The sequence below is a fragment of the Cydia fagiglandana genome, chromosome 19 (genome assembly GCF_963556715.1).
Source record: "Cydia fagiglandana chromosome 19, ilCydFagi1.1, whole genome shotgun sequence".
NCBI lineage: Eukaryota > Metazoa > Arthropoda > Insecta > Lepidoptera > Tortricidae > Cydia > Cydia fagiglandana.
Genome location: NC_085950.1, coordinates 1,207,767 through 1,784,482, shown reverse-complemented (window position 1 = coordinate 1,784,482; position 576,716 = coordinate 1,207,767). Strand labels below are relative to the sequence as shown.

At 39.1% G+C, this 576,716-nt stretch overlaps 21 protein-coding genes and 2 long non-coding RNA genes across 23 annotated transcripts; 13 read left to right on the top strand and 10 right to left on the bottom strand.

Moving 5' to 3' along the window:
* The first annotated feature begins 23,293 nt into the window (after window positions 1-23,293).
* Window positions 23,294-64,717, top strand: LOC134674167 (uncharacterized). Its single transcript, XM_063532223.1, has 3 exons — window positions 23,294-23,438; window positions 63,651-63,774; window positions 64,519-64,717. Exons 1-3 carry the CDS (start codon window positions 23,408-23,410, stop codon window positions 64,715-64,717), a joined length of 354 nt encoding a protein of 117 aa, XP_063388293.1. The 5' UTR covers window positions 23,294-23,407.
* Window positions 64,718-65,631: 914 nt separating this feature from the next.
* LOC134674166 (uncharacterized) lies at window positions 65,632-69,087 on the bottom strand. Its single transcript, XM_063532222.1, has 2 exons — window positions 68,019-69,087; window positions 65,632-65,648 (listed from the first exon to the last, which is right to left on the bottom strand). Exons 1-2 carry the CDS (start codon window positions 69,085-69,087, stop codon window positions 65,632-65,634), a joined length of 1,086 nt encoding a protein of 361 aa, XP_063388292.1.
* Window positions 69,088-71,381: 2,294 nt separating this feature from the next.
* Window positions 71,382-83,809, top strand: LOC134674165 (neuropilin and tolloid-like protein 2). The gene is made up of 13 exons (XM_063532221.1): window positions 71,382-71,421; window positions 71,512-71,603; window positions 71,938-72,112; window positions 72,687-72,835; window positions 73,798-73,895; window positions 74,169-74,335; window positions 74,838-74,956; window positions 75,726-75,863; window positions 76,804-76,959; window positions 80,373-80,530; window positions 80,959-81,089; window positions 81,931-82,074; window positions 83,301-83,809. Exons 1-13 carry the CDS (start codon window positions 71,382-71,384, stop codon window positions 83,384-83,386), a joined length of 1,653 nt encoding a protein of 550 aa, XP_063388291.1. The 3' UTR covers window positions 83,387-83,809.
* Window positions 83,810-88,366: 4,557 nt separating this feature from the next.
* On the bottom strand, window positions 88,367-89,008 carry LOC134674164 (uncharacterized). The gene has a single exon (XM_063532220.1). The coding sequence runs from the start codon at window positions 89,006-89,008 to the stop codon at window positions 88,367-88,369; it is 642 nt and encodes a 213-aa protein (XP_063388290.1).
* A 15,990-nt stretch (window positions 89,009-104,998) lies between these two features.
* LOC134673920 (uncharacterized) lies at window positions 104,999-105,676 on the top strand. The gene is made up of 2 exons (XR_010099522.1): window positions 104,999-105,128; window positions 105,371-105,676. It is a non-coding gene; the product is annotated as an uncharacterized LOC134673920 (long non-coding RNA).
* Window positions 105,677-136,082: 30,406 nt separating this feature from the next.
* LOC134674163 (uncharacterized) lies at window positions 136,083-137,283 on the top strand. The gene is made up of 2 exons (XM_063532219.1): window positions 136,083-136,701; window positions 136,762-137,283. The coding sequence occupies exons 1-2, from the start codon at window positions 136,083-136,085 to the stop codon at window positions 137,106-137,108; spliced, it is 966 nt and encodes a 321-aa protein (XP_063388289.1). The 3' UTR covers window positions 137,109-137,283.
* A 4,316-nt stretch (window positions 137,284-141,599) lies between these two features.
* Window positions 141,600-386,425, bottom strand: LOC134673873 (uncharacterized). Its single transcript, XM_063531924.1, has 2 exons — window positions 386,395-386,425; window positions 141,600-144,507 (listed from the first exon to the last, which is right to left on the bottom strand). The coding sequence occupies exon 2, from the start codon at window positions 144,106-144,108 to the stop codon at window positions 142,906-142,908; it is 1,203 nt and encodes a 400-aa protein (XP_063387994.1). The 5' UTR covers window positions 144,109-144,507; window positions 386,395-386,425; the 3' UTR covers window positions 141,600-142,905.
* On the top strand, window positions 183,529-185,107 carry LOC134673924 (uncharacterized). Its single transcript, XR_010099526.1, has 2 exons — window positions 183,529-183,602; window positions 184,290-185,107. It is a non-coding gene; the product is annotated as an uncharacterized LOC134673924 (long non-coding RNA).
* LOC134673911 (phospholipase A1-like) lies at window positions 194,925-237,834 on the bottom strand. The gene is made up of 6 exons (XM_063531965.1): window positions 237,702-237,834; window positions 213,354-213,456; window positions 202,735-202,884; window positions 199,873-200,026; window positions 198,214-198,387; window positions 194,925-196,950 (listed from the first exon to the last, which is right to left on the bottom strand). Exons 2-6 carry the CDS (start codon window positions 213,451-213,453, stop codon window positions 196,458-196,460), a joined length of 1,071 nt encoding a protein of 356 aa, XP_063388035.1. The 5' UTR covers window positions 213,454-213,456; window positions 237,702-237,834; the 3' UTR covers window positions 194,925-196,457.
* On the top strand, window positions 250,269-251,702 carry LOC134673709 (carbonyl reductase [NADPH] 1-like). The gene has a single exon (XM_063531708.1). The coding sequence runs from the start codon at window positions 250,436-250,438 to the stop codon at window positions 251,291-251,293; it is 858 nt and encodes a 285-aa protein (XP_063387778.1). The 5' UTR covers window positions 250,269-250,435; the 3' UTR covers window positions 251,294-251,702.
* Window positions 252,464-256,419, bottom strand: LOC134673888 (gastrula zinc finger protein XlCGF49.1-like). Its single transcript, XM_063531943.1, has 4 exons — window positions 256,349-256,419; window positions 256,042-256,098; window positions 254,408-254,470; window positions 252,464-253,115 (listed from the first exon to the last, which is right to left on the bottom strand). The coding sequence occupies exons 3-4, from the start codon at window positions 254,445-254,447 to the stop codon at window positions 252,550-252,552; spliced, it is 606 nt and encodes a 201-aa protein (XP_063388013.1). The 5' UTR covers window positions 254,448-254,470; window positions 256,042-256,098; window positions 256,349-256,419; the 3' UTR covers window positions 252,464-252,549.
* Window positions 258,163-267,629, top strand: LOC134674059 (protein SYS1 homolog). The gene is made up of 3 exons (XM_063532109.1): window positions 258,163-258,511; window positions 264,568-264,689; window positions 265,211-267,629. The coding sequence occupies exons 1-3, from the start codon at window positions 258,332-258,334 to the stop codon at window positions 265,395-265,397; spliced, it is 489 nt and encodes a 162-aa protein (XP_063388179.1). The 5' UTR covers window positions 258,163-258,331; the 3' UTR covers window positions 265,398-267,629.
* LOC134673902 (snake venom 5'-nucleotidase) lies at window positions 276,179-298,829 on the bottom strand. The gene is made up of 15 exons (XM_063531955.1): window positions 298,618-298,829; window positions 294,774-294,891; window positions 293,046-293,153; window positions 291,249-291,335; window positions 290,659-290,825; window positions 290,192-290,290; window positions 289,062-289,184; window positions 286,344-286,509; window positions 283,374-283,552; window positions 282,747-282,902; window positions 282,096-282,275; window positions 280,871-280,995; window positions 279,060-279,167; window positions 278,135-278,231; window positions 276,179-276,281 (listed from the first exon to the last, which is right to left on the bottom strand). The coding sequence occupies exons 1-15, from the start codon at window positions 298,759-298,761 to the stop codon at window positions 276,198-276,200; spliced, it is 1,941 nt and encodes a 646-aa protein (XP_063388025.1). The 5' UTR covers window positions 298,762-298,829; the 3' UTR covers window positions 276,179-276,197.
* LOC134673878 (zinc finger protein 287-like) lies at window positions 301,277-320,421 on the bottom strand. Its single transcript, XM_063531933.1, has 6 exons — window positions 320,211-320,421; window positions 319,641-319,770; window positions 319,334-319,399; window positions 317,024-317,086; window positions 316,300-316,359; window positions 301,277-302,292 (listed from the first exon to the last, which is right to left on the bottom strand). Exons 1-6 carry the CDS (start codon window positions 320,337-320,339, stop codon window positions 301,679-301,681), a joined length of 1,062 nt encoding a protein of 353 aa, XP_063388003.1. The 5' UTR covers window positions 320,340-320,421; the 3' UTR covers window positions 301,277-301,678.
* LOC134673871 (oocyte zinc finger protein XlCOF6-like) lies at window positions 326,938-560,239 on the top strand. The gene is made up of 2 exons (XM_063531922.1): window positions 326,938-327,208; window positions 558,255-560,239. The coding sequence occupies exon 2, from the start codon at window positions 558,299-558,301 to the stop codon at window positions 559,565-559,567; it is 1,269 nt and encodes a 422-aa protein (XP_063387992.1). The 5' UTR covers window positions 326,938-327,208; window positions 558,255-558,298; the 3' UTR covers window positions 559,568-560,239.
* Window positions 331,040-334,894, bottom strand: LOC134674162 (uncharacterized protein K02A2.6-like). The gene has a single exon (XM_063532217.1). It carries the CDS (start codon window positions 334,892-334,894, stop codon window positions 331,040-331,042), a length of 3,855 nt encoding a protein of 1,284 aa, XP_063388287.1.
* Window positions 337,792-339,434, top strand: LOC134673861 (gastrula zinc finger protein XlCGF26.1-like). Its single transcript, XM_063531903.1, has one exon. It carries the CDS (start codon window positions 337,802-337,804, stop codon window positions 339,413-339,415), a length of 1,614 nt encoding a protein of 537 aa, XP_063387973.1. The 5' UTR covers window positions 337,792-337,801; the 3' UTR covers window positions 339,416-339,434.
* On the bottom strand, window positions 362,614-365,583 carry LOC134673814 (oocyte zinc finger protein XlCOF7.1-like). The gene is made up of 2 exons (XM_063531840.1): window positions 365,488-365,583; window positions 362,614-364,881 (listed from the first exon to the last, which is right to left on the bottom strand). The coding sequence occupies exons 1-2, from the start codon at window positions 365,513-365,515 to the stop codon at window positions 363,467-363,469; spliced, it is 1,443 nt and encodes a 480-aa protein (XP_063387910.1). The 5' UTR covers window positions 365,516-365,583; the 3' UTR covers window positions 362,614-363,466.
* LOC134673852 (gastrula zinc finger protein XlCGF57.1-like) lies at window positions 385,454-390,952 on the top strand. The gene is made up of 2 exons (XM_063531891.1): window positions 385,454-385,831; window positions 387,959-390,952. The coding sequence occupies exons 1-2, from the start codon at window positions 385,540-385,542 to the stop codon at window positions 389,638-389,640; spliced, it is 1,974 nt and encodes a 657-aa protein (XP_063387961.1). The 5' UTR covers window positions 385,454-385,539; the 3' UTR covers window positions 389,641-390,952.
* On the bottom strand, window positions 400,765-408,167 carry LOC134674123 (zinc finger protein OZF-like). Its single transcript, XM_063532178.1, has 2 exons — window positions 407,753-408,167; window positions 400,765-402,581 (listed from the first exon to the last, which is right to left on the bottom strand). Exons 1-2 carry the CDS (start codon window positions 408,165-408,167, stop codon window positions 401,338-401,340), a joined length of 1,659 nt encoding a protein of 552 aa, XP_063388248.1. The 3' UTR covers window positions 400,765-401,337.
* LOC134674122 (zinc finger protein 260-like) lies at window positions 413,198-423,828 on the top strand. The gene is made up of 2 exons (XM_063532177.1): window positions 413,198-413,423; window positions 420,533-423,828. The coding sequence occupies exons 1-2, from the start codon at window positions 413,198-413,200 to the stop codon at window positions 422,686-422,688; spliced, it is 2,382 nt and encodes a 793-aa protein (XP_063388247.1). The 3' UTR covers window positions 422,689-423,828.
* Window positions 452,955-456,665, top strand: LOC134673848 (oocyte zinc finger protein XlCOF6-like). The gene has a single exon (XM_063531886.1). The coding sequence runs from the start codon at window positions 452,990-452,992 to the stop codon at window positions 455,246-455,248; it is 2,259 nt and encodes a 752-aa protein (XP_063387956.1). The 5' UTR covers window positions 452,955-452,989; the 3' UTR covers window positions 455,249-456,665.
* A 1,906-nt stretch (window positions 560,240-562,145) lies between the features above and the next one.
* Window positions 562,146-567,281, top strand: LOC134674159 (uncharacterized). The gene is made up of 3 exons (XM_063532215.1): window positions 562,146-562,220; window positions 562,884-563,067; window positions 563,776-567,281. Exons 1-3 carry the CDS (start codon window positions 562,146-562,148, stop codon window positions 567,279-567,281), a joined length of 3,765 nt encoding a protein of 1,254 aa, XP_063388285.1.
* Window positions 567,282-576,716: the final 9,435 nt, after the last annotated feature.

Below are 576,716 nucleotides of genomic sequence, written 5' to 3'. Positions count from 1 at the left end.
CCCCTTCTAGCGGAGGGTGATATGTGATCTGTGGGACGGATTTAGTACAAGTCATTGTTATTTTAGCGTGCGTAGGCGACCTTAAGAGGTCTGTAGGATTTAATCTGAGATGAGTGGTATTTATTTACCCGTCTGGGACCCTAGACGTACGGTAGGTAAGAAATAATTTAGTACAATAGAAACCGGGGAAGACAGGATACTTTGTCAGATTTACTGATGTATATATCTATGCCAAATTGCAGCTTTCTAGTACTAATGATCACGGAGCAAAGCCGCGGATATAAAGACAGCATGAGCATGCAAGCTAGGTTCTATAACACCATATATTGTAACATCCCCATACTGTATCAATGCAAATAAATAATTTTTGATTCTGATTCTGACAGACGGACAGACACACGGACAGACAGACGGACATGGCGAAACTATAAGGGTAATTTAGTGTGTAGCTAGTTGGGTTTTAAACAGCGCGCCAAGCGGGACGTTTTGGAAACTCGACATACAAGATTACATTTCACGCATACGCGTGACGTCACGCTATCGAATGAAATTTACACTAGAATACAAAAAGCATTTTAACCATTGAAGAAATTCTTCAATAAAAATTTACGTGACATTAAATTTACGAGCGAAATAACCAATTTACTGTAGAGCCATTACGGTTATAATGACTTCAGGGTTTCGCATTAATTAAAATACGGTCAAGCTCGAGCGGGACTCATTAAGCGAGAGTTCAAGGTCTTTGTGATTTAAGGTTGCATTCGGATTGCGACCGCAATTGATTCGGTCAAGTTGTTTTCTAATGTATGGGGAAGACAAACAAATTCAATGTATGTAGTATGATCCCTTTGGTTGGGTATGGTGTTTTACGCACTGTACGGATAGTACATCTGAGTTGATATGATTCTTGATGGTAGATTGCAATCTTGATGGAAACACTGATTTCGGTATATTTATTTATTGATAACCAAGGTATATGAGTACTAGCTAGGAGCACGTATAAACGTAAACTAAAACATAAATCGATGTATGGCGTAATCGCAAATACAGCAATTATTATAAAGTCATATTTAATGCTGACGCGAGAAATGTGCGATGCTTGCATTGTACATATTCCCGGCCAGGAGATGAGAAGTTGATAAGAGATGCTGAGATATTTTTATATAAAACTGATTGATGTAATTAAATAATTTGAAACTGAAATTATTTGATAGAAGTAAATCCCCTAAAAATAGAAGTATTTGTAGAGTTGAGCGCAGTTGCCGCGACGCGATGATCTTGTCTCTCAGGGGGTTGTCCGCTGTGGTTGTGCTCGGTCGCTGATGGGATGGAGCTGCGCGATGTGGATGACATCGAGGTTGGTCTGCGACCGCTCTCCCGGGGGGCGGCGGCGGCGAACGAAGGGGTGAGGCGCGCGACGAGTTGACGGCGTCGAATGCAGCGGCGCACGTACAGCGCTGCTAACACGATGACTATGCTTAGGACCACGTAGATTACTGTGTAATGATGAACGTCGTGGTAGTTGATCCTGTCTAATAGCGCTCCCTCGTTCTTCATATGTTCGATTTGGTCTTTGATGACCTTGAAATATTTGTCGTTGCTTTCAAGAGCATTTGATTCGCCTTGTAAGACTGGTACTGTTAAATTTATAACGTTGTTTATGGAGGGCACGTCGAACTTAACAACGGTTGCTTGTGTTTTGATGTCGTTCGAATGTTTCTTCTGTGGAAATATGGTAAAGGCGTCTCCATTTAACACGCACTCTGTTTGAAGAGTTATGATTCCTGCCTTATTCAGATGCTCGGCCTTGACCTCCTGTCCGCATATGATTCTCGCCGTACATTCGTCACAACAAAAGAATAGGTATGTATTCATAGTGCTTAGTTCCGTCCATATGTTGTGGCAAGTGTCAGAGTCAGCTGAGCACTCGTTTGAAACTTGATCGGCAATGCAGAGGTGTGAGTCAGATTTTAGTTGATAAATTGGACCTTGTAGCGTACAAATTAGAGTATTAGAATCGTAGTGCGAGCATTTATTTACAGTTTCATCCAACATAGGTATATACGATTCTTTTTTGATATTTATAGCCACCTGATGTGCTATAGGTCGTATTTTGATCATATATTTTCCAACTTGACGTGGAATTGATATTAATCTGAAGAGTTCGTACACATCTTGAAAAAAAAACTAAGGGAATCTTGATTTCGAAGATAAGGTACTGGCGGGTCATTCTTGTTCGCACCTTCATTAATTGATATAATTTGGGTAGATCGGTGTTGATATTTTCGCAGGGTAGAGTCAAATCCTTTGGCATCTGCCCGGCTATGATATTCAGCTCATCTTTCAACTGTTGTGGTGTCAAGAGGTGAACGTTGAATTTGCCATAAATGACGTTAGCGATGGTGTCCAATAAAGTGTCTTGTATGCTCTTCAGGTTTACGAGTATGTTATTAGCGATGATTGATGACACGGTGATTTCATTTATTTGTGTTGATTCTTGAATTTCGGTGGCCTGTTTGTTAAGGCTCTTCTCGATGTTGTTTATGTGTTGGTTGAAAGTTTTGTGCTGATTTTGCATTGATGTTTCAACTCTCTTTAGTAAGTTGGCTTCCGCTTCTATAACCGAGGTTTGATTCCTCCATAATTGTGCTAAATGTTTTTCATTAGCTCGGGTGAGGTCGATGTCCTTCTGATATTGTTCGGCGAACTGATCGTCGAGCACGCCGAATAGGCTGTGAGCGAGATTGCCGACGCCGTTGAAGAATGCCCTCTTCTTACGTGGTGATTCGACACGTTGACCGAGTAGCATGCTGTCGTAGTATTTTAATTCCGAAAAGGCGTGACGCAGTTGATTGAGTACGATGTTACACTGTTGTTTATTTTCGATGGCGTGGCACATATTTTCCAAGTGCTTGATATATTTGGAAAATAGTTCTGATCCTTCCCAGTATGGATTGATGTCATAATAAACTACAAGCTTCCATTCGTCTCGGGCCAGTTTCATATTTGTTATTTTATCAAAGTAAATGCCTTGTCCCTCTTTGAAATGTGATATGTCATGAGTGCATTGCGCCGGCGATATAAATAACATAAAAATCATAAGCGCCATAGTGATGTAACCAATGAGTTTGGATTTTGCTGGTTTTCTTTGTTTTGTTTGTCTTGCAGGGGGCGTGGCCGATGTATCTTTTTTCTGATCTTCACTGGTTGACGTTTCGTTTTCTGATACTGGCAGTTTTGACAGCTTGATGATGGGCCTTTTGATTATTGAATTTTTTGTCTTTACTGAAGCGACACGGACAAGGCCGTCCTTTCCTGCATGAACATCTGATACCCTGCCAAGAGCCCACTTGCCGGCAGGTAAATTTGCGTCGTGAATGATTACGACGTCGCCGATTTCAATGTTTGGCTTAGGTTGCGTCCATTTACAGCGTGATTGTAACTGACACAGGTATTCAGTTTGCCATTTTTTCCATATATCTTGGAATATTTTCTGTGTTAGGCGCCACCGTGTACGCTCGTCCCTTTCAGTCTCAACGATGTGGAGAGTCGGACCACTTGCTAAAAAGTGTGCCGGTGTGATATAATCCAGGTCGTCAGGGTCTTCGGTCAATGCACACAGTGGACGTGCATTTAAACAACCCTCTATCTGTGCCAATAGAGTCGAAAATTCTTCGAAGGTTAGGTGCTGTTCTCCCAGCACTCGGTGAAGATGATGTTTGAGGCTTTTGACGGCCGCTTCCCACAGGCCGCCCGCGCTGGGCCACGAAGGTGCATTGAAGTGCCAGCTGATGTTCATATCGCTGATTGCTTTGAAGAATGATTCATCTAGCGAGGCAGTGATCTCTTCATACTCCCTTTTAATTGCTTTGTTGGCTTTAGTAAAATTTGTGCCGTTGTCACTGAAGATATGACGGGGTGCTCCACGCCGGGCGGACATTCTCCGTAGAGCGGCCAGAAATGATTCCGAGCTTAGGTCTGAAACTAGCTCTAAGTGCACTGCCTTTGTTGCCATGCAGACAAACACAGCAATGTAGCCCTTAGTTGTTTTGATGCCGCGACCCTTGCTTGCCTTCACTGATACGTATCCTGTATAGTCCACACCGGTATTATAAAATGGCCTTGATGGATTTGACCTTGATTCAGGTAAGTCCCCCATGAGTTGTGATAGTTTTGGAGGTTTCTGCTTAAGGCACGTTATGCAACGGCGTAGGAGATTTTTCGTAGCTCTATTACCTCCTACAATCCACACTGATTCTCTTAGCTTGGAGTGTGTGAGTTTGGCGGTTCCGTGCAAAACAGCTTTATGTGCTTGATCTATAAGTAGCTCCGTCAGGCGACCTCTATGTGGAATAATAAGAGGGTGCTTCATTTCCCAGCTGATGTGTGCGTTATGAAGTCGTCCTCGAACGCGTAACATTCCATGTTGATCGAGGAAAGGTCTTAATTTCAAAATACTGCTTTTTAAATCCACTGATTGATTTGTTTTCAAATTAATGATTTCATTTGAAAACTCTCTTTCTTGCACGTACTTGATGATTCTATTTTTAGCGCTTCTTATCTCGTCAGCTGTTAGGTAACTCGAGCACTGCTGACGCCGCGCGGCCACTCGTAGTATCCATGCGAGCACGCGGGTGCAATGTGTCAAGTTGCTATGCTTGTTTATTAATTCATTGATAATGTCCCCATCTGTTTGTTTACATGTTACCGCGTGGCTTTGTTTTGATGTTTTAACCTCTTGATCCGTAGTGAATGTGGGCCTTTCTTGATTTTCACTGTATGATGATAGCCAGTTTGGACCATTCCACCAAAGAGGATGTTTTAGTAATTGCTGGGCCGTGATTCCGCGACTAGCGCAGTCGGCCGGGTTTTCTTCGGACTTGACGTAGTTCCAACAAGTCGGCGGTATGATTTTTGTAATTTGAGTAACCCTGTTCGCTATAAATGGTTTCCATTTGCTAGGTTCGCCATTTAGCCAGCCCAAAACTGCTGTACTGTCAGACCAGCAGACCAATTTGATTTTGTTTTCTGATAGGGATTGCTTGACCTTCTCCATGAGGGCTGATAGAAGAAGAGCTGCACATAGTTCTAATCTCGGCAAGGTCACAGCTTTTTTGGACGGTACGAGTCTTGATTTTGCTGCTATCAGTAGCGGCGGCGACGTTGATTGTTTGTCGTCGGCAGGGATGACACGGCAGTAGATTGCGCACGCGTATGCTTTAGTCGATGCATCGCAATAACCGTGTAGTTCAAGGTCTTGATTCTTGTAGGTATTTAGCCAACGGGGGATTTTGATATCTTTGATAGTTTGTAGGTCTTGTGACATTGTGTACCATTCCATTTTGATATTATGCGGTACTTGATCGTTCCATCCGATGTCATTTGATATGACATTTTGAAACAGTAACTTCAATTTCGTGGTTACTGGCGAAAGCCACCCGAGAGGGTCGAATACTTTCGCTATACTTGACAGTAACTCTCTCTTCGTCATTGTGATCGATGTTTGAGTTGATAGTGGTGCAATTTTTAGTTGGAAAGTAAATAGATCTTCCTGCGGGTGCCATCGTAGTCCCAGCGTTTTCGTTGTTTCTTGATCTTTGAATTCGAATGTTTGTTGCTGATCTTGAGACTTGCTAGCTCCTTGTAGTAGTTCGGGTGTGTTTGATGCCCATTTTCGAAGATTGAACCCTCCTGAATGTAATAATTCGATCAAATTTTGTTTCATTATCTTCGCTGATTCGAGATCGTGACAGCCGTGTAGAAGGTCATCCATGTAAAAACTCTCTTCTACGACCTTAGCCGCTTCAGGATAATTGTGGCGTTCGTCCTTGGCCAGCTGTCTTAACGTCATCATGGCTAACCAGGGGGCAGCCTTGGTGCCGTAGGTTGTGGTCGTTAAGGCGTATTCACGAAACCTTTGATGTTCATTGTCTCTCCAAATGATCTTCTGATATTTTTGATCTTGAATGTTTATACCAATCATTCTAAACATTTTTTCTATGTCTGCAACGTACGCGACCTTATATTGTCTCCACTTAATGATGAGTGACAATAAGTCGTGTTGTAAATTGGGTCCGCTGTACATGATGTCGTTCAGACTTGTCCCATTTGACGTTTTGGCAGACGCATTATACACGACTCTAAGAGATGTAGTTGCTGACTCAGGCCTTTGCACGCAGTGATGTGGCAAAAAGCACTCTTGTGTCGAGTTGGGTGGCCCGTCGATTTCGTCTGTACATTCGCGCATATGGCCTAAACTTATGTATTCTTGAATAAACTTCTTGTACTCTCTCTCGATATTTTGATCCTTCCGAAACTTGATCTCGAGTTGCCTGAACTGTGCTATGGCAATGTTCTTTGATTGTCCGAGAGCATTTTCTTTTTCTGGTTTCAACGGCAATCGAACGACGTATCTTCCGTCTTCTTGTCGAAATGTAGTTTCGCGGTAGAAATTTATACAATATTGATCTTCTGATGACAAACTTGATGCTTCATTGATATCTTCTATGGTCCAAAAGCGCGAGATATCATTCATGTTGTTGACGACGGTGCAGCATTGATACGATGGCAATGGGACCTTTCCGTTTATGATGTACCCAAGTTTCGTTTTCTGAGCTACTGGGAGGTCATCGCCTTCTATTATGGTTCCATTTTGGACGAATTTAGCGTAGATTTCTGTTCCCAAAATCACATCGATAGGGCGGCTGATGTTGTAATCCGGGTCTGCCAGTGGAAGTCCTTTTAAGTACGACAGATCGGGTTTGACGAAGGTTTGATTCGGTAGAGGCAGAGTGAGTTTATTCATGATAAATAACTCGCCGTCAAATTGAAAGTCACAATGCATTGATGACATGGTGACGTTTATAACGCCGTTGCAGGTGTTTCCACTAATGCCGAGGCCATACATAGTGTCGTTACAGCTTTTTCGGGGTATCTGTAGAAGTTGAGCCGCAGCCTCCGTGATCAATGACATCTGTGCTCCAGGATCAATAAATGCTCTCAAAATGTGATAAGTTCCATCTACTGCCCTTGCCTTGATGAGGGCGGTAGGTAATAAAACTTCTATATTTTTATTACATTCTTGCGTAATAGTTGCAACAGTTTTCCGTTTATTAAGTAGATCGGAAGTATCTTGTTTCTGACTGTAGGCATCATGCACGAGTGTATTATGTTTTTCTTGGCATGTGCGGCATCGACTTGTTGAAAAACATTCCTTATCGTAGTGATTATAAAGGCAATTTTTGCATAAATTCAAACTTGCAATAATGCTCCGTTTGCGTTCTGGCTTTGCACTTTGAAATGTTTCGCAATTAAATATGCCATGATTCTTATTACAAACTGGGCAATGTTTTCTTTGATAATAACTTAATTTAACATCATTTGATTTATTTTGTGATAATGATGAATCCTTTATGCCTACAAATGATTTGTAATAAGGCTTTCTTGATGCTTCTGATTGTTGGGATGTTTTTGGTGCGTCCAACTTGCGGCGGCTGGCTTCAAATGATGTGAACTTCATTTCTAGGAAATCTAGAAATTCCTTTAAGGTCGGCAAGTCACGTGGGTTCTTTAATGATTCGACGTATTCCGTATGACTTTCCGCGTCCAACTTTTGTGATAAAATATGGACGATAAGCGGATCCCATGACGAGGTGTCCACGCCGAGGTTTCTGATGGCATTTAAGCACTCGTTGGTGGTGTCATGTAGACGCTTGATTTGTTGATATGATTGTTGTTGCATTGTTGATAGCGACAGCAGGTTATTGAGGTGGGCGGTGAAAATCAGTTTCGTATTGTTGTACCTGTGGTTTAAGATTTCCCAGCAGGTTTCATAATTTTCTGAGCTGATGTTGAGATGTTGAATAAGTTTTTCGGCTTCACCTCTGACCTTATTTTTCAAAAATTGCATCTTTTGTGCGTTGGACATGGAGCGATTATGATGTATGGCTTCATTAAAGAGATCCTTGAATGAAACCCACTGTTGGTAGTTTCCACTAAACGGCGGTATGTCCATAACGGGAGTTGATTTCTCACGGTGGGCCATGGACCATATTTTTGAATTGATGGATTTTTTGATATCTTGAAATTTCCTCTCATATTTGTAGAACGTTTGATTGTAGGTTTCGTCGTCTTCGAAAAGTTCACTGTCGATGTCCCAGTGAAGTGTGTCAATAGTTGTCCAACGAGACTGGACTGACTTGAGTAAATCTTCCAATTCCCACTTTTCATTAACGGTGGAGAGGTCTATGTAATGTAAAGTACGTGCGAAGGCCTTGAAGTTGCTCTGTTGTTTTCTCATCTTCTCTGACAACTTGGCAGCATCCACGCTTGGTTTTTCGTTGAAATTGAAAATAGGTGGAAATGCGAACTCTGGATTGACTGGAGCCCGGGTAGCCGTTTTGTCCTGATTCTCAGATTGATTGTCTCGAGTGACGTCGCGGCTCTGGTGATTTGATGGCCCAGGATGCACTTCTTCAATTTTTGATTTTTCTTCGGCCCAATTAGGCATTGCTGACGAAGGGTGTGTTAAACGTTCTGCTGGTTTCGGTGAGATTGCCCTAGGTCTCGGTGATAGAGGAGCCCTTTTAGCTGTATCCAAATGATCTAGCAATACAGACCGAGCTGATTCATAGAAGGTTTTGGTTTTGTTATAAGTCTTTTCGGCAAAATAGGTACATTCCTCGTTCTTGAATGCTACCAGCCTTACATGATTGCTTTGAAATTCTTGCCAGAAACCGTCGAGGCCGGTCAACTTGTTATTGATGTTAGACTCAGTTCGGCGGCTTGGACCATCTTTTTTGTAGTTCTCAAATAGCCTGTTCATATTGGCCATGAGCTGATTTTGATCGTTGCGAATCGCTTCCATTTCCTTTTCTAAACTCATCTTGATTTGAGGAAGTAGTGTAGATATGAATAAAAAGTATTAATCAACAAACTATTGACAATACTGTGGCCACTGATATTTGATGTTTGATAATGATATTGATTTCCTGATTTAAAATTGATGATAATTGCTGCAGCACTGATAATGATGATTTTCAAGTTCGAGATTTCTCTTACTTGGCTTGATGTAGACGTCTCTTGATAGTCTTGATATCTTCGATGATGAACTGATGCTGTTCTCCTATGACAATGAATATAGTCAGGCTCTGGGTGAGTCACAGCGCCTGTTCAATCCGCACGGTGAGACCCGCTTGTGGGAGGCCGTTAGGACGAAATCACTGTCACAGTCACTGATAGCTTCGAAGGACCATAAGATGTACGGATAGTACATCTGAGTTGATATGATTCTTGATGGTAGATTGCAATCTTGATGGAAACACTGATTTCGGTATATTTATTTATTGATAACCAAGGTATATGAGTACTAGCTAGGAGCACGTATAAACGTAAACTAAAACATAAATCGATGTATGGCGTAATCGCAAATACAGCAATTATTATAAAGTCATATTTAATGCTGACGCGAGAAATGTGCGATGCTTGCATTGTACACGCACACTAGTGTCCCATGCCCTCCTCCTGACGCAACCCCCCCTTTTAGCATTAAATATGTCCCGGCTGACAGTTTTTTTTAATTTTTTGGGGAAAGTATATACAATATAGGAAAAAAGTGTCAATGAAAGAAATAATTCCTATAATGCTGGCTATAATTTGTTTTTCAAAAAACACAATTTGTCCGAATCAAATTGAAAGACGCCTTGACTGTCATTTTCTGTACAAAACAGTCTGCCAATTTTTGGGAGGGGCACGTCAAATGTATGGTTATTAAATTTGTACGTAACCTGTAATTTGCGCAAAAAGAGTAGAATGTAGATTTAATAACATTTTTTATTTTATGTAACAGGGGTCATCCATTAATTACATCACACGTTTAGGGGGAGGGAGGGGGTCAAGAAAATGTGACATATTGTGACATGGGGGAGGGGGGGACACAAACTTTGTGACGTCACTTTAACTTCATCAGTAACCGAAAATTTATTTAAATTATTTTATTCGCTGTACATTTAAATAACAAGTTTTAAAAACGATAATCGTTTTTATTCGTTTAATTTTCTTTCCTAAGCAGTTTTGGGGTTATAAAATTACTAATATTTATATCGTCAAAATATTTTGATAAAATATTAATAATACTTAGGTACTTACTTAATTCGATTTGGAGATTTCGTAGAAAAAATGTGACGTCACACTAGGGGGGAGGGGTTTGCCAAATGTGACCAAGTGTGACAAGGAGGAGGGGAGGGGTCAAAAAACCTAGAAATTCGTGTGACGTAATTAATGGATGACCCCACATTATTTCTTTTTAAGTTTAGTTAAGAGCTTTGTAAGTGAGTACGCATGCACTCGTTACACTTACTGGTTATTTATATTTAGTTCTGTTGTAATTAAGTTTCTCTTAAGTGAAATGTATAATTTGTGTGAGAAAAAAAAGTTCTATAAACCTAATTTGGGCGTTTTTGTGAAATCATTGTACAGTCGCCATCAGATATATCGGAGCGGCCAAGGTGTTCACAATATCTGAACAAACACTCTAACGCCCTGACAATAGAGGCGTGCTCAGATATTTATGAGCACCTTGGCCGCTCCGATATATATGATGGCGACTGTACTGTAAATATCTATAACCGTGTACGCTCTTAGCGAACTAACAACAACAATAAGCAAATACGGGCGGTTCGTTATTAAAATGTACATTGTTTATGGCCGCTGAAACCACAGGGGACAGTTGGGGAGGATAGACTAAACGGTTAAAAAAAAACTATCGTTTTTTATGATACTTTTATATATTTTATACTGTAATTTACATTATTTCATATCAGTAAAAAATTAAGTGCAAAAAGTAGTAAAATATGGAAGCTAGCTCGGCGCCGGATGGTAGCGTGAGCACTTGCGCAGGTGGTGGCATTGCCGCGCTGTATGGCGATGCCAATTCGCTGGGCAAGGAAGGAACCAGCACCCTGGTCACCCGTAACATCAGAGAGACGCTTCCCTAGCTCTCTAAATACAGTGTATATTATTTACTCTGTATATTTACAACTGAAACACTGTGAAACACAGTTATAGTGTTAGCCTGAATAGCGTCGGCATCGAGCATTCCGTGGCCGAGGCGACAATGAGGCCTTTATTAAATACTTACTAATTTAATGTAGACGACTCTAATGTGTAATGAAGAGGCTGACCTCTCTGCTGGCTGGACGCAGTAGACGCTTCAATAATTTTAGCGTCTTTTGAGTGTCAGCGTCTAGTCAGCGCTAAGGAAAATGGCGGCGCCGCGTAGCTGCGCTAACGCTGCTCCGAGCAGCAGCCAGTTGTTGCTTAGACCAGCGGTCGGCAACCTTTTAGCAGCCAAGGGCCAAATAGTAGTTAACGGAGGTGACGCGGGCCGTACTTTGTTAATATTTATGACTTTATGAGACATTGTCGTTTGTCACTATTACATACAAATATACAATAGCCAAGGCGGCTCTCGGACCGCAAGTGACAGGTTCACGAGCCGCATGCGGCCCGCGGGCCGCAGGTTGCCGACCACCAGCGGTTAACGCTCGGAGACGCTAGTGTGGGGTGATCCTAATTGAATGTAGATGATTCTAAGGTAATGAAGAGGCTGACCTCTCTGCTGGCTGGACGCCAAGCGCGAAAATTCCACGTCTAGACGCCGCAGACACTTCAATAATAAACTGTTATTATAGTCATCGTAAACCAAGGTTCTTGCGTTTTTGATGATTGCAGTATCTATTGATGGATGTTATTACAATTATTTTAACCCATTCAGCGCTTATAAATCATGACACATCGTTTTACCTCTACGAAGCATTTTCGATGAATACTTAGTATTTTATATTTGAATAAACATACGATATAATGAACTGTGCCTATAGTCTGTATCTTTAGGTATTTAAATAAAAGTAAACAATCAATTTGTAAATTTTTGGGTAGTTATAACATTTATTGGTTAACCAACCAAATACAAAACCGCCTGGATGAGTGACTGAACGACCTGACTTAAATCTACATTATTTGATCTTGTAATGTTGTCATCTACCCTCAACTGATTTAAGGAGCCATTTGAGGGTTGATTTTTGTTTACTTTTATTTAAATACCTAAAGATACAGCTAGAGTATACATTTCCTACAAATGTATTCTAAGCCTATCTCACATAATTTTCACTGAAACGGGAAATTTAATTAAAATTGCCATTCCTATTTCACCTTCCTGCAACCTTTGATCCTGTTTCATAGTAATCTTCTAAAATATTACCTTTAATTTGGTCCTCGACCTAAACTTATCCTTATTTATTCTAAAACTATTTATTATATTCGATTCGGTTTGTTTTGAGGATCAAATATCTATTATTACATATTATAAAACTAAAATACATTGATATTGAAGTATTTATTTTAGTTTTATAATACAAGAAATACATTAATACTTAGTTGTATAATTATAAACACCAAAATTTTAACCTTGTATACATAAACTAAAACCTAAATCTAAATAAAACACAAAAAACTATAGGTAGTCGCAAAACCTACACTTACGTAGTCGCAAAACTATCATCAAATATTTATTTTTATTTTTGCTGCATTTGTCACCCTCTTTTCACTCTCTCCTCTCATCTACTCAAAGGTTAACTGGAAGAGATCCCTCAAAGGGATAAGTTCGTTTGTACTTCTTGCTAATTGTATGTTATTTTTAATATGTCTTTCTGTACAATAAAGAGTTTACTACTACTACTACTACTACTACAAATATATCGTACATTTCTGAACTTCTAAGGTCACATCTGCAATTAAAGGTATTAAAACCCTCGTTGTTTGAGATTGCTAGAAAAGCCCTTGATTCATATTTCAAGGAATACTTGAAGTGTTTCTTCAACTGTTTAATTAGACATTTCTGACTATTGTACATAGTTAAGTATCAGAGAATGTCTTAGAAACATGAATAAAGGTCTATTTCGTATCTAGACACGCGGCAGCGTGTCAAGCCAAGTTCAAGCAAAGGAACTGGCTAGCCAGCGCCAAGTGTAATATTACACGAACCACTTGGTGCCACTTTTGACCCTTCTATAACTCAAAACATCTTTAACGTAAACACATAAAACTACGTGTGTCTAATTATATCCATAAGGACATCTAGAAGCCCAAATTTCATGAAGCTAGCTCAAACGGTTATAAAGATATGAAGGTCAAAAAGTCGTAAATTTTAAGACTGACTGACATACCTATAGTACCTAAACCTAACCTACTTCCAGATGACCTAGAAGGATGAAATTTGGAATCCAGCTCAGTTATTGTGTGAAAGCGTAGGAAAAAATCTAAAAATTAAAAAAAGTTATAAAATAGGGGGGGTCCCCATACAAAAAAACCATTTTTTATTGTGACTGACATATAAGTACCTAAACCTAACCTACTTCCAGATGACCTAGAAGGATGAAATTTGGAATCCAGCTCAGTTATTGTGTGAAAGCGTAGGAAAAAATCTAAAAATTAAAAAAAGTTAAAAAATAGGGGGGGTCCCCATACAAAAAACCTGTAATACGCGCTAAACAACCGGCCAACGGTGTGTCGTTGGCGGCGCGCGGCACCACATAATTAATACAAAGAACAGAAGTAAAAAACATGCAGCGGAAACACAAGAAAAAACATTAAATCTCAATACCTGCCTAGTTTTCTTTACAAAAAGTATTGATATCCCACCAAAAACATAAATGTAAAAAAGGAGAGCCAAGTTCAATACAAAAATTATGCTTGGCTGTGGGGTTCGCCGCAAAAAGAATGGAGATTTAAATGAGTGCCAAGTTCTATGCAAAATCCAAATATGTATTTATAGGAACAAAATAACATTATAAACAAGTATTAAACTCTATTTCTTTGCTTTATTGGATACCTATAACAATTGCTGTTATTTAAAAAAATTGTGAGATCTTAAAGTAGGTTAGATTTGGCTTGGCCAGTTTTTATCAGAATTACAAAATATATATGTTGAATAACTTTATAAAATGACTGATGTAATGAAAACTGGCCAAGTCAAATCTAACCTGCTTTTAGATCTCGCATTTTTTTAAATAACAGCAACTGTTATACGTATCCAATAAAGCAAAGAAATAGAGTTTAATACTTGTTTATAATGTTATTTTGTTCCTATAAATACATATTTGGATTTTGCATAGAACTTGGCACTCATTTAAATCTCCATTCTTTTTGCGGCGAACCCCACAGCCAAGCATAATTTTTGTATTGAACTTGGCTCTCCTTTTTTACATTTATGTTTTTGGTGGGATTACATATAACGAAATTAGTTTTGCTCTATTTCTTGAAACTAGGTACATATATTATGATGAAAAAGTAGATTGTTAACCAAAGAAGTAAATGAAAGATGAGGCTGAAATGATGCCTTCCACCAGAGTTAAACACTCTACTTTTGCGGTTTTTATTTAAACATGAATAAGTATTCATTTTTATATATTATTTCTTGAGAGTTAAGAAGTGTTGGCTGGACGTCGTGACTGCGGATATGAAAGAGAACAATCTCACACCTGAGGATGCCGAAGACCGGGCAAAGTGGAGAAGACTGAGCAGGAAAGCGGACCTTGGCGCTAGGCCGGGAAAACGCTAGGTTCAAGAAGATTTCTTGAGGGTGCTTTTACTTATTTAGGGTACTTATTACAGACACACAAGTGATCTTTTTAGGGTTCCGTACCCAAAGGGTAAAACGGGACCCTATTACTAAGACTTCGCTGTCCGTCCGTCCGTCCGTCCGTCTGTCACCAGGCTGTATCTCACGAACCGTGATAGACAGTTGAAATTTTTACAGATGATGTACTTCTGTTGCCGCTATAACAACAAATACTAAAAACAGAATAAAATAAAGATTTAAATGGGGCTCCCATACAACAAACGTGATTTTTGACCAAAGTTAAGCAACGTCGGCCGTGGTCAGTACTTGGATGGGTGACCGTTTTTTTTTTTGCTTTTTTTGTTTCTTTTTTTGCATTATGGTACGGTTCGTGCGCGAGTCCGACTCGCACTTGCCCGGTTTTTTTTGCTTTTATTTTGTTTTTTTGCGTTAGGGTACGGAACCCTTCGTACGCGAGTCCGACTCGCACTTGCTCGGTTTTTTTGAGCTATCCTTTAAGGTACGAAACCTTAAAAAATAAATAATGGACTAATTTTTTTCCATTGTCCGTTCTAAAAGAAAACAAAAGTAACTAACAGAGCAAAATTAGAAAATTTCCTTTGATGTTTTCAACTCGGTATTTTTGTGAATCCCAAGCGAAATAAAAATTAATTACGATCCCCGGCATTTTCCGGGAAAAGTGAATGTGGAAATTCCGAGTTTCAGACCTTATTTTAATAAAGTTAATTATGTTATGTTTACTAAATGTATATTTTAGGCAAACGGTGTGTTATATTTTGTTACTTACCAGGCATAGTAAATTTTATAGCATTTTTAGGGTTCCGTACCCAAAGGGTAAAACGGGACCCTATTACTAAGACTTCGCTGTCCGTCCGTCCGTCTGTCACCAGGCTGTATCTCACGAACCGTGATAGCTAGACAGTTGAAATTTTCACAGATGATGTATTTCTGTTGCCGCTATAACAACAAATACTAAAAACAGAATAAAATAAAGATTTAAATGGGGCTCCCATACAACAAACGTGATTTTTGACCAAAGTTAAGCAACGTCGGGAGTGGTCAGTACTTGGATGGGTGACCGTTTTTTTTTTGCTTTTTTTTGTTTTTGTTTTTTGCATTATGGTACGGAACCCTTCGTGCGCGAGTCCGACTCGCACTTGCCCGGTTTTTTGGTACAACGGAGTGGAACGGAATTGGTATAAAGCGTCATTCTATGGAGCTTGCTAACTATGTAAACACCGCCATATTGAAACTGTCAAAAATGATGAATTTACTGGTGACTTTTGTTTACATAGTTTGCAAGTTCCATAGAATGACACTTTAGATAATTCCAACTGAAATGGAAAATTTGAGGTTAATATTAACTTAAATAACGCTGATTAATCATTAGGGTTGAAATTGTTTATACCAATTCCGTTAACACCACTCCGCTGCACCGAAAATGCTATAAAATTTACCATGCCTTTTTATTACATACCTAATTGTGCTATATTTTGGTTTTAACAAAAGTACAGTAAGTTTTTCCAACTTTTGACACTCGTTTTTCAATTTTTTTTTATAAATAATAAAATAAATAAATAAATATTGGGGACATCTTACACAGATCAACCTAGCCCCAAACTAAGCAAAGCTTGTACTATGGGTGCTAGGCGACGATATATATACTTATATAGATAAATACATACTTATATACATAGAAAACACCCATGACTCAGGAACAAATATTAGTGTTCATCACACAAATAAATGCCCTTACTGGGATTCGAACCCAGGACCATCGGCTTAGCAGGCAGGGTCGCTACCCACTAGGCCAGACCGGTCGTCAAACGTTTTATTTTTACACATTATCATATTTTTTTTATTATAATAGGTACTTAATGTGCTGTACTTATGTCTTCTTCTACCTAGCGTTATCCCGGCCTTTGCCAGGGTCCGCTTTCCTACTTGCTTTCCTCCACTTTGCGCGATCCTGGGCGTCGTCTCGTGTGAGCCCGTTCACGCTCATATCTGCTTTCACGACATCGAGCCATCGCTTTTTTGGTCTGCCGCGGGGTCGGGGGCCGTCAAGGGCTAGGTTAAGGCATATGTTTCCTACGTAGTCAGCTGGCCTGCGGCAAACGTGGCCGAACCACCGGAGGCGACATTCTTGGAGCTTCTCCGCTACGTCACGGACTGCGAGGCTGCCACGGATGTACTCGTTACGGATGCGGTCAGCGCGCGTAACGCCGCACATCCAGTAATCTCAGTAACGCGAAGCTCCTGAACATGCCTTCCAAGAACCGGCCACGTCTCGGCGCCATAAAGTAGGACTGGACGGATAATGCACTTATACACTAGCCCTTTGAGTCTAAGCGGTATTCTGCGGTCGCAGATGACTCCTGTGACCTCCCGCCATTTAGACCAAGCCGCGCTGATTCGGGCTCGGATGTCGTGATCAATGATCCCGGACTCATGCAGTACTGATCCCAGGTACTTAAACTTGTCCGTTTTCACGGCAGGTTCGTTCCCTATGTTTATGGGAGTGGAATCCGTACTTCCGCAGGCCATGTATTCGGTCTTCGCGACATTTAGCTTCAGACCTCCGTTTTCTAGCGACCCCTTCCACTGGTTCACCTTTCGCTCCAATACCTGTTTGTCCTCGTCTGTCAGTGCGATGTCGTCTGCATACATGAGCAACCACGGCGGTGGGTTTTGTATCTCTGCCGTGACAGCGTCAAGCACCACACTGAACAGAAAGGGGCTCAGAGCGGAGCCTTGATGAACACCAACTGTAATCGGGAAAGGTTTTGTGTCGCCAACGGAGGTCCTTACCAGAGAAACCGAATCGCGGTACATGTCTCGGATAATGTCAATGTAGACTTGTGGCACGTTCTTCACCTTCAGTGCCCACCAGATCATCTGACGTGGGATACAATCGAAAGCCTTTTGCAGGTCAAGAAAGGCCATGTAAAGGGTCTTTCTTTTATCCCTATAAGTGTGCTGTACTTATGTACATGTACAATATGTAAATAGCTTAAATCTATTCAAATAATCATTTATTTACAAATATATATACAGTGGTACAACTAAACGAAATTAATAACTAGCTTAAATCTAAAATAGGCCCCTGAGGCATTGTACCAAGGATGTTGGCGGCATTTCCCCGCTGTATCGCAAATCTATTTACCTACTTGTAGTTCCTACGCTACTTCGCGGTCCACAAGGCCGTATTAAAATGTATTATTATTATTAAAAGAGGTTTATTTAAATTAAAATTACATAAATATTACACAATAAATTACAATGTAGAGCTTTAGGAAAGTTTGACCCACAATAACCTTATTGAGCCAGTGAGAATATAATTTTGTCTTTACATTAAATAGCGATATTTCTTCGTCATAACTCAGTTAGAGAGACATCGAATGGAATGAATCCGATTATAGGTTGAGGTGAAATTCGATCAGAGGGCCTACCGCGAACCACGTTCGACGTGTTGCCTCTCTGTCGCACTTGTAAATTCGTACGTAAGTGTGACAGGGAGGCAACACACCGAACGTAGTTCGCGGTAGGCCCTCAGGCGCGACCGATGATTCGACACAGAGAAACTAAAACTAACAGTAGTTTGTTCTTAAACCAACAGTCGTGTGTTCTTAAACCAACAGTAGTTTGTTCTTAAACCAGTGGCTCTGTGAGCTGTATCCAAGTAAGATTTTTAAGACCAAGGAGATAAAATGAATATAAAACTAAAATTAAGTGCAATTAAGATAACAATTAAAGCTAGAAAAAATCAAATATCTATCAAAATTTTGCGCCCTTGGTAGGGTGTTCATCGCGCAGGCAGCGTTCCCGCGCTGGATTGCTATGGCCAATCTTTGAGCGAGAAAGGTGCCTACGCGAGGGTCACCTGTGGCCTCCATTAGGCGTTTGCTGAGCGCTTTGTGGAGAGAGCCCTGAAAAATATTAACATTAATCTTGTCCCAAATTTGGATTTCCAGTTTATTGCGCCAAAAATGAAGACCTCTACAAAACTTACTAAATTTAATGTAAAACTGAAAAGAAATTAGACAACAAAATCTAAATCGGATAATTAAATAGGGTCACATTTGACACTACATAGTAATTGGCCACTTAATAAGGCTTCAATTGGCTTGTTTCTTTCTGATTCGTTAGGAGTGGCCAAATTACTATGTAGTGGCCAATAATTATAGCAGTCACCCTACTTCAAGTCAAGCTACTGTATTGTAACAATGTATGGTAGCCAAACTTCGTTATCTACTCGTCTAAATTTATAAGATTACATAGCTTTAGGTTTATATTTATTAAAGATCACGTGAACAAAATTGTCTTTGAACTATTAGACTCTTGACGCAAAATTTAATTACATTTTCACTTGAAGTATAATTATGTCTGCGCTATCCTATTTCGGTTTTTAATTTAATAGAAAGTTTTAAGTAAAAAACCGGCCAAGTGCGAGTCGGACTCGCGCACGAAGGGTTCCGTACCAATACGCAAAAAACGGCTTGTTGTTATAGTGGCATTAGAAATACATCATCTGTAAAAATTTTAACTGTCTATCACATTTCATGAGTTACAGCCTGGTGACAGACAGACAGTCGGACGGACAGCGGAGTCTTAGTAATAGGGTCCCGTTTTTACGCTTTGGCACAGAATAAATAATAGTACTAGGTACAGAAGACTCACTCTCTTACAAAACGCGTCTGTTACGATCAGGACAGATATGGCCGCTAGGTGGCGACAGCGCCACGCGCGGCTTATGACTAGCCACCAAAATTGGTGTGGAACGGATGTAGGGTGTAGCAAAGCGACAAAATCTACGCTTGGCTTTGGGTACGACACATAATAATTTTTAAGAAAAAAAAACCGACTTCTATGGGGCCCGGTGAAAGATTATGGTAGATGGTGCACTATGTAGAAAAGGAGGTAAAACCAGTACTTTCTAGTAGCATTTCGCTTTCGTAAGGGTCGTAGTTCTAGCCTAACCTAACCCACTTCTCTGATAGCAGTTTGGTTCTGTGAGGATCGCAGTTCGAACCTAATCAAACCCACTTTTCTAGTAGCATTTCGTTTCTGTAAGGCTCGCAGTTCTAACCAAACCTAACCCACTTTTGTTCGGTTCTGTGAGGATCGCAGTTCAAACCTAACCTGACCCACTTAACGGCGCATGCGGTGCGGTGTACGGGAGTTTGAGCGGGAGGGGTTTGGCATCATCATACCCACATTTTATGGTAGGTAATCATAGTGGTTTATTTAGTTTAGGTATTATAGTGGTTTTCCGGGTCAAGGTCCGGGTCTCTGAGTGAGAGTCCGGGTCCGAGTCCCGGTCCGAGTCCGGGTCCGGGTCCGGGTCCGAGTCCGGGTCCGAGTCCGGGTCCGAGTCCGGGTCCGAGTCCGGGTCCGAATCCGAGTCCGAGTCCGGGTCCGAGTCCGGGTCCGAATCCGAGTCCGAGTCCGGGTCCGAACCGGATCCGGGTATGAGTCCGGGTCCCAGTCCAAGTCAAAATCGAAATTCGAAATCACCAAACATGTACTATGCGTCTTTGAAGAGTTCTGTTCTGATCATCATCAGCAGTTCCACTTCATCAAATGCGACAGTTTTTAATGTAAATACTTGATTTTATGATGAAAATACAAAAAATTCTATACGTATGCCTTTAAGATTTGAGGAGTTCCCTCGATTCCTTATGGATCCCATCATCAGAACTCGAGCTTGACAGAAATGTGGCTTAAAAACTAAACTTGCTTAACAAACATAACGAAGAGGACAAATCGCCAAACGTGAACTATGCGTCGTTGAAGAGTTCCGTTCTGATCATCATCAGCAGTTCCACTTCATCAAATGCGACAGTTTTTAATGAAAATGCTTGATTTTCTGATGAAAATACAAAAATCTCTATACGCATGCCTTTAAAATTTGAGGAGTTCCCTCGATTTCTCATGGATCCCATCATCAGAACTCAAGCTTGACAAAATTGTGGCTTAAAAACTTAACTTGCTTAACAAACATAACGAAGAGGACAAATCGCCAAAGGTGAACTATGCGTCGTTGAAGAGTTCCGTTCTGATCATCATCAGCAGTTCCACTTCATCAAATGTCACGTTTTTGGATGTATATGCTTGATTTGTTGATAAAAACACAAAAATCACCATATGTATGCCTTTAAGATTTGAGGAGTTCCGTCGATTCCTCATAGATTCCATCATCAGAACTGGATTTTGACAAAAACGGGACCAATCTGTATGCATATACATACAATCAAAAAAATAATTTTCAAAATCGGTCCAGTAATGACGGAGATATGGAGTAACAAACATAAAAAATAAAAAAAAAATAAAAATAATAAAAAAAAATAAAAATAAAAAACATACAACCGAATTGATAACCTCCTCCTTTGGGATTTGGAAGTCGGTTAAAAACCGGCCAAGTGCGAGTCGGACTCGCGCACGAAGGGTTCCGTACCAATACGCAAAAAACGGCTTGTTGTTATAGTGGCATCAGAAATACATCATCTGTAAAATTTTTAACTGTCTAGCTATCACATTTCATGAGTTACAGCCTGGTGACAAACAGACAGTCGGACGGACAGCGGAGTCTTAGTAATAGGGTCCCGTTTTTACGCTTTGGCACAGAATAAATAATAATAGTACTAGGTACAGAAGACTCACTCTCTTACAAAAGCGTGTGTTACGATCAGGACAGATATGGCCGCTAGGTGGCGACAGCGCCACGCGCGGCTTATGACTAGCCACCAAAATTGGTGTGGAACGGATGTAGGGTGTAGCAAAGCGACGAAATCTACGCTTGGCTTTGGGTACGACACATAATAAAAAGCGATACACACGCTTATGTCTAAAACGTTCCTACAAATCACCCCCGTCTAAAACTCTAATGGCCCCTCACGCGGAGTGTCAGAGAGCCAGTGAAGTGCCATCCAAGTGCCAACCGAGTGCCAAGTGATTTTGAAAGCTTTACGTTTTACATTTTTCGCTTGATGTGTAGGTACAGTCGACGTCAAAAACATGTTTAAGGGAAAATTTAAAGATTATAACGATTAATTTCCTATATATACGTCATGTATACGTTCAATTTGCGAGTGGGCCCAAACGCCCTAAGAAAATCGACGATCTCCATTGTCAACGATATCGAAAATTATTTATTGAGCCAAATATCAAACAAGTTATTCAAATAATCATTATTAAGTAAATTGCAGGCACTTCGCCGGGTAATTATGAAAGTTTCCTGGCAAGCTCTTTTCAGTAAGCACAAAAATAAACATAAATTATAACATTTTGAGCTCGTGAGCAACTTGAACTGCGGCAAAGTGGACATTTTGCATAATTACCAGGATTCATTTCAGAAGCGAGATGTTTTTGTGATTCATTTAACTTTTACTGCAACGTTGCACGGAAAATAGATTATATTTTTTACTTAGCGTAGAAGATAAATAGTCATGTCAGAAATCCTATTTTGAAAGTTAAGGTGACAGACCATTTCCAACAACAGCTGCACTACCGTTCATTTTACTATGGAAATTGACAATAACACCGACTCGTTCAGCACCAGTAGTGCAGCTGCGGTCAGAAATGGAATGTTACCAGGAAAACTCACGTTAGACCGGGCCGGAGCTTCCGGCGCTTCATGGAAAACACCACGTGATCACCGATCAGCCGTCATAGACAATGACATATCGAACGCCACGGCCCGGGCCCGGCCCGGTCTAGCGTGAGTCACCCTTTACTTTGGATAGGTACGTAGAGTCAGGTATACTAGGATAGCAACGTACCGTAAAATACCATATAAATTTGGTCCAAAATTTGGAATTTAATTTAAATTTTGAGCCCGGGACGATTCGTGATGGTTATGTATGTTATGTTACTTACTTAGGCACTTACTTTGTTGGCGCGGTGACCCAAAATGAGTCTTGGCCTCCAACACAAGAGCACGCCACTTTGATCGGTCCAGAGCGGTATCCCGCCAACTTTCGCCGACGCCGAGCTCACGGAGGTCTGCCTCCACTCTATCTGCCCAACGCTATTTAGGACGACCAACAGGACAGCGCCCAGTTGGTCGACCCAAGTAGGCCCTTTTGGCTGCCCGATCTTCACCCATCCTTTCGAGATGGCCAAGCCAGCGGAGACGATGCGCTTTGGTCTCACCTATTATGTTCGGCTCGGCTATCAGGTGTTCTATTTCGGCATTCTTTTGGATGGTTATGTTATTTAGCTTAAATTATTATTAAACAATGACGAAGCCTGCGTTGTGGATTTCATACGTGTCAACAAGATTATTTTTTAGAATTTTGGTTTGGTCCGTAATCGTAAAATGACATGTATTACAATTTAATAAATTATTTATTTAAATTATATAGTTAATGTGGTATGCATGTAATGGCATACCAATATAACGATATAAATAAATACCTAAATCATTAATAATAGTTTTCTTTGTTTCAGATTTTACATTGGATTGCAACAAGAAATCAACCAACAGTGAATCGTGAAAATCTTTAATTAATATCAATTATTTAAAAGTGAAATTACTTACAAAAATAATTAGAAAAAGTGTATCTACCTGATTCGTAAAAAGAGTGAATAATTCAACTAATTATTAGTGAAAAAAAGTGTACGCGTAAACAAAAATATCCGCATTAAAAATTTGTGAAACTATAAAAGTACAAGTGTGAAAAATGTGTGAAAGAAATAAAGTTCAAGTGTGAAGATAGTGACAGAAGTAGATGTGGCGAGGGAGGGGCTGCAGAGGCCCACGGGTCAATGGTACCACTGGCGGTGTTCCTGGCACTTGGTGAGTAGTTGGCACTTTGGTTACAAAAGTGTTAAAATAGTCATAGAAGTAGATGTGGTACCTATGTGTGGGGCCGCAGCGCAGCGGCCCACGAGTCAGTGGTACCACTGGCCGTGTTCCTGGCAGTTGGTGAGTAATTGGCACTTTGGTTACAAAAGTGTTAAAATAGTCATAGAAGTAGATGTGGTACCTATGTGTGGGGCCGCAGCGCAGCGGCCCACGAGTCAGTGGTACCACTGGCTGTGTTCCTGGCACTTGGTGAGTAATTGGCACTTTGGTTACAAAAGTGTTAAAATAATGATAGAAGTAGATGTGGTACCTATGTGTGGGGCCGCAGCGCAGCGGCCCACGAGTCAGTGGTACCACTGGCCGTGTTCCTGGCACTTGGTGAGTAATTGGCACTTTGGTTACAAAAGTGTTAAAATAGTCATAGAAGTAGATGTGGTAGGTACGTTTAGGGCGGCAGCGGCCCTCGAAAGCACTATGGCACTATCTCTTTCGGCTTCTTAGGATTGTCAAAATTAAAGTTATTATCTAATCTGTGTTCGTGCTCGCAAAGGGACGCCAAGTTATTCCAACCTTAATAAATGGGTCAAACAGAAAACTGTGTTACGTCTTTCCTGTAGACATCCACAAGAGTTAAGGGCTATAAAGGTTAATTTTCTTATTTAACCCTTATCCACGTGAAAAGGTCCTCCTTTTATTTAGAGAACTATGATAAAATCATTAGTTACATGCCCACAAGCTGTTAACTATTGCCCACAGGAGAGAAAAATGTACAGTTCGCGCGAACACACTAGTTTTTTCTTTCACGTGGATAAGGGTTAAATAAGAACATTAACCTTTATAGCCCTTAACTCTTGTGTATGTCTACAGGAAAGACGTAACACAGTTTTCTGTTTCACCCAAATGCTTGGCGCAATACTGAGCCGAGAATGTCCGAAAGGACCAGGCCCCGAAGCGCAAGCGATTGTCACCTTGGCTAGACCGCCAGTTTCGCCCCACTGGTAAAGTAGATGTAATAATAAAGTGAACCGATCTTGTTCAAACTTGTTCGAGTGATCGGCTCACTTTATATTTCATCCACCTTAATAAGCGCTTTATTCTACATGGCTTTGAACGCGTTCTAACTTTACGTTTTACGTACTTATTTCTTGTTAGAAACCCATATATAGTTTGCGAGCATGAATGTAGTATATACCTAACTGGAACTGGCAAGAAAGGTGGGGGGGAGTGACCGAACGGGATAGTCTTATGTATCTTTCAGTAGGAGTAGCAGAGAAAGAGCTATTGTTGTTTGTCCTTGTCACAGTTTCACATTTTATTTGTTCCCCAACCGTAACTTTAGTATGGATAATGGTGTGCAAATAAATTCGACCAATCATAGTGTCGCATTGCATATGTTTTGTCCCTCACGGAGGCACGCGTATACCACTTCTATAGGATCCTACCTTCTATGTTTGCGAGCTTACTGAACCAAATTGCTGTTCATTATCGAAAGAGCCTCGTAAAGTCCTGGTGGATTTACTATGTACGTTGTAAAATAGGTTCCAAACTCGGAACACCTTATTTAGTGGTAACAGGAAGGTATTAGCTGAAGTAGGTACTGCCAGCTTATGAGAGGGCGTAAAGTCTGTAAATTAGAAATAAACTAAAGATATATCAGCCGCGCAAAACTAAAATACTTCTTAAACTAATTTTATCTCCGTTTCATAGTCTTTAGGTCAACTACTATGAAAATATAACTCTCGGTAATACGTCGATTAAAATATCTTGTAAATGTGGTGCAAGATAGTTTTGAAACTTATGTAACACAAGTACAGAACCCCGCCTAGTGTAAAGGTGGCCACTGACGAGACTTCCAACAGTCCAAATAGCGTGGCTGCAATCCAAAATCGGTCCGTGAATGTCAAAAACGTACAATGTTTATAGTTCGTTTTTTTTTAGCATTAGAAAGAACTTGCAAGAAAGTAAGCGATCTTGATATGTCTTTTAATTGAAAAACGCTTTTTAAAAATCAAAAACTATTACATATGAAAGCAGAAGAATATAAATGATCCTATTAGATTCATAATTGTTATATATTTGCCGTAACTTATTTGTAAAATGTGTTTTTCAATTAAAAGACACATCAAGATTGTTTACTTTTTTTCTAATGCAAAAAAAAAACGAATTTTATTATAGAAGGAAACTAAAGATATAGCAGCCGCGCGAAACTAAAATACTTCTTAAACTAATTCTATCTCCGTTTCCTTGTCATGAGATCAACTACTATGAAAATATAATTCTCGGTAATACGTCGGTTAAAATAACTTGTAAATGCGTAAGTATATTAACTATGTAGTGCAAAATAGTTTTGAAACTTATGTAGGTAAAGGTGGCCACTGACGAGCCTTCCAACAGTCCATACAGCTGCTGCAATCCAAAATCGGTCCGTGAATGTCAAAAACGTACAATGTTTAATATTAGAATGCCGTCCATTTGGATGAATCCATTGTAACGGCATCCATTTGGAAGGCTCGTCAGTGGCCTGCTTAAATTTCATTCGACAGCGTGACGATTGTTCGCGTTTGCGTTTTGTCTATTTTTGTATGGGATTTTGAACAGCGCCAAGCGGGACATTTTGGAAACTCAAAATCCCATACAAAATGACACTTGACGCAAACGCGTACGTCACGTCACGCTACCGAATGAAGTTTATACTAAGGGTACAGAGTTATAATTCGTTTTTTTAGCATTAGAAAAAAGGTAAACAATCTTGACGTAATTTTAATAGAAAAAGACTTTTTATAAATAAGTTACGGCAAATATTATGTAACAATTATGAATCTAATACGATAATTTATATTCTTCTTCTTTCATAAGTAATAGTTATTGATTTTTAAAAAGCGTTTTTCCATTAAAAGACATGTCAAGATAGCTTACCTTCTTTTGAAAGCTAAAAAAACCGGGCAAGTGCGAGTCGGACTCGCGCACGAAGGATTCCGTACCATAATGCAAAAAAAAACAAAACAAACGCAAAAAAAAAACGGTCACCCATCCAAGTACTGACCACTCCCGACGTTGCTTAACTTTGGTCAAAAATCACGTTTGTTGTATGGGAGCCCCATTTAAATCTTTATTTTATTCTGTTTTTAGTATTTGTTGTTATAGCGGCAACAGAAATACATCATCTGTCAAAATTTCAACTGTCTAGCTATCACGGTTCATGAGATACAGCCTGGTGACAGACGGACGGACGGACGGACGGACGGACGGACAGCGAAGTCTTAGTAATAGGGTCCTGTTTTACCCTTTGGGTACGGAACCCTAAAAATCGAACTATAGGTACCTAGTATCAAAGTGCGTGTAACCGCAGCGGGAGTCAGAATGGCGACGGATACAAACGATCCCGGAGACGTGTCGCCGTGATGATGGATGCTGTGTGTAACACAGTGGAGTAGGACACAGCAGAGCAGGCTACCATCAGTTTAGTACTGACATAGACACTAGCGTCCTAGCGTGAACGTCACTGTCTATGCATCTCGCTTGTACTCGCATATTAATGCGAGCAAGATATATAGAATGTCGTATCAAAGTGCGTGTAACCGCAGCGGGAGTCAGAATGGCGACGGATACAAACGATCCCGGAGACGTGTCGCCATGATGACGGATGCTGTATGTGACACAGTGGAGTAGGACACAGTAGAGCAGGCTACCATCAGTTTAGTACTGACATAGACACTAGCGTCCTAGCGTGAACGTCACTGTCTATGGATCTCGCTTGTACTCGCATATTAATGCGAGCAAGATATATAGAATGTAGTATCAAAGTGCGTGTAACCGCAGCGGGAGTCAGAATTGCGACGGATACAAACGATCCTGGAGACGTGTCGCCATGATGACGGATGCTGTATGTGACACAGTGGAGTAGGACACAGCAGAGCAGGCTACCACCAGTTTAGCACTGACATAAACGCTAGCGTGAACGTACCTACCTACCTTACTTTATATGCATCTCGCTCGTACTGACATTAGTGCGAGCAAGATGTATAGAAAGTAAATTACATAGACATTATAGCGTATGTATGTCAGTGTTTACACTGTCAATAATTCATGGTACGGGTGCATGTGTATGTGGTGCAAACTAGTGTTGAAACTCGTGTAACACAAGCGCAGTGGTATCAAAGTGCGTGTAACCACCGCAGCGGGAGTCAGAATGGCGACGGATACAAACGATCCCGGAGACGTGTCGCCGTGATGATGGATGCTGTGTGTGACACAGTGGAGTGGAAGACAGCAGGACAGCTTGTTTAGTTAACCCATGAGGCCTCATCAACAGTCAACTATATTATAAAATTATATTAGAAAATAACAGTCAACTATATTTATAAGATGAGGCCTCGTGATGCATCAAAAATACAAATACATCATCGAAATGATCAAATGCATCAAAATGAACTTTTGAAATACTACTAATTTGGCAAACTTAATCTTCCGCAAATATATCGCTTCATAAATAGTCACTAAGGCAAAAAAAACCGGCCAAGTGCGAGTCGGACTCACGTATGAGGAGTTTCGTAGCATTACGCAAGAAACGACAAAAAATCACGTTTGTTTATTTATTTTAATTTGTAGTGTTCGTTGTTATAGCGGCAACTGAAATACATCATCTGTGAAAATTTCAACTGTGCTAGACAGTTCTTGATCACGGTTCTCGAGTTACAGCCTGGTGACAGCCAGACGGACAGACGGACATCGGAGTCTTAGTAATAGGGTCCCGTTTTTACCCTTTGGGTACGGAACCCTAAAAATTCGATTAGCAAGTTAATTTGTCAATTATTACAATGTTAAATTATTATGTATATAAATAAAATTACCTTCGATCAAATAATATTAGAATATCACAAAATGGCTGGCCTACTGACCACTTTTCTATTGTGTTCTGTAACGATACTAAATATTTGATGTTACTCTCATCGGAAGCTGAAAGAAATATGACAAGCAATAATAAACTAGTATTAAATAAATAAAAAATAAAATATTATAGGGACATTGTTACACAAATTGACTAAGTCCCGCGGTAAGCTCAAGAAAGCTTGTGTTGTGGATACTCAGACAAAAGTAATATATATATGTATAACAAACAAATACTTAAATACATAGAAAATATCCATGACTCAGAAAGGAAAATTGTGTTCATCACACAAATAAATGCCCTTCCCGGGATTCGAACCCGGGACCATCGGCTTCACAAGCAGGGTCACTATAATATACCCACCACGCCAAATCGGTCGTCAAAATTACTTCTAGATTATTTTGTAAACTAGCAAAATAATAATATAGCTAGTTTAATTCTGTCATCATCATCATCATCTTCCTCGCGTTATTCCGGCTTTTTGCCAGGGGAGCCTGGGGTCCGCTTGGCAACTAATCCCAAGAATTGGCGTAGACACTAGTATTTACGAAAGCGACTGCCATCTGACCTTCCAATCTAGAGGAAAAAAAGGTTTTGGGATTAGACCGGTCTCCTCACGATGTTCACCGAAAAGTGACCTGGTAAATATCAAATGATATTTCGTACATAAGTTCCGAAAAACTCATTGGTCCGAGCCCGGGTTTGAACCCGTGACCCCCGCTTACCGCTAGGCCTAAATTACAGACTAATGAAATGGCAAACCAGTAAACTAATATAGGCATTATAATAAAAATAATAATTTAGCCTATATACGTCCCACTGCTGGGCACAGGCCTCCTCTCATGCGCGAGAGGGTTTGAGCTATAGTCCCCACGCTAGCCCACTGCGGATAGGGAACTTCACATATACCTAAACATAGGCATGTTAATTAAAAAATCTTATTATTTTGGTAAATACTCGTATGAATTAGTTTTACACCCACAATGTACGAAATTTTCCGAAACTTTCCTCGCTTGAACCTAAAAGAATCAAACGTATCTTTAATTCCTTTCCGCTTGTAACACTGGTGACTGACTTGACAGTCTTTAATAAATTCTGTTCAAGTATCCCGCCCACCCAAGTGTAACCCCGCGCCGACCGTCTGCGGAACGCCCACTGCTAATTTATGTTGCCTACCGTACGCTGCGTCCGCGATTTTTTTCTCACCTCTGGTGTAGATGAGGGTTTATATAGATGCTATACATTAGGATATATCATTGTTATATTTGTAAACTAGCGACCCGCCCCGGCTTCGCACGGGTTACACAAACCCAAGAAATTATACATCTAATCCTTCTGCAAGAATCATTCTAATGATAGCTGAAAACCGCATGAAAATCCGTTCAGTTTTTGAGTTTATAGCGACAGACACGGCGGGGGACTTTGTTTTATATACTGGAATCAGTTACGTATCGCTGCCATACATGACCCAAATTTTTTTTATTAAGCTATGAGCTTCATCACATCTGATATTTGAGTAATTCTAAGCATTTCTATCCTGAGGTGGGGGGGAGGGTGGGGTACAAAGACGGCCGCCACCCGTCATCTTTAAAAAAAATCTATTCTGATCCTGGTGGGTACTAGGGCAAGTTTGGTATCATTTTCGTATAAACCAAAGACGTAGAATTCATTGCTGATATTTGTTTTTTTAAGTTTCATAGTAATTTTACAAGAAAAACGTAAAAAGGTGAAAAATTTGGTTGGAGATTTTTGCTACGCGGAGCCGAAACTACAAAAGATAGAAAGTTGAAATTTGCACACTAGATTACATTTATAAAGTGTACAAGAGATAAGAAGCGATTTTGGGAAATTCAACCCCTAAGGGGGTTAAAAAGGGGATGAAAGTTTGTATGGGGTTCAAGTTTTATTTTAAGCTAGGAATTTGAAACTTCGTAAAACGATATATTATTAAAATACAAGAAAACGAATTTCAGCGTTTTTGAAAATTCATCCCCTAAGGTGGTGAAAAAGGGGTTGAAAGTTTGTATGGATATCAAAAAATTATTCGAACGCGGGACTTGAATCTTTGTATTTGGGGATATTATTAAAAGACAGGAAAAGTAATTTCAGCGTTTTGTAAAATTCATCCCCTAACAGGGTTAAAAAGGGGTTGAAAGTTTGAATCCATTACAAATCCGAGTAGACACACATTTCTTATTGCCTCCCAGGCTTGAAATGCTTAGAATTTCTCAAGGAACATATGTGATGAAGCTCATAGCTTAATAAATTTTTTTTGGGTCAACTTTATAACTGCTTCCGCTATATAAGGTTTAGTGAAATGCCGAGCTTTTAAACTTTAAGGTTCAGTTTTTCCTATTTATTATGTGTGATTGAACAGCCTAGCTTATGTTCGTCCGCCTAATAAAAAAAACTCGTTAGTTTTCGTTATTAATGTGCAAAAATAATCTTCACAAATTTCTCGAGAAAACACTACATTATTTCAGCCGGAACAAGGAATGCCTGCCTCGAATTACTAAACGTTCTCGCTTACTCGTCCGTCTATATCACACGTTTCCGCTATTTACTTCTAGAAAAAGACTAAGTGACCTCTTTAACTCCTTCCTGTAAAAGTCGTAATAAATTCGGTTCAAGTATCCGGCGCACACAAGTGTACCCCAGGGTCGACCGCCTGTGGCACGCCCACTGCCGATTTATGTTGCCTACCGTACGCTGCGTCCACAGTTTTTTTCCACCTCTGGTTTAGATGTAATTATATTTAGATGCGGTATTTTCGTCGAACAAATGGAACGTGTAACAATTAAGTAATGGATTATTTAATAACATTTCAAAGTGATTCGGCTTTGAACTATTAGTTTATTATTTGTGTGTGTAGTTTCCTCGTATTGTCAGAGAAAAGTAGGTACGTAGTAATATCGTCAATTTATTATTTCGACCAGAATAAACAATTTGAGACTTCGAAAGGTGGTAAATATTTAAGAAATTGTTCATTTTTTTAATAGCTACTTTTAATAACATATCCTGGCTTAATAAATTAAAGATTTTGGTATGTTTATTTTCTGTATTGTAGTTATAGATTTCATCTCGTAATTAAGTTGGAAATGTCATACAGTAGAAATATTTAAATTTTTTAAATTTTTTGTGTAATGTTTTTATGCAGCTTTAAAAAAACCATTGTCATTAATGAAAACTAACAAAAGTACCGCATCTACCGTCTTATCTATTCAACAAGCTAACCATGTAAGTAGAAAAGCAACGTTTTTGCTTACCCCAGTAGCCTCGAGGAATTTAATTTAGTCGGTATGTCTATTTATTGCCCATTTCAAAGGCCTCATTTCTTTTATTTTTACATAGGTACATACATACATACATATAATCACGTCTATTTCCCGGAGGGGTAGGCAGAGACGATGGATTTCCACTTGCTACGATCCTGACATACCTCTTTCGCTTCCTTCACTTTCATAACATACCTCACGCTCGCCGGTTTAGGGTGCTCTTCACCTGGCCTTTCTTCAGGATTTGGATTTTTTGGATTTTTGGGCGCATGGTGCAACCATGCGACTAACCCAAAGTTAACCGGTTAAACCGTTAACCTAGTGTCTAATTGTATAATACTAGTAACCATGATAACTCCAAGTTTATCCGGTTAATCCTGGGTTAGTGGGATGATGCAAGTGACGCTTAGTGATTGAATAATAAACTTTCTTAGGTAAGAAGTAACTTGTAATGTACTATGTTTTAATATACATATTAATGTTAAATAAGTTTTAGGCAAAACATTTTTGGTACAAGCTTTTATCGCTGACTGTACTTTTCTTACGACAGACAACTAATACTCATCGAGACAATTCTAAAAACCCCTAACACAATCTGGTTACATTGTTTTATCACAGAGTTCCTATGGCCACCTGTCTCCATCATCAGATCAGCTCGATGGTACCATAATATTGCATTGTCATCCGATTTATACATGCATACAGACTTTCAGGTCAATCGGAAACCTGAAAGTGGATCAAATTTAACTTGCAAGATTTTATTACACACAGACAGACAGACAGAGAACGGTCAGGTGAAACTAAATAAAAGCTTGTAAAATATGTGGATTTTTAATTTTAGTTTAAACGAAAAAATAAGTGCGGTGAAGTAGAAATGCATATATCGCGTATTTTCTGTATATTCCTACAATACATATTTTTTCTGTGCCGCTTCTAAGATTTAATTAATTCTAACAAATGCTATTAGCTAGAGAAAACCGTTCCAAATTTAACCTCTTGCTCCAACAAAAACCCCTATGTATATAATAGATAAATACCAGAAACTTGCCATTTTGAAACTTCGTGTCTTTGTCATAGAGTTGAAAATTTAATAATGATTTACTGTCGGTTATGACGTTTTTCTTGTAACAAGTCTGGCCCTTTGATGTTACTTAAATAGCTCCAAATGTTTCTTCAGGGTTTTGCGTATTTAAACTGCCTCAAAACAATGTATTTTGAAGGTTTTGTTTTCATGGTTAACTTTTGCTCGAGTTTCTCGTTATTTTAATACCGGGTGTGGCCTGTAACACGAGCAATTAATTAAAACATAGATTGTACTCCTCAAACGGTGACACTTTTGTTCAACAACTTTTAAAAATTATGAAGTATTTAGACTCCCTATTTTTCATACAAAATAAATATTACCTTCAATGGACGCCATCGCCACGCCATATCATTGTGATTGAAGTTGCTTGTCACGCCTTAAACATATTTAACAAAATTCGCAATACATTGCGTCTTAGAATAAACTTTAAAGTGTATTAAAAATCAAACCACAAGTTATTTTTAAAAGTTGCTGAACAAATGTTGGTCAGTATGAGGTACAACCTACAGTTTAATTTTTTGCTCGTATTACAGGCCACACCCGGTACATCATATTTATCTATTATAAAATTTGCAATATAGTAATGTTAATTTTTTGTTTAATTCAACCGAATTAAAAAGAAATTATGTATAGGTAGATAAGTACGGTTTAGAAATTTAATTTCAATGCCGTTTCGTACCTTCTCACTCTATACGTGGTCCGACACGCACTGAACCGGATTTTTTTAATTTAATACCTGTTTTAACACTCGTATTTTTAAAGTTCTAGAGGTATTTGATTAGTAAATTGTGTATAAATAATTTTAATTTTTATTGTGTTTTTACTTCTTTATCTTGTTGTTGTCTTGTGTTGTTTGTTTTAATATACATATATGCGGCCAACATAGTGAATAATATCCACAAAAGAATGGCGGTTAACTCTCTAACAAAAGCCCGGACACCCTGTATTATATTTTATTTGTGTTAGGTACCTCATTCATACGGTTTAATATCGTTCCCGCCCGAGTCTAGCAATATACTGAAACGCTAACACCAGGTGCTGCCCCTACCAATGGAATCTTAAACTAAATAAAACAAGTTACTTACGTACTGATAAAATAAACTTTTATTGCTGACTGTACGTAGGTTCTTCTCATTTTGCATGTCTATCAAGTACTTCTCGAGACCTTTCTTATGACTCCGTCTTATGAAATTTTTGGAATTTTTGAAAAATGACGGGTACGTGTTGCCTCGTATTGCTGGCTTAGACGGTATTTAGAGTTTTACCCCCTTATTCATAAACGTTTACTAAAGTTGACAAGCCGATAATAATCGTTTGTCCCTTTCCGACGTATTAGTATGATGGAAAGGGACAAACGATTATTATCGGCTTGTCAACTTTAGTAAACGTTTATGAATAAGGGGGTTAGTTTATACTCGAGAATAAGTAGCCGGATTTCGTCAGCTTAGCTAAGAACTAGTTCGTTTTTTTTTACATTCAAAACAATCTTGATGTGTCTTTTATTTGAAAAACACATTTTAAAAATCAGTTACGGCCAATATGTAACAATTATGAATCTAATACGATCATTTATATTCTTTTGCTTTCAGAAGTAATAGTTACTGATTTGTGAAAAGCGTTTTTCAATTAAAAGACATATAAATATTCGCTTCTTTTGTTTGCACACGGAAGGACCCAGGTTCGATCCCCAGTAATTGTATGCTGGGACGTTTTGATTTTTTTTACACTTACGTATATATATATATTTAAATAAATTAATAAAATCGTATTGTTGATTGATAAAACCGCTGTGTGGCGCTGTCATTGTCCACGGTCCCAATAAGCTATGCTCGAGAGGTCTTCTACAGCTCACAGAGCCACTAGTTATTTATACCTCAGAAGTGAATTCCGATAGTAACGCCGAGAGAAAGGAAATAGGAAGCGCTCTATACTTTGAGCTGACTTATAGCGGTTCACAGCCATAGAATAGGTACCGCAGTTGCTCTGATAATTAGGTTGAGTTGGTCCTTTCTACTCGCGTAGCCGATGCTAGATCATTCTGTATTGGTTTAAACTGGTTACTACCGTTAATACTAATCCCATCAAAAACATAAATGTAAAAAAGGAGAGCCAAGTTCAATACAAAAATTATGCTTGGCTGTGGGGTTCGCCGCAAAAAGAATGGAGATCTAAATGAGTGCCAAGTTCTATGCAAAATCCAAATATGTATTTATAGGAACAAAATAACATTATAAACAAGTATTAAACTCTATTTCTTTGCTTTATTGGATACCTATAACAATTGCCGTTATTTAAAAAAAATGCGAGATCTTAAAGCAGGTTAGATTTGACTTGGCCTACGCTTTCACACAATAACTGAACTGGATTCCAAATTTCATCCCTCTAGGTCATCTGAAAGTAGGTTAGGTTTAGGTACTATAAGTCTGTCAGTCAGTCTTAAAATTTACGACTTTTTGACCTTCATATCTTTATAACCGTTTGAGCTAGCTTCATGAAATTTGGGCTTCTAGATGTCCTTATGGATATAATTAAACACACGTAGTTTTATGTGTTTACGTTAAAGATGTTTTGAGTTATAGAAGGGTCAAAAGTGGCACCAAGTGGTTCGTGTAATATTACACTCGGCGCTGGCTAGCCAGTTCCTTTGCTTGAACTTGGCTTGACACGCTGCCGCGTGTCTAGATTACTAAAAGATCGCTTTTTAGCGATAAGACCGCCTGCTATTTACCTCTACTTCTGTTGCTGTTTTCTTTCTTTGTTGTTGTTTTGTTTTGTTGTTGTTTTTTAGGGTTCCGTATCCGAAGGGTAAAACGGGACCCTATTACTAAGACTTCGCTGTCCGTCCGTCCGTCCGTCCGTCCGTCTGTCACCAGGCTGTATCTCACGAACCGTGATAGCTAGACAGTTGAAATTTTCACAGATGATGTATTTCTGTTGCCGCTATAAAAACAGAATAAAATAAAGATTTAAGTGGGGCTCCCATACAGCAAACGTGATTTTTGACCAAAGTTAAGCAACGTCGGGAGTGGTCAGTACTTGGATGGGTGACCGCTTTTTTTTTCCTTTTTTTTGTTTTTTTTTTGCATTATTGTGCGGAACCCTTCGTGCGCGAGTCCGACTCGCACTTGCCCGGTTTTTTTATTGAGGTGTGCAATAAACAGTATTTGCATTGTATATGTCCTAGGCATGTCGTGAAACGTGAAAATCTTTGACTCGTTCTCTAAGTTGACGGAGCCCCGCTACGCGGGGCGCCTCTTTCTGGGCAGTTTGCCCTTCGGGCATCTGAAACAACCTAACGAACCTATCCTACTATTGGTTTAATGTGGCAGGAACATTACGATCTGCCATGATCTTACGATTGGCCGCCGACATAATATATACCGGGTGTGGCCGGTAACACGAGCAAATAATTAAAACATAGATTGTACTCCTCAAACGGTGACACTTTCGTTCTACAACTTTTAAAAATTATGAAGTATTTAGACTCCCTATTTTTCATACAAAATAAATATTCTCTTCAATGGACGCCATCGCCACGCCATATCATTGTGATTTACGTTGCTTGTCACGCCTTAAACATAACAAAATTCGCAATACATTGCGTTTTAGAATAAACTTTAAAGTGTATTAAAAATCAAACCACAAGGTATTTTTAAAAGTCGCTGAACAAATGTTGGTCAGTATGAGGAGTACAGCCTACAGTTTAATTTTTTATTCATATTACAGCCCACATCCGGTATATTGTATTATAAAATCCCAGGCATTGAGGACCTCATGTCAAATCTAAGATTCCATAACTCTGCTATTAGCATTCACACAATAACCTAAACCATAAGTCTGGCATAAGAACCCTTACCTCCTTGACATATTAGGGTTACATCTAATAGGCCCTTTATAATAACGACCCTGTATTCAAAACTTTATTGTACTCTCGAAGGGCTACTGACTTATATTAGTTGACCTCCTCTTCATAATTTGTGGCGCCCCTATGCAGTTTCTTCTACGTACATTTTGCAAGATTAAAAAAAAAATTGGCCAAGTAGGAGTTGGACTCGCGCACGAAGGGTTCCGTACCATTACGCAAAAAACGGCAAGTCACGTTTGTTGTATGGGAGCCTCACTTAAATATTTATATTATTCTGTTGTTATAGCGGCAACAGAAATACATACTCTGTAAACATTTCAACTGTTTATCTTCCATACCACCATACCAGTTGGTCATAATTGTTGAATTGGTTGTATGAAACATCTTTGCGAATAGCCAAGGCCTTAATTAGAGATCGGCCGGCAGATACCACGTAAAAAAGAATTGGTTCTAGATTAGAGAAGGTTCCGCAGTCGGAGCACTGTGTAGAATTTATTGGCCATTAGTATGTGGGTGGTTAATTTATTGGAAACTTGGTCGGATTGTTAATTTAGTTGCTAAGACGATAGGAGTAGCTTGTAAGAGTACAATAGTACATTGTAGGAGAGGACGGAAAATCGCTAAAAGATGGACGAGTGAGTTCGAGGGCCGACACGTTAGTGGAGGCCCTCGAATAATACGAATCCATCTTTAGCGTTTCCGGCCGAGGCATTACATAGTGCTTTTCACGACTACTGCGAGGAAATAAGAAAACATTTGCATAACCATAAGTACTAGCCCGCGATTTCTCTGGTAGCAAATTACTAGCCACTGCCTGTACTGTCTCTTGAATTTCGGTAGGTGTCAGCGTAAGAATAACATTTTCTTCACTAGAAGAACTCATTTTTATAGCGAGCGTAGATACGCGTTTCTTATATTTTTTAGTCAAACATAATTTACACTATCCAATTCAGTAGGCATTTTCAGATCCCGCCTTTTTTTACTTTTTTTACCACTTTTAAGAGGCGTTTTTCTGTTATTTGCTTCAAACCGACTCTAAAATTAGAAGCGTTTTTGCTAATAAAACCACAAACAGCTACAAAAGTAAAAAACGCCTTAAGCGTGAACTGAATGGATAATTGTTAAAAAAAATGAAGTGAATGGTTTTGATATTTCTTTTTTTTTTATCAAGAAATTGGTGCTATAAATAACCTAATTTTATTTTTGAAGGAAAAAGTTGCGCAAAAAAGACCTTTTATTGACTTTTATGTTTTAAATGATACTCATTGCTGTAGCGAACTGTCACCAATGACAGATGATGACAACAATGAAACATTGTAGTAGTGGTGCTTCAGGTGCTACAGCTATTGCCTACTTTCCAGCTTGGTTTTAGACCATCTATTGCCACATTTCCGAACAGTGGCGTGAAAAAGAATTTTAATTAAATTTAATATAGGTACTTGTTTGTTGTTAAGCTACGGTTATCACTGCACCCACCTTGACATTTTTCAGATTCAATAATATTTCCAATACAAAAGGGCGTATCGTACAAAAAGTTGGGATTTACGCTAAAATGTCTCACAACATTTTTTGGAATTGGCAGATACGGTAAAATGCGTTGGAAAATTGTGTTCAAGCATTGATTTTTCATAGAGCTTAACGGACATTTTTTTTCAAGTTATCGAGATGTTAAATATACTATTCGATAGAGAAAAAAATACTGAGTATAACTGCATTCATAACTCATTTTGTCCCTTACGCCCTTTGAGCCTCATCATCATCATCATCATCATCATCTCAGCCATAAGACGTCCACTGCTGAACATAGGCCTCCCCCTTGGACCTCCATTCGTACCGGTTGGAAGCCACCCGCATCCAGCGTCTTCCGGCGACTTTAACAAGGTCGTCCGTCCATCTTGTGGGTGGACGTCCTACGCTGCGTTTGCTAGTCCGTGGTCTCCACTCGAGCACTTTTCGACCCCATCGGCCATCTTCTCTGCGCGCAATGTGGCCTGCCCATTGCCACTTCAGCTTGCTAATCCGGTGAGCTATGTCGGTGACTTTAGTTCGTCTACGGATCTCCTCATTTCTGATTCGATCACGCAGAGAAACTCCGAGCATAGCCCTCTCCATAGCTCGTTGAGCGACTTTGAATTTTGAGATGAGGCCGATAGTGAAAGACCACGTTTCGGAGCCGTAAGTCATCGCTGGTAACACACATTGATTAAAGACTTTCGTCTTGAGGCACTGAGGTATGTCGGACGAAAAGACATTACGTAGTTTCCCGAACGCTGCCCAACCGAGTTGGATTCGGCGGTTGACCTCCTTCTCGAAGTTGGACCTACCTAATTGGACTACTTGTCCTAGGTAGATGTACGAGTCAACAACTTCGAGTACCGAGTTCCCAACAGAGACTGGGATGGGCACAACATTGGCATTTGACATAAGTTTCGTCTTGTCCATGTTCATTTTCAAGCCCACCCGTTGTGAAACTCGGTTGAGGTCATCGAGCATCATGCTGAGTTCCTCCATCGACTTTGCCATGACTACGATATCGTCGGCAAACCGAAGGTGAGTGATGTATTCGCCGTTGATGTTGATGCCAAGTCCTTGCCATTCCAGGAGCTTGAAGGTGTCTTCCATTATTATTCCTTTGAGCCTACGGTAGTCGAAATATTTTCTTAAAAAACGTAGCCATAAATAAATCTCACTTTAAAAACATAAAAATACTCCTAGATTTAAGCAAACTTTTTAAACTTATAATGAGGTGCAAACTAGTTTCACCGTCATATTTTTTTAACCCTTATCTTGGCATCGTAACACCCGTGATACATGGAACTTAAAAAAATCTAGCAGGTTCACTTTATTACCTAACAAAATAATTCTGCCATCAATATATCGAGCTACCCTCCTTACTTATAGAAAAAAATAATGGACACGAGTGTCATTGTAAATTAATTAGTAATTATCAACATGGTGCCGCGGAAACAATAGATTTCGGTTCGTACTGGAAGTTTTGCATTTATTTCTTATGTTAGTATATATTTTTCCATAATCTACATTTTGATATCTTTACTGTCTCTTAGTGCATACATATTTACAATGCCTTCGAATTTAATAACATTTAATACACAGAACTTTACATGAAACTGTTAAGTATTATATTTGATACACTGCCAAGAACTCAGAAATGTACATATCGAAAGGATCGTATTACATTTAATACATTGCCAAGTTATCGTCAAAATAGTTTTACATGTTTTTTTTTATTTTTTTATTTTTGTGGGGTTACAAAACATGCTTAAATTATTTAATATTAGTTGTTGTATTATTTAGTTATTAAACTTAAATTTTTTTAAGTACTGGATGTTATTTAACTATATATTCGTACGCTGTAGCATTATTGCTACGCCGTAGCCCGTAGCACGGAAAAATATGTGTATGGCAAAAAATGGCCCCAAAGTAAAAAAAAAAATATTTTTTAGTACTTTTAATTTATTTGTTTACTTTTCATATTTTACTCAACTTTTTGCTGACGACTTTTTTGAAACTTTACGGGATCAAATTTTCCGCCCATGTGATCAGGTATTCGTAGATATAATTAATTTTTACAGGCTTAATAGTCATCTGATGCTTTAGATTGCGTTTAATTAGCAGTAAATGCTAATTACTGTTGAATTACATGTTTTATTTTTATTAAAAACTAAATTTTTCTTCTAAAAAGTAGATAACTATTTTGTAGAGTAATTGGCATTGTATCAAATATGATACATATGATTTTCCGAAACTGGAAAAACCTGGATTTTTTCCCTTATTTTTTAATAGTCTAGTATGCTCAATAGGTGACAAAAAACTAAAAAAATGTGTATATTTAAGATATTTTGAGCCTTGCCAAGATAAGGGTTAACAGCTCGCTCGAAAGTTTTTTGCTGAATTTTCTTTTTAGCAAACTCTTTGTAACAGTTGCCATTTTTTGCTTATTCAAGAATGTTTTTTTAATCCCCAACGTAGAAAGAGAAACCTGTTTTTTGCGTTCCTCTAAATTTGCCCATCTTGGATACAAGTGAAGCTAATAAAAGTGTGTTACAAAAGAACATAACTCCAATTTGTTATATTTCATAAAACGCTACCGCCATTAGGGTATTCCGGTATTCCCCTCATATTCGGGATTTCGGCACAATGCGGCAGCTCATAAATTCACTGTTCGGTCGAACGAAACACTGTAACTCTGAAATATATGAATATTAGCATTCCACTGTAAGTACCTGCCCGCTTCGAACAGTACATTGTGATACAAAAGTGCTACGTTACACACGAGGCGATATTGCCTACTAAGAAACCCGATGTATGTATAGTGTGAATCCAACGATCTGAGCTAGTTTACTCAAAGAGTCTCAAGAATACAATACCATTGAGTGGTAAACCACAAATTAGGATAATCATCTCGTAGTAAAAGCAGATTATAACCGCCTTGAAATGTTAGTATAGATTAACGACTCTATTTCTTTAAACAATAGACTACAAAATACACTAACTAAAATAATGGCTAACCTAACTTTTTTTGCATTTAACGACCATCGACCCTTAAGAAGAATGCACTCTTTCCAAAAGATTGAATATGATATTATCTTTTTAGACCATTTTAACCCCATTCAATAAGAAATAAGGTTTAAAATTCAATGTACATGCAATGTACTTCTAACTTATTTTGTAAGTAAATTGGTTGGCGCCTACGAGAACAAAAGCAGATAATAGGATTATAATAAAACAATGCCATTGTTAGTACAGGTAAGTGAACAAGCTCAGTTCAAAAAAATTTATCTATAATGAAATTACCAATACACACGCGTTTCATACGACGTTTTTCAACACCTTTGCGAAAGAAAAAAAACTTTCATAATAATCAAATCTTAATTGTTAAAACCGTTAGTAAAAATTTATAATCTGTCATAATGCCCTCCCTCTCGCCTGCCGCTGGCGGGCCGGCCGGGTCCCGGCAGGCGGTCGGCGGGGCGCCGGCGCCCGCCAGTCCGCGTTGTAAAATCTACAAGACCAATTTAAGAAGGCTCCGTTTCCATACATATTATTAGCTATCAGTTACCTTTTAAAGGCAGTCTGATTATCATTCATTACCTAACAAGTGCTATAATATAATGAAAAGGCACGCGTGCGTAATATTTCGGATTATGAGCCTAAAAGCGGTGCAATAATTGCCACGTTACAAGCATGTGTGTTGAAAATGTTATAATGCACTCTCTACTAAACTTATACGTCGCTACAAAATTGCACTGTCACAATTACCTAAAATGCGAAATGAAAATTCCATAAAATTCACAAACAGAAAATTGGTAAAACTGGATTACCTACTTTTGGCGTTGTGCCGCCGCGCACAATAGGATATATAGGTTATATATAGGATATAGGACAACGGTGTGTAATATATTGTGTTAAGTATTGGGCACTAAAAGTTGTTTGGAACTTTGGCTGTACATTATTTGAAAGTGTTAATACATTTTGATTATTTGGGAATGGCGTAAGGCGTAATATTATGCAAATCCGGTGTTAATACCTTAATATCATATGTGACGTCCCACGGGTAAAGGTACCTTATGGCGGTAGGCGTTTACGCTATTATTAACACCGCTCCAATATTATTGCGGCGCTATGCGACGTAAGCGCCGGCCGCCATAAGGTACCTTTTTCCGTGGAGCGTCACATATTGCTTTATTTATTTACTCGCCTGCCAATAGGAAGGTTATGATTTTAGTAGCGAATACTAGTATAATCAATAAAATATCTGAGAGACCGAGGTTAGCTCGGAAAACATAAAAACCGGGCAAGTGCGAGTCGGACTCGCGCACGAAGGGTTCCGTACCATAATGCAAAAAAAAAAAGCAAAACAAAAACGGTCACCCATCCAAGTACTGACCACTCCTGACGTTGCTTAACTTTGGTCAAAAATCACGTTTGTTGTATGGGAGCCCCATTTAAATCTTTATTTATTCTGTTTTTAACCGACTTCCAAATCTCAAAGAAGGAGGTTATCAATTCGGTTGTATTTTTTTTTTTTTTTTTTATGTTTGTTACTCCATATCTCCGTCATTACTAGATCGATTTTGAAAATTCTTTTTTTGATTGAATGTATATGCATACAGATTGGTCCCGTTTTTGTCAAAACCCAGTTCTGATGATGGGATCCATGAGGAATCGAGGGAACTCCTCAAATCTTAAAGGCATACATATAGTGATTTTTGGGTTTTTATCAACAAATCAAGCATATACACCCAAAAAAGTGACATTTGATGAAGTGGAACTGCTGATGATGATCAGAACGGAACTCTTTAACGACGCATAGTTCACGGTTGGCGATTTGTCCTCTTCGTTATGTTTGTTAAGCAAGTTAAGTTTTTAAGCCACATTTTTGTCAAGCTCGAGTTCTGATGATGGGATCCATGAGGAATCAAGGGAACTCCTCAAATCTTAAAGGCATGCGTATAGAGATTTTTGTATTTACATCAGAAAATCAAGCATTTTCATTAAAAACTGTTGCATTTGATGAAGTGGAACTGCTGATGATGATCAGAACAGAACTCTTCAAAGACGCATAGTTCACGGTTGGCGATTTGTCCTCGTCATTATGTTTGTTAAGCAAGTTAAGTTTTTAAGCCACATTTTTGTCAAGCTCGAGTTCTGATGATGGGATCCATGAGGAATCAAGGGAACTCCTCAAATCTTAAAGGCATGCGTATAGAGATTTTTGTATTTACATTAGAAAATCAAGCATTTTCATTAAAAACTGTTGCATTTGATGAAGTGGAACTGCTGATGATGATCAGAACAGAACTCTTAAACGACGCATAGTTCACGTTTGGCGATTTTTCCTTTTCGTTATGTTCGTTAAGCAAGTTAAGTTTTTAAGCCACATTTTTGTCAAGCTCGAGTTCTGATGATGGGATCCATAAGGAATCGAGGGAACTCCTCAAATATTAAAGGCATACGTATAGATTTTTTTGTATTTTCATCATAAAATCAAGCATTTACATTAAAAACTGTCGCATTTGATGAAGTGGAACTGCTGATGATGACCAGAACAGAACTCTTCAATGACGCATGGTACACGTTTGGTGATTACGAATTTCGATTTTGACTTGGACTGGGACCCGGACTCGGACTCATACCCGGATCCGCTTCGGACCCGGATCCGGTTTGGACCCGGACCTGGACTCGGACCCGGATTCGGACTCGGACTCGGAACCGGACTCGGACTCGGACTCGGACCCGGTCTCGGACCCGGACACGGACCCGGACTCGGATCCGGACTCGGACCCGGACTCGGACCCGGACTCGGACCCGGACCTTGATCCAGAAAACCACTATGATACCTTAACTAAATAAACAACTATGATTACCTACCATAAAATTAATGTAGGTATAAAGTACGATGATGCCAATCTTACTAGCCCCTCCCGCTTAAACCCCCGTACACCGCACGGCATGCGCCATTAAGTGGGTTAGGTTAGGTTTGAACTGCGATCCTCACAGAACCGAACAAGGATTAGGTTAGGTTAGAACTGCGAGCCTTACAGAAACGAAATGCTACTTGAAAAGTGGGTTTGATTAGGTTCGAACTGCGATCCGCACAGAACCGAACTGCTATCTGAGGAGTGGGTTAGGTTAGGCTAGAATTACGACCCTCATGGCTCCCCTTCACGATGGGCCAACGCCGGCCACTCCAAGGGAAGCATTTATGCGTTAGAGGGAGCAAGTGATATTGCTATCTCATTCTACCGCATGGCTGCGTCCCTTGGAGTGGCCGGCGTTGGCCCATCCTGTAGAGGAGCCATTATACAGAAGCGAAATGCTAGTAGAAAAGTGGGTGGTTTTACCTCCTTTTCTACATAGTGTACCATCTACAGTAATCTTTCATCGGCCCCCATGGAAACAAATACTAATAATTTTTTCTTAAAAATTATTAGTATTTGTTGTTATAGCGGCAACAGAAATACATCATCTGTGAAAATTTCAACTGTCTAGCTATCACGGTTCGTGAGATACAGCCTGGTGACAGACGGACGGACAGCGAAGTCTTAGTAATAGGGTCCCGTTTTACCCTTTGGGTACGGAACCCTAAAAACTAAAAAAAATGCGCTTTTTCCGAGAGATAAGACCTAGCTAGATCTATTTTTCGACGATTTCGATTTTTGGCTGTCATTTTTTGTACAAAACAGTCTGCTGATTTTTGCGGGGGAGGGGCACGTCAAATGTATTGCTATTTCTACATGATTTCTACGTAACGTACAAATAGCCATGTCAATCCATACAAAAGTTTGCACAATTGTGCAAGGTTTTCGGCAGAGGGGTAAGCTCTTAAGCTCTGTAAGACTCCAGTTATTAAATGCTCTAACCTAACCTTTTTTAGGGTTCCGTACCTCAAAAGGAAAAAACGGAACCCTTATAGGATCACTCGTGCGTCTGTCTGTCTGTCCGTCTGTCACAACCCATTTTCTCCGAAACTACTGGACCAATTAAGTTGAAATTTGGTACACATATGTAAGTTTGTGACCCAAAGATGGACATGTAATGTAAACAAATGAATTTTAAATATGGGGGCCACTTTTGGGGGATAAATGAGAAAATTGAAAAATAAAGATTTTCAAAATATATCGTGTTACATATCAAATAAAATAGCTCAATGTTAGAATTTCAAATATATTTTTTTTGTAATTTTAGAATAAACAGTTTAGAAGTAATTCAAAAAACTAGGCAAAAAATGACCATTCCCCCACCTTTATCTCCGAAACTACTGGGTCTAAAATTTTGTAAAAAATACATAAAATAGGTCTGTACCTATAGATGACAGGAAAACCTATTAGAAATATGTAGTCAAGCGTGAGTCGGACTAATTACTTAGTTTTTGATCCGACCCCTACGGGTTTTTAAAGACAATTCACTCGCGTTTTACGTATAAAAAAACATTGTTTTTTAATTGAGTAATGTACGGAACCCTTGGAACGCGAGTCCGACTCGCACTTGACCAGTTTTTTTTTATCTACGTATTTTAAAAGGAACCTTTATCAAACGGGACATGTCGGCTCCGTTGGGCCTCTACATTACCTACATCACACACACATTATATTACATTATCTAGTTTCAATAAATATTTTATCTACACACATATCATAAACTGTCTATGATGCCTTCAAAATTCGTAAATAATGGCGCACATTACGATAAACTGTTTTGTTACAGCAAATTTCTTATCTGTGAAAATGTGGTAACAGCTTCATTGCTATATCAAAATCGATTTGGTAATGCATTTCAAATTTCGAACATCTCTGGTAAAAAAAAGCAATTTGATTTGACCCCTATTCTAATATCAGTAGAGATGACGTTTTATTCGAAATCAAATGACAATTGCATACAATATTGACAAATCTCGCATGTAAGTTGGTATCGGATGATATGGTAATCGACCCCGACTCTAGTTTGTCTCTGAATTAAAAAAAAACTACGGATGCGTGACGTGCGTGAAAAAAGTTTTCATTTGCCGCCATTTGACGTACAGTTTATCTTTTAATTAGTTTATAAGTAAAAAATAATTTGTATTTGTTGTTTTTAAAGGAACTATAACAAAAGTTTCGTGTAAAATGTGCGATAAAGATATTTCAGAAACGCCATCTCATATCCGCGAGTTCCGCCAGAGAGCAAAGTCGGCTGTAATATGAAGTTAGTGAATATATCATAGAAAGTTTATAATATGTGTGTAGATAAAGCAGTGCATGTAACTGTACATAATTAGGCATTAAAACACTCGTGTGATACTATTATGAAACTCATTTCATTCGTTTCATAAACCCACACTCGTATTTTAATGCCTTTCATTATGTAGCAGTCACATAAACTACTAATACTAGTTATCAAAAAAATGGTACACTAATTTTGCAGTTTTAGATAGGGGTTCCGCCAAAATCGACTGAAAAACCCCAACATCCATTTCTTTAACCTAACCTATCTGGAGTCATAATATCATTGCTTATAACTTATTACCTCACCCTTCCTCACCTCACTCACCTACCTCAGAGCTAAATTAGTCAGAATTTCCTCCTAATTAGCGAAACATGGAGAGATGCGTTTGAAAAACCACCTAAAATCAAAACGACGTATGTCCCTACAGGCTTGTATGCACGTAGGACGTTTTGTGAGTAGTGGGTTCTAAGTGGGTCGTTCACCTTCGGAGGCGACGCGTAGTAATAAACGTTTGGTGCTATCTATCGTAAGGGCTCAACTACACTGTCGGATTGCGGCAGGACTACAACTGGCAAAATTGGATACTCAGGTACCAAAAATCTTTAATATGATAGATCGGTCAAACAGAATCGGATCGGTCTTTTCTGTAGACATGCACAAAAATTAAGGGCTATAAAGGTTAATTTTCTTATTTAACCCTTATCCACGTTAAAACGTACTCCTTTTATTTAGAGAACTATGATAAAATCATTACCTACATGCCCACAAGCTGTTAACTATTGGCCACAGAAAAGATGCAAACACAGTTTTCTGTTTGACCCAGATATCCTTTACTTTTAGAAAACGATGACTCCTCATTACGTAAATCACGTAAATGTGTTATTCGCTACTTTTATTTATGATTAATGAGGGCGCGCTCCTAGCGGTAAGAGCGTGCGACTTTCAATCCGGAGGTCGCGGGTTCAAACCCCGGCTCGTACCAATGAGTTCTCGGAACTTATGTACGAAATATCATTTGATATTTACCTGTCTCCTTTCGGTGAAGGAAAACATCGTGAGGAAACCTGACTAATCCCAATAAGGGCTAGTTTACCCTCTCGATTGGAAGGTCAGTTGGCAGTCGCTTTCATAAAAACTAGTGGCTACGCCAATTCTCGGGATTAGTTGTCCAGCGTACCCCAGGCTCCCATGAGCCGTGGCAAAATGCCAGGATAACGCGAGGAAAATGATGTACGAGTAAGTATCGTGTGTATGAGGCCTAATGCAAATGCGGTTCGCCGCAATGTACGTGGGATAAGGGTATTTTCGCCCTTTAGGCTCTTTCATGGAAAAGCTAAAAGGTGTTGTACAAGTGAATTAATGAGACCATGTATCATACATACCTAATCGTAGACAAGTCTGTTTGGTCCTATGGTTGACTGATTGTAAATGAGGGGCCCACTGATTAACAGTCAGCCGGACGGTATCGGCCTGTCAGTTGGAACAAAATTTTGACAGTTCCGAACAACTGACAGGCCGATACCGCCCGGCGGACTGTTTATCAGTGGGCCCCTAAAGTTTGTTTGGTTGACTTGGTGAGAATGGCTATAAGTCTGATTGGTCCTATGGTTGACTTATTGAGAATGGCTTAAAGTCTGTTTGGTCCTATGGTTGACTGGTTGAGAATGGCTCAAAGTATGTTTGGTCCTATAGTTGACGGGTTGAGAATGGCTTAAAGTCTGTTGGGTCCTATGGTTGACGGGTTGAGAATGGTGTAAAGTCTGTTTGGTCCTTATGGTTGACTGGATGAGAATGGCTTAAAGTCTGTTTGGTCCTATGGTTGACGGGTTGAGAATGGCTTAAAGTCTGTTGGGTCCTATGGTTGACGGGTTGAGAATGGCTTAAAGTCTGTTTGATCCTATGGGTGACTGGTTGAGAAAGGGTTAAAAGGAAAGGGAGCGACCGCTTCTCCATAGAGGAAAATGGTGACTACCATTTTCCTCTCTGGTTATTGAGATTATGAAAAATATGTTTGCACAATTTGATGTACCTATAGTAGGCATACCACCCTTTTTGTGTTTTTTTTTTATTATATAATACTTAAGAGCAAAACACAATACAAATTTAGAAAAAAATCTAACTAGTCAAAAAATTCACACACACTAAAACCGAAATAAGGATGACTCACGTTAGACCGGGCCGGAGCTTCCGGCGCTTCGTTTTCTATGGAAAGCACCACGTGATCACCGATCAGCCGTCACAGAAAATGACATGTCCGACGCCTCGGCCCGGGCACGGACCCGTCTAGCGTGAGTCAACCTTTATTCAGCCATAGACAACGAGTTCAAGGTATTTTTTTAATAGAACATAATAGACAGCCGGCGCGCTGGCGCACCGCCAACCGACCGACTGCCGTATTCGAACTTCAAGATATTCACAAGAGACGACACGTACTAGATCCATTCTAGATACGTTATAGTTTAGATATCAACTAGTTCTCTTTTGCAGCGCGATTCGGGCAACCAATGTCACTTTTACGTTAGATAGAGTAAGATATCTATTAGATGTGAATTGGATCTCTAAGTCATATCCTGTGGAAATCGTTCAAGAGTATCTCCAGAATCGCGCAAATGTCAAATTTGACAGGTTATATAGATCTTAAACATATCGTTAGGTATCGTATCTTGGTGATGTCTAATAGATGTCTATTTCAAAATCCGAATCGGGCCCTGAGCTGTTCGAAGTGCGGTTTACTATGCGTTTGTTTACTCCGTGTCTAGTACAATTTGACCTGTACCCTGTTTATCAAAAGCTTGTAACTTGTAATACATGTCCAATGAATAGCCTTCTTGAGCTTACTGTGGGACTTAGTCAATCTGTGTAAGAATGTCCTATAATATTTATTTATTTAATACAAGTTGAAGTCCCTTTTTACAGCTTTTGTTAGAAAGGAACTTCCACTTGTTACAAGCTTTTGATAAACAGGGCCATTGCCCTGTTTATCAAAAGCTTGTATATTTAAGGTAAGAAAAGGCTATTCATTGGACATATATTTTTTTATTAATAATAAATGCGTAACGTACGTGAGCGTTTCCTTTATTTTTTGCCATTTTTATATATTGTGGCCGTTTTTGCCACTTTTGTGTCATTTCTAGTCAAGATCGTGAGCCCTTTTCATCCTTATAGGAGAAAAAAAGTGTCCTAAAATTTCCATACATTTTTCAAACTTTCCTTTTTGTTCCATGTAACAAATTATATGGAGAAATGGTAACATAATAAGAAAAAAACTCTGGGACCATTTTTTAACCCATTATGATCGAAAGAGCTCTTAATTCTGAGTAGAAATAACACAAAAGTGGCAAAAAAGATCACAAAATTTGCCTACCTTTGTACAGTCAATCAATCAATCAATCAATCAAAATATACTTTATTCATGTAGGCCTAGCAACAAGCTCTTATGAATCGTAATTAATCTTAATCTAATTATCAGAGCAATTTATTGATGTTAATATTATTCCATAATAAAATTGGATTATTATACATGTCAAATTTAACACTAAGAATTTCACAAAAGGATCGTCAATCATTAAAAAAAAATTGTATAAAAAAAATACTAGTCTAGAATTTCTAGAATAAAATCTAAATGTCAAAAAAAGCATAAGTAACAAACAAGTAGATAGTATTACATCGGAATATCCATTTCCTCATCAATAATCAAATATACCTAATAAATAAATAATCATTTCGAATAACAATTAATCCCACGTTGTATTATCATTCATGTAGTCCTGTGTGGTATAATAAGCTTTGGAAATAAGTTTACGCTTTACATAATTCTTAAATTTATTAATAGATAATTCAGTAATATGGTTTGGAAGTTTATTATAAAATCTTACACAATTACCCATGAATGATTTTTTAATTTTATGGAGCCGAGTGAAGGGCACTGCGAACTTATGTTTATTTCTAGTATTAATATTATGGATTTCACAATTTTTCCTAAAATTTACAATATTTTTATGTACATACAGAATATTCTCATAAATGTATTGACAGTGCACTGTCATTATGTCAATTTCCTTAAATTTATCTCTAAGTGAGTCTCTATGGTTCATTTTGTATATTGCTCGAATAGCCCTCTTCTGCAGAACAAAAATGGTATTTATCTCTGAAGCACCGCCCCACAGTAAAATACCATATGCCATAATGCTATGGAAGTAACTAAAATATACTAATCGAGCTGTTTTCACATCAGTTAACTGACGGATTTTGCTCACTGCAAAAGCTGCAGAGCTCAGTCTATTCGAAAGAGTAGCAATATGGGGACCCCACTGGAGTTTAGAATCTAAAGTTATACCAAGAAAAACTGTACTATCAACTAATTCCAATTCCTCATCCTTCACAATGACACTTGCTTGCACATGCCTTACGTTACTACTAGTGACAAACTTAATACATTTAGTTTTTTTCTCATTTAACATTAAATTATTAACATTGAACCAATTTACTACTTTTGAAATAGCATTGTTTACATCATTGTAAGCTTGTTGCTGTCGTTTGACTTTGAAAATAAGTGAGGTGTCGTCTGCAAACAATACTATATCATGGTGGGTCTTAACAAGGAATGGCAAGTCATTTATGTAGATAAGGAACAGGAAAGGCCCCAATATTGACCCCTGTGGTACACCCATAGAGACCAATGACCCCGGTGATCGCTGTCCATTCACATCGACCCTTTGTATTCTACCATTTAAGTAGGACTTAAGTAAGTTCAGTGCCGATCCTCTAACGCCGTAATAATGAAGTTTCCTGATTAATGTTTCATGACAAACACAGTCGAAGGCCTTAGATAAATCACAGAAGACACCTAAAGCATCTCGTGACTCCTCCCAGGCATCGAAAATATGCTTAATTAGCTCAACACCAGCATCGGTTGTTGAGCGACCCCGTGTAAAACCAAACTGCTTATTATGCATCAAATTATTAACGTTAAAATGTCGTACTAATTGAGAAAGAACTAATTTTTCAAAAATCTTGCTAAATGTTGGTAGCACAGATATCGGTCTAAAGTTAGTGGGGTCAGAGCTGCTACCAGATTTAAATAAAGGAATTACTTTACTATGTTTCATTAGATCAGGAAACTCACCGCAATCAACACTGTTGTTAAATATAACTACCAAGTCAGGCGCTACAATTTCTACTAAGGATTTGACAGCATGGACAGAGACTCCCCAGAGGTCACTAGTTTTTTTGACATTAATTGATTTAAACGCCTTTATTACATCTGAGGTACAAACATGTTCAAAATGAAGGTCTCCACAACACTCTGGAGCGTTATCTTTTAATAATGTAACAGCAGATGAGGGTGATGAATTTAAATCCTTAGTTGTAGATACTGGTACCTCGGTGAAAAATTTTTCAAATTCTGTAGCTACTTCTAAATTAGAATCTATAATTTTGTTATCAATGTTTAGTTTAAGTTCTTTAATTGTGTGTTTCGAACGACCAGTCTCCACATTTATTACTTTCCAGGTTGCTTTAATAATGTCTGGACTACTTTTTATTTTCTGACTTAGATAATTTCGCTTAGCTATATGACAATCTACTTTAAACTTCTTCGAATACGCCTTCACATGTTCTTTAAATTCATCACTCTGATTAAACCGCCGTTCCTCATATAAGGCATACAGTTCACGTCTTCTTTGATGTAAGTCCGCAGTAGCCCACTCACTAAAAACTGATGCACCACTAACTACGACCGATTTTGAGGTGAATATCGCATTATAATGATTCATAAAAGTGTGAAAGAATGAATTATACATACTATTAGGACTCATATCGGAAGACAAAAAGGGTAGCGCCTGAACTAAACTTAGCTTCATTCTTTCCACGCGGTCCGAGGTTACTGGTACAAAAGTTATTTGTTTTCTCATGGTATTTTTCCTAAATGCCTCAAATACCATTAATTGACCTAAGTGGTCAGATTCTAAATTGCTGATAACTTTTTTAGCAATAGGAAAAATATCTGTGAAAATATTATCTATACAGGTTGCACTAGTAGCAGTCACTCTAGTGGGCTCCATAAACATGTGGTTGAGATTACAAGATTTAAAAAGATTCAATAATCTACAAGACATTGTTGAGTTTTCCATAATATTTACATTAAAGTCGCCGCATATAAGCAATTTCTTACTAGAAGATGATATTTTACGTAGGGCAAATTCCATTATGTTTTCAAATAATTCAAAATTACTTAATGGCGGCCTATACACACAGACAACAATAAATTGCTCTAATTCAACTGCACTTAGTTCTATAGTCCGTTCAACAGACATGGATACAATGTCCTTACGTTCCTTAAATTTTAACTGACTATTTAATATAATTAATGACCCACCATGTATGGAACTAAGTCTGGTGAACGAACTTCCCGCCTGGTGATTATTAAATTGGGGCATTAATTCATTATTATGTAACCAATGTTCAGTAAGACATAAAATATCAATATTAAAATCATTCAAAAAAAGTTCAATCTGCAAATTTTTTCCTCTAATACATTGAATATTTTGATGCACCAGGTGGATATACTTTCCATGTTTGCAGTATTTTTCATTATATTTATTTAAAACTAAATTGCCAGAGACAGAATCTTTTGTCTTAACAGCTAGTTTAAATCTATTAAATCATTGGTTATGACTGGAACCAATTCCAAGTTCATACTGGGCTGCTCAATAGGAGCAGAATTGTCTGCCAAATTCTTGGCAGAAATGTCAAGTAAATAGGATAGCGATAAAGCTATTTGTCTTTTATAATAATTTGAAAGGCAACACTTGCCTTTAGTCAAAAACACCATAGGCATATGGTATTTACTAACAAAATTGTTAGTGTCAATTATGCTAAACTTACTACTATATGTACAAAGATTATATAGAGATATATTTAACTTATGTCTAGTGGTATTTTCTGCCTCTGACATTTGCTCACAATAGGGGAATGTGAAAAAAATAATTTCATGCACTGCAAGCGAGTTTAACTGTTCAAAGTATTTAATTAGATTATTTTTGTTCACATTACCCCTATTCCCCATAAGAATAAGCAGTGTTGTCTTAGAATTAATATTACTGTCATTTAAAATTTGTTTTAAGATATTTTCAAAGCTACTGTGAGGCAGACAATTGCTGATTGTACTAAGTCCCTTTAGGTAAAAGCTTAAAAATGAGCTCATATTGCTTCCAATTTCATCAGAATACATAATAACATTAGGTTTAGGTGTGCTTTGTTGTGTAGTGTGGAAGGAGCTATTATTATTTACATGCTGTTGTGGTAAACCGTCACACAGGCTTAGGTCGAGCAAACTGGTCGACGAATGTTCAGTCACTTGCTTACAAGTACATGACTGGGCATTGGTCAGTGACTCAAACCGTTCTGAATTAAGCTTAATCTGGGATATTAAATCATCCATGGCCAAAGAATATTCATTAATCACCTTTTTAGAACTCTCATTTATATTTTCTAAGGATTCTATGGAATCCTCCAAACTCTGAATTTTTAATTTTAAAGTCTGTGTGTCGGTTTCATATTGCAGTTGACTATTTTCTAACTGGGTAGAATATAAATCTAACTTATCCACTAAATTAACATTAATTTTACAAAATCTCAATTTTTTAAAAAACAATTTATTTATTTTAGACAAGTTTTGGTTTTTTTTTATGAGTCTATTTAATTTAATATATTTCTTTAGTTTGTTTCCGCTGCAATTTACTAACCTTGGTGTGGTAGTATCATAGGCTAAATCTGTAGTGGCCACAAGGTTTTCAACTGGTGCGGCAACCAACTGAGAGTCGGGCCGGACCAGTTCTTCGAACAAGCTCTGAGAGTGTGCCGCTGCTGCATTGTGTTGGGCCTCCTGTAACTCATAGATTTGTTCGTGGGCGTCGTGCAGTGCTCTCTCCAATGAGTTGATGTCCTTCAGGGCCTGCTCATACGCAGCACTACACTCAGTGAACCTGTCAACCGTCTCCTGAAGCCGGGCCCGCTCTGAATTTACATTATTGTAGTCAGCTTCTAATGAGCACAGTTCCTTTTTAAGCTTATCATTGCTATTAAGTACTAATAATAGCTCCTTCTCACTGTCTTCCCTTTCACTGAGCAATTGAGCACAAGATTCCTTGGATATTTTCAACTCCAGCAAGGTAAGTTGGAGTTTATCAGTCTCCTGCTGGCGAGCCGCTGCGGCTGCTCTGCGGGTAAGCATTGTAGACAGTTTTGCAATTGAAATTAAAGCCAAAAATAAACAAGGAATCGCTCACTCAAGCTAAGTGATATTTAGGTACGTACTTACGTGAAATAGTGACGATTGACTGTATCTACACTGCGTTCTAACCCTGTACAATGATCAACACTTTATTATAAACACACTTAGTAAATATTAGTGATAAAAAAAACCAGAAAGGATTCCAAGGCGAACGTAGGTTTCAAATTTATAACCTGTAACGGCTACAAATCCGAGATATTACAAGACACTAGTAAACGTCACTAAAGCACTTCACTTATTATGTATACATAAAACTTAATGTTAAAACTATTTGGTTCACACTTTTAATGCTTAATATTACATGAAATATCATTAAAATTAAAATAATTACAAGGGACCTAGCAAAATCAGCTGCTTATCGTTTGACAGCCGGGGTTGCCATCCTCACCAGCAATAATATGTTACACAACGAAGGCCGCAAAAATATCTGACACGATCTTATTTGAGAGCCATAAGAGGTTGTCACATATTTTTGCGGCCTTCGAAGAGTAACATATTATTGCAGGTAACTGTAAGTAGTAGAAATACTACTCAGAATCACAACATGTGTGTGTGTGTGTAGACGCGTGTCTAAGTCGGGTGAAAATGCAATATTATGGTACCATCGAGCTGATCTGATGATGATGACAACGCAACCTAATTGTGTTTGGGGTTTTTAGAATTGTCTTGATGAGTATTAGTTGCCTGTGGTAAGAAAAGTACAGTCAGCATAAAAGCTTGTACAAAAATTATTTTTTTGCCAAAAACTTATATATACTTTTACAACTATGTATGACAAAATTTTAACGACTTTGGTTCCTCAGTAGGCGCTTTGTGAATAGCCTGGTTGTTTTATTAAAATCAGGTTAGACATAAATCTAATACAGAGTGCATTTTGAGAGTCAACGTACTCAGTTTTAGATCAGGGCCTTCGCTTGATCGGCTTACTTATGGGTATAGACGGTCAAGCAAATCTTGTCAGTAGAAAAAGGCCCGAAATTCAAATTTTCTATGAGACGATATCCCTTCGCGCCTACATTTTTCAAATTTGCCGCCTTTTTCTACTGACAAGATCTGCTTGACCAAGTATAAATACAAAACCGGCCAAGTGCGAGTCGAGATCGCGCACGAAGGGTTCCGTACCATTGCGCAAAAAACGGCAAAAAATCACGTTTGTTGTATGGGAGCCCCATTTAAATCTTTATTTTATTCTGTTTTTAGTATTTGTTGTTATAGCGGCAACAGAAATACATCATCTGTGAAAATTTCAACTGTCTAGCTATCACGGTTCGTGAGATACAGCCTGGTGACAGACGGACGGACGGACGGACGGACGGACGGACAGCGAAGTCTTAGTAATAGGGTCCCGTTTTACCCTTTGGGTACGGAACCCTAAAAACGGAATCCTATTACTAGGACTCCGCTGTCCGTCTGTCTGTCAGTCTGTCGTCTGTCTGTCCGTCCGTCTGTCTATCACCAGGTTATATTTCATGAACCGTGATAGCGAGACAGTTGAAATTGTCACAGATGATGCATTTCTGTTGCCACTAACAACAAATACTGCAAACAGAATATAATAAATATTTAACCCATTTAAATACAACTCCCATACAACAAACGCGTTTTTATGCCGTTTTTAAGAGTAAGGAACCCGTTGTGCGCGAGTCCAACTCCCAAATACCCGTTTTTTTTAAAATCCTCGCACAAAAGATAGCAGTCATAACGTTCGCAAGCCCCAGCTTTGAGCTGCCAACTAGTGATGCGCTCACCGGGAAAATACCGGTTCATTTCTATGACACGGGTCGGGGAATTGCATAGACTAGGAATCCTCTAGACCGAGTTTAGAGCAATTATTTCATGCAACCGATGATGCCAAAAATGCAGGGGTGCGCGGGACGAGGTGAGCGAAGTCCCGTGCCGTGATTGGTCCGTTCAAAGACACTGACGTCACACAAAGACACTTTCGAGTCGAACATGGAGTAAAATTACCGTATGCGTGGCAGAGGGGGTAAAACGACTATGCTAAGTCTGGAGGATGTTTTGTCTGTGTTTCTATGACACGGGTCGGGGAATTGGCGTGAAATTTACGGTTTGGGAAATAAATTGGTTGTCTTTTGTTTCCGAGATATTCCTTTTATAAATCGCTAGCAACCTCTTTTGTTTTATTGATATGTCTTGAGTTGACACTAGTGAGTTAAGTGAACTAGAGAACAAAATTTCCTTTTGTTTGTACAGTGTTATGCCATTTAGGGTTCTTTACTTTTTTTAAGATAAAGATAAAGATAAAAGATATTTATTCGTGACGTTCACAAAACATGTACTAACATGTACAGACAACAACAGCAAGGAAATAAGACATCAATAAGTGTGCATCACGAAATGGACCCAACTCAGCATAACGCTAGCTATAAAGCCAGCGCTGGTCTTCCGTCGGGCCCATTCGGTGATGCCACGACAGATAACACATAAATACACATATTAAAACGTTGCAAAGAATACAAAAAAAGAACAATCCCACCAAAAACATAAATGTAAAAAAGGAGAGCCAAGTTCAATACAAAAATTATGCTTGGCTGTGGGGCTCGCCGCAAAAAGAATGGAGATCTAAATGAGTGCCACTGCCAAGTTCTATGCATCCAAATATGTATTTATAGGAACAAAATAACATTATAAATTAATCAAGTATTAAACTCTATTTCTTTGCTTTATTGGATACCTATAACAATTGCTGTTATTTAAAAAAATGTGAGATCTTAAAGTAGGTTAGATTTGGCTTGGCCAGGTTTTATCAGAATTACAATATATATAAAATGATTGATATAATGAAAACTGGCCAAGTCAAATCTAACCTACTTTAAGATCTCACATTTTTTTAAATAACAGCAATTGTTATAGGTATCCAATAAAGCAAAGAAATAGAGTTTAATACTTGATTAATTTATAATGTTATTTTGTTCCTATAAATACATATTTGGATTTTGCATAGAACTTGGCAGTGGCACTCATTTAGATCTCCATTCTTTTTGCGGCGAGCCCCACAGCCAAGCATAATTTTTGTATTGAACTTGGCTCTCCTTTTTTACATTTATGTTTTTGGTGGGATATCAATACTTTTTGTAAAGAAAACTAGGCAGGTATTGAGATTTAATGTTTTTTCTTGTGTTTCCGCTGTATGGTTTTTACTTCTGTTCTTTGTATAATTATGTGGTGCCGCGCGCCGCCGACGACACACCGTTGGCCGGTTGTTTAGAGCGTATTACAAGTTTTTTGTATGGGGACACCACTTATTTTTTGACTTAACTTTATTTTAATATAGCAAATATAATAATACATATATTGGGGTAGTTTCAAATATCTGCTTGTAACGGTTCCAACGCTACAATAAAAAAATATTTTTTTGTATGGGGACCCCCCCTATTTTTTAACTTTTTTTTATTTTTAGATTTTTCCCTACGCTTACACACAATAACCGAGCTGGATTCCAAATTTCATCCTTCTAGGTCATCTGGAAGTAGGTTAGGTTTAGGTACTTATATGTCAGTCCCAATAAAAAATGGTTTTTTTGTATGGGGACCCCCCCTATTTTTAAACTTTATTTTATTTTTAGATTTTTTCCTACGGTTACACACAATAACCGAGCTGGATTCCAAATTTCATCCTTCTAGGTCATCTGGAAGTAGGTTAGGTTTAGGTACTTATATGTCAGTCCCAATAAAAAGTGTTTTTTTTGTATGGGGACCCCCCCTATTTTTTTACTTTATTTTATTTTTAGATTTGGTCCTACGGTTACACACAATAACCAAGCTGGATTCCAAATTTCATCCTTCTAGGTCATCTGGAAGTAGGTTAGGTTTAGGTACTATAAGTCATAAGTCAGTCTTAAAATTTACGACTTTTTGACCTTCATATCTTTATAACCGTTTGAGCTAGCTTCATGAAATTTGGGCTTCTAGATGTCCTTATGGATATAATTAAACACACGTAGTTTTATGTGTTTACGTCAAAGATGTTTTGAGTTATAGAAGGGTCAAAAGTGGCACCAAGTGGTTCGTGTAATATTACACTCGGCGCTGGCTAGCCAGTTCCTTTGCTTGAACTTGGCTTGACACGCTGCCGCGTGTCTAGATATATACAAGAAAAATAATTAAGAACACAAATAAAAAATAAAAAAAAAATAAGAAGAACATAAACATAGACAAAAATTTACAGTAAACTCGAACTAGTTACGGTCAAACTAGTTAAGGTCAAATTATGAACGCGACCATACCATGCGTCAACACTTGTGCAGCTACTAGCGCCAGCGGCGACTTGCGAAACTAAAACTGTTTGTGCAAGCAAAGCATCAAAAGCATGGCATGGCATTTTTAAGGCAATACTTTAAGTCATGTCCGCAAAAATTAATAAAAACTACTTCTCGTCTTGCTAAATTGGAATTTCTATAGCGTAAGTTTCGAACAACCAATTTAGCTAGGACTCTAAATGGCGCAACAATCGCGGAGCATTAGTCACCAGCATCACACGGGATTGCTATGTCAGTTAGGGTTCTTCCTAAATTTGGAAATGCTATAGCGTAAGTTTCGAACAACCAATTTAGCGAGGACCCTAAATGACGCAACAACCGCGGAGCGTGATGGTATCTACTCAATACGTAAAAGGAGAATTCAAACTTTTACTTCAATCTTGAAAGAATTTAAAACTATTTTTGATCTTTATTTAAAACTTTGAGTGCCGTTGCCGGGAACCCGCTCGGCGGGTTCTCTGTTCGTAGTCGCTTTCCTCTACAAAGCGGGAAACTCAAAACAACTAACTCAAAAAAGTGGAAAACTCATTGTCTCTGATGAGACTCGAACTCGCGTCGCCGGGATACCAGCCCAACTACCAACAGTACCAACTGACCTACCGAGACTTACGTACGGTACCGGTAACTCTAAAAACGGTATTTCGAAACCGGTACATCGCCATTCCTGACACAGTCTGGGCCGGGTCCCGCGGGGCCGCCTCAGGCCGCGCTAATTTATTCATTGCTTATTCTGACCTAACACTCGCCGGGAACCACGTTCGAATTGTTGCCGCCATGTCACACTTACGTACGAGTTTACAAGTGCGACAGAGAGGCAACACGTCGAATGTGGTTCGCGGTAGGCCCTCTAACCTAGCACTCGCCGGGAACCAAACTGCGGAGCGACTTAGTGTATTCGACATTGACTTTGAAAACTTGCGGTATTGATTTTAACCATGTAGGTATCAAAGACATCCGTATAAGATGAATAAAGTCTAAGGAAAAAACGTGCCTCGGAAATCAAGAAAAAGTCAATCTCGAATAGATGGCGCCACACCTTTGGCCTGTGCTCGGCTAGATGGCGTTGACGACACCATTTCATATTTAACAATTTTAACACATAGGTATCAGTGAATAAACATCAAATATAAAAGATATAAAAATAATAAAATCATTTATCCATATATACACATTTTTTTATAGATTTATACGTTTCCATTTTGAATTTTAGACGTGTGTCTATACATGATAGTAAATTTACTATGACTACAAAATTTACTAGGGCTGGACCCCTCTATACTATCTATTCTCTTTGTAGGTATATAGAAAAGCTTTAAAAGTAGGTATCATTAATAGTGACGCTCCCAACTAAAAGGGTACCACATTGTCGGTAGTCGATAAAGTTGATTTCAAATTAAAGTTTTATAGAAATAGCGTCGTATTGACAACCGACAATAACCCATAAGGTGACAGTTCATTTCCAACGCCATATGAACTATTGCGACGTTGCTGTCATTCATTGTCTTGTCATTCTAATAATCAGTTTTTGGCAAAAATTTCATTTTTGGTACAAGCTTTTATCGCTGACTGTACTTTTCTTACGACAGACAACTAATACTCATCGAGACAATTCTAAAAACCCCTAACACAATTAGGTTGCGTTGTTTCATCACAGAGTTCCTATGGCCACCTCCTGTCTCCATCATCAGATCAGCTCGATGGTACCATAATATTGCATTGTCATCCGATTTATAAATGCATGCAAAATTTCAGCTCAATCGGAAACCGGGAAGTGGATCAAATTTAACTGGCAAGATTTGATTACAGACAGACAACGGTCAGGTAAAAGTAAATAAAAGCTTGTAATAAATAATAAATAATAAATAATAAATATAGGGGCCATCTTACAGATCAACCTAGCCCCAAACTAAGCAAAGCTTTTACTTAGGCGACGACATACATACTTATATAGACAAATACATACTTAATTACTTAAATATACATAGATAACACCCATGACTCAGGAACAAATATTAGTGTTCAACACACAAATAAATGACCTTACTGGGATTCGAACCCAGGACCATCAGCTTCGCAGGCAGGGTGGGGAGTGCCCCATTAGGCCAGACCGGTCGTCATTCATATTACCTACTATGGAAATTGATAATAAAATGTGTCGGAGAAGTAGTGCAGCTGCGGTCAGAAATGGAATGTTACCTTTAACAACTCGAAAAGAATAATCTTTGTATCCGTAGATGTTTTTGCGCGGAACCCTAAAAGTCCAGCGCCCTCGCCTAACGAAGTGCTATCTAATTAAAGTTTCACCGTAAAGAACCCAACTCCCAGGTGTAATATAACTTTGGCGTAATTAAGGCGACTGGAATCTTCAATGACCTCGATGGTATACTTTCGTGAAAGCGGATTATTGGAGGAAAGTAGGGTGACTGCTATAGTACTTGGCCACTCCATAAGTAGGTTTAATTGGCCACTCTCAACAATAAAGGGCGCGGTTGTTTAATGCGATAAACGCAGCGTTGAATGCATGCATGAGAGAACGAGTTGGGCCATGCTCAAAAAATAAGTTATTGGCAAAAATTTCATTTTTGGTACAAGGTTTTATCGCCGACTGTACTGTTTTTCCACAGGCAACTATAGTTCGTTTTTTTTAGCATTAGAAAGAACTCCGCAGAAGCAAGCGTGCAGTTTTTATCAGGCTCGTTAATTGTTAATAATTATTGAATTATCTAATGTAGCATGGTCAATACATATAATTTACTTCAAATTCTTGCCGCTAAAAGTGCCAGATTTAGAACCACAAGCGAACTTCTGCGAAGTTCTTTCTAATGCTAAAAAAACGGACTATAATACTCATCAAGACGATTCTAAAAACCCCAAACACAATTAGGTTTCGTTGTTTTATCACAGAGTTCCTATGGCCACCTCCCGTCTCCATCATTAGATCAGCTCGATGACACCATAATATTGCATCGTCACCCGAATTACGCATGTATGCAAAGTTTCAGCTCAATCGGAAACCGGGAAGTGGATCAAATTTAACTTGCAAGATTTGATTACAGACAGACAACGATCAGGTGAAACTAAATAAAAGCTTGCAAAAAATTTCGCGATTTCGGAGTTGGTCCCATAGTAAAAGTTACTCAGTATGATTACATAAACTCCCTGGCAACGGGAATACATACAGTTATTTTTTAGCCACCCTGTATAGAATGTTACAAAAACTTGGTTGTTTTTAAATAAGAACACAATTCTGTAGAACATTAAAGGTGTGTTTCTAAACGAAAAGCTTCTTATAATATTCATAACTGTAATTAAAATATTTACAAAATGTTTCTAAAATCTTCCGGCAGCTAATTATGATATTAAAATCGAGATATCCGCTCATACATTATTCAAAGGTACCTAATACTAATATTTATTCGGTGTCAAAGGAAGGAACTTATAATATTTAGAATATAATTAACTGGTTAAATGATCAAAAGTTTAAAAGATCTTCCCTTAAAATCAACCGATGTAAAATAAAACCGGGCAAGTGCGAGTCGGACTCGCGCACGAAGGGTTCCATAATGCAAAAAAAAAAACAAAAAAAAAGCAAAAAAAAACGGTCACCCATCCAAGTACTGACCCCTCCCGACGTTGCTTAACTTTGGTCAAAAATCAAGTTTGTTGTATGGGAGCCCCATTTAAATCTTTATTTTATTCTGTTTTTAGTATTTGTTGTTATAGCGGCAACAGAAATACATCATCTGTGAAAATGTCAACTGCTTAGCTATCACGGTTCATGAGATACAGCCTGGTGACAGACAGACAGACAGTGCAGTCTTAGTAATAGGGTCCCGTTTTTACCTTTTGGTTACGGAACGCTAATAAAATTAAATAAGAAAGTTTAAAACCAATAAAAAGCACTTACTTAAATGAAATATCCACAGATACTACACTTTTATTGTGAAGCCCTCTTGAGTTTTCTAAATAAATAAGTACTGAAACGATACTCTTTCAATCACTCACTGCCCGATTCGAAATTTAAGATACGTCAATTAATAGATCTAGAAACGATATGGATTAGATGTGCCAGTGTTAAAAGTGACGTTTTTGTTTGAAGAAAACACAATTTACACTGACATATATATTCCATATCGTTTCTAGATCTAATAACTGACGTATCTAAAAGTTGGAATCGGGCCCTAAGTACTCTTTCATTTGGTTCCATCATATTGATTGGTGCTCTTCCGTTGCTATTTCGAAATATACACTTTACCAACATTTCCTGATGCATTAAGAATGACTCACGCTAGACCGGGCCGGGCCCGGGCCGAGGCGCCCGACATGCCATTTTCTGTGACGGCTGATCGGTGATCACTGGGTGCTTTCTATAGAAAACGAAGCGCCTGAAGCTCCGGCCCGGTCTAGCGCGGTTATTCTTAACAGCCGTAAGGGCTATTGGAATACTCATCGTTGAATTGTTTACTGTAGTTATTCTCGTGAAACCGATACAAATTCAAACTAATTTTCAAAATAAATTGGTATTGGTTTGGAGATCTCTTGCATCTCCAAACTACAAGTACAAGTTTACGACCTCAGAAATTCAGTCATGAACAGAGGAACGCAAAAAACAAGTGTAATTACTAATTTCGAAATTACTTTAGGTGCCGTATTAATTAAACCTTTTTTTGCGTTCCTGTAAAGTCCATAAGTTTCGGAAGTTTCAATTTAGTGAACAAACCCATGTGACATTTACAGAAAAATTATTTAAAAATAGGAGACATAATATAACTCTAAACCTCTCTTTGTTTCAGCTTCCATAATCGGCACGACCGCACCAGCTGATCATGGCCGCAATCTGAGCCCTGACCACGAGCACGGGACCAATACTAGGCTAGCACACTTACTGTATAGTAAACACGCCATGACACATTATAGGTAAGAGATTAGAGATATAAAAGATCCCTAAAGATAATATAGGTTAGACAATCTGAGCCCTGACCACGAGCACGGGACCAATACTACGCTAGCACACTTAAGGCCACTTGCACCATCCCACTAACCCGTAGTTAAGCGGTTAAACCATTAAACTAGTGTCAAATTGTACTGGTAACCATGGTAACTCCAGATTTAACCGGTTAACCCCGGGTTAGTGGAATGGTGCAAGTGGGCCTTACTGTATAGTAAACACGTCATGACACTTTATAGGTAAGTAAGTAAGTAGGTATAAGGTAGGGATTGGAGATATAAAAGATCCCTAAAGATCCTTTTTAATTTATTTTAATTTTATTATTTTAAATCTAATGGAATTTAGTTACGATATGGATTCTATGGTCCGAAATAAATGATTTTTTTTTTTAAAGACAATTTAGGTAATACAATCTGACCCCTGCGGTAATACGTCACCAATACCAGATAGAGTTACCGAGTATGCCTGTTGCCGACTAAAGAAACTAGATGGCGTTGTTTCACATCGAAGTCATTACACTTTCTTATCATCAATATCACTAACATGCACACACAATCACAATTTTGACATTAAAATATTATCTTATCTTATCTTATCTTATCTCATCTCACCTCACCTCACCACGCCTCACCTCACCTTATCTTATCTTATCTGATCGTATCGTATCTTATCCTATATTATTTTATCTTATCTTAATTAATTATTGTTTCTAGAAAAAAGCGGGACACGTCAGACGACCCGCGATGCGCGCCGTTCATGTATGAGCCCGGGAAGCGGGCGCTGACCAACCCCATGAACCCCGAGGACCAGGGCAAGCCGAGCGACAAACTGACATACTCCAACCATACCACGTGCATCACTACTATAGATGGTGAGTACATGTCCATCTTGCATCGGTTTCCCCATCACTGAGGGTCGTGGCCACTTCTATTTTTTTTTAAACTTTATTGCATAGTAAAAATTGTACAAAAGGCGAACTTAATGCCAGACGGCATTCTCTACCAGTTAACCCTCGGGCCAAACAGAGAACAAGCAGTAATAAGTGCAAGAAGTTAAAAGTTAGAAAAAATTAATATTAAACATACATTTTTATGTTGAACAACATACTATTTCAAATATACAAATTGCTATAATATACTTACTATATTCTGTATCTTAAGATCCCATCAAAAACATAAATGTAAAAAAGGAGAGCCAAGTTCAATACAAAAATTATGCTTGGCTGTGGGGTTCGCCGCAAAAAGAATGGAGATCTAAATGAGTGCCAAGTTCTATGCAAAATCCAAATATGTATTTATAGGAACAAAATAATATTATAAACAAGTATTAAACTCTATTTCTTTGCTTTATTGGATACCTATAACAATTGCTGTTATTTAAAAAAAATGCGAGATCTTAAAGCAGGTTAGATTTGACTTGGCCAGTTTTCATTACATCAGTCATTTTATAAAGTTATTCAACATATATATTTTGTAATTCTGATAAAAACTGGCCAAGCCAAATCTAGCCTACTTTAAGATCTCACATTTTTTAAAATAACAGCAATTTTTATAAGTATCCAATAAAGCAAAGAAATAGAGTTTAATACTTGTTTATAATGTTATTTTGTTCCTATAAATACATATTTGGATTTTGCATAGAACTTGGCACTAATTTAGATCTCCATCTAGACACGCGGCAGCGTGTCAAGCCAAGTTCAAGCAAAGGAACTGGCTAGCCAGCGCCAAGTGTAATATTACACGAACCACTTGGTGCCACTTTTGACCCTTCTATAACTCAAAACATCTTTAACGTAAACAAATAAAACTACGTGTGTTTAATTACATCTAATTCATAAGGACATCTAGAAGCCCAAATTTCATGAAGCTAGCTCAAACGGTTATAAAGATATGAAGGTCAAAAAGTCGTAAATTTTAAGACTGACTGACAGACTTATAGTACCTAAACCTAACCTACTTCCAGATGACCTAGAAGGATGAAATTTGGAATCCAGCTCAGTTATTGTGTGAAAGCGTAGGAAAAAATCTAAAAATAAAAAAAAGTTAAAAAATAGGGGGGGTCCCCATACAAAAAAACCATTTTTTATTGTGACTGACATATAAGTACCTAAACCTAACCTACTTCCAGATGACCTAGAAGGATGAAATTTGGAATCCAGCTCAGTTATTGTGTGAAAGCGTAGGAAAAAATCTAAAAATAAAAAAAAGTTATAAAATAGGGGGGGTCCCCATACAAAAAAACCATTTTTTATTGTGACTGACATATAAGTACCTAAACCTAACCTACTTCCAGATGACCTAGAAGGATGAAATTTGAAATCCAGCTCGGTTATTGTGTGTAAGCGTAGGAAAAAATCTAAAAACAAAAAAAAGTTAATAAATAGGGGGGGTCCCCATACAAATTTCTTTTTTATTGTGACTGACATATAGTACATAAACCTAAACTACTTCCAGATGACCTAGAAGGATGAAATTTGGAATCCAGCTCGGTAATTGTGTGTAAGCGTAGGAAAAAATCTAAAAATAAAAAAAAGTTATAAAATAGGGGGGGTCCCCATACAAAAAAAAACATTTTTTATTGTGACTGACATATAAGTACCTAAACCTAACCTACTTCCAGATGACCTAGAAGGATGAAATTTGGAATCCAGCTCGGTTATTGTGTGAAAGCGTAGGAAAAAATCTAAAAATAAAAAAAAGTTATAAAATAGGGGGGGTCCCCATACAAAAAAACCATTTTTTATTGTGACTGACATATAAGTACCTAAACCTAACCTACTTCCAGATGACCTAGAAGGATGAAATTTGAAATCCAGCTCGGTTATTGTGTGTAAGCGTAGGAAAAAATCTAAAAACAAAAAAAAGTTAATAAATAGGGGGGGTCCCCATACAAATTTCTTTTTTATTGTGACTGACATATAGTACCTAAACCTAACCTACTTCCAGATGACCTAGAAGGATGAAATTTGGAATCCAGCTCAGTTATTGTGTGAAAGCGTAGGAAAAAATCTAAAAATAAAAAAAAGTTATAAAATAGGGGGGGTCCCCATACAAAAAAAACCATTTTTTATTGTGACTGACATATAAGTACCTAAACCTAACCTACTTCCAGATGACCTAGAAGGATGAAATTTGAAATCCAGCTCGGTTATTGTGTGTAAGCGTAGGAAAAAATCTAAAAACAAAAAAAAGTTAATAAATAGGGGGGGTCCCCATACAAATTTCTTTTTTATTGTGACTGACATATAGTACCTAAACCTAACCTACTTCCAGATGACCTAGAAGGATGAAATTTGGAATCCAGCTCGGTAATTGTGTGTAAGCGTAGGAAAAAAACTAAAAATAAAAAAAGTTTAAAAATAGGGGCGGTCCCCATACAAAAAACCTGTAATACGCGCTAAACAACCGGCCAACGGTGTGTCGTTGGCGGCGCGCGGCACCACATCATTAATACAAAGAACAGAAGTAAAAAACATGCAGCGGAAACACAAGAAAAAAACATTAAATCTCAATACCTGCCTAGTTTTCTTTACAAAAAGTATTGATATCCCATCAAAAACATAGATGTAAAAAAGGAGAGCCAAGTTCAATACAAAAATTATGCTTGGCTGTGGGGTTCGCCGTAAAAAGAATGGAGATCTAAATTAGTGCCAAGTTCTATGCAAAATCCAAATATGTATTTATAGGAACAAAATAACATTATAAACAAGTATTAAACTCTATTTCTTTGCTTTATTGGATACCTATAACAATTGCTGTTATTTAAAGTAGGCTAGATTTGGCTTGGCCAGTTTTTATCAGAATTACAAAATATATATGTTGAATAACTTTATAAAATGACTGATGTAATGAAAACTGGCCAAGTCAAATCTAACCTGCTTTAAGATCTCGCATTTTTTTTAAATAACAGCAATTGTTATAGGTATCCAATAAAGCAAAGAAATAGAGTTTAATACTTGTTTATAATGTTATTTTGTTCCTATTTATTTATTTATTTATTTTATTGATCAAATAAGTAACACAGCATTACAGTATAAAACCAAGGCACTGTGAAACTACAAAGTAAAAGAAAAGACAAAGAAAAACAATACACATAAAAAATTAAATTAACTAAACATTAGATTTGGGCGACGACGTAACGGCGTGGCTCCGTAGCGTCGTCTGACTCGGCGTAGGGTTCGGCAGGTTGCCCCGGAACCGCCGAAACACCACACCCTTCGGCCAGAAGTCCGCGCTTGCGATGGTGTCCTGCAGCGACCGCGGTACGCGCACCACAAATGAACTGAAGTGCACATAGTGACGCGACTGTAGCTGGTGCACCCTCAGCGTGAAGCCAGTCTTCCGGCGGACGTACTCCACCACCTCGTCGGCCACGGCGGAGTAATGTAAGCGCGACACGTATAGCGCCTTACTCGGTGTCGCAACTCGTAGGCCAGAATTAACCGGCTCCGCAGTGCCACACAGAGTCTTACGAGGCGCCCTGCGCGCCTTGCGTTTCCTTTCCACCAGTGTGAATCCCTCCTTATCCACATCGGTGCGGGAGGACTTCTCCTTAAGTGGAGCCCGTGCTTCATTCACCTTAACAGGCAAGTTGACCCGGTTAGCTGCGACAGGCTGACCGGCGACGTCAGCATATGCACGCTGACGTGACTTCGAGGTGACAGGGGGCGGTCGCACGCGCGGGGGGCGCGCGGGCGGTGCAGCGGCGCGTGCGGCACATTTTACCGTGTCAGCAACACACAAACTAACCGACTCAACATGAGTGTCAGGTCGATGATCGTTCTTGAAATTTGAAGCCGCCGACCGAGTTGGAGCATTCCGCAAACTTGTGATTTCGTTGCGCAATTCGGCAATAGTGACTAGGCTGGCTTCAAACTTAGAGATAACTTCCGCTAATCTTGTCTTTAGGGCCACGATTTCCTTTGACAAGCAGCGAACGTCAACCTGATCCGGATCACACGACGGCTGGATAGAAGTACCCGTCGCCATAAACTCCGGAATCCGGTCTTTATTCTCCCTCAGGATTTTCTGTATATCCTCGAGGGACTTCTTCCCGGCTTCATCCCCTCTCCGGTGAGGTACATAGGTGCCGACGATCCCGATGGACTTGCACAGCACTTGCTTCGCTTCGCAGATGTCTTCGACGGTGAAACTCGACGCACGCGAATTCATCTGGACAGCAGTCGCCGCATCCATCGCTCCTTCCTGCACCAGCTTGTTTTTTAGTTGCAGGAATGCGAGGAACTCATTCACGATGGGTTGACTCGGTTCGGAGAGACTCATCGCGTATATTTTACTAGCGGCGGCCGAGCCGCGCTAATTTCGCAATTTATTAATTTAATTACTCATCAACGCGTCTACGTCGCTGCGCGCATTGAACTCGACTCCCTGAAATACATATTTGGATTTTGCATAGAACTTGGCACTAATTTAGATCTCCATTCTTTTTACGGCGAACCCCACAGCCAAGCATAATTTTTGTATTGAACTTGGCTCTCCTTTTTTACATCTATGTTTTTGATGGGTTCTTTTTACGGCGAACCCCACAGCCAAGCATAATTTTTGTATTGAACTTGGCTCTCCTTTTTTACATCTATGTTTTTGATGGGATATCAATACTTTTTGTAAAGAAAACTAGGCAGGTATTGAGATTTAATGTTTTTTCTTGTGTTTCCGCTGCATGTTTTTTACTTCTGTTTTTTGTATTAATGATGTGGTGCCGCGCGCCGCCAACGACACACCGTTGGCCGGTTGTTTAGCGCGTATTACAGGTTTTTTGTATCGGGACCGCCCCTATTTTTAAACTTTTTTTATTTTTAGTTTTTTTCCTACGCTTACACACAATTACCGAGCTGGATTCCAAATTTCATCCTTCTAGGTCATCTGGAAGTAGGTTAGGTTTAGGTACTATATGTCAGTCACAATAAAAAAGAAATTTGTATGGGGACCCCCCCTATTTATTAACTTTTTTTTGTTTTTAGATTTTTTCCTACGCTTACACACAATAACCGAGCTGGATTCCAAATTTCATCCTTCTAGGTCATCTGGAAGTAGGTTAGGTTTAGGTACTTATATGTCAGTCACAATAAAAAATGTTTTTTTTTGTATGGGGACCCCCCCCTGTTTTATAACTTTTTTTTATTTTTAGATTTTTTCCTACGCTTACACACAATTACCGAGCTGGATTCCAAATTTCATCCTTCTAGGTCATCTGGAAGTAGTTTAGGTTTATGTACTATATGTCAGTCACAATAAAAAAGAAATTTGTATGGGGACCCCCCCCCCTATTTATTAACTTTTTTTTGTTTTTAGATTTTTTCCCACGCTTACACACAATAACCGAGCTGGATTTCAAATTTCATCCTTCTAGGTCATCTGGAAGTAGGTTAGGTTTAGGTACTTATATGTCAGTCACAATAAAAAATGTTTTTTTTGTATGGGGACCCCCCTATTTTTTAACTACTATAAGGTTAGGTTTAGGTACTATAAGTCTGTCAGTCAGTCTTAAAATTTACGACTTTTTGACCTTCATATCTTTATAACCGTTTGAGCTAGCTTCATGAAATTTGGGCTTCTAGATGTCCTTATGGATATAATTAAACACACGTAGTTTTATGTGTTTACGTTAAAGATGTTTTGAGTTATAGAAGGGTCAAAAGTGGCACCAAGTGGTTCGTGTAATATTACACTTGGCGCTGGCTAGCCAGTTCCTTTGCTTGAACTTGGCTTGACACGCTGCCGCGTGTCTAGATATTTAATAATTTTTAAGAAAAAAAAAACGACTTCTCCGGGGCCTGGTGAAAGACTGATGTAGATGGTGCGCTATGTAGAAAAGGAGATGAAACCACCCACTTTTCTAGTAGCATTCCGTTTCTGTAAGGCTCGCAGTTCTAACCTAACCTAATCCACTTTTGTTCGGTTCTGTGAGGATCGCCGTTCAAACCTAACCTAACTCACTTAACGGCGCATGCGGTGCGGTGTACGGGGGTTTGAGCGGGAGGGGTTAGGCATCATCATACTTTATACCTACATTTTATGGTAGGTAATCATAGTGGTTTATTTAATTTAGGTATCATAGTGGTTTTCCGAGTCCAGGTCCGGGTCCGAACCGGATCCGGGTACGAATCCGGGTCCCAGTCAAAATCGAAATTCGAAATCACCAAACGTGTACTATGCGTCGTTCAAGAGTTCTGTTCTGATCATCATCAGCAGTTCCACTTCATCAAATGTGACAGTTTTTAATGTTAATGCTTTATTTTATGATGAAAATACAGAAAATTATATACTTATGCCTTCAAGATTTGAGGAGTTCCCTCGATTCCTCATGGATCCCATGTTCAGAACTTGAGCTTGACATAAATATGGCTTAAAAACCTAACTTACTTAACAATCATAACGAAGAGGAAAAATCGCAAAACGCGAGCTATGCGTCGTTAAAGAGTTTCGTTCTGGTCATCATCAGCAGTTACACTTCCTCAAATATCACTTTTGTAAGTGTATATGTTCGATTTGTTGATAAAAATACAACAATCACTATATGTATGCTTTTAAGATTTGAGGAGTTCCCTCGATTCCTTATGGATCCCATCATATTAACGGAAGATCAAAGAAATATACGCTCGTGGACGGAATAAGCCATGGAATAGGAATATGGCTATGGCGGAATTATTAACCACATTGACCTTAGATAACTATTTTTTTTTTCAGCCGGCGGCGGTGGACAAGTGATAGTCCTGTCATTCGTCGACAAATTCCATATGGAAGATCGACCGCCAAAGTGCGAATATGACTTTTTAGAGGTAAATGCTTATATTTTTAATTTTTCTTTCTACTGTTGGGGTCTAAAACTATTTTACTATGAGTAAATCGCTCTTTTCCTATGGACATTATAAAATAAATTGACTTTAATGCTTCAAATTCACAGAACCCTTACAAGCATCAAACATTTTTATTTCTTTAGTAAAAGGTATCGAATTTGTTAACTTGCACAGTAAAAGATGTCCGGATGTCCGTTCCTCACTGATTACCAGTTTGCCGCACGATATAGGTACCGTTTTTGCGTAATGGTACGGAACTCTTCGTGCGCGAGTCCGACTCGCACTTGGCCGGTTTTTTTAATTGTTTTATTTTCAGATAAGAGACGGCAAATTCGGCTACGCGCTGCCAGCATACAAGTTTTGTGGTAACAGCTTTCCCCCCACCATCACCTCTGCCGGCCCCTACTTATGGCTCAAGTTCCAGTCTGATGACAGCATAGAATACTCCGGCTTCAAGATCAATATCGAGTTCCAGCCGAATAGCATGAGTCGTGAGTTATATTTGTTATACTATATACTATGGTAACAGCTTAGGTACTAGCAACTGATGGGGTACAACTTGACTGTGAGCTGTAAATGGATTTATTAGTGCATACTTACTTAATATACATACTTAATAAAACATAATTAAATAACTAACCTACAAAACTTAAACTATATCTAAAAATAAATAAAAATAAACTTAAAATAAATGATTATAAAATATCCACCTGCGGCATGGTGTAAATTACCTGAGTATGGTTTTATTTCTTTTTCATCACACTCGCTCAGTAAATGTGGAATTGCACGCAGGTTTAGCGGGAATTATAAAAAAAGCGTTCTCCCTAGGGAGTTATGAAGTTTCTAGTGCCATAAGTAACAGTTTTTTGTCTATATACTTCATTTTTGTATCGCAAGTGTGATGAAAAACATTGTGTGTAACTCGGGGTGTAATAATATTGCAAACTCGAGTCTATAAATCGCTCCGCCAAGCCGTCGTGATTTAACTTACTTTCGTTTGCAATATTCAACTTACGCCCCATGTTGCACAATGTACTATTACCTACTGTATCTTCTCGTTTTCAGGGGAAATACCCGAATCGTGTATAATAAGTAAGAAAGATGACAAGTTTGGCTGGATAGCGTCCGAGGACGATGATGCGGACGCATGCCGTAAGGAGAGTCCAACCACTCTGGACATCCAGTGGAGGATCGAGACCCCCGCCAACACGAGGGTCAGTTTGTTTACAAGCTTTTATTAAATTATACTTTACTAGTATGGTGCACAATAAAGAATATTTATTATTATTCTCATTATTTATTTTTCGTCTTAAGTTAGGTTATTTATAATATGAATATAAAAGTAAAATATAAAAACAAAAAAAATACATATAAACACATTATAAAAAACCTAACCTAGGGTGCCGCCGGCAGCGGGGCAGGGCCCAAGCTGCCGGTGGTCAGGGCCGCAGAGTGAGGAATCAACGTACTATACTCGCCGTGTCCAAAATTACCGCCTTCTGCATCTGACCCTTGATCCAACCACCCAGCGAGAGTATCTCTAGGGTGTTGGTCGAGTTGGTCTATTCGCTATGAGACCGTTCGCTGACACGACTATAGGTAGAATGATCGTCGAGTCAACATCCCACATGGTGGTTATCTCGTGAGCCAAGTCTATTAGGTACTTACTTACCATAGGTTATAGGTTTTCGCGGGCTTGGTTTCCGCAACTCGACGTTATATTATTGCGCCTATTTTGCGTGGTGGGTTGGCGGCTATTCTTGCCAACCCAACTCTACCAAGAAGCCTAGGAGACCCTTGACGTTGCCGACAACTTCTGGGAGAGACTCCGGTGACCCGAGGTGTTGTGCCCGGTATTCTGCCACCCCTGGGCATTCGATGACGTGGGCGGCTGTCTCCTCTAAATTAAAACCATTTCAACATTCTCTTGCCCTTGTCCCATTCACTTGGGATCGGCGTTGCATGTCTTTCTCTTCCTTACCTCTCTATCGCCCGTCGTCTCATCATTCACTTGCGTTCGTTTCATATCATCTCTCACACAGTCCATCGTTTTCCTCGGTTTTCCTTTCCTCGAACCCCCCTTCCACATTTATTTGTAATACCTTTCTCGTCACATGACTTTCATACCTCCGCATCGCACGCATTTTTGTCAAAAAACTTATTTTATTGATTTCAGATCTATTTAAACTTCACTGAATACAAGTTGTCTTTTCCCAATGAGTGTGAGGATAATTTGGTGCAAGTGTTTGGTGCGGAACCTAATTTCGACCACAAGTAAGTATATATGAATATAGCATGTTTTGTGCAACAAGAAGCACAACAAGAACAAGAGAGCACAATTGGTTTTTGCTACTACTGCTAAAGTCTGACTAGATTTTACATTTTTGGCCCTGAGATAATATTGCTACTCAGCTTACATAAAGCAATAAGTAACGTGCGTACATCCTACTACGCAGTTATTTTTTATTCACCATAAAAAATAACTGCATTCCCGTTACACTGTTACAGGAGGATTAACTTACGGTTTTTTAACTTATTCCTCCACAGGTTAGCTTTCTACTGCGGTTCGGTGGCCAACCCGGTGACCACAAAGGTGGAAGACGACGGTCTGGGCCCCAGCAATGTCATGTACGTCAGAATGTTCGCCACCAATAAGGCCAAGGCCTCTCATTTCCAGGCACATTTCACCTCCTTTCGGACTCTGAAGGGAGATGGTAAGTTTCTTTTACTATGATTAAATTTTTCGTCATAATTTCGTCGCTTTTGCAGGCACATTTCACTTCTTTTCGGACTCTTTAGGGAGATGTTAAGTTACTTTTACTAGGTTTCCAATTTTAGTCATAATTTTAAGCTTCAGGGATCTCTACTATAAAAGCCTCATCAATCGTCATGTTCGCAACCAATAAGGCCAAAAACTTATTTCTAATGCAAAAAAAACGAAGTATGACATGTATCAGGCCTCGCCAGACAAAAAATTAAGGAATTTGGAGCAGGACATCTGGAACCAAAGGATTTTAAAGGGCTCCCATGAGCTCCATCGTCCGGCACATTGGATATGGTGGGAGAAGCTCTTGAGTAGTTGACGGATGTTTAAATTGTTTAATTTCTAGATGGTAATTGCACAAAAGATCCCTATGGGTCGAAGTAGTAAGGGCCCCCGAAAACGATAAGATAAGATATGATATTTTAGTTCATACTGTATCCAATTGTTGACAGAGTCGTGTGACGCCACGGAGTTGGACTGCCAAGATGGTACGTGCATCGACTCAAGTCTAGCGTGCAACGGCATCGCGGACTGCAGGCTCAAGTCGGACGAAGACCCTGAGAGCTGCAAGGTAACTTCAAAGGTTCCTTTTTCAGGGTTCCGTACCCAGGGTAAAAACGGCACCTATTAATAAGACTCCACTGTCCGTCTGTCCGTCTGTCTGTCACCGGGCTGTAACTCATGAACCGAGATAGCTTGAAAATTTTCACAGTTGATGTATTTGCCGCTATAACAACAAATATTAAAAAGTACAGAATCCTCGAGTCCGACTTGCACTTGTTTGGTTTTTTTAACACCACATCGGTGGCAAACAAGCATAGTGTTCGCCTGATGGTAAGCAGTGTCGGTAGCCTATAGACACACATGGAGATGGTTGAAAAAGCTCTTGAGTAGTTAACGGATCTTTCATAATATTTCCACAACAGATCCCTATGGGTCGAAGTTCATCCGCAAAAGTCAGATAAGAGAAGCCTATAGACGTCTGCAACTCCGGAGTTGTTACATGCGCGTTGGCGAACATCCTCGTTGAACTTTAGCAACCTTACTCACCGGCCGGAACCTTAACTCACCGGGAACTGCGACAATCAAAATTTTGCTATCTGCCTCTTTATCGCTCGAATATCCAAGAGTGACAGAGAGGTAAGAAGTGCATATACTTGGAAAAATTTGACCTATGCCCCGGTGGCCCGGTGGCCGAGTGGTTCAGGCCCCTGCCGCGATAGCAGAGGATGCTGGTTCGATTCCAGCCTGGGGCACTGTTTCATTATATTTCATAATGTAAATATATTTCATCATATTTCAGTTTATTCCCAATTGTGTTAACATTACCATGTTGTCAGGAAGCGGCGCAGTCCCTGGTGAAGGAGCCCCACATCCTGGTGATCCTGGTGATCTTCTCCCTCATCCTGTCCGGGATGAGCTTGGTCTTCCTCTTCAAGTGCATCCGGAAGCTGCACCAGGACCACAAGTACATCAAGGTCAGGGCCGGTGGCATCACTACATCTTTTTAGGGTTCCGTAGCCAAAGGGTAAACGGGACCCTATTACTTACTCTGCTGTCCGTCCGACCGTCTGTCACCAGGCTGTATAATACAAATACTAAAAACAGAATAAAATAAAGATTTAAGTGGGGCTCCCATACAACAAACGTGATTTTTGACCGTAGTTGAGCAACGTCGGGCGGGGTATCTACATATTTAAAAGAAACCTCTATCAATGAGACATGTCGGCTCCGTTGGAACTCTACATTACAGAGTTTCAATAAGTGTTACTAGATATCAAAAAAACTGTAGGTACAGGTACACGAATTTCGCAGTTTCAGGGCGCCGATTTTTGAATTTCGACCACTCGATTTCGTGTATTTCGTTAAATAATATATCCACTACCATGCATTTCAATTTTACTAATAGAATTGAAATGGAGTAGTCAAACCAATAGATTTCAAATTTCGATCGCTCGTATTTAAAAAAATTGCATTTTACCGTTTTCCACCGATTTTCGAATGACGAAATCGAGCGATCGAAATTCAAAAATCGGCCCCCAGGCAGGGGTTTCGCCAATATCGAGTGAAAAACCCCAATATCAGTTACTGCATAACCTCTACCTTCAAATAGGTGTGCCCTCTTGTCTCGACTTCGAACACATTCCATTACATCTTATAAAACAAAGTCCCCCACCGCTTCTGTGTTTAAACTCAAAAGCTACTGAACGGATTTTCATGCGGTATTCACCTATCAAAAGAGTGATTCTTGAGGAAGATTTGGGTGTATAATTTCTTTGGTTTAAGGGGCGAAGCTGGGGTGGGTCGCTAGTTCGAACTAATTTCATCTCATTTTTCACGAATATCATTATGTTCCTGGTTTCTGAAATTTTTGTACCATTTTTTATACCTACTATAAAACTATTTTTGTTTTCTCAGGAACACCTAGCGAAATCTTGCGAAGACCGACTAGACAAGCTAGCAGAGACCCAACTGACCCTGGACCCCAACCTGTTGGACCCTGAGCCCCGAGCCAGCCTGGAGCGTGAGAACCACACCAATGAAATGTACAAACAGCAGAGAAATAAGCGGAAAGTGAGTAGATGATATAGCTAGGAGAGACCCAACTGACCCTGGACCCGAAGCCCCGAGCAAGTCTGGAGCGTGACAATCACACCAAGGAGATGTACAAGCAACAGAGGACCAAACGGAAAGTGAGTAGATGCTTAGCTAGTGGAGTCCCAACTGACCCTGGACCCTATTCTTAGACCCTGAGCCCCGAGCCACACCAACAACACCAACGAGACGTAGGTACAAGCAGCAGAGAACCAAGCGAAAAGTGAGCACAGATATAGTGCATAATTGTTTTCCATCGTATTTTCTCGGAAACGTTCGTATCTGTCATGCTACTTCAGTCACAGTACTTTTTATACCGAGACTGTCTGAAATAGCAAGACACATTCGTACGTTTCTGTGAAAATACGATGGAAAATAATTATACACTACATCTGTACGGGCTTTGACTGCGACGGAATACCTATATTTATATAGACGTAGCTCTTAGTACATTTTTGACTTCAAAAAACGGTCCAACCTTATCAGCGACACTTATTTGACACATCAGATCAGAAAATTAAAGCACTTTTAATGAAAATAATACCTATGATGAATTTGACCGAGTTTTTATACAAATTTGAACCACACAGTGTGATAAGTACTACCAAAAAACACCTTACAGTTAAACACAGTAAAAGATTTGTTTCATATATCAAAGGCAAAGATAAGCGCTGGTGGCCTAGCGGTGAGAGCGTGCGACTTGCAATCTGGAGGTCGTGGGTTCAAACCCCGGCTCGTACCAATGAGTTTTTCGGAACTTATGTACGAAATATCATTTGATATTTACTAGTCGCTTTTCGGTAAAGGAAAACATCGTGAGGAAACCGGACTAATCCCAATAAGACCTAGTTTACCCTCTGGGTTGGAAGGTCAGATGGCAGTCGCTTTAGTAAAAACTAGTGCCTACATCAAATCATGGAATTAGTTGTCAAGCGGACCCCAGGCTCTCATGAGCCGTGGCGAAATGCCGGGATAACGCGAGGAGGAAGAAGAAGATCAAAGGCAAAGATAGTAAAAAACTACGCAGTTCACATTCAAACATAAACAAGTTAATTTGGCTTTATATTACACCCTTATTTGAATTAATTTAATGCACCGTATGTCAAACAACATCACCGCAAATAGGCTGTTTTGAAAAGGGACATAAATGTAACCAAAAATATTTCGCATTAGATCTTATGGCGTGAAAAGGTCATCTAATTTCAGAAAGGGATAAACGTCTCCATAGAATTCTTTTACACATTTGCTTTTGTTGTTACTGGAAAAGCGACCTTTTGTGTTTGACATAAGATTCAATATGAGTCCAAGTGTGTTGAAAAGGGTTACAATTGGGGATCAGACCGCAGTGTGACGAGGCAACCCTGTTAATTCGATTTTGCGTTGAAAGAAAACCATGTAGATATACCCCTGTATGTCTACGGTATACCCTGAAAATATTTTATTTAGCCAGGCGTGGCTCACTCCGCGATTTTGTCGCTTTGCTACAGGTAGCTAAAAGTACATCCGTTCCACACCAATTTTGGTGGCTAGCCATGAGCCGCGCATGGCGCTGTCACCACCTAGCGACCATATCTGTCCTGAGCGTAACAGACGCGTTTTGTTAGAGAGTGAGTCTTCTGTACGTAGTACTATTATTTTATTCTGTGATTTAGCCTAACCATGTTTCGGATTTTCAGTGGTAGGTACAATAGTCTGTATCTTTAGGTTTTTAATTAAAGTAATAAACAAAATATACCCTCAAATGGCTCCTTAAGCCAGTTGAGGGTAGATGAAAACACTACATGATCAAATACTCGTTAAAGTCAGGTCATTCAGTGACAAATCCAGGTAGTTTTGTATTTGGTTGGTTAACCAACAAATTTTATAAATAACTACCCAAAAACAGAACAGAGTAACAAAACAGAGTATAATTTTATTATACTGGCAAGGATTAGGTACCCTTTGATATCAGGCGTTGGATCAAGGCCTGTTCACTTCCTAAGAAAGTTATGTCCCCAAATAATTGCGCATGTGTGCGCCTTAAGCTTCTATGTGTGCGTTGGCCTCCGGGAAAAAGTTGCGAGTAATAAAAATAAAAACATTTTTCTACAGCAACATTGCTCCCAACTCTGATTTAAATTATCACAAATTTTATACAATATTAATCATAAAACGGGACTTAAAACGCTTAAAACTTAATTACATGCGATTAAGTTTTATAATGAATATTTGCTTCCAACTGTCTTTGTCAATGTTCATAAAATATATGGAGGGTAGGTACGTCTACCCACCATAATAAAAAATATATTTGTCAATGACTCTGTCCAACTGCTGTGGTTAAAGTTCATAACGAAAATTTTATTTATTAACTCTTTAAATAATACATACAACGTGTACCGCTACGTACCACTTAAGACTGTAAGTCTGTACCTACATGGATTACAGCAATGCACATAGAAAATGTGCTAAATGCGGAGCAACGGCTGTTGAAGCAGCCAGAGTGAAATTTACAACTTTAGTGGGTTCAGAAGGAACCGAGTCATAACGCATCTGGAAAGCGTATTAATTAACCGTGAAGAAATGTATGAATACAAGTTGGAAATCTGTGTAACGCTACGTCTTACATAGGCGAACAACGCGCGAACATTCGTCGCCGCCTGACATTCGCGTGCAAATCGCGCCGCACCGCGTTCGCAACGAGATCGCTTACGTAGGACACTTCTATGGGCATCAAAGGATTGATTTCGCCGCGCCGCGCCGCGCCGCGTTCGCGCGTTGTTCGCCTACGTAAGACGTAGCGTAAAATGCCGTGTGTAAAGTGTAGTGTATCTGTGTGTAAAGTGTAATAGGTAGGCATGCCTAATGTTATTTGTATAAAAGGTACTGAAAACTTTATTAATGTCTATTTTTTTATTAAGTTGCCAGTTGCCAGTTTTCAGTGTATATTTTTATATGTAAAATATTTTTTAATAAATAATATATATAATGTTATAAACATAAACATGCCTTTTATTTAAATCAATTGATAATACCACAAACAAGGGGTAATATTTGCATCTTGCATATATTTCGTGATATGAAGATAACAAATATGTTTATCAACAGAATTACTACCTACCAATACCCGCCAGGCTAAACCGGTTGTCAACTTTAGTTCCATTGGTACACAAAGATGGCGCCACTAGTATAAACGTATAAACGGTTGGGGACATTTTTTTGTATGGAGTTACCGTTCTTCTCCTAGTGAGTATTATATTCTTTGCGTTGGATTTAGGGTCAATATCAGAGCGTCCCCGCCCTCCTCCATTTTAGGGTCCCACAGATTACCAGATGTGACCAGCACTCGGACGTTTTCTTCAATAGGCTTTATTTAAGTCTTCATCTACTCAAGTTTCTGTCTCCAATTCTTCCAGTCAAGCAGCATCGAATCCGATTTTCTCCACCGCGACACCTCCCTGGATCACCACCACGACTGGCCTGAGAGCGGCCCCGTCCCCGCCGAGGACGTCAGGATAGAGTACAAGGGGAGACCGAGACGGAGCGATACGAGCAAGAGAGAAGAATCACTGAGGTAAATACCTTGTGGATCTCAAAGAATGTGAGGGCGTACAGGTTCCTATTGAAGATATCAGGATAAAAGCTAGGGGTCGAGGCGGAGCGATACCAGCAAGAAGGAAGAGTCACTGAGGTAAATACCCACCACTTCCTTCTTGAGACGTACATATTTAGATGTATATATTTGAGCCGTCAGATTTTTGGCGCTAGGCGTAGGTAAATGTGAATTTTATGCTTCCAGTGTAGCCCACAAGATGGCAGAACCTACTATGCCTAAGAAAACGTACGAGAACGGTAGATGGCAGCACTTGCTTTGGCAATGTACATGTTTGTTTCCGATTTAGGCCACAAGATGGCAAACCCTCCAACGCGTACGGTGCCTATTACCAATTTAGAAGTGTCATGTGTTTATTATGTCTTTTTTTATTAATACGACCTTTTCAGGAGTAAAGGTTCCAAGGAGGAAGCAAGAAAGGAGATCAGAGACGCATCGGTCGGAGCTCCTGATACCAAAGAGTCTGGATGTCAGACGAGAGAAAGCCTATTCCAAGTGGATACCGCTCCTAGTTCTGATGGTAAGTAACGAATGTCTTTTTATAATACTTCGGTAAACAAGATACGACCCGCCCGTTTGGTAACCTATGTATGGACGGCTGCAACTCCAGAGGTGCGCGTTGCCGACCCCACCCATTTCGCACCCTCGTTGAGCTCTGGTAACCTTACTCACCGGCAGGAACACACCACTATGAGTAGTGTCTAGTCACTAGACCCTACTCACAATGTGTTCCTGCCAAGTAACACTAGACTCTAGTGTTACTTGGCTGCGGTTTTCTGTAAGGTGGAGGTACTTCCCCAGTTGGGCTCTGCTCTAGATCTGGAATGATATCACTGCTGTACCCTACCAGCTTACCACACGAAATGACATTCACAGTACCCATACCTCTTTTGGACGCAGTTTAAGGACATACCAGGGTCTAAAAGATATCAGGTTAGAAGAGGAAGAAAAGAAGGAAATCAGAGATGTTAATAGTCGTCAGACACCAAAGAGGTCATCTGTCAGTCGAGAGAGCTTGTTCCAAGATACTGCTCATAGCTCCGATGGTAAGGGATTTCAGGCCGCCTAGCCAAGGTTACAATCGCTATCGCTTCGACAACGAAAAGCATTATGTATCTCTATCACTCTTCCACATTAGTGAGACAGTGACAGTTGCGTTTCGATCGCTACGGAGCGTTAGCGATTGGCATCTTGGCTACGCGGCCAGGAGTCTTCACTCCTTATATCATTCTTTTCCAGCCTCTGCCACTGACGTAGAGATAGAATAAAGAACTCTGAAAGAAGATTCCTTATTAAATACTCGTACCAGTAGTATAATATGACATCTATTTTAATTTTATACATATTTTCCTCTCTGGTAGGAACAAACTCGTCGAATAGCCGCGGGTTCTCTACGTTCGGCTACTCGGGCGCCACCATCGTCCGGCCTTCACCCGCGCCCGCCAACACCTCGGAGATTACTATAGAACTGCTGAGACAGGTCACCCCGCAGGAGTCTATCAAACGTGAGTCTTATTATCTTCCTCTTAAGGTACAAACTCGGGCGCCACCATCGTCCGGCCTTCACCTGCGCCTGCTAACACCTCGGAGATCACTATAGAACTGCTGAGACAGGTCACCCCGCAGGAGTCTATCAAACGTGAGTCTTATTACCTTCTTCTTAAGGTACAAACTCGGGCTCCACCATCGTCCGGCCTTCACCCGCGCCCGCTAACACCTCGGAGATAACTATAGAACTGCTGAGACAGGTCACCCCGCAGGAGTCTATCAAACGTGAGTCTTATTATCTTCCTCTTAAGGTACAAACTCGGTCGCCACCATCGTCCGGCCTTCACCCGCGCCCGCTAACACCTCGGAGATAACTATAGAACTGCTGAGACAGGTCACCCCGCAGGAGTCTATCAAACGTGAGTCTTATTATCTTCCTCTTAAGGTTCAAACTCGGGCGCCACCATCGTCCGGCCTTCACCTGCACCCGCTAACACCTCGGAGATAACTATAGAACTGCTGAGGCAGGTCACTCCGCAGGAGTCTCTCAAACGTGAGTCTTATTACCTTACTCTGAAGGTACAAACTCGTCTAACAGCTCGCCTACACCTCGGAGATTACTATTATAACTGCTGAAGCAGGTCGACTCTCAGGAGTCAATCAAACGTGAGTCTAATTACCTTCCTCTTAAGGTCTAATAGACTCGGTTACAATTTCGTCGAATAAGCGCGCCTTCTTCTTCTCTTTCTCGGCTACTTGAGCGCCTTTCGTATTTTACGTGTTTATTAAAGTGTCCCACTGCTGGACAAAGGACTCTTCCCTCGATCTCCATGACTTCCACTGATGCAGTTTTGAGAGTTATTAGAAAAACATAACTCCGTTTTCTGAGTCTTGCACTTGTTCAGAGTACCTATTTTGAGTTAACAATCGAGACTTCAGGGTTAAGGTAAAGATAAACGACAGTACTGATCGGATGTAAGTGAACTAAATTGTACATTTTTTGTGACAATTCATTACTTCGCTTAATGACAAAACCTGCAGACGAGTTTTAAAGATGAGGACAGGACATGAGGACTTGTTTTTAAATATAATATAGGTAATCGGAAATTCAAACCAAGAATCTTGATGACTGATCAGTAGTATCCAAGATTGCGCTGCGTTTCTTTCTTCTATCACTCCTGAAAAAAAAAAGCCTTTCTAGATATTAAGTATTCTATACTTTCACGTTTTTCAAATCCCACAGAAAAGAAATTCGACCGTCGCCCCATGAGCTCGGAGACCACCCGCTCGGCCCCTGACGTCATCATCGTCTCGAAGCCGATTCGCTGAGGACGACCCTCGGGGCCCGCGCCCTGGGCCCCGACCCCGCCCCCCTCCTGGCTGCTGCCCCCGCGGCACCGCCCCGAAGGCTCCTTCTACACGAAAAGCGTATCATTTGAAGACTACGACGGTTACTACAGTCAGTATTTCGACGAAGGACCGAAGTTGATTTATGACTATTGTTTAAAGAGTGACTTTTATAAGAAATCTAAGACTCTTCCAAGGAATCTAGGGTCGTCTGTGGACAAAGTGTACCCGCAGAGGTGTTTTTGTGAGACGGACTATATAAGTAGGAAAAGGATGGTGGTTAAAGCTGACGTGGAGCCAAATAGATAGCATTCGATGAGATTCTAGACTTAGAATAATAAAGCCTAGACTAAAGCATACCTGTTAAAAGTGGACCCAAAAACATGACTATAGTCAGACCAAGTTTTTTGCAGTGACTTTGTTTGAGTGTAGAAATGCCACCACAAAACCCAAGATTCCTATAAAAAATGTGACGTTTATAATGGTACTTTCACACTCTGTGTGTAAGCTGTCAATGAGTAAAATAGCGATAGGTACTTCAATGACACATAAAGGATTGACTACGGTGTCCACGGTTGCCGATAACCTTCTAGGTTTTATTATTCTTTGGTTCCAGACTTGTGTCTAGTCGAATGTTTGGTGTAGGCTTGTCTAGTTTCCTATTTCACCAACGCCACCATTCTTTGGCACTGACACGTTTTTGTGGCATCCTGTCCCGCTTGGCGCGCTGTTCAAAATTCCATGCAAAAATAGACGCACGAATGAAATTTACACTAGAGGTTCTGTTGGACTTTGTTGGTCCACTGCTTTTGGACTTAAGGACTCAAAACATGAATCAGATTTTTATGGAGAAACTTACATCCAGTTTCACGATACTTCGTGCCAAAGATTTTGAGTCTTTTTGAGTCGAGGCCTTTTGGAAAATTTTCGTGATCTTAAACTTTCGGAAGCTATCAATAAAAAAATCACTACACAATCTTATATATAGAGCCCTTTAAGAGCGTGTCATTATATTTTGGACGTTTCGTTGTGTAGATATTATCGCAGCCTGCACAGAAAGTCATCTATTGTCGCGATGGTGAAATAAGAATGGTGTGCCAGAAATGTAATTGTTGGACAATACATTTTCTAGAATTAATAAGAACCAAGTTGATATTAAACTAAAACACTACAAAGAGTATTGTTATAATATAATATGCGAAATTGTTTGCATTAATTTTAAAATAAGATTGTTTTGACAATGTTTTTTAGGTGCTTTATAAAATAAGCCTTAGGGATTTTTGATTATTCAAAATGTGCATGGAAAGATTAATTTAGTGTTGAAATTGGTAGAAGTTTTGAGTGTTGTAAACTATAAGGCCCGCTTGCACCATCCCACTAACCCGGGGTTAAGCGGTTAAACTGTCAACCCAGTGTCAAATTGTATTGGCAACAATGGTAACTCTAGGTTTAGCCGGTTAACCCCGGGTTAGTGGAATGGTGCAAGTGGGCCTAAGAAAGCCTTAAGCCACGGATAGTCTAGGGCAATTTTATTGTCCCACGACACGTCAGAGGTCAGCGTCACATCATACGTAAGGCGCCTTCGAGAAACACCGGGAAGGGAGCCGCCATCTTTAACGGTCACGCACACTACAACAAATATTATTCCTACATATACGCACACAAACAAATTTTATCGGTTCAACAGCAGGTCCAAGATTGGGGGCTCCGACGTGGCAGAATTTATCGAAAGCGAGTTTCCGAAACCGAATGTCGGAAGGCGCCGACGACAAAAACAGCTGCAGGAGAGTGCCATTGGAATTAAGTCCGCCTTTTTGCGTTTTCTATCGTTTTTAAATGTAATAAATACAGAGAAAGACATATTTCTTACATTTTACTTCCTTCCGACATCCGATATTGGATCGGACAATGTCAAAACGCTCTTAGTTGCCTGTTGAAAAGTACAGTCAGCGATAAAAGCTTGTTTTAATGTTTCAAAAATTATTTTTTTGACTAAAAACTTTTATAAAACCTGTAACGAATTTGAAATTCTAGTCGTACCTTTTAGTCGGTTCATTTGTAAAGCTTTGTCAAAGGATTGAATTAGATATTTTGAGTTTGTAACGGGTGTGCTGGGTCCAATTCAGAGTTATTTCACCTTCAAGCGGTTGAAAACTTACCCTAAGTCAATTTTATAGCATCATAATCAGATTAAGATTCTTAATTTCTTCAATAAGTTTAGGTAAATGTTTGAAGTAAAAATTAAGTATGACCTTGATGCTATTTTTATTTAATTTTAATACTTCTGATTAAACTATAAAGTTAATATTTGGAACAACTTAGCTTATTATAACTTAGCTTGAGATTGAACAACATTTATTGTACAGTTTTATTATATCGTCGGGTGAGAATACGTTTGTGCCATACGTCTTACATGGTTTGCAGGACAGCGAAAAGAAGCAAAAAAAAATATTTTTCGGAAAGTTTTACATTTAGGAAATATTTAACGTATATATTATTTAGGCATATATGTCTACTATTTATAGTACCAAACAAGTATTGTGAATACAGTGGTAATCATGAAAAAATAATAAAAAAAAATTAATTTTTGCCATATCCGTTTTGAGTAAATGTTAAACGTATAATGTATGACATGACACAAAAGTTGTGGATATGTCACACTTTTGTGATAATTTTCTGTTGACAGAGTGTAATTATCCTATTAGTAAATTTCGGATATGGCACAACATTTTTCAAAAATGGATTTTTTCAAAATCTTATTGTGTCAATTATAGCATATTTTTTGGTATTTTAGAAATCATTAAAAAACGATTTTCTCAAAAATGAATATGGCACAAACGTATTCTCAGCCGACGATATTTTTAATAAATATTTATTTGTAGACATGTCACCGAATTGACAAAATTGGCATTTTGTCGAAATCTATATAATTAGTATGTAGTACATTTTTCATAACGTTGTTAAGCGAAATTGAAAAAAAAATGCATTAAAAGCCTTGGTTTTTGTATATTTTATGTCCCAAATATATATTTTATATTTGGGATCACCCTGTACCGTCTCGGTAATCGATTTAGTGGCGAAAATTATTATTATTAAAGTCTGGGAGACGAACGGATATGTCTGAACGGATATGTATGAACGTCATCAAATATGACAAAACACTACACATACGGCCCGATTCTAACGATACGTCAACTAATAGATCTAGAAACGATATGGATTAGATATGTCAGTGTCAAATGTGACTTTTCTTCAAACAAATACGTCACTTTTGACACTGACACATCTAATCCATATCGTTTCCAGGAGGGCTATGATGGTTATGTCACCATATCATTAATCATTTAATGCATGATATGACGACTATCTGATAAATGATATAATTCGGTAAAAAGTCGCGAGGATAACGTATAAGTGGCTAATGATAGTGTGATATGTTTTGAGGTTTATAAAAATCAATTTTAAACTCGATGACTTAAGGTGTATATTAAAGAAAAGATGGTTAAATCACATTCTACCACTTATCCACATATGTCATTGAGAGTTAAAACTTATCCATGATTTTTAAAAATCAAAAATCAATTCTAAACAAGTTTACTTAAAGCGTATTTTAATTTTATTAATAGTTCGCGAGGATAACGTTAATGTGACTAATAATAGCGTGACGTATCTTAAAGTTCGAATCCGGCAGACAGTTTTCAACGTGTTTTTATACTTTTCAGTTTATAAGTGCTATGCTATAAGCTATATTTATTTTTTTCTCCTGTAGTTTTTTTATTAGATGATATAGATTAATAATTTATTGCTTTCACGCAACTCACTTCACTTCACTTAAGCACGCAATTCACTTAAGTTTAATAAAAAAATGTTTTAGCGTATGAACGCTAACCTAAGACGATAAATATTCACATGTCACTAAAAAATAATATATTTTCTTCGAAAACCTGGTATTGGTACAGTGCCATGGTATAATAATATACTCCGCCTGGTACTCTCTTCCCGTCTTTTCGTGGTCACGTGACTGACACGAGCCTACGTCATCATGCGACAGCGCTATACGATAATATGCGATAGCGCTATATAAAGTGGCAATGTTATTGTGACGTAGGCTTATGTCACTCTGGGAAGAGAAGACCATGTTTTATTAGACTATGTACAGTGCTAAATATCAATAGTAAGATGTACATTACTATAATAAGTAATGATGATTGACCTGTTGTAATTTGTACATATTTTAGATATATTGTAGACCAATAATATTAGAAATGCGATCGTGTTGTCACAAATGAATCCAATGAGGTTATGGCAGTATTTCCTAAACTATTTGTCGACTCGACACTCAATGGTAGGTCGCGAGCGAGTATTAAGTGGGCCCAGCAAGCCTATTACGGATCGCTTTATCCACATTTATCCACGTGATAAAACAACTGTCACTTTTTAACTCTGCGGGATAGAAAGAGACGGACACCGTTTTATCACGCTGTCACGTAGACAAATACGACCATCATATCCGTTCTGGAACCACTAGGTAGGGTTGTCATTGAGGCAGTACCTTTATATGACATTACGGCAGAAAGTGTTGCCAAAGCTTTTATTTCGACGTGGGTTGCGCGTTTTGGTTGCCCCCATAATATCACTACTGACAGGGGCAGGCAATTTGACTCCAATTTATTCCGTCAGATAGCAGCAATGACTGGGTCTCGTCACTTGCAAACTACTGCGTATCATCCGGCAGCGAATGGCCTTGTGGAAAGGTTCCACCGCCAACTTAAGGCTGCCATAATGTGCCACGCAGATGACTGTTGGACTGAAACCCTTCCACTAGTACTTTTAGGCATACGTAGTGCGTGGAAGGACGATCTGTCTGCTTCGACCGCCGAGTTAGTTTACGGCGAGCCGTTAAGACTTCCCAGCGACTTATTGCAACCGACACCTGACCAACTGACGGACTATACCGATTTCTTATCGCGATTGCGTCAGCATATGAAAAACTTGCAACCGACAACGGTTAATCGACGATGCTGCAGCCACCTGATAACCAGGTCCGGGCGGTGTAACTTCATGCACCTTGTCCGCCATCTGAGCCACGGTATCCAAGGGCAAATTATCCTGGTAAGCGACTATGCTCTGCAACACCGTAGGTAATCGGCTCATCCACAAATGGCGAATAAAATCATCCGGATAATCTGCACCCGCTAAGCTCCGGATATGCCGCAGAAACTGGCTCGGCTTCCTGTCACCGAGCTCCTCTTTCGACATCAACTGCTTTAAACGCTCCTGCTTAGAACTTGACAAACGAGCTATAAGTTCCCTCTTAAGCGTACCATATTTATCACTCGCCGGCGGGTTGGTTATAATGTCCTCCACTTCAACCGCGTATTTATATTCCAAAACGGATATGGCGTGATAAAACTTGGTAGTGTCGCTCGTAATCTTTGTCAACGTAAACTGTCCATCTAGCTGAGCGAACCACATAGTCGGCTTATCCGGATAAAACGGCGGCGGCTTAACACTTATGTGGCTAACGGACGACTCACTGGTACTGGCCCCCGCCCCAGGGACCTGTACAGCCACCCGAGGTGCCGTACTTTCGTCGTCAGACATTCTCGATTTAAATTTAATAAAAACGTCTATTATAAACTAAAACTGTAAATTTCAAAAAATAAATGTTTGTTAAAAGATAAAACTCGATAAATGTTTGTAAAAATATGTAACACAAACGTTCGTTACAAATTAAAATTTAAAAAATGGCCGTTACACGGTAGAATTTAAAAACGTCCGCTACACAACTGTCCAACTCAACGGAGGTCACCAATTATGTGGTGAACTAGCCTAGCGAGATAAGAGAAACAAGCTAGTTCCACATTAATTATATATTGTCAAATAACGGCACACAAGAGTCACAAACACAAAGGAAAGAAGTAAGAGTACAAAGCACAGCACAGTATAGTTGAAGAGAAAGTCAGAGTAAGCACAGAAGATAGAAAAAGCACATAAAGAAAGTATACATAAAAAGCAAAAGCTATAAGCGTATTCGGCGCGCACGCAAACCGAATATAAAGCAAGCGAGTCGACGTGTAAGCATTAACCGTTAGCTCAGGCGGCGCGAGCGCATGCGTCCAGCCTCGAGAGTGGTAATATGCCGACTAACCGGGATTTCCGAGCGCGCACGAATGCGCACTCGGGCCGCCGATCTACGGCGAAACGAACCGAGCGATAAGGCAAGTACTCTTACGCTGCACCCGCGTCGCGCGGAGCGGCGATTGCATTTGAATACGGTACGTTAATATTAATTGTAAAAATACTAATAATTAAAACACCTGTCGCCACATCATAATTATTCGGAACTGATAAGGGACAGTGGTATTCTAGAAACTTTTTTACCTGTGGGCCATATTGCGCCTCAGAAACTTTCGCGCGGGCCACCGAGGGGGGGCGTATATCTGGTTGCTGCTGTTTGGAGCTGGAATTTGGAGAGCCCTGCCCTCACTACCCAGGCAGACCGGTCGACAAAATACGGGACAAAAACGGGACCAGTAAATCTACGGGACGTGATACTTAAATACGGTGACAGTCCCGTATATACGGGACGTATGGCAACCCTAGCACTAGGGCATCTGAGCGTTACCAATAATATTTTATGCCCCCTTTTTAAGACAGCCTAGAGATGGGTCCCGAATTTGGCAGTTTTTGTTAGGTGGGTCGGAGCCCAGTCAACTTTGGGAACAACTGGGTTGTAGAATTCGGACTTGATCAGTTTGACATACCTTACTAACAATACTTGGTGGCAAGAAGGTGAGAATTTAAAGCTGACATCTTTGCTTAGTTTTTTAACATACCTACTTAATATTAACTTCACAAGATCGATATTAACTTTGAGTTATGGATCTTTTCTATGTATTTATCTATTATGCATATCACCATCTAGTAACATGGGGTAAGATCGATTCGTGTAAGATTGACACAATATTTGTATATTTATACAAAGCCCTTTATTTACTCAGAATAAACTTTAAATCTTTTCTCATCATTAAAGTATTTTATACAAATAAATATTCCTATTGTATTCATTTGTGACATCACTGAATAATAATTGATGAACAGTTTTCATTGTTTGTAATTTAAATATTATTGTAAAAAGTTTAATGTCGATTCTATAATTGTAAAATATTAGGTTTAAGAATTGAATTATGGATAAAGAATTGAATTGTTATTAGATTGCTTTAGTTGCATTTTCATGTTTGAGTTTTATATTAAAATGTTTATAAAGAATATAGACTTTATTTATTTTCACCGCCAACCTAAATCATGTAAGGTGCAGGGGGCCAATTTTGACTGCGGGGTAATTTCAACTAATCGAAATATCTGTCATGTTTTATATTATTAACTAGAGTCACACACAAGCACACAACACACCTATCTAGACATATATGGCACTCTAGTTATTGTAGTTAATAATAGGGAAGATATTTCGATTAGTTGAAATTATCCCGCAGGCGAAATTGCCCCACTGCACCTTAGTCAATGTTCTATGTTTGTTAATATCAATATCCAAAAAGAGATATCTACAGTAGATAATCTACTGGCAACCAGAATAAGCAGTCCGCGAAATATTGAACAAGAATTTACTGAATTTAGGGTTGTCACTCGAAGATCAATTATTTTATGCTATACGTGGATTAATTCGATAAATACTTATTTAAAAAGTATTTTTAGGACATGCACAAACTGCGTTTATATCGCACAGAATAGGCAATTATAGTGGGACATGAAATAGTAGAAATTAAATGAACTAAAAAATTTCGATACTAAATTGCTGCCATGTTTAAGCATTTTACGTCAAAAATATGACAGTTACGTAGGAAGTGGCATCTTTTTCTACAATTTCTTGTCGGACTATTATCTATCCACTATCGAAGCCTGACGAAAAACACCCCAACCAAATAGAAATCGGTCCATCTAATTCTCATAATTCACGGAGCAGAACAACGGCAAAAAACAAAACATTTAGAAAGGTGACAACCCTATATCGACCTCCCTGTTAAATGAAGCGGCAGTAACGCAGGGTAACGTCTCAACTTCCTACAATCACACTTAGGGCTGTCGAACCAGGGATGTTGCGAACATCCGCAACCGCGGAACTTCCGATTTATTTTCAACATCCGCATCTGCATCCGCATCCGCATAAAATCGATGCGGAGCATGCGGATGTCGAACAAGTCAGTACAAGAACATCTTAGCGGCGGCGTAAGTGCTAGGTAATTTCGTCAGTACTTATAACGAAATCGTCTAGATCCGGAAAAGTCGGCCAAGTTGTTACTGTTTATTAAATATAACGCACATATATTTTCGCTCAAATACTAAACGTCTCGTTTTTTAAATAAAAAACATACTAAAAATGTAATATTTGACATTTTCTAAGTACCTAATCTTGACTTCCGCATCCGCATCCGCGGATGTCATAAATCTGCATCCGCAGCATCCCTGTTCCGAACTTCAACTTAAGTATTTCAGTAATTTCGCTTTGATATCTCTATAAACTCTAAAACACTAAAGAATGAAGAAATTATAAGCTCTTAGAAACTTTTTAATTTTACGATTGAATTTTGGAGGAAAGTTGTTATAATAAAAACTCTTTTTAGGGTTAATGAAATAATAGTTATTTGTTTTACAAGGGGGCAAAGTTGTTGTTTAACCGCTCGTGCTAATATTGATACCCGAGCAAGCGAAAGATTCCAAAATTGAATCTTGAGCGTTGCGAGGGTTTCAAAACACGAGGGTTAAAAAAAAATTGCCCCCGAGTGAAGCACAAAATTTTTCACCATACCAACCCTAATAAAGCAAATATAAAATGTAAAATATCAAACAAAATCAAACCAAATCAAATCCAAATGAATGTTATTAAATATTTATCATCCAAAATCATCATTTAAAAGTCCACCATTATACCAGCAAATATAAGAAAACAATTCAAAATTTGCATTTGATTAATTTGCCTCACATGTGAATAAAATGCAACTTTGCTATTAGTTTTTGAAGTGCAAAGTTAGCCTTTCCGAGCTGGTGTGGTGAAAAATGATTTATGTAGGTACCTAATTAAGTTAGGTCAAAAGGAAAGTGCAGGCAATGTTTCGGAGATAAGTCATTTATAAAGTAGGAAGTAAACTAGGACAGATACTGAATACATAGGTGCTTTTACCACCACACCACACCGCAGTAGCAACACTGACGCTGAGTCTTAGAGTGACATTCCATTTCCAACTGCAGCTGCAATACTGTTCATTAACAAGCTTTTATTAGGTCGACTTGTATGTAACTAACTATGTAATGGAATCTAAGGTAACTAATTTAGCCATCTTCCAAGGATCGTAGCGTTATAAAAATTGGCAGCTGTATGTAGTTCTGATGACAATACAATAATATGGTACTGTCGAACTGATCTGATGATGGAGACAGGAGGTGGCCATAGAAACGTCGACTTGTATGTAACTAACTATGTAATGGAATCTAAGGTAACCAATTTAACCATCTTCCAAGGATTCTAGCGTCATGAAAATTGGCAGCTGTATGTAGTTCTAATGACAATACAATAATATGGTACTGTCGAACTGATCTGATGATGGAGACAGGAGGTGGCCATAGGAACTCTGTGATGAAACAACGCAACCTAATTGTGTTAGGGGTTTTTAGAATTGTCTCAATGAGTATTAGTTGTCTGTCGTAAGAAAAGTACAGTCAGCGATAAAAGCTTGTACCAAAAATGAAATTTTTGCCAAAAACTTATTTTACTATGGAAACGCGTCGCTGTCATTGTCAATTTCCATAGTAAAATGAACAGTATTGCAGCTGCAGTTGGAAATGGAATGTCACTTACGTAAGCGAACAACAGGCGAACGTGACGCGGCGCGGCGGGCCCAAGGCGTTCGCGTTCGCAACGACATCGCCCACGTAGGACACTTTTATGGGTATCATGGCTCCTCTACACGATGGGCCAACGCCGGCCACTCCAAGGGACGCAGCCATGCGGTAGAAAGAGATAGCAATATCACTTGCTCCCTCTAATGGCTCCTCTACACGATGCGCCAACGCCGGCCACTCCAAGGGACGCATTTATGCGTCAGAGGCAGCAACAATTCATCAACATCAACATTCTACCGCATGGCTGCGTCCCTTGGAGTGGCCGGCGTTGGTCCATCGTGTAGAGCAGCGTTTCTCAAACTTTTTTGGTGACGGAACCCTTTTGGAAAGCGAAATATTTGACGGAACCCCAAATTAAAAATTTTCATTCGTCACTGTGGACCAGATATACCTATAGAAGTGCTGGTTTTTTTCTTATTAATACAAGTATTTTCGCGGAACCCCAACAGAGGCTTTGCGGAACCCTAGGGTTCCGCGGAACACACTTTGAGAATGGCTGGTGTAGAGGATCCATAACGCATAAATGCGTCCCTTGGAGTGGCCGGCGTTGGTCCATCGTGTAGAGGATCCATAACGCATAAATGTGTCCCTTGGAGTGGCCGGCGCTGGCCCATCGTGTAGAGGAGCAATCAAAGGATTGATTCACCCCGCGCCGCATCGCTTCGCTTCGCGTTCGCGTGTTGTTCGCCTACGTAGTACGATGTACGCTGCGGTCGCTGCGTGATATATCGTCTTGGCGAAGCACCTAATGTGAGTTATCGCCGTCCGTACGTCACCGTCTCCGAGTTAGTAATTGAGCGTTGTTACCGATAATGGGACATACCTGTCCCATGCGTCCATTACTCTACCTGGTGTAGTGTAGGTATGTATCTCTCTCCACGCCTTAGGTTAGTTGTACACCACTGCTTATAAGTAGGCATTGAACTATTATTACTTGTACTAACGTATAGAACCGGCACACAGAACAGTATTTCGCGCCATGAGTTGATGTTGTTTTGACAACAAACCATAGAAGCGGAGCTATTTAAGCATGGCGCTTAGCCATGAATTTTACGCAACTTTTGTGACCCAATTGTATTACCTATATTCCGTGCTTCGTTTCATTATTTTACATTTCTCACTTGAATCTCTCACAACGAACAGCGTTTAATACAAAGCAAGTACAAACAACTTCAGCCTACCACATCTAACAATAGCTACATAGGTACAACTTTTCTCTAGATCTAAATCTGACTTGCGTGTGACATTTCACAAAACTAGCAAATGCGGAATACAATCTGTTCACACTTGTAGTGACATACTTATATCTAAGGACTGGCCTTACGGGTACTAAAAATGGTACTAGTTCAGCGGTGTCACTCACGAATTCGAGCCAACCGTGCAGTCTAACGCAACTAGTTGCGACCAATCACGCGCGTGATGCGAACTCATCAACCACTCGCGTTGTAGCGGTGTCACACCGGCTGTACTGGCCCCATCTCATGCACCATTTTATTGCGATTTAATCCAAAATCGACTCTTAGTTTTTCATTATTATTTCATCACTTTCTTACAATCACCAAAACAATCCTTACAATTGAATATGCCCATTCTTTAAAAACCTTTTCTCCAAATAACTCTATTTTATTATGCGAGGCAAGCATAGCCATTCATCCGTGTGCAGAAAAATAGCCAGCCCTAACTACGTCACGCATAATAGCAGTAACAGCCACTGGAAATCCATATGAATTTAGACTTTATCGCTACAAGAATACGGTAGAAAGTTGAATGAGTTTTGCAATGGCTGTTACGACGAACATAGCAGGCCCTAACTACGTCACGCATAATAGCAGTAACAGCCACAGGAAATTCATTCGAATTTAGACTTTATCGCTACAGGGATACGGTAGAAAGTTCAATGAGTTTTGCAATGGCGGTTATGACTATTACGATAACTCGTCTTCATACTCCGATTTACACACTAATATAATTTGATCTCTAAATACATAACAACTGTTAACATTCGAAGGTCAATCTTATACTGGACTTAAAGTTTCGTGTATAAAACCTCCATTTCTGAGGGCCTACCGCGAACCACGTTCGACGTGTTGCCTCTCTGTCGCACTTGTAAATCCGTACGCAAGTGTGACAGGAAGACAACACTTCGAACGTGGTTCGCGGTAGGCCCTCTATTATTATAAAACGCACCTCGTTTACTAAAGCGCTCCCACTCGCTTGCAGCGTTATTCGGCCAAAAAGGCATTCCGAAAAATTCATAATGACCTTTTATGCTGCAAAATTTTTCCAGTTATTGCACCGTTTTATTCATGATATTTTTCTTGAGAAAATGTAGCAGTACCTACTTTAGGATTATTAGTTTCCAAACGTCTTGGGACGTTGTTCAAAATGCCATACAATAAAAAAAAAACATACAACCGAATTGATAACCTCCTCCTTTGGGATTTGGAAGTCGGTTAAAAAAGAAACATAACGCAAACGAACGCTCGTCACGCTATCGAATGAAAAACGCTAGGGTTCTGAAATTGTTAGGTTAGGTTTATATTTAAATCATGAAGATTTACTTACCTACTGCAGTGGCGCAACGACCCGAAGTGGATCTTGGCCTCCGACACCAAAGACCTCTGTCCAAAGCCGTTTCTGTCCAGTCGACGGCGCCGAGTTCGCTAAGGTCTTTCTGCACTTCGTCTCTCCAGCGGTACCTAGGGCGTCCAGACGGTCTTCGGCCACATGGTACTCCAGAGTACGTCCAGACTGCGCGATCTTCCCCCATCCGAACTACGTGCCCGAGCCATCTGAGTCTGGCGGCTTTCATTAATCATTACTCCAATGATATTCGGCTCGGACATCAGATCTTCAATCTCCTGGTTCTTGGAGTCTCCAGGTTCCGTCCTCCCGACTAATGAAATATCTCGATGAATATTTACAACTGTAAAATATTTTCATTGTTCCATAATTTGCGAACGATTTTCCGGACTACACCTCTGTTTCAATTTACAATACAGAAAAATTGCACAATCCATTACGAGTAACTATTTTACAAGCGAGTAGAGATGGGCCAAATATTCGGTAATTATTCGGTATTCGGCAAGTTTCCCAATATTCGATTAAATTAAAGTGCTGAATTCGGCAAGAATCATTTTTAGGGTTCCGTACCCAAAGGAAAAACAGAACCTTATTACTAAGATTCCACTGTCCGTCTCTCTGTCACCAGGCTGTATCTCATGAACCGTGATCTAACTAGACAGTTGAAATTCTCACAGGTGATGTATTTCTGTTGCCCCTATAACAACAAATACTAAAAAGTATGGAACTCTCGGTGGGCGAGTCTGACTCACAATTGTTCATAACTGACTCATTCTAATAAACCATTTAAAAATTCTTCAATTACGTTAGCAGCTAAAGATGAATGAATCGCTTGTCGTTTCCTAGGCAATTTCTAGGTAGTGAAGTCTCAGCAGCTCAGTTGACAGAGCGATGGGCTAGTGATCCAGAGGCGCGCGGGTTCGATCCTTGCCCACAGTTAAACACACACATACAGTTAAATTTTTTCACTTTTAATTTATTTCTAAACTTTATAAATCAATGAACCGATTTTTTTTACTTACAAGATATATACAGTGGTACTACCAAACGAAATTAATAACTAGCTTAAATCTAGGCCCTTGAGGCACCAAGGATGCTGGCGGCATTTCCTCGCTGTATCGCAATGCTGATACGTTGTGCGAGGTAGCCGCCAGCTCTTCGGTCACCAGACGCTTTGCGATTTTTTTTTTATGTAATACTCAGTAAACGAGCAGACGAGCCGCCTGATGGGAAGCGGTCATCGGTGCCCATGGACATAAGCAACACCACAGGAGCCACTTAAGCGTTGCCGACCCTTGAGAACCCTAAATACCCGCTTCTTGAAGAATCCCATGTCGTAGCGCAAAGGAAATACCTCAGGAGGCAAGTCGTTCCACATTCTGTCATTCTGCGAACAACTTGTGCGCGCTGGGACCCCATGGACTTAAAGTTACAAGGTATATTCGTATTCGGCCAACTCCTCGGCCCATCTCTACTAGCGAGTTAACAGCCCATAAACAGGTGATGTGCGTAAATCAACGTTTAATCGTAAATACAGTTAACGTAACGTCGTCGTGACGTTATGACGTCATTTGTCGCAATATGGCGCCGTTATGCGGGAACTGAGCTGGTAGCGTTCTCGTTGCTTCACAAGCATTTGCTGTTTTTAAGTTACGCAGATAAGCGGTGGTGGCCATGTGGTTCTGGCGTCCGACTTTCAATCCGGAGTTCTTGGGTTCAAATCCTGGCTCGTACCAATGAGTTTTTCGAAACTTATGTACGGAATATCAATTGATATTTACCACTAGCTTTTCGGTGAAGGAAAACATCGTGAGGAAACCTGCATACATCCGCGAAAAAATTTAAAGGTGTATGTGACCTCCCCAATCCATATTACGCCAAAAATGCCTTACATCATTTTGGAAAACAGCTGATACTCTTCAAACTGCTGGATCGAATTATATTAAACATAGTTAAGAACCACCGCAAGAAAATCCGCTTTCACTTAAAAAACTGGTCAAGTGCGAGAATTTTAAGAGAAGCAAAAATGTTAGACCCAGTAGTTTCGGAGATAAAGGGGGGAGGGGGATAGTCGGACAGACTGCGAACAGACAGACGCACGAGTGATCCTATATAAGGGTTCCGTTTTTTCCTTTTGATGTACGGAACCCTGAAATCTACATCGAAATTGGTCCATCCGTTGGAAAGCTACAATACCACAGACAGACATTCGCGTTGAACATTTTACATACCTTTTTTGCATCGGTGATTAAAAATACCACTTAGAGCCACTTGCGCAATTCCACTAACCCGGGGTTAAACGGTTAAACTTGGAGTTGCCATGGTTACCATTACAATTTGACACTGGGTTAACGGTTTAACTGATTAACCCCGGGTTGGGATGGTGAAAGTGGCGCTTAAAGGTCAGATTGTATTGGTTAAGAGACGATGACTAGAAGCTATAGGAATAGCTCAGGGCACATTAGCGCTTAATGTAAATCTGTTATAAAACTGATAATAAATTGGCTGTGCTTTAAACTTTACTCTTTTTAAGCTTTCGTACCTCAAAAGGAAACCGGGCAAGTGCGAGTCGGACTCGCGCACGAAGGGTTCCGTACCATTACGCAAATAAAAACGGCAAAAAATCACGTTTGTTGTATGGCGACGTGGCTACTTAAGTTGGGGCACCGACCGTAATATTTATTATAAGAAAATAGAGTTGTTTATTAGGGTTCCGTACCCAAAGGGTAAAACGGGACCCTATTACTAAGACTTCGCTGTCCGTCCGTCCGTCCGTCCGTCCGTCCGTCCGTCTGTCTGTCACCAGGCTGTGCTGTATCATGAACCGTGATAGCTAGACAGTTGAAATTTTCACAGATGATGTATTTCTGTTGCCGCTATAACAACAAATACTAAAAACAGAATTAAATAAAGAATTAAATTGGGCTCCCATACAACAAACGTGATTTTTGTTCAAAGTTAAGCAATGTCGGGAGGGGTCAGTACTGGGTGACGTGGGTATCACGGTTCGTGAGATACAGCGTGGTGACAGACGGACGGACGGACGGACGGACGGACGGACAGCGAAGTCTTAGTAATAGGGTCCCGTTTTACCCTTTGGGTACGGAACCCTAAAAAGGTATTTTTTAATACAGTTGCTCAAAAAGTGCTACTTTACGTAGCTGTTTAGCGTGCGGAAAGTTGGTTATCTCGAACTAGTGCTTTATACTTTTCCATTTTTTTTAAATTTATACTTGTTCCAATTCACGACTACTTATTGATGAGTGTTAATATTAGTTTCCTTTAAACGTCGTAATCAGCATAAAAACCTACCGTTAATGTAAGAATTCGAAAAATATTACATATTTCATATTTAATTACTTACCTCTTCATCATTATAACACGTTTATTTTTTAATATTCAATATTGAAAATTCCGTTCTTAATAAGTTGACTGAATGGAACGGAATTGCTGCCAAACGCCCATAGATATAATATACTTACGCTACGTCTTACGTAGGCGAACAACGCGCGAACGCGGCGCGGCGCGGCGCGGCGAAAGCGGCCGCCGCCGCGCCGCGCCGCGCCGCGCCGCCTGACATTCGCGTGCAAATCGCGCCGCACCGCGTTCGCAACGAGATCGCTTACGTAGGACACTTCTATGGGCATCAAAGGATTGATTTCGCCGCGCCGCGCCGCGCCGCGTTCGCGCGTTGTTCGCCTACGTAAGACGTAGCGTTAAAGACGACGTCTAACCGAGCTGTCACTGTTACCACTTTTGTTTAGTGTACGATTAACAATGTTTTTCTTATTTTTTCGCAACTGTATTAAAAAACGTCGTTCGATACACGTGCGGAAATGTCATTCTTCACTCGTCCCGAGTCTTGCCACTCGCCTGCGGCTCGTGGCAAGATATCTCGGTACTCGTGAGGTAATGACATACCTTCCGCACTAGCATCGAAATGTACTATATTTAAGTACCTGGGTAATACTTGTAAACATTCTAGTCCCTTAAGTATCTTTTAGTTTTCACTGAAACTGAATTTCTTTGATGTCTCATTTACCCCCCTACGAGTATATCGTATAATTTGTTTGAAACCGTGCATCAAAGAGAAACGCTTGCATTTAAAATGTAATGTATTTATACGGAAAACTCTGGTAAGTAAACTGAATTCTACAAATATATTGCAGTTCAAAACACAGTCGTACCATATGGTTTTCTCGGAATATCTACCGAGTAATACGTTGTTGTCATATTATCGAGAAAAGTGGGATAGGTATTTGCCATTGAACTAACTAATTATTACTAACGTTCTACCCGGCACAGAGAACCAGTATTTTGCGCCATGAGTTGCTGTCGTTTTGACAACAAACCATAGAAGCGGAGCGTGAATCTCGCGACGTAAACTCGTAAGCGCCATGAATTTCACGACGCTTAGGACGTTTTAGTCGCGTGGTAAATGTTGCGAATGCGACAATTTCATTATTTTGTATGGTTTCTCTATAGTTGACAATAACTCGATGGATATTGCTTGTATCAGGTTATTCGTGGACGGTCTAGAACGCAAGATGACTAGTGTAACATTTTGCCTATATCGCTCTTAGTCTACATGGCGAACGGTCCAGAACGCAAAATGTCATCATTTTTCGTCGTTTTATCTTTACGTTAGCGATGTCGACGGAGGCCCGCTACCGCAGGGCTCCTATTCTGTATGGTTTGGCCATCGGCCATTTGAAGATAACTAACGAATCTAACTTACCTGTGTGATATAAAAAAGTGATTATTTTGCGTTCTAGACCGTTTGCGATGTAGACTAAAAGCGATATAGGCAAAATATTACACTAGCCATTTTGCGTTCTAGACCGTCCGCGACTATACCCTTATTTCTTTGTAAATAATTCACAATCGATTTTCCTTTGTAATTTTCGATAATAATGCATACGACGCAATTCAGAAATAAATATGAAATGAATGTAGGTACCTATTTCCCTATCTGATATTGTAATATACCTAAATACGCGAAAACAGCAAAAAAAGTCATGTTTGTGTCACTTAAATATTTATTTTATTGTTTTTTAGTAATAGCGGCAACAGATACATCATCTGTGAAAATTTTAACTTTGTGTGCGAGTCCGACTCGCACTTGGCCGGTTTTTTCAGCTCAAACGTCGGCATTTAAGGTAAAAATTAAATTATATCGCGATAGACTCGTTCGTGTATTTAAATAATCATTTTAGCAACGAAAATCACAGTAACATGCTACGAAAATGTTCATGCCGAGTTTCATGTAATTTAATAAACATACGGCTCGATTCGAGAAATGAATTAGAGATTAACTATACGATATACGGCAAAAGGTACGTTATGGCGGCTGGCGCCGCGATTCGGGAATTGAATTATAGATTGACTAGATATTAAATAGTAAATATATGTGACGTTCCACGGCAAAAGGTACCTTATGGCGGCTGGCGCTTACGTCGGATAGCGTAATATTGGAGCGGCGTTAATAATAGCGTAGGCGCCAGCCGCCATAAGGTACCTTTACCCGTGGGACGTCACATATCTTTACTATATCGTATCTAGTTAATCTCTAATTCATTTCCCGAATCGCGCCGATATTGTTTTAAAATGAGAGCATAAACTTCCACAGGGAGCGGCTTTTGGTTCTTAATTATTCGTCTTTATATAAACACATTTTATTTGATTTAAAAATAATCAAAGCGTAACTTAAAACTCACACAACGCAAGTACCGAAGTAACGTTGTATTTACCAAGTTTTTAGAAACACATTCAAATATCTTATAACATACGCAATAGAGTCTATAATACCTTGAATCAGTGGTTTATTAAGTTTGTGTTGTGACCGCATTAAACATTGCCTAATTATGAGATTTTCCCCACACGATTTTAAACCTTAAAACTAGGTCGACAAAGTTGTTATTGCCTCAACGATTATCGACGGTTTGGCGTATTTGAGAAACCTCACAAAGAGGGCGACATAGATTAGGAATCTTCTAGACCGAGTTTAGAGCAATTATTTCATGCAACCGATGATGCCAAAAATGCGGGGGTGCGCGGGACGACATGAGCGAAGTCCCGTGCCGTGATTGGTCCGTTCAAAGACACGGACGTCACACAAAGACACTTTCGACTCGAACATGGAGTAAAATTACCGTATGCGTGGCAGAGGGGGTAGCGCGACTATGCTCAGTCTGGAGGATGTTTTGTCTGTGGGGGGCGACAACGCCGACAACTTTTAATTTTGGAACTCGAAAACTTTCGACTTAACAAAGTTTCGCTTCCTGGGAACTTTGGAAATATTATTTGTTGTTCTTTTCCTTATTACTCTGGAGTTCAATTTCGTTCAGTTTACAATCATGAATGTTAATGCGAAAATGAAATAAAAGAAAAATACTCGAGGAATAATTTTTTACCAAGCTTTTATTTTTTCACCTGACCGTTGTCTGTCTGTAATCAAATCTTGCAAGTTAAATTTTGATCCACTTCCCGGTTTCTGATTGAGCTAAATTTTGCATGCATGTATAAATCGGATGACAATGCAATATTATGGTACCATCGAGCTGATCTGACGATGGAGACAGGAGGTCGCTAAGTAGCTATAGGAACTCTGCGATGAAACAACGCAACCTAACTGTGTTAGGGGTTTTTAGAATTGTCTCGATGAGTATTAGTTGTCTTTCGTATGAAAAGTACAGTCAGGGATAAAAGCTTGTACCAAAAATGTCATTTTTGCTAAAAACTTATTTCTAACGTTGTATAGGGTGACTACTAGCTACCTATTGGCCACCACATGATAATTGGCCACTCTTAACAATAAGAGTTCAATTGGCTTATTTATTTCTGATTTGTTAGAAGTGGCCACAATTACTATGTAGTGTCCAATATTATAGGCTTCACGCTAGATAAATATTGACGTGCATTGGAGGCCTAGCGGTAAGGGCGTGCAACATTCAATCCGGAGGTCGTGGGATTAAACCAAAAATGAATATTGACTTTTTCAGATCTTATGTAAGAAACATTATTTTTACCAGTATAGCTTTTCAGTGAAAGAAAACACCACTGAAGTTGCAGGCGTCTTTTAGCTACGGAGATCGCTTATCATAATACGAGCTGCATGCCTGTTTGCCACTAATTTGATATAAAACATATCTAAAAATATTTTCATTACCTGTACGGATACGATGGTCGTTCTTGTCTACGTGACAGCGTGATAAAACGGTGACCGTCACTTTCTATCCCATGGTGTTAAAAAGTGACAGTTATTTTATCACGTGGATAAAGATGGATAAAGCCATCCATAATAAGCCGGCTGTTTTAATACGCAATCTGTCACACGCGCTATGCCTCAGTGAAAATAGTGTAGACGTGACAAGCTTAATTCAATATGGCGGATATTGCAGAGAGCGTCACATGTCAAAGTTGTCAACGACACAATATGCGAATGACATGCTTACAATATTAAATTATGACAGTACGGTTAAAGGGAACACACGAGATGCGGTTTAAATTGTTTCAAATTTAACGTACGTACATACGTAGGTGTTACTTTCAACATTACATAGCATGTCAAAAACTAGTTTTTAAAGCTGAAAAAAAGTCTTAAAGTTTTACAGTTTTCGTAAACTAGATATTTACACAGGGAGAACTGTTTTTACTTGCAAAACATTGTTTCACAATTCACAAAATCACAAACCACAGTTAAGGATGACTCACGTTAGACCGTGCCGTGTCCGGGACGGAGCTTCCGGCGCATCGTTTTCGATGAAAAGCATCACGTGATCGCCTGTCATGTCATAGAAAAGTAAGCGCCGGAAGCTCCGGCCCGGACACGACCCGGTCTAACGTGAGTCATCCTTAAATTTAGACGTCCTGAAGTGATAATTTCAAGTATCAATATCAGTTAGATAGAGGTTGAGAGATGATTACTTATTAAGACAAAACGAATTGTAATCATATACCTACTATAAACAGCTGACGTCGTTTTTCCGTCAACGGCATGATATGTACCTACGGGCAGAGAGAATAGATAGTATAGAGGGCTATTGCCGAAGTAAATTTTGTAGTCACGGTACATTTAATCCCATACAAACTTAAAATAAAATTGAGAATGTATAAGTTAATCAAAACATGTTTACGGATAAATGATTTTTAATATTTATTGTTCCATACTGACCCATGTTCTTTCACTGATATGTGTTAAGGGGCTATCCGAGGTTTCCATCGATTTTTGACAAGTTTTGAATCGTATCTTCTTTTTTTGCACTACAGATAGAATTATATAAGACAAACGGTTATCGGTTCTTCAATCTTTTATCTCCGGTTTTGTCCACCGGATTAAAAAAAAAAATGAATACTTATTTTTTTATGAATTTTTTAAACATTGTCTAAAAAAACACCTTTTTCGTATCTAGTTTGCAGTGAAGGATCTTACATGTACGAAATCTACATATTTGGGTTCGTCATTGAAGTCTCGAAAATCGTGTCCAAGGTTTTAATTTTAAACTAATTAACACAAAAGTTATGGCCAGAAAACCAGTTTTTTAGCCTAAAATTGTTCAACTTTGATGCCAAATATCTCGAAGACAATGAACTTTAAAGTAAATCTGGGATACTATATTGTTTAAAGCCGTTGCTGTTAATATGATAAGCTACAAAAAACATTAGAAAACTAAGGGATTCAGATCGAAGGTCATTGGCGTGGGGGAGCCCCTTAAAATTGTTAAATATCAAACGGTGTCGTCAACGCCATCTAGCCGAGAATAGGCCAAAGGGGTGTGTGCGCCATCTATTCGAGAATGACGTTTTCTTGATTTCCGAGGCACGTTTTTTTCTTAGACTTTATCTGTCTTATACGGAGTTATATGTATCTCTGCTACGGGCTCTGGTTTTAATGCTAATATTTCCAACAGAGGCCCTGTTTCGCCGTAGCTCCGGCGAGATTGCTGGCAGATTGCACATGAAATATAAACGTGCTCTCCTGGCACAACACAATGCACCGTGATATGGAGTGTACTAAGCAGTCAAATCAGCTTCAGTACCTACCTACTCCTAGCACATAATAAATAATAATAATAGTACTACAGCGTAGGGATGTAACGACCCCATCACTCGCTGGTTTTACCAGTGCAATCAGTCAACGCAGGGCAGCTTGTGGCGAGCTGTTGGGGATTAGCGACCTCACGTACCCGAGTGCTCCTAGGGAGTTCTGTTACCCGCAAGGAGGGTGGGTGGGACAGGTTTCTCTGCCTCTGGCTTGCCTTAGCCGGCCGGCCAGAGTGGAGTCGTTAGAGCTATAAGCTCCAGGCGTGGAAGTGAAATATGCATAAGACGCGAATTGGCACAGTGGCCGTTAACAGCCACTGGGTAGAAAGCGGCGCACACCTCTCGGCACCCCTGAGCCGCTCACACCGGTGTTGCCCTTGAGCCATCCTAGATGTCGCTTTTTGTGGGGGCCCATCTTGTGAGGGCGAGTTATTTGCATACCGTTTTATTAGGCAGGCGTCCGGTTTTTTACCCATCCATCACTTAGTCCATCGCTTTCACCCAATAACCTAGTTCATTTTATATTTCATCAACTCTCAATAGTCCTTACACCCTGGCGGGTGCTGCCTCTGCGTGCGTCCCATGACACGGGTAAGGGCAGCATCCGCTCGGTGTACCCCTTACATTTCATTAAAGTGTCAAAAGGGCCTCTACGTGTTGGCTTCGACTCCGCGCACGCCTCCCAAAGGTCCGGAACACCATTGTTCCGTGATGGAAAAGACATACAAATAGTACTACTAAACCTAGACTTGGCTCACGAGATTACCGCCATGTGGGATGTTGACTCGACGATCATTGTTCCTATAGTCGTGTCAGCGAACGGTCTCATAGCGAAGAGTCTCGACCAACACCTAGAGAGACTCTCGCTGGGTGGTTGGATCAAGGGTCAGATGCAGAAGGCGGTAATTTTGGACACGGCCCGTATAGTACGTCGATTCCTCACTCTGCGGCCCTGACCACCGGCAGCTTGGGCCCTGCCCCGCTGCTGGCGGCACCTTAGGTTAGGTTTTTTATAATGTGTTTATACTTATTTTTTATTGTTTTTTATGTGTTTTTCTATTTTACTTTTAGATTCATGTTATAAATGACCTAGCCTATGAAGAAAAATAAATAAATAAGAATAAAATAGTATTAATAGTACCACAGATTAAATAATAGTACTAAGTACAGAAGACTCACTCTCTAACAAAACGCGTCTGTTACGATCAGCACAGATATGGCCGCTAGGTGGCGACAGCGCTACGCGCGGCTTATGGCAAACCCCAAAATTGGGGCCGAACGGATGTACTTTTAGCTACCTGTAGCAAAGCGACGAAATCGCGGAGTGAGACACGCCTAATACCTAGTACATACTAGGTACAGAAGGTTTATCCATACATATAGGTACATATAATCACGCCTATTTCCCGGAGGAGTAGGCAGAGGCCACGGATTTCCACTTGCTACGATCCTGACATACCTCTTTCGCTTCCTTCACTTTCATAACATTCCTCATACACGCTCGCCGGTTTAGGGTGCTCTTGACCTGGCCTTTCTTCAGGATTTCCCAGATCTGATCAGAGAGTCCGCCGAGGTCTACCCCTTCCAAATCCCACTTCTACTTCTCCCATACACTCTCTTTGTTAGCCTTCTTTCACTCATTCTTACCACCTGTCCAAACTATCTCAACATACACACAGAAGGTTCACTCTCTAACAAATCGCGTCTATTACGACAGATATGACCGCTAGCATTACTCATAATAAATTAAAGATCATAGTAGAAAAATGTTAGTTTAATTCGCTTTCTTTACTTTCCAAAACGGCCCCAAATTCTTATGTGCCGGGGCCCCAGCATAGTTTAAGACGGCCCTGTGCTATACATTAGACTCTATAGAGCATGATTCGACCCTGAACCGCTGTCATACTTCGGGTTTGTAGTAGGAAGTGTCCTTTCTGTACGGTAGTACTATTTTTAGGGTTCCGTAGCCAAATGGCAAAAAAACGGAAACCTTATAGATTCGTCATGTCTGTCTGTCTGTCTGTCTGTCTGCCAAAAATAGAAAAAAAAACAGTTAATTCCAAAGTGGTAAAACGTGTGTGTCATATAACTTCTAAAATAAGAGAATGATAAAACTAAAAAAAATATATGATGTACATTACCATGCAAACTTCCACCCAAAATTGGTTTGAACGAGATCTAGTAAGTAGTTTTTTTAATCGTCATAAATCGTAAACCGCAATTTTATTTTATTATGTTACTTGCTGCTACGGAACCCTTCATGGGCGAGTCCGACTCGCACTTGGCCGCTTTTTTATTCTGCTATTTATTAAAACGTCAAAACGATCGTATCTGTACCGTAATACAAAATGGCAAATACAGTGGACTTGAAATGGATTAGACACTCCCACTTATAAAAGATAGTACATATCCATAAATGTTGAGCACTTATAACTGTTTGGAACTGTGGGATGGAACGAATAGCCTCTCCGCCGGTGTTACATGTATCGGTCTTCTTATATATCACTTGCAGGCTTCGGTAGATGGAATATATGGTAGATATGACATTGGAGGTGTGTAAGAAATAGCGACTGCGACGTTCAAAAAGAGATAAACAGTGCGATTCGGGAAATGAATTAGATTAGATTAGATTCATTTATTCTTATTGTAAATATACATTAAATATTACATGTCAAAATAAAATGCATTTCACAAAAATAATTAGAGATTAACTAGTTACGATATAGTAAAGATATGTGATGTTCCACGGCAAAAGGTACCTTATGACGCTATTATGAAACGCCGCTCCAATATTATTGCGGCGCTATGCGACGTAAGCGCCAGCCGCCATAAGGTAACTTTTGCCGTGGAACGTCACATATCTTTACTATTTCATATCTAGTGAATCTTTAATTCATTTCCCGAATCGAGCTGAAATATTAATCCGTGGAGCGCCCTAGTATCACACGTGTGATACTAACTAAATGTGGGTCGTAGCGACTCAGTATCAGACGTGTGGCGCCATCTATCCGAGAATGACTTTTTCTCAAAAATGGACGGCAAAGTCGAGTTTGCCGTCTAAAAAATTGGTCGCGAAACGCGTAGTTTATGGTCAGACAAAAATTAAAAAGTTAAAAACATTGCAGTCTCGATTTTGGGACTGCAATGTTGCATACAAATTCCATTATTTGTCGAGTTCCAAACTTTTTAAAAGTTGAAATTACCATATCAAATGAAGGCACAGGCCCATTAAACAGCCAACCAGATGAATAGTACCGCGACTATTTAGATGTCTCAAATAGGTTGGCGTATTTTTGGCAGAAAAATACACTTCTAGTTTTTTATTAAAAAAAATAAAAAGGCGGCAAGGGTTTTTTTCTGTCAAAATATATATGTAAGAACGTTGCTTTTGTAAAATATTTCTATGATATTTGTATTTCTTGCACCATTTTTGAGAAAAGCACTATATATGACTCGGCTGGAAGGCTACTTGCTGGCTTCGGATTCAATTAAACGGACTCCCAAGGTCGTCCGTTTAAAACGAATCCTCAGCCTGCAAGTAGCTACTTCCGAGCCTCGACAATAATGTACTAATTCTTTCTTTCCAAGGCAGGGTTTTTTCTTAGACTTTATTCACCTTATACGGAGTTTATATATGTCTTTGGTACTTAGTACTATTACTTATTCTGTGAAGATACGTCAAAAGTCGCTTGTTGCATAGGGGTCACATATCTACGCTGTAACGCATCTAAAGCCATTACAACATCGAGTCCTCGTTCCGTGATAGTTTCTTGATTCCTCTTTATCACACTTCCGGTTGTTTACGCCGGTTTCCGCCATTTTGATTAGCCCACTTCCGGTTGGCGAGACGCAACGGAAATAACTGTAAAAAGTATGCCAATTTGTTAAGTAAATACAGTGTAATGTGACATTAAACCTAAGATGACTCACGTTAGACCGGGCCGGGTCTGGGACGGAGCTTTCGGAGCTTACTTTTCTGTGATAGATGACCGGTGATCACGTGATGCTTTCTAAAGAAAACAGAGCGCCGGAAGCTCCGGCCCAGACCCGGCTCGGTCTAACGTGAGTCATCCTTATCACTCAAGTTATTTTATTCTCGAAATTGCAGTTAGCACAAAATATATTTTTTCAGCTTTATGATTAAAATAACTCGATTGTAGATCACTCAGATAACATTATCATTTCAGCTCAGTCTCTAGAAATATTCCACCCTGTATAATATAGATAGATATAGAATTATAGATTATAGATAATTACTTAAATACATAGAAAACACATAGGTGTTTACGAGTATGTTTATTTTTTATACCACATCGGTGGCAAACAAGCATACGGCCAGACTGATGGTAAGCAGTCACCGTAGCCTATGGACGCCTGCAACTCCAGCAGTTTAGGTGTTTCAGGAACAACTTACCTGAGATGAACACACAAATAATGCCGTTGCCAGGATTCGAACCCGGGACTTTCCGCTACGTAGACAGGGTCACTGCCAAACAACGCGAAGATTATGAGCTTACGCAACCGTTAGAGACAATCGGCCCGATTCGAACGTTAAGATACGTCAATTAATAGATCTAGAAACGATATGGATTGGATGTGTCAGTGCCAAAAGTGACGTTTTAGTTTGAAGAATCGTCACATTTGACACTGACATATCTAATCCATATCGTTTCTAGATATATTAATTGACGTATCTTAAAGTTCGAATCGGACAGAATAGTTGGAACACTAAGCGCTCTATTGTCCCCTGTATGATAAATGGGGTGATTCGCGACATGGGGCTAATGTGCACTGTTTCAGTAAAAGGACCCAACACCCAATAAGTTACGCAGTCCACAGGTCCTACCCCATCGGGCACTTCCATTTGGTTAGGAAACGTAAAACAAAGTCAGGGGGCCAAAACTGATCCTTTCGGGTATTCTCGGTTCCGTTCGGCTCAGTATTGCTCCGAACAATCATTAGGGTTGGCACAACTTGACGTCTCTTTGCGTGCACAACCACAGATAGGATAATGACTTGAATTTTGACAACCCTAAATAGCCGAAAGGGATAGTACCATAATTGACAAACCATCTTACAGTTGGTTTCCATTTCTATAATACTTGAAATGGACTCCAATAAGTGAGGTAAATATTTAGATTCTGTTCGGAAAGAGAAGAGTCCAACATGCCTATTCGGATTTCGAGATAATCACAAGATCTAGAGACGATTTGGAGATCAACTAGATCTACATTAGATATCGACTAGGTGTGACTTGGATATCTAAGTCATAACATGTCGAAATCGTTCAAGAGGACCTCCAGAATCGCGGAAACGTCAAATTTGACATATCTATCTTACAAATATCTTTAAATTATCCATATCGTAACTTGTTGAAGTCTAGTAGATATCTAATTCATTTTCCAAATCGAGCCGGTAGAATGTATGGGCTCCCTTACATTCCACGACTCTTCTCTTTCCGCACAGACTCTACAATCGTAAACATTTGACAACATTGAGTTATAACCCCTAATCAGAACGGGAACTTTCTAAGTAGATACTTGTCATGAAATTTTCCAGAAATTTAGGAAAGGAGCCCGGACCTAAAGTATGGAAAATGTGGTTTCAGCTAAATATCATGAGATTTTGTTACAGATTTCAAAGTTCTGAACAAAAGTCTCTAGGGGCAGGTACTACCACTGCTTCCGAGTCCCTTTCAGAGTTTCAACTGATTTTGTACTAGATATAACAAAGTACCTATTGAAGGACCCCCTTTTGAGAACTTATAAACTAAAATTATACTTAATTAATAAAACAAAAACCTATTACAATAAAAAATCACCCCTCGGCAAGGTGCTTTTGAGAATATTCTGCAACCACATTGCTATGCCCAATCGGCCAACTGCCGCACGGAGATCGGCCGGTCCCTTGGCGCGGTGCCAAAAGCCGAGGCACTATTTACGGCTTAGGGGGGTTGTCTGGTTGTCTGCCTGTTTAGCCACAGCTCGGCAACCTACGCATTGATGGATTGATCGCTTTACATGCTACGGTTGCCCATTTTGAATACTTAAGGGGCCCACTGATTAACAGTCCGCCGGACGGTATCGGCCTGTCAGTTAGAATAAAATTTTGACAGTTCCGAACAACTGACAGGCCGATACCGACTGTTAATCAGTGGGCCACTTTACTGAATTGTAGGTAGGGATAGCCTTTGTCTGATCAGAACTGATTATATGTATGTAGAATAGTAGGTAAGTAGAGTCAGCAAACCAAACTAACTCTACACAGAATTTCCAATGATGAAGTGTAAGTATAAGTGACTGCAGGAACATCCAATTCTTATGAAGAACGTCATCAATGTCATCATCAAAAGATGTGTCCCGCCGAGTTTGTTGCCGGTCCCATATTGGGATACCCTCCTCCAATTGAGGGGGATTTAAATCTTCTCGGGGCAGAGATGTAGGGTTGGAGCCGGTAAAGGTTTATTTGACGTTCATAAGCGCATTGTAATATGCCTACTTGAATAAATTATTTTTTATCTTATCTTTATCTTGCTTGCGTTGTTCCGGCTTTTTGCCATGGCTATCGTGGCTATCACGGCGGTATCAACCCATTGAGATATTACTACAGAGAAGCCATACCAAACAATGAAATTGTCGCTTTCGCTACTTGTATTGTACCACGCGACCATAACCGTAAAACTCATGGCGCTTACGCGTTTAGGTCGCGAGATTCATGCTCCGCTTCTATGGTTTGTTGTCAAAACAACATCAACTCATGACTCAAAATACTGGTTCTGTGTGCCGCTGCTGGTTGTATACTTTAATAATAATAGTTCAATGTATCAACCTCCTTACTGAAAGTCGCACGCTCTTAACGCTAGGCTATCTATGAAAATGTTACATATACCGGGTGTGGCCTGTAACACGAGCAAATAATTAAAACATAGATTGGATTGTACTCCTCAAACGGTGACACTTTTGTTCAACAACTTTTAAAAATTATTAAGTATTTAGACTCCATATTTTTCATACAAAATAAATATTATCTTCAATGGACGCCATCGCCACGCCATATCATTGTGATTGACGTTGCTTGTCAAGCCTTAAACATAACAAAATTCGCAATACATTGCGTCTTTGAATAACTTTTAAAGTGTATTAAAAATCAAACTACATACAAGTTATTTTTAAAAGTCGCTGAACAAATGTTGATCAGTATGAGGAATACAGCCTACAGTTAAATTTTTTGCTCATATTACAGGCCACACCCGGTATATTAGGTCTTCCACATATCTAAATTTGTTATGGTTTCTAAATGGTGCGCGCGAAATACCTATAATGCGAGTAATATATGGCATCTCGCTCGCACTAAAGGGTGTCATTGATATGATAAATCGAATTGGGATTTTAAACTTAGGGCCTGATTCTGATTATGAAATAGACATCTATTAGACATCTTTTAGACATCACCAAGATACGATAACGATATGTTTAAGATCTAACCTGTCAAATTTGACATTTGCGCGATTCTGGAGATACTCGTGAACGATTCTACTTAGAGATCTAATTCATATCTAATAGATATCTTACTCTATCTAACGTAAAAGTGACATTGGTCGCCCGAATTGCGCTGCAAAAGAGAACTAGTTGATATCTGAACTATAACATATCTAGAATGGATCTAGTAATGTCGTCACTTGTGAATATCTTGAAGTTCGAATACGGCAGTTAGAAGCCTCCTAATCCTCAATCAGATCCGACTTGGGCAATAAAATTGGTACCACTCGTAAAAATCCCGCGAGCGACTCCAAGAGTACAAAGTATACAAACAGCATCACTGTTAACTGTCCATGGGTGGACCTTATGCCTTTTGTAATAAGGTTTACAAACTGTCATTGTCAGTTAACAGTGTATGGTATTACATACGCTCATAAAAGCAAATAAATGTAAATTTCAATATTTGGGCGACCGAGCTTTGCGCGTTTCCCAGAGATAAGACCCAGCTAGATCGATTTTTCGTCCGCGAAAACCCCCATATAGCAATTTCATCGACATCGTTAGAGCCGTTTCCGAGATCATCGAAATATATAATATATAAATAAATACCTATATATAACAAGGAGTGCTCTTTCAGAGGTATAAGATTAGATAGCGTGACCACGTCAGATGTAACATACTAGTGCACGACACGCTAATGCCCAATAGATGACACCTTGCTGTCACCTCTATTGAAAATGACTTAAGTTTCAAGATGACATGTACTGGGACCGCGTCGAGCAACAGTACATTTACCTTACGCGTTCGCGTAGTCTCATTTTGTATGGGATTTTGAACGGCGTGCCAAGCGGGACGATTTGGAAACTCAAAAGGATGAAATAAAAAACATTTTACAGTAAATCATTAATACCTAGGCTTCAACGCCTGCTTGGAAAAACACTAATGAATTAACTCCAGGCGTGGTGAAAAATAAATTAACACTTTCAGTAAAATTCATATTAATATTACGCTGGCAAAAACATATTACGTAATTAATACCTACGATGCACAAACCGAAAATTAAATATTTCGATTATATAGCAAGATTGGCCGCTGAAAAGAATAATCCTTCTTTTCATTTTTACCGTCGTATTTTGCAAGAGTATAAACATAAATTTCAAATACTCGTAATTTCAACCCTACATTAACTATCACAAGGTTGATATTCCTTTAACACAGTATTGTCTTATTACCTTTTATTATTAAGGTTGTATAGTGCTGGGGGGTTGCCAACCGTGCATTTTTTACGACGCGTCTGCACCCCTGTGTGCGTTTTAAACAATAAGTACCTCCACGCAGTCTGCGAATACTACTCGAAGAAGCAAGTATGTGACACTGCTTTTAACCCGGCTATGGTGAGGAAAAAGAAAAGGATACTTTTTCCTCTGAATCCTTTGATTGTTAGATCGTAATTTGATTTACATTATTTTGTTATGGATAAGAGTTGCCTTGATTGATTGATTGATTGATTGATTGAGAGATTGTGATTATCAACATTAGTTATAATAAATTACTACATCTAATAAAACAAAGTTTTTAATTAGTTTTATGTTTAGATTATGTAGATTGTAGTGTATTTTTAATTGTGTTATTGTTTATGAATAAAAAAGAGACGACACGTACTAGATCCATTCTAGATACGTTATAGTTTATAAAACAAAGTTCCCCTCTGAATCTGTCCGATTGTATATTCGCGATAAACTCAAAAACTACTGAACGTATTTTCATGCGGTGTTCACCTATCAATGAGTGATTCTTGAGGAAGTAGGTGTATAATTTGTTAACCCGTGCCGGGGTGGTTCGCTACGAGAATCTTAAAAATCATTAAGTAGGTATCCAATACACTAGAATCTAGATAATTTAGCTATTATAAACTATTTCTATTCAGCTATAAAACGGATAGAGAAATGACTAGAGTGAAAGAAGAATTTTCCCACCATAAACTGCGTGTAAAATTCTCCCCCGCTGGCATCGCAGTTAGGGTGCACACGGTTCAGCGCCTCTCAGGCCAATTCGACTTTTATTTATTCGATCTGTTTCTAATTTGATACTGTTCTGTCGAAAGTGACGTTTTTCGTTAAAGAAATGTCACTTTTGACACTGATGATCACTATTATATCCAAAATTATCATTTAAAAGTCAATTGTACCAGCTAACATAGGTAAGGAAACAACATTTGCATTTGATTACTTTGCCCCACATGTGGATAAAATTCAACTTTCTCATCAGTTTTTGAAGAATAGTGAGCTTTCACCAGCTGGTGTGATGAAAACAACTTAAAAGCTAATCTTGTTCCGAATCTAAAACATGAATAAAAAAACATTAAAATCGAACACCAAACCCCTATACATTAATACAAATCCCCTATTCCTCGGACGGCACATAAATACTCCGCCTCAATGCCTTACTATTTCCCAGTGGGCCCATGTGGTTTCCACAGTAGTATGAAATAGACCTTAGGACCTTAAGTCCATGGGGATAGAGTTCGAAATTCAAGTGTAAGTGTGGGATTGGAAGCCTGCTTTCGGATTGAAAAACTTATTGGTTTTTTTGGTGTTCTGGTTTGCCCTGAGCGTAGTTTCTCAGTTTGTTTCATGCTGTAACCAAACATTAGCAATGTATTTCAAAAAGGAAATCTGAAAATACACTGAATTACTATTATTACCGTATATGGGTCAAACAGATCACTGTGTTACGTTCTTTCCTGTGGACATACACAAAGTTAAGGGCTATAAAGGTTAATTTTCTTATTGAACCCTTATCCACGTAAAAAGGTCCTCCTTTTATTTAGAGAACTATGATTAAATCATTACTTACATGCCCACAAGCTGTTAACTATTGCCCACAGGAGAGAAAACTAGCGTGTTCGCGCGAACTGTACATTTTTCTCCCCTGTGGGCAATAGTTAACAGCTTGTGGGCATGTAAGTAATGATTTAATCATAGTTCTGTAAATAAAAGGAGGACCTTTTTACGTGGATAAGGGTTCAATAAGAAAATTAACCTTTATAGCCCTTAACTTTGTGTATGTCCACAGGAAAGAACGTAACACAGTGATCTGTTTGACCCATATAACCGGCCAAGTATGGCCGTATAGGACCGGGACAAGTGGCGTACTAGAAGAGAGGCCTATGCTCAGCAGTGGGCGATAAAGGGCTGATATGATGATGATGATGATGATATAACCGGCACAGAGAACCAGTATATTGCGCCATGAGTTGTTATTATTTTGACAACGAACCATAAAGGGGCCCACTGATTAACAGTCTGCCAGACGGTATCGGCCTGTCAGTTAGAACAAAACTTTGACAATTCCGAACAACTGTCAGGCCGATACCGTCCGGCAGACTGTTAATCAGTGGGCCCTTAAAAAAGCGGAGCGTGAATTTCACGACCTAAACGCGTAAGCGCCATGAATTTTACGGCGATTACAACGTTTTGGTAGCGTGGTACAAGTTGCAATTGCGATAATATCTGACTAAATAAGAAACTAGTTAATTTTTAAGAAAAAAAAACCGACTTCCATGGGGGCCGATGAAAGATTATTGTAGATGGTACACTATGTACAAAAGGAGGTAAAACCACCCACTTTTCTACTAGCATTTCGCTTCTGTATAATGGCTCCTCTACAGGATGGGCCAACGCCGCCCACTCCAAGGGGCGCAGCCATGCGGTAGAATGAGATAGCAATTGTATTGTATTGTAGTACGGGCGATTTTCCGCAACTCGACGTCTTGCGCCTATTTTGCGTGATAGGGGGTGGGCTAGTCTTGCCAGCCCAGCTCCTCGAGGAATCCTATCAAACCTTTGATGTTGAGTAGGACCTCGGGGAGGTCTCTCGGGGATCCGAGATGTTTTGCCCTGTATGGGGCCAATCCGCTGCACTCCAGCACCACGTGAGAGGCTGTTTCTTCTTTCTCCATGCACCCACGGCATAGGGGACTGTCTGTGACACCTGTTATAAAAAGATGTTTGTTAAAAAGTCCATGACCTGTTAAGACACTGGTTACCATACTCAGTCGAACCTTTCCTAGTTGAAGGAGCGTCCTTGTGAGCTTACCGTTCATGCTAGGCATGGCTTGCTTGGCCTGTCTGCATCCAGCTTGGTTCAGCCAGTGTTCTGTGTGTAGTTTCCCTGTACGTGCCAGCAGCATTGAGCGTACCTTACTAAACGGTATCGGGAGGATCGGTTCCGGGCCAATAGCCCCCGCACCCTGAGATAGCAATATCACTTGCTCCCTCTAACGCATAAATGCGTCCCTTGGAATGGCCGGCGTTGGCCCATCGTGAAGAGGAGCCATGAGGGTCGTAGTTCTAGCCTAACCTAACCCACTCCTCAGACAGCAGTTCGGTTCTGTGCGGATCGCAGTTCGAACCTAATTTAACCCACTTTTCAAGTAGCATTTCGTTTCTGTAAGGCTCGCAGTTCTAACCTAACCTAATCCTTGTTCGGTTCTGTGAGGATCACAGTTCAAACCTAACCTAACCCACTTAATGGCGCATGCCGTAGTTTAAGCGGGAGGGGCTAGTAAGATTGGCATCATCGTACTTTATACCTACATTAATTTTATGGTAGGTAATCATAGTTGTTTATTTAGTTAAGGTATCATAGTGGTTTTCTGGGTCAAGGTCCAGGTCCGAGACCGGGTCCGAGTCCGGGTCCGAGTCCGAGTCCGAGTCCGGGTCCGAGTCCGGGTCCGAGTCGGGTCCGAGTCCGGGTCCGAGTCCGGGTCCGAGTCCGGGTCCGTGTCCGGGTCCGAGACCGGGTCCGAGTCCGGATCCGAGTCCGGGTCCGAGTCCGATTCCGAGTCCGGGTCCGAATCCGGATCCGAGTCCAGGTCCGGGTCCGAACCGGATCCGGGTATGATCCGAGTCCGGGTCCCAGTCCAAGTCAAAATCGAAATTCGTAATCACCAAACGTGTACCATGCGTCATTGAAGAGTTCTGTTCTGGTCATCGTCAGCAGTTCCACTTCATCAAATGCGACAGTTTTTAATGTAAATGCTTGATTTCATGATGAAAATACAAAAAAATCTATACGTATGCCTTTAATATTTGAGGAGTTCCCTCGATTCCTTATGGATCCCATCATCAGAACTCGAGCTTGACAAAAATGTGGCTTAAAAACTTAACTTGCTTAACAAACATAACGACGAGGACAAATCGCCAACCGTGAACTATGCGTCGTTTAAGAGTTCTGTTCTGATCATCATCAGCAGTTCCACTTCATCAAATGTAACAGTTTTTAATGAAAATGCTTGATTTTCTGATGTAAATACAAAAATCTCTATACGCATGCCTTTAAGATTTGAGGAGTTCCCTTGATTCCTCATGGATCCCATCATCAGAACTCGAGCTTGACAAAAATGTGGCTTAAAAACTTAACTTGCTTAACAAACATAACGACGAGGACAAATCGCCAACCGTGAACTATGCGTCGTTGAAGAGTTCTGTTCTGATCATCATCAGCACAGAACACCACTTCATCAAATGCAACAGTTTTTAATGAAAATGCTTGATTTTCTGATGTAAATACAAAAATCTCTATACGCATGCCTTTAAGATTTGAGGAGTTCCCTTGATTCCTCATGGATCCCATCATCAGAACTCGAGCTTGACAAAAATGTGGCTTAAAAACTTAACTTGCTTAATAAACATAACGAAGAGGACAAATCGCCAACCGTGAACTATGCGTCGTTAAAGAGTTCCGTTCTGATCATCATCAGCAGTTCCACTTCATCAGATGTCACTTTTTTGGGTGTATATGCTTGATTTGTTGATAAAAACTCAAAAATCACTATATGTATGCCTTTAAGATTTGAGGAGTTCCCTCGATTCCTCATGGATCCCATCATCAGAACTGGGTTTTGACAAAAACGGGACCAATCTGTATGCATATACATTCAATCAAAAAAAGAATTTTCAAAATCGCCCCAGTAATGACGGAGATATGGAGTAACAAACATAAAAAAAAATAAAAAAAATAAAAAAAAACATACAACCGAATTGATAACCTCCTCCTTTTAGATTTGGAAGTCGGTTAAAAAGAAAGGATTGAATCTACTTATTCCGTATTTGGTAACCTCCACCTAAACCCAACGCAAAAGGAATGTGAACGCAAGACAGGATTTCTGAAATATAATTAATTTACAAACGTAATTTTCACTTTACTGAACCTTGATTTTAATTAAATCAACATTTTAAAGGTGAATATAAATTAAATAAGAAGTATAAAGATCAGTTACCTTAAACGCTTACGGCTACGAATTATGATTTTTAACAGGAATACATTTTAAGTACCTACTTATTTTATTAATAAAAGTTAGCAGCTATCATTAGCCTAAACAAATTAATAATATAAAAATTAAAAGACGTTTAAGTGCTGTGAAAATACGGTTTTCTGTTTCAACTTTATTCGTATTTTATTTAATTAGGAATCCTTCAAGTTTTACGCGCGCCATATTGTTTGTTTCATTCTAAACTTTACCCCCCCTCCCCCTCTTATATGCTCCCCCTAGCATTATATAATCTGTATCGATTAAACCACAAAATCTACATGCACCCGCCTCACATTCCAATATCGCTAAGTACGCCTCAATTCACATCTACGAAACAATCTCGGTTCTTCGTTGTTTCCCTTACTTTCGAAACCTCACTTCGTAACGTAAACTTTATTTGAAAATAAAACATATAGCAATAGAAATAAGGTTGGTATTCGATGGGATATTGGTGGAGAGTTGTGAGGTTTGGGATATATGGATAGATTTATGATATTGCAAGGAAACGAGCGTGTAGTTAGTCTTGGGAGCGCACGAATACAATACGTACAGTAGATTCTAGAATTAAATATTATTGCGGAGACAGGACTTTAAAAGCCACTTGCACCATTCACTAACCCGGGGTTAACTGGTTAAACCTGCAGTTACCATGGTTACCAGTACAATTTGACACTGGGTTTACGGTTTAACCGCTTAACCCCGGGTTAGTGGAATGGTGCAAGTGGCGCTAAGAAGCCGATTGCCATAATTATATAGGAGCTCAATAGCAAAGAGATTAATTGTAAAAAACCGGGCAAGTGCGAGTCGGACTCGCGCACGAAGGGTTCCGTACCATATTGCAAAAAAAAAGCAAAAAAAAAACGGTCACCCATCCAAGTACTGACCACTCCCGACGTTGCTTAACTTTGCTCAAAAATCACGTTTGTTGTATGGGAGCCCCATTTAAATCTTTATTTTATTCTGTTTTTAGTATTTGTTGTTATAGCGGCAACAGAAATACATCATCTGTGAAAATTTCAACTGTCTAGCTATCACGGTTCGTGAGATACAGCCTGGTGACAGACGGACGGACGGGCGGACGGACGGACGGACAGCGAAGTCTTAGTAATAGGGTCCCGTTTTACCCTTTGGGTACGGAACCCTAATAGAAGGGTAAAGTCTAAGAAAAATACGAGTACGTGGCCCTTAGCTTGACATCCGAAACAAATGGCGCTGTAGCTGCGCCACATGTTTTCCGGTCGCTGAATTTTACAACGCTTACGACGTTTTGGTAGCATGGTACAGGTTGTGATTGCGACAATTTCATTGTTTGGTATGGCTTCTCTATAATAGCTAAATGTCAAAATCATAACATCAACATCATCAACATCAACATTTATTCAGCAAATAGGCCACAAGGGCAAAAATAATAACATCAACAATTTTATAAAATAAAACTAACAATTCAATCTAACGTATTACAATTACTAAGAGATGTATATGGTCTCTTAATGTCGAGTTACAGCTTGGCAAAAAAGAGTAGAAATTAAAAAGTGGCAACACCGTAGTGCCGTCCCGTTTTCTTATACATATTGGTTTGAAAGGGACGACACTACAGTGTTGCCACTTTTTAATTTCTACTCTTTTTTGCCAGGCTGTAACTCGACATTAAGAGACCATATACATCTCTTAGTACAGATACAAAACACATCATCAAAATACAGATACAAAACAACTAACAAATTTTAATATCTGAATCTGGCCCCAGTAATATGTGCTCAGTCCATTCTGTTACATCCACGGCCAGAACAATACGAAATTCAGTGCGGCTTGTCGAAACTATAGAGGGCAGTTTTGGAACAATTTAATACAAAAGTTTGTTATAACAATGCTTGTGTGCGCGGAGTTTGGCATAGTTGCAGTTTATTGTTTTGTATGAGTTGGGATTAGTGCATGTAACTATATGCATTTGCCTCTTGAATTTAAATTATTAGCAAATCTTAACTTAAGCAACGATAATTGTCTTAAAGGGGCCCACTGATTAACAGTCCGCCGGACAGTATCGGCCTGTCAGTTAGAACAAAATTTTGACAGTTCCGAACAACTGACAGGCCGATACCGTCCGGCGGACTGTTAATCAGTGGGCCCCTTAAGACGTTCTCGACATTTTCCTCACTGGATTTTGGCCCTAGATTTTTGATGGATTTTTAGAGCACCGTACAAAACTTTGTTCACGGTGCTCTTATGGGATCACTTCGGTCTTGCAAATCGGTTAAATGCGTTTTTCTCAAAGACCGTTTGATGCAGGTATCTGAAATTTGGAATAGTTATGGCAAGTACCATCACTAACACTGTGAATAAATCGAAACTGCTTATTTCTGATTTTAGGGGGAAATTTAGGGGTTAAGAGGGGTAGGCTGAATTTTATTTTCAATTGTAAGAATCGTGTGAGGTACCATTAGAAAGCTTGCAAAAAATTGAGTCGATGGACTGATTTTGACTTCATTTTAGAATGCAATAGTTTCGATAAAAAATGCATTTAAAGTTGCAAGTTTTCATACAAAAATTTTCACCTCTGTCCTGGCGATTTTCGGGAAAACTATAGCTAACAGGCAGCTGACCAGTCAATAACCAACTAAATCGAGTATGGAGACGGCGGGAAAATTATCAGGTTAACTCTAACTTTATTAGTTTTTAAACTGCAGCCTGATCTTTGGTTGCTTAGGGCTAGCTAACTGATGCTTACACTGGTCATTCATATTAAGAAGTAATTTAGTAAGAAAGATCCTTACTTAAAACTTTGACATTGAAATTTATGACTTATGTCTTTGATACAAAGTTTAATTCTACTTACTTACTTTTGTGAGATATTGCATTTTTTTTCTGAATAGCCTACTATAAGTATGAGAGAGTAAAAGATCTGCTAAATGCAACCTTATTATAAAGCAAATAAGTTTAAATTTCGAACGGGCTTTCCAACCAATGGACTATCGCTGTTCACGTTATTATTGTGAATTATGTTAAATTAAAGTAAAAAACGTGTTTATAAAACTACATGACTTTATTGACTGACACATTAATCATTTTTCTTATAAATCAACGAGAATAGTAAACTTCATATTCTGAAAGAGGCCGAACATACTGCCCACCAAAATACTCTATTTTATACTATGTTTGTTATATATAACTAAGCTTTCAGAATATATGTATAAATCTTACTAATTATTACAGCCAAACTAACTGCATATTACCTACGTTTCCATCATCTAACTGTATAAAGACATCATCATCTTCTAACAGATAGAAATACATTCAAGGATATTTTTGAATATAAAATAAATCTTCTTTTAAAAGGCTAAAACATAAATTAAGAGTTACATTGCAACGATATACAAGTACCGCCACCTACCAGCTACCAATATAAAAACTGTATTATAATATACTAACATTGCAATATTCACTGCCCACCGTGAACGAAATGTTCTCTCTGACCTGGTGAGGATGAAATAAGTTTGAGTTTAACCTTAGCGCGAGGATTGATGTTCGATGACAATACCTGTCCCTTATATTGTTGCTGTATCTTTGCATTATCTCTCATCCATATCGCCTGCGGTGTTATTTCTCCGCTTGGTTTCATCATATGCTCAACATCTTTTTTCAGCAGTACGTGTAAAGGATAATCCTTAGTATGACCGTTTGTTGTTGAGGTAATATTCAAAAACTTGCGTGCATATATCTTCTTTCTTTAAGCAAGTTTGCATATTTGTACAACTTTCAGTTTCATTTTTCAGGAATCTCTTAGAGTCGTTATCCTCCCTAACTCGACGTGTGACATGAAAACATCTGATTCTCTGTGTATTCGACGAGGTGTGTAATTCTACCTTATTTTTAAAGTGTACGTTCTTGTCTCCGCTGCTACCAGAAGCCAAACTGCCAGTTGTTGTTCTCTTTAAATTCGATAACTCAACACCTCGAGCCGCGACTGCTGGCTCTTCAACTTTCTTTTCTGTTTTACAGACCAGTTGTTCAAAATTTGACGTCTCTCCATTTGGATTGATATGTGCTGTCATTTTTGAGGCTTCTTTATTTATAGCTCTTGCTATGTAAAACTTATTCGTATGTGTTTGTATTGTCCTTCGATGATGTCGATGTAATAACGAATGATGCCACCTTTTGCACACCTGACATGATGTCTTCTGTCTACAATACCTCGCTGCATGACTTGGTATAAGGCAGTTGAAACAGAGATTATTCCTTTGAACGAATTCGTACCTTTCTTCTATTGGTTGCTTTGAGAACTGTTTACAGTTGTAAATGTAGTGCTTGTTCTTACAGAATGTGCATTGTATATCTCCTTTATCTTCACTGATTGTGGCATGGAATGTTGTGGCATGGAATGTCTTCGAAATAACAGGTCTGTACCTCTCGTTAACCAGTTCCACCATCTCAAGCGTCTTGTATCTAGTCTCCAAAAACGACTTTAACTTATCAAAGGTTGGAAAAACGTTTGTGTCCTCTTCATTGATCAACTCCTCCCAATGCTTGTGAGTTTCTGGATCCAATCTTGACACAACGATAAAAATAATGATTGCGTCCCATTCATGTGTTGGTAAGCCAAGATTCTTCAGAGTATTTAAACATTCGACTGATATGTCGAGTAGTTGTTTCAATTCAGATGCAGATTCATGAATAATTGTCTTTAGGCCGAAAAGCTTCTTAAAAATACAGTAAGCAATGAACCTTGTGTTATTATACCGCTTGTTTAAAAGGGTCCATGCTCGTGTGTAATTTTCGGCAGCAATTGAAAATTGTCTCAATAGATATTCCGCTTCACCTTTCAGATGAATCTTGAGGTAATACATACGTTGAACGTCGTCGAGTGAGCTGTTCTTGTGAATTAAAGTGATGAACAAATCATGAAATGATTGCCATTCTGTGCAATCGCCACTAAAAGTAGGAATCGTGATTCGTGGTAGTTTTATTTCACCCTTAGACGTATGATTACCTGAAGTGTTTTTTGTAGTTTGGTTGTCTTTTATTTCGGTATACAACTGCTGTAAAGTTGTCTTCAGTTCGCCTTTGTATATAAAGTAACATTCATAAAAAGTATCGTACAGATCTTCAGAAAAATATGATATTGCGCATTTGTCTTCCTCGGAAACAGTTGTAACCAATTTTTGATGTATACCTTTAAATTCTGTGTAATTATTTTCTAAAGTTTCTAATCGACTTTGTATGTATCCCACCGTAATTCTCTCTTTCGGTGACTTATTGAAGTTATCATAAGCCTTTTGAATCATCTTCAAGCCGTCCGTTTGAAGTATCAATAGCTTTTCTACAGAACTCATGTTGTATGCGAATCTTTAAGTAAATCTTGATGTATGATATGACGAACAATATTTGTATAACTTTAGATCACAGTCTTTCTAGTTATCCGGTTCGTTTAGGACCATGTTCACGTTATTATTGTGAATTATGTTAAATTAAAGTAAAAAACGTGTTTATAAAACTACATGACTTTATTGACTGACACATTAATCATTTTTCTTATAAATCAACGAGAATAGTAAACTTCATATTCTGAAAGAGGCCGAACAATCGCAGTGTGCTCAGTAAGAATCATATTTATTATTGGAGTTTATCAGTTCAAATTTAAATTAGGAATTCCGTTCTTCACTGTCGTTGTGTTTTTTTTTCACATTAGAGCACATAGAGTTAGTACAGCGATAGAATAGAGATAATAAAGTCTTTCAATATTTATTAACAGCTATGGCGTCATCTACCTATAGATTTTACTGAGAGTATCTGATTCGTCGAAACAGTACCTATTCCTTTTCATTAAGTACCATTACATTTATGTATTAATTGTATAAAGTATGTATATTTTTAAACCGATCGGTGAGAGCAGCAACTAGATACTGTTCTGTTACGAAAAAGAAATTAAAATTCACAATTCACAGTTTTTGGAAACAAAGATAAAGTTGACGAAATATAAAGTAAGCCGATCTTGATCAAACTTGTTTGAGTGACAAAAATGTCAGTTAAGATTTGGTACTCATGAATTCCAGTTCTTCTAAAATATTTTTGCTTTTAAAAACTGATGTACAATAAGTCCAAAATTGTCCGGTAAGTTAGGTTTATATTCAAATTATACGCAATTCTTTGTAGCAACTCCGCCAAGTGGACGGAAACAGGTACTGGACGGCAACCTGACGCAGTTACCCTACTTGTACTAAAACTTAGACATTTATTATTAGGTACTTATTTCTGTGACTTATATGAAACATGAGCAAATTGATTAATACTTTACGTTAATTATATTTTGAGTCAGAAACAAGCCTAACGTCAAAAACCGAGAAATGCCGAATCACAGACTTAATTGTAATATTATTCCTTTTTGAGTCGTGCCTGCCCAGTCTACAAGTTTAAAATACAACAATTGCGACTATATAAAAGATTAGGAGGTTGTATGTATACCCCTTCGAGCAACACCGGCTTCGTATACCCAGTATTTTTGACGGATTTAGTTTTTCATGCTCGAAGTTGCCTGTCAACTCTGACGTATATTAAATTGTCAACTATTTTGGTGTTTGAAAGAATCAATAATTGGCAAAGTGCCGTGGCAGAAAAAGCCATTCTCACGAAAAAGAATCAATAATAATGAAAATGTTCAGACAAGTGGAAGAATATCATACTTCAATATGATATGGATGCTAGTAAGATGTAAAAACAACAGTTTAGCGGAATGTCAGTTTACGAAATGGTTTGTACAAATTACAGAGAAATTCATAATAATTTGTTTCTACTAGAAATGTGCCTTCACCAAACGTTTTAGATAAACGGTATTAGGCCTATATTATATAAACGTTCTTGATTTCGGTTGGCCGAAATGGGACTTACGATTTTTCCTCTTTTCACCTCCAAGATGAGGTTGATTGTTAGTGTTAGAAAGCTGTAATTTGGTATGGATATACAGTCAACCCGACAAGGTGGTAAATAAAATCTTTAATCTCTAAAAAATATATCTAAGGTAGAAGCTTTGTAACTTCTACATTACCTATACTAGCCCAGAGGACTTTAATAGAAGTCCAAACTCCAAGGTCCCAGAGCTCCCAGACATTACCTTCTTATTTCCTAGTCAATAAAATGTACTTATGGGATGAATTAGTATTAGTATCCAAACTTAAAACCACCTAGGGATGTGTCGTACGGTGCTCTGAACACCGTAGTCTTGACTTCGTGCTTGGCCAATTATTTAAACATGAATTCAATATTACCAATATCTGTGTCTGTACGTTTTGCTTTTTTTATATTATTTTTATAAGAACTAGGTTACTGCAAAAAGATACAAAATTTATCTTACAAAGGGACCCTATACCAGGGCACAGAATAAATAATAGTGCTATAGGTACAGAAGACTCACTCTCTAACAAAACTTGTCTGTTAGGATCAGCACAGATATGGCCGCTAGGTGGCGACAGCGCCACACGCGGCTTATGGCATTCCCCAAAATTGGGGTAGGAACGGATGTACTTTTAGCTACCAGTAGCAAAGCCACGAAATCGCGGAGTGAGCCACGCCTGACCAGGGGCATAGAGAAAAAAATACTATGTTTCTCTATGCCAGGGGTGTACGGGGTGCACCGCGATTGCAGCTTGCAGAGCGCCGAGCCGCCACTCACGAGACAACAATGGCACACACGAGCTCACTGAGACACGAAGGTCTACAGTTTATAGGTGCGACATCGTTAGGAAGATTATAGGATACACGCTAAAAGGTCCGGGTCCGAGCCAATGGTCGGACAGACCGACAGACAGACATGAGTGATCCTAATAAGGGTTTCGTTTTTACTTTTGAGGTACGGAATCCTAAAAATGTTTATTTAATTTCACAATTAAACATTTCAATAAGGTTGGAACCTTAAGGTTGGAATCATGAAAGCAAGACCTCTACATTATACGGGTTTTAAAATATAAATTGTGTCTAAAAATAACTGTCTACGTTTCTCTATTCTCTACTAGTGCTTCATGTCAATATTTTATTTTAAACACAGTCAAATACCCTAATCTTTTGTCATAATCTGTTATTTTGACTTGAAAATGTAGTTGTAAGAAAGGGACCCGTAAAGTTTTATGAATAATGGTTATCATCTTCCTCGCGTTATCCCGGCATTTTTGCCACGGCTCATGGGAGCCTGGGCTCCGCTTGGCAACTAATCTCAAGAATTTGCGTGGGCACTAGTTTTTACGAAAGCGACTGCCATCTGACCACCCAACCCAATAAGGGTACCTCAATATTAATTTTTAAACAAAAGCTTTCAATACGAATTCATTTTTATTCGAAATCAACGCAACCCCGTTACACAATTTGTGTCGCCGCACCACTCCGCGACACTTCGCAACCCTCCACGACACTCGACGACACTTCGCGACACTTGACGACACTGCGAGCTTCTAATTACGACGACCGCCATCTTTTTTAGGGTTCCGTACCTCAAAAGGAAAAAAACGGAACCCTTATAGGACCACTCGTGCGTCTGTCTGTCTGTCCGTCTGTCACAGCCTATCAGAAACTACCTATACTTGACCAATTAAGTTTAAATTTGGTACACATATGTAAATTAGTGACCCAAAGATGGACATGTTTTTTTTTATGATTTTAAAATACATAGGTTCGAAGTTATTTAAGAGAATAGTCAATAAATGACCATTCTCCCCCACTTTATCTCTGAACCTACTGGGCCTAAAATTTTGAAAAAAATACACAAAATAGTTGTTTGCCTATAGATGACAGGAAAACCTATTAGAAATGTGCAGTCAAGCGTGAGTCGGACTTATGTACGGAACTCTAGAAACGCGAACCAACTCGCACTTAGCCGCTTTTTTTGTGATTCAATTCGCTGTTATTTTGTAATTGGAATATGAATTCTATTCAGTTATTTGAATAAAAATATCAACCGTTTTTTTAATGAATGTCGTACCAGAAAGAGGTATTCTGGACCTAAACAATGGTCAGTTTGCTTGTTTACTTACAGCGTATTATAAAGCTGACCGCTGACTAACAGTCCGCCGGACGATAGCGGCCGGTCAGTTGTTCGGCAATTTTTGTTCTAACTGACAGGCCGATATAGTCCGGCGGCCTGTTAGTCAGTGGTCAGCTTAAGGGCGCAAAAAATGGGTAGAAAACGCTCAGTGTAAAAATATTTGTTGCCCAAAATGATAAAGGCAGGAATTATTTAATCTCCTAGGAGTCCTATTTCTAGGTAAAGTTATCCCAAGTCACTCACTCAGTGTCAATTTTTATCAACGTACCTAGAGTGACACGAGACACGACCTCGTACGTAGCAAAATAAAATAAAATAAATAAAATAAATAAATATTGGGGACATCTTACACAGATCAACCTAGCCCCAAACTAAGCAAAGCTTGTACTATGGGTGCTAGGCGACGATATACATACTTATATAGATAAATACATACTATATACATAGATAACACCCATGACTCAGGAACAAATATTAGTGTTCATCACACAAATAAATGCCCTTACTGGGATTCGAACCCAGGACCATCGGCTTAGCAGACAGGGTCACTAGGTCACTACCCACTAGGCCAGACCGGTCGTCAAAATAAAATAAAACTATCCAGACGCAAACGTAATTGGAGACTAGTTTACTAACGACTAGCTACCCGCCCCGGCTGCGCACGGGTTAACAAATTATACATCCGCAAGAGTTACTCTATCGACAAGTGAAAACCGCATGAAAATCTATTCAGTAGTTTTTGAGCTTATCGCGAACATACATACACACAAACAGACGCGGCGGGGGACTTTGTTTTATAAAGTGTAGTCATAAAATTTTCGATCGAGATCGCAAGAGAAGGCTAGGGGGTTGTGCACAAATCACGCGACGTGTTTTCGGCTACTTTTTTACCCAAACTTGGTGATATTTGGTGAGGTTTTTGGTGAGCCGCCCCCCTCCCCCATACAACCTCACGTGTATTTTTTTGTAATTTTTTCATTCGACCTAATTTTAAGATAAATAGTGTTGTATATAGAAAAATACACGTGAGGTTTCCTTATACCCCCCCTCCCCCAACGTGATCTATCGTGATTTTTTCGTGACCCCCCTCCCCCTATAAGTAGAACCTCGCGTGATTTGTGTACAAGCTCTAGTTTACTAACGAAATTTTCGCAGCTGACTGTATCTCAATCTAATGCTCATTTGAGCTCTAAGCGAGTTCTCGACTTAATTAAGACTTGATTTGCACAACAGACGCGGGAAAACGGAGACTAGGTCTTGAATAATGCCAGTTGATGTAACTTGGAGCCCAATTGTGACGCATGTGCAGCGTAAGCGCCATCGACAATAAGGTCCCTTTTTATAGATTGCCCTAATTGAGATTTGTGACGTCCCCCCGGCTCATACTCATACCAATGAGTTTTTCGGAACTTGTGTACAAAATATCATTTGATATTTACCAGTTGTTTTTCGGTGAAGGAATACATCGTGAGGAAACTGCACCAACAAGGCCTAGTTTCCCCTCTAGGTTGGAAGGTTGAAAGGTAGTAAATCCCGTCAAATAGTAGGTATAGTTTTTAGCTTTCTAATGGACCCCGACGGCTAATCCTTTGTCTATCGTTCATTTTCCCGTCAAATGGTAGGGAGTCCGAGGTGAGTTAAAACAGAGGTAAGTTGAAACAAGGTTAATTTTGCGGTACTTATAATTGAGGCAAGGATGCATATTGATGGACCACAGCGGGACGCGGCTAAACGACGTTTTTTTTTCACCACGATATCATTTATATATATCTCAAAAATTACGTTGTTTCAACTTACCTCTGTTTTAACTCACCTCGGTCTCCCTATAATCTAATATTCTGACAATAAGCTAACTGTACGATTTCGGGAATTGCTGCTCAGTTCAGTATCGTAGTTCAGTTCAGAGCATAATCCAGCTTTGATTAATCTCAATTTACTCGAATATGCTTGTCTGATTTGGTGAGCATTAAATCTGATTTGGTGGCCATTTTCAGTAGCAATACGCTCGTACCAATGAGGTTCTTGGAACTTATGTATGTACGAAATATCAAATGAAATTTTTAAGGATGACTCACGGTAGACCGGGCCGTGTCCGGGCTGAGACGTCCGACTTATCATTTACTAGGACAGCTAATGGTGCTTTCCATAGAAAAAGCGCCGGAAGCTCCGGCCCGGCCCCGGCACTATCCTGTCCGCCTGTCTGTCACCATGAACCGTGATAGTTCGGCAGTTGAAATTTTCACAGATGGTGTATTTCTGTTACCGCAAGCACAACTATGACAACAAGCACTTAAAACAAAATAAAATAAATATTTAAGTACATGACAAGAGGCCCGATGGAATAACCCTCATCCCCTGGCAGATGGGACGGCCGCTCATCTGGGATGCCACATGTGTAGACACCCTAGCGCCGTCCCATCTAGTCGCCACGTCTCAGAGAGCTGGCGGCGCGGCAGCAGCGGCTGAAACCCTAAAACGCCGCAAATATGCTGGTCTTACAAACAACCACATATTTGCGGCGTTCGCGGTAGAGACCCTGGGGCCGTGGTGTCGTGACGCTCACAATCTTTTTAAAGGCCTAAAAAAAAAGACTATTAGAAACCACGGGTGACCCTAGGGCTGGCTCATTCCTAGGCCAAAGAATAGGCATAGCTATTCAGCGTGGGAATGTAGCCAGCCTTATGGGCACCCTTCCGCAGGGGACAGATCTGGGGGACCTAAGGTAGGTGGGTAAGTCTTATTTATTTATTTTATTAGTTTTAGTTTTAATTTATTTAGTTTATACTTAATTTTAATAATAGTTTGTATAAGTTTTGTTATTGAATAAATTACCCAGTACATAAACTTTTCCCATACAACTTTTTTGCCAAATGGTACGGAACTCATCGCCCGCGAGTCTGACTCGCACTTGGCCGGTTTTTTGGCAATTGTAATGTAGAAGCAGTTTGATAGCGATTTAGGGACGAAACACACTGTCCCTGTCTGATGTATCGCACTATCCCTTTCGGCTATTTAGGGTTGTCTAAATTCAAGTCATTATCTTATCTGTGCACCCAAACGAACATCAAATAGTGCCAACCCTAATTGCTCGTAGCAATGCTGAGCCGAATAAAACGGAGCCGAGAATACCCGAAAGGAGGACTGTCACCCCACTGGCATTAGGTACTACTGTAGTACTGCCATTTAACTGTACTATAGTGTAGCAAAGACGAAACAGGAGCTGCCGGCCTAGCCAAGGTGACAATCGCTATCACTTCGACAACGAAACGCTTGGTGTCTCTCTGTCACTCTTTCATATTAGTGTGACAGTGACAGTTGCGTTTCGATCGCTACGAAGCGTAAGCGATTGGCATGTTGGCTAAGCGGCCTGAGTTTTAAATATTTTAGGCAAATATACCCGATTACCCGTCTCGCGGAGCGGAGAACGGAAGCGGCTCCTAAAACTAGTACGATAACGACAAGGCGAAAAATCCTGCGTAAAATCTCAAAAATCGAGGTTTCGTACTCGACTGTTTCCTCCTCCAAAACTCCAAAACCAATCGTAACCAAATTTGGAAATCTAAATGATTATGAAATTATTTGTGTCGGACCGTTTTGCTTTTTTGGCTAATTGATATCAGTTTTGAATACCTACTATTCCTCACATTGCGGCATAGTCAATGAGGCCATTTTGGCCATTTTTGAAGGGCTCTAGCGCCTTAAAAAGCAAAGATATCAAAAAAAGCAAAACGGTCCGACACAGATATTGACAATATAAATCTGTTTTGAAAAAATCATTGCTCTAGCATCAAAACCCACGGAGGAAACAGTCGTTTGTATGGTCGACGTTTGTATGGAGAAATGACCACTCCTGTTGGCTCTTGTTGGCACGGGTGATGTCAATTCGCCTGTTAAGGGCTCATTCATTAATTACGTCACACGTTGAGGGGGGCAGGGGGTCAAGAAAATGTGACATGTTGTGACAAAGGAGAGGGAAGATTCGCAAACTTTGTGACGTCACTTTAAAACTACATTAGTAACCGAAAATGGTTTTGAATTTTTTATTCACAGTTAACAGTTAAATATAGTATTTTTTCTACTCGTCGACTATAATTCTTGAATTAAGATTTCTTATACCAAACTTCAATTGGGTATTTTTAATGTATGGGCTTCCAACTCAACTATAATATTCATATCGATACAGTTTAGTCAACTATAATGAAATTGACCAATCACAGCTCGCCGCGATCAAGAGGACGAAACAAAACCATAGCTCAAAATAATTATTTATTTTAGGTTGTATAGTAGAAACAATTGGTTCATAAGTCAGAAACTCGCATGTGACACCCTTAATATAGCAACATCCATAGACTACGAAAACCACTTAGTGTTGCTTGTTAGTCTCCATAGGCTACGGTGGCCAAAATCGAGAAAACAACTGTCTAAAAATTTAATTTAGCGCGGAGCAAGTACCAGGGCCTCATGAGTTACGAGAAGGTGTCGTTGACCATGGCGCCGGGCGCGGCGGCCGGGGCGCGTAGTATGATTAAGGTATCGCGGCTGCTCGCGTACCATCTGCATACTTTTGGTTTGGTTTGTTTGTATGATTCTACTAGTTTAAAGTATTATTTTTGTTGACTCATAGAAAAAGTATTGTATACAATAGTGATATAATCAAGCTTTTCAATCTCGTACCTGAATTAGGCAACTCAGCAAGCTTCGTTGCCTAAACACGGTACTCGACTGAAAAGCTCTCTATTATATCACGATTGTATAATAGTATTTTATACAATCGTGATATAATAGAGAGCTTTTCAAAAAGTGAAGTCAGGTACGAGATTGAAAAGCTTGATTATATCACTATTGTATACTAGTATTTTATACAATCGTGATATAATAGAGAGCTTTTCAGTCGAGTACCGTGTTTAGGCAACGAAGCTTGCTGAGTTGCCTAAGTCAGGTACGAGATTGAAAAGCTTGATTATATCACTATTGTATACAATACTTTTTCTACGAGCCAAAAAAAATTATACTTTAAACTAGTAGAATCATACAAACAAACCAAACCAAAAGTGTACACAGCTAAGATACGCAAGCAGCCGCGATACCTTCATACTGGTACGCGCCCCCGCCGCCGCGCCCGGCGCATTGGTCAACGACACCTTCTCGTAACTCATGAGGCCCTGGTACTTGCTCCGCGCTAAATTAAATTTTTAAACAGTTGTTTTCTCGATTTTGGCCACCGTAGCCTATGGAGACTAACAAGCAACACTAAGTGGTTTTCGTAGTCTATGGATGTTGCTATTTTAAGGGTATCACATGCGCGTTTCTGACTTATGAACCAATTGTTTCTACTATACAACCTAAAATAAATAATTAATTTGAGCTATGGTTTTGTTTCGTCCTGTTGATCGCGGAGAGCTGTGATTGGTCAATTTCATTATAGTTGACTAAACTGTATCGTAATGAATATTATAGTTGAGTTGGGAGCCCACACATTAAAAATACCCAATTGAAGTTTGGTATAAGAAATCTTAATTCAATAATTATAGTCGACGAGTAGAAAAAATATTTTTTCTACGAGTCATCAAAAATAATACTTTAAACTAGTAGAATCATACAAACAAACCAAACCAAAAGTATGCAGCTAAGATGGTACGCGAGCAGCCGCGATACCTTATTCATACTACGCGCCCCGGCCGCCGCGTTGGTCAACGACACCTTCTTGTTACTCATGAGGCCCTGGTACTTGCTCCGCGCTAAATTAAATTTTTAGACAGTTGTTTTCTCGATTTTGGCTACCATAGCCTATGGAGACCAACAAGCAACACTAAGTGGTTTTCGTAGTCTCTGGATGTTGCTATATTAAGGGTGTCTCATGCGCGTTTCTGACTTATGAACCAATTGTTTCTACTTTACAACCTAAAATAAATAATTAATTTGAGCTATGGTTTTGTTTCGTCCTCTTGATCGAGGCGAGCTGTGATTGGTCAATTTCATTATAGTTGACTAAACTGTATCGATATGAATATTATAGTTGAGTTGGGAGCCCATACATTAAAAATACCCAATTGAAGTTTGGTATAAGAAATCTTAATTCAAGAATTATAGTTGACGAGTAGAAAAACTAGTTTATGCAATGATAATCGTTTTTATGGATGTATTTTTATTCCTAAGCGGCTTCGTGTAATAAATTTCTAATACATAATCTTTTTGTCAAAAATGTGTGGTGCGGGAAGTTGGAGGAGCAATTAAACAAGTGGATGCTGATTAAGGACTCAAGTTTTATTCAATAAACACGTAATTTATAGCTACAAAAACAGCAAGATTGCATTATTACTTACTTATGAACTAACTCCTTACAACTCCCACGGAAAAGAGAAAGAAAAAATTATGTACATAAGTTTTTTTTTTTTTACATTGGTGTAAAATAAAACTTAGTTCTATTTTTATGAACTAACAATGGCTTACCATTAATTTCTATCTCTACATTAGGTGAAAGATCTTTCAATACTTTATATGGGCCCAAGATACTATCTAACTTACTGCCTACTTCATTTTTTATTAAAATTAAATCATTGGGCTTATACATAATAGGTTTCTTATTACAATCGTATTTTTCTTTTCTTTTCATTTTTGATTTTATCAAGTTATCTCTAGCCTCTTTTTGAGATACCTGGAGTCTATATTTTAACTCTTTAGGGTACTTAGCTTTCGTGATTGTACAAAGGTTCTACAATACGAGTATTACCCATTAAATTGCTAGGAAGTGAGCATTTCCTACCGTATACAAGTTCAAATGGCGTGTATTTAGTTTCAGTGTGAACTGAAGTGTTAAAAGAAAAACTCCAGAAAGGCAGCCATGTACTCCATGTTTGTGGATGCTTTTCTGATTGTATACGTAAAAAAGCAGCCAAGTGCTTGTGTGTATTTTCCAACGCACCTATGCTTTGATGGTGGTAGGCTGTAGAGTTCAATTGGTCTATATTTAGAAGTTTACTTACCTCTTTGAAAGTAGCTGACAGGAACTCTGTACCCTTGTCGGTCGCTATCCGTTTCGGAATGCCATATCTAAGTAAGAAATTGTTGACAAATACTCGAGCGACTTCCTCACTCTTCTTTGAAACCAATGGATACGCTTCGACATATTTAGTTAATTCGCACTGTACGGTCAGTATATAAGTATAATTATTCTCATCGAGTTCGACTGGGCCTATTAAATCTAAGAAAACTTTTTCGAACGCGTACGTGGCGGTTGTGGTAATAACCATGGGTTCTTTTATTGGAATTGAGTACTTATGTTTTTGGCATTTATCACAACTCCTTACTAATGTCCGTATATCTTCCTCCATATTGGGCCAAAAATAATATTTTTTAACGTTATTGTACATCCGTCTCATACCCGCGTGGGCACTGGTGGGTAAAAGATGGAAATCATTCAATATTACCTTTCTTTGATCTTTGTCGTCTACTCTTATTAAATCTTTTAAAATACATAGTCTTAAGTTCGAACTGCAGTCTGACTTTTTAAATTCATGCAATAATTTCTCTATAAATATGTAGTTATTTTTAGTTTTCTTTATATATATCACGTTAACGTTTATTTTTCTACAAAAATTATCTAACTCTTTCACAAATTCGCCTGGCGATAATTGCGATGAAGAATCTAGATATTTAATAAACAATATTTTCTTTAATGAATCATAGAGAAATATTTTATTTTCCACGCACACTTGTATATGATTCCGTTTCTTAATTAATTCTTGTAGTGTCAAAAATTGTAATTCTACCGACTTCTGAGGTTTACTATGTGTTTCCACGATTTTCGGTTGATCAGGCCGATCATCTGTAGAATCAATAGTCTGCCTAGAAGTAGCAGAAGCCTTCCTAAACTGTGATCTTGTCATTACATTAATACTTTCATTCATTTCCTTTAATTCATCGCTATTTATACAAACAGTTTTAAAATAAATAAACCAATTTATTTCTATAAAATGTGACAAATATACAATAACGATACAGTAATTTATAACATACAGAGTTATCCAAGTGTAATTCAGCTTATATCTACGTAAAAACTAATAAATATCTTAGTGTTTAAAAAAAAGTGTACCCACCATATAAAACAATCAAACTATAGTTAAGTGTAATATCATAAACCTAGTATATTCCCGGTGAAAGTGAGTCTGTGTGTGATACATCCAGCAATAGTTTACTCTACGTAAACGCGCGCGCAACAGCATTGTGCTTTAATCAATAATATCGTAATTTAATCCAATCTTTGCGTAAAGCGCCATCTAACGCAGATCTGTGAAACCACTGTGACCGGTCGTATTCAAGATGGTTAATTGCGCGGCGGCTTGTGGGAAACCTATGACGACGTCAGGTGTCGCAAAATGCACCCAATGCCCCTCGGTGTACCATAAGGCGTGCGTTAACATGCAGCGCGTCCCTGTCGGTTGGGCCTGCCCGTCGTGCAAAGCTAAGACCCCCCGACGTGACAATACAGACACCCCAATAAAGAATGATGACCTCGGGGAGGAGGACTTATCTTCACCCGCTTCAATGCAGGACGTCGCTGAACAGTTACGCTTGCTTCGCGCGGAGTTCGGTGCCGTGCGCGACGAGGTTGCGGGCCTGCGGCGCGAGATGGCGGAACTGCGCGATATGGTGGAGGGCTACTCGAGCCGTATTGGGGCCGTCGAGGAGAGGGTTAGGTGCCTGGAGGAGCGCATGGAGGAGCGCCCGGCAGCCACCACTGACAGCGAGCTGGCAGCTACCGTGGCAGCATTAAAAATTGAATTATGTGACCGTGACCAGGATCTGCTCCTAAATGACGTGGAAATTACAGGGATACCCGAGGTTCAAAGCGAGAACTCGACTCACCTTGTATGCTTGGTTGCTCGCAAACTCGGGGTCGATCTTGAGGAGCGCGACATAGTGTTTGCCGAGCGTGTGGGTGCGCACCGTCAACCACCGGCCGCTGCCGAGGCTGGGAGCTCGCCGGGTGATGCTGCAGGGGCTGCTAGGGCGGCAAGGGTTCGCCCGCGCCCGCTCGTCGTCAGGCTGGCCCGCCGCGGGCCTCGCGCGGAGCTGCTGCGAGCGGCGCGCGTCCGCCGTGGAGCTGACACTGCGGACTTCGGCTTGCCGGGCAGCCCGTGCAGGTTCTACGTCAACGAGCGTCTGACGAGAACGAACAGAACATTGTTCTATCTTGCTCGACAAGAGTGCAAGCGGTTGGACTGGCGGTACCAGTGGACCAAAGATGGACGAGTGTATGTTCGTCGGAACAAGGATTCTGCTGCTCGCCGGCTTCGCTCAGAATCTGACATTCCAGAGGTTTTTGCCAGTGCTTCTGTTTGCTGAGCACATTGCATCTTAACGTTTGTTTATATATTGTAATTTGTTCTAACGCTTTATTATTATTACCGTCTTTGATTAGTTTTATTACCACAAACAAACATATAAATAAGATTTACACCAATAATATACACAATAACCGCACCAATCGCACTAAAAATAATAACACACTTTGCCACTTATTTACACTACGAATAGTACGAATAAAAATGATTTTATGCTTAAACCTGCACATATTTAACATTGCCGCGTCCTACACAGCCATGCTTCAATTGCTATTTACCGGTTGGTTTTGTCTCGAAACATTGTTTACTGTTATTCGTTTTCAAAATGATAAATAGAAACAATAAACTTTTGGTTGGTTTGTTGAACCCCTGTTCGTTAGGTACAAAGCATGATGAATTTATAGTAGCAATGCAAAACCATTCAGTCGACATTATGGCTATATGTGAAACATGGCTCAAGGAAGGGCAGAGCGCACGCGCACCCGTTGTACCTGGATACAAACTAAAGCACGTCGCCCGACCTTTAGATATGCGGTCACGCGGTGGTGGAGTGGGGTATTATGTAAGATGCGGTATCAATGCGCGCGTGTTAACTCATCCCGTTACAAAACCCATCGAACAAATGTGGCTTAGTCTTAATGTTAGGGGTGCGAAGGTCGCTATTGGTACTGCCTATCGCCCGCCGTGGATGTCTGTTGACATCTTTTTGGACTCATTGAGCGAATCTGTGAGCTCATTTGCAAATTATGACTTTACAATTTTACTAGGAGATTTTAATATTAACATGTTAAATGCAAATGATGGGAGTGCGCAAAAATTATCGAATTTTTTACGGTGTTTTAACCTTAAACAGTATGTTGACCAGCCTACACATTTCACAGACCACAGTAGTACACTTTTAGATCTGATTTGCACCGATGCACCAGTATCTGTCACTTCCGTCGACTACATACCGGACCTTAGTGCGCACGCATTTGTCACATGCAAAATCAACATTAAAATGGAAAAACCGGCTCCTAGATTTATTACGTATAGGCCGCTCAAGGAAATTAATTTAACTGCGTTCGAGCGTGATCTACACAATATCAAATGGGAAGATGTAACTACCCTGCCTACTATTGGTTCAATGGTACAATTATTTAACTTTTACCTTATTTCCCTATTTAACGCACATGCTCCTCGCAAAAGCACTTGTATTAAACCACAGAATAGTCCATGGATTACTAATACAGTGAAGAAGATGATGAGTCTACGGAACGAAGCTCATAAGAGGTACAAACGTACAGGATTGGATGTGCACAAGCAGTATTATAAGGATCTTAAACTTCTAGTCACCACTGCCTTATGCAATGAAAAGCGTGCGTATTTCTCCCAAAAAGTCAACTGTTACGCTAAAAATTCAAAAGTTTTATGGAAAAACTTAAAGAATGACGTTTTTAATGATCGCGAGAAACAACTACCCAGCCTTTTTAATGACCCGAATATAATCAATCGACATTTTCTTAATTTACCAAATAATAATCCAGTTCAAATTAGTCAACTTACTTATTTTGAGTACAATAGGTTTAGTACTTCAAAGTTCACCTTAAAACCAGTAACTGAAAGCCAAGTATTAAAAATAATAAATAGTCTTAAGTCTAATGCTCAAGGAATCGATGGGGTTACATTGGACATGTTAACTCTTACTTTGCCTCATACTTTGGCAGCTATTACCGCGATAATGAACAAATCTATTTCTACCCATGAATTTCCCGATGCCTGGAAGGTTGCCGTGGTGCGCCCTATTCCTAAGATCCCTGATCCTACTCAAGTCAAAGACCTCAGACCTATAAGCATATTACCTTGTCTCTCTAAAATCCTAGAAAAAATTGTTTGTCAGCAGCTTACAACCTATTTAGAGCAAAATAATATATTGCCAATTTATCAGTCAGGCTTTCGTAAGAACAGAGGAACGGCGACAACCCTGCTCGACGTTACTGATAATATTTTGGAAGCTCAGGACCGGGGACAAGGTACTATACTCACATTATTGGACTTCTCCAGAGCTTTTGATACTATCGACATTTCGCTCTTGTTGTCAAAGCTATCATATTACGGTTTCGAAACTGATACCTTGAAATGGTTTGTAAGTTACCTCAGTAATCGGAGCCAGCTAGTTGAACTTCAAGCATCTAATGGTAAGAAAGTCGTATCTGAAATACTTTCGGTAACTAGAGGCGTGCCACAAGGTTCCATTTTAGGTCCAATATTATTCATATTGTACAGCAGTGACATAATTCATGTAATCAAACACTGTAATTACCATATTTATGCTGACGACTTACAGTTGTACGTTTCGTGCAGTTCGAGTAACGTGGACTCTGGAATACGTAAGTTAAACGATGATCTCGAGCGCATTGCTGGATGGTCACAAGCAAACGCACTTGCACTAAACCCTACAAAGTCCAAGGTTATGTTACTGGGTACAAAAAAACAAATAAACAGACTTTCTATGTGCAATTTCGAAGTGTTCATAAACGACACCATTCTTGAACATGTTAAAGAGGTTAGAAACTTGGGGTTGGTTATGGACGGGGAACTGAGGTTTGAAAAACATTTACTTAGCACAGTTCGAAATTGCTTTTACAGGTTAAAATTACTTTATAAAATAAGATATTTCCTTAGTGTTGAACTTAGGGTGAGGTTATGCGATGCACTTGTCCTCTCACGGTTTGATTACTGTGACACAGTCTACGGGCCACGCCTCCTGGCGAGTACCCAGAGGTTAATACAGAGAGTGCAAAATGCCTGTGCACGCTTTTGCTTTGATATCCCTCCCCGCTCGCACGTAACACCATACTTGAATAAAAACCACGTTATGAAAATGTCCACGCGTCAAAAGGTCCATTTAGCGTCGCTTATGTTTGGCATTGTGCACTACCGGGTGCCTTCGTACCTTTACGATAAGCTAACCTGGGCTCATAACTCCAGATCCTCAGATGTCAGGTCATCCAGGTATCTGCAACTTGTTTGCCCTCGTCACCATTCTACGGCCTTTCGCGGCAGTTTTCGGTACGCTGCCACGAAGTGTTGGAATGACCTGCCTCCACCAATCCGTTCGCTGAAGTCGTTGAGTGGCTTCAAGTCAAAATGTCGTTCTCACTTATTACAAACACAAATTGAAACATCACTGCAATATAAGTAACAAACGTAGACGTTAACCACTTTAACCACTTTATCTCTCTGGAGACGTATGTAGTTTAGTTTAGACTGTTTTGCGGTTTGATACCGTCATTCTATTAAAATAACTATAATTTGTTTGTGGGTAGTTTTTAAGTTTTTAGGTTACAGTTTTTCTTTTTATTTTTAATATTTTTAAATTTGATGTATATTGTATAATTCAGTGTGGTTTTTTTTTTATATGTTATTAGTATGTTTTTTTTTTTTTGTTTTCCTTTTCTTTCGTTGTTGTTCAGTATGTATAAATTTTAGTGTCTCTCTCTTTTTTATGTCTGTTTTTTGTGTGTCGCTGGCGTATGTGTTGTCGTCTCATAGTTTTAAGTCAGGTCCCCACTGAAAACCAGCGCCACGGATTGCCGCGGCATTATGCTGAGTGGGGTCCTATTTTAGCGTCCAATGTTTTTTATGTTTGTATGTCTTTGTTTTCTAGATGTAATATGTTGTGGCGTTAAATAAATGTATTTTCTTTCTTTCTTTCTTTCTTTCAAATACGTGACAATGCATCGGCCGGTGCGTTATCCGATCCCTTCACATACTCCACTTTGAAATCATACTCCTCTAGCGCTAGCCTGAACTTGAGTAATCGACTTGAGGGATCGCGCATGCTAAATAAATAAACTAATGGTTTATGATCCGTTCTGATTATGAACTTACGCCCATATAAATAAGGTCTAAAATGTTTTATGCTCCATACTATGCCAAGTAGTTCTTTATCTACGGTCGGGTAGTGCTTTTCGGCTTTATTTAATGTTCTACTGGCAAATGCTACTGGCCTATTATCAAAATTACTTAAGGTAGCTCCAAGTGCGTATGCTGACGCATCAGTTTGCACAATAAATGTGTTATTTTCTGATAAATCTGGGTATTGCAATACAGGTGTCGATGTCATAGCTTCTTTAAGTTTTTCAAAAGATTTTTGACAGTTATTATCCCAATTAAATGTTACATTTTTACGTGATAAGTGGTTTAATGGCAAAGCAATTTTTGCGAAATTTCGAATAAATTTTCGATAATAATTAGCGAATGCAAGGAATCTTTTTACTTGGTCTGAACTAGTCGGTGTTGGATAGTTTTTAATTGCACTTATTTTTTCTGGATCGGGTAACACACCGTTAGATGACACTACGTGTCCTAAATACAATATTTCTTTTTTTAAGAACTCACACTTACTTGGATTTAACTTAAGGTTGACTTTCCGTAAGCTTTTAAAAACATCCATTAAATTAGAATTGTGGTTATCTAGATTCTTTCCGAAAACGATTAAATCGTCCAAATAAATTAGACACTTGTCATATGTTAAACCAGACATTGCTAAATTCATCATTCTAGAAAAAGAATTTGGAGATGACTTGAGACCTTGGGGCATGCGAGTCATGCGCCACTGGCCTGAGGCAAAGGCTGTATAATTTCGACTGTTTTGGTCTAAATTGCATTGATAATATCCGTTTGCCAAGTCTAAATGTGTAAAATATACGCAACCTGATAAAGAATCAATAATTTCGGTAATATTGGGAAGTGGAAATTTATCATCTTGAATGCAGTTATTTAATTTTCGGTAGTCTACAACAATACGCCATTTTTTCTCACCACTTTTATCTAATTTTTTGGGAACTATTAGAAGTGGGCTAGACCACTCACTTGAACATTTCTCTATTATGCCTTGTTTTAGCATACTTTCTAACTCAGTGTTTATTAAGTCTTTCTGAGCGTGTGGTAACCTATACGGTTTCGTATAAATAGGACTAGTGTTCTCTTTTAATGTTATTGAGTGATTGTAAATATTTGTCGTTGTTAACTTGTCACCGGGTAAATAAAAAATATCGGAATATTTGGCACATAAGTTTTCTACAGAAATCTGTTCTTCTTTGTTAAGGTTTTCTAATTTTAAATGAGTAAATAAATCCTTTACACGATCTACACTTTTTGAGTCGCATTTATCAAAACAACAAATATCATAATCACTCGCTTTATGTATTACTAGCTTTAAATCACTTAGTTTAATCTCTTTTTCGGTCGTATTTAATATTTTTATAGGTAATTTTCCATTGGAAGGTCTAACTATTGAACTAGCCAAAAATATACCGTCTTGCAATTCTGATGAAAACACTACGCAATCTTCTTCTAAGTTTGTAGTCACGAAATGTAATGATTCGGTTCTTGGTGGAAGAGTTAAATGAGTTCTATCATTTTCAAAAGGTATACAAACTGTCTCATTCTTACTTGATTCTAAGGTCAATTCCATATTTCGTAAATCTATCAAAGCGCGGTATTTTAAAAGAAAATCTTTACCTATTATTCCGTCCCACGTGGTTGAAAAGAAGTCGTCAAAAATATAAAACTTATGTTGAAATACATGGTCACGTTCCGTTAATTCAATGTAAGCATATCCGATTGCTTGTTTTGTTCCACCTATTCCGTTAATAATTAACTTGTCTTTATAAATCGGAATATCTAATTTCAAAGCGATCGCCAACTTCAAAGCACAGATCGAGGCACCGGTGTCACATAACCATAATTGTCTTTTGTTTTGCACATTGAAATAAACTAAACATGTATCATTACTTGCAAATATAGATTCATTATCCACGAAAAAACTGATTTGGGCTCACATTTTTATCAGTTTCAGTTTCAGCCGTAAAAATACGGTTGTTGCGATATCCATTGTTTCCATTAAAAGTGTTAGACTTACCTCGGTTTCCTTGGTAGTTTCTGCCTCGGTGATTGCTCTGGAACTGGTAGCCTCCTCTGCCAGCTCCTCGGCTCCTGTAGTTGTATGATGCTCCTGTTGCCGAATGTCCTGGGTTGTGTAGCGTCCTTGCGCCTGAAGAGTAGTGTGGTTGCCCCCTATAAGAGCCACGCCCTCGAACGTACCCTCTACTGAAATAAGTTGTTTTACGATGGTTAAAAGAAAATACATCACTTGACGTATTGCTTGAAGTCGTCTCTTCGTCCTTGGCACCCTGTATGGCGTCTTTTAAAGAGTCGTAATCACGAGCTGCAATAATTGTACTTACTCTACGATTGCGCAATCCGTCCGCGAATCTTTTAATCGCTTGTTTTTCATTAAGACCTTTTAATACTTTAAATGCATTTGAGTCACCGTCTGATTGCGCGATCGTGAGATCTACAAACATTTTCGACAATTTTTGACCAAAGTCATCAATCGAAGACTCTCCTTGTCTCAAGGTCTGCAATTTATTTTGAATAGCTGTGGCTGATTTTTTAGGCAACAATAGTTTTTTCATATCTGTCACTAAATTTTGGACAGAAGTGTATGACGAACTTAACTTTAATTTAGCTACTTGTGTAAGTCTATTTTTCAAGACAAAGTTTATGAACTGTTGTTTCGCGTCACTTTTTAAGGTAGAGTCGTAGTATTCTATAGAGTCTATTAATTGATTAATTGCAACTTCATCGTCAGTCATGGACGGTATTAATGAAAGCGCTATTTTCAAGTTAAACTCGCCCATTTTGAAATTTTTATTAGACGGTGGATTTGAACTTGTATAGGTTTTGTGACAAAAATCCTCTATTTGCTTATACAAACTCCTAATATGTTCATAAAAACTCTGAATATCCAATAAGCTTTGACCAGTCAGTTTTTTCTTATCGATATCTACCTGGACTTGTTCACAAATTTTTAGATAGTTAGAATATATTAAAAATGCCTCTTCTAACTTTGCATTAAGGACTTCAGGCGTCCTTCTATCATAACTAAGCTTAACTAAATATTCTTTAATGGTTTTTAAATCACCAAGTAACTCTTGCAATTTACTTATCATATCAAATTAACATATTTATCTTAACATTTAAAAAAATCTTACGATCATGAAAATGAAGTATGCAGACAATCCTTGCTGAGAAATAAAGAAAACTTACGCGTAGGTACGCTCTAATTACCGTTCATGCCGATTTTTACACTAATTTCACTTCACATTACCGAATACGCGCACTTCACTTTCACTCTGGAATCGCCGTAATGTCCTGATGCTGGATACTGGGTCACTCGTTCATCTTGTTTGCTGAATAAGAAACACCTCGAGCAGGTCCACATTGATGGCAGTGAGTGTGTGTCTCGCGAAGATCTCGATTGAAAGAGCGGCGAAGGTTGTATTGCACGATCAAATCTCTTGACCATTTGTCGTGGCACTTCTTGTATATCTTATAGCAAGCGTAGAGTACTCCGAAGGCCAATAGTGCACAAATCACTATCATAACAATGCTGATCGACGATAAATGATTTTTCATCTCGTGCAGATGAGCGTCGTTGGCTGATTTCCCCGCAGCGTTTTGGTTGATGAAAATATCTTCTTTTTCGACTCTTGAATTACACATTGTTCGATTTTATTAAAAAAAACTCGAATGATGTATGAGTGTGTCGGCTATTGTCCGATTAATGCAATTTCGCAACCGCGGCGGCGCGCGAACCCGACACCTCACGTGGCAGGATCGCCATGTGGTGCGGGAAGTTGGAGGAGCAATTAAACAAGTGGATGCTGATTAAGGACTCAAGTTTTATTCAATAACCACGTAATTTTTAGCTACAAAAACAGCAAGGTTGCATTATTACTTACTTATGAACTAACTCCTTACAATGATTTGTTGTCAAAATAATACAAACTAAATTGAAACTGTTGATTTCGTTGATTAAAAATTTACCAAATATGTGACGTTACACCAGGGGGGAAGGTTTAGCCAAATATGACAAAGAGGGGTAAAAATGTGATGTAATTAATGGATGACCCCCAAGTTACGGTAATTCCTTGAAAATGAGTTATCGATTGCCATCAACCCTAGATTATGTCGAGCTTAGATACGATGGAAACGTTTTAAATTAAGCTGCGAGGACACACCTGTCTTACCTCTCTACCCGCCATCTTGCATCAAAGCGAGCTTGAAAATTAATTACAAATAATTCTGGCTTCAGCTCCAGTGTGTGCTAAACAATTAACTTAAAAAAATAAATTACTGTCAAAAATACGTTTTTCTACTCGTCGGCTATAATACTTGAATTGAGATTTCTTATACCAAACTGCAATAGGGTATTTTTGATGTATGGGCTCCCAACTCAACTATAATATTCATTTTGATACAGTTTAGTCAACTATAATGAAATTGACCAATCACAGCTCGCCGCGATCAAGAGGACGAAACAAAACCATAGCTCAAATTAATTATTTATTTTTAGGTTGTATAGTAGAAGCAATTGGTTCATAAGTCAGAAACGCGCATGTGACACCCTTAATATAGCAACATCCATAAACTACGAAAACCACTTAATGTTAGGCTTGTTAGTCTTCATAGGCTACGGTGTCCAAAATCGAGAAAACAACTGTCTAAAAATTGAATTTAGCGCGGAGCAAGTACCAGACCAAGTAGCCAAGATGCCAATCGCTTACGCTCCGTAGCGATCGAAACGCAACTGTCACTGTCGCACTAATATGGAAGAGTGATAGAGAGACATATTGCTTTTCGTTGTCGAAGCGATAGCGATTGTAACCTTGGCTAGGCCAGCAGGGCCTCATGAGTTACGAGAAGGTGTCGTTGACCAACGCGTTGACCAATTACTTAAATACAAAATACAGTACGTAGCGGCCCCCTTTAAATATCTTTCGTTAAATTGAAATAATCAGGATTACTTAGCAGTGGCTCTAGTGTGCACGTTGATGGGCTCTTAAACAAATCATTAATCATAATATACATGATTCCATTCAAATCCAAAACCTTCAACTGCCTTTCATTCTCATTTCCATTTCGAAATTAAAACTGGACAGCCGTCGGAAACCTTTTACGAAATTATAAATAAAAACCGGCCAAGTGCGAGTCGGCCCCGCGCACGAAGGTTTCCATACCATTACGCAAAAAACGAAAAAAAAAAATACGTATGTTGTATGGGAGCGGCCAAGTGCGAGTCGGACTCGCGCACGAAGGGTTCCGTACTATTACGCAAAAAAAACAAAAAAAAACACGTATGTTGTCTCAAGTATACGGCTGTTCGTCCCCAACGACTATGTGCGCGTGGGCGCTCGACGCCGGCATGCGTTGTTCGCAGTCCCCGCGACACGCACACAGTACGCGCGCCGAGCGCCCACGTCGAGAGCTCACACACTTCTAAACCAAACAGCATATAATCACTACGTTTTAAGAGTCGGCACTCTCGAACAATCGTTGAACCGAATTATGAACGTACATATGCTAACACACCAAATACAGGCTTAAAGATCTCGCATCCAGTCCATAATTGTAAAAAAAAAAAACCACACACAATACTACCAACACAAAAAAAACAACGCTAGGGCTCGACACTTCCAGTACCTACTGTTTATCGATATCGATAAATGTGCGATACGTGCTGCTGTATTTACCTACTGTACTACTGTTACAGTACATTTTGAAAATCACGTGGATTAATAAAATAAAAGAACATTATATAAACAATTTTATTTTACATGATAAAAATAACATAGTTTATAATTCAAGTAGGCATATTACAATATGCTGAATTCGCGCGCATTCTTTTTTAATCTGGTCCCTTTTTATTGAAGGCACTGGATGGAGAATGATTTCCACAAATGAACTTGTTTCCATTCAGCTTTTGAATAGGTAAATAACTCAGCTTTGCCCATAATCGACATCTGAAATAAAGAGATTATCGATAAATTGGTCGTACACTATTCGTGTCATAGGTTACTTAGTTTTTTACTTAAAAAGAGTTTATTCACAAAATATTTTCCTTTTAATCATGGATTGTACACGACTAAAACTAATTCAAACTAATTTAATTAGTAACTGTTAACGACTCGAGGTAAAAAATGAAAATATTGCATACAAACATCAGTTTACCAACCTATTCGGATCAAGTGGAAATCTGGCCAAAAATACGTCAGTAATTAGTCTTCTTACACACCCACTACAACTTCACATTTCCTTAAAGATTTGGCCCCCATTTAAATAACAGCTAAAGTTATTTTACCAAAATTACAATAAAAAATAACCACGTATTTCCACGTTCACGACAATTCAAATGACGTTTGACGTTTTACTACCAATCATACCAACCTAAAGAAAAGTAAGTATAATACGTCTATGTGAAAAGCAAGTATGGGATGTGCCACCAAAATGCAACAGCAGTCATTTTAAGTCGATAAGATTATTTCTATGCCTCAATGTTGGTAACAAGTACGTTCTTAATTTATCAAAGTATGGGGTGTCGATGGGCTGTTCTAAACGGTATAGTTGGCTCGGTCCAAGATGCTGACCTTTTTAATGATAACTTGGGTGCTTTGTACTCAAAAATATCTCAATATTTAATTGTTTTTATCGGACGTCCCTAGACTAAAGCGGTTGGTTGATGATTATGAATTGTTTCTTTTTTGTTTATTACTTGTCTGTGTCTTTTTACTTGTCTTGTGTATTTGTAAAATATTAATCTGTATGTTTGTCAATTCACATGTTTTTTCCATGTTCTGGCGTTTGGTTTCCGCTGTAAGCCGAACATGATTGAAAATAAATAAATAATAAATAAATAAATGGGAGCCCAACTTAAATATATATTTTATTCTGATTTTATTATTTGTTGTTATAGCGGCAACAGTACTACATCATTTGTGGAAATTTCGACTGTCTATCACGGTTAATGGGATAGGTACAGCCTGGTGACAGACACGCGGACGGACACAGACAGACGTACAGCGGAGTCTTAGTAATAGGGTCCCGTTTTTACCCTTTGGGTACGGAACCCTAAAAAGCGTAAATCTGTTCCGCATGATTGATGAGCCATTCAACACGTTTATCGTTTTAAATTTTTCGCAAAACACTTTTCGAATTCGGGCTTTTGTTAAATTTTTGAGGCAATTTCGCAAAAATGGCGGGCAAATGGGTGTTTGAATGGCTTGTTTTTGTATTGTCGCTCGTTAAGCGTTTCAGAAAGGTTACTTAATGGAAGTCGGTGGAGATAAGAAAGTCATCATCAGCCAAGGTAATGTAATAGGGACTTTGTTTGCCACTTTAAGGATATTGTGCTATAATGTTAATACTAATGGACTATTTATTAAGGGAACTTAAATGAAGAAAAATCCAAAGCTTTATCGATCCAGGGTGAAGAATAAACCTTTAACTTCTTTGCAAAGGGCGTCCATTTTCTACGCCTACATTATTTATTCTTATACAAAGTGATATTAGCCTCTGGATAAAGCCCGAACTCCTACATAGCATTACTGATCAAAAATACTACAATGTAAATATATTTCTATATTTATCGAATCTCTCAACTGTTGACGACCCCTGCGTTAACTTGTTATTTTACCGGAACTGTTGAAGAGCCCTGGACTAAACGGAACTAGGCGGGAAGTGAGTGCTTTCCTCACTTTTTAACGACCTATAGCCATCGAGTGGCAACAGCTGTAGGCAAATTGTTCATTTTGTAGAATACTTTTTTTAAAGACGATTTAAGAAAAATAATATGTATTATATACCCCTTATATTATACCTAGGAACAGCTGTAAAAAATGAAATAAATGCATTTGTATTTGTAACATAAATAAAAAATACAATAAAATTATAATTATACTAAATTGAATTTTGTTTATAGGTGAATATAATTCATTTTTAGTTGAGGATGGCCAGTTACTAACAGGTGGCCAGTTACTGGCGAATTACCCTAATAACCTTAATAGTTTTGACCAAAGGGTGTTAAGTTTCGGCGGTTACGCGGCCGGTTGCCTGACACTGCGGGGTTGCGTCGTAATGCATACACAATGTGATTTGTAGTGTTTAGTTTAAAAACCGGGCAAGTGCGAGTCGGACTCGCGCACGAAGGGTTCCGTACCATAATTCAAAAAAAAAACGGTCACCCATCCAAGTACTGACCACTCCCGACGTTACTTAACTTTGGTCAAAAATCACGTTTGTTGTATGGGAGCCCCATTTAAATCTTTATTTTATTCTGTTTTTAGTATTTGTTGTTATAGCGGCAACAGAAATACATCATCTGTGAAAATTTCAACTGTCTAGATATCACGGTTCGTGAGATACAGCCTGGTGACAGACGGACGGACGGACGGACGGACAGCGAAGTCTTAGTAATAGGGTCCCGTTTTACCCTTTGGGTACGGAACCCTAAAAATATATGTATATTGCTAATTTTAAGGCAGGTATATGTACGAGTAGGTATGGGCCACTAGCCACTGAAATAAAGATTTTCATTCATTATTATTTAACACGATTTCAATAAAAGTCCGCAGCCTCATAAACTGCATTGTGGCAATAACATTTTCACCACACCAGCTTACTTTGCACTTCGAAAACTAATAGCAAACTTGCATTTTATTCACATGTGAGGCAAAGTAATCAAATGCAAATTTTAAGTTGTTTTCTTATGTTTGCTGGTAGAATTTAGTTTTAAATTATGATTTTGGATAATAAATATTTAATAACATTCATTTGGATTTAATTTGGTTTGATTTTATTTGATATTTTACATTAAATATTTGCTTCGGGTTGGTGTGGTGAAAATTTTGTGTTTCACTCGGGGGCAAATTTTGTTTAACCCTCGTGCTTTGAAACCCTCGCAACGCTCAAGATTCCATTTTCGAACCACTCGCTACGCTCGTGATTCAATTTTGGAATCTTTCGCTTGCTCGGGCATCAATATTAGCACGAGCGGTTAAACAATAACTTTGCCCCCTTGTAAAACAATAGTACATTTCGATGCTAGTGCGGAAGGTATGTCATTACTTCACGAGTACCGAGATATCTTGCCACGAGCCGCAGGCGAGTGGCAAGACTCGGTACGAGTGAAGAATGATATTTCCGCACGTGTATCGAACGACGTTTTTTAATACAGTTGCGAAAAAATAAGAAAAACATTGTTAATCGTACACTAAACAAAAGTGGTAACAGTGACAGCTCGGTTAGACGTCGTCTTTAAGTATATTATATCTATGGGCGTTTGGCAGCTATTCCGTTCCATTCAGTCAACTTATTAAGAACGGAATTTTCAATATTGAATATTAAAAAATAAACGTGTTATAATGATGAAGAGGTAAGTAATTAAATATGAAATATGTAATATTTTTCGTATTCTTACATTAACGGTAGGTTTTTATGCTGATTACGACGTTTAAAGGAAACTAATATTAACACTCATCAATAAGTAGTCGTGAATTGGAACAAGTATAAATTTAAAAAAATTGGAAAAGTAAAAAGCACTAGTTCGAGATAACCAACTTTCCGCACGCTAAACAGCTACGTAAAGTAGCACTTTTTGAGCAACTGTATTAAAAATAACTATTAAAACAACGTTGGAACTGTTGGAAGTGTACCAGCTCATTTTAAACTATTGGAGAGGCGTTCGTGACCCGAAAAACTGTTTCACGAGAGCACGAAACGGTTTTTTCATTAAACGTGGCCAAAACTCTTCAGTGGCATGGACATAGATAATCTAGGCCATAGACTATATAGGAATCCTCTAGACCGAGTTTAGAGCAATTATTTCATGCAACGCGAAGTCCCGTGCCGTGATTGGTCCGTTCAAAGACACGGACGTCACACAAAGACACTTTCGACTCGAACATGGAGTAAAATTACCGTATGCGTGGCAGAGGGGGTAGCGCAACTATGCTCAGTCTGGGGGATGTTTTGTCTGTGATCTAGGCACTGGCTTTACGGGCAATAATAGTGAGGCATGACAGGGGCCAGAGGGCCTACTGCGAACCACGTTCGACGTGTTGTCTCTTTGTCGCACTTGTAAATTCTTACGTAAGTGTGACAGGGAGGCAATACGTCGGACGTGATTCGCGGTAAGCCCTTAGTACAGCGGTGTGACACCGCTACAACGCGATTGGTTGATGAGTTCGCATCACTCGCGTGATTGGTTGAAGAGTTCCCATTACGCGCGCTATTGGTCGCAACTAGTTGCGTTAGACTGTACGATTGGCTGGAATTCGTGAGTAACACCGCTGAACTAGTACCATTTTTAGTGCCCTATTATTAGCCCGTCCTTAGATATTATACCTACGTCAATGTTCAGTGGCAAATAAAGGTACCGTTTGATGAAACTTATTTATCATTGCTAGAGTGATTTTGTCATGTTGTTGAAAAGCGCCGGTGGCTTAGCGGTAAGACTTTCAATCCGGAGGTCGCGGGTTATTGATTTATGACCCATTTCATACCTTTTCACAGTGGTAATCAATATGAAAGTCGCTAAGCATTTCATACTTTTGTCACTGTGACAGGCGTGGCTCACTCCGCGACTTCGTCGCTTTGCTACAGGTAGCTAAAAGTACAACCGTTCGACCCCAATTTTGGGGTTTGCCATAAGCCGCGCGTGGAGCTGTCGCCACCTAGCGGCCAAATCTGTGCTGATCGTAACAGACGCGTTTTGTTAGAGAGTGAGTCTTCTGTACCTAGTACTATTACTTATTCTGTGACTGTGATAACTTGATAAGGTACAAAATGTGTCATAAATAAAAACTTAAAGACTGTATCTCGTAACAATAAGTTTTTCAGAAGTTGTGTACGAGCTGGTAAAAATACATGCACTCAAAATATAACCATAGTTTTAAAAGGGTGACTGCTATAATTGGCCACTACACAGTAATTGGACACTCTTAATAATAAGACTTATTTTCGCTTGTTTCTTTCTGATTTGTTAGGAGTGGCCAATTACTATGTAGTGGCCTATAACTATAGCAGACACCCTAGTCAGTCGGTCAAGTAAAACTCCTAAAACTCGCTTACCAATCTACAGGGTGTCCCAGAATTCGACGTCAAGCCGTAAACGGATGATAGACCAAGTCATAACAGTTATCATAAAAATACAAAAAAAAAATCCAACTCGTGTTCTTTAAAAATTATGGTCACTTTAAAAAATCACTAAAAAATCCACACCCTGTAATTATTCAAGATTACACAATAATAAAAAAATTAGAATAAATTATGGAATTTGTAGTAACAAGAGTTAAAGAACCATTACAGGAGTGTGGATTTTTTAGTGAATTTTTAAAGTGACCATAATTTTTAAAAAACATGAGTTGGATTTTTTTTTTTATATTATTATTATTTTCTTTATTTATTTATCGTCTTAGGTTAGGTATTTTTATAATATGAATATAAAAGTAAAATATAAAAACACTTACAAAACAATAAAAATACATATAAACACATTATAAAAAACCTAACCTAGGGTGCCGCCAGCAGCGGGGCAAGGCCCAAGCTACCGGTGGTCAGGGCTGCAGAGAGAGGAACCGACGTACTATCCGCGCCGTGTCCAAGATCACCGCCTTCTGCATCTGTCCCTTGATCCAACCACCTAGCGAGAGTCTCTCGAGATGTTGGTCGAGACTCTTCGCTATTATTATTATTATTATTTGTATGTCTTTTCCATATCTCGGGACCATGGGGTCCCGGACCTTTGGGAGGCGTACGTGGGGCCGAAGCCAACAGCGCAGAGGCCCTTTAAGACACTTTAATCTAAAAGCAAGGGATACACGTGGCGGATACTATCCCCGAACGCACAATGTGATACATCAAGAGATGGTCCCCGCCAGGTGCAAAGACTATTGCAGTGCAGCACTTTTGTGCTGCGATGGGAACTAAGGTCATGGGCTATAGATTTGAAAGTTGGATGGACTGGATAATGGGCTATGGGAGAGACTAGCGGACACCTGCCGTGACAATCAGTCTCAAAATTGTATAAGACAGGTGGTGACTCGCCAACTCATTGAGTGGGCCCCGCAATGGCCGCACGCACAGTGCGACAACAGGGCAACACTTTGGAGCGGCTGTGAGGTTGTCGAGAGGTGAGTCTGCGGTAGCCAGATCCCGGTAATCCGTTCAAGGGCCGCCGGCGTTATGACATTTTACACTTCCAACCTGGAGCATAGGTCCCGCTCTTGCGACTCCACTCTGGCCGGCCGGTGAAGGCAAGCACAGAGGCGAGGGCCAGATGACAGGGCCCTCTGGAATAGGGGTCCGCGGTGTCGCCACTCACCGTCAGCTCGCCACAAGCTGCCCCCGCGGGGTTATTATTATTATTATTTGTATCTCCTTTTTTTGGAATCACGGGCCTGTAAATCCCGGTCTTTTGATAGGCTTGCGTGGGGATATAGATCCAACACGTAGAGGCCCTTTGGAGAGCTTTAATGTCATGTAGAACGCCTGCTGGAACCCGTTCACAGGTGCAACAATAGACACCCGTGAACCGGTCTCAGCAGGCATTGGGACTATTGTAGAAAAAGAGAACAGTATACCGGTCTATGGATTGAAGTTTAGGTGGACTATGAGACTGGGCTATTGTAAAGAGGTCCGGACACCTGCCATAACAATGTTAACACCGTCATCGAGGCAGGCGGTGACTTGCCGCTGACTAGATGGGCCCCTGAAACTGCCGTCGTAAAGACGACCAGGAGCAACATCGGTGTGAGCGGCTCAGGGGTGTCGAGAGGTGTGCGCCGCTTTCTACCCAGTGGCTGTTACCAGCCACTGTGCCAACTCGCGTCTTATGCATCTTTCACTTCCACCCCTGGAGCATATAGCTCTAACGACTCCTCTCTGGACGGCCAATGAAGGCAAGCCAGAGCTGAGAGTCCTGCGGGTCCCCTTGGGGTTCCACTCCGACCGACGAAGACACGCCGGAGACGGAGACCCTGACCGACTCTCGGGAGCACTCGGGTCCGTGGGGTCGTTACTCCCCAACAGCTCGCCACAAGCTGCCCTGCGGGCTTATTATTATTATTATTATGAGATTCAACCAGGAGTTACGAAGAAGTAACCACAGAATAAGTAACGGTATTTTTAGGGTTCCGTACCCAAAGGGTAAAGACAGGACTCCGCTGTCCATTTGTCCGTCTGTCCGTCCGTTCGTCTGTCCGTCTGTCCGTCTGTCCGTCTGTCCGTCTGTCCGTCTGTCCGTCTGTCCGTCTGTCCGTCTGTCCGTCTGTCCGTCTGTCCGTCTGTCCGTCTGTCCGTCTGTCCGTCTGTCCGTCTGTCCGTCTGTCCGTCCGTCCGTCCGTCCGTCCGTCTGTCCGTCTGTCTAACGCCAGGCTGTACCTTATGAACAGTGATAGCTAGACAGTTGAAAATATTCACAGATGAGGTATTTCTGTTGCCGCTATAACAACAAATACTAAAAAGAAAATAAAATAGATATTTTAGTGTAAAAATATTTTTTACAAAAAACATACCTATTCATTATATATTAATGCGATAGAGATCTAAATTAATTAATAAAATAAATATTGAGTACAGTCTTACACAGATCGACCTAGCCCAAAACTAAGCAAAGTCTTAGCTATGCTCGAATGCTTACTTCGTAGCTCTCAGTGAAGACAGGCGACATATAATCAAAACCTAAAGAGTCGAATCCGTCCCTTTATCGGGGTCATATAACGAGCGGTCATTCGTACCCAAACATGGGGATCGTCAATATGACGCCATGTTGATTCCAGTAAGCAAAGTTTTTGTTAAAAAGACTGGATGAAAACTCCAAATTTTGTGATAATATTGTAATCAGACTACGGAATAAATAATAGCACTAGGTATCGAAAAGAAAGGACACTTCCTACAAAACCCTTTTTTGCACTAGTAGCACGCCTAAACATTAAACTTTAACGGGTAGCTGCAATTTCTTTATCTACCCGAACATTTTTATAAACTAATTTCGGGTAGTTTAGTGATGTTTTATCAGTGGTGCGAAACTCCTGACTTCGGCCAAACTCGGCTCCGCTCGGCTCAGCATTGCTAGTACCTTGAACTTTCTGTACCTAGTATTTAATATTATTTCCACAGTGTTGACGATTTTGTAGTTACTTTCATTTCTTTAAAATATGCCACAAAACTGTTTCTAATAAACTGTAAGCCATTTGCCATTTTTCTTAGTTTCTCAAATAATAAAATTGCCATAAGCAGCCTACTTCGTCTTTGACTTGGCGGCAGAGGCAGCAAGTTATTTAAAATCAAATCTGCTTACGCTGCCAATTCCCACTCCAACGATTACAATTAATATTCATTTCATTATTTCGTCGGAACTCATATTAAAGTAAAAAAATCAACAACGCACCATAAACCCAATAAAACAGAAATACAGAATGAACATTTTTCAACTTTGCCTCCATAACAATTTAAAAAAATAACTACGCGTGTTTGAGTAGACCATTTTACCGCTAATGTTTAGAAGAAATATTTAAATGTTTTTATTTGTGAAGTTAATAATTTATAATTACAAAATTTTAATGTATTATTTATTATGTTCATGGTGATTTTATACAAATAAAACTGCAAATTATAGCAAACATATTTTTTTTTTATAGGCGTAGTGGCAGAGTGTCATTACGAACCATAAAGCAAATACTGCCTCTAGTTTTTTTTAATGGATGAATGCCACGATGCTGTGTCACAAATATCTGTGAAATGGAAATTAAAAAAGAGGACTTTGCCTGCCTAGGCCTGCAAGATTTATACGAAATTCCATTGATGACCTCTTGTCCCAGCCGCACCTGAAACGTTATACTTCGCAGCCTATTATAAGGAACATAACATCAATATATCATGGCATGTTTGAGAAAATTATACTTATTTACTCCATGCATAAAGCAACGATGTATTTATGTGAAACATGATATCAACATGAAAGATTATGTAAACCTATGTGACGTAAACGACAGTCAGACGGATACAAGGCGAAAAATTCAAAGATACATGAAAATATACGGGTAGTAAAAATACACGACTCGTGTAAAACATACGCGTGATAAAGATATATGTACGTGTTAGTTATATTTTGGGTGTAGTTTACTTATAGTTTTTTCTATAAATAAAACTTGGGTTACGTGGATTTTTTATTTTATTTATTTCATTGAATGTTTGAGAAAAGCACTACACATACCTCGACGGGAAATGGGGTCGCCCGCCTCAGACCTATCCGGCCGAGCGAACGGCCGGCAACCCCTTTCGTCCCGGCCTCTGTAGTAATGTTCTATTATTCTATGCTATTTAGTGCCATGTTAGGTACCATCGCATGACATGCACACCTTATAGCAAAGGCAACTTAATAGCCGGTAGAGCACAATAGGATCTAGCTTACAAAGGAAATACCAGGAATACAGGAATATGTACAGTAAGTAAAGTGCCAAATTCAGCTGTTATAACTATACGCAGGTCGAGTGCAAAGCTGCAAACAGGACTATGGGCCCGATTCGGATTTTGAAATAGACATCTATTAGATATTTTTTTAGACATCACCAAGATACGTTAACGATATGTTTAAGATCTAACCTGTCAAATTTTACATTTGCGCGATTCTAGAGATACTCTTGAACGATTTCCACAGGATATGACTTAGAGATCCAATTCACATCTAAAAGATATCTTACTCTATCTAACGTAAAAGTGGCATTGGTTGCCCGAATTGCGCTGCAAAAGAGAACTAGTTGATATCTAAACTATAACGTATCTAGAATGGATCTAGTACGTGTCGTCTCTTGTGAATATCTTGAAGTTCGAATACGGCAGTATACCATGTTTTGAACTAATTACATTTAATTGCCGTAATACTTAGTAATATTAGAAATTAGAATTCTCTGTAAAATTAACGGGAAGCCAATAGGGATGTTGAAATTATTTTTAAACTGTTTTCATTTTAGAGAAAGACACGTATATAATTATTACAAAAAAAAATTTTAAAAATATTTATTCATTAATGTTAAATAAAAATGGAGATTAATTTCGCGCCTAAATACTCCAAGCTTTACCTACCTTCTTGCCCATGGATATGTTTGACGCGCCGCCACTGAGACCTACCGACGCTTTTTCTCCAAAACTACATCAATAGGTAAGTAGGGGTTAAGCCAGAGATATAACTCCGTATAAGACAAATAAAGTCTAAGAAAAATACGTGCCTCGGAAATCAAGAAAAAGTCATTCTCGAATACATGGCGCCATACCTTTGGCCTATTCTCGGCTAGATGGCGTTGACACCGTTTGATATTTAACAATTTTAACACATATCAGTGTAAAAACATGGGTCAGTATGGAACAATAAAAATTAAAAATCAATTATCTGTAAACATATTTGGATTAATTAATACATTTTCAATTTTATTTTAAGTTTTAATCGTTTGTCAATAGATGGCAGTAAATGTACCGTGACTACAAAATTTACTTTGGCAATAGCCCTCTATACTATCTATTGTCTTTGGTTAAGCTTATGCTTATATATTTATTTATGGCTGTACCTAAGTGTGCACTATTTTTTTGGCCTTATTAAATATTTCACAGTTTTCACCAGTGCCTTCGCCACAGCACGGTGCAGGAGAGCTAATATAAAGTAAACATAAAACGGTTTTGAGTAGAGATGCACCCGATATCCGGTTACTATCCGGTATCCGGCATATCCGGCCATTATTTTATTATCCGGCCGGATTCCGGATAGTGACCTGTTATCCGGCCGGATACCGGATAGTAACATCGCTTGATTTCGGAGTAAATAAATTGGATTTAAAAAATAGACACGGTCATTATCGTACTTGTTTATTATTTTAAAACAATTTAATCATTCCACTAACTTACACGCGCACTCATTTTGAACCTAGAAATGAGTCCGCGCGAACGTTCACTAGGAAACAGGTTAAACCTGCAGAATGCGCACCTGAAAAACCGAAATGTAGGTATATTTACGCTGGCCGAATATTCGGCCGATGGTCAGGCCGAATATCCGGTATCCGGCCAAACAACTATCCGTTGCTTCTCTAGTTTTGAGCTCTAAAACAGTATTTATCCAAAATGGCGGCCAGCAATGGCACAGTAACGTCACTTACTGCGTTCTTACATAAACACCAACGCAGCATGCTTGGCATTTTGCTAAAAGGCTTGTGAGTAAAATTAGGGTCCCTTAAAACGTGACTTTTATGGGTTCGTATTGGTGGCGCATGGAAGGCATTAGTTTGAGACAGGATAACGAATGAGGAGGTGCTAAGAGTGAATGAAAGGAGAGCTATCCTGTACGGATATGATGGTCGTATTTGTCTACGTGACAGCGTGATAAAACGGTGTCCGTCTCTTTCTATCCCGCAGAGTTAAAAAGTGACAGTTGTTTTATCACGTGGATAAATGTGGATAAAGCGATCCATAATAGGCTTGAACACCATTGCAAATAGACGCGGTAAAATGATTGGACACTTCTACGACACGACCACTTCTTTAAAACTATCCTATAGTTCGTTTTTTTTAGCATTAGAAAGAACTCCACAGAAGGAAGCGTGCATTTTTTATCAGGCTCTTCAATTGTTAATAATTATTGAATTAATTAATGTAGCATGGTCAATACATATAATTTACTTCAAATTATTACCGCTAAAAGTGCCGGATTTGGAACCACACGCTTACTTCTGGGAAGTTCTTTCTAATGCTAAAAAAAACGGACTATAGAGGGGCGGATTGGACGCAAGTGGGGTAGAGGAAAACCCAGACGCAGCTTTTTGAAGCAAGTGAAAGAAAAAGTAGGAGTCGTGTCGTATCAAACAGTCAAAGAGCTGGCGCAAGATAGGGAAAGCTGGAAAGCTATGCTATAATTAATTACTTAGGAATATTTAAAAGGAGAAATACTTAAGTACGAAATATCCGGTCTCTATTGTTAAATATTGTTTCCCAAAAAGTTTTAAGTCACAATGTATTGTTTGCCGGAATTTTCGTTAGTCACAATTTATTTGGTTCAGAAACGCGTCACTTTTCAGGATTGCCATAAAACAAACCTACCTAACCTATCTATAGGATAACCTTACGAAAATCCTGAAAAGTCAACGGTTTCAGTTTTAGTATAAATATGACAAACAATACATTATGACTTTAAAAAATTTGGGAAACAAAGGGACCCCTGAAATATCATTTCATATTCGCTTTTCTATGACGGCTGATCGGTGATCACGTAATGCTTTCCATAGAAAACGAAGCGCCGGAAGCTCCGGCCCGGCCCTGGCCCGGTCTAGCGTGAGTCACCCTTCCGTACAAAATTATGCTGTTCACGCTTGACCATTCTATTTACTCACAATACTGCAGTGGAGTACTTAACTCTTAAAATACGAAAATAGCGTGTGATGCTTTATATTCCAGAAAATAAGAGTTCCGTAGTTTGCTCATACGTGCTAAGTGCTTGTGCTATAAATGCATCCTAAAATGCTAGCTAGCAGCTACCTTCTAAAAATTACCTCATGGTGGTTTTAAAGTCCAGCCTCCTAAGGCCCAGCCGTACAAATGAAAAATGCAAAATTTTACACAATAATTTGAACCTTTGGTCTAATGAACAGAGTTGATTTTGCGTTGTTTAAAAACTGAACGAAACAAAGTAAAAGCAACACTGTTGCAATCGAATATGGTTTAAATTTCATTGAACTGAATAAGTACTATAGGTAGGGCCTCAGGAGGCTAGGGGAGGTTGCGTCAGTTAATTATTTTCGTTGTCTTGTTTTTTGTCCCCAAAATATGTGACGTAATGGAGCTTTAAGTATGAGATAAAAAATTAGTTTTAAATGTTTCTCATATGAATTATAATCTACAGCTAGAAAGACATGTAATAGCACTCTGCTTTTTAGGGTTCCGTACCCAAAGGGTATAAACGGAACCCTATTACTAGGACTCCACTCTCCGTCTGTCTGTCTGAGAAATATATTAAGAATAGAGATAATTCCGCTACTCGATGTTAGATGTCGACTGCGAAAATATTACGTCCGGTGACAAGCAAAAGTCACTAACTACTATTAAAAAATTTAAGTAACAATGCACTTTATTACACTTGTAACACGGTTTATTGTCCAATAATTTCAATGGTGTTAGTTAGTGACTTTTGCTTGTCACCCGACGATTAATAGTCGTTTGGGTACCTAAACTGATGTTTGGAGTGAGCACTCTAGGTATATATTTTTTCACCACCCCAGCTCGGAAAGGCTTACTTTGCACTTCGAAAACTAATAGCAAAGTTGCATTTTATCCACATGTGAGGCAAAGTAATCAAATGCAAATACTGAGTTGTTTTCTTATGTTTGCTGGTAGAATTGACTTTTAAATGATGATTTTGGATAATAAATATTTAATAACATTCATTTGGTTTTGATTTGGATTGATTTTGTTTGATATTTTACATTTAATATTTGCTTCGGGTTGGTGTGGTGAAAAATTTTGTGTTTCACTCGGCGGCAAATTTTGTTTAACCCTCATGCTTTGAAACCCTCGCAACGCTCAAGATTCCATTTTCCGAACCACTCGCTACGCTCGTGGTTCAATTTTGGAATCTTTCGCTTGCTCGGGTATCAATATTAGCACGAGCGGTTAAACAACAATTTTGCCCCCTTGTAAAACAAATAACTATTTTCTCTATGGCTATAGGCTATTACGCTATTAAAGAACACCATTTGTTCCAACCTATGACCTCTACCTGACCTCAGGTGAGAGTAAAAACATAAAACAAGCAATCTTCCACATTTATAATAGTGGCAGGATTTCCACAGCTACAGATCATTTTTAGTGTAAGACGTGTAAACATAGAAATAACTACAATAGGCCATAACATCACCATTAGCTTTCTGGCGCGAGAAATTTATTCACCCCATCCGAGATCATACTCCAACCAACAAGGTACTCAACTCACCAATGTTTTTTAGGGTTCCGTACCTCAAAAGGAAAAAACGGAACCTATATAGAATCACGTGCGTCTGTCTGTCTGTCCGACCATTCCCCCCCCCCCTTTCTCTCCGAAACTACTGGGTCTAATTTTTCTTTTAAATACACAAAATAGTTCTATATCTAGATGACAGGAAATCCTATTAAAAATGTGCAGTCAAGCGAGAGTCGGTCTTAATTATAGTGCGTAGTTTTGTAACAGAGCCCGGCGGCTAATCCTATTGTCTATTGTTAAGTAAAACCGCACGTGCTACTTACCTGCAAAAAAGGGTCATACTCATTCTATTTGGCACCTGAGCGCGGGCTAGTCCAACGCTCAAAAAACCAGTGTAGGTGCGCTCTCCGATAACGCGCCTTTGTTACGCATCTCGATGCCACATTTTAGACTGGTTCTGTAGTGTTCGACTCGCCGGCACTCAGTAACCGAATTACGCAGGTTTTTATGCAGGTGGTTGTGGCACGTGGCACGAGCGGTTTTACTTAACAATAGACAATAGGATTAGCTCGGGCTCAGTTACAAAACTAGGAACTATACTTAGTTTAAAATCCGATCCCTACGGGGTTTTTAAAGACTTTTCTTTCATTCACGTTCCACATAAAAAATACAATATTAAAAATTGAGTATTGTACGGAACCCTTGGAACGAAAGTCCGACTCGCACTTGACCGCTTTTTTTTTCTATCCATGTCCGAAGAGTGAGTGAAAGGAGAGTTAAGGATGACTCGCGTTAGATCGAGCCGTGTCCGGGCCGGAGTATACTTTTCTATGACATGAAAGGCGATCACGTGATGCTTTCCATTGAAAACGATGCGCTGGAACTGCTGGAAGCTGCGGCTCGGTCTAACGTGAGTCATCCTTAATTTGTATGGCGTACCGAACTATTTGAATACTTTGGATGCTACCTCTACTATAACCTCCTGAGACCCAGAAGCAATTGTTTTGTTTTTTGTAATTAGAACCCAATTACACAATAAAAGTTCAAAATAGATTTTGGAACATGTACAAAAAATTGTACGCAGGGACTTAGGAGGTTATGGCGCTGACTGAACGAGTAGGTGTAAATTCCGTATAAATTCAAATTAACTGTCCTCATCGCCCGGACTACACCGTAACTGGCCGTATATAAAAAGTTGGCGTACAATAAAACAAAAGTTAATCCATTTGAATGCGATACATCGGGAGCAATCGAGATTGTTCTAATAACTCGGTTTCCGTAACGTATAGATTAGATTAGATTAGATATATTTATTTCTTATTTATTTTTTATACACGGTGGCCCAAAAACTAAGTCCATTCCCGTTGCCAGGGAGGTTTTAAGAAGAAACAGGAGCTGAGTTAAATATTTTAGGTAAATATACCCGTCTCGCTAATGGAAGCGGCTCCTAAAACTAGTGCGATAAGGACAAGGCAAAAAATCCCACGTAAAAATCGGTTTCGTACTAGACTGTTTCCTCCTCCAAAACTTAACCAATCCTAACCAAACTTGGAAATCCAAATGATTATGAAATTATCTGTGTCGGACCGTTTAGCTTTTTTTAGCTAATTGATATCAGTTTTGAATACTACGCCTCACATTGCGGCATAGTCAATGAGGTCATTTTGGCCATTTTTGAAGGGCTCTAGCGCCTTAAAAAACAAAAATATCAAAAAAAGCAAAACGGTCCGACACAGATATTGACAATATTAATCTGTGTTGAAAAAATCATTGCTCTAGCATCAAAACCCACAGAGGAAACAGTCGAGTAAATTTGTATGGAGAAATGACCACTCCTGTTGGCTCTTAAGGGGCCCACTGATTAACAGTCCGCCAGACGATATCTGTCACTTAGAATAAAATTTTGACAGTTCCGAACAACGAACAGGCCGATACCGTCCGGCGGACTGTTAATCAGTGGGGGCCCCTTTAAGATTACGAGTATACTGATCAACTTTTACTATGGGACAAACACCGAAATCGCGCAAAAAAAATTACCCTCCCATAGAAAATGGACCAGCCAAAATGTATGAAACACTTAGGGGTACCCAGTTAAGTAATTACAATGTTTGTACGTATCGCAAGATCTCTGATCGGTCCAAACATATAATTATTAAACTTATATAACAGTTCAATCGAAGCACAATAGAGTCCCTACAACTCAAGTCGAAATTGACAAAGTTTTGTGTATTTATATACTTACATCGATATTCATCGCTTCCTACCATCAGTTACAATTTTACATTTTCAACCATAATGCTAATAACATTAAGATTGGTTTTTGAATGCAGACATTTCTAATAAATTCACTGTGAACGTACTTTAAGATTTACTTGATGTTTTAAGGAGAATGATTGACCTAAAATTCCCCAATCGGATTGGCTTACCTTCCTTCTTCCTCGCGTTATCCCTGGATTTTGCCACGGCTCATGGGAGCCTGGGGTCCGCTTGACAACTAATCCCAGGAGTTGGCGTGGCCACTAGTTTTTACAAAAGCGACTGCCATCTGACCTTCCAACCCAGAGGGTAAACTAGGCCTTATTGGGATTAGTCCGGTTTCCTCACGATGTTTTCCTTCACCGAAAAGCGACTGGTAAATATCAAATGATAATTCGTACATAAGTTCCGAAAAGCACCCGCGACCTCCGGATTGAAAGTCTCACACTCTTACCGCTAGGCCACCAGCGCTCTTCATATCGCAAGGAAACCAATTTCCCTAAATCACCTTTAAAACCTTCCATAGCAATATACGCTCACAAGCGAAAGGTTATAACTTGTACAACAATCACTTCGCTTACGATGTTTACGTTAAAATCATTTCCCCAGAGTAGCATCCCTTATCGGTACAAGCATTACGCGGGGTAAGAGTACGATCAATTAAGGTTATTAGTCTAGTGACGGAGCGAATACGAATACTTTTACGAATACGAGCGGTGGTGGCCGAGTGGATTTGACGCTCGACTTTCAATCCGGAGGTCGCGGGTTCAAATCCTGGCTCGTACCAATGAGTTTTTCGGAACTTATGTACGAAATATCATTTGATATTTATCACTAGCTTTTCGGTGAAGGAAAACATCGTGAGGAAACCTGCATACATCTGCGAAGAAATTCAAAGGTGTATGTGAAGTCCCCAATCCGCATCGGGCTAGCGTGGGGACTATAGCCCAAACCCTCTCGTGCTTGAGAGGAGGCCTGTGCCCAGCAGTGGGACGTATATAGGCTAAATTATTTACTTTTACGAATACCACGAATACCACATTATCATCATCGGCCTTCGGCCTTCGAGTCTATTACAGACTATACAAACAGTGACAGGTAGGGAGACAAACCGTCGTGGGTGAAGTTTCCTCTCCACAGACACTGCATCGCCTGGGACACAAACGAAGAGACACAGGGTTGCCCAAGACCCGTGGCTCTCTCTCGGCCTCACCGACTAGATCCGCGGGAAAGACAAGTCAATACGCGCGGAGTCGGGTCGGCTGCAGGTGCACGACGGCTGGCACCGAGTCGGGTTTGTTTCAAGTTTTCCTTCTCTGTTGCTATCTCTTCCGTTAAACAGCAGGAGGACCACGTGCAGGCGAGATAACCCGGGGCACAAAGATATTATTCGTGCCCCCCCCCCCCCCACACACACACACATTATCATACGAATACGAATAACAGCTACTGGTACAAACCTTCGGTCTCGACATTTAGTATGAAAGATACCACACAAATAATGTATATTTTAATATTTTTAATATAGATATTCTTTATGTATTTGGAATATGGCATTGTAAGAAAAAGTGTCACTACTAATTTAGATTGTAAGTACTGTAAAAGCACGTTTCATTTTATAATAAACTAACCAGTGGGGCTATTCATAAATTACGTCATTTCAAATGGGGGGGAGGGGTCTGGACATCGATGATGGTGTCATGACGTAGGAGGAAACAGGGTCATTCGAAGCATGATATTTGGATGACTGTAGGGGGGGAGGGGGGTCAAAACTCGTCAAAAATAGATGACGCAATTTATGAACAGCCCCAGTGACATTATATTATGTGTTTAATTACATAGATATAATTATAATATACTTCGTAACTATTAAATAAGTTCAATCAAAATTTTAAATAAGGACTAAAAAATACGAATAGTTTTTTTTAAATATCGTATTCGTATTCGTTGCATAACTAGTAAATTACCCTACTTGGGAGAAAATACAGGGTTACTTTTTTACCGGTACAATAAATTTTACCACATCATTGGTATCGATAATAGATCACATTGCACAAATAATTTTTTTTTTTTATTTCGCATCCATCAATTTATCCTTCACCAATTTAGTAACTTCTGGTTGCACTAAGCCGGTCGCTAAATCGCGCGCGATGACGTAAACAAACAGTTGCCAGTTCGTGCGTTTGCTAATTGATGCGTAAGGCATCCACATTTTCTAGTACTTTAGCGGATAAAGTTCGGGCATTGGTATTTTTGTTTTTTTGTTCCCAAATAGTAGTAACAAAGAATGCTGGTATTTTTTATTTTTGGCAACAATTACGTATGTTGATTTATTGTACTGGTAAAAAAGTAACCCTGTATAGACACTCTAACTTTAGTAGATTATACTTGTGTCAGATTTAAAGTAGTATTTTCTGGATTGGTATCAGCCGCTTTTCTAAAAAAAACCGGCTAAGTGCGAGTCGGACTCGCACACTAAGGGTTCCGTACCATTACGCAAAAAACGGCAAAAATCACGTTTGTTGTATGGGAGCCCCACTTAAATATTTATTTTATTCTGTTTTTAGTATTTGTTGTTATAGCGGTAGCAAAAATACATTTTATGTGAAAATTTTAACTGCCTAGCCATCACGCCCGGTTCATGATAAAAAGCCTGGTGACAGACAGACGGATGGACAGACAGACGGACAGACTTTGGATACGGAACCCGAAAACACACACACATACACACACATTCGAAAAACATGCCCCTCCATTCCTAAGTCGGGTAAACACTTAAGTAATATATCTCAGGGGACGTCAACATTTTCTTCCCACGGCACAAGTTATAATAACAAAGGCACTCGGTCTCCCGTTAAGCAAATATATTGAATGCCGACAGCTAAGGGGAAAGTGGACCACTTCCACATACAAACGTATTCCCTATTTTCCCCTCTGTATATTAACTTTAGAGAAAATATTATAACACAATGCTTTTGCGATATCTGATTTTATTGATCGAGCGTTAGCGAAGGTTTCCTTTTCTGCTTGGGAAGCAATGCTTTTGTATGTCCGGATGTTGATATCGCAGTGATAATGACTCAACGAAGTACAAACAGCAATACTCCCTAACTGTACATCGGTGGGCCTTATTACAAAAGGCATAAGGTCCTCCAATGTACAGTTAACAGTGTAGGCGATGGTACCAGAGTATTTTTAATTTTGAAATTTTCTAAAAAAAAAAAGAAAGAAAAGAAAAAAAAAGAAAGAAAAAAAGTAAGAAGCTTTTCGCGAGGTCTACGGTCTACACCTACTACTAGTTATAAAAGTTAGGAGTTTACAAAAATTTGATAGCATTTTTAATGTTACAACCTTACAACTCTTTATTTATTAAACAATCGGAAAAGAGGGCATAATATATCTATGCTTAATGAACATAACATTGTGTAAAAATAATATATGTGACATTCTTAATCAAAAGGTACCACTGTTGAAATTAGGCCCACTTGCACCATTCCACTAACCCGGGATTAATAGGTTAAACCGTTAACCTAGTGTCATATTGTACTGGTAACCATGGTAACGCCAGGTTTAACCGGGTAACCCCGGGTTAGTGGAATGGTGCAAGTGGGCCTTATACGTATAACCTTACAGAGCGTCCTTATGACAAGATGACGACTTATGAGAACGTCACATATATAACATAATCTCAATAATAACCAAAGAGGGAAATGGGGGCGTTTGTGTGAAGAAGCGGCCGTCGTTTCTCCTCCTAATACAGGGGCGCTCGACATTTCCAGTTTGTAATAACTTGTATGACTGGGGTCGCCAACATTTTTCCCATTGTGACAGATAATAACGCCAGCCGAACTTTTCTAAGCAAACTGGTTTTGTAATCAGGGGTACTTAACCTTTTACACGATAATACATTATCTGAGTATATTTTCCTAAAGCGATTCGATTCGAAGCGATTATTCCAGTAACAAGAACCCGTGCCGACTTACAACTGAAATTCCCATACAAATTACTATGGAGAAATTTGACCAGACACTAAACTGATATAGGGGGTATGCGTTATTTATTTCTGAAAATCGTAAAATAAGGGACACCCTAATCTCTAAAAATAAGTCTGTAAAAAGAACTTTTAATAAAACCAACAGGGGTTCTCAATATTTTTTTGCTACACAAACTGATTTTATAACCGCCGATTCAGCTTCCTCGGATTAAGTCCAGAACATTCGAAATTTAAAAATCTGATTTTTATTTCACATAGTATCAAGGCCGATTTTTATTCTGTTGTCGTTTTTGCATTTTTTGTCAGATTTTGATAAAAATTCGTGAATTGAAAGAGGTGCCTTTTCTGTAAAATATAAGCTCAATTTCACCGAAAGTCCTACAAAATCTTTGTGTTACGAAAACGTATGCAATTTTCGTAACCCAACGAAAAATGCTTATTTTTTGTCACATTTCGGAATTTTGGATTCAAGGATGACTCACGATAGGCCGGGCCGGGGCCAGGCCGGAGCGTCCGGCGCTTCGTTTTTTAAGGAAAGCACTGTACATGGTCACCGATCAGCCTTCATAGAAAATGACATGTCGGGCACCTCGGCCCGGGCCCGGCCCGGTCTAGCGTGAGTCATCATTTATTCCGCCTAGCCTCAGCTCTTCCAAACCAGTCAAAATTTCTACAAACTAACAAAAAAATTCTTCATAAGTAAAATAAAAATCAGCCCATAAACTAAATAGTGAGTTCCAAAACTCACTTAATACATTCAACTAGGAAACCACTTGGTTTACCAACTGCCTGATGATGGTATTCCATCTGTCCAATAACTTGGTCCAATGTGTATTTGCGTCTCACATTTTGCTTAGTGAGAGATTGAGACGCAATGCACATTGCAGAATAATGAAATTGGACAGATGGAATGCCATCCTGAGATATGTAGACAGACCTTCATATATAAGCGAAAAAACGGCGTATGGTAATTTTCCAGTAGCTGAATTCTTACACCTATAAACAGAATTCATTTTAGCTAGGGTGGCCAGTTATTTTCCGGTGGCCAGTTACTGGCGAATTACCCTAGGTATCAATATGAAGTCAAGATCACATTTTTGAATATCGAATGCCGTTCCAGGGGTGCAGAACATTTTTTACCGAGCCCGGACATCGCTTTGGCGAACCGCCAAAGTATCAGGTTTTGCCTACGATACCTAGCCTTTAGTGTTTTCATATTCCAGTTTTAGTAACAGTCAGTGCTTTTATAAGGTAAGGAAAAAAACCGGACAAGTGTAAGCCGGACACGCCCACCGAGGGTTCCGTACATTTTAGTATTTATTAACAACAGAAATACATCATCTGTGAAAATTTTAACTGTCTAGCTATCACGGTTCATGAGATACAGCCTGGTGACAGACAGACGGACAGACGAACAGTGGAGTCTCACCACATCTACGGCTCCTGTGATTGGTCCAGGACGTTGCTATGGAGGAGCCGAACCCCACTCAAGCTTCGCTATTCACCACCTTACTAGATGCACGCATACGTGCCTTTTTTTTATATATACTTACCTTTCTTCTGATTTCTATACAAAATGTACTAGTTTGTAATTAAAGTATTTAAAACGAAAGGCGTCGTCTACATTATTGCTGGTCTTAGTAATAGGGTTCCGTTTTTACCCTTTGGGTACGGAACCCTAATAATGTTAGTGCCGAAAGGGAATTTGGCTCAGTGGCGCCACCAACTCCTTTCAATTAAAGCCAGGGGCGCTCAACATTTCCTGCAGCTAATTGCCAGGTCAGAGGTGCTGAACATTTTACGTCGATTCTCTACAGCGGGCGTCACGCCAGCACAACGTGCTAACTAGCAAACCTTTGGCGGCGTTATTACAGAATAAGTAATAGTACTACCGTACAGAAAGGACATTTCCTACAAAACCGAAGTTTGACAGCGATTCAGGGATGGATTATGTTGTCCCTTTCTAATGTATGGCACGATCCCTTTGGCTATTTAGCCCCCATTCGCACGACAGCTTTTTCAACGCCCGTTAAAAAAGCGCTTGAATCTGTCCACACCCTAAATTCGATTTAACGACCAAAGCTTAAAGTCGAAAATCCAACAACGCTTGATAAAAAGCGCTACCGCTCGCGCTCTCGTGTGAATATATACACATGTATCCATTTGTGTCATTCAAGCGCTTTTTTAACGCGCGTTAAAAAAGCTGCCGTGCGAATGGGGACTTAGGGTTGTCAAAATTCAAGTATGTTTTATCTTATCTGTGGTTGTGCAAGCATGTGGACATCAAGTTTTTTTTTAAATTAAGTTGTGCCAACCTTAATAATTGCTCGGAGCAATGCTGAGCCGAACGGAGCCGAGAATGCCCGAAAGGATCAGTTTCGCCCCCTGGCGTTAAGTTCCTAGTCTCCTTCATTCATTCTGAAATACCCTCTATAATATATTACCAAAGAGAATAGATAGTAGGTATAGGGTTACCTAGAGTCGGACCAAAAAAAATCCGCAGCGGATTTGATAGCCCACGCAGTGCAAGTGTCATGTATACGTCATAATTTCATAGAAGTTTGACGTTTAAAATGACACTCACTGCGTGGGCTATCAAATCCGCTGCAGACTATTCTTAGTCTGACTCTATTGTCGTAGTAAATTTCGTAGTCACAGTAAATTTACTGCCATCTATTGACATACTGAGAGATAAGATAAGAAGCAAATATAAGGGCTAACAAAAAAGAGAATTGATTGAAACAATACAAAAGGTCTCTAATAAATAATAGATACATTATTATACATATTTCAATATCAACAAACAACAACATTATATTCAATATAAATACAATCACTACATGCCAGTACTATAACGAAAAACCAACTCTTTGCTACTACTAATAAGACTCATATTCCAATCACAAGACCAATTACTTATGTTCTTTTCCATCTCAAGTGCATCCCTTGACAATCTTGACATGTCAAATATTGACTCGGCATTTGGGCAAATATTAGCAAGACATATATCATATTGGTAGACATCAAGAAATTGTCATACGTCATGCATTAGTTCTGTCATGTCAACAGTGCTAATATTTATTGTGAAATCATGATACTTTTCCTTTTAGTGAATTGGGTATAGACTAGGAATCCTTTAGACCGAGCTTAGAGCAATTATTTCATGCCTTGGAGGATATAACCAACGGAGACGCCATGTCTAAAATTTTCGGTACAAAATAGTCTGCCGTTTTTTGCGGGGGAGGGGCACATCAAATGTATAGGTACGTCATGTCAGATAAACGTCAGTCCATACATATGGTTGACATGAGGTTGACCATTGGCCGCCTATTTTCGACAGAGGGGAACGCCTGTTAATGGCGGCTCCATTGTTAATTACTCCGAGATTTCATGCAACCGATGATGCCAAAAATGCGGGGGTGCGCGGGACGAGGTGAGCGAAGTCCCGTGCCGTGATTGGTCCGTTCAAAGACACGGACGTCACACAAAGACACTTTCGACTCGAACATGGAGTAAAATTACCGTATGCGTGGCAGCGCGGCTATGCTCGGTCTAGAGGATTCCTAGTCTATGGAATTGGGATAGGCAATTGATAATTGTAAGTACCTATACAGGGTGATTCAGGAGACGTAAGCAGGACTAACACTGCGCATTTCGTAAATTATAAGCAACTGTTTCCTATCAGTATTAGTGAGGTTAACGTTAATTTTCTAGTCGTGTTGAAAAAAAAGTTATTAATTTATTTACGACATGGATGGTCACCCCAACATTAGAATACTAAACTACAGATATTCTGTGTCAAATTGAATGTCATCACTGTCATCACGGTCAGGTTACTTTTGAAAACTCGTATCTCACTCAGGTTTGACATTTTATTTTCTTCGTAAAAGAGCTTTTATGTTTATTAATTAGGTCTTGTAGGGTGACCATGATCGTAGAGACTTAAATTTGCCTTCACCAAAAAGTAGAAAAATAGGAAAAAGTGTGGTTGTTTCACCTAAATACGACGGTGATCGATCAATTATCAGTTACTGAGTGTGCAGGATTAGTCCTGCTCACGTCTCATGAATCACCCTGTATAGAATAGAACTCCAATCTTATCATAAGAGGAAAAGGGATGAAGTTACGTGATCGCGTCTACATATAATCCCTTTTTTCCTCTCTGGACATTTACGTTATAGAAAATAATTCTCAATTTGATGTATTCATTTGAATAATTTTGATCTTTTTAACCGACTTCCAAATCCCAAAGGAGGAGGTTATCAATTCGGTTGTATGTTTTTTTTTTTATTTTTTTTATTTTTTTTTTTATTTTTTATGTTTGTTACTCCATGTCTCCGTCATTACTGGACCGATTTTGAAAATTATTTTTTTGATTGTATGTATATGCATACAGATTGGTCCCGTTTTTGTCAAAATCCAGTTCTGATGATGGGATCCATGAGGAATCGACGGAACTTCTCAAATCTTAAAGGCATACATATGGTGATTTTTGTGTTTTTATCAACAAATCAAGCATATACATTCAAAAACGTGACATTTGATGAAGTGGAACTGCTGATGATGATCAGAACGGAACTCTTCAACGACGCATAGTTCACCTTTGGCGATTTGTCCTCTTCGTTATGTTTGTTAAGCAAGTTAAGTTTTTAAGCCACAATTTTATCAAGCTTGAGTTCTGATGATGGGATCCATGAGAAATCGAGGGAACTCCTCAAATTTGAAAGGCATGCGTATAGAGATTTTTGTATTTTCATCAGAAAATCAAGCATTTTCATTAAAAACTGTCGCATTTGATGAAGTGGAACTGCTGATGATGATCAGAACGGAACTCTTCAACGACGCATAGTTCACGTTTGGCGATTTGTCCTCTTCGTTATGTTTGTTAAGCAAGTTTAGTTTTTAAGCCACATTTCTGTCAAGCTCGAGTTCTGATGATGGGATCCATAAGGAATCGAGGGAACTCCTCAAATCTTAAAGGCATACGTATAGAATTTTTTGTATTTTCATCATAAAATCAAGCATTTACATTAAAAACTGTCGCATTTGATAAAGTGGAACTGCTGATGATGATCAGAACAGAACTCTTCAACGACGCATAGTACATGTTTGGTGATTTCGAATTTCGATTTTGACTTGGACTGGGACCCGGACTCATACCCGGATCCGGTTCGGACCCGGACTCAGACTCGGACTCGGACCCGAACTCGGACCCGGACTCGGACCCGGACTCGGACCCGGACTCGGACCCGGACTCGGACCCGGACTCGGACCTTGACCCGGAAAACCACTATGATACCTAAACTAAATAAACCACTATGATTACCTACCATAAAATGTGGGTATGATGATGCCAAACCCCTCCCGCTCAAACTCCCGTACACCGCACCGCATGCGCCGTTAAGTGGGTTAGGTTAGGTTTGAACTGCGATCCTCACAGAACCGAACAAAAGTGGGTTAGGTTCGGTTAGAACTGCGAGTCTTACAGAAACGAAATGCTACTAGAAAAGTGGGTTTGATTAGGTTCGAACTGCGATCCTCACAGAACCGAACTGCTATGAGAGAAGTGGGTTATGTTAGGCTAGATAACTACGACCCTTACGGAAACGAAATGCTACTAGAAAGTAGGTACTGGTTTTACCTCCTTTTCTACATAGTGCACCATCTACCATAATCTTTCACCGGGCCCCATAGAAGTCGGTTTTTTTTCTTAAAAATTATTAATTATTAACTATAAAAGTTAGGAGCTTTTAAAATTTTTAATAGAATTTTTATTCGCTCGTAATTCTTATAATAACATTTATCAGTGACCGCCGTATTTATCGTTGGTACAGTCAAGAGTAAAAATATGGGTGCACACATCATACTCAAAAATATGTCCCATAGCTGTTATGTCAGCGAATTAAGAGCTATGGGACATATTTTTGAGTAAGTTGCACCCATATTTTTAACACTTGACCGTACCTGAGGCGTGCCTATAACACAGGACAGTACTTACTACCGCCATCTGTTGGCCAGTTTATATTTATTATTATTATTATTTATTTATTTTTATTTTAAACTTTATTGCACAATATAACAAATAAAGTACAAATGGCGGACTTAATGCCTAAAGGCATTCTCTACCAGTCAACCACCAGGCTAAGGGGTCATCCATTAATTACATCACACGTTTAGGGGGAGGGAGGGGGTCAAGAAAATGTGACATATTGTGACATGGGGGAGGGGGGAGACACAAACTTTGTGACGTCACTTTAACTTCATCAGTAACCGAAAATTTATTAAAAAAAAATTATTCGCTGTACATTTAAATAACAAGTTTTTAAAACGATAATCGTTTTAATTCGTTTAATTTTCTTTCCTAAGCAGTTTTGGGTTATAAAATTACTAATATTTATATCGTTAAAAATATTTTGATAAAATATTAATAATACTTAGGTACTTACTTAATTCGATTTGGCGATTTCGTAGAAAAAATGTGACGTCACACTAGGGGGGAGGGGTTTGCCAAATGTGACCAAGTGTGACAAGGAGGGGGGGAGGGGTCAAAAAACCTAGAAAATTGTGTGACGTAATTAATGGATGACCCCTTTAACAGAAACAGTAGTAGGTGCAGGCATTAAACAAAAAAAAACGCAGAATAGGTAACTGTAAAAGAAATACCTTGAAAATTGCAGTCAATTTTCAAATAAGCTCAAATAACAAAATATCCTTTAAAAAAAAATTGTAAACATAATCTTAAATGTAAACTGAAATAAATGTCATATACTAATTGTAAGAAAAAAACGACCTATGCCGCTGTGGCCCGGTGGCCGAATGGCACAGGCACCTGCCGCGATAGCAGAGGACGCTGGTTCGATTCCAGCCTGGGGCACTGGAGGCCTTGGTCACTTTTTTTAGTACATGACATTTATTTCAGTTTATAATTTATATAGTAGTGTTTCTAATTGAAATAAAAACAAATTAAAATATTTTTAACAGACTTCCAAATCCCAAAGGAGGAGGTTATCAATTCGGTTGTATGTTTTTTATTTTTATTTTTTTTATTTTTATTTTTATTTTTTATGTTTGTTACTCCGTATCTCCGTCATTACTGGACCGATTTTGAAAAATATTTTTTTGATTGTATGCATATGCATACAGATTGGTCCCGTTTTTGTCAAAATCCAGTTCTGATGATGGGATCCATGAGGAATCGACGGAACTCCTCAAATCTTAAAGGCATACATATGGTGATTTTTGTGTTTTTATCAACAAATCAAGCATATACATTCAAAAACGTGACATTTGATGAAGTGGAACTGCTGATGATGATCAGAACGGAACTCTTCAACGACGCATAGTTCACCTTTGGCGATTTGTCCTCTTCGTTATGTTTGTTAACCAAGTTAAGTTTTTAAGCCACAATTTTATCAAGCTTGAGTTCTGATGATGGGATCCATGAGAAATCGAGGGAACTCCTCAAATTTTAAAGGCATGCGTATAGAGATTTTTGTATTTTCATCAGAAAATCAAGCATTTTCATTAAAAACTGTCGCATTTGATGAAGTGGAACTGCTGATGATGATCAGAACGGAACTCTTCAACGACGCATAGTTCACGTTTGGCGATTTGTCCTCTTCGTTATGTTTGTTAAGCAAGTTTAGTTTTTAAGCCACATTTCTGTCAAGCTCGAGTTCTGATGATGGGATCCATAAGGAATCGAGGGAACTCCTCAAATCTTAAAGGCATACGTATAGAATTTTTTGTATTTTCATCATAAAATCAAGCATTTACATTAAAAACTGTCGCATTTGATGAAGTGGAACTGCTGATGATGATCAGAACAGAACTCTTCAACGACGCATAGTACATGTTTGGTGATTTCGAATTTAGATTTTGACTTGGACTGGGACCCGGACTCATACCCGGATCCGGTTCGGACCCGGACTCGGACTCGGACTCGGACCCGGACTCGGACCCGGACTCGGACCCGGACTCGGACCCGGACTCGGACCTGGACTCGGACCCGGACCCGGACTTGGACCGGGACTCGGACCCGGACTCTGACTCAGAGACCCGGACCTTGACCCGGAAAACCACTATGATACCTAAACTAAATAAACCACTATGATTACCTACCATAAAATGTGGGTATGATGATGCCAAACCCCTCCCGCTCAAACTCCCGTACACCGCACCGCATGCGCCGTTAAGTGGGTTAGGTTAGGTTTGAACTGCGATCCTCACAGAACCGAACAAAAGTGGGTTAGGTTTGGTTAGAACTGCGAGTCTTACAGAAACGAAATGCTACTAGAAAAGTGGGTTTGATTAGGTTCGAACTGCGATCCTCACAGAACCGAACTGCTATCAGAGAAGTGGGTTAGGTTAGGCTAGATAACTACGACCCTTACGGAAACGAAATGCTACTAGAAAGTAGGTACTGGTTTTACCTCCTTTTCTACATAGTGCACCATCTACCATAATCTTTCACCGGGCCCCATAGAAGTCGGTTTTTTTTTCTTAAAAATTATCTTTAATTTGTTCTAATACTTCTATTTAATATTATAATCTTAATTCGTTCTGTTCGTAAACAAAGTCTAACCCCATTAATTATAATTACTATTAACGCTAGTCCCAAAGATGACTCATCTTAATTTTGTTTAAAAGCGTTCAGCCGTAAAAATTTGCGAAAATGTCTCCTTTATTAATTATTAATAATGGCCGAGCCTTGGTGATCAATCACAGTATTTTCTAAACAATATAAAATGCCCTTTAAAGAAAAATATTGAAATTAGTGACCTTTTACTAAACATTTATGTAAGACACAAGTGTATACAGTAGGTCATGTCAGAGGTTCCACAAAAAAAATGTCTAATATTATAAAAACGCGCGTGCGCGTTCTAACTAAAAACTAATAAAAATATGTCTTATTAGTTTTTAGAACGCGCACTCAGCTTCTTTGGTCATATCATGCGGTCTAAAAAGCACGACATAGAAAGGCAGATTATCTTGGGCCAAATAGAGGGCAAGCGAGCGCGAGGAAAAGCACCCACGAGATGGTCTGATGTTGCGAAGAGGGTGGTTGGCGGCAACATGCAGTGTGTGACCCATATGGCTTATGATCGCACACTGTGGAGACGTAGCATTACATGGTCGCGATCCTCAGCAATGCAATGAGGGACCGAGGAAGAAGAAGCTATTAGTTTTTGTTTTATAAAACTTGCTATATCTAGGTACCTACCTATTTAAATAAAATGTGGGATTGTAATAAAACTTTCCATATACATGAGGTAGGTACCTATACCTTGACATGAGGTAGATAGATATATCTATGCCCGTAATAAGTTTATATAGCTTATAAAATAAAAGCGTAACTACGTTTGTATGGAGAACCGAGCTCGCTGCGGACTATTTTAGTCAATTTGTGTAATAACCTAAACCTAACCTAGGTTTGTTTTATGGCAATCCTGAAAGTACGCGTTTCTGAGAAAAGCCAAATTATGACTAACGAAAATGCGGACAAACAATACATTATGACTTAAAACTTTATGGGAGACAATAGAGATGGTGGGCCAACTAGAATTTTCTCTCCCTTGAAACCGTCCTTTAATTGCGGGTGACGGGCAAAATATTTCAACCATAAACAACGAATACGCTAATGGCCAAGGGAATTAGCTACAGTTTGGCCTGTTTTAGGGTTCCGTACCGACCTACCCGGAGGGTGACAAACGGAAATTGGAGCCCTTAGTTACACAATAAAAGTTCAAAATAGGCCCCGTGCATGAACTATAGGAATCAGCATAGGAGCAGTCAGATTTTCAGCGCGAGGCGTAAATGTGATGTTTATACTTCCGATGCAGCCCACAAGATGGCAGAACCTAATATGCACAGGGAAACGTACCGACGAGAACGGTAGATGGTAGCACTGGCTTTGGCAATGTACGTGAGCACATATGTTTCCGATTCAGGCCACAAGATGGCAGACCCTCCAACGCGCACGGTCCCTATAGATTTTGGAATATGTACAAAAAAGTGTACTCGGGACTTAGGAGGTTAAAGGATGACTCACGCTAGACCGGGCCGAGGCGTCCCGGCATGTCATTTTCTATGACGGCTGATCGATAAATAAATAAATAAATAAATAATAAATAAATATGCAATGCCTGCTGAGACCGGTTCATGGATATTTATTGTTGCACCTGTGAACGGGTTCCAGCAGGCGTTCTACATGACATAAAAGCTCTCCAAGGGGCCTCTACGTGTTGGATCTGTGTCCCCACGCAAGCCTATCAAAAAACCGGGATTATAGGCCCGTGATATCTAAGGAGATACAAATAAATATTATAGGACATTTTTTACACAAATTGACTAAGCCCCACGGTAAGCTCAAGAAGGCTTGTGTTGTGGGTACTCAGACAACGATATATGTAATATATAAATACTTAAATACATAGAAAACAACCATGACTCAGGAACAAATATCTGTATCATCATACAAATAAATGCCCTTACCAGGATTCGAACCCAGGACCATTGGCTTCGCAGGCAGGGTCACTACCCACTAGGCCAGACCGGTCGTCAAAACCGGTCGTGGTCGATGACCACGTGATGCTTTCCATAGAAAACGAAGCGCCGGTAGCTCCGGATCGGCTCCGGCCCGGTCTAGCATGTCAAGCTTAATTAATGAGCCTCCACTGTCCGTCTCTCACATCACAATGCTCAGTCCGCATGCCGCAGGGCTCGGAACCGGTATTTTTAAAAAACCCCTAAATAGACCAATATATTGAATTATTTTATGCTCTTTACGTAAGACTGGATCATGTATTTAGGTAACGAATTTGTGTTATCAGATTGGCCAATTAAATAATTTAAAAAAAAAAAAAACCGACTTCTATGGGGCCCGGTGAAAAATTATGGTAGATGGTGCACTATGTAGAAAAGGAGGTAAAACCAGTACTTTCTAGTAGCATTTCGTTTCCGTAAGGGTCGTGGTTCTAGCCTAACCTAACCCACTTCTCTGAATGCAGTTCGGTTCTGTGAGGATCGTAGTTCGAACCTAATCAAACCCACTTTTCTAGTAGCATTTCGTTTCTGTAAAGCCCGCAGTGCTAACCAAACCTAACCCACTTTTGTTTGGTCTGTGAGGATCGCAGTTCAAACCTAACCTAACCTACTTAACGGCGCATGCCGTGCGGTGTACGGGGGTATGAGCGGGAGGGGTTTGGCATCATCATACTATATACCTACATTCTATGGTAGGTAATCATAGCGGTTTATTTAGTTTAGGTATCATAGTGATTTTCCGGGTCAAGGTCCAGGTCTCTGAGTCCGAGTCCGGGTCTGAGTCTGGGTCCGAGTCCGGGTCCGAGTCCGGGTCCTAGTCCGGGTCCGAGTCCGGGTCAGAGTCCGGGTCCGAGTCCGGGTCCAAGTCCGAGTCCGAGTCCAGGTCCGGTTCCGATCCGGGTACGAGTCCGGGTCCCAGTCCAAGTCAAAATCGAAATTCGACATCACCAAACGTGTACTATGCGTCGTTGAAGAGTTCTGTTCTGATCATCATCAGCAGTTCCACTTCATCAAATGCGACAGTTTTTAATGTAAATGCTTGATTTTATGATGAAAATACAGAAAATTCTATACGTATGCCTTTAAGATTTGAGGAGTTCCCTCGATTCCTTATGGATCCCATCATCAGAACTCGCGCTTGACAGAAATGTGGCTTAAAAACTAAACTTGCTTAGCAAACATAACGAAGAGGACAAATCGCCAAACGTGAACTATGCGTCGTTGAAGAGTTCCGTTCTGATAATCATCAGCAGTTCCACTCCATCAAATGCGACAGTTTTGAATTAAAATGCTTGATTTTCTGATGAAAATACAAAAACCTCTATACGCATGCTTTTAAAATTTGAGGAGTTCCCTCGATTTCTCATGGATCCCATCATCAGAACTCAAGCTTGACAAAAATGTTGCTTAAAAACTTAACTTGCTTAACAAACATAAGGAAGAGGACAAATCGCCAAAGGTGAACTATGCGTCGTTGAAGAGTTCCGTTCTGATCATCATCAGCAGTTCCACTTCATCAAATGTCACGTTTTTGAATGTATATGCTTGATTTGTTGATAAAAACACAAAAATCACTATATGTATGCCTTTAACATTTGAGGAGTTCCGTCGATTCCTCATGGATCCCATCATCAGAACTGGATTTTGACAAAAACGGGACCAATCTGTATGCATATACATGCAATCAAAAAAAGAATTTTTAAAATCGGTCCAGTAATGACGGAGATATGGAGTAACAAACATAAAAAATAAAAAAAATAAAAAAAAACATACAACCGAATTGATAACCTCCTCCTTTGGGATTTGGAAGTCGGTTAAAAAGAAATGATAAACCAAAGAACGAAAACGAACGTAATAATACCGGTATTTTTGTATGGAGCAAAAACCGGTTTCCGAGCCCTGGCATGCCGTATTGTCCGGGTGGTAGTGGCGCCCCCTACTCAGTGAGTTGTACAAATTATCAAGAAAAAAACCTTGTTAAAACACGATAGTTCGGAACCCTCGACGAGCGTTCGACTCGCACTTGGCCAGTTTTACCACCAGAATTTTTCAATAGTTTGAGCTCTGGTCCCCCCCAGAACACAGGGATGGAGGGATCAAGTAATACTGGGAAATACAACCAAGTTGGAATGTTTTGAGAGTGACGGCTGAATTATGCGCACGCTGTGGCCAGTTAATATTTTTTCTCAAAAATGGACGGCAAAGTCGACTTTGCCGTCTAAAAATAGGTCGCGAAGCGCTTAGTTTATGGTCAGTCAAAAATTAAAAAGTTAAAAACATTGCAGTCTCGATTTTGGGACTGCAATGTTGCATACAAATTCCATTATTTGTCGAATTCCAAACTTTTTAAAAGTTGAAATGGCCATATCAATTGAAGGCACAGGCCCATTAAACAGCCAAACAGATTATTAGTACCGCGACTATTTAGTTGTCTCAAATAGGTTGGCGTATTTTCGGCAGAAAAATACACTTCTATTTTTTTATTCAAAAAAATAAAAAGGCGGCAAGGGCTTTCTTCTGTGAAAATATATACGTAACAACGTTGCTTTTGTAAAATATTTCTATGATATTTATATTTCTTGCACCATTTTTGAGAAAAGTACTATACATATATGACTCGGCTGGAAGGCTACTTGCTGGCTTCGGATTCAATTAAACGGACTCCCAAGGTCGTCCGTTTAAAACGAATCCTCAGCCTGCAAGTAGCTACTTCCGAGCCTCGACAATAATGTACTATTAGGTGAGACTGTCTTCCTAAAACTTACTTACTTTTTTATTGTACTTGCAATTCGTTGTGTTTTTTTGTGTTGGTAAATAAATTACTTTTTATCTTTATTTATTTATTTAATTAAAATGTTTTTTTTTTTAACTTTAAAAACCAATTTAATATAGAGATATATAGAATGTAAAAACCCGTGTGACAGCCATATTTTCCGTCGTAGTTTGACTCGGAGCGCCATATCTTTTGTTTCTCTCTAATTTGCAAACATTACGCCCTCTATTAACATATGATCATTGGGGGACGAAACGCAAATCAAGTGGAAACCCTAATAAGGTTGACGGTCTTGTGAATATTGCAGGGAACCGTTGAAAAAGACATTATATTTGTTATCTTTTAGTTACAGTTATATTTATTTTTTCCTGCATGTTTTGTCTGTTTTAATTTAACTATTGTCTGTATTCCTTATTAGTTTTAAGTTAATTGTAAATTACAAGGTAGGTCCCCACTGAAAATCAGCGCTGCGGCTTACCGTAGCATTACGCTGATTGGGGGTCCTTTTTAACGATCTATGTCTTGTTTGCAATTTAACTGGTTTTGGTATGACGTAAATAAATGGATTTTCTTTATTTTCTTTTAATTAAGGCAGCGCCGACCGGTCATTGTAGAGATCCTTGGGGAAGGCGTAAGTCCAGCACGACTTATTTCGTCTAAGGTACAGTTGAGCTAATCAGGAGAACTTTTCACTCCATCATCCCAAGCCGAAAAATTCAACTGATTTTAAAGGAAGTCTCACGCTAGAACGGTCCGGGCCCGGGCGAGGCATCTGATATTTCAGTTTTCTATAGAAAGCACTTTATCACCGATCACCATTCATAGAATACATCCTCGGAGGTCTCGGCCCGGTCCCGAACCGTTCTAGCGTGATAACTCACCCTAACATAAAATAATAACTTATCCTTAACTTTACTACTTATAAATATTTTGTGCCAAAACTTTTTGCCCATGCCAATTTCTAAGCAGGACTGTCCTTAGATCAATCTCGATCATAGACACCCTACTATAAGCAAATAATGGCGTCCATCCCTCTACTAAATTGAGCGGAAAAAACCTATTTACACAAATTGGCCAAAACGCTATTTATTTAAATGAGCAAAACCTATTTTTGCTCATTATACTGCCGAACAAAAATGTGTATCGGACAAGGTTTTGTTAAAGACAATTTTATTTCAATAATCATATTTCAATAGGTACTAAAATATACGCATTTATATAGCGATAGTTTTTCTTCTGAACTAGTACCTATTAATTTTATTTCTTTCTTTACCGAACTTTAAATACCTAATATAAAATAAAATCGCGAAGAGTCTGGTTGACGTAACTAGTGACCGAAGAGCTGGCGGCTTCCTCGTACAACGTATCCGCATTGCGATACAGCGAGGAAATGCCGCCAGCATCCTTAGTACAATTAATTTAGTGTAGTACCTACCACTGTATATATCTTTTATCAAGGTTTACTTGCCATCTATAGAAAATATAAAATTTATAAACTAAAATAGATGTCATAGCATAGGCTAAAGAAAAAGTGACCATAAGTACGATATTTTGGTTTTTGTTTTTAAATGTACAAAAGTTTATAAGAATCTTATACTAAATGAACGGTTATGTTAGATTTAAATATTGAAATACGGAAAACCGTAGAATGGAGAATTATCTGTAAATGATGTCCACACTGACTCAGTAAACACGGAAAATATACATGTCGTAAAATCCAGGACCATATTTAGACATATACCTGATATACATGTACAGTCAGCAGCAGAAGTTGCTAAGCGGGCGAGGTGTTCAAAATTATCTTGGCGCGACGTTATTGTTAAGGGAATAAGAGCGTGTTAAGGTAATTATGAACACCTCGCCCGCTTAGCAACTTCTGCTGCTGACTGTACCATACAGTTGCTGTAAGCGAATATCGTTATTCAGACATACTGCAGTGTGTCAGCCAAGTTCGTTAGAAACTTGTCAATTGAGGTAAAGTTACTCGAAGAGTTTTCAAAACTGTAATGCGGACAGTTTACTTAAATTGGAATATTAAATCATAAATTTGAGGAAACAAAGGAAATTTCCATATTGAAAATGGAAAATTTCGACGCCTATAGGTACAAGAAAATGCGAAGCGCGCTGGTAGCCTAGCGATAAAAGCTTGCGAATTTCAATTCGGAGGTCGCGGGCTCCAACTCGTAGTAGTAATTGTCAAATGGATCCCATGCTCCGCGGCAAGTCTGGGTAACGCGAGGATGATGCTGATGATGACCAAAAAAAAATATGAGAAGATTTCGTAATTTTGGAAACTTTCCGAAAACACATAAGGGGTCATCCATTAATCACATCACACGTTTAGGGGGAGGGAGGGGGTCAAGAAAATGTGACATATTGTGACATGGGGGAGGGGGGAGACACAAACTTTGTGACGTCACTTTAACTTCATCAGTAACCGAAAATTTATTTAAATTATTTTATTCGCTGTACGTTTAAATAACAAGTTTTTAAAACGATAAGCGTTTTTATTCGTTTAATATTCTTTCCTAATCAGTTTTGGGTTATAAAATTACTAATATTTATATCGTCAAGAATATTTTGATAAAATATTAATAATACTTAGGCACTTAATTCGATTTGGCGATTTCGTAGAAAAAATGTGACGTCACACTAGGGGGGAGGGGTTTGCCAAATGTGACCAAGTGTGACAAGGAGGGGGGAGGGGTCAAAAAACCTTGAAATTCGTGTGACGTAATTAATGGATGACCCCTAAGTATATAAATAATGTCGAAACACGTTTTCGCCACAAAGGAGGCCATCGAAAACCTGGTTACCTAATATAATATTTATACTCTACGTATTTCCGTAATAAAATAGTTATAAATATGTACGTAATCATTTGTATGCAATGGTTTTTAGAGGGCCAATCTCATTTTGTAGGTACTTCAAAAAACTTGGCTTCTTTTTTATTAGATTATCTTATTAAATTATCCTGTACGAGTGTGTAATGAGTAACAACCATAGTTACTATAACTGTATTGAACCTACTAGTATTATTATCCTATGCGGTCGAAGGGACAGGCGTGCTGTCAGTGACCAGGAAAACAGTAAAATATCATCAATTGTAAGTTAATTAATACTATTAATAGGTAGGTACTTTATTATGTCTCGTTTAATTGCTTTTAATCATTTAAACCGTTTAATAGGGCTATTCCGGATCACTTTTAAGTGTCAGATAATTCGAAAATCGCCGAGAATTTCATAATAACACATTCCTTTTCCGAAATTTCCCAACATGCGAAAATGATTCGTGACTACCAGAATGCACCCTGCGAGATTAGGTATTATTTTTTCTATTCCAATGCCAATGATGGCAAAGGAAAGAAAAATGTATGGACATTTAGAAATAACATAAAAAACATCCCAAATCTGAAAAAAAAATAGCGTAACTACAACTTAAAAAAGTGAATTTTTTAACAAGCAGATACGTCTGCGAGCGATATTCCAAATTTTATATTAAAGGAAGGAGGAGGATTGTGGAGGATGCGGGTTCAAGTCCTGCCGGAAGCGTAAATTTTTCCATTTTTTCCTTTAATATATATTTTTTTTTAAAGTGAGGAAACATTATTTTAATACGAGTATTAACTCACATTTATAGACCGGTCTATCGCGAATTTATTTTACTACCAACGTTTAACCCGCGATAGACCCGTCTATAAATGTGAGTTAATGTGTTCAAAACGCGAAAGTTTTAAATATTATTTTAATTTCGGAGACACAAGAGTTAAAACTATAGGTACACATTTTCCAGATTCCAGAATGTTCCAGAAAGCCTTCATCCTCTTCATCATAGGTCTGCTGGCTCACAGTCACACCCAGATGATGTCAGAAGAATCCCTAGTCTTCATCACAAGCCTGGTCTTCTCCCCCCATCTTTCCACGGACCCCAATGAGGCTGGGGCAATATTTGGACCTCATGAGGCCTGCCCGAGCGAAGCACCAGTGAAACGTAGGATTAGGCACTCGGATCGATATGTTTGTGCGAAAATGTAAACTGAAAATCGTAATTCAAGACCAATAAAAGTAAGACTTTAATTTTACTAGCACGTCTTGTATTTATGTTAGAAATAAGTAAACAAAAGTACTTTTTAGGGTTCCGTACCCAAAGGGTAAAACGGGACCCTATTACTAAGACTTCGCTGTCCGTCCGTCTGTTACCAGGCTGTATCTCACGAACCGTGATACAGACAGTTGAAATTTTCACCTACCTAGACAGTTGAAATTTTCACAGATGATGTCTTTCTGTTGCCGCTACAACAACAAATACTAAAAACAGGCATTTTTGCATTATGGTACGGAACCCTTCGTGCGCGAGTCCGACTCGCTATTGCCCGGTTTTTTAAATCGTAGGAGTAAAATTACCAATAAATAAATTATCTTAGTATGTTTATTTATAAAAAGGAATTTACTATTTTACAAACAATGTATTGCAGTGGCAACATTGACTTCGGTACTTTTTTTGGTCTTGAATTTTCAGTTTAGTGTATTTTTAATTTTAGTTTAATTTTGTAAACTTTGTTAGAGAAATGATGATTATTTTCTATAATAAATATCAATTTTGTACTTAAATTGTTCTTTAGAATCTTATCTACAAAGAAATGCTACAAAAATTACAAGAACGGTTACAGAATATATATATCTATATGTAAATTCAAGCAAGTATTTAAAGGCAAATTGATGGAAAAATCATAACATAATATAATTACGAGATTCAGATCATATCATTACACGCAAACCGTGATAGACAGTTGAAAAATTCACAGATGACGTAGGTATTTCTGTTGTCGCTATAACAAGAAATAATAAAAACATAATGAAATAAATATTTAAGTGAGGCTCCCATAAACGTGACTTTTTGCCGTTTTTTGCGTAATAGTACCGAACCCTTCGTGCGTGAGACCGACTCGCACTTGGCTGGTTTTTTTGAAGTGAAAACTTCTTTAGCGGCGCTGAGCACTTTTTGAGGTGGGGAAAAAATGATAAACTCGATTCAGGGTAACGCGTAACGTAACGCTGACGTCATGTGTCACGGACAATGTTATTCACCAAAGAACTTTAATCATAACGTATCATAATCAGGTCAATTATTTAAAACTGGACTTTTATATTAAGCAATAAAGCTCAAATACGAGGATCTCACAGTTACATTCTAACTTTATATCACTCAAATATAATTCAATAAAGCTACATTTTGATGAAATCTCTAATAAAAGTGAATTCTAGTACTGGTGAATAAAACTCAAAATATCATGACCAAATATATTTAGAAGCGAGGTCTGCAAGGTAACTTTACAATTTCTATTCGAATTTTAAACAATTAACGCTACAAATTTAAGCTCACTGGCCAGCAATTTCGGAACTAAAGTTTTTCAATAGAAAGGAGGATGGGTCAATTATACATAGTGCTGCAGACATTTTGGACTAGTCATTGAGTTTTCACTTCTGTCGGCACTCCCGGAGTGCAAGTCCCGTTGTTTTTTTTTTACGTAAGCGACTGCCACCTAAAGGTTGATTCACGCTAGACCGCGCCGGGCCCGGACGGAGGCGTCCGACATGTCATTTTCTATGACGGCTGATCGGTGATCACGTGGTGCTTTCCTTAGAAAACAAAGCTTCGGAAGCCCGGCCCTGGCCCGGTCTAACGTGAGTCATCCTTAGGGCCCCCCACATCTACCGTATTTCGAGCGTCAGCGTCTACAACTCTATGGCCGCTGCTCGACGCAACGTCGACGCAACTGCGCAGCGACGTCATTTTCCATAGCGCTGACCGACGCCGACGCTCGAAAGACGCTAGATGTGGGGGGGCCCTTAACCCTACACAGAGGGGAAACTAGAACTTATTGGGTTTATTGTGGGCGAATGTGTGCCGGGAGTGTCTGAGGTTTTGTGAGATGATGGATGAAAGGCTTTCCAGCACTTGCATTTGATTTTTAATGTTTACCTGTATTTTACTTTATATATATTTATTGTATTTGTAATAAGTAATTAGTTTAATTTTGCGGTGTATTGGCATATGCTGTAATGCTGTGTAAATGTATTTAAATAATAAATAAATAAATAGAATAGAATAGAATAGAATGTTTTTATTCGTGACAAAACTTAATAGATAAAACAACAGGTAATACTACCACGGTCACGAAATGGTCCCGACTCAGCAGGTGCTAGCCTAAAGGCTAGCGCTGGTCTTCCGTCGGGGCCATGGACTATTACGTCTAAATTATAAAAGAACACATTATGACTACAATATTACATAATAAAACTATAATTTTTAAGAAAAAAAAACCGACTTCCATGGGGGCCGATGAAAGATTACTGTAGATGGTACACTATGTAGAAAAGGAGGTAAAACCACCCACTTTTCTAATAGCATTTCGCTTCTGTATAATGGCTCCTCTACAGGATGGGCCAACGCCGGCCACTCCAAGGGACGCAGCCATGCGGTAGAATGAGATAGCAATATCACTTGCTCCCTCTAACGCATAAATGCGTCCCTTGGAGTGGCCGGCGTTGGCCCATCGTGAAGAGGAGCCATGAGGGTCGTAGTTCTAGCCTAACCTAACCCACAGATAGCAGTTCGGTTCTGTGCGGATCGCAGTTCGAACCTAATCAAACCCACTTTTCAAGTAGCATTTCGTTTCTGTAAGGCTCGCAGTTCTAACCTAACCTAATCCTTGTTCGGTTCTGTGAGGATCGCAGTTCAAACCTAACCTAACCCACTTAATGGCGCATGCCGTGCGGTGTACGGGGGTTTAAGCGGGAGGGGCTAGTAAGATTGGCATCATCGTACTTTATACCTACATTAATTTTATGGTAGGTAATCATAGTTGTTTATTTAGTTAAGGTATCATAGTGGTTTTCTGGATCAAGGTCCGGGTCCGAGTCCGAGTCCGGGTCCGAGTCCGGGTCCGGGTCCGAGTCCGGGTCCGTGTTCGGGTCCGAGACCGTGTCCGAGTCCGGTTCCGAGTCCGAGTCCGAATCCGGGTCCGAGTCCAGGTCCGGGTCCAAACCGGATCCGGGTATAAGTCCGAGTCCGGGTCCCAGTCCAAGTCAAAATCGAAATTCGTAATCACCAAACGTGTACCATGCGTCATTGAAGAGTTCTGTTCTGGTCATCATCAGCAGTTCCACTTCATCAAATGCGACAGTTTTTAATGTAAATGCTTGATTTTATGATGAAAATACAAAAAAATCTATACGTATGCCTTTAATATTTGAGGAGTTCCCTCGATTCCTTATGGATCCCATCATCAGAACTCGAGCTTGACAAAAATGTGGCTTAAAAACTTAACTTGCTTAACAAACATAACGACGAGGACAAATCGCCAACCGTGAACTATGCGTCGTTGAAGAGTTCTGTTCTGATCATCATCAGCAGTTCCACTTCATCAAATGCAACAGTTTTTAATGAAATTGCTTGATTTTCTGATGTTAATACAAAAATCTCTATACGCATGCCTTTAAGATTTGAGGAGTTCCCTTGATTCCTCATGGATCCCATCATCAGAACTCGAGCTTGACAAAAATGTGGCTTAAAAACTTAACTTGCTTAACAAACATAACGAAGAGGACAAATCGCCAACCGTGAACTATGCGTCGTTAAAGAGTTCCGTTCTGATCATCATCAGCAGTTCCACTTCATGAAATGTCACTTTTTTGGGTGTATATGCTTGATTTGTTGATAAAAACCCAAAAATCACTATATGTATGCCTTTAAGATTTGAGGAGTTCCCTCGATTCCTCATGGACCCCATCATCAGAACTGGGTTTTGACAAAAACGGGACCAATCTGTATGCATATACATTCAATCAAAAAAAGAATTTTCAAAATCCATCTAGTAATGACGGAGATATGGAGTAACAAACATAAAAAAAAATAAAAAAAAAAATAAAAAAAAAATAAAAATAAAAAAAAACATACAACCGAATTGATAACCTCCTTCTTTGAGATTTGGAAGTCGGTTAAAAATTACAGTTAATATGACAGTTAAAATGAGTGGCGGTTGTAGAAGAGACGAAAAGCAGTAATACTAGGAATGCGTCAAGGGTGCTTAAATGTAGCTAGTCTCAAGTTTGAGGCACTCTTCGTTTAATTGGTGTTCGAGCATAAACTTTTTTAAAGTTGATTTAAAACTGTGAAAGCTTTGCAGGTTCCTAATAGGAGGAGGGATGTTGTTCCAACACTTAGTGGCTGCGTAACGAAAACTGCCGCGGAAGGCTGCTGCTGATGTGTGTCTATGAGTTAGAAGTTGAGTCGCAGATCGCCGACCCCCGCGTGACTCGGAAATGGACAGCTTCTCGTACAAATAAGTAGGAGCCTGACGGTTTATTACACCAAAGAGCAAAGAAGCAAGGTGCAGCTTACGGCGGTGGTGCATTTTTAGAATGTTGTGCTGATTAAGGAAAGGTGATACGTGGCCCCGCAATGGAATGCAGAAACAGAAGCGAGCACAGGCGTTTTGGACACGTTGTATAAGTCTTTTGGATTTACAAAGAAGTCTTGGTCCAAATACCGCATCCAAATAATTTAATTTTGATAAAATAAGTGACTCAACTAACCTAACACGCAGTATTTCATTGATGAAAGGTCTAATTTTGTACAACACTTTTAGTTTGTAAAAACACCTCCTTACTACATCAGAAGTATGCTTCTCAAAGCGAAGGCCACTATCCATCAAAAGACCCAGGTTCCGAGCCTCATAGACTTGCTCGATCGGCTCGTCTAATAATGTGACTTTCAAAGTAGGAGTTAAACCAGCCAACTGTGGCCTATTTTATAAAGCTACAAGTTACAATTTACAAGCGGAAGTCTCGTTCTAACACATAGGGTTAGAAAGAGACTTCCGCTTGTAAATTGTAACTTGTAGCTTTATAAAATAGGCCACTGGTGTTTGCTTCCAAAGATTAGATATTTCGTTTTGTTCGGGTTAAGTAGCAGGCAGTTATCTGAAGCCCATGATGCAATATTACTGAGATCAGAGTTGAGTTTAGCTATAGCATCATCAATATAAGGTGGTTTGCATGAGATGTACACTTGAACATCATCTGCATAGATGTGGTACTTACAGTGTGTGATGCGTGAGCCGATGTCAGCAGAGTATAAAATAAATAGGATCGGGCCAAGAATAGAGCCTTGGGGGACTCCCCTGGTTAATTCAATAAATAAATTATTCCGGTTTCCTCATGACGGTTTTCATTTATCGTATATATAATAAAATATTATTATTTAACGAAGCGCATTGTGGTAGTTACCATTCGATCACAGGAATCGATCGACGCTACTGCGGCATATATCAGGAAAATTTAATAAATATTATAATAACACACGGTAAGTAAATTAACATTATATCACTATTTAATATTTTTAGGTAGGTATGATCAATACAGTCAAGAGCATTTTGTATGGAAACTTCTAAAGAGCACTTTTTTTTATTCCTATCATGTTAATTCGTCTCTTTACCTAACCTAACCTATGAGACCTTTACTAATAGGGATGTTTCCTGTACTTAAAATAAATTATTTCAAACCGTGCACCAAATAAAGCACCAGATAATTATTAGAAAAACATAGATAGCAGCTATTTTTAAACACAATTTGTATTTAATAAATCGGATTGAAATATAAAAAGTAGGTGAGTTTACCGTGACGTCACTACATTAGTTTTCATATAAATTCCATATTAGAAAATCGTTTCGACAGTTCTAAAAAAGAAGCTGATTTGACTAGTAGGAATGTAGCCTATTATGGGTTTCGTAGTGAACATTCTTTCTTTCTTCTGATTCTTTTAAGCATTTTTAAGACGGAAGAAAATATTTAAACACATTAATTTGGATTTTTTTTTTTTTATTATGAATGGGCTTACTCATGGCCACAGACTAGCCGAGGCGTAGACGTGGCCTACGATGGAGCGAGCTTGCCCAGAAGGTGCCTGTTCACTCTTGATTTGAAGGTTGCCGGGTTATAAGAACACGGAAATATAGACGCCGGCAGGGAATTCCATTCCTTGGCAGTTCGCATAAGGAAAGTAGAAGCAAAGCGCTTCGTGCGAATTGGTGGAATATCTACCATGTAAGGATGGAAACCGGCCGTGCCGGTTTGATTTGATTTGTTTTATTTACAGTTAATATTTTCTTCGGGTTCAAATTTTGTTTAACTCTCGTGCTTTAAAACCCTCACAGCGCTTAAGATTCGATTTTGGAATCTTTCGCATGCTCGGGTATCAATATTACCACGAGCGGTTCAACAACAACTTTGCCCCTTGTAAAACAAACAACTATTATTTATGTAATGTACTTACTTTTACTTATACGTCCAGCCGGCCTAGCCAAGGTTACAATCGCTATCGCTTCGACAACGAAAAGCTTTATGTCTCTCTATCACTCTTCCATATTAGTGCGACAGTGACAGTTGCATTTCGACCGCTACGGAGCGTAAAGGTAGCCACAGACGAGCCTTCCAACAGTCCAAATAGCGTGGCTGCAATCCAAAATCGGTCCGTGAATCTCAAAAACGTACAATGTTTAATATTAGGATGCCATCCATTTGGAGGAATCCATTGTAACGGCATCCATTTGGAAGGCTCGTCAGTAGCCTGCTTAAGCGATAGGCATCTTGGCTACGCGGCCTGAATATTTTTTTATCTTACCTTTACCTCATAGTCTAATAAAACATGGTCTTCTCTTCCCAGAGTGACACAAGTCCAGAATGTTACAGAAAGCCGTGATTCTTTGCGCCGCCCTGACTCTGATGACTCCATCTCTCGGCCAGACCATGTCAGATGAAGCCCTGGTCTTCACCGTCAACCTGGTGATGTCTGCTCACCTGTCTACCGACCCTAACGAGGCTGGAAGTAGCTTTGGAAGTTTATCGAATAACTGTCCATCTGATAGACCAAATGTACGAAAAGTCTACGGAAAAACTATTTGTACTCCGTAATTTTTTTTCTTTGTTATACTCCTGTTTTTTCATGTATGCTTATGTGTAAATAATTTATTTTACATAAAGTCTACGGAAAAGCTATCTGTATTCCATAAATCCTCCTTTATTTTACTCCTGTTTTGCGTGCTTATGTATAAATAAATTGTTTTACAAGGGGGTAAAGTTGATGTTAAACCCCTCGTGCTAATATTGAGATCCGAGCAAGAAATATTAAAAAATGAAACCACAAAATATAGTAGCCAACATTGAAAGAACTCAAAATTTAGCTTCAAATTACTTTGCAACTCTTGTGGACAAATAACTATTTTCTCATGAGTTTTTGAAGTACCTATAAATATAGGCTTTGCGAACTGGTGTGGTAAAAAATGATCATTACTTAACAGTCCGGAGTGAAAACTTTTACAAAATATGTGTACCTACCTACACTATTTCGATAAGAATTTATCAAATAATATATTTATGGGACATTGATGTGATTGCAATGTTAAAAATAAGTATTATGGATAAACATGTAAATCTATAAAATATATCATAATGATTTCTGTAAAATCTTTATTTTGAACCCTATTAAGACTCGCATTAGGCCGGGCCGTGTCCGGGCCGGAGCTTCCGGAGCTTACTTTTCTATGACATGACAAACGATCACATGATGCTTTCCATAGAAAACGATGCCCGGGTCCGGTCTAACGTGATCAGTACCTACTATCTTTACCATAAGGGCATGCAAACGGGGCCCGTGCCCAGGGCCCCCATCCTCAGGGGGCCCCGAAGGACAGACAGTAACAATATATTTTTCACCACACCAGCTCGGAAAGAATTACTTTGCACTTCAAAAACGAATAGCAAATTTGCATTTTATCCACATGTGAGGCAAAGTAATCAAATGCAAATTTTGAGTAGTTTTCTTATGTTTGCTGGTAGAATTGACTTTTAAATGATGATTTTGGATGATAAATATTTAATAACATTCATTTGGATTTGATTTGGTTTGATTTTGTTTGATATTTTACATTTAATATTTGCTTCGGGTTGGTGTGGTGAAAAATTTTGTGTTTCACTCGGGGGCAAATTTTGTTTAACCCTCGTGCTTTGAAACCCTCGCAACGCTCAAGATTCCATTTCGAACCACTCGCTACGCTCGTGGTTCAATTTTGGAATCTTTCGCTTGCTCGGGTAGGTATCAATATTAGCACGAGCGGTTAAACAACAACTTTGCCCCCTTGTAAAACAAATAACTATTTCACCACACCACCTCGGAAAGGCTTACTTTGCACTTCGAAAACTGATAGTAAAGTTGCATTTTATTCACATGTGAGGCAAAGTAATCAAATGCAAATTTTGAGTTGTTTTCATATGTTTGCTGGTAAAATTGACCATTAAATGATTATTTTGGATGAAAAATATTTAATAACATTATTTTGGATTTGATTTTGTTTGTTATTTTACATTTAATATGTGCTTCGGGTTGGTGTGGTGAAAAATTTTGTGTTTCACTCGGGGGCAAATTTTGTTTAACCCTCGTACTTTGAAACCCTCGCAACGCTCAAGATTCCATTTTTCGAACCACTCGCTACGCTCGTGGTTCAATTTTGAAATCTTTCGCTTGCTCGGGTATCAATATTAGCACGAGCGGTTAAACAACAACTTTGCCCCCTTGTAAAACAAATAACTATGATTACCCATAATAAATAGAAGATAATAGTAGAAAAATGTTAGTATAATTAGCTTTCTTTACTTTCCAAAAGGGCCCCAAAATTGTATGTGCCCAGAGGCCCCAGCATAGTTTAAGACGGCTCTGAACGTGAGTCATCCTTTATGTGATCACAACTGCACACGGCTTCATCTACGTAGAATGATGATGATGGATAAAATATAGCCTATGTCCTTCCCTGGGCCTCAAACTCTTTTCATACCGACATTAATGATGATATTGCTACATTTTGTTATTCCAAGTTCAGACCCTTTTTCAGCGCCTACTGTTTTTTTGCGAGCAACATGTTGCAAACTTATTTTTAACAGTACACAGGCGTTTGCTGCGTCAAGTCGGTATCATCATCATCATCATTTGCCTTAAAGTCAGACTGTAGAAACAGTGTCAGGTAGTGTTTTCATGGCTGTGTAAGCCAATACGGGAGCGGCAAACACGCCCACACGCCTGGCAGGTGTAATGTGCCCGTGGCGAACAGATGTCGCTCTGAGGACGCTTGGCTCGCTTCCTTGCCAGTGTCTTAAACCAGGCATCATCGTGAATTTGACGCCCGTCGAACACCAGTTTGCACTTAATCCCTATCCTCGGCAAGTTCCTCCCATCTCCCATTTATGAACCGGTATTTTGAAGGCGTGCATGTGTCGCTTGGCGCAATCCTTATGCCGCAGCATCGGGATACATAAACTAGATATACTTCGTTTTCTAAGCATTAGAAAAATACTACGCGATCATGACATGTACTTATTGTCTTTTAATTGAAAAACCGTTTTTATAAATCAGTAACGATTAGGTACTTATGAAAGGAAAAGAATGTAAATAATCGTACATGATTCATAATTGTTACATATTTGCCGTGACTTATTCTTCAAAAGCGTTTTTCAATAAAAAAGACACGTCAAGATTGTTTACCTTTTTTCTAATGCTGAAAAAAACTAATAATAATTGAATACGCATGTAATGTTTGATCGTGTATTTATTTTCTTTTCATCACACTTAGTATCACACACAATCTATATTTAACGAGTGGAGGAAACGAGGGCTATGCCCAACAGTGGGACACTAAAGGATGTCTCACGTTAGACCGGGCCGTGTCCGGGCCGGAGCTTCCGGCGTTTACTTTTCTATGACATGACAGGTGATCACGTGATGCCTCCTCTACACTATCGGCGATCGTTGATAGTATCATCGTCTATCATCGTCTATCATCGTATTAATTGTGCAAGCATCCACACTATAGCTTGTAGCAACCACCCGGCGATTGCCTTTGACGTGTGCCCAAAAATCGACCACTCACGGGTCGCAGGTGATGATAGCCGACGACTGGCGGGGACTGCCGAGAGTGCCGAGTATGCCCTCTACACTATCGTCCCAGCTAGTCATCGTCTATCATCGCCGATAGTGTAGAAGAGCCATCATGCTTTCCATAGAAAACGATGCGCCGGAAGCTCCGGCCCGGACACGGCCCGGTGTAACGTGAGTCATCCTTTATATATTAGACTAATAAAAAAAATCTAATGGCTCCTCTACACGATGGGCCAGCGCCGGCCACTCTAAGGGACGCAGCTATGCGGTAGAATGAGATAGTAATATCACTTGCTCCCTCTAACGCATACATGCGTCCCTTGGAGTGGCCGGCGTTGGCCCATCGTGTAGCGGAGCCATAATATAAACCGCCACTCTTTGCGAATGACGTAAGAGATCAACGCATAGAAATAGCTAAGTTTAATCCTTAACCTCTGAATAATTATTGCTCTCTTTGCCTTCTCAGGGGAAAAATGTGGTAACTGCCTATTATATTCGAAGATAGTTACATTTTTTATCTTGCTTATAATATTATTAACCTGTAACGTAATGCTATATTTGTGACATACTTATAAAGAAACTAACAACTATTAAAATGTTATGTTTAAAAAAACATTTTTCTTGATAGAGCTACTTAAACTCGAAATAAAACAATAGATATAAACTATTAGCATCAGCACCTAAAATTTTTTGCATTATGAATAAAATATAACTCAATAAAATGGTGACTCACGTTTTGTTGTGTAATTACAAATTTATACACAAATGTAGTCATATTTAATTACACAAACGGGTCTACCGCGATATAATTTGTTTTTACCTTAAATTCCGACGTTTCAGCTGAGTTGCACCAGTTGTGTTCACGGAAAGACCATTTTCTCTTTCTTTTGGTCTTTCCGTGGCCATCAGCTGAGTTGAAACGTCGGAATTTAAAAACAATGAAATTATATCGCGGTAGACCCGTTTGTGTAATTAAATATGTGTAAAAAAACTCGAGAATTTAAAGTGTTATATCACAAATGTAGTGGCAGTGGCTGGAGTTAACCGTACATAATTACAATGTTTAAATATAAAGGGGTGTATTTATTTATTCTCGTGTCCTGATAATGGCATGTTTCAAGCGAAACATTATAGTTTATCGTGTTAATAATACTTAATATCACGCTAAATACGTAAAGTTGTACCTAATATCACAATTGGTAATAAAATTATAAAGGATACGTTTATGTAATTATATGGAATTATCTATCTATCTATGTACAGTCAGCCAAGAAAGTGGTTTACCACTTTTCAACTCTAATATCTGATTGATAGAGTCGAAAAGTGGTAAACCACTTTCTTGGCTGACTGTATCACATCTATCACTATGGTCTTTTTATTTGGTTTAAAACTGCCCTAATACTATATGTTAATCTTAATTTAATTATATAAGTACAGACATATTTATAAAGGCTAAATTACAATATTTTAAGTACATTCGGTAGTTTTCGGTAGGGACACAGCTGTTAAGTTGACTCTTCTGTGGAGTCTAAGTTTTATATGCGAGGTATAATTTTTTTTATATACAAAGCCAAATTTTCTGCATGTACCCATATCTGCATAAAAGGGATCTCCTTTTCTATTAATTTAAACTGTGTGATAACATCATTATTTATATATACACAAGCTGTTAACACCTTTTGTTTTAATATAACTGCATTTGCATAACCACAGAATAAGTAAAAATACGACCGCATAAAAAAGAAACTTCCTATAAAACCGAAATTTGACAGCGATTCATGGACGAATCTTGCTGTCCCTTGTCTATGTATGGTACTATCCCTTTCGGCTATTTAGGGTTGTCAAAGTCCAAATTCTTAATCTGCGGTCTTGTGGACGCAAGTTGTGTGAACCCTAATAATTGCTCGAAGCAATTCTGAGCCGAACTGAGCTGAGAATGCCCGGAAGGATCAGTTTCGCACCCCTGGTACCCATTCAAGCAACAAGCTCCTCTTGATTCAATTTCTCCAAAAAATTCGTCGAAATATCATTCTCAGGCCTCAACCCCTCCTTACCCCTATAATACGGAAACTCGTTAGACGTCGACAGATAATATATACCACGCTTACTAAAATCAGTTTCTAATCCGACGACGTTCGTCTCAGTACTGTTGCATTCATTGTACCTCGCTGCTTGCACTGAGTCGCATTTCTGCGCAATGAATTTCTTGGGATGTTCTAATGCTTGCCACCAGTATAAAACTGATTTTATGTGGCTGCAGACAACTAGGCAGGGTATGTACGGTATGTCGCTGGGTTGGTACTCCCCGCCGTTGGCGTAATAGTCTACATGGCCGAGAGGTTCTGGAGTTCCGAAGCCATCGATGTTGGTGTGGATGATGTCGATGTGCTCGGCGTCTGAGGGGTTCAGACGGTGCTCGAGAGGCATGGTCTTGTAGCAGGGCCCGGAGGGATCGAGGCCGGTTAGCCTGGAAAATAAAAGCAGAGAATTAAGTAACTAGCTCTCTTTAGCGATAAGACCGCCTGTTGTCTACTATAGTTTAAGTTATGCTTAACTTGTATATCATGTTCTTTTTAGGGTTCCGTACCCAAAGGGTAAAACGGGACCCTATTACTAAGACTTCGCTGTCCGTCCGTCCGTCCGTCTGTCACCGGGCTGTATCTCACGAACCGTGATAGCTAGACAGTTGAAATTTTCACAGATGATGTATTTCTGTTGCCGCTATAACAACAAATACTAAAAACAGAATAAAATAAAGATTTAAATGGGGCTCCCATACAACAAACGTGATTTTTGACCAAAGTTAAGCAACGTCGGGAGTGGTCAGTACTTGGATGGGTGACCGTTTTTTTTTGCTTTTTTTTTGCATTATGATACGGAACCCTTCGTGCGCGAGTCCGACTCGCACTTGCCCGGTTTTCATATTGGTGAGTAATAAAGAATATTTGTATTGTATAGTATTGTTAGTAAGTTGCTATGACAGCATTGTTGTTTTTGTCTGCAGAATGAACGAATCAAACATATTCCAGTAAATTCCACTAGCTTCGCTGCGACTTTTTTCCTATTATGGTATCCCACTGCTGGGCAAAACTGCTGCTCTCCCCTTGATTTCAGTGACTTCCAATTTAGTGCCTCCTCTGGCTAGTTGTTGAGAGAGGTGTCTAAGTCGTCCTGCCATCTCCGTCTGGGTCTGCCGCGTCCGCGCCCTTCTTCTGGCATCCACTTGGTAGCTACATTAGCCCACCTGTCTGGGTGTATGCGGCAGACGTGACCAGCCCAGTCCCATTTGAGCCTAGCAGTGGTTGCGCCAACTCGCGCGTAAGCGTAAACGATGCTAAGAGCGTAAACGATGGGCATATTGGCTACGCATCCAATAATGAGAGTCATGATAATAAAGATGATGAAAATAATGACCATGAAAGGGAAGACAATGATAGCGACATGGATGAAAAAGATGAGAACACGGTAAATATAGAAATGCAAGTATGTATGTAGAAATAAAAATATACTTACTTACTACTTACTCCTCTGGCGCAGCGACCCAAAGTGTGTCTTGGCCTCCAACACGACTGCTCGCCACTGATTCCGGACCGGTGCCGTTTCTCGCCAGTTCTCAACCCGGAGCTCGCGCAGATCAGCGTCCACTACATCCGCCCATCGATACCTAGGTCGACCGACCGGGCGGCGAAGCTGACGATGACGAAATAAAAATATAAGACATACTTATTACCTAGAAGGTTTGGTGCCCGTGACGTTATAGAAGTGTTTAGCGGCGTAGCTGACGATGTGGGCCCCAAGGCTGAGCCCGACCAGCTCCAGGTTGTCCGCCGTCAGACCCCGCTCCGTCAGCTTCACCAGAAACTCGCCCATTTTCTGCCCGATAACTCGTGATAGGCGCACGGATCTGGAAATTTAGATATAAACTTGAGCAATAAATAAATTAGAGCTAACAAAGTAACAAAGGTAGGTATTTTGTTGTGAAATGTAATGTGATTTGAAAAATATATCTGACCTCTACAAGAGACTCGGGCGAAGCGGGTACGGGGCGCGCTGCGTGCACTCTAATACCGGGCGCCTTACGGCTCGGCCACAAGCCACAACATCAAGAGCCCTTCAACGTGCACACTAGCGCCACAGCTAAATAATCGTGATTATTATAACGTTAGATGCTAGTAATAACGACTTACTTGGGGTAGATATAGGTGAGGAAGCTAAAGGTCTCCGTGATAAGCACGTTGTACCCGCGTTTAGCGTAAGCAGTGCCGATGGCCTGCGTGTGGGGCCACAAAGATAACGTTTGATGTTAGTAATGACTTACTTGGGGTAGATAATATATAGGTGAGGAAGCTAAAGGTCTCCGTTATAAAGACGTTGTAACCGCGTTTAGCGTAAGCAGTGCCGATGGCCTGCGTGTGAAGCCACAAAGATAACGTTTGATGTTAGTAATGACTTACTTGGGGAAGATATAGGTGAGGAAGCTAAAGGTCTCCGTTATAAAGACGTTGTAACCGCGTTTAGCGTAAGCAGTGCCGATGGCCTGCGTGTGGGGCCACAAATATAACGTTTGATGTTAGTAATGACTTACTTGGGGTAGATATAGGTGAGGAAACTAAAGGTCTCCGTGATAAGCGCGTTATACCCGCGTTTAGCGTAAGAAGCGCCAATGGCCTGCGTGTGGGGCCACAAAAATAACGTTTGATGCTAGTAATAACGACTTACTTGGGGTAGATATAGGTGAGGAAGCTAAAGGTCTCCGTGATAAGCGCGTTGTACCCGCGTTTAGCGTAAGAAGCGCCAATGGCCTGCGTGTGGCGCCACAAAGATAACGTTTTATGCTAGTAATAACGACTTACTTGGGGTAGATATAGGTGAGGAAACTAAAGGTCTCCGTGATAAACACGTTGTACCCGCGTTTAGCGTAAGCAGTGCCGATGGCCTGCGTGTGGGGCCACAAAGATAACGTTTGATGCTAGTAATAACGACTTACTTGGGGTAGATATAGGTGAGGAAACTAAAGGTCTCCGTGATAAACACGTTGTACCCGCGTTTAGCGTAAGCAGTGCCGATGGCCTGCGTGTGGGGCCACAAAGATAACGTTTGATGCTAGTAATAACGACTTACTTGGGGTAGATATAGGTGAGGAAGCTAAAGGTCTCCGTGATAAGCACGTTGTACCCGCGTTTAGCGTAAGAAGCGCCAATGGCCTGCGTGTGGGGCCACAAAGATAACGTTTGATGCTAGTAATAACGACTTACTTGGGGTAGATATAGGTGAGGAAGCTAAAGGTCTCCGTGATAAGCACGTTGTACCCGCGTTTAGCGTAAGAAGCGCCAATGGCCTGCGTGTGGGGCCACAAAGATAACGTTTGATGATAGTAATAACGACTTACTTGGGGTAGATATAGGTGAGGAAGCTAAAGGTCTCCGTGATAAACACGTTGTACCCGCGTTTAGCGTAAGCAGTGCCGATGGCCTGCGTGTGGGGCCACACCGCGCTGTCCAGGAAACCCACGGCGTATAGCACTGTCTTCTTATTCGCGAAGTCTGGAATAGGGATGACGTGTTGAATTTTATTATAAAATCTAGCTATATAGTTAAAAAATAAGCAATTTATAGCAATATGTTGGTTAGAACAAAAATGGTATGATAAAAATACAAGATAAAATAAATGTATTCTATTCTATTCTACAATAACTCAAAAAAATCAATTTTAATAGGTATTTTTTTATTTAATTTTAATTTTTTTTCTATAAATAAAAATCAGATGTATGTATATGTTAGAAATGAAGAAAGAAGGATTTAGTAAGTAACTACCTTTCGATTTTTCCATAAAAAATAATTCTATTGCAGCTAAATATGTAGGTACATACATAAAGACAATACGTAATTACCCGTCTAAAAATCAAATTTAATAATTACCAACCTGATCGACTGATATCATTTCAATAAAAACTTATCATATAAGCACCTAGCCTATTCTTATTCAATATATATAAAAAAAACTGCTAAACTACGAATAAAACTAAAGCTTAATGTAAACAATAACGTTTCGTTGTAAATAACCGGCGTGCTCGATGAATTTAAATGTCACAGTTCTGTAAACTGGGGCTCTTTCGTGAATTATTCATGCTATAGGCCAAGAGCAGGGGTAGAGTTATACCACGAAAAGTCTGCAGCGATTTTGATAGCCCTCGCGGTGCCAGGGTTATTAATACGTCATAATTTCATAGACGCTTGACGTTTAAAACAATACTTACAGGTGGGCTATCAAATCCGATGCAGAGTTTTCTTGGGCTGACTCTAGGAAACTAGAGCAGATCCGTCCGGCTCAACATTGCTCCGAGCAATTATTGAGATAATTACTTGAATTTTGACAAAATAAATGAAATTCTGTCGATTTATAGACAAACAACTGCCGCGTGGTGAGGTGATTCCATTTAGGGCCGGGTGAAGCGGACAACTGTATAATTAATACTATTAGGTACTTATTCTGTACAGCGTTAGAGGGAGCAAGTGATATTGCTATCTCATTCTACCGCATGGCTAGCTGCGTCCCTTGGAGGCCGGGGCTGGCCCATCGTATAGAGGAGCCATTAGAATAAGATTTATTTTTAGTTTAAGTTTTATTTTGACACCAACTAAACTTTTTCTTGGACCCGGGTATGTCCTTAAACTACGTCCAAGACCACCGGTGGACTGGCAGCAGCGTCCCTCAAATTCGGTGTACTCGACTGCGATCGCCAACCCGCCTGCCAAGCGTGGCGATTATGGCATACACCCCCCAAAGGGTGAGGCCTGTGTTTAGCTGTGGACGTCTTGTGGCTGAGATGATGAAACTTTTTCTATTCTATTTTATCCTAAGACAGCTCTTAGACTATATCTTCGAACGGCAGCCGGCCGGCCGGTGTACGAGCTATTGCGGTGAAATATGGCGGTCAAAGACATTTTTACGGCTTACGCCACCTAATTCTTTCAAGCCTAGCTTTTTCAGATTAGTAAAATATGATACCGATACCGAATCCCATTCAATCATAAGCCGTTTTTGAAAATTCATCCCCTGAGATAGTGAAAGAGGGGTTGAAAGTTTGTATGGATATCTAATTTTTTTTCGAACGCGGGACCTGAATCTTCGTATTTGTAGATATTATTAAAAGACGAAAAGTAATGTCAGCGTTTTGTGAAATTCATCCCCTAACAGGGTTGAAAAGGGGTAAAAATTTGAATCCATTACGAATGCTTTGAAACTTCTTAGAAAGGCGTAATAGCTGATTAGTAATTGCAACGTTTTTGGAAATTCAGACCCTAAGGGGGTTAAAAAGGGGATGAAAGTTCGTCTTATAAAAGCTTATGATACCGAATTCCATTCAATCATAATTCTCCTCCTCATACGTACGCGAATCGCGACTTCGCCCGCGTTGGCTTGTTGCCGGAATTAAATTTCTGAATAAATAAATAAATAGTCTGGAGGGGGCTACAGAGCTTAAACTGACGAAACGCCCCGGCTTCGCACGGGTTACACAAAACCTCAACAAATTATACACCTAAACGTTCCTCAAGAATCACTCTATTGATGGGTGAAAACCGATCTGACACCAGTGGGGAGACACTCCTGACTTCGGTCGAACTCGGCTCCGTTCGGCTCAGCACGAGCAATTATTAGGGTTGGCATCACTTGACTTCCTTGTGCGTGCACGACCACAGATAAGATAATCACTTGAATTTTGACAACCCTAAATAGTCGAAAGGGATAGTGCCATTAGAAAGCGATAGCATGATTCGACCCTGACACGTACCCACTCGCTTGTCCTTAGCCAGCATCCTCGGAGCGGTCAGCACTGGCATGGACCGCCTCGTGACCTAGTGTCGAGCTGATGATAGTGATGATGCACCAGCTTGGATCTGACACGTACCCACTCGCTTGTCCTTAGCCAACATCCTCGGAGCGGGCAGCACGGGCATGGACCGCCTCGTGACATAGTGTCGAGCTGATGATAGTGATGATGCACCAGCTTGGATCTGACACGTACCCACTCGCTTGTCCTTAGCCAACATCCTCGGAGCGGGCAGCACGGGCATGGACCGCCTCGTGACCTAGTGTGGAGCTGATGATAGTGATGATGCACCAGCTTGGATCTGACACGTACCCACTCGCTTGTCCTTAGCCAGCATCCTCGGAGCGGTCAGCACTGGCATGGACCGCCTCGTGACCTGGTGTCGAGCTGATGATGCACCAGCTTGGATCTGACACGTACCCACTCGCTTGTCCTTAACCAGCATCCTCGGAGCGGTCAGCACGGGCATGGACCGCCTCGTGACCTGGCCGTTGACGAGCTGATGATGGACCACCTGCAGCTTGGGCATGCTGCCGGCGCTGATGCTGGAGTTGTTCATGATGCCGGGGCCTGGAAGATCAAGTTGTTCGGTAAAATATTTATAAAATAAAAAAAATAGAAAAAATAAAAAAATGTTTATACCACAACTACCAAAAAAAAAGATATTACACGAGATAAAAAACAAAATACACTTTATTTAACAAATACATAAAATATAAAAAACATGCATAAAAATTTGTGGTACTTATAGGCAATGGGTACCAATCTCAGTTTTTTGCTAGATATAAAGATATACCCAGCGCTACTTTTTGCTAGATGCGCTGGGTATATCTAGACCCAGCGCTGATTTTCAGCGTTGATTTGTCCTTGGAAGCCACGCCAAATTACAAATACAAAATACAAATACAAATGCATTTATTTCATTACTTTTTACATCAGTTCTTAGGTATAATATAATAGTTAGGTAGGTAATTAGTCCATCTTAGGTATATGCAGTGCCGGATTTAGACATTTGCCGCCCGTAGGCTATGTCGATTTTGCCGCCCCTATCCACCTCGCTTATAGCTTTTTAAAGTACTTTCCAATCAAAGGCGTTTAATTTGATAGTACAACGCACCATAGTCATATTAAAATGCATATAAGGTGATGTCACTAGTCTAGATACAGGTTTATATGAGCCGTTTTTGTCAGCCAATGACGATGCAACCTCGTTATATTTGACTGATCTGATCGGCGACCGGTGGGTACTGCTGGGTTTTAGCCATTGAGAATCAAGGTGAGGCATTGGCAGTCAGGCTGGATACAGCTAAGGAGTTTGGTCGGGTCTGGCATCGAGTGCTCGAGGGACTATGCTCTCGAAATGGCTTATATTGATGGGCCACAAATAATGGGCGTAAATAAAAACGCGAGCGTAGCGAGCGCGAAATTTTTTCGGTAGAAATAGTGCAATTTGATAGAAAATGGTAACATATTTAAGTGTTACTGTCAGTCCTCACTTATGGTGCTCAGACTTGGTCTTTGACGGAAGCTCAGAAGTCCAAACTCGGGGTTTGACAGAGAGCTGTGGAGCGCAGCATATTAGGTGTGAAACTAAGGGATCGCATCCGGAACCCCACGGTGCGCTCTAAAAGTCAGATAATTGATCTAGCTCGAAAAGCGGCCAAGCTAAAGTGGGACTGGGCTGGTTAGGTCTGCCGCATGCCGAACAACTTGTAGGCCAAGTTAACCACAAAGTGGGTGCCCCACGAGCCAAACCGGGGAACCGGTAGACCTCGTCGGCAATGGCGGGATAACTTAGACTCTTTGAGAGACTGGCCAGATGTAGCTCAAAACCGGGACGAGTGGAAGATCCCATCAATAATGCTCGTAAATAAAAATGCGAGCGTAGCGAGCGCGAAATTTTTTCGGTAGAAATAGCGCAATTTGATAGAACATGGTCATGGGCGCCGCCAGGATTACTTTCAGGGAGGTGCATATGTGTAATAGAAGCACTCGATGCCGTCATTTAAGTACTTACGTGTCAATGTTATTAATAATACTTAATATGCAAGTTTATTCAAAAAATAACATAATAATGCTGGCGCAGTCAGGTAAAAAATATATATTTTCTATTTTTTCCTACGTGTTTTCTTTCCTGCCAGAGGGGTGCAAGTGCACCCCCTTGCACCCCGCTGCCGGCGTCCATGAACATGGTACATTTTTAGGGTTCCAAGGATTCTTAGGATCACTTTGTTGTCCGTCCGGCCGTTTATCTGTATCAATATAAAGGGTCTTGACATGACAGAGGGCGGCAAAATCGACAAATAAAGCCTATTATTTAAATTTTACAAATAATTAGGGGAGCGGCAAAATTCTGGTCAACCCTATCTGAACAGCGAATAAAATATTTTTTTGAACAAAATTTGCCGCCCCCTAAAATCTGCCGCCCTAGGCTTCAGCCTACTCAGCCTAGTGGTAAATCCGGCACTGCGTATATGGAGTAAGTAGGTAAGTACTTATCTAAACATTATGCAACAAATTGCGTAAGTAATGAAAAGGGAAATTACAGTTTTGAATGATTCACGGTTAGTTTCACTAGACTTATATCCGAACTAGCTGTTGCCCGCGACTTCGTCCGCGTGGAATCTTATCTTCAAGATTTTACATCTTTAGTAGGTACCTACCTATAATTTTCATATCCAAGCAATGTTAAAATTAAGCACTTAGCAAGTTGTATGAAGTTTTAAGTCAAGTGGATTTTAATGTTGGTTGCTGAAATTAGTTTTCTTGTATTCTCATAATAGGTACCTATGCCCTTATACAAAGATTCAAGTTCCGCACTCACAAAATGTATGATACAAACTTTCAACCCCATTTTCACCACCATAGGGGATGAATTTTCAAAAACGCTGAAATTAGTTTTCTTGTATTTTAATTTAATACCTTTTTACAAAGTTTGAAGTTCCTTGCTTAAAATAAAATTTGCTCCCGCAGACGAACTTCCATCCCCTTTTTAACCCCCTTAGGGGTTGAAATTCCAAAAACGTTGCAATCACTTTTCTTTGTGATCGGCTATTATGCCTTTCTAAGAAGTTTCAAAACCATTTGTAATGGATTCAAACTTTCAACCCCTTTTTAACCCTGTTAGGGGATGAATTTTACAAAACTCTGAAATTACTTTTCTTGTCTTCTAATAATATCCCTAAATACAAAGATTCAAGTCCCACACTCGAAAAAATGTTTGATATCCATACAAACTTTCAACCCCTTTTTCACCATCTTAGGGGTTGAATTTTCAAAAACGCTGGAATTAGTTTTCTTGTATTTTAATAATATATCTTTTAACGAAGTTTCAGATTCGTAGCTCAAAAGAAAACTTTAACCCCATACAAACTTTCATCCCCTTTTTAACCCTGTTAGGGGATGAATTTTACAAAACTCTGAAATTACTTTTATTGTCTTCTAATAATATCCCCAAATACAAAGATTCAAGTCCCGCGCTCGAAAAATTTTTTGATATCCATATAAACTTTCAACCCCTTTTTCACCACCTTGGGGGATGAATTTTCTAAAACGCTGAAATTAGTTTTCTTGTATTTGAATTTGATACTTTTTTACAAAGTTTCAAGTTCCTAGCTTAAAATAAAATTTGCATCCGAAGACGAACTTTCATCCCCTTTTTAACCCCCTTAGGGGTTGAAATTCCAAAAACGTTGCAATAACTTTTTTTTGTAATCGGCTATTATGCATTTCTAAGAAGTTTCAAAGCATTTGTAATGGATTAAAATTTTCAAACCCTTTTTAACCCTGTTAGGGGATGAATTTTACAAAACGCTGAAATTACTTTTCCTGTCTTCTAATAATATCCCTAAATACAAAGATTCAAGTCCACCACTTGAATTTTTTTTTGATATCCATACAAACTTTTAACCCCTTTTTCACCACCTTAGGGGATGAATTTCCAAAAACGCTGAAATTAGTTTTCTTGTATTTTAATAATATATCTTTTACGAAGTTTCAAATTCCTAGCTTAAAAGAAAACTTTAACCCCATACAAACTTTCATCCCCTTTTTAACCCCCTTAGGGGTTACATTTCTTAAAATCGCTTCTTATCTCTTGTACACTTTATAAATGCAATATGGTGTGCAAATTTCAACTTTCTGGCTTTTGTAGTTTCGGCTCTGCGTTGATGAATCAGTCAGTCAGTCAGTCAGTCAGTCAGTCAGTCAGTCAGGACACTTGCATTTATATATATAGATAGATTAAACACGCGCAGTGACACCAGTACCGTCTTTACCATATGAGCACACGGGGCCCGTGCCCAGGGCCCCATCCTCAGGGGGCCCCGAAGGTCAGACAGTACGTAAAAGGCAGTCACGTGACTTTGTCCCCTTTCCTCCTAAAGGTTAGTAGACTTATACTTCGTTTTTTTAGCATTAAAAATTAGGTAAACAATCTTGATGTGTCTTTTAATTGAAAAACACATTTTTAAAAATAAGTTGCGGCAAATATGTAACAATTATGAATCTAATACGATCATTTATATTCTTCTGCTTTTATAAGTAATAGTTATTGATTTTTAAAAAGCGTTTTTCAATTAAAAGACATGCCAAGATCGCTTACCTTCTTTGAAGTTCTTTCTAATGCTAAAAAAACGAACTATAGTAGTAAACACCAACATATAATTAATCCTAACATTGACATAGATATCTAGGGACTGGCTTTATGGGCAATAATAATCAGGCATGACAGGGACCAGTACAGCGGTGTGACACCGCTACAACGCGATTGGTTGATGAGTTCGCATCACGCGCGCGATTGGTTGATGAGTTCGCATCACGCGCGCGATTGGTGATGAGTTCGCATTACGCGCGCGATTGGTGATGAGTTCGCATTACGCGCGCTATTGGTCGCAACTAGTTGCGTTAGACTGCACGGTTGACTGGAATTTGTGAGTAACACCACTGAACTAGTACCTAACTTACCATTTTTAGTGCCCGTAAGGCCCGTCCTTAGATATTATACGTCAATGGATGATAATTAAAAATAAATCCGTCATCATTGTCATAAGGGCCTGATTAAGATATGTCCCGTCTCTCATCGTCTCATTAAACTCATAAAAAAGCGATTAAAAAAATGTAAGTCATGTTATTTAATGGCAGGACGCGGTGGGAAATAATGCGAAACGATGTTATAAAGCGTTGTGCTAATTATCGTAATTAAATCACGCGCAGGTCAAGTGCAGCTCATGCGCGTCGCTCAGTTGCAGTACCTAGTATATAACAGCACTTATAAATATTAATTTAGGGATGCCCCAAATAGCGAATTTGGCCAAATACCGAATACCGAGTAATCGGCTCGCCTTCTCGGCCGAATACCGAATATTCGGTATGACATGCGAGCATTTTGAATCACAATTATTACGTAAACTGTTCGCCAACAAAGCACAACATTTGCTAAGATATATTTTTATGTTGAACAGAATTAAAATGAATGTAGTTAGAGTCAGTCCAATCAGACCCATGATAAAAATAAAATATTTTGGAATCAACCAATGCTCAAAAACGTGCCTTCGTATTTAACCACTTTCCAAGAATACATTTTAAATATTAAATATACCTAGTTTTTCGTTATTTTGTTGTGTAATTTTTCTTTTTAGGTAGGTGCAACAGATATTCGGTATTCGGTCGAATAGTAGGCAACATTCGGCCGAATAACGAATATTCGGCAATGTGGCCGAATAGGCAGAATACCGAATACTTGCCGAATATAAGTGGCATCTCTAAATATGATATAAGCATATAACAGTACTTATATTATACAAGCTTATAAAAATACCTTTATTATTCAAGCTTATAACAGTACCTACTTATACTAGTGGCTGTGTGAGCTGTAGACCTCGCGAGCAGAGCTTAAACTGAGTAAATTAAATAAAAAAATAAAATAAAAAACAACAATTGATATGAAATTTAAGAGTAAAAAAATACAAAAAGTTATATCCCAGCATATAATTACTGGGGATCGAACCCAGACCTTTCGTGCAAACAAAAAAAGCGAACGTTTGCAAAATACACCATGGTAGTTCTTACATGAGGTGACGAAATTTAGCTACTCATTCTCAAGTAAAAACTAAATACATATCTTATACCTCCAAAACCAGTGAAATAAAATTTCTGAATTTTTGGCCATTTAATCTGTAAACATGTCTTAAAAATAATACACTCTTATGATACCGATACGACTATTTGTTTAAGCGCGAGCTATCACAACTCTTCCATTTTGAAAAATTTCCAAAGACCGGCTCGACAATTTTTTTTTATTGAATCATAAGATAATCATAGAATTCGTTTACAAAATTTCACGAGAATCGGTTAAGAATTGCGACCTGTATAGGAGAACATCCGGACATACAAAACTAAATATCTTAATACCTCCAAAACCAGCGAAATAAATTTTCTGAATTTTTTGACGTTTAATCTGTAAACATGTCTCAAAAAGAATACTTTCTTATGATACCGATACGACTATTTGTATAAGCGCGAGCTATCACAACTTTTCCATTTTGAAATAATTTCAAAAAATGGCTCGACAAAATTTTTTTATCGGTTCATAGAATTTGGTTACAAAATTTCACGAGAATCGGTTAAGAATTGCGACCTGTAGAGGAGAACATCCGGACATACAAAAGCAAAACGCCCGAGTCAAAACGTAGACCTTCGCTTCGCTTCGGTCAATTATACAAGCTTTTGCCCGCGACTTCGTCTGCGTGGTATTAGTAATTTGGGTAGCTTCTTTTTTATTGATTCCCTATAATAAATTCAATATTCTTATCATTTTCTAACACTTAAATGAGATATAAAAACTGTTGCAGCACAAATACCCAGTGGGGAGCACAGTAAGTGGGTACATTTTACAGTAAGTTTACACATAAAATTACTGTTAATACTACAACGCGGACAAAGTCACGGGCAGGCTACTATGTACTATATAATATACAAAGTAATTATAATAATTATTTTATTACCTACTAGAACCATGACAAGTGTGTCAAAGCCGACCACTTTACCCTTTTTACTTAAAATGATGTTATTGGAAAACAATGATCTAAGATTTAACCTTTGCATAACTTGTGGCCTAGTGACCCTGCCTGGAAAGACGGTGGTTCGGGGTTCGAATCCCGGTAAGGGCCGTTTATTTGTATGATGATACAGATGTTTGTTCCTGAGTCATGGGTGTTTTCTATGTATTTAAGTATGTATTTGTATATTATATAAATCGCTGTCTGAGTATCCACAACACAAGCCTTCTTGAGCTTACTGTGGGACTTAGTCAATCTGTGTAAGAATGTCCTATAATATTTATTTTATTTTTTTTTATTTGTGTGATACGTATATATATACCTACTTAATATAGATATATAGATAAATACATACTAATACACGGTGGCTAAAAAATAACTGCATTCCCATTGTCAGAGAGGTTTTGGAATTATACTGAGCAACTTTTACTGCGGGACCAACCCCGAAATCGCGAAAAAAATTTTTGAATTAATTTCATACATTTTGGCTGGTCCATTTTCTATGGGAGAGTAATTTTTTTCGTGTTTTCAGGGTTGGTCCCGTAGTAAAAGTTGCTCAGTATAACCCCAAAAACTCCCTGGTAACGAGAATGCAGTTACTCATTCAAAACTGTCGTGGTAGGATGTATACATATTTATGAATTCGATTGCACAATACTAGTAGCTTTACAGCGTATGATCGTGTAAATATTTAATTGCATTAAGATTAGGAATCCGTCTGAATTAATGATCTAGAGTTGCAATTAATTATACTTAGCCTTATCGTTAATTACCTATTGAATGTGTTGTGTTAATTAATTGTGACGTTATCTATGAAAAGGGACCTTATTGTCGATGGCGCTTACGACATTATTAACGATGCTCCGATACAAATACAAATGCCGCGCGACGCTGTGCGGCGTAAGCGCCATCGACAATAAGGTCCCTTTTCATAGATAAGGCCCCAATTGTATTACGTTGTTAGATAATCAATTAATCAGTTGCTGAATATCTAATTAAATAATTAAATGCGGCAATATTATGTACAGCGGTATACTAAATGTATGAGATTAGGACCGAGAAAAGTGGCGTACTAGAAGAAAGGCCCATGCTCAGCAGTGGGCGATAAAGGGCTGATATTATGATGATGATGATGATAGTAAATGATCTGACTTTTTATTTGTTGTCAATTTTTTTCTTCGTCCGATTTCAATAAAAAACCGGGCAAGTGCGAGTCGGACTCGCGCACGAAGGGTTCCGTACCATAATGCAAAAAAAAAAACAAAAAAAAAAGCAAAAAAAAAAAACGGTCACCCATCCAAGTACTGACCACTTGCCGACGTTGCTTAACTTTGGTCAAACATCACGGTTGTTGTATGGGAGCCCCATTTAAATCTTTATTTTATTCTGTTTTTAGTATTTGTTGTTATAGTGGCAACAGAAATACATCATCTGTGAAAATTTCAACTGTCTAGCTATCACGGTTCGTGAGATACAGCCTGGTGACAGACGGACGGACGGACGGAAGGACGGACAGCGAAGTCTTAGTAATAGGGTCCCGTTTTACCCTTTGGGTACGGAACCCTAAAAATGGGCGGATAGATAGAGTTCCCACTGCTGTACAGTTCAAGCCCAATTTCAACTTGGTGAGTAGGAATTTTTTGTGTTTCACTCGGTAACAAAGTTTGTTGAACCCTCGTGCCTTGAAACCCTCGCAATGCTCAAGTTTCCAGCTATCAAACCTTTCGCTTGCTCGAGTATCAATACTAGCACGAAGACTGGCTAAGGAATACTGGCTGAATCACGCTAGAACTGTCCGGGCCCGGGCCGAGAAGAGACAATCGATCTTCGTCATTTATAGACACTCCGAGATCACGTGATGCTTTTTACGTGTCGCACCTGCACCGTTCACATTCATATTCATATTATTTTATTCATAAAATTATAAACTAAACGAAACTAACTAAACAGTTAAAGGGTAATATTTACAGCAGGTTTGTTTTCTAAAATTAATAGTTTTAATTTTAATTTTTATTGGTGCTAGTTGTAATTTGTATTTCTATAAATCAAACTAAGTATGTATTCATTTTCATTCAATAAAAATTTGTTAATAATTATTATTCTAATGTGAGTCATCCTTTAAACAACAACTTTGGACCTTATAAAACAAATAACTTTCATTATATAGTTACTAACATAATTATAGTTATTAACTAGTTGACTACGGAACCCTAAAAAGCTAGTATGTAAAACCACAGCGTACAGAAAGGAAACTTCCTACAAAACCGAAGTTTGACAGCGGTTCAGGGTCGAATCATGCTGTCCCTTTCTAATATATGGCACTATCCCTTTCGGCTATTTAGGGTTGTCAAAAATCAAGTGATTATCTTATCTGTGGTCGTGCACGCAAAAGGAAGTCAAGTGGTGCCAACCGAATGAAGGTTGAGGGAGGCGATGGCTGAGATACGCGTCATAGGGTAAAGGCACCAGTGCTCAGCCATGCACCAGTAGTCAGCCTTTCTTGCCTATTTTTAGCTGTAACTTATAAAGTTTTTCTGATTTTCAAGTGAAAACTAGGTAATATTATAGATTGATAAGCTATTCATTGAAAAATACCTTAATTTTTAAATGAATACTCTACTATGATCCACAAAAAAAATTCAAAGTGGTGGTGTCTTCTGACATGAAAGGTTAAGAGATATGCGCCATTTTTTTTGGAATGTCACATGGTATTTTGATAAGACGATAGCAGCTGAATCGTGATTAATTTTTAAAAGAATATGGACTGCTTCACCTAATTAATACCTAAACTATCTGAAAAATGTAAAAGATTAATATTAATCCATGTGGAAGTAACATTTTTATGGCGGCTGACTATTGGAAACTACTTTTTTGTACAAAATCCAATAGTCAGCCTCCCCTGGCTGACTATTGGGTTTGAAGCAGTAATTTTAAAAAGGTCGTAAACCCAAAAGTCAGCCGGGGGAGGCTGACCATAGGATTTAGGATTTGTTATTATTTTAAAATGAAGTGTAAGTCGTTAAATCACGCCCCTTTAAAAATTACGTTATTATGAATTTATTTGATTGAAATACATTAAATACCCAGTAGTCAGCCACTGGCTGACCACTGGACAATAAGCTCACTCTATTCGAACCCACTAATCAGCCATTAGAATGGGATGGCTGGGCACTGGGTACCTAAAGGCTGTGTATTGGTATACAGGGGGCTGATTACTGGCAAAAATGCCCTTTTATTATATTTAATTAAATATTTCCAAAAGTTGAATTTAATTAAGTTTTATTCTTTACAAAAATTAAACTTTATTAAATTCTTGAACAGAAAAAACATTAATAATACCTATTGGTCCATAAGTGTGCAAATTATACGATCTTGAACATAGAAATTTCGTTATAAGGCTGACTACTGGTGCTTTTACCCTACTCGTGAACGGGTGCTGTTTGTGGAGACTGGTCTGTTAAGCTAACACGAGCTATTATACTTAGTAACTTTTATTAATTAATTACAGTGAGACGCCTCATTCTGTTCTCGTATGTTTCTTTTCTTTTAATGAATGTATTAATTATACAGGATATTGACTCTTGGAGACCCTATACATCTCTAAGGATAACTTGATAAACTATATAATCTTATAGTTCTGACACCTAGAGACATTTACACCTCTAAATATTATAGATTTTTTTGTGTGTGTTTTTTTATCTGTATTTTGTATGTAATTCGACATTAAGAGACCATATACATCTCTTAGTAATTGTAATACGTTAGATTGAATTGTTAGTTTTAATTTATAAAATTGTTGATGTTATTATTTTTGCTTTTATGTAAATTCAATGTTGACGTGTAAAAGTGCCCTTGTGGCCTATTTGCTGAATAAATGTTGATATTTGATATTTGACCCTAATAGTTGCTCGGAGCTATGCTGAGCCGAGTGGAGCCTAGTTTGACCGAAGTCAGGAGTTTCGCACCGCTGGTAAAACTTACAGTGTGGTAGGAAGCCTGCCGAGTACCCGTACTGTGGGCGGGGAATCGAACCCGCTACTGCCGATGCCACTGCCAGTACCGTCAGTGGTAATAGCGCCATGCTCTGAAAATAAAAGGATTCAATTCAGGCCCCGCAGACAACATGCCACCCCAAACAACAAACACCCCATACAACCATTTCCAGTCGCCGTTACGACGCGGTGTAGACACATCTTGTGTCGACACCGTCTGTTTCGGTCACAATTCCAGTCGCAGAGTCGTCGCCGTGTCGACACAGTTACCAGAAATGGGGAAGGGTCGACACATGACACAAAGTGACATAAAGTGTGGTCGCCGTGTGCACACATTGTTACTAGTTTGCGACTACTTTATGCCAAAATCATTCGTTCATTCGTTCATTTTGTTCCTGTCAAATGGAAACTGTCAGATGGAAAAATAGTTAAATAAAAATAAGTGACATTAATACGCCATCTCTAAAACGGATTACAAGACGTAATTATATATTGTTTGCATTTATATTACAATAGGACTTAAATTATTATGGGGAATTAAACTGCTCGAGTGATTTGATAAACTAAGTGTAATATAATCAACGCGCCACCACATTGTTTTAGTTTAGCCGGAAATGAAATTGTTTACTTCTCAGTGCTTGTGTTCATAAATATATTATTTGATGCATTTTTAGTACTTCGATGCGTATACTATACTTAGATAACAGAAATAACGCTTTACATACTACGAAACTTGTTAATTATGATGTATAAATATGGTTTAAGGCTGAGAAATATTGCAGTCACAAAGTAGTCGCAAATGTTTCGACTTTGTGTCGACTCTGTGTAGACACATGACACGCGCTGTCAAAAGTAATAACAAAGTTACTCGATTTGCAAAATGGCTCCTTGTGTTCATTTGTTTTCAGATATTCTCAAAGTGTAAAAATGACGTGGTCAGAGATGGGACTTAATAGATTAACTGTTTATTCGACTAAGGCCCACTTGCACCGTCCCACTAACCCTGGGTTAAGCGGTTAAACCGTTAACCCAGTATCAAATTGTACTGGTAACCATGGTAACTCCAGGTTTAACCAGTTAACCCCGGGTTAGTGGAATGGTGCAAGTGGCGCTAATTAATGGAATAAAAAAAGTTAATCCTCAAATTTTAATCACGATTAGGTTAGTCGACCTAACATAGATTGAATTTGAATTAATCTGAACATTAATCGAATAAATTATCGATTAAATCTCGGTTGGAAGTTGACAGGGGGCCATTTTTGTACGTAAAAATAATAGAAATGTCTTGCATGCAGATGGTAGCCAAACACTTTGTCATAAAAGTCGAGATGGGTGTCGATTTATAGGTTTTAGGGAGTGCCGATTTCGAAAATGATGACCATTTTGGAATCCAAAATGGCGGCCATGCACAGTGTCATAAAAGTCGTCATGGATGTCGTTTTATACGTTTTAGGGGGAATTTTGCATGCAGATGGTAGCCAAACACTTTGTCATAAAAGTCGAGATGGGTGTCGATTTATAGGTTTTAGGGAGTGCCGATTTCGAAAATGATGACCATTTTGGAATCCAAAATGGCGGCCATGCACTATGCCATAAAAGTCGTCATGGGTGTCGTTTTATAGGTTTTAGGAGGCGCAGATTTCAAAAATGATGACCATTTTGGATTCCAAGATGGCGGCCATGCGCTATGTCATAAAAGTCGTCATGGATGCCGTTTTATAGGTTTTAGGGGGCCCCGATTTAGAAAATGATGACCATTTTGAAATCCAAAATGGCGGCCATGCACTATGCCATAAAAGTCGTCATGGGTGTCGTTTTATAGGTTTTAAGGGGCGCAGATTTCGAAAACGATGACCATTTTGGATTCTAAGATGGCGGCCATGCACTATGTCATAAAAGTCGTCATGGATGTCGTTTTATAGGTTTTAGGGGGCCCCGCTTTCGAAAATGATGACCATTTTGGAATCCAGAATGGCGGCCATGCACTATGTCATAAAAGTCGTCATGGGTGTCGTTTTATAGGTTTTGGGGGGCGGAGATTTCGAAAATGATAACCATTTTCGATTCCAAAATGGCGGCCATGCACTATGTCATAAAAGTCGTCATGGATGTCGTTTTATGGGTTTTAGGGGGCCCCAATTTAGAAAATGATGACCATTTTGAAATCCAAAATCGCGGCCATGCACTATGTCATAAAAGTCGTCATGGGTGTCGTTTTATAGGTTTTGGGGGGCGCAGATTTCGAAAACGATAACCATTTTCGATTCCAAAATGGCGGCCATGCACTATGTCATAAAAGTCGTCATGGATGTCGTTTTATAGGTTTTGGGGGGCGCAGATTTATAAAATGATGACCATTTTGGATTCCAAAATGGTGGCCATGCGCTATGTCATAAAAGTCGTCATGGATATCGTTTTATAGGTTTTAGGGGGCCCCGATTTAGAAAATGATGACCATTTTGAAATCTGAAATGGCGGCCATGCACTGTCATAAAAGTTGTCATGGGTATCGTTTTATAGGTTTTGGGGGGCGCAGATTTAGTAAATGATGACCATTTTGGATTCCAAAATGGTGGCCATGCACTATGTCATAAAAGTCGTCATGGGTGTCGTTTTATAGGTTTTAGGGGGCGCAGATTTCGAAAACAATGACCATTTTGGATTCCAAGATGGCGGCCATGCACTATGTCATAAAAGTCGTCATGGATGTCGTTTTATAGGTTTTAGGGGACGCAGATTTCGAAAATGATGGCCATTTTGGAATCCAAAATGGCGGCCATGCACTATGTCATAAAAGTTGTCATGGGTGTCGTTTTATAGGTTTTAGAGGGCCCTGATTTCGCAAATGATGACCATTTTGGAATCCAAAATGGCGGTCATGCACTATGTCATAAAAGTTGTCATGGGTGTCGTTTTATAGGTTTTAGGGGGCCCTGATTTCGAAAATGATGACCATTTTGGAATCCAAAATGGCGGCCATGCACTATGTTAAAAGTCGACATGGATGTCGTTTTGTTGGTCATGGTCATCATTATCGAAATCTGCTCTTCCTAACACCTATAAATCAACATCTATGACGGCTTATATGACAAAGTGCACGGCAGACATCTTGGAATCCAAAATGGTCATCATTTTCGAATTCTGCACTCCCTAAAACCTATAAAACGATATCCATGACGACTTTTATGACAAAGTGCACGGCACACATCTTGGATTCCAAACTGGTCATCATTTTCGAATTCTGCACTCCCTAAAATCTATAAATCGACATCCGTGACGACGCAAGTTATCTTTATTTTCAGATCTAACAAATTGCTACAGAATACAAAGGACAAAAAAAGAAGCGAGGAGGTAATGAAACAAGCAAAAATACAGATGATTCCTCGACGCAATGGGATGCTTCTTAAATTGTGTCCAGATTTTTTGTCATAAAAGTTTTTATTTTTCACATATAACTCTCACAAGTTCCGTGACATTTCGACCTTGTCATTTTTTAAGTAAATGTTTTTGTTTATCTGTGAGGATCTCACTAGAATAATATAATCAAGGTATGTTTATATTTGATGATTGAAATAGTAACGCAAAAAAAAATATATATATCTGTGTCTTATATTCCTGCCGAAGACTTTTATTTTTCCTTTTCCTTCTACACAAGTTTGGTCAAGTAATAAGAATTTAGGGCTCTCAATTTTATTTTGACTTCTACAACATTAAAGCTACGAGGCCATGTTTGGTATCGTTTTCGTATAAATTCGCAGTACCAAATTTAGTTATGGTATCACATTGACACCATTCCAAAGTAAAAACATATACTTTCTTTTAAACTCCTCTTCACGCTTAAACTGCTGAACAGTTTTAATTTAAATTTAGTACACATATATATTAAGTCCCGAGACAGGACATAATAAGTTATCTCAAAAATCATCCTTTAAAGGTGTGAAATGAGGTGTAGGGGGGAATTCAGAATTGACTTCTTGAAGTTAATACTGTTTAAGTTTAGGTTTGAAGTCATGTTTTTTTTATCATTTTTAACTAAATCAAAGATGTAGACCATCCCAAATTTAATATAAATCAGTTCAGCGGTTATTGATTTCCCGTACAAATTTCCACGCCACTTTTCACACCTTCAAAAGATGATTTTGGTTATAAGATCTATCCTATGTCCTGTTCCGGGACGCAAACTATTTCTATACCAAATTTCAACGAAATCGATTCAGCGGTTAAGCGTCAAGAGGAGTTTAAAATAAACCGGCCAAGTGCGAGTCGGACTCGCGTATTAAGGGTTCCGTACATTAAGTCCGACTCGCGCTTGACTGCACATTTCTAATAGGTTTTCCTGTCATCTATAGGTAAAGAACTATTTTGTGTATTCAGACAGACAGACATACAGACGTACGAGTGATCCTATAAGGATTCCGTTTTTTGCTTTTGAGGTACGGAACCCTAAAAAGATATTTTTTTTATTTTGTGGAATGGTGTCAATGTGATACCTTAAATGGATTCAGCAACCCAGATTTATACGAAAACGATACCATACACGGCCTTGCACCTTCACTGATGTAAATATATCAAGATAAAATTGAGAGCCCTAAATAAACTTTCAAGAGCGGATATCTCAAAAACTATTCAACATATCGAAAAAATTGACTGAATAAACTTGTAACAAATTAAATTAACTTGCATTTTGTATGAGTGGCCATGTCGCTAAGATGCATAGTTTCCGAGATATAATCGAAAAACCGGAAAATGGGACCTTCAAAGCCCCCTCTCTTCCCCCGCTCAAGGGCTACGGCCGGGGACTTTTGATATGTTCACCTCCTAACTTGTCCAAACCAAGTTACAGAGTCAAAAATTGTGTTCCGAGCATTTCCCTCTACAACTTTTTGGAGCATTCGTTGGCTGACCTAAGTAGCTTATTGCATTTCTTTAAAAACTTTTCTGTAAAAGGTTGACGGGTGTTGGGTGTTTATATGGTTTTGGTCGATTATTATCATTTGCATCGCCCATGATGACTTACTAGAATTACTTACGAGCACACGAGACAATAATAGTAGTTTGACAAACCTTGGTTTTCAAGAGGTATTTTATATTGACATTTGCTGTCACAAATTTGCTGTCAGATTTAGTCGCAAACCGCACGCAAAGTGCACACAAATGTGTCGACACCTTGTTACGGAAAAGTGTACACACGGCGACGACACTTTGTTTCGAAACAATTCTAGACACATTGTGTGGACTCTGTTACGACACATCTGACATTTAGTTACCACTTTGATGATTCTGCGACTGGAATGGTTATATGGGACGCTCCGTAGCTAACGAAACGCAACTGTTACTAGGTATCACAAAAAAAAAAAAGGTGTCACACTAATATGGAAGAGTGATAGAGAGAGTTACTAGGTTGCCTGAACAACTAAAAAAAAACTTAAAATAAAACAATGTGATATATATGGTGAGAAGTTGAGCACAAGATATATCAATCAACCGGCCAAGTGCGAGTCAGACTCACGCACGAAGGGTTCCGTACCATTACGGAAAAACCGGTAAAAATATCACGTTTGCTGTATGGGAGCCCCACTTAAATATTTTTTTGTTTTTCGTATTTTGCAATTGCGAATCCTCAAATTCTTTGGACACATCACTCGTAACGTGGACTCCTGGTAGTGGAACGCTTGGTGGTGCAAGGGAGAGTCGAGGGCAAAAGATCTCGTGGCCGCTCCCCAACACGATGGACAGACCTCATTAAGTCCATCACAGGAAATACTGTCAACGATTGCTCCCACTCCACTAAAACAGAGCCACACGGCGACGGATCGCAAGAGCTGCGGTGGCGCAGAAATCGACCGTCACATGACCACGACCACTCTGTCAAGAGTGCACGACTAAGTGCCAGTTGCACCAACCACATTTGACAGACTGATCATCGTCAGCCGGCGCGCCCCGCGCCTTTACTATGAAACTTTCCATACATAAAAATTTAGCGAACTCTTTAACGTTCGTAACAGTTTGGTGCAACCGACCCTAAGAAGAAGAGTTTTTAGTATTTGTTGTTATAGCGGCAACAGACGTCATCTGTGAAAATTTCAATTGACTAGCTATCACGGTTCATGAGTGATACGGACAGACAGACATACGGACAGACAGAAAGATGATGTATTTCTATTGCCGCTATAACAACAAATACCTACTAAAAACAAAATAAATTTAATATTTAAGCTGGGCTCCCATACAACAAAAGTGATTTTTTTGCCGTTTTTTGCGTAATGGTACGGAACCTTTAGTGCGCGAGTCTCACCCGCACTTGGCCGGTTTTTTATTTAGGCACACTTTTATCGTAGACTGTACTTTTTCAACAGGTGTAATAAATATGTGACGTTCCACGGCAAAAGGTACCTTATGGCGGCCGGCGCTTACGTCGCATAGCGCCGCAATAATATTGGAGCGGCGTTAATAATAGCGTAAGCGCCAACCGCCATAAGGTACCTTTTCCCGTGGGACGTCACATATACGTATAATACACGGTGTAACATGAGGAAACCGAATAATTTTAACCACGCATTTCTCAGGTCAATAGAAGTAAAAAGTGTAATATGAGTTAAGGTCAATTTCACCAAAAAAAAATTTTTTTTTGTTTTGTTTTTCTTCAATTTTTTGAATGTTTTGTACATAAAAAATAAATGTTAGTAGTAAACTTGTCACTTAGAGTTGATTTTTACATTTTTTTTTTCGAAGAACCTATTTTTTGCAAAGTGTTAGGTACTTGTAATTTTTTGACATCTATCAATAAGGATATTTAGACTACGTCCCATAGCAGCAACATCACCATCAAAAAGGCCTTTTACACTATGTAACAATAAAAAACAGTTTTTTTTTAAATTACTAATATTTCTGAAACTAGGCGAATATCAAAAAAGTTTATAGGACATTTTTGTCTCTAAATATGATCAGGAATACGCTGTTAAAATTATTCGGTTTACTCATGTTATACCGTGTATATCATGAATAATTAAGTGCCTACTTTACCTACTATAACCTATTAGAACTGCATAATTTACCCGCAGGCGAGCCGTAAAATTAATAAGTAATGCAGCGACATTGAAAAGTCGATGCTGTACAGTGGGTAAATTTAATACGGGCGAATATTCAAACGGTCGTTAGCATTAGGACCTAAGAAGTAAACAAAGATAGATTTTGCTTAGGAAAACAATGAAAATTTTAACCATACAAAATAATTCAGCCCGCAATGCCTGCCTAATACAACAGAATCAGAATCAGAATGCTTTATTTGTGAAACATAGGTGTTACAATACATGGGTCTTAGGTATACATTTGAGCACTATATTTTGCCGATTGACATACAAATGTCAAAGAGAATGAAAATCTAATTGAATATTGCAAAATGTTATACCTTATAAAATAAATAAATTACGGTTAAAATTATTTAACACACAAGTTACGGGATACGAGCTTTTTGAAGTAACTATCAACGTTTGTTGGCAGTTAAAACCTCGTATCTCGTAATGTCATGCCCTATTATGTCTCTTAATATTAAAATTTGCATTACATTGATGATCGGTAAATTAAAAAAATAATCATTACGGGGACATAATTAAATGTAACCAAAAAAAACTTAATTCTTAATGAATGATTGGTCGGATAAATTCTATATCTGACTTAATTTATTGCCCGTATTGTATTTACACACTGTATTTGTACATTATAATATATTATCTAATAAAAGATCACAAGGATGAAAATCTCGAAAATCCTGTTGTACTTACGCATTGTAATAAATATATTAATAGACGTACGGTTATTACGTAAATAATCCTTGTAGGTATGATTACAATGTTTACTAGATATGTCATTTAACCTAGCTAGAGAGATTTTATTTACCCGAACCCTTACGCCCAGTTGCAACATTCACTAACCCGGGGTTAACCGGTGAAACCTGTAGTTACCATGGTTACCAGTAAAATTTGACGCTGGGTTAACGGTTTAACCGCTTAACCCCGGGTTAGTGGGATGGTGCAATTGGGCCTTAAGGCTTTACTCACGCTAGACCGGGCCGGGCCCGGTCCGAAGCGTCCGACATGTCACTTTCTTTGACGGCTGATCAGTTAGGTACCTATCACGTGGTGCTTTCCATAGAAAACGAAGCGCCGGAAGCTCCGGCCCGTCCCCGGCCCGGTCTAGCATGAGTCATCCGTTCTACGACACCCTAAATAAGTTTTGGCAAACATTTCATTTTTGGTACAAGCTTTTATCACCCTATATTTTAAATTTTCTTTCCATAGGCAATTTATACCCTTCGAGCAAATCTTCCGTCGCAAATTTCACGTGGCATGCTATATCTTATGTTTCTCTCTAATTTATCGGCTCTACGCCTCCTCTTAAGCTATAAATCGAATTAACTAGAGTTAGACCAAGAAAAGTCTGCAACGATTTTAATAGCACATTGTAAGAGTTATTTTAAACTTCCAACTTCTATGAAATTATGACGTATTAAATAACACTTGCACTGCGTATGCTATCAATATCGCCGCAGATTTTTCTTGGTCTAACTCTAGTTAGTTAATAAAATGTGACGTTCCATGGTAAAAGGTACCTTATGGCGGCTGGCACTTACGTCACATAGCGGCGCAATAATATTGGAGCGGCGTTAATAATAGCGTAAGCGCCAACCGCCATAAGGTACCTTTGCAAGTGGGACGTCACAAATTATCCATAAAAAACTAACAATAATGTAATGGAGTAGTTACTTACAATAATGGTAGCAGATATCCAGGACTCGTTTAATGTGAACTGACAGTTATAAAACTTATAAATAATTATAACTCACAGGTTAACAAATTATACACCTAAACCTTCCTTAAGAATCACTCTATTGATAGGTGAAAATCGCATGAAAACTCGTTGAGTAGTTTTTGAGTTTATCGCGAACATACAAACACACAAACAGACAGACGCGGCGGGGGACTTTGTTTTATAATGTGATATGCCAATTACTTAGGTAGATAATATATCATCTTTCCATGCTAATTTACTGGTTAATTAATTGGCTGGTTATTTAATAGATGAACTGATAATTAGTTTTTCAATAATTGCTACAGTTCTAATAGTAATTGATTAACGATAAACCTTTAGATGTGCTTAATGATGATTAATGTCATTAATTATCATTGTATCCTTCGAGCAACACCGGCTTCCGACACGTCGGAAGGGAGGGGCCCAAGCGATATCTCACCGTACAAATCTTTCTGCCATTTTTCGCGGGGGGAAGGTGCACACAGTCGCACTTCTCACACACTTACATACAAAATCCAATCAGAGGCCCTACCGCGAACCACGTTCGACGTGTTGCCTCTCTATGGCACTTGTAAATTCATACGTAAGTGTGACAGGGAGGCAACACGTCAAACGTGATTTGCGGTAGGCCCTCTGTAATGACGACATAAATACATAGAAAATGACACACGTCAAAGACAAATCTTGCAAACCTCGTTCTCTTTTTGTGTACGGACGAGTGACTAGTGTCACAACACGCACACTAACACATTTTCGTTGAAGTACCTATGTCATTGTATTCTGAGAGATGAGAAGTCGGATTTGTCGCTCGACCGATCCGCAATTTGTACTGAGCGAGCAAAATCGATAAATCCAACAATTACTTGAGACTAAAATATAATAATTGTATTTAAATGTAATTAAACGTATGATATGTAAAAAAAACTATTACATGTGAAATGTAACACTTTCTTTTTGTAGATTTGGTGTCCCCGACCTCTTTTTATAGCAAAAAACCGAGCAAACAGGCATTTTTGTGCAGCAGTGTTCACGCGCGCGTCTGGACTCGGTCTAGTGAAAAATCCAAGTGCAACTAGTTTTATTACCCGCGCTAGATTAGATTGACGCGCTAATCTTGTACCTCGGCAGAGGGGAAACAGTGCGAATGCGGCCTCCCTTCCGTGTTGCTCGAAGATTGTATCATTAATTAAGTCGAGTTAAAAGGATTTTTTATAATAGGGTAAGTAGTTAACTGTTTAGTCAAATCATTTTCTTTTGTTGAACTGTCAAAATGAGTAGCCAATATGGACTCTATGAAATACAGAATAATGACGACACAGCCAAGTTACCTACTCTTTATAGTTTTTTGGGATTAATTTAATAGCAATTGTGTCTGAAAATAAAGCCGAAATAAATAAAAATGAAATGAAATAAGCTGTTAAGTTCTTTCTAACATTTTTTGGTTTTATTTCGTACATGGTGTGAACACAAGGGTATATTTTTAAAATGGCCGCGCCATTTCTCCTACCGTTCAACCGGAACTGCCACCCGAAGAGTGAAGGATGACCCACGTTAGACCGGGCCGTGTCCGGGCCGGAGCTTCCGGGGCATCGTTTTCTATAGAAAGCATCACGTGATCGCCTGTCATGTCATAGAAAAGTAAACTCTGGAAGCTCCGGCCCGGACACGGCCGGGTCTTACGTGAGTCATCCTTTAAACGCTTTTTTTATTTAACACCATCTAATAATCCCAAAAAATTGCCTAAGTACTTACAAATAGATGAGTGCCGCGTGCGTCCAAGGCCTCGTTCTATGCGAACTGTTATCCGATCGACGATCGATGTGCCATCATTACTTGTCATTTTCTGCTAATTACTTACTAGCTAATATCATCGTTTCGAATCAAATCTGTCTGTGCGTGCTATTTTAACGGCCTACTAGCAGGGGCGTATTTACCCTAGGGCCATCCGGGCCATCGCCCGGGGCGCCAATCCGCCAGGGGCGGCATATGGGCCGTATGGCGCCCCTCGCGAATTGCATTTTGTTTTTCTTCCTTGACTTCTGAGGCGGTGAAACGTATTGGCCCGGGGCGCTAAATTTCTAAATACGCCCCTGCCTACTAGCTTATTTTATTTTATTAATCAATTCATAAATAAGCTTACAGTCTAAACCAAGGTTAAGGTTGACTCACGCTAGACCGGGCCGGGACCGGGCCGGATCTTCCGGCGCGTCGTTTTCTATGGAAACCACCACGTGATCACCGATTCTAGTAAAATTTTGTAAGTATGAGTAGATTCACAAATGTTACATTGATTTTGTTATGATTCAGCTTATAATTAGGGTACCTATATATGTTTTATTTGTGATGGGGCAAAGTTTAAGCTCACATAACCACTAGTTATTGTATTGTATTGTTTATTGATTTGATATTTAATATTTATTGAACTAAAATTTTACAGTATTACAGCTAAGGGGCGCCAATGAGCTGTAAAATTAAGTAAGTAATAAAAAAGCTACAGATATTAAAATAGTAAGATAAATATGACAACTTAATTAATAAACTAGGTAGTTTATTAATTAAGTTGTCATATTTATGAATCAACATCAACATAGTTATGTTGATTCGCAAAAACGTAAAAATGAGTCGCAGTCAGGTGCTAAAGATAATAAAAATATTGATGATGTTTTAAAAGCATATCCGGGACGCATTACTATATTTACTATGTCTGAAGCCACTTGCCCACGGTATCAGATGACCGCATAGAAGTAGAATGGCAGGAAATAATGTTGATTGGAGTTTAATCGTACCCCGTGCTCGTCATTATTGTAATGGAGATTTTAAACTCGATGGTCATTCGATTAATTACACCATATAAAGCAAAAGGCCAATAGCGAAAAAAATTAAATAATGAAAAAAGGGTTGTCCCTTAAAAAAGTTAAAAAACTCACAAAATATGTAAAGCCTTTTTTTCACATATTTTATTTTTCATATTTCAATATACACTCATCGCGAAAAATGGAATTTTGAGCGTTGCGACGGTTTCAAAGCACGAGGGATAAACAAAATTTGCCCCCGACACAAAAATTTTTCACCACACCCTAACCCGAAGAAAATATTAACTATAAGATATCAAACGAAAACAAACCGAGTCAAATCCAAATGAAAGTTATTAAAAATATTTACCATTCAAAATCATCTACATAAGTGACTGTAGGTAGTAGGTACGCCGTACGTTCAATAATCATGATAGGATTTTTTTTGTGTTTGTTATTAGAATGAAATCATGTTATGAGCCACACGAATTATGATGACTCACGCTAGACCAGCCCGTGCCCGGGCCAAAGGAGTCGGACATGTCATTTTCTATGACGGCTGACCGGTGATCACGTGGTGCTTTCCATAGAAAATGAAGCGCCGGAAGCTCCGACCCGGCCCCGGCCCGGTCTAGCGTGAGTCATCCTTAAAATTGGCTATTTTTGTCTTACGTTAATAACAATGAATTAATTATTAATTGATTGAAGAGGAAACTTACACAGTTCTTGCGCGATTTTTTTATAATCAACCTTGAAATGAAATCTTTTTTATAACATACTTAATAATAGTTCATTAGGAATTGATATTCTAACGTTCCAGAATAATAACAAACATTTGATTATTATCAATAGGTAATCAATATTATCATGATTTCATTACCTAGTAATGGTGTAGGTACATAATGATGGTAATGACGGACTAGATGGCAGAAAATTGTATCGGTCAAAACAACATAATTTTCGGAAAAATACAACAGATATAATTGCTTAAAACATTGGTAATTGGTCATATTTTGCTTTATGTGGGGTTCCTATAAAAAGGGACCATTACAAAAGAAGTTACGCAAAATAAAGCATTATAAAAACGCCTCTTTTAACGGATTGACCCGATTGTATAAGAAATAATTCTGAGTAGTATGTAATTCTGTTTTGACACGCCTTATAAATAAATAATCAACAACCACCACATTACCACTACAATTTTACGGTGTTCTGCCTATTCGCAGAACAATTTTTGGCGGAATTTCATTTGCCAACCAACCACCACCACCACCACCACCACCACCACCGACGTTTCACTTTGACAACTAACGATTAGCAAATTTTTGTATGACAACGTTTCAATTGGTAGAATTATTGTAAAGCAGATTATTATAACGCCTCTAAACTTTTGGGAGACTTATCATTTGTCAAATCTTTCACTTGGTCGAACAACTCTTGGACGAATAACGTTTCGTTGAAGCTACAGTTCGCTTTTCATACATTAGGCAAGTTACAAATAAGAAAAAGATACATACCAAAAAATCTAAAATCGCCGAGTTGTTCGACTTTTTATAATGTATATTTTAATATTTGAAGCCAGTGGCAGCGAGCGAGCGAAGCGAGCGAGCTAAGGTATAGCTTAAATGAAAATTCGGCGAAATAAAATTCCGCCAGGCGTGAGTTGACATAATCGGCCATACCATTTTCGGCGATAAATAAGAGAACCCAATTTTACGCATAAATATATCTTTATCTTATAAATAAATATATACGTTTATTTAGGTCTAATATAATGAGTACCTAATAAAAAACATAAAGTCTCAGGTTATAGAGAATTTAATAATCCTTAATAACCCTTCAACATATTTTTATTTTGCCAAATTAACTCTATGAACTAAAATTAAAAATTAAAACTATAAGAAATAAAATTAAACACTAAAATTTTGTTATTAATTAAGTGTGGTTTCGTTTTCGGTTTTAATAAAGACTAAAAATACGACATTATTTTCCGCATCACAGGCTCCTTTTATAGCCACATCAAAAAAATCGGCAGTAAGCCTCGTCCAAAGTAAAAACACAATTAAACAACGAAAATAATGATTAATAAACAAAGATTGGTATATTTATTTATTTTAGCTTTACTTGTCTTAATTGTAGTTAATTTTAGTTTCATATTCATTTTATAACACTTATTATTTATGATAAATTAGTTTCGATCCCGAAAAAAATTAATAAACATTAATATTTTAACCACATTGAGTAACATTTAAATTAAAATTAAGCTCAAGGTTCCTTTTCCCGGGGATCGTCACATATTCATCGTTGAATCACTCGCTAATCTCGCTATTGAACTGGAAAGGAAACTGCGAGCCAAGATCAAGATCGAATGTAACTACATGGCTATTATGTAGCCAAAGAGGCCTATTCCGTGTCAGATCCGCGCCTCAGATTATACTTATATCTATGTACCTATGTAATATGTATGTATGTTACTTTATTGCATATATATGCATGCATATAAACAAGTTTACACAAAGAAGACAATGCAAAGTAAAATATAGTATAAATACAAAGGCGAACTTGTCCCTAAAATTAACCTCTTCCAGCTAACCATGATACGGAAGCTTCCAAAACCATGATATCTGGGAGACCTTTGCTCTGAAAACATATAAAAACTCAAAAATGCGCGTTTTCCCAGAGATAAGACCTAGCTAGATCGATTTATCGCCCCCGAAAACCCCCATACTAGATCCCCAAAATAGAAAAATATATACAAATAAATAAATAAGAATTACTCGTTTAAAGGTATCAGATAGATTAGATAGATACTCGGTCTACAGTCCTTTTAGAAAACATTACATTTTTTTTCATCTTACTACAGACAGATATCCCAAAATACCTTTGTACATAATATCTTCATTACTTTAACCCTTATCTTGGCATCGTAACACCCGTGATACATGGAACTTAAAAAAGTCTAGCAGGTTCACTTTATTACCTAACAAAATAATTCTGCCATCAATATGTCGAGCTACCCTCCTTACTTATAGAAAAAAATAATGGACATGAGTGTCATTGTAAATTAATTAGTAATAATCAACATGGCGCCGCGGAAACAAGAGATTTCGGTTCGTACTGGAAGTTTTGCATTTATTTCTTATGTTAGTATATATTTTTCCATAATCTACGTTTTGATATCTTTACTGTCTCTCAGTGCATACATATTTACAATGCCTTCGAATTTAAAAACATTTAATACACAGAACCTTCCATGAAACTGTTATGTATTATATTTGATACACTGCCAAGAACTCAGAAATGTACATATCGAAAGGATTGTATTACATTTAATACATTGCCAAGTTATCGTCAAAATAGTTTCACATGATTTTTTTATTTTTTTATTTTTGTGGGGTTACAAAACATGCTTCAATTATTTAATATTAGTTGTTGTATTATTTAGTTATTAAACTTTAATTTTATTAAGTACTAGATGTTATTTAACTATATATTCGTACGCTGTAGCATTATTGCTACGCCGTAGCCCGTAGCATGGAAAAATATGTATATGGCAAAAAATGGCCCCAAAGTAAAAAAAAAATGTATTTTTTTTTACTTTTAATTATTTATTTACTTTCATATTTTACTCAACTTTTTGCTGACGACTTTTTTGAAACTTTACGGGATCAAATTTTCCGCCCATGTGATCAGGTATTCGTAGATATATTTATTTTTACAGGTTTAATAGTCATCTGATGCTTTAGATTGCGTTTAATTAGCAGTAAATGCTAATTTCTGTTGCATTACATGTTTTATTTTTATTAAAAACTACATTTTTCTTCTAAAAAATAGGTAACTATTTTATCGAGTTATTGGCATTGTATCAAATATGATACATATGATTTTCCGAAACAGGAAAAACCTGGATTTTTTTCCTTATTTTTTAATAGTCTAGTATGCTCAATAGGTGACAAAAAGCTAAAAAAAATTTTATATTTAAGATATTTTGAGCCTTGCCAAGATAAGGGTTAACGACTCTTAGAACCAGAAATAATCAAAATTTGCATACCGTAAAATGGGGTGAGTTGGGTGAAATTTGACTTTCAAACCTCGATAATAATTAATTTTACATTTGAAAACTGAATGGTGTATATAATAAGTGGTTCGGACGTTTGTATCTTAGTTTGTATTTTATTTTGGGTAGTTCCATTTCATAACTTTGACGATAAAGAGGAAAACCCACCTCACCCCGTAGTGCCTCATTTGGGGTGAGAGGTTTTTTTATGAAAACCTCTTTGTATGCAAAGGTGATTTTGGAAGATTGTTGGATCGATTTTTTTTTTATTATGCGTATTACTATAGCCCCATTTTAAATTGGAATACATTATTTTTGTAGCAGTAGCCTTAAAATCCCTTCTCACCCCCCTCTCAAACCTTCTCTCCCCATTCATAACCCAACTCTCCCCGCGAAACCTACTCACCCCGTTTTACGGTACCTTTGTAACTCGCGAAAGCCTAACTAAACACTCAATAACCATCATAGTTTAAAACAAATCCACGGTAATTACAGGATAGGTACTTGTAGGCTATAATTATCATGCAATACAATGTAAAGGTGCCATTCTTTTGTTGACTTTAACTTTTCCGGATTAAAAAATCTGCTGTTTGTACGTATAAGATCATCTTCTGTTTTTATCGAGTTCCGTTCTGAGTAGAGATCAGAGATAAGTAAAAATATAGACTGATTGTCGCTAGGAAGGTTAAAGACCAATTTCTTGTACGCAGCACAGATGGTCGTATTTGTCTACGTGACAGCGTGATAAAACGGTGTCCGTCTCTTTCTATCCCGCAGAGTTAAAAAGTGACAGTTGTTTTATAACGTGGATAAATGTGGATAAAGCGATCCATAATAGGCTTGCAGGTTTACATAATATTAACAGAAATAAAGGTACACAGGCGATATGTAACATACGAGTATTCTATTTTTAGTATAGACATAAACATTTATTCATAGTTATTTTAAATATTACATGTCAGGCAGTTTTTATATAACATTTTTTTTTAAATATTAGTACCTATTCAATTATTGAATTAAATTACATAACATAGTATTATTAGATTCGCTTTATAAATTGCTGGGTAGGACAAAAAATCTTTGATGTCTTAGATAGTCTAGTAGCCATTTTCGTAATTTTTATATATGATAATTATGTATATTTTTAGTAGAGGCCTAAGTAATTTATGCATGCGTCACATGACATTCATATTTGCATTTCATTGTGAACAAACATGTATGTAGTTCTATTTTAAAATATGTATGACCTTTTGTATCATTTATATGTTATAACTTATAACATATAAATAATTGATTACACGGCTCATCTTGGCTAACAGTAATATAACCTAACTGTTGTTTGCACCTAAAATGTTTGGAGCCCAATACATTCCACGACTCTTCTCTTTCCGCACAGACTCTACCTGTGGTTGTGGTGCACTTATCATACCCAAAAATATGTCCCATAGCTGTTATGTCCGCGAATTAAAAAATAAAGGACATATTTTTGAGTAAGTTATCTAAACCCATATTTTTACACTTGACTGTACCTAATTAAATATACAAAATTATATCTACTTTCACATATCAAATAAAATTGAATTGAATTACTGACTGCACGGAGATTAACAGTCTTTACCAAGCACTTGTCTTTCTTGTCTCTCATACCTATAAGGAGCAAACAAAGAACAATTAAGGAATTAAGGATGACTCACGTTAGACCGGACCGTGTCCGGGCCGGAGCTTCCGGCGCTTATTTTCTATGACAGATGACAGGTGACCACGTGATGCTTTCCATTGAAAACGAAGCTCCGGAAGCTCCGGCCCGGACACGGCCCGGTCTAAAGTGAGTCATCCTTTAATCTACCAATTAATCGAATTATACGTAGGTATATGCCTATGTTAAGATTGTTAAGATGCATTAAATCTGATTATAACGAGAAAAACGTAACAGAAACCTACAATAATCTATTGAAAAAACCGGCCAAGTGCGAGTCGGACTCGCGTTCCAAGGGTTCCGTACATTACCCAATTTTTAACAAAGTATTTTTATACGTGAAACGCGAGTGAATTGCCTTTAAAAAACCGGTAGGGGATGGATCAAAAACTAATAAGTGGGTAATTAGTCCGACACGCTTCACTGCATATTTCTAATAGGTTTTCCTGTCATCTATAATAGGTAAAAAACAATTTTGTGTTTTTTTTTTTATTTTAGACCCAGTCATCATCATCTCAGCCATAAGACGTCCACTGCTGAACATAGGCCTCCCCCTTGGACCTCCACTCGTACCGGTTGCAAGCGATCCGCATCCAGCGTCTTCCGGCGGCCTTAACAAGGTCGTCCGTCCATCTTGTGGGTGGACGTCCTACGCTGCGCTTGCTAGTCCGTGGTCTCCACTCGAGCACTTTTCGACCCCATCGGCCATCTTGCGCGCAATGTGGCCTGCCCATTGCCACTTCAGTTTGCTAATCCGGTGGGCTATGTCGGTGACTTTAGTTCGTCTACGGATCTCCTCATTTAGACCCAGTAGTTTCGGAGATAAAGGGGAGAAGAATGGTCGGACAGACAGACAGACACGCACGAGTGATCCTATAAGGGTTCCGTTTTTACCTTTTGAGGTACGGAACCCTAAAAAGTATTTCAGGGTGGCAGATACTTTTTGCCTATTGTTCCATCAGCTTCTATTGCAGACTGTACCATGATTCATATCGTTTGTTGGCTATTTTTTTTCCATCAGTATATGTGACATTATCAATGAAAAGGGACCTAATTGTCGATGGCGCTTACGCCATGATTAACTATGCTCCGATATAAACACAATGCCGCACGGCGCTATGCGGCGTAAGCGCCATCGACAATAAGGTCCCTTTTCATAGATAATGCCCCATATAAAAGAATCCTAGAGCACACAGTAAACCTGCGGGTTAAATAATTCATGATTGGCTGTTTCCTTTATTTATTATGACGTAAATGAATATCTATATGTCGGCGGCCGATCGTAAGATCAGGCAGATCGTAATGTTCCTGTGTATTGTTTTGAGGATAGTCACATTAAACCAATATATAGGTAAGATAGGTTCGTTAGGTTGCTTCATATGCCCGAAGGGCAAACTCAGAATCAGAATCAGAATCAGAATTTTATTGGTAAAAGTCATAGAATTTTACATGTCAGGCATAAAAATATATTATAACTAATATGTCACGTTTTTAAATTATATATCTTTCTTAACACACAGTTATTAGTTTAAGTCTAATTGTAAGATATTTTCACAACCATCCTGCTCAACTGCCCAGAAATAGGAGCCCCGCGTAGCGGGGCTCCGTCGACTCAGGGAATGAGTCAAAGATTTTCACGCTCGGCCGCCGACATATACACATCAATCGACGACCGGTCTGGCCTATAATCTGTATATTAGTGGGTAGTGACTCTGCCTGTGAAGCCGATGGTCCTGGGTTCGAGTCCCGGTAAGGGCATTTATTTTTGTGATGAGCACAGATATTTGTTCGTAAGTCATGGATCTTTTGTAGAGTTAGACCAAGAAAAGTGTGCAGCGATTATGATAGCCTTTGCAGTACAAGTGTTATTTATAATTAAGTATGGGTACGTCATAATTTCATAGAAGTTTGACGTTAAAAATAACACTTGCAATGCGTGGGCTATCAATATCGCTGCAGACTTTTCTTAGTCTAACTCTATGTATTTAAGTACTTGCATATTATACATATCGTTGTCTGAGTACCCACAATTCAAGCCTTCTTGAGCTTACCGTGAGACTTAGTCAATTTGTGTAAGAATGTCCTAGAATATTTATTTATTTAAAATCGAGAGGTATACCTTCCACGAACGCTCCAGTCGGTTGAACTAGAGTCCATAAGCAGCGGTAACCGCTTACCATCGGACAGTATGCTAGTGTATCACCGAGCGTGGCACAAAAGGATATGACACATCGTTTATGGTAATATGTAATATGTTATCCGATACGCGTGCCGATGCATAAGAAGTGGTTAAAGTGATGATGGTTGATACACTTGATACTAGAGATGCACCGGATATTCGGTTACTTTCCGGTATCCGGCCTGTCCGGCCATTATTTTAATATAAGGCCGGATACCGAATAGTGACCTACTATCCGGCCGGATACCGGATAGTAACATTGATACGAAACAGGTCAAAATCTGCACAATGCGCAAATGAAAAATCGAAAGGTATAGTTCCGCCGTCCGAATATTCGGCGGCCGCGCGGATACCGAATATTGTGCCGATGGGCAGGCCGAATATCCGGTATCCGGTCAAACAACTATCCGTTGCATCTCTACTTGATACATATCCCATGAGTGCACAACAATACATTGTGACGCACTCAGTCAAAAGGTACTTGTCGGTTAGGACGGAATGGCATCTCTATACTAGTCCTTTTTAAATGTTTACGCTACGAAAGGCCGAAAGCACCAGCTTTTTAAGTAAAACAATGAGTTTTACGTTGATTTATGACTAATTAAGGGAAGTTTAAAAAGAAAATTCGGTATTTTTTGTACAATATTTTTCTATATAAAACGTGTCCACTCATGTCCAGTGTTCCATAATATTAAGTGAATCACTGGTGGAAAAAAAAATTTGGCTGTTTCATACATTTTGCCTGGTCTATGGAAGGGTAATTTTTTTTTCGCGATTTCCGGGTTGGTCCCATAGTAAAAGTTGATCAGTATAATCCCTGGCAACGAGAATGCAGTTATTTTTTAGCCAACCTTTATGGGAAACCCGGAATTTCATAACAAAATCTAAAGTTTAAAAAATCATAACTCGAACAAGTCAGATAACATACAATGGAGTATATTCTGATAGCCCACGACGTGCGGAATCTAAAAAACTTTGGACGTCAAGGTTTGGACCACCCTGTATACCAGCCATTCTCAAAGTGTGTTCCGCGGAACCCTAGGGTTCTGCAAAGCCACTGTTGGGTGGGGCTCCGCGAAAATACTTGTAATAATAAGAAAAAAACCAGCTATCTTCTATAGGTATATCTGGTCCACAGTGATGAACGAAAATTTTTAATTTGGGGCTACGTCTAATATTTCGCTTGACAAAAGGGTTCCGTCACCAAAAAAGTTTGCTGTATACAACAGCCCTTTATCCATATAACGTTGCCCATGCAACGATCGTAAGGTCAGTCCATCAAGCCCTCGAGCGAATCCGTGTCACCTAGTTAAGGTAACCACAGACGGTCAATATTTATGTTTATTGCAACGACCTTAACCTTACCCTTAAATTGAACCTTGATAACTATCGGGCCCTGACAAGCCAATAAGGTAAAGTTACCGATGGGCAACGATTTGATTTTACTACTAGATTTTACCCGCGGCTTTGCCTGCGTGTAATGGTGTTGGTGATAGATAAAGACTATCGGCAAAAAGAATAGATAAGTAAAGAGAGGTCCTGTCATTGTAAATTTTGAAGTCACAGTAAATTTACTGCCATCTATCGACAAACGACTAAAACTCAAAATGAAAACGTATAAAATTATCAAAGAAAAATATATATATGGATAAATGATTTTATTATTTTTATATCATTTTGATCCATGTTCATTCACTGATATCTATGTGTTAAAATTGTTAAATATGAAACGGTGTCGTCACGCCATCTAGCCGAGCATAGGCTAAAGGTGTGTGCGGCATCTATCCGAGAATGACTTTTTCTTGATTTCCGAGGCACGTTTTTTCCTTAGACTTTATTCATCTTATACGATGTTACATATGTCTTTGCTATCGGTAAGGCCTAGCGGTAAGAGCGTGCGACTTTTAATCCTGACGTCGCGGGTTCTAACCCCGGCTCGTACCGAGTTTTTCGGAACTTATGTACGACATACTTATCATTTGATATTTACCAGTTGCTTTTCGGTGAAGGAAAAATGAATTGCTCTGATAATTAGCTTAATAAAATATATATATGTAACATTCCACACGTGCTTGTTGCTAGGCCTACATGGTATTTAGCGTGATTTGTGTTTTGCGTAATATCATGTTGGCGTTATGCGTAGTTGGTGTTTTGCGTAGTTGGTGTTTCGCTTAAGAGGTTTTTTGCGTAGAGTTGGTGATTCGCGTTTGTGGTTTTATGCGTCTAAAGGATTTAGGTATGTTTGAATTTGAACTTGAACTTATGTTACCTACTTATTGCGCGCCCTTAAACTTGACGTGCGCGGGCTACGCGGCGCTGCGCGGGAATTACGAAATAGTGCGTCGTCTACAAACAGTCTGCGTCTGCGCACATATCGCGCTATACATAGACATAGACATAAACAGACATAGACATAGAAAAAATTTATTTAACACCACATTGAAAAATATTTACAGGCAATGCTACAAAACATTATAAGCTTAGAATTAAACTTAAATAGGCAAAAAATATTATGTTTACATGTAGATATAATTTTTTTAAATTATGATGTTAAAAAGGAGCGAACCTCAGCGTGTGTTGCAGCAGGCTTGCCTACTACAACGCTGGTTTTCAGGCCGACCCTTCGTACAATATAAATTTGCTTGCTGCTTGTCGGAAACTATGGCTAAGACTATTTTAGATTGTGTAGAAGATAATATAGTTATGTGTATATATGATTGGCATAGATACAGTGATACAGATTGATACAGTGGCATTTGGCATTGGCCTATTGGTCTATCTTAGTTAAACCGCCACGGGCGTAGCATTTCCACCTCTGTACTTAGGACGCACTTTAAGTGATGCTTTTTACTTGCGCGTTCTTATATTTCGCTTGGTCGAGGATCATTTTAGCACGAGAAGTAAACCATATTAAACAACAACTTTGCTCCCTTGTTCAACAAATGACTCGTCCCTACACTATCACTAATCTCAATCTGCACTATCACAAATGACTCGTCTTATTCATACACTTAACTAAGTTAATTAAACACACATTAAACACGTTTTATTACACAGATCTACCGTTTTACGGTCAGTAAATATTGACGCGATAAACACGGATGCTATTATCATCAATAAAGATGTTTGATCGAGATGTGTGTTTAGGATCTTAAGTAGATTAAAGTTTTTAGGGTTCCGTACCCAAAGGGTAAAAGCGGGAACCTATTACTATGATTCCGCTGTCCGTCCATAAAAAAACCGGCCAAGTGCGAGTCGGACTCGCGTTTCCAGGGTTCCGTACATAAGTCCGACTCACGTTTGACTGCACATTTCTAATAGGTTTTCCTGTCATCTAAAGTAAAGAACTATTTTGTGTTTTTTTTTCAAAATTTTAGATCCAATAGTTTCGGAGATAAAGGGGGGGAATGGTCATTTTTTGGCTATTTTCTTAAATAACTTCGAACCTATGTATTTTAAAATTATTAAAAAAACATGTCCATGTTTGGGTCACTAATTTACATATGTTTACCAAATTTCAACTTAATTGATCTAGTAGTTTCTGAGAAAATAGGCTGTGACAGACGGACAGACAGACAGACAGACGCACGAGTGATCCTATAAGGGTTCCGTTTTTTCCTTTTAAGGTACGGAACCCTAAAAAAATAAAAAAATATTTTATTCAATAAACCAAACAGTTTTGCAATATGCTAGTTGGTGTCTCTTTTGAAGTACCTATACATATATGTCTGTCACCAGTTGTATCTCATAAACCGTGATAGTTGGTGATAGCTAGGCTATTGAAATTTTCACAGTTGATGAATTTCTATTGCCGCTATAACAACAAATACTAAAAACACAATATAATAAATATTTAAGCGGGGCTCCCATACAATGAACGTGGTTCTTTTGCCGTTTTTTGCATAGGTGGTACAGAACCCTTCGTGCGCGAGTCCGACTCGCACTTGGCCGGTTTTTCTAATCCTTGTTAAGAGCCACATGAAACTAGCCGCCGCCATACAATTGAAGTTATATTCTCATTTTAAAACGACATTCTGAAACAGTATACAATTTTACATGAACATTCAAGTAACACACACAGTGTCTAAATCCAATACAGTGGGGCTACCGCGAAAACCGAAATTCGCAAATTGCGGGGATCTTTCTCTTTTACTCCAATGAAGGCGTAATTAGAGTGACAGAGAAAAATGCCCGCCATTTGCGAACTTCGATTTTCGCGGTTATCCCAGGCAATAAATTTCAGATAAATTTGTCCGTGTAAGTAATCATTACTTAAGGAGTTTTTTAGGGTTCCGTACCCAAAGGGTAAAACGGGACCCTATTACTAAGACTTCGCTGTCCGTCCGTCCGTCCGTCCGTCTGTCACCAGGCTATATCTCACGAACCGTGATAGCTAGGCAGTTGAAATTTTCACAGATGATGTATTTCTGTTGCCGCTATAACAACAAATACTAAAAACAGAATAAAATAAAGATTTAAATGGGGCTCCCATACAACAAACGTGATTTTTGACCAAAGTTAAGCAACGTCGGGAGGGGTCAGTACTTGGATGGGTGACCGATTTTTTTGCTTTTTTTTGCTTTTTTTTTGCATTATGGTACGGAACCCTTCGTGCGCGAGTCCGACTCGCACTTGCCCGGTTTTTTTTTAAGTTATGTATTCCGATATTCTGTATAATGTTGATAATAGCTAACATACCTACCTTTGTGTTGCACTTCAATATAACATGTTCCTAAGGGTCATATTTTAATTTTTATTTATATATGTAATAATTTCTAATATAATTACAAGCATTGAAAACTTACCTACAACTTATGTCACCTTTCTCTTACAGCGTATCTTAAACTCACTACAGTACAGTCTTTACTCCATATAATCGTACACAATGATTAAAAATGCATTATGCAGAATAAGAAAAAAAAACACAGACCACAGTTTTAGAAAAAAACCTACTGAACTTTAATTCATGAAAATTATTATAGATCTGTACTCTGTACTATAAAGAGCATCATTAAATACGCGGCCGCGAAAGTTTCTCAAACTGTGCGATTAGCGACTCTGGCGCAACATGCAACGCGTGCGCGCGCCGATGTGCTACTGTCAAGTTTAAGGGCAACCGTGGCGAGGATAATAACCATAATAACTTAATAACTATAATGAGATTAAGGGGTCGTCCTAACACTACGTGACTACGCGATTATTGCAAGTTCGCGCGCATTTTACTCGTTTGATCGCACGTTCGCATACGATATTTAACCCGAATAGGTGTCCTATTTGAGGTGAAATTATAGTGAGTTACCTATAGGCCTGTCCAGACGAGAACAATTTTTCGCCAATTTAATAGATTGTCCGATCAAATCAAGCCGTGCGGACGCAAACGGCAATTTGTGTCGCCGAATTCATCCGCCGATGATAGAAATGGGGTGTGGACGCAATAGAAGAATACAAATTTGTGACGTATTCGCGTTTGGGGGATTTCTTGAATATCACCATAAATTTAAAATAGGCGAAAGTGGCCAAATTGGCGTTCGCGTCCACACCACCTTTTTTTTTTTTTTTTTTTGACGGAGTGGGAATGCATTTACGCACAGTGTGTGGGACTCGCCGCTCCTTATCCCTCTCTTAGCGAGAGGGAGGGAGGATTTGGCCCTACCCACTAAACCCACTCCGGCGTTTCACCCTCTTTGCCGTTCGTGAGGGCGCACTGGGATCGAGGTCATTCCACCACAGCGCCCTCCGGCAGCCCCGGCTTGTCGCCAGGGCACCCTCACAATGCAGGGGGGGACCAGGGTAGCTAGCCAAGGTTACAATCGCTATCGCTTCGACAACGAAAAGCATTATGTATCTCTATCACTCTTCCACATTAGTGTGACAGTGACAGTTGCGTTTCGATCGCTACGGAGCGTTAGCGATTGGCATCTTGGCTACGCGGCCTGAAACGCTTGATCCCCACCCCTACGACGTGTGTGGGGCCGATGCGATGCGGGTTCGGTACCCACTGGCCCCACTAGGGCTCGAGGCGAGCACACGCTCCTCGCCTTCGACCCTGCCGCCTGCGTCGGAGAGGAAGCGCGTCAGCCGCCGCTTCACACCACCACCTGATTTGGTCGGACAATTTATTTAATCAGATTAGTGATAAATAGTCCTCGTCTGTACAGGCCTTATGAGTCGATTTCACGAAAGGAGCATTTTTATCTAATTTCCATGGAATTTTGAAATACTGATTTTACATATAAAATCTAATGTGGGTCGCGAATTAACACCCTCGTTTCCATTATTTTACTTACCCCCCCTCGTTGCACAATGTACTATAACGACCAGTGTTGACCGAAACGTTAATTCAATAATTAAACATTAGTTGCCATACAAATTTAACCGTCCGTTACGTTTTACGGTTCAATTTATAATGGTTAATGGTTAATTGCAATTAACGTTCGGCCGACACTGATCACGACCCCAAAATCACCTAGTAGGTGTAAGTACATAAAATTTATTTAGATTAGCTTATCATTTGACCTTGATTTTTGCAGATAATCTCAGGTCAACGAACTAAAAATATCCTTATAGCCTGTCACTTCGATCGAGATCTTTTTCAAGGTCTTTCCGAGTGCATTATCTTGATTTTTTTTTGTGAATTGGCTACTAATATCATAAATGCATATTTTAGTCACGATTTTACACTTTATCGAGTTGATATTAATACCTATTTACAATATAATCAGTTTACTTACCTATATACTTGCCCTTTGTTTGCCTTTGAAGAGAGCATTGATCTTGTTTAATGTAAACAAATTAAGTTATTCTGCTACTGATATTTTTATATAATTTACTTATGGTTTATTTTTGTTTGTCCTGTCACCGGTTTTAAATGACTTTACAATGAGGGGGAGGTTCTCAATTTGTCAGGGTATGTTTATTGGATTTGAATTTTTTATAATTATAATTCATGTACTTATATTAGATACACACGTGTGGTGTGGTAATGCACTTATTCGTTAGTTAGATCATTAAAATACTTAAGAGCCCTTCAACGTGCACACTAGCGCCACAGCTAAATAATCGTGATTATTTAAATTTAACGAAGGATATTGAAAAAAGGGGGCCGCTACGTACTGTATTGTGTATTTAAGTACCTTTTGAATACATCAAACTAGTTTTTATGTTGCTGGATTTGTCAATCTATGCGTGCAAAGTTAAAACGGCCGTTTTTGTTTTAAGTTCCTAGATCGACGAAACCAGCAACATAAAAACTAGTTTGATGTATTCAAAAGGTACGTAAATACACAATACAGTACGTAGCGGCCCCCTTTTTTCAATATCTTTCGTTAAATTTAAATAATCACGATTATTTAGCTGTGGCGCTAGTGTGCACGTTGAAGGGCTCTTAAAATTAAGGTAAACCCCTAGTGTAATGACGCAAACGCCAATTTTAGCTCGCCGAATTCAACCGCCGATTATGACCGATATTTTCGATAAAATTGGGACGCAAGAATACCAATTTGTGACACTAGTTCGCGTTTAGGAGCATTTTTTAATTTAGAGCGCTCAAATATCACCATAAGCCATAAATTTAAAATTGGTGAAAGTGGCCAAATTGGCGTTTGCGTCCGCACCATCTGATTTGATCGGACAATTTAATCAGATCGGCGAAAAATTGTTCTCATCTGGAGATGCCTAGGTGGGTAGTCGTTTAGGTTAACCAAGTTTAACTAAACTATTTATTTAACATCTTGTAACTTACCTATGTAATCTGGGCCACCACGGCCTCTCATGCAGCCGTAGCGCTGTAAGGATCCCCCGCCACGCCAGCCTCAACGACGTCATCCGAAGGGCCCTTGTCATTGCCAAGGTACCGGCGGTCCTCGAGCCCAACGGTCTGGCCAGGGTCGATGGCAAGAGGCCTGACGGAATGACGCTGGTGCCTTGGAGTATGGGACGGCCCCTTGTCTGGGACGCTACGTGCGTAGATACCCTGGCGCCGTCCCATATTCCAGGCACCAAAGTTGGCGCTGGTGCGGCCGCATCCTCGGCCGAAAGCCTCAAACGCCGCAAATATGTCACACTAGGTAGTAGCTACATATTTGCGGCGTTTGGAGTGGAAACCTTGGGGCCGTGGGGACCTAGCGCGCGTCGTCTCTATGAGGAGTTATCAAAGCGCCTCATAGAGGCCTCCGGTGACCAGAGGGCTGGCCTAATATTTGCCCATAGGATCAGCATTGCCATCCAACGGGCACCCTACCTACGGACCATGACTTAGGACAATTTTTTTATTTATAAGTTTTAGTGTTTTGTTATAAAGTTGTAAAATGTTATTAAATAAATTAAATTCACTTACCTATGTTGAACAAATAAAAATAAATAAATGTATATCGTTTAGTTTAACCGTATAAAACGAATTTTGACTATACCTACTTGAACTTGTTTATGTAAACCACGCACGGAGGCGTTATGGGTATCGTTACAGAACCAAAATACTGGAAGTGGTAAAACCAGAGATACAACTGTTTTATAGAGGTCTACCGTTTAACTGAGGCAGTTAGTAAGAAGCTTATTATGGTCAATAAGTCAATAGAGTTGTTGAAGGCTTGGCTGCGTGTAGTTAGTACCCTTAGGGCCAATTGCACCATTTACTAACCCGGGGTTAACCGTTTAAACATAGAGTTACCATAGTTACCAGTACAATTTGACACTTTGATTTAACCGCTTAACCCCGGATTAGTGGGATGATGCAGTGGCGCTTAGTTCGATAGCACGACGTGACGTACGCGTTTGCGTTAAGTGTCATTATGTGTGGGATTTTGAGTTTCCAATGGTTGGCGCACTTTTAAGAAATTCCATACAAAAATAGACATAACGCAAATGCATTGGTACGTCAGTCAAGCTATCGAATGGGACTCATTAGGGGTTGTGTAAGATTGTCCTATAATATGTATTTATTTATTATTTATATACCTACCAGTCATCTGTATTAGTGATATTATCTGTTTAATATCTGGCAGACCGAGGTTTGCCCGGAAAACATTAAAATAACTCAAAAATGCTGTTTTTCCCAGAGACGCGCGCTATTCATAAGACGTAGCTAGATCGATTTTTCGCCCCCGAATACCCCTATATAGCAAATTTCATCGAAATCGTTAGAGCGGTTTCCGAGATCCCCAAAATAAATATAGTGTACCTATAGTACTTATAAATAAAGTGTCATTCTATGGAACTTGCTAACTATGTAAACAGAAGTCACTTGTAAGTTCATCATTTTTGACAGGTTCAATATGGCGGTTTGTATACATAGCAAGTTCTATAGAATGACAGTTTACAAGAATTGCTCGTTTAAATATTGTTGTCTTTTCCAGCAACTGCACATCAATACAAATTACTTCATTTTATAGTAAATGCCCCATTTTTCCTCCCAATTGCCCTCTGGTTTCCATTTTGAGAATCTCAAATATATTTTGTAATTTTAAAATAAATAGTTTAGGAGTTGTTTAAGAAAATAGCCAATAAATTACCATTCCCCCCTCCCCTTTATCTCCGAAACTACTAGGTCTACAATTTTGAATAAAATATACAAAATAGTTCTTTACCTATAGATGACAGGAAAACCTATTGGAAATATGCAGTCTAGCGTGAGTCGGATTAATTACTTAAATTATTGATCCGACCGAATTGGGTAATGTACGGAACCCTTGGAACGCGAGTCCGACTCGCACTTGGCCGGTTTATTTAGGTTAAATATTTTTGTCTGTTCTAGCAACTCTACATCAATTATTTGTATTATACAAATTACTCATTTTATTGTAAATGTCCCATTTTTCCTTTAAATTGCCGTTGACCATATCCTGGTCGTCATCACGTATATACAATAGCAGTTAAGGAAAATTCTGTCAACAATATTAACCATGCATACAGAGCGTGGCGGCTAGTTGTTAAAAACTGTCACGTAAGCGTAGCACCAGAGTTACCATGCCTTTGATGTTTGCATAAATGCCAACACCACACTGACAGTAGGGTTGTCCTGAGACAACAACCCTATATAATGTGCTACTGTAAAGTCTGTAGGTAATACTTCTTACACACCAACACAAACAAACCAAACATTTCAAATAAGACGCGCTAGCCCTGTAAGTAGTACCGAGTTACTTCTAACAATGGCGATGAATGCATCTAGCGTGAGTAGCGCGTTCACAAGCATATTAATGGATGGCAAGTGATTACCGTCGTCCATGGACGCCCGCAACACCAGAGGGCTTGTTGCGTTGTCGGCCTTTAAGATGGGAGTTGGTTACCTCTTTTCAGAGGTTTTCTTCAAACCTCTTTGAAGGTTTGAAGAAATCGAATTCTTCCAATTCTGCTCTACTTTGAAAAAACTCGTATCTTGTTCTGTAAGGGGCCCATTGATTACCAGCAGTACCGTTCTTTACCATAAGGGCACACGGGGCCCGTGCCCAGGGCCCCCATCCTTAGAGGGCCCTGAGATCAGACAGTAACAGTATATATATTTGATTACCCATAATAAATAGAAGGTCATAGTAGAAAAATGATAGTCCAATTTTGCTTTCTTTACTTTCCAAAAGGGCCCCATATTATGTGCCCAAGAGCCCCTTATTAGCCCAAGAGCCCCAGCATAGGCCGATATCGTCCGGTGAACTGGTAATCTATGGGCCCCTTTACTGGCTTTCAACTTTGAGTAGCAGTGTGAGATACGAGATTTTTTTCAAAGTAGTGCCGAACTGTTTTCGAGTAGTAATGTATGTGTATGTACATCCTACTAACGTACGTTTGTTCGAGGTTTTTTGAACTACTGGGGTCAAGGTCATTTCTCGCAGAAATCAACTATTTACTTGAAATTAAATATTAACTTTTTTTTTCAATCACTCATCTCTTCGACATTGTAGGTATAATTAAAAATAAACAAGTCAATGATGCATTGGATAGGTATTTTTAATTTAAATAAACACTTGATATCGACCTTGGCTATCGGCATTCTGTTTACGCGTTCGCGGCATTCCGCATCAGAAATATTATTTATAAGTAAGTTTATTAAGTAAATTCGGGTTAATATCCTACTGCGGGTTAAAAAATTTAGGTACATGAATGGGTTAATTTTGCAATCATATCAGATAGCTGTCATACGAGCGTTCATTTCCCTCAGACACCATCGCAATGATTTTTTTTTTTTTATTGATAAAAATGTTTACATGACATTACAGTTAAACCAATGCGTCACGAAACTTAGACTAAAAACAATAACAATAAGTACTTATAAAAGCAACAATTATTTTAACAACAAAAATAATAGCACATTACATTTGACAAATTATATTGGAACAGTTGAGCACCTAGCATCCATTGCCTCACAGAATCTCAAGCATTCTCTATACACTGCCGTCCATCGCCAAGCAAATAGGTCGCACTCAGGTGTCGATGCCAGGAGCGCATTGAGTAGTGAGAGGGCGCGGGGCAGCGGCGAGTTCCTGCGCGATACGGTGCGCGCCGGCGACACGGCCAATAGGTCGCGTTGTCGTGGTCTGAGGGCCATCCTCGGGACGTCCGGAACAAACAGACGCACGAGACCAGAGACAACTTCGGGACAGTCCGACTCACCACGCAAGGCTCGGCATGCCGTGACTAAAAGTTGGTGATTCCGTCTGACCTCCAAGGAGTTGTACCCGAGGGAGCCGAGAAGATACTTTGTCGGGTACAGGTACGGATAGAATCCGAATATTTTTTTATAAAGGAACCTTAGAAACGCTTTCTGAACTTTCTCAAGCAGCAAAGCATACGTCGATTCGTAGGGGTTCCATATGATCGACAAAGTCTCTAGCTTACTCCTTACTAGACCATTGTAAACCATTTTTATGGCCACCGGGTCATGAAAATCACGGAGGTTTCGGATTACGAAACCCAGCCTTTGAAAGGAACTCTTGGCAAGAGAAAAAATATGTTCGTGAAACGTCAGCCGTGCGTCGAACACTACGCCCAGATCCTTGACGGCAAAGACACGATTTATCGGCTCCGAACCTAGTGTATAATGCTCATGTATAGCGGAACGAGATCGGCTAAATGTACACACAGAACACTTGACTGGGTTAAAATGAAGTTTATTCTGCATACTCCACCGAAACACCAAGTCGATGTCCTCTTGTAATGTCTCACAATCAGTTCTTTGCTCTATCCTGTATACTAGCTTTAAATCATCAGCATACAAGAGACATTGAGCCGCCCGAAGAACCGATTTGAGATCGTTAATCATGATACCGAAAAACAAGGGCCCCAAGATGGAGCCTTGACTGACGCCAGACCGGGTATGGTAAGGAGTCGAGACAAAACAACCATGTCGGACGAATTGCTGCCGATCGCGCAGATAGTTGGCAAAAAAGGTTAGTAACTTGGGAGAGAAACCAATTTCATCAAGTTTCCTAAGCAGAACATCGTTATCCACGCGATCGAAAGCCTTCGAAAAATCGAAATAGATGACATCCACCTGAGTACCTCTGTCAAGATGTTGAGAAAGGTTGTCAGTTAGTATCAACAGATTCGTGTTGACCGAACGACTAGGCCGAAAGCCATGCTGCGCGTCACACAAAAAGGGCCGAACCTGTGAAGATAGAGTCCGGTGAAGTATGGACTCAAACAGCTTGCCTAGGGTGGGAAGAACGGCTATGGGTCTGTAATTCTCAACGACGGAAGTGTCACTCGCCTTCGGGATCGGCCTCACTCTAGACACCTTCCAACATCGAGGATATGACCCAGAAGAGAGCGCCAGGTTAAAAATATATTGTATCGGAATCTTTAGAAACTCCGCACAACCCTTTACAATATACGCTGGTAGGTTATCAGGTCCAACGGAGCTATTGGCCTTTAGGCGTTTTATCCCAGCTTCAACTTCCTGCAACGTTATTGATTTGATATCAATGCAGTTGGCGTTAGGTTTCCGATCGGCATTTTCTAACAAGTTTGGATCGAGAAGCGGAATGTCAGGTAGAAAAACGTCTGAGAAATAGTTAGCGAACGCGCTCGCTACCTCCTTACCAACAAATTCTTCGTCTTTAGACTTAACTCGGGAAACAAAACCACCATTTGTCTTGAGACTGCCTACGTGCTGCCAGAAAGCGCGAGGATTGACTTTAAGAGTACTTTGGATACGCCCTATGTAGCTATCATAAGCAACCGCTAGCAGCTCTTTTACCTTTGACCTTAATGTTGCAAACTTTTTGTAGACGTCTTTATCCCGTGTAGCCTTCCATTCCCGGTGCAGTTTATTTTTTTGTTTTATTTCGCTAATCAGGTCAGCCGTGAACCACACAGGATATCGTCTACTTGGACCGGGCGGTCGTTTTCGTTTAGGTACACAGAGGTCAAAGATATCGTATAGCATATTGTAAAACGTGTCCACAGCGATGATATGACTCCCAATATCATTCTAATATCGGTTTAATGCCAATGCACGTTCGAATTGGCCTGTAAACAATTATCAGTCTAGACACAGAATAAATAATAGTATTAGGTACAGAAGACTCACTCTCTAACAAAACGCGTCTGTCACGATCAGCACAGATATGGCCGTTAGGTGGCGACAGCGCCACGCGCGGCTTATGGCAAACCCCAAAATTGGGGTCGAACGGATGTAGTTTCAGCTACCTGTAGCAAAGCGACGAAATCGCGGAGTGAACCACGCCTGGTCTAGATAGCAATCAGAATTTAGTGTCGCGGAACCCTTCCAACGACACCCAAGGCAAACCGGCACGACAAAAAGCAAATTATAATCATTTCTTCTCACAATCACCCATCTGAGCCTTGTCTTCCGGGTGGCTCTAGGACTTTGTCGTAATAAAACAATGTTTATACTGCAGGTGAAACTTGTGGTGCCGGTTAGAGTGACAAGGTGCTAAGTTTGGTGCTGCGGGAAATATTTTGGTCCTAGCCAGCTAGGTCGACATTGCTTTTACTTCCCTAAAACTTATTTGGTACGGCTGAGCTCATAAATATGTATACTGAGTGTTGTGAATTTAAATTTGTCGACGTCAAAGTACTATCATCCTTGAACCCTTTATAGGTCACATCACAATCTATATTGTAAGGTAAAAATTATCACACTTTTTTATTTCTATTGCAGAAATTTTTAATAGGCATTTTTATAATCTGTTCTGTGTTCCGTTATATAAAGGGCTAAAAATCCCTTCCAAGGATTTTATTTTAACGTAATTTAAACGTAATAACTATGTTAAAAATATGGACACACAAAGTAGAACCGGTAAAAAACCGGCGAAGTGAGAGTCGGACTCGCGCACGAAGGGTTCCGTACCATTACGCAAAAAAGGCAAAAAAATCACCTTCGTTGTATGGGAGCCCCACACAAATATTTATTGACCAAAGCGTAGCGTAGGTCAACGTTTTGACTCGGGCATTTTGCTTTTGTATGTCCGGATGTTCTCCTCTACAGGTCGCAATTCTTAACCGATTCTCGTGAAATTTTGTAACCGAATTCTATAATTCGATAATTTTTTTTTGTCGAACCGGTTTTTGGATTTTTTTTTAAATGGAAAAGTTTTGACAGCTCGCGCTTAAACAAATACCTAGTCGTATTGGTATCATAAGCATGTATTCTTTTTGAGACATTTTTACAGATTAAATGGCCAAAAATTTTGAAAGTATTAAGATATTTTAGTTTGTATGTCCGGATGTTCTCCTCTACAGATCGCAATTGTTAACCGATTCTCGTGAAATTTTGTAACCGAATTCTATGATTCGATAAAAAAAAATTGTGGAGCTGATTTTTGGAATATTTCAAAATGAAAGAGTTGTGATAGCTCGCGCTTAAACAAATAGTCGTATTGGTATCATAAGAATGTATTCTTTTTGAGACATGTTTACAGATTAAATGGCCAAAAATTCAGAAATTTTATTTTGCCGGTTTTGGAGGTATTAAGATATTTAGTTTTTACTTGAGAATGAGTAGCTAAATTTCGTCACCTTAAGTAAGAACCATCATGGCGTATTTTGCAAACGTTCGCTTTTTTTGTTTGCACAGGTCTGGGTTCGATTCCCAGTAATTATATGCCGGGATATAACTTTTTGTATTTCTTTTTACACTTTTCGTATTGTTTTTTTATTTATTTACTATATTGTCATCGTGCCCAATAAGATATGCTCGCGAGGTCTACAGCTCACAGAGCCACTAGTTTTATATTGTTTTTAGTAGGTATTTGTAGCGGCAACAGAAATACATCATTTGTGAACTTCAAGTGTCTAGCTATCACGGTTCACGAGATACAGCCTGGTGACAGATAGATGGACAGACAGACAGACAGATCATAGACATTAGACAGAGATACAATTAAAACTATACAATGTAAAAAGGCGAACTTATCCCTATAAAGGATCTCTTCCAGTCAACCTTAGAGCATTTTTTTTGTACCTACAGTCAGACGGACAGAGAAGTATACTATAGTAACAGCACCAGTCATGGGACATTTAAGAGGAAATTTGGAGTATTTATGATATTTCCCTAATACATGTAAATGGTCTACCGCTTAGCGTGTTAAAAGATGAAAGTCCTATCCGTCTTTCATGTTTTAGGCGTGTTGTATCAAAGATACTGCAATTAGTTTCCACATATTTAACAAATTAAAACTATGCTTTTTTTCTCCAGTCATGGACACCAAAGCTCCAGTAATGGGCCCCCGGTAATGGACGTGGATCCAGTAATGGGCCCCCTATAATGGACATTGCTCTATCAGTATAAAATATTGAAATGGGGAATAAGTTACGGCAAAAAAATAAATTTTTGGTATAAGCTTTTATCGCTGAATGTATTTTTCTTTCCACAGCCAATTATTATTGTATTAGATCCATCGAGACAATTCTAATATACCCAAACACAATTAGTTAGGGTTTATTGCGGTAAAGTTCCCATGGTCACCTTCTGTTTCCATCATCAGATTACGTCCATGTTATCATAATATTGCATTATCATCCGATTTGCATACTTAATTACGTACTTACACAAAATTTCAACTGAATGGGAAATCGAAAAATGTCTCAAAATCAGCTACCAAGATTGGACCCACACTAAGTAACAGGGCAAGTTAAATAAAAGTTTGGAAAAACGATATTAATTTATCCGAAGTCCGAGAATACCTCCTGATTGACATATTTCGTAACTACATTTTACTTCTGTATTGTTTAAACATGAAATTATGGCATGGCAAGCATCATTCTGTCAATTGTCCCATCATAGGAGGTACGCAGTTTTACAGCTCCTATAATGGGATTGGGCCAAATACCACTATTTTTTTACATCTGTGGAGTCACAACATAGGTGTGTTGTATACCTTATCTCATGGTAAATGCAATTAACAAAACACATTCTAGTTTTCATCAAGTATTAATTAATTAAAATTTAATAAATTAACTCACCTCTCTTAGCGAAGTTGTTAAGAATTCGTAGTGGTATTTTTTTTTCAGTGACACGACAAATTTTGGGTTGACGCCAATTTCTTAAAAAGCAACCAAATTTAATGAAACTTTAAACTGATACAGCTCTAGGACTCTTATTTATGATAATATACAGCCAGTGTTTATAAACTACTTTTAGATACTTATTTTAGAGGAATTATGTTTTTTTGTCCCATTACTGGTTCCACGTCCATTATAGGGTATACTACTATAATAGGGTCCCGTTTTACCCTTTGGGTACGGAACCCTAAAAATCACGTTTGTTGTATGGGAGCCCCATTTAAGTATTTATTTTATTTTGTTTTTAGTATTTGGTGTTATAACGGCAACAGAAATAAATCATCTGTGAAAATTTCGTCTAGCTATCACGGTTCATGAGATGCAGCCTGGTGACAGATAGACAGACGGACAGACAGACAGATAGACAGACAGATGGATAGAGGAGTCTTAATAGTCCCTATTACTACCCGGGACCCTTCCCGTTTTTACCCTTTGGACACCCAGAAAAGAGGTAAATATTAACTTAAAACTTGTTTGCTTTTTGTTTTCTTTCAAGCGTCATTGTTATATTGTTATTTATTACTTGTAAACCGAATTATGTCCACCACAGGACAGGTTATGCCTAGAGTGGGGGCCAGCATAAATGTAATATTGTTATAATTATATAAACGAAAATAAAACATTTGTACATATTTGTACTTATAAACACGCATATAACCTATCAATGGCAAATATGGTATGGATAGTGCCCTGCAAAAGATATAATGTAGTTATACGAGTAATAATGCCTTATCAAAGGCGTTACAGTGGGCCGAGCAAGATTACACACAATGTACGTATAAATAGATACCTATTATACCTACATTGTTTACAAATGATTAGACATCATTAAAAACTCTCAACCGTAAGTGATATCAAATACCTAAACTATACTTACAGTGAGAGCAATCGAAAACAAACTTTAATTGTAAATACATAAAGATGATAATTCAATACATCGTCATTAAACAAACACGAGCGAAACGCAAACAATATAATTTCATTAACTAACGGAAAGTTACAACGAACGAACGTCAGATACAAAATGGTGGAAAAAATTGCGGTTGTTACTGGATCAAATAAAGGTCTAGGATTCGCAGTTGTCAAAGGATTGTGTCAAAAATTCAATGGAATAGTATATTTGACGGCAAGAGACGAGAACAGAGGAAGAGAAGCGGTGAAAAAACTAGAGGAATTGGGATTAAAACCAAAATTCCATCAACTTGATGTAAGTGACGAACGAAGCGTGGAGAAGTTGGCCAACTTTTTAAATTTAGAACACGGAGGCTTAGACATTTTAGTCAACAACGCCGCCATCATGGATCTGGGTCAAGTTTACCCAGACTACGAAGGTGCGAAAAGAAATATCGACGTTAACTACAGAAGTCTGTTGACGATTGAAAAACACCTCTTCCCGCTCCTAAGAGACGGCGCTAGAGTCGTGAACGTTTCCAGCGCTTGCGGTCATCTATCAAATTTAAAAAATAAGAAATGGTTGGAAAGATTGCTGGATCAAAATTTAACTACAGAACAGCTGAATCATTTCGTCGATGAATATTTGGATAGTGTGAAAAATGGAACGTTTAAAAAAGAAGATTTTGCAGATGAGGGGAAGCATGCTGAGCATAGGGTGTCTAAGATCGCGGTGACGGCTTTAACAATGATACAGCAGAGAAAATATTTTGACAGGAATATATCTATCAACGCCGTTCATCCGGGGCATGTCAAGACGGACATGGCAAAAGGCGGAGGCGTCACGGAGCCGGACGAAGCTGCTAAAGTCATACTTTATCTAGTGTTGGACGCGTCGCCAAACTTAAAGGGTACTTTCATGTGGCACGATCGGAAGCTAGTTGACTGGACCGATGTAGATGGTGATTATTACTATAAATGTGAATATTAAGACCGAATTTAATTTCATACTAACAAGGTCATGTCACAAAAAAGCTTATTATAAAGGCTTACCTGGCAATAGTCAAAATTGTTGTCTCATAGATTTAAAAAAAATAGCTTGAGAAATGAAATGTATTTGTCAGAATATGCTGCGTTCATGTAATCTTAAATTAGAATTAATGTAACTTCAATCATATTCCACAGGTTTATACAATATATGAAAACAAAACTAGGAACAAAACAGCTAAACAAAGAAAGTCGTGACTCGACAGACTGGACATGATCTATAACTCTGTATCTTTGGGTACTTAAATAAAAGTAAACATATAATTTGTACATTTTCTGGTAGTTTTAAGATTTATTGATTAACCAAACAAAACCATCTGTATGTGTCACTGAACGACCTGAGTTTAAACTACATTATTAAATTTGATCATGTAATGTTTTCATCTACACTCAACTGGCTTAAAAAACCATTTGAGAGTAGATTTTGTTTACTCTTTTTAGGGTTCCGTACCCAAAGGGTAAAACGGGACCCTATTACTAAGACTTCGCTGTCCGTCCGTCCGTCCGTCCGTCCGTCTGTCACCAGGCTGTATCTCACGAACCGTGATAGCTAGACAGTTGAAATTTTCACAAATGATGTATTTCTGTTGCCGCTATAACAACAAATACTAAAAACAGAATAAAATAAAGATTTAAATGGGGCTCCCATACAACAAACGTGATTTTTGACCAAAGTTAAGCAACGTCGGGAGGGGTCAGTACTTGGATGGGTGACCGTTTTTTTTTGGTTTTTTTTTTTTTTGGATTATTGTACGGAACCCTTCGTGTGCGAGTCCGACTCGCACTTGTTTAAATACCTAAAGATACAGACTATAATACTACCTATCTACATTCAGCGATCTTCTGTAACTTTAGTTTTATTAAGCACTGACCGCGAAAGAAATTTGGTGTGTCATCTGCCTCACTTGTACTCGCAAATACTTTAAACCTTTTAATATTAAATAAATAAAAAATAAAATGCGTTTATTTTCAGATAACAAGGTTCATAGTATTGTTAGTAGGTAGGTACTTAAAATAACAAATAAAAACCTTTAAAAAAAACTATATATTACCTTAAAAAAATTTGCTATGCCACCCTAATATGTGCCTTTGCCTAGTTTTGAGAAGTTTCGGGGGAGTTAATATTAAAATAAAACACAGAAACTGCTGTAAAGCGTGTACTGGTCTGTCACAATCTGAGATAATTTACAATGTTTTAATCTACCCGTTATTATAAACACTGCATTTATGTATTCGCAGATTACCTTTTTGTGTAAAACGCTTTGTACACTTTTCGCACATGTATGGTTTGTCCCCGCTGTGTAGCTTTTTATGACGGTCCAAGTTACTTTTGCTGGCAAATTGCTTGTCACATTCATCACAAACGAACGGTCTCTCCCCAGTATGAATTCGTCTATGCCTGTCCAAGTTGCCTTTTTGTGAAAATTTCAAGTTGCATTCTTCGCAGGTGTATGGTTTCTCCCCTATGTGTATGAGTTGATGTCGCTTCAGGTCAGAGTATGTCAACAAGGATTTATTGCATATTTTACACGGATAGCGCTCTCGACGAGTCATATGAGTTTTGATATGTCTGATTAAAAGATATCTTGCCTTGGACTGTTTGCCGCACGTTTCACAATAATATAGTTTATTTTCTTTACAGTTCGTTTGTTTATTTGTATGTTTATCGTGAGGTTTACTTTCTTTTTTACGTTTCACTCGCTTTTTTTCGTGGATTCTCGAGAGTTGGTCCTTAGCACGTGCCGCGCGCTGCGCTGACGGCGTGACTATATAAACAAGAGACAAGATTAGTGGACAATTTAGGACTATTAGAAACAAATTAATGGTAATAAATAAATATTAAAATATTTTTTTATTAAATTATATACATAATTTTGGACGTCTTTGGAAGAGGCCTTCACCTAACGGGTTCCTACAAATTAAATTATCAAAATTATATAAACAAACTTTATGTATAATGAAAGGAAATAAAAGATTTTTATTTTTTATTTTACTATTTATTATATATATTATACATAATGTTTGTTTCGGTTTGTAAATTTATGAATTACAAAAAAATGATTAATTATTTCAATTTATTTATTTCAACCTTTGGGATTCAAACAACATAGTAAATCAGATTGTGATGTAGTTTACCCACTGTGGCTGACTGTGACCTAAATATATAAATATTATAGGACATGATTCTTACACAGATTGTCTAAGTCCCACAGTAAGCTCAAGAAGGCTTGTGTTGTGTTGTGGGTACTCAGACAACGATATACAGGGTCATTTTTGGACCATTAGCCATATTGTGCGAGGTGATTAGGTAGGTCATACTGAACAACTTTTTCTACGGGACCAACCCCGATATCCCAAAAAAATTTGGCCTTCCCACAACTTGGCCTTCCCATAGGTTTACCATCGACATCCACTCGACCAACATGTATGAAAAGGCCAAAACAATTTTTGTGATTTCGGAGTGTGTCCCATAGAAAAAGTTGTTCAGTATGGCCTACCTAATCACCTCGCACAATATGGCTAACGGTTCAAAAATGACCCTGTATATGTATAATATATAAATATGTATTTAAATACATAGAAAACAACCATGAATCAGGAACAAATATATGTGTCAACACACAAATAAATTCCCGAACTGGGATTCGAACCCAGGACCATCGGCTTCAGAGGCAGGGTCACTACCCACTAGGCCAGACTGGTCGTTACATACTTGCAAATAAATAAAAAATGTAAGTACAACAATACTGTACGGTAGTACGGTACAGTCAGCAACACAATGACAACAACAACAACAACAACGCAATGAGAGTGAGACCAGCATAGGGATCGTGCACATTGGAGGGTCTGCCATCTTGTGGACTTAATCGGAAACATATGTGCACATTGCCTAAGCAAGTGCTACCATCTACCGTTCTCGTCGGTACGTTTCCTTGTACAAGGTTCTGCCATCTTGTGGGCTATATCGGAAGCATAAACGACACATACGCCTCGCGCCAAAAATCTGACGGCTCCTATGCTGCCCCCTATAGTTCATGCACGGGGCCTATTATATTACCTGGCAACGTCCAATTGTTTTCACACATATCTGACGCCATCGGGTTTACTAGTGGATCTTCATCTGAAGCAAAAATATTAACTTGTATATTTTTGCTAACAAAGTGGGAGAAATATTTACCAAATATTGGTTGAGTGTATTAGTTGTGTAAAGTCTAGAGGGGCCCACAGATTACCAGTTCACCAGACGATATGGTATAGTCGCGGACGGTCTAGAACGCAAAATGACGAGTGTAATATTTTGCCTATATCACTTTTAGTCTACATCGTGAAAGGTCTAGAACGCAAAATGACCACTTTTATATATCACACAGGTAGGTTAGGTTCGTTAGTTATCTTCAAATGGCCGAAAGCCAGTATAGGATAGCTAGGAGACATCGCTAACGACGCTAACGTAAAGGTAAAACGACGGAAAATAATGTAGGCATTTTGCGTTCTGGACCGTTCGCGATGTAGACTAAGAGCGATATAGGCAAAATGTTACACGAGTCATTTTGCGTTCTAGACCGACCGCGAATAACCCCACTGTTGGGCATACGCTTCTCCAAATCTCCTCCAAGCAGCCCTATTTGCTGCTTCTCTCCTCCAGAGTGGGCCTGCAGTCTTTTTAATGTCATCCTCCCATCTTGTTGGAGGTCTGTGATCTGGCCCCAATTTCACATCGGGACAGGTGCGACAATTGTAAAACATCACTGTTGCTGACGTCACAGACATCCATGGGCTACGGTTACCGCTTACCATCGGTCAGGCCGTATCCCTGTTTGCCACCATCATTGTATTATTTAAATAAAACCGGGCAAGTGCGAGTCGGACTCGCGCACGAAGGGTACCGTACCATAATGCAAAAAAAAACAAAAAAAAGCAACAAAAACGGTCACCCATCCAAGTACTGACCACTCCCGACGTTGCTTAACTTTGGTCAAAAATCACGTTTGTTGTATGGGAGCCTCATTTAAATCTTTATTTTATTCTGTTTTTAGTATTTGTTGTTATAGCGGCAACAGAAATACATCATCTGTGAAAATTTCAACTGTCTAGCTATCACGGTTCGTGAGATACAGCCTGGTGACAGACGGACGGACGGACGGACGGACGGACGGACCGCTGACGGACAGCGAAGTCTTAGTAATAGGGTCCCGTTTTACCCTTTGGGTACGGAACCCTAAAAATCTTTATTATATCGGAAAAAGAGAAATATCTATTTCTAAGTTTATGACAATTGTCACAAGAAACACTACAATTGTCACGAAATTCCGACAAATAACTCATTTCCTGTCAAGATTCACCGACAATTCTACAAATATGTCGACTAGAAAAAAATTATTCTTGTTTCACAACATAATTGTAATACATACAATTGTAGCAAAATGCCTGTCATGTTTGTAAGTATTTCTATAGAAAATATGTTGTAAAATTGTAATATGTCACCTGTCGCTTGACAATTGTCGCTCGACATATGTCACTGACAATTGTAGCCGTGGTGAAATTGGGGCCTGGTCTTTTTGAACAAGGCGTCCGTTTAACTGACAGGCTGATATCGACCGGCGGACTGGTAATCAGTGGGCCAGTGGGCAGACAGAAATACATCATCTGTGAAAATTTCAACTGGGTATGGAACCCTAAAAACGAACTTACTCAAAATTTCCTCCGTTTGTGCTTCACTAATCTCTGTCTTTACTATGAGCTCCACATCTGTAACAAAACTAACGGTATATTTTCACTGTACAATAAAATTTAGATGAATAAACAAAAAATACACAACCTACCTACATTGGACTATCCATTGTGGGACTCTGAAGCATGTTAATTTCATTAATATGTTTGTTTCTATGGTATATTCACTAAAAATAAATATGTAGAAACGTCTTAACCCACAGTTACGGTCAATTGTAGTCTAAATTTAGATTTGAGCTAACAATATATAAGTGACGATAAAACTTACGTAACAAATTGAACACAGAGTCACCAGCGCTATCTTCATTTAGCTCAGACTTGACCGCGGGCTCTGCAGAAAGTAAATATCAAATAAGTTTTATGGAGATTGGTTTCCACCGGCAGAAACGAGAGTACTCCCATCTTAAATTGAGTCAATGCACTTACAAGCCCTCTGGTGTTGTGGCTGTCTATGGCTGATGGTAATCGCTTACCATCAGGTGATTTGTCTTTTCTTTGCCTCCTATATCAAAAAATAATTGTGTTGTGCTTCAACAAATAGGTAAGCGCATATTTTTAGTAAAGTTACCTTTGCACTGAAATCAAGTAAAGTGAAGAGGCCCTGGTAGTGGAAATATACACTCTGAACCCGCTCAAACGCTGGCCAGGCAATATTTGGAAGCGACAACAATTTGGTTGTGTTTATCTTTTGACTTTAGCAGCTAACCTTTATCAAGTAGCACCCCCTGCAGCTTTGCCTGGCTACGCTGCACTTGCAGCTTGAAGTCGCTCGCGTCTCGCAGGCGGCCCACGCACGCCGAGCAGATGCCGCACGAGCCCGAGCCGCCCACTACCAGCTGCATGTTCAGTAGTAATCTTTATTAGAACAACATAGTCATACATTTACATTAGGCTAATAAAATATACTGTTTTTAACAGTCTTGCTAACCTGAACTATGAAAATCTTGTATCTCAAATCACTTTATGATCAAAGCTAGAAGATTAAACAAACAATAATCATTACAAGACTGAATGTTAGTGAGTTTGCACAGTATTAGAAGACAATTTGTAGATAGAACAAAAAAATATTAGGCATTTGCCAGCATCACTTCAATATGAAAGAGAAAAAATAAAAATAATAGGGAATTTCTTTGATTTCAGTAACACGAATACAAATAAATTGCCTAATATGCCAAATAAAAGCTACATTTACATGTATATCGAAGCATTCCTTAATCATGTCATAATATATCTCTGTTTGGCCGTTATGTGTGTACGGAGTGGTTAGGTCCTTGTCCGGAGCACACCGCAGGCAGCAGCGACACGCATGCATCACGTCCATCGCGTTAAACACAGGCCTATCAACTGGTTGGACAATAACACAACTAATAATCGAAAGAGTGTTACAAATTTCTTATGACTGTCTCTATATAAACCTATGAATAATATTAACTAGACGTCTTGCCCGACTCCGACTTGACAATTTCGTTTTGCAACTCGTATGATTATTTACTTTCTTACATTATTTATTAAGTAAGTAGAATTCAAAAAATACCAAAATAGTAATATTCACGTATTCTGGATTTTAATTAAATGTATAATAATAAACAGGATTTCGATAATTATATTAATTTCTAGTTTACAGTAAAACAAATTAGATCTGTTGAACAATACGAAGCAGTCACAAAACGCGCTGTCAATTTTGACATAATTTGACGCGTAGATTTTGCATCTAGCAGAGACTTTTATCGCTATTGTATCATAGATAACTTAAAACCATATGTCTCTTATTGCAAGTGAATAAAGTTTATATTGCCGTATTTTGATCTTCATTTCAACGAGCAAATAACGAAATTAAAAGCACATCATGCTTCACAAACTCGGAGTAATTAACAATGGAGCCGCCATTAACAGGCGTTCCCCTCTGTCGAAAATAGGCGGCCAATGGTCAACCTCATGTCAACCATATGTATGGACTGACGTTTATCTGACATGACGTACCTATACATTTGATGCGCCCCTCCCCCGCAAAAAACGGCAGACTATTTTGTACCGAAAATTTTAGACATGGCGTCTCCGTTGGTTATATCCTCCAAGTTCACAAATTACATTGACAAATATTGCACATCTGCGAACGAAATTTCGTATCTCAGTATTTTTCATTAAAAATCCTTATGTATACGATTATTCTTCACATAAATCTGAACTCTCCAAATCATAATAAAGTTACCAAGCCATGTGAATGCTTGTGTTATCGATAAATTACAGTTAAATGTCTAGAATGAAGAAGTTAACGGGTTCATTCCGCTACACGCAATGGGACCCCTGCCTCATTGTGTCCCAAATAGTGGCCATTCAGTCGGTTCTGTACCTGACCTTGAGCCTGCTCATGGCTATCATGCAGGATCTGACGGGGTCGACGAGGACTTTAGATCACATCTTCGAATATCATGTGAGTCACAGCTTATACCTTAGTACGCACGGCCCTGTTTGTTAGCCATCTGCTAGAGTGAGGAAGCAATGTAAGAATTTCTATTAGTCAATTATAAAGGACTTAGTTACTTGGCTGACACATACAAATAACAAAACAAACATTAATATAATACAAAACAACTGGTGTAGGCACCTCTTTTTATTTCATAGGCTATTTAGAAACTTAAATATAATTCTTGGTAACACCAACTGGTAAAGGCTCTCTTGATTGTTCAAAAACCGATAGCAAAAAAGAGGAGCGATTCGTGCTCAAGTAAACAACGTTTATCAAACACTCCCATTTAAAAATTAATTTAACTGGTACAAAGTGTGTTGTCTTCTATTAAACTTACATCAAAATATTCGTAATTAGACAGTGATTGTATAGTGCATAAACTCAGTGAAAATATAAGCTAGAATTTAGGAGAAATTACACAAAACCTTTTATAATCAAAAGTGCGCGCGAATTTGGCAAACGATTTTAACAAAACGCGAAAAGTTATATGAAACGCTGCGGCACTTAGGACATTTTGGACGTTGAATACGACGCTGCCAGTTCTGAGAATTTGAGTGACCTCTGTTGAACTTTAAACAAAAAGTGTTATTTTGTGAACATTATTGCTTCGTTACTTCGATAATATTATTGATACTTTACTTACACCACACTTAAACTAATATGTACCATATGAAGATTGATTATACCTATCCACTCCGCATGATGGTGACAAGATGCATATAATACCTACGACAATGCCTAAAATAATCACTTACGTTGTATTATATATACTTACTCAACACTAAATGCAACTCATTGATTCATAGAACACTCAATAAACGAATATCACTATGAGTCCACCAGGGAAGTGTGGTAGATGTGATAAAAGAATTTCAACTAGACATGCTCTAGATTGCTCCACCTGCAGTATTCGATACTGTTTGGATTGCTTAGAACGAATGGGGGTGACTGGCAAACGGTATACATTAATGACAGTAGAGAATAAAGAAAACTGGAAGTGTCGTAGTTGCTGTTATAATCGAGAAGATACGTTAACTTTATCAGCTGAAGTAACAATGGCAGAAAATAGGCTAGCATTGACGGCACCAACTCACACAATTATTTCGCCAAATAAAAATGACTCGATGACGACGAACCTAGTCACACCTTATCAAGATAAGTCTCGATCAGTCCATAGTATGCTAAATACATCTATCTTCGACGCAACCGACGATAACAACACGTGGAAATACTGTAGCCCGCGCTCGTCTATTGTTAATCACCCGAATATATCTTTCCTCGACACCTCTCAAACGCAGCAATTGAAAGGAGAAATAGAACAACTGAAAATACAACTACAAAGTGCGCATGATGAAATCACACGAATAAATGCAGAAGTCTGCAACCTTAAAAATACTATGAAAAATTGTACGAGCAAGCAAGACTCGGATGAAACGCCGAATAAAACTAAAAAAACAAAAAAAGTTAAACGGCAAATGTTGAAAAATAAGCTAAATAACTCACAGTCACAAAGTGATACACCACAAAGAACGAATTTTCCGATACCGACTAGCAGCAGTACACCTCTGCCAGATCCTGAATCGACGTCCATTGCTAAACATACTAATACGAACGAAGTTGACCAAAAAACTCACAACTCAACAGTGTCACCAAGTAAACTGCAAAACGAACATCAGAAGCCCAAAACAAGTAATACAAAAAAACAAATAGTCATCTTAAGCGCAAACAATCAAAATAAAATACTAGACATCTGTAATAGCGTAATCCAAACAAACACACAAGTCACGCACTTTAAATCGCCAAATGCTGGTATCAAAGACCTGCTAAAAGATATACAGTCAAAAACGAAGGATCTTACTATAAATGATTACTGTATAATATTACTTGGAAATAGAGATTTTGAAGAAACAAAGAATTACCACGAATTAATTATATACATTAGAGAACAGTTAAGAAATATATTAAACACTAACATAATTATATGTGCACCGACGTACAAGTGTAATGACAACAGCAATATATACAACTGGAGAATAGAAACGTTTAACAATTTGCTATATCCCGATGTCGAATCATATAACTACGCATACTTGTTGGACTCTAACCAAGACCTATCATATGAATATGACATGTTCTACAGACGAACTGGCGAAATAAACAACAAGGGTATAAAAAACATTTTTCATAACATATACCAGTCAATGTTATACATTGATCAACTCAATGAAAATAATACAAATAATGATGATAAATCTGCAATGATTGGTTTACAAAACACAACACACACACCAACGAGTGAAAACGGAATAGAAGAGTTTTTTCGTGTATAACACGCTACATGTGATGCATCAAAATATTGCTGGTCTTGTAAATAAAGCGGAACTACTGACTGTGCACATCAATGAGCTAAAAGAGAAACAAATCGACATAGATATTTTGTGTGTAACAGAACATTTTATGATGGCTGGGTACGAAGATCTTTTAACTTTACCAAACTACCAACTAGCAGCATGCTATTCAAGAACAAATAAGAGACGTGGTGGCGCCTGTATTCTCGTAAAATCAGGTATTCAATACAAAGTAATACCAGACATTGAAAAACTGTCATTAGAAGAAAACTTCGAATGCTGTGCCATTGAATTATTCCAACATAAAACTATAATTGTATGTGTATACAGAATCCCAAATAGAAACAATTTTAATACTTTCTATGAAAAACTAGACATAATACTGCGTAAAATATACAATAATTTGGACAAGAATATAATAATCTGTGGTGATTTCAATATTGATATATTAAATAGAAATAATGTAACACTGGAATTTGAATCCTTTCTATATAGCTACAATTTAAAATTAGAAATCAGACAACCAACGAGATTAATCAGTAACACATGTATAGATAATTTTGCCCATAATCTTAAACGAGGACATAAAAGCTATGTACTTGACCTCGGACTCTCTGATCATACAGCTCAAGTGCTCAAAATACCTACTAAAAAATCCTGTACATTAACATATTGGAGAGTTCAAAAATATGATTACTCCAGGGAAAACATAAAAAAGTTTAGAAATCACTTATCGTGTTTGTCTTTTTCTGATATCTACAATACGTGTGATCCAAATATAGCATACGAGTCATTCTTAGAAACCTTTCGTTTACTATACAGTCTTTGCTTTCCTAAGAAAATAATAACTATTCAAACGAATAAAAAAATTAAGTGGATTTCTCGTGGCATTAAAGTGTGCAGCAAAAAGCAGAGAGCTTTACTGTGGCAATACAGATATTCACCCTCTGAAAATAATAAAATTCGCTTAAAAAACTACACGCGCCAATATCGAAAAATTATTAGGTTAACTCAAAAAGCTCAAAATAATTACAAAATAAATGCGTCTAATAATAAAGCAAGGACTACATGGCAAATCATAAACAACAGTAAAATTAATTTACCAAAAGAAAGCATTACAAAAATTAAGCAAGACAGTAAAATTGTAACAGATCCTTCAGAAATAGCTAATGCACTCAATGATTACTTTATACACAGGCCTAACAGCTCTACACAAAATGAACAAGCACAAACAAAAATAGATTTAAACCCTCAATCCATGTTTATGACTCCAACATCAGCACAGGAAGTTAGATTAATCATACGATCATTAAAAAACACAAAGAGCGTTGGTTATGACAACATTAATACAAACGTCATAAAATGTGTTAGTGATATACTTGACAAACATTTAAGTTACATTATTAACTTATCAATTAGTGCTGGCATTTATCCGAATAGTCTAAAAAAGACCGTTATTAAACCATTATATAAAAAAGGCGATAAAGAAAATCCACAAAATTATAGACCAATAGCCCTTATCCCGATATTTGCAAAAATATTTGAAAAAATAATATATCAAAAATTATATGACTTCTTTGATAAATTCAACATTCTATGCAAGGAACAGAAAGGTTTCAGAAAGAATATCACTATAAACATGGCAATATATGACCTATTAAAAATTGTAATAGAAAATGTAGATAAGCGAACACCTGTTTGTGCAGTGTTTACTGACATGACCAAAGCGTTCGATTATGTTGATCACAAGTTATTGCTCTACAAATTAAATAGATATGGAATAAGAAGTAATGTCTTAGATCTCATAGAATCCTATCTCAAAAATCGCCCTCAATATACGGAAATATCTAGAATATGTAAAAATAGTAAATTCGAAAAAATATATGTTTCTGAAGAATTAAATATGCAATATGGCGTCCCTCAAGGCAGCGTACTTGGCCCACTCCTTTTCTTAGTGTACATAAATGACTTCCCGAGTAAAGTTCATCATCCAATGATCATGTTTGCTGATGATAGTACCTCAATTGTAAGTTTTAACGAGAATGTTAACTATGAACAAGATATAAATTCAGTTTTAAATGAAATGATAAGATGGCTCAATAACAATAATTTAATTATTAATTTAAACAAAACCAATATCATGCACTTTCACCAGCGAAAAACGGTTCTTAATATAAATATTAAATATGATAATAATACAATAGAGAGAGTAGCTGTAACAAAATTTTTGGGGCTTATGATTGATGATCAACTCACATGGAAAAACCATATAGAATATATATGTAAAAAAATAAACAAATCAGCATTTGCACTACAAAAACTTGCAAAAGTAGTTGATAATAATGCACTAATAACTGCATATCATGGCCTTGTAGCCTCTATATTACGATATGGTGTTATTTTTTGGGGGAACTCAGTCAATAGAGAAGCTGTTTTCAAAGCCCAAAAAAGATGCGTACGGGCCATTTGTGGAATCAATATGAGGGATAGCTGTGTTCCATTCTTTAGATCTTTTAAAATCCTAACGTTTCCAGCACTATACATATATGAACTAGCAAATTTTATAAAAAACAATCCACACCTATTCAAATTGATATCTCAACAACGCAAGCTTCCTCTACGTGTACAATATCTTAACAACATCTGCAATAATCAACACAACACAGCTTTCTTAGGTAAGAGTATACTAGGTATGGCTCCAAAAATTTTCAATAAAATCCCAAACTATATAAAGTGCCTGAAACCTGACCAGTTTAAAATACAACTAAAAACATACTTAATTAACAAATGCTATTACTCAGTAAGTGAATTTCTTGCAGACACCTGAAACAATTATAACTTGTCCATTTTAGTAAACACCCTGTATAATAGTAGTTTAAGTTATTTAGTTTTTGATTGTAATTGTGTGATTTCAGAAATTTTATTATTTTATTTGGAAGTTAAACAATATAATATTCTATTCTCAATGTTTATTGCCGTAATATTACTAATAGACATAGCTATTGTTTAAATGTAATAATTTATGGTAAACATACTCGTAATGAGTCACCATTATTTTAAGTTTAATATTTGTACGCCAATAGGCAAAACACAGAGCTCTATTTATTATTTTATATATAACACCTTAACTGTACCTGTGTTCCACAAATAAATTTTTACTTTACTTTACTTTACTTTACTTTACAAAGTTGCATTTTATTCACATGTGAGGCAAAGTAATCAAATGGAAATATTGAGTTGTTTTCTTATGTTTGCTGGTTACATAGACTTTTAAATGATTTTGTATGATAAACATTCATTTGGACTTGTTTTTGTTTGATATCTTACAGTTAATATTTTCTTAGGGTTGGTGTGGTGAAAATTTTTGTGTTTCACTCGGGGGGCAAATTTTGTTTAATCCTCATGCTTTGAAACCCTCGTAATGCTCATGATTCCATTCATTGAATTCAATTTTGGAATCTTTCGCTTGCTCGGGTATCAATATTAGCATGAGCGGTTAAACAACAACTTTGCCCCCTTGTAAAACAAATAACTATAGATTTTGATATGTTAGAAATAAGTTAAACAAACCCTTTGGCTTGACTCCTAATTAAGACTAACCATTAATCTTCTTATTCTACATCAAATTCTCATATCCGAGGGTTGTGACGACCATAAGTTGCTTTGTTTCAGGAGCTGCACATCCGAGACAGCGAGGGCCGCTCGGTGATCATAGCGTTTGTAATAAATGCCATATTTGGTGCGATTGCACTTTGGCTGCTCGTCGGGAGGACTAAGCTGTGCTTAGACTTCAGGTAATGTGCTAACATAAAGTGTATTCATCCTTACTTGTCCTATCATGTAAACAAACACATCTCAAACACATTTTTCACATTTTTCTGTGGAATTACACAATAATCATCACTTAAAATGTTGTTATATACTTAAAGAAACTCACAAGGTATTGAAATCAACCTAATAACCACTGAAAAATATAATTTCTAAACGCTAAGAAGAATAAGTAAGATTTACAAGCAATCCCTTTGTATTGTAGGTTTCCGAAACTGACTGGCGCCTAATTTGCGTGAAAGGGTGGGGGTTAGTCTAGTAGGCCCAGGGGGGCAGATATGTCCTTTTAGTTTATTTACCCTCATAGAAAATGGACCAGCCAAAATGTATGAAACAGACAAATTTTTTTTCGCGATTTTAGTGTTGGTCCCATAGTAAAAGTTGCTCAGCATCTTCCCAAAACCTCCCTGCTGGCAACGGGAATGTATTTATAGGTATTTTAGCCACCGTGTATATTGATAATTTTCATCGATTTTTAACTCCGCAGCTGCACATACCACTTCATCCACCTCTTCATCTGCTGGTGCTACAACGGGGCGTTCCCGGTGACCTTCTCCTGGTGGACCCTGAACGTGGTCTGTGCCGCCATCACCTGCGTCACCGGAGAGTTCCTGTGTCTCCGGACAGAACTGCAGGCCATACCGCTCAGCATGGGCGCTAAGGTGGACTTATGAGTCAGCATGGGCGCTAAGGTGGACTTATGAGTCAGCATGGTCGCTAAGGTGGACTTATGAGTGATGTTATTATAAGTTCAACAGTTATAGGGTTTTTTAAGGCAGCGCGCGTGTGACACCCGAGATAGTGTTTTATATGGTAGATACTAAAAACACAAGATTTCGATTTGGAAGTTAAAATTTTATCATGCATTTTATAACAATTTTGTACTGTATCTATCATTTTAGGATCCATAGAAAGTCAAGTTGTTTTTTTTTTTACCAAATTTTTGTACATACTATATAGCTATATAGCTATCATTTTAGGATCCATAAACTGCGGTAACCGGTTACTAGCACGCGCGTTGTATTCTTGTTAGTTAGACCAAGAAAAGTCTGCAGCGTTTTTGATAGCCCACGCAGTGCAAGTGTTATTTTAAACGTCAAATTTCTATGAAATTATGATGGAACTCTATAGAACTTTGGTGTTATCTTGTAATATTATCGTTACTTTACTGATTGATCAAATTGTTATTACTGATGGATATTGTTTTGTTGTTTAACATTACACGGTACTCCTCGACTACAATCTATCACTCTTTGCTCTAGGCAAAGAGAATTTAGACTAGAGGCATATTGTCCAAGTAAGTTATGTACCTAGTCAGTACATTTACTGCTACCTTTCGACAGATAAATAAATAAATATTATAGGACATTTTTACACAAATTGACTAAGCCCCACGGTAAACTTGTGTTGTGGGTACTCAGACAACGATATATGTATATATAATATATAAATACTTAAATACATAGAAAACAACCATGACTCAGGAACAAGTATCTGTATCATATATATCATAATACAAATAAATGCCCTTACCAGGATTCGAACCCGGGACCGTCGGCTTCATAGGCAGGGTCACTACCCACTAGGCCAGACCGGTCGACAGAGATCATTAAAATTTTTAGAACGCCATTGAGCCTAATTCTTTCACTGATATGTGTTAACTTGTTAAATATTAATACTAACGCCATCTAGTCGACTGTAGGCCAAAGGTCTATAAGGCTGCAATCTTTTCGAGCGATGGCGCCATAATCTTCAGCCTACTCTCGAGTAGATGGCGTTAATATTAAATATTTAACAAGTTAACACATATCAGTGAAAGAATAAGGATAATAATAGTCAAATGGCGTTCTAACAGGTTTAATCTTCTCTCGAAAGATGGCAGTAAATGTACTGTAGCTACATAATTTACCATAAGAGTAACTCTCTATTTAAAATTATTTTTGCTTTAGGGGGCTTCATAAATTTTTGGATGATTTTTGGATGAAATCGAACCATGATTTTTGGATGATTTTGGGGAAGGGGGGTCAAAAATCGATGACTTAATTTATGGACAGCCCCTTAGGTAATGAAAAATTATGTATTTTAATTTTAATTTCTAATAATACTAAAATAACATTTTGTACTGTTTGTAAAGGTTAAATGGTGGATTAACCAGGTTTTTTATTAATTGGCTAACAGTCTAGACTCTTTAACAAGTGAACTTTATAGGATTGATTAAGTATAAATAATAATTTAATTTTCTCAAAAATGGACGGCAAAGTCGACTTTGCCGTCTAAAAACTAGGTCGCGAAGCGCGTAGTTTATGGTTAGTCAAAAATTAAAAAGTTAAAAACATTGCAGTCTCGATTTTGGGACTGCAATGTTGCATACAAATTCCATTATTTGTAGAGTTCCAAACTTTTTAAAAGTTGAAATGACCATATCAAATGAAGGCACAGGCCCATTAAACAGCCAAACAGCTGATTAGTACCGCGACTATTAATTTAGATGTCTCAAATAGGTTGGCGTATTTTTGGCAGAAAAATACACTTCAATTTTTTTATAAAAAAAAATAAAATGGCGGCATGGGCTTATTTCTATCAAAATATATATGTAAGAACGTTGCTTTTGTAAAATATTTCTATGATATTTATATTTCTTGCACCATTTTTGAGAAAAGCACTATATATGACTCGGCTGGAAGGCTACTTGCTGGCTTCGAATTCAATTAAACGGACTCCCAAGGTCGTCCGTTTAAAACGAATCCTCAGCCTGCAAGTAGCTACTTCCGAGCCTCGACAATAATGTACTATTGTTGAGTATATTATTTCCATTAAAATTGTGGTATGATGATCAGAAGCACAGGCTTTTGAACTGCAATCAATATATGAAGTGATGTAAATAATATAATATTTTAATTACCAAATTTGTATTATTTAGTAATCCATTTCTTCTCATACTGAATATTTATTTTATAGGTACCTACTTAACCTTTTGAACGCCAAACGGCGCATCCATTTGCCGTGCCGCTGACGCCACGGGGGTAAAATTAGTTTTGTGAATGCCAACCTAAAAGTGGGGTGTTTTTCAATAGAATTTCATCAAAAAACGATTGACGTCAAATGCCGTCTTTGGCGTCGTTGTCACGATTTTGCGTTGACGTCAATTGCCGTCTGTGGCGTTCAAAAGGTTAAAGGCCAGAGGACCTACCGCGAACACCGATGTTCGCAAATTGCGGGCAACTTTCTCTTTTACTGCAATCAAAGCGTAATTAGAGTGACAGAGAAAGATGCCCGCAATTTTCAAACTTCAGTGCTCAGAGCACATTTATGCTCTTTTTATACAGAAAGAAAAAATATAAGTCCACGATTATTTTATTCAACTTAATTTACAACAGAACATACTATAACTTAGAAGCAACATAACACTTGATATCACAAGTTCTCACAATACAATAGCAATTAAAAATAATATGCGTCGTTCCGTGTAAAAAGGTACCTCTGGCGGATAGCACTTCATTAGTATTGGTGCCTTAATTCAATAAATAATTACAAATGTAAATTCACAACGTAAGCGCCGATCGCCTTAAGGTACCTTTTCATACTGAACTACATATAGTACACATACCTAATGCAAGAAGCACACTAGTTGTCCCTTTTTACCCAATTTAAAATGGCTTGAGAGTGAGAGAGACAGTCGTTTATTGTGCCTTGGGTAAATAGTATAATTTATTTATTATTTCGTGCCATTCTTCTTAATTTAATAATGCGACGATATTTTACATAATAATTAAATAGGTAAATAAAAACAGTCGTCCTTTCAACACATAAATAAAAAACACATAATTTATAATATAGAATTGTTTTGAGATTTTTTATACAAAAAAACATGACAGACTAGGCATGACGAACTCACAATCACAACCTCTTTTTAAGTCGGTCGAAAATACAACAAATACCGGATGTGGCCCGTAATACGAGCAAAAAATTAAACTGTAGGCTGTACTCCTCATACTGACCAACATTAGTTCAGCAACTTTTAAAAATAACGTGTGGTTTAATTTTAAATACATTTTAAAGTTTATTCTAAGACTCAATGTATTGCGAATTTTGTTATGATTAAGGCGTGACAAGCAACGTCAATCACAAATGATATGGCATGGCGATGGTGTCCATTGAAGATAATACATATTTATTTTGTATGAAAAATAGGGACTCTAAATACTTCATAATTTTTAAAAGCTGTTGAACGTGTCACCGTTTGAGGAGTACAATCTATGTTTTAATTATTTGCTCATGTTATGCTCATGTGTGGCCTGCACACCCGGTATACCTGCTGGTCAAATTTGGATGCTACCTATTACACGACGCTGACTATTTATTGCCGCGTATTGTTGATAATAAAATTTGATATTGAAGAAACATAATTTTTTGATTTTGTATAATAATATCTTGAACACAGTAAGATTATATTTTCGTAACAGGATGGTATAGTCGCACCAATAAAAGTCTGCAGCGGATTTGATAGCCCCCACAGTGTAAGTGTTATGTATACGTCATAATTTCATACAAGTTTGACGTTTAAAATGACACTTGCACTGCGTGGGCTATCAAAATCGCTGCATACTTTTTACGGTCGGACTATAGTTCTAATTTTCACTTACATTTTGTAAAATATATGTAAGTAGGTAAGAAAAATTTAATATCCTAAAGAAATTTGCAAACGTATTTTTGGGCTATTATTGGGTACTCGTAGTTTATATCAAAATATGTGGCTTTCAATCAGAAAAGGATCCGTGAGCATAAGGAGCCTTCTTAAGGGCCTTTTTTTGTTGGAAAGCCACATATAAGAATAGACCTTTAAAATATTTTAGTATTTTTCATGTGCGTCTTACAATAAATATTAACATAGTCACAACATTCAATAATAATTATAGCATTTGTACAGTGAAAAGAGAAATCACATAACAACCTAAAGTTCTATAGAAATTACGAATCTCTTCTCACTATGATACAATTGTACATACTACATTCTCATTGGTTCCTCTACACCAGCGGTCGGCAACAGCGGCCCGCGGGCCGCATGCTGTCCGCGAACCTCTCACATGCGGTCCCTGGCTATTTTGTATGTAATATATTTACAAACGACAATGTCTGATAATGTCATAAATATTAACAAAGTGCGGCCCGCGTCAACTTCGGTAACTACTATTTGACCCTCGGCTGCTAAATTGTTGCTGACCGCGGCAATGATGGTCCATTGCAGAATGGGCGACGATTCCATCGTGTGGGCACGCACAATCATGGCCGCCACTTCTTATGATGTTTGCTCCAAAACCGACAGAATGACGATTACGCTCCATCATGGGCCACTGTAGGCCATTTAGGTCTCACGATCACCTGCAATTGCCCATCATGGCCAATGATGCCATCACAATTGATCTTTAAATTGTGTCGCTCCTTACAAAAAGGGACCTCGCATAGATTCCCTGACAAAATCGATGTAGACCTGAACCCTTAGTGTAAATTTCGTTCGATAGCGTGACGAGCGTTTGCGTTACGTCTATTTTTGTATGGGATTTTGAACAGCACGCCAGTCCTTTTTATACGGAATGACACAATTCACCGTAAAATATATTCTTCTAACATGCAAAGCATAAGCAATCTTATTGCTCAAGGAATAAGGCGTAAGCTAGATATGTATGAGGTTTGTGCTCGAGTTATAAGCCCTATAAACAGAATTCATTTTAGTATAAGTTTTCAATAACTGGCCACCCTTCAATAACTAGCCACCAAATGAATTCTATACAGTGGCCAGTAATTGACGAATTACCCTACTTGCTCGAAAAGTTAAAATTATTAAATTGGAAATAATAAAATCTGTTGAATCGCTCTTTTTTAAGTCGGGCTTGAATTTTATTCATGAGATTTTCGTATTTTTTACGTTATGACAAAAATTTCATGATTAATACACAGAACCGTCAGTATCTAATAAAATAATGAGTCACTTTCATTTTTTCATACTTATTATTAAAATTATGGTCAAACACGATAGAGGCTACATAATGTTTATTATTAATGAATGTGTTTACTGATCCAAAAGACTTAAGCCCTAACTATTAGCTCTTTTTTTAGGGCTCGCCTCATCTCTTGACGCCTAAAAGGTTAAAAGCCTATTTTACTAGTTACTTAAATAGAAAAGGCTTTTAACCTTTTAGGCGTCAAGAGATGAGGCGAGCCCTAAAAAAAAGAACTTACAGGGCTCACTAAATGGATCACTAAATGTGTCATTCCTCACAAAAAGGAACCTTATGGCCCTTGTTGCCGAGGTGCATTTTTGTAAAGAATAACCGTTTTTCCAGACACGACATATATATACACATCACGATGACTGAAACCAAATACATTTATAAGCTTTGGAAGGCACTGTAAAGCATATACTAGATAGGACCCCTCCACACTAAGTACTTAAAACACGACGCAAAAACCTAGAGTACACGTCAAATCCTTATGAAATAACGACGCTTATAGCTTAGCAATAAGCCCCCTCCAGACTATGCGCGTGAATCGCGGGCGAAGCCGCGAACGCGAGAGTGGAGTCGATTTCGCTGTCTGCGAAAATCGACTCCACACTCGCGTTCGCGGCTTCGCGCGCGATTCACGCGCATAGTCTGGAGGGGGCTTTAGAAAAAGACTACACGATTTTTACATGTGTTTTTAATGAAAAATACGTCACAGCTATTGGGGATCATCCATTAATTACGTCAGACGAATTACTAGGTTTTTTTAACCCCTCCCCCCCTCCTTGTCACACTTGGTCACATTTTGCAAATCCCTCCCCACCTGGTGTGACGTCACATTTTAGGCAATTTTGTTTTCAACGAAATCGGCAATACTAACTCGGTATTATTTTTTTATAAATAAATATTTTTGGTAAAAGAAATATTAGTATTATTAGTTATACCAATTAGGAACGAAAATTACCTACTTCCACAACCTCATTATTTAAATGTACACTTGTACAGCGAATAAAAAAATATAAATTAATTTTCGGTTACTGATGAATAGTGATGAAGTTAAAATGACGTCACAATGTTTGTGACTCCCCCCTCCCCCATGTCACAACATGTCACATTTTCTTGACCCCCTCCCACCCGCTAAACGTGTGACGTGATTAATGGATGACCCCTTATGTAATGACGGATTTCTATGAAAATAAGACGCTTAATAAGGACATGCCCTCACTGTGTTCTGTTTAACTCGGTGCAGAGTTAGCTTAGACGAACTTCATCGCCGTTTCATTTGTTCGCGGTTCGTGTCCGTTAGCGCGCGGTTTGCGCACTTAGTGTGGAGCAGATTTTATAGTTATTCACATACATATAGAACTATACTAATACTTGGTGCACAGTGCATTGTACATTTCTTAACCTACCTTGCACCATCCCACTAACCCGGGGTTAACCGGTTAAACCGTTAACCCAGTGTCAAATTGTACTGGTAACTCCAGGTTTAACCGGTTAAACCCGTAGTTAATGAATGATGCAAGTGGCCCTTAACCGTATAATCTAGTATCGTGTTAACTACGTATAGCGGAGGCAGTTATAAAGTTGACCCAAAAAATTTTTATTAAGCTATGAGCTTAATCATATATGTTCCTTGAGTAATTCTAAACATTTCAAGCCTGGGAGGCAATAAGAAATGTGTGTCTACTCGGATTTGTAATGGATTCAAACTTTCAACCTCTTTTTAACCCTGTTAGGGGATGAATTTTACAAAACGCTGAAATTACTTTTCCTGTCTTTTAATAATATCCCCAAATACAAAGATTCAAGTCCCGCGTTCGAAAAATTTTTTGATATCCATACAAACTTTCAACCCCTTTTTCACCACCTTAGGGGATGAATTTTCAAAAACGCTGAAATTAGTTTTCTTGTATGTTTATAATATATCGTTTTACGAAGTTTCAAATTCCTAGCTTAAAATAAAACTTGAACCCCATACAAACTTTCATCCCCTTTTTAACCCCCTTAGGGGTTGAATTTCCCAAAATCGCTTCTTATTTCTTGTACACTTTATAAATGTAATCTAGTGTGCAAATTTCAACTTTCTATCTTTTGTAGTTTCGGCTCCGCGTAGCAAAAATCTCCAACCAAATTTTTCACCTTTTTACGTTTTTCTTGTAAAATTACTATGAAACTGAAAAAAACAAATATCAGCAATGAATTCTACGTCTTTGGTTTATACGAAAATGATACCAAACTTGCCCAAGTACCCACCAGGATCAGAATAGATTTTTTTTAAAGATGACGGGTGGCGGCCGTCTTTGTACCCCACCCTACCCCACCCCAGGCTAGAAATGCTTATAATTACTCAAATATCAGATGTGATGAAGCTCATAGCTTAATAAAAAAATTTTGGGTCATGTATGGCAGCGTTACATAACTGATTCCAGTAGTACAAGATCTAGTACACACTTATTTTCCATCGTATTTTCACGAAAACGTACGAACGCGTCTTGCTATTTCATACAGTCTCGGTGCAAAAAGTACTGAGGTTGACTGAAATAGCATGACAAATACGAATGTTTCCGAGTAAATACGATGGAAAACAATTATGCACTACATCTATGGGTTTATAGATATATTAAATTATACTTTTCACACTGGAACTTCGGTAACTTTTAATAGATGAATTAGTATAATCAGAATATTTTCATATGTATTAATTTCCTTACAACAGATGGTATGACTTAGGCGGTTGTTAACTTTACTTTTCTTATACATACTAAAAATCAACATATTGTGTAGTTTCCAATCAAAAGGTACTACGTTGTCGCTTGCCATAAGGACGCTCTGACAGGTTTTTCGTATAAAGATACAAGCAATTTTCGTCCTTATGGTATGCGACAGTGTGGTACCTTTTGCTTGAAAACGTCACAATTATATTTTGTTATTATTGTTAATGGCGGCTTTGTATAAAATATATTGTGCTGTAACATACTTAAACTAAATCTCACATAGGCTTTAATTCGATGAATTAATATGATAATAGGGTAATTCGCCAGTGACTGGCCACCTGTTAGTATCTGGCCACCCTAAACTAAAAAATAATTATATTCACCTATAAACAGAATTCATTTTAGTATAAGGTGGCCAGTTATTTAAATCTTATACTAAAATGAATTCTGTTTATAGGTGAATATAATTCATTTTTAGTTTAAGGTGGCCAGTTATTGGCCGGTGTCCAATTACTGGCGAATTACCCTATTGATTGACATTTTAATTTCACTACATAGGCCAACAATTAAAAAAGTAACATTTAAAATGTTATGAAACATTTAAATAATTATTTTGGTATCAATTCAAATAAATTAAGGGATAATACCAACAGCGTCTATAAGCTACGGTGACTGCTTACCAACAGCCTGTATGTTTGTTTGCCACTCTCGTGGTATAACAAATGAGTGTATTTTTTTGCTAAAATTTCATTTACACTTAATCTTCTATTTTATTATAATACAGTCGGCAGCAGAAGTTGCTAAGCGGGCGAGGTGTTCAAAATTACCTTGACGCTCTTATTCTCTTAACAATAAAGTCGCGTCAAGATCATTTTGAACACCTCGCCCGCTTAGCAACTTCTGCTGCTGACTCTACAGTAAACAGTAAAAATATGGGTGTACAAATCATCTCATAAATATGTCCCATGGCTCCTTATGTCTGCGAATTAAGAACTATGGGACATATATTTTTTTCATCACACTCACTCAGTAAATGTGGGATTGCACGCAGGTTTAGCGGGAGTTATAAAAAGCATTCTCCCTAGGGAGTTATGAAATTTCTAGTGCCATAATTAACAGTTTATACTTAATTTTTGTATCGCAAGTGTGACGAGAAACATTGTGTGTAACTCGGGGCGTAATAATATTGCAAACTCGAGTCTATAAATCACTCCGGCAAGCCATCGCGATTTAACTTACTCTCGTTTGCAATATTCAACTTACGCCCCATGTTGCACAATGTACTATTATAAGTTGGCTAAACCCATATTTTTACAGTGGACTGTACCTATTATTAAGTCGATGTAAAGTAGGTAATAACAATAAAAAATAATATAAAAAGCGCAAATATAATATAATATCACGTTGTCTTTTTGAATGAGCATGAATACTTGTTCTGAGGTAGACAGACTCGCATACTGTTCATAATAATTAATAAACATCTATTAAAAAATACACTTTGTGTGATATGATTTGGTAACTATCAAATTAATACCTTTATTTTTCATAACTTACCATACAGACATGACCAAATAGGGGGTATTACTGCAATGTTCTGCCGCCAGAGTGCAGCACTAAGCTAGCTATAAATAGTAAACCATAGACTCTATGGTTTACTAGCTCTATGGCATAGACTAACTTATAGATATTGTGCCTTAAACTGTTTTTGACAAGTTTTTACAGGCAATACAATATGACATTGATGCATCAAGGCGGTTTGTTAACAAGGGCCTAAGTACCGGTAAACGCGAAAATCGAAATTTAGTTATCGGCTTCTTTATCGCTCGAATATGCAAGAGTGCTATAGGTTAGATAACCAAATTTCGATTTTCTTGTGTCACGGTAGACCCCTGGCCTCAATTTCACATGGGTGACAGGTGCGACAATTGTAAAACATCACTGTTGCTGACGTCACAGGCATTCATGGGCTACGGCACAGAATAAATAATATTACTAGGTACAGAAGACTCAATCTCTAACAAAACGCGTCTGTTACGATCAGCACAGATATGGCCGCTAGGTGGCGACAGCGCCACGCGCGGCTTATGGCAAACCCCAAAATTGGGGTAGGAACGGATGCACTTTTAGCTACCTGTAGCAAAGCGACGGAATCGCGGAGTGAGTCACGCCTGGCTACGGTTACTATCGGGCGAGCCGTATGCCTGTTTGTTGGCTGTGGCGCCCCCTACGCAGAGTTTTGCGTAATATTCCCCATTACCCAGTTATTGAATAAAAAAAACTTAAAATTAATCGCGATTGACAGTGACAGATTGAATCGATTAGACTGCAAAACGTAATTCAAGACCAAAAAAAGTAAGACAATATTGCCACTGCAATAATTTGTTTGTAAAATAGTAAATTCATTTTGATAAATAATCACGCGAAGAAAATTTATTTATCAGTAATTTTACTCCTACGATTTAAAAAAGTACTTATTTTTACATAAATACAAGATTCGCTAGTAAAAAGTGGCAACATTTTCTTACTTTCTTTGGTCTTGTATTACGTTTTGCAGTATAGTCGATTGATTGAAGCGGTTAGTTTGCATAGTCGCACCAATAACAGTCGTCAGCAGATTTGATAGCCCACGCAGTGTAAGTGTTATGTAAACGTCATAATTTCATAGAAGTTTGACGTTTAAAATGACACTTGCACTGCGTGGGCTATCAAAATCGCTGCAGACTTTTTACGGTGTGACTCTAGTCGATTGATCGCGTGTTTAAGGCGAGTTTTCATCGTCGACCTCCGCGATGACGGTGTCGGCCTCCCAGCGAGCGCGCTCCGCGACCAGCGCCTGTAGAGTCTGCGGACAATATTACCTTACATTACAAACGTAACACACACACTTCGAACGTAACGGCTCTATAGATTTCGATGAAAGCTATATGGGAGTTTTTTGGGGCGATAAATCTTTCTAGCTAGGTCTTATCTCTGAGAAAACGCTTTTTTGAGTGTTTATATGTTTCAGCAAAGGTCGATTTCCCGGATACTATATTTCAATCCGGAGGTCGCGGGTTCAAATCCTGGCTCGTACCAATGAGTTTTTCGGAACTTATGTACGAAATATCATTTGATATTTACCACTAGCTTTTCGGTGAAGGAAAACATCGTGAGGAAACCTGCATACATCTGCGAAGAAATTCATAGGTGTATGTAAAGTCCCCAATCCGCATTGGGCTAGCGTGGGGACTATAGCCCAAGCCCTCTCGCGCATGAGAGGAGGCCTGTGCTCAGCAGTGGGACGTAAATAGGCTGAAATGATGATGATGATGATATACATATATATACAGGGTGATTCATGAGACGTGAGCAAGAGTAATCCTGCACACTCAGTAACTGATAATTGATCGATCACCATCATATTTAGGTGAGACAACCATACTTTTTCCTATATTTTTACTTTTTGATGAGGGCAAATTTAATTGTCTACAATCGTAATTACCCTACAGGACCTAATTAATAAACATAAAACCTCTTTAACCGTAATGACAGCATTTTGATTAGGAAGAAAACAAACTGTCAAATTTGAGTGAGATACTTACGAGTTTTCAAAAGTAACCAGACCGTGATGACATTCAATTTGACACAGAATATCGGTATAGCGGAAGCAGTTATAAAGTTGACCCAAATTTTTTTTATTAAGCTATGAGCTTCATCACATATGTTCCTTGAGTAATTCTAAGCATTTCAAGCCTGGGAGGCAATAAGAAATGGGTGTCTACTCGGATTTGTAATGGATTCAAACTTTCAACCCCTTTTTAACCCTGTTAGGGGATGAATTTTACAAAACGCTGAAATTACTTTTCCTGTCTTTTAATAATATCCCCAAATACAAAGATTCGAGTCCCGCGTTCGTAATTTTTTTTGATATCCATACAAACTTTCAACCCCTTTTTCACCACCTTAGGGGATGAATTTTCAAAAACGCTGAAATTAGTTTTCTTTTATTTTAATAATATATCGTTTTACGAAGTTTCAAATTCCTAGCTTAAAATTAAACTTGAACCCCATACAAACTTTCATCCCCTTTTTAACCCCCTTAGGGGTTGAATTTCTCAAAATCGCTTCTTATCTCTTGTACACTTTATAAATGTAATCTAGTGTGCAAATTTCAACTTTTTATCTTTTGTAGTTTCGGCTCCGCGTAGCAAAAATCTCCAACCAAATTTTTCACCTTTTTACGTTTTTCTTGTAAAATTACTATGAAACTGAAAAAAACAAATATCAGCAATGAATTCTACGTCTTTGGTCTATACGAAAATGATACCAAACTTGCCCTAGTACCCACCAGGATCAGAATAGTTTTTTTTTAAAGATGACGGGTGGCGGCCGTCTTTGTACCCCACCTTCCCCCCCACCCCAGGCTAGAAATGCTTAGAATTACTCAAATATCAGATGTGATGAAGCTCATAGCTTAATAAAAATTTTTTGGGTCATGTATGGCAGCGTTACATAACTGATTCCAGTAGTAGTTTAGTATTCTAATTAAAGGGTGACCACGCTTGTCGTAAATAAATTAATAACTTTTTTTTTCAACACGACTAGATAATTAACGTTAACCTCACTAATACTGTTACGAAACGGTTGCATATAATTTACGATACGCGCAGTGTTTAATCCTGTTCACGTCTCCTGAATCACCCTGTATATGTTTACCTCTGGTTTGTCGATCAGTATGATCCGGTTCTCCACTTTGGGCGCCAGCTCGCACGACTGCTGCTCCAGGTCGTCGAGCGACGCGCGCCGAGTCAACCTGACATTATATTAAAACACAATTCAATTCTACGAGTATACATACCAAAAAAAATTGTGTTTTTTTTATTATGAATGGGCTTACTCATGGCCACAGACTAGCCGGGCGTAGACGTGGCCTACGATGGAGCGAGCTCGCCCAGAAGGTGCCTGTTCACTTTTGATTTGAAGGTTGCCGGGTTATAAGGGTCCTGTGCCATAAATTTGTGTTTTGTGTTTTGTACAATAAAGAGTTTATACATACATACATACATAAGAACACGGAAATATAGACGCCGGCAAGGAATTCCATTCCTCAGTTCAGAACACATAACAGTACAGTAACAGTTATACATAAAAATATAGATATATTAACTCGCATTTTGGTAAGGAAACTGATGCTTTTGCCCGCGACTTCGTCTGCGTGGAATTAGTTCCAGCAGTTAAAGTATAGCGCCTGGATAAAATCTAATGGCAATAATGTTAAGCATAATATGCTCTATTGCTAAACAAAATATCAAATTTAAAAGGTAATTGTTAGTTTTCATGGCCTTCCGTTATTCTGATCGTATTTGTTATTTAGAGAAAAATGAACCTTATCAGTAAACCTTTCAATCTGCATCATAAAATACGGCACGTTATTTTTTGTCACATTTGACCGGTTCGAGTCCCGACCGAGGCGAGCGATTTTTCATAAATCTTTAAATGCAGAATTTATTGTTTTTAATAACAAAGGAAAGTCTCCTTTACACAGAATGTGCTATTCACAATATTTAAGGTAGTCGCCATCCATGTGGCACTAGATTTTTCCACCCTGTATAGTATGGATGGTAAGGGGGTGGGTGTGTACCGGTGGTGCGGGTGCGGGTGCGGCGGGGGCTCGGCCGCGGAGGAGGCGCGGCGCAGCGGCGGCGGCCCGTCCAGCTCCGACACATCCAGCATCTTCACCAGGCTGTGTCTGCAGGCACAATATAAGATAGGATAATATTTATTTTCTCCAATATGCTCGGAAATGTTCACCTTACTGTAGCAAAAATACTACGGGAAGTTCTTCGTTAATGTCAAACTCTAATTAAAAAACATCAAACTATCGCTGTCCTGTTCTAGCGGACGGGAAGAAAAAAAACACTACAGTAATAACTTATTACTGTAGTGTTTTTTACTTTTTAATAATAAAAAACGCAAACGCAAACGTGAGCCGCTTCTACACGACCCGATCAGCTATGATTTCACGTGTATGATCGTGCGAATACTGCTTAATAAAATCAAAGATTATTTTTATATTTTTTTTAAATCTCATCCGTGTTCATAAAGCTTACATAGTTTGTCAAAGGACTTTCTCATTTCAAACATAGACAAAGAGAATCATACTATCTTTGTCTTACACTAGTACTAGCACCCAAAAGAAAAGGATGGGTATAGTTTTCCTGGTTCTTACTGACTGAAAAGTTGGTTTGACCAACTATATTGCACAATTATATTGAATGAACGAATACTGAATGGCAGAATAAGTTTGTAACTTTAACTTTTAAAAATTAATTAAAGAGGGAAATTGTTATTGACATTTTGGATGTGAAGGTTTGATTTGAGTGATGCTTGATGGTTAAATAATAATTATTTTAGCTTATTTCCTCGCATGTTTGGAGAAAAGCACTATATATGCCTCGGCAGGAATAGCAATTCGTGGATTCGTCTTCTTTGTCGGACTCCGCTTCGCGTCGTCCGACAAAATCGAAACTCATCCACGAATTGCCCTTTCCCGGCCTCTGCAATAATGTACTATTATTAAAAATGTGGAAGCGGTGGTGGCCGAGTGGACATGACGCCCGACTTTCAATCCGGAGGTCGCGGGTTCAAATCCCGGCTCGTACCGATGAGTTGTTCGGGACTTACGTACGAGATATCATTTGATATTTACAACTAGCTTTTCGGTGAAGGAAAACATCGTGAGAAAACCTGCATACATCTGCGAAGAAATTCAAAGGTATATGTGAAGTCTCCAACCCGCATTGAGCTAGCGTCGCGCTCGAAAGGAGGCCTGTGCCCAGCGGTAGAACGTAAACTGAACTATTAAGTAATTTTTTTTTTTTTTAAGTAACAATAATCTTGATTGTACGTACACTAGGTGGTTACTCTGTCAGTTTTTAAATATATTCCTTCTCATTCCCTTAATTCACACATTAACCATGATTAGAAGCCCTCACTCGTCCGAAGCGCACATATTTACCTGACATAAGACGTCTAGTATTATTTAATTTAAAAAATACATTCTCGACGTACCTGCGGCTGAGTGACTGTAAATGGCGATGCTTAGAAGCCCTCGCTCGGCCCGAACGCTCATTTAAAGCTAAAATAAGACTTCTAGTAGACTTTAATATTAAAAGTAACTTTATATGTACCTGCGACTGAGAGTGACCAGCGACTGGCGATGCTTAGAAGCCCTCGCTCAGCCGGAGCGCACATTTAAAGCTTAAATAAGACATCTATTAGTCTTTAATATAGTCGGGTGACAAGCAAAAGTCACTAAGTACTATCAAAAAATTAAAGTAACAATGCACTTTATTACACTTGCAACACGGTTTATTGTCCAATAATTTCAATGGTGTTAGATAGTGACTTTTGCTTGTCACCCAACGATATTAAAAGTAAGTTTATATGTACCTGCGACTGAGAGTGACAAGCGACTGGCGATGCTTAGAAGCCCTCGCTCGCCCGGAGCGCACATTTATGGCCGCGAAGTGGTTCTGCACCGCCAGCCCGATCTCCGGGCACAAGTCTTCTGACACCTGCCAACAATTGCTGAAGCTTATAACAAAGTCTAGTCAAAATAAATGAAATATGAACAATTTATCACAATAATTTGGACATACAAAAAAGAAAAAGAATAAAAAAATAAAAGACCTCAAAGTTTAGAAACCTGATTGCTGCTGTTAGGGGTGAATCCCTGGAGCCTGGCTCCCGCGGGCCGGGGAGCGCTTCGAGGCCGGGGTTTGGAGAGCCGTGATCTAACGCATTAAACTAGGCTCGGTCGCATAGCCTTCTCCCCTCCACAACACGCTTTAGTACTACGCGTTGTAGGACGACCATTCTTAAATTCGCTAGCTAAAAGTCTTACCAGTAGCCTACATCCGGGCAGCATGTTAAACCCATCATTTCCCCTGTACAAGTAGTCTTTAACAGCCAGTCTGTATCGCTGTTCTCTGCGAGTATTCGTCTCCGATTATAAATAATTCGTCTTCAGTCATAAAAGTCTTACCAGTAGCCTACAGCCCGGCAGCATGTTAAACCCATCATTTCCCCTGTACAAGTAGTCTGTATCGCTGTGCCCTCTGCGAGTATTCGTCTCCTATCATAAATAATTCGTCTTAAGTCATAAAAGTCTTACCAGTAATCTACAGCCCGGCAGCATGTTAAAGCCATCATTTCCCCTGTATCGCTGTACTCTACAAGTATTCGTCTCCGATCATAAATAATTCGTCTTAAGTCATAAAAGTCTTACCAGTAATCTACAGCCGGGCAGCATGTTAAAGCGATAATTTCCCCTGTATCGCTGTTCTCTACAAGTATTCGTCTCCGATCATAAATAATTCGTCTTCAGTCATAAAAGTCTTACCAGTAGCCTACAGCCCGGCAGCATGTTAAAGCCATCATTTCCTCTATACAGGTAGTCTTTGACAGCGAGTCTATATCGTTGTTCCCTCTGCAAGTATTCGTCTCCGATCATAAATAATCAGGGCCAGTTGCACCAACCACATTTGACAGACGATTAACGTCAGCCCCGGCGCTTCACTATGAATCTTTCCATACATAAAAATTTAGCGAACTCTTTAACGATACGAACAGTTTTGTGCAACCGACCCTTAGTCTTAAGTCATAAAAGTCTTACCAGTAATCTACAGCCCGGCAGCATGTTAAATCCATCATTTCCTCTATATAAGTAATCTTTAACAGCCAGTCTGTATCGCTGTTCCCTCTGCAAGTATTCGTCCCCGATCTTAACGACTTGCTCGGCGACGCGGGCGCCGGGGGGCTTGGTGGGGTCGAACGCGAACGATATGCCGGCAACCTGCAACACAGGATGTAACATGTAACGACACGACACGCAACACAATATACAAATAAAAATACAACAATATACAAATAAAAAAAACAACGGGTTGCACTCCAGGAGTGCCGGCAGAAGTGAAAACTCAATGACATTGTAACAGTTTTTCGATCAGGTCACGTGTCCGTCTTACGAATCTTAGTCACGTGACCTGTCGCGAGTTTAACATTTTTTTCTCCATCACAAAAAGTGCACAGCGCCACTAAAGAAGTTTTCACTTCAAAAATACGTAGTACGTACGACTCGATAAGTTTTGAGATGCTCGAAAATTAAAAAACCGGCCAAGTGCCAGTCGGACTCGCGCACGAAGGGTTCCGTGCTTACGCACAAAACGGTAAAAATATCACGTTTGTAGTATGGGAGCCCCTGTTTAATATTTATTTTATTTGTTGTTATAGCGGGTGCACCTACAGGGCGGGACAACTAACTTACTTGTGGAAACCGTCCCTCGAGGCTCGGGTACTGGCTGACTGAGTTCTCTAAGGCTTGCAGTATGACGGCCCCCGTCGCCTCCACCACAACTAGAGGGTCCCGCATAGGGATGATGGACCCCAGGTCTCTCAGGGTGAAGTCACCGGCCGGGTGCACCTAGGGGAAGAAAAACTTTTAGTAACATACCCCGGTTTTTCGGTGTAAGTGATAAATGTTTTATTAAATTGTTAAAAAAGTTAAATATGTACTTAAAATTAAATGGGTGAATCAACGTTTGAAACGTTTGATTTCATGTCCCTAGACACCCTAGCAAAGTTAAATCGATTTTTCAAAAACCATGTTGATTTTTTTACTTTTCTGTTTACACGAGCATTATTAGATCCATAAGTATTTAATTAACACATTAAAATTAACAACTTGATCAGATAAAAGTTACTTTTTGTACGGTAACGCGGCAGAAAAAGTTTTCCCATACAAAAATCAGAGACACACAATTTTTGCCTATTTTCTGCTGCGTTACCGTGTAAATGAAAAATGACAAAAAATCAACATGGTTTTTGAAAAATCGGTTATTCTTTGCTAGGGACACGAAATCAGTGTTCTAAAACTTGATCCACGCAAATATACCTGATCAGATCTAAAAGTGCCCGAGTTGAGCAGCACTAAGTCAGCTCCTGTGGCCGCGAGCAGCACATCGCAGACCCAGTTGCCGAGGTTGCACTCCTGCCGTCGGATACACGAGAACCTTCCTTCTAGAGGCACGCAGAACTTGCCCAGAACTTCGTCCATCTTGCCCTCTATCATTGCTGCGGGATTCAAAGTATTATTAAAGAAATTAAATACAAAAAAACCGGGCAAGTGCGAGTCGGACTCGCGCACGAAGGGTTCCGTACCATAAAGCAAAAAAAAAACGGAAAAAATGCAAAAAGAAAACGGTCACCCATCCAAGTACTGACCACGCCCGACGTTGCTTAACTTTGGTCAAAAATCACGTTTGCTGTATGGGAGCCCGACTTAAATCTTTATTTTATTCTGTTTTTAGTATTTGTTGTTATAGCGGCAACAGAAATACATCATCTGTGAAAATTTCAACTGTCTAGCTATCACGGTTCGTGAGATACAGCCTGGTGACAGACGGACGGACGGACGGACGGACGGACGGATGGACGGACGGACGGACAGCGAAGTCTTAGTAATAGGGTCCCGTTTTACCCTTTGGGTACGGAACCCTAAAAGATTACTTTTAAGGCCCCCCCCCCCCCACATCTGGCGTCTTTCGAGCGTCGGCGTCTACAATTCTATGGCCGACGTCGACGCAACGTCGACGCAGCATTGACGCAACTGCGCAGCGACGTCATTTTCCATAGCGCTGGACCGACGCCGACAGACGCCGACGCTAGAAAAACGCCAGATGTGGGGGGGCCCTAAGTTAAAAGCGTCCTTGTTTTTCAAAGTTGGTAAATGGGCATTTCTAATTAAAGTTGTACCAAATTTTTTTGTGTTATATAATTGGGATTTTTTATTCTACTCAGATACACGAGCATTTTCCATTTTTACTGAGAAAAAACATGTCCCCAAAACGTTTGGTCCGTTTGGTTACGGTTTTCAATACAACCTTTGGGGACACTTTTTAGGGTTCCGTACCCAAAGGGTAAAACGGGACCCTATTACTAAGACTTCGCTGTCCGTCCGTCCGTCCGTCCGTCTGTCACCAGGCTGTATCTCACGAACCGTGATAGCTAGACAGTTGAAATTTTCACAGATGATGTATTTCTGTTGCCGCTATAACAACAAATACTAAAAAAACAGAATAAAATAAAGATTTAAATGGGGCTCCCATACGACAAACGTGATATTTGACCAAAGTTAAGCAACGTCGGGAGTGGTCAGTACTTGGATGGGTGACCGTTTTTTTTTTTTGCTTTTTTTGTTTTTTTTTGCATTATGGTACGGAACCCTTCCTGCGCGAGTCCGACTCGCACTTGGCCGGTTTTTTTTGTACATTAGATCTTTGTAGATTTTTTTGTACAGTATTAAGATCGAGAGAGAGAGAGCTCGTGATTCTGAGTGGAAATAATATAGAAATTCCAAAATCTAAAATGCAAGTTGGGGGTACAACTTCAAACGGAAATGCCCAAATTATATCTAACCTATGTAACATATTTAATGCGTGATAAATACCAATAAATTGAAACCGTATTATTAAATGGATCTCTATAGTTCGTTTTTTTTAGCATTAGAAAGAACTTGCAAGAAGGTAAGCGATCTTGACATGTCGTTTAATTGAAAAACGCTTTTTAAAAATCAAATCTATTACTTATGAAAGCAGAAGAATATAAATGATCGTATTAGATTCATAATTGTTACATATTTGCCGTGACTTATTTTTAAAACGTGTTTTTCAATTAAAATACACATCAAGATTGTTTACCTAATTTCTAATGCAAAAAAAAACGAAGTATAATAAAACGTTACACTGAGAGAAAGATAATACGAGTGAGTTACCACAACACTAAACCTTAAGGCTCCTCTTCACGTTGGGCCAACGCCAGCGCCAACGAGGGACGCAGCCATGCGGTAGAATGAGATAGCAATATCACTTGCTCCCTCTAACGCATAAATGCGTCCCTCGTTGGCGTTGGCCCAACGTGAAGAGGAGCCTTTACACAAAACCTTAACAAATTATACACCTTCCTCAAGAATCACTCTATTGATAAGTGAAAAACCGCATGAAAATCCGTTCAGTAGCTTTTGAGTTTATCGCGAACATACATACAGACAGACGCGACAGGGTACTTTGTTTTATAAGGTGTAGCGATAGGTAAATTAATAATTATGTAGGCGCATTTGTTCTCAAATATAAGTATTGTGTCACATTGTCTCGGGAGAAATTAAACACGAACGCATTATCTTTTTCATCTCTCCTGTTCGGAAAGTTTACCTTTCATAGGCAGATAACCGGGTGGAAAATTGCATTTCCCACCCTAGGGTGGAAAGTATTTTTTTTTTTAATTTTTACTTCGAGCAACGGCTAACAGCAATATATGCCATATTATAAGCTCTCATATCAGCTTCCGCATGGCTGAAATTGGCGCCGTTTACATTTTCAAGTGATCCGAGTGACTTAAAGTTATGTGGTTTACCTATAAATCTGTTCATAATTTGTTCTAAAGAATTATACTTACCAATAATAAACCTACATTTCTCGTGTTTAACTTTCCTCATAGTCGAAATGAAAAGTAGAGTGTTTAACTCGGGTAAAAGTAACCATCTCACCCTCGAACTATCGGCGCTCTCTCTTCGTTCGAGCGCCAAAATATCTCGGGTGAAATGGTTCACTTTCCACCCTTGGTTAACAATCTACTATATCCATATAACTTGTCGGTTGTGATTAAAACACATAACAACATAACGTGATTTTTATCAGGCCATATTTTCCAATAGATTTGTGTGCTAACCAGTCAGATAGGTTATTTGTTACTATGACAACAGTTTTAATTTAATAAGCTTTTGTTGATTTAAAAATCTTGTTATTTTAGTAAATTTTATTTCACGAAAGCTGTGAAACAATTTAATTTGACTGAAGGGAATACTTACCAGAGTATTTGTCGGTCTTGGCCTTAAGCACAGGGTCCTCGGCGAACGCGCTGGTGACATGGACGTCGGCGATGTCGACACGGGTCGAATCGGGCCCGAAGCTTATGTTGATCTTAGAGAACTGGCGGAAATCTGTCCCGCTCTTTACTATGTATTTGTTGTTTACCTGATGTAGTGAGAAATAAGTTATAGTTTGTCATGAATCATACTATCTTTGTCTTGCACTAGTACTAGCACCCAAAAGAAAAGGATGTGTATAGTTTTCCTGGTTCTTCCTGACTGACAAATTGGTTTGACCATCGGTACATTTATAGCAAATGTTAACTTGATACACAGAATAAATAATAGTACTACCGTATACAGGGTGGAAAGATAAGTCGGGCCCTGGAGGGAAACTACCTTAAATCCTTAAGCTGGCTCATTTTACTTAAAGGAGACATTCATTTATTTTTAAAAAGAAACAAAACTGCATTTAAAGCATTTTTATTTTTTTCTTCAATTTGGCTTGTCTAAAAAAATCTTGAGTACTAAATATTAGATTTTAGGGATATTTTGTACGACAGACGAGTGTAAGACCTAATGTTTCTTGGAGAAATGTTATCATTAACAACTGTATCGACTAGTAGAATAAAATTGCGAGTTTTTATTCTTTGGATTTATTGTCGGTTCGAGTCTCGGGCGAGACAAGCGAGTTTTAGAAAATCTTTGAATGCAGTTTTGTTTCTTTTTAAAAATAAAGGAATGTCTCCTTTAAGTAACATGAGCCAGCTTAAGGATTTAAGGTAGTTTCCCTCCAGGGCCCGACTTATCTTTCCACACTGTAGAAAGGACACTTCCTACAAAACCGAAGTTTGGCAGCGATTCAGGGACTAATCATGATGTCGTTTTCTAATATATGGCACTATCCCTTTCGGCTATTTAGGGTTGTCAAAATTCAAGTGATTATCTTATCTGTGGTCGTGCACGCAAAGGGACGTCAAGTGGTGCCAACCCTAATAATTGCTCGGAGCAATGCTGAGCCGAACGGAGCCGAGAATACCCGAAAGGAGGAGTGTCGCCCCGAAAATAAAAGCTTCTAAAAAGCTTAATAGGGTATTTTCCTACTAGTCAAATCAGTTACTTTTTTAGAACTGTTCAAAACTATTTGCTAATATGGAATTTATATGAAGCGTTACCTCGTGACGTCACGGTCAACTCACCTACTTTTTATATTTCTATCTGATTTATTATATAGAACTTGTGTTTAAAAATAACTCCTATCTGTGTTTTTCTAATAATTATCTGGTGCTTTATTTCATCCATGGTGTAAAATAATTTATTTTAAATACAGTATATAGTAACAGCACCAGTCATGAGACATTTAAGAGGAAATTTGGAGTATTTATGATATTTCCCTTATGGTCTACCGCTTAGCGTGTTAAAAGATGAAAGTCCTATCCGTCTTTCATGTTTTAGGCGTGTTGTACCAAAGATACTGCAATTAGTTTCCACACATTTAACAAATTAAAACTATGCTTTTTTTCTCCAGTCATGGACACCAAAGCTCCAGTAATGGGCCCCCGGTAATGGACGTGAACCCAGTAATGGGCCCCCTATAATGGACATTGCTCTATCAGTATAAAATATTGAAATGGGGAATAAGTTACGGCAAAAAAAAACAATTTTTGGTATAAGCTTTTATCGTTGAATGTATTTTTCTTTCCACAGCCAATTATTATTGTATTAGATCCATCGAGACAATTCTAATATACCCAAACACAATTAGTTAGGGTTAATTGCGATAAAGGTCCCACGGCCACCTCCTGTCTCCATCATCAGATTAGGTCCATGTTATCATAATATTGCATTATCATTCGATTTGCTTACTTAATTACATACTTACACAAAATTTCAACTGAATCGGAAATCGAAAAGTGGCTCAAATTCAGCTACCAAGATTGGACCCACACTAACTAACAGGGCAAGTTAAATAAAAGTTTAGAAAAACGATATTAATTTATCCGAAGTCCGAGAATACCTCCTGATTGACATATTTCGTAACTACATTTTACTTCTGTATTGATTAAACATGAAATTATGGCATGGCAAGCATCATTCTGTCAATTGCCCCATCATAGGAGGTACGCAGTTTTACAGCTCCTATAATGGGATTGGGCCAAATACCACTATTTTTTTACATCTGTGGAGTCACAACATAGTGTGTTGTATACCTTATCTTATGGTAAATGCAATTAACAAAACATATTCTAGTTTTCATCAAGTATTAATTAATTAAAATTTAATAAATTAACTCACCTCTCTTAGCGAAGTTGTTAAGAATTCGTAGTGGTATTTTTTTTCAGTGACACGACAACTTTTGGGTTGACGCCAATTTCTTAAAAAGCAACCAAATTTAATGAAACTTCAAACTGAAACAGCTCTAGGACTCTTATTTATAATAATATACAGCCAGTGTTTATAAACTACTTTTAGATACTTATTTTAGAGGAATTATGTTTTTTTGTCCCATTACTGGTTCCACGTCCATTATAGGGTCTACTACTATATAGTCGCACCAATAAAAGTCTGCAGCGGATTTGATAGCCCACGCAGTGTAAGTGTTATTTATACGTCATAATTGCATAGAAGTTTGACGTTTAAAATGACACTTGCACTGCGTGGGCTATGAAAATCGCTGCAGACTTTTTACGGCCTAACTCTAATACCCTGTTACCTTACCTCAATGACCTCATAAACGTGGTCGTGCCCGCCCAGTATGAGGTCTATCTCCGTGTTGCCCTCAGCCAGTTTTATATCATTCGGGGTCCGCATGTGTGTGAGGGCTATCACGTACTCGCAACCCTGTGACAAAAAAAAATACTTTCACCCTTTCTTCTTCTTCCTCGCGTTATCCCGGCATTCTGCCACGGCTCATCAGGCTCATGGGAGCCTGGGGTCCGCTTGGCAACTAATCCCGAGAATTGGCGTAAGCACTAGTTCTTACGAAAGCGACCGCCATCGGACCTTCCAGCCAGAGCAGCTAACTAGGCCTTATTGGGATTAGTCCGGTTTCCTCACGATGTTTTCCTTCACCGAAAAGCAACTGGTAAATATCACATGATATTTCGTATTTTTTTTTGCCGGTCTATAATGGTGTCCCACTGCTGGGCAAAGGCGTCTCCCCTTATCTTCCACGACTCCCGACATAGCGCCTGCTCTGGTCAGTTACTGAGAAAGAAGTCTAGGTCGCCCGCCATCTACGTCTGGGCCTGCCGCGTCCGCGCCCTTCTGGCACCCACTTGGTAGCTACACTAGCCCATCTGTCTGGATGCATGCGGCAGACGTGACCGGCCCAGTCCCATTTGAGCCTAGCAGTCTTCTCACCAATACGGGTTTTTGCGCGCAGCGTAGTGTTCCGAATACGATCGGTCCTCTTTCGTATCGATCGATCAACCAATCGGTCCGATTTCGTGTTCCGAAAAACTCATTGGTTTTTAGGGTTCCGTACCCAAAGGGTAAAACGGGACCCTATTACTAAGACTTCGCTGTCTGTCCGTCCGTCTGTCCGTCTGTCTGTCACCAGGCTGTATCTCACGAACCGTGATAGCTAGACAGTTGAAATTTTCACAGATGATGTATTTCTGTTGCCGCTATAACAACAAATACTAAAAACAGAATAAAATAAAGATTTAAATGGGGCTCCCATACAACAAACGTGATTTTTGACCAAAGTTAAGCAACGTCGGGCGTGGTCAGTACTTGGATGGGTGACGGTTTTTTTTTTGCTTTTTTTTTGTTTTTTTTTGCATTATGGTACGGAACCCTTCGTGCGCGAGTACGACTCGCACTTGCCCGGTTTTTAAACTCACCTCCTGTTTGAGTTGCTCCGACAGTTTGGCCCCCGCCTGCAGGAAGTCTATGAAGGTCACCTCTTCAGGGTTTATCGTCGCCAGCGTCTCCAGCCACTCCTGACAATAAAATAACTATTTTATTATTTATTTAAAACTTTATTGTACAAATTTACACAAAAAAAAGCACAAATGGCGGATTTAACGCCTCGAGGCATTCTCTACCAGTCAACCATAAATATATTATATATTAGATATATATTATTAGCATAAATTTTCTAAGAATACAATCGACAAAAAACAACATTGATCATCGAATCTGCTCAGAAATTTTCACGAGAATCGGTTGCGGAATTCAGAGAAAACCAGTTCCGCAAGCCCTATAACCTCGATCGTGTACCCGTTACATAGGAAAGCATGAGTTATGCGCCCGTCGCCCAGGGGACGGCCGATTTTGTTGTCTATCATCAGCCAGGGGACACCCTCACCTGTTCCACAAGCCCTATGAGTCCGATCTTATGCCCGTTGCACAGTAGAGCGTGCGTGATGCGTCCGTCACCCAGGGGACGGCCTGTCTCGTTGTCTATCACGTTGGACATCAGCCAGGGGAAGTTGCATTGAGCGACTAGCCCTGAGAGGACTTCTAGACCGAAATCTGTAACGGAAAATACCTTTGAATTTGAACTTATAATAAAAATGTGAAATATAAAAGGGGTAATAAAAATTCATAATAAGTTTTGACAGAAATGAACAAGTTTTTACCACTGACTGTACTTTTCTTACGACAGACAAAGACAACTAATCTCATCGAGACAATTCTAAAAACCCCTTACACAATTAGGTTGCGTTGTTTCATCACAGAGTTCCTATGGCCACCTCCTGTCTCCATCATCAGATCAGCTCGATGATACCATAATATTGCATTGTCATCCGATTTATACATGCATGCAAAATGTCAGCTTAGTCGGAAACCCGGAAGTGGATCAAATTTAACTTGTAAGATGTGATTACAGACCGACAGACAGACAGGTGAAATTAAATAAAAGCTTGTAAAAAAGGGGGGATTTTTATCACTTACCAAAATCGTGGTTTCCAAAAACAGCACAATGCGTTCCAATTTCGTTTAGAACTGGCACCATCTGTTCTCCCTTGGTATATGTGCTTACTGTAACAAATGATGCAAGAAATTTCAACAGTGATCTTTTTACACGACAGTGGCTATAAATAGTGACCCAAGGGACATGGACAAAATATACAACGATAAACCACTGAATATTATGTGTTTTTATTTATGTAGTTTATAAGTATAGTTTCCTTCTCTTCTCTCTCTGCTTCTCTTCTCTTCTGTCTCTTACTTCTCTCTCTGCACCAATAGGCCTGTTGCAAGTAACAAAGAATCATGGAAATAATGGTTTCAAAGAAACATATATGTTAATATGATTCTAAAAAATAGCCCAATCTCAGTATAAACTGAAGGATTATTAAGATATTCAATAAAATAAAAGTGCAAAATTCTCCAATCGGCCATCATTACTGAAACGCCAATCAGAAGCGTTCTAAACAGTGACGTCATCAATCCATAACATATTTCTTAGAGCAACATAGACAACCTCATTGACCGAAATCTATACGTCCTAACTAAAGAGTTCGAAAGGTGCAAAAAAAAAATTATTTCGCCACTAAACATTATTACGTCCAAAAAATATTATTATACGATATAAAGTAGATATTTATTTGTTATTATTTAAATAAAATGCTAAATAATACGATATTTTAACAACAAACTTTTTTAATTATTTGGCTGAATGGAACTATCATTGCCATTTTGGCTGTCGTAACTAGAAAAAGTGAAAAATTAAATAGTAAAAGTAAAAAATTTACATGTATCTAAATAATTCATTTTAAACTGCAACCGTGTGAGAGTTTTTGTGTAAAATAAGTTATTGTGATAAATTATTGTAATGTATTTATCATCCCTAATCGTAATATATGGTGCTGAATTAACAATATCATTCGGATTCAAGGGAAATTCGTAACTGTAAGTATGTAAACATTGTCTACCACCCTACCACCAACTAAATTATGACGTCACAAATGGCACGCGTGGCGTTTTCGCGCGAAGTTTAAACTAGCTATAATAAACTGCAATTATCTATGTTAAATCTTATGTGTATAGCTGAAATATTGTGTTTTTCGGAACCAATACAGGTGTACCGACAATAATACAAGGGATTTCAAAATTTGTCATCAGGCCTATTGTAGGCATCTGTGTTTGGTCCTATGGTTGACTGGTAAAGAATGCCATTGGGCGTTAAGTACGCCATTTGTACATTGTTGTATATATTTTGTGCAATAAAGTTTAAATAAATAAATATTATAATATTCGGTAACATGTACAGCCGCCATCAAATATGTCGGAGCGGCCAAGGCACTCACAAATATCTAAACACACCTCTATTGTCAAGGCACTAGAGTGCGCGTTCAGATATTTTTGAGCACCACGGCCGCCCCGATATATCTGATGGCTACTGTATACAAGTGCAAGGACAAAGTTTTTTAACGAAATTTAAAAGTTTTTATCACTGAGAAAGCATATTAAAAATATCAGAAAATTTCGAGAAAACACATGAATGCTTTGAACTTTGGAAGTAATTATAAATTGGACAACCCCGTTACTTATAGGTTATAGGTTCTCGCTTGGTTTCCGCAACTCGACGTCATATAATTGCGCCAATTTGCGTGGTGGGTTGGCGGCACTATTCTTGCCAACCCAACTCTACCAAGAAGCCTAGCAGACCCTTGACGTTGCCGACGACTTCTGGGAGAGACCCCGGTGAGCCGAGGTGTTGTGCCCGGTATTCTGCCAGTTACTTACGCATGCTAGGTGAGAATACGTCTCCACTGAACAGCACCAATGGATTCAAGTGCTGCATGGCTTTGACCGCCGTGCTGAAGCGCAGGGCTCCGCCCACCGGCTCCGTTTCTGAAATAACATACAATAGCTTCAGTCAGAGGTCGGTAAACGGTCACGCTCCGTGATTGTTGACCCATTTAGGGTCCTGGCTAAATGGGGTTGGCAACTGTCAAAGGTTTGCATAGATGGCGCCATCATAGCTTGCCCCTTTTTCTATGAGATTGGGCTTAAAGGGCTGGCATCCAGGGCATAAAATTTCGTTAAAAAAACAAGAATTTGACACAATTCGAGGAATTGACAGGGCAAGCTAAGCTGGCGCCATCTGCTTAATACTTCGACCGGCCGACCCCATTGGTTGTTCAATACTTACGCTATGGATTGTCTAATTTAGCTGGAACCCTAAATGGCGCAACAATCACGGAGCGTGACTGTACAATTGCGGCTCTTCAAGTGAGCCAAAAATGAACACTTGAGAGTTCTTTTTTAAGAGACCCCTGAAATGAACATATGTGGCTCTTTGAGAGTTTGAGCTTCGTAAAAGTATATCACCACTTTTGTACATCAGTATATCACTACTGCTGTTGGCGCCTTTTCTCAAGTTTTCTGACCCGTGGGCTATATGACAAGTTTTTATTAATGGTATCAGTCGGTTCGGTTTTTTAGGATTAAGTTTCCCATAAGTCAGAAATTACAGTCAAAGTCTAACAATCGTATACTCCACGCGCCAAACGCCCTTTGCTAAACGGTACATCATCGTGACGACACGATCACTTCATCGACACGACGAAGTATGGAATACAAGAAAATTACTATTTTGACGCTGAAATATGTGACGTCCCACGGCTAAAGGTACCTTATGGCGGTTGGCGCTTACGCTATTATCAACGCCGCTCCAATATTATTGCGCCGCTATGCGACGTAAGCGCCAGCCGCCATAAGGTACCTTTTGCCGTGGAGCGTCATATATGATGACTTGGTGTACTTCTAACGCCAGTAACACATACTTACTGGTGGTTTGTTCAATGTTGTACACATCGTTGTAGTGGATGATGAGCACATCGTCCATGCCGCGGCCAGAGAGTTGGCTCACGGCCGCCCTACCTGGCGTACCTCTAACGACGCCTGTCAACACGTCATACTCACTGGTGGTTTGTTCAATGTTGTACACATCGTTGTAGTGGATAATAATAAATAATAATAATAATAAATATTATAGGACATTCTTACACAGATTGACTAAGTCCACAGTAAGCTCAAGAAGGCTTGTGTTGTGGGGTACTCAGACAACGATATATATAATATACAAATACTTAAATACATAGATAACACCCATGACTCAGGAACAAATATCTGTATCATCATACAAATAAATGCCCTTTCTGGGAATCGAACCCAGGACCATCGGCTTCGCAGGCAGGGTCACTATCCACTAGGCCAGACCGGTCGTCATATGGATGATGAGCACATCGTCCATGCCGCGGCCAGAGAGTTGGCTCACCGCCGCCCTACCTGGCGTACCTCTAACGACGCCTGTCAACACAATGTCATACTCACTGGTGATTTGTTCAATGTTGTACACATCGTTGTAGTGGATGATGAGCACATCGTCCATGCCGCGGCCAGAGAGTTGGCTCACGGCCGCCCTACCTGGCGTACCTCTAACGACGCCTGTCAACACGTCATACTCACTGGTGGTTTGTTCAATGTTGTACACATCGTTGTAGTGGATGATGAGCACATCGTCCATGCCGCGGCCAGAGAGTTGGCTCACCGCGCGCCTCCCTACCTGGCGGACCTCTAACGACGCCTGTCAAAACATAATGTAAATCAGCAAGCATTAGAGGAGTTAGGTTACAACCGGCTTTAAAAAAATTGAGCTAACATACGGAAACTCTTGTCGCCGTATAATTAATATGAATTTTTTTGTTGTTGATGTCTCCTGGGTCACTTAACGTAAGTTAAGTAACCCATCGAAAGCGTTCCGAATAATGTGTGTGTACCTACCTCGTTGATTGACGTAGTATTTTTAAAAAACAACGAAATTTTTCTGTAATTTACACTAAAATGAATCTCTATTTTATTGATGTCTCCTGGGTCACTTAAAGTAAGTTAAGTAACCCATTAAAAGCGTTCCAAATAAGGGGTGTGCACTGTGAAGTGTGTGTAAACACTATTCAGTAAGATTATTTGAAGTCGGTTGTTTTCCTTATTAAGTTTTTCAGAGACATACGAATACATCAAAAGCGAAAGAGGTGCCAGAGGAATAATATAATACATACAAAACTTAAAACAAATTATCTACAATCAACATTTTTGTACATAAGTACCTAGGAATTAACAAATGATGTGAAACTCATTTATTGTATAAGTGTCATAAAATGAATATAAAACTAAAATTAACTACAGCTAAAATTAAAGCTAAAAAAATAAAAATACCTATCAAAATTTTGCGCCCTTGGTAATAAGGTGCCCATCACGCAGGCAGCCTTCCCGCGCTGGATTGCTATGGCCAATCTTTGCGCGAAAAAGCTGCCTGCGCGAGGGTCACCTGTGGCCTGCCTTAGGCGTTTGCTGAGCTCCTTGTGGAGCCCCCGAGCCCCCCTACCCCACGGACCTAGTGTCTCGACGCCCCACGGACCTAGTGTCTCGAATTAATATATTTATACTGTATTAATAACAAATAAAACAAACTAACAAATAAAATAAACTAAAACTTCTTAATTACGTGACGAAACTTCAGCTTGTATTGTCACACAACGGAAAATAGATTACAAAAGTTACCCAGGAGACTTTTATTATCAGTTTGTCCAATTTTCCGTAGCGTGACAATATAAATGTGAGCCAAAATAATCTAAATCACACATTTACCTAAAATACATATAGAAAATGTTTTACAAGCTTTAGCCATAAGTCACCTGCAATAATATGTTACACAACAAAAGCCGCAAAAATATCTGACAAGGTCGTATTTGTAGAGCCATAAGAGCGCGTCACATATTTTTGCGGCCTTCGAAGAGTAACATATTATTGCAGGTGACTGTACTGTGTAAACATCCTAGATGTAAACTACCGAAAAATTTAGTTGTCCCAAAGAAAACAAAAAATAAATAAAAGGTGTTCAGTATAATTTGATAATAACCTCATAAACTGCGGACGTTGCAACCCTATACATATTCATAGAAATTAAAAACAGAACATTCCTACAACTAAAAATACATAAGCAACCGTGCGAAATATGGCCCCCCAGTGTATTCAAGGTCAAAAATATCTACACAACATTGAACCTTACTACCCAGACATAGGGTCTAAAACGTTTAGGACGTTTGACAAGTGCGAAATAGTATAGGGTTGTCAAGGTCGAGTTATCGGCATCCTCAGACGGCAATTTACACCCATTCAGGAGCTAGGGTTGGTAACTGGTTCTGATTGGTAAATACGTGGAAAAAAAATTAAATTCACGGAATAGTTATAAAACAGTATTTTTTTTTAAATGTATTATGTGTATTTTAAAATAGAGAATATTACGCAAAAATCTGCGCAGGGGGCGCCATTACTATAAACTGTAAACAAACCGCCTTGATGCGTCAATGTCATATTTATTCATAGGTAACAAATTGACGACCGGTCTGGCCTAGTGGGTAGTGACCCTGCCTGCAAAGCCGATGGTCCTGGGTTCGAATCCCAGTAAGGGCATTTATTTGTGTGATGAACACTAATATTTGTTCCTGAGTCATGGGTGTTTTCTATGTATATAAGTATGTATATCGTCGCCTAGCACCCATAGTACAAGCTTTGCTTAGTTTGGGGCTAGGTTGATCTGTGTAAGATGTCTCCTAATATTTTTTTATTTAAATAATCTGTGAAGGTCATCATAAAACTGTTTAAGGCATAGGGGCTGTCCATAAATTACGTCACCGATTTTGTCGATTTTTGCCCCCCCCCCTTCTAAAATCATCCAAAAATCATGCTTTGAATGACCCCGTTTCCTCCTACGTCATACTACCATCATCCGATGTCCAGACCCCCCCCCCCCCCTAATTAGAAATGACGTAATTTATGAATAGCCCCATAGTAGGTATATATAAGTTACTTTATGGTGTACAGTATGTGCTAATGCTGTACTCTGGCGGCGGAACATTGCTGTAATACTCCCTATTAATTTAATAAATTATTCTGAAGTAATCAATCATCCCATCAAAAACATAAATGTAAAAAAGGAGAGCCAAGTTCAATACAAAAATTATGCTTGGCTGTGGGGTTCACCGCAAAAAGAATGGAGATCTAAATGAGTGCCAAGTTCTATGCAAAATCCAAATATGTATTTATAGGAACAAAATAACATTATAAACAAGTATTAAACTCTATTTCTTTGCTTTATTGGATACCTATAACAATTGCTGTTATTTAAAAAAAATGCGAGATCTTAAAGCAGGTTAGATTTGACTTGGCCCGTTTTCATTACATCAGTCATTTTATAAAGTTATTCAACATATATATTTTGTAATTCGGGGCCCACTGATTAACAGTCCGCCGGACGATATCGGCCTGTCAGTTAGAACAAAATTTTGACAGTTCCGAACAACTAACAGGCCGGTACCGTCCGGCGGTCTGTTAATCAGTGGGCCATTTAAGGGTTTCAGATACATTTTGTTGTGTTTAAATGTTTGTTAACAAAATTACCTATTCGCATTTGACAACCCTGGCTCATATATCTGCGTGCTGTCGGGACACCGAACTGCCTATTAATTAACCATCGTAGCAATCGTAACCAGACACACACACGCCTTTCCTCACGTGCTCTGATATATATAGATACAAACTGCTAAGAGTTTACAAGTATGTTAAAAATATTTGTGGACCAACCATACAATCTACTTTAGAAGTTACTGAACACTGTCGTAGCAAAATACTGCAATTTAAATTTATTATGACTTGATGGTACAAGATCTAGTAGGTTCAAATGATAAGGAAGGATCCAGGAATTTTTAAAGTCAAATTTTAAAGCTGTAACAGACGGGCGTACCGGACCGCGACTTTGGTCCGAACAGGTCAGCCTATCTCTTTCTTGTTCTCACTTATTGCTTGTGTCGTTCGTTGCTTGATCGAACAGGCCTCGGTCGCAGTCCGGTACGCCCGTCTGTTACAGCTTTTACATAAAACTTCTGTGCCGTGAAAAGCCTAAATGTGCCGCTGAAAACGTAACGTCAAAAGCATATATCTGAAACACACCCAACCTGTCAGTAGGAAAAGGCGCGAAATTCAAATTTTCTATAGGTTGTCAACTATTTGCGCCAACATTTGAAATCTTCTTTAGCGGCGCTGTACACTTTTTGTGATGGGGAAAAAATTCTAAACTCGCGACAGGTCACGTGACCGTAAGATTCGTAAGACGGACACCTGACCTGATCGAAAAACTGTTACAACGTCATTGAGTTTTCACTTCTGCCGGCACTCCCGGCACCCGTTGTTTTTTTTTTAATTGCCGCCCTTTTCTACTGACAAAGTGACTGTGCCAGAATATATAAGAACAGGCCTGTTTTAGCCATCCGACGACTGAGCGGACGCCATCCGTGACCTCGCCAGGCACGTCCACACTGGTGGACTCGATGAGACTCGACCAGCGCGAGCGCAGCGCCGCCTGCGCCGCGAACGACGCCATGCCGCGCACTGCCATCATTCACGTTAGCTCTTACCGAGTTATGCGAGCCTGGTACTTTTGGACTGTTTGCACGCTTTTATATGTCCAAAAATTACTTTTTTCCTGTCATTCTTATGCATTTCACATTTAGAAACTTGCAAATAATTGTTCAACATACTTATTTTAATTTTTTAGACATGAATTGAACTCTAAGGGTGTGACTGGTGTGAGGCATTGAATACAATACAATTTTGTGATTTAATCGATTTAAAAAGTAAAATTATTGACACTTGCTGTGAAAACTTTCTATGGTGGATCACAGATCAGTTTGTTCAATTGTAAGTTCAATATTAAGAATTGGGTCAAATTAAGAATACAAGATTATCGAATAAATAATAGTGAATATAAGTACAGTCGGCCAAAAATGTGGTCTATAGACGGTCAAGCAAATCTGGTCAGTAGAAAAAGGCGCAAATTTTCTATGAGACAATATCCCTTCGCACCTACATTTTTCAAACTTGCCGTACTTTTTCTACTGACAAGATCTGCTTGACCAGCTATACTACCCTACAGTTGAGGTTCGTTTGAACGTCATGAGACAACAAGGTTGATTTTATTTAGCCATGTGTCAAGTTTGAAGTCAACCTTAGCGATCGTTAGATCTTGCAGAAATTTTTTTTCAAAACTAGTATACCACTTTCTTGGCCCACTGTACAAGTGTGTAAAAATTAATAAAACCCTGTGTCCATATCGACTTAAGGACCTAAAGACACATTTGATTGTAAACAGCACAACTGAGAATGCACCTACGATTTTTGACCATGATACACATATAAATGGCTAAATGAGACTTTATTTAAGAGAATTAAGCTCATACATGGTATGTTCTTATTCATCTGTTTTGGGAGCTCTAGTGACATATTACATTTATAACAGCCCTCTTTTTGAGTTGGGGTAGTGGGTTAAAAGTTATGTAATTAATTAAACATGGACTCCTGGTACTAAAGAGACAACATTCAAATGATTTGACTGCAATGACAGGTTAAAATTAGAATAACCTTGATACAGGAAGCAATTCTGTTAGTGTCATAGTGTCAATATGTTTACATTAAATGTTTCAAAATATTCATCCTTAATATGATATCATTTCACGAAATTCGCTTAGTAGACACTTTTATTGCATTCAAAACGATTTCTATACTTTTTAGTTCAACACACACAATATTCACATAATTTCACAGATAATCATAGTATCTGGCACAAAAACTATTCACTGAACGTCGATTAAAAAAAACGCGTATCGAATGTTGTATATTTCGAATTTCGAATAAAGTCGGTCTGCGCAGTACCGCAGTCGGAATACCAATGTTAGTAGCTAGGTCAAGGTATAAACTTGAATCTATTTCGGTCCATAACCACAATGTTATCTACAAAATCATCTTTAATATAAATACAACTGAGCCATAGTTCTGTCTTCTCACTTATTACGTGCAAACTGCATTCCTTTCCTCAAAACATTACGGTTAATACAAAATAATTTCGAAAAACACTTACCGAGTAAACTGGTGTGTTGACGATTAAAGTAATTGATTTCTTGAGCTGTTTAAAGGACGTTCTTTTTCACAATTTTGAGGTTTCCTTGGTTTAATTCACTATTCACTGTTACGAAAATTGGATGGAATAATAGATTTTGCAAAAGCACACCCATGAACGGAATACGGGAGTGTTCTTGTGACAGTCATACAGTGCGCCTGTCAGCTGTCAATTTAATACTTCTGTCCATGTCTGTCAAGTTTGCGTTTCGTTTCACGCAAACTCATTACACGTCAGTGTAGGTCAGTCATGAATCTAGGATATACCTGGATCTGGCATGAGTGGTGGTAACTGACAGAACGAGATAGTCTTATGTATCTTTCAGTAGGAGTAGCAGAGAAAGCGGTATTATTGCTTGTCCTTGTCACGTGCCAGTATTTTCGTTCTGGGGCATTTTTTTCAATTTAGAGGGTTCTAATATCACCATAAATCTAAAATTGGTGATTAAATTGGAGATTGACGCCACTTCCATTTCTGATCAAATCGGTCGATTTGATCATCCTGTCTGGATACCGCTTTAGCGTTGTCAGTGTACTTGTTTTGTTAAATCTTGTATTATTAGATCAAAAGCCGATTCGGTCGCCACCTGGCTGGCCTAGCATCTGTATAAGAAGAAATGCAATGAAAATGAAAATGCACAATATTATTACGAAATATATTTGACTTTAATAAAAACGTAGACAACTCCTGCGCGACACACGCCGGCACGACACCGGGAACACATCGTGCACGCGCGTGCAAGGGAACCACGACACACACATCACACAGCCCACACCCGACACATGCTCCACTGGTAACTAGCAGCACAGAAGAAGTAATAGTACTACCGTACAGAAAGGACACTTCCTACAAACCCGAAGTTTGACAGCGGTTCAGTAGGGCTACCGCCAATACCGGAAATCGTCAATTGCGGGGATTTTTCTCTGTCACTCTAATTACGCCTTCATTGGAGTAAAAGAGAAAGATCCCCGCAATTTGCGAATTTCGGCTTTCGCGGTAGCCGCCCTGGGTCGTATCATGCTTTCTAATACATGGCACTATCCCTTTCGGCTATTTAGGGTTGTCAAAAATCAAGTGATTATCTTATCTGTGGTCGTGCACGCAAAAGGACGACACGTGGTGCCAACCCCAAAAATTGCTCGGTGCAATGCTGAGCCGAGCGGAGCCGAGTTCGACCGAAGTCAGGAGTGTCTCCCCACTGCTAGCAGATTCGGGGATTCGGGGACCAATCCCATAGTAAAAGTTGCTCGGTATAATCCCAAAACCTCGCTGACAATGGGAATATATAGCTATTTTTTAGCCCCCCTGTATACGGTATGTATCAATTGACGTGTTTGTATTGCATCTGCAACTTACAATAACATTAAAAAGTCTTCTCAACATGTCTCAACTGATGTCTGTGTAGGTTTGATTTCTGTCTACACTGGTAGCCACAATAGTTACATTTAAATGGCTTCGCCCCAGTATGTATCATTTGGTGTTTATTCAAACTCGACTTATCACTGCATTTGAAATCACAGTGGCTACATGAATAAGGTTTTTCACCGGTGTGTATCATCTGATGCCTTAGTAGGTGTCCTTTCTGGCTACACACGTAGTTACAATCGCTACATTTAAATTTCTTTGGTTCGTTTGTATGCGTGTATAGATGTTTTCGTATGGTAGATTTATGACTGCATTTGAAATCACAGTAACTACATGTGTATGGTTTCTCCCCGGTGTGTCTCCTCTCGTGAGCACGTAAGTTTGATTTTCGAATGGTGTTGTAATCGCAATGGCTACACTTATACAGCTTCTCACTAGTATGTTTCTGATGTTGTCCGGACGATAAGTGTTTGTGTTGTATGTGTTTCCTCAAAGTGTACTTTTTTCTGTAATGTTTGCCACAGTCTTCACAGGCGTATAGTTTTTCTCCACTGTGCCTCGGCGTGCTTCCGTCAAGGGCGCGAGAACACGGGGGCCCCGGCTCCGCCGTCACTGGACACACAAAAAAATGAGATGACCCCTCTGGTTATAAAGGATAATTGTAGTACTTTACAAGAATGAAAGGATGAAACATGACATGACATGACATTTATAAAAACCACCAACATAGGTAGTTGCAACATCGTCCTGGCATCGCCACTATCAGGCGAGGCCAGGTTGATGTGCAAACTATACTTAAAATGTCATGTAGTGGTGTAGGTAATACTTCACTACTACATCATTATTACTATTAGATCTCATTACGGGGGTGACATCGTCACTGCGCGACAAAACCTCTTAAAAAAAAGCGGCCAAGTGCGAGTCGGACTCGCCCATGAAGGGTTCCGTAACAGCAAGTATCATAATAAAATTGCGGTTTACGGTTTATGACGTATTAAAAAAAAACTACTTACCAAATCTCGTTCAAACCAATTTTCGGTGGAAGTTTGCATGGTAATGTACATCATATATTTTTTTAGTTTTATCATTCTCTTAGTTTAGAAGTTACAGGGGGGGGGGACACACATTTTGCCACTTTGGAAGTGTCTCTCGCGCAAACTATTCAGTTAAGAAGAAAATGATATTAGAAACCTCAATATCATTTTTGAAGACCTATCCATAGATACCCCACACGTATGGGTTTGATTAAAAAAATTTTTTTGAGTTTCAGTTCTATGTATGGGGAACCCTAAATTTTTTTTATTTTTTTTCTATTTTTGTATGAAAATCTTAATGCGGTTCACAGAATACATTTACTTACCAAGTTTCAACAGTATAGTGCTTATAGTTTCGGAAAAAAGTGGCTGTGACATACGGACGGACAGACAGACAGACAGACAGACAGACAGACAGACATGACGAATCTATAAGGGTTCCGTTTTTTTGCCATTTGGCTACGGAACCCTAAAAAGGATGAAACATGACTTCTAAACCGTAACATAAGTATTTATTCGAGGCAATCCATGGTGTTTATACGCCTGCTATGACGCAATTACTGTGCGAAGTTTGGTTTCCATATAAAATTCTATGTGACGAAGTCGGATAAGATGACTTCGCTTATAGTGACAATTCGCTTACTATGACCTATAAATCCTATTGTTATGGAATTATGTCCGGTTATACTGACAATTCGCTGGTTTTCGTAGCTGTACCCACGTCTTTCAATGCGAAACGTTTGATGCGTGTGTTAGAATATTATTATCCTATGTACAAATTGTATTACGTATGAAACTGACCTGTTTCTCTTTGAAGTCCAATGTTGATAATATATTGCACTATTTAAACACTTAAACACAACTTCACGTGAAGTTTACACAATTGGTGATTTATGTGGGTACGATACGAAACCACGGTAGATAAGAGAAACAGGGGTAGTGGTAACTTTAACAATAATATAGTAGTTAACCTACTACTAAGATTTGTACATTACTTTTAAGTGATTTATTATGTATATATATTACTGATTAGTAATTATGTATAACGGAATTTAATGAAAAGATGTTATAATCATTTTATGTTGGATATTTCGATAAATGGACGAGGTACATGAGAAACCACGATTGTGACGTCATTTGTGGAATGACAAGTGGCATAATTAACCAGGTGCAAGTGGCTGGCTAGCGATGGGCATAAAAGGGCCCGACCAAATTCATTTGGGTCAGTCTGCTTTGAGCATCAGCACTGAGTTAATCGTCGCCAAAGGAATATTCAAAGTTAAGTAAATACTATGTTGATAATTAATAATATGTATTATAATAATTAAGTATTTACTTGATTAATTAAATAGATGGATTAATTAATTCAATCATCTCTTAGTGAATAATTACTCTTAGTAATTATATTTATTAGTTGTTGATAATAAGGTGAATAAATAGGATGATTGACTTTAATAAACAGTTTTATTTTCAACACATGTAGTGTTTATTATTTTATTTATGATACTTATAACCCCAATAACAACCAGTGATTGTTTTAGCAGTTGTATATACTTTGAACCAAGGTAAATAAATAACTAACGACAAGTTATGCCTAAATTATACGCCAAACATAGTGTTATTAGGCAGTAATGGGAATAGAAGTAATATTGATTATTCATTTTGAGTTTTATATTTAAATTTGCTTATTTACATGGAAGTGGGGTTTCTCCTTATTTACTTAGACAGCTATTTTAATTCGCTTTTCTCACATCAGAAGTGGGATGTTACACACATTCTATGCCTACAAAACTAATGTTTCAGGAGCAGTACGAGTATACGACTGATTATGCTAGTCAAAAGCCGGACGCTACCCAACTCTAAGAACTGTATGCTGCGCTATACTGGACACAAGGACACTGCTGGTATCTCATTTTCAGTGAAAACCCCAGGTGAAACAAGATATTTGGTATACTAAGCATGACACTTTTTATGAAGAACAGCAGCAAACAGCTTAAAGGAAATCGCGAAACAGAAACTGCCGCGCCTGTGAGACGCTGCGGAGTGGCGCCTGTCTGGAAGGATGACTGATGAATTACCTATGTTGTTTCTGGTATGTTAAAATTTGGTTTAATTTAAAAAGTAGGACTATTTATGTTAAATACCTTAAACGTCGTCAACATCAGTATTATTACCTTCACCGCGAAACTACCTACGAATAGTTACTGATTTGGATAAACGTAAACATCTGCTCTTTTTATAACCGGTCGTATGTAACCAGCCATAATGAGACTTAAATAAATATATTCTATTTAAAACGACGATTTGGTTAATGATTGAATAGGAGAATAAAAAAAGGGTTATTTGTGAAAACGTTGAAATAACGTTATTTATAGCCCGGATAATTATTTTTCGAAATCAGTTAGCTACAACTCTAATCTTATTTTATTAGAAGAGTTTGAGGTCTCCATTAAAGACTACGTTTGAATTTAGCTAAGCGGTTAAATATAATGGGCATTTGAATTGTAACTTACCGCGTGTCATAAGTTAGGTATTTCAAGTCACGTTCAGCTGCCGGTTTAGTTACGAATTTGATACTTTATTTAAGTGTCACGGTTTTGATATTGATCGTCAGTTTTGTGACTTTTCTTAACCTACCGTTAACGGTATACGGGAAAGTGAAAATGCCCTTGTACGTTCTTTGTATTTGAATAGTCACATTATTTCTTATTTTTGTTACGATTGACACGATAATAAATATTATTATAATATCTGTTAGGTACTTAATATTTATATAATGCCAGTTACTTAGGTTAGTTTTTTTAATAGTCTGATATCGAAGTCACATATCTTAAAGATACAAGAGACTGTTTAAATAAGTAAGAACAGTAAATGAAATAAAATAAATAATATTCAACTGTCAGGTCGTTGTAAAGTACTGTATAGGATAAAGTCAGCATACTTTTTAATCTTCAAGCTCCTCGTAAGCTTATCGATATACAACAGTCTGTAGTCGTGATACTTGCATAAATAGTAATAACGGTTATTTACAATTTTGTACATACCGTCGTAAGATAGGAGACTTACTGCTAGTTCCGTGTACAGATAGTAATACGTGTTTTAAAATTTTGACATAAAAGCGTTTTTGATAGTATGCTTCCAGTTAGCTTAATAAATTTACTAATTGATTGAATATTAAATGACTACTAAAATAAGAGATACCTCAGTGACAACTTTAGACAATTACGTCGTACAAAAAGTAGACTAGTCAGTTGTTCTTGTGGTTATCAGAGGTAATAAAATTGAAGTCCCGTATTAGTAAATAATGTTTTGAAACCGTGAAAGTTGAAAGGTAGTGTTTTGCACATGAAAATTATTCAGTAAATAAAAAGGACATATTCTCTTGGTAATAAAATTACTTTATTAAAAAAAAAGAAAAATACACAACTTAGAGTAGGTACGATCGATTAATGAGTATAAGATAAACGTATTCCTTTAGGAAAATTCGTCTAGCTGACTTGTAAGGAACGTAAATAAATAATAATACAATATTTTAAACCGTTATATGTATATGTACCACCATTCACATGGTCAGATGGTAATTAATTGTACTAGGCAATTTTGTACCTATGACCTTCTGTAGGGCTAATACGGTCGGCTCTTTGTCATTTGCCACCATGCCTGTCACGTTCTAACAAAAATGTAATACGAGAGTAACTCATGGAATGGCGGGTGATAAAATGCGACCATAATACCGCTGTCCTAGAGAATGACTTTTGTATGAAAAGTACGCCTTTGTACGATAAGTTCTTTTGCACAATTAAGATTCAACTAGGAGATTATCTCGTTATCTGCTAAATAGGTTTAAATACAGTTACGATCGAAGCTCAAAAAAAAAAAACATTTAAGAAGAAGTACGTTTCCTATTATATGTAACCGCATTTTTGCCATCGAAGCTTCAGAGATAGATCTATACATATTGAATACATTATAGAGAATTCTGACCACTGACTTTTAGAGTACCTAGTTGTTTTGTGGGATGGCCGAACGGAGTTAAAAATTATGTTAGGTTAGGTTTATATAAAATTCTTAGGAGCGATCCAACGTAGGAAGTTCTAATAGAATGAAAATGAAAAAAAATGTTTATTTCTGTTAAACAATAAAGGATAAGATCTCCTTGTAGGATAGACGTTACCAGTGGCAGGAGAATGGTTTTTAAACATAATTTATTGTAAATTAATTAGGGACATAGGGCTCGCAGAATTATTTTCCATTTGTCACAATTTTGAGCAGCTACTTCCAGCTCTTTCCAGTCGAGTCCACTTGAGTCAGCCTCCTTCTCAACTGACCGCCTCCATGTTGTACAAGGCCTCCCCGACCATCTAAATGCCAGCTGAATGCCAAAATAATTTTGTATTGAACAGATACGTAAAGCTTAGTTTTATTTCCCCACTTTTAAGTTCATTATTTATTGTGGTTGTAAGCTTATAGAAGAAGAACTTAGTAAGTTTTACGGAGGTTGGAGGTCTTGGATTGGAAACTTTCATGTGTTGGCGTTTTCATTTGTCAAAAAAAAAAGAAGAGATTGCCTACCAGGTTGGAGTTCCCGGGTTCGATACCCAGTGGGTACATCTATTTGTGTGTTTATCGGAAGGATTTGTTCCTTAGCCGTGAATGTTTATTTTATGTATATAAGTATGAATATTTATGTACATATGCATAAATATATTTATACATCTCTATCGTCTTCTAGTGCCCGAAACATAAGCTAGTTGAGCTTGCTATGGGACTAAGAAGTTTATATACTTATGGTGATAATTTATGTATTATAAAAAAAAAGACAAAGTAAAGAGATGTATGTAAGAGATGTATGTTGGTTGGTCATATGACTGACGATGATGATGGTGATGTTATGAGCAAGTCATATATCACTTTATGGCCAATGAAAAAAAAAAAGAGAATGATGTATGAAAGAATGCTTGATGAAGTTGAGAAATCCATGGTGAAAAAAAAAAAAGAGAGAGAGAAATGCAAAAAGAAATAACTGGTGCATTTGTACACGTGTTGGCCTGAAAAAAAAAAGAGAAATGCAAAAAAAAATAAATGGTGCATTTGAAGTGTTGGCCTGAAAAAAAAAAAGAGAGATGCGCAATATATATGTATATGTTTATCTTATATTTTGTTTTTATTGGGTGCTAGTACTAGCATAAGGCAAATATAATATGATTATTTCTATCTATGTTTGAGATGAGACAGTCTCTGGCCAAACTATAGTAATGGGTATCGAAATTGTATGATCATACAATACTTACCTAACAGACCATAATGAGGTGTACTTCGGGAACGAAGTACAAGTCAGTATGGCCGTGTTAGAATATTATTATCCTATGTACAAATTGTATTACGTATGAAACTGACCTGTTTCTCTTTGAAGTCCAATGTTGATAATATATTGCACTATTTAAACACTTAAACACAACTTCACGTGAAGTTTACACAATTGGTGATTTATGTGGGTACGATACGAAACCACGGTAGATAAGAGAAACAGGGGTAGTGGTAACTTTAACAATAATATAGTAGTTAACCTACTACTAAGATTTGTACATTACTTTTAAGTGATTTATTATGTATATATATTACTGATTAGTAATTATGTATAACGGAATTTAATGAAAAGATGTTATAATTGTGACGTTTACACAATAAAAGTGCAATGCGAACTACCTGCAGGTCGACATTCTGTTGTCAACTGTCATACCGTGCAGACGGGTCGCGGAGCACATGCCTGACCAACTGAGTTTTATTTATTACCTTGTAATACAACAACAGAACCTAGACGTCACAATGGCGACGAGGATAAAAAACGTAAGAAAAAGAAAACAAAACCGATGTAGTTGCTAAATATCCGACAAAAAGTGATCAGTTTGAAATTATTTTTTCAATGAAAGGGAGGGAGACAAATGACCCAAATAGCACAGGTATGATTGACCCAATGTGGACTTAAAATATAGCTCTGAGCACATAAACATCTTTATAAGGTACACTTCTGGTACATAAACTATATTTTGGTCGAGAAAAAAAAAACTATTTTTACGCAAATAGTATTACTAAAGGGCACATTTCAACGCCTTATTCAGTTTAAATACTATTTAATGCTTTTAGCTTTCCAAAAACGGGTCGGTGAACAGAAATTAAGCCAAATACGGTAAAATAAGTTATTATAAAATAGAAATAAAACTTTTATAGCGACTGTGAATTTATGGAATCGTGTAAAACTATAATTAAGCTATACGTATAATAAATAAACTGTCGCGCATATTGCTGTATAGTGCTGAATATGTCTGTTCACCGGTAATTTATTATGGGTAACTAAGACAACTAAGTATACCAACGTGGTGCTGTCTGCGTTAACGGTTGTTGAAACAATATCTGGGTTCGGTGTAGTTTATTATTAGCTCACAAATGTATCAAATTAAGGGCAAATGATTAATAATACTTCACATAATAAGGTTTATTACTTTTAACCGGAAGTTATCTACCTAAATAAATAATAAATGTACTCTTTATTTCGAGTCAAACTCAATAATAATCAACAGATCAGCTGCTAATGCTGCTATACAATATGTGCTACTTAGTTTACGTGCTACTTAGATATGCATTTAAATTATTTAACCAAATGAGCATAATATATTATCTGGGTCTTGTTTCTATAATGTAAAAGGAAAAATAAGTAAACAAACTGATACTGTCGGTGAAATTTGTCGTAAAGCTTAAGCTCAATACGAGAATTCTCCAAAAAGGGAATTTATAGTTGTCAATGTTGTTGTGTTAATCTGATGGGTAATATTGCACTTACCCTCCTGGGGCCCAGCCATACAAGGAAAAATCTGAACTTGCTATTGAAATCTGAATCTACAATGTAGGATTTAGGGTTGCTTTTGTTTTGTTTAAAATGGAACGAAGCAAAACAGATGCAACCGTGCTACAATTAAACACAACCTATGTCGCTAAGGAGCAAAATGTTATTCTTACGGCGACGCTGACGGCGAACATTGAATCCTGAACGAAGCGAGGGATTCTAAAATGGAATACTGAGTTTAGTGAGGGATTCAAGGGTTAACGCCCAAAGTGAAAATAATTTTGCTACCATGTGACCCATACTGTTTTTCACATCACAATAAGGAAAAAAAATAGTCTAGTCTAAAGAACTTAAAGAGTCTTAAGAGTCTAAAGCGTATAAAGAGTCTAAAAGGGCTAAAGATTCTAAATAGTCTAAAGAATCTAAAGAGTCTCTAAAAAGTCTAAAAGAGTCCAAAGAGTCTAAATAGTCTTAATAGTCAAAAGAGTCTAAGGAGTCTACAAAGTCTAAATTAGAGTATTAAAGATTGTAAGAGTTTAAATGGTCTAAAGAGTCTATAGAATCTAAAGAGTCTTAATCTAAAGGGTCTAAGAGTCTTGAGAGTCTGAAGTTTAGAGTCGTACATGTATGCAGTAAACAGATTTTCCTGAAAATAATTATATTAAAATATCCATTTTCGGAATAGATGTAAAAAATTCAAATTTTACCGACCTTAGAAAGTATCTACTTACCTACTTCATCTGGTAGGACCGTGGGCCTTGGGAAGGTATGGTTAATAATTCTGCCGCGCCAGAAATGATTACGCGGTGATCGATTGCATTTGGAAACTCATGAAATGCTTACCCTGTCCTCCTTAATAGGTTATTTATTTAAAAACGAGTTTTCAAATGCAAGTACCGCGGTTATGGTGGTGGGGCAGGGTTGCTGATGCCGACTATGGTGTATTTAAAATGATTAACTACACATTGACACAACCTTGCCTATAAATATGACAAACAGGCAAAGTCGAGTTTCATAGACTGAAAAGCCAAAGGTATTATATAATGCATAGTTTATGCAAGATACGAGTTCCGTATAAATAAATACCTACAATTGGAGTGAAATCTCCGCGAGTGCTGCATGGGATATCGGCCCATGTAGTGCAAATGATAAGTTCCTCAAAATTAAAAATTAATATATTTCAGGAAAAATCCATAAAACATTGTTAGTAATATGTGACTATAATTAACCTTAAAGATTGAAACTCAGGTTATTGTCACAAAGACTCGTCGAACTTTAATGTAATGTCTTGGGGTCCAATCCTATGTATATGTGTCTACCTGTTCTGTTTTTACACGTTGTGGTACTTCGATAACTCCTTAAGTACAGAAACCCGGTAGTTAGAAGGTACTTACCTAACGCACATGTTCCGTGCTTACTTACGGATAGTTTTACAATGATGTCTTAATTGTGCTTTAGAATGTGCCTAAGTGTCGTGTGCCTGCTAGCTGCGAGCACTCCTCCAAGTACGCACGTTTTAGAAGCTAGTGTAATGGACATTTTCAAAGTTGCTGTCGACGAATTACACTAATACCTTTCACGGAAACAGATTTGGTATGAACAATTCATAATTCGACTGATGCAACAGGAACTGGACTTTGAAAATGTCTAATCTAATCTATTCCTAATGAGTCTAAACGTGATTTCAATGCGGGAAAGGAAAACGATCTTATTGACAGATTTGTTGAAAATTGAGCCTCCGTGGATCTAAAAGAAATGTTGAATCTAGGGGTTTCAGTTACGATAAACAAGTGATTATGGAAAAATATAGATAAAATGTTAGGATGCAACGGAAAGAGTTTTGGGCCAACATAACAAACAGGTAGACAGGATTGCGATAATGGCGCCGCCTACCCCCTAAAAGATAAAATGTGCCGGCATGTGATAAATGTGCCTACAAAGGCCAATTCAAAATGCAAAGCACTAGGACTAAATGAATACCGATAAAAGTCGACGGGCCGACTAGATAAAAGTCCAGAAATAAATAAATTACCTAAAGCCAATCAACTAATTTTCGTGCCATAAGAACACATAATTCTACAAATTGACAATCAGGTCAAAGGTAAATTAAAGGTAAATAAATAGACGCTGGGTCTGTCACAATGCCACACATCGTGTAGGTATCTAAAGTAAATGCTGAAAATAAAAACAAAGTACCATACCAATCAGTGGCGATGCGTGAAACCTTGCACTCCCACTGGGCTACTTTATATATGACTTGTTCCTAATCGTGAAAACATACACATACGAAAATAGTAACCAAGTTCGTAAAACGGACTGCCAAGTGATGGCATCAATATCGGACAATTACCCAGATAGCAATGAGTTTTAAGTGTAATAAAAAGGCACGTTAGAGGGAAATTTATACTGTGTACATATAAAACCCTAAGGACCAGACGTGATCTTGATTGCACCAAACTAGTTTGCCAAATTGAGGTTGAGACTAACAAATCAAACAAACCTTGTAAATTGAGGTTGCAGATCGAACTTCTTTATATTTTCAAGAGTACATATATATTACATATATTATCAGAGAGTGATTTACTTAAGTCGTTGTTTAATAATTATCGTACTTTCGGTACTTAGTACCAAATATGAACGAAAACCCAAAATGGCCTAGGGTTTTATTAAAGCAACGGAAAAATAATAAAGTAAAGTGAAACCGTGTTCATGGTAATGACATTCCATTGGTTCCTTGTAAAATATAAATAATTAGAGCTAAACAATATATGCCACAATCAAGGCAGGAAAATGAACATACACAAGTGCTAGTTTTGCTCTATAATATATTTTTAAATGATTGAACCTAATGGAAACAAAATGTCTATAAAAATAATAATAATTAATGTGACTGTAATCATGATCAAATTAAGACTGTATATTGTAGTCAAGGGCTACTGTAGACTATAGTCAAGGCTAAAATCAACTTCCAATTAGTAAGCAAGTATTGGAGTTGTTTTCATGACATAAATAATCTCATTCATTATATGAGTAACAGTAAGTTGCTAGATTAACAGAACAGGTATTGATCTGTATTCAGCAAGTATTGTAATTAAAAAAACGGTAATAAAATAATATATCCAATCCAATGCAATTTATAATAATAACGGTCAAATATGTAGGTACCTACATCATTATACCTGAGTAATAGAAATCTACTTGTAGGTAGGTATAGATCATGGTTGCGTAAATATCATACCAGGCCGCGTAGCCGGGATACCAATCGCTTACGCTCCGTAGCGATCGAAACGCAGCTGTCACTGTCGCACTAATATCGAAGAGTGATAGAGAGACATAATGCTTTTCGTTGTCGAAGCGATGGCGATTGTAACCTTGGCTAGGCCGGCAATACACAAGTAAAACTAAACAGGTTGTGGTGTATCTTGTAAGACTTTTTACCTTATTTAACATTGGACCATTTACGTATATTATAAATTGTATCCTATCTATATATTATATTGTATTACCTATCAAACAAGCCAAGTAAAACTGAGGCAATCGGCTGTTGCCAATAAATAATGTACAGGTACGAGATGTTATTAGAAAGCAACCTGCTTGTAACAATTTTATTGGAAACTCTCGAAATAGATATTAATGTGTGAAACATGTACATAGCTTGAATGCTAATGGAAAAACCTAGAAAAGTGTAAGCATCCAAAGAAAATATGTAGCAATTAAGGTTAAACTCGTAAGGTATTTAAACCCCGAGTTATCAATGTGAATAAAAGAAAACAGACTCAAAACTGCAAAAAGGAGAAGGACAGGGACTGACATTGTAAAAGTAAAACCATAATTGTATTAAAACACTTTATTACACTAAACAAGTACATAACAATAAGAGAATAGAATAAATATGTACAAAGATGAACTTATCCTTTTAAGGGGTCTCTTCCAGCTGACCGCTAAGCAACTGAGAGAGATACTAGGAAGAGTTCTAAATATTCCAAGATTGATATTGTTAAAAATGTTTATCGTTGAACTGTTGAGAAATAAATATATATACACCTAGCCGAGTTTCTTCCACCGGTTCTTCTCGGGTCTGAGGTTAACGCTGTTTTCCGGACCGGTGGCAGTAAGTCGGAATTAGGATCTAAATTAACCTAGCAGTTATAAGATAAACAGATGTGAGATGGTTGAACTATTGTTGCATAGCTAACGCATAATGTAAAATAAATAAATCATTTATAAAAAGGAAGAGATGTGACGTTTACACAATAAAAGTGCAATGCGAACTACCTGCAGGTCGACATTCTGTTGTCAACTGTCATACCGTGCAGACGGGTCGCGGAGCACATGCCTGACCAACTGAGTTTTATTTATTACCTTGTAATACAACAACAGAACCTAGACGTCACAATAATCATTTTATGTTGGATATTTCGATAAATGGACGAGGTACATGAGAAACCACGATTGTGACGTCATTTGTGGAATGACAAGTGGCATAATTAACCAGGTGCAAGTGGCTGGCTAGCGATGGGCATAAAAGGGCCCGACCAAATTCATTTGGGTCAGTCTGCTTTGAGCATCAGCACTGAGTTAATCGTCGCCAAAGGAATATTCAAAGTTAAGTAAATACTATGTTGATAATTAATAATATGTATTATAATAATTAAGTATTTACTTGATTAATTAAATAGATGGATTAATTAATTCAATCATCTCTTAGTGAATAATTACTCTTAGTAATTATATTTATTAGTTGTTGATAATAAGGTGAATAAATAGGATGATTGACTTTAATAAACAGTTTTATTTTCAACACATGTAGTGTTTATTATTTTATTTATGATACTTATAACCCCAATAACAACCAGTGATTGTTTTAGCAGTTGTATATACTTTGAACCAAGGTAAATAAATAACTAACGACAAGTTATGCCTAAATTATACGCCAAACATAGTGTTATTAGGCAGTAATGGGAATAGAAGTAATATTGATTATTCATTTTGAGTTTTATATTTAAATTTGCTTATTTACATGGAAGTGGGGTTTCTCCTTATTTACTTAGACAGCTATTTTAATTCGCTTTCCTCACACGTGCGTGTCGTGTAAGTTGTTTTTGTTTTGATTCTCGAGATATGTATATCGGTACACGGTTAATAAAACTCATCTCTCGCAACGAAAATTGAGATTAATTTGGAAAAAGTTAAAAAAAAGAAGTTAATCCACTATGCTTTATATGACATCCGCTTAGTATGACGTGTTTGTCACTTCCCTTCGATGTCATTATAAGCGGATTCTACTGTACATAAACATAATTAAATAAAAATACTTAGTACTCAACCAGAGCCCAAGTCATTGGATAGCCATAGTTTATGCAATTTAATTTTGAGTGATGCTACAGACTGGGACTACTGTCTAAGGCAGCGGTCGGCAACCTTTTAGCAGCCAAGGGCCACATAGCAGTTAACGGAGGTGACGCGGGCCGTACTATGTTAATATTTATGAGTTTGAGACATTGTCGTTTGTCACTATTACATACAAAATAGCCAAGGCGGCACTCGGGCCGCAAGTAGGGTTGCCATACGTCCGGATTTGTCCGCACATGTCCGGATTTTTTACCCTTTGTCCGGATTGCGGCCGGACTTGGCATGAGTGATTTTTAGGAATGACCTTATAAAAATAAAATGCGCGCCCGGGTAGGGGGCTACGGGATCGGGCGAAGGGAAAGGGAAAAGTAGATCCACGATACAGTACCAGGCCTATGGAACTCTCCGCGCGAGCTCGGATTTATTCCTACGAATCTGCTCCCGTTCACGGTAGAAAAGCAAGCCAGTTGGTTGCCACACGCGCTCACGTACGCACGTCACCGCGCGCCGCGCTGTCAATTTTTACGATAGTTACAAGCTACGTAGTGGGTACCTACCTACTATTGAATTTCTGTAATGTTTATTATTACTACTACTTACTGTACTATTTGAAATAGGTAGCACATTTTTAATTTATTTTGGTAAATGTTTATTTTAACGACAGTAAGTTAACTTTACACCGGAAAGTGCCTACAAATTTTTGCTCTGGTTAACTTATAATTAATTACCTGTATTCATGGGGTTTCCATTTTCTTTATTGTGTAACATTAATCTCTATCTGGTTTTAAATTACACGAGGTTTTAAAACTAATTCTTGCTGGGATTATTGCGCGGTTTATAAAACGGCGTAAACACTGCGGTTGCTGCAGGGACATATGACATGACATGACTAATGCATAATTGGAATATTAGGTATAATTTAAGATTTAGCTTTGCTTATATTTCACTCCGCTGTTTAAGTAGGTATTTATATATCATTTCTAAGCGTCAGCAACCCTAGCGTTGTGCCGGTGCGCGCGGTGCGGGGAGCGGCGCGTTGAAGGTCACTCCATTGTATTTTTGTGTAGGTAACAAAACGGTAGGTATTTACGTTTTGTTTGAGAGATAAGTATCTGTTCGTAAGAACTATTATATAATCTGTGACAGTACACCACAGAGAGCAGCGCGCCGCCGGGGCGTCGTTTAAGCTACGCCAAATATCTGCTACAAGGAATGTCCGGATTTTTATCAGGACATTTAATTTTTCCATATGGCAACCCTAGCCGCAAGTGACAGGTTCACGAGCTGCATACGGCAGGTTGCCGACCGCTGGTCTAAGGGATAACGGCAACTTGTTCCACAACTGCACAGCGCGCACTGTGAAGGACCTGCAGTATGACCGAGTGGACTCACCTGACCCCGAGTCACTCGGCACATCCTCACACGTCTCCGACTTTATTAGAGGGTCCTCATCTGAAACGATACACGCTTTATATACATCGATAAATAGTCGAAAGGGATAGTGCCATACATTAGAAAGGGATAGCATGATTCGACCCTGAACCGCTGTCAAACTTCGGTTTTGTAGGAAGTTTCCTTTCTGTACGTTAGTAGTAGTACTATTTTTTATTCTGTGCTAGTGTGGGGTCTCTCTAGACTAAGGTATTTGTAATATGCGCCTTTTCGCGTGATTCAAATACTAAAATAAATATGTTACAGTGAGAGGAGGACACCTTTATCTCTGAAATGGGATTTATAGTTGGTCAAGCAGATCTTGTCAGTAGAAAAAGGCGGCAAATTTGAAAAATGTAGGCGCGAAGGGATATCGTCTCATAGAAAATTTGAATTTCGCGCCTTTTTCTACTGACAAGATTTGCTTGACCGTCTATATTACCTTTTTTTTTAATGCTAAAAAACGAACTATATGTCGTACGATCGATGTTCGAAATGACAATTCCTTGTACAGTTAACGGTAAAAATATGGGTGTAGACAACTTACTCAAAAATATGTCCCATAGTTCTTAATTCACTGACATAAGAGTTATGGGACATATTTTTGAAATGATTTGTACACCAATATTTTTACCGTTGTAAGTTGCTTCCTAAAGATTTCCTTATACGTATAACGGGAACTTACCAAACACTTTTCCCGTCTCATCTTCATCAAGCGTATCCAACTCCAACTTTATCGGGACTTCGTCTGAAGCAAAAGTGCAATTATATGAATACAAGGACATTTCAGTTACATGCATTCAATTCAACCTATCTCTTGACATGTTTTCGGATAATTTGGGTATATAGGTTATAGGTTTTCGCGGGCTTGGTTTCCGCAAATCGACGTCATATTATTGCGCCTATTTTGCGTGATGGGTTGGCGGCACTATGCTTGCCAACCCAACTCTACCAAGAAGCCTAGCTGACCCTTGACGTTGCCGACGACTTCTGGGAGAGACCCCGGTGAGCCGAGGTGTTGTGCCCGGTATTTTGCCACCCCTGGGCATTCGAGAATGATAATTTGGGTAATTGGTAATCCTGAAAATAATGTAATAATCACTCATATTCCGTTGTGATAAGAGACCATTTTTAGGGTTCCGTACCCAAAGGGTAAAACGGGACCCTATTACTAAGACTTCGCTGTCCGTCCGTCCGTCCGTCCGTCCGTCTGTCACCAGGCTGTATCTCACGAACCGTGATAGCTAGACAGTTGAAATTTTCACAGATGATGTATTTCTGTTGCCGCTATAACAACAAATACTAAAAACAGAATAAAATAACGATTTAAATGGGGCTCCCATACAACAAACGTCATTTTTGACCAAAGTTAAGCAACGTCGGGAGTGGTCAGTACTTGGATGGGTGACCGTTTTTTTTTTGTTTTTTTTTTGCATTATGGTACGGAATGTAGGTATGGTATGTAGTGAATTTACCACTTCATAAATTTAAGTCGCACATTAAGCACTCCTTGTTACGTAAGGCGTACTACACTGTAAATGATTTTATAAACGATAGAGATGCTTTTAAGCCGGTAGCTTGATTTCATTAGTATAATAAGAATTAAATAAATATTGTTTTTTTTTACATTGTGAATTAAATATGCTAGTGTCCAGTAGAATTGACACATGAGACAATGATGTTCTCGCTTGATTATATTGTTTAATTTAATTTTAGTTTTGGACACTTGGAGACCTTATACATCTCTAAGTACATATTTATTTATTTGATTTTTATTTTTGATTGTACATACTTACCTATATTTTTAATGTTTCTGACACTTAGAGACCTTTACATCTCTAAGTCAACTTAGGCTAGTAATTATGTGAAGCTATATTACTGTCTTTTTATGTAACATATGAACACAAAATGCCGTGTCTTACAGCTACGTGTTATTACTATTTTAATATTAATATAGGCCGGTAGCTTGAACATGTCATGCTCGCTTAAAAGTCTTTGCTTACGGTGGCGTTGTTGATCGGGTCGCCACTTTCCCGAATGAAGGTTGAGGGAGGCGATGGCTGAGATACGCGTCATACTCGTGAACGGGTGCTGTTTGTGGAGACTGGTCTGTTAAGCTAACACGAGCTATTAGCTATATATACTATACTTAGTAACTTTTATTAATTAATTACAGTGAGACGCCTCATTCTGTTCTCGTATGTTTCTTTTCTTTTAATGAATGTATTAATTATACAGGATATTGACTCTTGGAGACCTTATACATCTCTAAGGATAACTTGATAAACTATATAATCTTATAGTTCTGACACCTAGAGACATTTACACCTCTAAATATTATAGATTTTTTTTGTGTGTGTTTTTTTATCTGTATTTTGTATGTAATTCGACATTAAGAGACCATATACATCTCTTAGTAATTGTAATACGTTAGATTGAATTGTTAGTTTTATTTTATAAAATTGTTGATGTTATTATTTTTGCTTTTATGTAAATTCAATGTTGACGTGTAAAAGTGCCCTTGTGGCCTATTTGCTGAATAAATGTTGATGTTTGATGATGTTTAGAACCCTTCGTGCGCGAGTCCGACTCGCACTTGCCGGGTTTTTTTTGGAACTATCCACTTTTCAGTATTTTTCCTTTCGGAATTACCCGCCTTGGAAATAGAGACTAGTTTAGATATTTTTGAGCACCCAAGCTGCTCCAATATATCTGATAGTGACCATGCATTAAACAACTGAATACCCAACCAAATTATGCAAAAACGCTTGTTTAAAGCAATTTTTCTTCATCACCTTATAAAACAAAGTCCCCCGCCGCGTCTGTCTGTTTGTGTGTTTGTATGTTTGTTTGCGATAAAGTCAAAAACTACTAAACGGATTTTCATGCGGTTTGCACCTATCAATAGAATGATTCTTGAGGATGGTTTGGGTGTATAATTAGCTAACCCGTGCAAAACCTGCTCGCTGGTCGCTCATAAGAAATAAGCACTTACATAACGCATCGGAGACAAGGTCTTCATCCGCATCATCAGCCAGCTCACCCTTGACCGCAGATTCCTCTGGACGACACATGCAACATCATAGTTAGAATTATTTTACTCTCTCCCTCATGATGTTTGTGTCATAGTAAGGTATAGAAAATAAGCATAAAATAAGTTTAAATTGTTGGTGATTTTCTAAAGTATGCTTATCACAGTGTGAATGTGGAGAGTCATAAAATGAATTGGTTCCCTTATATACCACAACTCTTCTCTTAATGCACTCAGATTTTAAGTCCAAAACTGTTCACTAAAAACTGACCTTTCACTAGCAGTGCCTCCTGCAGCTCCGCCTGGCTGCGCTGCACTTGCAGCTTGAAGTCGCTCGCGTCTCGCAGGCGGCCCACGCACGCCGAGCAGATGCCGTATGAGCCCGAGCCGCTCACCACCAGCTACAAGGTAAATTGACATATTTACTAGTATAAATTAAAGGCCATGTAGTTCTGACATAACCTTCTTGCGTTATCCCAGAATTTTGCCACGGTTCTAGCCTAGGGTCAGCTTGACAACCAATCCCAAGAATTGACATAGGCAATAGATTTTACGGATGCGACTGCCATCTTACCTTTCAACCTATAGAGGAAAGTAGGCCTCATTGTGATTAGTCTGGTTTCCTCACAATGTTTTCCTTCACCGTAAAGCGACTGGTAAATATCAAATGATATTTCGTACATGAGTTCCGAAAATCGCACGCTCTTACCGCTAGGCCTAAGGCCACCAACGCTTCCAACATAATCATCTATGATTGAATTTACACGAATATTCTATCTGAGTAAGTGTAGCTGTGTGTGTGTGTAACAGTGTGTAACATTAACCAGATTGTCGTACTTACATGTATATCGAAGCACTCTTTGATCATGTCGGCATATATCTCCGTCATGCCGAGATGTGTGTACGGCGTCGTCAGGTCCTTGTCCGGAGCACGCCGCAGGCAGCAGCGACACGCATACATCACGTCCATCACGGCAACCGCTATGTCGTTTGTATGCCCTCACTAATGCCTATAGGTAGCCCTTCGTCTGGCAAAGTTCCACGACAGGAATATGATATCCACTCTAAGCAAGTGATGTAGCCATCTGAAGGGAATGTATGTATCAAAAGTAAATAAAACAAAATTAATCGTGACTTTGTTTCGTTGTTGATTTGTTTTTTGTTTAACAAATTAACAAAACAAAGTAACTTTACCTCAAATCCTAAAAATACCATGGACTTATAAGATGGACTGCACTGTCACTTTTTTTGCCATACTAAATTGAACTTTATCACCGAGCTAGAAAGACGTTCGTACCAGACTAGAAAAAACGGTCCACTTGAGATAGCAAAGGTGGGTCGCGGTGTCTCACTCGCACGTGTTGCCATTGTTAAAAATATACCATTGTGGTAGTATTTATATAAATATACTACTCAAATTAAATAACTTCTTATATTATTTAAATGCTATATTCAGAGTAAGGTTCTGATATCTTTTAAGAAATTTGTAAATAAGTATGATGTCAATATTTAACTGATTTAACCAAGCATGTGGGCAACAAAAAAAAACATTAATTTTGGTGTTGTAGACATTATAGAAACTTTGAATGTTAATTGGTATCCCTATCGTCATGACATGTTATCAAAACACGTGAATGCAAAATTTCCTAAAAATGGTGAAAATATGTTGCGTTAAAGGTTGTGGGAGTGAAAGAATTTCTAATTGTGGAATATTGTTTCTCGGGGAAGCCACAATTATTACATTTTGCGATAAAAATACAAGACAACATTGTCAAACTCATTAGGGTGACTATGATGTCGGCACAATGAGAATCAGTGTTACACAATTTTTATTAGGTACTTAAGTAAGTTTATATAAATAGGTATGTATTTATTTCGGCATGTTTAAATTGGTGAAATGAGAGCCAATACAGAATAAATAATTACCAAAATTGAAATCCAAAGTCCTTAAACATTACAGACATCGTAATTTACTGACTTTTGGGACGATACCAGAAACGTTACTGGGAATTTACCCTCTTTGGATTAATTTACTAAGAACGGCACATCACTAATTTCTTTACATCTCACGACTCTTCTCTTTTCGCACAAGTGGCCTAGCACCGTGAACACCGAAGTTCGCAAATTACGGGCATCTTTCTCTTTTACTCCTATAAAGGAGTAATTACAGTAAGAGAAACATGCTCGCAATATGCAAACTTCGATGTCTATGGTCCAGTGACAAGCGTCCTAGTTAAAAACGATAGCAAGCGGGCGTAGCGGACCCACGCAACCCTCAGGCAGTTACGAATTTGCCCTAAAGCCCCCTCCAGACTATGCGCGTGAATCGCGGGCGAAGCCGCGAACGCGAGTGTGGAGTCGATTTCGCAGGTTTGCGTTCAGGACTCCACACTCGCGTTCGCGGCTTCGCCCGCGATTCACGCGCATAGTCTGGAGGGGGCTTAAGACCGAGTAGGCCCGGGCCTAGGGCGGCCAGATATTTTGGGCGGCAGTCTATATGATGGGTGCTGAGAAAGGGGGGGCGGCTAGAGCTTGCTATGTAGGGCTTGGGTCCTAAGGCGGCAAAGACTGTATGTAATTCCTCCACTGTCCTGAGAGCCTACCCCGTTGCGTCTTTGTCGCACTTGTAAATTCGTACGTAAGTGTGACAGAGAGGCAACACGTCGAACATGGTTCACAGTAGACCCTCTGGTTCTGTCAGCATATTTGTCTCTCTATCTCTCTCACTCATACCTGTGTTCTTGAAAGACTTTACGGCGGACCACGTTCCTGACGATCGACCATGTTCGTAATCCAGTACCTACGCCTAAGTACTAGTAACAGCTTTTCTTCTTCACTTGGTCCCTCAATACTGAGGATCGTGACATCATATCCTTCTGTTGAAGACCAGTTGCCTATTTTATAAAGCTACAAGTTACAATTTACAAGCGGAAGTCTCGTTCTAACACATAGGGTTAGAAAGAGACTTCCGCTTGTAAATTGTAACTTGTAGCTTTATAAAATAGGCCACAGGTTCCTCCATAGGGTTCTCTTCCTCGCCAAGCGCATGGCCTCGTGCAGTTTTAATTGCATAGGTGCCGTAATGTGAACACACCATTTAGAACAACTAAATTAAGTACCTAAGGTTGTGTGAAGCGTTTTACAGAAGAGAAAAAACTATATCCATCCCTTTTTAGGCGAAAAGACAGTATGATTTCTATTACTAATATAACTATGCACGATTAAGGAAAGATCCTGGTCAAACTATATATTTAAATGTTATCCTAATATCCCACATACATAAGACGTATGGTCACCCTAATTAGAAAGAGATACAACGGCCCACCTTGACTATCTCATGTGGACACACTTTTTGGCCAATGTCCGCCATCCAGTTAATCTTTACGTCCGTGAAAAATACATACTTGACATTGACAGTCTTGACAGATACCACAGACATCCTATAATAAGTATTACCCCGGCTACCATAGACTTATAATATATATAGACGGTGTCATAGCGAGCTGTCACTGTTGCCACTTTTGTTTAGTGTACGATTAACAATGTGGCCCACGTTGCTGTAGCCATGTCGATAAAGTCATATCGTTAAACTATCGACATTTCTTGCAATTTTAATTGTACTTCAAAGGCTTAACGATACCTAAAATGACCAAAAACGCGTTTATTCTTTATTGTGGTTATCAGATCACAATTTTATAGTCACGCCCCAGCAGGGAACCAAGGGAAAGTTCAGATATTTAATTAAAATACATAAATACCTCCTAAAATAGGTGTTCCGCAATAATTGAATTATATTATTATATTATAATATATTCATTATCCATTAGCATTTCAATTATGTTTATGTTTAACGAAGATATTGAAGCTTCAATTAATCTCTATTTCGTTCCGCTGTGTAGCGTTTATCGATATATAACATGATTAAAATCGACTTTTCACATCCCTAAAAGAGCACACATATACGCTTTTACGCACACATACACAGCCTGGGCGCATCAAGAAAGGCAACACTTGATTTGAAGTCCACCTTGTCAACAGTATGGTTGTCCTTTTTTGACAAACGGCATTTTAAAAGAGCGAGGAGAGAGAAATGATACTAGTTGCTGCGTCGTGAAAGAGAACAGAAAAGGTTGGGCCCTTACCGGCTACACACGTAACGATAAATCGTAGCGATAAAACTGTGCAGTCCGATTTACGCCATTTTATCCACCGTGTGTATGACAAATCGTTACGATAATCGACAACGATTTGTCATACACACGGCAGATATACTTGGTCAAACCAATTTGTCAGTCAGTAAGAACCAGGAAAATTATACTCATCCTATTCTTTTAGGTGCTAGTATTAGTGTAAGACAAAGATAGTATGATTCTCTCTCTCTATGATTGAAATGAGACAGTCCTTTAGCCTCCTCCACACTCGTGCACGGATCGCGGCGCGAAGCCGCGAACGCGAGTGTGGCGTCGATTTTCGCAGACAGCGAAATCGATTCCACACTCGCGTTCGCGGCTTCGCCCGCGATTCACGCGCATAGTCTGGAGGGGGCTTTTGACAAACTTTAAAACTGCGCAGTTCGGACTGCAGTTTTATCGCTACGATTTATCGTTACGTGTGTGGCTTACATACAGGTGATTCAGGACACGTGAGCAGGACTAACACTGCGCATTTCTAAATTATAAGCAACGCTTCGTATAGCCCCCTCCAGACTATGCGCGTGAATCGCGGGCGAAGCCGCGAACGCGAGTGTGGAGTCGATTTTCGTAGACAGCGAAATCGACTCCACACTCGCGTTCGCGGCTTCGCCCGCGATTCACGCGCATAGTCTGGAAGGGGCTTATCAGTGAGGTTAACGTTAATTTTCTAGTCGTGTAGAAAAAAAAGTTATTAATTTATTTACGACATGCATGGTCACCCTAAATACTCTTTTCTGAAAAAAAAAAAATATTCAGCTGGTATTATTAAGCCCCCTCCAGACTATGCGCGTGAATCGCGGGCGAAGCCGCGAACGCAAGTGTGGCGTCGATTTCGCAGATTGTTCACGCCTTCGCGCCTTGTTCTCCGTTTTTTGTCGGTATTTCGGCCCGCGTCAAAAGCCCGCTCCACACTCGTGCGCGAATCGCGGCGCGAAGCCGCGAACGCGAGTCTGGAGTCGATTTCGCATATCAGCGAACTAGACTCCACACTCGCATTCGTGGCTTCGCCCGCGATTCACGCGCATAGTCTGGAGGGCGCTAAAGGAGACGCGAAGCGCGAACTTGCAAGACTCCACATTACACAATATTTTGGCTCCTCTGTGGCAAGATAAATATGAATTATAATGATTATATTATATTAAGCAGCTATATTTTACGGTTTTACAATAAAACAAAATGGAAAAACAGCTAAATCACGTATGATGCCATAGATAACTAACAGTTAAACTCGATCAGCTGATGCTTTTCCGCCATATTGCCGCAAACCAAACTGCGAAATCGCCGTGAAGTGTGCGAGTGTGGAGTCTTACGTCAACTTCGCGATATGTTCGCTCCGCGACGTCGCGCCGCGATTCACGCACATAGTCTGGAGGGGGCTTAACTACATTCATTAATCTGTACAACATAAAAATATATCTTAGCAAACCAAAGAGCATATAATCACTACGTTTTAAGAGTCGGCACTCTCGAACAATCCTCGAACAGTCGAACCGAATTATGAACGTACATATCCCAACACACCAAATACAGGCTTAAAGATCTCGCATCCAGGCCATAATTGTTAAAAAAAGAAAAACCACACAATACTACCAACACAAAAAAAACAACGCTAGGGCTCGACACTTCCAGTACCTACTGTTTATCGATATCGATAAATGTGCGATACGTGCTGCTGTATTTACCTACTGTACTACCTATTAATAAAATAAAAGAACATATATATATATAAACAATTTTATTTTACATGATAAAAATAACATAGTTTATTATTCAAGTAGGCATATTACAATATGCTGAATTCGCGCGCATTCTTTTTTAATCTGGTCCCTTTTTATTGAAGGCACTGGATGGAGAATGATTTCCACAAATGAACTTGTTTCCATTCAGCTTTTGAATAGGTAAATAAATACGCCAAATCCTCATTTACTTTTCCTCAGCTTTGCCCATAATCGACATCTGAAATAAAGAGATTATCGATAAAATTGGTCGTACACTATTCGTGTCATAGGTTACTTAGTTTTTTACTTAAAAATACTTTATTCACAAAATATTTTCGTTTTAATCATGGATTGTACACGACTAAAACTAATTAAATTAGTAACTGTTAACGACTCAAAGTAAAAAATGAAAATATTGCATACAAACATCAGTTTACCGACCTGTTCGGATCAAGTTGGAAATTTGGCCAAAAATGCGTCAGTAGTTAGTCTTCTTACACACCCACTACAAACTTCACATTTCCTTAAAGATTTGGCCCCCATTTAAATAACAGCTAAAGTTATTTTACCAATTACAATAAAAAATAACCACGTATTTTCACGTTCACGACAATTCAAATGACGTTTGACGTTTTACTACCAATCATACCAACCTAAAGAAAAGTAAGTATAATACGTCTATGTTAAAAGCAAGTATGGTATGTGCCACTAAAATGCAACAGCAGTCATTTTAATTCGATAAGATTATTTCTATGGCTCAATGTTGGTAACAAGGGCTTTCATAATTTATCAAAGTATGGGGTGTCGATGGGCTGTAGCAAACGTTGTGTGTTGTTCGCCAACAGTTTTCATAATAATTGTGATTCAAAAGGTTCGCATGTCATGCCGAATATTCGGTATTCGGCCGAGAGAGGGGCCGAATATTCGGTATACGGCCAAATTCACTATTCGGGGCATCTCTACATATTTAACTACAGTATAATTTTCCATTCAAATTTTGTCATAAGTTGTGAATTTTGTGATATGCCCAGTTGTATTATAAGGGGCATTATCTATGAAAAAAAACCGGACAAGTGCGTCGGACTCGCCCACCGAGGGTTCCGTACTTTTTAGTATTTGTTGTTATAGCGGCAACAGAAATACATCATCGTGAAAATTTCAACTGTCTAGTTATCACGGTTCGTGAGATACAGCCTGGTGACGGACGGACGGACGGACGGACGGACGGACGGACGGACGGACGGACAGACGGACAGCGGAGTCTTAGTAATAGGGTCCCGTTTTACCCTTTGGGTATGGAACCCTAAAAAGACCTTGTTATCGATGGCGCTTACGTCGCACAGCATCGGGCGGAATTGTATTAATATCAGAGCATCGTTAATAATGGCGTAAGCGCCATCGACAATAAGGTCCCTTTTCATAGACAACGTCACATATACATAGTTGTACCTTTGTAGATTGCAATAAGTCTTGTGGGATAGGGTCATAGGGGTTGATTGAAGTGACACAAGTAATCTTACTGTACATACATGCATTGCAGGTGCTACCAGTACCAGTTACAGCTACAGCGCACAACATGCCACTAGAGACAGCATGTGTTGAGGAGACAGAGGCGGTGTGTCTGAAGGCGGGGCCCGGAGAGTTGTGTGTAAAGACCGAGCCCAGAGAGGTGTATGTGCAGACAGAGCCCGAAGAGGTGTGTATTAAGACAGACCCCGGAGAGGTGTGTGTTAAGACGGATCCAAGAGACGTGTGTGTCAAGACTAAGCCCGGAGAGGTGTGTGAGAAGGAGGAGCGGGAGTGCGAGGACAGCGTGCTGCGCGGAGTGAGCGCGGCGGCCGCGCAGGCCGGACTGTACACCGACCATGAGGTCAAGGACGAGCTCGTGCTGGGCCCCGAGGAGTGGCACCGCCCTAAACTGCTTCAAGGTCAGTTTATTACAAAATCTTATACTATAACATTAACTGTCTGTTACCTACTTTTCTTGTACCTATATATATCAAGGTTCAATCAAAATGTTTTTGATGATATAGGTGTAATATAGGGACGCCCGGCCGGAAGCAGGCGGGCTGTCGATCGCGTGTCGCGTTCATTCAGCCCAATTCCCTAGAGTTAGAGCTGCAGGTTACTGTCCCGGCGCCATTCCCACACTGTTCTCAAATCTTCTTGTTTTCCTGCAGAACAGAAGGACATCTTTATGTTCGACGTCCTTTAGTTCGTTCTCTTCCAGTGTGCAGAGATGTGAAAAATACTTTATAAAAAGTATTTAAATACAAAATACAAAATAGGTATTTTAAAAATACAAATACTTTGCGATAAAAGGTACTCTGAACAGTGAATACCTAGTCTGAATTAAAAAGTTTACTCGGAATTTCCGAGTTGAAAAGGCTCTCTTTATTCTTTGAAAACAGTGTGTCAATCAGTCTTCTATCTAAAGTGCAAATTTCTAATTGTTTGCTCATATTAACCGTAGGATGGATGGATGATGGTTTTTAACGGCCAATTTTTAAAAGCATTAATTTAGATTTGTAATGTTTTACAGCTAGTATAATGCCTCTCGTTGGTGTGATAAAAACGTCTCGTTTGTGTTTCACCAGGGCAGAAAAGTTTGTTCTCTCCTCTCGTACCTTGAAACCCTCGCAACACTCAAGATTCCACTTTTTTAACCACTCGCTACGCTTGTGGTCATGTGCGACGTTACTAAACAGATTCAACAGTTCCATGTTAAAAGAATGAGAGAGTTGCCAGTACTGTATCAGAATAATGTAGGTGGGAGTTACATCAGAAGAGATGTAACTCCTACCTACATTAGAGTCTGGCTAGCCAAAAATTGTTGACAGATATTTCGTTGTTGTATCACCAATTGTCTATGATTTAAAAAAAGCTAAAAGTCAGTTGTCAATTTATGTCATTAATTTAAATTGTTTGCGGTTTATAAGGGGTTTATTTTAAATAATATTAATAATTTATATACTGAGTGAGGTTCGCTAACTATTATTTAAGCTCGTAAATAATTACGATAATGTGCGAAGTATCGATATATATTTTGTCTCTTCTTCCGTTAGTCATTATTTTGGTTTTATTGATATTCATTTCGAGGCCGATACATTTGCTCGTCGTTTGTAGTGATTGCATCATATCCTGTATTTCTTCTGACTTGTTCGAAAATATTGCGATGTCATCTGCAAAGCAGAGATGGTTTAAGCTTTTTCCGTCGATTTGGATGCCTTTATTTCTCCAGTTAAGCGATTTAGTGATGTTATGTAAGACGGCAATGAATAGAGTCGGTGATATCGGGTCCCCCTGTCTTACTCCTCTTTCTATCCTTATTTTTTTACCTGTGTTTTCGAGCTTAATTTTACTTGTAGATAGACTGTATTAAATGAAACACAATGGCGTTCATGCAAGACTGTTTTATTATAGATAGTGTGGGTGGGTACATATACTCATTTTTATACCTACCTACATAAGTACATACATCACATTCCTCCTCTCAGAAAAATATAAGAAACAAAGCAGGTAACAATTTAACAAACCAAATAGAGACTTATAGATATGCGCCGTAAGGTACATTTAATAATAATTGATTTCTAACAACGACAAGTGCTTGTTACTATCCAGTCACATACAAACATCAGTCGGCACCTTATGTGTTAAGTAATACAAGATTTACTAAACTATGATTAGTACATAACTCTTATCTACATATAACTATACACAGTAACACGTATCTATTTCTCTTGACAGGTGTGAGGTAGAATAAACTACTTATTTAATTAAACGTTAAAAACTAGGTACTTAGTAAATTAAACACAACTTTATACTTATAACTATTTTTAACTTATAAGTGAATAGGGTTGGGTATTGTGGTAAAGTTCTATTAGGTATTTGCAGCCTTAATTAATTTTGTACATGTTTACAGTTTTATGAAATATAATAATGCCTCTGTATCTTACGAGTATTACTAATTAGATGTATTTATACATATTCTCATTAATTTATTTTGTTTCACTATTAATATTAAATTTACATACGGACGGAGATAAAAAAAAGGCAGTTTTTTTTTAATATTTTTTTTTTATAAATGGTGTTATTATGCGTTTATCTTACCTACTCGTGCTTACCTAAATTTTATAATTGATTTTAGCACGCGGGCGCAGCGCCCTCGCCTGCTCCGTGCTCGCGACCGGCTCGCGGGCCGGCGTGCCCGGCGGAGGCAGTAGGGCCCTATTCGACTCATCCTTTTCCCATGATGCTGTAACACGGGTGTTTTGAAAGGGGGTAAAATAAATGAATGGAAAGCTCCGGCTTGTCTAAAATGGAAACAGCCATGTTAACAAAATAAAACTAAATCAAAATTAAATAAAATACACTAAATGGAAACCTTGCTGTAGGAAAGCTAGGAGGAGAAACAATTAAACAAATTGATATCTAACAAACTTTATTAACCTAAAGTTATAGTGTAAAAGCTCAGTGGTAAAGTTGGGTCGCTTCACAGGTTCAAGTTATGAAGGTTTACACCAATTAATTAAATACTAAAAACTAAATTTCGAAAATACCTAAGTTTTATGCACCAGAACTTTCAAAACTTTAAACTAAATTTTATTAAACCATTTTAAATTTGTAGTTGAGCGCTGATGCTACTCAAAAGTTATGCAACGGACCGACCTCAAAGCTGCTGCTGGAACCGGAGCAGCGGGGAGCGAGCTCGCCTTTCCCCGGGCAACTGGCTGCTACCCAGGTTGGAGCAGGCCGCTGCAGATGGCGTGGAACAGATCCCACAGCCCCATTTTAAAACTTCAAAAAACATCTTCAAAAGAAATATAAAAACATCGAAAGCTTCTAGAAACATCTTGAAACATCTAGAAACATTCTAGAAACATCTAGAAACATTCTAGAAACATCCCGGCTCCTGCAAAGCGAGAAAAGGATATATTAGCCGATGCCCTTTATGGCCGCTAGAGAAAAAATGAAACAATTGGAAATTTAGCTCACCGCACTGGAAGCTGTTAGGACTTCTGGCGGAGCGCTCCCTTCCCTCGAGCAGGAGTCAACTCTGTAAAGAACCAAAACTTGGTTAAGAACAAACCCACAATGTTTCGCGCCATTGTGGAATTGATCACAACTAAATTCCATTTATACTTACTCAGTGGAACACACCGAAGGACTCGAACTGCTTCCACCATTTTGACCACCATGTGGAATGTGTGGTCTTATCACAAAATAGGGCTCATGCGAGCGTGCGTCCCCGGAGGGGTCCACACATCAAAAGTCATTGTCACCTCAGAATGACCTTCTCATATGTTGAGAACAAAAGGCTAAAAACAAAAGTAGGGTGCCAATCCCTTGAAGACACAAATTCTTCGAAATTTCTGAACTGATTAATCTAGAGAACTCTTTCTTGAGCCTAAGAAATATATTTTATCATTAAATCTAATAATGTTTCATCTCAGAGCCCCTTTGTACGTCTGTAATTTCCATGTTTTGTTTACATCAAAATTATTTTTTATCTAAAAAAATCATACCTAAATCATACAAAGTTTTCCTGGAGTGACAACATAAATATCTCAAGTTTTAATTATTTTTACTCATATGACAACCCCGACAACAGATAAGCATCAAAAGGTGCATCTGAATGCAACAGATTATGCAAAGAAGTGCAATCAATCGAGTTAGTTTGGGATATTGTTAAAATCGTTGAAATAAGAAAAGGAATTCAACCCAAAAATGTTAATTTAAAATCTAAGAAAATGTCTACGTTACAATGCTTCTGCATCTTTAAATTCTGGGGACTCTGGTCTGGAGAGAATTTCATTTTGCTGGCTCGGTGAAGGCAGGGGAATATCGGGTTCAGAAGATAAATTGTCACTGGGTAATGAGTAACGTACTACTTTTCTTTTGATAAGTTGGTCTATGTGTCTGCTCCCGTCTTGTTCGCCAACCTTCACATTATATGTCACAGCGCCAGTGCGCTCTGTTACTGAGCCCTCTGTCCACTTTGGACCATTTTTAGAATAATTTCTAACCAATACCTGGTCCCCTTGGCGTAGCTCGCGCGTGGTCCCGCCGGCGTGGCGCAGCTGTGCATTCTGCGCCGCCTGCACGCGGGCGGCGGGCGCAGCGCTGCCGGCGCGCAGCAGGTCCAGGCGCGTGCGCAGCCGCCGCTCCAGCATTGCCACGGCGGGCTCGCGTGCCGTGCTGCTGTGCGGGCTATTGCGATACTGCAGTAAAAATTTTAAAAGGGCGGTTTCTACGTTCTCACCTTCGGTTATGGCCTTTTTGAGTACCTTTTTAATAGTTTTGACTGCGTTTTCTGCGGCTCCATTACTTGACGGGTGGTATGGAGCTGTGACAACGTGGAAGACGCCATTTTTTTGTAAGAACATTTCGAAGTCGTGGGACGTAAATGGTGGGCCGCCGTCAGTGACGAGTTGTATGGGTAACCCGTACCTCGCGAAGACCTCGCGCAACTTGAGCGTCACGTGCGCGGCTGTCGTGCCGCTCGTCATTGAGAATACTTCGATCCACTTCGAATGGGCATCGATAAGGAGGAAATAAGTTCGACCATTATGATGTAAGAAGTCGGCATGAAGTCTAACCCAGGGTTCGGCGGGCCAGGCATACGTCGCGGGCGTAGCGCGCGGCGGCGCGTCCAACTCAGCGCGGCAGGCGTCGCAGGAGCGTGCGCGCCGCTCCAGGTCGGCGTCCAGTCCCGGCCACCACACGTAGCCTCGTGCAATCTGTTTCATGCGCACCATACCTACATGACCGGCGTGAACCTCCTCCACCACCTGTGCCCGCAGACTGCTGGGGATAACTACCCGATACCCCCATACTATGCAATCATGATCGATGTGCAGCGTGTCCTTGCGGTGAAAATAAGGTTTTTCATTTTCGATTTCCGTATCTGAAGGCCACCCGCTCATGACGTACCCGTACACTTTGCATAGTGTAATGTCTTTTTTTGTTTCCCTCGCCACGTCCCTATGGCTAAGAGGGAAAGTTTCTTCCACGAAGTGTAGATATGCCGCGTCGTCTTCGTCATTTTTCCTCGACCCTGCAGGGAGCGGTAGACGGGAAAGACCGTCCGCATTACCGTTTTTGTCCGTCGATACGAATTCTATGGTGAAGTCGTATGCTGCCAGTCGAACTGCGTACCTTTGTAAGCGGCTCGCGGCCGTCTGAGGTATGCCATGCTTCGGACCAAAAATGTATGTGAGCGCTTTGTGATCGCTTCGAAGGGTAAACTTACGGCCAAATAGGTATTGGTGGTGCTTGTTCACTCCGTACACGATGGCCAATGCCTCCTTGTCTATCTGGCTGTAGCGTCGCTCGGTCTCGCTAAGCGTGCGCGACGCGCAGCACACGAGGCGCTCGGTCCCGTCAGGATACCGCTGAGCCAGCACAGCGCCCAGTCCATAGGCACTGCTGTCCACGCAGAGAACCAGCGGCAGCGACGGCTCGTAATGTGCCAGCGCTGGACTGTTTAGCAACTCACCTTTGACTTGTTTGAAAGCCTGATCACACAAATGTGTCCACTGCCACCGGTTTCCCTTGGCAAGTAGAGCATACAGTGGGTGTAAAATAGTACTGATATTGGGTATAAATCGTGAATAATAGTTGACAAGACCCAATGCGGCTCTGAGCTGTGACACATTTTGTGGCACAGGTAAATTTTCAATGGCGGCTATTTTATCTTTGTCCGTATGAAGGCCATTTTTATTTATCCTATATCCGAGGTAACAAACCTCGTCTTTAAAGAACTCACATTTTTCGAATTTAATACGCAACCCTGCTTCCCTCAGTCGAGTTAAAACCGCTTTCAAATTTTTCATATGATGGTCTTTGTTTCTACCAGTAACACAAATGTCATCGATAAAGGCCACTACGCCCTCTAACCCGCTAAGCGTCTCTTCGATTAGTTTTTGAAATATTTCAGGCAAACACTTTATTCCGAATGGAGCCCGTCGGTACAAGAAAGTACCTACATGTGTTGTTATAGCGGTTAGAGGCTGTGAGTCATCATCGAGAACCAGCTGTAAATATGCGTTCTTTAAATCTAATTTAGTGAACTTTTCCCCTCCACTTAAAGCAGCAAATAGTTGTTCAATGCGGGGCAAGGGGTAGTGAAACTCTTTTAAACACTTATTTACAGTGACCTTGTAGTCACCGCATATGCGAATCGAACCGTCGCGCTTGATTACGGGAACAATGGGCGTCCCGTATTCAGAGGTGTCGACTTTATAAATAACATTTTCTGATTGCAACCTCTCAAGCTCACGTTCGACTGGCATACGCAGCGCTAATGGCAACGGCCGGGCTTTGCAGAATATCGGAGAACTATCTTTCAAATGCAAGTGTATTTTTGTTTTAAAAGTACCTAATCTGTCATCAAAGACCTCTGGGAACTCATTTTTTAATTTAAGCACCAGTGGGTCATTGTTGTCAGATATATTGTTTATTTTAATCGAAGCGAGATTTAATTTACGCAACCAAGATCGGCCTAACAAGGGCGGGCCGCCGTCCTCAATAACAAACAACGGTAAATCAGCTGACTCACTCCCGCTCGTCACATGCACACTGATGTACCCCAGTGGAATTATGGGTACTCTCGTATATGAATGGAACCTATCGTCATTCTTTTGCAAATTTAAATATGAAAAATGTTTATCGTAGAATTGTTTTGATATCGCCGATATTCTACTGCCCGTGTCAATTTCAAATAAAATATTACAATTGTCAACCTTAAGTTCACAATGATAAGGTCCATCTTTTATCTTACTTTTTACTGATAGAATCTTGTACATACCATCACTCATATCGTCGTCCGAACTATCACCATCAATGTAGTTCTGATACTTTGACCTGCCGGCACTTTCACTTTTCTTACACACTGTAGACAAGTGTCCTTTGTCCTTGCACAGGTTGCAAGTATATGTCTTGTAGCGACACTTGTTAGGCGCGTGTCCGTCCCGGCCACAGCGCCAGCAAGCGGGCCGCCGCTTGGCCGCCGCGGGCGCCTGGCCCACGCGGTGCAGGCCGGCCGCGCCCTGCCCGAGTCCTGCCGCCGGCGCCCCGCCACCGCCGCCGCCGGTCGCCGCTGTCTCGGCGTGCCGCTCGGCCGCTTCCAATGCGAGCGCCAACTCCACCGCCTTTTTGTAATCCAATGTGGGTTCCGCGAACAAGCGCGACCTCATCTCTTCACTTCTGAGGCCCGAAACGAATTGGTCGCGTATATTTTCCTCCAGCTTTGTACCAAAGTTGCAATATGTCGCAAGATGTTTTAAATTTTGCAGGAAAACTCCAATCGCTTCGCCTTCCGCTTGCCGCCGCTGTCGAAAAATATGCCTCTCGGCTATTTCTGACCTTTTAGGATCCAAATGGTTTTTTACAAGCTCCACTAGGCTTTTGAAGTCCTTTGTTTCTGGATGGTCAGGTGCACACAGATCACACATCAATTCGTAGGTCGCAGAGCCGACGTGCGTTACTAACGTGGCCACGCGGAACTCTTCTTTTATTTCATTCAGTAAAATATACTGTTCCACGAGCCGTACGTACGCGTCCCAATTCCCTCGACCATGTAGATCAAATTCGTGTACCTTTCCGTAAGGCATGATCACTAATTTCGACTAAAATTCACCGATTCGTCGCCAGTTAGACTGTATTAAATGAAACACAATGGCGTTCATGCAAGACTGTTTTATTATAGATAGTGTGGGTGGGTACATATACTCATTTTTATACCTACCTACATAAGTACATACATCACAGTAGAGTTGTTATATACGTATTTTAGAATATCTATGTATGTATTATGAATGTTGTAATCTGACAGTGCTTTCCATATGGCTTCATGGGATATAGTGTCAATCGATACAGAAGAAATAGAATATGTAGAGAGCTATATATATTTAGGCAAGGAAATCTCATTCGATAAGAACAGAGGAGTTAAAGAACTGGACAGAAGAATAACAAAATCATGGAGCAAATTTTGGAGCCTAAAAGAGGTCCTAAAAAGCAATCTTCCAATAAGTCTAAAGAAAAAAGTTCTAGACACTAGTTTACTGCCGTGCTTGACCTACGGCTGTCAGACTTGGACTTACACCAAAGACATAAGACACAAGATTCAAACTTGCCAAAGAGCCCAAGAAAGAAGCATACTAAACTTAAAAAGACTAGACAGAGTGAGGAACACCAAAATAAGAGAGAGAACGAGAGTCATCGACGCATTAGAACACTGTCTGAAAATGAAATGGCAATGGGCAGGCCATATAGCGAGAATGAGCGACCAAAAATGGACCAAACGAGTGACACTTTGGAAAGGGCCACAAGGAAAAAGAAAACCTGGCAGACCAACCACAAGATGGGTCGATGACGTCACCGACACCATACCGCACAAATGGCAAGAGGTAGCGCAGGACCGCTCAGAATGGCGGAGGCTGGGGGAGGCCTTTACTCGCGAAGAGGTCCACCAATCATAGTATTTAAGTTTTTTAATTTTAATATCAATAATTTTAATTAGGTATGTTAGCTATATTGTTATTTTTTAAGTTATTTGTTCATATTGTGTGGAATTAAAGGCTTTATTATTTTTTATTTTATTTTATTTATTAATGTGCGAAGTCGACGTGTAGCGTCGTATAACGAAAAACTGCAATGTTTACAACTCCTAACCAAATGTAAACAAATTAGAAGGTTGGTGCTCTATAAATATTTTGATACTTTAAGTACTAGTTCTAACATTTGCCTATTAATTTGATTAAGTACATGAATTTATTAATGCCTGAATCTCATAAATAGGACAAGTGTAGAAAGGAACGGATAAACTAAAAGTTCTGAAAAATATCTATAAATTCTAAATATTGGAACGTATACATATGTGTTTGTCCTTGACTGTACTTTAAATAGTGGTAGAAATTATGTAAGCTGACTTTGAGTGCACGTAAACGTTTATTTAACTTATTTCCTTAGGTACCTAACTTGTGCGAAGAATATCAAAAATATTGTCTAGTATCAAAACTACAATTCCTACTACACAAAGTGTGACCAGCCCAAGATTTTTAAAATTTCCCGCCAAAAATGTAGGTAAAATTTCAGTAGCCAGACTCTAGCTACTATAAAGTATTTTGAAAATAGAAAATAGGTCCCAAAAACTATTTCAAATAAAATACAAAATAGTTTTCTTCAAAAGGTATTTAAATACAAAATAGGTATTTTGCATTTGGTATTTGCATTTTAAATACAAGTATTTCAAATAAGTCACATCTCTGCCAGTGTGTCTCTACTGAATGTATTATATCGTTTTGGACGATAGAAACATTCAGTTAAATGAATGTTTCCGTCGTCTATTAAGATTAATTACGATTCATAAGAGCTTGTTGCTAGGCCTACATGAATAAAGTATATTTTGATTGATTGATTGATTGAATGTATGTAAACTGAAGGTCTTGAAACTAAATTATTCGTATGACTATAACAATATCCTTATGGTAATGAACGACGAAAGAAAACCAACCACTAGGGTTTCCGGTTTCTCGACCTTTTTAATTTCTCGAGGCACGGGAATTCTCGACCAAGATTTCTCGAGTTTCTCGAGTATCTCGAGAAATTTTGAAAGCTCCAAAAAACACTATGTTATATTTTTTTTTTGCTTTTTTACAAATCAAACTCGTAGGAATCGTAGGTGAGATCAATAATCAAACATATGGTACATTTTTAGTCACCATAAATTGCACTTAATAATCAAAAATACAACAACAAAAAAAAACTATACGTGAAAGCGTGCGCACCGGTGATGTGTTATGCAGTATGCTATAGTGTATTTCTTTAGGTATTCAACAAAATGTAAACATACACAATATGGTATTATATTAGGTAGCAATATTCAAGTCAATAAATTTAACTCGATGTGACAAAACTTACAGAAGTTTATAAGTTACTCAACGTAACAATAAAGCTGCTAAATATTGTAATATTTTGCTTATAGGAATATATCGGGATGATTTGATTTATCAATAGTAATTTAGTTTTGTAATATTTTTTATTACACTTATTACATGGTCCTATAATTCGTTACAAATTTTTCCAATAAAACGTTTTCCAATAAAAAGACACTACTTGAATGTCATGAATCATTATAGTTCAAAAGTTTCAAAACATGAAACGATAGGACACGGATCAAGGTAGTTTTTAATTTGGTTGGTAATAAATGATTGAAGTAGGTTCCTACCTGAAAATGTAAAAAAAAAATCGCGTATAAAACATCATGTGTTATACGCGTGTTTTCTTTCTACTTATCACAAGAGATTTATTTCTCGAGTTCTCGAGGCATTGATTATTTTTTTCCCGTCTCGACTTAGGACAAATTTCTCGAGATTTCTCGCCTCGGGAATTCTCGAGCAGAAACCCTACCAACCACCGAGGCTTACCTATACCTGCTTTTTTTTGTATTCGCCGAAAAACTTGAAATGGTAGTTTTTGTTTCAGTGTATTCGGAAGGCAGCGCCAGGGAATAGCTCGCGATGGTTTGTTCCGTAGTACGGGAGCGCCTTCGCAGCGACGCGTCTGTTCAGAGTGGAGACAAACCATACAGCTGTGAGCACTGTGGGAGACATTTCAAAAACAAGTGTATTTTAAGAAAACACATTCAACGCATGCACTTGTCGAATGGGCCAAAACAACATGCTTGTGATTTTTGTAGTTCTACATTTCAAACTAAATTCCTTGTATTAGAGCACGAGAGAATCGAACACGGTGTTACAAATTTCATGTGTGCTGAATGTGAGTATACAACGATTTACAAGAGAAGTTTGCGAGTTCATTTAAAAGCTCATTCTGTAGACAACCTTCTTAATTGTAAAAAAGGTCAGTTTAAAAGTGATTTACTCAAACACCAAGCGATACTCACTGGTGATCAGACACACCTAAGAATACACACCAAAAAAAACCATTTCAAGTGCAGTGATAAGTCGACCTTACGAAGACATGAAAGAAGACATACTGGCGAGAAGCCATATGCATGTAATGACTGTGATTACAAATGCCGCCGGCCATCAACCTTACAAAGACACCTGATGATTCATACTGGGGCCAAGCCATTTAAGTGTAGCAATTGCGACTACAAGTGCAATCGGAAAGCAGGCTTACGAGTTCATCAAAGAATACACACCGGAGAAAAGCCGTACACATGTAGTAATTGTGACTACAAGTTCAGGAGTATATCAAATTTACGACTACATGAAAAGACACATACTGGTGAGAAGCCTTTTCAGTGTAGCCAGTGTGATTACAAATTCACTCAAAAAGCAAACTTACAAAGACACCTGAGGACACACACTGGAGAAAAGCCTTTTAAATGTAGCCGTTGTGATTACAGAGGTCGTGATAAATCAACCCTACGCAAACACCAGAAGACGCATACAGGGACGAAGCCATGTAATGACTGTGATTACAAATGCCCCCGGCCATCAACCTTACAAAGACCCCTTATGATACATATTGGGGCGAAGCCATTTAAGTGTAGCGAGTGTGACTACAGCTGCAAACGAAAAGCATACTTGCTAACACATCAGAGGATCCACACCGGAGAGAAGCCGTATACATGCAGTCATTGCGACTACAAGTGCAGTCAAAGCTCAAGTTTACGAAAACACGAAATAAAGCATACTGGCGAGAAGCCATTTATGTGTAGCTACTGTGATTACAAATGCAGTCAGCCATCAACCCTACAAAGACACCTGATGATTCATACTGGGTCCAAGCCATTTGAATGTAGCAAGTGCGACTACAAGTGCAATCGGAAAGCAAGCTTACGAGTTCATCAAAGAATACACACCAGAGAGAAGCCGTACACATGTAGTAGTTGTGACTACAAGTTCAAGAGTATATCAGGTTTACGATTACATGAAAAGACACATACTGACGAGAAGCCTTTTCAGTGTAGCCAGTGTGATTACAAATCCATTCAAAAAGCAAACTTACAAAGACACCTGAGGACACACACTGGAGAAAAGCCTTTAAAATGTAGCCGTTGTGATTACAGAGGTCGTGATAAATCAACCCTACGAAAACACCAGAAGACGCATACAGGGACGAAGCCTATAGACGTAGCAACTGCGAGTACAAGTACAGCCTGAAACAGCACCTTTGAAGAGACTAGATCTTATTTAATATTCATTCATTCATTAACCAAAAATAATTAAATAAATTTAGGTCAAAATAGGCCAAACCAACCACCAAACCAAACCAAAAACTAGGTATATTTATTATTTAAAATGTATTCTAGTAAAGTATTTAAATACGAAGGCACGTTTTTGAGCATTTGTTGATTACAAAATATTTTATTTTTATCATGGGTCTGATTTGATTGACTCTAATTACATTAATTAATTCTGTTCAACATAAAAATATATCTTAGCAAACGTTGTGCTTTGGTGGCGAACAGTTTTCATAATAATTGTGAATCGAAATGTTCGCATGTCATGCCGAATATTCGGTATTCGGCCGAGAGGGCCGAATATTCGGTATTCGGCCAAATTCACTTTTCGGGGCATCTCTAGTCAGAACTGGCCCGCACCCTACGCGACAGGAGGTTCACCGCTTCCGCATTGTGGTGTAGAAACAGTCTGCCCTAGCTTCAGCAAACATTCCCGATGCGCTGCAGTAGCGAGTAGTTAAGTTTTAAGTTAGGTCAACTCTATAGCTTGCCGTGGCAGTACGCCTAATGGGAAGCCTGTCTAGTGTTTTTAGAGTTCCGTACCCAATGGGTAAAAACGGGACCGGGGCAAGGCCCAAGCTGCCGGTGGTCAGGGCTGTAGAGAGAGAAACCGGCGGACTATCCGCGCCGTGTCCAAGATCACCGCCTTCTGCATGTGGCCATTGATCCAACCACCTAGCGAGTCTCTAGGTGGTTAATTCTTATTATTATTACAAAAAACGATCATTATACGATAAGTAGTAAGCTGAAATGTCATGTATATTTTAACTTTTTTTTTTTTTATTATGTTGCACTGTTGGCACTGTGTGAAAATTGCATAAACGAGATGAATAAACTGAACTAAACTAATTATCTGGACTACTAATTAAAGCTATCGATTTGAAAGGAATAGTTTTATATAAACCAGGCTAATCCGAACGCATTGAAGGTGTTATTTTTATTTATTAAATATGGAAAATGCTATGTCGGTAAATACCTTTAGGTATTTAAATTGAAGTAAACAAAATCTACCCTCAAATGGCTCCTTAAGCCAGTTGAGGGTAGATGATAATGTAGGTTAAAGTCAGGTCGTTCGGTGACTGATCCAGGCGGTTTTGTATTTGGTTGGTTAACCAATAAATGTTATAACTACCCGAAAATGTACAAATTGTTTGTTTACTTTTATTTAAATACCTAAAGATACATCCTTTTATTCATAAACGCGCTACAATTCTCGATTAGCTAATAATACTTTGTCTTTATCTGTCATTTTGACTTGTATGTTTGTAAGAAAGGGATAAAACATAATTTATCTAAATAAGGCCCGTAAAGCCCATAAATAAAAGGGGACAGAGTATACATAGTTACTAAACTGCATAACGTAATTCAAGACCAAAAAAAGGAAAGAAATGTTGCCACTTTTTTACTATCGCGTCTTGTATTTATATACAAATAAATAAAAGTACTTTTCTCAAAAATGGACGGCAAAGTCGACTTTGCCGTCTAAAAACTAGGTCGCGAAGCGCGTAGTTTATGGTCAGTCAAAAATTAAAAAGTTAAAAACATTGCAGTCTCGATTTTGGGACTGCAATGTTGCATACAAATTCCATTATTTGTCGAGTTCCAAACTTTTTAAAAGTTGAAATGACCATATGAAATGAAGGCACAGGCCCATTAAACAGCCAAACAGATGATTAGTACCGCGACTATTTAGATGTCTCAAATAGGTTGGCGTATTTTTGGCAGAAAAATACACTTCAATTTTTTTATAAAAAAAAAATAAAAAGGCGGCATGGGCTTATTCTGTCAAAATATATATGTAAGAACGTTGCTTTTGTAAAATATTTCCATGATATATATATTTCTTGCACCATTTTTGAGAAAAGCACTATATATGACTCGGCTGGAAGGCTACTTGCTGGCTTCGGATTCAATTAAACGGACTCCCAAGGTCGTCCGTTTAAAACGAATCCTCAGCCTGCAAGTAGCTACTTCCGAGCCTCGACAATAATGTACTATTTTTAAATAGTAGGAGTAAAATTACTAATGAATAAATTATCTTAGCGTGATTATTTATCAAGAGGAATTTATAATTTTACAAACAAATTATTGCAGTGGCAACATTGTCTTACTTTTTTTGGTCTTGAATTACGTTTTGCAGTATAGATCCTATCTCGCATAGGACTATGCAGCCACGAACGAACGCAAGTGTCGTCGCCAAGATTCTTAACCCTTCTTTGCATGATGGTGGAAATATCCATCATAACATTGTTCTATGAATTAAAGTTACTTTTGGAGGTGATTGATATTTATTTCTAAGGCAGTCAACATTCAACACTAATCTATTTACCGATTTCATATTCAAATGTATACAGTATTTTAATTAATAAAAATTACATTTGCTTTGAGACGAAAATGTCGGAATACTCGGAATCTTGGAAAAACTCAGATGTAATTGATTTTTAGCATGTGATTTTCTATATTTAAAAAGTTTATCAAAGGTATATCACAAATAGCGTACCTTTCCGATGGTAGTACGATTTTTCATATATATCTTACTGAATATTTTATATTTACATAAATATGATTTACCCTATGCAACTTCTAGCACTGATTTTGCAGTGAAAATCGATGTTAAGTTAATTAATGATTTCCCAGAATCAGCAAACAATTACGTGACACGTGTAGTAATTTCGGGCAAAAAGAAAAAATCATGCAAAGGGGGGCGACTTGTAACATTTCGGTGTCACACTCATCCTGGCCGCAGACTTTCGGAATTTTCATTCGGTTCCCTTACGGAATGATGACAGGCGGGAATGGGACGTCGCTCTACAAATTCATAGCGCTGTCTCGCTTGCACATGTCATTCCGTACGGAAAATTCCGAACGTCTGCGGCCTCCCTACAAGGGATTCACGAAACCCGATAGCCGAGAAGCCCGCGGCACAAAACAGGTACAGAAGTCAATCACATGTACGAGTATGTACCCACCGGTCGCGGTGGAAATCGCTGGGCCGTGGTGTTCGGAGGCAAAGAAGTTTGTTGGAGACTTGGGAGCGGCGTCTACGTGACAGAGGATGCGATCCACGTTCAGGCTCCTACTTAGTCCACAGATATCGCTTGCCACCCAGCGCGGTAATGCCGCTAGTATCTCTGGCACTTTTGGGCTGGGTGGGGGTCGGAATGGGGCTGATAGTATAAGTAGGATTGTGTATTAATAGTGTGCTTTTTTTAAGGTAGTTTTAGTGTCTTTGTTTGTATTTTTTTAATGTCTATTATGTGCATATTTGAATTGAATTGAAATAGCCTTTATTCCTGACATATACATTTTTACATTTTCTTTTACACTATACGACTATTTTTCTATGTTTTATTTATTTATGCTTCTACTCTTTTCTTTTATTTTTCTTTGTCAGGCTGTCCTTGACATAGGCCTCCTCCAGGCGACGCCACTCCTCGCGGTCTTTTGAGAGTTTTCTCCAGTCTGCAGGAAAGTCATCTTCCCATCTTTTGTACGGTTTACATTGTGGTCTTTTCTTTCCTCTTGGGTACCACTCTGTGACATCTTTTGTCCATTTGTCCTTTTGTGAGCGCATCATGTGCCCTGTCCACTTCCATTTAAGTGTCCGGATTCTCTGGGAAACGTCTTCTATTTTGGTCGTTTTCCTAATATCTGAGAGTCTGCATCGGTCTTTTAGTTTTATTCCCAGCATACTCCTCTCCATACTTTGTTGAGTGACTTTGACTTTGTGCTCATTTTCCTTGGTTAAGGCCCAGGTTTCACAACCATTATGTTAATACTGGAAGTATACATGAGTTGTAGATTTTTCTTTTCCCAGAGATTGGCATTCAATTTCAATTTCTTTATTCATAACGTAAGTTACATGTCAGTTTTATTATACATATTTACATCTTATGTCTATTTTATATTAACAATAATAAGTATCTAATTTCAATAATCACATATATATAGTTAACATTGTTTGTATTCATAAATTCATCAAATGAGTAAAACGCCTTATCTATTAAATATTCCTTTAGTTTTCTAATAAACATTGAATTTGATTTCATAATTTCTTTTTGGGATAGGATAGGATTGTGTATTAATAGTGTGCTTTTTTTTAAGGTAGTTTTAGTGTCTTTGTTTGTATTTTTTTAAATGTTTATTATGTGCATATACGTTTTGTTTTAGTTGAATGTGCTCAGAGCATGAAAAGGTCAACCACGGCGTTGCATGAACAAGAGATTTCCTTTGGCAGGATTGGTCCTTAGGACCCAAGGATGGATTTAAGAAGTGGAGCCACCCAGATTTTTGATGCAGGTGGGGGGTGGGGGGGGGGGGTTTTAAACGTCTGCGACGTCTGAGGTTATTAATTCTTTAAGTTTAGGTTCTTAGTCAAGTTTAGTATCATTTTCAACTAAATCAAAGATGTATACATAGATTTCATCCAAATCGATTCAGCCTTTATTGATTTCCCATACAATCCTACACCTTACCTTTCATTTTTAAGGGATTTTTTTTTAATAAAAACTACCCTATGTTCTTCCCCGGGACTCAAACTATCTCTTAAAAAGGGGATCGAACCCGCTACACGAGAAAAAAATCAGCCTGTAGCTTTATCATACCGATCGAAAGGCTTCATCATAAGGATTATTTTTTGCTAAATAATATAGTGTCAGAAATAAAAGGAAGACCATGAATTTTAACATTTGATGTGACATTTAGCGAAATAATTAAAAGAGCGCGACTTTGTATTCAACAGAATGGGACTCATTTTGAGCATTTGATAAATTAAATTGTTTAATTTTGAATTATAAATGTTAAAATTCATGGTCTTCCTTTTATTTCTGACACTATGTTATTTAGCAAAAAATAATCCTTATGATGAAGCCTTTCGATCGGTATGATAAAGCTACAGGTGATTTTTTTCTCGTATAGCGGGTTCGATTCCCGGTTCAACCATGTATTTATTTAAAAATCTATAAATGCAGTTTAAATTGTTTTTTAAATTAAAATAATGACTTCTTTTAGTAAAATGTTCCATCTACAATATTCAGGGTACTTTCCCTCCATGTGGCATAGCCGTGGGACGCCCTGGATAGTTTGGCCAGGATCTTTTCTTAATCGTGCATAGTTATATTAGTAATAGACATCATACTGTCTTTTCGCCTAAAAAGGGATGGATATAGTTCTTTTCTCTTCTGTTGGTGATACACACCCACACAACCTTCACACAACCTTAGGTACTTAGGTACTTAGAATTCTAATTTAGTTGTTATAAATGGTGTGCTCAAATTACGGCACCTATGCAATTAAAACTGCACGAGGCCATGCACTTGGCGGGGAAGAGAACCCTATGGAGGAACCTGGTCTTCAACAGAAGGATATGATGTCACGATCCTCAGTATTGAGGGACCAACTGAAGAAGAAGAAAAGCTGTTAAGCCCCCTCCAGACTATGCGCGTGAATCGCGGGCGAAGCCGCGAACGCAAGTGTGGCGTCGATTTCGCAGATTGTTCACGCCTTCGCGCCTTGTTCTCCGTTTTTTGTCGGTATTTCGGCCCGCGTCAAAAGCGCCCTCCAGACTATGCGCGTGAATCGCGGGCGAAGCCGCGAACGCGAGGGTGGAGTCTAGTTCGCTGATATGCGAAATCGACTCCAGACTGGCGTTCGCGGCTTCGCGCCGCGATTCGCGCACGAGTGTGGAGCGGGCTAAAGGAGACGCGAAGCGCGAACTTGCAAGACTCCACATTACACAATATTTTGGCTCCTCTGTGGCAAGATAAATATGAATTATATTATGATTATATTATATTAAGCAGCTATATTTTACGGTTTTACAATAAAACAAAATGGAAAAACAGCTAAATCACGTATGATGCCATAGATAACTAACAGTTAAACTCGATCAGTGGCCTATTTTATAAAGCTACAAGTTACAATTTACAAGCGGAAGTCTCTTTCTAACCCTATGTGTTAGAACGAGACTTCCGCTTGTAAATTGTAACTTGTAGCTTTATAAAATAGGCCACTGCTGATGCTTTTCCGCCATATTGCCGCAAACCAAACTGAGAAATCGCCGTGAAGTGTGCGAGTGTGGAGTCATACGTCAACTTCGCGATATGTTCGCTCCGCGACGTCGCGCCGCGATTCACGCACATAGTCTGGAGGGGGCTTTACTAGTAGGCGTAGGTACTGGACCACGAACATGGTCGATCGTCAGGAAGGTGGTCCGCCTAACGTCTGGCAAGAACACAGGTATGAGTGAGAGAGATAGAGACAGATATGCTGACAGAACCAGAGGGTCTACTGCGAACAGTCTGAATATAGCCCTTAAATAATGTAAGAAGTTATTTAATTTGAGTATATAGTATATTGATATAAATACTACCACAATGGTATATTTTTAACATTGGCAATATGTGCGAGTAAGACACCGCGACCCACCTTTGCTATCTCATCTCAAGTGGACCGTTTTTTCTAGTCTGGTACGAACGTCTTTCTGGCTCGGTGGTAAAGTTCAATTTAGTATGACAAAAAAAGTGACAGTGCAGTCCATCTTAATTAAGTCCATGTTTCTAGGTCTGCTCCAGACTATGCGCGTGAATCGCGGGCGAAGCCGCGAACGCGAGTGTGGAGTCGATTTTCGCAGACAGCGTTCGCGGCTTCGCGCCGCGATTCGCGCACGAGTGTAGAGGAGGCTTGAGGTTAACTTGTTATTTGTTAGGTTAATTTAATGAAAACAACCATGAAACGAAAGCAAAGCACGAAGCACGGTTGGTTTTTTTTTTAGTTTTGATACAACTCATTTGTGATTGCATCACTTTAGAGTGATTGGAATTGTAACTTTCTGTTAATTACATTTATATTTCATACAAATATTCAGCGTAGCAGTTGCAGTGATGGACGTGATGTATGCGTGTCGCTGCTGCCTGCGGCGTGCTCCGGACAAGGACCTGACGACGCCGTACACACATCTCGGCATAACGGAGATATATGCTGACATGATCAAAGGGTGCTTTGACATAAATGTAAGTAAAACAATAACTCTTTTTACAGCATCATTCTTGTCGGTGTAACGTACGTAAAAACGTACACAAACTTAAAATTTTGTACAGTTAGAGATGGATGTTATTGTTAGAAAATAGTGTTAGGATAGCATGGTCTTTAATTTAATATGTTAGGGGACATCTTACACAGATTAACCTAGCCCCAAACTAAGCAAAGCTTGTACTATAGATGCTAGGCAACGATATACATAATTACATACTTATATAGATAAATACATACTAATATACATAGGAAACACCCATGACTCAGGTAAAAATAATTGTGTTCATCACTCAAATAAATGCCAGTACCGGGATTCAAACCCAGGACCATCGGCTTCACAGGCAGGGTCACTACCCACTAGACCAGACCAGTTGTCAAACTATTTAATACTAGCAAATGTGTGTGATTGATTATTTATCTTGCAGATGACACTGGGCGGCTCAGGCTTGTGCGGCATCTGCTCTATGTGTGTGTTCCGCCTGCGAGACGCGACCAACTTCAAGCTGCAAGTGCAGCGCAGCCAGGCGGAGCTGCAGGCGCGGCTGCTGGGAGAGAACATCAACGGTAGAGAACCACCACACATCAAATATGTAGTGAATTTTAGTAATTCTGTTAGAGCTCTATGCAGAAGTACATTAAATAACAATGTAAAAAAATATAATTTAAACTACAATGCTAGATGGCGGCACCATACACACTCCTGCCAAGGGTTGACTGCACATTATACTGCGAGATAGTGTTACTACTTCTTTAAAATCTCCATTTGAATATTTCATATAACAGGAAGATGATGTGATGTGTGTTCTGTTTGTTTGCTCTAGAGGAAGAATCTGCAGTCAAGCCAGAGAATCCTGAAATACAGGAGGAAGATGGAACCAGTGAGCCGGTATCAGGTGAGTGTTGCAATGAGTAATAGTAATAATTATCTAGTACTCTACAATGTGTGTGTGACCGGCGAGCTAAATTTACATTTAAAACATCTGTATAAATAATGTGAATATTGTTATTGGACTGATCAACCTGTGAAGTTATTTATAGTTTAGGGATATTAGAATAACATAGAATCTTTCGCAAAATATTTAATATTATCACTTGTGTAAGAACAGTAAAATAATTGAAAATAAATAAATTAATTGTAACAAGTGTACAAAAAAAACATCCTTTGACGTAACCATTGCAAACAAGAAATTGCTCTCAGTCCCGGTTACTGCACGGATCATTGGGTTTAATAGTGTTGGTTGCCCTAGATGACTTGCTCGGGTTCAACATGGGGGCTGGAGACGGGGCGAGCGAGGAGGATGACCCCATAGTATTGGTTCCTCGAGATGACATGGAGTTGAACATGTCGGCCGGAGACAGAGAGAGGGACGACGGTGGCCGGCTTTTGGGTGAGTACATACTCATGACTCGTGTACTAGTAATTAGGTCAAGTGGAAATCGGACTTCAGTTTGTTCAGATATTGTTTAGTACGGCCGTCTATGCGCCTGTAGCGGTCGCGTCTATGAGGCAGTTATAAGTTATAACTGCCTCATAGACGCGACCGATATAACTTATAACAGGGGTTCCCAATCTTATTCACTCCGCGGCGCCTTTGCAAGTGTAAAATCAGCGCCCTAACCTAGCTAGCCAATTCGAAATAGACAGGTAATATGGTGAGGAGGATTGTGTAAAATGCGTAACGGCGCCCCTTTTTAACCGACTTCCATTTCATAGAAGGAGGAGGTTCTGTATTCGGTTGTGGCTATTTTTTTTTTTTTTTTCTATGTACGTTCACCGATTATTCCGACATCCGTAGTCCGATTTGAGTAATTCTTTTTTTGTTTGAAAGGAGCTACCTCCGAGTTGGTCCCATTTTAATTTGGTTCTGTTCTCATGATGGGATCCATGAGGAATTGAGGGAACTCCTCAATTTTTAAAGGCACATGCATAGTGATTTGAGTGTTTTCTTAAGCAACTCGAGCATTTTCTCCCGAAAACCACCACTATGATGAAGTAGACCTGATGATGATGATTGTTTTGATGATAATGATGATGATTTATTAAATGTAGTATGTTCAGTGATTACTCCGGCACCTGTGATCCGATTTGAGTAATTCTTTTTTTGTTTGGAAGGAGTTGCCTCCAAGGTGTTTCCGTATTATTTATGGTTCTGGTCTGATGATGGAATCCATGAGGAATTGAGGGAACTCCTCAATTTTTAAAGGCACGTGTAAAGTGATTTCGGTGTTTTCTAAAGTAACTCGAGCATTTGCTTTCGAACACCGCCAATTTGATGTAGTGCAAGTGTAGCCTTACCACGAGTTTGACATTGACATATTCGCTAAGTTAGCGACGCTAACGTCTTCGTAACTTACTTTTTATGCATCCCGCTCGCACTAATATGCCAGTACGAGCGAGATGCAAAGAAAGTAAGTTACACACACGCTAGCGAATAAATCAATGTCAAACTCTTGGTAAGCTGGTAAGGCTACTGATCGGGGGTTAGGGTTAGGAGTTAAGGGGTCGGGTAATGGTGGTTGAAGGGGTGCTTGGATCAGGGGCTGATACGCTATGAGGTTGAGTGATCGGGGGGGGGGGGGTTGAGGGATTGGGTCAGTGGCGGGGCGGAGGATGGATTTAGTGTAGTGACAGGAATTATAATTTCCCAGACGGACTCGAGAAAATTCCAGATTACATATTTATTAAAGTAGATACACTAATTTAGTGTTGATCATGATGTTGTTTTTCATTCACGCGTCGCGCTATTAACAATGCGTTAAAACTAAAAATGGAAAAATAAAAACTTTTTACAAAAAAAAGAAAACCGACTTCAAAAAGGATGAAATAAAATATTATCCTTTTTAAGTCTATGCGTTACCAACTGATATGTTTGAAGTCGGTGCCAAGCCAAGTAGTAAAGAATACCCGTCAAAAATAATCAGCTTTATGACTATAAATCCCATTAGAACTGTACCATTAGAACTATTATAAATGTGTAAGTAATTCTGTCTGCCTCTTTGTCGCCTTTTCATGGCTACAACTAAACCGCTTTAGGTGAAATTTGGCAAGAACGTAAATTCCTTGAATTGTTTTATATTTAGAAATGTAGTCCTCTAAACAAGGGACGGGAAATAACTTCAGTCCCAATCCCATGCTTGCGTGCCGACAAACATGGTACGGACTGTGCCAAGAAGGATTGATCGTGTGTTCTGAGGTGTGTTCTTAGGTACAGTCGACGTCAAAGATATGTATTATACACTTTTGCACCTTACTCCTTTGTAATAAGACGAAAAGTGTAAACTGTACCTACAGAAAGTACGTTCATTGTAAGGCAATCCAACGTACATCCTTATCGAATCGCACCAAAATCATAGTATGCTTCAAAAGTTGGCTTGGCACCGACTTCAAACATATCAGTTGGTAACGCATAGACTTAAAAAGGATAATATTTTATTTCATCCTTTTTGAAGTCGGTTTTCTTTTTTTTGTAAAAAGTTTTTATTACTCTTGACGGTGCACCAGGGCGCCGCGGCGCACAATTACGGAATCCCCGAGATATAAGGTTCATGTTATCTATCTGATCGTTTTTTTCTTGTGTGCTGCAAATAAATTCGAATTTCACCATATCACTGGCAGTGGGGTTCCCCTCTTCTGGCATAATATTGTTTGTCAGAAATACACTTCGCATAACATGTATCGCAGAAACACTTTTAGTAGAATGATAATTAGGCATAAATATTACTTTGTATTATTATTACTTAGCATACAATACATTTTGCAGCATATTATTTAGCAGAAGATTACTTTTGCACACTTTGGTTTAGCATATTTTATGTACCATAATCATCCTGCAGCATACTTTCATTATGGCATAATGTTTTTTTTTCTACTTGCAGAAAAATGGATAATGTTAAGTAAGAACTGTGACCCCCCAAACAAAATTGAACCTGTGCCAGATAAGAAGATTATGTTAGGTTGTAACTGCGGCCTCCTGTATAAAACGAACGGCTCCCAGAAAAGTGGGTTAGGTTGGGTTAGAACTGCGACCTTATACAAAACGAACGGCCACCAGAAAAGTGGGTTAGGTTAGGTTAGAACTGCGTCCTCATACAAAACGAACGGCCACCAGAAAAGTGGGTTAGGTTAGGTTATCTGATTAACTTTAATGCATCTTCATAACTTTATGCTACCTAAATATTATGCAATACATTTATCTGCTAAATTAATACTCGGTTAAAAGACTATTATGATCATCAACACTATGCCAAAATATGGTTCTGGATTTTAAAACTCTGAGAAATGATAGTATGCTAAATGATATATGGGAAAGGTAATTCTACCAAACGACATTTCTGCCAAGTATGCAATACAAAAATATGCCAAAAATCTTTCTGCAACACATTAGTAAACCCTGGCAGTGTTGTCACACTGAACCAGATCTGTTGCACCAGGCACGACCCGGAGCGAGGGTGTGAATGGAAAAGGTATGAGTATTTGTATAAGAGGAAGCCACATAGTATCAAAAGTAAGGGCGAATCCCGTAGCGTGGTACGGACATGTGTGCGGAGGGATGAAAGCCATGTGACGAGAAAGAATAGAAAGTTATTACGAATTAATGTGGATGGAAATAAGGGATGATGATCATGGTTGTGTTTGTTATAGCTCGCTTTAAATAAAAATATTTTGATGGGAATCCCACACACAGTTCCGTGATGTTTGTTTAATTCAATATACGCCTGTTTAAATTGTTTTGTTAATGTGTGTTCTAGTGTGTTCGGAGGGCAGCGCCGGCCGCGCCAGGGAACAGCTCGCGATGGCTTGTTCCGTGGTGCTCGAGCGCCTCCGCGACGAAGCGACTGTTCACAGTGGAGGCAAACCATATGGCTGCGAACACTGTAACAAGCATTTTACGAACAAGTCTGTTTTACGAGAACACATTCAATACACCCATTCATTGACCGGGCAGAAAACATTTGCTTGTGATTTTTGTAGTTCTACGTTTCAAACCGAATTTCTTGTGATAGAACACGAGAAAAGCGAACACGGTGTTACAAATTTCATGTGTGCGGAATGTGAGTATGCAACAAGTTCCAAGAAAAGTTTGGAGACTCATTTAAAGAGTCACTCTTTGGAGAATAATTTCAATTGTAGTCACTGTAGTTACACAAGTTCGTGTAAAAGTGATTTACACAAACACCAAACGATACATATTGCTGGAAATCCTATTAAGTGTAGCGACTGGAATTTCAAATACCATGATGAATCAAAACTGCGACGTCACCAGAAGACGCACTACCGCAGGCACCAGAGAATTATTCCTAGAAAAAAACCTTACAAATGTAGTAGCAAATATAAGTGCAGTGCTAGTTCTATGTTACGAAAACACAACAAAACACGCACCGGCGAGAAGTCTTTTCAATGTAGCCACTGCGATTACAAATGCGCACAAAAATCAAAATTGCAACGACACCAGAGGATACATACTGGAGAAAAGCCTTACAAGTGTAGTAATTGTGACTACAAGTGCAGTGACATTTCAGCCTTACGGAGTCATGAAAAGACACATACTGGGGCAAAGCAATTTCAGTGTAGCCACTGTGATTACAAGTGCATTCAGAAATCAAACTTACGAAATCACCTGATGTTACATACTGGGGCGAAGCCATTTCAATGTAGCCGCTGTGATTACAAATGCAGTCGGAAATCACACTTAGAACAACACCTGATGGTACATACTGGGGCGAAGCCATTTCAATGTAGCCACTGCGATTACAAATGCGCACAAAAATCAAAATTGCAAAGACACCAGAGGATACATACTGGAGAAAAGCCTTACAAGTGTAGTAATTGTGACTACAAGTGCAGTGACATTTCAGCCTTACGGAGTCATGAAAGGACACATACTGGGGCAAAGCAATTTCAGTGTAGCCACTGTGATTACAAGTGCATTCAGAAATCAACCTTACGAAATCACCTGATGTTACATACTGGGGCGAAGCCATTACAATGTAGCCGCTGTGATTACAAGTGCATTCAGAAATCAACCTTACGAAATCACCTGATGTTACATACTGGGGCAAAGCCATTTCAGTGTAGCCGCTGTGATTACAAGTGCATTCTGAAATCAACCTTACAAAGACACCAAAGAATACATACTGGAGGGGAGAAGCCTTTTCAGTGTAGCCAATGCGATCACAAGTTCAGTGATAAGTCAAGCTTACGCAGACACGAACGAACACATACTGGCGAGAAGCCTTTTCTGTGTAAACACTGTGATTACAAATGCAGTCAGAAGTCAAATTTACAACTACACCTGACGATACATACTGGGGCGAAGCCATTTAAGTGTAACGATTGCGAATACAGCTGCAGGCAAAAAGGAACTTTGTTAACACACCAGAGGATTCACACTGGAGAGAAGCCGTACACATGTAGTCATTGCGATTACAAATGCAGTCAAAGGTCAACCTTACGAGAACACGAAAGAACACATACTGGCGATAAGCCATTTCACTGTAGCCACTGTGATTACAAATGCAGTCATAAAAAAAGCCTTGTAGTTCACCAAAGAATACACACTGGAGAGAAGCCGTACACATGTAGTCATTGCGACTACAAGTGCAGTAATAATTCATCCTTACGAAGGCATCAAAGGACACATACTGGCGAGAAGCCATTGAAATGTAGCGATTGTGACTACAAATGCAGTTTGAAATCACAGTTAATAAGGCATCAGACGGTGCATACTATGGCATAACAATGTGACTAGGGAATGCAAAAAGCAATATATGCATATATATGCGATTTGTGGGATTAATCCCGCTCGTAAATTAAGCGGGATACTTAGTTTTTGCGTGTTCGTTGTTACTACAAGTAACAACGGCGCGGGCGCGCACCAACTGGCGAGATTTCTGCTCGGAGCCGAGGTGCGTCTGTGGATTAGGGAATTAAGGCCACGGAAGAGAAATTCGCCCGAATTTGTCTGTTATTTTTCCTATAGTTTGAACTTGTGATTACGACGTTACGCAACAATTTGTGCATTGAGCAACGTTTTTTAGGGTTCCGTACCCAAAGGGTAAAACGGGACTATTACTAAGACTTCAAGATAAGATAAAGATAAAGATAAAAAATAGTTTATTCAAGTAGGCATATTACAATGCGCTTATGAACGTCAAATAAATTTACCGGCTCCAACCGTACACCTCTGCCCCGAGAAGATTTAAATCCCCCCTCAATTGGAGGAGGGTATCCCAATATGGGACCGGCAACAAACTCGGCGGGACACATCTTTTCAAAACATTATTACATCTTATAATTAACATGCATTACGAGTAATTAATACAATTTAAATTACTATAGAATTCATGCAATTATACTCAGTGAGTACATAACTTTATAGAATTTGATATAAAAAATAAACATATATGCACATGAAATCACAAATACGTAGCTCTTTCAGAAAACAAATCAAATCTTACAAAAGGAAAAGAAAATAAAATCAATAAAAGAAATGAGAATACATATTATATGAATCTAACTGATTGTTATGAGATGCTTTCATACAATTTGATGTGCTTTCTTACCTGAGCTGAGTCACCTTTAACTCTACACATAATACAACACACACTTCGCTGTCCGTCCGTCCGTCCGTCTGTCACCAGGCTGTATCTCGCGAACCGTGATAGCTAGACAGTTGAAATTTTCACAGATGATGTATTTCTGTTGCCGCTATAACAACAAATACTAAAAATAGAATAAAATAAAGATTTAAATGGGGCTCCCATACAACAAACGTGATTTTTGACCAAAGTTAAGCAACGTCGGGAGTGGTCAGTACTTGGATGGGTGACCGTTATTTTTTGCTTTTTTTTGCATTATGGTACGGAACCCTTCGTGCGCGAGTCCGACTCGCACTTGCCCGGTTTTTATTTGAGTTTTCAAAAGTACCTAAACATTTATTTATATTAAGAAGTATTTTTGCTTGTAAATATTGTAGATTATGTCGGAGACGGTGTATTAAAAAATTCCTAGTACCGACTGGAAACAGTACTTAGAAATAAATCTTGGAATATAACTGTGCGTGGAAGTATTTTTGGAAGATTCGCAGAGTAGGCCAGTCAAATTAGATTGTTTCCTGGAATTAATTCCCAACAAGCTGGAAATCGTCTTAATACCTTCATTTGGTACTAAATTAGTGTAAGTCGAGTTTGCTCCATTCCAGGAGGTGTGGATACATTTTGGGAGCCTTGGGAGATACACTTTACCTTGGATTGACAAAACCACACGATGTAGAAGGATTTAGGACTAGGGTTTGCACGACGGATCCGAAATGTATGGGAAGATCCGCGGATCCGGATCCAGATCCGGATAATTTCATACATTTCGGATCCGGATTGCAAACCCTATTTAGGACCAAATGCAGGTATTAAAATGATTGCCAGCTTTCTGGGAATTAATTCCTCAAAACGCTTTTATCTAATTTGACTGGCGTAGAGTGCTAAATGCGAGTTGTGTAAAGCAATAATAAAACTATGGGACATATTTTATACTACTAATAGTTTTGTAATTTTTAAGAACTTAAATAGAAGTTTTATAAAAATTATAAATTTTGTTTAATATTTGCTTTAATAAACCTTGAAATTAAATACCGGTAAAACCATGTACTAACTTGCTGGGATGGGAAGTAAATACCGGGATCCAGCGGGACTGAGAACTAGAATCCCGCTGAATACCGAGATCGAATTCCTCATGCAGGATTGGATTCCCTAAATGTGGCATGTGCCACTAAAAGTGTCTCTAAAGAAACATTCTAGAGAGAAGCGGTACAAATGTAGTCTTTGCGAGTGAAGGGAGAAAATATACATCAAAGAATACACACTTATGAGAAGCCACTGCAAGTAGTCGACATAAGAACGCATTACAAATCCACCTAAGAACAAAATATTTCGTTTGAAAACCCTAGTGTAGTTCCGCAAGTGGTGAGAATAAGTATACCGGTGGAGCATGTGTCGGGTGTGGGCTGAGTGATGTGTGTGTCGTGGTTCCCTTGCACGCGCGTGCATGATGTGTTCCCGGTGTCGTGCCGGCGTGTGTCGCGCAGGACGAGCGAGTGCCGTGTGTCGCGGCGAGAGGCTTCTTAACGTTGCGGTTTCACCAGAGATGTGCGCTACGCAGAGATGTCTTTTTAAGATCTAACAGAATCTCTTCGTTTGTTTTCCTCGCTCAGCGTGTTGTGATTCTATAGGTTCTTAACAAACACATCCCTCGCTACGGATCCTCGGAAATATCTGGTGAATACTACATGACTGCACCATTTATTTTTAAATGAATAAATACTAACATGAAATAAAATGTTGGTGATGTACATTTTTATTGTTTTATTTTTCATTCCTGTAGTGTGTGTCATAGGTTGAGGGACTTACTTCGCAGGAGGAACATAGTCGTGCTAAGCTAACTCTGCACCGTTTTTGATAGAGCACAGGACGTGGAAGCGTTATCCTAAACGTCAAACTTGCACACTCTGTGGTATTAAACACGGTGCATAGTTAGTTTAACCCGACTACCTACTCGCGGCGCGCGGATTGGGAGTAGAGAAGTGGCCGGGGCGATGTGCGCGGCCGTGACTCTAGTACTGGCGGCTATTTATTTAGTAAAATTATATTTCGAAAACCGACCTCCGGATTGCAAGTTTCACGCTCTTACCGCTAGGCCACTAGCGCTCTACTATCCCTTTCGGCTATTTAGAGTTGTCAAAATTCAAGTGATTATCTTATCTGTGGTCGTGCACGCAAAAGGAAGTCAAGTGGTGCCAACCCTAATAATTGCTCGGAGCAATGCTGAGCCGAACGGAGCCGAATTTGCCCGAAGTCAGGAGTGTCTCCCCACTGGTAAAATGCTGGGACATCGCAAGGGAGACGAGGGGTTATTATATCTATCCTTTCGCCAAACACTTTTCGCTATGTTGACGTTAAGAAGGACAGAGACACAACATATAGCTTTCTCTAACTTTCTCAACAGAGAGTTTTTTTATTTTTATTATTATGAATGGGCTTACTCATGGCCACAGACTAGCCGAGGCGTAGACGTGGCCTACGATGGAGCGAGCTCGCCCAGAAGGTGCCTGTTCACTCTTGATTTGAAGGTTGCCGGGTTATAAGAACACAGAAATATAGACGCCGGCAAGGAATTCCATTCCTTGGCAGTGCGCATAAGGAAAGTAGAAGCAAAGCGCTTCGTGCGAATTGGGGGAATATCTACCAAGTAAGGATGGAAACCGGCCGTGCGTCTAAAAGTCCGATGGTAGAATGGGGACGGTGGAATAAGCTCGTGTAGCTCTTGGGCACACTGAGTCCAAAGCGGCGAGTTGGTATTTAGCTGAGCCATCCCACAGGTGGCTGCAATACTCCATACACGACCGGACTTGAGCTTTGTAAAGTGTTAGAAGCTGTCCAGGTGTGAAGTATCGCTTCACCTTATTTAGGACGCCCAGCTTTCTGGCCGCAGTTTGTGCTTTAGACTCAATGAAACTGCCGAAGCTGAGGACTGAACTCAGCTCCATGCCGAGGAGTTCCAGGCTGTCGGTAATAGGTACAGATGCACCCCGGAAAGAAGGAGTCAGGTCGAATGGACTCCGTTTTGCGGAAAATAGACACGTCTGCGTTTTGGAGGCATTGAACGTGACCAGATTGTCATCACCCCACTGGGAAACGAGACTAAGGGTCAAGCTCATTCGCTCAACCATGGCCTCTCTCTGTGAACGTATATCCTCCCTGCTGTCCCCTGCACTAGCCAAATATCTCTCAACAACCGTACTGTCATCTGCATAACCTACAATGCTGGGCTGCAGCATGTCGTTAATGTGGAGCAGGAAAAGGGTTGCGGAGAGAACAGACCCCTGAGGAACACCGGCGTCAATGGCCATGAGGTCCGAAGAGCAGCCATCAATAACTACTCTGATCGACCGTTCACTCAAGAAATCAGATAGCCAGCTACAAAAGTCAGCAGGGATGCCGTATGCAGGAAGCTTGCTAAGGAGACTTGCGTGCCAAACCCTGTCAAAGGCCTTCGAGATGTCCAGTGAAACAGCAAGCGCTTCACCGTTCCTCTCGATGGCCTCGCCGCAGCAGTGCGTGACATACGCTAAAAGATCCCCAGTAGACCGACCTCGGCGAAAGCCATATTGACGGTCACTGAGCAGATCATTTGCTTCGAGGTATGCCAGCAGCTTGCCGTTAAGTACCCTTTCCATGACTTTACAGAGCATGGAGGTAATGGCGATTGGTCGGTAATTGCAGGGATCAGCACGACTACCCTTCTTGGGTACTGGCTGCACGTTTGCAAGCTTCCAGGATTTCGGCACCGTTCTTGTTTGGAGAGAGAGGCGGTACAGGCGTGTCAGTACAGGAGACAACTCAGGCGCACACTGCTTTAGTACACGTGCAGGTATACCGTCTGGTCCATTGGCCTTATTCACGTCAAGATTCTGCAGAGCTCGGCGTACCTCTTTTTGATGAATAGCAATTCTCTGCATAGAGGAACTGCATTGAGGTAGCGTAGGTGGAAGTTTTGAGCCTGCGTCTAGACGTGAATTGCTCGCAAACAGAGAAGCAAACAAGTTTGCTTTCTCTGTCGCGGAGTGGGCCAGTGTCCCATCAGGTTTCTGCAGAGGTGGCAATGTGGGTCGGCAGAAGTTGGATTCGACCGCTTTCGACAGGGACCAGAACCGCTTGCTACCAGGAGGGTAGGAGGCGAGTTTGGCCCCTATTCGACTGACGTGGTCGAATCGAGCCTTTCGAAGCACCCGTTTGCAGGACTTGGCAGCTGAGTTAAAGGCTTTTTTCCTCGCGCGAACCCTCTGTGCTCCAGCTTTGGTATCGCGGGCTAATACCCAAGCCTGGTATGCAGACTGCTTAAGGGCCTCGGCTCGAGCACAGTCCGAATTGTACCATGCTCGGGTCTTGTGATCGAGCGATAGGTCGGAGAACGGAATGAAATATTCCATTCCCTGCCGAATCACATCCGCAACAGCCTCAGCAGAACACGAGGGGTCACCCGAAGAAAAAAACAGACCTGCTGCCAGGGGAAAGACGCAAAGAAATGCCGCATCTCATCCCAGTCCGCTGACTCGTATCGCCATACTCTCCTCGTGCCCCTAGGGCAGAGATCAGGAGGAGAGTGGATCGACACGGATTTCACTAGACAGTGATCGGACGATCCTAGCGGAGCTGAGACCGAAACCGAGTGCCTGTCTGGATCAGTTGTCAGCAGAAGGTCAAGGCAATTGGGTGTATGGTCGGTAACATCCGGTATCCGCGTCGCAACATTTACCTACCTGTCCAGAGTGTCCTGAAAAAGGGTAAATGTAATAATCCCGTCACCAAGGCCACAGCCTATACTTACAATTACTGTGCCAGTGCTATGACCGCGAACCACTTCGTTTGTTCTATTGTCTTTTTGCCTCTATCGTTTAAATGATACAAGAGCGACAGAGAAGCAAATAGACGAACGAACTATTGAAGAGGTTGGCGGTAGGCGCCACTGTAACTACGATCCTGACCAGGTAGACGTTAATACTAGACGAGAGAGTCCTTTTTACTCGAGTCTATTACTTGCTCAGTGCGGGTTCACGTACCGGCCGTTCTCGAGGCGCCGAGTCGGTGTGGCGCAGCGGTAAGTATTGTGTGTCTACATGTTCTGGAAGTGTAAGAGCGCCGACACGTGTGCCGTATTGTACAGTCAGCAGCATCACCAGCAAAAGCTCTCTCTTCTCTAATAGCTTCACAAAAATACATATGTAAGTAGAACAACAAGACTGTGCCCTGTGCTGTGCCTAACAGAGGCTTTTTGACACGAACTGTAGAGATTTATCTCTATTTGGAAAAGTATTCTTGGTGGCAGATACTTTAGACGCGTTGTTCCATCCGCTACTATTGAAGCTGACTGTACCTTCCCCTTATCTTTACTTAAACAACGCAGAGCCGCATATCTGCTAGTGCTAACGTGGGGGAGAGTGGAGGCGCCATCAATATTAAATGCTTCAAGTGAGCGCGGGCCAGTACACGCGCGAGCAGGTGCGCTGCTGCGTGCCCGCGGTGTGCTCCCAGCCTTCGTCAGGATATTGAGTGGACATATCAGGGCAACAAAGGTGTTTATAGGTAATGTCGTGAGTTTTAATTTAAGGCATAGTAATAGTTTCGGAGAAGAGGTGGGGGGGATGTAAAAATGTATATTATTCTCAGAAGCAGCCCCGCCTAACGCAGAGATTTTCAACTAAATCGGTAGTTCGTGGCACTCTGGCCGAAACAGAGGGGCGACAGACACGAGTGATCCTATGAGGGTTCCGTAGTCAACTAGGCGCCCTAATAGTTTCGCCATGCCCGTCTGTCCGTCCGCGGCTTTGCTCCGTGATCGTTAGTGCTAGGAAGCTGCAATTAGGCTTCTTCTTCTTCTTCTACCTAGCGTTATCCCGGCTTCTGCCAGGGTCCGCTTTCCTACTTGCTTTCCTCCACTTTGCGCGATCCTGGGCGTTGCCTCGTGTGAGCCCGTTCACGCTCATATCTGCTTTCACGACATCGAGCCATCGCTTTTTTGGTCTGCCGCGGGGTCGGGGGCCGTCAAGGGCTAGGTTAAGGCATATGTTTCCTACGTAGTCAGCTGGCCTGCGACAAACTTCAATAGTAGCGGCCTCCCCCAGCTCTCTCCACAGCTCTCTATCCCTTGCCGTCCCTATCCAATTCGGTCCCGCATGCTTCTTTATGTCATCCGACCACCTCATTATTGGTCTCCCTTCTCTCCTTTTTCCATCTCTAGGATACAATTCCGCTTCCTCTCTATCCCACTTATCTTTACCTTTCCTTGCCATATGTCCAGCCCAACCTGTTGCAGTCAAAAGTGTGAACTGCAGCAGCAGTTTCGTTTTTAGGGCGTAGCAAAAAAAAATAACCCTAACCTACCTATCTCTGGGAACAGTTTCGTTTTTTGGGCGTAGCAAAAAAATAACCCTAACCTACCTATCTCTGCAAGTACTTTTCACTGATAGTAACAGTCACAACACAATTACTATTAACCAATGATTTTCAGGTAAAACTACTTTTGACCAACATGCTCAGTCAAAAGCAGTTTTGCCTGTTTTTGTCGGTTAAAAGTTCTTTTGACCAGTTCACACTTTTGACTGCGACATATATACTATCTATATATCTTATTATATTTAATCTTATATTCAACTTACATTGACTCCGGAGATAACTTATTAGCTTTATGCAGTTCACTTTCCAATTCACCGATACACCTCAAATTTGATTCATAGTCTAAAGCACAGTTATTAAATATGTCCACAATACACTGTAGCTTTTTGCACCGTTTCACACTGTCAATGTACTTAATTAGAGTTAGTTACAGTCAGCTAGCACTTAAACTCAAAGTTTCTTTGAACAACGTTATTTTCATCTCGCTCACTTATTAGTTTATCACAGCTGCTTCAAGGTTGCTTTCACTTGCATTTCCAGGTAGCTAGTAGTGCCTTGACATGTAAGAATATTTGGAACCATTCTGAAAATTAAATAAATAATAGGGATCATCAAAATAATCAGCATTAATAAACAATAATTTCACTTAAAAACTACGAAACTTAAAACTATAAATTACATCTAAACCTAAACTTAAACTAACCTAAAAAACTATTCAAACAACCCACCCCGCATCGCCCCCGGCGCAAAGGTGCCCATCACACTTGCCGCGTTACCGCGTTGAACCGCGATGGACAACCTCTGCGCCAGGAACAACCCGGAGCGGGGGTCGAGACCCCTCTGCCGCAGGCGACGCCCCAGCTCCCCGAGAAAGGTTTTCGCCTCCGCGCACCAACACCCCGATGTCTCCACAGCCAAGGGAACGAACAAGTAGTTCGTTAAACCCGAGTACTTGTCCCTCTTAAGGGACGCCGCCTGCTCAGCGGCTGCACCTGCCGACCTCACAGTGCGGCCAAGGTGCGTGGCGGCAAATGTGCTGACTTTTGCCTTGTGACCGACTGAGGCCCGGCGGCTCCAGTACACACGGGGCATTGGCTGACACCAGCGCCCTTCGAACAATGTCGTTTCTGAAATATTAAATTCCAATTCTGAAATATTAAAATACAACTGAGAGACCGATGTTTACACTACATACAATACACCCATGGAACGCTTTGAAGTTCAAATCTCGTTACGTTACGATGGCGTTTGCACTTTGCACTATGTTCGGTGACTATTTTTTTTATTGTTAACACACACAATACACTATTTAACAGGTTTTTATCACGTCTGGAGTACCGGATAAAGTATTTTCGAATAACAGCCGTCGTTGACGTCTAGGCAGTGTTGCTATCGTCTTAAAAGCCGTAACAGACTATCGCACGTTCTGGCTTAAAAAAAAATGTAATAATTATACCGGTATACATATCCATATGTCCACAAATAATAACCATTATACATACCGGAGTCATCAAATAAGCAGTAATATTCGTCTTACTTTTTATAAAAAAAAAGACCAACCTAAAGCCCCCTCCAGACTATGCGCGTGAATCGCGGGCGAAGCCGCGAACGCGAGTGTGGAGTCGATTTCGCTGTCTGCGAAAATCGACGCCACACTCGAGTTCGCGGCTTGGCGCCGCGACTCGCGCACGAGTGTGGAGGAGGCTTAACTTGTAAGCATGTTTGCAGTTTCTAAACGCAACGCATAGCTGTCAAATGTCAACCAACAAATTGAGCCTTTAGTATTGTTTGTCGAAATTTTTTCACTTTTAAATGCAAAATACTCGACAATACGAATTTTGCGGATACACGTTCTCGATTCAAAAGTGATATTTTTTCAAGCTCTTTCGATTGAGCATAATTTCATTTAGGTCTACCGTTAAAGCGACTCGCGTTTATTAATAAAGAAAGAAGATAATAAATATCCCCTACACGTAAATCTCCCATTTACGTAAAGTGGGGATCGTTTTTCTTTTTTTGCTTTTTCTTTATGGTGTGGTATGTCATTGGATAAGTATTTCAAAATAAATAAAAGGGTTTTAAAAAAGAAGTAAAATAGAAATATTAATTTTTATTGGACGATACGAGTGTGTACCTACATCAATTAATTCTAGTAATTATACTAATTAACTATAGTGGAATACAAAGTCACTCTTTATATTTTCTAACAACACAGCAGCCTCAAGCCGCTGTGGGCACCGAGACCTTCGAAATTTGTAATAAAATTACTTTAATATGCAGGCTTCCCCGTGAGATTTTCCTTAAGCAAGCAAACTTCAAAGCAACTGGTAAATATCAAACGATACTTTGATTTAGACATTATCTTGTATCTTCTTGCTGTGTAACTTTTTCTTATTTAACTTGTTACGTTATTTTACGTCTTTCTTCTGGTCTGTTACCTTCCGTGGTTCTTCTCACTTGAAGGTCTCATCGGAATATCAGCGCTGGAAGCCACCAGCAACATATATGCTGAGGTGAGGACATTTCCTGGCACTTTAATCTTATTCTGTGTTTCCTTTCATATTAAGTAATGTTTCGTTTCTTTGTGCTTAAGAATAAAATAATTCTAATTCTAATACCTATATGTACATAAGTCCCGAGTAAGTCGGTGGTGTTTGTAGTTTGAGGCCACGACCTCCGGCTCGGAAGCCACGTCTCACCACTTCGCTCACAGCGCTCACTCACTGCACTAACTAGCGGATCGACACTAATATACTTCACCACTGTATTTTAATATTAAGTGATTACATTTGTACAAGTACATTATGTTTGTACTGTAGGAGCAGCACAGGAGCCCCCTGCTTATTGCGATGTGTCAATGTCAGGTTTAACTTTCCGATTTAGGACAAAAGGCGACATACCCTCCGCCGCGAACGATCCCTATAATAAGGGTTCTCTTCCGCGTCTCATCTGGTGTCTCCGCAGGTGCTGTTTCAGACTGCACTTGCAGTCGCTATTATTGCTTTTTAAAATTCGTCCCGTGCGTCATCTGGTGACGTCGCAGGCTGGATTTATCGCTGAATTTGTAATCACAATGAGTACATATGAAAGGCTTTTCTCGAGTGTGTATCCTCCTCTGGTGTGTTTTCAAATTCGATTTTTTAGTGCATTTGTAATCACAGTGGCTACATGTAAATAGCTTCACCCCAGTATGTATCATCAGGTGTTGTTGTAATTGTGACTTCCGACTGCATTTGTAATCACAGTGGCTACACTGAAATGGCTTCGCCCCAGTATGTATCGACAGGTGATGTTGTAAGTTTGACTTCCGACTGCTTTTGTAATCACAGTGGCTACACTGAAATGGTTTCGCCCCCGTATGTTTCAGTAGGTGTTTTTGTAAGTATGATTTCTGATTGCATTTGTATTCACAGTGGCTACACTGAACAGGCTTCTCGCCAGTATGTGTCCTTTCATGTCTTCGTAAGGCTGAACTATCACTGCACTTGTAGTCGCAATTACTACATTTGTAAGGCTTTTCTCCAGTGTGTATCCTTTGGTGTAATTGTAAGGATGATTTACGACTGCATTTGTAATCACAGTGGCTACACTGAAATGGCTTCACCCCAGTATGTATCATCAGGTGTCGTTGTAAGGATAATTTACGACTGCATTTGTAATCACAGTGGCTACACTGAAATGGCTTCACCCCAGTATGTATCATCAAGTGTCGTTGTAAGTTTGACTTCTGACTGCATTTATAATTACAGTAGCTACACTGAAAAGGCTTCGCCCCAGTATGTGTTCTTTCGTGTGTTCGTAACATAGAACTAACACTGCACTTGTAGTCGCAATGACTACATTTGTAAGGTTTTTTTCTAGTGAGTATTCTCTGGTGCCGCCGGTTGTGCGTCTTCTGGTGACGTCGCAGTTTTGATTCATCATTGCATTTGAAATCACAGTCGCTACACTTAAAAGTATTTCCAGCCATGTGTATTGTTTGGTGTTTGTGTAAATCGCTTTTACAAGAACTTGTGTATCTACAGTGACTACAATTGAATATATTCTCCAAAGAGTGACTCTTTAAATGAGTCTCCAAACTTTTCTTGGTACGTGTTGTATACTCACATTCTGCACACATAAAATTTGTAATACCGTGTTCGCTCTTCTCGTGTTCTGTTACAAGCAATTCGGTTTGAAACGTAGAACTACAAACTTCACAAGCAAATAGTTTCTGTCCGGTCAATGAGTGGGTGTGTTGAATGTGTTCTCGTAAAACAGACTTGTTCATGAAATGCTTGCCACAGTGTTCGCAGCGGTATGGTTTGCCTCCACTGTGAACAGTCGCGTCGCCGCGGAGGCGCTCGAGCACCACGGAACAAGCCATCGCGAGCTGTTCCCTGGCGCGGGCGGCGCTGCCCTCCGAACACACTGGAACACAAATTAACAAAGTGTTGAAACGGGATATTGATATATCCTTTGTTCTTTTATTATATAATGCAGGATTTCAATAGGAAACAAACTTAATTTTGCGTGCGAGTTAGTGCCATACCTAACTTTTAAGGGTATCTGGCTGGGGGTTGCAACCATCAAAATGTCTGGCAACTTAAGAAACATCATTTTATAGTTCCCTCAATATGTTGTATATAAAATTCAGCTGGTATACTATGACGTTTTTAAGCCATAATTTTATACACCTTCATTACCTGATGGCTGCCAAACCCACCACGACCCAGGTTTCATAACCGGGATCATTTCTTACCTATTAAGGGGCCATTTATAGAAAAACTTTCAGCTTTTATACTAAGACGTAATTCTGGCAGTCTAACAGTTACCAAATGTAATATATTGAAATTCATACTAAAATTCAGATGACAGACGTGGTTGATTGATAATTTGCCCTAAAGCTCATCGCTTAGTAGTATTAATTATTTTGTGGGTTACGTGGTATTAATACGACCACGGCTTTCCTCTGAATATCACTATGAATGTATAGTAGCAGGACGGAGAAGAGCAGGACAACATGACCGCACTAACCCGCCGCTGACGAGTCGCCGTCACTCATCACATCATCCGTCTCCGACTTGACGAGGGGGTCTATATCTGGAACAATAACAAGGAACTGCGTCACATGTAATAGTTAATATTAGTTATATTTACGACACGATATGCACACCACAGCAGATGACAGTTATGTTAGCAGTGATAATTGTTTTTAAACGGAAATAGTCGCCATAAACTAAGAAAACTGCTTCTTGCCGTCTTCGGCTTTCATGGATAAACTCAGTATATGCAATCTTTGACCAGCTCTCACCATACTCTAAGGGCAAGCAATCACAACCTAGCCTTTAAATACCCTATAAGAAAAAAAAAACTGTTGATTTCATAATATAGGTGTAGTGTTGGAAACGTAGTTCAATGTACATATTTTGTTTTGTACTCAATAGAAACGAAAGAAATGCAACTCTGTATCAATTGAAAATACATTGAAGTAAGTAGTATTATGGGTGGGGTTGAGGGCCTTAGGAGGCTTAGGAGATTGAAAATCATCCCTAGAAATAATTATTTAGACTCAAAGAAAATAAACAAGACAAAAGCAATGGCAAATTGTTATTACTGTAAAATATTAACGTTCTGTATTTCTGTGTATTCCTACTCATATGGGTGGTAGGTGTATGAAAGAAATACGTAAATTGTTTATATGCAATACTTGCTACATATTTAGGAATAAGGAATACACTTCCTTCAAGGCACAGAAAGATGTCTACATTCAGTGTGTCAGGTTCCACAAACCGAAACCAGCAAACCAAATTTCATCAGGCTCAACATACTCACATTACCTTGCCTGTATATTTACGAAGTAGCGGTATATGTTACAAATAATATTGGCCAATTTTCTGTTACCAATAGTGCAGGTCGCTGCAACAAAAATTTATATAACATCAATAAAAACGGCTTTTATGGCCAAAAGTATTTTCGGCATGGCCCCTAACCTCTATAACAAACTGCCAGATGATATCACTAAATTAGAAGACATAAGTATTTTCAAAAAGAGTCTGTTTAAATTTTTAGTTAGGAAAGCATACTACTCGATCGGAGAATATTTGTCTGATACAGAATATTAATTATATAGGTATATGTAGGAATGTAAATTACGATCAAGATTAAGTTTGTAAATATGCATGCACCATCTGGAAAATATTTGTATTGTTAGTGGCTAAACATAGTGATACTCTTTTTTTAGGGTTCCGTACCCAAAGGGTAAAACGGGACCCTATTACTAAGACTTCGCTGTCCGTCCGTCCGTCCGTCTGTCACCAGGCTGTATCTCACGAACCGTGATAGCTAGACAGTTGAAATTTTCACAGATGATGTATTTCTGTTGCCGCTTTAACAACAAATACTAAAAACAGAATAAAATAAAAATTTAAATGGGGCTCCCATACAACAAACGTGATTTTTGACCAAAGTTAAGCAACGTCGGGAGGGGTCAGTACTTGGAGGGGTGACCGTTTTCTTTTTGCTTTTTTTTTTTTTGCATTATGGTACGGAACCCTTCGTGCGCGAGTCCGACTCGCACTTGCCCGGTTTTAAGTGTACAATTATAACTGTAAAAACCTATGTTTACAAATAAATACATGATTTATGATTTACTTTTGTAAAACTATCACCTTTACTTTGTTACAAGAACGTACAATATTAAATAACGCTTTGAACTCTCGCGCACACAGACACATAGTCAATTATACGAACGAATCGAACGTCGGAATTTAACATAAAAAACAATGAAACTATATCGCGGGCAATAAAGACACTATTATACATTGTATGTATGAAAACATGAACTAACCCATGAGTTCCTCGCTCTTCTCTTCCCCGACCTCCGACTGCTCCACCAGTATGGGCTCCTCATCTGAAGCAAAACTTTATTATATAAACATCAGAACAAACACCGCTTTATGAAGCATACATGAAGAGTCAGGTCACCACACATTGGGGCTATTTTACTTGTAAAATGCCACACAGCAAGCAACTATGCCGAGCTCCACCCAACACCATGGTAACTACAACGGACTACAACCCTGGTTTATCTCTTAAACGCAATTTCTGTTAATTTACCTAAGTACAGTACAGACAGGATATAAAAGTGAGGTCATTCCCACTAGTTACCACCAAAGTGAGTTAGTGATAGAGCATTGTGTATTAAGAGAGGTAAACAAGAATTTACCAAGACAGGAAGTACTCACATAACACATCAAAAACAGAGTTATCGTCCGCACCATCATCAGCCCACTCAGATTTGACCGCAGCCTCTGCTGAACAACACAAGAAATTTTATTTAATCATAAAAATACTAGAAAAACAAACTACGAAAATTAAACTTTAGTTCTTCAAATAGAGACACACCACAGACAGACAGACAGCACAAGTTTAATAATGATGATGCCCCAAATAAAATAAATATAATAAGGTATCATCTGTCACCCTTCAGGTTTGGAATCCTAATAATGTTAGAAAATAATTTAAACAAGCCTGAAGCCCGAAACTTAATGAAGAGAAACATTCCTGCTAATGCTATCAAAATGGTAAAAGCAAGCACTGGTGGCCTAGCAGTAAGAGCGTTTGACTTTCAATGTGGAGGTTGCGGGTTCAAACCCCGGCTCGTACCAATGAGTTTTCGAAACTTCTGTAAGAAATATCATTTGATATTTACTAGCCACTTTTCCGTAAAGAAAAACATCGTGAAGAAACCGGACTAACCCCATAAGGTCTAGTTTACCCTCTGGGTTGGAAGGTCAGATAACAGTCGCTTTCGTAAAAACTAATGCCTACGCCAATTCTCGGGATAAGCGGTCAAGCGGAACTCAAGACTCCCACCCATTAGGCTTGTGCCTGCTCGGTCACTACAAAGAACGCTCCGCTCTCGGTCAATCAGTCAAAAGAACTAGTTCGGTTTTTTAGTTCCTTTAGTTCAGTTCGGTCTTTGAGAGCTGGGAATGTATGAATCGATTTTACAGTAGTTTTTTTCTAAATCTTTGGCAACTGAATTACGATTCAAGTTGTATGATACTATATGACGATTAAACATCAAAAAGCTAGACACAATAAAATAAAATAAAAAATATTTGATTTTTCTTCATAATTTTCAGGTGTAAGACTGTTTGTCACTCTTTTATCTCGTTCACACTCGTGCCAGCGTCATTGTGAACCATTTCGTTCAGTCTATTTTCTGTTTCACTCATGTCAAGCGCTCACCAATCCCACTGAACTAAAGGACCTAAAGACTGATTAAGAGCGTGCAAAAAGATTTAGTTCCTTTCGGTCCTTAATGGGATTTCATTCTTAACAGTTCTTAGTTCATGACCGACACAAGCCTATCACCCATACCATCAGAGAATTAAAATTAGTTGTTGAAGCCAACCTTTAATAAGCATTCCCTGCAGCTCCGCCTGGCTGCGCTGCACTTGCAGCTTGAAGTCGCTTGCGTCTCTCAGGCGGCCCACGCACGCCGAGCAGATGCCGCACGAGCCCGAGCCGCCCACCACCAGCTGCACATTCAAACAATTGTCAATTAACGCAATTATAGGCTAGTGTAAGGTCACATCCACCAACTAAATTGTAGTATTTACATGTATATCGAAGCACTGTTTGATCATGTAGGAATATATCTCCGTTTTGCCGAGATGTGTGTACGGCGTCGTCAGGTTCTTGTCCGAAGCACGCCGCAGGCAGCAGCGACACGCATGCATTACGTCCATCATGGTAACCGTGCGGAGCGCAAGAATACTTCAATAGTCCCAAAAATAAGTAAAATAACACAACAAAACGAGCGTACAACGGCGTTAAGCTGACCTCAATATTTTGACTTTGACAGTGTAGTGACACTGACAGTTACAGTTTTTGACAGGTAACGAAACTAAAGGCCGTAACAGAATATCGCACCGCACGCCAAGCCCTCCATTCACACTCCTACGTTGTAGTCCGCCTCATTGGGTAGGATTGTGTATGGGGGTTGCGGACTAAGTGCCGTCCTACAACACCCAAGTAGGATGCCTCTTGGGTCCTACGAATCCTGCAAGCCCCGCCCGCCGCTGTAGTCCGCCGCGTAGGATTGTGTGTGGGTTGTCGTCCTACGTTGCGGACTGCTGTGTTTGACGTATGACAACAGTGCGCGCCAGTTTTCTGATTTTTATAAAGAAAGTCGCTGTTTGTGGGACCAATAAGACCTAGCTTGATAATACCAAAATATTAATCCATCACCAAAAAAATACATAAGTACTATGCCAAAGATGCTAAATGCTAAGTATCAAAATATTTATAGAGCACCAACCTCCTAATTTGTTTACATTTGTTTAGGAGTTGTAAATGTAAACACTGTAGATTTTCGTTATACAACGCTACACGACGACTTCGTACATTGTCGTAATAATAGTTTGCGAACCTCACTCCGTTTAGACATTATTAATATTATTTAAGGTGGTTCGCCTAGGTTACTCAAAACTTAACTCTCGCTAGATGTCACCACTTTTGCAAAATTTAAGATTTTATTTTTTTGTGAAATGGTCTTGGTATTTGTATACTTAAAAGTATGTTTCGCGCACTCTTTAAGTAAATATTGAACTATTAAAATAAACATTGAATACTTCATTGTGCAAAAACCACCTTTTTAATTCGACGTAGTGTTGCTGTCACGCTTTTTCCTACTATTACTCACACATGCAAACAGTGTTTCCGTGATCCTTGTAGTAGACAATTTCACACAACGTAAGTATGTTGCAATAGCGTAACGGTATGTTCGTGGAAATACGTGCAAGAGGATTGGGGTTCAAGACTGGTGCGAGTAGGTAATTTCTTTTTGTTTCTCCTTTGTGTTAATTAATTATTTATTTATATATTTGGATGGTATCAGAAACGGCTCTAACGATTTCGATGAAATTTGCTATAAGGGGTTTGATCTCTTAGCTAGGTCTATGAGAAAACGCGCATTTTTGAGTTTTTATGTTTTGTAAGCTTTGGTCGGTCTCCCAGATATTCAATCTCCGCTTGGCAACTAATCCCAGAATTGGCATGCGCACTAGTTTTTACGAAAGCGACTGCCCTGACCTTCCAACCCAGAGAGTAAACTTATTTGGATTAGTCCGGTTTCCTCACATTGTTTTCTTTCACCGAAAAATAGGTATCGGTGTATAAATATGTAGGTATCAAATGCTATTTCGTACAAAAGTTCGAAAAATCATTGGTACGAGCCGGGGTTAGAACCCGCGACCTCCGAATTGCTTTCCGCTAGGCCAGCAGCGCTTCCCCCACATACTCAGTGTTATCAGGTTTTTTAAAAATCAAAAACGATTACTTATGAAAGCAGAAGAATATAAATGATCGTATTAGATTTATAATTGTTACATATTTGCCGTAACTTATTTTTAAAATGTGTTTTTCAATTAAAAGACACGTCAAGATTGTTTACCTTATTTCTAATGCTAAAAAAAAACAAACTATAGTAATAATTGTGTTTTTCATTCATAGACAAAATCCATTAGTTTTAACCACAGGAAATTTTATACATTTCTTTTTAGGGTTCCGTACCCAAAGGGTAAAACGGGACCCTATTACTAAGACTTCGCTGTCCGTCCGTCCGTCCGTCCGTCCGTCCGTCTGTCACCAGGCTGTATCTCACGAACCGTAATAGCTAGACAGTTGAAATTTTCACAGATGATGTATTTCTGTTGCCGCTATAACAACAAATACTAAAAACAGAATAAAATAAAGATTTGAATGGGGCTCCCATACAACAAACGTGATTTTTGACCAAAGTTAAGCAACGTCGGGAGTGGTCAGTACTTGGATGGGTGACCGTTTTTTTTTGCTTTTTTTTTTGATTTTTTTTGCATTATGGCACGGAACCCTTCGTGCGCGAGTCCGACTCGCACTTGACCGGTTTTTATTGCAGTGAGGATGTCCTGATTGTAAAAATCAGAGAGATTAGGAAGAGTATAATTTCTAATTATCTTTGTAAAAATAAATTAATACGTATAGCCCATACTTAATAATCGATTTATGATACTAAGAAAAATTAAATAAAAATAAAAAGAAATACGAAATTTAGGTGTAACAAAAATACAAAAAGTTATGTTCCAGCATACAATGACTGGGGATCGAACCGGGAATCTTCCGTTTGCAAGCAAAAAAGCAACTGTTTGCATAAATAACACGCCATGATAGTTCTTAGCTAAGCTGACGAACTTCTCGCTTAGGTCAATTAACTACCTGCCGACGGGCCCGAAACATGTCGCCAATAGCGACTAAAAATTCAAGTGAGTGAAACCGTTGTCGTATAAACAAATTAACTACCTGTCAAATATCAGTGTCAACAAAATTGCACTAAACATGACGGCACTCCAAATTCGAGCCGTGGTCAGCCCGGCAACGTCGGAAATGGTATGGCAACGTCGCAAATGTATCTGTACTAGACATGTGCGCCGCGCCGCCGCGCCGCCGCCGCCGACGATTTTTCCACGCCGCCGCCGCCGATAAATTTGACCGGCGTATAATCGGCGTGGGAAATATTGATACCTATCGTGTCTTATTCCATGTTGCGTAGTGAATAGATAGTGCCAGAGGTATAATTTAAAGATCCTTATGCTTTTACGCTTATTATTTGCCAGTGAACCAAATTAGCATCATTTTTGTCGTTGCGGTGTTAGCTGTGATATCGATTTAGCGTCAATTTAAACTAGATCTAGTTTCTGGATCTCAGGTTATTATGTATTTGATATTTTATCGCACAGCTTTTTTGTAGAGCGCATTTTGTATTACGTCAATAATCTCGTGATTGTCTATTTAATCAGTGAAGTCAAGAAAATAGCAAGTTCATATCCTAGGACATAAACATGCTATTTTCTTCTTAGAATCTCCAGCAAGTTGTCACCACGGTTATAATTGCTGATTTTATGATTTCTCGTGTGATGCTGGTGACACGTATAAGGAATTATTTATGATTTGATTTATTTGCCAAATATTATAAAATTTCATTTAAAATTACCTTCATACGATCAATTCTTAGTCATTTTATGGCGATTATCAGCTTCCTTTACTTAACAATATAAATTTCAATCAAAATTATGAAATTCAGGTTAAAGCTTCGTAATAAGCTATACCTAAACAATTATACCTAGGTACTTATAGGAACTTAAATCACCAAGTATCATCACTAAGCTAGCAGTAAAGAAAACAAAGTATAGATGGTCAAGCAAAACTTGTTAGTAGAAAAAGGCGCGAAATTCAAATTTTCTATGGGACGATAACCCTTCGCGCCTACATTTTTCAAATTTGCCACCTTTTTCTACTGACATGATCTGCTTGACCAAGTATAGACCTTAATATTCTATGGAATATGGAAACGGGACACTTCAAATACATTCTGTTGAGCGAATCTGAATCAACCTGTCAGAGACGTTTACTTTCGAAAACGATGACATCTTTATTCTAACATACATTTGTGTTAAACTTCAGTTCAGACAAATATAAAGTATGTAGTTCATCATAACTTCGTAACAAATCCTAGGTGAGGCGACAGCGGCTGGGAAAAGTCAATATCTATAGATTTAAGACTTAACTTATAAAGAATTTTGCTTGTGTTTTATTTGTATTCCGCCTACAAAGTAAGTAAAAATATTGCCTAAAATGTAGCGTTTTAAAATATCTTTGTTTTAATATTTAAACATGCCGTTAGTAACCGTTAGGTTGGTATTGGTAATAAATGGTTGCCAAATGACATGATGGGATATAATTTTCGGCAATAATTAAGAAAACACACATAATATGTTTTGGATAGCCTAGTAAATACCCAGAAGGCTTTAATGTAGAGTTTCAGCAGCCACGTTCTCATGCAGTATCAAAAATTATGCCACGCCGATTTCACGCCGATCACGCCGCCGCCGCCGGTCAAAAAATCATCGGACGCCGCCGCCGATGATTTTGCCATCGGCGCACACCTCTAATCTGTACACGACATTTGTGACACACACATACGTAAAATTGATGAAAAGTTAACTATGATTTTTGCATGATTTCTGTATGAAACATTGTTTTTAATACAGTTGCTCAAAAAGTGCTACTTTACGTAGCTGTTTAGCGTGCGGAAAGTTGGTTATCTCGAACTAGTGCTTTTTACTTTTCCAATTTTTTTTAATTTATACTTGTTCCAGTTCACGACTACTTATTGATGAGTGTTAATATTAGTTTCCTTTAAACGTCGTAATCAGCATAAAAACCTACCGTTAATGTAAGAATACGAAAAATATTACATATTTCATATTTAATTACTTACCTCTTCATCATTATAACACGTTTAATTTTTAATATTCAATATTGAAAATTCCGTTCTTAATAAGTTGACTGAATGGAACGGAATAGCTGTCAAACGCCCATAGATATAATATACTTAAAGACGACGTCTAACCGAGCTGTCACTGTTACCACTTTTGTTTAGTGTACGATTAACAATGTTTTTCTTATTTTTTCGCAACTGTATTAAAAAACGTCGTTCGATACACGTGCGGAAATGTCATTCTTCACTCGTCCCGAGCATAGACATAATATATATATAGACGTAGTCTCAGCGAGCTGTCACTGTTGCCACTTTTGTTTAGTGTACGATTAACAATGAGGCCCACGTTGCTGTAGCCATGTCGATAAAGTCATATCGATAAACTATCGACATTTCTTGCAATTTTAATTTTACTTCAAAGGCTTAACGATACCTAAAATGACCAAAAACGCTTTTATTCTTTATTGTGGTTATCAGATCACAATTTTATAGTCACGCCCCAGCAGGGAACCAAGGGAAAGTTCAGATATTTAATTAAAATACATAAATACCTCCTAAAATAGGTGTTCCGCAATAATTGAATTATATTATTATATTATAATATATTCATTATCCATTAGCATTTCAATAATGTTTATGTTTAACGAAGATATTGAAGCTTCAATTAATCGCTATTTCGTTCCGCTGTGTAGCGTTTATCGATATATAACATGATTAAAATCGACTTTTCACATCCCTAAAAGAGCACACATATACGTTTTTACGCACACATGCACAACCTGGGTCGCCTAAAAAGGGGCCACTTGGATTTGAAGTCCATCTTGTCAACAGTATAGTTGTCCTTTTTTGACAAGTGGCATTTTAAAAGAGCGAGGAGAGAGAAATGATACTAGTTGCTGCGCCGTCAAATAGAACAATAAAGGTAGGGGCCTTGGTCCCGAGTCTTGCCACTCGCCTGCGGCTCGTGGCAAGATATCTCGGTACTCGTGAAGTAATGACATACCTTCCGCACTAGCATCGAAATGTACTATTTCCTGTTAATTTCGCGCAAACGAATATTTGAAAGAAGATAAATGCGGAAATATTTGTGTACTAATAGTGTGTAGTTACTTAATGAGCTTTGATTGAATTTTGTATGAAAAGCGAACCACCCAAAAAATTTGAATGAATGACATAAATTGATAACTGACTTATAGCTTTTTCTCAAAAATGGACGGCAAAGTCGACTTTGCCGTCTAAAAAATAGGTCGCGAAGCGCGGAGTTTATGGTCAGTCAAAAATTAAAAAGTTAAAAACATTGCAGTCTCGATTTTGGGACTGCAATGTTGCATACAAATTCCATTATTTGTCGAGTTCCAAACTTTTTAAAAGTTGAAATGGCCATATCAAATGAAGGCACAGGCCCATTAAACAGCCAAACAGATGATTAGTACCGCGACTATTTAGCTGTCTCAAATAGGTTGGCGTATTTTCGGTAGAAAAATACACTTCTGTTTTTTTATAAAAAAAAATAAAAAGGCGGCAAGGGCTTTTTTCTGTGAAAATATATACGTAAGAATGTTGCTTTTGTAAAAAATTTCTATGATATTTATATTTGTTGCGCCATTTTTGAGAAAAGCACTATATATGACTCGGCTGGAAGGCTACTTGCTGGCTTCGGATTCAATTAAGCGGACTCCCAAGGTCGTCCGTTTAAAACGAATCCTCAGCCTGCAAGTAGCTACTTCCGAGCCTCGACAATAATGTACTATTTTTTAAATCATAGACAATTGATGATGACAACAACGAAATAAATTGATTGATTGATTGATTGATTCGCGTTCGCGGCTTCGCGCCGCGATTCGCGCACGAGTGTGGAGGAGGCTTATCACGTTCGCTCATTTCCCCCACCCACACAAACTACTAACCCCCTTGTTCATAAACGATTACTAAAGTAGACAAGCCGATAATAATCGTTTGTCCCTTTCCATCATACCAATACGTCGGAATGGGACAAACGATTATTATCGGCTTGTTAACTTTAGTAAACGTTTATGAATAAGGGGGTAAGAAGATACTACGTATCCCACTCATCATGCCTTATCCAGTTATCACACCGCACTGCGACCTTGATGCGTCGCACCAATAAGTGAGAGCGAGGAAAAGATATCTGTTTCTCGCTCTCCCTTAGGGGTGCGACGCAACAAGGTCGCGGTGTAGTGCGATAGTGTGAATAGACCATAAAATAAGCGCATCCTTTTCTTATCTGTGAGATAATGTCAAAATGTTTGAGGTTAGGTTAGTATTTAACTAAACCATCATTCACCATTAAATTCCATCAAATCTACCAAGAAATGTCACTGTCACAATGACATCTGTCAACGTCAGTATGACGGATCAGATGTCACCAACCTTTTTGTGATAATATAAAATATAATTATCTAACTGAAGGTAAAGAACGTACTTAATAAAATCCCTTTTTATATGGAATATGGAAGCTACGTCAAAATATAGACTCCATTTTTTATACCTTTACTGAAACGCAGCCAACGACATTAATGCAGGGCTTTCGTTAAATGTGTCGCCTATATTTCGACTCTTAGATATTTTTTTTATTTACATAGTAAATATTTATAGGGGAAAGAGAAATATTCTCCTTCATGTGAGAGGGACCTGCCACAGGTTCCATTTTGCTTTCGTAAAAGCAAAACCCACGTTCGCGGTACAAACTTAACACAGTACCTATTAGTATCAACAAAAAGAAACAACACAAACTTAACGAAAAACTTAACAAGAAACAAAAACTTAACAAAGGAAATCACCACGACGGGATAGGAAAACATTCAAGCGCTCAAGACAGACGTCAGATGCCGAATGAAGTGACAACTTGACTTGACAAGTGTCATGGCCGCCATAAATCCATCATGGTACCCATAAGGTCGTTTTACACTATCCTGTACTTGTCGTTTTCGAATTTACGTTTTAAGGTATAAAAATATACGCACATCGTAAGGCGATAATGTTATTGTATTAAAACCATGGACATTAAACATAACTGGATGGCGGACATTGGCCAAAAAGTGTGTCCACATGAGATAGTCAAGGTGGGCCGTTGTATCTCTTTCTAATTAGGGTGACCATACGTCTTATGTATGTGGGATATTAGGATAACATTTAAATATATAGTTTGACCAGGATCTTTTCTTAATCGTGCATAGTTATATTAGTAATAGAAATCATACTGTCTTTTCGCCTAAAAAGGGATGGATATAGTTTTTTCTCTTCTGTAAAACGCTTCACACAACCTTAGGTACTTAATTTAGTTGTTCTAAATGGTGTGTTCACATTACGGCACCTATGCAATTAAAACTTTGGCGAGGAAGAGAACCCTATGGAGGAACCTGGTCTTCAACAGAAGGATATGATGTCACGATCCTCAGTATTGAGGGACCAAGTGAAGAAGAAAAGCTGTTACTAGTAGGCGTAGGTACTGGACCACGAACATGGTCGATCGTCAGGAAGGTGGTCCGCCGTAACGTCTGTCAAGAACACAGGTATGAGTGAGAGAGATAGAGAGACAAATATGCTGACAGAACCAGAGGGTCTACTGTGAACCATGTTCGACGTGTTGCCTCTCTGTCACACTTACGTACGAATTTACAAGTGCGACAAAGACGCAACGGGGTCGGCTCTCAGGACAGTGGAGGAATTACATACAGCCTTTGCCGCCTTAGGCACCAAGCCCTACATAGCAAGCTCTAGCCGCCCCCCCCCCTTTCTCAGCACCCATCATATAGACTGCCGCCCAAAATATCTGGCCGCCCTAGGCCCGGGCCTACTCGGTCTTAGGGCAAATTCGTAACTGCCTGAGGGTCGCGTGGGTCCGCTACGCCCGCTTGCTATCGTTTTTAACTAGGACGCTTGTCACTGGACCATAGATATCGAAGTTTGCAAATTGCGAGCATCTTTCTCTGTTACTGTAATTACTCCTTTATAGGAGTAAAAGAGAAAGATGCCCGTAATTTGCGAACTTCGGTGTTCACGGTGCTAGGCCACCTGTGCGAAAAGAGAAGAGTCGTGAAATGTAAAGAAATTAGTGATGTGCCGTTCTTAGTAAATTTTCCAAAGAGGGTAAATTCCCAGTAACGTTTCTGGTATCGTCCCAAAAGTCAGTAAATTACGATAAAGTTCTATTTTTCTTTTATTATCAATGTGTTTATTATTATTATAACAATGCATAAATGTGTCTGTAATGTTTAAGGACTTTGGATTTCAATTTTGGCAATTATTTATTCTGTATTGGCTCTCATTTCACCAATTTAAACATGCCGAAATAAATACATACTATAACGCGCCAACCTCAAACGTCGGCCCGGCCGAACGAAACTCGCGGATTGGACGACTTACCTGCTGCACCGCATGAGCCAATCACAGCTCCGATTCATGACGCACTGCGCGTGACCGACCGTATACAGATACGTTCTCGCCGCTCCCGCGCAGTCCGGCAACCGACGCGATACGATTAATAAGATAAGATCATTACGAGTGTAATTATTCAACAGAATACACTTTTAATTCAGTATCGGTGTCGTTTTCACTTTTAAATAGCCTCCTCATCCGAACCCCGAGCTAGCTGGCGCTACAAAATGGCTGCCCAAGTGTGAGGCTATAGTGAAAAAGTGGACTTTTGTGCCGTGATTCATTAAAATAAACAATATAGTGTAATAAAATGCCGCCTAAATCAAGGAGAAATCGACGTGTGTCGACGCCGACGCGAGATGACCTCGAGCCCGCTCGAGAAGGTTCTTTCACGAGAGATGACGTCGCGACGCTTGTGGATTCGTTGCAACGGTCGCAAACCAACGCCTTCAGGGAACTGCTGGAAAGCGTCATCACAACCTCTAGGCACCCGTCGTCGTCTACTACATCGACACCGTTTCCTGTAGAAGGAGGAAATTTCTCTCGCTGCAAAGCTCGATTCGCTGGAAATGCGGAAGAGTCCATCGAAGGTTTTATTGACGCCATTGAGGCCTACAAAGATTGTGCCAACATCTCGGACGATAACGCCATTGGTGGGTTATCAATGCTACTAACGCATTCAGCCGCAGATTGGTGGCAGGGCATAAAACCGGAGACAACTTCATGGGCCGAAGTAGTTGACAGCTTGCGCCATACCTACGGCGACAATCGAGCTCCACCACGCATTTACCGTGACTTATTCGCCACACCACAAGGCGAAGAAAATACACATGTTTTCGTCGCAAAGTGTAGAGCGTTGTTGGCAAAATTGCCACGTAGCGAGTTGGCCGAGAAGGTACAATTGGATATGGTGTACGGACTGTTAAACAAACGTATACGTAAACGTGTTAAGAGGGAAGAGTGCGCAACGTTTAAGATATTATTACAAAAGGCGCGCGCCGTCGAAGAATCGTTGAACGAGAGTACGAACGATACAAAGGCCGCCGCCGCTTCCAAGAACGTGAGCTACGCCTCGCCGAGTCGTCCCGTCGCCTTGTCAAAGCCGCCGCGCGCTGCCGCGAACGCGAGCGCCGCGCCGCCGTCCCGCGAGCCCCGCGCGCCTCCGCCGCGTCGTTTAGATGATAACAGTGATAACAATACAGCGTCCGCGTCCGCCGCGAAATCTAAGTCGTATAGTAAGAAGTGCGGGTATTGTAAACGTTACGGCCACGTAAAAGAAGAATGTAGAAAACTAAATAAAGACTCTAGTGGTACGTCTAACGATAATAATAATAACACATCAGATGTTAATGTCTTACGTTGTTATGGTTGTGGTCAAGTAGGTGTTATACGCGCAAATTGCGAAAAATGTAATGCTACTTTCTGTACTGTCAACTGCAGCATGGATTCGTCCAATCCAGGGTTAAAGGACACTGGTAAGCAGACTAAGAAGCTCTCCCCGGTGAGTAGTACTCTTAACTCTATACCTAAGGTTCAGAATGATAAGCTTGACGAGATCTTTTTGTCTCCCACTGATTTTCGACATGCACTTCCTGCAAATTTCTTTGGTGACGGTTTAGTAGCAAAGCCGGTGTTGCCCCGCGCCGCCGACAGCTCCCAGGATGACCCTGTAGTCGTTCAACAATCGTGCACACTTTTTGCAAAGTCCATTATTGATAACAGTGATAAGCAAGTAAATAGTCCCCATAGTAAGGAAATGTCATTTTGCACCGTGTCAAATAATATTAGTAACATCCCTGTGCTGCCAGAGCAGGTCATTGACGCCAAATCTAGGTTGACTACAGCTGTTTTAGGATCAGCTGATAACAGTAATAAGAATGGTCACAATGTAACAAAATACAGTAAGTCATCTTCGGGTCACAGTATAGATAATTCCAGTAACTCAACCACGCCTTGTGAGGGAATTTTATTTTCAGCTGTGGACTTTTCAGGGACAAACCAGAATGATGAGGACTCCAAGGAGCCTACACCTGGAGCCCTAATGGACCAGAATGACTCTGAGGACCCCGTGTTGGATTTATTCGACACATATGAGGAATACACAAAAAGGCATCAGCGGCCAATTTTAGGGATTGGAATCCTGGACATGCAAGGTATTGCCTTAGTGGATACAGGCGCAAAGAGAAGCTTGGCAAGTCGAAAGCTCTACTCACTGTTACTTGAGAGACAGCAACAGTTCTGCGAGAAGCAAATGAGAGTGACATTAGCCGATGGTGTAACTCAACTTAGAAATGTGCTCAAAATTACCTTAGATGTCAAAGTGAAGGATAGAGTGATACCTCAAGAGTTCCTGATCTTACCTGAAGCTGAAGAAAATGAAACTTTACTGGGAATCGATTTTCTAAAAGCATCTAGGCTCGACCTGGACTTTGATAACCATACTTGGTGTTTCCCAGGTGGTGAGAGATATCCCATACAGTATGAATCTGACATGCCAACGCAATTGTCAATTGCTGCAAGCAATATACTTCATGCTGAAGAAGGATCAATGCTCAGCGAAGGTGAAAAGATGAAATTAGCCGAAGTGTTAGAGAGGAATAGTGCAGTCTTCAGTCTAGGGGGAGCGCCCACTCCAATTGTTGAACATCATATAGACACAGGAGACCATGCACCTATATCTGTACCTCCATACCGGCTCACACCTGCAAAGAAAGAAATAATGAAAGCGGAGATTGAGAAGATGCTCCGGGAAGGGATAATAGAGGAATGTGAATCTGCATGGACCTCACCGGCAGTTCTTGTCCCTAAGAAAAATAATACTGTCAGATTCTGTGCTGATTATAGAAAGCTGAATAGCGTCACAAAGACAGATAACTATCCCTTACCCTTAATTGATGAGCTGCTGCAGTCGACCGGAAGACATTGCTACATAAGTACCATAGATATGAGATCCGGATACTGGCAAGTAAGTGTGAATCCAGCTGATCGGGATAAGACTTCAGTGATCACACCATTCGGTACCTACCGTTTCGTACGAATGCCATTCGGTTTAAAGAATGCACCTGCAACCTTCCAGCGGTTGATGGATAAGTTCAAATCCGGTGCCAGCTTGCAAAATACTACAGTTCTAGCTTACCTGGACGATCTCCTGGTTATATCTGACAGTTTCGAGAAACACCTGCAAGACCTGCAACTTGTGTTCGACCGATTACGTCAGTTTGGCTTAAGAGCAAACCGAGAGAAATGTGTTTTTGCCTGCAAAGAGGTCAAGTACCTTGGACACCTCATCACCCCTGACGGTATTAAGCCAGATAATGGGAAAGTTGAAGCAATATTAGCCATGAAGGAGCCAACTAATCTCAAGCATCTCCGGACATTTCTCCAAACCTGCGCTTGGTTCAGAAAATTTGTTCCAAATTTCTCAGCGGTAGCTCAGCCGCTTACCAAGCTTACTAAGAAAAATGAACCATGGAAATGGCAAGACGAGCAACAACAGGCTTTTACGGAGCTCAAGACCAGATTAACTTCTGCTCCAATCCTGGTGCAAGCGGATTACAGCAAACAATTTATTCTACGGACTGACTCGAGTAACTATGCTCTTGGAGCTTGTCTTATGCAAGGCGAAGGACATGATGAGCGTCCCATTGAGTATGCCAGCAGGCTGCTCACTCCAGCAGAACGCCGTTACAGCACAACTGAGAGGGAGTGTTTGGCTGTGATCTGGGCGGTTGAGAAGTACCGGCCCTATATTGATGGTCATACAGTTTTAGTGAAGACGGATCATCAGCCGTTGAAATGGCTGTTGACTCACAAGTCACCAAGTGGTCGCCTTATCCGGTGGGCACTTAAACTGCAAGGTTTTGACATCAAATATGAATACACACCTGGAAAGGCCAATGTCATAGCAGACACATTGAGTCGACCTGTCTGCGATGAAAACTCCAAAGAAGAATGTGGAGTCTGCTCTATTATTATTGATATTCCACAAGTTGATCCGACGGAACTACGTACTGCACAGCTCGAAGATCCAGAAGTCGCCAAGATTATTCAAGACCTGGAAGACTCTGATCCTATTAACTCGACCAGATGGCTAGAGAGAGGATATGTCATGGCCCAAGGGATTCTCTACTATTACAATCCCAACTCTGAGTCGGAGGAAGCTCAGCTGGTAGTACCTAACTCTATGAAGGAGGCCGTCCTAAAAGAGTACCACGACGCCCCAACAGCTGGTCATCAGGGCGTGGAAAGGACTCTCGCACGCATCTGTCAAAAGTATTACTTTACAGGAATGCGCAAGTACATCACGGAATATTTAAAACTATGTGAAGAATGCCAACGTTACAAGATAAGTAACCAGAAGCCTATGGGACTACTACAGACCCCAGTGCTTAATCAAAGAGGAGAGGTGCTTGCTATAGACCTCTTTGGCCCTCTACCTGAAGGAGATAATGGAGAGAAATGGGTGCTGCTCATCGAGGACACGGCTACACGCTGGGTGGAGCTGATAGCCCTCAAGGACGCCACAGCAGAAGTCTGCGCTCCAGCCCTTATCGAGCAGTACTTCCTACGGTATGGATTCCCAAGAAGAGTCATTTCTGACAACGGAGTTCAGTTTGTCTCAGCTGTGATGCAGCAGACCATGTTCTTGCTGGGAATCAAGCAGAATTTAATACCACTCTATCATCCTGAGGCCAACCCTGCAGAATGCAAGAATAGAGACCTCAAGATTCAACTCTCTATTTTAGTGAAGAACAATCATCGTGCGTGGCCCAAGTTCCTGCCAGCGATCAGGTTCTCGATGAATAGTGCTCTTTGTGCCACCACTGGATGCAGTCCAGCTCACATGATGTTCGCTCGAGAGATGAGGACTCCTTTTGATGCCCAACGTGATTTAAAGGCTATTCTGTCAAAAGAAAACTTTCTGCCGCAAATAACTCCTTACTTGAAGAAGTTTCTCGAAAACTGGGATGTTATAAAGGAGAAAGCTGTACGCCAGCAGGACCAGAAGAAAAGCGACGCTGATCAGCACCGACGGCAGTCACCTTTGTTTTGCGTTAATGACCTAGTTCTGGTAGACACTCATTTGCTTAGTAACGCTTCTAAAGGTTTAACAAAGAAATTCATGCCCAAACGGGATGGTCCCTATCGCATTAGTAAAATAATTAGTCCAACTTCTTATGTTATAGCTGACGTACAAACCAATACCGACCTGGGTAAATACCATAGTTCTGATTTGACACCATTCACACCAGGTCAAGGTATTCCTTCGGTGCCTGTCCAACCACGGCGACTACGTGGTCGCCCTCGTAACTTAGCGCGAGATGATAGTGTTACCAAGTCCCCAACGGGTCGTTCTGGGAACTTGGAGGGGGAGTGTATAACGCGCCAACCTCAAACGTCGGCCCGGCCGAACGAAACTCGCGGATTGGACGACTTACCTGCTGCACCGCATGAGCCAATCACAGCTCCGATTCATGACGCACTGCGCGTGACCGACCGTATACAGATACGTTCTCGCCGCTCCCGCGCAGTCCGGCAACCGACGCGATACGATTAATATATGTTTAATGATAAGTTGTAAATCACTACAGTATTTAGTGCTTAATTTCTAATAAGTTTCCCATAAGAACATTACGAGTGTAATTATTCAACAGAATACACTTTTAATTCAGTATCGGTGTCGTTTTCACTTTTAAATAGCCTCCTCATCCGAACCCCGAGCTAGCTGGCGCTACAATACCTATTTATATAAACTTACTTAAGTACCTAATAAAAATTGTGTAACACTGATTCTCATCGTGCCGACATCATAGTCACCCTAATGAGTTTGACAATGTTGTCTTGTATTTTTATCGCATAATGTAATAATTGTGACTTCCTGGTGAAACAATATTCCACAATTAGAAATTCTGTCACTCCCACAACCTTTAACGCAACATTTATTCACCATTTTTAGGAAATTTTGCATTCACGTGTTTTGATAACATGTCATGACGATAGGGATACCAATTAACATTCAAAGTTTCTACAATGTCTACCACACCAAAATAAAAGGTTTTTTTTTGTTGTCCACATGCTTGGTTAAATCAGGTAATAATATTGACATCATACTTATTTACAAATTTCTTAAAAGATATCAGAACCTTACTCTGAATATAGCATTTAAATAATATAAGAAGTTATTTAATTTGAGTAGTATATTGATATAAATACTACCACAATGGTATATTTTTAACATTGGCAACACGTGCGAGTGAGACACCGCGACCCACCTTTGCTATCTCAAGTGGACCGTTTTCTCTAGTCTGGTACGAACGTCTTTCTAGCTCGGTGATAAAGTTCAATTTAGTATGGCAAAAAAAGTGACAGTGCAGTCCATCTTATAAGTCCATGATTAAAACGGAATACCAAATGTTGTTTAGACCTGAAGTGTTACCAATTCAATACGAACTTTTCTACCTCACAATAGTTATAATTCAATATTAATTAATGAGACAGCTTTTTTTAGAAGACTGATTATTTAATATAAGCATTTAAATATTGTATTTAAAATTAATAGTAAATTATTTACTTATGTGCATTCTTCCGCCGATAATATATTTACTATTAATAAAACGTTTCATTTTACTGGCAACACAGTGGTAGATTTGATGGAATTTAATGGTGAATGGAGGTTTTTTTTTTATATTATTTTTTTCTTTGGAATCGTAGTCAAGTAAATCAATTGTCGTACCACCGCTACGGCTGATGGTATTGTTGCGAGCCCGAGTTGCTTTTGAGTCGTGTGTTCGAAAATAAAGGCATACACAGATAGGTATGTATTTCACATTGTATGTTTTGTATAGCTATATATAGCTGTTTATTCCATGGTTTATTCTGAATATAAACGTTTTTTTCCATATACCTTAAGGCCCCAGTACACAGTGGTCAAGGATGGTCCATGATAAGTCATCACCATTGTGTACAGGGGGCAATGGTATACAATTGCGGACCGGCGGACGGCTCGGTTGGCCATCAGTTGTCTATCGTGGTGCGCAATCGGGAAGTTGTCGGTTTTTTTTGACACTTGAAAGGAACCGTATGGGAGTCGTGGCGTACCGTGGCCTGTGGTGTTCACACAATCGCCCATGGCAGAGGCTTGGCTTGGCTTGGCCCATCGTCAGCCACTGTGTACTGGGGCCTTAAGAATAAGCTGATGCCACAGAATAAATAATAGTACTGATGCTAAGTTGCTGAGACCCAACTGTGATTTCTTAATGCGCCTATTTCCTTGTGTTTATGCCGGTTGTGATTTCATAATGTTGTCTTAGAAACCCTACCCCTGCTTATATTTCAAATCTGTGCTGTGCAGGGGTGCTAAACGAATGGTCTTGCTGATTGATCTTGCATTGCAGGTATTGCCAGTACCAGTAACTACAGCTATAGTGCACGACATGTCTCTAGAGACAGCACATCTTGAGGAGGCAGAGGCGGTGTGTGTGAAGATGGAGCCCGGAGAGGTGTGTGTGAAGGAGGAGCGGCAGTGTGAGGACAGCGTGTTGTGCGGAGTGAGCGCGGCGGCCGCACGGGCCGGTCTGTATGTTGATCATGTGGTCAAGGACGAGCTCGTGCTGGGCCCCGAGGAGTGGCACCGCCCTCAAGTGCTCCCTTTACAAGGTCTGTTTATTATTTAAAAATAATGATATGTTTGCATACGCAGCCCTTGAAGCTGAGCAGGGCTTTTACTACTTATATAATATATTAAATACTAATATTTGCCATTGTACATTATCATCAAAATTTGCAAACCTTCTTTGACCGACTACTGGTGTCTGATTGAACTGAACTGTGAAATACAATGCAATATTATTTAAATGACCCACATAACTTAAGGTCTTTTGATCCGTTTCGAGAACTGTTTAAATTACATTTAATTAAAAATAGTTAACTATGTTAAAATTAGTAGAGTCAGACCGTGAAAAGTCTGCAGCGATTTTGATAGCCCACACAGTGCAAGTGTCATTTGAAACGTCAAACTTCTATGAAATTATGATGTATAAAAAACACTTACACTGCGTGGGCTATCAAATCCACTGCAGATTTTTCTTGGTGCGGCTATATTATTTATTTGATTAAATAGTACATTTTGCAACGAGGGGGGTAAGTGAAATATTGTACGAGGCGAGAGTCTACATATTCACGACAGCCGCAAGCTGGAGTGAATTAAAGACTCAAGTAACAATATTCTTAACCCCGGAGTTACACACAAAACAATGTTTTTCATGAAACTTGCAAAGAAAAAACTAAATTATAAGCGATATAATTTCTAAATACGGCACTATCCCTTTTGCCTATTTAGGGTTGTCAAAATTCAAGTCATTATATCTGTGCTTGTGCACGCAAAGGGACCTCAAGTTATGCCAACCCTAATAATTGCTCGGAGCAATGCTGAGTCGAACGGAGGCGGGAATGCCCGAAACGATGAGTGTCTCACCACTGAATACGGTGACATTTCAGACATTTGTCCACCATATTGTCATTTTTTGATCATAATTTTTCGTCTGCTTTCAGCCACGATTGAAAATCGTGTAAAACTATTTCAAACGTCTTTTAAATTAATCAAATTAAATATTTTTAAACTTAAACAAAACAATTAAATTATAAACAATAGCATTTCGAAACTAAAGTCTTATTATATACCTTGACTTTACACATGTAAGTATTTTTCTTAGAACCTACTTGGTTCGTATGAGTTAGTGATATAATAAAAAAAAGCTATAACTCCCGTGAGAGTAAAATGAACTTTACCTCCCGCTGCACATGCGTGAAATAGCTCGCGTACTAAGCAAGTGTGATGAAAACGTATTTTGCGTGGCTCGGTACAGTTTTAATTTGGTCGGTGATTAGAGATGGGCCGAATTTAATATTCGGTAACATTTGACGCTATCCTCCACACATCAATCTAGCCCCAAACTAAGCAAAGCTTGAGCTATTGGTACTAAACTACGTAACTTTGGTATGTTTTTGCATTATTTAGCGTCACTATTATGTTCATGTCTTCAATAGCCATATTTTTACAGCAGCATACGAAAGGTTAAATCGATAAGTAAGTAGAAAATAAGAAAGATATACATACCCATACTGTACAAGTTGTGTAACAATCCGTTACATTACCGGATATTATTTTATCATCCAACAGCACGATGTGAAGGAGGGTAATGTGTTTATTACTATGTATGTGTGTGTGTTCCTTTGTGGCACTCACAGGTGTGAGTCGATTTTGTTGACACTTACTTCAGTCGAAATGTCTTGATTGTCCGAGTGTTTTGTGAAACAGAGGAAACGTCGAGATGATATATGATATTACATATCTAAAGCAGTAAACAACAGAGAGAAATGGAAGGGTAATGAGGAGGCTTCCACCCAGCAGGGATCAGTGAAATCAAAAGTGCAACCAATCTAACATGAAATAGGATTAAGTAACAGTTTGAATACACTTCTGAATTGTATATATTAAAGTGTAAAGCACTAAGTAAATAAAGCTTTAGTAATATAAATAAATATATAGTAAATAAATAATAAAGCAGTAAAATAAGAAATGTCTTGGCCTCGGCCGACAATTACGTGTGAAGCCGCAGCTTTCTTATTTACTGCCTGAGTTGTACGTTGTACATGTATTCTATGTTTCTCCTCGACGAAGCCGGAAAGCAGCAACTTCGTTTAGCGCAGCGAGTCGAGAGCTGGGGCAAAAATAATGATAAGCGCTATAATCCCTTTAAATTGTTATGTTAATGTGTGTTTCAGTGTGTTCGGACGGCAGCGTCGCCCGCGCCAGGGAACAGCTCGCGATGGCTTGTTCCGTGGTGCTCGAGCGCCTCCGCGACGACGCGACTGTTCACAAATGCAGCTACTGTGATTGCAAATTCAGTCTCAAATCATCCTTAAAAGCACACCAGAAGATACACACCAGAGAGAAACCGTACACTTGCAGTCATTGCGACTACAAGTTCAGTCAAAGTTCAGACTTACGAAGACATGAAAGGACACATACTGGCGAGAAGCCTTTTCAGTGTAGCCGCTGTGATTACAAATTTAGTCGGAAGTCACAGTTACAACAACACCTGAAGATACATACTGGGGTGAAGCCATTTCAGTGTAGCCACTGTGATTACAAATGCAGCCAAAAGTCAAACTTACAAAGACATTTGAGGATACATACTGGGGCGAAGCCATTTCAGTGTAGCCGCTGTGATTACAAATGTAGTCAGAAGTCACACTTACAACAACACCTGACGATACATACTGGAGCGAAGCCATTTGAGTGTAGCCACTGTAATTTCAAATGCAGTCGGAAGTCACACTTACAACTACACCTGACGAAACATACTGGAGCGAAGCCATTTAAATGTAGCATCTGCGACTACAAGAGCAATCGGAAAGAACACTTACTAGTTCACCAAAGAATACACACCAGAGAGAAGCCATATACATGTAGTCATTGCGACTACAAGTGCAGTGATAGTTCAACCTTACGAAGTCATGAAAGGACACATACTGGGGCGAAGCCTCACCAGTGTAGCGACTGTGATTACAAATGCAGTCAGAAGTCAGACTTACAACGACACCTGATGATACATACTGGGGCGAAGGCATTTCAGTGTAGCCACTGTGATTACAAATGCAGTCAGAAGTCATACTTACAAAGACACCTGATGATACATACTGGGGTGAAGCCAATTCAGTGTAGCCACTGTGATTACAAATGCAGTCGGAAGTCACACCTACATCTACACCTGATTAAACATACCGGGGCGAAGCCATTTCAATGTAGCCACTGTGATTACAAATGCAATCAGAAGTCAGACTTACAACGACACCTGATGATACATACTGGGGCGAAGCCATTTCAGTGTAGCCACTGTGATTACAAATGCAGTCAGAAGTCACACTTACAACGACACCTAATGATACATACTGGGGCGAAGCCATTTCAGTGTAGCCACTGTTATTACAAATGCAGTCAAAAGACAGACTTACAACGACACCTGATGATACATACTGGGGCGAAGCCATTTCAGTGTAGCCACTGTGATTACAAATGCAGTCAAAAGACAGACTTACAACGACACCTGATGATACATACTGGGGCGAAGCCATTTCAGTGTAGCCACTGTGATTACAAATGCAGTCAGAAGTCTGACGTACAAAGACACCTGATGATACATACTGGGGCGAAGCCATTTCAGTGTAGCCACTGTGATTACAAATGCAGTCGGAAGTCACACCTACAACTACACCTGATTAAACATACCGGGGCGAAGCCATTTCAGTGTAGCCACTGTGATTACAAATGCAATCAGAAGTCAGACTTACAACGACACCTGATGATACATACTGGGGCGAAGCCATTTCAGTGTAGCCACTGTGATTACAAATGCACTAATAAATCGAATTTAAAAAAACACCAGAGGATACACACTCGATAAAAGCCATGTACAGTAGAATCCGCTTATAATGACATCAAAGGGAAGTGACAAACACGTCATACTAAGCGGATGTCATATAAAACATAGTTGTATAACTTCTTATTTTTGTTATGTTTTCCAAATTAATCTCAAATTCCTTTGTGATAAATGAGCTTTATTAAATTTGTAACAAATATTAACTTGTCACTGAGAATCAAAACTAAAATACCTTACACGCCACGAACGCACCAAACGTCCTAGCAGGGAAAGACATGGTGACGGCCACAAAAACCAGCGAATGTGTCAGTATAACCGGACATAATTTCATGGAAATAGGATTTTTAGGTCATAGTAAGCGATTTGTCACTATAAGCGAAGTCATCTTATCCAAATTTGTCAAAAAGAATTTTATGTGAAAACCAAACTTCGCACTGTAATTACGTCATAGTAAGCGGTTGGTCAGTATAAGCGGAGTCATAATAAACGGATTCTACTGTACCATGTATTCGTCGTGATTACAAATTCAGCGATAAATCCAACCTGCGATGTCACCAGAAGACGCATGGGACGAATCTTAAAAAGCAATAATAGCGACTACAAGTGCAGCCTGAAACAGCACCTGCGGAGACACCAGATGAGACGCGGAAGAGAACCCTTACTATAGGGATCGTTCGCGGCGGAGGGTATGTCGCCTTTTGTCCTAAATCAGAAAGTTAAACCTGACATTGACACACACTTAATATTAAAATACAGTGGTGAAATATATTAGTGTCGATCCGCTAGTTAGTGCAGTGAGTGAGCGCTGGGGGCGAAGTGGTCAGGGCTGTTATTGCGAAAATCGCAGTTTGCAAATTGCGGGCATCTTTCTCTGTCCCTCTAATTACACCTTAATTAAAGTAAGCGAGAAAATTACCCGCAATCTGCGGAGTTCGGTGTTCGCGGTAGGCCCTCAGCCATGTGGTGACCTCCGGCTCGGAGCAGGTTGTGGGCTCAAACTCCAGTCGCCATCAGATATATCGGAGCGGCCAACGTGCTCACAAATATCTGAACGCGCCTCTATCTATTGTTAGAGTGCGTGTTCAGATATTATTGAGCACCTAAGACAGCTCCTATATGGCGACTGTACATCACTTGATACTTACTAGTTCCTTTGTAGTTTGCTTGCTGGAGGAAAATATCTCAAATGAACCTACATATTAAAGTTATTGCGAGGGCTGCCATGAGAACAATAACCCTAACCCTCTTATGCAGTGAGATCTACATCTCTCCCGCTCTTGCTATATTGGAGTGACAGAGATGGAGATAATCTATACTTAGAATTCTCGAAGGTCGCAGTGCCTGCGGCTTGAGGCCGCTGCGTGTTAAAAATATTAATATGTAGTTACTTTGTATTCCACTAATAATGATTAGAACTAATTGAAAATTGATTGATGTGTATCCTTTAATAAAAAGTATTATTCTATGTATTCTGCTTATTTTCCTTACCATTCCTACACACTCGCTGTCGCATAGCGCCCTCTCTCTCGACCGTCCCGGGCTGTCACGTCGGCGACATGTCGTCGTCGAGCGGCGCCACAGAGTAGACACCAGTACTGCGCCGCGCTCACACTACTTATATACTCATGGAGCCCCCACACAGCAGCCACGCAGAAGGAGCGGAGATATGACTGGTATAACGCCTTTATGTATGCAAATGGTAAGGTATACCTTTATGGTATCGCCTGTATGCTTTATCTCATTCCCCTGTGCGGATACGGTATAAGATATATATATGTCGCGGGGAAATGATCAAAACAGAGATTTGATCGAATTTCCTAATATGGAATTTTTATGAAAACATGTATAGTGACGTCACGGTCAACTCACGTACTTTACACATTCAATCCGATTTATTAAATAGAAATGGTGTTTAAATACAATTTTATTTTACCATTTCACTTAATCTAGTCAGAGATTTGATCAAATCGCTTAACTGTAGAGTAAACTGTTGTATTCTGTAGGTAAGTACTTGCTTTCGTCATTTCACTAAACCGTTCAGAGATTTTATCAAATCACCATCTTCCAGTTGAGACTTTATCATTTCACTAAACCTGTTTAGCGAAATGATAAAACTGGTTGACTTTTTGAGTTCGTTTCGCCAACTTGCTGTCGTGGTTAGGGATTTTGTCAAATTCCTAAACAAATCTAGTGAAATGAAAAAGTGTGTCGCGTTTATTAGCCGATTTTGTCTTTTCACTAAACAGAGTCAGTTATTTGATCAAATAACTGAATTTTTCTAGGGAAATGATGATATGGATTCGCCATTTTAACATGCTGCGTGATTTGATCATATCCCTTAGAGATTTGATCAAATCTCTGTTTTGATCATTTCCCTGCGACATATACATTCATCTGCTATTAGTGATACGAAATAAATGATTGATAATATTCACATTGACACATCGCAAACATGCTAATTGCGTACTTATAATATTAAATGAATATTTTTATTAAATTTATTTAATCTACTTCCCTCCGTTGTTATTTTATTAATTCGTACACTAATTAAGAGAGTATTATATACCCAACAGAATTGAAAGAGTAAGTAAAGGTAGCCTACTTTCCCCTCTGCCCAACAGTGAGTTGCTAAAAGGTAAGTGGTGTTTTTACGGAACCCTTCATAGGCGAGTCCGACACGCACTTGGTCGCTTTTCATTCAAATTCAAAATGTTTTATTTGCAAATATAGGTAGTACATAATACAGTGATGGTAATCTTACAACAGGTGGTGTCGCTATATTTGACCAACAGGCATGCAAAAAACATATGTACATATGTAGAAATGATTTCAATCTTAAGCATATTGTTGTATGTTTAAGATTAAAATCACTCCAAGATATAGGTTGCTTTAAATCTAAATTACATTAATGTGCAGTAACTATGAATAAAAATCAATATCAAGGAATTAAAATGGATGTCAAAGTTTAAATTTATATAGTAAATAAGAATACAAAAGTCAAAATGAGAAAAAATAAAAATTAAATATTCAAATAATCCGAGAGACAATAGTAGCATTTATCTGTTAAGAATGTCATCAATGCACGTTTGAATTCACTGGTATCCTTATTTCTAATTGTGTCAGGAAGTTTATTATAAATGTTGCTTCCCAAACTACTACTATTACTAAAGTACCTATTATTACTTGCTCAGTGCGGGTTCACGTACCGGCCGTTCTCGAGGCGCCGAGTCGGTGTGGCGCAGCGGTACGTATTGTGTGTCTACATGTTCTGGAAGTGTAAGAGCGCCGACACGTGTGCCGTATTGTACAGTCAGAAGCATCAAAAGCAAATGTAGCGGATCAGACTACGTGACAATAGTATTTACTTCTCTATATAGTAGCTTCACAAAAATACATATGTAGAACAATAAGACTGTACCTAACTTAACCACAGAATAAATAATAGTAAAAGGAAACTTACAAAACCAAAGTTTGACAGCGGTTTAGGGTTGAATCATGCTGTCCCTTTCTAATGTATGGCACTATCCCTTTCGGCTATTAAGGTTTGTCATAATTCAAGCCATTATCTGTAGTCGTGCTCGCACACAACGGCCCGTCAAGTTGCGTCAACCCTAATAATTGCTCGGAGCAATGCTGAGCCGAACGGAGGCGAGTTTCCCCGAAGGGAGGAGTTTCGCTCCCCTGGCCTAACAGAGGCTTTTTGACACGAACTGTAGAGACTTATCTCTATTTGGAAAAGTATTCCTGGTGGCAGATACTTCAGACGCGTTGTTCCATCCGCTACTATTGAAGCTGACTGTACCTTTCCCTTATCTTTTCTTAAACAATGCAGAGCCGCATATCTGCTAACGTGGGGGAGAGTGGAGGCGCCATCAATATTAATGGCCTGTGCACACCGCCTGCGTGTGCGTGACGTGCACGTGCGCGTGCGGCGTTGTAGTATACAGATCTTTATGAGAGATAGCACACCACTTGCGTGACGTGTGTGTGAGATACGTAGTATAAAAACAAAGATCACACTTACATTTTTACGAGATGGTTCACTTTTGCTAAGCTAATACGTACTTATATCGAAATAATAAGTTAGAACTGCTGTTCAATAACACAACTACCCTCCATGTATATTTCTTGACCATAACTGTCAGAACATAAGTAAGGTAAATAAAGTATTTTATAATAATAAGCCATGATATTAAATTTGTATTAGTTTGCGTTAATTATTCTATAATAAATTAAACTAAATGCAGCAAATACATTTGTTGAATTGAATTATTATAATAACCGGATGTGCAGGAAACATCTTACTTGTTATTCCCACCAAGAAGTGGTAGAAGGGGTGAAGTCTAATCGAATATAAGCGGGTGTCTGACAGTTGTGGGTCACTTCTCAGTTGGAGAGCTACGACGACGAACGAAGTTAAGTGTCAATTTTATTTAATTGTGATTTTTATGACTTGTTATAAATTTCTGTATGTTTTCTTTGTGTTATAGTCTGATGGTATGTACGTTACAATCTTTAATGTGAATATAACCCTTTGATGAGTTTTTAATAGTTACTATGTAACGTATATTCCAACTGATTACGGTGTAATACATCATGTGGCTTATTGCTCGATCTTTATTACTATTTTAAACTATGCCAAGTGTGTACGTTAAGGTAGCCAGTACTACCTATTAAGCCACCAATATTTATTACGCGTAAAATAATATTTTTGTGAATGATGTGATAATAAAGCCGATTAATTGTTCCGTAAACCTACAATATACTTTTACTTACAATCTACTTATATAAATATATTACTTAAATAATGTCTACCATTTTTCATATTCTAAACCTTGTAGTTGTCGCTATAATAAATACATTACTTTGAGCAATAATTAACTAGTCTTAATTAAATACTGCCTTACATCCTCATTTCCTATTTTATCAACGATAATATTAAAGTAAATCTGACATCAGAAGTGGGATGATATTACACACATTCTATGCCTACAAAACTAATGTTTCAGGAGCAGTACGAGTATAAGGACTGCTTATGCTAGTCAACAGCGGGACGCCATCCAACTCCAAACAGACACTGTAAGCCGCGCTATCCTGGACACAAGGACACTGGTGTTTCACTTTCAGTGAAAACCCCAGGTGAAACAAGATATTTGGTATACTAAGCATGATGCTTTTTATGGAGAACCGCAGCAAGCAGCTCAAAAGTACTTCGCGAAACAGAAACTGCCGCACCTGTGAGACGCTGCGGAGTGGCGCCTGTCTGGAAGGATGACTGATGAATGATGTTGTTTCTGGTATGTTAAAATTTGGTTACACTTAAAAATAGGACTGTATAGGTATGTTTAGATATCGAATCACATCGAATAGTTACAGAGTTAGATAAACGTAAACGTCTGTCCTTTTCATAACCTGTTATGTAACCATAATGACGCATAAATAAATATTTTCTAATCTATACTATTCTAAATGACGACTTAGTTAATGACTGAATCGAATAATAATAAAAAAAAAGAAGCTATTTGTGAAATTGGATTTTAGAAAAGCAGTTTGGTTTGAATAAGTTTCCAAACGTTGGAATAACGTTATTTATGGCCTGGATAAATATTTTAATCGTGATCAGTTAGCTACAACTCGAATCTCATTATAAGATTTTGAGGTCTGCATTAAAGACTACGTTGGAAATTTTAGGCGGTTAAGTAACTTACCGCGTGTCTTAAGTTAGGTACGTTTATCAAGTCACGTTCAGCTGTCGGTTTAGTTACGAATTTGATACTTAATTTAATTGTCGCGGTTATGATATTTGTCGTCAGATTTGTGACTTTTCCTAACCGGACGTTAACGGTATACAGTTAAGTGGAAATACCCTTATACGTCCTTTAAATTTTATTAGTCACATTATTTCTTATTTTTGTTACGATTGATACGAATAAATATTTATATAACACCAGTTACTTAGGTTCAATAGTCTGATATCGAAGGCACATATCTTAAAGATTCTATCTCACCGATCAGGATCTTATCAAGGAACTATTTCAATAAGTATAAAACAGTAAACAATATTAAACTGTCAGGTCGTTTTAAAACTGTAAAGGATAAAGTCAACACGCTTTTGGTTTTCAGTTACAAGCCCCTCGTAAGCTTATCGATATTAAAACAGTCGGTGGTAGTCGTGATACTTTCATAAATAGTAATAACGGCTATTTACAATTTTGCACCTACAGTGCTTATTGCGAGTTCTGTGTACAGATAGTAATACGCGTTTGGCATAAAAGCGTTTTTGAAAGTATGCTTCCAATTTGATAAATTTACTGATTGATGGATATTAAATGACTATAAAAAAAAAGGATATCTCAGTGACAACCTTAGACAATTACGTCATACAAAATAGTAGACTAGTCAGTATTGTTCTTGTGGTAATCAGAGGTAATTCAAGTCCCGTGTTAGTAAATTATGTTTTGAAACCGTGAAGTTGAAAGATTTTTGCACATGCAAATTAGTCAGTAAATAAAAAGCACATATTCTCTTGGTAATAAAAATACTTTACAAAAAAAAAAGGGGTAAATATACAACATAGAGTACAATAAATGTGTACAAAGTAAACGTACCTATTCCTTTAGGACAATTCATCTAGGTGACCTGTAACTGGGTTGCCAACTTTTTTTTGGTGGAATATAGTATTTTCCAGAATAAGGCATCAAAAATATAGTACATTTCAAAAAAAAATATAGTACTTTTAGATAAAATACTAAACATGAGTGTAATATACTTTTAATCGGAAATATAGTATTTTAGCGTACTATATATTTTTCCAAAAGTATATAGTACAAAGAGCCAAAATATAGTACAATACGATATAATATAGTACGGTTGGCAACCCTACCTGTAAGGAATATAAAAAATATATACACGGTGTAACATGAGGGGGCCGAATAGTTTTAGCAGCGTATTCCTGATTATATTTAGAGACAAAGTCCTTTAAACCTTTTTGAAATTCGCCTAGTTTCAGAGTTCATTTAATACAAATACAAAAAAAAAATTAAAAAAAAACTAGTTTTCTTTTTGATGACGATGTTACTACTATGGGACGTAGTCTAAATATCCTTATCGATAGATGTCAAAAAGTAACAAGTAACACTTTGCAACAACTATGATTTACGAAAAAAAAAAATTTGTAAAAATGTATTTTATGTGACATGTTTACCAATAACATATACTTTTTATGTACAAGTACATTAAAAAAAAAAAATTTTTTTTTTGGGCGAAATTGACATATACACATATTACATTATTTTCTCTCTTTTGACCTCAGAAATGCGTGGTTAAGGTCTTTCGCATTCCTTGTGAACACCATGTATATACGATATTTTAAACTGTTATATACTTTACCAGTTCTCGTAGCAAACTCGCATAAGCCCTTGGGTATATGTACCACCATTTACCTGGTCTGGCGGTAATTAAATATGCTGCGGTAATAAAATGCCTATAACAATGGCAATTTTGTACCTATGATCTTCTGGTTCATTTTAATGTTTGTTTTAATTTTGGTACATACAAGAAAACATAAGACCACCGGAATACTGATAAAGCCAAGTGGAAGGTAGATAGGTAAATTAACCTTTTGGTGCCACTTGTTGCTATGAGTGAGCTGTTCAGGAATAAAACGAATCGTATAATCCTGATTCTATAGTATTTAGCAAACATCAATTTTTATTTTTATTTATACCTAACCTATTGCCATAATGAAGCATGACTGATATAAATAATATGTCTTCGAATTAATTGTGTCCTACCCAGAAGCCCAAAACATCCTAGACCCATCCTAGAGAACAACTTTTGTAAGATGAATCCGCCTTTGTACGATAAGTTAAGATTCAACTAGAAGAATATCGCGTTATCTCCTGCGGTTTAAGGACAGTTACGATGGAAGCTCCAAAATACCATTTCATGAAAAGAAATACGATGCCTATTATTTGTAACCACATTTTTATTTTGCCACCGAAGCTTCAGCTAAATAAAAGATAGATCTATACATATTGAATACATTATAGATAATACTGATCACTGACTTTTAAAATAGGTAGTTGTTTTGTGGGATGGCCGAACGGAGTTTAAAATTCTGTTACATTAGGTTTATATAATTCATGGGAGTGCCCAACGTAGGAAGTTCTAATGGAATGAAAAAAAAAAAAAAAAAAAGAACGAAAAAAAAAATGAAAAATGTTTATTTCTGTTAAACGATTCAGGTTAATTTATAAAATTATTAGGATTAAGAAGTTTTATATACTTAAGGTAATTTATGTATTAAAAAAAAAAAAAAAGAAAAGTTTATAAAGTTTACTTATGTGAATGAGACATGAGTTGATTATCGATCGATTGAGAACTTCCAGTGTACATCAATCCAGTGTAGTTAAAAAGCTTATTTGACAAAATAATAACCGATTAATAATTGCTGCCGAGCCTGCGAGCTCTCGCTTGATGTAAGTGAAAAAGTAGCAATATAGGGACCTGCTGCAGAGCCTGTGTGCCCCACTTGATGTTATAGGTGGACCAGTAGCCAACTCAGGGCGATACATGCTACCGAGGCTGACTTGATGTGATAAGTGCCCGTAGCATGGTGATTGTAAGTAGGATAATTGCTGCCGAGCCTGCGAGCTCTCGCTTGATGTAAGTGAAAAAGTAGCAATATAGGGACCTGCTGCAGAGCCTGTGTGCCCCACTTGATGTTATAGGTGGACCAGTAGCCAATTCAGGGCGATACATGCTACCGAGGCTGACTTGATGTGATAAGTGCCCGTAGCATGGTGATTGTAAGTAGGATAATTGCTGCCGAGCCTGCGAGCTCTCGCTTGATGTAAGTGAAAAAGTAGCAATATAGGGACCTGCTGCAGAGCCTGTGTGCCCCACTTGATGTTATAAGTGGACCAGTAGCCAACCTAGGGTGATACATGCTACTGAGGCTCACTTGATGTGATAAGTGAAACAGTAGTATGGTGATTGTAAGTAGGATAATTGCTGCCGAGCCTTCGAGCTCTCACTTGATTAATGTGATATGTGATATAGTATCTGACTAATAAAAAATAGTAATTGCATATACTAAGTTTAATATAATAAATAAATAATAATAAATATAGAAATAAGGTACTTCGAGAACGAAGCACCTGTCAGTATGGCCGTGTGAGATACGTAGTATAAAAACAAAGATCACACTTACATTTTTACGAGATGGTTCACTTTTGCTAAGCTAATACGTACTTATATCGAAATAATAAGTTAGAACTGCTGTTCAATAACACAACTACCCTCCATGTATATTTCTTGACCATAACTGTCAGAACATAAGTAAGGTAAATAAAGTATTTTATAATAATAAGCCATGATATTAAATTTGTATTAGTTTGCGTTAATTATTCTATAATAAATTAAACTAAATGCAGCAAATACATTTGTTGAATTGAATTATTATAATAACCGGATGTGCAGGAAACATCTTACTTGTTATTCCCACCAAGAAGTGGTAGAAGGGGTGAAGTCTAATCGAATATAAGCGGGTGTCTGACAGTTGTGGGTCACTTCTCAGTTGGAGAGCTACGACGACGAACGAAGTTAAGTGTCAATTTTATTTAATTGTGATTTTTATGACTTGTTATAAATTTCTGTATGTTTTCTTTGTGTTATAGTCTGATGGTATGTACGTTACAATCTTTAATGTGAATATAACCCTTTGATGAGTTTTTAATAGTTACTATGTAACGTATATTCCAACTGATTACGGTGTAATACATCATGTGGCTTATTGCTCGATCTTTATTACTATTTTAAACTATGCCAAGTGTGTACGTTAAGGTAGCCAGTACTACCTATTAAGCCACCAATATTTATTACGCGTAAAATAATATTTTTGTGAATGATGTGATAATAAAGCCGATTAATTGTTCCGTAAACCTACAATATACTTTTACTTACAATCTACTTATATAAATATATTACTTAAATAATGTCTACCATTTTTCATATTCTAAACCTTGTAGTTGTCGCTATAATAAATACATTACTTTGAGCAATAATTAACTAGTCTTAATTAAATACTGCCTTACATCCTCATTTCCTATTTTATCAACGATAATATTAAAGTAAATCTGACATGTGCGTGTGCGGCTCCAACATTTTAGCGCACGCACACGCGCACGTCACGCACACGCAAGCCGTTGTGGCTCGGCCTTAAATACTTCAAGTCAGCGCGGGCCAGTAGGTACACGCGGCGAGCAGGTGCGCTGCTGCGAGCCCGCGGTGTGTTCCCAGCCTTCATCAGGATATTGAGTGGACAATGGACATATCATATCATATCATATCAGGGCAACAAAGGTGTAAGTCGGTTCTGTTGTTTATAGGTAAAGAACTAATATCGTATGTATTTATTTTTCAATTTTAGGCATAGTAATTTCGGAGAAGAGTAGTCGAAAATGTATATTCTCAGAGCAGCCCACTTAACGCACCGAATTTCAAATTAATCGGTAGTATCGTAGGTAGCACTCTGTCTGAAACAGAGGGGCAAACAGACACGAGTGATCCTATGAGGGTTCCGTAGTCAACTACGCACCCTAATAGTGTCGCCATGCCCGTCTGTCCGACCGCGGCTTTGCTCCGTGATCGTTAGTGCTAACAGGAAGCTGCAATTAGGCATTGACTTATAAATCAATTATGCCGACATAGGTACGTAAAAGAGGTAAAATATAATGAATAATAAATATCCCCTACACGTAAACCTCCCCTTTACGTAAAGTGGGGATCGTTTTTTTTTGCTTTATCCTTATGGTGCGGGATGTCATTGGATAGGTATTTCAAAATAAATAATAAGGGTTTTAAAAAAGACGTAAAATAAAATAATTATTTTTATTTGAGGATAATTACGAGAACACATCAATTAATTTTTGTAATATACTAATTATAGTGGAATACAAAGTCACTCCTTATATTTTTTAACAACACAGCAGGCTCAAGCCGCTGTGGGCACCGAGACCTTCGAAATTTGCAATACAATTTCAAAGCAACTGGTAAATATCAAACGATTCTTTAATTTAGTTGTTATGTTGTAACTTCTTGCTGTGTAACTTTTTCTTATTTAACTTGTTACGTTATTTTACGTCATTCTTCTTGTCTGTTACCATCCGTGGTTCTTCTCACTTGATGGTTTCATCGGAAGATCAGCGCTGGAAGCCACCAGCAACATGCTGAGATGAGGACATTTCCTGGCACTTTAATCTTATTCTGTGTTTTCTTTCATATTATGTAATGTTTCGTTTGTTTGTGTGCTTAAGAATAAAATAATTCTAATTCGAATACCTATATGTACATAAGTCCCGAGTAAGTCGGTGGTGTTTGTAGTTTGAGGCCACGACCTCCGGCTCGGAAGCCACATGTCTCACCACTTCGCTCACAGCGCTTACTCACTGCACTAACTAGCGGATCGACAGTAATATACTTCAGCACTGTATTTAATATTAAGTGATTACGTTTGTACAAGTACATTATGTTTGTACTGTAGGAGCAGCACAGGAGCCCCCTGCTTATTGCGATGTGTCAATGTCAGGTTTAACTTTCCGATTTAGGACAAAAGGCGACATACCCTCCGCCGCGAACGATCCCTATAATAAGGGTTCTCTTCCGCGTCTCATCTGGTGTCTCCGCAGGTGCTGTTTCAGGCTGCACTTGTAGTCGCTATTATTGCTTTTTAAGATTCGTCCCGTGCGTCATCTGGTGACGTCGCAGGTTGGATTTATTGCTGAATTTATAATCACAATGAGTACATATGAAAGGCTTTTCTCGAGTGTGTATCCTCTGGTGTGTTTTCAAATTCGATTTTTTAGTGCATTTGTAATCACAGTGGCTACATGTAAATAGCTTCACCCCAGTATGTATCATCAGGTGTTGTTGTAATTGTGACTTCCGACTGCATTTGTAATCACAGTGGCTACACTGAAATGGCTTCTTCCCAGTATGTATCCTCAGGTGTCTTTGTAAGTGTGACTTATGACTGCATTTGTAATCACAGTGGCTACACTGAAATGGCTTCGCCCCAGTATGTATCGACAGGTGATGTTGTAAGTTTGACTTCCAACTGCATTTGTAATCACAGTGGCTACACTGAAATGGCTTCGCCCCAGTATGTATCGACAGGTGATGTTGTAAGTTTGACTTCCGACTGCATTTGTAATCACAGTGGCTACACTGAAATGGCTTCGCCCCAGTATGTATCGACAGGTGATATTGTAAGTTTGACTTCTGACTGCATTTGTAATCACAGTAGCTACACTGAAAAGGCTTTTCGCCAGTATGTGTCCTTTCATGTCTTCGTAACATAGAACCAGTACTGCACTTATAGTCGCAATAACTACATTTGTAAGATGTTTTTCTAGTAATAATACTCTGGTGGCTACGGTAGTGCGTCTTCTGGTGACGTCGCAGTTTTGATTCATCATTGCATTTGAAATCACAGTCGCTACACTTCATAGGATTTCCAGCAATGTGTGTTGTTTGGTGTGTGTGTAAATCACTTTTACACGAACTTGTGTAACTACAGTGATTACAATTGAAATTATTCTCCAAAGAGTGACTCTTCAAATGAGTCTCCAACCTTTTCTTGGAGCTTGTTGTATACTCACATTCAACACACATGAAATTTGTAACACCGTGTTCGCTCTCCTCGTGTTCTGTTACAAGCGATTCGGTGCAAAACGTAGAACTACGAAACTCACAAGCAAATGGTTTTTGTCCGGTCGACAAGTGTGTGTTTTGTATGTGATTCCTTAAAATATATTTGTTTCCGAAATGCTTGCCACAGTGTTCGCAGCCGTATGGTTTGGTCCCACTGTGAACAGTCGCATCGCCGTGGAGGCGCTCGAGCACCACAGGACAAGCCATCGCGTGCTGTTCCCTGGCGCGGGCGGCGCTGCCCTCCGAACACACTGGAACACAAATTACATTGAATGACTAACCTTCATCTTGATTTCGCCTGATTGACGCGCGTTAAGAGTGACACAGGGACCATCAAGACAAATCAATTGAAGTAAGTCATATAAAATCAGGCAACACGTGTGGTCTGTAGAGTGCCACAAAGGAACATGCAAAGGAAGATAACGAAAAAATATCATAAAAGTCTAAAATGTTTATAAAATAACACTTTCGAGCTGTTTATGAAAATTACTGCAGAGTTATCTTGGTCGTATGTGTCATTATCTACCGACAGGGACCTTCTTGTCGATATGGAGTTACTGGTGTTCCCATAATCTACAAACAAGCTAACGATCCATGTAAAAATGATGTATGTAGGTCTTATACAATTTTGGATCATATTGTAATGTAACATATTATTCAACTAGCCACCCGCCCCGGCTTCGCACGGGTAACAAAAATCCTCAACAAATTATACACCTAAATTTTCCTCAGCTTCGGTGAAAGCTGGCGGGATACCGCTCTGGACCGAGCAAGTGGCGTGCTCTTGTGTTGGAGGCCAAGACTCATTTTGGGTCATCGCGCCAACTAAAATGGTAAGTAAACCTTCCTCAAGAATCACTCTATTGATAGGTAGGTGATCTGTCTGAAAATCTGCTCAGTAGTTTTCGAGTTTATAGCGAACATACATACACACGAACAGACAGACGCGGTGGGGGGACTTTGTTATATAAGGTGTAGCCATACTAATATTAACCATTAAGGTTTATGTATCTTTTTTCAGTCCAAATTGGTGATTTTACCAACAAAATCAAACTATATATAGCCATGAGAAATAAGCGTTAAATAAAGAAAACCGAATTTAAAAATTATTAACTGTGCATGTCTTTAATGTTTTTTGTTGTATGCGAGTAAATGTGACGTTCCACGGGAAAAGGTACCTTATGAGAGTTTCTAGTTTCGGAGTTACGAAATGTTTTGTAAAGAGGTGAAAAAATGCTCAATTTTTTTTTATTGTGTGATCTCAAACCTTAATGCGTAACGTTTGTTTACCTGTTTTTATTTTTGTTATAAGTTAGTTATAAGCCTAGTAATGTCGTCTCAAAGTTTAGTAAAAAGGTACCTTATGGAAAAAAGGTTGAAAATTCCCAAAAAAACTAGTCGATACGGGAAATGAAGTTTGGTACAGAACTGTATTAGCATTCTGCAAAACTAATTTGATAATTTCAGTTCTGGTTGGGGCGCCTAGCAAATATTATAACCGTACATCGACAGACATTACAAATCCAAGTAGCCTGCTATTATACCAAAGTTACTCTCGTCAAGTCCTTCTACTACTAGAATAATCTTCATTTGGTTTGGTCGCATGCAATAAATCAGTAGACATGCGCGAAACAGTGCTTCGAAAAGTGATGCTATATCACATCACTTTTCCGAACACGTAATGGTACACTGAGATATCACATCACTCATCACTCGAAACATGACCCGAACGTGAAACAGCGCGCGGGCGCGCGCGAGATGGCCACATTACAGTTATCTCCTCAATTACGCAGCGCATCCACGGCACTCTAGTGATTCTATGGCGTCTCGGATCCGTATCGGCGATCGATCTATTTATTACGCGTTGCGTTTTGTCACCGCTATGCGTAAGATTTTTTGTTAATTCTTAAAAATTGTAAATAATGTAATTAATTACTAATTATGTATGTAAGATTCGGAGGTAGATATTCAAATTGATTTCCCTTCATACTTTACTAAAACAAAATGGAATTCCAGGCTTAGGACTGGCAAACTTCGATGATTATTTAATTATTTTAGAATTATGAATTAAAAGTAGAATATACGTATATTATATACGTAAACTAAATGTGAAGTTTGCGACTACTTAAACGCACAGCGGCGATCGGCCGAGCGGACCGATCCGTATTATTCCGAAGATAGCCGAAAGCATCGCAGAGCGAGAGCGACCGAGCGCTGAGAGCGAGTGCGAGTGAGATAACAAAGCAATCATGGCATGACGAACAAACATGACACTATCACAAGTGGCATTACACATTACGCGCTCTGTGAGTAGACTTTAACTGACCATTCATATCGGCGCGTCAACCTAAGTGGAATTGAATCCATTTCGCGCGCTTCGGCCGGTCGTTGGCGGTCGCGCGCTCGGCGCTCGGCTCGCGTGATGCGTAATGTTTGAAGTAATGGTTGATTTCTCGGAGTGACGAGTAATGGCATATTACGTGTTCGAGAGATATCTCATTTGTGATATTACGAGCATTACTTACACATGTCTATAAATCAGCCATTGGTTTGCTGAAAAATGCCAATACCCGACGCATTACCTTATGGAATATCTGAGGTCATTGAACCTCAATGCCGCTTGTCTTCAATGGCAACCAAAATATATTATTGATAAGAAATAGACGATTTATACCATCTTTACCCCAAAATATTATTAGTTTATCCTAACTGTTCCATCATCATCATGCCTCATCATGTAACTTAACCACAAGGTACCTTTTCATTACATACAAATTATTGGTCTTTTTTAAGATTATTATGACGAAGAACTAATTAAATTTGTGGCCATTTAATGTAAATTAATACTTTCTATTCATAAAAGATAAACTTCAATGTGATTGATGTTTTGTAGTGATGTATTATTAGATTTATTTCCATAAGGTACCTTTTCGTAAATGTATGGAGCAAATACTGTTATTGTTATGTAAGTTTAAAGTGGCATAAGGGGTTAAATATAGTATTTAGTTGGGGTTTTAGGATTTATTTCATTTGAATGACAGAATTTCTTTCATATGTGCTCAGAAAAATTTATTGTGTGTCACATTAAAAGTAAAAATATTCAATTTTCTGATTTTATATGAAAAAGTCAGAAAATACATTTTCACCTCTAAATCGGTGTTGTTTTTTGCTTAAACTGTCTCTCAGTGTCGTTTTCTAATAGATAACATTTAAATCATGAGAGCTCATTGCAATCAATCGTGAAAATGAAATAAAACTTTATTTTCAAGAGACTGGTTAGTATACACATAAATCAGTCGATATCAAAGGTTTCTATTTGCATTACAGAACAAGTCGCAACATTTTCTTAATCTCAGATATATAAGGTATTATTATTTGTAGTCAACTATGTAACTTACTTCAGGAACATAGTTTTTTAGGCGGCTAAACTTAAAACTTCTCCATCGTAAAGTTGCTCATTTCACTACATTATTTTCAAAAAATCATATCTCTGTAACTACGCAACTTAGGAGGTTGATCTTTTGTGTTATCGATAGCTTATTTATTGTAGATTACTGGGGTATGCATAACTCCATACCCGCCATAAGGTACCTTTGACCGTGGGACGTCACAAATAATTAGAAATAATATTGCATTGTATTCCAAATGTCAGTTCAATCACATGTAGTAGTTGGTCAAACATCACTGTATAATTTTAAACAGTCGTCAGTTTACAATCTCGCTAGTAATATTATAAACTGATGGTAGGAAGATTACAAACTAACCTAACCTACCTAAGATTGTAAAATATTAACGGTTGCACAATCTTACCATATTAATAGTAAATAGCTCAGCTTTTTGGGCTGCACATGCAAACTATTATTACTATTATATGTGACGTTCCACGGGAAAAGGTACCTTATGAGGGTTTCTAGTTTCGGAGATATGAAATGTTTTGTAAAGAGGTGAAAAAATGCTCAATTTTTTTTTATTGTGTGATCTGAAACCTTAATGCGTAACGTTTGTTTACCTGTTTTTATTTTTCTTATAAGTTATTTATAAGCCTAGTAATGTCGTCTCAGAGTTTAGTAGAAAAGGTACCTTATGGAAAAAAGATTGAAAATTCCCAAAAAAACTAGTCAATACGGGAAAAGAAGTTTGGTAGAGAACTGTATTAGCATTCTGCAAAACTAATTTGATAATTTCAGTTCTGGTTGGGGCGCCTAGCAAATATTATAACCGTACATCGACCGACATCACAAATCCAAGTAGCCTGCTATTATACCAAAGTTACTCTCGTCAAGTCTTTCTTAACTAGAATAATCTTCATTTGGTTTGGTCGCATGCACTAAATCAGCCATTGGTTTGCTGAAAAATGCCAATACCCGACGCATTACCTTATGGAATATCTGAGGTCATTGAACCTCAATGCCGCTTATCTTCAATGGCAACCAAAATATATTATTGATAAGAAATAGACGATTTATACCATCTTTACCCCAAAATATTGTTAGTTTATCCTAACTGTTCCATCATCATCATGCCTCATCATGTAACTTAACCACAAGGTACCTTTTCATTACATACAAATTATTAGTCTTTTTTAAGATTATTATGACGAAAAACTAATTAAATTTGTGGCAGTTTAATGTAAATTAATATTTTCTATACATAAAAGATAAACTGTAATGTGATTGATGTTTTGTAGTGATGTATTATTAGATTTATTTCCATAAGGTACCTTTTCGTAAATGTATGGAGCAAATACTGTTATTGTTATGTAAGTTTAAAGTGGCATAAGGGGTTAAATATAGTATTTAGTTGGGGTTTTAGGATTTATTTCATTTGAATGACAGAATTTCTTTCATATGTGCTCAGAAAAATTGATTGTGTGTCACATTAAAAGTAAAAATGTTCAATTTTGTGATTTTATTTGAAAAAGTCAGAAAATACATTTTCACCTCTAAATCGGTATTGTTTTTTGCTTAAGCTGTCTGTCAGTGTCGTTTTCTAATAGATAAAATTTAAATCTTGAGAGCTCATTGCAATCAATCGTGAAAATGAAATAAAACTTTATTTTTAAGAGATTGGTTAGTATACACATAAATCAGTCGATATCAAAAGTTTCTATTTGCATTACAGAACAAGTCGCAATATTTTTTTAATCTCAGATATATAAGGTATTATTATTTGTAGTCAACTATGTAACTTACTTCAGGAACATAGTTTTTTAGGCGGCTAAACTTAAAACTTCTCCATCGTAAAGTTGCTCATTTCACTACATTATTTTCAAAAAATCATATCTCTGTAACTACGCAACCTAGGAGGTTGATCTTTTATGTTATCGATAGCTTATTTATTGTAGATTACTGGGGTATGCATAACTCCATACCCGCCATAAGGTACCTTTGACTGTGGGACGTCACATATATGACAAACTGACCTTTTAGTGGGAGCACTTTAGGTCGGTGCCACTCCTCGGGGCCCAGCACGAACTCGTCCTTGACCTCATGGTCGGTATAAAATCCGGCCTGCGTGGCCTCCGTGCTCAGTCCTTGCCAGGCGCTGTCCTCACACTCCTGCTCCTCTTTTACACACACCTCTCCGGGCTCCGTCTTCACACACACCTCTCCAGGCTCTGTCTTCACACACACCTCTCCAGGCTCTGTCTTCACACACACCTCTCCAGGCTCTGTCTTCACACACACCTCTCCAGGCTCTGTCTTCACACACACCTCTCCAGGCTCTGTCTTCACACACACCTCTCCAGGCTCTGTCTTCACACACACCTCTCCAGGCTCTGTCTTCACACACACCTCTCCGGGCTCCATCTTCACCCACACTGTGTCTAGTGACATGTTGTTGTGTGCTCACAAGCTGGTAACAGTGAGAACCTGCAATGCAAGTAGCACACTCATGTCATCAGATTTGTAGCCTTACAGCAATCACAATCAAGAAGCATTGTGCTACTTGTGGTATTTCATTTCCAGAAGAATTTTTGCTAAATTTTATTATATAGGATTAGGAAGTTTCACGTCACTGCTGATTGATGTTGATCAATGTGCCAAGTGTTGGTACAACTGGCCCTAAGACATGTCTCAAAACAATTTTTATCAAGCAGCTATGTCTACAAGCGGTACTACCATTTTATCCATTAAATTAAATTATATAATATATTTATTTGCTTTTATCCATTAACATACATATTTAAAGATTTGTATTAGGTGTATTCGGGTAATTCCGAATGTCGAAAACTGTCGGATAATTCCGAAAAGAGACTTTTATTATGATGGAATTTTAGGTGACATGCATCTGAATTTCGGAATTACCCGAGTAAACCCCGAGTTAATAAAGAGTTGAAAATAAAACAGTAAGGGAAGAAGAAATAAAAAAATAAACTGGAAAAGGCCTTATACCTCTTATGAGGGTTTGGGAGTAACTTTTTAGTAATTAAGATTTATCTTAGATTAAGTTCAAATATTTCATACAGTATGTTTAACCAGAAATAAATGGCATTTAATTTTTATTTTATTACCCGAGTAGGACACGTACAAAGTATTTCAGGTGTTCTAACACCAAGAAAAAGTAATCATTAAAATGTAGCTGAATCACATCTGTCTCATGGAAGTGGGTGAGGTATGAAGCTTGTAATTAAAGGTTTTAGCAACTCCAAGAAGGAGTAATCTTTTGATAAATATCCATTAGAACATAACAAATAATATACAAGTCACACCAGTTCCACAATGACCTATATAGCCACCTAAACTAAAAGAAAAATACAAAATACCACAGAATTACATGTTGGATAGAGTTAGACGAAATAACGTAAACAACTATAACTAGACTACACGTAAAAGTAGCTACAATATAATAACTATAACATACGTAAGTAATGAGAGTAAGCACCTTTCTCGTTACAGCTTCGAACAGTCAACGAAAGCGGAAGTATATTCCATTACGGGGCAAAAGTACATAATACTCATCGGAAACAACTCGCGCTGGTACAACTATTTCATTTAAAGCGAAATGAAGACGCAGTTCTCTTTACAAAAACGACTAATCCAAAAACCAGCACATAAAATAAAATAACCTCAAAATATTGACAATTAACATTAAAGCCACTCTAGACACGACGATGAAATCGACCGATAAAGAGATATGCTTTGCCATTTACATTACGTCTAAAGCCCCGCATTCACACTCCTACCTTGTAGTCCGACCCGTTGGGTAGATTGTGTATGGGGGTTGCGGACTACGAGCCGTCCAAGCCTCCTCCACACTTGTGCGCGAAGCCGCGAACGTGAGTGTGGCGTCGATTTTCGCAGACAGCGAAATCGACTACACACTCGCGTTCGCGGCTTCGCCCGCGATTCACGCGCATAGTCTGGAGGGGGCTACATGAGTTAAATTGTTAATCGTACGCGCTTTGATACTCGTCATCTCTAAATATTATAAATCTATGAACATGACGTTATGTCAATCCTAAAGTTGCTAACACACTATCGCACCGCACCAAGGTCATTGTGGGACGCACCCATAAGTAAGAGGGAGAAAGAGATATCGCTTTCTCCCTTTTACTTATGGGTGCGTCCCACAATGACCTTGGTGCGGTGCGATAGTGTGTTAGCAACTGTAAAGCCTTAACTCACTATCGCACCACACCGCGAACTTGGTGCGTCGCATCCATAAATGAGAGCGAGAAACATATCTCTTTCTCGTTCTCACTTATGGGTGCGACGCACCATGGTGGCGGCGCGGTGCGATAGTGTGTTATCACTTTAATAATTGCTCGGAGCAATGCTGAGTTTGCCCAAGGGCCCAACGTTTTCTGTTCTCTTTCACGACGCAGCAACTAGTATCATTTCTCTCTCCTCGCTCTTTTAAAATGCCGTTTGTCAAAAAAGGACAACCATACTGTTGACAAGGTGGACTTCAAATCAAGTGTTGCCTTTCTTGATGCGCCCAGGCTGTGTATGTGTGCGTAAAAGCGTATATGTGTGCTCTTTTAGGGATGTGAAAAGTCGATATTAATCATGTTATATCGATAAACGCTACACAGCGGAACGAAATAGCGATTAATTGAAGCTTCAATATCTTCGTTAAACATAAACATAATTGAAAAGCGCCCTCCAGACTATGCGCGTGAATCGCGGGCGAAGCCGCGAACGCGAGTGTGGAGTCTAGTTCACTGATATGCGAAATCGACTCCAGACTCGCGTTCGCGGCTTCGCGCCGCGATTCGCGCACAAGTGTGGAGCGGGCTAAATGCTAATGGATAATGAATATATTATAATATAATTCAATTATTGCGGAACACCTATTTTAGGAGGTATTTATGTATTTTAATTAAATATCTGAACTCTCCCTTGGTTCCCTGCTGGGGCGTGACTATAAAATTGTGATCTGATAACCACAATAAAGGATAAAAGCGTTTTTGGTCATTTTAGGTATCGTTAAGCCTTTGAAGTAAAATTAAAATTGCAAGAAATGTCGATAGTTTATCGATATGACTTTATCGACATGGCTACAGCAACGTGGGCCTCATTGTTAATCGTACACTAAACAAAAGTGGCAACAGTGACAGCTCGCTGAGACGCCGTCTTTATATATTATTAAGTCTATGAGTTTGCCGGAGAAGCATGAATCTAAAGCCTCCTCCACACTCTTGCGCGAATCGCGGCACGAAGCCGCGAACGCGAGTGTGTCGTCGATTTTCGCAGACAGCGAAATCGACTCCTCACTCGCGTTCGCGGCTTCGCCCGCTATTCACGCGCATAGTCTGGAGGGGGCTTAGGATATACTTGGATCTGGCATGAGTGGTGGGGGTAACTGACAGAACGGGATAGTCTTATGTATAAGTATCTTTCAGTAGGAGTAGCAGCGAAAGAGCTATTATTGTTTGTCCTTGTCACGGTCTCACATTTTATTTGTTCCCCACATTTTTTTTAGTATGGATAATGGTGGGCAACAAATGAATTCAACCAATCACAGTGTCGCATTTGCGTATGTTTTGTCCCTCACGGAGGCACGCGTATACCACTTCTATACGATCCTACGTTCTATGCGGAGAAGGGAGGAGTTCCGCCTTTATAACTGTAACAGACGGGCGTACCGGGCACGGACTTGGTTTGGTCAGCAGTGTTTAGCAAAAATGAGTCATCCCACATCCATTTTGCAATAAAATGTCAACTTTAAGGGTTAATATTTTGAGTTGACATCTTTTTTTTTAAATTAATGTGGGTTGACACATTATTGCGTATCAGCATCCATATCATCTCTTCATCGGTCGATTTCATCATCGTGTCTAGAGGGGCTTTAATGTTAATTGTCATTGTCAATTTTTTGAGGTTATTTTATTTTATGCGTTGGAAAAAAAAAAATTATGCGTTGGGTGTGTTGTGTGTTGGTTTTAGGATTAGACCGGATTAGTAGTTTTTGTAAAGAGAAAATTGCGTCTTCATTTCGCTTTAAATGAAATAATTGTACCAGCGCGAGTTGTTTCCGATAAGTATTATGTACTTTTGCCCCGTAATGGAATATACTTCCGCTTTCGTTGACTGTTCGAAGCTGTAACGAGAAAGCTGTTACTCTCATTACTTACGTATGTTATAGTTATTATATTGTAGCTACTTTTACGTGTAGTCTAGTTATACTTATTAACGTTATTTCGTCCAACTCTATCCAACATGTAATTCTGTGGTATTTTGTATTTTTCTTTTAGTTTAGGTGGCTATATAGGTCATTGTGGAACTAGTGTGACTTGTATATTATTTGTCATGTTATAATGGATATTTATCAAAAGATTACTCCTTCTTGGAGTTGCTAAAACCTTTATTTGCAAGCTTTGTACCTCACCCACTTCCATGGTGTGATTCAGCTACATTTTAATGATTACTTTTTCTTGGTGTTAGAACACCTGAAATACTTTGTACGTGTCCTACTCGGGTGATAAAATAAAAATTAAATGCCATTTATTTCTGGGTAAACAGTCTATCAAGTATTTGTACTTAACTTAAGATAAATCTTAATTACAAAAAAGTTACTCCCAAAGCCTCATAAGAGGTATAAGGCCTTTTCCAGTTTAATTTTTTATTTCTTCTTCCCTTACTGTTTTATTTTCAACTCTTTATTAACTCGGGGTTTACTCGGGTAATTCCGAAATTCGGATAATTCCGAAATTCAGATGAATGTCACCTAAAAGTCCATCATAATAAAAGTCTCTTCGGAATTATCCGACAGTTTTCGACATTCGGAATTACCCGAATACACCTAATATAAATCTTTAAATATGTATGTTAATGGATAAAAGCAAATAAATATATTATATAATTTAATTTAATGGATAAAATGGTAGTACCGCTTGGTAGCTGCTTGATAAAAATTGTTTTGAGATATGTCTTAGGGCCAGTTGTACCAACACTTGGCACATTGATCAACATCAATCAGCAGTGACGTGAAACTTCCTATTCCTATATAATAAAATTTAGCAAAAATTCTGCTGGAAATGAAATACCACAAGTAGCACAATGCTTCTTGATCTACTGTGATTGCTGTAAGGCTCCACAAATTTGACGACCGGTCTGGCCTAGTGGGTAGTGACCCTGCCTATGAAGCCGATGGTTCCGGGTTCGAATCCTGGTAAGGGCATTTATTTGTATTATGATACAGATATTTGTTCCCGAGTCATGGTTGTTTTCTATGTATTTAAGTATTTATATATTATATATATCGTTGTCTGAGTACCCACAACACAAGCCTTCTTGAGCTTACCGTGGGGCTTAGTCAATTTGTGTAAAAATGTCCTATAATATTTATTTATTTATTTAATCTGAGTGTGCTACTTGCATTGCAGGTTCTTACTGTTACCAGTTTGTGAGCACACAACAACATGTCACTAGACACAGTGTGTGTGAAGATGGAGCCCGGAGAGGTGTGTGTGAAGACAGAGCCCGGAGAGGTGCGTGTGAAGGAGGAGCGGGAGTCTGAGGACAGCATGTTGCGAGGAGTGAGCGCGGCGGCCGCACGGGACGGACTGTATACCGACCATGAGATCAAGGACGAGCTCGTGCTGGGCCCTGAGGAGTGGCATCGTCCTAAAGTGCGCCCTTTACAAGGTCAGTTTATTATGTATTTAAAAATAATAATATTTTTGCATGCATGTGCAGCCCAAGAAGCTGAGTTTTTGACTTTTTATATTAATATGGTAAGATTATGCACCTGTTAGTTTACAATCTAACATAGGTTAGGTTAGTTTGTAAACTTCCTACCATCTGTTTATAATTTTACTAGTAGGATTGTAAACTGACGACTGTTTAAAATTTACTCACATACAACTTAAGTTCTTTTGATCTATTTCGAGGACTGTTTAAAGACATGCACAGTTAATAATTTAAAAAATCGTGCACATTAGTTGTGGCTTTTTGTTTACTTTATATTATAACACAACTACAGTCCGTGAGATCTTAGAAGAACCTTCGGGTCTCGGCTATAATCGGACGTAATCGTGTAATAGAAAATGACAGTTTCAATTACTTTGGTTGACGAATTAGTGGCAGTCCAACACCCAAAGAGTGCAGTCGTTTTTCTCGTCTTGAACTATATAGAGCAGTTAATACCACCATAATATATTCGTTATTAATTCATTAGATATTAAAAAAAATTGATTTTAATGGAGACACGTTTCAAAAAGGGTATATCTGTAAATAGTCAATCCCGGGAAATTGTATATAATGTATATAAATATTTTGCGAAGGAAGCGGCAACTTTTAAGAAGAGCGATAATTGTAAATATTTTAATAAACTTCAAGACCGGGTGATAGAAGCAGCAGGCATTTCCAAAAGTACTTTAAAAAGAATTTTAAACGAAGCCAACCAAAAATCTCCATCTATGCCTTTTGAAACGCCACAGAGAAAGAGACCGAAAAAAGATTATTTATTAAATTTAGATAGTTTTGATTACGACGTAATCAGGAGAATGGTATATGACTTTCATTATAGATTCAAAGAACTCCCTAATTTGAAAAATTTGCGATTGAAATTAATAGAAGCGATAAATTTCAAGGGTTCTACGTTCACGCTACGAAAAATATTACAAAAATTGGGATTTCGGTATTGCAAAACCAAAGATAACCGAAAAACTTTAATGGAAAAACATGATGTGCGACTTAAAAGGACACAATTTTTATCTAAAATAAAAAAATGTAGAGAAGAAGGAAAAGAAATAGTGTATATGGATGAATCGTACATACACACCTCGCACGTTAATGGCAAAGGCTGGTCAGACTCTAGCAACGCAGGGATTAAAAAACCAATTTCCAAAGGGCAACGTCTTATTATAGCTCATGCCGGCAGTGAAAATGGTTTTATACCTGGTGCGTTGCTTATGTACAAATCTACGGACACAACGGGAGATTATCATAAGGAGATGAACAGCGAAAACTACGAGAAATGGCTTAAAAATCAGCTCATTCCAAATTTGCCGCAAAACTCCGTGCTAGTAGTTGATATTGCCCCATATCACAACAAACATACCGAAAAGATGCCAAATTCTAATACCCGGAAACAAGATATGATAGATTGGTTGAAAACTCGCAACATTCCAGTAAACACCCGACTAAACAAACCCGATATTTACGAAATTATCTCAAAACACAAACCAGATAAGAACATATTCAATATTCAATAGATAAAATAATGGCTGAACATGGTCATTCTGTTCTGCGGTTACCTCCGTATCACCCAGATTTTAACCCTATCGAAAATATATGGGCTCAAATAAAACAATATGTAGCCCAGCGTAATGTTGATATGAACATGACAAGCATCAGGAATCTTCTCCAAGAAAAGGTTAATATGATCGGTCCGGAAGACTGGCGAAAAGTTTGTCAGCACGCAGTTAAATGTGAGGAAAATTTCCGTAAATACGAAAATAGAATTGATAACTACAGTGACCAATTTATAATTGATACACATGACTCCGATAGTGATGATGATAGGCTCACACCATAGCATTAAAAATGGTAATATTAACGCAATTTTCTAATCTTGAAGTTTTACTTTTATATTATACTTTCTGTCACTGCTCTCCAGGCTGTTCGATCTTCAGCCATTTGTATAGTTGCCTGGAGTGAAGTCCTGGTAATAAACCACATCTGTCCATCTTCTGGGTGCACGCCCCTCTACTCATTCGTCCATCGACACTCCAAGCACGTCTTTTAATGCGTGTGCGTGCCACGTCTGATTGTATGATCGAAGAAAATCCAATATGCGATAGGTATTCTCAGCTCTATATAATTTCTTCCAGAAGCGATACATGGTGAGATGACATTCTGTTTCCAAATTTACCTCCGGTCGAAATTCAAATTCTGATTCCATTTTATTTAAATTATGACAATAAGTCTAATCGCAATATAGTTATCTAGCGAAATTTAATTTAAGTGCCTTTAGATTAGGGTTTATTTTATGTTGATGCTAATTGTCCACTTAACTTTTTGCGATAACTTCAAAAAGTTTTATCAGCTATTAAGAAAGCAGAACAGCAGTATCACCTTCGTACGTTACCGCCGATAACCGAAGTCTTTTTCTAAATTACGAAGGTTCTTCTAAGATCTCACGCACTGTAGTTTTTTTAGCTTAGGTTCAATGTTTTAGGTGTTATGCTGTTGTTTACTTATAAGCATTAGTGAAAGTAATGATATTATCCATGTCAATGTTATCAAACCGGCCAAGAGCATGTCGCGCCATGCTCAGTGTAGGGTTCCGTAGTTACCATTCCGTCACAATATGCTAAACTGGTGCTATTAGTATAGAATAGTATAGATTATTGTTAACAAAGGGCTGATATGATTCTTTGTGCCTTTCACCGGGGTTATAAAATCTACTTTTCATATAGAATACGAGGAAACCCAAAAGACAAGGCAAATTTTCAGAATAAGTAATTAATATACCTAAGTATAAAAACTGGCCAAGTGCGAGTCGGACTCGCGTTCGAAGGGTTCCGTACATTACCCAACATTTAAAAATGTATTTTTATATGTGAAACGCGAGTGAATTGCCTTTAAAAACCTGTATGGGTCGGATCAAAAACGAAGTAATTAGTCCGACTCACGCTTGACTGCATATTTCTAAAAGGTCTTCCTGTGATCTATAGGTAAAGAACTATTTTGTATATTTTTTCAAAATTTTAGACCCAGTAGTTTCCGAGATAAAGGGATGGAATTGTCATTTTTGGCTATTTTCTTAAACAACTTCTGAACTATTTATTTTAAAATTACAAAAAAAATATATATGAGATTCTCAAAATGAGTTCTTGCATTTGATATGTAACACAATATAGTTTAAAAAACATTTTTTTTTAATTTTCTCATTTACACCCCAAAGGTGGCCTCCATGTTTAAAATTCATTTGTTTACGTAAGATGTCCGTCTTTGGGTTACAAATTTACATATGTGTACCAAATTTAAACTTAATTGGTCCAGTACTTTTGGAGAAAATGGGCTGTGACCGACGGACAGACAGACGCACGAGTGATTTTATAAGGACTGATTTAAACTTTCACGATTATTAAACATTATTAAACTGCACAACGGGACTTAATCGTAAAAGTTTTAAGATTTACCTACGACGTTTCGAGGACGGCGTTGTCCCCGTGGTCTCGGAGAAGACTGGCTCAAGTTGACATCAACATCTTCTAGCCGCGCGAACTACCCGCACTTGCTCTTGTTTATCTTTAAACTTAATACGCGATTAAGTCCCCTTAAGTGCAATTTAATAATGAACCTATAAGGGTTCCGTTTTTTCATTTTGAGGTACGGATCATTTTTCCCTTAGAACTTTTAATCGGAGACTTTGCACTTAAATTGCAATATTTATGAAAAAATACATATTTTAGGAAATTTTAAAAGGGCGATAACTCACAAACGGCTAATATCTTTAGCTTCGCTATAGTTTTCATTTAATGTCTTTTTTAAGCTCTATGTCTACGATTTTTTTTTATAATTTTTGGACCCATGGTTCAAAAGTTAGAGGGGGGGGGGCACAACTTTTTTTTTCTTTCGCAGTTTATCAAAAAATGTTTGTTGAAGACCCCTATTCGTTTTGAAAGACCTATCGAACGATAACCCACACTGTATGGTTGAAGGAACCATCTAGTGTGGGGTGTCGTCACTGTCTTCCAAGCCGAGACAATCGCTATAATTGCCTGTGTGCATGAGAATATAGACAAACCCAAGGGAAGAATATCTATATACACAGCGACAGTCAGGCTGCACTCAAAGCGCTTGAAGCGCCCAGAGTGGAGTCTAGACTGGTATATAATGGCGTCCGAGCTCTGAACCAGCTCGGAAGGCAAAACAGAGTGCAACTGGTATGGATCCCCGGGCACGAGATATTCATAGGCAATGAAAATGCAGATGCAGGCAGATGAACTTGCCAGAGCCGCATCTGTCAGTAACCTTATAGGTCTGGAACCATTCGTCGGGCTCTCACAGGGAACCATCATAACGGCTATTAAAGACCATACCAAGACCAAAAACATCAGGAAGAATGGGACAGTCTGACGGGTCTAAAGCATGCATAGCACTTTATGCAAGGAGTAGACTCCGGCTGGAGCAAAAAGCTTTGGAAACTTAGCAAAAGACAACTGTGTTTACTGGCCATTACGGGGTCAAAGGAATCCTGGCCAAGATGGGACTTTTTTGTAAGACTTTGGAGGATTTGTTGTTTTATATATCCATGCCAAATTTTAGCTTTCTAGTTCTAAGGATCACGGAGGAAAGCCTCAGACAGACAGATGGAGCTTAAAAACGGATTTGTTAATAAGTTTATAATAAGCGCCTAAAGCTCACTAAACTGTATTAATTTATTGTTATTACTGTCTCGAGGGTGCAAATGTACACTAGATTAAGTAATTACCTTGTAATGAATAATCTCACCAAAAACATAAATGTAAAAAAGGAGAGCCAAGTTCAATACAAAAAACTATGCTTGGCTGTGGGCTTCGCCGCAAAAAGAATGGAGATTTATATGAGTGCCAAGTTCTATGCAAAATCCAAATATGTATTTATAGGAACAAAATAACATTATAAACAAGTATTAAACTCTATTTCTTTGCTTTATTTGATACCTATAACAATTGCTGTTATTCAAAAAAATGCGAGATCTTAAAGTAGGTTAGATTTGACTTGGCCTGATAATTAAACACATGTAATTTTATGTGTTTACGTTAAAGATGTTTTGAGTTATAAAAGGGTCAAAAGTGGCACCAAGTGGTTCGTGTAATCTAGACACGCGGCAGCGTGTCAAGCCAAGTTCAAGCAAAGGAACTGGCTAGCCAGCGCCGAGTGTAATATTACACGAACCACTTGGTGCCACTTTTGACCCTTCTATAACTCAAAACATCTTTGACGTAAACACATAAAACTACGTGTGTTTATTTATATCCATAAGGATATCTAGAAGCCCAAATTTCATGAAGCTAGCTCAAACGGTTATAAAGGTATGAAGGTCAAAAAGTCGTAAATTTTAAGACTGACTTATGACTTATAGTACCTAAACCTAACCTACTTCCAGATGACCTAGAAGGATGAAATTTGGAATCCAGCTTGGTTATTGTGTGTAACCGTAGGAAAAAATCTAAAAATAAAATAAAGTTAAAAAATAGGGGGGGTCCCCATACAAAAAAACCACTTTTTATTGGGACTGACATATAAGTACCTAAACCTAACCTACTTCCAGATGACCTAGAAGGATGAAATTTGGAATCCAGCTCGGTTATTGTGTGTAACCGTAGGAAAAAATCTAAAAATAAAATAAAGTTTGAAAATAGGGGGGGTCCCCATACAAAAAAACCATTTTTTATTGGGACTGACATATAAGTACCTAAACCTAACCTACTTCCAGATGACCTAGAAGGATGAAATTTGGAATCCAGCTCGGTTATTGTGTGTAAGCGTAGGAAAAAATCTAAAAATAAAAAAAAGTTAAAAAATAGGGGGGGGGGGTCCCCATACAAAAAAATATTTTTTTATTGTAGCGTTGGAACCGTTACAAGCAGATATTTGAAACTACCCCAATATATGTATTATTATATTTGCTATATTAAAATAAAGTTTAGTCAAAAAATAAGTGGTGTCCCCATACAAAAAACTTGTCACACGCTCTAAACAACCGGCCAACGGTGTGTCGTCGGCGGCGCGCGGCACCACATAATTATACAAAGAACAGAAGTAAAAACCATACAGCGGAAACACAAGAAAAAACATTAAATCTCAATACCTGCCTAGTTTTCTTTACAAAAAGTATTGATATCCCACCAAAAACATAAATGTAAAAAAGGAGAGCCAAGTTCAATACAAAAATTAGGCTTGGCTGTGGGGCTCGCCGCAAAAAGAATGGAGATCTAAATGAGTGCCACTGCCAAGTTCTATGCAAAATCCAAATATGTATTTATAGGAACAAAATAACATTATAAACAAGTATTAAACTCTATTTCTTTGCTTTATTGGATACCTATAACAATTGCTGTTATTTAAAAAAATGTGAGATCTTAAAGTAGGTTAGATTTGGCTTGGCCAGGTTTTATCAGAATTACAATATAAATAAAATGATTGATATAATGAAAACTGGCCAAGTCAAATCTAACTTACTTTAAGATGTCACATTTTTTTAAATAACAGCAATTGTTATAGGTATCCAATAAAGCAAAGAAATAGAGTTTAATACTTGTTTATAATGTTATTTTGTTCCTATAAATACATATTTGGATTTTGCATAGAACTTGGCAGTGGCACTCATTTAGATCTCCATTCTTTTTGCGGAGAGCCCCACAGCCAAGCCTAATTTTTGTATTGAACTTGGCTCTCCTTTTTTACATTTATGTTTTTGGTGGGATATTACACTCGGCGCTGGCTAGCCAGGTCCTTTGCTTGAACTTGATAAACAGCTCGTGGAAGTGTTGTTTTATAAACATTTTTGAATTTTATGATAATTTTTCGCGTGGGGTGAGTGGTTAAACCCGATAAATCGAGTAAAAGGGTTTTTGAAATTATAACTATATGTGACATGCGTATATTTGAATAATAATTATTTTGATTTATATTTAGGATGTGACCGCCCAGCCCTCGTTCGTTTCCTCTGCATATGTTCCTTTGTGGCACTCTACAGACCACACGTGACTTACTTCAATCGATCTGTCTTGTTGTCACTCTTTTAATTTGTGTTCCAGTGTGTTCGGCCAGCAGCGCCGCCCTCGCCAGGGAACAGCTCGCGATGGCTTGTTCCGTGGTGCTCGAGCGCCTCCGCGACGACGCGACTGTTCACAGTGGAGGCAAACCATACTACTGCGAACACTGTGGCAAGCATTTCATGAACAAGTCTGTTTTACGAGAACACGTTCAACACACCCATTCATTGACCGGACAGAAACCATTTGCTTGTGATTTTTGTAGTTCTACGTTTCGCACTGAATTGCTTGTAAAAGAACACGAGAAAAGCGAACACGGTATTACAAATTTCATGTGTGCTGAATGCGAGTATACAACAAGTTCTAAGAAAAGTTTGGAGACTCATTTAAAGAGTCACTCTTTAGATAATAATTTTAATTCAAATCACTGTAGTTACACAAGTTCATGTAAAAGTAATTTAAATAAACAGCAGACAACGCACATTGCTGGAAAACCTTTTAAGTGTAGCGACTGTGATTTTAAATGCAGTGTTGAATCAAACCTGCGACGTCACCAGAAGACGCACAACCGAAGGGGCCAGAGATTACTCACTGGAAAACAGCCTTACAAATGTAGTCATTGCGACTACAAATGCAATGACAGGTCAAACATACGAATACATGTATTGAATCATACTGGCGAGAAGCCATTTCAGTGTAGCCACTGTGATTACAAATGCAGTTGGAAGTCACAATTACAACAACACCTGATGACACATACTGGAGCAAAGCCATTTCACTGTAGCCACTGTGATTACAAATGCAGCCAGAAGTCACAATTACAACAACACCTGACGATACATACTGGGGCGAAGCCATTTCAGTGTAGCCACTGTGACTCCAAATTCAGTCGTAAGTCACACTTACAACAACACCTGATGATACATACTGGGGCGAATCCATTTCAGTGTAGCCACTGTGATTACAAATGCAGACAGAAGTCACAATTACAACAACACCTGATGAGACATACTGGGGTGAAGCCATTTCAGTGTAGCCACTGTGATTACAAATGCAGTCGGAAGTCAGACTTACAAAGACACCTACTGAAACGTACTGAGGTGAAGCCATTTCAGTGTAGTCACTGTGATTACAAATGCAGTTGGAAGTCAGAATTACAAAAACACCTGATGACACATACTGGAGCAAAGCCATTTCACTGTAGCCACTGTGATTACAAATGCAGTCGGAAGTCACACTTACTAGAACACCTAATGAGACATACTGGGGCGAAGCCATTTCAGTGTAGCCACTGTGATTACAAATGCAGTCAGAAGTCACACCTACAACAACACCTGATGAAACATACTGGGGCGAAGCCATTTCAATGTAGTCACTGCGATTACAAATGCGCACAGAAATCAAAATTGCGAAGACACCAGAGGATACACAATGGAGAAAAGCCTTACAAGTGTAGTAATTGTGACTACAGGTGCAGAGACATTTCAACCTTACGGAGTCATGAAAGGACACATACTGGGGCAAAGCCTTTTCAGTGTAGCTACTGTAATTACAAATGCAGTCAGAAGTCAAACTTACAACGACACCTGAGGATACATACTGGGGCGAAGCCATTTCAGTGTAGCCACTGTGATTACAAATTCAGTCAGAAATCAAACTTACAACAACACCTAATGATACATACTGAGGCGAAGCCATTTCAGTGTAGCCACTGTGAATACAAATGCATTCAGAGATCATACATACAAACACACCTGATGATACATACTGGGGCGAAGCCATTTAAGTGTAACGATTGCGAATACAGCTGCAAGCAAAAAGGAACTTTGTTAACACACCAGAGGATTCACACTGGAGAGAAGCCGTACACATGTAGTCATTGCGATTACAAATGCAGTCAAAGGTCAACCTTACGAGAACACGAAAGAACACATACTGGCGATAAGCCATTTCACTGTAGCCACTGTGATTACAAATGCAGTCATAAAAAAAGCCTTGTAGTTCACCAAAGAATACACACCGGAGAGAAGCCGTACGCATGTAGTCATTGCGACTACAAGTGCAGTAATAGTTCATCCTTACGAAGGCATGAAAGGACACATACTGGTGAGACGCCATTGAAATGTAGCGATTGTGACTACAAATGCAGTTTGAAATCACAGTTAATAAGGCATCAGACGGTGCATACTATGGCATAACAATGTGACTAGGGAATGCAAAACGCAATATATGCATATATATGCAATTTGTGGGATTAATCCCGCTCGTAAATTAAGCGGGATACATAGTTTTTGCGTGTTCGTTGTTACTACAAGTAACAACGGCGCGGGCGCGCACTAACTGGCGAGATTTCTGTTCGGAGCCGAGGTGCGTCTGTGGATTAGGGAATTAAGGCCACGGAAGAGAAATTCGCCCGAACTTGTCTGTTATTTTTCCTATAGTTTGAACTTGTGATTACAACGTTACGCAACAATTTGTGCATTGAGCAACGTTTTGATTGAGTTTTCAAAAGTACCTAAACATTTATTTATATGAAGAGAAGTATTTTTGCTTGTAAACATTGTAAATTATGTCGGAGACGGTGTATAAAAAGTTTCCTAGTACCGACTGGGAAGGTACTTGGAAATCTTGGAATATAAATATGCGTGGAAGTATTTTTGGAAGATTCGCAAAGTAGGCCAGTCAAATTAGATTGTTTCCTGGAATTAATTCCCAACAAGCTGGAAATCGTCTTAATACCTTCATTTGGTACTAAATTAGTGTAATTCGAGTTTGCTCCATTCCAGGAGGTGTGGATACATTTTGGGAGCCTTGGGAGATACACTTTACCTTGGATTGACAAAACCACACGATGTACAAGGATCTAGGACCAAATGGAGGTATTAAAATGATTGCCAGCTTGCTGGGAATTAATTCCTCAAAACGCTTTTATCTAATTTGGCTAGCGTAGAGTGCTAAATGCGAGTTGTGTAAAGCAATAATAAAACTATGGGACGTATTTTATACTACTAATAGTTTTGTAATTTTTAAGAACTTAAATAGAAGTTTTATAAAAATTATAAATTTTGTTTAATATTTGCTTTAATAAACCTTGAAATTAAATACCGATAAAACCATTACTAACTTGCTGGGATGGGAAGTAACTACCGGGATCCAGCGGGACTGAGAACTAGAATCCCGCTGAATACCGAGATCGAATTCCTCATGCAGGATTGGACTCCCTAAATGTGGCATGTGCCACTAAAAGTGTCTCTAAAGAAACATTCTAGAGAGAAGCGGTACAAATGTAGTCTTTGCGAGTAAAGGGAGAAAATATACATCAAAGAATACACACTTATGAGCAGGGCCGGATTAACCCTAAGTCAAAGTAGGCAACTGCCTAGGGGCCCCGCCTCGGCTAGGGGGCCCCGGCCCGGCTAGGGGGCCCCGGCGGCTCACCGTGCACCAAATAAAATTTTAATTTTCTTCCATAGGGTCAAAATTCATGAGTATTTTTTTTATTCTTATAATGAGTATACTTTGTTACTGTTTTTTTTCGATCCATTCTTTAAATTAATGAAATACTGTAATAAAATTGAAGCAATACGTTACAGTTTACGGGGCGTATTCTGCGTACCTGTTGTAAACTTGTAATAATAGAGATTTTCAGGAAAAATAGTTCATTTTTTTTCGAACCACCAACAACTTTAGGTTAGTTCGACTCAGAATCACGAGGACTATTGATTAAAACAAAGAAAAAGAAAGAAGACGAACGTGTCCCCAGTTTTTCATATGAATGCTCGACCTTTAGCCTCACTTTTTACCTCAATTTACCATTGGTTTGTGTTCCACATCTCCTCTAATTCAGCTTAGCCTTTGGCCTCGCTGCGCCAAGCTTGGCCTGCGGTCTCGCTTTTTAATACAATAGACATTGGTTCGTGTCTGTGCTCAACTAAGTATATATCCTGAAGCCTGATGAAGCATGGCTTCGCATGAAAGCTCGCCTCACTGGGGCAGTTCGGACTTTTAGGCCCAGATGAAGATCGATACCCGGCCTTTTAACACGTTTTCACGATTTGCAAAAAAAATTTCGCGCTCGCCGCGCTCGCGTTTATTTTTGGTTCTTTAGTTGTATCATCGACATGTTAGCTTGACTGGTGGAATGAATAGAGTTAGACCAAAGTATGCAATGATTTTGATAGCATACGCAGTGCAAGTATTATTTATACGTCATAATTTCATAGAAGTTTTGACGTTTAAAATAACACTTGCACTGCGAGTGCTATCAAAATTGTTACAGCCTTATCTTGGTCTAACTCTAGTAATTTAAGTGATTTTAACATAACATTTTAACATATGGATACACATGGATTTTAATCATGTGGCTCGGCGTTTGATCTTATGGTCGGACAATCGCTGTTCAGCCTCGCAAAATATTAACTATTGCGAAAATCAACTTTGCGGCACTAGTTGAGCTTAGCTTTCCTCGCTTAAAATTTGCCAATAGAGGTAGATAGGATTGATAGGAAAGTGACGCTGAAGCTCACATCTTTGGTATTCCACTGGAAATTGACCTTAAGCTTAACGGGCTCTCCCCACACTTGACGCGACGCGGAATCGGCCAAAACCGATAGAATAAGCTTTAAGTCCACGCAATAAGAGCGAAAAAAACATCGATCGATTAAGATCGGCTTGGCCGACGCTGAAGATTGAAATAAAAAACGCAAACTTATTTCCCTGTACTGAATATGCTGTGTGCAGAATTGACTGTGGGGGGCCCCAAGCCTCGTACTGCCTAGGGGCCCCGACATGCTTAATCCGGCCCTGCTTATGAGAAGCCACTGCAAGTAGTCGACATAAGAACGCATTACAAATCCACCTAAGAACAAAATATTTCGTTTGAAAACCCTAGTGTAGTTCCGCAAGTGGTGAGAATAAGTATACCGGTGGAGCATGTGTCGGGTGTGGGCTGTGTGATGTGTGTGTCGTGGTTCCCTTGCACGCGCGTGCACGATGTGTTCCCGGTGTCGTGCCGGCGTGTGTCGCGCAGGACGAGCGAGTGCCGTGTGTCGCGGCGAGAGGCTTCTTAACGTTGCGGTTTCACCAGAGATGTGCGCTACGCAGAGAGATGTCTTTTTAAGATCTAACAGAATCACTTCGTTTGTTTTCCTCGCTCAGCGTGTTGTGATTCTATAGGTTCTTAACAAACACATCCCTCGCTACGGATCCTCGGAAATATCTGGTGAATACTACATGACTGCACCATTTATTTTTAAATGAATAAATACTAACATGAAATAAAATGTTGGTGATGTACATTTTTATTGTTTTATTTTTCATTCCTGTAGTGTGTGTCATAGGTTGAGGGACTTACTTCGCAGGAGTAACATAGTCAGGCTAAGCTAACTCTGCACTGTTTTTGATAGAGCACAGGACGTGGAAGCGTTATCCTAAACGTCAAACTTCTATGAAATTAAGACGTTTTTAATAACACTTGTACACTGTGTTATTAAACACGGTGCGTAGTTAGCTTAACCCGACTACGTACTCGCGGCGCGCGGATTAGGAGTAGAGAAGTGGCCGGGGCGATGTGCGCGGCCGTGACTCTATATAGTACTGGCGGCTATTTATTTAGTAGATTTTATTTTATCATTCTCTCAACAATAATGGCAATCGCTTTCGTAAACACTAGTGCCTACGTCAATTCTTGGGATTCGTTGCCAAGCGGACCCCAGGCACCCATGAGCTGTGGTAAAATGCCGGGACAACGCGAGGGCAACGAGGGGTTATTATATCTATATCCTTTCGCCAAACACTTTTCGCTATGTTGAATGTTAAGAAGGACAGGGAGACAGCATATAGCTTTCTCTATCTTTCTCAGCAGAAAGGGTAGGGTAAATGTAATAATCCCGTCACCGAGGCTATGACCGCGAACCACTTCGTTAGATCAATTGTCTTTTTGCCTCTATCGTTTAAATGACACAAGAGCGACAGAGAAGCAAATAGACGAACGAACTATGGAAGAGGTTGGCGGTAGGCGCCACTGTAACTACCATCCTGACCAGCTACACGTTAATACTAGGCGAGAGAGTCCTTTTTATTACTGAAGTATTATTACTTACTCAGTGCGGGTTCACGTACCGGCCGTTCTCGAGGCGCCGAGTCGGTGTAGCGCAGCGGTAAGTATTGTGTGTCTACATGTTCTGGAAGTGTAAGAGCGTGGTGTACAGTCAGCATTATCACCAGCAACAGCTCTCTCTTCTATAGCTTCACAAAAATACATATGTACGAGTAGAACAATAAGACTGTGCGTAACAGAGAGTTTTTGACACAAATAGAGATTTATCTCTGTTTGGAAAAATATTCCTGGTGGCAGATACTTTAGACGCGTTATTGTTTCATCCGCTACTATTGAAGCTGACTGTACCTTTCCCTTATCTTTTCTTAAACAATGCAGAGCCGCATATCTGCTAACGTGGGGGAGAGTGGAGGCGCCGTCAATATTAAATACTTCAAGTGAGCGCGGGCCAGTACACGCGCGAGCAGGTGCGCTGCTGCGGGCCCGCGGTGTGCTCCCAGCCTTCATCAGGATATTGAATGGACATATCAGGGCTATAACCGCGAGAATCGAAGTTCGCAAATTGCGGGGATTTTTCTCTGTCACTCTAATTACGCCTTATTTCAGGGCAACAAAGGTGTAAGTCGGACTCGCGTGTACGGGCTTTTCTGTTGTTTATAGGTAAAGAACTAATATCCAAACGTCGGACTACAGGGGGCAGTTTGAGGGCAAGGTAAGGTTTACAAAAAAATCTTAACTTGCGAGTATTATAATGTACCTAGTATTTGTAACATAGTTAATTAAATTAGTTACCCGTTACCATTTATTCATCTTTAATGTGTAAATACTCATTTCTCACAGCTGCAATTGTTTGAGTGACGGATAAAGCCAAACGAACTTTTTCGCCATTTTGACTTATGTGTAGTCCAAGTACGTTTATAAATAACGCAGTTAGTTGCTATGATATTTGGAATTTCACATTATAAATACTAGGTACCAAATACTAAGTACAAATACTCGAAAGTGAATTGATTGATTTGCGAACCTTACCTATCATTCTGACATGCCACGAAAATGCCCGCTGGAGTACGACGTATGCTAATATCGTATGTATTTATTTTTCAATTTTAGGCATAGTAATTTCGGAAAAGAGAGGTCGAAAATGTATATTCTCAGAAGCAGCCCACTTAACGCACCGAATTTCAACTTAATCGGTAGTAATATTACGATACAGAGGGGCAGACAGACACGAGTGATCCTATGAGGGTTCCGTAGTCAACTAGGCACCCTAATAGTTTCGCCATGCCTTTTCTTTCGTCTGTCCGTTCGCGGCTTTGCTCCGAGTTGTTAAATAGTAAACTAAAAAAAATCCCCTACACGCAAACCTCCCCTTTACGTTAAGTGGGATCGTTTTTTTTTTCGCTTTATCCTTATGGTGTGGGATGTCATTGGATGGGTATTTCAAAATAAATAATAGGGGTTTTAAAAAAGAAGTAAAATAGATTTTTTCTTATTTGAGGATACGAGTACACATCAAAATTATTCTAGTAAGTAATTATACTAATTACCTACAGTGGAATACAAAGTCACTCCTTTGCCTCAAGCCGCTGTGGGCACCGGGACCTTCGAAATTTGTAATACAATTACTTTAATACGCATGCTTTTCCGTGACATTTTCAGTAAACTTCAAAGCAACTGGTAAATATCAAACGATACTTTAATTTAGTCGTTATGTTGTATCTTCTTGTTGTGCAACTTTTTCTTATTTAACTGTATGTTATTTTATATCTTTTTTTTCTTGTCTGTTACCTTCCGTGGTTCTTCTCACTTGATGGTCTCATCGGACGATCAGCACTGGAAGCCACCAGCAACATGCTGAGATGAGGCCATTTCCTGGCACTTTAATCTTATTCTGTGTTTTCTTTCATATTATGTAATGTCTCGTTTGTTTGTGCTTACGAATAAAATAATTCTAATTCTAATATGTAGGTACATAAGTCCCGAGTAAGTCGGAGGTGTCTGTAGTTTGAGCCCACGACCTGCGGCTCGGAAGCCACATGTCTCACTACTTCGCTCGCAGCACTCACTCACTGCACTAACTAGCAAATCCACAATAATATAATAACCAGTTTCAAGACTGTATTTTAATATTAAGTGATTAAATTCGTACAAGTCCATTATGTTTGTACTGTAGGAGCAGCACAGGAGCCCCCTGCTTATTGCGATGTGTCAATGTCAGGTTTAACTTTCCGATTTAGGACAAAAGGCGACATACCCTCCGCCGCGAACGATCCCTATAATAAGGGTTCTCTTCCGCGTCTCATCTGGTGTCTCCGCAGGTGCTGTTCAGGCTGCACTTGTAGTCGCTATTATTGCTCTTTAAGATTCGTCCCATGCGTCATCTGGTGACGTCGCAGATTGGATTTATCGCTGAATTTGTAATTACAATGACTACATATGAAAGGCTTTTCTCGAGTGTGTATCCTCTGGTGTTTTTTTAAATCCGATTTATTATTGCATTTGTAATCACAGTGGCTACACTGAAATGGCTTCGCCCCAGTATGTTTCATCAGGTGTCGTTGTAAGTGTGACTTCCGACCACATTTATAATCACAGTGGCTACACTGAAATGGCTTCGCCCCAGTATGTATCATCAGGTGTTGTTGTAAGTGTGACTTCAGACTACATTTGTAATCACAGTGGCTACACTGAAATGGCTTCGCCCCAGTATGTATCATCAGGTGTCTTTGTAAGTCTGACTTCTGACTGCATTTGTATTCACAGTGGCTACACTGAAATGGCTTCACCACTTCACCAGTATGTATCATCAGGTGTAGTTGTAAGTGTGACTTCCGACTGCATTTGTAATCACAATGGCTACACTGAAATGGCTTCTCCTCAGTATGTGTCATCAGGTGTTGTTGTAAGTTTGACTTCCGACTGCATTTGTAATCACAGTGGCTACACTGAAATGGCTTCACCCCAGTATGTATCATAAGGTGTTGTTGTAAGTATGACTTCCGACTGGATTTGTAATCACAGTGACTACACTGAAATGGCTTCACCACTTCACCAGTATGTATCATCAGGTGTAGTTGTAAGTGTGACTTCTGACTGCATTTGTAATCACAGTGGCTACACTGAAATGGCTTCGCCCCAGTATGTATCGTAAGGTGTCGTTGTAAGTTTGACTTCTGACTGCATTTGTAATCACAGTGGCTACACTGAAAAGGCTTCGCCCCAGTATGTGTCCTTTCGTGTATTCGTAAAATAGAACTAACACTGCACTTGTAGTCGCAATGACTACATTTGTAAGGTTTTCTTCTAGTGAGTATTCTCTGGTGCCTCCGGTTGTGCGTCTTCTGGTGTCGTCGCAGTTTTGATTCATCAATGCATTTGAAATCAAAGTCGTTACACTTAATAGGATTTCCAGCAATGTGTATTGTTTGGTGTTTGTGTAAATCACTTTTACACGAACTTGTGTAACTACAGTGACTACAATTAAAATTGTTCTCCAAAGAGTGAATCTTTAAATGAGTCTCCAAACTTTTCTTGGAACTCGTAGTATACTCACATTCAGCACACATGAAATTTGTAAAACCATGTTCGCTTTTCTCGTGTTCTGTTACAAGCGATTCGGTATGAAACGTAGAACAACAAAAATCACAAGCAAATTGTCTTTGTCCGGTCGACAAGTGTGTGTTTTGTATGTGATTCCTTAAAATGTATTTGTTTCTGAAATGCTTGTCACAGTGTTCGCAGGCATATGGTTTGCCTCCACTGTGAACAGTCGCGTCGCCGCGGAGGCTCTCGAGCACCACGGAACCCGCCATCGCGAGCTGTTCCCTGGCGCGGGCGGCGCTGCCCTCCGAACGCACTGAAACACAAAATAATTTACAATATTTTTGAAAAAATATTAATGACTTAAAAAACTAATCAACTAATAATCACTTTTCGTCAATGATTTTATTTTCACAACCAACCGTCGTTTTATTTTAATCATAATAATATTTTGATTTGTATATTTTTTGTTAAGTATATTAATTTTATGATATAATTAATAACGGGTGTGGCCTGTAATTCGAGCAAAAAATTTAACTGGAGGCTGTACTCCTCATACTGACCAACATCACGAGTAGTTCAGCAACTTTTAAAAATAACGTGTGGTTTGATTTTTAATACACTTTAAAGTTTATTTTAAGACGCAATGTATTGTGAATTTCGTTATGTTTAATTTAAGACGACGTCAATCACAATGATATGGCGTGGCGATGGCGTCCATTGAAGATAATATTTATTTTGAAAAATAGGGACTCTATATAAATACTTCAGTTGCACAAAAGTGTCACCGTTTGAGGAGTACAAGTTTTAATTACTCGCTTGTGTTACAGGCCACACCCGGTATAACATTTGGAACACATTTATCGTGCCTAGTTCGCAGAAATCGCAGGATTTTGGTCTCAGCCAACGTTCCCTGTCTCCTGGAGCCTCGGGGTTAGTGCCGTGCTGATGGCAAACGGCCAGATGGTCTTACATTGGCTCCTAGATAGAAGGGTCGATGCCTCTTATGGGGCGCAACGTGTCAGCACCTTTGCCCCATCCCATCTGACAAAGAGTTACACCGTCAGGGCTGCTGGTTCGACTGCGGAGTATGGGAGTATGCGGATAAACAGAAACATACTAACTACTATGCCTTGGAACCAATGTATGATTTTATATCAGTTGCGGTGGAGACTGCAGGACCTTGGGGTGCGCAGGTTACGGAGTTTGTGAGAATTGGGTCGGCGATTAAGAGATAGGGGTTGGGATCCTTTCACATCATAACCTTGTACTGGAAAAGAGTGTTTTGTAGCTGTTCATCATTTAAAAAACCGGGAAAGTGCGAGTCGGACTCGCGCACGAAGGGTTCCGTTCCGTACCATAATGCAAAAAAAGCAAAAAAAAAAAACGGTCACCCATCCTAGTACTGACCCCGCCCGACGTTGCTTAACTTCGGTCAAAAATCACGTTTGTTGTATGGGAGCCCCACTTAAATCTTTATTTTATTCTGTTTTTAGTATTTGTTGTTATAGCGGCAACAGAAATACATCATCTGTGAAAATTTCAACTGTCTAGCTATCACGGTTTGTGCGATACAGCCTGGTGACAGACGGACGGACGGACGGACAGCAGAGTCTTAGTAATAGGGTCCCGTTTTACCCTTTGGGTACGGAACCCTAAAAAAAGAACCTATCTGGAGTATCAACTTGTAACACTTCCAATGGCCTCAATAATTAGTTTTTGAAAAATTTCACCATTCAACATTGAAAAAAAAAAACAGGTAATCCCACAGCCGTTGTTTGACAATGATTATTTTCTATACCAATACCTAATCTAATGTATAAAAAAATCTTGATGCAAAGTAGCTACAGTGTAATTTAAGCAAGTTAATCATTCCAGATTCTAGTACCATTGTCATCTCAGGGCAATGGTTAGACACAGTGGTAGGTTTTCACATTCAAGAGCAATTTTTATCATAAACAGACCTTGAAGCACTTGTGGTCGGTGCCCCTCCTCAGGGCCAAGCACAAGCTCGTCCTTGACCTCATGGTCAATATATAGTCCAGTCTCTGCGGCTGCTGCGCTCACTCCTCGCAGCACGCTGTCCTCACACTCCCGCTCCTCCTTCACACACAGCTCTCCAGGCTCCGTCTTCACACACACCTCTCCGGGCTCCATCTTCACATGCACCTCTCCGGGCTCCGTCTTCACATGCACCTCTCCAGGCTCCGTCTTCACACACACCTCTACAAGCTCCATCTTTACAAACACTGTCTCTATCGACATGTTAATGTGTGCTCACAAGCTGGTAACAGTGAGAACCTGCAATGCAAGTAGCACATGATCTGTGGAGTCTCACAATAACTATCATAGAAGGAATGTAGTGGTATTATATTTCTATCAGAATATGTGTATGACGCAAGTGTCAGCAACACCAAGAAAAAGAATAGAAGAAAAATAAACTTAATATTTAAAATATAGCAGAATAAGATCTGTACTATGCAAGTGGGTAACATACAAAGTTTTTAAATAAAGGGTTTAGCAATACAAAGAAAGAGTAATCTTTTGATAAATATCCATTAGAACATAACAAATAATATACAAGTCACACTAGTTCCACAATGGTCTACATAAACACCATGTCACTTTATTTACTACTCATTAAGAAACAAAATAATCCTACACTAAATGGTGACACAAACTAAGTACTAGGAGACTAAAATAAAAGAAATTACCAAAATACCATGTGGCTTGATGAAAGGCCAAAGTCATGAAACTGTGCGCCACGGCGCCCTGGGGCGCCGCAGACAATAAAGAGGGGCGCCGTAAGGCAATCTTCTTCACCATGTTATATACCTATTATATTTCGAATAGCCTAGCTAGGTCAGGGCGCCGAGATTAAATTTTTTAATTGCAAATGCGCCACGGACAGAAAAATATAGGGGACCCCTGGACTATATAAGTACTGTATTGTTGAAGTAAATGAGATATTCCTAGAATTACATACAAGTTCGATAGAGTTAGACGCGATCCCGTGAACAAGTATAGCTACAGCACATGCAGAGTACGTAAAAGTAGCTAAACATAAGTAATGAATGTAAGTACCTTTCTCGCTAGCCTCAGTAGCCTCGCTCGATCAACGAAAGCGTAAGTCTATTTATTTATTCACTTGGCAAAGAATACAAACTACCATACTTAACCTTAATAATTTGACAGATTAAAGGCCAGTCCAGACGGGAACAATTTTTCGCCAATCCGATTAAATTGTCTGATCCAATCAGGTGGTGTGTATACAAACGCCCCCGAATTATGATCGATCAAATGTAGATGCGGACGCAAGACTAAGAATTTTTGACGTTAGTATTCGCGTTTAGGGATATTTTTTAAACATGTAGAGCGCTCAAATATCACTATTAATCAAAAATTGCAGATTGACGCATTTGATCATCGAAATCATCTTGTCTAGACTTCACTTTAATCGAAAATTTTATTGGTGAGGAAAGTGGAGTTGAACACCAATTTCTTTTCTGATCAAATCGGTCAATTTGGACATCCCGTGTACCTTGCGGAAGTTTCGGATTAAGCCCCTCATTGGCTCATTCACATTTCTACCTTGTAGTCCGCCTCGCAGGACTACGGTGTAGGATATCCGCTCCAATGTCGCAGAGTGGTGCGATAGTGTGTTATGGCTTTTACAGCTGAACTGTCAGTGTCATTACACTATCAAAGTCAAATTATTGAGGTTAGCTTAGCAAGCATCAGGGCTGCCAGATCGTATAATAGACTAAGAAATTCGTATAATGAAATTATTTTCGTATACTTGTCGTATAGTTGGTCAATCGGTATAATTGGATACGAAAAAAACACCGATGTCAAACTACTGTCAATGCTTCAAAAAACAGTGTGCCAATCAGAGGGCCTACCGCGAACCACGTTCGACGTCTTGCCTCTCTGTCGCACTTGTAAATACGTACGTAAGTGTGACAGGGAGGCAACACGTCGAACGTGGTTCGCGGTAGACCCTCAGGCGTGGCTCACTCCGCGATTTCGTCGCTTTGCTACAGGTAGTTTAAAGTACAGCCGTTCCACACCAATTTTGGGGAAAGCCATAAGCCGCGCGTGGCGCTGTGGCCACCTAGCGGCTATATTATGCTGATCGTAACAGATGCGTTTTGTTAGAGAGTGAGTCTTCTGTACCTAGTACTATTATTTATTCTGTGGTGCCAATACTATTTATACAATTTAATGGAACGGCAACTACTTAAATATACGTCAACGTGGGCTATAACCGCGAAAATCCAAGTTCGCAAATTGCGGGCATCTTTCTCTGTCACTCTTATTACGCTGTCATTGGAGTAAAAGAGAAAGATCCCCGCAATTTGGGGGCTTACCGCGAAAACCGAAATTCACCAGTTATTAAAAAATCGATTTAAATTATACGAGTACAAAAATAGTTTTTTTTGTACTCGTATAATGCAATCGAATTTCGTATAATTGCGGGCACAGGATCGTATAATCAAGATTTATATACTGGCAGCCCTGGCAAGCATATCTATGAGCTTAGCGTTGCACGCTGATACGGTCGTTTTGTTGTATTATTTTGGGACTATTGAAGTATTCTTGCGCTCCGCACGGTGGCCGCGATGGACGTGATGCACGCGTGTCGCTGCTGCCTGCGGCGTGCTCCGGACAAGGACCTGACGACGCCGTACACTCATCTCGGCAAAACGGAGATATATGCCGACATGATCGAACAGTGCTTCGATATACATGTAAATACTACAATTTAGTTGGTGTATGTGACCTTACACTAGCCTGTAATTGTGTTAATTGACAATTGTTTGAATGTGCAGCTGGTGGTGGGCGGCTCGGGCTCGTGCGGCATCTGCTCGGCGTGCGTGGGCCGCCTGCGAGACGCGAGCGACTTCAAGCTGCAAGTGCAGCGCAGCCAGGCGGAGCTGCAGGGAATGCTTGTTAAAGGTTGGCTTCAACAACTAATTTTAATTATCTGATGGGATGGGTTTGACAACTTATCCCGAGAATTGGCGTAGGCATTAGGCGACTGCCATCTGACCTTCCATCCCTGAGGGTGAACTAGACCTTAATGAGATTTTTCTCGACATTGAAAGTCGAACGCTCTTACTGCTTGGCCACCAGTGCTTGCTTTTACCATATTGATAACATAAGCAGTAATGTTTCTCTTCACCAAGTTCCGGGCTTCAGGCTTGCTTGAATTATTTTGTAACCTTATTAGGATTCCGAACCTGAAGGGTGACCAATGATACCTTATTATGTTTATTTTGTTTGGGGCGTCATCATTATTAAAGTTGTACTGTCTGTCTGTCAGTGGTGTGGCTCTATTTGAAGAACTAAAGTATATGTATGTATGTATGTATGTATTTACTTTATTGTACATAGAAATATAAACACGAGAAACACAGTTACAGAGTCAATTAAATACAACAAAGGCGAACTTATCCCTGAATGGGATCTCTTCCAGTTAACCTTTGAGGAAATGAGTAGAACAGAAGTAACGATGAATGACAAACAAAAGCAAAAGTGTACAATCCCTAAAATAAATAAAATGCACGTTTTGAATACACATTACTCCAAATATACATAAATAGAAATATAACAATACAAGAGTACATATACATATAATATATATAGGTATAAATAAAAAATAAATAAATACTCAACATATAATATAAATAGATATATAGATATTAATTCGAACCAGAAAAGTAAAGGAAATGAAAGAAATAGGTACTTAATCGGGAAAAACAGAATTATCTAAGTATCGGAAAGCCACAATTTTCTAAGCCTCTCCTTGAGTGATGCTACAGATTGGGATTGCCTCACGGACACCGGAATCTCGTTCCATAACTTAGCGGCGTGGACAGTAAAGGATTTTTTGTAAGTGCGCGTCTTATTGGATGGAATTGCGAGTGAAAGATTGGTGCTTGATCGAAGACGGTGACCACTGCCAGCAGCTAAAAAACTAAATCTTTCGGAGAGGTAAGGTGGCGCAGCAGGATTGAATAAAACATTGAAAAGCAATGACAGGATATGCATATCTCGACGACGACGAATCGGAAGCCAGCCAAGCTGAGATCGGAACTGGGAAACATGATCAAACTTACGCAGACCGAAAATGTATCGAATACAGATATTTTGCAGTCGCTCGAGTTTATCCAGAAGCTCCTCACTGAGGTCTAGAAAAGCAGAATCAGCATAGTCTAACAAAGGAAGTAAAAGTGAACAAGCCAGCGTTATTTTAGTTTGGAGAGGAAGGAAATTTTGAAGACGCCTCAGTGAGTGGAGAGACGCAAAAAGTTTATTGCTAATGTCGGAAACATGAGCTGACCAGGACAAAGTTTGATCAATGATGATACCCAAGTTCTTAACTGTAGAGGAAAAAGGGATAATTGTTCCGTCAAAAAGTACTTTGGGTACCACCATCTCCGACAATTTGGACACAAAGTGAGGACCACCAATGACAATCGCCTGCGATTTCTTTGCATTAACTTTTAAACCAAACTTATTCGCCCAGCAACGAATTGTTTCAAGGTTGCTATTAATTTTATCAACTAAAGATGGAAAGTCATCAATGCTAGCCGCTGCGTATATCTGCAAATCATCCGCGTAAAGGTGGTAGCTACAATTTAATGAATCAGTAATGCCATTAATGAATATTGAGAAAAGGAGAGGAGAGAGTATCCCTCCTTGGGGGACACCAGCAGAAAGGTCACACCACTCAGAGACCTTGTCGTCAACCCTGACACGCTGGCGCCTCCCAAAGAGGTAGTTACGGAACCAGGACAGAGCTGCATGTGAAACATTTAACGTACGAAGGATATGAAGGAGAATATTAAAATCAACCGTATTAAAGGCACTACTAAAGTCTAAAAGTACAAGAACCGTGAGCTTTTTATTTTCAATATTAAAACGAATGTCATCAGTGACCCTCACCAAAGCCGTGACGGTGCTATGCCCGGGCCGGAAACCTGACTGAAATCGATTCAACAAATCATGCTTGTGGAGATGTGAAAGGAGGCGACGATTAACAAAGTGTTCGATGATTTTAGACAAAACTGGTAGAATGGAGATGGGCCGATATTGGGAAAAGGATGTGGGATTAGAAGTTTTAGGAAGAGGGATAACATGAGCAAGTTTCCACATAGCAGGAAATGTACCAGTGGAAAAGGAAAAATTTATAATTATAGTTAAGTATAGTTTTCTTAGTTTGTTTTCCTAGTATTTTTATTATTAAATAAATTTTCTTGTGTTGTTCAGCTGAGTCTGCAGTCAAATCTGAGGGGGCTGATGATGGTGCGGACGATAACTCTGTTTTCGATGTGTTATGTGAGTACTTCCTTTCTTGGTAAATTCTTGTTTACCACTCTTAATACACAATGTTCTATCGCTAACTCACTTTGGTGGTAACTAGTGGGAATGACCCAACTTTTATATCCAGTCTGTACTGTACTTAGGTAAATTAACAGAAATTGCGTTTAAGAGATAAACCGGAGTTGTTGTTACCATGGTGTTGGGTGGAGCTCAGCATAGTTGCTTGCTGTGTGGGATTTTGAAATTAAAAAAGCCCCAATGTGTGGTGACCTGACTCTTCATGTATGCTTCATAAAGCGGTGTTTGTTCTGATGTTTATATAATAAAGTTTTGCTTCAGACGAGGAGCCCATACTGGTGGAGCAGTCGGAGGTCGGGGAAGAGAAGAGCGAGGAACTCATGGGTTAGTTCATGTTTTCATACATACAATGTATAATAGTGTAATTATACGGGTCTATAGCAATATAATTTTATTGTATTTATATTAAATTCCGACGTTCGTTTCGTTCGTATAATTGAATATGTGTCCGTGTGCCCGAGAGTCTAAAGTGTTGTTTAATAGTGTATGTTCTTGTAACAAAGTAAAGGTGAACGTTTTACAAAAGTGTATTCCTCATTCCTACATATGTCATACCACACATATGAGTAGGAATACACAGAAATATAGGACATTAATATTTCACAGTAATAACAATTTGCCATTGCTTTTGTCTTGTTTATTTTCTTTGACTCTAAATAATTATTTCTAGGGATGATTTTCAATCTCCTAAAAGGCTTGCTACACGGTCGCCGACAAGCCCCCAGACCGCGTGGCCTTGGCCGGTCCCGGACCGTGTAGACAGTTGTTACCAACAAAATTTGACCAAAACTGTCCAAGGACAGACCAAGGTCAGACGGTTAGAAGGCTTGTCGGCGACCGTGTAGCAAGCCTTTAAGCCTCCTAAGGCCCTCCACCCCACCCATAATACTAATTACTTGAAAGACTTACTTCAATGTATTTTCAATTGATACAGAGGTGCATTTCTTTCGTTTCTCTCTCTCTCTCTCTCTCTCTTTAGCCTTTTTCTACCCTTCGGGTGTAGGCCTCCTTCATTTTACGCCATTGGTCACGGTCTTTTGCAACCTGAAGCCACTTCCCCGCAGTCCTTTTGATGTCGTCGTCCCAACGCATCTTGGGTCTACTTTGGGGACGCTCTTCCCCCCATGGTCGCCACTCGAGTAGTCGTTTACTCCACGAGTCGGTCTTTCTTTCGTTTCTATTGAGTACAAAACAAAATAAATTCAACCACGTTTCCAACACTACACCTAAGGACTGTTCAGTTTACTAAGCGGACACTCTTACACCTCTTTTAATCGGCGAATTTAAAATCAATTGACGTACAGTTCATAACAATATAATTAACAATCCCTTATTTATCAATTGCCACATATTTGTTCCCATAATAGTCAAATATTTTTCCCGAAGGACCGAACAAATTTGGAACATAGCAAGTTAGTTCTGCAATTAGGATGCACAGGCTAGTATTCACTGCGAAAAATCGTAAATATCTACAAATTTTCCAAGTTAAACGTGAATAAAATAATTAAAACATTTGGAGAGCATCATATGCTTGAAGATTTTACAAAATCCCTGCACAGAAGCGGCCCGGCCAATCCAGAAACAAAAGCATTGTCATGCGGCTGTTAAAATCAATAAATTACTTATCGGTTCGCGAAATTCCTAAGACAGCAGGCGTTAGAGTAGGCACAGATTAAAATATAAGAAGTACGGACAATAAATGGACCCATAGAAAGAAAAAAATGGACAAAAGAATTACAGAGCAGCGAAAGCAATCGAAAAAAAGAAGCGTCAAACTGTACAACATTTTACATTAAGATAAATTTCGTAGCATTTTAATGGACAACGGAAAATGCATAAAATGTTGCTGTAGTACGTTACCAATGGCCCTGATGCTACCATGCCGTTGTAGAAGATCATATATTCGACGAGGAGAGTAACATCAAAATTGACCAATTCATGAAGAAAGTCCTTGTCTGGCAGGCAATTGGTTCCTGTGGCCTTAAAAAGTTTGTTCTATTTTGCGACATGAACTTTGGTTGCGACATTTACAGAAAATAATGCATCTAATAACGAGTACTTTCCGTCTATCAGACGCATAATGTCACCTCTTCATTTCGGCCTGATTTGGCAAGTGCCCACTATGCTGGTCAGAAAGTAAAGCTACTGAATTTGAAAAACATTGATTTCGTTCAAAAACAAGTCAACTCATCTAATTGCCCGGAGCTCCACTCCATCGAGTGGCACTAGACCAATGTGAAGATGCACTTAAAAAAGGGTAGATGAGAAGCTAAAACATTGAAAGAATTCAAACGAATGTTGTTTACAACTTGTCAAAAAGTGTCAAAAATTGATGTGCAGGCACTTGAACGGCGCAACCGTGTAAAAGTACGAAAATCTTACCGATGTTATTATATTATACTATATTTACATTAAAATGTTTTGCGTTGGTTTCCGTTTTTATTATATTTATCTAAATAAAGCGATTCCAGAATTAGAAAAATGTAATTTATACTTTTTTGTGTGTCCGCTTAATAAAATGAACAGTCCTTATATTACGAAATCAACAGATTTTTTTCTTATAGGGTATTTAAAGGCTAGGTTGTGATTGCTTGCCCTTAGAGTATGGTGAGAGCTGGTCAAAGATTGCATATACTCGAGAATTTAGCTCGAGAGTTTATCCACGAAAGCCGAAGATATCAAGAAGCAGATTTTTTTAGTTTATTACTATTTCAGTTTAAAAACAATTATCACTGCTAACATAACTGTCATCTGCTGTGGTGTGTATATCGTGTCGTAGATATAACTAATATTACTACATGTGACGCAGTTCCTTGTTATTGTTCCAGATGTAGACCCCCTCGTCAAGTCGGAGACGGATGATGTGATGAGCGACGGCGACTCGTCAGCGGCGGGTTAGTGCGGTCATGTTGTCCTGCTCTTCTCCTTTCTGCTACCATACATTCACAGTGATATTCAGAGGAAAGCCGTAGTCGTATTAATACCACGTAACCCACTAAATAAATAATACAACAGTAACTAAGCAATGAGCTTTAGGGCAAAGTATCAATCAACCACGTGTGTCATCTGAATTTTAGTATGAATTTGAATATACAGTGGAACCTCGATAGCACGAATCTCAAGGGAAATGCCAAAAACTTCGTACTAACGAATGTTTCGTCTTATAGATAGCATCAACTTAGGGAGATTCTTGCAGGTTTTTGTTCGTCTTAAAGAAGTTTCGAGTTACAGAGGTAATAAAAGACATGAAAAATTCGTGTTACAGGGGTAATTATAGAAACGCAGAAAGTACAGTCTTATTATCTTTTTCCAATTACAGAGGATCGTTAGTCAATAAATAACTTCGCGGTATGTGGTAAAACAGTACGACTATTGTAGAGGTCAAATTTCATTTATCGAGTTATAGAGGTAAAAAATTTACTGAATTAAATAGAAGATATTATACATAAAATATACAGTATAGTATATTTTCTACATACCTAATTATTTCAAAATAGCGACTCACTCTTTAAATACAGTCAACGACAAACGTGTTCGTTCCAATGTTTTGATTATATTGATATTTTCCAGAACTTCTAGTTTATGTGTTTCTTTACACACTTGTCCTGTTTATGAGATTCAGGTATTAATAAATTCTAGGCAAATGTTAGAACTAGTACTTAAAGTATCAAAATATTAATAGAGCACCGACCTACTAAATTGTTTACGACTTGTAAACATTGTAGTTTTTCGTTATAGAACGCTTCACGTAGCGGAAGCAGTTATAAAGTTGACCCAAAAATTTTTTATTAAGCTATGAGCTTCATCACATTTGTTCCTTGAGTAATTCTAAGCATTTCAAGCCTGGGAGGCAATAAGAAATGTGTGTCTACTCGGATTTGTAATGGATTCAAACTTTCAACCCCTTTTTAACCCTGTTAGAGGATGAATTTTACAAAACGCTGAAATTACTTTTCCTGTCTTTTAATAATATCCCCAAATACAAAGATTCAAGTTCCGCGTTCGAAATTTTTTTTGATATCCATACAAACTTTCAACTCCTTTTTCACCACCTTAGGGGATGAATTTTCAAAAACGCTGAAATTAGTTTTCTTGTATTTTAATAATATATCGTTTTACCAAGTTTCAAATTCCTAGCTTAAAATAAAACTTGAACCCCATACAAACTTTCATCCCCTTTTTAACCCCCCTAGGGGTTGAATTTCTCAAAATCGCTTCTTATCTCTTGTACACTTTATAAATGTAATCTAGTGTGCAAATTTCAACTTTCTATCTTTTGTAGTTTCGGCTCCGCGTAGCAAAAATCTCCAACCAAATTTTTCACTTTTTTACGTTTTTCTTGTAAAATTACTATGAAATTGAAAAAAACAAATATCAGCAATGAATTCTACGTCTTTGGTTTATACGAAAATGATACCAAACTTACCCTAGTACCCACCAGGATCAGAGTAGATTTTTTTTAAAGATGACGGGTGGCGGCCGTCTTTGTACACCACCCTCCCCCCCACTTCAGGCTAGAAATGCTTATAATTACTCAAATATCAGATGTGATGAAGCTCATAGCTTAATAAAAATTTTTTGGGTCATGTATGGCAGCGATACATAACTGACTCCAGTAACGTCGACTTCGCACATTGTAGTCATTATTTACAAGCTTAAATAATGGTTTGCGGACCTCACTCGGTATAGTTATTATTAATATTATTTAAAATAAACGCCTTATGGTGCGCAAATAAATTGAATAAATGACATAAATTGACAAAAGACTTAACTTTTTATTAAATCAGAGGTGATACAACAAGGAAATATCTGTCAACAAAATTTGGCTACCAGACTCTATCAGCTGAATTTTATATGGGTACACTACATAATTCCGAAATATTTTATGCCGAATTTTAGAATATCGAATTTTATTATTCCGATTTTTAAATGCTCGACCCATCATAATTCCGAATGCCGTAATTACCGAACGATGAAAATCACGAAGTTTTATATTTCCGAATAGCAAAACCGCCGATTTTTTAAAATTCCGAACCACATAATTCCGAATATTACAATTCCGATAGTGAAAAATACCGAATTTAACATTAACGATTGTTGAAATCACGAATTCCGAATTGTCATTATTCCGAAATTTTGAATTCCGATTTGACGTGATTCCGATTTTTTAAATTCCGAATTTGTTCATACTAAATAATGGTACCTACGTCGTTAAAGTAAGCAGAAATGCCTGTTAAAATTTCCTATTTTACATAATATTATAAGAGTTACTCACAAGCACAATTTTTCAACATAATTATGTATTATGTATGTTTCTACATAGTTGGTTTCTGTGAAGGTCGCAGTTCTAACCTAACCTAACCCATTTTTCAAGTAGCAGCTAGTTTCTGTGAATGTGGCAGTTCTAACCTAACCTAACCCACTTTTCTAGCAACAGTTGGTTTCTGTAAAGGTCGCAGTTCTAACCTAACCTAACCCACATTTCTAGTAGCATTTCGTTTCTGTAAGGGTCGCAGTTCAAACCTAACCTAACCTACTTTTCTAGTAGCATTTTTTTCTGCAAGGGTCGCAGTTCAAACCTAACCTAACCCATTTTTCTAGTAGCAGTTGGTTTCTGTAAAGGTCGCAGTTCTAACCTAACCTAACCCACTTTTCTAGTAGCAGTTGGTTTCTGTGAAGGTCGCAGTTCAAACCTAACCTAACCTACTTTTCTAGTAGCATTTTTTTCTGCAGGGGTCGCAGTTCAAACCTAACCTACTTTTCTAGTAGCATTTTTTTCTGCAAGGGTCGCAGTTCAAACCTAACCTAACCCATTTTTCTAGTAGCAGTTGGTTTCTGTAAAGGTCGCAGTTCTAACCTAACCTAACCCATTTTTCTAGTAGCAGTTGGTTTCTGTAAAGGTCGCAGTTCTAACCTAACCTAACCCACTTTTCTAGTAGCAGTTGGTTTCTGTGAAGGTCACAGTTCTAACCTAACCTAACCCACTTTTCAACTACCAGTTAGTTTCTGTGAAGGTCGCACTTCTAACCTAACCTAACCCACTTTTCTAGCAACAGTTGGTTTCTGTATAGGTCGCAGTTCTAACCTAACCTAACCCACTTTTCTAGTAGCATTTCGTTTCTGTAAGGGTCGCAGTTCAAACCTAACCTACTTTTCTAGTAGCATTTTTTCTGCAAGGGTCGCAGTTCAAACCTAACCTAACCCATTTTTCTAGTAGCAGCTGGTTTCTGTAAAGGTGACAGTTCTAACCTAACGTAACCCACTTTTCTAGCAACAGTTAGTTTCTGTAAAGGTCGCAGTTCTAACCTAACCTAACCCATTTATCTAGGAGCAGTTGGCTTCCGTGAAGGTCGCAGTTCTAACCTAACCTAACCCACTTTTCTAGCGACGGTTGGTTCCTGTAAAGGTCGCAGTTCTAACCTAACCTAACCCACTTTTCCAGTAGCAGTTGGTTTCTGTAAAGGTCGCAGTTCTAAACTTATAGTAGCATTTGGTTTCTGTAAAGGTCGCAGTTCTAACCTAACCGATTTTTCTAGAAGCAGTTGGTTTCTGTGAAGGTCGCAGTTCTAACCTAACCTGACCCACTTTTCTAGCAACAGTTGGTTTCTGTAAAGGTTGCAGTTCTAACCTAACCTAACCCACTTTTCCAGTAGCAGTTGGTTTCTGTAAAGGTCGCAATTCTAACCTAACCTAACCCACTTTTCCAGTAGCAGTTGGTTTCTGTAAAGGTCGCAGTTCTAAACTTACCCATTTTTCTAGTAGTAGTTGGTTTCTGTAAATGTCGCATTTCTAACCTAACCGAACCCACTTTTCCAGTAGCAGTTGGTTTCTGTAAAGGTCGCAGTTCTAACCTAACCTAACCCACTTTTCTGGCAACAATTCGTTTTCTTGGGGGTTGCAGTTCTAACCTAACCTAACCCACTTTACAGACAAAAGTTCGTTTTCTTGGGGGACGCAGTTTTAACTTAACCTAACCCACTTTTCTGGCAACAGTTTGTTTTCGTGAGGTCGGAGTTCTAACCTAACCTAACCCACTTTTCTGGCAACAGTTTGATTTCGTCGGGTTGCAGTTCTAACCTAACCTGAGCCACTTTTCTGGCAACAGTTGCTCCGCAACTGCTCCGGCGCTACGGGCATAGCAGCCTCTTGGCCTTTGCGTAACAAAGCGCATGCACTAATGCTCGCCTCAGCCGCTTCGGCTGCTCTGCGCTTTCCTACGGCTGGCGTGCTTCTTCTCCGCGCCTCTGGCTTTTTACATACACTCTAGGGGTAGGACAGACAAGACGACGTGGATAGTGGGGTGTTCCGATTCGGATTTTGGTTAGTGAGACTTAAAAAAGCGCGTTTAAATCTTATTTTGATAATCACGAATTTCATTATTCCGAATTCGCAAAAGATCGAATTTCTGAATACCGAATTACTTTATTCCGATCGGTCAATGATTTTTCGGAATAGACAAATTCGGGAAAAATATTTTCGGATTTTTTCTAAATCGGAATTTTAAGCTTTCGTCCATATGAAAATCGGATTTTAAGTTTTCGGAAATAACACAGTCGTGATTTTGTTCTTTCGTGGTTTTCAAAGTCGTAATTTCGATATTTCGGTCATGTGAAAAATCGGGATTATGAAAATCGAGGTTATGAAAGTCGGAAAAACGTATTTCGGAATATTTGGGTGTTCCCATTTTATATACCTAAATTATTATTTTTTTACTTCTTTTTTGTTGTTGAGGGTTAACTATTTTTTTTTTCTCTTTATTTTTAGAGCTTGTCACCGAGGTGAACATGTCGCTCCATAAAAAACCACAAATTAATATATTCTTACAACTAACTTATTCTACATACTAAAGCCTTTCGTACAAGCTGCAATAGCGCCACGGCGGCGTCCGACAGAGGAGCAGCCAGGACGCTATTGCAGCCCCCAACATCAAACATATTATTATGGCTTGAAAAAGCCAGTTGTATCCGAGCAGCTTCATTCCGGACACATTCCATTATAACATGGTACACGTCTTCTAATACATCACATTCATCACAATTAGGAGAAGGAACTTTCTTCATTAAATAACCGAATTTATTCAATGGGATATGTCCAGAACGTAGTCTCATCATCAATACAATGTCACGTCTATTAAGAAAACAATCAATCCACGGTGTCATTAAAGGATGAGGTTGGATCGTCTTGTACCAAATACCCTTCTCTGTTGATCTCTTATCAAAGTATTCTTTCCATAAAGTATAGGTTGTCTGTTTGGCTAAAATGATACAATCCGTATAAAAAGGCAAGGTATTACATTCTACTCCACCATGACAAGCCAGCCTGGCTATGGAATCCACTACTTCATTACCGGCTATACCTACATGAGATGGAATCCATTGCAGAATTATGGTCTTATCTTGCGATTGTAATTTATCAATGATATTTAAAATGGAATAGGCAACCGGGAGACATCGATTTTTCGTGGTACACCGAGGAATATGCTGCAGAGCACTTTTAGAATCGGACAGAATGACTATATGATTGCAATCTAGGGATTGAATGTAGGATAAGGCCTCAGCAATGGCAACCAACTCTGCGTGCATTATTGACATATCATATTTTATATGTAATTTAACCGATACGTTCGATTGAGAGTCATAAATCGCAGCACCTAATGAGTTTTTTTCCTTAGAACCGTCGGTATATTATGCAATAAAATCCAGAGTAATTGGTACGTAAAAAATTGTTAACAAAAGTTCTTAGGGAAACTTTGTCATACTCGCGCTTAGATTTGTTAATAGAAGTAATGTTTAACTTAATAGATTTAGAAACATCTATATGATTTACCCATTGGTCCAAAGTAAACATTTCTAATACTTTACTGGAATACATAGTTGTTAACTTATACATATTATGAATGGTAAGAAGAAGAGGTTTTTTATTTCGCAAAGTGTCTCGAACTTGTAAGTCATTATTTAATCCATCTAAGAGTTTGATAGTTGTGTTATCTTCAAAAGATCTAGATTTTAGCCAAAACTTGGATGCCAAATAGATGCGACGAATGTACAACGGTTGTACACACAATTCGCATTCCATTGCGTGTATAGGAGTAGACTTAATCCCACCAAAAACATTCTGTAAAAAACTAGCCAAGTCTCGATGGAGCTGCTTGTTTATCTCTAAAAAGTAATGAAATCTAGACAAAGTCGTGCCAAGTCTAAGGTTCCTTACTGCGATTTCTTTATTATTATAGTTAATGTTGTGTGACTTGGCCGTTGAAGGGTACACAAGGGTACAAAACCAGGTGCTCCATGACACCATTGCACCAATCTGTCGCCAGAACCGCTACCCATTGACGATGGAAAATTGCCACTTGGAAAACGTTGATTCAATAACCAGTCAATTGTAGGCTTGATAAAGCTGCGTATTTCAATAATACTTATGTATGGGCGAGCCTGAAACAAACACTTTTTTTTGGTGCAATGGGTACCCTTGTGTACCCTTCAACGGCCAAGTCACACAACATTAACTATAATAATAAAGAAATCGCAGTAAGGAACCTTAGACTTGGCACGACTTTGTCTAGATTTCATTACTTTTTAGAGATAAACAAGCAGCTCCATCGAGACTTGGCTAGTTTTTTACAGAATGTTTTTGGTGGGATTTCACTTCTTTTTGTAGAAACGTGGGCATATTGATTTATATTATTAGATTTTCTTATTTAACACATTTTTTTTCTTTTTAGGAGTAGTTTTTTTATTATTACAAATCTTTCTTTTCTTCTTTTCCGGTTCTGATTCTTGTACAGTAGCAACAGTTTTTCGTATTGCCCATTCATTAAATCTAATAATTAAATAATAATCAGTAATCCGTCACTAATCATCATATAATGACTTGGCAATCGCACAATAATGCTTTACTCGTACCGTACTCGTAAATATGTGTAATGCTCAAACTGCAATTAGCGCTAGCGTTATGTTCAATTAGAATTATTTTTAATAGGTGACGATGATCCTTTTGTCATTATGCAGCCGTGCGATGGCCAAGTCATTATACGTATTACAAATTAAAGATATCTTATTGATACGGTTTTAACACCCCCTGGCACTGATTAAAATAACCGACTTGGTTTCACATTACATCTCAAAACTTTTTTGTAGTAAAAGCGTTGCGAGACTTGCACCTTTTTACATGTAATGTTTTTGATGGGATCTCATCTCTTTTTGTTGGCAGTCCTTCTTTTCGGGTACTCATACCCATACTATGTATACACATATCATAACTAAACATATCTTCATTCATACTCACATCGTACATCGTAGTGTACCTTTACTTTACCTACTATTTGTGGGAACTGCAACAGTAACTTTGTAATATCATATATTTATATGGGATTACAAACTTACTTATGCAGTTCTTAGATCTTTAAAACGTGACTGATATTGCAATATTTTTTAGGTTTTCCCTTTATGTGGCCATGAAACCCTAACTCTGTACCAAATTTCAGCTCTCTGAGTTTATGGGAAGTACTAGTTCTATTCTGATGATCATGAGTGAGTTTCATAAATGCGAAACTTTGCTTTCGCTTAACTTCGGAACTAAATGACCTACAGACTTGAAATTTTGGATTTTAAGTATGTGATTATAGCTTACTGGATAACCAAAATTTCTGCGTTCTGGTCTTATCCAGAGGTTCTCAAATAGGGGCCTGAAAATGCGGCGAAATGGTTCCAGTAAAGGATGGTACGGCAGTGTTTGCTTCGCGCTCGACTTGGCGGGGGCACTGCCGTGCCCCCCGATAAAACCGCCGATAGTCCTCAATGACTGATTTTGAATTTTATCGAGTTTGTACAAATGAGAATCGCAACTATCGTCGTAAAGAAAAGACGCATAATCTATTCGACTACGAATCACAGCAAAGTATAATCTTCGGAGATGTTTTGGATGGACACCCCATCCCGGTCCAACTAGAACTTTTAAAACATTGGAATATTTCTGAATCTTTTGAGATAATTCGTTAATATGTTTTTCCCACCTAAGAGATCGATCCAACCACATTCCTAGATACTTAACACACTCGACTAACTCTATTTTTTTATCATTAATTTTGATGCTTACAGGTTTTCTATTAATGCCTTTTTTAAATACACATAACTTAGTTTTAGATGAAGATATTTCAAGACCGAGATTATTCAGACATTTGTTAAAAACATTAAGGGACTTTTGTAATACATCCTCGGCCTCCTCTATAGATTTCTTTGTAACATATAAAATATAATCATCTGCATACTGTGAAAAGTAAACACTTGTAATTGATTTTTGAATATGCAAAGTATAAACATTAAAAAGCAATGGCGAAGTAGGATCTCCCTGAGCCAACCCGCGACCAGTTGATCTTCTTAACATAGATGCATCAGTTTGTATTGTGAGGTATCTTTCCTTTAAGAAATTCCATAGATATCGACAAATATGATGTCCAACTCGTAGCCTGTCAAGTATTTCAATTAAAATGGGAACATTTACATTATTATATGCATTTTCAATATCTATGAAACACCCCAAAGTGATCATATTTTTTGAAAATCCGGTCTGAATCCGACTAACTAAGCTACTTAAATTATCCAAAGATGATCGACACTTTCTAAAACCAACAGTTTCTTCGGCAAACATACATCTTTTTTCTATGAACCATTCCACCCTCCTATTTATCATAGAATGAAATATTTTACACACACATGAAATTAAAGAGATTGGTCGAAGAGCAGAGTCAGAGGAGGGGTCTCTTCCGGGTTTAGGTATCGGGACTACACTAATTTCTCTCCACTGAGTAGGGACAAAACCTATGGAGTAGAAATTATTGTACAATGATAATAGTAAGAGTTTTCCTTTCTCGGGAAGATTTTTAATCATAGAAAAAGCTATCCCATCATGACCCGGAGCAGTATCTTTTGGTTTAATGCAAGAATCTAATTCATGTAATGTAAATGGTTCGTCTATAACCGTGCCACCAGACTCAATCACTGGCGTCGGCGGAGATACATAATCTGGCGTGAGAGAACAAAGAAGATTATGAGCTTTTTCTGCACTAACAGGAGGCCGAGAAGACCTATAGCCCTTTACCCATTTCATCCGAGACCAAACTTCAGAGGCTGATGAGGACTCGCTTATGGAGTTGCAAAATTGTTGCCAACTTTCATTTCTACGCGTTCTAATAAGTCTCTGAGTGTCTCTTATCTTAGCCTGAAGTTCCTCAAGATTTTGTGGTGTAGGATTTCGTCTGAACAATGAGAGAGCTAAACGTCTTTCGGCAACGGCTTTGGATAAAGCCTGGTTCCAGTATGGTTTTGGTTAGAATTTTTTTGCTGGATTATTGTTAATTTTAATATATGGTATGAAAAGATCAGCAGCTTCATTTATAATACTTAAAAAACAATTATATGATTCTTGAGGAGCTTCAGGCAAAGACAAATCAGCAAACTTATTTTCTAAATACATTCTGTACTCATTCCATTGAGCCTCTTTATAGTTTCTCTTTGGTACAGCAGAGTTAACACAAGAGTTTAAATATGTAGAAATCTTTATAATTAGGTGATCGCTTCCTAGTGATTCTTTCATAACGTTCCAATTAAATGCAAAATAAAGATCAGTAGATACTATAGAAATATCTGGAGACGACTCCTGTAACATTCCATTCACTAGGCGCACTCTTGTGTGGCTGTGATCATTAAGAGAAACTAGATTACAGTCCACAAGAGAATCATATAGTTGAGTGCCGCGAGTATCCGTTTTATATGACCAGTTGGTGTGATGGCCATTAAAGTCACTCATGATAATCACGTTATGTTGCACGATTGGAAAAATAAAATCCCAATCACTCTGCTGAGTCACTACGGAAGACGGACAGTAAACTGAAATCACGTTTTTAATTTGATCACAATTAAACACTTTAACGTAGACAACTTCTACACCAGGATTAGGGTGTTGAACACGACAATGCTCAGACTTAATCGATTTATGCGTAAGGATTGCAACACCACCATATCCATCCGATCTGTCCGCCCTATATATATTATAATTACTAATGCGAAAATAACAGTCGGAATCTAACCATGTTTCACTAAGTGCCGCTATATGGGTTTTCTCCTGAATAAGTAGATTTTCAAATGATACTAACTTTGGTCTAATACTCTGTGCGTTCCATTGCAACATGTTAAGTCTGCACTGCTTTAAATTACTAGCCATCTGTGGCGTTAAAAAAGGATTTTAAGCAGGATATGTCAAGTATATTCTTCATAACAAAAGATAAAAGCCATTCTAATCCAGTTTGAACCCCTAATTTTATTTTTTCAACTATCGTCAAGTTTTTCATGAATATGATATCTTTTAACTTATCAATTAGTGAACTAAACTTAAGTTTATTTTCACTTACTTCCTTGGGTTTGCTCGTTATTTCTGGTAGAACGTCATTATCATCAGTTTCCATACTTGATAAGTTATTATCAGATATACTGTCATCTTTTTCTATCACTTCGGCCTTCCTGCGTTTAGGTTTAGTACGGCTTGCCTTTTTAGATGGAGTAAACGATATATTTTTTTTACCTGGGGCATCACTATGAACTTCAGCTTGGGTCACCACTACTTTTGCATATGCTGGTTCGATTACCGCAGGCTCCACTGTTGATTTTTCAGCCACTGAAGTCGTCTCAGTTGTCCTAAGCGTAGGGGGAAAGTTTTCCTGATAGATTGATGCCGCTGGGGCTGGCGGGCTACTAGAACCTGGTTCATATTTATTCAACGCCTTTTTATATGTACTATTAAATTCAGCCATAATCTTCCTTATGTTTCTTTCTTTTTGGTAGAGTGGACAAATTTTGTCTAAAGCCATGTGATTTCCTGAGCAATTACGACATGTGAATACAGTTGTCTCGCAATTTGAATGTTGGCCTCCACACTTAGGACAAGTAGATTTTTTGGAACACGTTTTCTTTGTATGACCATACCGCCAGCAATTGGCACAAAGTGATACTGGAAATAAGTATGGTTCAACCTTAACTCGCATTTCATGTATATAAACGTAAGGTGGTAATATGGGACCTTTGAAACATACACGTACGGTCTCACTGTCCTTCCATCCTGATTCATCTGAACTTTTTCTACTTAATCTTTTTACTGAAACTATTTCTACTCCGCATGTCATACTCTCTATTATATCTTTTTCACTTAAATCTAAATCCACATCCTTAATAATGCCATAAGAAACACCAACCTCGTATGTTTTTTGGCACCGCCAGCCCAACTCCTCATGCACAGCAACCTTGGACATAAGCCGCGCAGCGCTGGTTTCATTATCAAATTGGACAAGCACTTTATATGAATTAACGTACCTGACTCTAATGATACCTAGAATATCATGACTTTTTAGCAGCTTCGCTAGCGCAAATTGTTTTGGCAGCATATCTTTGCAAGTAATGCTTATTTCTGTGCCCACGGATAATTCTGGGTTAAACACATAACGGCGTTTTGGATTTTTGGTAACTAATGTCCATTCAGCGTCGTCCTTCCTCTTGGTTGCATAGGAATGTTCTGTCGTAATTACTGTCTCAGTACTAACCTTGGGAAACTGTCTTGCCTTAAGCTTACCCTTGACCTTAGGTGAACTTAGGTCAACTGATGGATTCGGTTCACCATTATCAGTCGTCATTTCCTGTAACTCGAAGTCCATATCACGTTGTGTTAAGTCCATGGAATCATTTTTTAGGATTGTCTCGGAGCTATTTACGTGACTTGTAGTTTCATTCGCGCCATCACCTTTATTGTGGGACATTGGTTTCGGATCCCGACTGTAACAGTCGGGACCGCTTCAAATTTATGAAAAACCAGAAAGTTAATTATTTAAGAGTATCTTAAAACACAAATAACTGAAAGACACGCGTTAATTGAATATAAAATTAATAATTTTACACAAGAGTTTTCAAAGGGATCCTATCTCATCGCATAATAATTGATTGTCATAAGGTAATGTTACGCATAAATTTCTTTTCGCATATTTTTTCTCCAGCTGAAACAGAAAGTATTTTCGAAAATATTTTGCATAGGTTGTGTAGAATAGGGTAGGTTAGGTTAGGTTTGTGTTATAATTTTTCTGAAATGTTAATATTTCCAGCACAATAACAAGTATGCGAAGTGAGTTTTATGCGTAACATTACATTAGGACAATCAATTATTATGCGACCCAATATGGACCCGTTTTCAAAACACGTCTTGCCGCCATAAAAGGTTTTTTTTTTTGGAGGGTTAACTATAAAATGATGTATCTTAAGTTGCCAGACACTGTTGATGGTTGCAACCTCCTGCCAGAGACCCTTAAAAGTTAGGTATGACACTTACTCACACGCAAAATTAAGTTTATTTCCTATACAAATCCTGTATTAAATAGTAAAAGTACAGTCTTTTTATTTATTTGTGTTCCAGTGTGTTCAGACGGCAGCGCCGCCCGCGCCAGGGAACAGCTCGCGATGGCTTGTTCCGTGGTGCTCGAGCGCCTCCGCGGCGACGCGACTGTTCACGGTGGAGGCAAACCATATGGCTGCGATTACTGTGGCAAGCATTTCGGAAATAAATATATTTTAAGGAATCACATATTAAACACACATTTGTCGATCGGACAGAAACCATTTGCTTGCGATTTTTGTAGTTCTACGTTTTGTACCGAATCGCTTGTAACAGATCACGAGAAGAGCGAACACGGTGTTACAAATTTCATGTGTGCTGAATGTGAGTATACAACAAGTTCCAAGAAAAGTTTGGAGACTCATTTAAAGAGTCACTCTTTGGAGAATAAGTTAAATTGTAGTCACTGTAGTTACACAAGTTCGTGTAAAAGTGATTTACACAAACACCAAACAATACACATGGCTGGAGAGCCTTTAAAGTGCAGTGACTGCGATTTCAAATGCAGTGTCGAATCAAACCTGAGACGTCACCAGCAGACGCACAACCGGAGGGACCAGAGAATACTCACTGGAAAACAGCTTTACAAATGTAGTAAGTCTAGGTCAGTCTTACGAAAACATGACAGGACACATACTAGGGCGAAGCCATTGCAATGTAGCCAGTGTGATTATAAATGCGCTCAGAAAGGAAACTTAAAAAGACACCAGAGGATACACACTGGAGAAAAACCTTATAAATGTAGTCATTGCGACTACAAGTGTAGTGTTAGTTCTAATTTACGAGATCATGAAAGGACACACGCTGACGAGAAGCCTTTTCAGTGTAGCCAGTGTGATTACAAATGCATTCAGAAATCATATTTAAAAAAACACGAGAGGATACATACATGCGAGAAGCCTTTTCAGTGTAGCCAGTGTGATTACAAATGCATTCAGAAATCATATTTAAAAAAACACGAGAGGATACATATATGCGAGAAGCCTTTTCAGTGTTGTCACTGTAATTATAAATGCAGACTGATATCACATTTAAAAATACACGAGATGACACACACTGGGGAACAGCCTTACAAATGCAGACATTGTGACTACAAGTGCAGTCAGAGTTCAAACTTACGATACCACGAAATGACACATACTGGCGAGAAGCCTTTTCAGTGTAGCCACTGTGATTATAAATGCAGTCGGAAATCATATTTAAAAATACACCAGAAGACACATACTGGCGAGAAGCCTTTTCAGTGTAGCCAATGTAATTATAAATGCATTCGGAAATCACATTTAAAAATACACCAGAGGACACACACTGGCGAGAAGTCTTTTCAGTGTAGCTACTGTAATTATAAATGCAGGCTGATATCACATTTAAAAATACACCAGAGGACACACACTGGAGAACAGCCTTACAAATGCAAACATTGTGACTACAAGTGCAGTGATAGTTCTGCCTTACGAATACATGAAAGGACACATACTGGCGAGAAGCTTTTTCAGTGTAGCCAATGTGTTTACAAATGTAGTAATAAATCAAATTTAAAAATACACCAGATGTCACACACTGGCGAGAAGCCTTTTCAGTGTAGCCACTGTAATTATAAATGCAAGATTAAATCACATTTGAAAACGCACCAGATGACACATACTGGCGAGAAACCTTTCCATTGTACCCAATGTAATTATAAATGCATTCGGAAATCAAATTTAAAAATACACCAGAGGACACACACTGGCGAGAAGCCTTTTCAGTGTAGCCAATGTAATTATAAATGCAGCCTGAAATCACATTTAAAAACACACCAGATGTCACACACTAGCGAGAAGCCTTTTCAATGTAGTCACTGTAATTATAAATGCAGACTGAAAGCTCATTTAAAAATACACGAGAAGAAACACACTGGAGAACAGCCTTACAAATGCAGACATTGTGACTACATTAGCAGTGATAGTTCAGCCTTACGAATACATGAAAGGACACATACTGCCGAGAAGCCTTTTCAGTGTAGCCACTGTGATTATAAATGCAGTCAGAAATCAAATTTAAAAATACACCAGATGTCACATACTGGCGAGAAGCCTTTTCTGTGTAGCCACTGTGATTATAAATGCAGGCAGATATCACATTTAAAAATACACGAGAGGACGCACACTGGAGAACAGCCTTACACATGCAGACATTGTGACTACAAGTGCAGTCAGAGTTCAAACTTACGATACCACGAAATGACACATACTGGGGAGAAGCCTTTTCAGTGTAGACACTGTGATTATAAATGCAGGCTGAAATCACATTTAAAAATACACGAGAGGACACACACTAGGTAAACAGTCATTGTGATAAATCAACCCAACGATGTCACCAGAAGACGCTTGGGCCAAAGCTTAAAACGCAGCAACAGCGACTACAAGAGCGGCCTGCAGTGCAACAGCACCTGCGAAGACGATACACACGGGAGAGAAGCCTTATAGGGAACGGTCGGGTTGGAGGCGATGCCACATTTTGACCTAAATTTGTGTATTTAATTAGTTTTAGTTAAGTTTTAAGTTAGGTCAACGCTGAAAATCAAGGCTATGCCGTGGGAATCCGGTTTAGGGTATTTTTTGTGTAATAGTTACTCGTATGTCATTTGTCGAATGTTATACAAATTGTATTAAAGGAATGTATAATGTATTTCTTTTTTTCTTAAATCGGAAAGTTAAACCTGACATTGACACTTGACGGCAATAAGCAGGCGGCTCCTGTGCTGCCCCCTACAGCTCACGCGCGCTCCCGTGTACTAATGTAATCAGTGCTATTATCACCAGGCAATTTAAACATGTTTTAGAAAAAAAAAATACCTAAAAATTAAAGTGGTGAAGTATATTCTAGTATATTAGTGTGGAACGTGTAGTAGTGAGTGAGCGCTGCGAGCGAAGTGGTGAGACATGTGGCTTCCGAGCCGGGGGTCGTGGGCTCAAACTACAGACACCACCGACTTACTCGGAACTTATATAGATGTTAGAATTAGAATTATTTTATTCGTAAGCACAAACAAATGAGACATTACATAAGTAATATAAAAGAAAATACAGAATAAGATTAAAGTGCCAGGAAATGGCCTCATCTCAGCATGTTGCTGGCGGCTTCGAGCGCTGATCTTCCGATGAGACTATCAAATGAGAGGAACCACGGAAGGTAACAGACAAGAAGAAAAAAGCAGCTAAGTGCGAGTCAGACTCGCCCATGAAGGGTTCCGTAGCAGCAAGTAACAATAAAATTGCGGTTTACGATTTATGACGTATTAAAAAACTTACTAGATCTCGTTCAAACTAATTTTCGGTGGAAGTTTGCATAGTAATTAATGTACATCATATATTTTTTTTAGTTTTATCATTCTCTTATTTTAGAAGTCACATTTTACCACTTTGGAAGTGTATCTCGCGCAAAGTATTCAGTTTAGAAAAAAAAAATGATATTAGAAACCTCAATATCATTTTTGAAGACCTATCCATAAATAGTATAAATACCCCACACGTATGAGTTTGATGAAAAAAAATTCCCAAAAATTTATTTATTTTTTATTCTATTTTTGTGTAAAAATCTTAATGCGGTTCACATAATACATCTACTTACCAAGTTTCAACAGTATAGTTCTTATAGTTTCGGAAAAAAGTGGCTGTGACATACGGACGGACAGACAGACATGACGAATCTATAAGGGTTCCGTTTTTTGCCATTTGGCTACGGAACCCTAAAAAGACATAACGTAACATACAGTTAAATAAGAAAAAGTTGCACAGCAAGAAGATACAACATAACGACTAAATTAAAGTATCGTTTGATATTTACCAGTTGCTTTGAAGTTTGCTCGCTTAAGGAAAATCTCACGGGGAAGCCTGCATAGTAAAGTAATTGTATTACAAATTTCGAAGGTCTCGGTGCCCACAGCGGCTTGAGCCTGCTTTGTTGTTAGAAAATATAAGGAGTGACTTTGTATTCCACTATAATTAGTATAATTTACTAGAATTAATTGATGTGTACTCGTATCCTCCAATAAAATAATTATTTTATTTTACTTCTTTTTGAAATACCTATCCTATGACATCCCACACCATAAGGATAAAGCGAAAAAAAAACGATCCCCACTTTACGTATAGGGGAGGTTTACGTGTAGGGGATTTATTTTTAGTTTACTATTATACGTCTGCATGATTGATTTATATGTCAATGCCTAATTGCTGCTTTCTAGCACTAACGGTCACGGAGCAAAGCGGCGGACGGACAGACAGGCATGGCGAATCTATGTATTAGGGTGCCTAGTTGACTACGGAACCCTCATAGGATCACTCGTGTCTGTCGCCCCTCTGTTTCAGCCAGAGTGCTACGAAACTGCCGATTTAAGGCCAGAGAACACCGGCTGCGTGTGTGTGACGTGCACGGGCGGCGTTGTAGTATACAGACCCTTATGAGAGACGGCACACCGCTTGCGTGATGTGTGCGTGTGCGGCTCCAACATTTTAGCGCACGCACACGCGCACGTCACGCACACGCAAGCCGGTGTGCACAGGTTTTTAGTTGAAATTCGGTGCGTTAGGTGGGGCTGCTTCTGAGAATATACATTTTTACATCCCTCAACTCTTCCCCGTAACTACTTGGCCTAAAATTAAAAAATAAATACTCACGACATTGGTTCTTTACATATAAACAACAGACAAGCCCGTACTCGCGAGTCCGACTTACACCTTTGTTGCCCTAATATGTCCACTCAATATCCTGATGAAGGCTGGGAGCACACCGCGGCAGCGCACCTGCTCGCCGCGTGTACTGGCCCGCGCTGACTTGAAGCATTTAATATTGATGGCACCTCCACTCTCCCCCACGTTAGCAGATTTGCGGCTCTACATTATTCAGATAAGGGAAAGGTAGTCAGATTCAATAGTAGCGGATGAAACAACGCGTCTTAAGTATCTGCCACCAGGAATACTTTTCCAAATAGAGATAAATCTCCATAGTTCGTGTCAAAAAGCATATGTTAGGTACAGTTTTATTGTTCTACATATGTATTTTTGTGAAGCTATAGAAGAGAGAGCTTTTGCTGGTGATGCTGCTGACTGAACAATACGGCACACGTGTCGGCGCTCTTACACTTCCAGAACATGTAGACACACAATACTTACCGCTGCGCCACACCGACTCGGCGCCTCGCCTCGAGAACGGCCGGTACGTGAACCCGCACTAAGCAAGAGTAAAAACACAGAAACGGATCACATCACATGTCTGTCAAAGCGAAGATGACAGCTAAAGGCATAGATTAGGAATCCTCTAGACGGAGTTTAGAGCAATTATTTCATGTAACCGATGCTGCCAAAAATGCGGGGGTGCGCGGGACGAGGTGAGCGAAGTCCCGTGCCGTGATTGGTCCGTTCAAACGACGAACGAGTTCACGGACGTCACACAGACACTTTCGACTCGAACATGGAGTAAAATTACCGTATGCGTGGCAGCGGGGGTAGTGCGACTATGCTCAGTCTAGAGGATGTTTTGTCTGTGGCTAAAGGTATTGGAGACAGTATGAACTTATTTGGGAAACGGTTTACATCGCTTGTGATCCTATATCTATCTATATATATAAATGCAAGTGTCCTGACTGACTGACTGACTGATTCATCAACGCAGAGCCGAAACTACAAAAATAGAAAGTTGAAATTTGCACACCAGAAAACATTTATAAAGTGTAAAAGAGATAAGAAGCGATTTTGAGAAATTCGACCCCTAAGGGGGTTAAAAAGGGGATGAAAGTGTATATGGGGTTCAAGTTTTATTTTAAGATAGGAATTTGAAACTTCGTAAAAAGATATATTATTAAAATACAAGAAAACTAATTTCAGCGTTTTTGAAAATTCATCCCCTAAGCTGGTGCAAAAGGGGTTGAAAGTTTGTATGGATATGACATTTTTTTTCGAACGCGGGACTTGAATCTTTGTATTTGGGGATATTATTAAAAGACAGGAAAAGTAATTTCAGGGTTTTGTAAAATTCATCCCCTAACAGGGTTAAAAAGGGGTTGAAAGTTTGAATCCATTACAAATGCTTAGAAACTTCTTAGGAAGACGTAATAACTGATTACAAAAAAAGTAATTGCAACGTTTTTGGAAACTCAAATTCTAAGGGGGTTAAAAAGGGGATGAAAGTTCCGTCTTGGGGTGCAAATTTTATTTTAAGCTTCCTAGCTTCAAGCTAAGCTAGTTTCAAGTTCCTACTTGAAACTTTGCGAAAAGGTATTAAATTAAAATACAATAAAACAAACTTCAGCGTTTTTGTAAATTCATCCCCTAAGGTGGTGAAAAAGGGGTTGAATGTTTGTATGGATTTCAATATTTTTTTCGATCGCGGGACTTATTGAACCTTTGTATTTCGGCATATTATTAAAAGACAGGAAAAGTAATTTCAACGTTTTGTAAAATTCATCCCCTAACAGGGTTATAAAGGGGTTGAAAGTTTGAATCCATTACAAATGCTTTGAAACTTCTTAGGAAGACGTAATAACTGATTACAAAAGAAGTAATTGCAACGTTTTTGGATACTCAAATTCTAAGGGGGTTAAAAAGGGGATGAAAGTTCCGTCTTGGGGTGCAAATTTTATTTTTAGCTAGGAACTCGAAACTTTGCGGAAAGGTATTAAATTAAAATACAAGAAAACAAACTTCAGCGTTTTCGAAAATTCATCCCCTAGGTGGTGAAAAAGGGGTTGGAAGTTTGTGTGGATATCAATATTTTTTTAAAGCCAGGAACTTGAAAATTTGCGAAAAGGTATTTAATTAAAAACATGAAAACTAATGTAAGCATTTTTTTTTTAATTCATCCCCTAAGGTGGTGAGAAAGGGGTTGAAAGTTTGTATGTAGATTAAATATTTTGTGAGTGCGGAACTTGAATCTTTGTATAAGCGCATAATTATTATTAGAATACAAGAAAAGTAATTTCAGCGTTTTTAAAAATAAATTCCTTAAAAGGGTTAAAAAGGGGTGAAAAGATGTAAAATGTTGAAGATAAGATTCCACGCGGACGAAGTCGCGGGCAACAGCTAGTTATTAACAATTATTACATTTACCCTTTTTCAGGACACTTTCTGCTGAGAAAGATAATATGTTGTCTCCTTCTTAACATTCAACATAGCGAAAAGTGTTTGGCGAAGGGATACATATAATATCCCCTGTATCATTGCAGCAAAAACATGGTAACTAGATATAAAGATAAATTAATACATTTTGGTAGTGGTAGGTATCCAGACATTGTTGAGACAATCCATACTTAATATTACAAATGCAAAGGTGTATCAAACACAGTGCAGAGTTAGCTTAGCCCGACTATGTTCCTCCCGCGAAGTAGGTTCCCTCACCCTATGACGCAGTAACACTACAGGAATGAAAAGTAAAACTTCAAATGTACATCACCAACATTTTTATTTATTTGAAAATGGTGTAGTGTCAAAAATTCATAACTACTATAGTCGCACCAATAAAAGTTTGCAGTGGATTTGATAGCCCACGCAGTGTAAGTGTTATTTATACGTCATAATTTCATAGAAGTTTGACGTCTAAAATGACACTAGCACTGCGTGGGCTATCAAAATCGCTGCAGAATTTTTACGGTCTAACTATAATGTTCTTTTCGGCCGCTGTATTATATATATTAAACAAAATAACAAAAAGTCCGTATGCATTGAGTGTTGACATATTATCCGCAAACAGGTTATAGTTTTTCTTATATCTCAAGTAATTGTGTAAGGCTGCGTTTCCACCAGAGATGTGTTTGTTAAGAACCAATAGAATCACAACACTGAGCGAGGAAAACAAATGAAGTGATTCTGTTGGTTCTTAAAACCACATCTCTCTGCGTAGCGCACATCTCTGGTGAAAACGCAACCTTAAGAAGCCGCTCGTCCTGCGCGACATACGCCGGCACGACACCGGGAACACATCGTGCACGCGCGTGCAAGGGAACCACGACACACATCACACAGCCCACACCCGACACATGCTCCACCGGTAACTGGCGGATCATATTTCCCGTCACTTGCGGAACTAGGGGTTTTTGCCAGGATGTCTCCTTCTAAGATGTCTTTGTAAAGCGTATTTACATCCACTCCTGTAGTTGCAGTGGATACAAATAAAAGACTTCTCGTCAGTATGTATAATCTGATGTTTTAGCATGTTTCTTTTCCGATTGCTCTTGTATTCGCAATTGCTACATATAAAATGCTTCGCCCCAGTATTTTCACTAGGTGTTTTTGTAAGTTTGATCTCAGAATGCATTTGTAATCACAGTGTTACATTGAAATGACTACGCCACATTATGTATCATCAGGTGATTTTGTAAGTTTTATTTCTGACTACATTTGTAATCTCAGTAGTACACTGAAAAGACTTCGCCCCACTGTGTGTCGTCTCATGTCTTCATAAGGCTGAACTATGACTGAACTTGTAGTTGCAGTGACTACATGTGTACGGCTTCTCTCTGGTGTGTATCCTTTGGTAAACTAGTCTAGACTTTCCGATTGCTCGTGTAATCACAGTGGCTACACTAAAATGGCTTCGCCCCAGTATGTATCATCAGGTGTCTTTGTAAGACTGACTTCTGACTGCATTTGTAATCACAGTGGCTACACTGAAATGGCTTCGCCCCAGTATGTATCATCAGGTGTCTTTGTAAGACTGACTTCTGACTGCATTTGTAATCACAGTGGCTACACTGAAATTGCTGCGCCCCAGTATGTATCATCAGGTGTCTTTGTAAGAGTGACTTCCGACTGAATTTGTGATCACAGTGGCTACATTGAAATGGCTTAACCCCAATATGTATCGTCAGGTGTTGTTGTAAGTGTGACTTCTTACGGCATTTGTAATCACAGTGGCTACACTGAAATGGCTTCGCCCCGGTATGTGTCATCAGGTGTCTTTGTGGGTCTGACTTCTGACTGCATTTGTAATCACAGTGGCTACACTGAAATGGCTTCGCCCCAGTATGTATCATCAGGTGTTTTTGTAAGTCTGCCTTCCGACTGCATTTGTAATCACAGTGGCTACACAAGATGGCGCCACTGCCTCTAATAAGGAGCTAATACGTATCGCTCTGTTTATTATTTATTTTATTTAAATAGAAACTTGTTTGAAAGTATATGTGTTATTAAATATTAAAGTATATGTGTTATTAAATATTATAATTGATTAAAACATTGTGAAAATGCCCCCAAAAAAAGATAAATTAAAGGATAACTTAAACGATGACAGGTTAGTGGACGTTATTTTGAATTTAAAGGTGATAGTGAAAGAAATGAAAGAAAAATTGGACAAAACACACGATTTAATCATAAACCAGCAACGAGAAATCATAAGGCAAAAGCAAATAAATACAGAAATACTAAAAATACTTAAATTAAAATCAACTGACCTCAATTTGGAAAAGCCAAATGCTACACCACAATATTTCCACTCATACGGGACACTGAACATCTCACTAGATGACTCTGGTCCGGAAGGACTAGCCTTTATGCACGACACCAAACAAGACACAATACAAGTCCAAAACGAAACCTGCACTGGCCAACCACCGAAGGAGATATCCACTCCCACACGCTCCTCAATGACGTTGCCAGTAGAAAAGATGCAACTTAGGTCTCGCCCTCGTCGCAAGCTGCAGTCTGAGGTTGTGGCAGCACAACTACTGCCATCACCAGATGCTCTCCCAGCCGAACCGGTCCTCCAGGCAGCATTCACCGAGCCGCCCGTGCTTCCCGGCCCAGCCGGGCCTGCTGGTCCTATGATGCCCGCAACGCAGGGACCACCGCCTTTGCCATGTCGGATAGTCGAGTCGCTTATGCAGGCTGCACCGGCGCCACCCAGCTCCCTACTTTCGCCGAAGGTCATGCCTTCGATGGAGCGGCAGGATGGTTTGAGAGCGGCTGCTCCTCGTTCTGTTAGTCTCCATGTCTTCAATCTGAGTGAAGAAACTACTTCTGCGGACTTGGTTGACCACATCAAGTCCACCATGGACATCCAGGTCGACAGGTGTGAACAGCTGACGGTGACGAGAGGACATTATTCATCGTTCAAGATTGATGTACCAGCAAATAAAGTAGGAGTGGTCCGTAATCGTAAGCACTGGCCAGAAGGTGTGTCCATTAGAATCTTCAACATTGTGAAGCCAAAAAACTTCAAAGTGAGCAGCGGCGATCGGCTGCCAAACTAGCGAATTCTTCGGTTTTCAAAGTAATCCACCAAAATGTAAGATCCATTTGTGGCAAAACCGCTTTGTTGAATATTTTACTGGACACTGAAAAACCAGACGTACTGGCATGTAGCGAAATTTGGTGCAAAAGCAACGAAATTGACAAAGTAAGGTTATGTAACTACGAGTTCGCAAATGCATACTGCCGCGGGCGCATAGCACATGGCGGTGTGGCGCTGTACATACGGAACGATGTTCGGTATAAACAGCGCGCCGACCTACAAAGCGTTGCGGTCCAGTATCATTTCGAGTTAACATCGATTGAAATTATTAATTTAAAATTGATTATTATTGCGATGTATCGGACTGGTAAGGGAAATTTTGACATATTTATAAATAAATTGGAATTATTATTGAGTAAGGTAACTTTAGAAAAAAAAAGGTTCATATTGGTTGGCGATCTGAATGTTGATTTCCTTTCCGAAAAAAATGAAAAAATGAAACTGAATGATATACTGGCCAGTTATGGATGCGCGAATATAGTTGGGTTTCCGACCCGTGTGTGCGCGGAGAGTTCCACCTCCATCGACTGCGGCATAGTAAACAACACCTGTGACGTCACCGCTTCGCCGATAGATACACCCATAAGTGACCATAACGCACAGCTATTTACGCTAACAGTGGGACATCCGTACCGCGAGGAAACAAATAACTTTCTAGAACGTAGGCTAATTAATGATGAATCGATTTATTTATTTTACTGTGACATTGAGAATTATGATTGGAATTTTATATTTAAAAATAACATTGACATTAGCAATAAGTTTAGCAAATTAATACGTGTATTGACATATTATATTGATATTCATTTCCCCGTGAAACGGATACAATTAAAAAATAAACCGAATCTTCCATGGATGACTGACGATATCTTGAATTATATTAAAAATTTAAATGACCTTTCTCACTTTCGGCAACAATATCCAGATGACATTAGTATATCCACAAGTATCCAGTACTACTCAGACATGATTAAACGTAAAGTTTTAGAAGCCAAGCAAGCCCACACAACCCAAAGAATAAAAGACAGTCGTAATCCTTCAAAGGAAATTTGGAATATAATTAAGGAAGAAACTTCTCAATCACAGGACAGGAAAGACATTACTTTAAAAAGTAATTCAATTCTTGTTCATAAATTAGATGTTCCTGACCATCTTAACAGTCATTTTTTGAGTGTCGCGTCCAACTACAACATAGGCGTCAATGAACAACTCGCGATGCATTGTCTAAACGATCACCTACAGATCGCTGATGTTCATGCCTATGGGTTTCCCTCTGTCACACGTGCTGACCTTGATCGCACCCTCAAAACAATGTTAAAAAGTCGTAACACACTTGACATATACAACATATCACTCAACATCCTGCTGTCGATTTGGCCATTACTTTCGGATACCCTAGTTGTCCTCATCAACGAGATGATCAAGGAAGGCGTTTACCCCGACATACTCAAGAGCACGCGAGTGTGCCCTGTCTACAAAAACAAGGGTGATAAAACATCCGTTGATAACTATAGACCGATCTCAATAGTACCCAACATATCCAAAATCATCGAGTCCATCCTATCCCAACAACTAATGAAACATTTCGAGAACGACTTACTGACTGACAGACAATTTGCTTACCGAAAAAACATGTCTACTACTACTGCAGCGTATAACATGATTGATAGCATCACTACCGCTATCGATGACAGGCACAAAGTAGCTGGCATTTTTTGTGACCTGTCCAAAGCATTCGATGTCATAAGTCACGACCTACTTATTAAAAAGCTTTCGTGTTATGGGTTGCAAGGTAATCTCCTGAAATCTTTTTTAGAAAACCGAACACAGACAGTAGAAGTGATGGCGGGAGGGAAAAGAATGCGATCAGGGACTGGCAACGTGACGGTGGGAATCCCACAAGGTTCCGCTCTGGGAAATACCCTATTTCTCGCATTCATAAATGACCTGCCATCTGCTATAAAAAATGGCCAAATAATTTTGTTTGCCGATGACACAACTGTGATTGTCAGCGCTCCAACCTATGAGCAACTTAATTACAAGGTCACGAATGTATGCGACCAGCTTAACAGATGGTTTTCGGCAAACGGATTGATTCTTAACGTCAACAAATCGAATGTCATGCTATTCTCGGGTAGGTGCGTCCCTAACGCGAATATTCAGTGTCCTATCCCGACAACCGATACGTGTAGGTTTTTAGGATTTACATTGGATCCAACCTTGAGCTGGAAGCAACATATAAACATGCTGTGTGGTAGACTGGGTGGTGCGATTTTTGCACTGCGCAAGGTGAAACCATTGGTTTCAAGTGATGCGCTAAGGCAGGCATACTATGCATACTTCCACTCGCTTATGGCATATGGCGTGATCTTGTGGGGTAACTCGACCGACGCGGACAGGGTGTTAATCATGCAAAAAAGGGCGCTGAGGACTATACTCGGGCTAAAACAGAGGCAGTCCTGTAAAGTACTGTTTGCGGAACATCAGATTATGACCCACTACTCGCAGTATATCTTTGAGGTCATTATGTTCACGCGTATACACCTGTCTCAATTTAAGCGAGTGGAAGTTGTGGGCAAATGCCTCCGGAGCACGGGAAAACTTCGGACTGTTCCGCGTCGCACAGCATTGCATGCTAGAAACCCACGTGTAATAGGTCCAACTTTTTACGAGCACCTACCAAATGACATAAAAAAGGAGACAAGTGACATGACGTTCAGACGCAAACTAAAAACCTTTTTACTTAAGAAATCCCTATACTCAGTAAAGGAATATCTCTCGAATTAAATTGACCAATTATGTAATGTAAATTGTTATTTTGTTTTCGTTTTGTTTTTTTATTTTTAAGATACTTATTTCAATTAATTTTTATTTTTCATTTGACATGTCTCTAATTTCTATTTATTCTTTGGATTTAATTTGACTTTGTGTAAAAACTTAAATTATTCATTGATAGGTACTCTGTAGTACTCTGTTAAAATTGTTTATTTTATTTTTTATTATTATCTTTGACATTGTGTGATTTTATGATTTGCTATTAGAAATATTTTGACATGAATAATATTTTGTGATATATTTACGAGTATATACCATTGTATATAACTACTGTTTAATTGTAATTTAATTATTTATTTTGTATCCGACGATCGCTATACGATAAGTAATTGCTTATGTATTATGTTACATTAACTATGAAAATTGTATTGAGAGATCAATAAACTAAACTAAACTAAACTGAAATGGCTTCGCCCTAGTATGTATCATCAGGTGTCTTTGTAAGTTTGACTTCCGACTGCATTTGTAATCACAGTGGCTACACTGAAATTGCTTCGCCCCAGTATGTATCATCAGGTGTCGTTGTAAGTTTGATTTCCGACTGCATTTGTAATCACAGTGGCTACACTGAAATGGCATCACCCCAGTATGCATCATCAAGTGTCGTTGTAAGTGTGCCTTCCGACTGAATTTGTAATCACAGTGGCTACAGTGAAATGGCTTCTCCCCAGTATGTATCATCAGATGTTGTTGTAAGCGTGATTTCCGACTGCATTTGTAATCACAGTGGCTACACTGAAATTGCTGCGCCCCAGTATGTACCATCAGGTGTCTTTGTAAGAGTGACTTCCGACTGAATTTGTGATCACAGTGGCTACACTGAAATGGCTTCACCCCAATATGTATCGTCAGGTGTTGTTGTAAGTGTGACTTCTGACTGCATTTGTAATCACAGTGGCTACACTGAAATGGCTTCGCCCCAGTATGTATCATCAGGTGTTTTTGTAAGCCTGACTTCTGACTGCATTTGTAATCACAGTGGCTACACAGAAATGGCTTCGCCCTAGTATGTATCATCAGGTGTATTTGTAAGTTTGACTTCTGACTGCATTTGTAATCACAGTGGCTACACTGAAAAGGCTTCTCGCCAGTATGTGTCCTTTCATGTCTTCGTAAGTCTGAACTTTGACTGAACTTGTAGTCGCAATGACTACAAGTGTACGGTTTCTCTCTGGTGTGTATCTTCTGGTGTGCTTTTAAGGATGATTTGAGACTGAATTTGCGATCACAGTAGCTGCATTTGTGAACAGTCGCGTCGTCGCGGAGGCGCTCGAGCACCACGGAACAAGCCATCGCGAGCTGTTCCCTGGCGCGGGCGGCGCTGCCGTCCGAACACACTGAAACACACATTAACATAACAATTTAAAGGGATTATAGCGCTTATAATGATTTTTCTGGCCTCCGGCCGGAAAGCCCCAGCTCTCCGCCCGCTGCGCTAAACGAAGTTGCCGCTTTCCGGCTTCGACGAGGAGAAACATACATAGAATACATGTACAACTCAGCCAGTAAATAAGAAAGCTGAGACTTCACGTGTAGTTGTCAGCCGAGGCCAAGACATATCTTACTTTACTGCTTTATTATTTATTGTGTGTTTGCGCCACGTATAAATACTTAAACTTCTCCTATGTATTTTGACCTCCTCGTCGGGTTTTCAAAATAAAAACGGCAAGGCGATGAAAAGAAAATGTGACATATGTCAGTACACGTAAAATAAAACTCGCTACAATATCAACGGAAATTAAGAAGAAAATTAAACTAAAGGATCCCTAATAATTAGTCATAAAACAATAATAAAGTGCCGCCGAATCAGTGGAGACTCGCATAAGGAGGAAAAAGCTGAACCAGTGCATGTAAGTTTTTCCGCATCCCCATTGTGAAAACTTCTTTAGCGGCACTGTGCACTTTTTGTGATGAGGAAAAAATGTTCAACTCGTAACAGGTGTCACGTGACCTTAAGACGTGACGTCACGTGCGACGGATACTGTTACAATGAATTTTTCATTATTGATTTAAATGCCATCTAGTGAGTTTCCCTCAAACTGGTACTAATATAACTGTAGTACTCACAGTGATGTGCTTAGCGTTTTCAAGTAATGCGACGAAATAACGCTAGATGGCGTTAACCTCACAGTCATAGTGCTGCAGACATTCATTGAGTTTTCACTTCTGCCGGCACTCCCGGAGTGCAACCCGTTGTTTTTTTTAGCTTTATTTACTCAGTGCTTAACATATTAATATATACAATTCAGAAGTGTATTCAAATTGTTACATTGGTTGCACTTTTGATTTCACTGATCCCTGCTGGGTGGAAGCCTCCTCATTACCTTTCCATTTCTCTCTGTTGTTTACTGCTTTAGATATGTAATATCACAAAACACAAAACGTTCGGACAATCCGCTGAAGTAAGAGTTAACAAAATCGACTCACACGTGTGATCTCTTGAGTGCCACACAGGAACACACATACATATATAGTAATATGTTAAAGCGCAATTTGCGCGATTAGCGAAATCATCCAACTCATTGAGGGTAGTAGGACTAAAAATATACAATAGCCTGAGCCCGGAAATCAAAGAGACAACTTCTTACGAGCTGTTTGTCAATAAACAAAAAAAATACTTGATTGATAAGGCCTTTTCTAGTATTAATGAATTTTATGGGTATTAATTAATTTTTAATTTATTTAATCATTATTGTTATCGTGTAAACGCTTTTTATTTTTTAATTAATTGACTTGTGTATATGTACAGTTTTAGTTTTAATTAGTTTAAGGTATGTATGTGATTTTATTTTTATGTTTTTGACATGTATGTTTTTACCATATTAAACAATCTGAATCTGAATTACTATGTAGTACACATTACCCTCCTTTACATCGTTTTGATTATGTTTAAAATTATTTGATTTATTTAATAGCCGTTTTAAAGTTTTACACAATTTTCAATCGTAGCTGAATGGACGGGCCCGTGCCTTTGATGCCTAACTAAACTAGTAAAAAATTACAATATGGAAGACAAATGTATGTGCTTGCAGCTGTCGTGAATACATAGACTATCTTAACATTATATTAACTGTGGATGTATTTAAACAGTTCTCAAATTGAATCAAAAGAACTTATATGTGAGTAAATAAAATAATTTAAATAACATTTAGCCTTCTTGAGCTTACAGTGGGACTTAGTCAATTTGTAAAATAATATTTATTTATATATTTAATGTTGCATTGTATTTGAATCAGTTCAATCAGACACCAGTAGTCGGTCAAAGAAGGTTTGCAAATTTTGATGATAATGTACAATGGTAAATATCAGTATTTATTATATTATATTATGTGAATAGTAAAAGCCCTGCTCAGGTTCAAGGGCTGCACATGCAAACATATCATTATTCTTACATAATAAACGACTTTGTAAAGAGAGCACTTGAGGGTGATGCCACTCCTCGGGGCCCAGCACGAGCTCGTCCTTGACCACATGATCAACATACAGTCCGGCCTGCGCAGCCGCCGCGCTCACTCCGTGCCCGGCGCTGTCCTCACACTCCTCCTTCACACACACCTCTCCGGGCTCCGTCTTCACACACACCTCTCCAGGCTCCATCTTCACACACACTGTCTCTAGTGACTTGTTGTTGTGTGCTCACAAGCTAGTACCAGTGAGAACCTGCAATGCAAAATCATGTGATGATTTGTGGAGCCTCACAGCAATCACAGTAGATCAAGAAGCATTGTGTTATTTAATTTCCAACAGAATAAGGTACATTTCATTAGGAAAAAAAGACACCTTAATTAAATAACTGTCACTACATCTCCTATGTATACACAGAGTAGTTTGGTGTGAGGTAAATAAGATAGTAACAGAAATATAAGTTGGATAGCGTTAGACGCAATTATTGTGTTAACAAGTATAACTACCTACATGTGACAGTAGCTACAATTTAGTAACTATAACATACGAAAGTAATGAAAATACCTTTCTCGTTACAGCTTCGAACAGTCAACGAAAGCTGGAGCATATATATTTACGGGGCGAAAACTACAAAATACGTATCGTAGACAACTCGCGCTGGTACAACTAATTTACAGCAAAATTCAATCAATCAATCTTTGGGTAATATGGCTCCATCGATACTGTCGATGATTTCGCCAACGTCAAAGTGGATCCCACGTGGGATCGAATTAATATTATTTGTAATAAATAAACTTTAGCCAGTGTACGGTATAAAACTATCAAATTATGGCCTCTAGGGCTCTAGCTAGGGTTGCCACCTTTTTACTAAGCAAATAGAGTAGTTCTCATCTTAATTCAAAAAATAAAATGTACACACCATAAAAATAAAGTATTTTATTTTATTTTTTTAAATACATACTTTTTGTTCGACTTGGCGCTGTCTAACAATTTTTTATCAGTGTTAAAAATATTTATTGCGTCTAAACAGGGTAAACAGAAGGTTTAGGTACACTAATAATTCGTTTCGAATCAGCTTCATTGAAGCTTTGTTTCTGTCGTCCCGCCACTTCGCATTCATTACGGAAAACACCCTTTCTGTAAATGCTGAAGTGGCGGGAACGGACAGTAAACGTGAACAGTCCCATCTTCGTATTCTTCGTCACTTAAGTCACTTTCCATTTTAAATTTAAGGAATCTAACAGTCAAAACACCTTTTAATACTGTTTTAAAACTTATTCTCAACAAAAGTTTAGCGCAGAATCACACACAACACAAGAGACAAGACAGAAAAACGACAGATATTGGGGAATGGGGATACCGCGAAAATTTTATTGACACTATTGACAGTGGCAGTGGCAGCTGTCAAGCCTGTCAATGTCAATTTCAAAATGCCAAGCCAGGGGTGCGAAGCTCCTGACTTCGGCCAAACTCGGCTCCGCTCGGCTCAGCATTGCTCCGAGCAATTATTAGGGTTGGCACCACTTGACTTCCTTTTGCGTGCACGACCACAGATAAGATAATCACTTGAATTTTGACAACCCTAATTAGCCGAAAGGGATAGTGCCATGTATTAAAAAGGGATAGCATGATTCGACCCTGAACCGTCAACTTCGGTTTTGTAGGAAGCTTCCTTTCTGTACGGTAGTACTATTATTTATTCTGTGGCCAAGCGGTAATGGGGCCCACAAACTCATGTCCAACCAACGTCGGTAAATGAAAAGGACGCAGCGATGCGTTCATATATCTGCGTCCCTTATGTTTGCCAACGTTCGCGTTGGTCATGCATGTGTGTAGGTAGGCCCCATAAAATGCGAAATGTAATAAAATTTCGTTCAGAAACATACTCTAAAGTATTTTACTGTTCAATTTAAGTATGAAAATTTATAAAATATGTGTGTTTTACTTAAAAAAATACTAATCACTGATGAATGTTGTAAATAAAGTATTTTGGCGTACTTTATGTGTTTCGTAAAAAATAACGTACACACGGCTAAAATAGAGTACAATACTTTATATTAAAGTACGGGTGGCAACCCTAGCTCTAGCCAGCCACGGTTAGAGGTAGAAATACCAAATGCTCGTAGAGCACGACGTTGTTCGGTATTAGGGTTATGAGCTCTTGTAAGGTGATAGCTGGACTTTACAAGGACCCTCGTGGGCTACCCGGCGTTGACGCCAGAATGGTGGTTAAACGCGTTTCATGATTAATTTTTCATTATCTGCACACTTCCACATTAATTTACTGCATAATACGCTATCAATATTACACTTTAAACAACATTAATGAGCAAAAACAAAGAAATGAATCACGAGGCGATGTTACCAATATGGCGGTCGACGAATAACCCCTACAGCAAAATTAAATTAACACAGTTATAACATAACCTCTAAAATTTGAAAATTGACATTCAGTCCGAGAATCCGAGAGATCCGAAATTCGTAGAGCCATACCACACTACCGTACCGTATCGCAACCTCGGTGTACCGCATATCGAGATATCTCTTTCTCGCTCTCACTTAACTGTGAGCTTGGTGCGGTGCGGTAGTGTATTACGGCGGACCACCTTCTATACGATCGAACACTTCGAACAGAGCCTCGGACCGGACTAAAGTTGCCCGTTTGTTATAGCTTTAGACTTACTACTATTTCTGAACGTATCCTTAACCTTAATCCTAACTGACTCTAGCAAAGGCTCAAAAGGCTGCCTATTCTCTAACAATATAAAGAGCACTTCGTCTTGTTGTGGTATTCTTTTGAATCCGTTGTAGTATTTCTGCGCACCGCACAGTTGCCGTGAATTGCGATGGACGTGACGCACGCGTGTCGCTGCTGCCTGCGGTGTGCTCCGGACAAGGACCTGACGACGCCGTACACACATCTCGGCAAAACGGAGATGTATGCCGACATGATCAAAGAGAGCTTCGATATACATGTAAGTAAAAGTATGACAATCTAGTTATCGTAATATATCTGAGTACACAAACCATAAATTGTGAAAACTTCAATGTTTTTTGTGTAAATAATTTAACTTGCAGCTGGTGGTGGGCGGCTCGGGCTCGTGCGGCATCTGCTCGGCGTGCGTGGGCCGCCTGCGAGACGCGAGCGACTTCAAGCTGCTAGTGCAGCGCAGCCAGGCGGAGCTGCTAGTGCAGCGCAGCCAGGCGGAGCTGCAGGCGCGGCTGCAGTTAGAGAGTATCAAAGGTAGAGAAACACTGCCCATGAAATGAGTAATGAATTGTAGTAATTCCGTTGGAGCTCTTTACAGAACTCTACTGTAAAACTATGTTACGATCACTATACACCCTCCTGCTAAGGATAGACTGCCCTAATCCAAAAGCGTTATTGGACTTCTTTAAAATTGCTGTTTGAACATAAATTTAACAAAAAGATGATGTGATTTATATGCTGTTTGTTTGCTCGAGAAGAAGAATCTACCGTCGAGCCAGATACTCCAGAAATGCAGGAGGAAGATGAGACCAGTGAGCCGGTATCAGGTGAGTCTATTGCTCTTCAATGAACATTAGTAGTATTATGTATTAAGCTGACAAGCAGTTATAACAACTGATGTCTGTGTAGCAATCTTCAGATAATGTCATTGCCAAGTATTAGAAGACACATGTATGTGCTTGTCTAAGGTGTTGACATTGTGTTCCGAGACCACATCTTCTGGCAGTTTGTCCCAAACCCTCACTACTTGGTTGCTAATGAGAATTAGATTTGCAGTAGTGGTTACTAGGTTTGAATACCTTGTGGCTGAACTAGCCTGTTGCTTATAAACTTGTATGTTTGCTTCAGGTGAAGAGCCCCCGGTCAAACCGGAGATGCTGGAAGAAGATGAAATACTTGATGAGAGATTGTGTGAGTCATTCGTTTTAACGACAGGTTTAGAAGATATGATGATGTGTGATGTGTGAGCAACAGGCTAAACATTTAAAACATATGAATAAATGTGAATATTGAATCTATGGGTATTGGGGATTAGTAAAATATTGAATATTATCATTAGTTTAAGAACAGAAAAAATGTGAAAGTTAAATGTATTACTTCAAGATAAAAAGTGTATTTTACATTTTACTAAGAAAAATCTTTTGACATTACCATTGCAAATAAGAAATTGCACTCTATCGGGATAATGGCGCGGAATGTGGGGTTTAGTTTAATATAGTGTTGGTTGCTCTAGATGACATGCTCCGGTTAAACATGGCGGCCGGAGACGGGGCGAGCGAAAAGGGTGACCCGCTGTTGGGTGAGTACCTGGTTCAAGTACAATAAACTAGTTCAAGTGGAAATTAGACTTCAGTTGCGCCTGTAGCGGTCGCATCTATGGAGTATACTACGTCTACGTCTATTTAGACATGTTTATTGCTTGACAATCCCAATTTAGATAAGCACAAAGTGCATTTCATTGCAGTGGACAACTTTAAAAATATCTTCTATCTTCTTGCTCGAATTTTATTTTAAATTTTCTATCATCCAATTTTTTTATATTAAAGATATCAGAAAAATGTATTACGTTTATGTGATTCATACTGTCATCTATCCGAAGGTTTTTTTTTATTATGTTGAAAATAAGAAAATTTAAACTTCATCATATCACTGCATGGCAGCGTGGCCGCACTGACCCAGATCTGTTGCACCAGGCACGACCCGGAGCGAGGGTGCGAGATCCCTGAGTCGTCGACACAAACTCACGAATAGTATGTTTGTTTCAGGTGAAGAGCTCCTAGTCAAGCCAGACTCGGCGAATAAAGATGAGACAGGTGACGAGACGTTGCGTAAGTACCATCTTGGATAGGATAGGAAACACAACCTGTAGTATTGGCAAGGCTTTTCCCATCGGCGAACCAAACTACGAATATGCCGGGACCGGGACTAAAGATTATAACATCAAACATTCAAGAATAGGATCTACGAAATAAAAGTAATCAAAATAAGATATATTTAATGACATACTGTGTTAATTTTTGTAGATATTGCACTCCGGGCTTTAAGTTGATTGTGATCAGACATAGTTATTTTGATTTAAGAATTTTAAGATCCATTATGCAGTAAGTACTCCAACTTAAGTGCCTACCCATGTCGCCATACTCGATGTGTAGACAAGTGAATTCTCAGCCTGGAGTCCGCTTGGCAAGTAATCCCAAAAATTGCCGAAGGCACTAGTTTTTACGAAAACGACTGCTACATTTAACGTTCCAACCCATAGGAGAGACTAGGCCTTACTGGGAATAGTCCGGTTTCCTCACGATGTGTCCTTCACCGTGTGCTGCATAAAAATACATTGTTTCAAGCATTATTTGTGTCTAAAAATACTCATACCAAACTCTATCGCGATATTCCACGCTCGACAATGCGAGTCTTTAATACCTACTGTTAAATTTTAAATGTAAGACAGCCTGAAGTGGAGTTGTTGTTGTAGTGGAGGAGCGGGCAGTCAAGTCGGAGGTGTCGGACGCGGCGAGTGACGAGGACTGCGTGTCGGGTGAGTACTGCAACACCACGAGTCATTCCCACTAGTTACCACTAAGTTGTTACCAGTAGGTACCACCAAATCGAGTTGGTTGGTTGGTGGATTTTGTAAAGCTGGGCGTAATTGAAATGCGAGCGTGTGCTGGCTGGTCCGAGCAGTCAGCCCATCCGAAGCGCTTTATAAGCTGGTTTAGTAACAACCATGTAAACCTGGCCTTACTAAATTATGAATATTTAGTTCTGCGTCATATTATAATAGAACGAAATGAAGTAGCTTAGCTATAAGTATTGGAATATTTATTAGTATTGGATTCAAACAAAATTTTCATGGTAACTGTAACTGTACTTTTTGTACAGTAAAACGGTAAAAAATGAGAATAAAATTGTCAGTTATTACCACTGGTAACAACTTAGTGGTAACTAGTTGGAATAGCCCCAACACTACGATACTACTGCACATATTACGATACGAGCCACACTACATTATATACTTACGTAAGTACGTACGTACGACTCATATTCATTATGGTATGTACCACCCATACTCGTGATTATATAGCGAGAATATTTTTAGTTTGCATGTATCGGAGATAAGAATGTTAAAATGGATGTGGGGCGTGACGAAAATTGATGAGGATAAGGAATGAGTATATAAGAGGAAGCCTCATAGTAGCAAAGGTAAGGGCTGATTTAGACGATGCGAGAACTCGCATGCGAGTTTCATACCATTGCGGGTTTTGATCGGTCGGTTGAATTGGACGTAACCAACAGTCGTCGGCGCCGTCTAATTCAGCCCTAAGGGCGAATCGCCTAGCGTGGTACTGGCCTGTGATGCGGAGGGATGTAAAGCCTGACCATTAATATATGATCATGCGCCATGTTGCGGAATTTCATTGGAACTAATTTCTTACACTGGCAATAATTTTAAATTTTTAATGATAGGTTGTCACTGTTGTCAGTGTCATTGTGACGGTCTACTTGAATAATACTTAAGTGTTGAATATTAAATAACTAGATGAGAACCCGGCTTCGCTCGGGTAAAATAAATAATAATAGTACTCATTTTGAATTGAGTAATTATTTACTTTAAGATTTTAAACCTTCATCACGGCGGTTACATACCTATCTCATCTCCGAAAACTTTAAATCCGTAACATAAAGTTATAACTCTAAAAACTTACTATTCCGATATATATCTAAAAACAACTGATATGTAAGAAAATAACCTAATCTAACCCACTTTTCTGGTAGCAGTTCCGTTCTGTAAGGGTCGCAGTTCTAACCTAACCTAACCCACTTCTGGTTGCGGTTTGGTTCTATGATGATCACAGTCCTAACCTAACCTACTTTTCTGGTCGCAGATCGGTTCTATAAAGGCCGCAGTTATAACCTAACTTAACCTGCTTCCTTGTTGCATTTTGGTTCTGTAAGGGTCGTAGCTCTAACCTAACCCATTTTCCAATCTCATAGTCATAGTCAGGGTCTCTATTGGTTCCCATAATTTTTTTGTTCCGATTTATTCAGTCCATAACGTTTTCCATCATAATTTTTATTAATCATATTGTCAATAGTCATAAATTTTAACAATATAAATTGCAGTTCCGATTTTTGCAGGTCATTATTATTGTTAGTCATAAAATTTGTTACTCATAATATTCAAAGTCCAGAAGATATAACATTACATAATGTTGAAGGCAATAAACTTGCTTATAATAATCGTTGTAAGGTCTTTTAACGCAGGTTATAATGATAAGTAGGGGCTCTATTGCATTCCCTAAATTTTAAGTTACGATTTTTTTAGACCAATAACGTTTTCCATCATAATTTTTATTAGTCATATTGTCAATAGTTATAAAATCAAACAAAACAAATTGCATGCTTGTCTACCTTGGCTTACTGATTTCCCTTTTTTATTTCTTATTTTTCATGTAGTTTATTAAGCCATTTCGTCCCGTGAACGAGTCGACGGAGCCCCGCTTCGCGGGGCTCCTATTTCCGCTCTGAGGGACACAAGGTAACTAACGAACCTACCTGAGGAAACATATTTTTTATTGTTTGGTTTACTGATTTCCCGCCATTTCTTATTTTTCATGTACCTTATTAAGCCATTTCGTCCCGCCAATGAGTCGCCGTTTATGGGAAACAAAGAGATGACATTAAAACGATATGATTAACGACCATTAGTCCGTTAAAATATATGCCTTAAAATATTTCTGAATAATTATTGATATACCTTTGAATGTTATACTCAACAATTTTATAACTTTTGTGATTATAGCGTTTAATATTATAGATGTTTAACATTAGAACTATGAAACGTTATACTTAACAAAAATTATGACTATTGATGTTTATGTCCATGAATTATATGGATATCAATTTCTGACTATCGAAATTCGAAACAATAAGTTTATGGGAAACAAAGGGATCCCTCATAGTCATAGTCATTTATTTGATAAAACCGGTTTACATGTCAAAGATAATAATTATAATGATTCCCAACAGATTACAGTATTGTAAAATGATTGAGTTAACATTAGATCACAATATGATAAAAATAAAATATTAGTAAAAATGTACAATTATACAACCATAATTAGTCACTTCACGGATTCATCCGAATAAATTATAACACATACCCAATAACAGTACCTACTATTGAAGTCAGTACCGAAGTAATAAATAAATAATCACACTTAAAAAGGATGTTGGTATATGGACTAACTCAAAAGAGGGAACCCAAATTTCTTGTACCCATCAGGGCACTGCCCAAAATGAAAGTATGCAAATTTTTAATTTCTACCATTTTCAGCCTGTCCGTTAATATAAATCCGCTTACAAAAAAAAAATAAACAAAAACTTGATAAGTGCAAGTCGGACTCGCCCACCGAGGGTTCCATACTTTTTAGTATTTGTTGTTATGGCGGCAACAGAAATATATCATTTGTGAAAATTTCAACTGTCTAGCTACTACTATTCGTGGGATACAGCCTGGTGACAGACAGACAGACGGACAGTGGAGTAATCTGAAATAAATGTCATATACTAAGAAAAAGTGACCAAGGCCTCCAGTGCCCCAGGCTGGAATCGAACCAGCATCCTATGAAGAAAGCTTATGGCTCCCGCAGGCCATCCCCATCCCTAAGCCTAAATTAAAATATTTTCTAAAAATTATTTATTAATTTGATTTGTTATAATAACAATACAGTATTATTAATACTTGGAATGGAATCAAATCCAAACTCTACAATACCTGTCTACTGCCATGCTTGACATTCGGTTGTGGGCATGCACTAAGAAAAACATACAAAAGATTGTGATTTGTCAACATGGCATGGAAAGAAGCATGCTAGGAATAAGAATAAATGATAGATGGAGACTGACAACAATCAGGATAAAAACTAAAGTCAAAGACATAAGGAAAGAAAATGAAGGTGGACGGAAGGTGGAAGGTCAGGCCCCTGTTTCACCAACGTGACAGGTGCGACGAATTGTAAAATCAATGTTGCTGACATCACAGGCATCCATGGGCTACGGTTACCGCTTACCATCGGGCGGGCCATATTCCTGATTGCCACCATCATTGTATTATTAAAAAAAACTTTATGATATCGAAAAAAAATAGATATTTCTCTTGCTAAGTTTATGACAATTGTCACAAGAAACACTACAATTGTCACGAAATTCCGACATATAACTCATTATCTGTCAAGAATTACCTACAATTCTTCTAAATCTTTGACAATTGTCAGAAACTTCGCAGGAGAAATATCTGTTTTATTCCGATATAATAAAGTTTTTTTAAATAATACAATGATGGTGGCAAACAGGAATACGGCCCGCCCGATGGTAAGTGGTAATCGTAGCCCATGGATGCCTGTGACGTCAGCAACAGTGATTTTACAATTCGTCGCACCTGTCACCGATGTGAAATTGGGGCCAGATGTCAAGATCAAAAATAGACAATGGACACAAAATTATTGGTTCCCTATATACAGCAAGAGAGGTCCGGGGCACCCGAAAATGAGATGGGAGGACGATTTCCCACCAAATTGGATAAGAACCGCTCGAAACAGAGAAGACTGGAAAACTTTAGAGGAGGCCTTTGTCGGAAACCCCGACAACCCATGATAAAGAAACAAAACAAAACTATAACTGAGTCAGTGATTAAAGGCTATTTGCATTGTATTGTATTGTTATAATACTTCTAATAGAACAGTGGAGTCTTAGTAATAGGGTCCCGTTTTTACCCTTTGGGTCCGTGACTTCTTCTCGCTTCACTTTCATATGGAACCCTAAAAATCAACCTTGTTTTAGTACTATGTACTAAATCACTATGAATCTGAAATTGTAGCAGTAATTAATGAGTTTTACTTGTCACCTGACGATTTATAAAAGTAAAACCCTGAAGTAATTATTTTCACTTTTATTTGAATCAGCATAAAATATATCTTACTATACAGTCAGCAGCAGAAGTTGCTAAGCGGGCCAGGTGTTCAAAATGATCTTGACGCGACTTTATTGTTAAGAGAATAAGAGCGGGTCAAGGTTGTTTTGAACACCTCGCCCGCTTAGCAACTTCTGCTGCTGGCTGTACATACATATACAGCGTGATTGATGTACCGGGATTGTACTTAAATTTAGTAGCAAATGTATGAACTCGTTCTAAGCACTAATCAATATGTAAACCGGCCCTAAGGCAAGTGTACACGCTTGTAGAGGCCTTATAGGAAAAAAAAAAACTATTGATTATCTCTGAAATGGAGTTAATTAAAATATCGGTGACTTTGAGCAAGTTACTTGATTTAAGCTCAGGAATGCACCCTTGAAATTAACAGAAATAAAAAAAAAACATGGTGTATATATTATCTTATATTCAACTTACATTTGACTCCAGAGACCACTTATTAATAAATTAGGCCGGTAGCTTGAACATGTCATGCTCGCTTAAAAGTCTTTGCTTACGCTGGCGTCGTTGATCGGGTCGCCACTTTCCCGAATGAAGGTTGAGGGAGACGATGGCTGAGATACGCGTCATACTCGTGAACGGGTGCTGTTTGTGGAGACTGGTCTGTTTAAGCTAACACAAGCTATTATACTTAGTAACTTTATTTTTATTAATTAATTACAGTGAGACGCCTCATTCTGCTCTCGTATGTTTCTTTTCTCTTAATGAATGTATTAATTACACAGGATATTGATTCTTGGAGACCCTATACATCTCTAAGGATAACTTGATAAACTATATAATCTTATTAGCTCAATAGTGGGACCGGATTTTTGCACTATAAGTTTTGATAATTCTAAAGTTGAAAAAGTGATACTTATCTGATATGGGACATATTTTTAAGCATATTTGCAATATATGATGAAAAGTTAGAACGAGCGTTAGATATAAATTAGGTATTTATATATTTTTAGTAATGATTTTTTAATATTGAATTAAAGTGCAATGTTTAAGTTCCATTGTTTATAATATGTATGACGCTTTATAATGTAAAATTATTAGAAATTTTTTTAACGTGCTTCTTTATCAAACTACAATTAGCTTATTATTTTGTCGATATTGAATTAAAGTTTAATAAATCCACAACAACATATCTCATTTTTTAAGTTAATAGGCAAGCTAAAAAGCTAGAAGAATAAGATATATGCTCTAGAATTAATATGCGTTTTTTGTCCTATAAGATCTAATATTGAATTAGAGTCTGTAAAAATAAGTCTATTACTATAAAATAATATACGCAGCCATATTATGGAAAGTAAGAAATTTCTGCGTGTAGCTTGCATTGTAATAGTAAAATCTAGTTAAAAAGGCGCGAAATTCATACATACGCCGCGCTGGTCCGTCAGTCGCCGGCGCGGCGCTCGAGAGCCTATCATAGCCTACCTATACTTCGCCCCTCGCCCCACCTCCCGCTCAGTAACACTGTCTGTCTTTTCTTATCATTCATTTGTTTGTTTACCGTGCACATGTATAAATTAGATGCGGACATTACGTGACATTAAAATATCTTATTACGTAAAAATCCCTACAGCTGGTCAATCAGATCTTGGCAGTAGAAAGAGGCGGCAAATTTGAAAAATGTAGGCGCGAAGGGATATCGTCCCATAGAAAATTTGTGTTTCGCGCCTTTTTATAGTGACAAGATTTGCTTGACCAGCTATATTTCATTATCTTGACTAATATTGTAATAAAAATGTACAAGATATTCACAACTATTTTTTACTATACATAGTTTGTAAAAAGAACGTCTCATTTCAAACATAGACAGAGAGAATCATCATACTATCTTTGACTTATACTAGTACTAGCACCCAAAAGAAAAGGATGAATATAGTTTTTTGTTTTTATTTACTGACAAATGGTTTGACCAACTATACCTATTTCTGGTTCCTATTGTCATGTCCTGTCCTATTCAAGGTCAATATCATAATATGTATATTATAAACCAACTGCTCAATATTACACGGTATACATCCTGAATATACAGTAAGGTAAGTGAGGCCACTTACCTTATTGTATATTCCGTGTGGGCCGTATATGCCTATATACAGCCCACCTTAAATTAAAATGGTTTTTTTTTAATAAACAGGATATGAAGTATGAAAAACTCACTCAAATAGGTTTCTCATTTATTTAAGTTTCTTGATTATACCAAAATAGTTATAAAAATATTACGATACTCTTGGAAAATATACCGTAAAGTCAAGTAACCTATTATGGGCCTTATTGAACACTAGCAGTGTATTACTTAATCCCGCAAAAAATAATCATTTTGACAGTAGGTAATAACAGATTTTATTGTTTTTAACTTAAGAGTTATACATATACAAATAACAATATTTGATACTTCATAACAGGAGGATTTATTTATAATAAGTGAAAATAATTATTTTGGGCCTTAATAACTATAAAGATATAAAAATTGTCTAGTTTACGCGAAAATAGTAGGTAACTAAACATAAATCTTTATTAGTTATAGTAGTATCATCTTTTAACATCTGGGGGCACGGCAGTGCCCCTTCCAAGACGAGCAAAGCGCAAGGGCACTATCTACCTTTTCTCGAAGCGCTTCGTCGTTTTTTGGAACCCTCATAACTTGGGGTTGGATTATACCAGATAAACAAAGTTCTCGGACTTATTAAGCATATCGTTTGCATAGCTCTTATACTTTAGATTTTGTTCATATCTAAAAACTTCGATTTCGTCACTGACTCACTCACTTGATGATCATCAATACCGGGTACTTCCTGAAGTCCTCTAAGAAGCTGAAATTTGGTATGTAAGAGTGTAGTTTTAGTACACAAACAACAAATAAATTCAAAAAAATTTTATCCCTAAGGGGATGAAGATGGGGTTTCATTTTGTATGGGGAATCAATAATCGCTGAACCGATTTAGTTGAAATTTGGTATGTAGATAGGTATTGTTATGGGGAAGGATATAGAATAGATTTCAACCTCAAAGTTTACCCTTACGGGGTGAAGGCAGATTTTAACTCCAAAGTTTACCCTTACGGGGTGAAGGGTTTATATGGGGAATAAGTAAGAAGTACATTGTGTAACAGATGCCCCCAGATACTTATTTCAGGATTTTTAATAGTAAATCACCCCCAACCCTTTAAATTAGGGCATGGAAGATTGTCATAAGCAACTTACAAAAAGAAGTGAAATCCCACCAAAAACATTTTGATGTAAAATGTTGCCCAAACGAAACCATAAGGCTCGCACTGTCAAAAAGTTATCAGATCTCTTGCCAAGCTTCTAACTCTACAAGCCCTCTAACTTTACTAGCCCTACACCAAAAGTATGTGGCTTGGCCGTTTCATTTCTACAAGAACTACTGTAAGTATAATACAAAAACCGCCCAAATGCGAATCGGACTCGCGTTCCAAGAGTTCCGTACATTACACAATTTTAACAATATATATTTTTTTTAGAGAAAAGTGAGTAAAATGTCTTTAAAAAACCCGTAGGGATCGGAAAACTAGGTACTTAAGCCCGACTCACGCTTGACTGCACATTTCTAATAGGTTTTTCTGGCATCTATAGGAAAAGAGCTAATATGTGTATTTTTTTCATAATTTTAGACCCAGTAGTTTCGGAGATAAGGGGGGGGGGGGAATGGTCATTTTTTGCGTATTTTCTTAAATAACTTCTTTTTTTTTTTTTTTTTTGGTTAGCCTGTTGTGGTGTCCCACTGCTGGGCAAAGGCCTCTCCCCCTGATTTCCATGACTCCCGTTGTAGTGCCTTCTCCTGCCAGCCACTGATAAAGGCGTCCAAGTCATCCCGCCATCTCCGTCTGGGCCTGCCACGTCCGCGCTTCTTTTGCGGCATCCACTTGGTGGCTATACTAGCCCACCTATCCGGATGCATGCGGCATACGTGACCCGCCCAGTCCCACTTCAGCCTGGCGGTCTTCTCCCCCACGTCAGCTATGCGTGTTTTGGAGCGCAATGTGGTGTTTCGGATGCGATCCATCCTTTTGACACCTAGAATACTGCGCTCCATTGCTCAAATAACTTCTAAACTATTTATTTTAAAATTATGAAAAAATATATCTGAGGTTCTCACAATGAGCCCCTTAATTTTATATATAACAAGATATAGTGTTTTTTTCTTCTATTTATCATTCATCTCAAAAGTGACCCCTTTATTTGTGACGTCCCACGGTCAAAGGTACCTTATGGCGGGTATGGAGTTATGCATACCCCAGTAATCTACAATAAATAAGCTATCGATAATACAAAAGAAGAGATATGATTTTTTGAAAATAATGTCAGGCCTATGGAACTCGCCGCGCGAGCTCGGATTAATACCTACGAATCCGCTCGCGTTCACGGTAGACAAGCAAGCCAGTTGGTTGCCACACGCGCTCACGTACGCACGTCACCGCGCGCCGCACTGACAAATTTTACGATAGTTAAAAGCTACGTAGGTAGTGTAGGTACTATTGAATCTCTTTAATTAAACATGTAATGTTTATTACGACAAATGTATAGTTAGATATCTAGTAAATGTTTTATTTTGGTAAATGTTTATTAACGACAGTAAAGTTAACTACACAGTAAAACTAAAAGTACCTACTCATTTATGATCTGGTTAACTTATAAAGTTATAATTAATTGTCTGTATACATGGGTTGTCTATTATTTTTCTTTATAGTGTAAAATTAATCTCTCTATCTTGTTTTAAATTACACGAAGTTTTAAAACTAGTTCTTGCTGGGTGATCCCGCTGTGATTTGCGCGGTTTATGAAACGGCGTTAACACTGCGGTTACTTCAGGGACATATGACCTTTTAAAATGAGTATTTTACAAACACTAACGCAAAATGAAATATTAGGTATATATTTTTTTTATTTCTATTCGGAGAACCAACAGCTGTTAATATGTTAATAGGTTTTATAGATGTGATACAAAAAGCCAATTACAGGTTCTTACCAGTAAATACAGATTAAGAAAAAAAATTTAAAAACAATTTAAGATTTATCTTTCCTTTTATTTCACTCTACTGTTTAAGTTAGGTATTTATTTATCATTTCTAAGCGTCAGCAACCCTAGCGTTGTGCCGGTGCGCGCGGTGCGGGGAGCGGCGCGCTGAAGGTCACTCCATTGTATTTTTGTGTAGGTATCAAAACGGTACGTATTTGCGTTTTCTTTGAGAAATAAGTATCTGTTCGTAAGAACTATTATATAATCTGTGATAATGTTGTGAAATGAGCAACTTTACGATACAGAAGTTTTAAGTTTAGCCGCCTAAAAAACTATGTTCCTGAAGTAAGTTACATAGTTGACTACAAATAATAATACCTTATATATCTGAGATTTAAAAAATGTTGCGACTTGTTCTGTAATGCAAATAGAAACCTTTGATATCGACTGATTTATGTGTATACTAACCAGTCTCTTGAAAATAAAGTTTTATTTCATTTTCACGATTTATTGCAATGAGCTCTCTAGATTTAAATTTTATCTATTAGAAAACGACACTGAGAGACAGTTTAAGCAAAAAACAATACCGATTTAGAGGTGAAAATGTATTTTCTGACTTTTTCATATAAAATCAGATAATTGAATATTTTTACTTTTAATGTAACACACAATCAATTTTTCTGAGCACATAATATGAAAGAAATTCTGTCATTCAAATGAAATAAATCCTAAAACCCCAACTAAATACTATATTTAACCCCTTATGCCACTTTAAACTTACATAACAATAACAGTATTTGCTCCATACATTTACGAAAAGGTACCTTATGGAAATAAATCTAATAATACATCACTACAACACATCAATCACATTGAAGCTTTTATCTTTTATGAATAGAAAATATTAATTTACATTAAACTGCCACAAATTTAATTGGTTCTTCGTCATAATAATCTTAAAAAAGACCAATAATTTGTATGTAATGAAAAGGTACCTTGTGGTTAAGTTACATGATGAGGCATGATGATGATGGAACAGTTAGGATAAACTAATAATATTTTGGGGTAAAGATATTATAAATCGTCTATTTCTTATCTTATCAATAATATATTTTGGTTGCCATTGAAGACAAGCGGCATTGAGGTTCAATGACCTTAGATATTCCATAAGGTAATGCGTGGGGTATTGGCATTTTTCAGCAAACCAATGGCTGATTTATTGCATGCGACCAAACCAAATGAAGATTATTCTAGTTAAGAAAGACTTGACGAGAGTAACTTTAGTATAATAGCAGGCTACTTGGATTTATAATGTCGGTCGATGTACGGTTATAATATTTGCTAGGCGCCCCAACCAGAACTGAAATTATCAAATTAGTTTTGCAGAATGCTAATACAGTTCTCTACCAAACTTCTTTTCCCGTATTGACTAGTTTTTTTTGGAAATTTTCAACCTTTTTTCCATAAGGTACCTTTTTACTAAACTCTGAGACGACGTTACTAGACTTATAACTAACTTATAACAAAAATAAAAACAGGTAAACAAACGTTACGCATTAAGGTTTGAGATCACACAATAAAAAAAAATTGAGCATTTTTTCACCTCTTTACAAAACATTTCATAACTCCGAAACTAGAAACCCTCATAAGGTACCTTTTCCCGTGGAACGTCACATTTGAATTTCTATTATTTACTTTACATGTATGTTCTTGGGTTATAGACTTACATGTGTATACCAAATTTCAACTTATTGGTGCAGTAGTTACGGAGCAGATAGGCTGTGACAGACAGACAGCCAGACACACGAGTGATCCTATAAGGGTTCGGTATTTTTCCTTTTGAGGTACGGAACCCTAAAAATAATGAATTTAATAAATTTTTCACCTTATGCCCATGTGGCGGTAGCGAAACAGCCAAGCCACATATTTTGACTAAGGTGTAGAGTTAGTGAAGTTAGGGCTTGTAGAGTTTGAAGCTTGGCTCGACAAGAGATCTGACAACTTTTTGACAGTGCGAGTCTTATGGTTTCGTCTTAGCAACAATTTACATGAAAATGTGTTTGGTGGGATAATTTTTTACAGTATAAATATTTATTCGTAACAAATAAGTATTATATTAACATAATTTTGACAGTACATCTGGTGCTACATTACGACACCGGTGCTATAATAAGCACATTAAAACACTCCCTTTGGCCGTGTGTTAAAATTTGTCACTCATTGCAAAATATCTATTTTTCGCACTTCTATCGTAAATACCTACCTATGTATTAACAAAAAAAGTCACTTGTAAATAGTTACTGCCTTTAAAAAGTATAAGTGCCGCAATGTTATTAGACTTTTTGATCTATAAACGTCTTTAGGTCAATAAAGCAAGTGATAAATTATTAGAGTTAGACCAAGAAAAGTCTGCAGCAATTTTGACAGCCCACGCAGTGCAAGTGTTATTTATAAGTCATAATTTTATAGAAGTTTCTTCAAATCGACCTTATTAATAAGAGATTAAAAATATTCAAAATTATCTTAAAATATTTTTATCTAATATTTCATCTCATATGTTCAATAAGGCCCGGGACTGGACCTTTTTACCTGCACTGACAGTGGGCCTTCTTAGCAACAAGTACAAATTCAGAATAATTGGGAATAATAGGGAGCAACTGTTATTTTTGAATGCTGGGCCTTGTTACCCGCCGGGCCTGATATGCCTGCACTTCACCTACCTTATTTGTTTTACAAGGGGAAAAGTTGTTGATTAACCGCTCGTGCTAATATTGATACCCAAACAAGCGAAACATTTTTTTTATTAAATAGGAGGCAAACAAGCAGACGGATCACCTGGTGGTTAGCGATTACCGCCGCCCATGGACACCCGCAACACCAGAAGGGTTGCAAGCGCGTTGCCGACCTTTAAGATGGGGGTCTTTTAAGGTTTGAAGGTCGTATCGGACAGTTCATTCCACAGTTTGGCTGTGCGAGGCAGGAAGTACATTCACAAATTCAAACATTCTAAAATTGAAGCACGAGCGTAGCGAGTGGTTCGTAAAATTGAACCTTGAGCGTAGTGAAGGTTTCGAGGGACGAAGGTTAAATAAAATTTTCATCACATCAGCTCGTAAAGGCCCTCTTGATTTTTCGAAACGGATAAGAAAAGTGGCATTTAATTTGATGCAAATTTTGAGTTGTTTCCGTAGGTAAATTGGATCAGTTGGTTGGTAATATTGACTTTAAAATGATAAATATTGAATAACGTTAGTTTGAAATTGATTTTATGATAAAGTAAATATTATCGGAGATGATCGCTCTTAAAAAATATATGTCGCTAGTCATTTATAACCTAAAAGCGCCAAATTACGCAAAATTATATTGAAATGACACCTGTGTATTGAATTTGAAGAATACTTTAACAAGGGTAGTTATCTGTATGACAATGCACCTAAAATAATTTTCAAATGTATCTATTATTTCTATACTTAACACGATAACGAATTCTACGTAAACGAAACCGCGGGCAATCCCTAGTACATATAGAAATAAATAAGGGAAGGTAAGTTTCCATTAGTGTACTGTGTAAAATAACTATTTAACATTGATAATAATTTTATAAACGCTTTGCGTATTTTAAGGTCACCGCGCTAACCGCTAGCCCGCGACCGTCGATCGCTGCCTCCTGCCCCGGCGCACAGCGCGGCGCGCGAAAACGCCGCGCGTTTGAAATATAAGTTCGGAATGCATACTTACGTATCAGTATTTAGTGTCGCCGTGATTTTATATTTCTAATCTTTTGTGTGAGAAGTAAGATCTTTATTATGACCGTGTAATATTAACTCTACAGACTTTAATTCAATATTGGCTATACTGCTTAACCAGAAATCAATATCTAGACAAGCACATTGTCTACATTTCTAACTTTTTACATGTATATTAAGTTGATAGGTAATATCGTAATTTTGCAATATCAGCTACTCTAATTCTGTATTTACATAATAATTCGTGTTTTTACGTTCACCAGAAAGCAGCTGTTCCAGATTTCTAAAAACCGAATATTGTGAATAAATTAAAGTGTTATTGAATATGTTAAAGTTTTTTGTAACTTTAATTTTATATTTACATAGTTATTTAGCAAAAATTGAAATATTTAAATATGGCCGAACGCTCCACCTAAAATTTTCTAACTTTTTACATGAACGTTATTTAACATGCTTACAATAACATATCAAAAAAGAAAAAACTTTAATGTTATCAAAACCCATTTTTGTTCCACCGCTGGTCTATTAGTTTCATTCAATTCACTTTCCAATTCACTGATACGCCTCAAGTTTGATTCTTTGAAGTTAGTATAAAGCACAGATATCAAATTTGTCCACCATACACTGTAGTTGTTCACACTGTCCATATAATCAGAGTAGAGTCAGCGGGTTCTTTAACTCAAGACTTTCTTTGAATTATTTTTGTGATTTCTTCTCGCTTCACTTTCATCTCGCTCACTTATTAAGTTTGTCAAGCAAGCTCCTTCAAGGTCACTTTCATCCAGGTGGCTAGTTGTGCCTTGACACGTAAGAATGTTTGAAGCCTTTCTGAAATATTTAAAAATACAACTTAGTAGATATATTGAATAGAAAATGTTTGTCTGGTCTGGCCTAGTGGGTGGTGACCTTGCCTATGAAGCCAATGGTCTTGGGTTTGAATCCTATTAAGAGCATTTAATTGTGTGTGAACCCAGATATATGTTCTCGAGTCATGGATGTTTTCTATGTATTTAAGTACTTCCAAAGAGACTTTAAGAGATTTGAGTAAGAATATCCCTATTATATTTATTTGTCAAATATATTTAAAGTGTTGACACTACACACATAATACTGATTATAAGGTTATGTACGTAGGTGTAAATGCAAATGTGTACATCACAAACTTTGTTCCCAAACTATCATACGTTAAGTAAAGAGAAATTCGACGTTGCTCACGGCACTATAAGCTATGAACTTTGTAACATGTAATGCTAATGTGTCTCACATATGCAATGCAAAAACTATTGTCTTATAAACAAATACTTCGCCCAGTTTAAATCCAAATTTTAACATCCGTTAAACTTGTCACTTCGACTTCCGCAAAGGCCGGTAAGTACAAAATGTAATGTAAATCACTGTTTATCGTTATTTATACACTTTTTACACTTCAAACTACACATTTCATAATGATTTTAGGCTTTAGATTTCAAGAGTTTCAAGACTCCATTCAACACAATGATGTTGACGTTTGACATTTGACATGACAGTTTGAAGACCGTTCGGAAACTAAACCTGCTCTTTAGAGCGCTTCAATGTCACAATAAATGGGATGGGTGCAAGATGAGATTGACGCCAATTTCTTTTCGGTCGATTTTATCATCCCGTCGACGCCTAAAAGCGTAATTAGAAAGAATGACAGAGATAATTTGCGAACTTCGGTGTTCGCGGTTAATCCATCTAACTAACATGCAACATATTCTGAACTGAATTCTGAACGTAACCGCAGCTGTCAAAGTGTCAACCAACAAATTGAACTTTTGCATTGTTTGTCGAATGTTTTTCACTTTTAAATGCAAAATACGCGTCAATACGAATTTTGCGGATATATGTTGTCGATTCAAAAGTGTTCTTTGTTTACGCTCTTTAGTTTGAGCATAATTTCATTAAGATTTACCATCAAACGGGCTCGCGTTTATTTATAAGGATAAATGACAAAAAATGGCCAAAACTATATATAATCAAGAACGAAACATTGTAAATAATGTAAATAATAAACTGCTGGAAAAGAACCGTTCGGGAAATTAAACTATTTCGCTACGAAACATTTCCAAATTAACATCAGAGCTTACAGGTAAACAAATCAAAATGTCATTATAGTCTGGTTATTACGACTTGGTTATTGTAGTGTTATGTTATACATAACCCTTCAAGTGGCGGGGCCCCGGTGGGTGGTCAGCGCAGATTAAGAAAATTTCCCAAAATCGTCGATTTAAGGTTTTCTATGTTTGAAAGTATATTAACACGTTCCCTGTGTACCTAGGAACCAGAAATTGAGTCCACACGTGCAACGTGTTTTTTGTCAAAAGGTTCATAGCCAGTATGTGCATGCAAATAAAAAAGACCTACCTCAGACGTGTAAATTTTGGCAATGCTTTAAGTTTATTATTAGTGCATCATTAGTGGTGCATGCACGTATCATATGTACCCTAAAATGCTACACATATGATGCATTCACAGGGAACGTGTTAAATCACATATTGTTAGAATCAGCGTTACTTATATAGGCTATTTGAATATAGCAATTAAATTATTCTAATGTTTATACATTTGGCTAGACGTAATCAAACTCCGGAAGAATGACAGTTTTCCAGCTTCCTTGTTAAAAATGACTACCACCATAAAATTAATTGATTATTGGAGGTAATTGCTATTTAAATATCAAAGGAAGACTTTTATCTTTAAGAATAAATCAATAAAAAGACCTAAGATACAATTTCTTTTACAAAACAACCTCTTAAAAAACGAGACTGACCTCGGACTAGGCGGTCGCTCGCGAAACAATGGTCCTCACCAACAAATTTTATACCAAGTGTTTATGTGTTTCTTATGGTATGCTATCCTTCTCTAACTCGCTACCTAATTTTGGGCGCTAGAAGAGCGTAACTATACTTAAATGCGTTCAATTTCACCTCTAAATATGTCAACACCTCATTAACCACTCACTGATGGATGACAGTTTACTGGTTTTCGCATCGACCATTCACGGGTTGACCGCCACTTGAAGGGATAAGCGAGGAAATACTTAAGTACAGTAACAAAGATGTGTTTGAAAAATATTTACTATGGGCAAAGATATACATAACATAGATTTTCATTTTTAGTTTTAATCTTGTGTCGATAGATGGCAATAAATTTACAGTGACTACAAAATTTACTATGACAATAACTCTCTATACACTCTATTCTCTCTGCTATGGGCTTTGGAGACGATCAATTTTATTCATTGACAATGTAGCAGACCCTATGTAAGGTAATTATTACCTGTGTGTGACGCGTAAGAAAATACATGAATTTTATACGGTAAAAACCTACAATAACAAAATGTGAACACCGAATATTTGGATATTGATTATGATTAGAGTGAGTAAAAGTATGTAAGTCAAAATAACGAGTTGCCAATCCACATTGTTCAGACTATACTGAACTAGCTGTTGCCATATAAATGAGAATAATAGCACCCTCTTGACAATGATCATATATTACTGGTCAGGCTTTAAGTCATGTGACGAGAAAGGTATTACGAATGAATGTGGAGGGAAGTAAGACAAATGGAAAACCGAGGAAAAGGTTGATGGACTGTGTGAGAGACGATATGATACGAACGCAAGTAAATGAACAACACAGATGACGGGTGACAGAGAAGTCTGGAAGCAAAAGACATGCTGCGCCGACCACAAGCGAATGGGATAATGGCAAGCGAAAGATGATGATGATGATGGTTGTGTTTAAATAAAAATAAAAATAATAATAATAATTCTACATGACATTAAAGCTCTCCGAGGGGCCTCTACGTGTTGGATCTGTGTCCCCACGCAAGCCTATCAAAAAACCGGGATTATAGGCCCGTGATATCCAAGGAGATACAAATAATAATTTGATTGCTCGGTTAAAATAAAAATAGTTCGATGAAAATCCCGCACGATGCCGAGATGTTTGTTAAATTAATTATATGAGTTGTAACTCTTACAACCTGTTTAAATTGTTTTGTAAATATATGTTCCAGTGCGTTCGGAGGGCAGCGCCGCCCGCGCCAGGGAACAGCTTGCGATGACTTGTTCTGTGGTCCTCGAGCGCCTCCGCGGCGACGCGACTGTTCACAGTGAAGGCAAACCATACCGCTGCGAACACTGTGGCAAGCATTTCATGAACAAGTCTGTTTTACGAGAACACATCCAACACACCCACTCATTGACCGGACAGAAACCATTTGCTTGTGATTTTTGTAGTTCTACGTTTCGAACCGAATTTCTTGTGATAGAACACGAGAAAAGCGAACACGGTGTTACAAATATCATGTGTGCTGAATGTGAGTATACAACCAGTTCCAAGAAAAGTTTGGAGACTCATTTAAAGAGTCACTCTTTGGAGAACAATTTAAATTGTAGTCACTGTAGTTACACAAGTTCTTGTAAAAGTGATTTACACAAACACCAAACAACACACATTGTTGGAAATCCTATTAAGTGTAGCGACTGTGATTTCAAATGCCATGATGAATCAAAACTGCGACGTCACCAGAATACGCACAACCGGAAGCACCAGAGAATACTCACTAGAAAAAAACCTTACAAATTTAGTCATTGCGACTACAAGTGCAGTGTTAGTTCTAATTTACGAGTACACGAAAGGACACATACTGGGGCGAAGTCTTTTCAGTGTAGCCACTGTGATTACAAATGCAGTCAGAAGTCAGACTTACGAAAACACCTGATGATACATACTGGGGCAAAGCCTTTTCAGTGTAGCTATTGTGATTACAAATGCAATCGGAAGTCACACTTACAACAACACCTGATGATACATACCGGGGCGAAGCCATTTCAATGTAGGCACTGTGATTACAAATGCAATCGGAAGTCACACTTACAACAACACCTGATGATACATACCGGGGCGAAGCCATTTCAATGTAGCCACTGTGATTACAAATGCAATCAAAAGTCAAACCTACAAACACACCTGTCGATACATACTGGGGCGAAGCCATTTCAGTGTAGCCACTGTAATTACAAATGCAGTCAGAAGTCAGACTTACTAAGACACCTGATGGTACATACCGGGGCGAAACCATTTCAGTGTAGCCACTGTGATTACAAATGCAGTCAGAAGTCAGACTTACGAAAACACCTGATGATACATACTGGGGCAAAGCCTTTTCAGTGTAGCTATTGTGATTACAAATGCAATCGGAAGTCACACTTACAACAACACCTGATGATACATACCGGGGCGAAGCCATTTCAATGTAGGCATTGTGATTACAAATGCAGTCAAAAGTCACACTTACAACAACACCTGTCGATACATACTGGGGCGAAGCCATTTCAGTGTAGCCACTGTGATCACAAATTCAGTCGGAAGTCACTCTTACAACTACACCTGATGATACATACTGGGGCGAAGCCATTTCAGTGTAGCCACTGTGATTACAAATGCAATCAAAAGTCAAACCTACAAACACACCTGTCGATACATACTGGGGCGAAGCCATTTCAGTGTAGCCACTGTGATTACAAATGCAGTCAAAAGTCACACTTACAACAACACCTGTCGATACATACTGGGGCGAAGCCATTTCAGTGTAGCCACTGTGATCACAAATTCAGTCGGAAGTCACTCTTAAAACAACACCTGATGATACATACTGGGGCGAAGCCATTTCAATGTAGCCACTGTGATTACAAGTACACTACTAAATCGAATTTGAAAAAACACCAGAGGATACACACTCGAGAAAAGCCTTTCATATGTAGTCATTGTGATTACAAATTCAGCGATAAATCCAACCTGCGACGTCACCAGATGACGCACGGGACGAATCTTAAAAATCAATAATAGCGACTACAAGTGCAGCCTGAAACAACACCTGCGGAGACACCAGATGAGACGCGGAAGAGAACCCTTATTATAGGGATCGTTCGCGGCGGAGGGTATGTCGCCTTTTGTCCTAAATGGGAAAGTTAAACCTGACATTGACACATCGCAATAAGCAGGGGGCTCCTGTGCTGCTCCTACAGTACAAATATGTACTTGTACAAATGTAATCACTTAATATTACTAGCAGTTCGCCCCGAACTGAGAACTCGCGGTTTGGCAAAACTTATATAGAGCGATTGACTTTGTTGCACCTACTTATACCCAATTTTAATTCAATAAAAATATTTTACATATTATGTATACATGCATATGTATAAAACTTAAGAAACTAAAACCCGTTCTGAGCCATGCCGGGTCCAAAGGTCCCCATCACACTAGCAGCGTTACCCCGCTGTATGGCGATGGAGACCTGTTGGACAAGCCATGACTCAGAACGGGGGTCATTCCCCTTTTCTCTGAGGCGCTTCCCAATCTCCCTGAAGAGCTCTCGTGCCTCCCGTCCCCAGGGCCCAGCTGTCTCGACAGCGACGGGCACGAAATCGTACGTGGCTCCCAAAGCAGAGTACTTCTGTCGCTTATTTTTGGCGGCAGTCTCTGCCGCCGAACCTGCCGACCTATATTACTCGTATAGTGCGACATAAAATAGTAGAAAATAATTTTTAATAAAAAAAACCGACTTCTATGGGGCGGGTTAAAGATTATTGGACATAGATGGTGCACTATGTAGAAAAGAAAGGAGGTAAAACCACCCACTTTTCTAGTAGGTAGTATTTCGTTTCTGTAAGGCTCGCAGTTCTAACCTAACCTAAACCACTTTTGTTCGGTTCAAAGTCAAAGTCAAAGTCAAAAATACTTTATTCATGTAGGCCTAGTAACAAGCACTTATGAACGTTTTACATAATAATATATTATCTTAAGCTAATTATCAGAGCAATTTATTGAAGTTAATATTATTCCATAGTAATATTGGATTATTATACAGATCAAATTTAATACTAAGAATTTCACAAAAAGATCGTCAAACATAAAAAAAAATTGTATAAAAAATACTAGTCTAGAATGTTTCTAGAATAAAATCTAAATGTCAATAACAAATGTCAATAAAACTTAACAAAGAAGTACATACATTGAATTATCTATTTCGAGTCACCATTAATCCCACGTTGTTTTATCACTCATGTAGTCTTGTGTGGTATAATAAGCTTTAGAAATAAGTTTACGCTTTACATAATTTTTAAATTTATTAATTGATAATTCAGTAATATGGTTTGGAAGTTTATTATAAAATCTTACACAATTACCCATGAATGATTTTTTAATTTTATGGAGCCGTGTGAAGGGCACTGCGAGCTTATGTTTATTTCTAGTATTAATATTATGAATGTCACAATTTTTCCTAAAATTAACAATATTTTTATGTACATACAGAATATTCTCATAAATATATTGACAGTGCACTGTCATTATGTCAATTTCCTTGAATTTATCTCTAAGTGAGTCTCTATGGTTCAATTTATATATTGCTCGAATAGCCCGCTTCTGCAGAACAAAAATGGTATTTATCTCTGAAGCACCGCCCCACAGTAAAATACCATATGCCATAATGCTATGGAAGTAACTAAAATATACTAATCGAGCTGTTTTCACATCAGTTAACTGACGGATTTTGCTCACTGCAAAAGCTGCAGAACTCAGTCTACTCGAAAGAGTAGCAATATGGGGACTCCACTGAAGTTTAGAATCTAAAGTTATACCAAGAAAAACTGTACTATCAACTAATTCCAATTCCTCATCCTTCACAATGACACTTGTTTGCACATGCCTTACGTTACTACTAGTGACAAACTGAATACATTTAGTCTTTTTCTCATTTAACAATAAATTATTAACATTGAACCAATTTACTACCTTTGAAATAGCATCGTTTACATCATTGTACGCTTGTTGCTGTCGTTTGACTTTGAAAATAAGTGAGGTGTCTGCAAACAATACTATGTCATGGTGGGTCTTTACAAGGAATGGCAAGTCATTTATGTAGATAAGGAACAGGAAAGGCCCCAATATTGACCCCTGTGGTACACCCATAGAGACCAATGACCCCGGTGATCGCTGTCCACTCACATCGACCCTTTGTATTCTACCATTTAAGTAGGACTTAAGTAAATTCAGTGCCGATCCTCTAACTCCATAATAGTGTAGTTTCCTGATCAATGTTTCATGACAAACGCAGTCGAACGCCTTAGACAAATCACAGAAGACACCTAAAGCATCTCTTGACTCCTCCCAGGCATCGAAAATATGCTTAATTAGCTCAACACCAGCATCGGTTGTTGAGCGACCCCGTGTGAAACCAAACTGCTTATTATGCATTAAATTATTGCCGTTAAAATGTCGTACTAATTGTGAAAGAACTAATTTTTCAAAAATCTTGCTGAATGTTGGTAGCACAGATATCGGTCTAAAGTTAGTCAGGGCTGCTACCAGATTTAAACAAAGGAGTTATTTTACTATGTTTCATTAAATCAGGAAACTCGCCGCAATCGACACTGTTGTTAAATATAACTACCAAGTCAGGCGCTACAATTTCTACTAAGGATTTGACAGCATGGACAGAGACTCCCCAGAGGTCATTCGTTTTTTTGACATTAATTGATTTAAACGCCTTTATTACATCTGAGGTACAAACATGTTCAAAATGAAGGTCTCTACAACACTCTGGAGCGTTATCTTTTAATAATGTAACAGCAGATGAGGGTGATGAATTTAAATCCTTAGTTGTGGATACTGGTACCTCGGTGAAAAATTTTTCAAATTCAGTAGCTACTTCTAAATTGGAATCTATAATTTTGTTATCAATATTTAGTTTCAGTTCTTTCATTGTGTGTTTCGAGCGACCAGTCTCCACATTAATAACTTTCCAAGTTGCTTTAATAATGTCCGGACTATTTTTAATTTTCTGACTTAGATAATTCCGCTTAGCTATATGACAATCTATTTTAAACTTCTTCGAATATTCCTTGACATGTTCTTTAAATTCATCACTCGTATTAAACCGCCGTTCCTCATACAAAGCATACAGTTCACGTCTCCGTTGATGTAAGTCCGCAGTAGCCCACTCACTAAAAACAGATGCACCACTAACTACGACCGATTTTGAAGTAAATATCGCGTTATAATGTTCCATAAAAGTGTGAAAGAATGAATTATACATACTATTAGGACTCATATCGGAAGACAAAAAGGGTAGCGCCTGAACTAGACTTTGCTTCATTCTTTCCACGCGGTCATAAATCATAAATCATAAATCATAAATTATTTATTTGCGTGAATAGGGTCAGATTACAGTTGTTATATATACATAAAGTTCCTCCTAATTCAACCGTCCACAAACAGCATGCAAATATTTGTTGTATTTCTTAAGCTAAGTATTTATTACATTATATACATTATGTACTACAATATATCATTGAAATAATCGTGAAGTGAATAAAACATTTTATTTAACAGCCACTCATGTAGGGTTTTCCTAAATTTATTCATTGGCAAGCATTTAATGTCAGGTGGCAACTTATTAAATATTTCTACACACATAGCAGGGCAGTTTTTGTTAAAAATAGCAGTTTTTTTTTGCATTCCAACTACAAGTCGTTCACCATTTCTAGTATTTCTAGGGTATATGTCACTAGCTGTAATAAATAATTCAGGGTGTTGTTTAACAAATTTGGCTACTTCAAAAACATACAGGCAAGGAAATGGCAGGACTTTAAGCTTGAGAAACATCGGCCTACATGACTCGAGAGGGCTAATACCACAGATTGCACGAATACATTTTTTTTGGGATCGCAGTACTCTTATAATATCTATCCCATTACCCCAGACCGTGAGTCCATATCTGAGAATTTAATCGACATATCCGTAATAGGCAGCCATGGCAGTTCTGTGATCAGATGTTCTACGCAATCTATTAAGGACAAAAACAAATCTATTCAGTCTTGCGCATACAGTCTCAATATGTCCATTCCAGTTTAGCTTATTATCTAAATGTATTCCTAAAAATTTTACTATGTCACGTTCTTGTAATAAATGTCCATTGTAGCTTATAATTATAGATTGACTAGATTGATTAAAACGTAAATACGTTGTTTTTTCCAAATTAACTTGGAGATTGTTTCCTTCAAGCCACTTTACTACACATTCTATTGCACTATTTATGTCAAATTCGTGATTTGCTTGAGTTTCTGATTGATTACTTGATACTATAATTGAAATGTCATCGGCGAATAAAATACATTTTCTCAAAAATGGACGGCAAAGTCGACTTTGCCGTCTAAAAAATTGGTCGCGAAGCGCGGAGTTTATGGTCAGTCAAAAATTAAAAAGTTAAAAACATTGCAGTCTCGATTTTGGGACTGCAATGTTGCATACAAATTCCATTATTTGTCGAGTTCCAAACTTTTTAAAAGTTCAAATGGCCATATCAAATGAAGGCACAGGCCCATTAAACAGCCAAACAGATGATTAGTACCGCGACTATTTAGTTGTCTCAAATAGGTTGGCGTATTTTCGGCAGAAAAATACACTTCTATTTTTTTTATTAAAAAATAAAAAGGCGGCAAGGGCTTTTCTCTGTGAAAATATATACGTAAGAACGTTGCTTTTGTAAAATGTTTCTATGATATTTATGTTTCTTGCACCATTTTTGAGAAAAGCACTATATATGACTCGGCTGGAAGGCTACTTGCTGGCTTCGGATTCAATTAAACGGACTCCCAAGGTCGTCCGTTTAAAACGAATCCTCAGCCTGCAAGTAGCTACTTCCGAGCCTCGACAATAATGTACTATTATGATGTGTGATGTCAGGAAGGTCGTTAACATATAATAGAAATAGCAGAGGCCCAAGGTCCGAGGTTACTGGTACAAAAGTAATTTGTTTTCTCAATGTATTTTTCCTTAAGGCCTCAAATACCATTAATTGGCCTAAGTGGTCTGATTCTAAATTGCTGATAACTTTTTTAGTAATAGGAAAAATATCACTGAAAATATTATCTATACAGGTGGCACTAGTAGCAGTCACTCTAGTAGGCTCCATAAACATGTGGTTGAGATTACACGATTTGAAAAGATTCAACAATCTACAAGACATTGTTGAATGTTCCAAAATATTTATATTAAAGTCGCCGCATATAAGTAATTTCTTACTAGAAGGTGATAGTTTAAGTAGGACAGATTCCATTGTTCTTTCAAATATTTCAAAATTACTTAATGGCGGCCTATACACACAGACAACAATAAATTGCTCCAATTCTACTGCACTTAGTTCTATAGTCCGTTCAACAGACATGGATACAATGTCCTTACGTTCCTTAGATTTTAACTGACTATTTAAAATAATTAATGACCCACCATGTATGGAACTAAGTCTGGTGAACGAACTTCCCACCTGGTGATTATTAAATTGAGGCATTAATTCATTATTATTTAACCAGTGTTCAGTAACGCATAAAATATCAATATTGAAATCATTCAAAAAAAGTTCAATCTGTAAATCTTTTCCTCTAATACATTGAATATTTTGATGCACCAGGTGGATATAGAGTGACGGCACCAATCATGGACATGTTAAGCGCACTAAATTAGAATTTCGTTTAAAAATGGGATGTTTTTTGACGATACAAAAATGGTGATTTTTTTTTCGGCACTTAAATACATGAGGAACATTTAAACAAAACCATAAATTCTGTATGTTTAATACATAATTAATAAAAAATATATAAATTGAAATTTACGAAATCACCATTGATGGACATCAAAAATTCAGTAATGGACACCCAGTCATGGACATGGACCCAATTATGAACATCCATTAATGGACACTTTTGTATTGAACACATAAATGAAACAAATGATGTCACAAATCAACTTTTATTAACGCTATTTGAACTTTCATTTAGATTTCTAAGTTATACTATAAGAGTTTTAGTCCGGTTGCCGGCTGCATGAAACAAACCTGATCAAAAAATAGAATGTACCTACCCTGTAGAGGTACCTGACATTTAGTACCGTCCAACGCACTTGGTCGGCCTAGGCTTAACCTGGCAGATTTTGTACAAATGGCGAAAACGTTGGACCAAAAAAACATAAAAAAAATACCTCATCGAAAAATAGAATGAAACTTGTATGGTAGGGTACCTGACTTTGGGGACAGTAAAAAAAAAGTGGTCGGCCTCATCTTAGCCTGGCAGTTTTTGCAGTCCGACCAGATTTATTGGACCACATGACAGCTACAATTTACCTCATCGAAAAATAGAAAATAGAATTGTTGACGTATGTCTTGGTCGGCCTCACCTTAACCTGGCAGCTTTTGCAGTCCGACCAAATTTATAAAAAAAAAACATGAAAAAGACCTATCGAAAAATCGTATGAAACTTGTATGGTACGATAGCTGCCTTTGAGGACAGTAAAAAAAAATGGTCGGCCAAATCCTGTATTGGCCGGCCGATTGGCGATTGGGTCGATCAAATTTGTGGTACCACGTGAGAGCTACAATTTACCTCATCAAGAAATAGAATTGGCAGTTTTTGCTGCCAGGCTACGAGTTTTTGCAGTCCAACCAAATTTGTGGTACCACGTGACAGCTACAATTTACCTTGTCGAAAAATAGGATGAAAAAAACGGATTATAATAGCTAAAATAAACCTGTTGACGTATGGCTTGGTCGGGCTCACCTTAGCCGGGCAGTTTTTGCAGTCCGACCAAATTTGTGGTACCACGTGACAGCTACAATCCCTACAATTTACCTCATCGAAAAATAGAATGAAACAAACAGATTATAATAGCTAAAATAAACCTGTTGACGTGTCTTGGTCGGCCTCACCATAACCAGTCAGTTTTTGCAGTCCGACCACAGTTATAAAAAAAACATCAAAAAAATCTTATCGAAAAATCGTATGAAACTTGTATGTTACGATAGCTGCCTTTGCGGACAGTAAAAGTAAAGTGGTCGGCCAAATCCTGTGTTGGCAGGATCCTGTGTCCGACCAATTTTGTGGTACCACGTGAGAGCTACAGTTTACTTCATCAAAAAATAGAATGATACAACTGATTATAATAGCTAAAATAAACCTGTTGACGTATGGCTTGGTCGGCCTCACCGTAGCCTGGCAGTTTTTGCAGTCCAACCAAATTTGTGGTACCACGTGACAGCTACAATTTACCTTGTCGAAAAATAGGATGAATAAAAACGGATTATAATAGCTAAAAAAAACCTGTTGACGTATGGCTTGGTCGGCCTCACCGTAGCCTGGCAGATTTTGCAGTCCGACCAAATTTGTGGTACCACGTGACAGCTATTATTTGCCTCATCGAAAAATAGGATGAATAAAAAACGGATTATAATAGCAAAATAAACCTGTTGACGTATGGCTTGGTCGGCCTCGCCTTACCCTGGCAGTTTTTGCAGTCCGACCACATTTATCCATCCATCTAAGACAAAACAAAGAGCCCAATTATGGACAACTAAAAATCCCAGTTATGGACATCGTCCATTATTGGAAAATAAAGAGCAATCACAAAATCAACCCAACTCAAATGTTTAGTGCAATAAATTAAATAATTTAACACAATAAACTAAAAAAGTAATAAAAAGCTTAAGCTTGGACACTTGTCCATTACTGAATTTCATAAAATATCGAATCCAGTAATGAACAAACCCCACAAAAAACTTATTGCTGTGATTGGACATATTCAACTTAGCTCAATTTACTTGCAATATAGTATTATTCAGTAAAAATAACATCAAATCTCATTACAACATAACACAAGATAACAGCATGCACAAATATGTACTCACCTCCTTAACGATTTCAACAACAATAACGGATTTTTATGACCACCGCCCGCAACGAGATTTCACTTCGCAGCCATCTTAGAACAAAACGGCTGATTTTGGTGACATGTGTCAAAATGACAGCTCAAACGTCTATTGGTTATGCTTTACTGTTGCCAGTTGAAAAATGTTGGGACAGTTGCTTAAAAAATTCGATCAACGTAAAAAATGTCCATAATTGGTGCCGTGTCCATTACTGGTGCCGTCACCCTACTTTCCATTTTTGCAGTATTTTTCATTATATTTATTTAATTCTAAATTGCCAGAGACAGAATCCTTTGCCTTAACAGCTAGTTTAAATCAATTAAATCATTGGTTATGACTGGAACCAATTCCAAGTTCATGCTAGGCTGCTCAATAGGAGCAGAATTATCTGCCAAATTCTTGGCAGAAATGTCAAGTAAAATCCGTTCTGTGAGGATCGCAGTTCAAACCTAACCTGACCTACTTAACGGCGCGTACGGTGCGGTGTACGGGGGTTTGAGTGGGAGGGCCTAGTAAGTTTGGCATCATTATACTTTATACCTACATTTTATGGTAGGTAATCATAGTGGTTTATTTAGTTTAGGTATCAGTGGTTTTCCGGGTCAAGGTCCGAGTCCGGGTCCAGTTCCGGGTTCAGGACCAGGTCCAGGTCGAAGTCCAGGTCCTGGTCCAGGTCCGGGTTCAGGTCCAGATAAGAGCCCGGGCCCGGGCCCAGGGTCCAGGGCCAGCACCGTCAAAATCGAAATCGCCAAACGTGTACTATGCGTCATTGAAGAGTTCTCTTCTGATCATCATCAGCAGTTTCACTTCATCAAATGCGACAGTTTTTAATGAAAATGCTTGATTTTCTGATGAAAATACAAAAATCTCTATACGCATGCCTTGAAGATTTAAGGAATTCCCTCGATTCCTCATGGATCCCATCATCAGAACTCGAGCTTGACAAAAATGTGGCTTAAAAACTTAACTTGCTTAACAAACATAACGAAGAAGACAAATCGCCAAACGTGAACTAGGTATGCGTCGTTGAAGAGTTCCGTTCTGACCATCATCAGCAGTTCCACTTCATGAAATGTCACTTTATCTAATGTATATGCTTGATTTGTTGATAAAAACACATAAATCACTATATACAGGGCGTCCCACGGCGATGCCACATGGAGGGAAAGTACCTTAAATATCATAGATAGCATATTTTGCTGAAAGAAGACTTCATTTTATTTTTAAAACTTAGTAAAGTTGCATTCATACTTTTTTAATTTTTTTTGAAAAAAAATGTATGGAAAAAAATTATCGCGTCATTGGGGGAAAAGTACCTTAATTATTGTAAATGAACATCTTACTGAAAGAAGACATTATTTCGATTTAAAAAAGCAAGTTGAATTGCATTTTAAATAATTTCATGGTTAAACCGGGAATCGAACCCGCTACACGAGAAAAAAAAATACCTTGTACCAAAAAAATAATTCTCACATTAAAGCCTTTCGATCGGTATGACAAAGCTACAAGGTATTTTTTTTCTCGTGTAGCGGGTTCGATTCCCGGTTTAACCATGAAATTATTTAAAAAGCAATTCAACTTGTTTTTTTAAATCGAAATAATGTCTTCTTTCAGTAAGATGTTCATTTACAATAATTAAGGTACTTCTCCTCCAATGACGCAATATTTTTTTTCCATACATTTTTTTTTCAAAAAAATTAAAAAAGTATGAATGCAATTTAACTAAGTTTTAAAAATAAAATGAAGTCTTCTTTCAGCAAAATATGCTATCTATGATATTTAAGGTACTTTCCCTCCATGTGGCATCGCCGTGGGACGCCCTGTATATGCCTTTAAGATTTGAGGAGTTCCCTCGAGTCCTCATGGATCACATCACGACATATATATGTCGGCGGCCGATCGTAAGATCAGGCAGATCGTAATGTTCCTGTGTAATGTTTTGACGATAGTCACATTAAACCAATACATAAGTAGGATAGGTTCGTCAGGTTGCTTCAGATGCCCGAAGGGCAAACTGCCCAGAAATAGGAGCCCCGCGTAGCGGGGCTCCGTCGACTCAGGGAACGAGTCAAAGATTTTCACGATATGCTTAGGAATTTCACGATATGCCTGATCTTACGATCGGCCGCCGACATATATATGTCGTGATGTGATCCATGAGGACTCGAGGGAACTCCTCAAATCTTAAAGGCATATACAGGGCGTCCCACGGCGATGCCACATGGAGGGAAAGTACCTTAAATATCATAGATAGCATATTTTGCTGAAAGAAGACTTCATTTTATTTTTAAAACTTAGTTAAATTGCATTCATACTTTTTTAATTTTTTTGAAAAAAAAATGTATGGAAAAAAAATATTGCGTCATTGGAGGAGAAGTACCTTAATTATTGTAAATGAACATCTTACTGAAAGAAGACATTATTTCGATTTAAAAAAACAAGTTGAATTGCTTTTTAAATAATTTCATGGTTAAACCGGGAATCGAACCCGCTACACGAGAAAAAAAATACCTTGTAGCTTTGTCATACCGATCGAAAGGCTTTAATGTGAGAATTATTTTTTTGGTACAAGGTATTTTTTTTTCTCGTGTAGCGGGTTCGATTCCCGGTTTAACCATGAAATTATTTAAAAAGCAATTCAACTTGTTTTTTTAAATCGAAATAATGTCTTCTTTCAGTAAGATGTTCATTTACAATAATTAAGGTACTTCTCCTCCAATGACGCAATATTTTTTTTCCATACATTTTTTTTTCAAAAAAATTAAAAAAGTATGAATGCAATTTAACTAAGTTTTAAAAATAAAATGAAGTCTTCTTTCAGCAAAATATGCTATCTATGATATTTAAGGTACTTTCCCTCCATGTGGCATCGCCGTGGGACGCCCTGTATATGCCTTTAAGATTTGAGGAGTTCCCTCGAGTCCTCATGGATCACATCACGACATATATATGTCGGCGGCCGATCGTAAGATCAGGCAGATCGTAATGTTCCTGTGTAATGTTTTGACGATAGTCACATTAAACCAATACATAAGTAGGATAGGTTCGTCAGGTTGCTTCAGATGCCCGAAGGGCAAACTGCCCAGAAATAGGAGCCCCGCGTAGCGGGGCTCCGTCGACTCAGGGAACGAGTCAAAGATTTTCACGATATGCTTAGGAATTTCACGATATGCCTGATCTTACGATCGGCCGCCGACATACAAGCAAAAAATAATTTTCAAAATCGGTCCAGTAATGACTCATGATGCACGCGTTTTTAACATTTTATTTAGTTGACACCAAACATAATTTTTAAGGTAGTGGAAACTAAAATCTCCATACAATTTTTTGGGGATTTTTTGAATCAGGATCAAATCAGGATTGAATAGGTACCTATTATGCTAGTAATTCCGAGTTGGAAGAACCCAAAAAGATTAAGATCTCTGAGAATCAGGTTTTCGATATGAGTTTATGGAAAAGGCTCATAAGATAGATAGATAATACTGAAGTTTCGAACCCTCATCCTCTTGCATGTATTTCCACGTGCATATCACAACGCCATTCAAGCCAGGCGTGTCTCACTCCGCGATTTCGTCGCTTTGCTACAGGTAGCTAAAACGGCATCCGTTCGGCCCCAATTTTGGGGTTTGCCATAAGCCGCGCGTGGCGCTGTCGCCACCTAACGGCCATATCTGTGCTGATCGTAACAGACGCGTTTTGTTAGAGAGTGACGCTACGTCTTACGTAGGCGAACAACGCGCGAACGCGGCGCGGCGAAAGCGGCCGCCGCCGCGCCGCGCCGCCTGACATTCGCGTGCAAATCGCGCCGCACCGCGTTCGCAACGAGATCGCTTACGTAGGACACTTCTATGGGCATCAAAGGATTGATTTCGCCGCGCCGCGCCGCGCCGCGTTCGCGCGTTGTTCGCCTACGTAAGACGTAGCGTGAGTCTTCTGTACTTAGTACTATTATTTATTCTGTGTTCAAGCATACTTATACTCTGTGAAATTGTCTACTAGAAGGATCATAGAAACACTGTTTGCATGTGTAAGTGATTTCTCTTTGGTGATAATTGGAAATAGCGGGAAGAAACACTGTCGAGATTATAGGTTGTTTTTTGTACTTAATACTTTGTGTTTCATGTTTGTTTTGACAGTTCAATATTTATTTAAAGAGAGCGCTTATAATACTTTAATATATACACATACATTCTTTGTCGTAGCATGGAGAAATATAGTAAGAATAGAGTGCTCACTCCATACATCAGGTTTGATACCAAAACGACTATTATTTTCTCAGTCGACATCTAGCATCGAGTAGCGGAATTATCAGTACCGCTACTTCATACTAGAATTCTCTAGTGTCGCGATTGACGAAAATTGTATTGAACAACAATTTACAACTAATATTAAAAGCAGAAGGTGTTGCAAATAGAGTTCCGGTTAATCTGGTTATAATATTAGCTGAAAATTGTTGAGCATTCGACTTTTAGGTCATCGGCACATCTATTGTCAAGTAGCAATAGGTACTGATAATTCCGATACTCGATGCTGGATGTCGACTACGAAAATAATAGTAGTTTTGGTACTGAAACTGATGTATGGAGTGAGCACGCTATTAGAGCCAATGCGGTGCGTCGGGTTCTTAAGTAAAAGAGATAAATGAAATTTGAGCTTACATATGCAAATACTTATTTAATAAATTTAAAATAACTGGTGTAACAACTATAAGTTGGCGAAAGCAGAATAGACGGTGGCGTAAGTTGAAGTTTAAAAGAACAAGTAAAAAAGTGTTTCTAATAAGCCACTTTATACATAGTTTTTCTTGTGTAGTCTAAAATTCTTAAACAAAAAAATATATATAAATAAACGAATCACTTAAATCAGAATGTAATACTTTACAACAGAACGCAGACAAGGAAAAGAAATGAAAATAAAATTAAAACAAAAAGTATTCGCGCGGTGAGGATCGAACTCGGGAATTCTGTGACGAACAAGAGTTGACAGGACGTCAGAGCCACTAGACCACGAGCCCGTTGTGATAAGTTGCGAATCTTGTGTAACGCTCCTAGTAACAGCCTTTTTGATCAAAATATGATTTGCCACACAATCGGTCACTATATGCATAAGGTCTATAGGAATTGCCTGTCAACAGCATGCTCCTTTACGTAGGAAATACGGTGACTTCGTATGATAAAATTAAAGTCGAAATCCTTTGCGGATGTTCAAAATTATCAAATGGGAATTTGTTATTTCGTATATGATGTGACGATAATTTAACATAATAATGCAAAAATTAAATGAAAATTATGATCTGCAGTAAAGTACGATAATTCATCGATTTCAACAATTTATTGTTTCGAACGTGGCTCGTAACGTCACCTGCCGATATTTTCACGAGTTCCATTTTTAAGACAAGGAGAGAACTATCTGTGTGTTTGGTCGAAGCATAGACAAAAATGTACTTAATTTATTTTTGGTCATAAGTAGAACAGCAAACAATTTTTATTTTTGCGCCATCTATTGGAAATGACTGTCAACAGCATGCTCCATTACGTAGGAAATACTACGACTTCGTATAATTTCATATGTTTAAAAATTATCGTAAGTGAATTTGTTATCTCGTGTATAGAGTGACGATAATTTTACATAATAATGCAAAAAATAAATGAAAATGATTTTTTTCTACAGTAAAGTACGATAATTCATCGATTTCAACCGTTTATTTTTTCGAACGAGACTCGTAACGCCACCTGCCGATATTTTTACGAATTAATTTTTCAAGACAAGGAGAGAACGGTCTATGATTTCCTTGTCTATGCCCTCACAAACAGCTTTTTGGCCTTCTAAGCTCTTCTAGCTCAATAACCCCTTGATCGAGCCTGCTTATAATTTAATGACTAAAATATAATGCACTCGACTACACGTTTACCCAATTTCATTTAAATTAGAACAAATTTACTTAAGTTATTGTGTATCAAACTATCTTCTGACAGTCCAGTTTAAAAACAACGAAATGCCGGGACGTGCCGCTAGCCAGCCGCGTGTTCAAAGTTGAATGTAAAGAACTTCGCTTCGCTTCGCTCGCTCGTTCGAAAATACAGTGGTAAAAGTGCTGAAGTATATTAGTGTCGATCCGCTAGTTAGTGCAGTGAGTGAGCGCTGGGGAGAAGTGGTGAGGGCTGTAATTACGAAAATCGAAGTTCGCAAATTGCGGGCATCTTTCTCTGTCCCTCTAATTACGCCTTAATTGAAGGAAAAGAGAAAATTACCCGCAATCTGCGGAGTTCGGTGTTCGCGGTAGGCCCTCAGCCATGTGGCTTCCAAGTCGGAGGTCGTGGGCTCAAACTGCAGACGCGAAGTACCACCGACTTTCTTGAGACTTATGTACAGTCGCTATCAGATATATCGGAGCGGCCAAGGTGCTCAAAAATATCTGAACGCGCCTCTATTGTTAGGGTGTTTAGATATTTTTGAGCACAAAGACAGCTCCTATACGGCGACTATGCTTCACTTGATACTTACCAGTTCCTTTGTAGTTTGCTTGCTGGAGAAAAATATCTCAAATGACCTGCATATTAAAGTTATTGCGCGGGCTGTCATGAGAACAATAGCCCTAACCCTCTTACGCTACGTCTTACGTAGGCGAACAACGCGCGAACGCGGCGCGGCGCGGCGCGGCGAAAGCGGCCGCCGCCGCGCCGCGCCGCGCCGCGCCGCCTGACATTCGCGTGCAAATCGCGCCGCACCGCGTTCGCAACGAGATCGCTTACGTAGGACACTTCTATGGGCATCAAAGGATTGATTTCGCCGCGCCGCGCCGCGCCGGGTTCGCGCGTTGTTCGCCTACGTAAGACGTAGCGTTATGCAGTGAGATCTTCATCTCTCCCGTCTTGCTATATTGGAGTGACAGAGATGGAGATAATCTATACTTAGAAAATATAATAGAAAATTTGAGGTCGCGGTGCCAACTGCGGTTTGAGGCCGCTGCGTGTTAGAAAATATAAATATGTAGTTACTTTGTATTCCACTAATAATGTTTAGAACTAATTGAAAATTGATTGATGTGTATCCTTTAATAAAAAGTATTATTCTATTCTACTTCTTTTCCTTATCATTCCTACACACTCGCTGTCGCATAGCGCCCTCTCTCTCGACCGTCCCGGGCTGTCACGTCGGCGACATGTCGTCGTCGAGCGGCGCCACAGAGTAGACACCAGTACTGCGAAACGAACGCTTGTCTTCTTGCACTCCCCTGTTGAGGGGTGTGAGGTGGCCATATCTGGGCTTCGCCCATTTTGGCAGTCTCTTTCGCGGGCTGTGACAACAGCCCGGTCTGTTGGGGCCGACATTTAAGGTGTCGGCCTTTTCTTCTCTTCTCCTTTCTTCTTGTTGGCCATCATGGCTTTGTGGTCATGTTGGCCAATCTGCGGGTTTGTGGAACTTAAGGGTCTGGTGGCGGCACGAGCTCGCGCGGTTGGGCTCGTGCACGACGGGCGTCAGGGGGGCGGGCGTGGAGGGGGGCTATACCCTGCAGCAGTGGGTGCTGGGACGAGTCTGCTCTCTCGAACATCCTGCGAGCTAGATGTCCGATGAACTCGTCCAGGCTCTGAAGCTTGAAGTCCCTGTAGAGAGTGACATTCCGCACTCCGCGTGGGGCTCTGACTATTGCTCGGAGGCTGAGCGTCTCCTGCGCTCTGAGTCTCCGCCTGCTTGACTCGGCCGTCCTGGCATACCAGGCAGGAGACGCGTACGTCAGCCTCGATCTAATGTACGTTTTATAGATCCCCAGCTTCGTGCGGATGGGGAGGCTGCTGTGGAGCACTGGACGAAGCAGGGTACGCGCCGTTTTAGCTCGTCTCACCACCTCCTCCGTGTGTTTCTTCATTGTGAGGCCCCTGTCAATGGTGACCCCTCAGTATCTGGCCGTATACTGCCACTGTATTTCCTCGCCCAGGAGTTCGAGTGGCGGCGGGTGATGGGTTGCTCCTGTGAGGAGCGCCTGAGTCTTCGTCACGTTCACCGAGAGCCTCCATTTGGTCAGCCACTCGGGTAGGGCGTCAAGCTGGCGCTGGATCTTGCGTGCGGCGTGGTGCGGTGACATGGACGACGCATAGTACGCTGCGTCGTCCGCGAACAGACCCAGCTTGACGTCGCCGACCACCGGGATGTCGTCGGTGAACCAGGCGTAGCAGGCGGGCGACAGGCAGCTTCCTTGTGGGACTCCCGCGAGGATTGGGCGTGCTGAAGATGTGGCATCTTCAACTGCCAGTACTGCGCCGCGCTCACACTACTTATATACTCACGGAACCCCCACACAGCAGCAACGCAGAAGGAGCGGAGATATGACTGGTATAACGCCTCGATTATAATAATAATAAAATAATAAATCACTTTATTTCAGACACATGTCCATATAAAAATTATGCTAAACTTAATATAAACTAAAAACTTAAACTAAGAGTTGCTTCAGTCGCCACATGACTAGTCTTATAAAAGCCTGACCTGTAATTTATATTATCAATAAAATATGAGTATGAGTATGAGTATGAGTATTTTATATTAATTTTACAATATATGTACTCTAGGTACTGTCACTTTTTGTTCTCGCTGTGGTGAACGGATGACCAGTATCGAAAAATGGGGCTGTACAGGCTCTCGGAGACGGTCTTAAGTATTAGATTGTCTGAGTTTCTCAATCTCTCCCAGAAACCTGCTATCCTACTTCTGATGATGGCGAAGAAGTCGGGCACCCCTGCCTCTGCGAACATGCTCGATGCGCTACAAAACCTGGGTAACCTCAGTAGAATGCGGAAAGCGTCATTGTATTGAACCCGCAGAGTTGAAAATGCTTTTCTACTGAAGTTAACCCAAAGTTGACAGGTATACAAACACTGACAAAATGCTCTGAACAGAGTCACTTTGACATCATTTGTACACCTCGCAAATTTGCGCGCGAGCATGTTACACCTGATGGACAGAGCTCGTCTTTCTCGTTCCATGTCAAGGTCATCTTTTAAGTCACTGCACAAGACGTGTCCAAGGTATTTAAACTTATTCACTACCTCCACCGGTGAGCCATTCAGAACTAGTTTAGGTATCCTGTCCGGACCTCTGCCAGCCCTAAAGACCATCATCTCGGTCTTCTGAACGTTATATTTTAGACCATGAGCCGCTGCATACCGTTCACAGATCGAGAGTAGCGTCTGAAGACCACTGATAGACGGGCTCAGCAGCACCATATCGTCCGCATAGCTGAGATTGTTTAGACAAACATCCCCGATATGACAGCCGATCCTGGCGCCGCTCAGTTCGACTATCAGATCATTCACATAGAGGTTAAAGAGGTCCGGAGAGGTCAAACCACCCTGACGTACACCGCAGTCTAGTCTATATTCACTAGACGTCGCGTCGCCCCACCTAACGCAGTTAGTTTGGTTCCCGTACCAGTATCTCAACAGCCCGACGATAGGTTTAGGTACCTTAGTGTCGAGCAATTTGTTCCAGAGAATATTATAATTCACCAGATCAAATGCTTTACTTAGGTCCAGAAAACACGCATAAACAGATGTTTCCCTGTCCACGTAGTAATTCACACTGTGTTTTAGGCTTAAAATCGCCGCGTCTGTTGAGAGCCCGGTACGAAAACCAAACTGTGCATCATTGATATCTAAATTACTCTCCAGTGCAGGCTGTATAAGTCACTCCAGAATTTTGCCCAGTATTGTACCCAATGAAATGGGCCTATAATTGCTGGCAGATCCCAGGTTACCCGTTTTGTTTTTAGCAACTGGCACCACAACGGTCTTCATCATCTCAGGCGGTAAATAGGAATGTTTGACGCACATGCAGTATAACGCACATAATTTGCCATAAATAACATCGCCAGCATACTGCACGTGTTCCAAACTAAGTCCATCATGCCCAGGCGATTTACCCCTTGTCATTTGTGCAACTGCTTTTTTAACATCCTGGGGGGTAAACCGAACTGAGCCTTCCGTTCCCGAGATCACTGTATCCGTTTGCGCCGCCGCATGCAGCGGGTCGACCTTGAACCTACCAGCAAACATGTCGGCAATGAGCTTGGGCTCCTGCAGACCGTCCACACTAACAGGCAAGCTTTGTTTGGGGTTGAGTTTTTTGATACCGTTCCAGAACTTTACAAAGTTTTTTTCACGTTTACAAGTAGCTAGTATGTCCATTTTGACCTTATCTTCATTGTCTTGACACCACTTAAGGTTATTTTTAAAGGTTTTACGGCTGTTATACATGTTATCAAATACTTCACCCGAAGACGGACGGCCTGCAAGAACCCACGTCTGAAAATGTACCCTGGACATTTGATGACTCTGCTTGACGTGTAGATTCCATCCCGTTACCTTCTTAGCCCTATTCCGTTCACCACCACGAGACGCAGAAGTGACGACGGCGGCTGACTGCAAAACAGTTACAATCTGACTATAAAGATTTTCTATATGTAGTATATGATTATTCGTATTATTACAGAATATTTCCGGATCGTCGAAACAAATATCACAGTTTGAACTATCACTTATGCCTACAAGCTTATTGTAACATATACGCGCGTAATCATTAATATGCGACAGGGACCTTGTACCCCATTTGATATATCTAAGATTGTTATTTTGTTGTCCGTTTACGTCTTTATTCATATTTATCGTTAAGCTTAGGTCACATACTATAGCCAGGGGCAGGTGATCCGACCATAGTAGGTACGTCCTGTAAGACTGTTACGGAATTGACAGTTCGCCAGGCCGCTTCAGTTGTGAGACAGTGGTCTAGCCACCGCCGGCTCCCGTGCGCCTCGCTATAATCTATATATATAAATGCAAGTGTCCTGACTGACTGACTGACTGACTGACTGATTCATCAACGCAGAGCCGAAACTACAAAAGCCAGAAAGTTGAAATTTGCACACCAGATTGCATTTATAAAGTGTACAAGAGATAAGAAGCGATTTTGAGAAATTCAACCCCTAAGGGGGTTAAAAAGGGGATGAAAGTTAGTATGGGGTTAAAGTTTTCTTTTAAGCTAGGAATTTGAAACTTCGTAAAAAGATATATTATTAAAATACAAGAAAACTAATTTCAGCGTTTTTGAAAATTCATCCCCTGAGGTGGTGAAAAAGGGGTTGAAAGTTTGTATGGATATCAAAAAATTTTCCGAGTGGTGGACTTGAATCTTTGTATTTAGAGATATTATTAAAAGACAGAAAAAGTAATTTCAGCGTTTTGTAAAATTCATCCCCTAACAGGGTTAAAAAGGGGTTGAAAATTTTAATCCATTACAAATGCTTTGAAACTTCTTAGAAAGGCATAATAGCCGATCAGAAAAAAAAGTGATTGCAACGTTTTTGGAAATTCAACCCCTAAGGGAGTTAAAAAGGGGATGAAAGTTCGTCTTCGGGTGCAAATTTTATTTTAAGCTAGGAACTTGAAACTTTGTAAAAACGTATCAAATTCAAAAATAAGAAAACTAATTTCAGAGTTTTAGAAAATTCATCCCCCAAGGTGGTGAAAAAGGGGTTGAAAGTTTGTATGGATATCAAAAATTTTTTCGAGCGCGGGACTTGAATCTTTGTATTTGGGGATATTATTAGAAGACAATAAAAGTAATTTCAGCGTTTTGTAAAATTCATCCCCTAACAGGGTTAAAAAGGGGATGAAAATTTGTATGGGGTTAAAGTTTTATTTTGAGCTAGGAATTTGAAACTTCGTTAAAGGATATATTATTAAAATACAAGAAAAGTAATTTCAGCGTTTTAGAAAATTCATCCCTCAAGGTGGTGAAAAAGGGGTTGAAAGTTTGTATGGATATAAAAAAAAATTTCGATCGCGGGACTTGAATCTTTGTATTTGGGGATATTATTAGAAGACAATAAAAGTAATTTCAGCGTTTTGTAAATTTCATCCCCTAACAGGGTTAAAAAGGGGATGAAAGTTTGTATGGGGTTAAAGTTTTCTTTTGAGCAAGGAATTGGAAACTTTGTTAAAAGATATATTATTAAAATACAAGAAAACTAATTTCAGCGTTTTTGAAAATTCATCCCCTAAGTTGGTGAAAAAGGGGTTGAAAGTTTGTATGGATATCAAACATTTTTTCGAGTGTGGGACTTGAATCTTTGTATTTAGGGATATTATTAGAAGACAGGAAAAGTAATTTCAGCGTTTTGTAAATTTCATCCCCTAACATGGTTAAAAAGGGGTTGAAAGTTTGGATCCATTACAAATGGTTTTGAAACTTCTTAGAAAGGCATAATAGCCGATTACAAAAAAAAGTTATTGCAACGTTTTTGGAATTTCAACCCCTAAGGGGGTTAAAAAGGGGATGAAAGTTCGTCTGTGGGTGCAAATTTTATTTTAAGCAAGGAACTTGTTACTTTGTAAAAACTAATTTCAGCGTTTTAGAAAAATTCATCCCCCGAGGTGGTGAAAAAGGGGTTGAAAGTTTGTATGGATATCAAATATTTTTTCGAGCGCGGGACTTGAATCTTTGTATTTGGGGATATTATTAGAAAGCAATAAAAGTAATTTCAGCGTTTTGTAAAATTCATCCCCTAACAGGGTTAAAAAGGGGATGAAAGTTTTATATGGGGTTAAAGTTTTCTTTTAAGCTAGGAATTTAAAACTTCGTAAAAAGATATATTATTAAAGTACAAGAAAACTAATTTCAGCATTTTTGAAAATTCATCCCCTAAGGTGGTTAAAAAGGAGTTGAAAGTTTGTATGGAGTTTAAAATTTTTTTTGAGTGTGGGGCTTGAATCTTTGTATTTAGGGATATTATTAATAAACAGGAAAAGTATTTTCAGCGTTTTGTAAAATTCATCCCCTAACAGGGTTAAAAAGGGGTTGAAAGTTGGATCCATTACAAATGGTTTTGAAACTTCTTAGAAAGGCATAATAGCTGATTACAAAAAAAATATTGCTACGTTTTTTGAAATTCAACCCTTAAGGGTTAGGTAAGGTTAAAAAGGGGATGAAAGTTCGTGTTCGGGTGCAAATTTTATTTTAAGCTAGAAACTTGAAACTGTGTAAAAACGAATTAAATTAAAATACAAGAAAATTCATTTCAGCGTTTTTGAAAATTCATCCCCTAAGGGGTGAAAAACGGGTTGAAAGTTTGTATGGATATCAAACATTTTTTCGAGCGCGGGACTTGAATCTTTGTATTTGGGGATATTATTAGGAGACAATAAAAGTAATTTCAGTGTTTTGTAAAATTCATTCCCTAACAGGGTTAAAATGGGGTTCAAAGTTTGAATCCATTACAAATGCTTTGAAACTTCTTAGAAAGACATAATAGCCGATTAGAAAAAAAAGTAATTGCAACGTTTTTGGAAATACAAGCCCTAAGGGGGTTAAAAAGGGGACGAAAGTTCGTCTTGGGGTGTAAATTTAATTTTAAGCTAGGAACTTGATCTTTTTACAAAAAAAAGTTTTAAATTAAAAAAACATGAAAACGAATTGGTGGTGAGAAACGGGTTGAAAGTTTGTATGAAGATCAGATATTTTGTGAGTGCGGAACTTGAATTTTTGTATAAGGGCATAGGTACCTATTATTACAATACAAGAAAAGTAATTTCAGCAACCAACATCAAAATCCACTTGACTTAAAACTTCATACAACTTGCTAAAAAAGAAAAGTAATTTCAACATTGCTTGGATATGAAAATTATAGGTACTAATGATGTAAAATGTTGAAGATAAGATTTCACGCGGACGAAGTCGCGGGCAACAGCTAGTACGTGTATATGTCCGAGTCAACGCCTAGCGTATTTATGTCTGCACACTGCCAGGTTTGTTCCCTACAAAAACTCATCATTTCTCGCCCGAAACTAGCACTAGGGTGGGCATTAAAGTCGCCTAGCATGTACGCTAATTGCACGTCATTCTCTTCAATTATAGCACTTATTTTGGCTAAGCAATTCGTATATTCAGGAATGTTTTCAGGAAGGTCTACCGGCATATACACTGTAAATACTTAAAATGTGCACGACGACACTTTCACTCTTATAGCAGCTAGTCTATCACAGGAACAGTCCACAGTCGACACATTGGGAAATATATCCTTCCGCCACATCAATGCCAGGCCACCGTACGGCCGCCCGCGCAACGCGCCAGCAGACGTATCGACAGATGATGTCGCCATGCAGCTGAATCTGTTGTCAATTTCTTGCACATAATTTAACTCATGCGGCATAATCCATAGATCTATTTTACCAGAATGTACGCGGACTAAAAGGAAAAGTATCAACTATTAAAAACATACTGACTACTTTCGTAAATAATATAATAGCCTTAACCGAGACGCGCCTTGATGACACAGTCTACGACTCGGAATTATTCCCAAGCGAGTACAGTGTACTACGACCACCAAAAACGTAAATGTAAAAAAGGAGAGCCAAGTTCAATACAAAAATTATGCTTGGCTGTGGGGCTCGCCGCAAAAAGAATGGAGATCTAAATGAGTGCCACTGCCAAGTTCTATGCAAAATCCAAATATGTATTTATAGGAACAAAATAACATTATAAACAAGTATTAAACTCTATTTGTTTGCTTTATTGGATACCTATAACAATTGCTGTTATTTCAAAAAATGTGAGATCTTAAAGTAGGTTAGATTTGACTTGGCCAGTTTTCATTATATCAATCATTTTATTTATATTGTAATTCTGATAAAACCTGGCCAAGCCAAATCTAACCTACTTTAAGATCTCACATTTTTTTAAATAACAGCAATTGTTATAGGTATCCAATAAAGCAAAGAAATAGAGTTTAATACTTGTTTATAATGTTATTTTGTTCCTATAAATACATATTTGGATTTTGCATAGAACTTGGCAGTGGCACTCATTTAGATCTCCATTCTTTTTGCGGCGAGCCTCACAGCCAAGCATAATTTTTGTATTGAACTTGGCTCTCCTTTTTTACATTTATGTTTTTGGTGGGATATCAATACTTTTTGTAAAGAAAACTAGGCAGGTATTGAGATTTAATGTTTTTTCTTGTGTTTTCGCTGTATGGTTTTTACTTCTGTTCTTTGTATAATTATGTGGTGCCGCGCGCCGCCGACGACACACCGTTGGCCGGTTGTTTAGAGCGTATTACAAGTTTTTTGTATGGGGACACCACTTATTTTTTGACTAAACTTTATTTTAATATAGCAAATATAATAATACATATATTGGGGTAGTTTCAAATATCTGCTTGTAACGGTTCCAACGCTACAATAAAAAAATATTTTTTTGTATGGGGACCCCCCCTATTTATTAACTTTTTTTTTATTTTTAGATTTTTTCCTACGCTTACACACAATAACCGAGCTGGATTCCAAATTTCATCCTTCTAGGTCATCTGGAAGTAGGTTAGGTTTAGGTACTTATATGTCAGTCCCAATAAAAAATGGTTTTTTGTATGGGGACCCCCCCTATTTTTAAACTTTATTTTATTTTTAGATTTTTTCCTACGGTTACACACAATAACCGAGCTGGATTCCAAATTTCATCCTTCTAGGTCATCTGGAAGTAGGTTAGGTTTAGGTACTTATATGTCAGTCCCAATAAAAAGTGGTTTTTTTGTATGGGGACCCCCCCTATTTTTTAACTTTATTTTATTTTTAGATTTTTTCCTACGGTTACACACAATAACCAAGCTGGATTCCAAATTTCATCCTTCTAGGTCATCTGGAAGTAGGTTAGGTTTAGGTACTATAAGTCATAAGTCAGTCTTAAAATTTACGACTTTTTGACCTTCATACCTTTATAACCGTTTGAGCTAGCTTCATGAAATTTGGGCTTCTAGATATACTTATGGATATAATTAAACACACGTAGTTTTATGTGTTTACGTGAAAGACTTTTTGAGTTATAGAAGGGTCAAAAGTGGCACCAAGTGGTTCGTGTAATATTACACTCGGCGCTGGCTAGCCAGTTCCTTTGCTTGAACTTGGCTTGACACGCTGCCGCGTGTCTAGATGCCACCGCGCAGGCCGCGGCGGAGGCGGAGTGCTGCTCGCCGCGCGTGCGCCCTTCACCCTGCGCCGATTGGACTGCGGCGCTCGACCCGAGGACGAGATCATCTGCGCGCTCGTCACTAAGGGACACTGCCGATTTATACTATGCGTGTTGTACTTAGCGCCGCGCATACACGAAACTAATTAATTACCTTTCAGCATTTCAATGTTTGGAAAAAATTTTAACTGAATTTTCCTACCCAACCGTTATAGTTGGTGATTTTAATTTGTATTCCGCCTCAGTCAGCATAAGAAATGCATTTGAAAGTTTTATTTGTCACTGTAACTTAGTACAATATAACAGCATTTTTAATAGTTATAACCGGTTATTGGACCTAGTGCTAGCAAATAAAACCACTCAAGTGACGGTTACTGAGGCTGTCGCGGGTTTGGTCTCGACCGAGCAGCACCATAATCCTCTTAATATCGAAATGTCAGTTTCTACCCTATTTAGTAATCGTGTTACCGATAGCGTCATAGACGATACCCGAGCCCAAGAGAGAAACTACCGGAAAGCAAATTATCCTCTTCTGTATGAAAATATTGCTAACTCGGATTGGACTATAATGCGGGATATGTTCGATGTAAATGATTGCACTCAATGTTTCTATAGTATTCTGGACAAGTATTTTAATGAATGCATACCCTTTAAGCGGCCCATAAAAAATAAGCCCAACCAGCAGTACCCCGAGTGGTTTTCTCGCGACCTTATTCATTTAAATAAATTAAAAAACGAGTACCATAAGTTATATAAGCAAACTGGGAACCAATTGTATTATGCTTTTTTCACTTATTACCGTAAATTAGTACATACTAAAACCGAAACCGATAAGCGTTCATACATTAACAACTTACAAGTAAATATCGTGAGGGATCCTTCATCGTTTTGGTCATACATAAAGCGACAGCGTAAATGTAACCTTCCAGCAACATTCAGCAACATGTCAGCACAAGAGATCGCGGACTCCTTTGCCGACTTCTTCAAAAGCGTATTCTTACAGAATGTCCCCAAACTCGATGCGTTTGCGGCCTCAGAGGCTGCCACAGCCGAATCACCAATGTCCAGCACCCGACACGTCACAATTGATGACATTAGTGACGTGGATATCCGAACGGCCATAAATCGCTTGCGACCCAAGCATACTCAAGGTCCAGATGGAATACCACAATTCATTATTAAGGACTGTCGTGAAGCACTTATCCAACCACTGAAATATATATTTAACCTAGCATTGAAAAATAGGACATACCCCACGGTTTGGAAAACAACTAAAGTTCTTCCAATACATAAATCAGGATCCAAATCCGATGTCCGCAACTATTAGGCCGATTGCCGTGCTATCGGTCTTCGGGAAAGTATTCGAAGCCATAATTTACGCCAAAGTCTATAAACAGCTGAATGGGTGGTTCTGTGACGAGCAGCATGGATTTCTACCGAAGCGCTCAACTACATCAAATCTTCTTAATATCGTTTCCATCATATCGAATAACCTTGACCAACGGAGGCAAGTAGACACAGCTTACTTTGACTTCCAGAAAGCTTTTGATAAAGTTGATAACGATGTGTTGCTAAAAAAGCTATCTGCTGCAGGTTTTAGTACTTATCTACTTGAGTTCGTAGCTAGTTACCTCTCGGAACGACAGCAATATGTTCAGTATGAAGGCGCGCGATCTACTCCGTTTTTGGTAACATCGGGGATCGGGCAGGGAAGTAGTCTCGGGCCCCTTCTGTTTTTAATTCTCCTGAACGACCTACCGACAGCACTAAGTCATTCATCGTGCCTCTTATTCGCGGACGACCTAAAATTGGCTATGCCAATTAACAGCAATCGAGACTTTTCCCTACTGCAACTTGACATAGACAAAGTTTGTACCTGGGCGCGTGACAATGGCTTATTCCTTAACAGTGACAAATGCTCGGTTATCACATACACGCGAGCTCGACTCCCTATAACCCATCCTTACGTCATAGAGGGCAAGCCTTTGAAACGCGTCAATGAAATTAAAGACTTAGGAACGTGGTTTGATACTCAGCTCACATTTAATAACCACATTACAATAACCTGTAACGAAGCCCGCAGATGCCTGGGATTCGTCATGCGTCAAGCGAAGCTATTTAATAATAAGCTTGCTATGACTGTACTCTATAACGCCTTCGTTCGAAGTAAACTCGAAACAAACGCAGTTATTTGGAGTCCCCATGAAAAACAGTACACGGTTCTAATAGAAAAAGTCCAAAAATCATTCATAAGGATCCTCTATAAGAAGTTATATGGCTTTTATCCCCTTCTTTATCCCACCCTATTCGTTTTAGGTATGGTAGATTATATATCCTTAGAGTCACGTAAAAATATGTACCTAATAAAATATTTTTTTCAATTAATTCGGGGACAAGTAACAAACCCACCATTATTACTACAAATAAGCCTGCGGGTTCCCCGTCTCTCCGCGAAACAGCTACGGCCCCGTAGCCGTGGTCTCTTTGCTGTACCTCCAGGTCGGACGCGCCTGCTTGCTACGTCCCCTCTTCACCAGGCTTTAACGTTGCTTAACAACATCTTGGACAGCGACAATGACCTAGATATTTTTTTCACGACGGAGTCTAAATTTCTAGGTGCATCAAATCGGTACATCGAATCAATCGTTACCACTAGCTCCATTACCTAATATGCTATAATAATTATTCGCTGGAAATTTTTGACATTGCTTATGTACGACTGACTTAATTTTAATAAATTGCCCATATTGACTCATCTGCTTGACTTCACCCGAATTTGTATTTTTATGACTTTGTACTATAATTGTAATTCCTCGATTCATTTTTATCCATGACATTTAATTAATTATTGCAATTCCTTGATTTATTTATATACATGACATTTAATTAATTATTGCAATCCCACAGTTTAATTATCCTTCAATGACATTTAATCAATTATTTTACTCCCTTGATCTCTCTTATGTAATAACGTCATACTCCTAATGTAATATCAGTAATGTGTTATAGATTTAAATCGAATGTAGTTACTTATAATATATTCACTCATTTATTCGAATAATGCATGTTGCTAGCTATTAAGTAATGTAATTCCAATTAGCACGTAAGGTTGAACTGTAAGTGTTAATTGTATGCAACAAATAAACAATAAACAATAAACAAATCCAAGTCTCTTGCAGAGCAATAATGTCATATGTGTCACATAACTCACGTATATGTTGTACAGACCTCTTGACAGATTTACAATTAAAAGAAACTAATTTAATGCTGTTAGGCGTGCTATTCATGATTAAATTTTTTTTTGACTCAGTTATCGCTGCGCTGTCAGGCCTATTTTTAAAACGTCGGAATTTCACATCCATTGGCCAAAAATCCTTAGACAGAAACGATGGTAATCTACTCCTGGATACGACTACTTTAAAAGAGCTGAAATTAGTGTCCCATTTCGAAACTAATATTTTTACATCAATACAGGATTGACCCATTTCGGTTATGTACGACTTAATATCTTCCCCTGTCGTTGACTTCCTTAGCCTTGACACATATATTGCATCCAACAAATCAGCTGCTACGATTTTATTACATGTCGTTGCAGTTCCGCATAGATTACGTTTTTTCTGTTTCTTATGAGTCACCGTTATAAACTCATCCTTATGCATAGATGCATTAGGGTCCGTATTCGGTTGACTCGCCTCCTTTGCTGGAATATCTGTACTCGGCTTAGCAACATCGCGATAAGACGGGCGCAGGACCGGTTCATGTAGGCTATCGGCCTGGCCACGACATTGGTCTAAGGCGATCGGCGGCGGCGACCGGCGGTAAGTCGCAAAAACAATAACCCGGCGACGCATAATGCATGCCACGAGCCTTGTCGCCGAGCGGCAACGCGCGCGGCGTGCACCGGGCGACCGGCGGCGGCGGCGAGCGGGGCGGGGTGCGACTCGAACATTTGTATCGGGCAGCGCGGGCGATGCCACGACTTTACGGCCTGGCCACGACATTGGTCTAAGGCGATCGGCGGCGGCGACCGGCGGTAAGTCGCAAAAACAATAACCCGGCGACGCATAATGCATGCCACGAGCCTTGTCGCCGAGCGGCAACGCGCGCGGCGTGCACCGGGCGACCGGCGGCGGCGGCGAGCGGGGCGGGGTGCGACTCGAACATTTGTATCGGGCAGCGCGGGCGATGCCACGACTTTACAGCGGCGCGACCGGCCTATGAAGCGCGACGGATCGAGCGGGGCGATACGGAACAAAACATTTTGTTTTTTTTCGAGCGACATGGAGACGGAAGGGTTTATTATTGAAATTTTAAATGTACTTTCGCGTATTTAAGTATGTTGTGACGTCTCCACACTTATTCTTGTGTAAGTAGTCGTTTTTTGGGTGCTTTATATATACAATATATTAAATACTAAACTAGATGTAAATAAATTTGTCGTCCTGTATTTAGCCCATGCACCCATTGACAAACAATGAAATATATTCTAGGCACTTTTGAAAAAAAAAACATGATTTTAAATACGTCTACATCCTAGCCGCTCCTAGTCGCTGCCGCCGCTACTGAAAGTACGTGGCATGCCTGGCGGTCGCTCGCGTTTGTCGCGCCGCCAGCCGCCCCGCCAGTCGCCTTACGGCCTGGCCACGACATTGGTCTAAGGCGATCGGCGGGGCGACGGGCGGGGCGGAAAACGCGAGCGACCGCCAGGCATGCCACGTACTTTCAGTAGCGGCGACAGCGACTAGGAGCGGCTGGGACGTAGACGTATTTAAAATCATGTTTTCTTGTTCAAAAGTGCCTAGAATATATTTCATCGTTTGTCGTTGGGTGCATGGTCTAAATACAGGACGACAAATTTATTTACATCTAGTTTAGTATTTTATATATTGTATATATTGTTACCAAAATTATTTTAGGGGGGGGTTATCCTAAAAATTTTAAAGAGAGAAAAGAAATACAACCACTGTAATTACAACGTTTATTCGATTAAGAACCAAGGAAAGTATTACCCGGGCCTTAAGGGCCTTGCAAACACTGCAGTTATCTTAGACTAGCTCTTAATTTTATCTAAATTGAGACTAACTAGGGACGAGAGAGCGAATGTGGGTTAGCGGCTAAAATATTATGGTTGAACACTTTTAGTCGAAAATTTACAATTAAACTAGAATATTGTTGGGCGCCGTAGAGGTAAATTAAAGATTGGAAGGAGCTGACCTGATCCGCAGGGTTTAGGGTACCAACAACACCGCCACGTCGTCACCTTCTCGGTACAGGCCAAGGCAGCACCCGCCGATCACCGGTCAACGCGGTTCACCGAGCACACACGTAGGTAGAACCCGCGCCAGGCGGATTTACAGGTAAAATTGTAGACCCTGGAAAGGTTTTCAAATAATAAGACAAGAGTACACAACGCTTAGTAACGCTGGAACCTAAATAACTTTGCAGCAAAATGGAGTCCAGACATACATAATTTCGAATTTGGAACGGCACGCGTCAGGTCAAGGTTAACATTTGACCAGCGCGGCGGAAGGTTATCTCTTTAAAAAACAAATTATAACTTACTCGCTGTGGAAAAATGGCCCGCAAAGGGTGCTCTGCAACATATGTCGACACAAGCGAGGTCTATAAAACACGGCCACAAAGGCCCTTAAATTTGGGGCTGCATGTGCCCCACTTTTTCGCCTGGGTCAAAAGGGAGATTTCTCCCGATTAATTTAGAAATCGCCTGAAAAGGCTTGTTCTTTGCGGAACAACTCCAAAGAAAATGTCCGACCTTCATTTTGGCAGGATATGACAGACCAAATGACAGAGTTGCCACAGCCCGAACTGGATTCGTGCAATCCTAGATGATTTTGAAAAGAAAACATTACCTTTCTTCTTTACTTTATTTGGACTAATATTAAATAGAAAGGAAAACAATATTTGAAGACAATTTTAATTTACAAACCCCTTTCGATTAAAAAAAATAAACAAAAATGTAGGAAGGCACCGAAATTATTTTTAATCTAGCAACCCGGACCATGTTGTTATCGACTGGGGGCGCTAGATGGCGGTAAAGGTATCAAATGAAGACGGCTCACATACTAAACAGTATTGAAAAAATGAAGAGTTAAAAATTTTATTGTTACAGTGCTCCCCTACCCGAAGAAAATTTTGACTACGGCAAAATTTTGAGCTGGCCCCCAGCTCGCAAAACCACCCTCTTATTTTCTAGACGAAGTCCCATAAAAAAAAATCGACGCCAAAGGCATGAAGGAAAGCAACGACCACCCAATTCGAACCCACGCACTAAACCATAATAAAAAAATAAGCACAGCCGAGCTGTGCACAAATTACCACATACAAACTATCATATTACTGTACTGTAATATACACTATGATACCCTAAGCGTATATTAACCTAACGAAACTAACGCTAATAAGCGAAGCTGCAAAGCTCCCTACCTACGCACTGCATCGCTGTATATCTTGGCGGCGCAGCGAGCGACCTGGGTCGCGGGCTGCACGTCCAAGTTATATGGCGGAATGTCCGTAAGGTAACAGATTATTCAATAATCTGTGGTAATGACTGAGTACAGTCAATTACCCGAGTGAGTCAAGGACAGTGTCCGATAGCTCGGCTAAAGAGCCACTGAGCTACCAGTCGACACTCTTCACAGGAACACTGGCCCTGCAGTGCGAAATCAGGGATTTCGCCCTGCACTGCCAACGCTCACTGTGGATAGACGGCTTATAGCCAATGAAATTGATCACGGATCAAACCTTTTAAGATTCCGGGCATGCCAGGACCCTAAATTCTTACCCGTATAAAAATCTTCCAACTCGTATACTAAATTCGAGAGTTTACGAACTATGCGGCACTTCACGTATTTAGGAGCAAGCTTAGCCATAAAGAATTTACTGGCGTCACTCAAAGGAAAAGTCTTTTTCATAACAACCTCGCCCTCACTAAACTCAACCGACTGTCGGCCCTTATTATAATAACGCGCCCCTCTATCATGAGCTTTTATTAATGATAACTTAACCCTATCGAAAACTTCCTTTAAGCCGCCTAAAGATTCCGCGTACCGATCTGGAGAGTCAATTGATAGGTCTAGTTTCGAAGTCTGGCAATCTCCGTAGACTTTACCGCAAGCAACAGCCTCCCTACCATGAACCAGAAAGAATGGAGAATAACGAACCGTTTCGCTGGTGGTGGAATTCATGGCGAACTGTACCTTCGGCAAAGCTACGTCCCAAGCTCGATGATCGTTCTGGACCATGATAGAGACGGACGTCATCAGGGTCTTATGATAGCGTTCTACGGTGTTAACCTGAGGGCAATAACGCGGGGTATAATGAATTTGGGGAATGAAGTATTTCTGAAACAAAGCTTTAAGCTCACTACCAGTGAATTGCGTAGCATTATCCGCAATCACTGTGCGCGGCACGCCGTGCTTAAGAAACACCTCATCCTCTAGACGCTGAGCGATAGTCTTCCCTACGGCTCGCCTAAGTGGGAAAAACAACACGTACTTAGAAAAGCAACATAATACTGACAGAATGTAAGTATAACCTGCCCTGGAACGTGGTAGTGGGCCCACTAAATCGATACTGAGCGTGTCGAATGGACGCGAACAGTCCTTAGGGTGTCCCATGATACCTATAGGGGGCTGCTGTGAATTTTTATACGCAGCGCAAACCTCACACCCTCGAATAAAATTAGCTACATCTTGGTACATTGAAGGCCAGTAATAATGTAACGATAATCTTTTATAAGTTTTAAAAACTCCTAAATGGGAAAGCTCCTCGTTATGACAAGTTTTAATTAATTCTTGTCGTTGACTCGATGGTATCACGACCTTCCAATCAAATTCCCCTGAAAGCTTGAATTTACTTTTACAGTAACGCATAAGTTTATTATTTTGAATCGCGTAATTCGGACACGAGCCTGGGGATACCCGGCAACGTTCAAAAAGCTTATCATACCACTCACAAGTATGAATTTCCAACACGGGTACACTACGAGATAAAGCGTCCGGAACTACATGTTCTTTACCTTTACGATGTACGATTTCGAAGTCATAAGGGGATAACCTACAACCCCAACGTGCTAACCGGCCCGTCGGATTGGTTAAATTAAAAAACCACTTTAAACTGGAGTGATCGGTAATTACCTTAAATCGTGGGCCACCCTCTAAGTATGGCCGAAAATGCTCGATACTGAAAACAACGGCAAGTGCCTCGCGCTCGGTCGCGGAATAATTGCGTTCGGCGCGGTTTAACGAGCGGCTCGCGTACGCTATCGGATGCTCCAGCCCGTCCTGCATTACTTGGGTCAAAGTTCCGGCCACGCCATACCCGGACGCATCACAATGTAGAAGGAACGGCTTTGAGAAATCTGGGCACGATAATATCGGTGCCGAAACTAAAGCCGACTTAAGTTTTTGAAAGGACTCCTGAGCTTCCCTCGACCACGCGAAAGGAGGAGCATTCTTCCGAGTACTAGTCAAAGCATTTAAGGGGGCTGCGAGGTCACTGAAATTTTTAATAAATCTACGGTAATAAGATGCAGTACTTACAAACATTTTAACTTCCTTACGGTTGGTAGGAACGGGGTAATCTACAATAGCTTGAATTTTGGAAGGATCGGTATGCAGTCCACGCTCGTCTACTACATAACCAAGGTATTTAAGTTCCTTTCGAAAGAACTGTGACTTCGCAAAATTAATAGTTAAGTTAGCGGCCGACAAACGGTCTAATACCCTATTTAATAACGCAATATGTTCTTCAAACGTCTGACTAACTATTATTATATCATCTAAGTACACAAAAAGCCTGTCATTAAATTCGGGTCCAAACAACTTATCCATTAGACGCTGCTGGGTACCAGGTGCTCCGGTCAACCCGAAACACATGACCTTAAATTGAAATAAGCCACGTTTAGGCACCGTAAAGGCCGTTCGTTCGCGCGACGCCTCATCTAACGGAATCTGCCAAAACGCGCTTTTTAAGTCAATTGAGGACAGGAATTTCGCGTCCCTCAACTGGTCCAGAATACGTGATATATACGGTAACGGATATGCATCGCGTTTACTAACCGAATTCAATTTGCGACTATCCAAGCAAAAACGTAACTCCCCATTAGACTTAGCTGTAAAAAGGGTAGGATTATTCCAGGCACTAGTACTAGGTTCAACTACGTCCTGCTCTAGCATCTCATCTAATTGACGGTTAAGCTCTACCAGACGGTGTGGCGAGATCGGATAATAACGTTGTTTAATCGGAGGACTATCACCGGTATCTATGGTATGGGTGAGCAAGTGCGTACGCCCCAAACCTTTCTTCTCAAACGAAATGTCCTTGAAATTACAAATAATCCCGTCCGCTATGGCACGTTGATCAGGTGTCAACTCTTGTAAGGAGCACAGGTGTTTTTCGGGCACGACCTCATTCACGGTAGTGTCCGGTTCCTGGTTCCCATACTGACTAAACAATTCCGGTGCGATATTGAACGCCTTAAAAAAATTAACACCGAAGATCATACGTGTACCCACGTCCGGTATTACATAAAATTTAATTTCGCGTGTTAAATTTTTAGCTTTAACAACCAAGTACATACACCCGATTATTCTCGAACGAGTTTTATTAGCTGCTATAATATGAGTATTATCCGTGGCAGAAACCAACTGAGCTCCTAATGACAAAAATTCCCTATGCGAGTTCGAACCTATAATACTGATCCCTGCCCCAGTATCCAAAAGACCACGAAAAGAACGACCTAAAATTCCCACCGACATGTGAGGTCGCTCGTCTTTATTCAAAATGAACCGACTCCGAACCACCGAAACGGGAAGAGACATTAAAGTGCTAACTATAAGTGGGTAATCAGGACAGTCTGGATTAACCCCAATGTCCCCCATAATATCTTCACCAAAATCGACCAAATTACATGAGTTCCCACGCTCCAAATCGTAGGGACTCGACATTCGGCGGTCCGGAATAATTAGTTTTTTGAAACACCAGGCACAGCGCCTGCATCTGGCGAAGTAGAAGTAGAAGCTCTAGGAAAACAATTGGGACAATCTGGGTAAGACACTCCCGCCCTACCACATTTGAAACAAACTACCCGTTTAGACTTACACTCCCTCAGACTGTGCGTATCTACACGACAACGAACACAGAACGGCTTCTCCAGCGGATTGGCTGCCTCAACTTTAGGACGCGAAGAGGTTTTACAGCTCAAGTCTGCGGCCAAGGTAGACGATGAAGGTCTGGGAGGCTCCACAAAAGCATTAGCCCGCTGCCAGCTGTCCTCAAGCACGCGACACACCCTCTTCAAATCCTTTAAGGTAGTAACCGACTGAATGGCCAAAGGTACCGTATACTCCGGGCGAACATTAATGGAAACTATGTCAAATTTCTCCTGATCCGACAATTCCGTATTCAAACGACTGAAATAATTCTGCATAATGCTAATGTATGTAGAAATGTTCTCATTAGAACCCTGAGTACGATTTCTAATTTCTTTCAATAAGCGCCTGTCATAATCGAATGGCAAAAATTCATCTATTAAGACAGCCTTCAATTGGTCCCAAGTGGACACCTCAGTGCGTATACCGCGATACCACATTAGCGCGTCCCCATCAAATAATTCTACGGCTGAGGCTAAAAGCCTGGCTTCCGTAATACGACGCGAAGCTGCCAACTCCTCAACCCGCTGTAAAAAGGCCTTAACACACGTCCGACCATTAAATTTAAGATTTAAAGAACTAACTGTTTGATATTTATTAAAGCACGAGGTAGCAGGAGCTGTCGATGAAGTTTCAGGTTGGGCAGGGCTCCCCGAACCTTCCATCGCATCATCGAACCCAGCATTGGAACGAGTCGACACAAACACCGATAGCATATTATCTAACTTTGAAAGGATTCGCATGAGTCGATCCGTTAACCCCGAGTGCAAGGTGACATCAGCGGACTCCTCCGGGTTAATCCGTGTTAAACGATGATACAAGTGATGCCCTAAAGCCTGTACCCGGTTAAGAGACTTTAAAGTTATTGGAGTCTTGGCGGCCGTGGTCAAGTTTTCCAATTCAGTTAATTTATTTTGAATTATAGCAAGCTCCGGCGAAATGTGCCCAACATACTCTTCGATATCATCTGATGGTAAGTCCCTCGCTAACTTCCTAATTTGCTCCCTCAATCCCTTTACATCATCTGCCGGAGTGGCATCTCGCACCTTCACTTCATACTCTAGTTCATCTTTATGCAGTAAATTAAAGTTAATGGGGCGGTCCTCCATTTTAAAAAATTTAAACTTATTGTACAATTACAATTAATTTAACACAAAAGATTTTTTTTTATGTTGACGCTAATAACCCTATGACAATACCCCTATTCGGGACACAGTAATGCATGCAAAAACAATGTAAATAAAGATTTGAAACAATAAAATTGACCTTGTGTGCTCGGCCCGATACAACAATACACTTCTACTAAATAAAATTATCAACCTACTATTGTTCACAATAGTACCCAAAAAATAAACCTAAGAGGTAAGTTATTTATTTTTAATATATCTGGAATTTAAATACCAGCAAGAATGTATATTTAAAGTTTAGACTATTAATATTAACTCTTATCACTAACACTATTCAATTTGTATAATAAGTATTCAATTGACACATGTGCTGTTATCACTAAAGGTTATGACAGTAAGTAGAATTAATGCTACAACAAGTAGGTACACTAAGAAAAAAAAATGTTCAACCATAAATTCCTTTAGCTAACTTCTATGTGACTAAAGGTAGCTCGCTATGAAGGCCCCGCGATGGGTGACACTGTTACCAAAATTATTTTAGGGGGGGGTTATCCTAAAAATTTTAAAGAGAGAAAAGAAATACAACCACTGTAATTACAACGTTTATTCGATTAAGAACCAAGGAAAGTATTACCCGGGCCTTAAGGGCCTTGCAAACACTGCAGTTATCTTAGACTAGCTCTTAATTTTATCTAAATTGAGACTAACTAGGGACGAGAGAGCGAATGTGGGTTAGCGGCTAAAATATTATGGTTGAACACTTTTAGTCGAAAATTTACAATTAAACTAGAATATTGTTGGGCGCCGTAGAGGTAAATTAAAGATTGGAAGGAGCTGACCTGATCCGCAGGGTTTAGGGTACCAACAACACCGCCACGTCGTCACCTTCTCGGTACAGGCCAAGGCAGCACCCGCCGATCACCGGTCAACGCGGTTCACCGAGCACACACGTAGGTAGAACCCGCGCCAGGCGGATTTACAGGTAAAATTGTAGACCCTGGAAAGGTTTTCAAATAATAAGACAAGAGTACACAACGCTTAGTAACGCTGGAACCTAAATAACTTTGCAGCAAAATGGAGTCCAGACATACATAATTTCGAATTTGGAACGGCACGCGTCAGGTCAAGGTTAACATTTGACCAGCGCGGCGGAAGGTTATCTCTTTAAAAAACAAATTATAACTTACTCGCTGTGGAAAAATGGCCCGCAAAGGGTGCTCTGCAACATATGTCGACACAAGCGAGGTCTATAAAACACGGCCACAAAGGCCCTTAAATTTGGGGCTGCATGTGCCCCACTTTTTCGCCTGGGTCAAAAGGGAGATTTCTCCCGATTAATTTAGAAATCGCCTGAAAAGGCTTGTTCTTTGCGGAACAACTCCAAAGAAAATGTCCGACCTTCATTTTGGCAGGATATGACAGACCAAATGACAGAGTTGCCACAGCCCGAACTGGATTCGTGCAATCCTAGATGATTTTGAAAAGAAAACATTACCTTTCTTCTTTACTTTATTTGGACTAATATTAAATAGAAAGGAAAACAATATTTGAAGACAATTTTAATTTACAAACCCCTTTCGATTAAAAAAAATAAACAAAAATGTAGGAAGGCACCGAAATTATTTTTAATCTAGCAACCCGGACCATGTTGTTATCGACTGGGGGCGCTAGATGGCGGTAAAGGTATCAAATGAAGACGGCTCACATACTAAACAGTATTGAAAAAATGAAGAGTTAAAAATTTTATTGTTACAATATAAAGCACCCAAAAAAACGAGTACTTACACAAGAGTAAGTGTGGAGACGTCACAACATACTTAAATACGCGAAAGTACATTTAAAATTTCAATAATAAACCCTTCCGTCTCCATGTCGCTCGAAAAAAAAACAAAATGTTTTGTTCCGCATCGCCCCGCTCGATCCGTCTCGCCGCCTAGGCCGGTCGCGCCGCTCTAAAGTCGTGGCATCGCCCGCACTGCCCGATACAAATGTTCGAGTCGCGCCCCTCCCCGCTCGCCGCCGTCGTCGGTCGCCCGGTGCACGCCGCGCGCGTTGCCGCTCGGCGACAAGGCTCGTGGCATGCATTATGCGTCGCCGGGTTATTGTTTTTGCGACTTACCGCCGGTCGCCGCCGCCGATCGCCTTAGACCAATGTCGTGGCCAGGCCGTTAGACCAATGTCGTGGCCAGGCCGTTAGAGCGGCGCGACCGGCCTATGAAGCGCGACGGATCGAGCGGGGCGATACGGAACAAAACATTTTGTTTTTTTTCGAGCGACATGGAGACGGAAGGGTTTATTATTGAAATTTTAAATGTACTTTCGCGTATTTAAGTATGTTGTGACGTCTCCACACTTATTCTTGTGTAAGTAGTCGTTTTTTGGGTGCTTTATATATACAATATATTAAATACTAAACTAGATGTAAATAAATTTGTCGTCCTGTATTTAGCCCATGCACCCATTGACAAACAATGAAATATATTCTAGGCACTTTTGAAAAAAAAAACATGATTTTAAATACGTCTACATCCTAGCCGCTCCTAGTCGCTGCCGCCGCTACTGAAAGTACGTGGCATGCCTGGCGGTCGCTCGCGTTTGTCGCGCCGCCAGCCGCCCCGCCAGTCGCCTTAGACCAATGTCGTGGCCAGGCCGTATCGGTGGCGCAGGTAGGTGTTGATTGCGGGGAGTTTACGATGCCATGATTCAGTTTTTGTTCGCGGGTGTGATGACCGTAGCATTTACTGGTTTTATATTCTGTTTACATTGGCATCCTCGCCCAGGTGATGCCTTAGGGCTTGTGGTAGTGTTCTCTATTTTGGCAAGGTCAGATCTAATTCTGCCTTCCAGATCTTGCATGTCCGCCTTGGAAACAGTATCATGGGTGAGATTAAACAGTGATGTTTTGAGACTGCTCACATCCTTCAACAAGCGCGACACGTCGATGTGGTCAAAGGTCACCACCGGTAGACGATTAAGGTCTTTAGCAACAAAGGTAGGTTGTTCCGACCTCTCGGTCTCTTTGAGCAGCTTGATAACGTCTTTCACATTCTTTTTATTTTTATCCTCTCCTTTTCTAACTATGCATCGCATGTGGCTGTCTGGCAGAGAAGTGAAGAGAATAGTTTTTCCATCTTCTATTTCGGTGTCGGTAAAACTCGTTGCACATATTTGAACAATACTTGGCTCGTCAAGTACATTCAGTTTATTTTGAACGAATGTCAAAATTCACTAATTATTAGCGTTTCAGACATATTTAAGCACTTTGCGGTTTAACACTATACGCGTGGCATAATTACGCACAACATATCGAGACCGCGTAGCAACAGCAACTGATTATGCGAGGTACGGTATACAGTCATCTGTTGTTTATTAGTGATAAGAAATTCACATTGTTACATTGCAAGTATGTTGCTTATAGTTCGTTTTTTTAGCATTAGAAAGAACTTGAAAGAAGGTAAGCGATCTTGACATGTCTTTTAATTGAAAAACGCTTTTTTCTCCAATATGCTCGGAAATGTTCACCTTACTGTAGCAAAAATACTACGGGAAGTTCTTCGTTAATGTCAAACTCTAATAAAATTAAAAAACATCAAACTATCGCTGTCCTGTTCTAGCGGACGGGAAGTAAAAAAACACTACAGTAATAACTTATTACTGTAGTGTTTTTTACTTTTTAATAATAAAAAACGCAAACGGCCAATTATTATTGCCGCGAGCCGCTTCTACACGACCCGATCAGCTATCATTTCACGTGTATGATCGTGCGAATACTGCTTAATAAAATCAAAGATTATTTTTATATTTTTTTTAAATCTCATCCGTGTTCATAAAGCTTATATAGTTTGTCAAAGGACTTTCTCATTTCAAACATAGACAAAGAGAATCATACTATCTTTGTCTTACACTAGTACTAGCACCCAAAAGAAAAGGATGGGTATAGTTTTCCTGGTTCTTACTGATTGAAAAGTTGGTTTGACCAACTATATTGCACAATTATATTGAATGAACGAATACTGAATGGCAGAATAAGTTTGTAACTTTAACTTTTAAAAATTAATTAAAGAGGGAAATTGTTTTTGACATTTTGGATGTGAAGGTTTGATTTGAGTGATGCTTGATGGTAAAATAATAATTATTTTAGCTTATTTACTCGCATGTTTGGAGAAAAGCACTATATATGCCTCGGCAGGAATAGCAATTCGTGGATTCGTCTTCTTTGTCGGACTCCGCTTCGCGTCGTCCGACAAAATCGAAACTCATCCACGAATTGCCCTTTCCCAGCCTCTGCAATAATGTACTATTAAAAATCAATAACTATTACTCATGAAAGCAGAAGAACATAAATGATCGTATTAGATTCATAATTGTTACATATTTGCCGTAACTTATTTTTAAAACGTATTTTTCAATTAAAAGACACATTAAATTTGTTTACCTTATTTCTAATGCTAAAAAAACGAACTATAGTAATTGCGTAGTCATAATATTAAATTAATATTTTTATTAAATTTTTTAATCTACTTTCATATTCATTTTATTTGTATTAATCATACTTTCCGGCTTTGTTATTTTGAAATACGTATACTAGTTAAGAGATTATTACCCAACAGAATTTGTAAGAGTAAAGGTTGCCTACTTTCCCCTCTGCCCAACTGTGAGTTGCCAAAAGGTAAGTCGTGTTTTTATACACTCATCAGTATCAAATGAAAGATTTTTTTTCTAATTTAACATTATTAAAAAGTTGGAACAGTCCAAGGTTGCCAGCCTTTTGGAGCACGGCAACGCGTCGTGCACGTTGGAGCACAAGTGTCGGTGTCTCCCATCATTCATGACTTCATCGACATACAAAGTTAATCATTTCATGACTCGTTGATGTACCTAATGCGAGTGTATATACTCGTGTAGGTATCACTCAGGGTGTCTGTTACATTCCTGTCGGCTCCAGCGACAACTACAGGAGATGGACAGCCCTTTATTACCACTACGTACGATGGTATGCGTATACGTGTGATGGAGCGTGATGACTGATGACACTCCGCGATTGTTACGCCATTTAGGGTCCTAGCTAAATTGGTTGTTCTATACTTACGCTATGGAATGTCAAATTTAGCTAGAACCCTAAGAGGCGTAACAATCACGGAGCGTGAGCGTACTTACTGGTACTTACATACTCGTCGAGGCCCGGAGACGTCCGCGAATAGGGCTTCCGATCCCGCAGAATATCTTCCACGTGGTCGCTTATAATCCTGCCGGGTCGCGGTTCCGGCAGAGGAATTAATGATGAAACGTTCACCGTTGAAAATGTTGAAACTCAGAAGCATAGTTTGTTTTTGAATTTGGAAATTTTAGTGACTGTACAACAGTTCAAAATATATTGTAGAATATGTACAGCGCGCTACAAAGTTACATGGACACATTAAGAATGGCAATAATTTATAAATGGCCTTGCACTTTTGCAGCTGGAAATACAAAAAAAGTACACTGAGTCTCGGGAGGTTAAAATTGGAACAGGAGTCGTCCTGCCGGGCCGGGGCTGCTGAGGAACTTGTTACCATCCACCACAGCGGTACAGCTCGGTGTGGGAAATTAAATACAATAAAAACAACATACTACATTAGTTAGATATTATATTAAAAACACGTTCAACTTGTTATTCTGCATACAGTCCAGTGTCGTGTGTCGGAGCCCCTCGGCTAGCGAGCAGCCTCTCGAAGCGACACACGGCACTCGCTCGTCCTGCGCGACACACGCCGGCACGACACCGGGAACACATCGTGCACGCGCGTGCAAGGGAACCACGACACACACGTCACACAGCCCACACCCGACACATGCTCCACCGGTAACTAGCGGATCACATTTTTCACCACTTGTGGAACTACACTAGGGATTTTAAACGAAATGTCTATGTTGTTCTTAGGTGGATTTGTAACGACTTCTTATGTCGACTTGTGTACTTGCAGTGGGTATATTTATGGCGCTTCTGATCAGGACTACATTTGTACCGCTTCTCTCCTGAATGTATCTTTTGGTGATTGCGCAAGTCTACAGTCTCACGACACATGGAACCGCAAATACCACATTGTTATATCTTCGCCTTATTATGCATCGTCTGGTGTCTTTTTAAATGAGATTTAAATCTGCATTTGTAGTCGCAATCGCTACATTTAAATTGCTTCGTCCCAGTATGTTTCAGTAGGTGTTTTTGTAAGTATGATTTCTGACTGCATTTGTAATCACAGTGGCTACACTGAAATGGCTTCTCACCAGTATGTGTCCTTTCATGACTTCGTAAGGCTGAACTATTACTGCACTTGTAGTCGCAATGACTACATGTATACGGCTTCTCTCCAGTGTGTATCCTCCGGTGTCTTTTTAAGTTTGATTTCAGAGTGCATTTATAATCACAGTGGCCACACTGAAATGGCTTCGCCCCAGTATGCATCATCAGGTGTTGTTGTAAGTATGCCTTCTGACTGCATTTGTAATCACAGTGGCTACATTGAAATGGCTTCGCCCCAGTATGTTTAAATAGGTGTTGTTGTAAGTGTGACTTACGACTGCATTTGTAATCACAGTGACTACACTGAAATGTCTTCGCCCCAGTGTGTATAGTCAAGTGTTGTAGTAAGTGTGACTTCCGACTGCATTTGTAATCACAGTGGCTACACTGAAATGGCTTCGCCCCAGTATGTATCATCAGATGTCTTTGTAAGCCTGACTTCTGACTGCATTTGTAATTACAGTGGCTACACTGAAATGGCTTCGCCCCAGTATGTATCATCAGGTGTAGTTGCAAGTTTAACTTCTGATTGCATTTGTAATCACAGTGGCTACACTGAAATGGCTTCGCCCCAGTATGTATCGTCAGGTGTTTTTGTAAGTGTGACTTCCGACTGCATTTGTAATCACAGTGACAACACTGAAACGGCTTCACCCCAGTATGCATCATTAGGTGTTGTTGTAAGTGTGATTTCTGACTGCATTTGTAATCACAGTGGCTACACTGAAATGACTTCACCCCAGTATGTATCGTTTGATGTCTTTGTAAGTGTGACTTCTGACTGCATTTGTAATCACAGTGGCTACACTGAAATGACTTCACCCCAGTCCCCAGTATGTATCGTTAGATGTCTTTGTAAGTGTGACTTCCGACTGCATTTGTAATCACAGTGACTACACTGAAAAAGCTTCTCGCCAGTATGTGTCCTTTCGTGTTTTCGTAACATAGAACTAACACTACACTTGTAGTCGCAATGACTACATTTGTAAGGCTTTTCTTCAGTGTGTAACCTCTGGTGTCTCCGGTTGTGCGTCTTCTGATGATATTGCAGGTTTGATTCAACGTTGCATTTGAAATTCCAGGCGCTACACTTTAAAGGCTCACCAGCCATGTGTGTTGTTTGGTGTTTGTGTAAATCACTTCTACACGAACTCCTGTAACTACAGTGACTACAATTGAAATTATTCTCCAAAGAGTGACTCTTTAAATGAGTCTCCAAACTTTTTTTGGAACTTGTTGTATACTCACATTCAGCACACATGAAACTTGTAACCCCGTGTTCGCTCTTCTCGTGTTCTATTACAAGCGATTCGGTGCAAAACGTAGAACAACAAAAATCACAAGCAAATGGCTTATGTCCGGTCGACAAGTGTGTGTTTTGTATGTGGTTCCTTAAAATATATTTGTGTCCGAAATGCTTGCCACAGTGTTCGCAGCCGTATGGTTTGGTCCCACTGTGAACAGCCGCGTCGCCGCGGAGGCGCTCGAGCACTACAGAACAAGCCATCGCGAGCTGTTCCCTGGCGCGGGCGGCGCTGCTGTCCGAACACACTGGAACACAAATGAACAAAAAATTTAAATTATATACATATACCACTTACATTCAATGACTATTTCGCCTGATTGACGCGCGTTAAGAGTGACAGGGACGACCATCAAGACAAATCAATTGAAGTAAGTCATATCAAATCAGGCCACACGTGTGGTCTGTAGAGTGCCACAAAGGAACATGCAAAGGAAGACAACGAAAAAATATCATTAAAGTCAAAAATGTTTATAAAAGCCGAGCTGTTTATGAAAATCACTGCAGAATTATCTTGGTCGTACAAGTCATTCATTATCTACCGACAGAGACCTTCTTGTCGATATGGAGTTATTATTGGTGTTCCCATAATCTACAAACAAGCTAACGATCCATGTAAAAATTATGTATGTAGGTCTTATACAGGTAATTATTGATCATACTGTTACATACTCGTATTACTCAACTAGCGACTCGCCCCGACTTCGCACGGGTAACACAAAACCTTAACAAAGTATACACCTAAAATTTCCTCAGCTTCGGCGAAAGCTGGCGGGATACCGCTCTGGACCGAGCAAGTGGCGTGCTCTTGTGTTGGAGGCCAAGACCCATTTTGGGTCATCGCGCCAACCAAGTACTTAGGCAAGTAAACCTTCCTCAAGAATCACTCTATTGATAGGTAGGTGAAATCCGTCTGAAAATTCGTTTAGTAGTTTTCGAATTTATAACGAACCTGCATACATACACACAGACAGACAGAGATGGTGGGGGACTTTGTTTTATAAGGTGTAGTGATACTAATATTGATTAATGGTTTATGTATCTTTTTCAGTCCAAATTTAATCACCAACACAATCAAACTATTAAATTATAACCATGAGAAATATGTTTTCGTCAAATAAAGAAAAACTAAGTTTATAGTAGATTGTTAACCAAGGGTTGAAAGGCACTCATTTCTGTCGAGGTAGTTTAATAGTCCGACACAGAAATGGTGCCTTTCACCCGAGTTAAACATTCTACTTTTCATATCGAATGCGAGGAAACCAAACAAGACAAGGCATTTTCACAAATCAGTAATGGAAGTACCTAATAGATCTACGGCCATGATTTATTTTCCTTAGGACTTACTTGCAATCGGAGACTTTACATGTGTGAAGATTAATAATCCCTAGCGAAAAACATTTAGATTGCAATATTTAAGAAAACACACATTTTTTTACAAACTGCAGTAATTTTAAAATGCTTTGTTCATTATAGTATGAAAATCAGCGGGATTGCCTCTTACTTTTTAATTTTATACTTTTTCGTTCTAAAAGCCGCAACAGACTACCGAACCGCACCGCGACCTTGGTGCGCCGCACCACGTAATAACATAATAAAAGTATTTTAAATATTAAATAACAATATAAGTAATTTTTATCTTGTTTTTTATTTTATTTTCATGAATATAGTGCTAAATAACTTTAACAATCAATTTAATATCGTACAAACGTTTAAATGTGGCTGTATAAGATTCTGACTTTGCTCATTTACGCAAGTGTAAGGTTAAAAAAATATTTTTGGTGTATTCCTTTTGGTTCCCGCCTTATGAAATCGAGTAAATAGAATTCAACGAAAGAAATCAAGAATAATTTGTTTTTAACAATTCACATCATTTTTTTATATAAAAAGGATCAACGTGGGATTAGTAAAATTAAACAATTACCAATTGTTCCAGGCGAGGAAATAAAGACACTATTTTTCCATCCAGTAGTTCGTGGGACGGGGACGCAGAGGAGTACACCACTTTTCTGCACTAGAGCATAAACGTATCACTTTCTGCGCACCTTTTAGAACAACAACAACCCACTTTCAGAGCATGAGATATGAAAACTAACCTAACCTACTTTAGATTGTAAACAAATGGGTGCACAATCTTACCATATTAATATTAATAATAAATAGCTCAGCTTCTTAGGCTGCAGGTGCAAAACCATTATTATTTTTAAATCATAAACTGACCTTGTAGTGGGAGCAGTTTAGGGCGGTGCCACTCCTCAGGGCCCAGCACGAGCTCGTCCTTGACCACATGATCTACATACAGTCCGGCCTGCGCAACCGCCGCGCTCACCCCAGCACTGTCCTCACACTCCTGCTCCTCCTTCACACACTGCTCTCCAGGCTCCGTCTTCACACACACCTCTCCAGGCTCCATCTTCACACACACTGTCTCTAGTGACATGTTGTGTGCCCACAAGCTAGTACCAGTGAGAACCTGCAATGCAAAATCATGTGATGATTTGTGGAGCCTCACAGCAATCACAGTAGATCAAGAAGCATTGTGTTATTTAATTTCCAACAGAATAAGGTACATTTCATTAAGAAAAAAAAACACCTTAACTAAATAACTGTCACTACATCTCCTATGTATACACAGAGTAGTTTGGTGTGAGGTAAATAAGATAGTAACAGAAATATAAGTTGGATAGCGTTAGACGCAATTGTGTTAACAAGGATAACTACCTACATGTGACAGTAGCTACAATATAGTAACTATAACATACGAAAGTAATGAAAATACCTTTCTCGTTACAGCTTCGAACAGTCAACGAAAGCGGGAGCATATCTATTTACAAAACTACAAAATACGTATCATAGACAACTCGCGCTGGTACAACTAATTTACAGCAAAATGAATAAGTTTATTGATAAGGTAGATACAAATATTAAAAATGAAAATAAACTAACTTATCTATAAAATAAAACTAAATTAAAACTAAAAACGAATACTAAATAAAATAAGATAAAATTAAAATATATCTAAGTAATTGGGCCGTAATCGTAAAACAGCAAAATTAAATTAACTCAGTATAACATAACCTCTAAAATTTGACAATTGACATTCAGTCCGAGAGATCCGAAATTCGTAGAGCCATACCATAGACTTACAATATATAGAGACGGGGTCTCAGCGAGCTGTCACTGTTGCCACTTTTGTTTAGTGTACGATTAACAATTTAACACCACCTTGCTGTAGCCATGTCGATAAAGTCATATCGATAAACTATCGACATTTCTTACAATTTTAATTTTACTTCAAAGGTTTGACGATATCTAAAATGAACAAAAACGCTTTTATTCTTTATTGTGGTTATTAGATCACAATTTTATCGTCACGCCCCAGCAGGGAACCAAGGGAAAGTTCAGATATTTAATTAAAATACATAAACACCTACTAAGATATGTGTCCCGCAATAATTGAAATATTTTATTATATTCTAATATATTTATTATTCATTAGCATTTCAATTATGTATATGTGTGAAGATGATATGTTGACCTCCTTTACAATCTTTGCATACCTACTTGTATGATTAGGTGATTTTTGGTAGTTGCTTAGCAATGTTGTTTACATGTCTTTTGTCACTTGACTCGATATAGAAAATATATTGAAGTATTGTTATGATTTTAAACAAGCTTTTAATTTACGTATAAATAGTACTTCCGTGTACATGAAGAAGTTTCCTGCACCGCAGTGAAACAAACTTCATATGGTAGCAGAGTGAAAAAGAGAAATGTAAAATCTCCACGAAAACGGAAATACGAAAAAGGGTATGTCAACTATACGTATTAAAGTGGGCTTAGAAGCCCTAGATAATAGTACATTTCGATGCTAGTGCGGAAGGTATGTCATTACTTCACGAGTACCGAGATATCTTGCCACGAGCCGCAGGCGAGTGGCAAGACTCGGGACGAGTGAAGAATGACATTTCCGCACGTGTATCGAACGACGTTTTTTAATACAGTTGCGAAAAAATAAGAAAAACATTGTTAATCGTACACTAAACAAAAGTGGTAACAGTGACAGCTCGGTTAGACGTCGTCTTTAAGTATATTATATCTATGGGCGTTTGGCAGCTATTCCGTTCCATTCAGTCAACTTATTAAGAACGGAATTTTCAATATTGAATATTAAAAAATAAACGTGTTATAATGATGAAGAGGTAAGTAATTAAATATGAAATATGTAATATTTTTCGTATTTTTACATTAACGGTAGGTTTTTATGCTGATTACGACGTTTAAAGGAAACTAATATTAACACTCATCAATAAGTAGTCGTGAATTGGAACAAGTATAAATTTAAAAAAATTGGAAAAGTAAAAAGCACTAGTTCGAGATAACCAACTTTCCGCACGCTAAACAGCTACGTAAAGAGGCACTTTTTGAGCAACTGTATTAAAAAGAAAATTATGATACATGGCGCATACACGCCAAGGCGTACTTAATTAAAAATAAATTATGGAAGCATGTATCGGAAACTCTTAAAGCAGACGCTACACAAGCCGAACTCGACGCAGATGAACTGGCGAAGTCAGAATTAATGCTATTAATAGCACCATCGGAGCTTAGACAAGTCAAAAACTGCAAATTTGCAAAAGATGTCTGGACCACCCTCGAATCCATATATGCGAGTAAGGGTCCCGCCAGGAAGGCTACTCTCTTAAAGCAATTAATACTAGCGAAACTTGAAGAAGGTGATGACGTACGAGAGCACCTAAAGAAAATAATGAACACAGTTGATAAATTAAAAGATATGGATATTGACATCAACAGTGACTTACTTTCAATTATGATGCTGTACAGCCTTTCTTCTGATTACGAAAACTTCAGAACTGCTATAGAGTCTCAAGACTCATTGCCTACTCCTGAAAAGCTAAAAATTAAAATAATCGAAGAGAGTGAAGCTCGTCGACGTGATGTCCCCAGTACCAGTAATTCCAACAGCACTGAAGAAGCATTCTACGCATTTTGCAAGATCTGTAAAAAGAAAGGCCACGATACGTCAAAATGCTGGTCGAAAAATAAAAATAATACTAGCAAGAAAAATAGAAAACCTAAGAACAGTTCCTGCAAAGCTAACAAAAACGAAACGAACCTCTACAGTTGCTACTTAATTAATGAAAAAGCAAAAAAAAGTTGGATTCTAGACAGTGGATGCACATCACACATGACATATTCGGACAAGCCCTTTACCAATATTAAAAATACTTCAAAAACATTACGATTGGCGTCAAAAGACCAAACTGCAGAGATAAAAGGATCAGGACCTGCTTTGATTGAAATTAAGGAAGGAAAGATTGCCTTAACTGATGCACTATACGTACCAAGCCTGTGCGCTAACCTCCTATCTGTTGGAAAAATGACTGATAAGGGATTAACTGTCTTATTTACAAAGACGAAAGCAATAATTAAAGATCACAAGCGAAGAGTACAAATGATAGCAATCAGAGACGATGATGGCCTGTACTATTTGAAAACTAAAAACAATGATGTTGCCAGAGCCAACAATGCTGCAGAATCTGATGATAATAATAATGATCGAAAACAAGATGAGTCTACAGATATCATGAAATGGCACTGCAAAATGGGACACATGAATGAAAAAGACCTGAAGCTAGCCTTAAAGAATGAAAGCCTGATTGGATTAAATTTTGACAGTAATAGCTCTTTGGGTGAATGTGAAATATGCGTAAAAGGAAAACTTACCAGAACTCCCAGCAAGCCAAGTGACAAGAAAATGTCACGTACGACTCAACGTCTTGAAATCGTCCATAGTGACGTTTGCGGTCCATTCAAACAACCTTCGCTGAACGGCAATAAATACATTGTAACCTTCATCGATGACTATAGTAGATATTGCCGAGTATATTTCATTAAAAATAAAAGCGAAGTGCTGCAGAAATTTGAAGAATATAAAGCAGAAGTCGAGAACTTCACAGAAAACAAAATAAAATGCCTACAGAGCGATAATGGTACTGAATACCGGAACCAAAAATTCGACTCATTTTTGAAGAAACACGGTATAGCAAGAAGGTTATCCGCTCCATATACTGCTCACCAGAATGGAATTGCTGAAAGAAAAAATAGAACACTACTCGAAAAAGCAAGATGCATGATGTTGGAATCTAAAGCCCCCATGTGTCTCTGGGCAGAGGCAGTACATACAGCAAATTATTTGTCTAACCGGAGCATAAATCAAAGTATCGATAACCAAACACCATTTGAAAGATGGGTAGGAAGGAAACCCTGCGTACACCATCTATATATCTTTGGTGCTAAAGCTTTTGTCCTTAAGAAAGGGAAACGTGACAGCAAATTTTCTTCTAAGGCATTACCTGGAATGTTCGCAGGCTATTCTGAAGTTTCTAAAGCGTTCAGGATCTATGTTCCGTCAAAGAAGAGAACAATGATATCCAAAGATGTTCGTATTCTGAACAAGAAGTTCTACGAAAATGGACAAGATTCTCCTAACCTCTCACCGTTACATGGACAAAACAAACACGAGTTATTCTATGACTTCGAAAATGATGTCAATAGTGATACTATAGAAAATCATGATGACCTGAATGAAAATGAACCATTTTACGATACCGTTGAGATCGAAGAGAACGGAGAAAATGTAAATGGATTTGACAACGAGGCAGATGATAATATAGTAAATCATGACTATCATGAGGCAGAACCAGAACTTCAAATATCAATAAATATCAAATATCAACATTTATTCAGCAAATAGGCCACAAGGGCACTTTTACACGTCAACATTGAATTTACATAAAAGCAAAAATAATAACATCAACAATTTTATAAATTAAAACTAACAATTCAATCTAACGTATTACAATTACTAAGAGATGTATATGGTCTCTTAATGTCGAATTACATACAAAATACAGATAAAAAAACACACACAAAAAATCTATAATATTTAGAGGTGTAAATGTCTCTAGGTGTCAGAACTATAAGATTATATAGTTTATCAAGTTATCCTTAGAGATGTATAGGGTCTCCAAGAGTCAATATCCTGTATAATTAATACATTCATTAAAAGAAAAGAAACATACGAGAACAGAATGAGGCGTCTCACTGTAATTAATTAATAAAAGTTACTAAGTATAATAGCTCGTGTTAGCTTAACAGACCAGTCTCCACAAACAGCACCCGTTCACGAGTATGACGCGTATCTCAGCCATCGCCTCCCTCAACCTTCATTCGGGAAAGTGGCGACCCGATCAACAACGCCACCGTAAGCAAAGACTTTTAAGCGAGCATGACATGTTCAAGCTACCGGCCTATATTAATATTAAAATAGTAATAACATGTAGCTGTAAGACACGGCATTTTGTGCTCATATGTTACATAAAAAGACAGTAATATAGCTTCACATAATTACTAGCCTAAGTTGACTTAGAGATAAGTGTCAGAAACATTAAAAATATAGGTAAGTATGTACAATCAAAAATAAAAATCAAATAAATAAATATGTACTTAGAGATGTATAAGGTCTCCAAGTGTCCAAAACTAAAATTAAATTAAACAATATAATCAAGCGAGAACATCATTGTCTCATGTGTCAATTCTACTGGACACTAGCATATTTAATTCAGTGTAAAAATAAAAACAATATTTATTTAATTCTTATTATACTAATGAAACCAATCAAGCTACCGGCTTAAAAGCATCTCTATCGTTTATAAAATCATTTACAGTGTAGTACGCCTTACGTAACAAGGAGTGCTTAATGTGCGACTTAAATTTGTGAAGTGGTAAATTCACTACATCAGTGGGGACTTTGTTATAAAAACGTGTACAGTTCCCGACGAAAGACGTACTAACCTTACGGAGGCGGTGGGCGGGCACAGCAAGTTTATGTTTGTTTCTAGTGTTATAGTTATGGATATCACTGTTAACCTTGAATTCGTGGATGTTTTTCCGAACATACATAATATTCTCTAGTATGTATTGAGATGCAATGGTAAGAATGTTAACTTCTTTGAATTTCTCTCTTAGGGATACTCGAGCGCCCAGTCCATAGATGGAACGTACAGCTCGTTTTTGCAGCACAAATATTGTCTGAATATCTGCCGCTTTTCCCCACAACAGAATTCCATAAGACATAACACTATGGAAGTAACTATAGTATACCAGCCTGGCCGTCTCTACGTTTGTCAGCTGTTTGATTCTCCTCACTGCATAGGCTGCTGAACTAAGTTTTCCGGCTAGAGTGCCTATATGTGCATGCCATTGCAGTTTGGAGTCTAAAGTGACTCCCAGGAAAACAGTTCGGTCCTCAAATTCCAGCGTATCACCTTTTATTTTAATCTTGCTGTTATTTACCTGCTTGACGTTAGGTAGCGTAAACTTGATGCATTTGGTTTTCTTGGCGTTCAAAAGCAAATTGTTTGCCGTAAACCAGTTTACAATGGTAGATAGCGCGTCATTAATGCTCTCGAAGCTATTTTCCTTTCTGTCCACTTTAAATATAAGGGAAGTGTCATCTGCAAATAACACTATATCATGTCTATCTTGCACAACTTTTGGTAAGTCATTAATGTATACCAAAAACAGGAAGGGACCAAGAATTGAACCTTGAGGCACTCCGAGGGCTACCGGGGATCCCGCCGATTGAGTTCCATTAATAACTACTCGCTGAGTTCTATCCGAAAGGTACGATGAGACCAGGTCAAGGGCACTAGCTTTTATCCCATAGCGGCTTAATTTTCTCTTTAAATTTTCGTGATCAACGCAATCAAATGCCTTTGACAGATCACAGAAAATTCCAACAGCATCTTGAGCTTTTTCCCAAGCATCAAAGATGTGTTTTAGAAGTACCGCACCGGCGTCAGTAGTTGATCGACCTTTGGTGAAACCAAATTGATTGCTATCAAGCAGTTTGTTTCTGTTGAAATGTGACAATAGTTGATTCAGAATAAGTTTCTCGAACACTTTGCTTAATGCCGGTAGTATTGAAATCGGTCTAAAGTTCGTGGGATCTGTTCTCGTTCCTGATTTAAACAGAGGTATAATTTTGCTATGTTTCATAATATCTGGAAAAATTCCAGCATCAATGCATCTGTTGAAAATCTCAGCTAAGTATGGTGTAATTAACTCAATGATGGAATCTAATACTTTGACAGACAGGCCCCAAAGATCTTCTGTTTTCTTTAAATTTAAAGACCTAAAAGTCTTAAGAACTATATTCGATGAGACATACGAAAATTTGAAGATTTCTGTACATTCTGCCACATTTGTCTTCAAAATTTCTTCAGCGACGTCTGGCGATGAATTAAGGGATCTTGTTGTTTCTACCGGGATATTCGAGAAAAACCGCTCAAAATGATCTGCTACTTCACGGTCGGAACTTACTAAAGTGTCAGCAATTCGTAGGTTGTAGTGCGGATCCTTCAGTTTACGTTTTCCAGTTTCATTACTGATAACTTGCCATACAGTTTTGACTTTATCGCTGGAATTTAGGATCTTTTTCGACAAATAATCGGCTTTAGCGGCGACACACAACATTTTAAAAGATTTAGAATAATTTTTGACGTACTCTAGAAATTCCGGGCTTTTATCAGTTGCCTTTAAATCATATAAGTCGTAGAGCCGGCGTCTTTTCTCGTGAATATCCGGTGTAGCCCAGTCGCTAAATTTAGTCTTAGCCTTGCCTTGCACCTTTTTTTGAATGAAACAGGCATCAAATTCCTTTTTAATACAATTAAACAACTCGGAACTCAAACAGTCAGGGTTTTCCTGGGTACATGACAGACAACATAATTGTTTAGTAATATTACGATTGAATAAACCTAGGCGACTTTCGGAAATCGGCCTGCACAAAGTGTCTTGAGGAATTTCTTCAGTTTTCCCGCTGAAAGAAGCTTTTAGTCCACAGTGGTCAGAACTTAGGTTGTTAATAACAGATTTACTAATCGCGTCATTATTACTAAAGATGTTATCTATACATGTAGCACTGGTTGCTGTGACTCGAGTGGGTTCACAAAATAAATTGACTAAATTGAAGGATTTAAAAGTATTTAGTAACCTTCCACATAATGGCGAATTTTCTAGCAAATTAATATTGAAATCACCACATACAATTATTTTTTTATGACTTCCAAAAACACTACTAAGTACTTCATCTATGACCGATTCGAATAAGTTATAGTCTGCCGATGGGGGCCTGTACACGCATATAATTATAAATTGTTCCAATTCAACACAAGAAAGTTCTATAAGGCGTTCCACTGACATGTCAACAATGTCTTTACGCTCCTTACTTTTTAAATTATGTTGCGGATATACTTGTTGCGGATGTCGATGCATCAGTCCATGCACCAGAGGAAGTAGAAGCACGAAGGACATACAATCTTCGTGATAGATCGCGCATAGAAACACCAAGAGTTTTAGAGGATTATGTTTTGGCAGCTATGAATATCGATAACGAAACAGAACCTCAAACATTTAAAGATGCTATGATCAGCAAAGATAAAGCGAAATGGTTAGAGGCCATGCAAAGTGAAATGCAATCGCTGGATGAAATGCAAACTTGGGAACTCGTCGATCCGCCCAAAAATCGCAAACCACTTTCGTGCAAATGGGTCTACAAAATTAAAAACAATCCAGACGGCACTATTGAACGTTACAAGGCCAGGCTGGTGGTAAAAGGTTTTTTGCAGAAACCAGGCATAGATTACCAAAAGACCTTTAGTCCAGTCGCTCGCCTCAGTACCATAAGAGCTGTTTTAGGGATGGCAGCTCAAGAAAACCTGGTTCTTCAACAGTTTGATGTATCAACTGCATTCCTGAATGGTGATGTCAAAGAAGACATATTTATGAAGCAACCAGAAGGATTCACTGATGGTACAAATAAAGTCTGCAAACTTAAAAGAAGCTTGTACGGACTAAAACAGGCTCCACTATGCTGGAACGCTTGCATATCGGAATACCTCATAAACTCAGGTTTTACCCAGAGCAAGAAAGATCCCTGCCTGTACATGCGTGATAAAGTGTTGATTGCACTTTACGTAGATGACGGTTTAGTGGCTTCAGCCAATGAAGCATCTGGAAGAAAATTCATTGAAGAATTAAGAAATAGATTTAAAATAACTACTAAACCGGCGTCTTACTTTCTGGGGCTGGAGATTAACAAAACCAAAGAAGGTAATATCACGCTAAACCAGAGTAGATATACAGAGAAAATACTCCGTAAATTCGGAATGGATAACTGCAAAGCAATGCCAACCCCGGCAGTAAAAATTAATAAAGACGAAGAAGAAGAAGATGATAATATAGTTTTTCCTTACCGTCAAGCCGTGGGAGCTCTAGCGTATCTAATGGTCGCTACAAGGCCAGATATAAGCTATGCAGTTAGTGTTGCCTCAAGGAACTTGGAAAAACCAACTAGTCTCGACGTAATGAGAGTAAAACGAATTCTTAGGTACCTCAAAGGTACAGTAAATAAAGGATTGGTTTTTTCAGCCAGCCGGGACAAGAAGTTGATATGCTTCAGTGACGCTGATTTCGGTGGCGACTCGTCTACGGGCCACTCAACATCAGGGATGATTTTCCTATTCAATGGTCCCATAATGTGGAAAAGCCAGAAGCAGCCGACCGTCGCTATCTCGTCAACAGAATCTGAACTGGTAGCATTAACGGAAACTGCGAGAGAAGCGTTATGGCTTAAAGATCTCCTAGAAGAGTTGACTGGATTCATTGAAAAACCAACCATTTATGTGGACAATGAATCAACAATTAAGTTTTCCGAGAATCCGCCTTACGAGTTCCACAAGAGGACGAAACATATAAGAATTAAACACTTCTTTATCAGAGAGTGCTTACAGAATGGCGACTTCGTTCTTAAGCAAGTCTCATCTGAACTTCAATTAGCGGACATGTTTACCAAGCCATTGTTTGGACCAAGACTAACAACGTTAAGCAAAAGAATTGGACTTCAAGACTTGTAAAGGAAAAAAGTATTGTGGATGTGAAGATGATATGTTGACCTCCTTTACAATCTTTGCATACCTACTTGTATGATTAGGTGATTTTTGGTAGTTGCTTAGCAATGTTGTTTACATGTCTTTTGTCACTTGACTCGATATAGAAAATATATTGAAGTATTGTTATGATTTTAAACAAGCTTTTAATTTACGTATAAATAGTACTTCCGTGTACATGAAGAAGTTTCCTGCACCGCAGTGAAACAAACTTCATAATATGTTTAACAAAGATATTGAAGCTTCAATTAATTGCTATTTCGTTCCACTGTGTAGCATTTATCGATATATAACATGATTAAAATCGACTTTTCACATCCCTAAAAGAGCACACATACACGTTTTTACGCACACATACACAGCCTGGATGCATCAAAAAAGGCAACACTTGATTTGAAGTTCACCTTGTCAACAGTATGGTTGTCCTTTTTTGACAAATGGCATTTTAAAAGAGCGAGGAGAGAGAAATGATGCTAGTTGCTGCGCCGTCAAAGAGAACAGAAAAGGTAGGGGCCTTGAGCCATACCACACTACCGTACCGTACCGCAACCTTGGTGTGCCGCATATCGAGATATCTCTTTCTCGCTCTCACTTACCTGAGACCTTGGTGCGGTGCGGTAGCGTATTACGGCGAACAACCTTCTAACGTATGCGGAGTGAAATTTGAACAAAGTTGGTATATATAAAATATAAAAACACAAAAATCTAAATAAAAAAGACGTGTCGTCAATGTAAAGTCAATATGTCTGTCAATCAGTTTGGTAAGTCTCATAAAGATTGGGTGTTTAATTTTGTAATTATGGTAAATCAACAAGAACGCCTTCGTCAAACAGTATGTACTTTCTATAGTAGCCATCCCCTATGGCCGAAATCAAAGGTGGTGGAATATTTTGTGCAAATGGGTGAGAGTCGAAGCACTATTTACAATATTCTGGCGTCCTTTGCCTTGAAGAAAACCACTGCTAGAAAGCCTGGTTCTGGAAACTATACCAGCTTGAGCAAGGTTTCCGAGAGAGCTCGATTAAAGAAAATTACGGCCGGCCGTGTCGCAAAATCTTATAGAGAGCTCGGCAGAAAATTTTAAACTGACGGCAAAACTGTTAAAAAATATCTTAAAGACATGGGCATCGATATGCGATGTAGAAAAGTTAAGCCCACTGTCTCTGAAAACCAAGAAATCACTCAGAATGTACGGCTGCGTAAATTAGTCAAAGAAATATTTTACGCTATAAACAATGTCACTTGCGTTATGGATGACGAGTCATATTTCACGTTAGATGGAAACGAGTGGCAAGGCAATTACTATTTAGAGAACACCAACGGTCCAACCGATGAGAACGTGAAATATGTTGAGCATACAAAATTTCTTAAAAAAGTTTTGCTATGGCTTGCCATCAGTCGACGCGGAATGTCTAAGCCTGTATTCTTTGAGTCAGGTTTAGCTGTGAACGCCGACCGCTACATAGAGCGTTGTTTGCCATTAGTGCGGGATTTCATAAATACGAGTCATATGTTAAACCTTTTTATTACCTTTTTTGTAATAAGAACATCCATGGTTTTTTGATTTGTATTTTTATATTCATATGTTTTTTTATAAGTGTCATTCCTTCCAATATTCTCATTGTGTGAACGTGTTTTCTATTTATTAAATTATTTCAATAAGTATATTCCACGGATTTTACTCCTATATTAATAGGTTATGAGTGCCCGTACTACGCTGCGAAATAAGTTTAATAAGTACGAGAAATATGGATTCTCCATCGACGTCTACACATACTCATCATATAACGTTCTCGAAGCTACACGGAAGCAAGAACTTCAATAACTGGTTATTCAGTATTCAGTGTTTGCTCACCGATCAAGGACTCTGGGAGGTCTGTACAAAAAAAGCCGAATTGACAGACCCCGCAGAAAAGCAAAAAGACGCTCGTGCTCGAGCAAAGATATGCCTGTCCTGCAACGAAAACGTGTATCCGGTAATAAGGTCAGCTAAAACTGCGTATGAAACACTGCAATGCCTAAAAAAGGCTTATGCAGATAGCGGCCTGACAAGAAGACTGGCTTTGATGAGGAAGTTACTATCCAATAAATATGATGGTAACATGGAAGAATATGTGAACAAATCATTGGCTACGCAACAGGAACTCCAAAGCATTGGCGCGTCAGTCGAGGACGAGTTTCTGGCTATCGTGATGCTCGCTGGCCTGCCAGAAGAGTTTAAGCCATTAGTGATGACCCTGGAACACGCTAACATCGCTAAGATAACATCGGAACACGTCGTGACGGCTCTACTAAAGGAAGATTCTCGTGCCGTCAGTGCTGCATCCGGCAGTACCCAGCCTGCACCTGTCAAACAAGGACCAGCAAACGTGCTGCAAGCCCGCTCGTCGAAGACGAAATCTAAATTATTTTGTAAATATTGCAAAAAGTTAGGGCATGTAGTGTCTGAGTGTAGGAAGAATAAGAACAAGAATGATTCGACGACCAAATCATTTAATACATCTGAATTCACGCTTTCATCTTGTTTCCCTCTCATTCCCCCTACAGCCACAGGTTCTCAGGACTGGTATATTGATTCTGGAGCGACTTCCCACATGAGCAACCGGAGAGATTGGTTCTCCGCCATGTCACCCCACATGATGCCCATCACCGTCGCAAACAATGACCAGATTTCAAGCCATGGAAAAGGTACTGTAAATATGTATATATCTGACAATGTAAATAGTATTAGTGACGTGTTGTACATCCCTGGCCTAGCCACTAATCTTCTATCGGTTTACAAATTAACCGATAAAGGTTACGAAGTTTTGTTTACATCAAAAGGCGCGAGTATCATTCCCGAGAATGGCTGTCAAGTGACGAAACCTGTCATTGCCACAGGCTCTATACATAAAGGTATGTTTAGACTTGATGTCAGTTCAAATAATACTCCTCACGCACTTTGCACTGGCACCAAGGAGTCCGCAATGCTTTGGCATAGACGCCTTTCTCATATAAATGCCAAAACTTTAAACATTCTCAAAAATAAGCACGTTGGCGTTGACTTTCAAAAAGGTTTTCATGAACCATGTGTTCCGTGCCTACAAGGCAAACTTTCTAAGAAACCTTTTTACAAGTCTACGAGTAGGTCAAATTGCGTATTGGAACTCATTCATTCCGACCTATGCGGTCCAATGAGTACGCAATCATTTGGCGGAGCTCTATACTTACTAACCTTTACGGATGACTTTAGTCGAAAAACCTTCGGCTATCTTTTGAAAAGAAAAGATGAGGTCTTCGGTAAGTTCGTAGAGTTTAAGCATCTAGTAGAGAACCAAACGGGGCAGAAGATCAAGGTCCTGAGATCAGACAATGGAGGCGAGTATGTCAACCATGATCTGTCCACGTTCCTGAAGGAGAACGGGATTGTCCATCAGACCACAGTTCCGTACAACCCTGAGATGAACGGGATCTCGGAACGCGCAAATCGCACGATCATTGAAAAGGCGAGATGCATGCTCCAGGACTCGCAGCTGCCGAAAGCATATTGGGGAGAAGCGGTAAACACGGCGATTTACATCAAAAATCACGTGCCAACGCAAGCCCTGAAGAACCGTATTCCGGAGGAGATTTGGTCCGGTAAAAAGGTAAACCTGTCACACCTCAAAGTCTTTGGCTGTGAAGCTCATGTTCTTGTACCAAAAGAAAAACGTACAAAGCTTGACGCCAAGACTCAGAAATGCATCTTCGTAGGCTACGCGACGGAAAGCAAAGCTTACCGTCTCGTCAATCCCCAAAACCCCCGAACGATTATTATCGCTAGAGACGTAGTCTTCATAGAAGACAAGCTCAAGGCAGATCCCACCCCAAATCCCATCACCACCGAGTTGGAACCTCCGTCTCAACCAACACAACAAGTCCTAGTCCCAATTTCTGATCCTGATCCAACATCACAGTACCATATACAGCTTGATGTCCAGCCTGAATCTTTAGTTCCAGACCAACTTGAACCTGCGCTCGCCGAACCTGAGATGGAATGTCGTGAGAACCCTGAACCAGCAGAAGCAGTACCCGTTCCCGAAGAAGAACCGGAGCGCAGATACCCTGCTAGGGACAGACGACCTCCTGAGCGATACATACAGGTTTGCGCAGTCAACATGACGTCTGATCTGGAACCTGAGACATTTAAGGAAGTTTCAGACCATCCGCAAAAGCAAGAATGGCTTGAAGCGATGAAAGCTGAGTATGAGTCTCTCCAAAAACATAGAACTTGGATTATTGTTGATAGACCCAAGGATCGAAAGACGACAAAGTGCAAGTGGGTCTTTAAACTAAAAAAGGACACAAGTGGACAGGTTGTAAAGTATAAAGCCAGACTTGTAGCCAAAGGGTTTACCCAGGTTGCAGGAGTAGACTACGGAGAAACTTTTTCGCCCGTAGCAAGGTTATCATCTGTACGGCTACTAATGGCATATGCGGCGGAACTTAACTGTCAAGTTGACCACCTCGACGTGGAAACTGCTTTTTTAAATGGTGATTTGGAAGAGGAAATTTATATGGAACAGCCTGAAGGTTTCTCTACCGATTCGAAGAATAAAGTCTGTTTATTGAAGAAGTCTCTTTATGGCTTGAAGCAAGCTCCACGTCAGTGGAATAAGAAAGTGTGCGAAGCTATGGCCACCTTATCGCTTACACAAGCATCAACGGAACACTGCATGTACTACACGAGACATGACAACGATTTTCTAGTTGTAGCAGTATTCGTCGACGACTTTTTCATTCTGTCAAACAGCGAAACATTGAAAACCAACTTTAAAAACGACCTCAAGAAATTGTTTACGGTCAAGGATCTGGGACCTGTCAAAGACTGCCTCGGGATGAGGGTTTCCCAGAACAAAGGTCGTATAACCCTTGATCAGTCACACTATATTGACAAACTTTTAGAAAAATATAATATGACGGATGCCATCACCGTCACTACACCGATGGAACCTGGCATAAAGCTAACCCTTCCCACGCAGGAAGAAGAAATTGACGTTCCCTACAGGGAACTTATCGGCTCGCTAATGTATATAGCAATTGGAACTCGGCCCGATATTGCACATACAGTCTCGTACCTATCCCAATTCAATACACATTACGGGGGGGTACACTGGAAAGCCGCAAAAAGGGTTCTCAGATACCTCAAAGGTACAAAGGACATGGGGTTAACTTACACGCGAAATGGTCATAACAACGTCGTGGGATATTCGGATGCCGACTTTGGAAACAGCATCATTGACCGAAGGTCCTATACTGGATATGTCTTTCTGGTGAGTGGAGGGCCAATCTCTTGGGAAGCTCGCAAGCAACGTACAGTCGCCCTTTCAACAACAGAGGCTGAGTATATGGCGTTAGCTGAAGCCTGCAAGGAGGCCATTTACCTAAAAACGCTCATCCAGGAAGTATTTAATATCGCTCATCCCATGATCATTCATTCAGACAATCAGAGTTCCATCAAACTTGCACACAATAGCACTTATCACGCCCGCACCAAGCACATCGACATCAAACATCACTTCATTCGTGACGCACTATCACACCATAATCTACATCTAAGGTTCATTCCCACTAATGATATGGTCGCCGACATTTTAACCAAACCTTTGGCTAAAATAAAACATTTTAAGTGTACAAATGCTTTAGGTTTAGGTTAGGTTTAGGTGTACATAGTAGGTATTAGTGTGTGTATAGTCAGTGATAGTTAGATTGTATATACAGGGTGATTTTTTTTGTGCTCTATTTTATTATGTGTACAGTTTACTTTGATATGTCTATATACACTTATGTTCAATATGAATATATACAGGGTGTTCATATTACGGGGGGGTGTTAAACCTTTTTATTACCTTTTTTGTAATAAGAACATCCATGGTTTTTTGATTTGTATTTTTATATTCATATGTTTTTTTATAAGTGTCATTCCTTCCAATATTCTCATTGTGTGAACGTGTTTTCTATTTATTAAATTATTTCAATAAGTATATTCCACGGATTTTACTCCTATATTAATATCATAGAGGAGAAAATGTAGTGTTTTGACCAGACTTAGCCTCAAGCCATTATTCCAAAAAAACCCTTAGCAAAATGGCGCAGTTAAACATCCCATACGTACCGAAGACATCAAATCCACCTAATGTTCCGCAACTTCGCCCTATAGAAGATTTTTGGGCAAATCTAAAGAGGCGAGTATATTGCAATAATTTTCGTCCCAAAAATGTACAGAGTTTGATTCGAAAAATAAAATCGGAGCTGAATAAAGTGCCGACATCTGTGTTTTCGACAGCGATGGACAAAGTACCACAGAACTGCCGTAAAGCATCTCGCATGGGAGTAAACTATTTTATACATTAAGCCTTGATATATATACATTATTATAAGAACATAATTATTTTAAAAAAGAATGTTTTTTTTATTTAAAACAGTATTGAACTTTGTCCAAATTTCACTACGCATACGTTACACGATCGAACAGAGCCTCGGACCGGACTAAAGTTGCCCGTTTAGACTTACTACTATTTCTGAACGTATCCTTAGCTTTGCTATCTGTCAAACCATGTTAAATGTCAGTGTCATGTCACTTAGTACGGGGAGTACCAGAGTACCATGGGAGTACGCCGTTTTTTAGTTTTGGATTTCATATTTTCTTGCTAATAAATCTAATAATGTATATTATTATTTAGTTTTGTTGACACTTATTCTCTAATCCTAACTGACTAGCAAAGGCTCAAGAAGCTGCCTATTTTCTAACAATATAAAGAGCAGTTCCTCTTGTTGTGGTATTCTTTTGAATTCGTTGTAGTATTTCTGCGCACCGCACAGTTGCCGTGAATTGCGATGGACGTGACGCACGCGTGTCGCTGCTGCCTGCGGTGTGCTCCGGACAAGGACCTGACGACGCCGTACACACATCTCGGCAAAACGGAGATATATGCCGACATGATCAAAGAGAGCTTCGATATACATGTAAGTAAAAGTATGACAATCTAGTTATCGTAATATATCTGAGTACACAAACAATAAATTATGAAAACTTAAATGTTTCTGTTTGAATAATTTAACTTGCAGCTGGTGGTGGGCGGCTCGGGCTCGTGCGGCATCTGCTCTATGTGCGTGGGCCGCCTGCGAGACGCGAGCGACTTCAAGCTGCAAGTGCAGCGCAGCCAGGCGGAGCTGCGGGCGCGCACGCAGGGAGCGAGCGTCAAAGGTAGGGACACACTACCCATTAAACTGGTAGTGAATTGTAGTAATTCCGTTGGAGCTCTTTACAGATATCTACTGAAAAACTATGTTACGATCATAATTGATTTGCAGTCTAGATGGTGGCACCATACACCCTCCTGCTAAGGACTGACTGCCCAAATCCAATAGCGTTATTGGACTTCTTTAAAATTGTTGTCTGAACATAAAATTAACGGGAAGTTGATGTGATTCATATTCTTTGTGTTTTTTTTGCTGTAGAGGAAGAATCTGCCGTTGAGCCAGAGAATCCAGAAATGCAGGACGAAGATGGGACCAGTGAGCCGGTATCAGGTGAGTCTACTCCTCTTCAATGAACATCAATGATCATTATTTTTATATATTAAGCTGACAAGCAGTAATATCAATTGATGATGTCTGTGTAGCAATCTTCAGATAATGACATTGCCAAGTATTAGAAGACACATGTATGTGCTTGTCTAAGGTGTTGACATTGTGTTCCGAGACCACATCTTCTGGCAGTTTGTTCCAAACCCTCACTACTTGGTTTCTAATGAGAATTAGATTTGCAGTAGTGGTTACTAGGTTTGAATACCTTGTGGCTGAACTAGCCTGTTGCTTATAAACTTATATGTTTGCTTCAGGTGACGAGCCCCCGGTCAAACCGGAGATGCTGGAAGAAGATGAAATACTTGATGAGAGATTCCGTGAGTCATTAGTTTTAACGACAGGTTTAGAAGATATGATGATGTGTGATGTGTGAGCAACAGGCTAAAGTTAAAACATTGCATAAATGTGAATATTGAATCTATGGGTATTAAGAGGTTTGTAAAATATTTAATATTATCAGTAGTGTAGAACAGAAAAAAAGTGAAAGTAAAATAAATTACTTCAAGGTAACAAGTGTTATTAAAAATAATCCTATAGCTGAACCATTGTAAAGAAGAAATTGCATTCAGCCCCGGTTACTGCGCAGAACATGGGGTTTAATATAGTGTTGGTTGCTCTAGATGACATGCTCCGGTTAAACACGGCGGCCGGAGACAGGGCGAGCGACGAGGGTGACCCGCTGTTGGGTGAGTACCTGCTTCATGTATGTACAATAAATTAGTTCAAGTGGAAATTAGTTCAAATCAGACTTCAATTGCGTATATACGTCTACGTCTATTTAGACATGTTTATTACTTGACAATCCCAATATAAATAAGCACAAAGTGCAGTTCTTTTTGGACAACTTTAAAACTATTGATCAAGGGGTGTTTTATTAAAAAGAATTAATATATCAATTTTTTTTTATATTCAAAATATTAGAAAAATGTACTATGTTGCACATTTATATGATTCGTAATGTCATCCATCTATCTGAAGGATTTTTTTCTATTGTGCTTAAAATAAGAACATTTAAACTTCATTATATCACTGCATGGCAGCGTGGCCACACTGAACCAGATCTGTTGCACCAGGCACGACCCGGAGCGAGGCTGCGAGATCCCTGAGTCGTCGACACAAACCACGAATAGTATGTTTGTTTCAGATGAAGAGCTCCTAGTCAAGCCAGACTCGGCGAACGAACATGTTACAGGTGATGAGATGCCGCGTAAGTGGGCCATTTTATTTAAAGTTGTCCTCTACACGTTTTTTTTAAATAGGTATTTTTTTATGTTATTTCTACTCAGAATCACGAGCTCTTTCTATCCTACTAGGAGAAAAAAAGTGTTCCAAGGTTTTTTCCCATTCCGTTACCATTTTTTTATAGACTTTGCATGGCGGTTTCGGAATGGAAAGATCGAAAAATGTATTGAAATCTTGAGACACTTTTTTCTCCTATTAGGATCAAAAGAGCTCATGATTCTGAGTAAAAATAACATAAAAAAATCCCAACTTTTGCTAAAGCGCTTCGGATGGGCTGACTGCTAGGACCAAAAGGTGGACGGACTGTGTGAGATGATATGATATGAACGCAAGTACAGATGATGGATGACAGAGAAGTCTGGAAGAAAAAGACATGCTGGGATCAAATGGGATATTGGCAAGCGAAAGATGATGATGATGATGGTTGTGTTTGTCATAGCTCGGTTAAAATAAAAATATTTCGATGAAAATCCCACACAATGCCGAGATGTTTGTTAAATTAATTATACGCGTTCTAACACTTACAACCTTTTTAAATTGTTTTGTAAATGTGTGTTCCAGTGTGTTCGGACGGCAGCGCCGCCCGCGCCAGGGAACAGCTCGCGATGGCTTGTTCCGTGGTGCTCGAGCGCCTCCGCGACGACGCGACTGTTCACAGTGGAGGCAAACCATACCGCTGCGAACACTGTGGCAAACATTTCATGAACAAGTCTGTTTTACGAGAACACATTCAACACACGCATTTATTGACCGGACAAAAACCATTTGCTTGTGATTTTTGTAGTTCTACGTTTCAAACCGAATTTCTTGTGATAGAACACGAGAAAAGTAAACACGGTGTAACAAATTTTATGTGTGCTGAATGTGAGTATGCAACAAGTTCCAAGAAAAGTTTGGAGACTCATTTAAAGAGTCACTCTTTGGAGAACAATGTTAATTGTACTCACGGTAGTTACACAAGTTCTTGTAAAACTGATTTATACAAACACCAAACAATACACATTGCTGGAAATCCTATTAAGTGTTGCGACTGTGATTTCAAATGCAATGATGAATCAAAACTGCGACGTCACCAGAAGACGCACAACCGGAAGCACCAGAGAAAACCTGACAAATGTAGTCATTGCGACTACAAGTGCTGTGTTAGTTGTAATTTACGAAGACACGAAAGGACACATATTGGGGCGAAGCCTATTCAGTGTAGCCACTGTGATTACAAATGCAGTTGGAAGTCAGACCTACTAAGACACCTGATGTTACATACCGGGGCGAAGCCATTTCAGTGTAGCCACTGTGATTACAAATGCAATCGGAAGTCAGACTTACAACAACACCTGATGATACATACTGGGGTGAAGCCATTTCAGTGTAGCCATTGTGATTTCAAATGCAATCGGAAGTCAAACTTACAACAACACCTGATGATACATACTGGGACGAAGCCATTTCAGTGTAGCCACTGTGATTATAAATGCATTCAGAAGTCACACTTACAACAACACCTGTTGGTACATACTGGGGCGAGGCCATTTCGGTGTAGCCACTGTGATTACAAATGCAGTCGGAAGTCACACTTACAACAACACCTGTTGGTACATACTGGGGCGAGGCCATTTCAGTGTAGCCACTGTGATTACAAATGCAGTCGGAAGTCAAACTTACAACAACACCTGAAGATACACACCGGAGAGAAGCCGTACACATGTAGCCAATGCGAATTCAAGTGCAGTGATAGGTCAAGCTTGCACAGACACGAACGGACACATACTGGCGAGAAACCTTTCAAATGTAGTCGTTGTGATTACAAGTGTCGTGATAAAGCAACCCTACGACGTCACCAGAAGTCGCATACAGGGAACAAGCCTAAACCGTAGCAATAGCGACTACAACTGCAGCCAGAAACAGCACCTGCGATGACGCCGGATGATACACACTGAAGAGAAACCTTGTAGGGAACGTTCGCGTTAGAGGGTACCTTTTTATCTAAATTTATTTAATTCATTCGTTTTAAGTAAGGTCCACACTGAAATCAGCGCTATGGCTCGCCGTGGCAGTATGGGGATCCTGTTAGTATCTAATTTGTGTTATTTTCTATTTCAAATAGTGCATTTACATACAAATTGTACTGTTAAACAAATGTATTTACTTTCGTTATTTATTAAATCGGAAAGTTAATCCTGACGTTGACGGCAATAAGCAGGCGGCTCCTGTGCTGCCCCCTACAGCTCGCGCCCGCTGCCGTATACTAATGTAATCACTGCCATTACCCCAGTCAATTTAAATACCTCACGTGGAGATATATCTTAGTGTAGATCCACAAGTTAGAGTAGTGAGTGAGCGCTGCGGGCGAAGTGGCCAGACACGTGGCTTCCGAGCCGGCGGTCGCGGGCTCACGCCACAGACACCACCGACTCCTTGCGACTTGTGTACATGTGAAGCATCGTTTGATATTTACCAGTTGCTTTGCAGTTTGAGGAACCTGCATGTTATAGTAACTGAAAGGGCTAGCGTGAGAACATCAACCCACACCTTCTTGTACAATGAGATCTGCATATGTATCTCTCGCTCTTGTAATACTGGTGTGACAGAGATGGGAATATCTAGATAAACGAAGGTCGCGGTGTCCACTGCGACTGGAGGCTGATGCGTGTTAGAAAATATAAAGAGTGACATTGTATTCCACTATGATTACTAGAATTAAATTAAAATTAATTGATATGTATCTTTGAAGAAAGAGTATTATTCTATTCTACTGCGTTTCCTTACCATTCCTACACACTCGCTGTCGCATAGCACCCTCTCTCTCGACCGTCCCGGGCTGTCACGTCGGCGACATGTCGTCGTCGAGCGGCGCCACAGAGTAGACACCAGTACTGCGCCGCGCTCACACTATTTATATACTCATGGAACCCCCACACAGCAGCAACGCAGAAAGAGCGGAGATATGACTGGTATAACGCCTCAATTATGCTTCATCTCGTTCTCTATAGTGCCAGTTACGGTATAAGAATTATATACAGTCATCTGTTATTTATTAGTGATAAGAAATAATAGTTATTTGTTTTACAAGGGGGCAAAGTTGTTGTTTAACCGCTCATGATAATATTCATACCCGAGCAAGAGAAAGATTCCAAAATTGAACCACGAGCGTAGCGAGTGGTTCGAAAATTGAAATCTTGAGCGTTGCAAGGGTTTCAAAGCACGAGGGTTAAACTAAATTTGCCCCAGAGTGAAACACAAAAGTTTTCACCAATCCAACCCGAAGCAAATGTTAAATGTAAAATTTCAAACCAAATCAAATCCAAATGAATGTTATTAAATATTTATCATCCAAAATCATCATTTAAAAGTCAATACTACCAGCTAGCATAAGAAAACAACTCAAAATTTGCATTTGATTACTTTGCCTCCCATGTGAATAAAATGCAACTTTGCTATTCGTTTTTGAAGTGCAAAGTAATTCTTTCCGAGCTGGTGTGGTGAAAAATAAATAATCGATGATATTCACATTGACACATCACAAATATGTTGCCTAGTAATTGCGTACTGATAATATTAAATAAGTAATTGTTCAGCTTTGGCTTTGTATTTTTAGGAATATTTTTTTGTAAATACTGTGGCAACACCAAAGTCACGGTTCGAATTTAAATCTTGCTCTGTCATGAGCTGTCAGAGCCAGTATGTCATAGAACTACTACCAGTGCACATCACATCTCGCTATTCTCGTTAATGTTCTCGCAATTTTGTTAAAAGCACTACTGCCAATCTCTAGACTATTTAAAATCAGTGCTGTGTAGCCGAAGGACGCCGTGCCCATCTGTGCAGTGGAAAAACCTAGGTCTAAGTTGGCCGACTGAAGGTAACGGTTCTGAGCTTACCTCTAGCTTGCGACAAGGGCAGCCCGGACCACCACCAGCAGTCCACAACAGAAACCAACGGTTCAACCCACAACCACCGGATTGCAAAGGTAACTTCGTCTCACACTATCTCGCACTTAAATTTAATTCCATAAGTTAATTTGGCATACAACAACTTTCTTGCTCAACCGGCCCTAAAGTATTCCCCTATCGTCCCATTATTTACAGTCCACTCTCTCGCCAGTGAACATTTTGGTTCTTCGAACCGGATAATTTGAAAAGTGACCTTTGGTTTTTCGTTTGTCGTTGTCTGTTGCTTATTCAAATTCGTTTCGTCATATCATCTGCTTAATTCTAAATTTAGGGTAGACTTATAAAAAAAGTCGAGGGTAAGCAAGAAAGTTGGTGGTCGTGTAGTGGTGCTTTAATAAAATCATTCGGTCACTTATTTAATTGCGCTGGCAACATTTTTCATAATTGTCAAGTGTCAACTGTCAGCTGTCTGTCATTGAAGTTGTGGAAGGTGAATTGCAGTTTGTTTTGAACATTTTTTTGTGTATTTACTGCAATTTTGTGTAGTTTTGTGTTTATTAATATGGGAGGCAGTGATAAGTCTGGCGAGAAAGATGATGCTGGCGTAGACACGGTGATGATTGCTCGTGATTATCAGGTAATGAGAATAGAGTATTTGCAAATGTTGTCGGATGCTGAATTAGCTTTGTGTGACGAGAGTGAATTGTGTGCAATTGCGAAAAACTTTCATGAAGCTCAAATAAAACTTTTAAGTGCTGCTCCGCGAAGCGAGCACCGCGAAATTTGTTCCCATACCGCGATGTTCGACTCGAAGGTTAGGGCAGTGAGATCGCGTTTGCAGAATAGGAAGCAGGCCTTTGCTGGGGCTTCCGGGGTATCGGGGACGCCGCAGCCGGTCTTGCCGAAGTTGCCGAAGTTACAAATTAAAGCTTTCGATGGGAAAATTGAAAACTGGGTAACATTCATACAGTTGTTCAATTCTTTAGTACATAAGCGAACAGATATTGCCCCTGTTGAAAAATTACACTATTTACTGTCGAGCGTGCAAAATGAAGCATATGACCTTATAAAAAATTATCCTGTCACCGATGACAATTATAAGGTAGCATATGAGGCGCTGTACAAGCAATATAATAAAATTAAATTAATTGCTACAACTTATTATGATAAGCTTACTCAGTGTGAACCTGTAAAAGTGTCTCGGCCTAGTGACCTACAGCGGGTTCATAGGGTCTTTACTGAAAACTTGTCAATATTGAAAGGTTTCAGCTTGCCGGATAAAAACTTTTTACTTATTCAGTTACTGTGGTCGAAGCTGGATAGGAGCACGAAGGAGCAGTTTGAGCTAGAACACAACTCCGATGATATCCCGGAGTTTAGTAAATTGCAGAATTTTGTTGAGAAAAGATACCGAGCACTAGATGCTGCAGGGTCAACGGGCTTCGTTGCTAGTACCCCTCAGCCTAGCAGTAGTAAGCCTTCTAGTAAGCCAAAAATGGCCTTGGTGGTCACTGCTCCAACGTGTGTAGTCTGTAAGCTGGCTCATAGTCTTGTATCTTGTCCAACTTTTTTAAAATATGACCCCGCTGATCGGTTCAAATGTGTGAAAGAAAATAAGTTATGTATTCTATGTCTGTCGGGGTCTCATTCTGTCAAGTCCTGCAAGTCAAAACAGCGGTGTGAGCAGTGTCGTTTCTCCCACCATACGCTGTTACATTTTAATAATGCAAATGTGCCTGCCTCCCCGGCTGTGGATGTAAATAGCTCGAAGCATCCGTCTGACACATCGAATCCGCTGGCAATGGTGGCAAGTAATGTGGCGGCCTCTTCTTTGTTTGCAACTGCCAAGGTTTTGGTGAAGAATGCCCAAGGCGACTTGGTAGCGGTAAGGGCTTTGCTTGACTGTGCCAGTGCTTGCAACTTTATAAGCGAGGAATGTGCAAAGAAGCTTGGTCTCCGGGCAGAATATGGGAAGCATGCCGTGACTGGCATTGGTGATGTGGTTTCTAGGCCCGGTGGCACATTGTCATGTACTGTCTCGTCCAGGCTCGGGAAGTCTGATACTGCTATTACAGTAGAGGCTTATTTGTTACCAAAAATTTGTCCGGAAATGCCAACGGATCATGTTGATGTCTCATCATGGCGACATATCAGGGGCTTAGAGTTAGCTGACCCTCATTGGCATATTCCAGGACCTGTTGACTTGCTCCTGAACGTCAACATTCTCGCTTCTTCGTTGCGCCCTGGTTTAACCCATGGGGCCCCTGGCCAGGCGACTGCCCTCAACACCATCTTCGGGTGGATTTTGATGGGTGACGCAGGCGACTGTGCAACGGACATCTGTCGTTCTCGGTTCCGTGGTAACAGTTGTCAACTGGTCGTGGGCAGGTTATCAATTGACGACTCTATTAAGAGGTTCTGGGAGTTGGAAGATGTCCGCTCTCCGAACACCGTCATTTTGTCGAAGGAGGATCAGCTGTGCGAGGAATATTTTCTCGCTAACTTTCGTCGCACAGAGGAAGGTAGATTTGTCGTTCCTCTACCTTTCGCTGACACTTCCAATAAACCCACCTTCTCGGGCTCTCGAGCCATTGCTCTTAGGAGATTTTCGTCGCTGGAGCGAAAGTTACTCAGTAACTCCGACTTCTACAAAAACTATGTAGCCTTTATGAAGGATTACGAAAGCTGTCGCCACCTTGAGGAGTGTGACCCTCCAAGGGTGGATGAGGGGAAGTTCTTCTACATCCCCCACCATGGAGTATTGAGGCCCTCGTCAACCAGTACTCCTCTCCGGGTCGTCTTTGACGCCAGTGCCAAGGACAGCCGAGGCATCTCGCTAAATGATGCGCTACTGCCGGGGCAGAAGCTGCAAAATAACATTTTCCACTTGCTCCTTCGTTTTCGGTGGCATAATGTTGTTTTCACGGCCGACGTCAAGCAAATGTATAGACAAATTTTAGTGTCCCCGGAAGATGCTGAATATCAGCGTATCCTATGGCGTCCGTCTGTCAATGAGCCTGTCCGGGACTATCGGCTGCTGACCGTTACTTACGGCGTTTCGTCCGCTCCTTACCAAGCTCTCCGAACTATTGCTCAGTTGGCAAGGCAATCGGGAGAAGAATACCCTTCCGGTTCGGCAGTTCTAGACCGCGACATCTATGTCGACGACGTGGTGTCTGGAGCTCATTCTATCGAAGAAGCACGGAAGCTTCGTTCGGAGTTGTCGACGATATTAGCTTCTGGCGGTTTCCATTTGCGGAAATGGACGTCGAACCACCAGGAGTTCTTCGACGGTGTCCCCTCCTCAGACTTGTATTCTGAAGACTTTCGGGAGTTCAACTCCATTGGGGACATCTCACTAAAAATTCTTGGCCTCTCGTGGTTACCTCAGGCAGACGACTTCACCTTTCGAGTGGCTGTCGAAGATCGTCGGTGCACTAAACGTACCATCCTCTCGGAGATTGCTCGGATCTTTGACCCTCTAGGCCTTCTCTCACCTGTGACGTTCTTAGCGAAATATCTCATGCAGTTGCTGTGGGTCTCAGGTGTCTCGTGGGATGACGACGCGCCAGAGAACCTTGTATCCGAATGGCGAGAGTTCAAAGCGCAGCTGCCTTCGTTGAGGTCCGTGTCTGTCCCGCGTTGTATGGTCAACGATTTCGTCTCGCTCGAAGTTCACGGGTTCTGCGACGCCTCAGAGCGAGGGTTTTGCGCGGTGGTCTACGTTCGAACGTCAGGCGAGGACGGAACGCAGTACGTCCAGTTGGTCTGTGGTAAATCGAGAGTGGCACCCCTGCGTAAATTGTCTATACCACGTCTCGAGTTGCTGGCCGCGGTACTACTTGCAGACCTAGTGGAGTCGGTCGCAACGGCTCTGGAGCCTCTCCACAAAATCGACAAGGTGTACGCGTGGTCTGACTCTAGCGTTGCGTTGACTTGGATAAAGTCTTGCCCTTCCAAGTGGAAAACTTTCGTGGCTAACCGCGTGAGCCACATCCAGGAGATTATTGCTCCTGATTGCTGGCGACACGTGAGGACTGGCGACAACCCTGCCGACTGTGGGTCGCGGGGCCTCTTGCCGGACGACCTGGTCCACCATAGTAACTGGTGGAAGGGTCCATCTTGGCTCGTGCTGGACAAGTCTGACTGGCCTAAGTCAACGTTATCAGTCGACGTGGATGTCCTACACGAAGAGCGCAAGGTGACTGTCCTTACTGTCTCTGTGCAGGAGACGTGGACAGACAACCTAATGAATAAGTTCTCGGCACTGAGGACACTCCAACGTGTCCTCGCCTATTGTCTTCGTTTCGTGCACATCGTAAGAAATCGGAAGACGCCCAACAACTTGTTGGACGGTCCTCTAACACCCCTGGAGATTAAACAGGCGCTTATGTTCCTCGTGCGTTCTGTTCAACAACACCACTTTGCTTCGGAGATCGAGAAAGTGAAAAACAATCTTTCGAACTTTCTCCCGAAAGCATTTAAGAAATTGTCTCCATTCCTCGATGACGCGGGTCTCTTGAGGGTGGGCGGACGCCTGTCGCGAGCTTCTCTCGAATTCGATGTTAAACATCCCCTGTTGCTACCTCGCGACGATCGTCTTACCTCCCTCTTGATCGACGAGTACCATAAGCGTTTCATGCACCCAGGCGTCCAGACGCTTCATAATTTGCTGGCGCAGCATTTCTGGATACTGTCCCCAAAGCGAGCTATCCACGCTGTCACGTCAAAATGCATGAAATGCTTCCGTGTTCGACCACTCGGTGCTCCTGCGCCGTTCATGGGCGACTTGCCGTCTTATCGGGTAGCCCAGCTCAAAGCTTTCCTGAGTGCTGCTGTCGATTTCGGGGGACCTTTTGACATAGCTCTGGGTCGCGGGCGAGGTAACAAGACCTACAAGGGTTACATTTGCGTTTTCGTGTGCACCTCGACAAAGGCTGTACACACGGAGCTCGTCACTGAGCTGTCCTCAGACGCGTTTCTTGCCGCGCTTCGCCGCTTCGTCGCGCGTCGTGGTCGGTGTAACCGGTTGGTATCCGACCAGGGGAAGAATTTTGTCGGCGCGAGCAATATTCTGCAACGTATTGTAGGAGATGCTGCGACGCATAGCGAGATTAAATTCGAGTTCAATCCGCCAGGCAGCCCTCACTTCTCGGGTCTCGCTGAGGCCGGTATCAAGGCTGTTAAAACACATTTGGCTCGAGTCATCGGTAGTCAGAGGTTGACGCACGAAGAGTTTCTAACCATCTTGACCCAGGTCGAGGCTCTTCTTAATTCGAGACCCCTTACTCCTCTCAGTACCGATCCTAACGACTTATCGGCCCTTACTCCGGGCCATTTTCTCACAACGGAGCCCTTATCTGTCGTGCCCGAGGAAGACCTATCAGACGTTCGGGTTAGCCCTCTCCAACGCTGGAAGCTGCTTCAGAAGATGCACCAGGACTTCTGGAACAAATGGTCCAAGGAGTATATGCATACCCTCCACCAGCGGATGAAGTGGCACGATAGGCAACCCAACGTCCAAATTGGTGCACTAGTGCTCGTTGTGAATGAGCAGACGAGCCCAATGAAGTGGCCCCTGGGTCGCATCATCGACACACACCCCGGATCCGACGGGATCTGTCGTGTGGTCACTGTGCGCACGGCCATAGGGTTGTACAAACGGCCTGTGGTCAAACTGTGCCCACTGCCTGCATAGTCGCTTTAGAGCGCTACCTTTGTGTTGTCCATTTTTTCGTTTTAGACTTAATATTATCGCACTTACCTTACTTTATTGTTTCCTTTTCGCTTAGTCAAAATACAATGCATTTTGGTGGGCGGAATGTTCAGCTTTGGCTTTGTATTTTTAGGAATATTTTTTTGTAAATACTGTGGCAACACCAAAGTCACGGTTCGAATTTAAATCTTGCTCTGTCATGAGCTGTCAGAGCCAGTATGTCATAGAACTACTACCAGTGCACATCACATCTCGCTATTCTCGTTAATGTTCTCGCAATTTTGTTAAAAGCACTACTGCCAATCTCTAGACTATTTAAAATCAGTGCTGTGTAGCCGAAGGACGCCGTGCCCATCTGTGCAGTGGAAAAACCTAGGTCTAAGTTGGCCGACTGAAGGTAACGGTTCTGAGCTTACCTCTAGCTTGCGACAAGGGCAGCCCGGACCACCACCAGCAGTCCACAACAGAAACCAACGGTTCAACCCACAACCACCGGATTGCAAAGGTAACTTCGTCTCACACTATCTCGCACTTAAATTTAATTCCATAAGTTAATTTGGCATACAACAACTTTCTTGCTCAACCGGCCCTAAAGTATTCCCCTATCGTCCCATTATTTACAGTCCACTCTTTCGCCAGTGAACAGTAATTAATATTAATATATAATAATATTTATATATATTTATTAATATTATATTAATATTTTTAATAAACTTATATAATCTACTCCCCTCGTTTGTTATTTAACCGACTTCAATTTCATAGAAGGAGGAGGTTCTGTATTCGGTTGTGGCTGTTTTTTTTTTTAATGTATGTTCATCGATTATTCCGAGACCCGTAGGCCGATTTGAGTAATTCTTTTTTGTTCGAAAGAAGGTACTTCCAAGGTGGTCCCACATTATTCTGGTGCTGTTCTGATGATGGGATCCATGAGGAATTGAGGGAACTCCTCAATTTTTAAATGCACATGTACGGTGATTTGGGTGTTTTCTTAAGCAACTCGAGCATTTCCTCTCGGAAACCACCAATTTGATGAAGTGGACCTGATGATGATGATTGTTTTGATGATAATCATGACGATTTCTTAAAATGTACGACGTTCAGCGATTATTCCGAGATCCGTGGTCCGATTTAAGCAATTCTTTTTTTTGTTTGAAGGGAACTGCCTCCAAGAGCGTCCCACATTAATCTGGTGCTGTTCTGATGATGGGATCCTTGAAGAATTGAGGGAACTCCTCAATTTTTAAAGGCACATGTATGGTGATTTGGGTATTGTCTTAAGCAAATCAAGCATTTCCTCTTGAAAACCACTAATTTGATGGAGTGGACCTGATGATGATGATTGTTGATGATAAATGATGATAATTTTATAAGTGTAGATTACTCCGGAACCCGTGGTCTGATTTGAGTAATTATTTTTTTGTTTGAACGAAGTTACCTCCAAGGTGTTCCCATAATATTGTTGGTTATAATCTGGTGACGGAATTCATAAGGAAATGAGGGAACTCCTCAATTTTTATAGGTATGAGTATGGCGACATCGTTGTTTTTTTATAGTAACTCAAACATTTCCTCCCGTTAATAACCCATTTGATGAAGTACAACTGTAGCCTTACCACGAGTTTGACACTACATATTCGCTAACGTCTTCGTAACTTACTTTCTATACATCTCGCTCGCACTAATAAGATGCCAGTACGAGCGAGAAGCATAGAAAGTAAGTTACGCACACGCTAGCGAATATGTCAGTGTTAGTGTTTAAGAGACGATTGGCAAATGACGTAAGTTTATTAATGAAAATTGCCCAAGGTATAGTCGATTCCCCGGATCTTGTGAGCAAAGTACAATTTTATATAACTGTCTCGCAACTGCGCAGAAGACCCTTGCTTCGCCTCCCTCTTTCTCGCAATAACATTCGTAAAAAATGTTTCTTCCCTCGTACAATTAGGTTATTTAATTAACTTAATGATATGCCCGATGTAGATTTGTTTCACAGCAAGATTAATAATGTTAAAAATATTATTTTCAATAGATAGTTAACGCTACCTGACTTAAGTTTGCGTTCATAGTTTATCAGGAATATTCCTATATAGTGTAATATTCTGCTAATTTGAGACCTTTATATTTATGTTATTTAGCATTATATATGTGGAAGCTTGTAATTTGCATATAGTAGATAAGTCTATTAACCTATGTATATTAGGCAGTAAGTATCCCGAATAAAATAAAATAAAATAAAAATAAAATAGACTTATGGTAAGGCTACTGAGGAGTCGAAAAATGGCGGTTGAAGGGTTGGTGGTTCAGGCTTTAGGGTCGAGAGGTTCCGTGACCAGGGGTTGATGTGCTGTGAGGTTGAGTGATCTGGGGGTTGAGGGATTGGGTCAGTGGCGGGGCGGAGGATGGATTTTGTGTTTGTGCACTGTAGTGACAGGAATGATTACGAATTTAGTGATACGCATCAGTATTCTTTTCATTCATGCGTCACGCGTCACTCATAAGCTGTTAACAATGCCTTACAATTAAAAATGGAAAAATAAAAACTTAAAAAAAAAAGAAAACCGACTTCAAAAAGGATAAAATAAAATATAATCCGTTTTTAAGTATATGCGTTACTAACTGATATGTTTGAAGTCGGTGCCAAGACAAATAGTAACAATACCGGTCAAAAATAATCAGCTTTATGTCTATAAATCACATTACAACTGTACTAATAGGTATTATAATAGTGAAAGTAATTCTGTCTGTCTCTTTGTCACCTTTTCAGCTAAACAACTGCCATGTAAACTGGTGAAATTTGCATGCAGGTAAAAAGTTAAAGCCCTGTAGATGGTTCTTGAATTGTTTCATATTTTGAAATCAATAAGTCCTTTGGATAAGAGGCGGGAAATAACTCAGTCCCAATCCCACACCTGAGTACTATGGAAAGTTCGAAAATTAGTAAAAGTTGCACTTTAAAAAACATATCGACAATCGCATTGGTTTTATACTAGTACCGACAAGCATGGTACGGACTGCGCCAAGGTAGATTGACAGTGGGTTCTCAGGTATCTACAGAAAGTATGATCATTGCTGTCGTGTAAGGCAATCCAACGTACCTACATACATATAGCCGCATTGTTATCGGATCGCCCTAAAATCATGGCATGCTTCAAATTTGGCTTGGCACCGACTTCAAACATATCAGTTAGTAACGCATATACTTAAAAACGGATTATATTTTATTTTATCCTTTTTGAAGTCGGTTTTCTTTTTTTTTGTAAAAGTTTTTATCGGGGGGCACGGCAGTGCCCCCGCCAAGTCGAGCGCGAAGCAAACACTGCCGTACCATCCTTTACTGGAACCATTTCGCCGCATTTTCAGGCCCCTATTTGAGAACCTCTGGATAGGACCAGAACGCAGAAATTTTGGTCATCCAGTAAGCTATAATCACATACTTAAAATCCAAAATTTCAAGTCTGTAGGTCATTTAGTTCCGAAGTTAAGCGAAAGCAAAGTTTCGCATTTATGAAACTCACTCATGATCATCAGAATAGAACTAGTACTTCCCATAAACTCAGAGAGCTGAAATTTGGTACAGAGTTAGGGTTTAATGGCCACATAAAGGGAAAACCTAAAAATATTGCTATATCAGTCACGTTTTAAAGATCTAAGAACTGCATAAGTAAGTTTGTAATCCCATATAAATATATGATATTACAAAGTTACTGTTGCAGTTCCTACAAATAGTAGGTAAAGTAAAGTAAAGGTACACTACGATGTACGATATGAGTATGAATGAAGATATGTTGATGTAATTAAAATAAAAGTATTAGTGCATTCGAACTTAATATACATACTTATAAAAACATAATTAAATAACTAACCTAGAAAAATTAAACTATATCTAAAAATAAGATATGTTTAGGTTTGATATGTGTATACATAGTATGGGTATGAGTACCCGAAAAGAAGGACTGCCTACAAAAAGAGATGAGATCCCATCAAAAACATTACATGTAAAAAGGTGCAAGTCTCGCAACGCTTTTACTACAAAAAAGTTTTGAGATGTAATGTGAAACCAAGTCGGTTATTTTAATCAGTGCCAGGGGGTGTTAAAACCGTATCAATAAGATATCTTTAATTTGTAATACGTATAATGACTTGGCCATCGCACGGCTGCATTATGACAAAAGGATCATCGTCACCTATTAAAAATAATTCTAATTGAACATAACGCTAGCGCTAATTGCAGTTTGAGCATTACACATATTTACGAGTACGGTACGAGTAAAGCATTATGTGCGATTGCCAAGTCATTATATGATGATTAGTGACGGATTACTGATTATTATTTATTTATTAGATTTAATGAATGGGCAATACGAAAAACTGTTGCTACTGTACAAGAATCAGAACCGGAAAAAAAGAAAAGAAAGATTAGTAATAGTAAAAAAAACTACTCCTAAAAAGGAAAAAAATGTGTTAAATAAGAAAATCTAATAAAATAAATCAATATGCCCACGTTTCTACAACAAGAAGTGAAATCCCACCAAAAACATTCTGTAAAAAACTAGCCAAGTCTCGATGGAGCTGCTTGTTTATCTCTAAAAAGTAATGAAATCTAGACAAAGTCGTGCCAAGTCTAAGGTTTCTTACTGCGATTTCTTTATTATTATAGTTAATGTTGTGTGACTTGGCCGTTGAAGGGTACACAAGGGTACAAAACCAGGTGCTCCATGACACCATTGCACCAATCTGCCATTGCACCAAAAAGAAGTGTTTGTTTCAGGCTCTCCCACACATAAGTATTATTGAAATACGCAGCTTTATCAAGCCTACAATTGACTGGTTATTGAATCAACGTTTTCCAAGTGGCAATTTTCCATCGTCAATGGGTAGCGGTTCTGGCGACAGATTGGTGCAATGGTGTCATGGAGCACCTGGTTTTGTACCCTTGTGTACCCTTCAACGGCCAAGTCACACAACATTAACTATAATAATAAAGAAATCGCAGTAAGAAACCTTAGACTTGGCACGACTTTGTCTAGATTTCATTACTTTTTAGAGATAAACAAGCAGCTCCATCGAGACTTGGCTAGTTTTTTACAGAATGTTTTTGGTGGGATTTAAAAATACGTTTACCCCACAGAATTGAAAGAGTAAAGGTAGCCTGCTTTCCCCTCTACCCAACTGTGAGTTGCCAGGTATAAAAAGGTAAGTGGTGTTTTATACCCTCATCACCTCATCAGTTATATAATCGTAAGTTATAGCAAATTAAAGATTTTTTTCTTTTTTTAACTTTATAAACTTATTGAGTTGCCTTATTAAAAAGTTGGAACAGTCCAAGGTTGCCAGCCTTTCGGAGCACGGCAACGCGTCGTGCACGTTGGATCACAAGTGTCAGTGCCTCCCGTCATTCACGCTTAATCGACATACAAAGTTTGACTCGTTGATGTATCTAATGCGAGTGTATATACTCGTGTAGGTTTCACTCAGGGTGTCTGAGTCAAATCAAATTTGTTGTTCCATACTTGGGCATTTCCATTTAAAGTTGTACCCTCGAGTTTTTCGCATGTCCCCTTACATTTTTTGCGTTTTACTCTTAAGACGATTTTTTTAACTAGACAAATGATGTTTTTATTGAAATATATTATATAGACACATCATTTATTAAGTTTAATGCACAATAAATCACTTTTTTCTTACTTAAAATCAGGTTTTTAGATATGATAAAATCACTCTGTAGTACTGTCCCCTTCACCGACTTCAATTTTTGATGGACTTTTACACATATTTTTTCTATGAAGGCAACACCAAGTAATGCATTCCTGGCATATTTTAAACGTTGAAAAATGTGTTATTGATGAAAAAGAGCTTTAAAAACACCAATAATAGGGTTTAATTTCGATAAAAACGTTGTCCCCGCGAAATGGTGAAACGGACATAGTCCAGGTTGGTTACGCAGTTTTCGCTACTTAGCGAAATACTTTTTACCAACATTTTAGGTTTTTTTTCATCCTGTGACCATAGATAAATCTTGTTTAAACGTCAAATTTGATTTATAACAGTCAATTCGCAACCTCCAAGGCGGGCTGGTGTGTGACCGGTAATTTTACTCAATGTTTTGTTCACCTGTTTATGCAGCTTGAACCTTAAGTAACTAAAACACTGTTAATATTAAATAAAACCATATTTCATATAGTTAGTTATCAAGCACATAAGTTGAACATTGCGGTTAGTTTTGTATTATTTTGAATAGATTTAATTCTGGATCAGACAAATCGTTACGTCCTTTTGGTTACAATTTGAAGCGTAACATAGAGCCGGACTAGAAAAATGTAACCAAACGGACACGGTAAAGTCGCACGCACATTGAGTATGTATAGTTTTTACCGTGATTTTGTCTATATTTATTTAATTCATATGCAATTAATAAGTCATATTTTATTAAGTAATATTGAGTTTCTTATGTTTAAAACCTTATCTACTGATTTTGGTACATATTTTGTAGTCCTTTTTTTTAATCACTGAGTATTTGTGTAAATTTTTGATTATTGTGATCTCGTCTTTACTTTGTCCATTAAGGTACATGGGTGTCCATTTGGAAATGTCCCCTTGATTTCAAAAGTATTTTTTATTGTTTATTCAAGGTTTATAAGCTAAAATATTAAATATTTTGACAATAATCTTTAGTTTTGGTAATTCTAATTATTGTTATTCGTCACATGGCAGTAATGCCAATAACTATTTATTAAACCTAAAAATATCGTACGATTTGGGGCCACCTCGTAACCAAACCACCTAAAATTTCCTTTTATGAAAAATGTTTGTTCTAAATTGGTCAATGATGATTGTTTTTACCCGACTGCGCGACGCAAAGGAGGGTAATGTGTTTATCAGCCTATATATGTATGTATGTATGTATGTATGTACGTATGTATGTATGTTTGTTCCTATGTGGCACTCCAGAGACCAAACGCGTGAACCGATTTTGATAATTCTAACGTCAATCGAACCGTCTTCCTCTTGCGTGTGTCACTAAAGACATGACAGTAATCGAAATTCAATATGGCGACAACCAAACGCCAAAATTGAAAAAAAAAAGTTTACGAAATATGTCGAGTGGGGTATCACCGAATAGGCATTAAAAAATCAGTTATAGGTTTCTTTTACAGTTTTTAGGGTTCCGCACCTCAAAAGGAAAAAAAAACGGAACCCTTATAGGATCACTCGTGCGTCTGTCCGTCTGTCTGTCCGTTTGTCACAGCCGATTTTCTCCGGAACTACTGGACCAATCAAGTTGAAATTTGGTACACATATGTAAGTTTGTTATTCAAATACGGACATGTAACGTAAACAAATGAATTTTAAACATGGGGGCCACTTTTGGGGGCTACCCATGAAAAAAATAATAAATTAAATTTTTCAAACTATATCATGTTACATATCAAATGAAAGAGCTTATTGTAAGGATCTCAAATATATTTTTTTTATAATTTTCTAATAATTTATAATTTTCTAATAAACAGTTTTAGAAGTTATTCAAGAAAATAGGCAAAAAATTGAACATCCCCCCCCCCTTATCTCCGAAACTACTAGGTCTAAAATTAAAAAAAAAAATACATAAAATAGGCCTATAGATAACAGGAAACCTATTAGAAATGTACAGTCAAGCGTGAGCTAGCTCAAAGTTTTTTGTACTCGTCGACTTTAATGGTTGAACTTGTAACCAGACTTTGTAACCAATAAGCAAAACAAGCACGTGCTTAGGGCACCACGTTCAGGGGGGGCACCAAAATGCCAGGTTGAAAAAGGTGAACAAATTTTAAAATTAGGGACACACACATCGTTTTTACCACACGATTTTTTTAGCTGTCCAAAAGCTAATTTGCAAAAAAAAATGGCGCGTAATTCTTTAAGAAACAATCGGTAGCAGTAGAAGAGTCGTGATTACATGCATAGATTCGATTTCAACCCACTCTTTTGCGGTTCGGCGTTAGGTCTTATGCGAGGCCTTCTGCCTTACGGCAAAGTTGATCTTCTGCCTTAATTACACTTGGGCGTGGATCCAAATCCAAGCTTTCCTCTTTCGCAGCTGGGCCTACTGCCTTTCTCACACTTCGCCAATTCAATTCCAAGCTCTGCTTTCTTGCATATTTTATGCATGAAAACAACTTCGCTGAGACCCTTAAATATCGAGCCCTATGCGAAGCTAGGCTGATAGAAAACTGTCCCATCCCTTCTCTGGATTCGCGCCTAGTTGGGACTAAAAGTAAAATTGCGTTTTTATATTGAAAAATTTTCGCGCTCGCTTCGCTCGCGTTTTCTATAACTTTGTAACGGCTCGGCCACGACATCGAGCGACTTGCGACGGCGGGAGCGATAACCATAGGTTGGAGCGTGACACAGCGATCGGACCTTTCGCTCCAACCTATGGTTATCGCTCCCGCCGTCGCAAGTCGCTCGATGTCGTGGCCGAGCCGTAAGGTATGATAAAGGTGACATTCGGGTGGCGACTGCAGCAACATTACTCTGTTGCAACGTTATTGCTGCAGTGCTGCCAACTTCCGTGATAAAATGATATCCGGCACTGATTGTTAAAAATTGTGTAATATGCGGAACCCTTGGAACGCGAGTCCGACTCGCACTTGGCTGGCTTTTTCATTTATAATATACTAACTAAAAAGTGTTAAATAAAAAAAATATAATTTAGAAAATAAAAAAACCCGACTGCAAAAAAGCTATCTTTAGAAAAAATATTTAAAAAAAAAACTGAAAAGATAAAAACAAGTTCAGTAGTCGAGAACATTGAATCAGTTTCATGATTAACATTTCGTATGTCAATTTTGGACCTTGGAGTTTAAAAATAATGTCCAAATCGCTTGTGACGGATCCAGAACGAGGCATACGAATCGTTATGACACAGATAAAACAAACTATACATTCTTATACGAAACAGCAACTTCAACAGTCGGGACCCATTAAAAGTCTAGGCTGCGGCACTAATGTTGACGACAATAATGGGTCCCGACTGTTGAAGTTGCTGTTTCGTATAAGAATGTATAGTTTGTTTTATCGGTGTCATAACGATTCGTATGCCTCGTTCTGGATCCGTCACAAGCGATTTGGACATTATTTTTAAACTCCAAGGTCCAAAATTGACATACGAAATGTTAATCATGAAACTGATTCAATGTTCTCGACTACTGAACTTGTTTTTATCTTTTCAGTTTTTTTTAAAAATATTTTTTCTAAAGATAGCTTTTTTGCAGTCGGGTTTTTTTATTAGGTTGTTTATTAACATTATTATGCTTTAAACATAAAAACATTTGCTTCAAGTATGTCTTTTATTGACTATTTCAATAACCATTTGTAACCAAACGGACCGCAAAAAACCTCCCTCATCCTATTAAATATTAATTTTAACTGGTTTATG

What these genes read in the sequence shown, in the direction of transcription:
- LOC134674167 (XM_063532223.1), top strand. Translation starts at nt 23,408, where the DNA reads ATGGTACCACTGGCGGTGTTCCTGGCACTTG. An exon ending in GGCGGTGTTCCTGGCACTTG is followed by an intron (nt 23,439 to 63,650) that starts GTGAGTAGTTGG and finishes TCTTTGTTTCAG; the next exon opens with CTTCCATAATCGGCACGACC. An exon ending in CACGCCATGACACATTATAG is followed by an intron (nt 63,775 to 64,518) that starts GTAAGAGATTAG and finishes TATTGTTTCTAG; the next exon opens with AAAAAAGCGGGACACGTCAG.
- LOC134674166 (XM_063532222.1), bottom strand. Translation starts at nt 69,087, where the DNA reads ATGAGTCTCTCCGAACCGAGTCAACCCATCGTGAATGAGTTCCTCGCA.
- LOC134674165 (XM_063532221.1), top strand. Translation starts at nt 71,382, where the DNA reads ATGGATCCCATCATATTAACGGAAGATCAAAGAAATATAC. An exon ending in GGAAGATCAAAGAAATATAC is followed by an intron (nt 71,422 to 71,511) that starts GCTCGTGGACGG and finishes TTTTTTTTTCAG; the next exon opens with CCGGCGGCGGTGGACAAGTG. An exon ending in CCCGCAGGAGTCTATCAAAC is followed by an intron (nt 82,075 to 83,300) that starts GTGAGTCTTATT and finishes CAAATCCCACAG; the next exon opens with AAAAGAAATTCGACCGTCGC.
- LOC134674164 (XM_063532220.1), bottom strand. Translation starts at nt 89,008, where the DNA reads ATGTCTGACGACGAAAGTACGGCACCTCGGGTGGCTGTACAGGTCCCT.
- LOC134674163 (XM_063532219.1), top strand. Translation starts at nt 136,083, where the DNA reads ATGGTTAATTGCGCGGCGGCTTGTGGGAAACCTATGACGACGTCAGGT. An exon ending in AGTGTTTGCCGAGCGTGTGG is followed by an intron (nt 136,702 to 136,761) that starts GTGCGCACCGTC and finishes GTGATGCTGCAG; the next exon opens with GGGCTGCTAGGGCGGCAAGG.
- LOC134673873 (XM_063531924.1), bottom strand. Translation starts at nt 144,108, where the DNA reads ATGATAAGTAAATTGCAAGAGTTACTTGGTGATTTAAAAACCATTAAA.
- LOC134673911 (XM_063531965.1), bottom strand. Translation starts at nt 213,453, where the DNA reads ATGGCGCTATTACCACTGACGGTACTGGCAGTGGCATCGGCAGTAGCG. An exon ending in GGTTAAGGACAAGCGAGTGG is followed by an intron (nt 200,027 to 202,734) that starts GTACGTGTCAGA and finishes TCCCTATTCCAG; the next exon opens with ACTTCGCGAATAAGAAGACA. An exon ending in CTCACCTATATCTACCCCAA is followed by an intron (nt 198,388 to 199,872) that starts GTAAGTCGTTAT and finishes CTAAATTTCCAG; the next exon opens with ATCCGTGCGCCTATCACGAG.
- LOC134673709 (XM_063531708.1), top strand. Translation starts at nt 250,436, where the DNA reads ATGGTGGAAAAAATTGCGGTTGTTACTGGATCAAATAAAGGTCTAGGA.
- LOC134673888 (XM_063531943.1), bottom strand. Translation starts at nt 254,447, where the DNA reads ATGGCGTCAGATATGTGTGAAAACAATTGGACGTTGCCAG. An exon ending in AAACAATTGGACGTTGCCAG is followed by an intron (nt 253,116 to 254,407) that starts GTAATATAATAG and finishes TTGTTTATATAG; the next exon opens with TCACGCCGTCAGCGCAGCGC.
- LOC134674059 (XM_063532109.1), top strand. Translation starts at nt 258,332, where the DNA reads ATGTCTAGAATGAAGAAGTTAACGGGTTCATTCCGCTACACGCAATGG. An exon ending in ATCACATCTTCGAATATCAT is followed by an intron (nt 258,512 to 264,567) that starts GTGAGTCACAGC and finishes GCTTTGTTTCAG; the next exon opens with GAGCTGCACATCCGAGACAG. An exon ending in AAGCTGTGCTTAGACTTCAG is followed by an intron (nt 264,690 to 265,210) that starts GTAATGTGCTAA and finishes TTAACTCCGCAG; the next exon opens with CTGCACATACCACTTCATCC.
- LOC134673902 (XM_063531955.1), bottom strand. Translation starts at nt 298,761, where the DNA reads ATGATGGCAGTGCGCGGCATGGCGTCGTTCGCGGCGCAGGCGGCGCTG. An exon ending in TCGAGGGACGGTTTCCACAA is followed by an intron (nt 282,276 to 282,746) that starts GTAAGTTAGTTG and finishes CCTGTGTTGCAG; the next exon opens with GTTGCCGGCATATCGTTCGC. An exon ending in CACCCGCACCCGCACCACCG is followed by an intron (nt 278,232 to 279,059) that starts GTACACACCCAC and finishes ATATAATGTCAG; the next exon opens with GTTGACTCGGCGCGCGTCGC.
- LOC134673878 (XM_063531933.1), bottom strand. Translation starts at nt 320,339, where the DNA reads ATGGACGTGATGTATGCGTGTCGCTGCTGCCTGCGGCGTGCTCCGGAC. An exon ending in CCTTGTCTCCGATGCGTTAT is followed by an intron (nt 317,087 to 319,333) that starts GTAAGTGCTTAT and finishes CTTTTGCTTCAG; the next exon opens with ACGAAGTCCCGATAAAGTTG. An exon ending in TGAGACGGGAAAAGTGTTTG is followed by an intron (nt 316,360 to 317,023) that starts GTAAGTTCCCGT and finishes GTATCGTTTCAG; the next exon opens with ATGAGGACCCTCTAATAAAG.
- LOC134674162 (XM_063532217.1), bottom strand. Translation starts at nt 334,894, where the DNA reads ATGCCTTACGGAAAGGTACACGAATTTGATCTACATGGTCGAGGGAAT.
- LOC134673861 (XM_063531903.1), top strand. Translation starts at nt 337,802, where the DNA reads ATGGTTTGTTCCGTAGTACGGGAGCGCCTTCGCAGCGACGCGTCTGTT.
- LOC134673814 (XM_063531840.1), bottom strand. Translation starts at nt 365,515, where the DNA reads ATGAGTGACGGCGACTCGTCAGCGGCGG. An exon ending in CGGCGACTCGTCAGCGGCGG is followed by an intron (nt 364,882 to 365,487) that starts GTTAGTGCGGTC and finishes TTTGTGTTCCAG; the next exon opens with TGTGTTCGGAGGGCAGCGCC.
- LOC134673852 (XM_063531891.1), top strand. Translation starts at nt 385,540, where the DNA reads ATGGTCTTGCTGATTGATCTTGCATTGCAGGTATTGCCAGTACCAGTA. An exon ending in TCAAGTGCTCCCTTTACAAG is followed by an intron (nt 385,832 to 387,958) that starts GTCTGTTTATTA and finishes TGTGTGTTTCAG; the next exon opens with TGTGTTCGGACGGCAGCGTC.
- LOC134674123 (XM_063532178.1), bottom strand. Translation starts at nt 408,167, where the DNA reads ATGTCACTAGACACAGTGTGGGTGAAGATGGAGCCCGGAGAGGTGTGT. An exon ending in TAAAGTGCTCCCACTAAAAG is followed by an intron (nt 402,582 to 407,752) that starts GTCAGTTTGTCA and finishes TTTGTGTTCCAG; the next exon opens with TGTGTTCGGAGGGCAGCGCC.
- LOC134674122 (XM_063532177.1), top strand. Translation starts at nt 413,198, where the DNA reads ATGTCACTAGACACAGTGTGTGTGAAGATGGAGCCCGGAGAGGTGTGT. An exon ending in TAAAGTGCGCCCTTTACAAG is followed by an intron (nt 413,424 to 420,532) that starts GTCAGTTTATTA and finishes TTTGTGTTCCAG; the next exon opens with TGTGTTCGGCCAGCAGCGCC.
- LOC134673848 (XM_063531886.1), top strand. Translation starts at nt 452,990, where the DNA reads ATGGCTTGTTCCGTGGTGCTCGAGCGCCTCCGCGGCGACGCGACTGTT.
- LOC134673871 (XM_063531922.1), top strand. Translation starts at nt 558,299, where the DNA reads ATGGCTTGTTCCGTGGTGCTCGAGCGCCTCCGCGACGACGCGACTGTT.
- LOC134674159 (XM_063532215.1), top strand. Translation starts at nt 562,146, where the DNA reads ATGGGAGGCAGTGATAAGTCTGGCGAGAAAGATGATGCTGGCGTAGAC. An exon ending in TGATTGCTCGTGATTATCAG is followed by an intron (nt 562,221 to 562,883) that starts GTAATGAGAATA and finishes TTACTTATTCAG; the next exon opens with TTACTGTGGTCGAAGCTGGA. An exon ending in TAGCAGTAGTAAGCCTTCTA is followed by an intron (nt 563,068 to 563,775) that starts GTAAGCCAAAAA and finishes GGCATATTCCAG; the next exon opens with GACCTGTTGACTTGCTCCTG.